This window comes from Periplaneta americana, chromosome 1 (assembly GCF_040183065.1).
Source record: "Periplaneta americana isolate PAMFEO1 chromosome 1, P.americana_PAMFEO1_priV1, whole genome shotgun sequence".
Classification (NCBI taxonomy): domain Eukaryota; kingdom Metazoa; phylum Arthropoda; class Insecta; order Blattodea; family Blattidae; genus Periplaneta; species Periplaneta americana.
The window spans coordinates 79507568-80084283 of NC_091117.1; the positions used below are offsets into that span (position 1 = coordinate 79507568).

Here is a 576716-nt window from a genome sequence, read left to right on the forward strand (position 1 = left end):
AAGAGTAATGGAACGGAGAAAAATTCTCTCCGGCGCCGGGATTTGATGGAAATATCACATGTACTTCGGTACATTGAAATAATATATGATATGCATAAATCACGAAGTGATTTAAGACGGCGCTTATTCCGTCAGATCCCGGCCAACTAGTCACTCATAACGAGTGCACCTCAGCACATGTGTGGACTTCGGTCCTATGTTCATAGACATCTATGACGTAGTGCAGAGGGCGGCCACTAGAGGGAACCCAAGAGTTGGAACTCAATCAGAGACAATTCTGTCCGACGTCGGGGTTGTATCCGGTGTGGCTTAGTGGATAAAGCATCAGCACGTAGAGCTGAAAACCCGGATTCAAATCCCGGCGCCGGAGAGAATTTTTCTCCATTCCACTACTCTTTCATCATAAAAATCACTTGCTAAACAGTATAATCTGCTGCTCTTTGATGCTCTTAAACATGTCTCATTATAATAAAGACAACCTAAGAGGTAGTCATATTCTTTTGTTAAAATGCCAAGAACAGAAATTTACTGGTACTAATGCCAGATCTCGATGTTACTCTGATGCTGTTATTTTTTATAAGTAACTTTCAAACCCCTCTATTTCCTAAAATAATGAATTGATTTAGCAGTAACAATGGTGTCTGCAGGATTATGAACACATCTTATGGGTGGATTTGTGAAGTAAACACTATTAAATTATGAAAAGAAAATATTCATAAATTTATTTATCAATTATAAATAAAATCCATGTAAAACTACAGTTTTTGACATCTATAATATCTATGCCAATAAATGCCAAGACAGCTACAGGTCAACTTGACATTTTATCTGTTTGAGGAGAAGTATAGATACAATTTCTAAAACTCCTAATTACCTTTTCAGCTTTATCAACAAACAAAATATACATAAATTAAAAATGCAATAATAACATAAGACAATTCAAGAGATGAATGTTATTCCGTAAACATTTTTACATAGGAAACCTGATTTACGAAAACATTTTCAGCTTCTTTTTATGTTGTATTAAAAGTTTCTTTCTTAGTTTCTCTACTTCTGTAGCTGTTATTCATTGGCACACACAATATTGTAAAACAATATAACAGAATAAGTAAATTTACTACGAGGTCATTTATATACACAACAACTGGAATTCCATTATGGGATATTTCGGGGAGAAAAAAAATCTGGTGTTTCTAACCATCTAAAATCATATCACAACATTCTCAGTTCCTTATCACTTAACTCTATGATGGCAATCAATATACTTTGGTATTATAATTGCTGTAAGGAACACACACTTTGTTTTATGTACATACTTAAAAATAAAATTTAAATTACAGATTTCCGTTTCCTCACTTTGTTCTCTATTTTATCATACCTTCACATGTTCGTTGAAAACAGTTCTTCTCCTTTCATTAGAGGGTCAAACCCTCGTTTTTATAAGTACCATAAAACCACTGGACTGATTGCATGTCTCATGTAGCCTGTTGCTTAACAAAGAAGTCTAGAAAAGAAGTAAATAGTCTAATATGGCATGAGAACCCAGTTTCATGCCAAAAATGAATTGGTAGTACAATTCATAACACATAATTCCTTTACTGGACAGGATTAAAAATAATATATAAACACTAGACCTCACAATGTTTAAATGTCTGTTGTAACTGCTTAAAGACATCAGTCAATATATGTGTGGCAGCTTCTTATAAGTAATGGAGAAACAATATTTACTAGCATCACTTCCACTGTTAAAAAGTGAATATTATGTAATATATCACACTGTTCAATTAATTGGTATTTACCAAAATTATAATGGAACTTGCGTGTTAGGTCAAAATTTGAGACTGAAACCTGGACCACTCGTACTGCGGCCTTTCTCGAGAAGACCCATATGAAATCCTCCTGCAGGAACGTCTTCATCTGTGTCACCCTAAAAATAAAATTTATGGTACATCAATTATTAGTTAGGCAATGTTATAATATAGGAAATAGTGAGGATTAGAATAATTGGGAGACCTTTAAAAAATTATGACATAAGAACTTTATCAGTGAAATAATTTATTAAAATGTAATGGGAACACATGTTCTATAGTAGTGAATTTCTTAAATAAATAAATTAAGCCTATTAGGACTACTATACGAGGCCTGTTTCAATATTTCAAATACCTGACAGGGTTGGAACCCTAATCCCCTTCAAAGTAGGCCCCTTGTGCTTGCACACACTTAGCCCACTGATCCTTCCACTGCCGGAAACACCTCTGGAAGTCTTCTTTTGGAATGATGTTCAGCTCCGTCGTCGCGTTCCGCATTATCTCTTCTCTACTCTCAAAACGGGATCCTTTCAGTGGTGTCTTCAATTTTGGAAACAACCAGAAGTCGCAAGGAGCCAGGTCTGGAGAGTAGGGAGGTTGGCGAACGGTTGTAATTCCATGTTTGGCCAAGAAAGTGTGGATCAATTGGGATGAATGTGCGGGGGCGTTGTCGTGATGCAAGTGCCAGTTGTTTGCCGTCCACATGTCTGGTCTTTTGCACCGAACTGCATCACGGAGTCGCCAGAGAACATCGTGATAGTACTCCTTTGTCACCGTTTGTCCTTCCGGTGCGTATTCGTGATGCACAATTCCACGGACATCAAAGAAAACAGTCAGCATCACCTTGATTTTGCTTCGCACCTGCCACGCTTTCTTCGGCCTTGGAGACTCGGGATGCTTCCATTGCGACGACTGTCTTTTTGTTTCTGGGTCGTACCCGTACACCCATGACTCATCTCCAGAAACCCAGGATCAGAGTTGGCGGTGTCCAGAAGGTCCTGTGCAACGTCACGACGGAGGTCTTTTTGTTCCGGGGACAACAACTTGGGCACGAATTTCGCAGCCACTCGGTTCATGTTCAAATCATCACGCAAAATTGCATGTGCAGAATCTTTACTCACTCCAACCTCTTCGGCAATCTCCCGCATGGTCAAACGATGGTCTGCCATCACCAAATTTCGCACCCTCTCAACAACAGCTGCACTCCGAGCAGTTTGGGGCCTGCCACAACGCTGCTCACTCTCCGCTGATGTGCGGCCATCTTTGAATCGGTTGAACCACTCCTTAATTTGTGTTACACCCATCGCATCTTCCCCAAACACCTGCTGAATCTTACGAATTGTTTGACTTTGAGAATCACCAAGCTTTTGACAAAATTTGATGCAGTATCTTTGCTCAATTCGTTCAGTCATCTTGCAAGAAAACTAAATCCGACAAACACTTAGAACAGCACCTTACTTGGCGACCAACAGCCAGTGACTTGCACAAGCTAATGCGGTGAAAAAATTCAAGCATGCGCATTACGGTTCCTCCTTCCACCATGCACAGTGGCGCCGCCTTAGAATCACTACTTTGCGCGGGAAAATTAAAGGTCGGATACTTTTTAGACAGGCCTCGTATAATACTGTATATTGAATTTATTAACATAGTGTCATATTTACTCTGTAATTTGCCAATTATAGATACATTTTACATTTCTGGCTATGAAATCTATACTTAACTCTTTTTAATTTATTTTTCTTTGGTATTTTTTATTTATATCTATAGCTGTGTCTTTTATTTATGTAGTATCTATTTTTTTAAATTTGTAATTGCTTTCGTATCTTGCATTTGCATCTGTTTTATCTCTTTTTCCATGTTATATGAAATTTTATGTTTTTTTTAACAAATATCTGTACTGTCTATTGTAATTGGGGCTTTGCCCTGTTATAGAATGCTCAATATATTAAAATCACCACACAAAGTATAATCAAATAAACGAAAAGAATAGCAAACAGTTAAACCCGTGGAAAAATAAACCAAAAAAAATCATACATATCTTAAATAAATAAACATGGAGAAAGAGAAAATAATAACGGCAGGTATTTGATCTCACCATTCACCTCTTGTTTCTAACTCACGAGATGAAAAGCAGGAGGTGAGGATGCAGAGGGAATAATGTTAATGATATGTATGCTTGCATTATATAAAGCAGTAACGATACTATTAATTGAAAAATATGCAGACTTCATCAGTTTCTGATCACTCTCTTGTGCTTAGGAAATGAAAACTTATGCTATTAAAATTGCAATTCTTATTAGATTAAGCAACTTTTAATAGTTACTTTATTAAAATAATTAGTATTTTTAATTTCCATATACATAATAATATTGTTACTAATGGTTTTGGTATGACCAATAATCTGCCTACTAGGATGCTTATCTGACAGATATTTATCATAATCAGCACCCATGGTCAAATTTCGTTCAGATCCACTAGGATCTGAACCTGGGTTACCAGTGAGTAAAGCCAATAGTCTAGTTATTCAGCTATTGGTGTCTCAAATTAAACAAAAATTAGCAATCCGCTAAGAAAAAAAAAAAAAGATGGCAGACTATTTGTTATGATATAAAAACTGTGTTTCTTGTTTGAAGTTCTATCCCACTGTTGTACTATATAATATTGTAATTTTTCAAAATTTTTGCACAGTTCTGCATTTTGCACTTTTATCTTAGTAATTAAACCTATTAGGATAACTTTCACTGGACTTTAAATAAGTCCATACCTGTGGAGTAATGGTTAGCGTGTCTGGCTGCGAAACCAGGTGGCCTGGGTTTGATTCCCGGTCAGGGAAAGTTATCTGGTTGAGATTTCTTTGAGGTTTTCTCTCAACTCAATATGAGCAAATGCTGGGTAACTATTGGTGCTGGACCTCGGACTCATTTCACCGGCATTATCACTTTCATCTCATTCAGACGCTAAATAACCTAAAATGTTGATAAAGCGTCGTAAAATAACCTACTAAAAAAACTTTAAATAATAATAAACGCATTTGCAGATAATTTACGATTTTCGATATTCTGCAGATTACTGGGAGTCGATTGTACTTCAAATTAAAATATCTTACTCTTATGTCATTCATTCAAGCATGACATGCTGAAGCTGTAATTCTTTTAATCTCCATAGTCATTGCCCTTGGTCCACCATAAGAAGTAGACTACATAGCACCACAGGATGATCAATGATTAATGGAGCAATGGTGGAATGCTAGTAGAGGAAATAGGTGTAACCCATGAAAACCTACCACGAAGCACCATCTTTGTCCACTATAAATTCCAGTTGGACCCACTAGGATCTGAACCTGGGTTATCAGCGAGAAAAGCCAATACTCTAGTCATTCAACTATTGGTGTGCCTCAAATTAAAACTTAAAACAGTAAAATGTCACAGACTGCGTGGAAACAACAATTAAAAACAATGTAGTTGTCAATCCTATGGTCATATGATAAGATATTTTTCCTCAGATGTTCGAAGTGACAATTGAAGGGTTCCGTCAGAGATAGACATAAGCCACACTCTGTGCATTTTTTAGTTTTACTGTTGTTATATCACATTTCCAACAGATGTTTCCAAATCCTTATTCTTCGCTGACATTTAGTGACATGAAAAATATTTATAAGTCACTGTTCTTATCTGTAAACGCAAAAAACGAGTTGGAGATACAGCCACAAACCACACAAAAATGGCGACAGCTCAAAAGAAACGGTTTGTATCTGAAGAAAATAAGTGAAATTCTGAAACTAGTGCATCTAAAGAAATAGGTGCAACTAAGCAGTAATTTGGTTCACACTGCTTTATAACTACATATGTCTCACAACACACCGAACAGCTTTACAGAAGTGTTTTAAAATGTTATTAATTAAAATTGATTGGCTCATTTTCATACCATAATCTGTAGTTGAATGCTGAAACTATATATTATTGTGTGAGTCATAGTTCGTGTGTCCTTAACATAGATTTTATAAAGCCCACAATTCTTATTGTGGCTTGTGATAGTCTCTCTGTTAAAATATGTTCCGTTTTGTTTCTTGATAGAATATTCCAAAAGCACAGGAAAATGAAGTAACCCTCATCCAAACATCCCAAAAGTAGAAAAAAGGAATAAAAATATGAAAAGCTGGTCTCGAGCAAAGTGTAAAAGAAAGAGGAATGATAGTGCCAGTGTTATTGCAGAGAGTTCTAAGAAACCAAGACAGCATCATTTGTGATAAAGAAAATGAAGAGAGAAGATTTTAAGGATGTTGAATGCTTAAAAAGCAATATTGTAACCAAGACTATAATGCCAATAAACCAATCCTTCTGCCACAGACTGTCAAAATTACATTTGAAAAACAGAAAATTTTCCAGTCTTACAGTAGTTTTGATGAAAAGGAGAGGAACATCAAGCACTGGGACTAAGTTCTGCTTTAAATGCATTCAGTCTTCCAGAGAAATACCGAAACAAGTTAAAAACAAATAGAAATAAACTGAACGATTTAAACTAGCTTATGAAGTACATTCCAAATGCTAATCAGAATTTTTTCTTGCCTATTGAAGTGAGAAGAACTTGAACTAACAACTGTAATTGGGTACTGAAAACCGTATTATAGATATAACTTCACCTTTGCTCATTTTTTTATTTATCACATTACTGGAGCATTGTATACAAACAAAAATGAGAGCCAGTGTACCAGATATAATCACAAGACACATAGCAATACACACTGTTTATTAAAATAAGTAGTATTAGTATAAAATATTTATAATATATCATCTTTCATATCTTAAATTATAACATGAATATCAAAACAACACTTTCATAAATAATATTTGACAATTCTAATGCGTTTCTTGATTTTGAGATGTCATCAAACTTTAAAAATGCTTCCAAGGGTAAAAAATGATTTTGTGGCTTATGACTATCTCTGACGGAACTCTTCAATTATAACATCGAGCATTTGAATATGTTGTTGTTGTTTTCTAATGCCAGGCGTTTGACAATAAAGTCATTTGACCTCTTGCACTCCAATATTTTTCAAAGATATTATCATGACCAGCCAATGAAGCACAGATTTTGAGGTGTTCCGAATCCATTTCTTGGTTTGAGTTGCACAATGGGCAGTTAGGGGACTGATATATTCCAATTCTATGCAGGTGTTTAGCCAAACAATCATGGCCTGTTGCCAATCTAAATGCAGCTACAGACGATTTTCGCGGTAAATCGGGAATTAACTGTGGATTTTGACGCAGAGAGTTCCATTTTTTCCCTTGGGATTGAGTTATCAAATTTTGTTTGTTGAAGTCTAAGTATGTAGATTTAATAAATCTCTTCACAGAGTAATACGTAGATTTAGTAACAGGTCTGTAAGTAGCAGTGTTGCCCTTCTTTGCTAAAGCATCCGCATTCTCGTTTCCCAGGATTCCACAATGGGATGGTATCCATTGGAATACAATTCTTTTATTGAGTGATATTAATTGAGAGAGCATTTTAGTTATTTCTGCTGTTTGAGATGAAGGTGTGTGTTTAGAGACGATTGATAGAATAGCTGCTTTGGAGTCTGACAATATAACTGCATTCCTAAATTTATTGATGTGGCATAGAAGATTCCTGAGACATTCACTTATAGCAATGATTTCACCATCAAAACTTGTTGTTCCATATCCAAGTGATCTATAAAGTGAGAAGAGACAGCATGTAACATCTGCACTGGCACCTTGTTCTCTGGAGATCAAGGATCCGTCAGTGTATAAATGAAGCCAGTTTTGTGGAGGGTACCTAATATTAATTGTCTCTAAAGACAATTGTTTCAGTATTTCAGTGTTTACTTGTGATTTCAGTATTTCTTCTGTTAAATTTAGATTATATTCTATATTTAATAGAGTTGAAGGGTTTGGTTTAATTTGTAAGTTTTCTTTTAAATTCGGGATATTGATTTTCTGTTTTAATTCTTGAACAATGGATATGAAACTTTTTTGAGTTTTCAATCTACAGAGAGGACTGTATGAATGCCAATTGTTTCCTGGTAATCTGATAAGTTTTTCATGGCAACTATATTATATCAGCCAATAAAGCTGCAGGAATAAAAATTCACTATATGCGATTGACGGTCATTGGAATGTGCTTTGCCCAGGCAATGGGTAAGGGAAATTGAAAGATGCGTAAATAGAAATCATTGTTTTATTATGCACAAAAGGAAACAAAGTACATTACTCACAGCTAACACCCTTCAAAATAATGCCCCAAGGCTTCCACACATCTTTGCCAACAATGATGCAGGCGTTGAATACATCGGCTCTGTGCAATTCATCTATGTTTACTACCTCTCATCGAAATGCTATTAAGATGTCCTCCCTGTTTGCAACCACTTCCCATGCAGTGACTTATTCAATTGCGGAATGAGATAAGCTAACGCACCATCACCCAATGCTTCTCGTAGTTCAGAATGACACTGACGAGCATTTCCGTCATGAAGAACTGCAATTTTCATGTATGACCACTGTTCAACTTTACTTACATCCATCTTGGACCAAGCCTCTAGCATACTAACTTTTACGTGTACTGTCAACGAGCCACCAATGCACATAGACACAATCTGGCGGTTGCATCCCGTACAGTGTACAACAGGTTTTCAAACATATATACTGAACTAACCACATTTTCAGTTATTCGGAAGATATAACATAGTTGCCATGACTTATGAAATGATCCTCGTATATAAAGTAGAACAAATAAAGACACTGGAAACTCAATGCAGTCACTCAAAACGAAAAAATAAAGTGAACTTACAAGTTGCTTGTATTCATGCCCTCCAGGTGGAGGTTTCGGGCTTGCAGCTGCAGCTTTCCTGTGACCCAGTTCACTTTTAGCTGGCCAAGTTGGAAACATTGCCGGGTCAATAGGGAGAGGGGCTTCCTTGAAATATTCATGATGTAGAGCATCCTCTGCAGTTATTCGTTGAGACGGATCATATGTTAGGAACCTACAAGTATTACAGCAATAATGTTAAGTACACAAGTAAAAGATGGCATGTAAATGACTTATTTCCGTATCACATCTTTTACATTGACAAATTACACTAACTAAAATAGTGACTATAACTATAAATGTATTATAAACTCTCATGCGGAAGACAGGATTGTAAATACTGTCACAAATAATATGACTTATGACTAAGTTGAAATTAATTAAAATTCAGCCTTACCTGTTCATGAGATCCATTCCAACATCAGTAATCATGGTCCCAAAACGAGAACGTAGTTGATTAACAGGATATTCTGTGAATGTCATTTTTTGTACAGCTGGTAACTTACTGTAACCAGGCCAGATTTTTTCATTTGGAGTCCCCAAGTCCTGTATATAAAAATTTACAAATAAAATACATAAGCATAATTTAACAGTTTTAACTGCAAAATTAAAATCAAAATTAAATCTTTGAAAATCAGACCTGTTGAAATTTTACTAACATGAGGAGCCTAATATAAAAGATAGATAAGAGCCATTTTTATTATTTGTCAGTAGAGTCATATTTTTGTTTCATTGTGTTAACTTCTAGTATAAGGTATGAACATTTTTTGTGTCATAATGGTAACTTTATTAACAAAATAACTCAGGGCTTCACTTAAAAATATTAGTTTAAAGCACTTTAAAACATACTTAAAAATTACATTATCCACTTTAGAAACTAAGATTGATTTTTGTCCGTTTTGGAAAAAAACAAAGATGCAAGTGTCTATTTTTTAAACACACAACTCAGAATCAGGATAATGTTGAGAAAATGCTATGGAAATTATGATTTTATTCTAAAGCTAATATTTAACTGGAAAACTTGGAAAAATTAAATTTGGAATCTTATTTCTATTGAATTATAATAAATCACTTTCACTCTTTAGTTCTTATTTTACTGCAATCCTGCACAGCTAACTTCTTGTTCATTTAAAGGGTCTTTCAAACAATCACATTCATTATGAGTGTCTACATTTTTATCAGAACTCTGGATTACAGTATTATACTACTGAAGAAAGGGGTTTTACGAAGTGTTTACAGGTGTTATGTGCTGTCTCTTCTCACTTTATAGATCTCTTGGATATGGAACAACAAGTTTTGATGGAGAAATCATTGCAATAAGTGAAAGTCTCAGAAATCTTCTATGCCACATCAATAAATTTAAAAATGCAGTTATATTGTCAGATTCCAAAGCAGCTATTCTATCAATAGTCTCTAGACACACACCTTCATCTCAAACAGCAGAAATAACTAAAATGCTCTCTCAATTAATAACACTCAATAAAAGAATTATATTCCAATGGATACCACCCTATTGTGGAATCCTGGGAAACGAGAATGTGGATGCTTTGGCAAAGAAGGGCAGCACTGCTACTTACAGACCTGTTACTAAATCTATGTATTACTCTGTGAAAAGATTTATTAAATCTACATACTTAGACTTCAACAAACAAAATTTGATAACACAATCTCAAGGGAAAAAATGGAACTCTCTGCATCATAATCCAAAGTTAATTCCCGATTTACCACGCAAATCGTCTGTAGCTGAATTTAGATTGGCAACAGGCCATGACTGTTTGGCCAAGCACGTGCACAGAATTGGAATATATCAACCCCCTAACTGCCCATTGGGCAATTCAAATCAAGAAATGGATTCGGAACACCTAAAAATCTGTGCTTTAGTGGCTGACCATGTCAATATCTTTGAAAAATATTGGAGTGCAAGAGGTCAAATGACTTTATTGTCAAACGCCTGAGATTAGAAAACAACAACAACTTAGTAACTTCTGAAAATCCACAAGTTTCTCTGAGTTTACTTTGACCCCTATTTTAAGTGGTGAAGGATTCATTTCCAATCACTTTTTCTTTAGCACTTTTCCATTGTTCAGGATTAAATTTACGTTTTATAGTCAGTTCAGGCATACTCTCCAACATATTATGCTCCACACTGAATTCAAGGTGCCCTGAAACCCTTATATTTCAATAAAATTTCGAAATAAAAGGGAATGTAATCATTAAAACATGCAAACTCATCAGAATGTAAACATTAACTGGTCGCCATGATAGTTTTAAGCCATTTCCAGCAATTTGATAGGTTGAAATGGTCATGTCCGCATTTGAAACAAACTATGTATGGAGGTGTCCGATTATGAAAGTAACATACTTTAACTTTCACAAAAGCATGTAAATGATCGTTTTTGAAATAAAAGGACTACAGATATGGAAAGAACGCGAAAAATACTATAAGAACCGATCCTTAACTAAATTTCGATAAAAATGGCACATATCCATCTTTGATACCATTATTCTTTCAGGAAATAAAACAACTGGAAAAATGTGCTGCAGAATTCACTGAAGAAAAATTTGTCCTACAACCTTTGCATTACATGGCAACGTTTTTGTGGCCTGCATTCAAACATCTAGCAATAGTAAATGAGACAGAGAGGGAGAAAGTTTAAGCAGGCACCCGAATGAGATATGCTGCTTATCGAGAATTGTCTGCACAAGGAATTCAGGCAGCTTTGTCACCTAAGTGTGGAAGATTTTCTAAATGGAGGAAAGGAGGTTCTTCTGTGTCGCATCTTGAGACAGGTGACACAAACTGTGATGACATTCTGAAATGGTGAAAATATCATTCAAAAACATTCCCATTGCTGTTCTCAATTGCCAGGGAAGTGTTTTGTGTACCTGCGAGGGAAATTTGAATTTAGTGCGAAACAGACGAAGAAACATTTCGTCTAAAAATGTAAATGGTTTACTGATCTTTAATAACTACATGAGATATGGGCATAGTGAAGTCTTGTAATTGAACATTCCTCTTTGTAATGTTAATTTTCTATAATATTGCTTTTCTCCTATTTAAGGGATGATTAAAACATTTACTTACTTACTGGCTTTTAAGGAACCCGGAGGTTCATTGCCGCCCTCACATAAGCCCACCATTGGTCCCTATCCTGAGCAAGATTAATCCAGTCTCTATCATCATATCCCACCTCCCTCAAATCCATTTTAATATTATCTTCCCATCTACGTCTCTGGCATCCCAACTAACACTCTATATGCATTTCTGGATTCGCCCATCCATGCTCCATGCCCTGCCCATCTCAAACGTCTGGATTCAATGTTCCTAATTATGTCAGGTGAAGAATACAATGCGTGCAGCTCTGCGCTGTGTAACTTTATCCATTCTCCTGTAACTTCATCCCTCTTAGCCCCAAATATTTTCCTAAGAACCTTATTCTCAAAAACTCTCAATCTCTGTTCCTCTCTCAAAGTGAGAGTCCAAGTTTCACAACCATACAGAACAACCGGTAATATAGTTGTTTTATAAATTCTAACTTTCAGATTTTTTGACAGCAGACTAGATGACAAAAGCTTCTCAACCGAATAATAACAGGCATTTCCCATATTTATTCTGCGTTTAATTTCCTCCCGAGTGTCATTTACATTTGTTACTGTTGCTCCAAGATACTTGAATTTTTCCACCTCTTCAAACGATAAATCTCCAAATTTTATAGTTCCATTTCGTACAATATTGTAACTTTTATACAAAATAAGAATGTAATTTTATTATTTCAACAATAATCACTTTCTATAATTGAATGTAAACACTCCCGTCAACAATGGGATTTCCACTCCACACAGCAACTCAGTATTTGTTATTGCACTCCACAGACGACAATGACAATTTACTTGGATTATTGAGAACAACAATGTACTCCTAATCTCAACTAATGTTCATAAAGCACTATTTATAAAACAAAACTGTCAGTTCTCAGTTCACAGTTCGTTGCCTTGGCTAGCTCATCTAGCTCATTCACTCAAGTTCACAGTATATCGAACCCAAGTCTTCCAGAGACAGCCCACTGAACTTCGAACTCAGGTCCCCCAACTGCAGTCCACTGCACAACGAACCAAAGACTCCGGATTCGCCGCACTCTCCAGGACGCTCCCCCAGTTGCGGACACACACAAGTCGAACTCACCACCAGCTGCTTACTTCCCCCTCTCTCCCCCGGCCCAGCATACCGCTGTTCCCCTTACGTCTTGCCACATCATAGCGACCAGCGTTTCGTCTCCCGCACGCCCTGTCGGACACGCGCTCGAATCCCGACGCAGCTGTCACAATATTCTGATCACGAAACATAATCATATACTTAGTCTTTTCGGGATTTACTTCCAACCCTATCCCATTACTTGCTTCAAGTAGAATTTCCGTGTTTTCCCTAATTGTTTGTGGATTTTCTCCTAACATATTCACGTCATCCGCATAGACAAGCAGCTGATGTAACCTGTTCAATTCCAAACCCTCTGTGTTATCTTGAACTTTCCTAATGGCATATTCTAGAGCGAAGTTAAAAAATAAAGGTGATAGTGCATCTCCCTGCTTTAGCCCGCAGTGAATTGGAAAAGCATCAGATAGAACCTGGCCTATACGGACTCTAAATTTCTTTTTTTATGAATACTTCTGCTGTTTCAAAGATTTCCAAAATCTATATTTTTGTTGTACTTCATTTGTACTAAAGTCTCACACATGTGATTTTTGCCACTTGCGATGCATTTTCCATGTATTGTTTATGAATTACAAATACATCTGGCAAGGTCGAGATTATTATTATTATTATTATTATTATTATTATTATTATTAGCACACAAATATTATAAATAAATTAAGAAATTATGATGATTATTATTATTATTATTATTATTATTATTATTATTATTAATATTACTGATCACCGAAGTAAACACATTATAAAATACAGATATATATGACCCAATAAACTCCGATATATATACCAGCTGATACGCTGATGCATAAAAAAAATAGCAAGAAAAGAGAAGCCGGAGCATCTGCAGGTGCAAGTAAACACCGGGTCACTCACTCACTACTATTAGTGGCCCAGTCTTATCAAGACCAAGCGAGCAGGCCATGAATTCTGATATCGTCCGGTTATGTAACGACTCGAGCCTGCAGCTGCCTGTGAGTTGAACGGTCCTGATGCACTAAATGTCAGTCTCTGCTGGGAACTGAACCCGAGCCCACAGGATTGAGTCCACTGCTCTAGCCGCTTGGCTACCATGATGTCCCATTATAAATAATAAAAGTAGCCTATTCTCAAATAAACAGTCTTATAGAAATTAGACACAGAATCTGATAGTTACCTTAAATATCCGATTGAGCTGATCCACTTCAGACTTTCCTGGAAATAAAGCTTCCATGGAAAGAAATTCACCAAAAATGCAGCCAACAGACCACATGTCAACTGGAGTTGAATATTCCTGGAAACACAAACAGAAATACTCAATTATGTGACAAAATTAAAATGTAATATCAACAACTGGGCACAACGTGGAATAAGATTACTATATTTTTACAATAAGAGTTATGTAAAAAGAGATTTTCTTAATTCAGAGTTCAATTCTTATGACTTATAATCCATTTCATAAATGTTTTTAAATATGAGAGTTATAATTTTCTGACAAGAAAGAAGCAAGAAGAAAGACGATGTGCATATGACTCTGTTTGGAGAAATAAATTATTACTAAAACTCCAGAAATTGGGTATCTCCAGCAATATGTTCAGATGGATATCAGAATTCCTTAGTCAAAGATTCATTGCTACTAAATTCAATAACTCACTCTCTACTTACAAACAAACATATCGAGGTCTACCTCAGGCCACTGTCCTCAACACAACTTTATTCAATATTTATATAAATGATGTTAGAGGAATCAAACAATAAACCAGGATTATTTGCAGATGATATAATTTTGTGGATTTCTGGATCTCACAGATATAGAGACAAAATTCGAAATTCTGCTCTTAAAGCTCTAAACCAACTACATGAATGGAACACATTAAATTTGATGACACTCAATTTAAACAAAAGTAACTACCAAATATTTTCACTTGGTAAAAAAGAATTTCTGGATTCAGCCATATGTGATATATGTCCTGCCCATCTCAAACATCTGGATTTAATGTTCCTACTTATGTCAGGTGAAGAATATAATGTGCGCAGTTCTGCATTGGAACTTTTTCCATTCTTCTGTAACTTCATCCTTCTTAGATCCAAATATTTTCCTAAGCACTTTATTCTCAAACTCCTTAACTTCTGTTCCTCTCTCAAAGTGAGAGAGGTGAAGATGTGTCTAAGATCAGAAAATACAGTACCTCTACAGTAATTAATCCAGTCAATTGTACCCTACAGAATGATAGTACCATTAAATTAGTAACTACACTAAAACTTAATTTATATGTTTCTCACACATTTTTTTCTGAAGTCTCGGCAAAATTCCTATAATTACTTTCCATGTTCATTTATTTCAGTTTACAAGTTTGTCACACTTATGCGATCATATTATGAACCCTGCAAGGTACGAAACTTAATTTATATGTTCCAATTCAATTTTGCTCGAAATTAGGTTTGCCACAAAAATGTAAGAACCCAAAAATGACCATATTTACTCCAATATATTATGCCATGGAATATAATACGCACACCAATTTTTATCCTAAATTCCAGAAAAAAAAAATGCCGAATATAATACGCATCTGTGCTAAAAACTATTCAAGATTATGTAAATACAGTACAATATGTCAATGGTCTAGAACTATACTGTTCTAAGTCCATTTCTTTCAGAATTTTGTTATGAGAATAGGTGAATGGACCATATACAGAGCCATCTATTGATAGAACATGAAGTAAATTATTTCGATTTTAAACATTGCAAACTAACAAAGCCACCTTGTTCCACGTCCATATTTCTATTATTTTCAGGACCATATGTCCAAGTCGCAACAATACCAACATAAAAGTTAGCACACCATGCATTAACATAATGTTAGAATTCTGCCTAATTCTGATCACAGTCACCGTCAATGCCTAAAAAACTCATATAATAAATGTCCAGCGACCTCATGATGTGATTAGTTAATTAAGTTCTTGCATGTTGAGCCAAATATGATCAAATTAGCATTAGTGGTAAATCGAGTATATCATGGAAGCTGTTTTTGATCCATTTACAATCAAGATGGAAGTACTTTCGTTTCTATGAATGTGGTCGACCTTTTTCTTAATTATAGTGTTTGTCTGTTTTTCATGAGATGTTTATCTGTGCTTTCTGACGATTATTAAACATTATTAAAATGAATTATGATACAGACGACAATATTAAGGTTCTAGACTTTGTTCAGAGTTCTAGCTCAGACAGTTCTAATGCTTAAGTGTTCTTCTAAAAATCAAAATTTGCAGTGTGCACTACTCTAACCAGCTATGACATTAGTAACAGAATAGTTTTTGTTTACTGTGACATGAAGCCATTTCAGGTAGATCAAAAAACTATATCGTAAATACATTGATAAATCCTTACAATTACTTTTGAAAAATAAACTACATAAAAAAGTCATACTGTGGTCAGATGCATGTGTTTCACAGAAACGAAACGTCCACATGGCTATTGCATTAATTATTTTTTGGAAAGGCTCAATCACAAAGTAAAAGTTATTGATACCGGTAATTAATATTAAGAGCCTAGCCATAGTGCTGTCCAAGAAGTTGATTCAATACATGCAGTTATAGAAATATACATTATAAACTCAGAACTTCATGGTTCAATGATGGTTTTTAAAGCTATTCAGAATTTTGGGTTAAGTAAGAATTTCAAAGTTAGTCAAATTGTGCCAACTAAGGTTTTTTTTTATTGTAAATCAGTTACCCTTAAATCAAACCTAAACAAAGTGCCTCACTAAAAATAAAGCACATACAATATGAAAAGGGAATACTACAGTTCAGTGAAATATAAATGCTCATTTTCAGATTGTGAATTTGAGCAAGTTAATAATATTTTGTTAAGTTACCCCTAAAACCAAGTTCGAATCAAATTGATTTCAGTTGTGCTAATTACGCAATTTTATTGGATCTTGTTTTTAGGGGTACCAAGATATTATTAACTTGCTCAAATTTACAATCTGAAAATGAGCAATTATACTTCACTGAACTATAGTGTTCTCTTTTTCACATTTTATGGGCTTTATTTTTTAGTGGGTCAGTTTGTTTAGGTTTAAATTGAGGGTAACTGATTTACAATAAAAAGGATATCAAGCAACTTCACAAGTATTTCTCATTAGAAAATAGGCAGGTATGAAACAGTTCGTTGAAGTAAAACCTATATATGTAGTATTACAATGTAAGAAACTGAAATAGTCTGTAATACATTACTTGTTTGTTGGAGAGAGCAAAATGTTCTATGATCTTCATCTTTGATATAAAAGTTATTACTGATAGCCACAGTGTTCTAAGTTCATCACCATAAGCCCCATATTTCCTATGCTTATAAAATATTCTGATATTTTTGTTCATTAATACGCTTTATTTATGCAGTGGAACTTAAGAATGAAATAGTCAACATAGAATTAAAAATTAAACAAAATTGGCTACCTCAAAACTTGAACAGCTTTTACTGTAAAATAAGGTAAATGGGACTCAGAACAGTATGGTTCTAGACCATCGATGTGTTCATTGTGAAGATGTGGCCGACTTTGAAATTCTTGGAAATTCGAAGCTGCACATTCTTGTCTCTGCAAGTGCTAGCTTCACTAAATCGGTTATGTGTCAATGGGAGAATCAATTCAGAGAGGAAAAAGGAGTATGTAAAGTATATGCAGTGGGAAGAAGTGGAATATTTTAATCAATGAGGATCCATTGCCAAATCTGTGAGCACACTGAATACAACTATCGTAACATCCCTCTAAACTGAAAATATTTTGGCAGTAGATTCAACCTGATACGATGAGAAAGTTGCTGATTGGTTTTTGAATTCTAATGAATGGAAGAAAGAGGAAGTGTTTTTGTAACTGATTTTTTTTTTTTTTTTTTTTTTGTAAAATAATCACATGTTATTAATTATTAATGCTATTTGAGATGTAATTAAATACCATTTCAGTTACACGTTTTTCGTACTTATAGCCTACTTTTTTTTTCAGACCCCATAAAAACGTATAAATGAAGTTTTACTGTATAATAATAAGAATATTTATTGGTTCACTCATTACAAATGGAAACATAAATACTCTTATTATACTGTTTACTCTTTAACACTAAAAAATAAAAAAATAGTCTAAATTCATTCCTATTTACTCCGTTTTATGATATCTCTATAGACATTAATTTAGTCAATAGCACCTAACCGAATGATAGTACCATTAAATTAATAACTATATTATTTAGGCACTGTGCAGAAAGTAAAATGAGAAAATGAAAGTGCTTACTTTAGTGCAGAGCAACAATTCAGGAGCACGGTACCAGAGAGTCACCACTATAGGTGTATAAGCTTTTAGTGGTGACCCATACTCTCTTGCAAGTCCAAAGTCACCCACTTTCAGTATACCCTTATGACTCAAGAGTAAATTAGATGTTTTGAGATCCCTATGTAGGATCCAGTTGTCATGGAGATGGGCCACAGCTCGAAGAAGCTGCTGCATCAAACATTTTACCTCTCCTGAAGACAAATAAACAACAATTAATATATCTTTGTTTTATTACTATGAACATTGCACTATAATGTAACTTTAAGTTGTTTATAAAAGGTAAAAGACTGAGAAAAACAATTTTTTATAAAGGGGGTGAAATTAGTTGATTTCGAATGTGACAAGTATCTGCATTTTCTTCATACAGTCAACTCTGGATATAGTGAACTCGATTATAGTGAACATAAATCGTTGGTCCTGACCCGCATACATTAAAAAGTACATTAATATTTCCATTTATAGTGAACCCTCGCTTCGGTTATAGTGAACCTTGTATCCTGACAAATTTTTATTTGAAGTCACACCTTCTTGTATAAAATTGAAAGAATGTGTTGAGAACAACATTCTAAGTTTCTTACTCCTTTAGTCAAAGGACAAAGGTAGGATTAGTGATTCCTAAACAATGAGCTGTACTGTAAATCCAGGCAACATGTGATGACGATCTTGCCTCACTCCACCGTTGAAGGGTGGCCATTCTGTTCTCAGGCACTCTGCTCTACTGTTATTTCTAATTCTACATCGTCAAAGGGCTGCCTTTTGTTCTCAGAAAAATTTCCATTATGACAGATAGCATCAAAACAACGGAAAATGAAATTTCCTTCTTTTATTAAAAGGGGATGGACATTACGTCCAGAGCATAAATGAAGGTAAGACTTCGATGGCTTTCAAACTCCATCAACCCTCTCCCAGTTTCCATTAAGTGGCCCGGGAAATTCCAAGTCTGAGTATGCAGTCACACCATAACAGCGTTTGTCATTTCTACCTGATCGTCTGTTTCTAGTGTTCCAACAGTGAATGTACTGTATAAAAATGTTGAAACGTGAAGTGTTTTCTTTGAAAGATAAGGCGAATATTATAAGTAACATTAAATGTGGTCTTTCGCAAGCGGATGTGGGTTGACAGCATAGTTTAAGTAAATCAACTGAGTAACAGTATACAATACACAGTGTAATCCATTCCACAAAAATGAAATGTTTTATTTTCTTGTTCACAATTTTATTCATTTCTGTCATTTAAAGTAGGGGAGAGACACTTCGGATATAGTAAATGAAATATGCAAGTCCGCAGAGGTTCACTATTACCGGAGTTGAGTGTAATTTTGTGATGCTGGATTCCAGGTTTGGGGTTCAAATTCAATTGAGAATGGATTTTAAAGGGTGATAAAATCCATAGTATCGTTTCCTCTGTGAAGGAAGTAAAAATGTGGGTCCCGTGTTGCAGATTTACAACATGTAACAGAATCAAGTCCCTGACAGAGGACCCTAGGCAAAATTCGCCAGCCATTTTTCACCCATATTAAATTTCAATATTGAGTAACTTCTGTAGTTGAAAGCATCATTAAATAAAATACGGATATTCATAATTTTGAACAAGAATAATCTTCATATGAACATTCGAAGATACAAAATATTTGGATATGAAATTGCCAATCAGTGACTTGGTATTCGTAATTCTGAAATTAAAAATGTATAAAATGTTTTACTTTTTGATCTGTTTGAAATACACTTTGTATATGGTTATTCTTGACAAAAAAAGAAATGAATGAACTTGTAATTCCTTAAAATATTACGTTTCTTTATTAAGCAATATTCCTGACGTTATTCAAATAATATATTGTCATTTAAGGTGCAGGTACTCGTAAGCCAAAATTCGTGATACAATTCTTTGAAGATGAAGTACAACAAACATCTGGAACAATTTTTTTTGTCATAAACCATTCAATTCCAAACCAATGTGAACAAGCAGATTGAGGGAAAAACAACTATACCTGTGGCATTATTTAGTGTACTGTACAACATAAAAAAATTGACCCAACTTGTGTATTTTTCTTAATACGAGAATTTGAGATGACCTCCACCCCGCCCATTTTTAAAACACAAAAATTGAAAAAAAATTCTCATTTTATAATCGGGTAAATACAGTATATTACTGCTACGAAAAACATGGGGAATGTGCAAAAATAAATGTAAAATGTTACAAGTATGAGGTACTTTCATACCTGGAATAAATACTTGTTTCTTCTGTTTCATTGTTTCCATGAGGGATTTCAAGTCGTGTTCAACGTAGTCCATGACAATGAAAATTTTGTCCATATTGCTGCCTACAACAATCTCCCTTACAGTAACGATGTTTGGGTGCTGGGCCTGAAACAATACAAGACTTCATACATAACAACGTAAAAACAGATACAAGGCAGCCTGTGATTGGTTACACTCTATTTGGAAAGGGTAACAGGCAATGCAATGCTTAAATGTAAACTTTCTTTGCTGCAGGTAACGAATACAAACAATTGTGATTAAGTATTTAAAAATAGAGACATAATTTAAGAAAAAGCACATATAGTATTCTCTCAATATAGCAGAATTAGAATTCAGTTCAGTGTACATTTCAGTTTTGCATACAAATTTCAAATTCCCTGTTAAAATCCCATACATTAAAGAATAACTGAAAAGACTACAGTGAACTATAGTGGACTTTATGTTGTCAGCAAACAGCTGGATACATTAAAAAGATTGATTGATTGATAATGCAAGGACATTTCAGTTTTACGTTAGCATGACTTGTGAGCATTTCATTACCATGTAAAAAAAAATGTCTGAAATTTATATTTTATACAGGGTGTAATAGACTAACTGTTTCTAATTTTCTGTTGTGATAGAGGGCATGAAATGAAACATTTTTTCTTAATAAGTAATGTCCAGAAATGCTTCGTTTTCAAGACGTGATAATGATATGAAGGAAAAAAATGAAAGAATCTCAACTTCGAAAGTGACTTTATTTACTTTCTAGGGTTACACAGTAACTTTATATCTAATACCAGATATTAAGAAAATGATATTGACAAACTATAGGAATGGTTCAAAATCGCGACCGCCATTGTTGACATACAAAGTGTAATGCCGTATGATTGAATGACGAATACTTACTTACACATAACTTTTAAGGAACCCGCAGGTTCATTGCCACCCTCACATAGGCCCACCATCGATCCCTATCCTGTGCAAGATTAATCCAGTCTCTATCATCATATCCCACCTCCCTCAAATCCATTTTAATATTATCCTCCCATCTACGTCTCGGTATCCCCAAAGGTCTTTTTCCCTCTGGACTCCCAACTAACACTCTATATGTATTTCTAGATTCGCCCATACATGCTACATGCCCTGCTCATCTGAAATGTCTGGATTTAATGTTCCTAATTATGTCAGGTGAAGAATACAATGCATGCAGTTCAGCATTGTGTAACTTTCTTCATTCTTTTGTAACTTCATCCCTTTTAGTCCCAAATATTTTCCTAAGAACCTTATTCTCAAACACCCTTAATCTCTGTTCCTCTCTCAAAGTGAGAGTCCAAGTTTCACAACCATACAGAACAATCGGTAATATAACTGTTTTATAAATTCTTTCAGGTTTTTTGAGAGCAGACTAGATGACAAAAGCTTCTCAACCGAATAATAACACACATTTCCCACATTTATTCTGCATTTAAGTTCCTTCCAGGTGTCATTTATATTTGTTACTGTTGCTCCAAGATATTTGAATTTTTCCACTTCTTCGAAAGGTAAATCTCCAATTTTTATACTGATTGAATGACGAATACTTCGAAATATCTGTAATCAGTTACAAAGATCGTCGAAAGCAAGAATAATTCTATCAAGTAATTCTTCTATGTCGATGAGTGTTTCATAAACAATTGAAATAATATGACCCCAAACAAAAAAATCAAATGAAGTCATATCTGGGGAACGTGCCAGCCAAGTAAGTGGACCTCCTCTATCCAATGATTCGGAAAATGTACATTTAAATAATTTCGACAATTTAAGCCGAAATGTGTGGTGCATTGTTGTGTTAAAAGATCATGTTTGTCCGAATATTAATCGAGACATCTTTAAGTAGCTCTGGAATATGGTGCTGACAGTGTTGCTCCTCATAGATTCTCTTTGACACATTAACATTGCCTGAACTGCTCCAAATGCCTTATGCATGTCTGCAAGTTTAATATTTGTATAGCGATGCATTTTAATACCATGAAATTAAATAAACAGATCTCACAGACGATATTTTGTGACATACAACAACAAACTAACTTCAATTATTATTTCATTAGTAACAAAAACAGCTGAAACATAAATGCAGCCATGATGTGAGTGATGAGCTCTGTCTTTTATATGAAGCATTTCCGGATACTACTTTAATAAGAAAAATGTTTATTTTCATTTCCTCTATCACATCAGAAAATTAGGAATAATTACTCTGTTACACCCTGTATACATATACACAGCATGTCGAGAGAATGGCAACAGAAAGATGGCCAAAGGCAGTGCTCATTACAGCCCTCCTGGACAACGGTCTGTTGGAAGACCATTAAAAAGATGGCATGAGACCATTGGGATTGCAACAGACCACTAGGTCTAGTGCTTTAATTGGATGATATGTACAGGGTGGAAGTGAAATAGCCTTGCATATTTTCAGAGCGAATAGCTCATGTTGTATGTAACAAAAAACTATAATACCATAATGGTGGAAAGTTCATAGTTTTTTTCAGAAAAAAATGTTCCCCCCCCCCCCCCAAATGTCTAACAATCGCTTATTCGGTAACTATTTCGAGAAGGATCGTCATTGCTGTCCATAACGATAGGAAATCTAATAAAGAATAATTTATCCCTCTGGTGTATTTCAATAGTGTGCACGGTTTTCGTGTAAATTTAATTTTAAAAACCCCTAAATTCAAGTCATTGTACGAAGTGAGCGAGTAGCAATGTCTTGGCAGATAGCAGCTTACGTACAGAGACTCACCAAGTTCATTGACCTCTTACATCTCTATCTAGAGTACATTAGTAACGATGTTGTTGGACTGCTGAAACTTCAAACTTAATTTTCTAATTAACCATGCATTTAATCACAAAACGTAATATAGGTTTTCTATTCATTTACGTGTATCCTATCATCCCTTTCAATCTGCAAGGTTATTTCACTTCCACCCTGTATATTATATTCAACTTTTGCTTCTTTCGTCGTCGTCTTCCTAACAAGTATTAGGCCAAGTGGCCTGTTACGGTCTCAAGCTAGAATTTTCAGTCCATCTCTTCTTTGGACAACCTAGAGATCTTTTGCCATATGGATGGTAATGAAACAGTGCTTTTGGAATTCTGCAACGATTCATCCATTCGAGATGACCCTTCCACTGAAGCTGATATTTGCTGATGAGCTGCATAATGGGTTCTAATTGAAGTTCTTGCATTATGTCCTCATTTTTTTATGATCCCAGCGAGTATATCCAGCTGTTGCTCTCATAAACCTCATCTCACTTGCTGTTATTCTACTGACATCTTTATTCTTCACAGTCCATGCTTCACTACCATAGCTTAATACTGGCTGTGCTAAGGTTTTATACAAGCCTATTCTTGTGTGTCTTTGTACTAGTGAAGGTTTCATGATTTTATTAATGATCCCCATTGTTTTATTATATTTACAATTTTTTCAGCAATATCTACTTCATCATAAGGTGATAGTGTATAGCCAAGGTAAGTGAAGGTATTTACTCTTTCTATTATTTTATTATTCAAACAGATTTTACTTGGTACAGGGAATTTCCCACAAAATGACATGATTTGCGTTTTTTCAATATTAATTTCCATGTTATATTTTTCACTGATCATATTTAACTTGTGTACTGAATATTGTAAATCATTTTCAGTTGATGCCATGAGAACTATATCATCAGCAAAAAGTAAAGCATCAAGCTGCAAATTTCGATTAATTGGAATAAATCCATGGCGTGTCTGTCGCCAATCTTGAATGATTCTATTTATATATATAATAAACAGAAGTGAAAGGCCACAGCCTTGTCGTACTCCACTATAAATGGGTCGCCATTGTGAAAGTTTATTGTTGCTTCGAATTGCTATGATGGTTGTTTTATATATGTTGTAAATATTTTGTATAATCTGTTGAGGCACTTGATCATCTGCCAAAATCTGAAGTAATTTATTCCGATTAACTTTATCAAAAGCCTTTTTAAAGTCAATGAATGCCATATGCGTTTCTAGATTAAATTCTCTATGTTTCTCAGCCAGTAATTTCAATGCAAAATATCCATCACAACAGGATCTTCCTCGACGAAAACCATTTTGTTCCTCACTGATAATATTGTTGTAATGCTTATTGAGTTTGTTTTTCAAAATATTTGCATAAATTTGATATCCTACATTCAATAAACTTAGTCCTCTATAATTATCCGTAATTTTCAAATCTCCTCTCATATGTATAGGGATTACAATAGATTTAGTCCAACTTTCTGGAAATCCTTGACCCTCCCATATCAAATTTAAAAATCTCTAAAATCTTTGTAGAAATTTATGGCTAGCAAATTTAAATAATTCACTATTTATTAAATCTTCTCCTGGAGATTTATTGTTTTTCAATTTAGCCAAGACTCTTTGTAGTCCATTCATAGAAATTAACTCCATTAAAGGATTAGTTGAAAATGGAAGCGTGAGAGCTTGTGTTGATGTAGACCATAGTTGTTGAAAATACTGTAACCAATTGTCCTGAGAAATAACATTTATTCTTAGATTATCTTTTACTTCACAATTTAATTTCTTAAGAATTTTGTAAGTCTGTGGTTGAGGCCGAGTAATATCATTTTCTAAGTATGCCACAAAGTTTATCCAGTTCTGTCTATGTTTTTTTGCTTCTTTAATTCTATCTAATCTTGGAACCTGCGGTGTGAGGAAGTGGGGTGTAAGCGAGAAATCAAAAACAACAGATAATGTACTGAGGCTTGTCTCTCATCATTGCACGTGTTCAATATTACAAGATGTTCTGAAAATAATTTCACCCTCAGTACTATGTTCGTTCTTCCAGTGTGTACAAGTGCAGTGTGGTAGTGTTTTCTATACGTTGTAGCAACAAGTAATAGTTGTGTGTTTTTTTCATTTTTAATTTCATCTAGTACACAAATCTTAGGGTAAAGAGATGTGTGCTGGTACATTGGGAGAATGGATAAAACTTAATTTTTTTTCATTATAACTTACTTTTCAAAATAGAGTATAAATAATAATATTTTCTGATATACGTTTCACTGAGATTTCACTGTATCATTTTTTATTTTATTCAAGTTTCTTCCATATTGATTTTATTTGGTGCATCTGAAAACTCTCAAGTGACATGAGGTCTTCTTACCTTGAGCAGAGTGTTAATTTCACGTAATGAAGTAATAGGAAAGCCTTCTTTTTCCTTTTCCATTTTTAACCTCTTGAGAGCAACAACTTCTTCTGTACGTTTGTCCCTAGCTCGATATACCACACCGTATGTTCCTTCTTCAATTCTGTAAAGAAATAAAGAGCAGCCTTCTTTGTAATTTAATCTGTGTCTGTGTGTATGTGTGTGTGTGTGTGTGTGTGTGTGTGTGTGTGTGTGTGTGTGTGTGTGTGTGTGTGTGTGTGTGTGTGTGTGCGCACGCACTGCATATACATACATGTTATACAGAAATTACAAACAATGAGTAATTCTGAATATTTGTTACAAATTAAAGTAGAATAGTAAGAAATTGAAACAAAATGGCACAAAAATGAGCCAAACCCAGACAAAGGTTTTTTGCAAAGTCATAAATGAAACAGTCACAGTATAATGTTCAATCATCTCAGGTCCTACCATTGTTGTCTAAGGCATACAGTGAAATAAATCTTACACACAATTGATTGATTGCAAGGGAATTTCAAATTTATGTCACATTTTCAGGAACATGTACAACATTAGTTTATATTGTTAGACTTCACAGAAAGGATACCAAGTTCATATTAGCATTGAATGTTGAAAAGAAAAATACCCCAATGTATTTTAGATAACCAAAAAAGAATATTTAATTATCACCTTTCAAGAACACAAAATAATGTACAGTATTTTTTTTTAACCAATGCCACCAGGTTGTCTTTTTGACATTTCTAGTCTTCGCTCCTGGCATTGGCATATTGTAACCCACTTCTGAGGTCGGGGTGCCTGGAAGGCGGAGTTACATTACCCAGATGATATGATAGGATGATTATGATTATGTGGTGCCAGGAGAGGTCTTAAATCTAAACTTAACCTAAATTCCAGACAATGGACGAACACAGGAATAACCTCTTTAAGGAAAAATTCCTGTGCTCTAACTGGGGATCGAACCTGGGACTCATGAACTATAGCCAGAAGTTCTGACCACTAGATCATAAGGCTGGTCATAGTGTACATATTGTCTTTGAGATAATGCATTCAAAATTTAGAATTATTCATAAACCAATTGCTTGTAGCATGGGCAAAAACTGACAAATTGTCACAAAATGCCTATGCATTGTACAATTTTGTGAGAAAACAAGATGGGATGTTTTCATCTTCTGATATCGTCTTTCAATTATTGGCTATATTGTTAATTGCTACACTGGGTCACAAGCTGAAGCTGTTCAATTAAAGGAGAAATTATATCAGTGCTGTTTTAAATCTGAAATAGCTTTTCTGTGGTAAAATAAAAAGTGTGTGTTTAAGTCAGAAACAGTACTGTTCAATATTCAAACCTAGACACATGCACTTGTGCTACTGGTTCTATGTGCACTATAATTCTTGAGTAATAAATTAACACAATAATTAGTAAAGCACTGTCAAAGTTCGGCATTTTTGTTTGAACAAACTGTAGTCCTCGTTAATCTGAAATTGAATAAACCGAACACTCGGTTAAATCAAACAAACTGTTCAGTTCCAGCTGAATTAATAGAGAAAAACCCACCATTTAAACTGAATTTTGGATAAACCGTACTAGAAACTGAAATTTTGTCCTCTCACTCAGTGCATATTCCATAAGTTTAGTTATTCCTTGGTTAAACCTAACATACTGTATAGTGTATAGTTCATTTTATTTTATGGAGTGCAGTTTCATAGAAAAATGTTGGTGACAGACCTTCTACTGCCCCCTACTAATTGGTTGTCATAAGTAAATATCTTTCTTACCGTGACAAATATCTTGTCTTTGCCTGTTAGTAACCAATCACAACCCTCATTCAGAAAAATTGACAGGCTTCCATCAAATCCACGTGGAGGCAGAGTTGCCACATCTTTTCCGAATTCCAAGAACCCTGTTAGTTAGCACGAAAGTATCATTGAGAGTGTATTCTGTAGTATTCACTGAGTGGTCAGCTTGTGATATTACATTCTTTTCTTCAAAACACGTGGCGTCCAGATGAGGATGATGGCCATGAATCCTCTCATTTCGAGTGTCACCAGGATTGTGGCAACTGTTCAATGTTGGGACAAGGGGACAGGATGGACTAGTCAGCGGTGTTTCTGTAGGAAGTCATAAATTTGTAAGTGGGTGTTCAAAGGAGCCACCGAACTGCATTCCATGATATAAAATGGACTATACAGGAGCGTTTCGTCTTTTGAAACTTCAGGGCGTAGCTTTATTGATATTCATTTAATGTATGTAATATATATTTCAATTATTATAATTCTAATGCACTAATACAGTACCGTATAAATAAAGTTTTGTTCACTTATACTTTGATTGGTGATGCGAGATCCTCCTACAGTCTACACAGCAGCTCTGGACGTGGTCTCTTCAGAGAGTATCTTCAAGTTGAGGGCAGTAGTAGTCAAACAGCAATTACTGACTTTTTAATGATAAGAAAATAATGTTCCCATTAGCTTTCTGCTGTATATAGTCATTATTCTTTATTTTAAATTCCATAGTTTGAAATACCTTAATTCTAACTGAAACTTCAGGCTGCTGCAGTGCCTTTAAAATGTACTGTAGCACTGTATTGCGCTTATTCAGCAAGTACGCCTACTGTTACTGAATTGTATCGTTGAAATGATGATCAGAAAGATATTTACTGTAGGTAGTATGATTTCTAGAAAAGTTTTTAATCATTAAAAAAAAGACAAATAAATATTGTGTACGTATTCATTTGTTGTTAGCAGAAGAGAAAACGATACTAAGGGATATGCTACTGGAGCTAAATGACAGTTGTGAGCAGTATGGGACGAAGATAAATGCAAACAAGACAAAGACCATGGTTGTCAGAAGAAAAATAAAGAATGTAAACTTGCAAATACTAAATGAGGCAATAGAGCAAGTGAACAGCTTCAAATACTTGGGGTGTACTATAAGCAGTAACATGAGCTGAAGCCAGGAAGTCAAAAGGAGGATAGCAATGGCAAAGGACACTTTTAGTAGAAAAAGGAGCATCTTCTGCAGACACCTGGAAAAAGAACTAAGGAAAGGATTAGTGAAGTGCTTTGTGTGGAGTGTCATTGTATGGGGTAGAAACATGGACATTATGACGAAGTGAAGAGAAGTAACTAGAAGCATTTGAAATGTTATGGAGAAGAATGGAGTGTGTGAAATGGACAGACAGAATAAGAAATGAAGCAGTGTTGGAAAGAGTGGGTGAAAAAAGAATGACGCTGAAACTTATCAGAAAGAAAAAAAGGAATTGGATGGATCACTGGCTGAGAAGAAACTGCCTACTTAAGGATGCACTGGAAGGAATGGTGAACGGGAGAAGAGTTCGGGGGCAGAAGATATCAAATACAGTATATGGATCATATGCAGAGACTAAGAGGAAGGCAAAAAATAGGACAGATTGGAGAATGTTGGGTTTGCAGTGAAAGACTTTCCCTTGGGCAGAACATGTATGTATGTGTATATGTGTGTGTGTATTCATTTACTGATATGGTACGCTGTACTGTGTTTATGAAACAACCCTGGAGTGCTGACTACCCACAGTGACAGAAAACAACTGAATCGACTTATTTTGCCATTTTAGATGATAGGGACCTATTTTTACCAAAACTTCATTAGGTCGAACTTTGTTAAACCCAACTGACTCTTTTCCAGTCCACTGTACAATAATTTCATACTTCTTCACTACTATGACAAAAGACCTTTAAATACAGAATCATTCTGCATTGTGCCCTGTTTAATGCTTAATGTCATTTTTAATAAACATGTAATTTTATAGTCTGCCTATTAAACAAATTATAGGAAATATATACCTGTTGAGACACTGAAACTCTTCTACACTTCTACATCCTTGAATAGCAGGAAGGTATGGTGGAAGTTCCTCTTTCATGACAACATCGGACTTTGGAGAGTCATCTCGAAGGAAAGGAACTCCATTCTCTTCCTCCTCATCATCAGAACGTTTGTCTACTGGTTTGGCAGCAGAGGCTGGCTTTTCACTTTCTTCGTTACTCCCATCTGATCCTTCCCGTCCTTTCACTGATGTAGGTGAATGATTACGGCTATTATAACCAGTTTCTTCATCAGTGTGATGTCCACCTGAATCGGTGTCAGCTGTAACATATAACATATATTTCCACGAAATTGAAAATGAGAATTCATATCTGTATAAAAATATCAAGAACAACACATGTTCAAGTCAAAATGTATACCGAGAGATATGTTCTGCACCTTCGCAATAGATAATGTTCACAGTGAATCTATATCCTGGTTGTTTTGGAAGTTGTGGCAATGAATAAAAAAAACCCTCACTTCCACCAAGGCTCGAGGCAGGACCCTTCTAATTTGTGACTAGCTGTTCTACTGTGTGCCCGTTTTATTTTATATTGCTAAGCACCACTTACACTATTTGAAGCTGTGTTACTGGCTTGTAATGCAGTCCACAGAGGCACAAAACAACACCTTGAATAGTCACATAATTATCAATCAATGTTAGTACATTAAAATAGAAATAAAATACATAGCTTTATTTAATAACATTTTACACAAGATGTTACATCGTTTAGGTTTTTCCTGAATCAAAACATATGTTTTTTCTTTTTTACACTTCAGTCTCTCTCAATTTTCTAAAATAGTTATGCAATGTACAATGAAAGAAATCTGATTGGTGGAAAATTTTTGACAACTTGTTTTGCATTAGTCGGGCAGAGTTTGAGAGTACATGAGAAGCATGAACACTCGATTTATAGTAAACTGAGAAACATCATTTCAATCACCTTATTAATCACAAATAATTCTCACTTGTACTGACTGTCAGACCCAGTATTTTAACTCTCTTCAGTACAACTGTGTAAGTTCGACTTTTTTACTTGGTTATTTAACGAAGCTGTATGAACTACGAGATTATTTAGCATTGCGATTGGTGATAGCGAGATAATATATTTGGCGAGATAAGGCCAAGGATTCGCCATAGATTTCCTGACATTTGCTTTACAGTTGGGGAAAACCTCAGAAAAAAACCCAATTAGGTATTCAGCACAAGCAGGAATCGAACCTGCACCCGACAGCAACTTCGGATCAGCAGGCAAGTGCCTTAACTGAGCTACACAGGTGGCAAAGTTTGATCTTAGCCAACATACACAGTGTGAGGCATATACCGAAAAGTCATAACTCAGCTGGAAGAGTAAGTGTTGCTTAGCAAGAGGAAATAAAATTTGTACAGAAGAGTTCATTAGTATTCTCAGTCAAGTAGATATCAACTTGAATTATTATTGCCTTACGAGGACTTCGGATGGGAAACAAAAGATATACTGATTAATTATGCAGAAGGCATTGTAAACTGTTGTTGTGTGTTTATTATAGCATTCACTTTATTTGTATAGGCTTTGAATAAAGAAGTAGATATCAACTTGAATTATTATTGTCTTATGAGGACTTCGGTTGGGAAACAAAAGACATACTGATTAATTATGCAGAAGGCATTGTAAGCTCTACTATTGTTGTGTGTTTGTAATAGCATTCACTTTATTTGTCTAGGCTTTGAATAAACTATCTATTCAGAAATAATTTTAGAAAATATGTCTTATACATCAACGAAGTATATGATTATGTCTTGTAACCAGAATATTGTACGAAATGGAAATATAAAAATTTGAGACTTATCCTTTGAAGAGGTGGAAAAATTCAAATATCTTGGAGCAACAGTAAGAAATATAAATGACACTTGGGAGGAAATTAAACGAAGAATAAATATAGCAAATGCTTGTTATTATTTGGTTGAGAAGCTTTTGTCACCTAGTCTCCTGTCAAAAAATCTGAAAGTTAGAATTTATAAAACAGTTATATTACCAGTTATTCTGTATGGTTGTGAAACCTGAACTCTCACTTTGAGAGAGGAACAGAGATTAAGGTTGTTTGAGAATAAGGTTCTTAGGAAAATATTTGGGGCTAAAAGGGATGAAGTTACAGGAGAATGGAGAAAGTTACACAATGCAGAATTGCACACATTGTTTTCTTCACCTGACATAATCAGGAACATTAAATCCAGGCGTTTGAGATGGGCAGGGCATATAGGATGTATGGGCGAATGCAGAAATGCATATAGAGTGTTAGTTGGGAGGCCGAGGGAAAAAGGGGGAGGCCGAAACATAGTTGGGAGGATAATATTAAAATGGATTTGAGGGAGGTGGGATATGATGATAGAGACTGGATTAATCTTGCACAGGATAGGAATCGATGGTGGGCTTATGTGAGGATGGCAATGAACCTGTGGGTTCCTTAAAAGCCATTTGTAAGTAAGTCTTATACATCTGTGATGATGAATGGACGCAGTGTAGCAATGTGGGAAGTAGGTCATCCTGTAAGTCAGATAGTAAATGCCATCCAGCGAGATGTAAGTATGAAAACATCCATGGATAATAAGTGTATTATTCTTCTTAATGTTATGAAATAAAAGTGTATCAATAATTTGAAATCAATTAAAATGTAATGATGGAGTGAAAATGGCATACCAACTATATTTAGATTTTTTAAAGAATTTTATTAATCCAGGAGACCTTTGTATCCTACCACACGTTTCCTCAGTCCTCAGAAAACAATATATATTTCTCTCGGGAATACTAACGAACGTTTCTATACATTGTACCAAAGACAATTCACTTCTGAATTGAAGAGGTGGATTCCAAAGTGTTCTAAGCCCTTTTTTTTTAAGATTCTAACTTGCTTCATTCACGTTTCAATTTATCCTATTCAAGCCTATATATAACTATGTAAGTTTACTGAACAGACTCTCCTAAGTCTTGAGTTAGGTCCGTTTGAAAAGAATATAAGCAGACACTAAGAGCGTCAAATCTATTTTAACAGTTTTTGCCATTTTTCTCATAACTTGTAATTTGGATTTTGACCAGTTTGGAATCCAATTCTTAAACTAGAGGTAAAATAATCAAAATCAGAATATACTGTAATATGAAAATTACTTACCCATGGTTTCCTCAATTAAATTTAAAATTTAGAGACGTATATTAAAGTTTATTCAGTTTTAAACACGTAAACTGTCGCAGTTTGCTCAAAGTAGTATTTTGTGAAACAATTTATACTGTACCTCCTTAGATCAGTAACCTCTTAGAAATATAATATAAATTACAGTGCATTTAGTTACTCATCATTATGTCGTACCAATTTTTGTGTTCAAAATGTGTCCTCGAAAATGCGACTAAGATCTGTGTAATATTGTAAAATGACAATTGTAGACACATTTAACAAGTTTTCAACGAAGTGTAATAATTTATAGAAAATGTTTAACAAGAGATGCAAGACTTATACAATGGTTCTTCACAGCAATGTATTACACACATATTTTAGTATACCATACAATCAAAGCAAGTTTACCATATGTAAATCCACAAAAACAAGTGTAAAAACACAAAAAGTGCACACACAAACCAGGTTAAATCTTAACGCTAGTATCATACAGCAATAAATAACAATTACAAAACTTTGAACAGAAATATGACAATTCACACTAGCTGAAATTACTTCTAGCAAGTGCCCTTCATATTAAAATTTCATTACTCTCAATTATCAATAAGATTAACAACTAATTCTGAATTTCCTACATTTGATAACATGACATGCTTGACTGATGTTACAGAGGAATGATGTCATAGTAAATAACAGAAGTAAAGCAAAAATAATAAGAAATTAAAACTTAGCTTGAAAACATAAAAAGAGCGGGCAAGACGACAAAGAACAAGGTAGAGTTAAATTTGAAAACTAATGACAAAGTCATACATAGATAACATTTTCGAATCAGTCCAACCCAATCCACATTATTATAACTAAGGAAAAGTGGAAGTAAAAGAGAAATAAGAATTATATCTGCATCATCTCCGATAAGTATTCGATAGCATTATGGTATGTTTTCTATGTTTTGTGATAAGCGGTATATACCCTGCACTAATACCTGGATTATCCATCACTAACATGAACCAATTAATGTGCATGATTCATTTCAATAGCATTTTCTGAAAAATTAAAAAAAATATGAATATAGGTAGCCGAACAATTAATTTTAGAACGAAATAATAACACAATCACTGAAAGTATGTAAGCAAAAGCATACTCTATAATATTATACTAATTTAACCTCTTTAAGAAAAACACTAACTTCTAAATCTAAAAATGTCTTAATTATATCCCAAAAAAAAAAGCTGAATATATAAATCAAGTATTACATCACGAAATATCTATTTCCCTTCTAAAATAAATTTTCTATTGCATTAATATTAGCAAATAAATATGTTGTTGTTTTCTATTGCCAGGCGCTTGACAATAAAGTCATTTGACCTCTTGCACTCCAATATTTTTCAAAGATATTATCATGACCAGCCACTGAAGCACAGATTTTGAGGTGTTCCGAATCCATTTCTTGGTTTGAGTTGCACAATGGGCAGTTAGGGGACTGATATATTCCAATTCTATGCAGGTGTTTGGCCAAACAATCATGGCCTGTTGCCAATCTAAATGCAGCTACAGACGATTTTCATGGTAAATCGGGAATTAACTGTGGATTTTGATGCAGAGAGTTCCATTTTTTCCCTTGGGATTGAGTTATCAAATTTTGTTTGTTGAAGTCTAAGTATGTAGATTTAATAAATCTCTTCACAGAATAATACGTAGATTTAGTAACAGGTCTGTAAGTAGCAGTGCTGCCCTTCTTTGCCAAAGCATCCGCATTCTCGTTTCCTAGGATTCCACAATGGGATGGTATCCATTGGAATACAATTCTTTTACTGAGTGATATTAATTGAGAGAGCATTTTAGTTATTTCTGCTGTTTGAGATGAAGGTTTGTGTTTAGAGACGATTGATAGAATAGCTGCTTTGGTGTCTGACAATATAACTGCATTCCTAAATTTATTGATGTGGCATAGAAGATTCCTGAGACATTCACTTATTGCAATGATTTCACCATCAAAACTTGTTGTTCCATATCCAAGAGATCTATAAAGTGAGAAGAGACAGCACGTAACACCTGCACCGGCACCTTGTTCTCTGGAGATCAAGGATCTGTCGGTGTATAAATGAAGCCAGTTTTGTGGAGGGTACCTAATATTAATTGTCTCTAAAGACAATTGTTTCAGTATTTCAGTGTTTCTTCTGTTAAATTTAGATTATATTCTATATTTAATAGAGTTAAAGGGTTTGGTTTAATTTGTAAGTTTTCTTTTAAATTCGGGATATTAGCAAATAAATATAAAATTTAGCCTTAACATAAGCACAGCATTTTGCTAAATAAAATAAAAACAAATAACTCTCTACTGCTACAAACATGACAATCCCCAATAATTTACAATATATCTCTAAGTGGTTGAGAACTAACAAGCAGGTTTGTCTGCACCTGTCTTAAAAAATTATATGTCTTCTGTTTTTGTGGAACCCATCTAGTAGTAAAATTTCAGATACCAATACATTGTTCAGAGGGTGTCAAAAACTGTTTCACAGTAGTGAGTAATATACAACTTGAACAAGATATTTCTCTCCAAATGTCATCATCTTTCCATCCATCTTGATACTACAGACGAGGCCCTGATAAATGAGTCACATTGGTATAACTGTTCCACATTACAAGTACAGAGAACATGCTGTACAAGTTAATCTATCCAGAGAATAAGGCAGAACATCACCAGTGGACTTACCTCCCTTTTGGCTAGCAACTTTCAGGGTTATACAAATGCAGAATCTGTTCGATCAATTGGATAATGACCTAACAATGAGAGAGGAAAGAAATGAAAAAAAGAAAACATACTTAATTCTTCTACATGGAATTTTCGTGGAATATATGCGAAATATAATATGTAAAATTTTTGGAATTTCCTCATATTTCTCTGTTTTCTAGACACAAAGTTATTTCCCCCCACCCCCCCGACATTACAATTTATACAATAAAGCTGAAAATACAGTAGCTATGCATTAAATAGTTTAAAAAATTTATTTCATTTCTTTCAATTTAGTATTAAAAATATCCTGGTAGATGTGAAATGAACTAAATAAAATTATTATACAACCAAGTTCATACAGAAGAAAGTCAAACTATGAAACAAGAATACAGCAATAAGACAGACAAAACGGTTAAAACCAAAGTTGCTGAATGCTTGTTCCGCCATATTTATTAGTCATCGTCATCGTCGTCATCATCATCATCATCATCATCATCACCATCATCATCATCATCCACTTTGCAGTTTAAGCCTCATGGCCTATTCTGGCTTTGGAGAGATCTTCCCATTTTCTTGGACGTCCAATTTTCCTTGTCTCTATTGGGATATAATACAATAACTTGTATCTCTAAAATCAATGTTCTCATTAGTCAAAGCCATCTAATACAACGCAACAGTCCATTCACATTGGATGATAGCCAGCTTTAACTCACTGTATTGCCTGATAAGCCTATATGTATGGCCATGTCAATCATATTCAGTACTCTGAGTTGAAAGGCAGCAAAAATTACGTCGATTACTTAAAGTTACAGTATTCAAGAATATAATGTATTGTTATCAACCAAATTAAGTGGTTCAAATATATTTCTCCTCCTCCTCCTCCTTCTTCTTCTTCTTCTTCCTCTTCCTCCTCTTCTTCTTCCTCTTCTTCCTCTTCCTCCTCTTCTTCTTCTTCTTCTTCTTCTTCTTCTTCTTCTTCTTCTTCTTCTAGAATTGAGCCTATTGACTTGTTCCAGCTCTTTATAGAAACTGCCATCATCATTTTATGGGAGAATGAACAAAGTTCAAGATTTTTCTTGAATTCCCTGACATTTTCTGATTTCTCCATAATTTATCAAATTTCCTGATATTTCCCGGTATTCCCAGTTTCCCCTATGGATGAACACTCTGAGACAGCTGGACCAAGTTAAGAAGGACGTTTGAAGAAGAGAAGAAGAATGGTATGAAGTAGATGGAACTCAACTGTGGGAGGATAGTGGAAAATGGAGATTCTTATAAAAAACTTGACCCTTGAAAGGGAACACGAGTTAGAAGGAGAAGGGGAAGAAGATGAAGATGACGATCATGATTTCAAAGACGAAAAAAAAGTGATAATACAGGGAGATTTAAATCTAGGATCTCATGCATATTAATTGGTCTATAAGGTTTGCCACTTGGCTAGACCTATTGGCAGAATATAAGTTGCTAATGAATTAATAATGCAGTGTCAAGAAATCTACAAGTCTACGAGTAGCATGGGCTTAAAAAGTTATCCTTTGGAAAAATAGCTGACAGTCTAAGTACATAACCTGATGTGTTAGAATCTACTCTTCTAATTAAAATGTCATGTTTCCAGGTCACAAGCTGTAATATTTAGTTCCTTATGAAGTAATGAGAGTGAATTATGCTGTCAAGTGTTGAGATTTAATTTCTCTAAGAATTCAAATCTAGTTACAAGTTCCTTTCTCAGATACATAACATTATTTGAGACAAGAAAAGCTGATCTATTCTGTTAGATCTATTATATCTGGCTAATCTAAACCCAACAGGCAACCCTTCTGGATCTCAGGCGACAACTACTCTGAGATTGAAACCTGTAAGCACTTTCTGAATATTGGAGAAATTAAATTTTATCACATGGTTGCAAAAATACAAATTCTTCATTACGTAACTAATATATTAATAATTATTTCTGTTTATCCAAAAAAAAAAGATGTTTACAATTTATTTTGAGAGGAGTTACAAAAATTTACTTCTATTACCAGTATGCTACCAACTGACAGATCGAAATAATTTGATTACAAATATTGGAAAAAAAAAAGAGTTTAGTACTACATTATACTGTAATGAAATGATATCCCTATTGACTTTCATAAAGATTGTTCCAAGGGTTTAAACTTTGTAACACAATCATTTATAAGTGCATAGTGCATTATCACTTATCAAACACATACATACATATAAGAAATAACATTGTTTAAGTTATTTCATGAAACCCAGGCTTAGTGATCATCTTCAGTTTTCAAGCATGAACATAAGACAATTAATTCAGGTACACAAAAAACACAAAATAAAAACGAAATACAACTACTTATACTGAAAGCAAATATGGAGTGAAAAATATCTTGTGTTCATTAGTTCATGCTGAATGTTTAATGATTTTGACTGTTGTAGCATGACTTCGTTTCTTGTAGAATGTGGATAGTTATAAAGCTAGTACAGTACTCGAATAATCTCCACATATTTTTTTGCAAAAATTGGCAGCTGAAAATTCAGTTGCAGGATTATTTGCGGCAAGGTTGGTACCCTGACTTTCAAGCAATAACTTATGTAGCTTTAAGAAGTGTGGAATTACCAATTCATTGAATGGAACAGAAGATGACATGCTGTGGTAAGAAGGCGACAATGATGATTTCGACTTCAACAGCTCTTTTGCCAGTGATGATGAAAGTAATGATGAATGAGGTAAGTTAAGAGAATGTAAAAAAAAAAATAATAATAATAATAATAATAATCTGCATTTTGATAGCGTGAATTTCCGTCAAATCTATAAATCTATTTTCCCAACAATATAAAATGCCCTATATTTTGTACAATGAAAAAGTAAAAAGCATAATTTATAGTCTGCTGAATCTTCAAAGAGTGAAACTTATTCTTCAGTAAATTAAAAGAAGTTAAGTAACCCAAGGAACACAATTGATAATAATACACAACACAACATAACCAAACAAAACACGAAATCAAAACATGCCATTTTTAATTTTAAGATAAACTCCATAGGAAATGAATGAAATTAAAAATATTTCTCTTCTAACAACATCTTAGTGCACACAAGCAAAGAACACCAAAGAATGCAAGAGCAACGAAACTTCTTAAAATTACTGATCTGTTCACTTTTAAAATTAAACTTAAAATATGAAAGCTGGTGTAAGTAATCTATAACAACTAACACTGTAAGAAGTATTGTATATAATAAGGCAATAGTAATAATAAGGCCAAGGCTAACCAGGTGACTATTGATCTCACGTTCACATGCCTCAGCAAAGGTGAACAACAATTTAACCAGTACAGAGGTAACATAAAATCAACACGATGATCCCCACCAAGCCATTATAGCTGGCGTACAAAACTGGATTATGCTATTGAATGTAGCTCTCCAAATTCCTCGTGATGCTGGGTGGGAACTGGTTCCATACATTGTCAGGAATTTGAGAAAATTTCTTCCACTACAGAGACTCAAAGCAGTGCTCATTCCATACTGTTAGTCCTAGGCAGAATGTCTCAGATAATGTAGCCATGCCACAGGACAAAATAAAGTAACAGTACATATATTAATCTTTGAAGATTATCAACTTATCACTTGATGTAATGGATTTTTGCCTTATAAGAATCCCCCACATAAGATATCAAATCATCTGAATAGGAGAGACTAGGAACAGTTTAGAGCAGCATGTCTGCTGCCATAAGAAATCAAATATTTTATTATGCACAAACTTTTTTCATCGAATATTTAATATGCACTTATTTTGTAGTTATGAATATAGCAAAATTACTACTCCTTATTCATGCATTGTTTTGTTTCATGTGTAATTTATTTTCATTTTTTGCTCGATGAAATATAGATTTTTCAGAATTACTGTTGTTTTGAAAATATCAAACACAACAGACATTTTTTAGATCAACAGTGACTATTTCCAACATAAAATGAAGAAAGCCATACACTGTTTTTGGAAAACGGTTATCAAATTTAATGTTTTGTTGGTTGATTTTTTAAAGAGCTGTTTGTGACAATGAAGTGGTTAGCAGTCTAGCTTTCCAGTATTTGGAAGGATATCACCACAGTCTAGTACATACAGTCACGAAGCTCAATACGTAGGGAATATGCCTCGATAGATAGTCGCTAACCACTAGGATCACTACTATCACCTCATTACATACAATGTGAATCAGTACCAGCACAGTCTATTGTTCCTAGTACCCTCATCAACTCAAGCTTCATGACTGTATATACTATGCACTGCATCACAGCTCAGTAGATGTTATTAGCCCATGAGGACTTTGTTGCTACAAAGAATGCAATATTTTTTTCGATAATTTTTTCAGATATAATATTCTTAAAATTATATTACTGAAGCTTCAGTGTTTTTGCTAACTTTGGTGTTCATATATAACAAAAAGAAAAGGTCACTTTGCATGCAAACTGCTTATAATTATTATGTAAGGATTTTAATAAAATTGTGTAATTATTAGAGGGATGAGTGCTACTTGAATTATATACTGCTTACTGTTTACTGGAGAAGCTACTTCACCACAGGAAAAGTACCTCTTTTGTATTTTTCCTTTAAATTAAAGAGCAAAACTATGTGAGCAAATGGAAGTGAATAACTGTGATATATTCTGCACGATGTCAATAGTGATGTGCCAAATTAGTATTTTTCCATTAAAAAGTGACATACCCAACAACTCACTCATACGCACCTTTGTTTTCAATGGTAAAGGAAAACGCCATTGTCCGATCGTGTGGATTGGTTTGTACTGCCAACATGACCAAGAGAAATAGGTTATGTTGCTAGGAAATAATTGTGGTATATCATTTACTGAGAAGCACAGAAGTAACGAAATCACACAAAATATGCTAATGAAAGTAATGACAAGAAATTAACACTACGTAAAAACAAAATGACAGGCAAGATGTGATTTTTGGAAAAATAGGTATCACTAGATATTTATTTTTCAAACGACCATTGTAAACCACTGAAAATGTAAGAATCAGTGCAATGATATGACAATAAAGATGTAACACTGCATAATCAAAATCGCAAGGGAAACTTAGTTACTCAGGGGGGAAAAAAAACAAGACCTACAAATGTCCTGTTCACACTTAGTCAACTTGCAGAGCTTAGTTTCTTTTGCAGGGATGCGGGGAGAGAATCTGAGATGAAGGCTAAATGTAATTACAAGGAATATGATTTGTGATAATAGGACAAGTGTCACTTTTTATACGAGTTTCATAAGTCAATATTGAAATCATCAGTATATCCACAGTAAGTTAGTTGTATACTAAAATTTTGAGTATTATTAATATACTCTTATTTCAATGAAAGAACGAGAGTACCAATGAATGATCACCCCTCCAATCCCCCACGAAGTGATCCATTGTGCTTTATGATATGTTGTTGTTTTCTAATGCCAGGCATTTTACAACAAAGTCATTTGACCTCTTGCACTCCAATATTTTTCAAAGATATTGACATGGTCAGCCACTGAAGCACAGATTTTGAGAAACACAGAAAACAAATCTCAACTAGGAAACTTGTCCCAACCAATACTTTAACCTGGGCCTGCTAACATAATAAAACGTGCTATCATCCATTCAACTCAAGAATGAATCCTAATGTCAATATATGCACCTCTCAGCAAAAAACAATATAGTCTAATATCATATAACACATCTATAAAGTAACACAGCCCACCCACAGTTGTGACATTATGACAGTGTTGTAGTCAAACATGAAAGTGTAAAGAGTAAAAAGAAAAATTTTGTTTTGAAAGTTTCAATACTTTTCTTAAACACTACCCTTGCTCCATGTTTAACATTTTTAAGTTTTGAGTGACTTTCTTTGTGAATATTTGATGTATTTATTTCCACTTTTTGTTTTCTATTTGATAAGTAAGATCCTATTCAACACCTTCAAACTTAACTATTTGGCACTAATGAATATAGCTTCTACAGAATGCAATAAAGAAAAATATCATATCTTTTTAACATGCTTAAAATGTTTCAAGAAAAGACCTGATAAGATCTGCACAATTCTACAAGTTTTTAGAGAAATGCTGCCAACATGCATCTAACATGTAAACTACCACTTAAAGAATAATAGCACATACATATGAGCCGTTCAGATCATAAGTGGTGTAAGTCAAAATTGGTTAATGAGGTTTAAAGTAAAAATTCTGTAAAATGCAGCGCAAAGTAGCAATATGTCCCTCATGCTAGCCACTGACTACTAAAAGTTTAAATAAATCGAATATTAATTGCTACTTTGCGCTGTATTTCACAGAATGTTTACTTTAACCTTCATTACCCATTTTTGACTTACACCACTTCTGCTCTGAATGGCTCATATGAAGAAGATACAAGTAATATAACTAAATAGACAAATACTTGAAAAAAATGATCAGTTTCATACAAGCATTCATATATTTCCGTTGTAAAAAAACTGTCATTAAGTGCCACATACTTCCTCTCTATATAGTGGCATTAGAGAAGATGAATAATAAATTGAGTGATGAATTGCTGGGTAACTTTCGGTGCTGGACCCCGGACACTCATTTCACCGGCATTATCACCTTCATTCATTCAGACGCTAAATAACCTAGATGTTGATAAAATAACCCAAAAAAAAAAAAAAATTGAGTGATGAATGTCAGTCATGTCCTATGAAGTTAGTAACACTATCTCAAGATCGCTTGGACAGCCTTCAACAAAGAAGAGGTTACAAATTACTTATGGTAAGTGTGAAAGAAAAATGGCAAGCAGATGTAGTAATGTACCCTCACACTCATTAGTTTACTGGAGTTTGCTTTTTGAGATGGTGGTAACTATTCACAAACAGTGAAACAAAAATTTTGTGCGAGCTTTCTAATTAAATTCTCCCACATTGTCGGTGATTTAATAAATATATTTTATGAAATGGGTTCTGTGCACCTTGCAGCAAGATGTGGGAGCCTCACTCTCTTAAGATAAAATGACCAGTTTCATTTTAAATAAGACACTCTGGAGCTCTTCTGATCAGTAAGCATACTGGTGCAGCAGACTTGCAGAGAGATAGGAGGATGGAAAGACAGACAAGACAGCATGTAAAGAACACTTTTTTTAGTATCCCAGTTGCTATAAACGTAAATTTTTGTAAGAACTTCTAAATCGATGATTTGCAGTATTAAAATACTTTCTACATAATTTGCATAAAACAAGTACAAGGGCATAATAAAAACATCACTCCCTGGTTACACTGCTGGGCTTTGCGGAGGTGTCAGCTGTGACCCTTGTTATAAGAAAACTGCTCTTTAATCGAAGCATACAAATTTTCTCCAATTCACTGCTTCTCACTCCAGATATGTATGCGAGTGAAATACTGCACTATCATATCTGCAATATTTACAGTACTATTCTAGCGATATATTTTCCATTATAAAATTGAAGAATGTGATCCCTGAACTTATTTAGTCCATTTGGCCATTTTTAATGATTTACACACATACAGGGTGGAAGTGAAATAACGTTGCAGATTGAAAGAGAGAATAGGATACTCTGAAATGAATAAAAAAAACCTATATTACATTTTATGATTAAATGCACGGGTAATTAGAAAATTAAATTTCAGGTTTCAGAAGTCCGGCAACATTGCAGCTAATACACTCTTCTCGTGATACAGATGTAAGAGGTCAACGAACTCGGTGTGTCTCGCTAAATGAGCTGTTCTCTGGCACTGTGTTGCAAGCAACTTGCACCATGTGGTGGCTTGAATTTAGAGGTTTTTAAAATTAAATTTACACGACAACTGTCCACATTATTGAAATACACCAGAGGGATAAATTATTCTTTATTAGTTTTCCTATCAATATGGGCAAAAATCACGAACCTATATTCGCAATAGTTATCGAACAAGAGATTATTAAACATTTGAGAGAAAACATTTTTTTCTGAAAAACTTTAACTTTCCATTAATATGGTATTACAGTTTTTTGTTACATACAACATAAGCTATTCGCTCTGGAAATCTGCAAGGCTAATTCACTTCCACTCTGTATATGATTGTTTTAAGACTTTTATAATTATATGTTTTAAGCATGTTTTCTTCCAAAACGATGCCAATCCTTGTCTAAAAGTTTATGTTATTGTGCACGTCACTTGAAAACTCACTCAGTCCGTGGACTGGTGGATAAAAAAACTAGCCCAGTCCTTTAATAAAAATGAACTGAATGCGTTTTGGGATCACACTCTTCAATTGAAGGGATCAGGGAAAAAAGGAGCTAACCCCACATTTATGAAAACTGAGAAAATGTATCACATTCCGTATTAGTAGTTTTACGTCTTCCATCAGATAGTATTTATAGCAGCAAAAATAACTTCACAATATCCAAAGCTTTTTATTCCAACACATTCTGGTGTTATATTTCCGAGCAAAAATGGAGTTAACCCACATTAAAATGGTGGATGGTAAAGACGAAATGTAGTGTTCTAGTGATACAGGAAAAGATTTTGTCACTGATGATAGTGTTAATGATCGAGATTACACTGCAGATTCTTCTGATACTGGAGAAGATTCACCACAGGTACGTTTAATACCATATTTTAGTAAAATATGTTGTTGTTGTTTTCTAATGCCAGGCGTTTGACAATAAAGTCATTTGACCTCTTGCACTCCAATATTTTTTAAAGATATTATCATGACCAGCCACTGAAGCACAGATTTTGAGGTGTTCCGAATCCATTTCTTGGTTTGAGTTGCACAATGGGCAGTTAGGGGACTGATATATTCCAATTCTATGCAGGTGTTTGGCCAAACAATCATGGCCTATTGCCAATCTAAATGCAGCTACAGACGATTTTCGTGGTAAATCGGGAATTAACTGTGGATTTGAGTAAAATATGTTTTGTGGTTTAACACCTTCTTCCTTCAGAGATGATGTACCAGCGTATGTTTACATTTTTAGATAATGAACTATAGCCATCTTGAATAATTATTATTATTTTGTGCACGAGTGCCATTAATTTTTAATTAAAGAGTCATATATGTTGTTTGATTAATCATTTAAGGCCTATAGATTTCCTCAGAATTCTATGTTAATTATTTAGGTAGTAAATCCATCCTGACATTTGTTGTCGAGATATTAATTTTATTTTCTTTCTTGTAGCCAGAAATGGATATTTCACGAAGCATAGAGCAAAACCATGTGAAATGTTCAGTAAGTACAAAGAGGAAGCATAATATTGAAAACTGGCAGTCAATTAGGAATCTGATTTGATTTAGTTGACCTGGTGTTGCATCAGTTTTGGCACCAAGACTTGGGATTGTTCATAAGTGCAACATCAGATGCCGTTACAATGACGTGAACAAAAATATTTATATGTAATACTGCTCAATTTTCAAAAAGAATGAGCAAAACAGTAGAAAAATAAAGGTCAACAATAAGTTATATCTCAGAAGAAGATTATAGTACCTAGGAAAGTTGGTAGTTCTTGTTCGTGAACAAAGTTATTCAGCTTTTGATTTGTCACAAAGATACTTAGAGCCAATCTCATTGACAGTAGGAAGCACGCTGATTTACTGGAACTTCTGCAATTGATTTCTCTAGATTATCACCCATTCTATGAAAGGTTACTCTTATCAGCAAAGCTATTACTGATAATGAACCTGAAATGGTCGATGACAACAGGATGAATGATCACATGAAGTAGAACACATAATATGTGAACTGAAAGCTATAAAATGTATAACACAGTGCATACAATAATTAATTCATAAAACTGTTAACCCTTGCATTATGTTTTAAAAAGTCTGAGGAAAAAAGGAGCTAACTCAATTTTGTAATTCCTTCTTCTTTTAGGTATTATTTTACTTTCCTTAAAAAGAGAATTTACATAGAAACTCTCTCCCCAACAAAACTGAATATTCCACATAATACTTCAGCAGAGTTTCAAGCACATTCACACACAATCCTGAATTGTAAGATTTTTTAAACTTTCAAATAGCTTTTTCTCGAAACTAACTTACTGTGGGTTAGCTCTTTTTTCCCCGAGCCCTTCAATTGTACTATGGTCGTAAGAAACAATATGAAGAAATATGCTATTTTCTGGTATGTACTGAAAATACAAGAAATTAGCTATAGAAAAATGAAAAAACCTACCAGCTTCATCATCTTCTGAGTCAGTGCTGCTATCACTATCCTCTTCTTCTTCCTCCTCCTCTGCTTCACTGGAGGCTTCTTCCTCTTCATCTCCTGGGCTGTGATTCTCTCTACCACCAGGCTCTGCAGCAGAGTCACTGACTTGTTGCTTTCCTTCTTCTTCAGTCTGGAGCTGTTCTTCTTCTGAATCTGACACTGTTACGACATTGTTGGCAGGGTCACCTTTCTCTTGACCTTCTGCTATAAAAATATATATACACAACACATTCAAAATAAAGAAATTATACTGAATATGGAAAAAGTAAGCAACTATTATATTACATGGGCTTATTTGTAAAACCTCGTAAAAATTGTACAAGACAGCAAAATAATTTCTTAATTTTCTATACCCCAGCTAACAACTGTTACGCATTTGTTATTTATAAAATACACAAACATTTGTAACTTACGAGGTGTTATCAGCAGAATGCACTTTGCAAATATACAGTAGAACCTCGACTTTTGGCAACCTCTATTTAACGTTTTTTTCACATTTAATGTTGAAATTTCACGGTCCCAATAATTATTACATATGATTAATGTATTCAATTTAGTGTTATTCTTTTTGCTGTGAAACTCGCATTTTACATTAAAAATTGTTTTTAAATGATTTTTTTTAATCTCGACTAATGCAAAAATAAAAGCATTTCAATTCAATGCGTAAAATACAATTTTTTTAAGAGTCAATGAATTGGTAATGCTGCTACCTCACCACCATATGATTTCTCCTCTCTCACCACATTTACATGAAGTTCGCATTCCTGTTCGTCTAATTTCCACCCTTTGCAAGAACCAATCACAAGTAAAATAACACTCACAGCAGAACAGGACACAAACAGTCTACTAATTCCCACCCTTTGCGAGAACCAATTACAAGCAGAATAACACACAGCAGAACAAAACATAAAAAGTCTGTCAATTTCCACCCTTCGTGAGAACCAGTCACATTCAATGATGGATGTAGCAGCCACCCATGACAACTGCTTCTTGTCTTTGTTGTGTTTGCTGAGGTGTGTGGTGTCAGAGCTACTACAGTGAAGAGATGGAATTTTTTATCATTACTGTATCATCTAGAAAACAATGGCTGCAGAAAAGTTAATTTAATTTGCAGAAAAAGTTAATTTAATTCGCAAAATGGAAAAGAATCCAAATGCTAAGATATCTGACATGGCGAGAAGAAGATTTGATTGGTACCCAGCTTCCTCTTATGTTTTCCATTATTTTGTACACTGTTGTCCATAATGTACTTATTGCAGCTTTTTTTGCAAATAAATTGCATTTTTGCAAAAGTATTCAAACATTTTTAAACAAAAACAGCAAACCCCTATTTAGTGTCAACCCCCATTTAAGGTTATTATTCCGTGTCCCCAGAATAACGTTAAATAGAGGTTCTACTGTACATAGATTTCAACAGTCAGGAAAACTTGGAACTTATAAACTTTTAAAAGGAAACTGGTGATATGCTGTACCATGAAAGAAATGCAAAACATGAAACTTAAAACTGGAAATAGTGAAACTTGGAGAAACAAGCCTAAGGATTATTCAGAAACCAACCTTCGAAAGGCTGATTACAAAAAAAAAAGAATGCTGCTCATTTGGTTCAGTAGTGCATAAACAATGAACATTGAAAATGGAAATGTCATCATTATTTGTACCAGTTGTGAGGTGCAAGCTGTGATTTCTTTCCTCCAACAGAAGGACTCAGTGCCACAGAGATTCACTGTCAATTGTAGCCTGTGTATGGTGATAGTGTTATAAGTAGAGAGCAGATGTTGACAACCTGAAAATCGCTGAAAAATAACCAATGTGTTCTAAAAATTAAAAGGAAAACCTTAAAAATTAATCAATTAAAGGCAGGGGACTGTACACGAACAGATAATAAACACAAACGAGCATTTAATTTTTGAAATAAATAAAAATAAAAATAATTCTCAATTAATACAAATTCATGAGCAAAATAAGAAAGAAAAAAAAATACGTCATCAATTAAAAATAGCCCACAAAAATTCAAGTAATGTATTGCATATTGTGTGACAATATGTTGTGCATGCATTTGTACGAGGCGCGTCCAGAAAGTAAGTTTCCCTGGAGCCGTTTACAGAAAGAAAACACAATTTCATGGAAAAACGTATTGGAACAGATACAGCAATTGTTGAACTATTTTTCAACATATTCCCCACGGAACTGAGACATTTGTCATACCATAGAATCAACAAAGAGGTGCAGATGGCTGTCACACAATGGCTCCTATCCCAGGCAGCAGACTTCTACGACACAGGGATATAAAAGCTGATTCCATGGTATGACAAATGTCTCAATTTCGGTGGGGAATATGTTGAAAAATAGCTAAAAAATTGCTGTCTGTTCCAATAAATCTTTCCATGATATTGTGTTTTCTTTCTGTAAATGGCTTCAGGGAAACTTACTTTCTGGACGGCCCTCGTACAATATAGTTTACATTCAGAAGGAAATAATATTATTGAAACCTTCAATAAAGTTACATTTTATCCCACTGTAAACAATGACACTCTGCAATTTGAGATCACCCTAAAGCAGAAAAAACATATATATTTACATATCAGTATTAATCAGGAATTAAAATTTTTAAGTCCTTTTCTTTTTCACTGTTCATTCTCTCATACCCATCCTGTTCCTGTCAGTTTCTGCTGTGGGACCTTACATTAAAATGAAAGATACTAACTTCAGAACAGGATGCACTGGAAGGAATGGTAAACGGGAGAAGAGTTCAGGGCAGAAGAAGATATCAAATGATAGACAACACTAAGATATATGGATCATATGAGGTGACAAAGAGGAAGGCAGAAAATAGGAAAGACTGGAGAATGCTGGGTTTGCAGTGAAAGACCTGCCCTTGAGCAGAACACTATGAATGAATGAATGAATGAATGAAACTTCAGAATTATTCCGAGTGTTGATGAGAAAGTATATCAAAATGCTTTAAATAACCCAAAAAGAATATTTAACTATCGCCTTTCAAGGGAACAAAAAGTATAGATTATATGTCTCTCGAATAATGTCTTCTAAATTTAGAACTTTTCATAAATCAATTGCTTGGGGCTTGGAGAAAGCTCATAAAATATTGTCAAAATTGCCTGTCTATTGTTAATTGCAGTGGTTGACTGACAGCTAAAGCTATGCAATTAAAAGATAAAATATGCCACTAGTTTCTTATATCTGAAATAGTTTTGCTATGACAAAATAAATTATAGATTTAACTATGAAACATTGATTTTGGAATGCACAAACTATTACGCACTTATTTGTGCTACTGGATTCTATGTGAATTATAATTCCTGAGTAACAAGCTAACATGTTAAATAATATGTAAAATATTCAATAAAACATTGTCAAATTCTGGAATTTTTTCTTGATTAATTGTTCAGATCGTAATTGTATTCCACCAACATAAAAAGATACATTATATTCGGGATTATTCTTCATTCTACTCTGTTGTAATGAAAGTGAAATAGACAATAGAACAAGATATATTCAAACAGAGTCTCTTGTTTTCATGTGACAGGAAACACTTTGCACAGGTCTGGATTCCAACAGCTAATAACCTGTTTTTGTTGTATGAAATCTGTTTCATACTGTACGTTTCAGGTTTCACATTTCGCATTTCTTTGATGTGTCACAACCCTTAGAGTAAAGTCAATTAAATAAAGTAATCAATGTATCTCTCAGAATAATTGCACCAGGCGGGCTGACATCATCGCTATAAACAGAAAAAAGAATCAAGGAATGGTATTAAGACTCAACTATCAGATTTGAGAGGGATACAATGCAGCCCCAACAAACTGAGGAGGAAAAACGAGCATTTATGAACCTTGCTTGCCTTATTTCAGCAGATAGTATAACACCTCCCTCAACAACTGGTCAGTTCAAGGATTGTTTTTGGAGCCAGGGGATCATTGTCTAAATTCACCCATGACCAGCTAAAACTTCTGGGATGCAAGCTTTTCACTATGAAGAAGATTACAACGCAGATCTTGAAAGACAAATCATATTGTATTTTATTTTTAAGTTAATCTCTGCTTTGTATTCTGGATCCTAGTGGTCAGCCGTAGATGTCCGCCAGATGTCCTAAATTGTGGAATTAGGAGTGCAGATTCTGCATTTCCATCTTTATTTTAATAACAATTAATTTTTTTTCTTTTAATTATATATACTGTATATATTTTATGATTATAATTTTTTGTGTACAATTAACTTTTATTTATCAGTGTACTGTATAATCTTCTGGATCCTTGGGGGTCATCCTCATTGGAGGGGGAGATGATTTTGTGAATAAATCAATATATACAGAATAACCTCGATTTTCTGCCTCCTGGCTTTTATTTATTGACAGAGGATGTATATTTTGTTTGTAAACAATTTTACTGATGTCAATGGAAAACAAAAATGCAACATACCACTTCTTTCAGTTACACCTTTGGCCTTATCTTCTTCCTCTTCTACTCTACGTTTCTTCCTTTCCCTGCTGCGGCTACGTTCTCTTTTCTTGGCTATTTCTCTAAGTGTGCGTTCTTTTTCTTTTTCTAGATGTCGGCGTTCACGTCTTGCCTCTAGCTCACGTCGATATACCTCTTTCTGACGAACCATTTCTCGATCTGAAGTATTTCAACAATTGTATTAATTGCAACAGTGTGACAATGTATTTCTTGGTATATTAATGAACATGTGCATGATCACGAAATAAATTACACAGAATACCAAACACACTACTCATAGAAATAAGCCTTATGCAACAATTCTTAATTTAAAGGCAGATTCTTTTTACAGTATTCTATTATTAAGACTGTGTTTGTGTAACAATAAAATATTAGCTTCATAATAATAATATATATTATATATAATAAAAATAGTATCAAAGAAAAGCACAAAATTTAATATATATATATATATATATATATATATATATATATTATATATATATATCAGAGTTAAAGAGTTGCACTGCAAGCTGGACGGCACAGGTTCAATTTCAAATAAGATCGTGGATTTTCTCCATTGATCTAATACTTCTTGCTGCATTAGGAGATATCCCTATTGCTACTAATGACAATTGTCCAGAAAAGGTGGAAACCTTAAACCTCTTGCTGCCTTGTAGGCCTCAATGTTAGTGGTGGAGTGTGATTTGAAGAACTGTGATTTTGTTGCTATGATAGGTTTGTCACTGGTTCTAACTGTGACTACTGTTCCAAAATAAAAACTCAGAAAAATCATCATCTCTGCTCAATATGTGACTCACAGTGAAGGTGATGATATACATGTATGTGACAGGCCAGAATACAGACAAACTGCAAGTCAGAAGATGAACTGGAAGAACAACATAACTGGGATCTAATTAATTTTCGTCCCACTCAAAAGGTTAACCTCCACAACTCTTTGATTCTGAAGCTATGCACTAACTATATTCTTCCACTTCATAAACATTCTTGGGTGATTATATGTGCCCACACATAGCAATAATGCTGCTCAGAAGTCAGAGCGTGTTTTGTTTTCTGTATATTCCCAGTCCTAATCATTATTGTTGATATAAGACACGGCACCAGTATATCAACTCAATTCCCAGAAGAGCAATAAACATAAACATCTGTCAGTTAGTGATGAAGAAACATGGGTATTCCTCGTAGTTTGTTCAGAGATAAGTAGATGGCAGTGAAATTGAGTTTTAGATGACTTGGAAATCTACACACAGGAAATGGAGCTCCACAATCACCAAAAATCATCCGAACACAAAAATCACACTGTGACGGAATCACTATTACCCATCACAGTGATTTTTCGGAATCTGTCAGAGTTCAGAGCTGTTTCAGCAAAATGTTGTCACACCTCACCTCTACTTCATAGCCTATAATAGGGATGCCTTTACTATTTCTTTGTAAACAGTAACACAAAGTAACAGACATATTGAATCACCTAGAAAAATGGTTATCTAAGGATGTGCGTACCTCCAGAGCCCAGTAGGTAGTACACCATCCTGTTGGAAAAAGATACCTGGTTGGAGATGCTCTAGTTGAGGAAAACAAATTCCTCTAGCATATCCAGGTAAGTATTGGTGTTAACAGTCTCTTCAGCGAAGAAAAAGAGACCAATGATTTTATTGTGCATAAGACCGCACCACACATTAATCTTTGGACTATGGCGATCTATTTCTCGAATCTTGTGAGGCTTTTCAGACCCCCGAATCCGACAGGATGGATTGGAATGGCCCATTTCCTTGGCTACCACAATCACCCGACATAACCCCCTTGGATTTCTTTTTATGGGGTTATGCAAAGGATATTGTGTACCAGTTCCCAATATTCAAGTCCTACGACAAAGAATTCAAGACAGCATCACATCAGTTACTGTGGAGGTACTACAGCGGACATGTCAGGAAATCGATTATCGCCTTGATATCCCAAGGGCGACAAGGGGGGCACAAATAGAAGTGCATTGAGGTGATAAAAACAAAACTTTGAGAGATTCTCTTTCACATGAAAAAAGCAGAATTGAGATACCTCATTTCATTATTTAGTTATTTACATCTGAAGTTGTAAAGATAATTTATGGACACGGTGTATAACTTATTTGATTTACAATCTTAGTTCTTAGGATGGAAAAAAGAAAAACTAGGCCTGATATCAAAACAGAAACCCACATGAATAACTTACGGACATTTGTTCTTTTCCACATACAATAACACTTATTTGTATTCAAAAGTCAGATTAAGACACAATTTTAATTTTACATATATAAAGATGCAAAGGTACTCAGTGATTCAGAATAAAATTGAATTATTTTATTAGGATATATGTGACACATATATAAATATTTTGAGATACAGAATGAGAGGTTGGCAATGCCTCAGTTTCTTGTCAAAGGACAGAGATGGTATGACCTGGAAGATGTGCAACACCTCCTGCACTTTGTCATTTGTAAGTTTTCGACCAAGATTATAAATATTTCAGGCATCTACATAAGAGCCAGGAAATGCATTGTGTACTTCTGTAATGTTTGCATCACTGGCATGGATGGTCACTTTGAAAACTACTCAGATTGCCTTTCTGCTGTTACAAGGACATAATATGCATAAAACATACACTGTAATGCTAAAATATCCACATAAATTCAGTTTTCTGGATATGTAGTGTTGTACTAAATTAAAATAAAATATTACTAACACAAAGCACTGCTTCATAACAGAAAGGCAATTAATCGGCTCACAAATGAGCATCAAAGTGTAGATATTGCATATCTTCCAGGAGATACCTGTAATACATGTCTGTGAGAAACTGACACTTCGCCAACCATCCATCCCTTATCTCAAAATGCAGTCTGATCCATTTGAGAAGACATGAAATAAAATCGCTTTAAAAATTATATCAGAAGTGACACAAAAATTATTTTAGTTCCAATATGATGCTAAAACACAGGAGTTTTTTTAATCATTGTTTTTAAGAACAAAATAAATCAGATTATTACTTAGTAATGACTGAATGAACAATCTGTCTCTTACTACATATTATTAAGAAATAAAACATAAGCCTTAAAAATCAGTTCTATCTATTAATATATTCAATCTTTTACCTGTCTGCTAATAAACCTAAAAGTTAATACTTAACAGATTAAGATGATTCATAGGATTATTAACATGTCTACAAAGTTGCAACAATATACTATATTATAGCATTTATAACTATCACATATGAATCGTGAATTGCAGAAACCTCAAATTTAGTTTTTTGATATGATTGTAATATTCATACATTAGCTTTTCAAGCAGTGCAGAAATCCCACACATCCAGTGCTCAGTGTACATTTTACAGCTGCAATAATTTACAATGAATTGCAGGAACACCATAAATCCAGGGCATGTGGAATTTTTTAGAACCTAAAAAAATTTTCAGTTAGCTTTTCTTTGTCTTTTATAGGAGTGAAGGAATTTGAATAATTAAATAATGCTATTTACATTTTACATGTTTGTGTACTTTTTTTTCAATTTCTTGGCTTAAATATACATTTGAAGTTCTTTATAAGATAAAAATATTGTCCTCCATCTTCTTCACCTAAAAATTGTTAAAAAAAAATAAAAATAAAATGTTACTAGTCGTGAATTGCAGAAACCTCATATGTCCAGGCAATTCAGATTTTTTTCCCCCCCCAGAAAACACTAAAGAAAAAATTAAAGTTCATTTATGTCAAACATTAGAGCTCATTATTATACTTTAATAAAAAACAGTCATTTCAAAATACCAAATGTTTTTGAAGATAATTAGTTTTTTGTGCCATCTGAAAAATTTACTCAAATGAACATGTGGGGTTTCTGCAATTCACGATTTAGATATCAATGAACACTCACAATTACACCTAGATGTTAAGAGTAAGTTGGTGATATTAAAAACGTTATGCACTTAAAGAGACTTTTGTCCATAACTACTGTCTACTATGATGGACATTTACACTCAATTAGAATCAAAACTAGTGATTCTTTTAAGAATGTAAAATGATCTGAACAAATTACAGAAAATACTATTCTTCATTTATAAATATAACAATACCTGAAAAAGAAACAATTAGTACCAGTAGTAAAAATAAACATACTGAAATACAAACAGAAGATGCAGTGATTGAACTAATGCGAACAATAAGTGCAATATCTTAGTAAATAGCAACAAAAAAGAATAAAGTGAGCTTAAGAACTGATGACATCAGAATAAAAATTATGCTCCTCTTTATAGTTACACTACATGGCTGGCAGAAAATTCTCTTTTCTTTGAATGTATATTCAGTTTGATAAATAAAACAATCGAAGTAAAGAAAAATTTAGGGGAATGTGGTGTGGGGAGAGAAATCGAAACTCTGACCAGAAAATGACGCAAAATTGATGTAACAGATGACGCAACTTAAGTAGGTACTGTAACTAAGCGTTACAGCAGAGATATCATATGAAATAATGGGCTGCCATGATCATGTTTGTCAGAAATTTTGTTCTCCAAAGGTGAGTACTAATTTATCACCATTTCATTCAGAAATGTATTTGCTGTTATAAGCTTACAATGCAATGAGTAATGCCGGTTTAAATCACGCAATGGCATTTGGGCAGTTCATAATTTTAAACAATTAAAACTCGAAAGTAGATAAACAGGACGGAGTGCCAGCATTAAAGTGACTATTCTATTAAAATATATCATTGGCTCATACCTCAAGTATAGCTATAAATGAAAAACTCAATAACAAACATCAAAGATTCCAAATCAGATACCTGAATTACAGAGGTTTCAAATTATTTGGATGTGCCTGAGACTCCTTTAGTTCAATGTGATCATAAATATAACTTTTTTTTTTCTTTAGTCTAATCCCATTACAGACAGTGGTCCCATTACTAGCAAATTGCTGGTCTGGTTAACTATACTTCAGAGTTCAATGAACTGCCAGTTTAAAAAACACAAACAAAATACTACTACTCTTATCAAGAGGTCTGATTTATTTTATGATTGTTTAATAAACCTTAAAATGAACAAAAAACTGCGCGCGCGCGCACGCACGCACGCACGCACGCACACAAGTAAAAAAAAAGTGCTATTTTGTATAACATTAATATTAACATCCAATAAAAAAAACTGAAAAATATTATAATGACATTTATACGCAGGTATTAACTCTGGTGACTGCATTATTAATATAAAGCCAATATTTTTACGACAAGAGTAATTATTAACAGTGATTATATAGTCTATGCCTGAACATGAATAATGATCTGGGATAAATGAAGGAAGTGGCAGATATACCTCATATGCAAAATACTTTTCTAGCATATTTATAGCAAAACTAATAAAGTGCATGAAATCTCAGTCAAGCAAATGACCTAAGAATTGATCCTAAAATCTTAAGTCACATGGAATATTTAACAATGCATTAGTCTAATAAGCTCTTTGGCTGCGAAAAGGAAGATAATATTTATATTACAAATGCATAATATGTTCATCTACATTTTAACAAATAATGTTAATGAACAACAATGCCATGTTTTCACTGACAGCAGAAGGGTCTTGAATGAGTAGTTTTGAGACTACTGAGTCACTGACTTTATAGTATATGGTACAGGGCAACTAATCACAATTTAGTACCCATAAGTCAATATTTACCTATGATTGAGGTTCTGGCTGATAAGTACATCTATTATCAGGGAGTACATCTAACTTGACGATATGTGTCAGAGGAAGAACAATTGTTTGTATACATCTGAAGTCTGATTAGTGTAATATGTTACTAGTCAGCGATGTATGCAATGGAGGGGGAAAGGAACTGGGCATCCTACCCCATTATCTCCTGGCTTAGTTGCTTCATGAGTGATACCTTAGAGGTTGTCACTTATGAGACTCAAACCTGTCTTCGAACAGTTGACTAAACAACAAACAATAAATCAATAGTAAAGTGAAACAGAATTACAATTTGTATTAGAATGATTTCACGCCTTCTTAGTGATCAAGAGAAACTGTATTTGATAGTAATTCATCAACAGCATTTTCATAATTTAGCATTATCATAATCTGCAACATTTACAGATTAATCACATGAATGCATGCCACTGCATTAGTGTTGTAATCGAAACTCATTTGTTAACAATTTTTGTCATTCTACTTTTTTCCTAGTATTGAGAGATATCTCAGATACCTACAGTTTTGTGACTTATAAGATTTTTTTTTTTACTAATGGCGGGTACTTGACTATTCGTCATTCATCCATATAAAGCCAGTTACGTAGACCAATTTACCAAAACAATTATTGCCCAGGATGCGCTATAGGAGGCTAGTTTATGCTAAACCAGTGGTGAGATGAAATGGAGATTTTTTCGAATGCCACAGAGAACTGGAGCTCCTGGAGAAACCTGTGTTACCTGAATCGAGGACTTGCCGAAACAAGTTATATTATATCGAAGGTACACAAGGGATTGAACATGAGTCCACAGGATCGTAAGTCCAGTGATCCAGCCACTAGACCACCATGGCGGCTACTTATAAGATATTAGAACTACTCTAAATAAATTTAAAGTTAAAATATGAGAATGGTTGCACTTTTATTGAACTTGCCAACATGTACTTTATTTATACAGACGCAAGAGATTGTCCTTTAACAGCTGCTGAGCCCTACAGAGAAAGACTTCCTAACAGACGTCATGCACATCGTTCCATATTTCATTCCAGCATATCAGACTGTAAAATTGTGATATGTCAGAAATCTCTAACAGCATATGAGAATCTTATTTGCATCAATGCTATCTCTGTATTGCTGCTGGAGTTGCTAATTCCAGCAATTTCTGTAAAAACAGTGAAGTATAATTGAACCTTTTTTTTATGGAATTTCAGTGCATTTCACCCTAAGTTTCTTGCCTTTAAAATGTAACTGCATACTACAGTTTATCTGAAGCATTCACAAGCAAAAGCACATGCTGTGCATTAGGAATTGTATTTAATTAGTATAATCGCGAATTGTAATAGAAACAATTACAAATCAGTAATGAGACTCAAGATACATAACTTCTCTTTCACCCAACCCTAATACCATGTTTACTGTGTTAACAAAAGTTACAGAAGTGCGTCAGATTCAAAAGTAACTCGATGGTAACAGTCATCTTTGAAAATAACTTCCATTATTGTTTTGTATAATTTCGAATGATAGAAGTCAGTGGTGTGCATCTCCTTTAGAGATTTTATGCTGTAAAATGGAAATTTGAATCTACAGATCATGGGTTCCGTATCTCGAGTTGCTTGTACAGGATCCCTCTACACTGAGTAAAAATATTGCAGCATTGTTCATTGACACCCTGTATATGTCTATTCAAGGTGATCCACATAATGTGTTACAAGTTATTTCTCTTAAATAGATCAATAGAACTAAATGTTGATTTTTCCAAATCTCATTAGAGGGGATCTTTCAGATTGCGTCATAGACAGCATTCCATTGGTCTCCACACTCATGTGACATGAGTGGGGCGGGAGAAGGTTGCACTTCTGATCTAATACTTTGAACAGAATGGACTTTTTTTTTCTGGTTGTTCCAAACAAAATGGACAACTTTTGTTTGAAACAATTTTTTTCTAAATTGAATTCTTAAGATGTACAGCTTTATATAGCTCCCTCTACAGCGGACTTGAATAATTTCACGGGAAAAATTGTTCTGGGGCTGGGCATCGAACTCGGGACCTTTGGCTGAACACGTCAATGCTCTACTGACTGAGCTACTCAGGAACTCACCAGACCCCAGCTCAATGATTTTCCTTTATATCCACATATCTAAAGTGGATTGACAAAAAGTCAGAGATCCAACATTGAGTGCACACTTTCTGTGTGACTAAAATTGAGCTGGAGTCTGGTAGAATTCCTGGATAGCTCAGTCAGTAGAGCATTGGCGTGCTCAGCCAAAGGTCCTGGGTTCGATGCCCAGCCCCGGAACAATTTTTCACTTGAAATTATTCAAGTTACAGCTTGTTTGAAAATTATACAGACCCCAGAAAAACCCGAACTGCAACCTTGTCTGCTTGTGAACCCGAGCCATCTGCATGTCAGTCTGATGCTCTAGATCACACAACCACTGGAGATGTTTAATACAGTCTTAATACTCTTTGTGAACCAGAGAATACCATCTATTTTTAAGAGATTAGATGCTTGAAAACAAATGGTTATCAGAATGTTACTTTTACCTTTCTTAACAAAGTTTCTTTCTCTGGTTCATAGAGAGTATAGTATTAAGACTGCATTAAATTCTTGCAGTGACTTGTGGTCAAGAGCACCAGACTGTCACAATGGCAGCCCAGGTCCGCAGGTAGACAAGAATGCAGTCTGGGTTTGTCTGAGGGTCTGCATAACTGTAACTTATTAAGATTGCACTTTAGAAAAAAATGTTTCTAACAAAAGTTGCCTGATATGTTCAGGAGAACTAAATATTAAAAAATGTTCATAATTTCATTTCTAATATTACACCTGCCTGCCCCCATTCCTCATAAATGGGGCCCAATGGAATGCCATCCATGATGCAATCTGAAAGATCACCTCCTCTAAAAAGATTTGGAAAAATGGCATTTAGTTTTATTGATCCATTTGAGAGAAACTAACTTGTAACACTTGATGTGGGCCACCTTGTGTGTGTAAAAAATAATTATTACTGTATACTGGAAAGCTATATGACATATTAAATCTGGTAAAATTGTATTTAAAATATATGAATACTAAAATAATTATAATTAATGAAAATACGAAAAAAGACAATGAACACAATAAATAAATTAACGAAATGGGGTTTACCTGTTGTACACACAAGAGGAGGTATGTTCTAATGTTCAATTACATAAGATAAGGAGGCAATTACGGCACAAAAATCAATTTGCTTAAACAAACAAAAAAATTAACGTGACCAAAAAGATGACAATGGCTGTGAATGGAAGGTGAACTACATGAATGACAGGGGAAAGGATTAAGTGTGAAATCTGTTTGTAACAAATCACTATAAATGATACTTTAAAATTACTGCAAGTTATTTAACTTCCGAAATTCAGTTATCAATATTAATATTCAATTAAATTACTGCAACAACACAGCAGTTCTATAAAACTATCATTAGCGATGAAAATAACAATGATTTACTACAAAATATTATCACAGGGCTGGTAAAAATACAAGTGTCCTTCAGCAAAGGAAAGTAAATGATTTAACTACCGTAGAAGAGAAATTCAGAAAAAAAGATAGACACTTATGTAAGACGCAAGTATTGAGTTTTCTTCATAAAATAGAAAGCATTATTCAAACAAAGAGTTTTACACAAATATAAATATTCAACAATTAATGTACATTTCACTTAAAGTTTCAAGGCAATCAAAGCAATCTTAATAATTAATAGCAGCAATAAAAAATAGTCAAAAGCGACCCAAATGCATTATAGGCTACAACAGCATGTTAACATAATACATCAAGTAAATATTTATACAAAGAGTAACAAGAATACACAGCCAAACTCTGGGGACCTACTCCACATTCCTAAAGGAAGGAAATATGTTATGTACACATAGGTACGGATATTCTTTGTTTTCATGTTAGAGTTCTTTTTTACTGCCTGATAGTGGCATCTGCTGTGAGAGTTAACTGTGGAGTAAAATATACTGAGAAGTGCTGGGTCATGTCCAGTGCTGTAGTTGGGCCAGAATGGATTGTCTGGTTAAAATTTTAGTTGACTTTACCGTTCCAGTTAAAAATAATTATAATGCTAATTATTAGCATGACTTTACCATTACAGTACAAATAACATTTTAATTCTGGCTAAATATTTATTAGTAAAATGATTTTGTATTTTTATCGGTTTCAGTATTCGAGCAAATTTCAATTTATGGTAGGCTTCCTTTAAACAGAAACACATCATGTTATAAAAAGATAGAAAGAGATGTAAGCATTCTATCTTTTTTTTTTCTATGCAGTCCAGCGCAAAGCAGGCAGACAGAGAAAGCACTCTGTTGTATGAAGGTCAAATTAATCTCAAGAAACGCCACCAAGCTAGTCAATTTCCCTGAATTTGGTTAACACAAAAACTGGTCTCCTGAGATATATTACTGGAGTTGATAAAAGTGTGTGCAGACTCTGCGATATTTTTCATTTGCTAGAAAAGTGACTCTTCATAACTGCTTTCCAGGCATTTATTGACTGTGAAACTGAAACACATGAACCGAAAATTTTAAAACAAACAATCGACACTCTGCTAATTTCAATATCAAAGTGCGAAAGATCATTCAGCACAATGAATGAAGTAAATTCAAAGAAGAGAAATGCTCTCATCGTCTCCCAGACAAGTGGGTTGATATTCATTGGTAGTGTTGGCCCTCCACTTCAAGAGTTCAATCCACACCTTATCCATAATTGTGGTTCTGAGATGGCAGATGAAACAGCAAATAGGAAATGACAGCCAGTGAAAGAAGTTACATATGAGGCAATCGTGCATCTTCTGAAATAGACTGTAAGGTGAGTTCCACTTAAAATTTTTTTCCAACTACAGCACTGGTCATGCAAGTCAGTTTGGTTTTGAGTTTGTTAGTGAGTTGACGTATTACTCAGTTCTGTATTAAAATTGTTATAATTGTGCATGAGTTACATTATTCACTGTATTAGTTATGCCACGACACAATAATAGTCTAGAGCAAAGAATTTTTACATGCAATACATATGTAAAAACGAAATTATGCAGAATTGAAATAAGGCAATACACAAGAAAATATCCTGACAGTCCTATTCCAAGTAAGGAAACATGATTTCTATATTTATTTTGATAGCCTGTAATGTAGGCCCTAATTTTTCCAAAATTTCCTCATTTCCGTTGTGGTGGAATAGTATAGAATATTTATGCACTAATTATTATTAAAAGTATTGCAGAAAAGTATGAATTTCATTAAAACTAAATGTTTAGCCATGATGATTGTAATATTTATACTGAATAAGAACATGTGAAAGTATTTTAAACAATTTTTTTTTTTTTTAAGTTACTGTGGCTCAATTGATGTTTCATTAGATTTTAACTGAATCTGAAATATAATCACTTTCCAGTACAGGATACTAAGATTGTACTGTTACAGTATCGTTTTATACAGAATGAACAGGGGGGAAGGGTAATTTGGATACAGTGAGGTCATTTTTGGTTTAAGTTAAAATTTATTGAATAAAACTTTATCTAATCTTCAAACACATACAATTGCCTATCATGGAGTGTTACAAATTTGTGTCGATCACACTGATAAGACCTGGTAAAAAAATAATAATCTGTCTCTTATTTACCAGCATATGAAATGACCCATCATCATATTCAAAGCAATAATGTTGGCAAACCAGCTGAGATACAATAACCAAATTCATATATGTGTACATTACACATGTTTTGAACTTTTAAACATAAATTTTATAATATATCATTAATAATTTGTTAGTACCAGTATATTACAATTTACAAATATGGGATATTTGGGTATAAGTTAAATTTATTGAATAAAGCTTTACCTAATCTTCAAAACACATGACAATTTAATATATAGTATATTGTCTATTTCACAATAATTGTCTATCATGGAGTGTTAAAAATTTGTGCTAATCACACTGATACTGCCTGGTAAAAAAAAACTGTTTTTTTATTTATCAGTTTATGAAATGACACTTCATATTCAAAGCAATATTGTTGGGAAAGTAGCTGTGATACAGTAACCAAATTCATGCATGTGTACATTACACATGTTGAGAACATGTTTTTAATAATTTTAGCAATATATCATTAATAGTTTGTTAGTAAATTATAATTTATAATTATAATTTATAACTCGGGTATAATTTTAGGTTAATTGATAACTAACCTAGTTTTTGTTCCAGATCATGCCATGTACGGATTAGTGAAAGACAAATAAATATTCTAAGTGTTTTCTGTCCCTGATTTTAATGGGAGTTATTTTAAATTTATAAAATAAACCTTATCAAGAACTTTAAGTATTAGTTGAATTTTTTTTATCTTGTTAGGTCTAATTACAAATTTTAAATGACTGCCTAACCTCTACATTCTGTTCTAGGATACATATACTAACCTAGGTTGAGATAATTTGATTGATTTATAAGAACTTTAAAGCACGTTTTACTTCAATAATACACATTATACCCAAATTTCCCCATCCATGGGGTAAATTGAGTATAGTTAAACTTAGGGTTATTATTCTGATAAAAAGAGGCCAACATACTTGAAAATGCAATAGAACCATTCTAGAAGGCCATAGTGTCAAATATAAAAAAAAAAAAAACTGACTGAAAAATTGTATCATATTAACAGACAATGGGTCTCTATAAACTTAAAAAAAGGCTATTTTTTTTACCCAGATTACCCCAACCCACCCTCCACCGGTAAATCTCTGAGCTCTTCATTGGACTTAAAGAAATGGAACTGGTAGATGAAGTCTCAACCCCTGTTGACAATCTGTCAGAACAAATTAACCTCTTTTTCTCATCAGTCCATTCACTGTAAAGACATGAGACTAAAAACTCTCTCTATATTGGCACTGCTCGGAGTGAGAAGAAATATTGTGCTATGCGCAGAGATTTGCCTAAGTGCTCATCAGTAAGGCAAGAATAAAAAAAAATTCATGAGTCATTAACTCATCTCAATGTTCCCTGTCAGTTTTTATGTTACACAAATGACTTGACATGAATTAAATTAATTAAATTTTATAATAAACTGTCATCTACAACAGTATCTTCATATTTCAACCATTTAACAGACTTTTCAACTATTGACCAATGTGTTGGTTCTTTTCATGGTTCCATGAAAATGTGGAAAAGTTAAGATTGTTTATCATATCAAGAAGTTAAATATTCAGCTACAGCATCATAAAATGCAAATATAACTATACTGAAACCTCTTCAGTGATTGACTGTCACAATCATTTAACAGTTGTTTAACATTAAAACAAATAAAATTATCAGGTTTTCACATATTGCCATTAAAAATCGGGACAATCCTGATTAATCAGGATGTATGGTTACCCATGTGTGGGAAATGAAGGCAGCCAGTCTCAGCATCTCCTTTCATAAAATTGGAAGGTAAATAACTTTTTAACTGGTTTTATCACATAAATTGTTAAGGAAACTATACAGTTGCATCACTGCCACTATACAATATTAATACATAGCAACAAGTATGGTGCTCGATAAAAGCATAAATGCCATATGCTGGTTAGCACTCAATGGCTTACTCTATAGTTGTAGAAAATATCGAATAAAAACTCAACAAAGTTATTAGCCAAAGTGGGATTCGAGCCCATGCCCATGCATAATTTCAGAGGATAAATCAAGTTCACTAACTCCAAGCAATGCTCGTATTCTTTCTGTAACAAAGCATGGTTTTACTTCAGTGGTTATGTTAGTAGCCAAAATAACTTACTGAAATAGAAAAAAAATCAGAGTATGATGTGAGGTAAGTGCTCGCAAGATTATCGAACTCTTTATCTTTTGAAGATATGATACATTCAGAAAGATATCTCACTGTAACATTGACTTTCCATTCTTTTGCCGAAGTTGACTAAGAATGAAAATAATAATCCATATTTCATCAAGCAAAACACAACTACACATACTATCAATGACAGCAATTTACACAGCTGTTAGTGATCACAATGTGGATCACATTTTGTAGTATCTGAGGTTCCTGATTTGAATTCGTGTAGGAAATTAAAGCATAAAAATTCTCATCTCTTATACTAACTTATTACAGTATAAACCTGCTTATTCAAGATCCGATTATCCAAGGCTCCTTGTTAACTGAGGCACTTGTTTCGTTGATGTAATTAAATAAATTAACGGTAAAATTTGTAACATTGCCCTCCAAACTTCATTGTAAACTGAAGGCAATATGCAGCACACACATGCTGTACAACTGATCATTAATCTTTCTTCGGCAGAGATGGGAACCGTTCATGTATCTTCGTACTTAGTTCCACACAAAGTTGTTGCTTTGTCTACCTGACCAATTGTGAGTTGTATCTCGCCAGTTACGCACACATATCATTTCTGAGTTATTGTTCTGTGGTCTATGATTTGTTGAGTGGCAAACGTAACGAAAGTGATAATGAAGGCGCTGAATATATTTCTCACACAGATGACCTACGTGCTATCGAGGCTGCCCTGGCCTATATAGAAAAACAAGATGAGTCCACGGTACATGATTTGCTTTGGCTGAGGTGGTGGTGCAACACAGCTGCTAGCAAAAGGGTAACAAGCTCAAACAACAAACAATACAGGGCTTTTTTGCAAAGGAAGTTTAACTGGATTTAAAAAAAGGTTATTAGAGACTACTCTATTAAGTATTGTAGCCTACAAACAATTCCCATTTTTATAAGACAAGTTGAATTAATTAAAGATATGCATTACGTCGTAGCAATCATTTCATCATTTCTAACCCAAAACCACGATTTCCTGCACGTTCGTGTTATCCGAGTTTTTTGCTATCGAGGTACCCTCGATCACAATTACCTCGATTAAGTAGGTTTATACTGCATAAAGAAGAGAGAAATTAATCAAATCGAGCATCTGATGTAAATAGCATATATATATATATATATATATTAAATGCGAAAAAAAATAACAATTTAGTGGCAGATGGCTCACAACACTATATCAGAGATGGGCTGTATAAAAAATTCAGTGAATGAGAATTCCTCTGTGAAATATCTAATAATATTACTTTCCCTATTACCAATTCAAAATATGCAACTATATATAGAGAGACCAGATTGAATGGACAATAGAACCCCTATTATCAGTCACCCTATTAACTGATCGGCGGATTATCTGAGTTTCTCTCTCGCTCCCCCTATTTTTTTTTTTTTTTTTTTTTTTTGCTGCAGAACAAAATATGAAGTTCTGTAGATTATTAGTAGGCTACGTATTTTTACTTTCAAGGGTTATTAGAAGCCTTTACCAATACACAGTGTGTAGCAAGAATGCTTCCACACACTTCAAGTAACAGGAACAGTTATATGTTATTTGTGGAGGAGGATTTTTTCCAGCTTGTAAGATAGTCACTATATGCTTTCAAAGAAATGACCCCAAGAACTTTCACATAATTGCAAACTCATGCACCAAACGTCTTTGTTCGAGTGGCTGTACTAGTTACCTTCTTTGCAAAATATCGTCGAAAGAAAACGTGTTGTGATTAGTATCGAAAAAAGTGCATATAATTGTATCAACTGATGCAGCTCAAGTCATCGCAGCTATTGAACCATTAGATCTTACTGGAATCTACAGAGCTCAATTATCTGACTTAAAGAAAAATCGAAAAAAACTCCACTACGACATTCAACAACCACAATATTGAACAGTTAGCGGCTCACATAGCAGTGGGCCACCCAAGCATTCCATCAAAAGGACAACTTCTCCTCACCTGCTCCTTAACACACGACTACCGCATATATACAGATGGATCACGACACAAAAGTAATCAACTGGAAGAACAAGTAGGCTGCGCATTTGTTGCCTACCACAGTGATAATGAAACATTTTGCACCAAGATAAAACTCTCTCCTCATAGCACAGTTTTTCAGGCAGAACTTCTAGCAATTAATGAAGCTATGAAATGGTGCATTAAGAACGAAAACTCAGCGCGCATATTTAGTGACTCCCAAGCTGCCCTTCACTGCATCGCTGACAAGTACAACCGTCACCCATTAGCGATAGAGGCAAGGGAATTACTTCAAAAGTACGCGCAGCACATATGCCTCACTTGGGTCCATGGACACAATGGTGTAAGAGGAAATGAAAGAGCTGATGAGCTAGCAAAAGCAGCAGCCTCCAGCAGCGAAACTCCGACCTACAGTCTACAACCTATATCATACATCAAGAGACAAATACGACAACAGACTCATCAAAATTGGAATACTAGATGGACGACAAGCACAACCGGATCACTAACAAGAGACACCTACTTCCCAACAATCCATGACCGACTCAAAAGCCATCACTTCAAACCTACTTTCGTGACAACGCAGTTTCTTTCTGGACATGGGAAATTTGGTACTTACTTCGACAGATTCAACATTCCAGCAGACATCGACTCTACATGCTCCTGCCGCGAAGACCTTCACAGTGTGAAATACCTTCTATTTGATTGTCCTATTATTGAAGCAAAGAGATTTCACATAAAGGCACATCTTCTGGACTGCAATACCGAATACAGGACTCCACTATGTGAAGTAATCAAAAAACCCTGTTGCTACAGACAATTTATAGACTTGCTAAACTTCATCTTTAAAAGACTTTAGATACATATTTCACCATTATCTGTGTCAAAATAAATAGTATAGATAAGTAGTTTACCCATAACAAAAAACTAAAACCCTAGCATACCGCTTGGTGAATTAGGGTTCTTTTCCGCTGATATTTAATAATAATAATAATTGAGAGGTTTGGGAAAGGAAAAACTGTAGCTCATGTCGAATGAGAACATAAAACTGACATTACAATTGTGCACAATTTAATAAAATAAAAACAGTGATAAAGAGTATAAAGTACGAGAATATATATCTACAACACGACTTCTATCTTTCCACAGACAACCATCAGAATTCCCTTGGTCCTTAAAACTCGTCATTGATAGCAAAACTTAATTTAGTGAACTTCTGATCCAGTGGTATGTTAAACACAAGACCACGGAGAAAATTACGAAATTATAGGCCTAAGTATTAGTTAGCCCTATGCACATAATTTATGAAAATCTTTTATAGTACAGATTATCTGATTTTTTCGATTAACCATTCAGTCCATCCCTTTCATTACCATGGATAATAGAAGGTCTGCTGCATACATATAAAACAGCATATAATGCAAGAATTGTACATTATGATTTTGTAACATGAAGCGCAATCTATAGAAAATCTCTCTGAGATTTGTTCTGTCACATTTGCAAGGTCATTGTTATGTCACCTGCCACACAAGCGCAGAAACGAAATAATGATAGGTTATGCATCAGCCGTCTCCTTGTTAGTCAAATTGCTGATACCATTGCATACAGTGCAATACGTGCTCTGGTTCCCAGAATTTAATCAGTTACAAGTGTTCAGTAGCATGCAAGAAGGAAATGAAATGTGGATCATCCCATACACAAATCCATTTATGAGTGGGATAGAACTCTACAAGCCTGGAAGCTTGATTTCGAAAACAGGAAAATATCCTAAAAGCATGTAACCAGTGAGAGACTGTGAATCAGGTGCATTAGTCATTTGTTGGAAGCCCACATAAGTCAATCAGACAAGCTAGTAGGGAATTGCAAGTTCCTCATTCAATAATTCACGACATTTTTCATAAGCATCTCCATTTACATGCTTACAAACTCTAACTCTATCAACTTAAAGTAGACGATTGACACAAAAGAGCTTATTTTGGTGCTGAGATGACATCAATGAAAATAAGCACGCACTGCACTTTATGTTGTGGCAGCCACACCTCGACTGACAAGGAAACAACTAATGTATAACCTGTTCTCATTCCATTTCTGCACTTATGCAGAATGTGACATAATAATGATCTGGCAAGTGTGACAGAACAAATCTCGGAGAGATTTTCTATCGATTGTACTTTACTTTACAAAACTATTAATGTACAATTTTTCATTACATGCTGTTATTTATGTATAAGTTTGGCCCAATAACCTTGTATTTAAGTTTGTAATGTATATAGTCTGCTGAATAAATACTTCATTCCCATCTGGAACAGACATATCAATTTATTTTTATTCTAACATAGGATACAGCATATTCAAACGTGTTGTAAAATGTCAAAGAAAATAACACTGATTTTCATGTGTCATGTAATGAGCCACCATGCCACCATGGGAATTTTTGGACAAGCTTATTTGGCCTTCACTCAGTCTAAGGGTTTAGTTCCCTAGAATAGTAAGGACAGTGACATGTGCCTCTCACCTCTCACTCTACCATAGCTAGCATCTTGCACAATTCTATATTCTAGCCTGTTGCTGTTGAACCATGTTTGAAACAACGCTCAATGACATCTCTTCCCCTTATGTGGTACCTACTAGTTTATATTCATTTTCGGCCTTCCCTTTCAATAGAATGGCAATAGGTAGAGACAAGTGGCCTACTGGTTTTGAGTTCACATAGATTCTTTTCAACAGCCCCAAATCTTCTTGCAAAGAGTGCACTCAATTATATTAATGTTGTTTTCCCTCTTTTTATCTCCTCTGACCTGATTGAATAAATCAAAACTTACGAGCTTTCTTGAAAGGAGGGCCAGAATACACATACAAACTTCTACATAACAGATAAATCAAGCATACATAATATGAATAACAGGAAAATGCGTATTTTTCAAGATACACTATGCAAAGACACATCTGTGTTTCAAGTTCATGTATTGGTCACTTTATATTGTGTGACTTGCAGTACAGCAATAGTACAACATGGTTTGAACAGACCATATAAACATTTGAAAACAACACTAAAACATTATATGGCAAGCAACTGTTCACTGCTTTGACTACATGACACTGTATACAGCTGTTGATATAATTGTCTCATAACTTATAAACGAACTAAGATGACTCCAGATAAATATCAAAACTATTTGAGAATGGACAAGTAACGTTTTAAACTTCTAATTCAAAATAAAAATAGTTTCTTCCAGAAATCTGCAAGGCACTATATTTTACCCTGATAAATAAATACATTATTTACAATTTTACATACTTACACAATTATAAACATTTAGACCATGAGAGGAGATTTAATACTATGCTCTAGAAATGAAATTACGTTAGGTTTGCTTCTGTATTTACACAAACAAGCAATATCCCGAACATTTATTCTCTAAATTCAATTCCTTTTTTGTAATTTACTGCATTACATATCTTCTTTTCAGTGTGTCTAAATTTCCCTCTGTATCCTGAGCAAGATTAATCCAGTCTCTACAATCATATCCCACATGCCTCAAATTCATTCTTATATTATCCTCCCATCTATGCCTCGGCATCCCTAAAGGTTTTTTTCCCTCCGGTCTTCTAACACTCTATATGCATTTCTGGATTTGCCCATATATGCTACATGCCCTGCCCATCTCAAAAGTCTGGATTTAATGTTCCTAATTATGTCAGGTGAAGAATACAATGCATCCATTCTCCTGTAACTTCATCCCTCTTAGCTCAAAATATTTTTCTAAGCACCTTATTCTCAAACACCCTTAACCTCTGTTCCTCTCTCAAAGTGAGAGTCCATAACCATACAGAACAACCGGTAATATAACTGTTTTATAAATTCTAACTTTCAGTTTTTTTGAGAGCAGACTGGATGACAAAAGCTTCTCAACCAAATAATATTCCTATACTTCCATGTTAATTTATTTCAGTTATACGTTTTTTGTTTATACGTTTTTTCATGCTTATACAATCGTATTTTAAATCCCGAGAAGTACATAACTTCATTTATACGTTCTAATTAAATTCTGCTCGAAATTAGGTTTGTCATTAAAATTTAAGAACGCGAAAATACCGTATTCAAAGTTCTCTGTTTCCGAATTGATTTAAAATTACAAACATGGAAGACGAGATTTATTGTCCTCCAAGAGGGACTGGGTGTGTGTCCTTCGGGTTGTATTGTTTCTGTGTTGTCTCTAGCAGCAGATATTTATGCTGTCCAATATAATATGTACACAATTTTTTATCCTAAAATCGAGAAAAAAAACTGGCGAATATAATACACACCTATACTAAAAACCACTCAAGATTAAAATTATATTATCAAAATGAGTTATAAAGGCAATTCCTTATCTCTAGCTATACATCACATTCATCCTCATTTGCAGTAGCAGAAGTGAAACTTCTGGTCAACATGTTTGGGTTGGTGTCAGAACACTGATTGACAATGACTAATGTAAAGCAACTCTTTCGTCAGTAATTACTGATAAATTCTTTTGGTTTATTTAAAGACACGCAATTGTTGAGAGTTGTATTCACAAAACCTCACAATAAAAAAAAATGTTATTAAGTCATTGTAGTACCGGTAATTAAAAATTTTCTCATTAGTGATTGTTATCAAAATGGACAAAAAGATTACAAATGAAAAGTGCACAAAAGATGAGAAAAAGCAAACTCGCAGTGGCTGTTTCTGTCAGTTGATTCCCACCATTTCTCATAACATAAATAGAGCGTTAATTTTTAATTTGTTCGAGTTTGAGTGTTTGACTGAGAATATAATATGCCCTAGTTTTCAGGACATTTTGTTAAACAAAAAAAAAAAAAAGTATATCGTGAATATAGGTACAATGTGTATTCATTGTTAAGATGTGGTCGTCTCTGAAATTCCTGGAAATTCGAAGCCGCCCATTTTTGTTTCCGCACGTACTAGCTTCAGTAAATCGGTTATGTACCAGTGGGAGAATCAATTCAGAGAGAAAAGACAAGTATGTGCAGAGATAAGAAATGGAACATTTTAAACAACAAAAATCCAGGTTCGAAGATTATGATCGCATTAGATACAATTATCCTAACACTCCTCCAAACGGCAAATATTTTGACTAGATTCAACCTGATATGACGAGAAGGTTGCTGGCTGATTTTTGAATTCCAATGAGTGAAGAAAGACAAAGTGTGTTTGTAAATGCCTTTTTTTTTTTTTTTTTTTGTAAAATAATCACATGTTATAAATGAAGTTTTACTGTATTTAGTTATGTATGGATATAGAGATCTAGAACAAAGAACAGAGTGAAGCATTCGTAGGCAAAGTTATGATAAATGCATTATCTTTAAACTAACTATGAATAGTTGATCTAGATTAATATAAAATTATTTGAGAATGGACAACGAATGTTTTCAACTTATTAGGATAATTAAGGCCCAGATGTTTATGACATGTCATACTTTTTTCTTTTATGTTTTTTCCATAGCAAATACAAGTTAAACATGATTTCATCCAATCTGATTAGAATTATGTAATTTTCATTGGCCATGTAATGTCATATTTTCGCTTTTTAAAGTTTTTTTAGTCATTTTTCATATTATGGTCAATATCTTCAATCATTTTTCATATTTTTTTTTCTCCCATGCTTTTGTATTTTTTTTTATTCCATTTATTTATTTGCTTACAGTTGTCTCAGAGATGGGTTTTGAACATCCCTGAATTGTTGCTTGTAATTTCTCAGCATTTTCTTTCTAAAAATACTTTCACAAAATATATATTTCTGTGAATTAGGAAAAAGAGAGATGCGTAAAAAGGGACAGATGCAAAGAAAGCAAATGGAGAAATTATGATGGCTGTCAGTTTTCGTGCCAAGGTCAACTGCTTCTGTAAATAACTTCAGCAGGTAGAAGAGTGTTCATGGGGGTGCCAAGGGGAAGGGGTGATTGGAAGGAACAGCCATCCCTCAGTTCAAGATTTTGAAAATGTGTCCAAAAATTTTGTTTTTAGGTCATATTATTAGTAATATTTTCACCTTTTTTTTAGATCATAAAGGCTTGCATAACATAAACATCCAGGCCTTTAAGGATAACATTCACACTCACTGCAGACAGTCTACATTCTTTCACTTTTTTCAAGTCCTTCAATAGGATATCCTGAGGTTGTTAATTTTCCATTGTATCTAATTCTGTCTTTCTTAATAATCTATGAACTTCCAAGTAGTTTTGCACAGATTCCTTCTCATCTCAGAATCTTTTATAGCCTTTGATGCTACAATCCACAGACAGGGATTATTGTATATTTTTATATCATAATGTGTGTGTGAGTGTATATAATTCTCAGGAGTCAACATCGAAGATATTCTCCTTTATGCTTCCCAATATTTAGAAATAAGATCTTCATGAAACTTCTGAGATTCACGGGATGCTAAACGTTTCATCTTCATTTCTTCCTTTTCAGCCATTAGGAGAAGTAATCAGGCCTATGAAGATGTTTGCTCAAAAAATCGTGACCAGAAACTAGTCTAAACACAGTCACAGCAGAGTTCCACGATAGATCAGGGATGAAGTTGTAGCTGTTTGATAAGTATTTCCATTTTGAACATTGATCTTTATTTGTTACTCTGTGCTGACAGTTGATGTTGATTTTCCTTTTGATGATTCTTTCAGTAAACTCATAAGAAACGTTTTGATTTGTTTCAATTTTGAATTTGGATCCTTTCTTTGTTAATATGTCATCCTTATTATTATCATCATATATTCCACTGAAATACACTGCAGTACTAAATTTGTTTTTAAATTCTGAATTTGTTTATTCAATCTGTAAATTTATTTAATTTCGCCCATCCTAGAACATACAGTTGAACTTATGGTTTATATTGCTACTTTCGAGTCTGACAATATAACTATATTTTTGCATTTGTGCATATTTTAAGGACTGAGTGAATGATCTCAATTCCTCTATCATAATTTGTAAATAAATTTCCCAACACTTCTGTAGAAATAAAACAATTGGCAGGTTGTAGCAGCCCCAGCTCTTTTTTCATGACTGAAAACAGAGCCATCAATATAAATGTTGGTTAGTTGCTAATGCTAAGAATGTAGGATTTCTTCAATCTTTCGTCTTATATCCCAGTATCATTTAACTAGTTGCAAGTATAGATTCAGTATTGATTTTAGGAATAGCTATACACAAGAGCGTATAGTATTTGTTCATTACCAAATTAGGTTCATCACACAGTACACATTGTGGAGAAGAGATGTTCATTTATGCAGATATGCTATTAGGCAGTCATGACTAGGCTGTGGAAATTCATGCAATTGCATGTTTTTATAGATTTGGCATATTGAAATATTACAAGTGGATCTTTGCCGATCATGATTTTTACGTTCGAATGAAGGCAATTTTATTTTGCATAAATGCATATTTCGAGGGTTTTCCCTTCAAAATGCATTGACATTTTTATTTTGCATATACAGTAAAACCTCTCCTTACGGACACTCCTCATATACAGACAGATTTTAATGTCCCAACTGAAATAATATAGAAATAATGATAAATTTAACTCTCGTTTATGGACACTCTCAGACACGGACAGTTGTTTTACAGTCCTAAAGCTTGCTTTACCTCCTGACTGCGGACAGAACTTGGATTTCAATACCTAATGTGTTACAAAAATGGAAAATTTAGTACAGAAATTCCTTAACATTAAAGAAGACAATAAGGATCTCGTAGGTTACCACTAACCCAGTCGGCTACCCCTTGTTAGCTGGAAGTGGGTGGATAAACAAAGTCATAAAATTTAACCCATCTGATGGGTCCAAGTTTTGCACAATCATGAAATTGTATTCGACATATGATAAAGTTAGTAGAATTAGGTACTCTCTTCACTTCAATCAGTTTTTCTTTTTCGAGAGATATGGCACCTGAATGTAAAGGTTAAATTGAAAACTGTAAATTACAGTACTGCATAACTGTAGACCTAGAATAAAATTGCAAGGCACAGTATTTTATTTTCCTTTTTCGGTCTTACCTACTGTAGTTCAATGTTGCAAAGAATTTACTGTAGTATAATGTATTTAGAATTAAACTAAAGTAATACATTTCATTTAAAATGTGAAGGGATAGATAATGCATATTATAAATTTACTGTTAGATTGGAGAGCCTCCCTCCCAATAAAGGACACATCCCAGATGTGGACAGATTCTTACGTCCCAGCTATGTCCATAAATGAGAGATTTCACTGCATTAACATCTTTCCTTATTTTCTCCGACATATTATCTAATTTCAAAATTTCTCTCTGATGAAAACAAGAATTATTTCCAAGAAATATAAAAAAAATTTGTGAGAAATTAAGTTAATATAATTATTTAATTCTGTTAAGGAATAAAATTGCTGTGACGACAATGGATACCTCTTCCTAAGACACCTATGACAATAAAGTCAATTATTGCTATAGTCATGAAATTGCTGTGATAACAATGCTGCTAGGGCGCTCTGATTTCATAGAAACAAAACTGGATGTACGGTATTTAAACACCTGCGACAATGAAGTTACGTGAAGTGTAAATTTTAGTTATAAGTTTTACTGCACAACCAAACTTACAAGCATGCATCAGTCATGTCATGTCGAGAGATAGTTCTGGGCATTTAAACTAATTTTGACAGATAAGAGAAGTTTCACAATACAGAACTTGGAGAATCATTGGTTGTTTATTGCCATAATAATTATGTGAATGGTAAAGCAAGTTAAAAAAAAAAAAGCTGGAAAGTTAGAAAGTTAAAAATGTACCAATTCAAATATCTATGTAAAATTAATAAATGCATTTATAGAAAAAATAGATTCAATAATCATTATGATGGCTTGATGATTATTATTTCTTTAAATTATTATTTTCATTTATATATTATTAAACCAAATAAACCTCTAAGGTGTATTTTTTTACTGCATATATTTCAATTTTTAGCGCATATTTCAACAGTTTTTACTATATTTAGGCCTTCATATGTATGCTATTATCTTTCCTGTACTTGTTCGTTCCCTACATTTCTCTTTTGTGTGTTTGTTATGCTTTGTCCAATGAGGCAGTCCGTTATTGGGGAAACTGAAAGAGTGTCTTTCTAATATATATATGCATGCATATTTTCAGGTTTTTTAGTACATGAAGTTCCGTGGTCTAGTCATGACCCATATAAATTCTAAAGAAGGAGAATGCTGAGGCTCGTGGAGAGTTAAGTATTAAGTGTAAATGTGAATCTAGTTACTTTGCAGGTATTGTCTGTAGAGAGTTGAAAGGGTAATTGCCTGATTCTTCGGCATATCAAAATTTCCTTCATGCATTAGGCTACTATAGGCTCTTGTTGGACAACAGCCTCATAATAATTTTCGCATCTTGAATTAATCTTATCGGACAGTCTGTACAACTAACATACATCGAAATAGTCCTTACATATGACAGTTTTTGTTTGAACAGTTAGCTGTTCAAAATGTTGTACTGTCATTATACTGAAAATCACACAGTGTAAAGTGACATTATGACAAAGTAAAGATAATCCTGATCAGAACTATTTGCTCCATCACATCCACAATACAGTTATCTGCCACTTTTGCTGATCATGTTCTATGAGAGGAACATGAACTCAGCTTGCATGTTCTACTAAAATGTACACAAAGATGAACGAGACAGAGGTTCAAAGACCAGCATCATTACTGAAGGCCGGAAAGCAATAACGTACTTATTTAAAATCCATTCCAAGTGTATTTGTCTATCAATCTATTTTTCCTACATATTTGTCTTGACAATCATGATTATATTTCAGAAATACTAGAATTCTATTTCATCACATGCTCACGAGAACTCTAGTAGGAAGTGTCACTTAGTGTCATCTTAGAAAACTTCAGAAAATAGAGACAGTGCATGTTCAAGTCATTAAACAACTGCAAATGGAATTTCATGCCAAAATACATTAAATAGCATAAATAAGAAGTTTATTAGGAAAACAACAAAGCACTTTTAAACAGATATCAGAAGCTCGTAGCTTAATTGCATGCTGTCCTTGTAATTACTTCAGAAGCTCTACTATAACAATAATATTACACCCGAAAATATTGCACTGATTAAAATATAATGATATGTGTAAGGAAGAATAAGCATTACAATGCTAAACAAGTATGGAATTTTCTCTTTATGATTAATACATTAGAAAGCAAATAATTAGCACAAAAAGAACTCTATAATTGGATAAGAGACAATGTAGTTTTCCAGCCCTGAACTTCTCAGACTATCTAATTCAACATAAGCTATATGCAGTTTTTATAACAGTTTATTTTACACGCCAGTTATAATGTACACAAAAAAGTCTATGTACATTTATACAGTACACATACTTAAGTTATGTTTTCCATTTCTGAGTTTTGTATAAAAATATAGGCATGTTTGATAATTTTTTTTAGTTCGTTACTTAACGACGCTGTATCAACTGCTGTATTTAGCATCGATGGGATTGGAGATAGCGAGATGATATTTGGCGAGATGAGGCCGAGGATTCGCAATAGATTACCTAACATTCGTCTTACAGTTGGGGAAAACCTCGTAAAAAACTCAATCAGGTAATCAGTCCAAACGGGAATCGAATCTACATCCGAGCGCAACTCCGGATTGGAAGGCAAGCGCCTCACCCGACTGAGCTAAGTTGATGGCTTTGATGATCATAAACACAAGGCAAAAGTCATGAAAAAATTGAATTATTTGAATTTAATACTTTCTTTAAACAAATTCACATATTACAAGTCTTGTATCTTAATGGAAGGTCCGTGAAGTGCCAGCTATATTGTATTTGACTGTATGTCACAAATGAGTTAAATGCTAGCACATCAGTTTTCTCATTACAATCACTGGCACAGAACCTAATTATGATAGTAAGATACAACAGTACAATAAAAAAAAAGCAACTTACTACTTAGGTGTTTAAGAGGAATATGGATGAAACTGCACATAGTTTTGACAATTTAGGTGTGTTCACAATCTGATACTAATAAAAATTTGTTTCTGGAATCAAATGCTATCTTCCACAAATGTGGCATCAGTGGTATCTACTATGGTACAATGTTTCATTCAACTTCGTTAATGATAGCAATAGTTCTAGGCTCAGTAAAAACTTTAATAAACTATTTTCGTTATTTGACAGATGTCTGATTGCCTATAAAATAACAATTACATTATGAAAAAGTCAATAGTGTATTATTTTCTGTAGGTTTTATTTTCCTGCTATTTATACTTCTACTTGTAAGGAAACGACATCAATAATCGTTTTGACATTTTTACCAAATATTTCATAATTATACAAAGGTTTAACAGTTTTTTTCTCACTATAACTTCCACAGTTGCTGGTATTTCAATAACCCACAGTCAAATCAACTTTGAGAATTCTAAGTTTAACAGTATAATGGTATTGCGTTTTACCCACCTTAGAAGTTCAAAGGCTGCCATGATGAAACACTTGAAGGCATGGATTTTTCATGTACAGCAGTGGAAGGATGTTGCAAAGCATGACTTCTGTAGGTACCAAATTTCGTAATATTCACCTAACAGATTTTAAACTATTTGCTAAAAGGATTTTTTTAACGAGAAAATATTCTGATATAATTGACCATATTAATAGTTGCATCTTTGTGAAGTATCAAGTTTCCTCCAAAGTATAGAACAGTTTTATACGTGAAGGCAGAGAAACCCAGAATGAAAGATGTACATAATTTAATGTGAACACACCTACAGATGTCACATGTTTAAATAAATATTTGAATGATCTGACACTGCTACTAACGTTGTACAATTTTAAGTTCTCTCCACATTCCAAGAGAGTAAAAGTGAAAACTTGATTCAGTTGACGGATCAGTATCTGCATTTCATTAGCACTACAATTATTAGTCATTTCACAATACTGAGCACCTATATATATAGTTACTAGTTCGAATTCTGATTACATAGTAAATTTACTCATATGAAATTAAATTAAATTTCAGCAAACAAACAGCCGAAAATTCAAATTTAAGTATAAAATTTTTACTTACATTCGAAATATTTACAAGTAAAATGCAATAAAAATTTCTGCCTAATAAAAGCATTTACTTATACATATTGTATGTGGTATCATTATAACTGGCTCTGTTTGTAAAACAAACTATAAGGTAGAAATAAATGAAATGGAATAAGCAGTGAATTTTTCAAATTGGATATAAATATCCATGGGATCGTAGATTGTAAACTCGGGATATTTTATATTAAGACAATGATCCCAATTTATCAATAGAAATATAAGAATTATTTCTTTCAGCTTACAAGGACTTCCATATTCGTACTTCCATTCATCGCCACTGTCGTCCAGGTGGTCTGATTCTGGAACAACAACAAACACAGCCACCTAAAGTTGCTGACAAATTACTCCTTTTCACAAGTGAACTCGCAGTTTAAAGGAAATTTTGCGTATCTTGCTTTTGAAGTATCATTTTTACAAACTCATAAGACGAATTTCTCTGTTTAAACAGTGTTTTACTGCAAACATGCTGACATGCATATCTGACATTTCGTACGAGCTTTGAGACTCTTCTGTGGTCAATGAAAACAGAAACGAACAAAATTTTAAAATATATTTCAGTCTTAAAAGGAGCTTAGAGGCAGGAGTGCATTTTTCAATATCAAGATTTTTTTTTTTTTTTAATTATCATTTATGCACTGGATTACTTATTTTAAGTGAGAAGGTTGTGTAATATTTGTCTTTCACATGGGTGATTTACCATGATATTATCAAAGCAACGAAATTTTGTGTATACAATGTTTAACAATCTAATATAAAATTACAAGTCTATCATTTGTAGCTTAAGATGTAAAGCAGTGATTGTACGAATTTGAGAAACGGAGAAAAATCAACTTCTTAATAATAATAATAATAATAATAATAATAATAATAATAATAATGATAATACTAATAATAGTAATAATAATAATAATAATAATAATAATAATAATAATAATATTGCCATAATAATTATCTTTTAGGCCTACCATTTTACGGCTTTTGGCCTATTAGTCTCAATCACTCATTCATTCAGTCACCCCAAACTTCTCTTCTCTTAGGTTTGTAGTGCAGAAGCTATTTGGGTTTCTAGCATTATCCATCCTCTGTACGTGCTGTATTCATTTCAATCTGTAGTTTAAAAAAAAAATTTGGCTAGATATGTAATTTTTCCAATATTCTCAGTGAATATCCAGCGTTCTTCCTCATATACCATACCTTTGCTGGTCTGAATTTTTTGTAGTCTAAATTTCATTTCCATATGCTAGTAATGGTTCTACCAAAATTTTATAAATACTGAGCTCAGCATGATTTTGCACTATAGATAATCTAAAAATTGAATTTGTTGTTGTGGTAGATCAACTGTCGGACAGAAAAAAAACACACACACACACACACAAACAAACACACAAACACAAAAACACACACACGCACACACCCCACTCACCCATACACAAAGTTTCAGGTTTTCACTTCAATATATATTTTGGAAGTAATTTTCCTTCCATCTGCTGAATGTAGCCGTATCATTTTAACTGCTGTGTTTTGATGTAATCTAAAATTGCACCTCGAAATGATATCTTTTCTCATATAATTGATTTCATTATTTTGTTTTTTTTCTTGAAATGCTTGGTACTCTTCTTAGAAAGTCCATTTCAGTTGCCTGAATGTATTGCATTGTTGTAACTTCAATTGTTAGACTCTATAGCTTGTTACAATCTCCTGGTTGAGTTTGCAACTCAATGTTTCATTGGACGACTAGAGATTTCTTCCCATCTGGATAGTGAAACATGACTTTTGGGATACTACAGAAGCATAAATGAGAAAAGTCTTTCAGTTGAAGGAGGTAATATAGAAAAATAATGTTACTTTTACATCTGATTGAGGTTCTGGCTGATATGTACGTATATTATCAGGCAGGAATCCCACTGGTGATATGTGTCAGAGGAAGAACAATTGTTTGTATGCATTTTAAGTCTGATTAATGGGATATGTTATTAGTTAGCAATGTATGCAATGGAGGATGAAAGGAACTGGCCAACCTATCCCATTATCTCCTGGCTTAGTTGCCTTATGAGTTATATCTTATTGGTGTCACTTATGGAGTTCCAACATGTCTTCAGACAGTTGACTAAACAATAATGTTATTTTATATGTAAGGGACAATAAATACTGTACACCTTTTGCAATTACGAATTAGTAAATGCAAATTTACTGATCAAGCTCTATTCTGAATTAGACAAGAGATTCTTCTATATTGTTACATTACACATTATTTTTACTGGTACAGAAATGGATAAAACTTTATATTTTACATAATTTCAACATAAAATTGAAATCAATCATTCATAAGAATGTTGGAACATTTTTGGTCTTATGGGCTAACAGATCAAGCCAATCATACTCAGAAAGAATAGTAGTTGACAGTTGCAACATTATTAATCTCCAGACTCTACCATGCTTGAAATATAAGAAAACTGAATGTGAAAACATACGGTTCGCGCATTTTATAAACTGTATTCGGCTAAGTAGTTGGTCAGAAATGAAGCCCCTTCATTCCGCCATGTAATATGTCAAATATGCACTTCACTGTAAGGCAGTGACAATGAGGTCATGATGGAAAGTTGGTGAATAAGTAGAACTCTGAGGAAACAATTTTTATTCACAATACTGTATATTTCTGTTCGCAATTTCTGGAATTTGACTCAGTACAGACAACATAGTGAAGCAGTGTCAAAGCCTAAAGCAAGCTTTCAAATTCTACTCATCAAATTCTACTCAATCATATATACTTAGTACAAGTAACCATATCTACGTTATATGACACAATGCAAGTGGAAGCCTTATTGAAGTACAATCAAAAGAATTTGTGACTAAGCATTTCTATTTGAAAATGAAATCGATTACATTTATACACAGAAAAACGCTTATGAATCAGTGTAAACCAAATGAGAACGATTATTGTTATATGCTAGTGTATTAAGTAGTAATTAAATTAGACGTAAAGACGTTAAAACGACGAGAGATTCATACAGTATATTAAAGAAAGTTACACTTCCGAAACAAACTATCTCTGACAATAATTCAATTATATTTTAAAAAATCAACAGTAAGGAAATCCTAATATTTCATTAACTTTGTGCTCTTAATTACGAAACAAAAGCAAAGACAACCACGTACAACAAAAGACAACATGTTAACCATAAATGGCTAACCATGTAGAACAAAAGACAACATGTTAACCATTAATGGCCAACTACAAAATAACTAGAATAAATTATTAATGCAGTCTGCTTTTCTTTGGAGAGTCTGGGGTAAATTTACTTGTTAGTAACTTGAATTCAACCATAACTCCCGAGAAAATTGTAGCAAACGAGAAATGTTTCCACATTGGAAATGAAATTAACTAACTTAATTGGGGTTTTCTTTCCAAATTATCCTTAAATGTACTGAATTTTGTAGGCCTAAAATGCCAAGAAGCATGATAACTGATTTCATTTATAAATGTATAGGTAAAGTAAATGTATGTAATTTTTAATTGGTTATTTTACGATGCTTCATCAACTCCTAGGTTATCTAGCATCTGAATGAGATGGTGATATTGCCAGCGAAATGAGTCTAAGGTCCAGCACTGAAAGTTTTTTAATTGGTTATTTTACGACGCTTTTTCAATTGCTATGGTTATCTAGTGTCTGAATAAGATGAAGATAATAATTCCAGCGAAATGAGTCTGGGGTCCAATACCGAAAGTTATCCAGCATTTGCTTCTATTGAGTTGAGGAAAAATTCTGCAAAAAACCTCAACCAGGTAACTTGTTCCAACCAGGACTTGAACTTGGGCCCACTCGTTTCATGGTCAAGCATGCTAACTGTTACTCCACAGCAGTGGATCGCCGAAAATCACCCAGAATTTGCTCTTAATAGGTTGAGGGAAAACCCCGAAAAAAAATCTCAACCAGGTAACTTGTCCAAATCAGGATTTGAACCCGGGCCTGCTTTTTTCACAGTTAGGTATGCTGTTATTTCACAGTAGTGAACTGTATATAATTAATAATGTACAAATTCTCACAAAACAGCTGTATATATGTATATTATATTAACAAAGAAAACAGAGAGAGCACTAATAATTTTTTAAAATAAAATAGTGAGAAAGTTTTTTAGCCCCATTCAAGACAATGGACAGTGGAGAAATAGGAAGAATATGGAAATAAGAAGTTTGTACCAGGAACCAGATGTTGTAGCAATACCGTAGTTAAAGAGTAGAAGACTGTGCTGGTTAGGACATATAATAAGAAGACAAGAACAATCTCTGATAAAAGTTACTTGGAAAGAACTATCATACGGAAGGAGACCTTTGGGAAGACCCAGATTTCGCTGGAATGACTACGTGTAAAGGGATCTGAAACAAATAGGAGGAAATACGACCATGGTGAAAGACAGAGAAGCTTGAAGAAAAACTGTGATTGAGACCAAAAACCTTCTGAGGTTTGATGCATCACAGTAATTGATCAATTGAATACTACCGTATTTACCAGCGTAATGGACGCACCCCAATTTTTCTCACGTTAAAATTAAAAAAAAAAAAAAAAAATTCCTCATGTAATAGATGCATCTCATTTTAAACAAAGATCGTTTTAATAATATCAAAAATCGTAAGATTCGATGCACTGCTAATGTTTATATTCAAGTTTTTAAACAACAATGGATGGTACCACTACAATCGTGATTGGTTCTTTTTTTTACACGCGCAAAATATAGGTACTCTCCAATTAATAACACAGTATTTTTAGGACATCTGCAGTAATCAGTTGTGTTGATAAAATTGTGTTTCGGCAATGAATAAGAACCAACCGAAATATTCAAGTTATACTGCGAGTTTTAAGCTGAAAATTACCAAATTCGCAGAAGAACATGATAACAGAGCTGCTGGTTGAGAATTTACCATGTTGGAGATAATATGCATAAGTGTCAGAAACATAAAAGAACCACTATTAAAAACCCGTAACAAATCAAGAAAATCATTTCGTAGTCCAAAGTGTGGAAAGTATCCAGAATTGTCAATTTAAATAACTTTGAAATGAACAACAAACTTTTGAATTTCCCTTGGTCACCAATTATCACTTTTTCAACATTAGTCAACAGTAGTAAAAAATGCTAATTAAACAACATTACTGTTTTTATTTTTTACACAATGTGACCAGATAGAAAAAGCACAGGTGAAAAAAAACACACGCACGCACACAAACAAACACACACACACACACACACATACAGAGAGAGAGAGAGAGCATAAATCAGTGAATAACCTTATCTAATTTACCAATAAACAGACACTGAAACTATCAAACATTTGGACTAACCTCTTCTTTTTCTAATCTTTTCTTTTGATTTCTGTATAAATAACCAATCCGCAACAAGCATCTACAGAATACTTTCTAGAACTGACACTTTTCCTAAAACTCTCATTAAAATGGAGGGGAGTTCTTTAAAAAAAGACATATTGGACTGATAACTGCATACAGGTAGTTTAGATCACATTTGTAGCTGATGACTTGTATGAAAATCCCTTTTGTCGCATTCAATGGAAAGAAGAGGAGATTGCAAGATGTATTTTTTGTAGAGTGTAAGGCTCTTGAGGATAGTCTTTGGGATGCTTTCTCCTTGTGGACCAGAAGATTCGAGCATTGACATGAAGATTCTGCAATTTTTCCAAGAAACAAAACTGGAATAGCAATATTACTGAAGTCTTGCTGAAGAACAAATTTGAGTTCTCTTAGTTACAGCTTCGAAAACAAGTAAATGGAAATAATTTTCAGTTTTCAAATGTGTATAGAAAGCCAAATGGCTGATGTACATGGATTGTCACATCCTCACATATTATCTAAATCTAAATCTCAGTATACATTCCAATGTATTGTGACGGCAGGCCGAATATTCTCGGCACTCGGGGAACTTCGTGCACGTCCGGCAGGAGAGGGGGCGCGAGGTGGCAGTGTGAACGTGACGAAGGGTGAGGGGGAAGTAAAGCAGCTGGTGACTGAGGGGAGAAATCCAGAAAAGCCTAGATAGGCGCCATCTTCTCGACATCTGTAGATTGATCGCGAAATCGTACTCTCCAGAAACTATGGTTTAGTTATAAATACGACACGCGAGTGAACTTGACCAGTTAGTTGCAGTTGCAGTCGTTGCTAGTTTTGGACAGCAAGCAGTGTGTAGCAGTGAAGTCAGCTTCGAGACCGGAATTCGACTTGAGTGTGTCCGCAGCTGTGTGAGCGTCCTGGCCATTGGACTGTCGCCGGAAGTCCTGAGTTTGAGTCCAGTGGACCGCAGTTGGGGGACCTGAGTTCGAAGTTCAGTGGACTGTCTCTGAAGGTCTGGGGTTCGAGATACTGTGAACTAGAGTGACTGAGCTAGAAGAACTAGCCAAGGCAAACGAACTGTGAACTGAGAACTGCCAGTTTTGTGTTGTAAATAGTGCTTTGTGAACATTAGTTCAGATTAACAGTACATTGTTGTTCTCAATAATCCAAGTAAATTGTCATTGTCGTCTGTGGAGTGCAATAACGAATACTGTGTTACTGTGTGGAGTGGAAATCCCATTGTTGACGGGAGTGTTTACATTCAATTATAGAAAGTGATTATTGTTGTGAGAATAAAATTACATTATTAATTTGTATTAAAGTTACAGTATTAAATAACTTAACTATTTCATCATGTTCTAATGTTAGATAGTACTGGTAAATCAATTGCAGCATTGTTAGCAATTTTAAATAAAGGATGTCTGACTCGTATGGGTTTATTCATTAATTTATTTATCATAGTGGCCCTTCTGAAATATTCGTAATTTTTACTACTGTATATTCCCGTAAGTAACATATTATGATTTGTGTTATCTACTGTGGTTTATATTAAATAAGTCTAAATCTCAATGTTTAAGATAACTTCGATGAATGTACTGCGTATTTCCATTAGTAACATATTATGATTTGTGCTATCTACTGTGGTTTGTATTAAATGAATCTAAATCTCAATGTGTAAGATAACTTCGATTAATGTACTCTGTATTTCCATAAGTAACACACAGTTTATATCATACTCAGATACTTGTTGCCTCCTACACTTCCAGATAGACCGTTCACTGCTTCTGTATTCTAAAATCAATATGTTACGTTCATCGCTTATAAACTGGCCTCTGTGAATTGGAATAAAACATATTATGGCTTTCAATATTGCTTTCAAGCACAATCACTGCATAAAATTTCTTAACAAATGTTACAATACAACAATAATTTAAGTAGTACAAGAGAGACGAACTAACATTATTTTATAGAACTTCAACAATACGAAATAAACTGGAAGGTGCAAAAGTGAACAGTGAATAAAATACTGAAGAGGTTACACAAAGGTTAAGGATGATATCATACAATCCATTATCAAGTAATTACGTACATTATGCTGTCATTATTTAGTAATAAAATTAATGGCATTTGCAACCATAAAAACACACTAGCATTTTATTGGTCAAGATTCAAATATCAGTCTAAACTCATATGCGTATCTTTTACAAAAGCAGAGAATTAATGATAAATTACAAATTTTTATGCTGTTCAAAATTTTTGTTACATGACAATTCTAATTAATGTGTACACGTATTTTGAATAATAAAATGACATACTTTCACAGATTAATTCAAAAACTCTATGTAATAGAGCACAACATAAAAACTAGAATGTTAAATTATTTAATGATAAATTATATGGAAAGACCAAGGAGATTTACATTCTTACCAGAAAGAAAATGCTGGTGCAATTATGTTATCTTCTTCTGTGTAATAACTAACAGAAAATTTGAATGTTAGTTAAAAACTTTCATTTCACAACCTTTTTTTGATAAATGTTCTTCACCTCCTCTATATTTTCCACATTTATCAAAGAAAAATAATTGAAAATATTTAAAAGAAAAAGTTTATACTGAAGTGTAAAGCTTAAAGTTAAGTATCTTTACATCCTTAGAAAAATGAATTAATCAAAATCAAAGGACGCAGTAAGAATAAAACTGATGCAGGTATTATAAATGGACGTTTTATTATAAAACTGTTAGCACAGTATTATTATGTATGCACACAGTACCGGTACTTAATCATAGCATTTATTTTAACCTGCAATATATAGTAAAATCTCGTTTTAACATTCATTAGAGAATTATGAAGGGGAAAGTCGACAATGAATGTAACCTAAAATGAACTTAATGAACTAAGAAATATAAACATAAACATAATGTAGTTAAATGGCCTAAGTATATTTTAATTTCTATTCTCAGCTTGTTTACTGCTTATATTAAGTGAGAGTCCATTCTAAGAAAAACTTGTATTTAAGGAGATGGGGGGGGGGGAATAATTAGTGCCCCAAAGATTCGACAAATGTGGTTTTACTGTATTATGTAGACTCGAAAGGAAAATGAACACTGAAGAAATTATTTACTTATACAATGTATTCACTCATAACTTTTAACCATATTCACACAGAGAAATACCAACTAAAAGAAAACATAAAGAAAATTAATGTTTTCTGTAATTTACCTTATTTTCGTAAACAAAAAAATAGCTGCATACCTCTCTCTTTTTTATTGACATTCACACTTTCTATTTTTTTCAAAATTTATAAATTACAACTGGAAGGAAACATAACCTTCTTAGTTATTACCAGGCAATTCACTTTCGTTCCCAAACACAGAGGGATAGAGTAGTTTCTTCTGGTAGCTACATCTGTTACATCACATAGATTCATAAGCAAGGTAGAATTGCAAGCAGGTACGCATGGGGTCATTAAATAATAATGATACAATGTATTATAAATATGCTCCTGTAACGTCATATGACGTAGAGAAAACATTCTCTTAGTTTAAACAAATTTTATGTGATGTTCGTAAAAGATTTGTATTTCATAACCTCAGAATATATGTTTTCATTCTCTTCAACGGGATAGGTTTTAATAAACGAATTATTTGTGTATATTGTGTAAAATGTAAATATTGATAATTTGTATAATGATTTTTGTTATTATTATTATTTTGTCCCTGTAATGTCATCAGAAGTATAGTCAGTGACTCAGGAGAAGATGAGCGCGGATTGAGGAAAAAGGATAGTTAATAGATAATGTTACGACAACACGTGCAATACTTGTACTACTAGTAAGCAGAAACATTATTTCCACTTACTAGTAGTACAAGTATTGCACTATTGTCGTAACATTCTCTGTTAACAACCCTTTTTCCTCAGTCCGCGCTCGTCTTCTCCTGAGTCACTGACAGTGGTGACGTATTAACTAACACTATTCTTTTATCTGAAGAGGTGGGAGAAGTTTCTAAATAGGAAGAACATTTTCTTAGTTTAAACAAATTTTTACTGGCAGTTACAGTAAAAGATATGAATTTCATAATCTCAGAATATAGTTTTTGTTCACCGTAACAGAGGTGATTTCGTTAAACGAATTAATTATATATATTATATATACACAGTATTTACAGTTAGTGTGTATCATGTTTACTTTTATGTTCTACAATATATATTGTATATACTAGTTCAGTATTGTTATCAATCTAATTATATTTTCTGTAATATGTAGCACTAATATTTTGTACAGAGCTAGTTTCGCAGTGTTAGTGCGTTTATATGGTCAAAAAGTAGCTGGACAGATCATTTCAATTTAGTAGCAATCCCACTTACAGTTGTCATGCTCCATTATTATTTTTATGTACCGAAGCTAGCTAGGAGGAACTAGCAAAAACAGAACAGAGTGGAAGTGTTTTGTGAAATCGACATGCTCCATAATGTCCTTTGATTGATTGATTGAAGCTAGGTTATACCTTTCATAGTGTCCTCACGTAAGCATATAGGGTGAGAGTTTGAACTCTAAAACTCCAGGATATACTAACCAATAACTTTTCTAATTTGTTTGGAAAAGAAAATGTGCTGCCTGGTTATTACTTAGGATTTTATCGTTTTCAGCTATGTCATTTTCATCCATTACTATTATAGTCAGTTTCTTACACCTTTAGTTTCGTATTTAGGTAAAAAAGATAAAAAGGTAAAGGTATCCCCGAAACATGCCATGAAGGCACTTGGGGGGCATGGAGGTAGAGCCCCATGCTTTCCATGAACTCGGCACTAGAATGAGGTGGTGTGGTCGGCACCATGCTCTGACCACCTTTTACCCCTGGGAAAGACCCGGTACTCAATTTTATAGGAGGCTGAGTGAACCTCGGGGCTGTTCTGAAAGTTTGGCAACGAGAAAAAATCCTGTCACCACCTGGGATCGAACCCCTGACCTTCCAGTCCGTAGCCAGCTGCTCTACCAACTGAGCTACCCAATTTAGGTACCGATCATAAACTTCTTAGTTCATACTTTGGATTCTCTCTTATTATTATTTTCACCTACTCGTATTATCAATACAGTAATTTTTCTGTACTTTTGTAGTTTCTAGCTTTTATAAGTAGCATTCTTACATCTAAGTTATTTAATAAATACGAAAATAATTCACATTATTTTCTTCTTGTTTCTATTACTGTTTCTAATGTACATTTTTGCTGAATGCCATCTTAATTATTACAGTTTTTCTTAAAATACTATATTATTCATTAAAAAACGCAAAGAATTTAAAACTTACAGTTCCATATGTTTAAGAGTCCAATAATCTTCGAACTTTCCTTTACCCTTTTTCAACATCCGTCATATTTCACATATTCCTACAATTCACACACAATCTTCAATTAATGATGACTTATGGAGACTGGGTATTTTCTCTTAAGGTTTTAAATATACATACATTGTAAAAGGTACAATACAGTTATTTTTTTACTATTCCACAGCCAAAAGTTACTATATGGCCAGGTAGTTGAGCCACACTTCAGAGAATGCTGGCATAGGAAACATGGAGAGTCTAGTCTTTATAACCCATCTTGAGAGGTATTTTCGTTCAAGTATGTGTTTTTGTAATCTACGAGTATATTGATTGTAACACATATTACATGTATTTTCTGAATTTGTCCTTATCTGGATTGCTCTTGGCCCATATAGTCCGGATAACTGGGACTCTACTGTAATTGAAAGGTTCAGAGCCATAGTGTACCAAGCACCATTTATTAAAAACAGAGAAAACTAAGGTTAAAGTTACGTGAATACCATAGTTTAATGAAGACTGACATATCATTTATATTACTTGCTATATGTTTCCATTGAATTATGGTAATAACTTCATTTTAACTCTTGTTTTCTACAGTTTTAGTAAATGGCGCTTGGTCCACTATGGTTTTGAATCCTTCAATTATAAACATACTTTAAGTACACATGAAGAGAGAATTATAAGTTCTGGATTAGAACCAAGTTCTCTTAATCTGACTCCAGCAATTTATATTTAATGGAACTAGACTGCAAACTTTGTGGGTTCAAGGAAGTAATGAACAGAGATCACCTTCAACTCTGCCCATCTTTAAATAGGACAACAGAAAGCAATCGGTATTGGGAAACTAGCATGCTCATGAGCCAATAATGAGCTCATATTTCCACTTGATTCCACTTTCAACTTTTAATGTTTTTTTTATCCAATGCCACCAGGTTGTCTTTCGACATTTCTGGTCTTCTCTCCTGGCCGTGGCTTAGTTGTAACCCACTTCTGAGGTTGGGGAGCCTGGAAGGCGGAGTTACATTACCCCGATGATGTGATAGGATGATTATGATAATCTAAACTTAACCTAAATTCCAGACCATGGACGAACACAGGAATAATCCCCTTTAAGGAAAAATTCCTGTGCTCTAACCGGGAATCGAACCCGGGACCTCTGACCACTAGACCATGAGGCTGGCCAATGTAATGTATTTAGTATACTTTTAATGTATTTAGTGTATTCAATGCAGTCAGTATTGAAAATTGCTTTCAGTGATCTTTTTTTTTCTGTTTGTATTTCAATTGTTCTCTGGGTCAATGTCGCCACACAAAGTACCCAAAGTACCCGCCATTGGAATAAGTAAATAAATATTTAATGAAAAATTTAAAGACAGAGTCATAAGGAAAATCCCAACATATTAGACAATATTTGTAGGGAGATAACAGCAGTTTTCAACAATGAACTTCGTCATAGAAATATCAAGATGTGTATGTGGAAAATAAATAGGCAGCATTCTAAGCAATATCTGTAGATACAGTGCGACCACATTAACATTCAATTGCGGGAGGGGAGGAAAGAATGTTACGAGCAGAGTGGTCGGGGGCTACATGGGTTGGCAATGAATGAAGGAGAGGAGATTGTACAGTCAGGTTTACAGTAGGTACTGTAGAATAGCACAACACAAGTTACTACTACGTCCAGTGCTGATGAGCGATGAATAATGCTGTTTATGTCAATAATAATAATAATAATAATAATAATAATAATACTATTATTATTATTATTATTATTATCAGCGCTTTTTTTCAGCCGGAACGGTCCGGAATGTGTTCCGGTAAACTTTTTGCGATTACAAATTCCGAGATATATTTTATAAGCGAAATTGAAAACTAAAATTGCCGCCACTACCGAGTCCAAGAGTTTACATTTTCTCATTATAATCGTTGCTCCAATAGTAACTCATGCAATCTAGTGCTGCTATCTTCCGTTACTGATCCTGAAACTATAGCTCACAATCGCAAAATTTCTGTTATGTTTAAAATCGATGAGCTCCGTTTGGAACTTATTGTAATATAAGTTATGTAGGCCTAATATTTTTAAAGCTACGTTTTTGTTGTATAATGTGATCGAGTGATAGAGTTTCGGTAAACTTTTTTCCAAAAAAAAAAAAAGCACTGATTATTATTATTATTATTATTATTATTATTATTATTATTATTATTTCATACCTTATTGAGCCCAATGAACATTTAGACCGGAAGCAGATGATTCGCTATCAGAATCGGAATCCAGCCCACCAAGATTAATGACAAGTTGCTCTATTTTGTCAACCCTCATGTGATCGCGTTACCAATAAGCACTTTCAAGTCGTTTTTACACGAGTCACAGCATTCTTCCACTCGTCTACTGTTACACTTGACATGGCTTCTATTGTGCAATTTCTTAGTTTGTGACCAGCAATATCGGCTAATTTCGATTCCTTTTTTTATTTTCCTTATCGTGGATTCGGATTTCCCAGTAAGAGCAGCAGCGCGTTTAGTCACATTTTCGATGGGATCTTTAGGTGCTCCCGAAGACTTTTCTGCATCACTATCACTTTTCTAATGATCTCACGGCCCTTGCTGTGAATAGTTGGTTTCACTTTCGAAAATATTGCATAATACAGTAGTTTTCGCTTACACAATCACGTACATAGTGCACTACACTCACTGCATAGACTGTACATTTACCCACTAGCTTATCTGGGATCAAGAGAGCATCAACCGAACATATGCGGAGTGCCCTCTTACCCTCCGTCTCATCGCCTGTGTTAGTTCGGATACTTTTCGCAATTTTTGTTAGTGTGGTCGCACAGTAACTGTCAATGTTTTATGCTATTTCTGATCTATTAGTTGCATAGTTGCACTTAGGCAATCTGTATTCTTGGGAGTGTTGCATACACTACTAGCCATGTAGGAACTATTAACTGTTGAAGAGCAAGGAAATAATTTCAGTGTGTATTTATCTGAATAAAATATATATCTGAATTAAGAATTATACGGTAATACATAATCGTATTCACACTTATAACAACAAAATGGACAAGAAAAACAAAAGTGGTGTAACTCTAATTTTGAGTGTATATTACTGTAACAATGATAGGTCTTAGAGAAGTGCAACATTCAGATACCTTAATATGCGAACACCAAGTGTGAATGCATTTGTATTGGTATTCAGATAGGAAAATGTATTTCAAAAAACTCACCTGCTTCTAAAAGACGTTCTCTTCTCATTTCCTTTTCTAGACGCTCAGCTTTCTCACGGGACGATTCCCTTGGTGCAGTCACTGTGATAATATCTTCTTCCACTACCCTTCTTTCACGATCCCTTTCTCGGTCTCTATCCCTTCGTTCAACCTTCACTCTTCTATCTGTACTTCCACTACTACCACCACCTCCACCCCCACTAGAAGACAATAAATAAACGTGTTAGAGAAATTTTAGAGGCACTGTGGCAGCTGTAATGCATGTTTGAACCAATAGCAACACATGAGCGTCATAATACCAATATACATTAACTTTCAATGCAAGAACAAAATGATCACATCATGCTTTTCTGCATATATTGATATTTTTATCTTAGTTTTATTTATGTACATCTTGATTGCACACTTTTAACATTTGTATCATTAATGATTTGGAAAATTATATAAACAACTTTTCTGTGTCCATTTAAACTAATAAGGGTTAATGGCAAGTTTCGGCTTGGTAACCACCATCTTCAGATTTCTAGTGAGATCCTGTGCTTCTTTCCGGTTTCTTGGTGCATTTATTATTAGTGTTGTGTTAAACAGAGTATGTGTTCCAGTTGTGTGTTGAGAATGTGTTCTGCATGTGTTTTTTATGTCTATATATTTAATATTGTTCTAGTGTGTGTAGTTTCCAGCTTTTTGGTTCAATGCATAGGATTTACATGTCTGTTTCTATGTTGCTGTAGTTGTGGTTGGTGTTGCTGATGTGTTCTGCAAAGGTGGAAGTATTGTGTGATTTGGTTATAGCTGGGAGACCTTATCAAATATGATGCAAGGAACACATTACAGTCATATAACCAAGTCACACTATACTTCCATCTATGCAGAATATAGTATATCACCAACGCCAACCATAACTACAGCAACAGACGGGGAAATTCTACATACTGAACTGAAAAGTCAGAAACTAAATACACCAAAACAATACGAAATAAACAGACATACAAAAACATATACACACAACACACAACTAAATTTCAGAATGCACACCCTATTTGACATAATGCTACTGATTATAAACACATCCTCACCAAGACACCAAAAAGAGAAACCAGAAACAAGTATAGAACCTCATTAGAAATTTGAAGATGGCGGATATGAAACTGAAATTAGTCATTAACTAAGGTAAAATACCATTAGTTTCAATTGACACAGGAAAGTTATTTACATAAAAAAATTTATTTATAGTCTCTTTAACTGCAAGATAATTTCACGACTGTTGACTGCCTATTTGAAGTTGTACATTGTTGTAGGTACATTGGGGTGATGTCATCTATCAACCAGTTCGTTTTTCTCCATACTATCTAGTATCTGTATCAGCAGACACATCCACCATGTGCAATCAGCAGGGATTGAGATCTTGCGAAATATTATCTTTATCTTTGTAGTGGAAATGAGAATCTATTCGACATTTACTTTCAAATAACTTCATGTTACTTTTTGATTGAGGAAACCACTAAAAACCCTAATCAGATTGGATGGCCTGGGATTTGAACCTGGGACCATGCAAGTCCAGTGTTTTACCACTAAGTCACCTTACTCAGTTTGACATTATACTGCTAATTAATAGGCCTTGCTGGTCTAGGAATAATTATTTCCATTGCAGCCAAAGTTTGTAATTACAAAAAGGGCTACTGTATCTGTATTAGAATCCAGCCAGATTTTCCCAACATTTATTGCACAAAAATCTACAACTATTGTAATTGTAGGAATTGTACCTTAAAGAAGCACTTGAATATAATGGGTTTAGCTGATAATATTGACAGTTGCAGGTACAAATTAAAAAGTGAACAACAGAACATGTTCTTTGTAAAAGTATCTGTACTGGAAGACGTTTGATCTGACATGGTCATCATCAGAAACTCCGATATGGATAGCTTGGAGTCACTAAAAAGCTGCTAACGAAGTAGAATATATGTGTACCCTAAATGTGCTTGGGCTTGCTTACCCTCTGTCCTTTGCAAATGAATCCAAGAACCTTGTCCCTGAATGAAAGAGTTTCAGGCAAAATTTACTGGTCCTTTCTCTCCTGGACACAATTTAACCCTGTAATTCACTATCCTCAACTATCACACCATCAGGGGTGATGAGTTCTACTTCCACACATCTCAAAAATGGAAATGTTCCCATTACTAGACTACTGAAGATGAGGAAGGACAGAATGATATCTGGAGGCATTAGTAACAAACCAATCAAAAGTTAATACTAAATAATAATAATAATAATAATAATAATAATAATAATAATAATACATGCCTATATTCATTACAAAAATTTTACGTCAACTTTCTGATATGAAATTTCTGCGTCATGTTCCTTTTTTGCAATACTGACCTTTAATTTACTAAGAATACTAGATTTTTTAAACTCCAATTAGGTTCATTTTTAGAAAGAATGGAGCATTCTCAACTATGCTTTGGAATGTTTGATGTTCAATATTCTGGTAGTCCTCTCTGACAGTTTCAATAACAATTTCTTAGCAAATATTCCTAATCACTAGTTTATGATTTAGCAACAAGAAAATTGTACCTCCTCTTTTTCTATAGTTTCGAGTTTTTTCTGGTCCTTAAAAGAGCCCATATAATGCTAATAATAACCAATGACGCTCCTTACCTCCCTCAGCCAAAGATAGGCTTTAATACAACCTCCAATTGAATCGAAAACAGCTCTTCTTCTTTTTCGTGTCTTCTTTTCCACATAATTTCGTGCCCTTACAAGGGCCTCCATCTATACTTTTGAAGGTAACTAGCAGTAACTCTTCTTCCAATAGCCCCCCTTAACATATTACATATACCCAACCATCCCACACTGTAGTTGCCGTTTATTTCTGGAGTAAAACTTCTGATAACAAATCCAACAGAAAGGTTCCCCTTTTGTTGTTTTCCTTGATAGAGCTCGTACTCGGCTCTGAAATAGATGTTTCTGCATTTATGACAGGGTGAAAAAAATAAAAAAATCTCGTATGTTGAACACTGTAAAAGTCTTGAATCATACTTGATGTTAAGGAATTGTTAATTATATCATGGGGTGGAACTTTTTAATGCCATAACGAAATTATGATTAATTCTGCCCAAAGTATACTTAACTATGCTGCTGCTGCCATCTCCAACACCAACACCACCACCACCACCACCACCACCACCACCACCACCACCACCACCACCACCACCACCACCGACTATCATCATCATCATCATCATCATCATCATCATCATCAATTGAATTATTACTAAAACAAGACTATCATAATTTTAATAAATCACTACAGTATCCACAGAAAATAATATTCTGTAGCAGGTGTGTCAATGTAATGTAGCAGAGGTTTCATATTACCAGTAATATTAGTGATTGATATTCACACATAATATGTAACTACAATACAATTTCATTGAACTAACAACAAACAGTGGTTTTTATATATAAAAAAAAAGTACAGATGTTAAGAGGAAAAATCCAATCATGCCCGGCAACTTATTTGTTTCACTTTCAGAGAAAGGCACATTAAAACATTAATTTTAACAAGTACAATAAAAACATTTTTTTACTCCACACATCTCTTTTCTATACTTCAGCTTTTATGGACATATATTTCCTCCAGTTTAAGGTAGAAGAAAAGTGTTAGACTGAAAGGTTTGTTTGTGGAGTCTCCTGTCACATGTACTACAAACTAGTAGTTTATTGTATTTTATTTCACATGCTGTACTCATGTTAGAACATATAACATATATATTTTAGGTTCCCACATGTTATATATACTGTCCAAGCAAATAGGATGAGTATCAACTGAAAGTCTGGTGCAAATTCTAATGTGTATAATTGAAATTTGTGGTGAAGAATTATGGTGTTAGGAGCAGGTTTCCCAAAGGAATGGACAGATAACACGAGCTGAAGGAATTCAAGCTTAGAACATTACTATACAGCTGACTTCCATTCTATGCAGTTCAGTTTAGTTCGTAAGTACACATTAGAATAGACAATCTTCCATTTATGACGCACATATTAGGAAGAAACTCTATAAAAAGTGTTGTGCTATATTTCTACGGAAATATTACGGCATTTAATTCAACAATTCAGAATTTAGTAAAAAAAGGATAGAAATCATTTTTAAATTAAAAAAACGATCATGTTTTAACTCAAGAAAAAAATCAGTGACAGGCGTAGGTTAGAACAGTCTCCCACAAAACCATTAATAAAGTTTGCACAACAAGCAAGTGTAGCCAAGATATAAGTTTGGAAAGTGACAAAATTGTTAAAATTAAAGCTTATAACAGTCGTTTATGAATTGAATGAAATGGACCAAGTGCCTAGCATTCCAAATCCAGTTTAGTTTCTAGAAATGTGTTCAAAAGATGTGAACTATGCATTAGAAAGGATGGTCGACAAGCTTTTATTATAAGGTATATCAATAAATTATATTTGTAATATAATAATGTATCGCGAGATTTTATTAATTAAAGCTAACATGTTGAATCATCTCTCAGATGGCTATTACTTGCCCATGTCACTTTTTGACAGTGTCATACTAATCGAAACCTGTTTCCAGGAATATACCTGTTATTAAACACTTATTGCATTTCACTTCTTCTTCTTCTTCTTCTTCTTCTTCTTTTTTTTATTGTTGAAGGATTTCATTTTCAACATTTATGCATAGACATGAATTTTCATACACAGGAATTAAAATGCTGATGATTTAGCTATACAGGAAATGAAACTAGAAAGAAAAATCATATTTCACAAACCAAACACTACTCGAAAAGATCTCAGAAAATAATATGAAGCAGGAGATGGGGGGAGAAGGGCAGAAAAGTAGGCAGATATGGCAGAAGGGAAACAGTGCATTAAAATTCACCAAAACAAAACACCAATATGAGAACCATTAATAGAACAAGTAGTAATGGTTAGATTAAAAACAGGACGTGAAAGTCTCATTGACCAACTTGAAAGAATAAAGCTCCTTGGACGAATGTATAATATGCAGGGCTCAAGATCAAGTTATTATAAATGCTAAATGTCTTCTTTCCTGGAGACAAATGAACAACGAAAGATGGCAGACATTCTTGGAAACCTTAAATGGAACACAAAATCCAAAATATGCTAGAAACTTCCAAAAGCATGGTCAGTAAAAGAATAACGACAAAAATAAGAAAAAGAAAGCATATAATATTAAGACTCAATATTTACAAACACTTATCCACTCCCTCCTGCTAATGGTTATTATGAAAATGGTAGTTATTAAAATTCAAGTAAATCCCCTTTGTAATTGGCACTCTTGCTATATACTATTTTCCTTTTTAGTAGGGCCTACTACAGTTGTTTAACTTCGTGTATACCAGAAAGTCTGAATCTTGTAACAGATATGCATGTAACGCCTTTTGCTTTCGAGAACTTAAGGAACAATATTTATCACACTGAAAATATAACAAGAGGTTACAGATTATATTTATAATATACTAATGATTAATGACCCTCGCAACAATGTAAAGGATGTAATTACTCTCGCAACAATGCAAAGGATGGGTTTAGAATGTCATAATAGGACACATTTTTTTTAATATTTCAAAATACAGAAAGAAGCAGTCATGAAGGACATGAAAAAAATCATACTTATTAAGAGCAACGATTTTCAGTACGTTTTCCACATTAAGAAGTGACTGTGCTGACCAAGGTGTATTCAATGACTGACATGTGCAGCTTTAATGTTGCTGGAAACCACAAAGTTTGAATATTGCCTAGAACAGAGATGATTGTCCATTGTCAATAATATGATGTTATGTGTTGGCTCTTTTAGGTGTAGGTATAGCATTGCAATGATTACACATCATGAGAGCACAATCATGCTTCTGTCTAATATCAGATCGGAAAAGTCCACATAGACTTACAGTAAACTTTACTATGGGTGTGAAAATCCTCGACAGAACTGGTAGTACCTATTATTTCTCACACTGCAATGAAACTCATATTTTGAAGTTCTTTTACTTGCCTTCAGACGCACATTTTAGTACGTAGCTAAAAATAAATGCATATCTTAAAAGTACACGGCATGATTCACGAAGTCATGCAGACACTTTAATGTAACTTCTTTCTGAGGTCATTTAGAGTATAAATGTTCATGTGAATATGGATCCCGATTCTAATTATTATGATAAAAGCAAGTTATTCCCATTAAGGGAAGAATGTAGGTATCGGTAGGTCCCTATCTCCGCCATGTTAATTAAATTGGTGCACTTTATGTACCTTTTTCTCTGAATGTGTTTAAGGTATAATCATGCAATTTTGCACACTAGTAGAAAAGAATGTTTTTAATCATCCTTGAATTTTTCAGATTATGTTAGAAATATTGAGATTTTTCACCAAACATACCTACATTCTCCTCTTAAAGCCATGGAAGTCAACAAAGTACAGCTAAGTTATGACTTCCAAGACAGTCGGCATTAGTAGCAGAAGGGATGTCAATCCTGTGTGCTTGCCGCATTTATTTCCAAAGAAAACTCCCTGACATTCATTTCTGTTAGACACCGAATCAATCCCAGGGCCACAATGCAGTCATAAGGGTTAGGTCAATTAGAGAAATCCATGACTCCATAAGGAATCGAACCCACGACCTTTGGATTTGGAGCATAGCACCTTAACTGGTACACTACCATGTGATCCCAAACATTGTACAATAGCAATTTTAATCATCTTCCCATGGTGAGTTCTGGGTTTATGCAGCTTGTAACCAGTGGCGAAGCTACATGGAGGCAATTGAGGCAATGCCTACCCAAAAAATTTCAAGATAAAGAATTATAAATAGGCCTACTAAAATAAATTTCTCGACCGTAATAATTGTTGTGATTGAGAAAATAAGAAGTTCATACAGGATTCTTCGCTCATCGGCCGCTAGATAGTGGCACATGTCAACGACAGAATCTGTCTGTTGTGCTCGGCCAGGGTGATGGGCATCTGCGGGTGAGACAATTTCTCACTTGCCTCTTCTGCCACTTCAACAGACTTTGGCTTTACGACAGGGATTGGAGGGGACAGAAAATAGCGTGAGGTTGTTTGAATTTCTAGCAACCCCCTCCACGTCGCAAGGAGGCATGTCTCACGACCAACCACAGTAACCAATAAAGAATATTCAAACTTTCCCTCGCGTGCAGTTAGTATTGCCAATTTATGGTAGCTAGATCTAACTATGTTTAACAAATTTTCAGCGGCAACATTGATGAAAGTTTTGTATTGTATTTTTTTGTTAATTTAGCGAGTATTTAAAGCCCTCTTAGCGACAGGAATAAAAATTTTCTCCATTGATAACATATTTATAGTGAATTTTTACTGCTGTTTAAGGACTTTGTCACAAATACGGTTCGCAACGCTGCTTTAGTGGGAAATGTTCCTTTTGATTTATTCAGCGGGAAAGTTACTCAAGACCATTTTTGTTGTGAGAATTAAGTGTGAGTTTACTAGATTGTGCCAGAAATAATGAGTGAGTGGAGACCATTTTTGTATTATTTGTGAGAATTGGGTGTATTTGTCAGACTGAGCCTGAAATAATGAGTGGACCAGACTCTCGTAGTAATTTGTCGAGTGTTCTGAACTTACTGAAAAGTAAGACATTTTCTTCTTGGACATACGAAGAAAAATGTAATGCTAAAAGCAGAAGATTTACCCCGAATTTAGATTTTAAATATTATGACGGCAAAGTATCTAGAAAATTTGTGTTCCCTTGGTATACGCGATTTTCATGGTTGGCTGGCTGTTCGGACACCAACAAACTTTTTTGTCATACGTGTGTTTTATTTGGTGGTGAAAAAGAATGGTCTTTGCATGGGGTAACTGTTTCGAAAAACTTCCTTAGAAAAGCGGAGAAACATCAGAATTCAAATAAACATATACAGAATGAAGAGGGATTCCATTTACTAGGACGTGGGAGAATAGAACATGCTCTATCTGAAGGGGCAAGAATTCAGGCTCTTAAACATAATGAAGCCGTGAAACAAAATAGGCTCGTTGTTGAGAGACTAGTTGACATTGTATGTTTTCTTGGGAAACAGGAACTTGCATTTAGAGGTCATTTTGAAGGGGAAGACTCAGTCAACAGGGGCAATTATCTAGAATTGTTAGATCTGCTTTCTAAGCAGGAGCAGTACATTCGAGATCATCTCCAGTCTACGTCAGGCTTTAAAGGTACTTCAAGTGACATAAAGAATGAGTTAGTTGAATCTATAACTGATATAATTCAAGAGAATATTATCGAAGAGTTAAATTCTTCTGAATTCATTGGCATTCATGCAGATGAAACTTTAGACGTGTCAAATAAGTCCCAGATCAGCATAATTTTCAGATTCTGCTCAAAAAAAGGTCCAGTAGAGAGATTTATGGGATTCTATGATATTTCAATAGACAAGACTGCATCAGGCTTATCAGAATTAATTGTTAGTATTTTGCGAAAGTGGGGAGTAGTTGACAAGTTAGTATGTCAAACATATGATGGGGCCTCAGTAATGGCCGGAAAGCATGGAGGTGTTCAGCAGTATGTTAAACAAACCTGTCCAAGAGCATTATTTCTACACTGCTATGCTCACAAGTTAAACCTCGTTCTTCTTCATTGCTCCAAAACAATAAAATCAGTTCGGCTCTTCATCCATAATCTGACAGCATTTCATACATTTTTTAGCAGATCTTCAAAGAGAACTCAGCTTCTGGAATCTAAAGGATTCAGACTTCCACAAGCATGTACTACCCGTTGGAACTTCCATTCCAGAGCAGTCCATACAATATTTTCCCACTATGATGATCTAAGACAAGTTTTTCAGGACATTTCAGAGAATGATGAAGGCTGGGATAGTGAGTCATACAACTCTGCTGTTGGGTTGTTTGGTATACTCAAAAAAATCCATTTCATTTACTTGGTTTGTCTCTATAAACAAATATTCATTTATACTGATCATCTCTTTGCACTCTTGCAACATAAAACTGCCTGTGATGTAGTTCTGTGCAACACTGAAATAAAGAAAACCGCTGCTGTCCTTAAAGACATGAGATCAGAAAACACAGTGTCTTTGTGCATTGAAAAATGTCACCAAATAAATAGTGAGGTAAATGTTGATGACAGGACATTCCAAATGCTGAAAACGTTAACCTACGAAATTCTTGACACTTTGATTATGCAGATGGAAGTGCGTTTTGGTGATTTCGAAAGTATTCAATTTGTTGAACTTTTGGTTCCAAACCACTTTATTGTGTACAAACAAAATTTTCCTTCTACAAAGTTGAATAGTCTTCTGAAAAAAATACCCCTTCTTTAATGGAGAGAGATTGGAAAATGAATTGATTAACATTTATTCTGACATAGGAAAACACATGTCTCCTGAAAGACTTTTAGATTATATTGTTCTAAATGACCTGGAAAGTGTGTATGTGGAAGTGTTCAAATTAGTTCGTTTGTTTTTAACGTTTCCTGTGACCACAGTTTCTTCTGAAAGGAGTATGAGTACTTTGAAAAGAATAAAAACATTCTTGCATAATACTATGACCAATGAAAGACTCAGCTGTCTTAGTACCATTGCCATTGAGAAGAAGCTAGTGAAAGAACTGATGAGTGACCAGATGTTCAAGGATCGTGTCATTGACAATTTTGCCACCAAGAAAACTCGCCGTTTGGAACTACTGTACAAAAAAATTTAAGGTAAGAATTTCTACCTACCCACTCTTTAAATACTGGCTTCGCCACTGCTTGTAACATATTTGTATATTTTATTTTTCATTCCTGCTATCTCTTGGAACTTAAAAATAATACTCCTTTTATTTTATCTGTCAATAATAACAAATCATAGCAGTCTGCATCAAGCAAAGACTTGCAAACAGGCTTATGATAAAAAAATAAAATAATCAAAAAGAATGCTTCTGTGGCTCAGTGAAAAATACTTCTAGGAGGTAAAAAATTTTTGTGCGAAATGTTGGCACCATTAAGCAATTTTTGCGAACCCTTAAATTTTTAATTTCGGAAAAAAATTTTGTTCTGCCTTTTTCAATATGCCCTAATGCACAGTGTACATGTGAGCCAATCAGCTGATTTTAGAGAATATGGTTGGTCTGATTTCAAAGGAGCAAAACCTAGTTCATAGTGATGTATTTCTCAAAATGAAATACAGTACAACTGCAGTGTCTCGTAAGTTGAAAACCCGTCCTGTCATTACACCTCTTCAAACGTTTTAAATGTTTCCTCAACTTGTATTTTAGCAAGAACCACAATTCAGTATCTTTTTTTGTTTCTGATCTTATAGAAAATGTTCCATTTTTAAATACGTAAAAATGGTCTATTTTTTTTTAACATTTTATTTTTCCCCAAAACCACTTTAAGCAGATTAAAAAACTGAGCTGCTAACAGCTGTACCTGCTAGCATTCTGAGAGGTTAGTTACAAAAAATTAGACTGGTTTAAGGGTTTGTTCATTTTTTTTTTTTAATTTTGCACTAAATTTGGACAAAAATGGATACATACAAATATTCATATTCATATTCTTTATTTGCCTGAAGGTACAAAAGTACAAGAGGCTTCGTCAGTGTAATAATATAAAAAATAATGTGTCAATATTAAAAGAGTAAAAAATAATAAAATTTAACTAAAATCCTACATAATTTTCAAAAAATTCATTCATATTATAAAAGGAATTATTTTGTAGCCATCTCTTAATCTGAAGTTTAAATTGTGTTTCATTAAATGCCTTTATATTTGTTGGTAATATACTTTTATTGCAGTAATTGCATAGCTTGATTGTGTTTTTTGCAACCTGACAATGGTATGTGTAATTGATCATTATTTCTGGTTTCATAGCGATGCAGATCTAAGTACTATACTTGTATAATTAGTAATATTCTTGTTTACATACATTAAAAGTTCAAAAATATATAGATTGTAGACTGTCATAATCTTTTCATTTTTGAAAAGAGATCTACATGATAGTCTGGGTGGTGACACTGTTAAAATACGAACTGTCTTTTTCTGCAGTAACAGAATGTTTGGAAGGTCCGAACTATTTCCATATAAAAGTAATCCATATCTAATAACACTTTCAAATAGTGCATAGTAAACTTGTTTTAAATAATGTTTGGGAATCTTGTACATGAGATTTCTCAAGAGATAAATTACTCTAGAAATTCTTTTACATACATAACTGACATGGCTGTTCTACTTTAGTTTAGGATCCAGATAAATACCCAGCATCTTTACAGATTCATTTATCACATTATTTTGGGTTTGTTTCAAACTTAGAATTAACACGTGAGTTTTTTCATCATTAAAAATAAATCCATTAATTGAAAACCACTTTCTTATTTCAGCAAATACAGCTTGCTTCATAAAATCTAACTCAGCAATATTATTATGTGTGATAACAAAGAAACTGATGCCTCCCTAAAAATCGAAACAAACGATTTCATGAGTGTCAACACACTTCTATGAGTGCATGCTGGCAAATCAGGCCAGATTTGGTGCTACTTTAAAAATTCGTAATTGTTTTTCTCAAATCCATTCAGTAGAAAATTAAAACAAAAATCAACAAACTCCTAAACTACTCAGTGAATTTCTCTAATTTTTTTCTAAGAATGCTCATAGATACTGCTGTTAATATCATATTTTTTATCTACTGAAAGTGGTTTTGAAAAAAATTTAAATGTTTCTTAAAAAAAAAAGAAGCCATTTTTACATGTTTCTACAAACCGAATATTTTCTATAAAATCAAAAGCAACAAATATAACATGCTCTATCACAGAGTTTGAAGAAGTGTGAGGACAGAAGAGACAAACATGGTTTTTATCTATCTAGCTTAAACTTATAAAAGGCAATAAATTTCAAAATTGGGCCCATATTCTTACTAACTTTTCTTTACCCAAAATAACCTCAGAAATTGTGCTTGCTGGTATAAATTCGTGAACAATTCTGTATACGAAAACTTCAACATTATAAAGTAAATTTAATTAACATTATAGCTCAGTAACATGCAGGACACTGGCTACTTTACTTACCTGCTGCCTCTTTCTGCATCACCACCTCCACCACTGCCTCCTCCTCCCCCTCCACCACTGCCTCGTCCTTCATTCCGTCTTTTGTCTAATAGTCGCTCTCTCAAATCCTCTAATACACGTTCACCACGTTCATTTGAAATTTTGTCTTTACTTCTGCTTCCTCCATCTGATATTCCTCTGGAATCACGTTCACGACCACTTCCACTGTTACTAACAACATCTCGTTCACGGTCTCTGTCTCTCTCCCGTTCTCGCTCACGTTCTCTTTCTCGTTTACTCTCCCTTGCTGCTGCAGCTGCCTCACGGCGTTCGCTATTGGCACAAAATAGTAACATATTAACAAATATATTATTTTCATGAGAGCCAAGTATTTAGGTACAAACATATTTCGAGGTATAAAATGATGTATCTGTAATTCGAAATACTGTATTGACCCAAATCTAGCATTATGTTTTTTTTAATAGAAATAGCTATATGTTAACTATTAGGTTATGTTCATTTTCGGCTTTATCCTTCTAAATTTTCTAAAGCTCCTTCAGTGGAGAAGTGAAACTCGGAGTGAGACAAGTGGCCAACAGGAGTGGAGCTCACACATTTAGTTTTTCTCAGCCCCATACTCCCTTAAAAGGTCGCGTTTTTGCGTACCTTTTAAATTTTTTTTCCCTCCCATTTCCTTCCTTTCATCCATCTATCCATCCATGCAATCATTCATTCATTCATTCATTCATTCATTCATTCATTCACAGTACTGGTATTATAATCGCAGCCTAGCTCTTTTTAGTGATAAAAGAAATCAATTCTATAGAATATGCGGACTGAAAAGAATGTTAATTCTTGATTATTTTCGTAGTCACACAATTAACAAAATCAAGAAGCAGGTAGCAGAAAGAAACATGATTTAGTCATTTTTTCAAAGTGTTTCAAGTGTTAGACGCCGTTGTTAATAAACCTGTTAAGAATAATCTGATTGGCTATGTATTGTATACTTTTAGTAGAGCCATCGATGTAGCTCAGTCGGCAGACTCGCTGGGCTGCTGATCCAGAGCTGCGTTCGGGCTTGGGTTGGATCCCCCTTTGGTCTTTGGTTTCTTCCGAGGTTTTCCACAGCCGTGGGACTGAAGCCGGATGGTCTATGGCGAGTCCTTGGCATCAACCCCTTTGATTTGATTACCTGGTTGGGTTTTTCCGAGGTTTTCCCCAACCAAAAGGCAAATGATGGGTAATATTTTGGCGATTCCTCGGACCTCACCTCATCTCACTACATCTCGCCAAAATATTGTAAAAAATTGCACAGAATTCCAAAAATTGTAGAAAATTACTAAATTGTAAAACTATAAAAATTTGTAAAAATTGTAATTGTAATACAATAGACTAATTCATATTAGTCGTGTAATATTCAATGAGGTGGGCGAGACCTCATACATATGAATATTTGATGTATTGTAATTGTAATATTGTAAAATTTTGACTTGCTCCACATCTTAAAGCTTCATTGCTCATGTAAGATCTATGGAATAAAATGAATGAATGAATGAATGAATGAATGAATGAATGAATGAATGAATGAATGAATGAATGAATGAATGAATGAATGAATGAATGAACAAAGTATAATGATGTATAAAGGGAACCATGTTTTGATCCCAACAGGCAATTTGAAAAATCTGTGTGTGCAGTTGCTGCTTCGATGGATAATTTCAGCATGGACTATGATTAGCAATAAGCGAATTGTGAACGGTTTCAAAAAGTGTGTTGTTTATGATGACATAGATGGCAGTAAGGATGACATTTTGTGGGAGGATTATTATCAGTCTGAAGGATAATTCAAGAGGAGAAGAAGAAGAAGAAGAAGAAGAAGAAGAAAAGTAGAAGAAGTAGAAAAGTAGAAGAAGTAGAAGAAGAAGAAGAAGAAGAAGAAGAAGAAGATTAGGAGTGATAACCACAAGAAGATACTGCTAAGGACTGAAACTAAAAAGTTCTCACTCATGTCATCTGAACATCAGTTACAATACCACATGATGCCAACATTGCTTTGGTTAATACAACTGTTGTTCTTTAGTCAACTGTCCGAAAACAGATTTGAAACTCATAAGTGACACCAAAACGGAATCACTCATGAAGCAACTAAGCCAGAAGATAATGGGGTAGAGTTGCTAGTTCCTTTCCCCCTTCATTGCATACATTGCTGACTAGTAACATATTACACTAATCAGACTTCAGACGTGTACAAACAATTGTTCTTCCTCTGAAATATATCATCAAGTAAGATGTACTGATAGATGTAGGCCTGCATATCAGCCAGAACCTCAACCAGAATACAACTGTAATGATGATAATTAATACCTACTGAAACTGAAAGTAATAGTGAAATGACTGAGGGTAACAGGAGAATCCTGATAAAAATCCTCAGGAACCTTGACTTTGTCCACCACAAACAAGACTGCAATAACTGGGATTAGAACCTGTGTCCTCAATCAGTGTCAGCTAGTGTACTGTTAAGCAACAGTTCTTAAAACTTCTGTGTACATAGTTCCCTGACAAAAGGCATGATTCCATAATAATCACCAATGAAAAAAATTCTGCGCTGTATCACAGATACATTAGCAAGTAGAATACATCACCCAATTTCGGGATGAAACTACACTTGTGTTCGTTCGAATGTTTTATTTTTGTTTCGAATTGCAAATGGAGAATATGGGTCTATGATAAGAGAAGTAATTAATGAAGAGCATTCAATATAATATATTTTCTCTTCATATAAAATGACATTCCGAAATTAGTTCCAGCCCAACACAAATTTTTCATTATGTTTCACTCGAAGAGTATCATATGTGTCTATTACTTACTTACAAATGGCTTTTAAGGAACCCGAAGGTTCATTGCCACCCTCACATAAGCCCGCCATTGGTCCCTATCCTGTGCAAGATTAATCCAATCTATATCATCATATCCCACCTCCCTCAAATCCATTTTAATATTATCCTCCCATCTACGTCTCGGCCTCCCTAAAGGTCTTTTTCCCTCCGGTCTCCCAACTAACACTCTATATGCATTTCTGGATTCGCCCATACGTGCTACATGCCCTGCCCATCTCAAACGTCTGGATTTAATGTTCCTAATTATGTCAGGTGAAGAATACAATGCGTGCAGTTCTGCGTTGTGTAACTTTCTCCATTCTCCTGTAACTTCATCCATTTCAGCCCCAAATATTTTCCTAAGCACCTTATTCTCAAACACCCTTAACCTATGTTCCTCTCTCAGAGTGAGAGTCCAAGTTTCACAACCATACAGAAGAACCGGTAATATAACTGTTTTATAAATTCTAACTTTCAGGTTTTTGGACAGCAGACTGGATGATAAGAGCTTCTCAACCGAATAATAACACGCATTTCCCATATTTATTCTGCGTTTAATTTCCTCCCAAGTGTCATTTATATTTGTTACTGTTGCTCCAAGATATTTGAATTTTTCCACCTCTTCGAAGGATAAATCTCCAATTTTTATATTTCCATTTCGTGCAATATTCTGGTCATGAGACATAATCATATACTTTGTCTTTTCGGGATTTACTTCCAAACTGATTGCTTTACTTGCTTCAAGTAAAATTTCCGTGTTTTCCCTAATCGTTTGTGGATTTTCTCCTAACATATTCACGTCATCAGCATAGACAAGAAGCTGATGTAACCCATTCAATTCCAAACCCTGCCTGTTATCCTGAACTTTCCTAAAGGCATATTCTAAAGCAGAGTTAAAAAGTAAAGGTGATAGTGCATCTCCCTGCTTTAGCCCACAGTGAATTGGAAAAGGATCAGATAGAAACTGACCTATACGGACTCTGCTGTATGTTTCACTGAGACACATTTTAATTAATCGAACTAGTTTCTTGGGAATACCAAATTCAATAAGAATATCATATAATACTTCCTCTTAACAGAGACATATGCCTTTTTGAAATCTATGAATAACTGATGTACTGTATCCTTATACTCCCATTATCTGTCGAATACAAAAAATCTGAACAATAGTCGATCTATTACGCCTAAAACCGCACTGATGATCCCCAATAATTTCATCTACGTACGGAGTTAATCTTCCCAAAAGAATATTGGACAAAATTTTGTACGACGTCAACAAAAGTGATATTCCTCGAAAGTTACCACAGTTGGTTTCGTCCCCCTTTTTAAAAATAGGTACAATTATGGACTCCTTCCATTGTTCTGGTACAATTTCCTTTTCCCAAATAGCAAGTACAAGTTTATAAATTTCGCTATATAATGTACTTCATATGTGTCTATTATCATTTTAATATTGCAGAACTCGTGATTGCAAATCAAATGAGTGGTCGAACAGGTCTGTAGCTGCTCTCGATGCTGAGATATTAGGGTCGGTCATTCATTCATTTATTCATAATGTTCTGCCAAAGTGCAGGTCTTTCACTGCAAATCCAGCATTTTCCAATCTTTCCTATTTTCTCCCTTCCTCTTTGTCTCCTCATATGATCCATATATCTTAATGTCCTCTATCATCTGATATCTTCTTCTGCCCCAAACTTTTCTCCCATTCACCATTCCTTTCAGTGTATCCTTCAGAAGGCAGTTTCTTTTCAACCAGTGACCCAGCCAATTTCTTTTCCTCTTTCTGATCAGTTTTAGCATTATTCTTTCTTCATCCACTCTTTCCAACACAGCTTCATATATTAGGGTCAGTCCATGTTAAATCAACACACTTCTGAACCATCTTAGATTACAATGAAATTTTTATCAGCTGTTGTCCATGGAAAGGAAAGTAAAAATGTAAAACATCTAAAGTGTAATATAAAATATTTTTTGACTTATCAGTTATTGAAAATTAGAAAAAACAGTAAAACTTGATATGTAAGGTATAAGAAAATGTTTATAGTTATTCAATAACTGAAGTTAAAGAAATGAACTAAGCTTATGTCTTACTTTAAAGCTTAAAAAATTACCTTTGGTTCTATATATGATCAACAATGCTATGACCCTGAATACTGTTCAAGGTCGTAGCATATATTATTTAACCTTGAAATATTAAAAAATGAACAATTTTAAAATTAAAAAATATATATATATATATGTTGTTGGTCTACATAACCTTTAAATATCCTGTTAAGTTTCATTTTGAAACTGCAGAAACTTGTGGAGTTATCGACTAAGATGTTTCACATATAATAATAATAATAATAATAATAATAATAATAATAATAATAATAATAATAATAATATTAATAATAATAATAATAATAATAATAGTTTATTTAACAGCATTGCTAATTTTATACGCAACAATGGCACCCTCATGTGAAAGGAGATGGAGTCATTGGGCGTCGTCACACAAGTTAAATTGGTCCATTGCCTAACAGCTAACAACATTAGTATTAGGCAGTGGCTCATAGTCTTGTTACAGTAAGCATTTTAAATTCCGCCATTTTTTCTTTCACCATGGTTCAGGGAAAGATGTATTCTAATCAATTATTATTTTTATAAAGTGAATGAACAAACATATTCCTAGGCTACAATGTTCAGTAAATAATAAAAAAAATATAGGCCTATTCTAATTTAGCCATGCACTACTTTTCACGCACATTTTTGGTGCATGACGTGAGATGTGGCAATCACACTGTTCTACAACACAGTTGAGGATTGTTGTTAATTGTCATAGGCCTACACTCTATTCCAAAGAAGAGTGAAGCCAATTTTTTGTTTACTTGTGTAGCAAACAAGCAATTCAATTATAGAAGTATTTCAATCTATACAAAACTTTTTTTCAGCTGAGTGACCACATTATAATTCAATTTATATTAAATTCATGAAACATCAGTTTCTTGCTAAAAATTAGTGAATAAGTATAATCTGATTATAATTTATTATTGTACCAATAAATTATTTACACTTCTCTTACCGATGATGCCTTTTCTCTCTTATATGTTCCTCTCTATGCTCCCTATGTTCACGAGTTCGATGATGTCCCTTCCTATGGGAAGTTGACTCTGGTTTTCCATGTATCTGTATAAACATTACAAGGCACTGAAAATCTAGATGCATTAGCATTAATTAAAAATATAATATTACAAAAATTTCAGTAGAGCAACTCAAAGGAGTGGAAATTGAAACTGTAATGAATAAGTATTGTATTGTATGACTAGGCCTAGCTCAAACGGCATATACCAGTAAGGAAAAAAATCACCTCACTATAAATGAAGATAGTGCAAATATTGATTGTACAAAATACAAATTGGCTGAACTAGAGAATAGGCACTTCTCTTCCTACCCGCTTATATACTTTCAACTTGTTCCTCAGTCATACCAAGATAACTATGATGACATTGGGAAAGTTTCATGCTTGTGTGCACTCGAATTTTTAATATTACAAGTGTTGATATCACGACACGCGTCTTTCATGTCTTGCATATACGAATTTGTGACAGGTTAGGTTATGTTAGTATAGGCTTTTGATATGCCTTCCATATACGAATCTGTGACAGGTTAGGTTAGGTTAGTTTAGGCTTTTGTTATGCCTTGCATATACGAATCTGTGACAGGTTAGGTTAGGATAAGATTAGTTTAGGCTTTTGGTATGACTTGCATATGCTGAAAATTGTCTAAGAATGTGCCCTTTTTTGCTGTCCGGCTTCCTTTCGTAACACCATTACTTATAAAGAGTTATCAAAAATGTCAGACTTTATGATCGAAAAGGTAAGAATGTCTTTATTAAGTTAGGTTAACTTAGCTTAGATGACGTCAAGGCCTTCTATTCCGGCGGTCTACGAGAGAATGAAGATGACAGCAATTGAGTGCAGAATTTTCAAGTGCTGTGCAAAGGCTGGTGATTTTTTTAGTGACGCTGTCAGTACTGGTCAGTGAGGAGCTATTATAAAATGATGTACAAACGAAATCATTACGAAAACTGCGTTTTCTCCATTACTATTGGTTCTGTTTCACTATTTTTGAGTGCTTATTCCATTAATACAAGTTACGCGTTCTTTACATTAGGCTACATTGTAACTTGTCGTGTGTTTTATATCCTACGTTTCATTCTTTCTCTAGAAATCACAACATATTCACCTCCTTTAAGACGCATCTCCCTTTTCAAATTGATTTACTACATTTTCTAACAATTTTTCTTTCTCCAAATATATCCCCATAAAATCCTTACATTATTAATTCCATCGTCATAAAAAAAAACCCGTTATAGGCCTATATTCATCCCGATTTTCACTTCTAAAATCACCAGAAGTATCTGTGCGCTAGTTCCTTCTAAAGATTATTACAATAGACCTATATCTGGTACAGCTACATAGGCTTTATAACTCTCGACACTTAAGTGTGTTGATTTCCTTTTACTAGGCCTACACTATATTTTCTTTTAGAAGAAATAAATAACCTAGGCCTATGCCTAGGCACATCTCTCTTTTCTCTTTCACAGAGATCGTAGCCAATATTGAATATCTAATCATAACAATATAAAATAACTTACATGTTCTCGTCGATTATTGTCCCTGTCTGAATGTTTATCCCGTTTATTACTACTACTGCGTGATGAGCTTGTCTTGTGGTGATGTACCACAGATGCTTGTGGCGGTTTGATGTCTAACGAATCAGCTGTATCATCTGCATCCTCCTCCTCTTCTGACATACTAGAAAAATTAAATATACACTATGAATTCCACTCATTTATATTCGTATCGTAAAAAATACGCTTAGTTCGTAATTCACATTATTTTCACAACATAACATAACCTAACGCACCTAAATGCCGTATCGTCTTTAGAAAGCTGTATTGGTGAATGTTTATGCGGACTTTTTGTAATTTCACCATCCTCACTTTGATCTTCTACTTCCATCTCCGAAACATCATATTCTGACATGTTTTCACGTCTAGCTATTTAAGAAAAGCACGAAAACATATTAAAGAGAAACCACAAACCATAAACCCACATAAACGTCCATGATGAGCTTATAGAAAACAAAACATGGCATAAATACAAACAACATAGAAACAAAATCATATTATTTAATATTTGTTCTCTAAACCGTGTGTATTAATTTCTTATTTTCAACGTAAAAATAATATTTATCTAGGTATTAGAGAGAGTGAATGGATTCAAATATGATCGCGGCTTACGAAAACTTGTTAATGAAAATTACGCTGCTACGTGTAAAGTTGGCTATACTATCTGTCATCCTCCCCTATCTGTAGACCTTACATGAATGGTTCAGATACGGAATTACATAAATACATTAAACAATCCTAAGATCACTCAAAGAAGAAATGGCAGAGAAATGGAGGCAAAAGATAATTTTAACATATTGTCGGTGAAGAAACAACACCCCGGAACAAACAAAATGCAAATTTTACAGGACAGACAAAGAACCGTAATATATATATTTTTTTAATAATCACTTCCGCGATGTGAAATTCGACATGGCATTAGTAAATAACGCTAAAAATGTGTACAGTATCCGAAAATAAAATTATATTATAATTTTAAGTTATTTATGTTAGATGGTATTAGAATGTTAACTGTGACTATTTACTTACTGTATGTCAGTTAGGTGGTAAAATTGCACTGAAGTCGTTTTCACTTAATTTTCAATGATAGGAAATATTTAAAGTACTTTTTAGATAATTAAAACGATCAGTATGATGTAATTATAGTTACGTTTATTATTTTGTGAAACGTGTTATTGAATTACAGTGTTGTTTTTCAAGATTGTCATACGACATAAAAGAAAATATACTTTGCTTATACCGTAAACAAATTACACATAACCAGAGACCGGAACTTTGGCAGAATGCCTTTTTAAATCTGTTAAATCTATCTTCATTCTGAAAGTAAATCTGTACGAATTATATCCCTGTGATTGAAAAGTCACAGTTTTATGTTGCCCTTTTCTGCCTTTCTTTTAATATAAATGCCTAATTTACAAAATAAATGTTTTTTTCTTTATTTGATTATTTATCTATCATTTATTAATTCATTATTAAAAATTGCCTACAGGTATATTTTAATGTATCTCTATAACCGCTACAATGAAAGTAACTTCACCGAATGTATATTATTGTCTTTCAGTCAGTTCACAATATAAAGAAGTCAGTTCATATTCCCTTTGCAACAATGAGTGCTGCCTGCAAAAATGTATAACAGTAAGCGTTTTAATCATCGCTTTTGTTTATTTGACAAGGCAACAATGAGTACGGGTCTAACGTTATTTTTCTTTCAGTTTTCATTCCGACGTTGTTGTAGCTAGCAGCAAGATGCCGAAATTCAGTGTTCCTTTACGCAGTAAATCGCTAAGTTACGTTAATACTTTTGGATTCGACGTATTTTGTACTGACGGAAAAGTACTTACATACAAAATATGTGTGCAGTCAGTGAACTACGAAATAGTAATATGCGTTACAAGAGCGGTATGTTGAAGTTTTCATGTTCGAGGAAAAGTTTGAAAAAGCGAAACGTAGTTGAGCTTTTTTAATTTCCGAGAATTGAAAGAAAACATACCGCTCGTGTATCGTACATTATTTTGTGCGAAGATCGTTTATTACATACCTGAAAGAGGAATTTCTAATTAGTTTCAATGAAATCTCCATTTTGGTTTCTGTTCAATGACGGCAATTTTGGGAAACAAAAATATCTATCTTCAACATTGTTGCTTTAAAATGTTTTCTGTGTTTACTATACTCCAGCAGGCCGTGATATACGTCTGTCTTTTTTTTCCCCCCCAGTCTATAAATGCGAACTTAAAACAAACGGCTTCCTTAATGTTACATGTATCACGAAATGCAGTAACTTTGGAGGAGTTGTAGAGTTTACTTAATTTTTGCAAATATTTAAAAACAATAATTAACAGTGCAATTTAGGTGAAATTGCAGTGGTAAGTTTCCAATTTATAATTATTACTATATTGAACGTCTCTAAAAATAATATGTTAAAAGCCTAAAGCAGTAAAATCAATATGTCACTTAAGCGGTAAGAAGAGGGAAATTGTTATGTGTGTTCGGTTGGGAATACTGAATGTGGAATTTTAGACTTACCGCGGGTGTTGGTTTTGTGCGGAAACCAAGCAAATACGCACGATCTCGCACAAAGAAATATTTCATATCGCAACATATCAGTACAACCAAACACAAAAAATGCACTTTTCAAGGGTACTGGGAAGAAGATTTCTTTGGTTCCAACAGTAATTGCAACATCAAGTTGAAAATCTCAATTTGCATTCGACTTATGTAAAACTTTTCTTGCTGCCGAAATCTCTTTGTGGAAAGTGCAAGGTTTTTGTAATTGCCTTTCATTGCGTATTTTAGCTATTTATAATGCCTTTTTGCCCGCCTATTTTAATGATTCATAATGCCTAAACTTCTAATAGAATGCATAGCATTGCGGTGCCACCGCGAAACACGGCAAATATGACCTTAGAGGATAAAAAGAATATATGACAGGACCTCCATTACCGGACCTGACACTGGCATCCAAGATGGCGGCCGGAAGAGGGCTTTCGTAGATTGTAGTGAGTTAAAAGAAATACGGCATCGATGAGATTATTTTAACAAAACTCTAAATGAAACAATAAATAGTAAAGTTGCTTACCTACATAAATGAACATAGTACATTCAGTAACATAAAAATATGCCTACATATACACCAATAATAAAAGAAAACAACTGATTAAAAGCTTCAATATGTTATTATTATATTAAGCCTAGGCCTATAGTCTATGTTTTTATATATGAATATTGGCAATTGACCAATTAACTCTTGTAAAATTCAGATTTGTGAGGAAATAGTAGGATCTCCTATATTACCGGGCCTGACACTGGAATCCAAGATGGCGGCCGGAAGAGGACTTTCGTAGATTGCAATCGGTTAAAATAAATACGGCATCCACGACATTATTTTAACAAAATTCTCAATGAACCAAGCGCCTACCGTTGTAAAAATTCGTCTGCTTACAACGTGTATACGGAGGTAGAGCTACGAAAAAAAAAAATGCCTTTTGTGTGTGCTGCTTATAGCTGCAATATCAAAAGGAAAAAGACAACTGATATATCACATTTTTAGTAAATTTTATTAAGTTAAGCCCATAGTTTTGTTAATTTGCAGAATTTTTTTTTCATGTGTCAATGTGTAACAAAGCCCAGCATACATACCGTGTGTACTGCAGTAATTTTTCTTTTCTTGCAGATTCTCTTAAAAAAAAATTAAAAAAAAAAAAGGAACTGGTGAAACAGCGCGTAATATGAATTGAGACAAATTGTGCCCCTCCGACTATACATAGCTTTTTATATTCACGACACTTCTTGTGTCTTTCCTTACTTCTTATAGAAGATGATGTGCTGTAGCTTATAAAAAGTAGGCCTATTTCGAAGACAAACGATAAACCAAATAAATGGTTCACTAGTAAGACTTAATGGACTTAAACTGAATACGGATAAAACCAGTATGCGACAATTCCGTTTCAAACCCAGTGAACAACTAATAGCAATAACATATTAAAATTGTATCTCGACACTCGCATCCAAAATTCCGCAGAACTCTCCGGTAGGCAGTATTGTTGTTAATATTTTGACTGAAAGGACATAAAAGAACAATTGAGCACCCACGCGCAATAATGGGGTAAGCATGAATGTATTTCGTACAGTAGCTATTTACACCATTATTGCATGTGGGTGCTCAATTATACACTAAACTACTACTACTACTACTAATAATAATAATCTGTGGTGCCACAGCCCTTGAAGGCCTAGACAGACCAGTCGGCTGTTGGCCTCCCGTTCACATTTCGATAATTATGCACTACTGTTAACAAACAAAAAGCAAAGCGTGTTTGGTCATGTTTTATCCAAGTTACAAGTTTGGAGGTAAAGATTGTTTACTACAGCTAGGGCCTACTTTCATTCTATATCTTATGGTAAAATAAATAGTTTTGCAACGTGTAGAGACTGGGAAAACAATTTAGGAAGTGCATTGTGATATAACTGTAAGTTGGGTTACTGAGCATGTGCAATGTGTTATAACTAGACATCGGATTTTTAGGCGCCTAAAATAAGCTCAAAATTTGTAAAATTAGGCTCTATTTTAATGAAAATAGGCATTTTAGGCACATCAAGGTATCATACTTATTTCTTTCACTGAAATTTTTAGTTATATACTAAAATACGCACAAAAAGTATGTTTAAACATTAAAAAAGAATACTATATTATATTTATAAACAGAGCTGCACAAATTTAATATATTGAAACTAATGAAATAATGATTATTGATATCAAGATTACTCATTTTAAGTTATTGAAATTCAGTTCCATGCTCAGACTTTATTATAATTATCTGCACAGTACACCACCAGAATTTTTTCTAAATTCTCCACAGTTAACCTTTGCCTTTTGTCACTGAGAATCATTTTGAAAGCAGAAAAACTTCTTTCAACCGAAACTGATGTGAGAGGCGCAAATTTTAAATTAGGTGCAATAGAAACATCAGTACTTACTGGAACATTTACACTTTTCCCCGATATCACTCTTGATACTTTTTCCAACAATGAAAATCCTACATTCTTATTTAATACGTTGTCCCACTTATTTTTAACTTTTTTCCCAGTTTCGCCCAAAACAGAATGTATGTTCACTTGAGCTTCCTTTAATATTGCTATTTGGCTACAAAGAGATTGTTTTTCACGTTCTAATTGTTCAATGCTTGCAGGTATGAAAGAAAAGTTTGATGTTATGTAGGCAATATCGTTTTTCATTCGTGAGTCATTCAGACAATCTTTCACTGCTTTCACACACGCTGCACTATCAGTTTCAGGTAATTTATCAATAACTGTGACCACTTCTTTAAAATACTTAGAATAATACACCACTGACTGAATCCAGGTTCCCCATCGTGTAACAACCGGCTGAGGTGGGAGTGGGATATCTGGAAAGTTCTCTCTGAATATTGAAATCCTGGATGGGGCTTTACAAAAACATTTTTTTGTGTTAGAAATAAACGACTTGACAAGAGGAAATTCATTCCGGATTGTTTCAGAAACCCTGTGAAGGCCATGTGCTAGACAGGTTACATGCGTGAGGTTAGGATAAAATGTTTTAAGAAGTGGAGCTGCAGCAACCATGTATGAGGCAGCATCAGTACAAAACAACAGAACTTTAGAATCGTCTATATTACCTGAGTATAAAGACTGTAGGCCTTTATTTACAAAATAAGCAATGGCTTGGCTATTCACTTTCGAAAGTTCCTTAACACATACGAGGTGTGGAATCGAAGGTCCATCAGGACTAAGTTTTCCTACTACCATATTTGCTATATACCTATTCATAGGACCTGAGGTTTCATCCACAGAGACCCATATGTAAGAATCACCTATATCCTCCCGAATGGAAGCTAAAGTTTCATTGTATATTCTGTCTAAGTAATTTTTTCTTAGGGTCGACTCAGATGGGATATTTTGTTTGCAGTATTTTTGTAAAAACTGTCTTAAAACCGGATTTTCAATTGCATTCCAGGGAATGTTAGCAGCAACAAACGCTCTGGTTAAATCAGCATAGAAATTGCTGCTGAGATTGGATGAAGTAGGCTGTGTTAGTAAAGTTTGTTGCAGTTGATTTTTCTGCTGAGCTTTAGCCTTATGAGCCGCTCCTTGCACATGCTGCTTTAGGTGGCACTTCTTTTCTTGCGAAATCTAAAAATGTAAAGTAAACTGAATTAAAATAAAATCCTAATTGTTGTATTGCCGTATTTCTATCACAAAGTTAGTGGGTTCGAACAATCAAAATTTTAATGACCTGCAAATACTTTAACTATCGGAATTTAAAAGGTTAAAGTGTAGTGGTCTTAAAAAGAATTATACCTCAGGATAGCTCAGTCAATGTATAAATATTATAGGCCTACTCATTAAAATTAATAGAATTTATATATTTCAACTGTTGTTACATACCTGTTTGCTACAAATCTTGCAGAATATTATTTTTCCATCATAAGTGAATTCTGAATATTCTGTTAGCCATTGCCGGATCAATGTAGATTTTGCACTTATATTTTTCGGCATTATCGTGTTAAACTTCACAGGAAAACGTCCTACCGCTCAAAACTTCTCAACACAAATAAGGTGAGGGAAAGAGCAACTGTTAACGAGCATTCAAATGAACTGTTGTTATTGAGATTCAATTGGACAAAAATACAAAGTTCCACTTATTGTTGCATTTCCTGGTAGTGTTAACACTAGGAGGGCCATTCTTTTAAATATTTTGTAACGGTTTACCCTACTAATTCGCAGTTTTACGACTTTTCATAAATATTTCAAAAACACTCTTTCTCCAAAAATTGTGATTTTATGACACTCTGAAGGGCAGTACAGCTAATCGGTTTCAGACCGAAAACGGTCATTTTTATAGTATAGTATATCTCTGAATCGGTAGCAGCACATGTTGTGATTGTTGCCTGCTTCAAAACTAAGGTTGGTTCTTTGTCGGCATTTATTCCTCCAAACATGTTAAATTAGGTGAAATCTATTGCGAGTGTCGTGAGATTCAAAACATTTTGTTTCCTTCATCAATGATTTCATGGCCGGTGTGAAGCAAACTTTCCACTTTTTAAATGCCTTAAATTTCGCAGTGAATGCATGTATAAATTATAAAAAGTAAGAATAAAATGCGAAATTTTACAGTGAGTTAGGCATTTTTAGGCGAATATTAACAAATTAGGCTCTAATAACTGTTTTAGGGCATTTTAGGGCACTATAAAACTCTTTGATACCTTTCAATTTCCATGAAACACAAATATTAATAATTATTTTTACTTTTCTCCTAAAGAAACAAAATAGGCATTTGCCCTAGAATCCGATGTCTGGTTATAACAGTAACTTGATATAATAAGCATGCGCAGTGTGTTATAACTGTAATTTGGGATGCTGAGCATGCACAGTGTGTTATAACTGTAAAATTGGGTATTGAGCATGCACAGTATGTTAAAAGTGGAACTTAGAATACCGAGCATGCTTAGTGTGTTATAGGTAAGTTGGGATAGTGAGCATGCACAGTGTTTTATGACTGTAATTTGGAATACTGAGCATACACAGTGTATTATAACAGTAACATGAGATACTGACCATGAACAGTGTGTTATAGCTGTATATCCTAGGTAACTGAGCATGAGCAGTGTGTTATAATTGTAACTTGGTATACTGAGCATGCACAATATAATATAACTGTAAAATTGGATAATGAGAGTGAGCAGTGTGTTAAAACTGGAACTTTGAAAACTGTGCATGCACAGTAAGTTATAAAGTAATTTTTCTCGATTTAAAGGTGATTATAAAAGTAAGTTGAGATACTGAGGATGCACAGGGTGTTATAACTGGAACTTTGAATACTGAGCATGCACAATGTGTTATAAAAGTAACTTCGGATACTGACCATGTGCAGTGTGTTACAATTGTAACATAGAATACTGAGCACGCACAGTGTGTTGTAACTTTAACTTGGGACATTGAACATGCGCAGTGTGTTAAAACTGGACCTTGGAATACTGAGCATGTGCACGGTGTTAAAACAGTAATTTGAGATAATGAGCATGCGCAGTGTGCTATAACTGTAACTTGGAATACTGAGCTTGCGCAATATGTTATAATTGTAACTTGGGATAGTGAGCATGCGCAGTGGGACATACCTGTAACTTGGGATAGTGAGCATGCGCAGTGGGACATAACTGTAACTTGGGATAGTGAGCACGCGCAGTGGGACATAACTGTAACTTGGGATAGTGAGCATGCGCAGTGGGACATAACTGTAACTTGGGATAGTGAGCATGCGCAGTGGGACATAACTGTAACTTGGGATAGTGAGCATGCGCAGTGGGACATAACTGTAACTTGGGATAGTGAGCATGCACAGTGGGACATAACTGTAACTTGGGATAGTGAGCATGCGCAGTGGGACATAACTGTAACTTGGGATAGTGAGCATGCGCAGTGGGACATAACTGTAACTTGGGATAGTGAGCATGCGCAGTGGGACATAACTGTAACTTGGGATAGTGAGCATGCGCAGTGGGACATAACTGTAACTTGGGATAGTGAGCATGCGCAGTGGGACATAACTGTAACTTGGGATAGTGAGCATGCGCAGTGGGACATAACTGTAACTTGGGATAGTGAGCATGCACAGTGGGACATAACTGTAACTTGGGATAGTGAGCATGCGCAGTGGGACATAACTGTAACTTGGGATAGTGAGCATGCGCAGTGGGACATAACTGTAACTTGGGATAGTGAGCATGCGCAGTGGGACATACCTGTAACTTGGGATAGTGAGCATGCGCAGTGGGACATAACTGTAACTTGGGATAGTGAGCATGTGCAGTGGGACATAACTGTAACTTGGGATAGTGAGCATGCACAGTGGGACATAACTGTAACTTGGGATAGTAAGCATGCGCAGTGGGACATAACTGTAACTTGGGATAGTGAGCATGCGCAGTGGGACATAACTGTAACTTGGGATAGTGAGCATGCACAGTGGGACATAACTGTAACTTGGGATAGTGAGCATGCGCAGTGGGACATAACTGTAACTTGGGATAGTGAGCATGCGCAGTGGGACATAACTGTAACTTGGGATAGTGAGCACGCGCAGTGGGACATAACTGTAACTTGGGATAGTTAGCATGCGCAGTGGGACATAACTGTAACTTGGGATAGTGAGCATGCACAGTGGGACATAACTGTAACTTGGGATAGTGAGCATGCGCAGTGGGACATAACTGTAACTTGGGATAGTGAGCATGCGCAGTGGGACATAACTGTAACTTGGGATAGTGAGCATGCGCAGTGGGACATACCTGTAACTTGGGATAGTGAGCATGCGCAGTGGGACATAACTGTAACTTGGGATAGTGAGCATGCACAGTGGGACATAACTGTAACTTGGGATAGTGAGCATGCGCAGTGGGACATAACTGTAACTTGGGATAGTGAGCACGCGCAGTGGGACATAACTGTAACTTGGGATAGTGAGCATGCACAGTGGGACATAACTGTAACTTGGGATAGTGAGCATGCGCAGTGGGACATAACTGTAACTTGGGATAGTGAGCATGCGCAGTGGGACATAACTGTAACTTGGGATAGTGAGCATGCACAGTGGGACATAACTGTAACTTGGGATAGTGAGCATGCGCAGTGGGACATAACTGTAACTTGGGATAGTGAGCATGCGCAGTGGGACATAACTGTAACTTGGGATAGTGAGCACGCGCAGTGGGACATAACTGTAACTTGGGATAGTTAGCATGCGCAGTGGGACATTTCTGTAACTTGGGATAGTGAGCATGCGCAGTGGGACATAACTGTAACTTGGGATAGTGAGCATGCGCAGTGGGACATAACTGTAACTTGGGATAGTGAGCATGTGCAGTGGGACATAACTGTAACTTGGGATAGTGAGCATGCGCAGTGGGACATACCTGTAACTTGGGATAGTGAGCATGCGCAGTGGGACATAACTGTAACTTGGGATAGTGAGCATGCGCAGTGGGACATAACTGTAACTTGGGATAGTGAGCATGTGCAGTGGGACATAACTGTAACTTGGGATAGTGAGCATGTGCAGTGGGACATACCTGTAACTTGGGATAGTGAGCATGCGCAGTGGGACATAACTGTAACTTGGGATAGTGAGCATGCGCAGTGGGACATAACTGTAACTTGGGATAGTGAGCATGTGCAGTGGGACATAACTGTAACTTGGGATACCGAGCATGCGAAGTGTGTTAAATCTGAAACTTGGTATACTGAGCAAGCACAATGTGTTATAACAGGAATTTGGGATACTGAGCATTCGGAGTGTGTTATAACTGCAACTTGGGATACTGAGCATGAACAATGTGTTAAACCTGGAACTTGGGATACTCAGCATGAGCAGTGTGTTGTAACTGTAGCTTGGGATACTGAGCATACGCAGTATGTTAAAACTGAAAATTTGAAAACTGAGCATGCGCAGTGTGTTATAACAGTAACTTGGGATACTGAGCATGAGCAGTGTGTTGTAACTGTAGCTTAGGATACTGAGCATACGCAGTATGTTAAAACTGAAAATTTGAAAACTGAGCATGCGCAGTGTGTTATAACAGTAACTTGGGATACTGAGCATGCGTAGTGTGTTATAACTCTAACTTGGGATTGTGAGTATGAGCAGTGTGTTATAACTGTAACTTTGGATACTGAGTATGCACAGTGTGTTAAAACTGGAACTTGGAATACTGAGCATGTGCAATGTGTTATAACAGTAACTTTGGATACTGAGTATGTGCAGTGTGTTATATCTGTAACTTTGGATACTGAGTATGTGCAATGTGTTATAACTGTAACTTTGGATACAGAGTATGCACAGTGTGTTATAATTGTAACTTTGGATACTGAGTATGCACAATGTGTTATAACTGTAACTTTGGATACTGAGTATGCGCAGTGTGTTATATCTGTAACTTTGGATACTGAGTATGCACAATGTGTTATAACTGTAACTTTGGATACTGAGTATGCGCAGTGTGTTATAACTGTAACTTTGGATACTGAGTATGTGCAGTGTGTTATAACTGTAACTTTGGATACTGAGTATGCGCAGTGTGTTATAACTGTAACTTTGGATGCTGAGTATGTGCAGTGTGTTATAACTGTAACTTTGGATACTGAGTATGCGCAATGTGTTATAATTGTAACTTTGGATACTGAGTATGCACAATGTGTTATAACTGTAACTTTGGATACTGAATATGCACAATGTGTTATAATTGTAACTTTGGATACTGAGTATGCACAATGTGTTATAACTGTAACTTTGGATACTGAGTATGCGCAGTGTGTTATAACTGTAACTTTGGATACTGAGTATGCGCAATGTGTTGTAATTGTAACTTTGGATACTGAGTATGCACAATGTGTTATAACTGTAACTTTGGATACTGAGTATGCGCAGTGTGTTATAACTGTAACTTTGGATACTGAGTATGTGCAATGTGTTATAACTGTGACTTTGGATACTGAGTATGCGCAGTGTGTTATATCTGTAACTTTGGATACTGAGTATGCGCAATATGTTATAACTGTAACTTTAGATACTGAGTATGTGCAGTGTGTTAAAATTGGAACTTGGAATACTGAGCATGTGCAATGTGTTATAACAGTAACTTGGGATACTGAGCATGTGCAATGTGTTATAACAGTAACTTGGAATACTGAGCATGTGCAATGTGTTATAACAGTAACTTGGAATACTGAGCATGTGCAATGTGTTATAACAGTAACTTGGGATACTGAGCATGTGCAGTGTGTTTATAACAGTAACTTGGGATACAGAGCATGTGCAGTGTGTTATAACAGTAACTTGGAATACTGAGCATGTGCAATGTGTTATAACAGTAACTTGGGATACTGAGCATGTGCAGTGTGTTATAACAGTAACTTGGAATACTGAGCATGTGCAGTGTGTTATAACAGTAACTTGGGATACTGAGCATGTGCAGTGTGTTATAACAGTAACTTGGAATACTGAGCATGTGCAATGTGTTATAACAGTAACTTGGAATACTGAGCATGTGCAATGTGTTATAACAGTAACTTGGGATACTGAGCATGTGCAATGTGTTATAACAGTAACTTGGAATACTGAGCATGTGCAATGTGTTATAACAGTAACTTGGGATACTGAGCATGTGCAGTGTGTTATAACTGTAACTTTGGATACTGAGTATGCGCAGTGTGTTATATCTGTAACTTTGGATACTGAGTATGCGCAATGTGTTATAACTGTAACTTTGGATACTGAGTATGTGCAGTGTGTTATATCTGTAACTTTGGATACTGAGTATGCGCAATGTGTTATAACTGTAACTTTGGATACTGAGTATGCACAGTGTGTTATAACTGTAACTTTGGATACTGAGTATGAGCAATGTATTATAACTGTAACTTTGGATACTGAGTATGCGCAATGTGTTATAACTGTAACTTTGGATACTGAGTATGCACAGTGTGTTAAAACTGGAACTTGGAATACTGAGCATGTGCAATGTGTTATAACAGTAAGTTGGGATACTGAGCATGCGCAGTGTGTTATATCTGTAACACTGGATACTGAGAATGCGCAGTGTGTTATATCTGTAACACTGGATACTGAGAATGTGCAGTGTGTTATATCTGTAACACTGGATACTGAGAATGCGCAGTGTGTTAAAACTGGAACTTTGAATACTGAGCATGCGCAGTGTGTCACAACTGTAACTTGGTACACTGAGCATGTGCAATGTGTTGTAACAGTAACTTGGGATACTAAGCATGCACAGTGTGTTATATCTGTAACACTGGATACTGAGAATGCGCAGTGTGTTAAAACTGGAACTTTGAATACTGAGCATGCGCAGTGTCACAACTGTAACTTGGTACACTGAGCATGCGCAATATGTTAAAACTGGAACTTGGAATACTGAGGATGAGCAGTAATAGTGACTGATAATAATGCAATTTAGCGACTTTGTATTCTGTGATGATAAAATTATAATGTACGTGCACAAGAAGAGAATTTATTTCCTGCTAATTTGAGACTCCTGAATACTTAGCTCCTACTTCAGTATTTCATTCCACTTATGAAATAAGTACCTGTACTTTGAGACCCATGAAATTGACGAGGCACTATAATGCGATGTACCGGTATCTTTTTTTTTTGGGGGGGGGGACGGCAGGATGTTCATAATGTACGCCAAAGATGCACAATATCGTGAGAATTCGGCTTATGATGTGAAATTAGCGAATTGCAGTCCTTTTCACGCGAAATCTCTTAAAACAAGATCACTTTATAAGAAACTATAAAAAAATAATACAGGCATGGCCCCCATGAAGGGGGAGGTGGACAGTTTGGTCTTCAGTAACGGGGCCCAGCCATAAGCCCACTAAAAATATATAAATATATATATCTTATGATCAAATATACATATCACTTTTCTGCATAGTTATTCTGCAGTACAATATTTGGATAGTGTGTGAAGTGCTATAAATAACACAGCTTCAACATGCAACAATAGACATCAATGATATCAGTTAAATGCAAAAGTGGCTTATATACCACTTCTCCTAGGGTCACATTACAGCTTTAATCTCCATCAAAGTGCACATGACTATTTCTTTTTACTTTTATAAAGTCTGGTAACTTTAAGTTACTTTTCTCATCCATTGCTAGCTTTGAAATCCTCTAAACCATCGTTTCCCAACCTGTGGTTCGCGAACCCCCTATATTTCAAAGAGTTTGCCAAAACTCTTCCGTAATGGCGGGTTTCGAGGTTAGGCCTATTACTGTTTCCTTCATTTCTACAGCATTGTAATAATAATAATAATAATAATAATAATAATAATAATAATAATTTTAATAATTATTATAATTATTTTAAAATAAAACTTACCCTTTAATACCCCTTTGTTACATATGTGTAACATCGGGAATTTATCACATTATTTCCACAATAAATTAATATTTACCGCGAATGCCTGATTTACAGTTATGCAACAACATTAGGAATGTATTTGATTTTGCTACAATGAAAATTTAGTCTGTCAGCTTCTTTGTGTTCTAACAATACAAACAACAAGTACTGGGACCCTACTAAGGAACTGTTACATGGTGGTCAGGCCTTTGATTTTAAATGTTAATGTGGAATTTCAACAAACTTATATTTAATTTTGTATTTTCAACAATAGCCTACTTCTTCTTTCCTTGTGGCAAATACAGTAAGTTGTCAGTTGTGTATCAGAATCGTTTCCATTCACATTAAAATAGATAACTGGTTCAAAAGTGGAAGTATGAAAGGGAAATAGGGTTTAACAAAATCGCAAGTTAGTGTTGTGTCAACAGGTCATTCAGCTTCTAATGATGTGTGTCAATCCGACAAAAGTGAACCGTGTGTAAAGAAAAGAAAGTACGATGATAATTACATTAGGTTTGGATTTTCATATATAGGTGACTAGGACTTCCAAGACCACAGTGTGTTGTTTGTGGTGACATTCTTGCTAACAGTAGTCTGAAACCTTCTCTACTTAAACGCCATTTAGAAACTAAACACCCCACAAATCTGATTTTTTTACACGAAAAGCTAATGAATGGAAAAATGATTTAACTACTTTTGTATCTGCTGCAAACAGTGACAATGAGAAAGCTCTTGAAGCATCTTATCGCGTTAGCTACAGAATTGCTAAAACTGTAAAACCTCATTCAATAGCTGAAGATTTAGTGCGGCCATGTATAAATGATGTAGTACAGTGAATGCTTGGAGAATCTTTCACAAAAAAAGTCAATATGGTGCCATTGTTCGACAATACGATCAACTGCCGGATTAAAGACATGGCAAATTATGTCGAAAATGAAAGCCGGATTAAAGACATGGCAAATTATGTCGAAAATGAAATTTTGGAAAGAGTTCATGTCAGTCCTTTTCCGATTCAACTTGACGAATCGACTGATGTTGCAAATTTAGCCATTTTGTTACTTTTCGTCCGTTATATTAATAGGGAGTCTGTAGAAGAGGAGCTACTATTCTGCAAACCCTTAAAAGAGAGAACTACAGGAGGAGATATATTTAAGTTAACCAATGAATACTTTCGCGAAAATCCAATAGACTGGACTCGCTGTGTAGGCATTTGTTCAGCTGGTGTGAAATCTATGACAGGGTGTTATGCTGGATTTGTTGCCAAAGTGAAATCGGTAGTGCCGAACGCTTCTTGGACACACAGTTGCATTCATAGATAGGCTCTTGTTTCTAAACGCATGCCTGATGGATTGAAATGTGTGCTGGACGATGCAGTGAAAATAATTAATTTTATTAAGGCTCGCCCTACAAATTCCCGCATCTTTGCAGTGCTTTATGAGGAAATAGGAAGCATTTATAAGTGTTTATTGTCTCACACTGAAGTTAGATTGCTATCTCGAGGTAGAACTATTTCCAGACTGTATGAGCTTAAAGACGAAGTTTACGTTTTTCTCACCAGCCATGCCTTTCACCAAGCAAAGTGCATAGAAGATGAAATCTGGCTTCAGACTTTAGCTTATTTGGCAGACATTTTCAAAAAAATTAACAGTTTAAACTTATCTCTCCAGGGGTCAAATATAAACGTTTATATTGTGCAAAACCATAGGCCTATCAAATCATTCATTAAAAAACTTAATTTTTGGGAAACGTGTTTCAATAGCAATCAAACCGAGTGCTTTGATACCCTTCACGACTTCCTGGTGGAAAATCATCTTTCTTTGGACGAAAATGTCAAGAACATGATTAAAGAACATTTGAAGGGACTTGGAAAAACTTTCAGAGAATATTTCCCTGCTATGTCCAATAATAACAATTGGATTCGCAATCCCTTCGAAGAGTCAACAATTTTAGAATCCACATTAAGCGTAGATGAAAAAGAGCAGCTTCTTGAAATTTCCACTGATTTTCAGTTACAGAAAAGTTATAAATCTTTGTCATTAATTGGTTTTTGGTTGAGTTTAATGGAGTTCCCATTGTTAGCGACCCTTTTCATCTCCATATTTTTCCGAAAAGTTGTTTTCTTCATATATCTATTTAAAAAATAAATACAGAAACAAACTTTGTGCTGAAAGTGATTTGAGACTTTACTTAACTTCTGTGGTTCCTGACTTCAAAGCTCTGTACCATGGAAAGCAGGCGCAATCTTCTCACTGAATTCCAAGGAAGAGGTGAGTAGTTACAATGAAAACCTGTATTTATTATTGCAACTAGGCCAACACGTTGTGTAACTTTTAAGCCGTAACTAGAGTAACTATAGGTTTTAACCGTTAAGGGTTAAGTTAATTTAAGGTTATTAAACCTTTTGCTTGGAATTAAATTTTATGAATGTCCAATGTATGTATATTTAAAAGTCAGTGGTTCACCCAACTCAGATCATTATGGAAGGGGTTCGTGAGTCGAAAAAGGTTGGGAATCACTGCTCTAAACCAAGCACACGAGCAAACAGACTTCTTCTCTTGATTGCAAATTAATGGTCCATTTATTGGACTGTTTTGGGTTCACTTTTCTTGAAAATTTGCAGAATCAACATCATTGAATGTTGCATTTATGAACACTTTCTTGATAAATCAACTGAATTTAAATTTAGTTCTTCCTCTATCATTCCTTTTCTTTAGAAAAGTCGCCACAGTCGACTGCGAAAATCCATATTTTTTCACTGTCCCCATTTGTTTCATGTCGCTGTCAATATCGCAAATTATATCCAGATTCTGCTGAAGACTAATTTGTTTCCATGAAACTAAAGCTATATCTGAAACGAATGAAATGATAGGCCTACACTTCGGAAAAAATTTGTTAGTAACACACGTGGATGATGAAAAACTAACAGAGAGCACTGGCTGAAAGTAAAAACAATTGTGATTTTCTTTAACATGGTTTATTGTAAATCAGAACTTTTGAGAGGACAGAAAAATGTGGAACAGCTCTCACCACTTTCGCAAGTAACAAATCAACCCTACACAAAGTGCAACAGTTAGAATGAGTCAATTTATTACTGGGTGGACAAAGTCACCTTCACAAAAGATTTAGTAGGGGTGCGAGGGAAGCATTTATTCCTCATTTGAAATGTTTTCTAAACTTAAAGAGGGAAATGTTAAGATTTTCAATTTAGATTCTAAATGTTGATACAGTATATATATTTTTAAATGATCTTAATTGTTGTCTTGATAGAAAGTACTTGTGGGGACTGTAAAATAACGTCGTAATTTTTAAATTTATTTTACGGCGCTTTACGAACTGCTATGGTTATCTAGCATCTGAATAAAATGAAAGTGATAATGTCAGCGAAAGAAGTCCAGAGTCCAGTGCCGAAAGTTACTCAGTATTTGTTCTTATTGGGTTGAATAAAAGCCCTGGAAAAAACCTCAACTAGAACTTGAACCTGGGCCTGCTCATTTCATGGTCAGGCATGCTAACAGTTACTCAACAGCAGTGGACCATGACGTCATAATATAGGGATTTATCATTATAAAGATTATTATTAAAGGATGAATATTTTACATTATATTAATGGGATTAATGCAGTGCCTTAAATATTCTAGTGTTATTGAGGAAATTATCATTATATTAGCTATCATAATATGAAGATTTCACTGTATAATTATAGGATGATAATTCAATAAGGTGTGAAAACAATGACATTTGCACATATTACATATATAAAAATGTATTAGGGCACGGAATTGAGCTACAAACCTCCCAGTAGTGCATAGAAAGGATTAACGTAATAAACTTTAGTAATTTCATTATTTAATTTTCAAAGTTAGCAATGGTAAAACTTTGATAAAATCAGCAAACTCGATTAAAACGAAAACTCATGCTACCCTATTGGCAACCAAAATTGTTATACAAAGTGTTCCAAAAGTGATTGTAAAAAATTTAGGGATGAAAAGTAAAAACAAAGATAAGCAAAAAAAAGTTCCAGTAAACATGGGTTCACGAATAAACCGTTTACGAGATAATGCCATTTTTTTGCTGGTTGGAGCTGCCAGTGGACCGAGTGTCTGGATACATTAAAGTGGCAACATTCATGCTTGGTATGTATGCCGCACTTTCCCCATCCCATTTCTTTCTAAGTGTGAGACGATATCTAACCATATGACATTCTGAATGGTGGATATGTAGAGGAGGACCTCTACCTAGATCACCAGATTTAAATTCTTTGGATTTTTGTGTACGGAGTTATGCAAAAAGCCTAGTTAACACAACAGATATCATCACACTTGAAGAATTGCAGCATTGGACTGTACATGCCTTCCAGCAAATGACGAATGGCCCAGGATTACTCAAACACATTCTTGGCTCTTTGTAGAGACTAGATAGATGCATTTTGAAGACCTGCTGTAAAATTCTTCAGTTAACATGTTCAATTGTTCATACTGTACTGTACCTTGTTTATCCACAATCTTCACTGTTGTTCAAACAAAAATGTTTCTTTTGGGTATGTTCAATTACATTTCTGTGGTGTTGAATCCAAAATTTTAAATTTTACTGTCCACTGATTGATAAATTAAATAAAATTGTCACTGCTTTTGTTGGAATTATTTAGTATTCAGTGAGTCCCAACCAGCACAAAATGGCATTATTTCGTAAACAGTTAATTTGCGGACCCATGTTTACTGGAACTTTTTTACTTCTCTTCGTTTTCACTTCCCGTCCTTAAATTTTTTACCATCACTTTTGAAACACTCTGTATAAATTCAACCATTGTACTGAAACTGTGGTAACTTCTACACGCAATATTTGTGAATACACAGAAATAAAATTACCTGTATATTTATATTTATATAATTGAAATTTAAGTACATCAATTGTGAGATATAAAAAATACTTACATTATCGAAGTACTGTAAAGTGTAGCAGCCATGAATCTTGTGTACACTTTTCACAAATTATTTCTGCATTAAAAACATAATGAACAAATGTAATAAAATCCACTGGAACTAATGAAGGATAACTGAATTTTCGTACTAGTTATGAAATTAAGAAAAAAATCAAAGTCAACCAAGTAGCAAAGCTTGGCATCTTAAGTTGCCACTGGGAAATGAGCTAACAAGGAAAACCCACGCACTCATGCGCTGTGTCCCGCATCAGGCTTAAGAGAAAACAACCCAATGTGCTGCCCATCAAAAGCAACATTATGGCTTGGTAAGATATATACAAAGTGTTCCTATGCAGACTGATCCGAGGTTGTCATGATCTGTTGGCTTATGTCATGGGAGTATCTGTCCTGAGGAAACTAAGCTGGTCCTCTGTATAAGTACAGCCAGCATTCTTGAAGAATTACCTTTAATCCACTATCCAACTAGAGAGTTTATCTTGTTGCCTTGGTTACAATAACCCCTCGCAATGTCATACAGCTGGTTCGTTAACATTATAAACTCCCATTATAAATTTTCATTTATTTAAAACTCCGACAATACCTACAGCTAGAGACACTCAATTTTCGCGAATGATTTTTTTTTTTCAAGAATTTCTACTAAATAAGTCAGAGAGTTAAAATTTTTATAGGCACGAACGAAAATCGTTCTGTAGACACGTTTTATGATCGCGAATTTTGCTCGTTTTCCCCGTTTCTTGCGAATTTGGAAATTTCTTGCGATAAATGCGATTTTTTTATGGATATCGCTGAATCCTACATTCATTGGTCTCGAAACTCCATTATTTTATTATCGACAATGAAACATTGAGAATAAGCAAGAAAATGAGTTTATTTTTCATGTTTTATTATGTGAAAAGCATTGCTGCTCAGTTGTGAAAAATGAAAATTATGTATAATATACAATGTTTAGGTTTGTTACAAATGGTCTTACCAATAAAAACTCTTATACAGATGTTTAACTGTCTTATACTTACTTACACAGTGAATATCTCATTATAAGCCATATGTAAATTCCTGACTAATAATCACTACATATTATGTCATGTATAACAATACAAGTGTTACACAGCTACGTCATAGTTTCGTCATTATTTTATTACGAAAGGTAACAGAATAACTGAGATTCTTTATTGCATCTGATAGTGTGTGCTAGTGTGGTGGGCTAAGTATCGATAGTAGAACTGGGCCTGATCGATTACCGCACTATATTTTAATCAGAGAGTACAGCTATAGCAATACTATTTTAATTATTCTGTGCGCTTTGTTTTGTTCTTCTCTGGTTACAAAGCAACCATCGTCATAAAATGACAATTGATATGAACAGCTGTTAAAAAGTGGCCATTTTTTTCTCTATATACAACACTTAAACATGGGGTTTCGTATGTATAACTACTACGAATCAATTCCCATGCATAGTTACACACTGCTTATACATGGTTTATTAGCAGGGAACGGATTTATATGGACTAAAAATATATGAAATATGTAAATATATATGTAGTTATTTTTACCAAAATATGGAATTAAATATAGATTTTTACCAAAATATGGAATTAAATATGGACTTAAAATTATAAAAAAATGACTATGTACGTTAAATATTGGTACATTTTAATCAAACTAAACAAAAAATATAATGGACGTACCTTATCTTCCAATGTAGTTTCAACAAAACACAATTTTTATTGTCTGTTACCATAACAATAGGTTACAAACATTTCTTTCAAGTGCTGAAAAGTGAATCTTCTTCTATTGTCTCTGAGGATAGATTTATACTGACTAAAAGAGCGTTCGACGTCACAAGAAGTAACTGGTACATAATTCAATTTCACAATGTCTGCTGGGGATAAGTCCAAGTTAATCTTCACTGTTGATTCACCACTCATCACAGCAACAACCTTTTGTAGTTCTTCATATCCAGGGTTTTTTGAAAGTACAGTGTCCACCTTAGCTCTTACTGCATCTGCAACTTTACCTCTACCACGATTCAGTTGTTCCACAGTACTATTTATAATTTCAAAACTTTCAGATAGTGAAAGGTGCCTATTTTGGAGACTTTTGAGCGTTTTTATGATGCATGAAAATGTATGCTGAATGTGAGCTAAGTCATTCTTCACACTTATGTCACAGGTAACTGTTTTCGCAGTATCAATTGAGACTGCATCTTCAGAGTCCAATGCAAGGAGAACATTGTTAATAGAGTCTATATGTTCGGCATAATATTCAACTGCTTCTAGCCATGTACCCCATCTAGTTAAAATTGGCTTTGGTGGCAATGGAATTTCAGGGTACATTTCTTTCAACACGTTAACTCTACTGGGAGCTTTGAGAAATACTTTTTTCACTGATGAAATCAACAAATCTACTTTAGGGAAATTGTCTCTGACCACTTCTGCCACACGATGAAATGCATGCGCCACACAAGTAAAATGAGTCAATTTAGGATATACAACAGATAATGCTTGTCCAGCTTTGACCATATAAGGGGCAGCATCGCTAATAAAGAATAACACATTATCGTACATAATACCCTTTGGCCACAGGATACCCATAGCTTCGTTGAACAGTTTAACTATAGTTTTGTTATTGCACTTTTCTAGAACATCACAATGTAAAAGAATTCGTTCAGAATATTGTTCACTTAACAAACCGATAACTACATTACCAACAAGTCTACCTTCTTTGTCGGGAGTCTCATCAATGGAAACCCAAATTGAACTATCTTTAATTTCATCTCTTATCTTCTGTATTGTCTCATCGTAGATGGATGGAGCATACGTCTTCCTAAGTGTTGACTCATCCGGGATTGTATGTTGAGTATATTTTTCAAGGAATTCCCTGAAGACCTTATTCTTTAGTTTGTAGAGAGGAATATCAGCAGAGATGAGAGAACGGCACAGGTCGATGTTAAACTCAGATCTTACATTCGATGTTGTTGGTTGTGTTAAAAACAATTGTCTCTGCTTGGAATTTAGTTGTTTGTTGGCCTGATGTTTACTAGTTGTAATGTGTTGTTGCACCAGGAACTTTTGTGTAGATGATACTGCACACTGACACAAATTACAAAATAATATTTTATTGTCAGTTGATAAACCATCTTCTTTAAATTCTGAAATGTAACTTGTTAGTTTTGATTTTAAATTGACTGAATGACGTACTTTTGGCATATTTACCGTCTTTATAGTATGATTTACAAAACTGAACCTATGTGTACTCTGACTGGCATTTAACTGTTGAGCTGCACAACTGAAGTCTGTTAAAAATTTTAAATTAAATTAATACAGTTTTGTAACTTACTTTCCCATTGTTGATAGGACTGCTAATTTTCAAATAACTCTGATGTTAAAGGGATTACTGAACATGTGTTTAAATCTCTATTGTTGAAATGTATTTTTAAAAGTTAATGGAATTTTGTTTTGTTTTATTGTTAAACCTAATATAATATGGACTGTTTTATATGAAATATGGAAAATATATGGAAATTAACGAAAATATGTACTAAACTCTAAAATATGGAAAAATATGGAAAATAAAAGTAGGATTTTTCAACCCTACACATTGTGAAACATAAAGATAATGCAAAATATAAATTATATTAGCTTTATAAGTAAATATGTATTTACATATAAATCCTTTCCCTGTTTATTAGTAATGCTTTCTGTCTCAACTCTGTATAAGTCTCGTATAAAAATTATACAGGTTTATTAGTAAGACCATAACACAATAAGAAGAAATGTGTGAAAGATATTTACCACATTTTCAGCAAGAGTATGAAATGAAGGCTAAGAAATAATGTATTTTGATAATTCAGTTGCTAAGCGGCCTGTCACGGTGTACAAATGAACATAAGCCTAATGTTTTTTATTTTCACGTAGCACTTTTCTTTATCCAGCATGTAACCAGTCTTATTAATGCCAAGGAAGCTTGTAGGAAATAAGTGTTTTATTACCAATTTTTTTAAAAAGTGATTTCCATGTTTAAATATCGATTTTTTTTTTCAAGATTTACATATTTAAGTAACGACTTTTTTCACGATTTCCATGTTTAAATAAGACTTTTTTTTTCACAAATTGCAGTAATTTTACTTACATACTTCGATGAATTTTATTCACCATTTTACATTGTTCCTAACTATAACAGCTGAATCCGTGTTTCGATTGCATGTGTTGGTGTATCGGTCCTCAGTAACATCTGAACCCATGTTTTGGTTGTAATGTTTTTTTCATGAAAACTTTTCAGCATGAATGTCAGCTGGCATATGATCACTTGCTGCCTTACTTACTTACAAATGACTTTTAAGGAACTCGGAGGTTCATTGCCACCCTCACATAAGCCCGCCATCGGTCCCTATCCTGAGAAAGATTAATCCAGTCTCTACTATCATATCCCACCTCCCTCAAATCCATTTTTATATTATCCTCCCATCTACGTCTCTGTCTCCCCAAAGCTCTTTTTCCTCTGGCCTCCCAACTAACACTCTATACGCATTTCTGGATTTGCCCATACGTGCTACATGCTTTGCCCATCTCAAATGTCTGGATTTAATGTTCCTAATTATGTCAGGTGAAGAATACAATGTGTGCAGTTCTACAGTCCACACTTCAGAGGAAGATTCGAGCAAGCAATGCGAGTTTTTCCTCTTCTCTTACAACCAACTTCCCAACATGGAACCGGCCGGCCAATGACTAAACCTTGTTTGACCCAGGTGACCAATGACACCATCGTCATCCACCTGCTCCCTCAGAGGAGCTGAGTTATTAGTTGACCCTCTCCTCTTACCCCGCAAGGACCATACCCCCTTGCAGGTATCCTCTTGTGAAATTTGGACAGTATGTTGTGTGACTTTTTCCATTCTCCTGTAACTTCATCCCTCTTAGCCTCAAATATTTTCCTAAGCACCTTATACTCGAACACTCTTAGCCTCTGTTCCTCTCTCAAAGTGAGAGTCCAAGTTTCACAACCACACAGAACAAATGGTAATATAACTGTTTTATAAATTCTAACTTTCAGGTTTTTTGAGAGCAGACTGGATGACAAAAGCTTCTCAGCTGAATAATAACAGGCATTTCTATATTTATTCTGCGTTTAATTTCCTCCTGAGTGTCATTTATATTTGTCACTGTTGCTCCAAGATATTTGAACTTTTCCACCTTTTCAAAGGATAAATTTCCAATTTTTATATTTCCATTTCGTACTACCACTTGCTGCCTACCAACAGATATTGTTAGGTACAGATGCCTCAAACTAGCAAGCTGTCTCGTTCGCGCAAGCGCATAGAGCACATCTCCCCTACCATTGTCCGCCTACTGCTGTGCACTGTGGACTAGAGCGGTACAGTTCAGTTCTAATAACAGTTGCTAAGGCTGTATTCTGTGTAAGAACGTTTCTCTGTGTGGCTGTCGTTTGTGATAGAAGTATTTCTTCTATAATGATGAGTAGTACATTATCGGGCAAAGTTCTCCATAGTGAAATGCTATAATCTATGATATAATTTGGGCACATATAACTAAAATAATGATGGAACATTTAGGTCATTTATATATTATACTAATGAATATACCTTTGCAATTAGAAAATAAATCATTAACACCAATAACATTAAACGAATTATTATGTATTACAACACTACTCAATATATTATAGGGAAGATGCAACTTGAATACATTGCCAACTTTTCAAATAATATGACTATACATGGATATCGGAGTGTAGGTGGGCCCCCTTCTTTAGCTGCACTACCTCTCCTCTCCAGGGAGCTTCCTAGCTTGAGTTATCTGTAAAGGGTGGAGTCGGATCGGTCTGCATAGAAATGTTCTGTATATTAATTGAATAAGATTAAAAGAGATATGGCAACAAGATTACAGTGCTGACAATTTGCTCTGAAAGATTTGTGATGGCTAGTGGTATAAGGAAAATACAACAGAAAGAGAATGTTTTAAGAACACTTATTCTATAGTTGCCAAAATTAAATGTGTTTCATTATTTCCTATTCTAAACGTCAATGGGCCCAAAGTAGACATAACAGTGTTTAAAAGAACACTAAGCCATATTTTCTTGTACAGAGTGTTCCAGTGATAAGCACCGGTTTATCCTTCAGCCACTAGACGGCACAGTGCTTGAGCTACTGCTGGCAACCGGGTCCTTAAACTCACGGTGCTTCACCAAATTAAAACTTACATGCATACTTACTAACCATAATATGTTGTATTTAACATTAATTATCATACGTTATATTCATTACAGAATTCTGTACTCACCTTCATGACAGTAGTTGCTGGAAGTGTTGACCATTTTAGATTTTTATTTATAGGGAACACTAAAAAGCAGAGTGTATGCAAATAATCCTCGTACAATTGAACAACTGAAAGATAACATTCGTGAACCAATTAGACCAATCAGTGTAGTGGAGCTCATGAATATGAACAATGGTTTTTATGGCGATGTGAACTCTGTATAGTGCAAAATGGTCAACACTTCCAGCAGCTACTGTCATGAGGGTGAGTACAAAATTCTGTAATTAATATAACATATAATAATTCATGTTAAATACAACATACTACGTTTAGTAAGTATGCATGTAAGTTTTAATTTGGTGAAGTGCCGTGTGTTTAAGGACCCAATTGCTGGTAGTCGCTCAAGCACCGTGCCGCCCAGCAGCCAAAGAATAAAACTTATTGCTGGAACGCTTTGTAGTATTCATGTTTTTACTTACAGTTTATGCTCCATTAGAAACTATCTAGGCTTGATAGTCTCTAACAATATTCTCAATATGGATATTGTAACTGATTATTGATTAGCTAACTTAGTACTCTATATAGTATGAGAGAATAGTTTTATATTTGGGCAAGGTATTAGTGGTTGTTTCAAATCACATCTTTCATTATGTTGGCATTTTATAGAAAAAAGACACTTCTACCTCAAACATTCATATACAATCACTCTAACTTTACAACTTAGTTTTATACACATATATCACAAATCAAGGATTCATTTACTTCCTAAGGCTTATGAAAATGAAGAAAAAGAGAACTTCTGAATTGTGCTTTTGACATTTGTTGAACTGAACTAAATGTTAGTTACATTGATATCAGTTCATTTTTGTGTTAATTTATTTGTCAATGAAGAATGAAGAATGGATGAATATAATACATATTTTCTGTTAATTCAAATACACCAGGAATCCATAATTAATTACGAGTAATTTGGTTAACAGAAGATGGATAAAAATGAATTTGAATAAATTTTACACATTACTTTTTCGAATAATTACATAAACACAAATGTTTTATTACGATTATTAAAAAAAATAAATAACTTTTATATAAAGTAGACACTTTTAATAACATAAACACTTTCTTTTTCTTTTTTTACCACAAAATACTTTTAGAATGGACACAATTCATAGAAGATAGTTGACTAAAATGCTATTGTAGAATATGTTGAAAACTGTAGCTGAACATAGTGTGTTGAAATGTAATCCTTTAGATTCTGCAAGTCCTAGTGCAGTGAAACTTCAATAAGACGCTCTCCAACTGAAAGATATATATTAAGTGGGCAATCTGAGACAGGAAAAGATGGAATTTAAAATGAAGAAAGCACTTAAAATAAACATAAGTTGACTTTTAAATTATAACTGTTGCAAGAAAAAAGTTTGTAACAAAGACATCACTTTTGAAGCAGATAATATAAAAAGGCAATTTGTATTCTGTGGAGTCCATTATAGCCTTCCACAGAATTGCTACAATTTTTTTTTCAATAATGATGATATAAAATGTCTGTTTTATAACTTTACTGCTATATTGTTGTTGTTTAGTCAATTGTTCGAAGACAGGTCTGAACCTCATAAATGACACCAATAAGGCATCACTCATGAGGCAACTAAGCCAGGAGATAATGGGTAGAATGACCAGCTCCTTTCTCCCTCCACTGACTAGTAACATATTAATTACATTAATCAGAGTTCAGATGCATACAAACAATTGAAGGGTTCAGAACCATAGTGGGCCAAGTGCCATTTATTAAAACTGTAGAAAACAAGAGTTAAAATGAAGTTATTACCATAATTCAATGGAAACATATAGCAAGTAATATAATGTATACATATTAAAACTAAATGATATGTCAATATTCATTAAACTAAGGTATTCACTTAACTTTAACCCGTTTTTAATAAATGGCACTTGGCCCACTATGGCTCTGAATCCTTCAATTGTTCTTCCTCTGGCACATATTCCGTGGTAAGAATAAACATGAGTATATAGTATATACTGGACTTTTTTTAGTATATACTCTTGTTAGTAAGAATAAAAACATTTGAGTAACTACTCATTTTTGATTACATACTCATAACATGGAAGCATAGTAGAATATACTGAAGTGTCCATCTTGTACAGAATATATACTCAAGCTTGATAAGAATAAAAGCTAGTATATTCTCATATTTATAAGTTCGTTCTCATGTTATTCTGAGTATGGTTTGTAGCAGGCTCAATTCTGAATATTTGTTGATTTGTGTTCAGTTTAAAGTTAAATAAAAAAAAATGGCAGAATTTATGAATGATGTAGTACCAACATCCCGTAATGACGATTTCCTAGTAGGCCTACTATTTTCTTGTTTCCTGTTTATTAACGTCACTTATCTGATTCACTCTCTTTTTCATGTTTATTTATTTATTCATTTATTTATTTACTTATTTATTTGTTTATTTAATTTATTAATTTTATTATTTAATTAATTAATTAATTTATTTATAAAAAGCAAAACACAACCACTACAGCATGCGGATACATGTGAAAGTCTATATAAAAAAAACTGAGCATCACGGTGCAATGTGGTCGAAGAGGATAGGTAACACGAGTAGATACTAACTTTTAAACGATCAAGAAGGCTGTAGAGATGAGTATATATTCACGTTAGGTAGAATGTCTTTATTCTTACGAATATGAGTATGTTCTAGTGGTTACGAGTATATAATCACAGGAAGTGCTCATACTCAAAAGTATAAACCTTGAGAAAGTACTTAAGCTTTATTCTTACTACCCATTGTCAAGTGAGATGTACTGCCTGGCAATGGATATACATATCAGCCAGAACCTCAATCAGAGATACTTACTTCTATGTGGAATCTTATTGCTCCCAGCTGTGTCATGAGTTCCCTTTACGTGCCTTTTTCTTTCAAGCTCTATACTGGCATGATTGTTTGGCCTTCTATCCATCTCCACAGTGCTCATTGTAAAAACACCCAGAATCCATAATGAAAAAGAACACATTCTGATCTACCCAGTAATCAATAAAATAGATACTGATCTATCATCGCAACTGCAGATGCCTGAAGAAAAATGGAGGAACATTAGCCAACAATAACATTAATTCTCATGAGAATAAACAGAAAATGATTTGCCCGTCACTTCTGATCACATTCTACATTTAGTCAATGTAGTAGAGAGCGTCTTTTCAGCAAGATAACATTGTAAGCATGATATAAAAGCAGAAAATTGTACATCTGTAATGAAAAAAAAAATGGAGAGAAATAGTTTATTACGAAGAAGTACGAGCATCTCTGAGATTTTATTTTGATATATGTATATATCATTCTTCTAGGATATAAATAACAAAATAATAGTACAGTAAAATCCCTCATAACCAGCAATACCAAAACAACATCACTTTTGGCTGGGCGAAAAAAAAAAAAAAGTTAAATCTGCCACATTGCCACAGTCTGGGCCATCAGTTTTGTCGCATTAGGAAGTTCGCAAGAACTTTCATTTTCAGTGAATATTCGAATCTAAAATTAGTGTATTATTTGTGTTGTGTGATGTGTTTTAATAAAGAAAATCCACACAATTTTTATGTTTATTTAATTATGTTCAGGCTGTCAGTGTTGCCACATTAGGAAGTCCAAACGAACTTTCGTTTTCAGTAAATATTCGAACCTAAAGTTAGTGTATTAGTTGTGTTGTGTGATGTGTTTTAATACAGAAATTTCACACAGCTCTTATGTTTATTTAATTATGTTCGAACTGTCAGTGTTGCCACATTAGGCAGTTTGTACGAACTTTCATTTTCAGTGAATATTCGAACCTAAAATTAATGTATTATTTTGTGATGTGGTTTAATAAAGGAAATCTACACAGTCTTTATGTTCATTTTAATTATGCTCCATTAGAAAGTTCGCAAGAACTTTCTTTTTCAGTGAATATTCAAACCTAAAATTAGTGTATTATTTGTGTTGTGTGACGTGTTTTAATGAGGAAAATTCACACAGTTTTTAAGTTTATTTAGTTATGTGCAAGTGATAGAGAAATAAGCTTCACATGGCTGCAGTTGTAAAATTTGCTACCATGAAATATGAACTTTTTTTTTTGTATATAGTGGTATTTATTCAAATATCCGGCAAAATCTCGTATCTGGAACTAGTCTGGCCACTTTGGTGCCAGATAAGAGGGAATCTACTGTATAAGAATGTGTCTTGTATTGGTATCTGTTGCATAAAAATTCACATTAGTTTTCAGAGATTTGACTGTAGTTTTTAATTGATTAAACCTTTATTACGTATACTGCTACTGTATACTCACTATTTACGGAAAAAGAAATGTATGTACAATTAGTATAAAATATCAATTACAAGTTCGTATTTTGTAATATTACATTTTCACATACTGGTAAACAAAAAAGTTTTTTTTCCATAAGATGTGGTGAACAGATCTATATCCTCTTCACAGGACCATTGAATATTTTACTTTGGTCCCTGTGCGATGATTGCAGGAATAAAGTAACTGCTATATTGATATCAGTACTCACATAGGTCATGAAAAACAGATGACCTTGAGACACAGCTGTGGCTGCTAATTTTAGATACTAAAACTAGTCAGCCAATAATAGTCCATTCTTTTAACAATTCTATACGAACATGAACAACAATTGAGTTCATTAATAATAAAATTATAATAGGTCCATTAAAGCTACACAGAAACTGCTCTTTGATAATGGATGCAAAAAAAAAAAAAATAAAGATATATATAATGTACCAATTGATTTTGGAACTCATTATGAAGTCAAAACTTGAGTCTAAAAGCAGGGCCACTTTCCACATGTCCCTTCTCTGTCACACCCATATGAAATCCTTCTATTGGAATATCGTCTGATGTATCACCCTGAAATTATAGAAATATCACACAATTAACTTATTATACATAAATAATTCCAACAGATTTCAAACCTAAAATCGGAATCTAATTTCTTAATTCGAAACGAACATAATTTTAATTAACAATTTGCTTATTAGTTTCATAAATGAAGACAAAATTGCATGTAAAATTTGTTTACATATTACATTTATATTACAAAGATTATATTTACTGTGTAAGTGAACTTCTGTAACATGTTAAACTCACTTTATATTCATGTCCACTTGGTAGCTTAGGACTCGCAGCCATAATGTTCCTATGGCCTATTTCGCTTTTGGCTGGCCATGTTGGGAACATTGAAGGATCAATCGGAAGAGGACCTTCCATAAAATAATCATGATGAATGGCATCTTCAGCAGATATTCTTTGAGCAGGATCATATGTTAGAAACCTAAAATGTCAAAATAAATTGCTCGTTACTTATATTTGTATTCTTATATACAACAAAATGTACACTCATATTATGACAGGTTTATTTTAATTACAAAGAAAAAGAAGAACATTCCAAACCAGCATCCACAGTGAAAGTAATAAATGCAAGCAGAATGGCATTCTTCATGATTTTTAAATGAATTAGGATTATAAGTCCTGCAAAACAAATTGGTTGGCAAAACTTTAGGAGATATAGATGTTTTATTATACCAGGTGAACGAGACGAAACACCACCAAAGCTGAAGAAAACTAGTCGCCAGAGTGCCACTACCTGCTCCCGGGTTTATGGATGTTATTCTCGGACTAGATCCCACGCAAAGTACATATGAATTAGTTTGCAAGGTCTAATTGAATGATTAACAGAAATCTAGCAATAATTCATAATTTTTTTTTACTGTTCTTGTGCGCAGTAATGAGTCAGCCAATTTACTCAGATGTGTGCAACAATCGAGAGAATATTCTCAGACTACCAGATCCTGTGCAACAAAATATTGCAGAAAGCTGTTTTCAGTTTTGTGCTGAATGCTGAGTGTGTAAGTTGTGTCATGAGGTACAGTACAGAACAACGCACTTCTATTTGTAATACTTTCGCAAAAAAAGTCTTCATGGAGAAGGTGTCACTGTAAGTTCCGTCATCAATTCCCTGATTCCCTTTGTGCTGGATAAAACAACAATATACCGACTAGTAAAGAAGTTCAAAGAGACAGGATCTGTACAAAATAAGAATAAACGTGTATTAACACAGGAGAAATTGGACGAAATAGATTTTCGGTTAGAGCAAAGCCCTTACAAATCTTTGCGGTGTTCAACATAAGAAGTAGGGGTGTCTAAAACATTGTTCAACTCGCCACTAAACTATTAAAGTTAAAACCATACAAAACTCGTGTAGTGCACCAGCTTTTGGCCCCTGATGACACAGCTAGGATTCATTTTTGTAATTGGTACCTTCAATCAGTCCATGATGGCTTAGTACACTCCATGTTGGTTTTTTTTCAGTGATGAGGGATGGTTCTGCCTCAATGGTTATGTGAATAGTCAGAACAATAGATGTTGGAGCACTGATAATCCCCATAACAGCTTAGAATTGCCGCTAGATGATGAAAAGATAGGTGTGTGGTGTGCCATATCAGGAAGGAGAATAATAGGCCTTTTCGTTTTTGAGGACACTATAAATTCTCAACATTATGTACAACTGATTCTGCAGCCTTTCTTCACGGAGCTCACAGATGAGGAAAAACCTTAGAAGCCACAATATATATCGTATTTACCCCTGTAATGGATGCCCCCACATAATGGACGCACCCCAATTTTTCGCGTTAAGATAAAAACAAAGATCGTTTTAATAATATCGAAAGTCGTAAGACTGGATGCACTGCTTATGTTTATATTCAACTTCTTAAACAACAATGCATGGTACCACTGCAATCGTGATTGGTTCTTTTTTTAAGCGTGCAAAATATAGGTACTCTCCAATTAATAACGCAGTATTCTTAGGACATCTGCAGTTATGCTGAACCTGACAGTGAATGAGATAAGGCTAGTGTTAATAATAACAAAAAAGTGTCTTGTCTCATTGTCGCTGTATTCATTGTTACAAGTTATTATCTGTTTATGCAACTGCTGCTAGCTATCGATCATCTTAAGTGCAATGCAATCGATATATAAATTAGGCGTGGCCCATATATTGTTTACATATTTTATAGATTAATCCGAGCTGGCACATCTTTAATAGTGTTTTTTCTTTTCATTAAAATTTTTTCCTCGCATAAAGGATGTACCCTAGCCTTTTGTTATATAAATCTAAAAAAAAGTGCGTCTGTTATGTGGGTAAATACGGTAACCTAAAAACAGATCAAATATAACCTAGAAAGGAAGTCGCAGCAACTTTTAGACTGACAACCATTCATAACTGTCTTGCAGCACACCTTGTGCGAATGAAGATTTACTCAACAAGTGACTGCACCATTTGCCATACCCTAAATTTCATTATGAATGCTGACCATCCCCTGCACTGTATTGGATTCAACTGTATTGATGAAAAATAAGCAAATTTAGCCTTACTTTACTGGGATGCTAGAAGTAAAATGGAATAATTCTCCATGAAGCCATAGGAGAAAGAAGAAGAAGAACGATGATTATGATGTATGTACAGTGAGTATGAGACTTGTACAGCTAGTGACATCTTCTGAGTGCAAGTGTAGTAGATGCAGTACAGTACAGGAAATTCAGTGTAGAGGCATTGTGTTCTTGGTATAACAAATGAGCTAAAACTTGCAGTAAGAGCAAGGGAAAAAATATGGCATGTCATAACATCCTCTTGCACTACTACATGTTCATATTATTAATTTCCTAACCAGCAGCATGTTACCAATAATTGGTCCACACAATACGATTCATACATACAATGTTATTACTTATTAGATGCATAAAAATACAAACAGTAAAATGTTACTAGTAAATTAAGAAACTAATGCTATTTTTAGATTTAAAAAGCAACAGCAGCAACAATATAAATAATAAACTGGAGCTGGAACAACTTTCAATGAACCTAATCTCAATTGAAAAGAACAGAATTATTCAGATATTTCTACACAGCATAAAAATTAATACAGATAGAGAATAGTTCACAACTAAAGGAGATAGACTAGGCTGACCAGATTTTTTATGGTCCAGCAGGGGACATTGGAAATTTCAAGAAAAACCACAAATGCTTACCTAGTCACTCACTCTCCGTTGAAATATTGCAGACACTACATGTAACAGTAGTTACAGAGACAGAACTTTGCACACTAAATTTGTAGAGTATTTTAACTTTTTTAATTAAATGCATAAACATACGTAATTCCTATATATAATTATAGCCACTAACAATTCAATTTCGGTACTCACGCATGCATGGAAATCTTTCACATAATATTGTACACACTGAACTCTAATACACACATTTTACAAGTACTAATCTGAAGAATGTATCTTTTTGAGGATCTGTTCATTCCCATACAGTTTCACACTAAGTTCTACACATGAGAAATGGAAGTTTGTTTTTACTTGCAATGAAGCTTTTTCAACTTTCGTTCTTGACTTTTCGTCAGTCCAGATTGAGTTCAATATGGAAGAAAGTCTTTCAACTGAAAGGCACGTGATTAATGACACTATTTTGAGATTTTCAAATGTAATGGAATTTTTTTTTTTAAATGTTGAAAAACATCATACCACTTTTCAGCTGTTGGTTTGTCACAAAATTCCTCATATTTTCAACTACTTAAAAATGGATGCTGTGGCAGTTCTAATGCTTGTGCAACACAAATGAAGTCAAAGATGCTATGATTTTCTCAAAGAGTGCAGAATATCTCATACTGTGCTCGCTGGTTCTTCTGTCTCTTACTGAGAACCATTCAGGAATGTGCATTAATCACAGGAGTTCCATCACAATACTTAAATATTTACGTGTAAAATGTTATTGAAACAAAATCCAAGCTTATGAGGACAAAATTAATTTCCGGGGACAAGAACAGGGACACTGCTCACCGGGGACAGCAATTCAAAATCAGGGACTGCCCCTGAAATCGGGGATGTCTGGTCAGTCTAAGAGAGACATTACAAGTGATAACAAAAACCTTTCAAAACCAGAGACATTTGGAGAGGGACATGATTTCCTCCCCTTCCTTTGCAGTTTGAGAAAATATTTTACTTAAGCTTACCTATTCATAAGACCGATACCAACATCACTGATCATAGCACTAAATCGGGTTCGTAGTTGACTGGTTGGATAATCAACAAATTTAACCTTCTGTACCACAGGTAGATTGCTAAATCCCGGCCAAATTTCTTCATTTGGAGTTCCTAAGGTCTGCAAACATCACAGTAAACACAATAAAATTTTAATTTCAATTTACAAACTGTCCCCCCATTGAGGGTAGCCCTTACGGACTCAGTATACTCTCAAACAAAATAAACATATATAAACAATAAGTAATGAATAATAAAAAAGAAATAATGAAGAAAGCATGAGACATTACAACTGCATTAATGTGGCACCATATGATTAATTAGAATTTAACAGAATTTTTTAACATTGTTAACACAGTGTCATTCCTCAGAGATGTAGGCAGAGCAAATTTCTGTCGAAATTCTTCGAAAAAAGCTGGGATAGTCTCTCGAACACCTATGAGCAAGCCAAATACCTCAATATGAATTAAGGAATATTTCAGCTTGAAATAGTTAATTGCAGGCTCATAGATTGACTTCTTCTCATGGTAGACTTCGGCTGACTGATGACATGATTAACCTTCTTAAATATCTAAAAATAACATCTGTATTCCAGAAATGGTTTAAAATGTTTCCTAATTTTTAAGTTCATGCAGAAGTATACTGATAAGCACTGCTTGAATCTTTGTATTTCAGATTTATTAAGCAATTTACTTTCAGTTGAACCCCACTTTTACATTCCCACAATTAACATTTTCCCATCATTTACGACATTTTTTTTCAGTCAATTCAATTTTCCTATTATTATAATATATTTTTTTATCCTGTATTTATGCTGTCGTAATTTCAAACTTCCTACAATTTACGTTATTTTCGCCAAATGGAGAAGAAAAATACGACATTCATGCAAAAAATTGCACATAAAATTGCGATTACCAAGTCAACGTAAATTTATGTAGATTCCAGTGTAAAAAATGCTGTAGCCATGTCCTTTTCTCATGAGTACTACTCTCAAAATGATTCTGGCAATGTTGATCCACCTCTCCTCACTCCCTTCTACCTGCATTAGTGATGTCATGATGATGATGGTAGTGATAATGATAGTATTGGTGTTCTCACAAGAGCAGAATGACTTATCTTGTAGTGATGATTCAATTTTTGATAAACTGTATGAACTAGAAAAGCAAATAGAAAATTTGAAAGGTAAGAGATGTAAACAGTAAAAAATATCAGACTTCTTTTTTAAAATGCATTAGTGTCGTGTTTAGTTTTGGAATGTGTGCGTAGGCCTTATATTTTGAGATTTTACAATACTGAGTTTGAAAATTAACCTTTTCTAAATTAAATATTGAATAATTGTAATATTTAATATAGTTCTATTCCAAGCACTGATTACAAATGTGTAAACCACTTCCCATAATTTACACTTTCCCTCAATATACACCATTTTTTCTAAGTTATTTGAAAAGTATAAAAGACAGGTTCAACTGTATATTACTAAAAATACCAGATTGCATTGAAACTCAGACTAGAAAATTATATATACACAATGTTGAAATATCAGGAGGCGGCATAACAAAATATTCATCTTTAATCTTAAGTTGTATGTTTTAATGGGGGATGAGGATTAGAAGAAAGAATATATTTTCAAATTTTTTGTGTTTTTAACATAAATTTTAACTTTCTTCAAATCTAATTAGGTAACATATCAAGCAGAAACTTAACAAGATTATTTTCCTGTCTTCTTTTAACGTGTTGTTAACTGCACCAAGAGAACAAGTTTTCATGCAATAACATTTCACATTTCAGAATTTTCCAATTCTATTTTCAAGCAATCATAAATTAATAAGATTTTAGATCCTTCCTGGCACCACTAAATGGATGCACAGAAATGGTTTACAGTAGGTGTTTCAGAAGGGGGGGGGGAAATAGTGCACGTGCACACCCAAACACGCGCACGCACACGCGCACACACACACACACACACACACACACACACACACACACACACAAAAAGATTATTTACCTTGAATATTCGACTAAGCTGTTGTGCTTCTGACTTTCCTTGAAATAAAGGTTCCATTGAAAGTAATTCAGCAAAGATACATCCTACTGACCACATATCAATTGGCGTCGAATATTTCTGAAACATACAATGTTAATTATTACACTACATATTTGCCCAAGTCTAATTAAAATTCACTAAACGTAGACAACCATTGGTATAGTTCATACAGTTCTTTGAATGCCAAACTGCACTCGAAACTGAACAGCCTAGTAACATTCTTACCTTTGCACCAAGAAGCAACTCTGGAGCACGATACCAAAGGGTGACAACAAGAGATGTATATGCTTTCAATGGCGATCCATACTCCCTTGCAAGTCCAAAGTCACCTACTTTCAGTATACCCTTGTGACTCAAGAGTAAATTAGATGTTTTGAGATCCCTATGTAGAATCCAGTTGTCATGGAGATGAGCCACAGCTCGCAGTAGCTGTTGCATCAAACACTTTACTTCTCCTGAAGATTAAACATAATGACAATGGATGGAATTATGTATTATATAACAATTTAGCATTTATTTTAAATATGAACATTACGAAAGTGCAACTATTCACTGATAAATATTTCAGGATTGACGTTTGAAGTAGATGCATATACCATTGTCACTTTGCATAACCTGACCCACTAAGTCACTGTTCAACTCAAGCAACTACTTATCATGAAAAAATTCTGAAGCGTACGAAATAATAAAAAAACAGTTTCTTTGATTGTAAGTCTAGACCGAGGATTTATATGCACTAAAATCTGCCAAAATATGCATGTAACTATGCACTAAAAGCCTCGGAAATATGCACTAAAAATTAAAAAATACACTATTGAACATTTTAATGCACTTTTAATGAGAGAGTCACACAACTTCTAACTATACTTTTACTTTTAAAAAATTCTGATGACAAATATCAAATAATTTCACTAGTAGTAATGCAACTGCTTTTGCCATAGTTTAGACCAAGCATGGGGAAAAGGAGAGGAACTCTTTTTTGTTTCATTAACCCACACCACTTTCCAACAGCAGCGATACACTTAATTCCTTCTTTGAATTTATGTTTGTACACAAGACGTCATCAGTTGTGGAACGCGATCGGATTATAACTATTTCGATCTACTGTATTATTATTCAAATCAATAAGACACTGCAGAACTACACAAAAATATATATTTAATTAAATGTAACCAAAATAATATTCTTTCATTATAGAACATGAACATAATACTATTTTATTATATAACATAAAAATAATACTCTTTTACTACTCATTGTTATGGTTTTTATGTCTATCTGGATGACATTATCAAGACATCGAGCTTTAGCACATATTATGCACTGAATTGCATACAAATCATCGTAATATAGCTACAAGGTCATTATGTTTCCCTATCATTACTGGAGTACCATCTGTGGCTATACAAATCAATTTTTCCCAGGATAATTAATATTTTGTCACAACTTCAAAGACAGGTTCGAAAATATCATTTCTCCTTGTATTGCCTCTCAAAGACACAAAATCAAGAAAATCTCCAAATATGTTGAGTTCAGAATCCACACCCCGTTAAAAAATGGCTAATTGCGCAGTGTCTTTTGTATCTTTTCATCAATAGCTAAACAGTACGATATCAACTCTCTCAATTTTACTTTTTGCTGATCTTCAATGTCCTTAGCTAATATCACCATGGCATGGAGTGTCCTCAGGTTGCGGATCGAGGAGACGGCCTCCAGATATGGAGGGTAGGTGTGAATATATTGAATAAGCAGTCGCGGACAGCCGATGAGGAGTGGTCCTCCAGCTTGGGGGTTGGGCGAAGGGCTAACAACCCATCACCGTAAAAAACAGCTTGTTACGAATCCTTCAAATAAGCCTCGGAATGGGACTGCAGGGCATGTAGCAGGTATGGGCGAATCCAGAAATGCATACAGTGTGTTAGTTGGGAGGCCGGAGGGAAAAAGACTTTTGGGGAGGCCGAGACATAGATGGGAAGATAATATTAAAATGGATTTAAGGGAGGTGGGATATGATGACAGAGAATGGATTAATCTTCGAGATAAGATAACTGACTCAAATTAAGTTTGTTCCTAAACAAACTGAATTGGGTTCATGTCTAGTTTCCTTTAACTCTTATAACGTTCTGAGACGGTTTGGGCTTATACAGAAGGAATATAGAATATAAAAAGTATACTTTTAAATATGCGTAATTCGGAATGTCTTAAAATCACAAACATTTTGTGAAAAATTGTACACATATATAATGTGACAGCCAACTATCTATAAGACAACCACAAAAATGAAATGAAATAACAATTGAAATACACCTGAAAAACATAGCTCACTGTAATCCTTTGCATGAACAGTCTTAAAATGTCATCGCACATTAAACAAACAAAATGCCTTATCATTATGAGCGACACAAAAGTACTTTAGTTCCCATTCGAGTTTGACAACATATTTCTTTGCTCTACCACGAGACATGACTCCACCACTGATGCCCACTCAAATGTTATGAAAGACATACTGGTGCTTGGCCTAGTAAAGGTAGGCAAGTCGTAATAATGGGTGGAAGGGGTTAAAACACGGGCAGAGGGAAGGGAACACAATGAGGCACTTTTCTCCATGACTGGTTTAGACTATAATAAACTACACTTTTCTTTTTTTTGTGAAAGAACATCTTTCTTCAGTTAATATACGCCTATATGCTGAAAATTAACCTTGAAAATCACAGGATGTAAATGGAACAAACTGAAAAAGAGGGACCCCTGTAAGATCGCCAGTATTTAGCTTAGAGTTCATCTGTTCCATTAACATAGATGACACTTTCTGCAAATGACTTAGACCACTATTTTCCTGACACATTGAAATTAATTTTAGAGGGAATTTCTCCATGCTTCTTTCAGCCTCTCTTTCACATCTTCATATACCGACAAGGAGTCAAGGAGAGGTAGATCCCTGGTCTCCAGTTTTTCGGTGGCCTTAGACAGGAACAAATAGTACTGGGAATTCCAGGCTCTTCTACCGATCAGATGAACCAGTGCCCTGCCTTCTATAGGTATTATGCTGGGACTTAGTGTAGTCGCCCCTTTCTACTCTGACAGGCTTAATTACTAAATTTCACTTCAAAATCAAGTGCAAAATATGAAACATTGCAAAACATTTTGATATATGTATAAAATATTACAGTAGCATGCAAATTAATCCGAACAACGTAATTACTTATGCAAAAACACTCAAACGGGAAAAAAAAAAGGATCTAAGACATACCTCAGTAATCTATGTGGCCTCCCTTGTCCCTAATAACAGCTCTGAGACGATTTGGCATGGATTCCACTAATTTCCCACAAATATTCTTCATTTCTTCATCACGAAACCATACACCAATGAGGGCAGAAATCATCTTCTCCTTTGTAGAACAATCCATTTTTTGCATTTTTCTTTTGCAAATTGACCACAAGTTCTCAATGGGGTTGATGTCGGGTGAGTTGCCTGGCCAGGGGAGTACCTGAATATACTTCTTGTTGAAGAATTCTGTAGTTTTTCAAGACGTATGGCATGGTGCCAGGTCTTGTTGGAACACACCTCTGCCATCCGGAAATAATTTTTGCAGCTGGGGTACAATTCTGGTTTCCAATAAGTGAATATATTTGTCAGAATTCATCATTCCCTTGATAGGTATCAATGTTCCAGGCCCTTCATGTGTAAACAACCCCAAAACATTACTTTAGGGGGGTATTTGGGTGCTTGTTGGAGATGAGCTGCTGTTACTTTTTTGGATCCTTTCCGTACGTAAGAAACACGGTGGATGTGGACCTCGAAATGAGACTCATCGGAAAAAAGTACATTCTTCCAGTCATTCACTGTCCAGTGTTGATGTAATTTTGCCCACATTAAGCGTTTTGCACATAACAGGGGTTAGCAGTTGCTTCTTAATAGGCTTACGAGCCCTTCGTCCAGCTTCGCTTCCAAAAGCCTACGCCGCACTGTTGTAACGTGAATATTCGCCCTAGTGGTAGCCATTAACTCGCGGGTTAAGTCGACAGCAGTTAGTCTAGGATTTAATTTATTTTTCCTGACAATTAAACGATCATCTGCAGTGAAGTCTTCCTTTTCCGGCCACAGTTTCCTTTTTTCTGGGCTGTGATGGATCCAGTCTCCCTGTATCGTTTTATGATCGAATTAACAGTAGCCAAACCGATGTGACATTCTGCAGCCATTTGCCTCTGTGTCATAGAAGAATGCTCTGCTACTGTTATAATTTTAGACCGTTTTCGTGGAGTTGTATCCATTTTTGAAGGCGACAGAATGTACACAGGATTGCAATATTAAGTCTTCAACACAACTGAAATGCTTATAAGTACAACACGACAGGCAAAATGTCACATAATATAAAAAAAATAATAATGACAGACCTTCAAAAATGGAATTACACGTACTACAGATGTCAATTAAAGCGGTATGAGCAGCTATAAGGCCAACAATGACAGAAACTGTAAAAATATGTCGTGTTCGGATTAATTTGCACGCTACTGTATACGGTGCTGCAGTGGGACAGAATCATAAAACAAGAAACACAAGTTTTACACAATATCATAAGACACTTTAACAAAAATAATGACTTTTTTTTGTTTTGTTTCTTAGAGGATTGTTCATCTTTTCTTATTTCAGAGCGTAAATTTCTTAAGAGAGAGGGAGCCGGCTTAAATCAAGTAAAAACGGAAATGACATTACTTCATTCTCCCCAACAAAAAAAGTTGTATAAAAAAAGTTCGCAAATTATCGGGCGTCAACTGTATTTTAAAATATTAATTTCATGCAAAACCAAAGCTGATTCTAAATTAACATAAAGTTAAGAATAAATAAATGAATATGAATATGCCATTACCTAAACTGAAGAATTGGTTCTTCTGTTTCATAGATGCCATTAGAGATTTTAAATCATGTTCAACATAATCCATGACAATAAAGATTTTGTCCATGTTACTGCCCATTACAATTTCTCTCACAGTGACAATGTTTGGGTGCTGAGCCTAGAACAAAGTCATACACAATCTATAATTCAAAGCACTATGTAACTGAAAATTATTTACATTCCAGTATGTACTAACATAACAATCGATAATCATTCATGACTTTAAATACTCGAAATCTGAAAGCAAAAGAAAAATTATTTTGGCATTTTGGAAATAATACCATGAATAATTCATCTAAATGCTTTAGTAGTTACATAAATCTGCAAGATGACATGTTTTTGAACTGCAACAAAAATATCAGTTGATAGTAAAATTGTAAAAGTAAGCTCATTATTCAATAATTTTCAACAAAGATAACTTGGAAGTTTACAGTACATTTGTAATGACCTTTCTTTGTTATGAGGTTGTTTATATACAAAGAAAACACTAGTGAATTATTCTCTGTAGAAGATACGTTGTGTACAGCTTATTTATCATACAACATCCACATTAACACAATTTAACACTGCAAACTATTGCAATTTATGATTTCCTGCCATTTATCATTTTTATCCCACCAGTTTTCTTATGTTCATGATGTTAGCTCAGGTGAAATAATTTTTTCTCTGTCTGCTGAAAAATGCAAAAGGTGGGTTCAATATTATATACCAATAATGATTCCTTTTTCAATCTTTAAAAACAATTGTTTTTGCATTAACAGTAGCTGTGTACTTAGGGCAACTCTTCTTTTAAGGGCAGCTAGCTTTAATAAATATATAAATTGTAAATAAATATATCGTGTTATTAAATTTAGTGATAAACTACAATAATCAGAAGTGTGACGACCATATAAACACTTAATTTCGTCAAATAGATTGCATTAGTGTTATAAGTGTAATGCAACATGTAACTGCTCATCACTGTCTATGTAAACATTTAGTAAGAATGCTTTCATAATTTATACCAGGTTTGCCAAACTCATTGCATCATACAGCAAGTGAGAGCTCATTGTATATTGCAGCAGAAGAATGTGTAAGGGGCAAGTGCTATTGAAGGTAAGTACTGTAAGAGCAATGACACTGTAATGATGTGAAAATTGCTGTTGATGGTAGGGTAAGAGCAACAGGACATCCTAATGATGTGAAGGAATGCATATAACAAGAATGAACCAAGTTAATATGTGGGAAAATGAGATAGTTTAATAATATCATTTATTTTATCTGTAATGAGTAAACAGTGTAAAACAGTGAATAAAATACCCAGAGAATATTTCTGCTGGCAGGATTATACCAATCTTCACAAGAAACCTGATATTAATATTGTTGGTTACACTCTAGATGGAGAAAAGTGCCACGTGAATATCAAAAACATTAGCCCTACGTTCATTTCCACACTATGAAAGTCCGCTTGGATGCTAAATTATCAAAATACATTATTCCTTAGTCTTCATTGAGTCCACTTGCTGAAAATGTGATACATATCTTTTACACATTTTTTTATCATTGTGTTAGTGCGTAATGAATCTAAACACTGCGCATGTGTGACACAAAAATTTTCATTTTTCATAACTAACCAACCATGCTTTCTACATAATGAGTGATGTGAATACAGGTGAGTCTGCCACAAAACTCACGTATTTTGGAATTATACTCAATTTGGTGTGAATAAAAAATGTTATCGGATATCTTTGGCCCACTGCTGAAATGGGCCACAGATCTACATTCTCCTCCCCACGAAAGTTTCGGCATTTTCCCAAATTAAGGGCTTCGAAATAGGAGCCTTGGGTCTCGCATACTGCCTTTGATACATGGGTGAGTTTACTCGAGTTCCACTGTGAAAGAACTTGGTACTTTTCAATGTGCAGGCATTTTACATTTTCCGGCATTCCTTGTCCTGCTGTTCTGTCATGATTCTCTCCCCTCCCCCTCTTTATGTAGCAGTTATTAGGTTACGTCCATTTTCGGCTTTCCCCTTAAAATTCTCGTAGAGTTTCTTTAGTGGAACAGCGAAACTCGGAGAGAGATAAGTGACCAACAGATTGGAGCTCACATATTCAGTTTTTCTCACCCCAAACTCTCTTCCAAGGACGTGTTTTCACGTATCTTTTTATGTTTCTCCTTCCGTTTTCCTCCTTCAATTCATTAATTAATTTGTTACATGTTTCATACGTGGCTTCAAGTATGTGGAATGCGGCATGTCAAGGGTTTTAAATCCCCAAGATATCCAGACTGTTTATACTGTATAACGAAAGGTCGGAGGCAAGGTCAGAGATGGCAGACACTTCAACCACTCTATGTGACTGAGTCTCTATCTTTCACTCAATAAAAGTTTTAATCACATGGAACTTGAGTGGAAGGTTGGGAATGAAGCTACACTCAATCCACTCTCTACCTCCGATTGCTGAGTTTACTCACATTTTATTCACATTACCCAGTAAAACAAGAAAGACAAACCCATTAATATCGTATTTATTTTTGATGTTTCGTTGTCGAAAATAAAATAATAGAATATCGTGACGAATGAAGATACGATTCAGTGATATTCATAAAAAAATCGCGTTTAAAGTGAAAAATTGGCAAATTTACAAAAAAGGAGAAAAAACAAGCAAAATTTGGGACAAATAGCGATCATAAAACATGCATTCAGAAAGAATCTTTTCAATACCTATACCAATGTTTTAACTCTCTGATTCAATCAGCAGAAGTTCGTGAAAAAATCAATCACAAAAATTGAGTGTCCCTAGTAAAGAGTTTCAAACATTAGTGCATAGTGTTCGAAAAATTATACTGTGTAAATGTGATGTCACAGATTCAAGCAATCGTAATAAATTATAATGTAAGGCTGTGAAGAAATAAACAAATGAGGATTTAGTAATACTGGAACAATACAGCAGTAGCAATAGCAACAACTTATTTGGGTCAGGGTTGCTTAAATATGACTGCTTACAGTACTGTGAAGGGCACGCCACACAACTGACAGTAACGAATATACCCTTCTTCTAGGAGACTAGAAGACTAAGTTTGATAAACATTTTAATTATAAAAGAATTTCATTACAATAATAGAATTACATATTTCAACATGCACATTAATCTTATTGTATGATGTTCTTTGTTATATACAGTCAACTCAGGCACTTCGTGAAAAATTATGCCTCTGCTACATGCTGAGTGACTATTTGTTCTGGATGGCACTTCTAAACAAATAAAAGAAAAATGACAATAATTATTATACAACTACGATTATCATAATGATGAAAATGATAGAGAAACATGGTGTAGCCTATATGATCAATGTACTATCACATTTTGACTTAGTTTCCGGTATTATTTTACTAAGCCAAAAGAGTTGATCACTTTCATATTTCCTGTATTTGTTTTATTAAGCCAAAAGAGTTCATCACTTTCATAAATGAAAAAATTTTTGGACACTTTATAAAAGGCAAAAACAATGTTTCAGATGTAGGAGTACCAATCATTGGGATTTATATGCACATTTTTTCAGTCAAAATATTCTATACACTAATATGTATGCATACATTCCAAGTATCTTAATATATCAATGTTCTGTAGTTAAAATTAATTATACCAGTATTTATACAACTACATATTGAACATACAGAAATAATTTCATTTATAAAAATAAAAAATGTTAATAACAAATCTGATATCAAGCACTAATATATTTATTTTCACCATTAGAACTTACTTTGAGAAGTGTGTTAATTTCACGAAGTGAAGTTATGGGAAAGCCTTCCTTTTCCTTATCCATTTTTAACCTTTTAAGAGCAACAACTTCTTCTGTATGTTTATCCATGGCTCGAAATACAACACCATATGATCCTTCTTCAATCCTGATAGGAAGACAAAAGTAAAATAATCTCATTATAATTTCTTAACATAAAATTACATATTAATGTACTTATGTAAAGTAAATATTTTCCAACTCATCGATTTACAGGAGATAATTCAGAGCTGGAACATTTACTAATAACGGAGTAACAGTGCTGTGAAAATATCAAACATCGAAACACTGTGATAAACCTTGTTCCATTACTATTTTATCCACTATAAAACTCATAGAAGATATTTTGAACTGTAAACTCAAATTCTTTTGTGAGATCTATTATGGAACTTTCTCATCTAAAATTATGCTTTGCAGATATATTTACAGTAAAATCTTGCTACTCAGGACCCCGATAATCTAGTCCAAAAAATCCAGTTTGTGAAAGGAAGTGACAATGAAGACATATTTCAATACGACAATTTGAGACACTTCTACGAATTATTAGTCACGGAAATAAATCCAAAGTATCCAACAGAATATAGACAAATATTTTAAACAAATTCCTGCAGCAAGCATTTAGAGCAATGCAAAATCAGGTCTATCAGTCACAGTATCATAATTATCACATATGAACTGTATTGTATTACGAGAAAAGAGAGAAATAAGGAGGGGGAGGGACAGGGGGAGGGGAAGGGAAGCGAGAGGGTATGGGGAGAGGGGGAGGAAGGGGGATAGGGAGAGAGGGGGAGGGGCAGAGTTAAGGAGAGGGTGTGAGAGGGAGGGGTATGAAGAGAGGGGAAGGAGGGAAAGAGAAGGGAAAGGGGGAGAGAGAGGAGGAGGGGGAGAGAGATATGCTTACTCTCTCTCACTCATTCACAATTGTGCTTCAACATATTATGTACGAAAAATATTATATAAATTTTGTTTGTAAATGATAGCCCTACACACATTGTAAATTGAAGAAACATACTTGTTAAGAGTTTGAAATTCGTCAACATTTCGACAACCCTGGATTGCAGGTAGGTAAGGAGGTAGTTTCTCTATCATTGCAAGATCCAATTTGGTATTCTTGTCAGACGTAAATGGAATGTTTTTCTCATTGCCAGTACTTTCTGACTCTTGTTCTTCTTTCACAGACGAATGACTGGGCGTGTTGTGGACAGCATCATCATCGTCGTCATCATCATCTTCATCATTATCATCATCATCTGTGTGATGACTATCTGAATCTGTGCCAGTTGAAAATAAGCATGAAATTAATTAAACGAAACGACACATATAATCGGATACCTGTGAACTTCTTACTGTATGCACAAAGTTATCTTGTCACATAAATTAAATGAACATGTATTTTATGATGTAATCTTAGCTTTTATATTTATATAATACATGGTAAGAAGCACATGTGTATCAGAAATTAAATTAAAACCCTCAATATTACGAGGTCAGATTACAGAACTCTAAATAAATGTTAAATAAGATTTACAATGTATAAATGAATTATTATTATATTTTTCAGTATATAAGACACTCTTTTTACAAGCTTATTTCGTGGGTGCTCGTGTAAAGGGGGTTAAGTCAAATTGCAAGGTTTGTAAACGTCTCTCATTTGGTACTGAACAAAACCCCTTTGTCACAAAATATGGAGTACTGTAACTGCATCATAGGTGGAAGAATGACTTAACCCCTTTAGCACAAGAGAAAAGTAATTGTGGATAATTCAAATCTGTACTTATTCCAGTTGAACCAAATCAACTTAACCCCCTTTACACGAGCACCCGCGATTTTTAATATGTATAATAGTTTATATGCGTCTGATGCAATGAAGGTTCTCATGATAGTAATATTCATGATCTGGTAAATGCAATTCAAACAACAAGCTCTAAACTAAACCATAAAATTAATACAATTACTAGAAGTTGGCAACCAAACTTTTAAAATTATTGCTTTAGACTGACATATGAAAGAGTTACATAAAAAGAAGGAATAACCAACCAGATTCATCTCCACCAGAATCAGTGCCATCAGTCCCTTCGTCATCTGTTCCACTGGATGCATCTTCATTTGGTGCACTGGAATTACCTCTGCCATCTGTTTCTTCTACAACTTCTACATCAGAATGGGATTGTGCCATTTCTGCTTCATCTGACAATGTGATAATGTTGTTCTTGTTATCAGTCTCCCTTTGATTCTCTGCTGAGAAAAAATTATCCTACTTGCTTTTGTAAATTTATCAATAATATACAAACACTTTGCATTTTATCTCAAAGAGATGACAAAAAATCAAGACCAATGCTTCTTAGAAGTTCAACAAGATATCTTTTCAAGGATCCTTTGTAAATTTATCAATAATGCACAAACACTTTTTCTTAAGGCTATGGATTGGAAAATGGAAATTTTGTTTTTAACTCTATGTATCATATACATGCTATACTCATTTTCTCTATTTTCCAATTTTCAACATTTTGTAACATTCAAAATGCTCTAATGAATGCAGTTTTTCTTCAATCTTAGTGAAATTTTGCATAGACGTCCACAAAAGCATGCGAAGTAAACTGACAAATGTGTTTTCTTCTGCTATTGAAAGTATTCAAATCATCATGTGTTGAGGATGTGATAAATTAAAAAAACCGGAAAATTAAGAACTAAAAGAATAAATATTTTTTTTTCTCAAAAAGTAATTGAAGGACTATGAAAAGCATGTGTCATATTTTACATACATCTATCAGGAATAAATTAAATACAAATTTAAAGAAATATTATGTAATCTTTGAAAATTGGGACAATTATAATTCAGTATTAAAAAAATTAGTTATAAATAAACTACCTGGAATATCAACGTGAAAATTTGTGTATTGCATGTCCACATTGTACGAAATATGTGACTAATTGGTATAAAATTGTAGAAGTTAGAAATTTCACCAATCCATAGCCTTCATGTATTTTGTCTCAAAGAGAAGTCCAATTTTTCTTAGAAGTTCAACAACATATCTTTTCAAGGATCCTTCAGATGATGACACAGAATAACAGAAAGTTATAAAGCAGTAAATATAACATTGCTTTATAACAATGAAATCATTGTTACTTTTATCTGCAGTCTGATTTACAGAACTATCAACTGTGACGCATCGGGATGTTTTTTAATTGGTTATTTAATAATGCTGTGTCAATTGCACTGTTATCTAATACTGTATTCGTGACATGGATCGACATTAATAAGACGTGAACAAAGCATAGTTCACACTGGTCTATTCTATTATCAAAACAGTCTGTAGCAGGGAGTGGAATGTGTGGTCAATAGTTAAGGGGACTGGGTAGTCTGAGCATATGGCTGTTGTGTATGAGTGAAATACAGTAAATGAAGAAATTTTTCTATTACTCTTCAACTTTTGAATCTATCAATTTACAATTTTCACAGCATACACACAATATTTGCAGATATACACTCAGGGACAAAAAAAAACCGGACACTTCTATATTTGCTTGTATTTTGTTGCCAATTATTTCAAAATGAAACAAAACCCATTTAAACAAAATAATGTTTCATTTAGCACCTTATACGACATCATTTGAAAAAAAAAAATCTCTGATGAGAAAATTTACAAAAAATTACAAAGGGCATATAACTATGGCATCGTTTGGTGTAACTGTTTTTTTCATTTTATGGCGCCTTAAACATTAAAAACTCTTTTTAGTAACGGGTATTACCCCCTCTGGCTTGAATAACTGCATCCATACGTCTTGGCATGCTCTCAATTTGGTTAGCAATGTCTTCTTGAGGAATAAGTTCCCATTCTTCGCCAAGTGCTCGCCTCAACTCTTGTAACAATTCTGGTCTTGGTCGTCTATTCTTAACACGCCGTCCCAGCATGGCCCTCATGTGTTCAATTGGGTTCATGTCTGGACTCCTTGCTGGCCATGGAAGAACATGGATTCCCACTTCTTGGAGATAATCTCCGACCGCATGGGCAATATGCGGCCGTGCATTATCATGCATTAAAACAAAATTATCGCCTACAAATTGGCCAAATGGCACAACATGATCAGCCAAACATTCATTTATATATCTATCAGCTGTTAGTCTTCCATTTTCAACAAAAACCAACTCTGTACAAGCATCCGTACACACTCCAGCCCAAATCATCACTCCACCACCTCCATACGTCACATTTTTGGAAATGCAACACTGTGAAAATCGTTCTCCCCTCCTTCTCCAAACTCTTTCACGTCCATCAGGTGAGCACAGATTGAAACGGGACTCATCGGTGAACAGAACACAGCTCCACTGTCCATTTCTCCAATCCCTGTGATCATTTGCAAAATGCAATCGTTCAACTCGATGCATCCTGAGAAGTCTGGGACCAGTTGCAGGTCTACTTGATATCAGTCCACTTGCTTTCAACCTCCTTCCAACTGTTTTGGCCAAAATTTGGCGTCCATGCATGTTAACAAATTGTTGGGCTACACTAGTAGCTGGCAGGTTGCGCTCCCTAAGAACTCTCAACACCATATACCTGTCTTCATTTGGATTTGTAGCTTTTGGACGACCCGAACCTGGTTTTCTGTTATATTCTAGGGTCTCTCTATACCGTTTTATGGCATCATGGGTTGTGCTTCTAGCCATATTCATAACATTTGCAATGTAATGTACACTGCGTCCATCATCGTAAAGGGCTACAGCTCAAGCCACATCTTCAGGTCGTATCATGTTGGTTTAAGACAAATGTTACAACCCCACTTAAACTCAGAAAATGTAAAAATAAAGAAATAATGATAACGATAATGAATCACAAAATGGTTGAGACAAAATTGTTATAGCCGAGACTCCGAAAGCAAAATTAGAATATTTGGTTGTAATGGCTTGTTTATAAAACAAAAAACAATAAAAAATGTATACACGTCTCCATAACAACAGATGGCTACCATAATATTGTATGAGAAGATAATGTTTTGCAAAATACCAGTAAATATTAAAGTGTCCGGTTTTTTTTGTCCCCGAGTGTATTTTGGTTTTTACATTATCTTTCTACCTCATATACTTGGTTTTATAAAAAAATTTTAACCTGAAAAATATCAATTAAATTTATAAAAAAATGTTAAACCTGAAAAATATTAATTAAATATATGTTAAAAATATAGCTTTTTTAGAAACATTTTCCTCGGAAACTAATAGGACTAGGAGGCTGAAATTTTGCATACTCCACTCCACATGTTAATGAAAAATTATCATGAATTTTATAGTCAAACAAATATGAAAAAATATGACGAAATTTAAATATATATATATATTTTTTTTTTTTTCAGGAAGGAAAATAATTGTTTTCTATGGAACGAATACCATAATGTGATGGAAATGGCGGCAAATATAGTTAACTGCATTTGAAATATGCTTGAATGTTTAGGAACCTATAGTGCAAATGGTTTTTGAGAAAAATGTTTCTAAAGTACCAATGTTTTTAACTTGACTTTAATTAATATTTTTATAAAATCAAGTGTATGAGGCAGAATGATAATCTAAAAACCAAAATATATCTTCACATATTGTGTGTATGCTGTAATAATTGAGGCAGGGAGATCAAAAACCCACTAACTCCAATTTTTGACAAAATTGAGTTATGGGCTGGATGATGCTTTTTAGTTTGTCCCGCATGCGTGGAAGGCAAGAATACACTAATTTCGACATTCATCTGCTTTCTGGGGGCTGTTTTAAAACTCGTGGAAGTCAGAACTCCACTTCCTACATGGAATAAGAGAGTTTTTGCATTCCAAGCTTAATTTCCCGGTAGGTGGCAACACTATCGCTCAACCAGCTGAGTAAAGTGATACGATATGGTATACAGAAGGTCACAAAAATCTATGAAGTCCATTTAAGTAAGACTACTAAAGGCACAATATCGAGTCATTTAACTTCCAGAAACCCAATACAGATGCATCATTCCCCAGTGAACTAAAAAGTAGAATTCAGCATTGCCATTGAAAGAAGAAAGCAAAAGGACTTGCAAAATTTAATGCAGTTTATTTCTGAGGAAAGTAGGATGAATTACCAAACTCTGTTTGCGGACAGTAATAATCTAGATGCACAGGAAGAACATGAGAGTGAGAGAAAAAAACAGAATCTGTAACATGAATCAAACTGTGTTAATATTTTAATATTGTTTGTAGTATTGGTGTATTTTTATGTGCTTTATGGTAATTTGTGATTTTCTGTCTCATATATTTGAAATTAAAAAAAAAAATTTAGCAATGTTAATCTTAATAATAAACTTACATTTTCTCTTATATTCCAATGTTTCATAAGGGAATTATGATATACTTATCTTTTTTTCTTCACATGGCTCATATTTATTCACTTTTCTTAATTCATACACTGTGGAAGTCAGAAAACCACTAACTCCAGCAGTGTTTATTTCAAATTGTAGCGTAAGGTAATGTAAAAATTTAGGTTTTGAAGTATTTAATTGATAAAGAATGTAATTTTACACAATATTAATAGATAAATGTATAATATTTAAAGTTAGTAAGAGAAATAATAAGTTTTTTCTTTCTCCTGTAAAATTTGGTTTATTGGAGTTAGGGAGTTTTTGATTTCCCTGTCTCAATTGTGCATTTACAGATTAAAAAGTTGAATAGTAATAGTAAAATTGTTTACTCATACACAACAGCCATAAGCTCAGACTACCTAGTCCCCTTAACATGGTGAATGTCAGTGGAGTGCCAATAGGAACTCAGAAATATATCACTATATGAGTGGAGACTTGGGGAATGTTTTCATCTGGTCTATCTGTATTATGATTTAGTTTCAATGTTAATGGGCGTGATGATATTGAAATGTGAAAACCCACATGCTACATCTGCAACATGGAATACTTTACTTTGGACTGCATTTGTCATTTGAGCATGTTGATTAGTCGTTTTGTCTATGTTCATTGAACACAGTTCACGGGGCACCACGAGAAGGCGAAGCTTTGTCTGTTCATCTCAACATTACAGAAAAATACAGGACTGAAAGATGGCTGATGGCTTCATTGTCATGATACCAGAGCATTGGCTACCAACCAACATCTGCAACACGCTGATGATTTTCATATTTTAAAAAGTGATAGCACAAACACATAGTAAGTGAATATGAAAGAATGAGATATTGAAATGAATGCTTTCTATGCAGATCATGCAATGGTTATCCAGATAGCAAGGCCTTAAGTTTTCAAATAATGGAAAAAGTATGGAGAACACATACGTGCATATACAGATATGTATTAGAGAGCAGCAAAGGTCAAAATTTTGAAGTCCAGCCTGGTCAATTGACCTCTGAACCCAAACCCAAACTGTGCCTGAGATTGTTTTCAAAAGTAACCTATTACCTGAGCCCATCAAAAACTTAAAATCATACAAAGAGCCAAGTGAAAGCTAAAATTAAGAGAGTAATATTCAGAAATAGTTTCCTCAATGAGATGTGTTCTAAAGTTGTTCCCACCCGGAGATCCGATAGGGGGACAGTTTTACTCCGGAATCTTGAAACTTAGGACACGTTCTCATGATGTTTTGGCAGGATCACAACTGTTTTTTTACAAGTACAATAAAGCAGTAATCCTCTCAGATTCCAAAGGTGCAATTCAAGCAATATGCTCAAACACCACAAAAAAATCAGAGAAAATAAAGGATTGCTACAACATGTTAGTTCAACTTAAAAATCTTAACAAAACAATTCACATACAGTGGATCCCGACACACTGTGGGATTGAGGGCAATGAACTGGCAGATACACTTGCCAAGAAAGCCACAACAATACAGCAAATGAAAACGACAAATCTGCCAATGGCTTCAGTAAAGCGCCTGATCAATTCTAAATTTTTACATCTTCATATTGAGGAAACAAAAATACATGCCGAAAACAAAAAATGGAACACCCTAATCTTGAACTCAGAAGTAATCCCATAAGCACCACGGAAAACTGCAGTTGCAGCCTTCAGGCTGCTTACAGAACATGATTGCTTGGCAAGCCACTTACATAAACTACAATTTCTAAATTCACCATTGTGTCCCCTGTGCAACAGTCAAAAAGAGATGAACGAGAGTCACTTGAAGACCTGCAGAAGACACTATAGCCCAGAAGTATTGGAGAGCACGAATGCTAATGGCTTCATTGCTAGATGCAAGGCATCAACATATTCAGAAATAGACTTTTGGGTCTTCCACTGTTTCCTGGAGCTTACATTTACAGCCTCATGGTCTAGTGGTCAGAGCTTCTGGCTGTAGTTCATGAGGTCCCAGATTCGATTCCCGGTTAGAGCACAGGAATTTTTCCTTAAAGGGGATTATTCCTGTGTTCGTCCATGGTCTGGAATTTAGGTTAAGTTTAGAAGACCTCTCCTGGCACCACATTATCATAATCATCCTATCACATCATCGGGGTAATATAACTCCGCCTTCCAGGCGCCCCAACCTCAGAAGTGGGTTACAACTAAGCCATGGCCAGGAGAGAAGACCAGAAATGTCGAAAAGACAACCTGGTGGCATTGGATTAAAAAAAAAAAAATTTACGATGTTTCAGAACTACATACAGGTTCTATCATCAGGGGAGGTAGATATGACCAGAGGGGTCACCTACTCTGTTGAGCTCTTTATGTCTGGCTACCCCATACAAGTGAATGCAGTAAAGATAACCTTAAACAAAGAAACAAGGACAACATAGCCACCGGTGTGGCTCAGTCGGTTAAGGCGCTTGCCTGCCGGTCTGAAGTTGCATTCGGGCGCGGGTTCGAGCCCCGCTTGGGCTGATTACCTGGTTGGGTTTTTTCCGAGGTTTTCCCCAACTGTAATGTGAATACAAGGTAATCTCTGGCGAATCCTCGGCCTCACCTCGCCAAATATCATCTCGCTATCACCAATCTCATCGACGCTAAATAACCTAGTAGTGGATACAGCGTCGTTAAATAACCAACTAAAAAAAAAAAAGGACAACATCAAAATAATTAAGAAAATCAATTTGTGTACTGTGAAAATGGGTACTCACTGACCATTGCTGAGTCATGTTATCACTAGGGTTGCCAACCCTCCCGTATTTCCCGGGATCTCCCGTATTTGCCCCTAATTTTTAACAGTCTCCCGGCTCCCGTATTTTTCTTCTCTTCGAGCATTTTTCTCCCTTATTTTTGCATAATGTACGAGTAAAAATCATTATTCTAAACATTTGATTTTGCCGTGAATGATGATTGTTTATATGATGAATTTTGTTGTTCTAGAGATGCATTAAAACACTGACAACCAAATGGCTGCACGCGGTGTTATGTGCAGGTACTGAGCACGGTGTGGGCTCAGTGCGAGCGGAGCAGTGAACATGTACAGTATCTTCTTGGTAGTAGTGGCGTCTCATAGATAGACGCCTGTTTGTCATGGAAAGTTACCCGTTAAAGTGAAGGCCTTTGATGCCAACAAACAATTTTAATCCTGAATGGGAAGCAACATATGAGGGGGGGTCCAGGAAATAACGACCGTTCGCGCATACCCGCCGCGCAGCTGACTCCCCTTCCTTGTTTGAAGGTCAACTGGCTTCCTTAACATGTGTTCTCATAATGTTGTGAGTACTGGTTGCAACAAGTCGCCATTGTGCATTTTGTGTTACTTCAAAATGAACGATGTGATTGATAATCCCGCCGACTGTGAGGTGAGGAGTGTGATTCGATTTTTGAATGCCCGACATTTGAAACCTGCACAAATTTACCGGCAATTGAAAGAAGTGTATGGTGATACTGTAATGAATGAAAGAAATGTGAGAAAATGGTGCGAAATGTTCAACAATGGGCGAACAAATGTCCACGATGAAACTCGACCCAGACGCCCATCACTCATCACAGAAGACCTGATCATCCGCCCTATAGTCCAGACCTTGCTCCTAGCGATTTTTACCTTTTCACTAAGCTGAAAGACTTTCTGGGTGGTACGCGTTTTGGAAGTGATGAAGAGTTGAAGAAGACAGTGAACACCTGGCTTAATGAACTGGCGGCAGAGGAGTATAACATGGGAATTCTAAAGCTCGTGAACAGATACGACAAATGTTTAAATGTAGGTGGTGATTATGTAGAGAAGTAAAGGAAGCTTCAGTTATGTAACAGACTTTGTTTTTTTAAATAAATATATATATTTTTTAATTATTACAACAAAACGGTCGTTATTTCCTGGATCCCCCTTGTACTTCATGGAATGTAGAAAAGTTCTGTGTAGATTTTTCGAATTATTGGAAGAGATAAATTTGTTTCTGGAAATGAGTGGAGAACTTGTTGCAGAGCTGGAAAATACAAATTGATCACAGATATGTTCTGTAGTATTCAAGCTTTAAAATACAAGCTGTTATTATCGAAACGTCAACTGTTCAATGGCAATCCCGGTCATTTTCTCAGGTTGGCACTTGTGGCCCGGGACTCTGATTTATTAGAGATGGGCTCTTATGTTAAAAATATCCAGATGTTTTCTTATGAATGACTTTGAAGACAGATTTCAAGATTTGAGTTACGTAAAAATGGATTTAGATCTATTTGCTACACCGTTTAGCATAAATATTGATGATACTCCCAAAGATGTCCAACTGGAACTAATCAACTTGAAATGTGACATTGAGCTGGCTGATAGTCACAGGAACAGACGTAGTTTGCTAGACTTTTACAGTCAATTTCGTAAGTCAAGATTTCCTCGTCTCCATAGGCGTGAGGCATCTTTAATTTCAATGTTTGCTTCAGCCTATGTGTGTGAAGCTTTATTTTCAGCTATGAAACGTAACAAAGGCTATGAAAGAGCCAACCTTAGTGATCATAACTTAAAGTTTGCATTAAGGGTTCAGAGTTGTGTTTCATTATGTCCAAATATAGTTCATATCGTATAAACCAAAAGATGTCAATAAAGCAAGAGTAAATCTGAAAGTGCCAGACTCTTAATTGAGATATGTATCCATTGCACAATTTATATCACTTTAATTTGAAACCATTTTTCCAGTATTATCGTTGTATTTGTCAATATGTTTTGTTTACATTTTTCAACATGCCCAGTATATAAAATACAGTATGTAAGAGTTTCATTTGTAAATTGCTAATTTTCACTGATAATGTATTATTTCGTTCTTATATAACTATATTTAAAAAGATGTTGCAAGTATATGCTACAATTGAATTGTATTTAGTTATATTGGTTCAGTGTATTATTTGTATTTCTATAATGTAGGCTATTTGCATTTAGTTGTTTAGGTTATAAGTCTAATTTAGTGTTGGCACAAGGGAATAATGAACAATGTTTATCAAAGCACATGATGTATTCTTCTTTACTATCTGATCATCTATAGTGTAATGGTAAATGCAACTACAGATTACAGACAAGCAGGCTGCCACTGTGCTACATTCCGCGCCAACACAGATCCTGCACCGTGATCACCGTGTGAACAGAAGTAACACGGCATGCTTGCGAGTTGGTTGATGGTGCATTAAAATGTGCAGTCTTTTTAGAAGGTAATGCTTGCCAGAAATGGGTTTTAGTGCTATCTGTTTAAAATCAAACAATATCAGTATTATAAATTTAGAAAAACTGATTAGTTTTGTTCTAAACATACCAAGTAGTAATGCTCATAGAAAGAGTGTGTTTCAGCTCATGAACAATAATTGGACAGATGTTTGAAACAGAAGCACGACACATCTAATCAAATCAGAGCAGCAAACTGCAATTGACTTCAACTATTACGTGAGACAAAATTTGTCTCAAAATACTCTTAATTTAAGCCCAGTTGGCAAAGTGTAGAATAAAATTGTTTTTTAGTAACTGAAAGGAATAATCTGTCAATTATTTATGTGAAATTTTATCGATTCCTTAATCTTCCGTATTTTCTTAAAAAAAGTTGGCAATTCTAGTTATTACTCATCATTGTATATTAATCAACTTACCATTTAGTGTAATGTACTGTTGCTCTGGATGCATAATTAAATTAAAAATACAATATGTGGCTTTTATACTTGCCATAGGGAGGTGCAGAACAAAGTTTTCCCATTTCTTCTTTTTGCGATGAAAAACTTTTAAGTTCTTTTTTATTAAAAAGAAAAAATGTTATCACAGTCCGAGAAAAGACCCATAAAAATATTAAGTTCTGGTTCTAACTGCCCTAGCCTGTCCAGCCCTTAATCAGCCCAAAATCAGGCTCATGGGGCATATTGACCTATATTTGATGGTGTATTATATTCGAGTAAATACAATAACAAATTATCAAATGTAATTGATAAAACCAATATTAACATTACAAAAGAGATTATGAAATTGTGACTATATTCTAACATGCATATTTTTGTATTTGGTTTATTTGACGATTTTTCAACTGCAATGGTTATCTACCATTTGAGAGAAATGAAAGTCATAATGCTAGCGAAGTGAGCCCAGGGTTCAGTGCCAAAAGTTATCCAGCATTTGCTCTTAATGGGTTGAGAGAAAATCCTGGAAAAAGCCTCAGCCAGGTAACTTGTCCCAATCAGGATTTGAACCTAGGCCCGCTTGTTTCATGACCAGATATACTGTTACTCCACAGTAGTGGACAACATGCATATTCAATAAATACCATCTCATATCAGAATTTGGCGGACAGGTTAGTTAATCAAGGTTGAAAACTTGTAATAAAAATGCAACATATTTGAAAATAGATTCTAAAATCAAGACAAAAAGTGGAAAGTCCCTCGTAAACATGACTAGTACAATGAATATTCAGTGAATACAAACTCATCTTTTGTGATTAAAAAAGTGTGTGTGTGTGTAATGCAGAAAATGAAAGTCACATCTTCCTGTTTCAATGCACTGTAAAGGGGTTTGTTCCTAAATATCTTGTAAATGATAATTTTAAGAAAAACTACAACGGAAATATCATTGGTAATGTGATGATCAGGCCACGGATGTTCGGTACGTCTGTGTTCTCCCCGCGACTACGGTTTCAGGCGATTTGTGCTCGTAGTTTGCGTTGCAAGTGCACAGTGACAGTCACAACTAATAACAAAGCGGGCACATACAAGTGCAGCATACGGACGAGGTAACCGAGTAATGGCGAAGCCAATTACATTCAAAGAAGTGCAGGTAAGCGGACGTTTTGAGAACTCACAACATACGTGTTATTAGAAGTGGTGTTATAAAAGTTTAACAATACTACTTTGAATTGTAGGTGACTTGTTTCGTGGAGGAATTTGGAGGAGGTGAAATATTTTCTTCGAATGGAGAATTTATAATTTGTAGATAGTGCCGCACACAAACTAGAGGCTGGAAACGAGCATTCATTGAAAGACATTGCAACACAAAAAAACATAAGGCAAGTGTATCTTTATTGGAACAGGAAATAAACAAAGTTCCATCTACTGTCTACATTTTTTCGGGACGTCTGTGAGATGATGGTGGGGGCCAACATTCCATTCCATAAAGTAGAGAATGTTTTTTTTAAGAACTTCATAGAAAAATATACAGAAAAACAACTTCCTTCCGAATCAACTCTTCGCAAAAACTATCTGCCAGATTGTTATGCAGATGTTTTAAATCAAATAATGAAAGCGGTAGGAAATAATAAGATTTCGGTTTCTGTGGATGAAACGACTGATGAAACAGGGCGATTTGTAGCACATGTCGTTGTAGGAACACTGAGTCCTGATGGACCTGGTGAAAAGTTTTTGTTAACCACAGAGGTACTTGATAAAGTGAATCATGCATCCATTGTAACACTATTTGAAAACTCAATGTCTCTTTTATGGCCAGACGGAGTTAAACGTGAAAATATCCTCCTGCTAGTCACCGATGGCGCTGCTTAAGTGATGAAAGCAGGCAGACAAATAAAATTAAGCTACCCTAACATCTGTCACATGACTTGTCTTGCTCATTGTCTTCACAGAGTAGCCGAGACTGTGAGGAGTTCCTATCCAGATGTGGACCGGTTCATATCAAATATTAAAAAAATATTTTTAAAGGCACCTACTAGGTTACAAGTATTTAAAAATATAGCGCCAGAAATTCCCTTACCTCCAAAGCCAATCATAACACGTTCGGGTACTTGGTTGGATGCTGCAAGCTACTATGCAAAATACTACGAAAAAATAGTAGACGTGTTAGCAGTGCTCAAGAGTGAGGATTGTTCTTCAGTTGCCATAGCTAAAGAGTTAGTGTCGGAACAGCTAGGAGACCACATTATGTATATTGAACAGAAGTTCAAGGATTTGTCAAAATATATTAAGCTGTTGGAAACAAGTGCCATGGAAATATCTAAGTCTCTTAAGTAGTACAAGACTTGTCCACAGCCCTAGATCAAGTCAGAGAGGGGCCCGCCCAAGCAGTGACACAAAAACTGAAAACAATTATTGACAAAAATGTTGGATATTCTGATCTTTGCCAAATACGTGATCAGCTAGCAAGTACTGAAAATCAAACACATAACAGTGACAGTGAATACATTCAGTATTTTAAATTTGCACCCGTCACGTCTTGTGACGTGGAAAGAAGTTTTTTGCGCTTAAAATCGGTTCTAACTGACAATCGAAAAAGTTTTCAATTCGAAAACCTTCGAATGTACATAGTCATACACTGTAATAAAATGTACAGAGCACACCATTAAATTCAATGTATTTCCCAAGGTTATTAATAAAATATATGCTGTTTTAGACTGAAGTCACTTTTCAAGCGGATCTGACAGTACCTCCTTTACGGAAGCGGGGTTGGAATGAGTTTATGTTGACATTGAAGTCGGTTACTTATGTATGTGCAGCAACACAAGTCTCCAAGATCCGGGCCTTGGTGATGATGAACTGATGTTACAAAACACGTAAAATGTATGAGAAAGTATATGTTATCTGAATGACACGATTCTATTTCTGGTACTTGATTTGTCATCTCTTTTACGTTTTTGAGTTCTTTATAATTTATAAATTCCACTGACCACATCATTTCATACAAAAGAAAATAATAAGTATTAAGACCATCTACCATACAACTGTATTATTCTAGTATGCTTCCCCTTATTAGCCTTACCTTCCTCAGTTTTCAGTTTCTTCCTCTCAGGGCTACTGCTATGATCTCTCTTTTTGGCAAGTTCTTCAAGAGTCCGCTCCTTCTCTTTCTCTAAATTCATGCGTTCACGTCTTGCTTCAAGTTCATGCCGATATAATTCTTTACGCTGTGCCATTTCCCGCTCTGTAAGAATTATCAATATTGTCAAAGATCATATTTTAAGATCATTTAAATGAAAGATCCAGTGATCCACAGACAAACGCTGTCTAAGAAAACAGTGTACAACACACTGTTAAAAATGATTTTATTTTCTTCACAGACGGCAACACTCGGTTTATGACCTCGTTTTGGAAACATCTCTATTCACAAAATAAAATGCTATTTTTAACACTTGTATTACTCTTAAGCTAACTTTTAACAAAACTGAGTATTTATTTTGTACTACATATTATACCTGCTTTCAGAAACCGTTCCCTTCTCATTTCTCTCTCTAAACGTTCTGCCCTCTCTTGTGCTGTCTCTTCTGGTTCACATTCTCTTTCTCTGTCACGTACAGCCTCCTTTAAATTCACTTTTTGATCTGTACCTTCATATCCATCACCATCATCACTTCTAAAAACAAATCAATGAAAATAACAACAGTCTTACTAGAAAAGAAAACAAGATAAATAATATATTAAAAAAATATTTGAACAATTTATTTATTCAATGAGCAAATTTAATAAAGTTATAATGAATTCACTTTTAAATCTTATATTTCTAATTTTATTAACTAAATAAGGAATAACTCCTTTAATCTGCGATAATTTTATACTATAATGCTTGTCGTTTTATATATATATGCATTATTATGTTTCCTTTCCTTTCCTTCAATTGTTAAGAAATACATCGCTTCTAATAAGGTCATGTAATTTCATGTCGTATATACAAAATATGGTACTAGTAACTATAGGCTATCATTAATTATGGAGAATGTTTGCCAAGAATTAGGTTTCAGGTAAATACCATTCAGTCATTTACTGTTATATACAGATCGAATGCAGCTGGTAACATATAGACCATCTACTTAGTCTGTAATATAAAAGAATTAGAAATGAAAAACCATTCTCATGAAATAGCATCATTAATTATACAGAATGTTTGCCAGAAATAGGTTTCAGGTAAATACCATTCAGTCATTTACTGTTATATACAGATCAAATACAACTGGTAACATATAGACCATCTACTTAGTCTGTAATATAAAAGAATTAGAAATGAAAACCATCTCATGAAATAGCATCATTAATTAAATATACAGAGAGTTTGCATACCCACTTCATTACGTCTTTCCTGGAATTTTCAGTATACCTCTCCTAGAGTACTTCTTTTTCATTCATTTCTTTCTTTTCTTTAACATCATGAAGAGAAGAAAGTTTTCCTACCTCTCAAGTACAGGAATTTAAATGAAGGCATTTTTTAAATAAACAACATAACTAGTAATTAATTGATGAACTAGTGGACTTACTCGTGTTAAATATGTATTATTTGTCCGGCTTACAGCTGTTACAGTGCTTCACGCACCATCATCAGAGCCTACTAGATTGCGGCGTCATCTCGAACTTCTCTGCCTGTTAGGAGGGTGTGTTTTATTGTTGGAAGGTGTTGAAGTGTGGAGTCGAATAGTGTGTGTGTACTGAAATTGATCTGTGTGTTGAGGATTTGATCGGGTTGTGTTTTAGTGTGTTTGTATATTTCGTATTGTTCTAGTGTGTTGAGTTTTTGGTTCTTGGGTTGTGTGTGTAGGATTTCCATGTCCGTATTTATGTTATTGTATGTATGGTTAGTATTGGTTATATGATCGGCGTATGTAGATGTATTGTGTCCTCTGGTTATAGCTTTAATGTGTTCTTTGTAGCATGTTTAGAATGATCTGCCTGTCTGTCCTATGTAGAACTTGTCGCAACTATTACATGTGAGTTTGTATACACCTGTGTGGTCGTATTTATTTGTTTGTGTTTTTTGTGTGTTGAGATGTCTTTGTAGTGTGTTTTCTGTTCTGTATGTTGTATTTCTGTTTTCTGAATGAAGATGCGATCTTATGTGTGCTTTTGTTTTCATATGTTAGTGTGATGTATTTCTTGTGTTCTTGTGTTTGTGTTGTGTTTTGTGTATTTTTGTGTTTGTTAAGTTTTTGTTTTGTCTTCCTTATGATGTTGTCTATTATGTTTGGATTGTATCCGTTTTCTTGTGCTATGTATTTGATTGTGTTCACTTCTTCATTGTAGTGTTGTTGGTTCATGGGTATGTTGAGTAATCTGTGTACCATTGTCCTGAATGCAGCATGTTTGTGTTGTATGGGGTGGTTAGATGTGTTGTGTATGTGTGTGGTGGTGGTGGTTGGTTTTCTGTATATTTTGAAGGTGTGTTTGTTGTCGATTTTTATTATGGTGATATCTAGGAAATTTATGGAGTTGTTGTTTTCAAGTTCTAGTGTGTATTGAAGTTTTGGGTGTAATTTGTTTATGTATTGGTGTAGTTTGTGTATTTGTCTTTTGTTTCCTTTGTATAGTATGAGTATATCGTCTACATATCTGTGCCAGTATATTATGTTGTCTGCATACTTGTTGTGTTCATTGTTGAGTATGTATGTTGTGTAAGAATATCTCTGCTAGTATGCTGGATATGGGTGATCCCATTGGCAATCCTTCTGTTTGGGTGTAGTATTTGTTGTTGTGTGTGAAATAGTTTTGCTTTGTTATGATGTCTGTGATTTCGATGATTTCTTCGATGTATTCTTGTGGTGTGTTGTTATCTGTGAGCATTTGTTTTAGTATCTGTAATGTGTCCTGTATTGGTATATTAGTGTATAAGTTGGTGATATCGAATGATGCTAGTGTTGCACACATTAAAGGCCTCCCCAAACAGACATGTTAAGATTTCGCGATAACGCAATATCGCACTATCGCAAAGAGGTGCCCAAACTGGCACGTCCGCGATATACGATATTCTAACGTCCCCAGCCAATCAGATTATCGTAATGGGTGACCACATATGCGGATTTTAATTTTCCAGCCACAGCGCAAAGACCAGTTACTCTCTGCAGGTGTATATCACTTGTGCTCACAGATTGCGATTTCGGATTACTTGTAAACGAACGTGGAAATTTTTATTGAGTTCATAAAGGAAAATCCATGGCATGGAAAAGGAGAAGAAATGGAAGGAGATAGCTACAAAGTTAGATGTAAACAATAAGTGCAATTATTTATTTATATTTTGATGTCATACTGGCTTGTAAACTTACGCGGGGTTTAAGCTAGAAAATAAATAACTGTCGCAAAAATGCACAAATGAAAAAAATATATTTGTGAAAATTGCAAAATACCTGTACAATGTTATAAATAATTGTGCAGAAATATAAAATTAATAAAGTTTGCACAAACAAAAAGTTTTGTAATTTGTTTGTTGGAGTTTTATTACTTTCAATGTCTTACCACACTCTAGATATACTTATGTACCTAAGTAAATCATTAGACGTAGGTATGTTTAGAATAAATTACTACTGAATTTACTTCACATTAAAATTCGTTATTTTATGGGTACTCTAAACATTGAAATTCTTTACTAGTAGGCTCTTCAAGGTTAGCAGAGTGCTAACTATTTTTAGTGAAAGGCGGTTTCTAATTCCAGTTTTTACTAGATTCATGCAACTAAATCCTCGCTCACAATTTACAGTATGCGATGGAATTATATAAATCAATTAGAAGAAATTGTTCACTTAACTTAGATGAATTGCATCAACTCTTTGAAATCAATTTTTGAACATTTATTGCTCAATACTTTTTTTTTAACATGCCCATGCTATGATGCCATTAGCATTTCATTTAAATTCAAATTAGTTCATACACATCTCTGATTTCATTTTCTCTATTACCATCTTCGTTTCTGAACTCCAATCTGGTTGTCGCATTTTTACACATTTACATTCAAAGTTTGTTATATTTTTTAGAAGTGGAGTAGCAAAATGCGACTGTGGCTTAAACCCTGGATTTACGTCTACGTTTTTAAGTCGTTCGACTGAAGTAGCCTGCAAATTTTCCAGCTAAAAGCACAATGGAATGTTTCTTCAAACATGTGAAGTAAGATGACTCAGCGTTGTCAGGACACTTGATGGTGACGTGTTTCCCATCTATGGCGTCAACATGGTTTGGAAAACCCGATTTTTTCTTCAAATCGTTGAGCTCAACTTTCCCATATTCGTCGTGAAGGCTCTGGCATGAATTCAGATTTAATGTTTTCTCACATAGCTGCACAAACTTCCATCGCAGTTGCACTAATTGTTGAAAACCAACCCTAAAACTATGGCCTGTTGGTGTACAAACTATCTCCAGTCGCTAAAAATCTGAAAGAAGAAGAAAAACATATTAACACTGTGATAGGACAAAATCAAACATAAATAATTGGTAGACCTACCTTTTTTACTTTCAGCCGATGCTGTGAAAAATAGATGGAAAAACATGATAGATTGTTATTTTTGTTATTTAGAGCAAAAAATCGCTGACAATAAAGATCAAGGTGAAGCACAATATGATTTTCTTCAAAGAAGTTCTTTGCTGATTTAAATTAGGCGAACTTATATTTTTCATGTTTCAGGTGGTGATAGGATCTTTTCTCGTTGCCAAAACTTTCAGAACGGCCCCGAGGTTCACTCAGCCTGCTATAAAATTGAGTACCGGGTCTTTCCCGGGGGTAAAAGGCGGTCAGAGCATGGTGCCGACCACACCACCTCGTTCTAGTGCCGAGGTCATGAAAAGCATGGGGCTCTACCTCCATGCCCTCCAAGTGCCTTCATGGCATGTTACGGGGCTACCTTTACCTCTTCTTTTATATTGCCGCTACCTCCACTTTTTGATTCATTATTTTTTGTTTAAAATGTAGGCCTAAGCATTTAAACTGTTCACACTCCACAAATTTGTTTTTCATAGTTTCAGATGTAATTAAATTTCATTTTGTGTTTAATTCTTGTAAATTCAGAAAGTATAGGCTACTTCATATGTTATTCTTTTTATAGAAAGTCAGTATTAAATTTGAATATTTTTATGACTGGTAACTGATTTGGGTCGTTAAGCTAAATTAAATATGTTTCTTACATACATTACTGTGTTTCGCTTATCTTATTGCGATTGCAAGTCATTTTTCGGGTGGGTTCGAGCTACACCAATTCATATGCTTCTTCCTTATGTCTTCTGTTACTTTACCCAGAATCTCGTCAAAACATTGAGCTGTCATCTTGAAATATATATAAAAATGTTTTTCATCTCTAATTATTTGTTGAACTAAGGTATAAAATTCATCTTTTTCTTCCCTTGTGGCATTTAACTCGTGAATCCACAACCTCCTGCAACAAAAAGAGCAAATTAAAAAAAAAATAAAGTTTATAATCGGGTATGCGTACTTGTTATTTATTTCACGTTCTTGGCAAAGAAAAGCTAAATCATCACTTTTATACCTTTTCATATTGTTTATCTTAACCATACATGACTACCATGGACTTACCTGCGCCTGCTTTGCCTGCAACGATTCTCATCCAAGAAAGAGAAGTTCTTCTTGCTTTGAAGATGAATCCATAAATGACACACTTCAACCCAGCATCAAAATAAACGCGTGGCGTTCTCACGATCTACATCTCCGGGAGAATAGAACGCAAAATCGTCGCGTTCTACTTGCTGCGATAATAACGCACATTGCGATAATCGCGTGTGTGTGAACATAATCATTGAACGCAATGAAAACATTTATTGCAAAATCGTAACGCTATCATAACACATTCCGTATCGCGTCTGTTTGGGGGCGCCTTAAAGCTATAACCAGAGGACACAATACATCTACATACGCCGATCATATAACCAATACTAACCATACGAGTACATACAATAACATAAATACGGACATGGAAATCCTACACACTCAACCCAAGAACCAAAAACTCAACACACTAGAACAATACGAAATATACAAACACACTAAAACACACCCCGATCAAATCTTCAACACACAGATCAATTTCAGTACACACACACTATTCGACTCCACACTTCAACACCTTCCAACAATAAAACACACCCTCCTAACAGGCAGAGAAGTTCGAGATGACGCCGCGATCTAGTAGGCTCTGATGATGGTGCGTGAAGCACTGAAACAGCTGTAAGCCGGACAAATAATACATATTTAACACGAGTAAGTCCACTAGTTCATCAATTAATTATATTCAAGTGTTAAAAGTGGTGTACGCAAGATTCAAAATGGATAACTAGTAACAATAAATCTTACCCATTTTCTCCCTCCGAAACATCCTCATCACTATGTGCGTTACGTGACCTGTTGAGTAAATGTTCCCGTAAATCTTCTCCTGAATTATTTGGCAATTTGTTTCTCTTTCTGTGTCCTCTGCTGCTATGTTTATGTTCACAGCCATGGCGACTTCTTACATTGACACTACGATCACGATCTTGCTCATGTTTTCTTTCATGCCTTTTATCTCTTCCTCTTGTAGATGTATCATGACATCGACTGTGAAAGGAGAAGATTGAGGATGAATTTCAAAGTATTCCTTACACATACATTATAAATGACACAGCTAAAGATAAGAATAATTAAACATGTAATATGAGATATGCGAAAATAGAGTTGTTCAGACTGGAGTAGTAATAAGAAGATGAATCTCCAATACACTTCATGTGGTCTGTCTTGAGTAACTACGACAATTAATCTGAAACAGGTGATGCCTACTGCATAATGGCTACACAGACTCTTCACTGTTTGTCATTTCTTATTTGGAGTGTTGCTTGTAAATATGCCTTGAATTTTGAGGATTTGAAGAAAATTTGTGCATTTGTAGACTAAAGAAGATGGAGTATCAACAAGGAACAGATTTTGGAAGACAATGCTAGTATCCCTTCCAATGGAGATGCACAATAAGCCTTTTAGGCTGAAGTGCAGGATGTCACTAAGACTCCTTAAAAAAACCCTGTAACCTAACTTAACTTATTCTTCTGTTTGAGTTTAACAGAGGAGCAAAACCAGTGGAGGTGGCTCAAGACATTTGTGCCATGTATGGGGGAATGCCATCAGAAAAAGCACTGTAAGAAAATGTTGTTGTTCAACACACAACACTCCACACAAAAATTAATGTCCATTCACAGAAGAGATGTTATGTGTCTGGTGTGATAAACAAGATATCATGTACTATGAAATGTTTTCCAGGAATGTAACCATAACTGCTGACAATTATTGCCACCAACAAAAACGCTTTGTGGCAGCAAGTGAAGAAAAAGGACCAGAAAGACTGCATCAAGTGCTGCTGCAACACAATAATGCATGCTCTCATTCTGCTAACATAATGAAAGCAGCTATCCAGGAGCTTGGTTGGGAGGTCATTCCACAACCTCCATACTCTCCCGATCTTGCATCCTCAGATTTCCACCTTTCCCATTCTCTATCCAACAATTTTCAAGGAAACTTTTCTGATAATGAAGATGCTTTATAAACTTGGCTTGACTTTTTTAGCTCCAAACCAGCAGTTTCTCCAGACCCAGAATCGAAAAACTATCCCAGCATTGGCAGAGTCGTAGATAATGTACGAGAATATATTACTAACTAATTTCTGTCTTCTGTTCATTTCAAATAAAACTTTGGTCACAGTGGAGAAAAGCTAAGAACTTTTGCATCAACCCAATACGATCATCTGTTGTTCCTATAGTCCAACTGCCCAGTGATGTACTCAAAATAAAACACAAAATTTATACCAGCACTCATATTACAGGAAACTGGATGGATCCCATAACCTTGCTCTGAGTGAAAGGGCTCCAGGAAAAATTACTTTTCAGGTGTTTCTTGCCCCACAAGTTCCTTGCTTTGTAGATAGATGCTTTTACAGGCCAAAGTGTAGTAAAAGCACAGAGATTTCTATGATGAAAAATGTGGGCAAGGAAGTAGTGAACGGAAACGCAATAAGTGATCTGGAGACAATGAGCAGAGATTCCATAGAAATGAATTAGTGGGTCTCAGTATCATGTTGGGTGTCATTTGGGATTCAACCTAGTTCATAGATAGTCATTCTACATATTTACTTAAGATATAGTCAGAGAAAAAATTAAAACCTTTATGTGAATCATCATGAACATTTTCAATTAATTTTGTTACTTACTGATGATGTTTATCTCGTGTTCTTTCTGCCTTATATTCTTTGTATTCTCGAGACTGATGATGATGGTTCTTTCTATATGTTGTTTCATGTCTTCCATGAACCTAAGAGAAAAAACGAATATATGAATGAAAATAATTATCTCTAAATTACTTTATTCATTTACTTCAAACATATTACCTTATCTAATCAGTTAAATTTCTTACAAAAATTGTATTCTTTGTTACTTCGTGTCAATTGACAAATTTCAACAATATGCTACAATTCAGAAGTAGCCTACTAGATGTAAACAAAACTAAATAAAATTTACGTAATTGATATTAGAGGAGAAAACTTTGCTACAGTGCTGGGGATCGAACCCAGGCCCTTGGTTCTACGTACCAAGCGCTCTAACCATTGAACTACATCGAAGCACCGGATCGAATCACTCTCCTATACTCTTCATCCAACAGTGTATATTACTGTGGAATCCCATCCATCAAGTCACTCGATTGAGTGCACTCTTTGTATAATGGCAGCTGACTTAATATAAATGTCAACATGTAATGTGTGTCATTTTATGTCATAATTATGTACATATTTTATGTAAGTATTTGTACAAGGCTATAATATGTATGATTTAACTACAGCCCTAATATACCTTCGGGTAAAATAGGGTTCTATGAACTTGGAAATTCAATAATAATAATAAAAAAATTAATTGATGAACTAGTGGACTTACTCGTGTTAAATATGAAATATTTGTCCGGCTTACAGCTGTTTCAGTGCTTCACGCACCATCATCAGACCTACTAGATCGCGGCGTCATCTCAGACTTCTCTGCCTGTTAGGAGGGTGTGTTTTATTGTTGGAAGGTGTTGAAGTGTGGAGTCAAATAGTGTGTGTGTACTGAAATTGATCTGTATGTTGAGGATTTGATCGGGTTGTGTTTTAGTGTGTTTGTATATTTCGTATTGTTCTAGTGTGTCGAGTTTTCGGTTCTTGGGTTGTGTGTGTAGGATTTCCATGTCCGTATTTATGTTATTGTATGTACTCGTATGGTTAGTATTGGTTATATGATCGGCGTATGTAGATGTATTGTGTCCTCTGGTTATAGCTTTAATGTGTTCTTTGTAGCGTGTTTGGAATGATCTGCCTGTCTGTCCTATGTAGAACTTGTCGCAACTATTACATTTGAGTTCTACATAGAACAGACAGGCAGATCATTCCAAACATGCTACAAAGAATACATTAAAGCTATAACCAGAGGACACAATACATCTACATACGCCGATCATATAACCAATACTAACCATACATACAATAACATAAATACGGACATGGAAATCCTATACACACAACCCAAGAACCAAAAACTCAACACACTACAACAATACGAAATATACAAACACACTAAAACACACCCCGATCAAATCCTCAACACACAGATCAATTTCAGTACACACACACTATTCGACTCCACACTTCAACACCTTCCAACAATAAAACAGACCTCCTAACAGGCAGAGAAGTCCGAGATGATGCCGCGATCTAGTAGGCTCTGATGATGGTGCGTGAAGCACTGAAACAGCTGTAAGCCGGACGAATATTTCATATTTAACACGAGTAAGTCCACTAGTTCATCAATTAATTATATTCAAGTGTTAAAAGTGGTGTACGCAAGATTCAAAATGAATAAAAAAAAGGTCAACATATATGTCGAATTTGGAGTCAGGCTACAAAGTGGAAAAAAACCAGAGTAGGGGGATTCGAACTGGTGCTGTGGATTGAACTTCGGCGTAGTTCAATGGTTAGAGTGTCAGTTGCAGCTTGTTTGCAAGAATTCAGCACAGCAAAACAACTGGCAATGTACAGACTAGTCTGTGTGAGAAACCTGGTCGATTCAGATATTTGTACTTAAAATGTTTTTCGTCTTTTTTTCTCGTACTGTTGAACAATTTACTTATTGGAATGAGAATAGTGCCCTTTTAAATTTCACAAACGTTTAAGCAGTGCACAGTGCTTGTAATGCTGTCAGAAATAAACATTTTATTACTGATTTTCAATACAGCATATAGTTGAATAGTCTGAAGTATGACAACCAAGGTGTGAAAAGGACAAACAATTAAGGATCAAGAATAAGATAAATATCACAAAGTGGAATGAAAGAGGGTTGGGAACGAAAGAAATGGAATCAGAGAAAACACTGAAAGAAAAACGAACGCACAATGCAGTCATAACTGAGACAAAGAAGAAATTGAAAGGGACAAAAAAAACTTAATTAGGCCTATTACCAGTGATAGGTACAGGCGTAACTGGGTTTCATTTTTGGGCAGCGTTCAAAAAATGAAAATGACAAAGATGACATTCATTCATTACATAGTAAAAAATGTAGAAATTATATTTAGGATATGTGTCAACCTAAAAGCGTGAATTACAGAACATTTTTTTTTCCAACACTGGTCATCCACGTCATTTGTATTAATTTCTATGCTATAATGAATATTTATGAAGACCAATCCATTAAATCTATTTTCACTCTGTTGCGCAAGTAATTTTTGAATCTCCTTAGGCTTGAGAAAGTCCTTTCTAAGATAGCAGTATTAAAAGAGATTCTTACCAAGGTATACCCTAGATGTTTGGATACAGCTTGTGATTACACTTGTCTAAGCATTACAACGCAGGAGCGCTTGAAGTAGATGTCACCACCATTTTCCACACTCCAAATTCTGCTTTGACAATAGTTGTATTTTTTTTATTTATTTATTTACTTTTTTTTTTTTGGAAGCAATGATGAGTATATTCATATTGTCTATTACCTATTATTGCCTTTCAATTTCAGAACGGGCAGTAAAATTATTTGGTATGAAGCCTGATAAAATCAATACTAATTTCTGAGGCTTTGCAAACCCGTCATTAATTGTTGAATGAATGTTCCAAAAATGGGATGAATAATAGTAGTACAAAATAAGTTTATAATGTTACATTTTATTCCACAAATCAATATTCAGAGAATGAGCAAAGTGAATTTCCTAATTTCGACAAGTGCAATAGCTATATAACATTATAAACGTGTTTTATACATTATTTTTTTGTATGATAGCATTATAAAACAATCAAAGAAATAAGATCAAATTTGTAATATTAGATATATTATGAACTATGAAGGAAGAGGTTGCTGTGACAACAATTATGTATTAATACTACTAAGATTTATTTGAAATCATCCGTTCTCAAGTGAGGTTGACCACTGGGATCCGGAATTAACAAACATAAAAGATAATGGGAAATGAAACGAGAAAAATAATGATTCGATTAGTACATTAAAACAAAAATTTAAGTGTTAACATATAGATGATAGTGTAGAATTTGAAGAGAGGCAAATCGTTTCATAATAGGTTCGTTCCAACAACAGTCAGGAACCGTCCATAACTCTCATGAGCATGCACAGTACAGAAAAAGCGTTCCAACACAATCCGAACCAGTCCTGAACAGGCAACATGTACTGCAGTCGGGCATTCCAACAAACTTTTGACACGGGTTCAGAACGGTCAGAAGTAGCCTAGTCAGTGGATTGAGGCATGTACGGAAGAGTACACGAGACACCCATGCGCATAAGCTCACCAATGTCTCCTGGATACTGAAGAAAGACATGATTGACTTTTCACATCAATGAGGTTAAGGTGAAAAGTGACAGTGCAGACGAATAATAAAACTAGAGTTTTAATTTAAATTTTCGCCAAAAAGAAAGGGAATGGAAGTTATTTGGGTGTTGAAATAGTTAATTACAATTTCAACATGCAGCTTTGATTAAAAGTATAATAAATAACGTACATAAATTAATAATTAAAAAAAAATAACTATTTTTAGATGAGAATCCCCAGTACACGACATTGAATTATCGGAATTCTTGCCTTCCATATTTTTTGTCATCTTTCTATAGATAATGATCGAAATTCTATTTTCTGCAATTAGAATTAGCTGCGAAACGATAATAATTAAGCATCTCGTTCTTAGCAAAGATGATCACAGTTATAGCATCTCTGGATTTAGTACATAACGAAAGCGTTCCAACAGCATCCAGCCAGTTTCAATCCCATAGCAGATGCTCAACTAGCGCATGTGCATAAGATGGTACAGGAACCATACATGAACTGATCCATGAACCGCTTGTTGGAACGAATTAACTTTATGGCACAAGTTATGCCATCTTACTACAGGGCTGCCAAGATAAAATTCGAAATAAGCTAGAAATCGTGTTCACAAAAGCTGGGGGGGGGGGGGGAAGAAAAAAAAAAAACTGACCACTAATTATTATTTTCATAAAAAATTATACGCAAATACATGATCATACATACAATGACAAATTATTCAGCTTTGAAGATGTGAAACACACAACATAAACAGCCAGATTACTATGAATTACTTTTATTATACACTTCAGTGGCACATCTGGCTTTATTAAAATATTTATCATCAAACACTTCTTCATGACACTTTTTCTAATAGTTTAATTTGCAACATACAACGAAAGAGAGAGTTATGTTTATCTTCATTGAGGAACGAAATTGAGTTTTATTTTGTCTGTTTAAACTAAAAATTCTCTTCTGTTGCATTGCTGTATGGTAATGTCATAATAAAGTGTACAACTTTACAAACTTTTCATATTTTGGACTGCCAGTACAGTTCAATTCTTTCACACTTCCTCAGAATCTAAACTATGGAAATTGTTTCTTAGATCTTTCTGCTTACATTTGTAAAGCATAAACAGATCATACAAAAAAATTAACTCATATAATCTGAGACGTGAAGACCATCTTTATTATCTATTGTAAAAACATTGAACTTGGTCTAAGTTACTTCCCATATTTCTTATATTGGTAAGTGTGCTGTTAAACCATCACCATCACTCAATGGCAAATTCACTTGAAAATACTTGATGCAAGTAGAAAAGAAAGCCCTCCCCCCCTCAAAAAAAAAGTATTGGCCTGACTATCTCCAATACTTTCATTATCTATTAGCTTTCTGAGAAGCTGTTTTCATGTTAAACCACTAAACAGTTATGAATTTTCTAGTTGATTAGCTCTATTCATATTAACACTTCATCAGGACCATATAGTACATCAGTTTTTACAAACCGACAGAGTAATTTATGCAGCAAATCAGACATCAAATCTTTAAAAAAATATATAGGCTATGCATGGTGACTCTTTCTGCAGAGTCAGATTGAAAGAATTAAACACAGGCAATACATCCTGGAAGAAGAGTAAATAAGCTTCTGTCATGGGATCATTAAATGAGTTCTGAAGTCTCTATAAAAGTTTAAATTTAAAATTCAAATAAAGCAAATGATATGAAATAGTATGTGGCACAGCACTTCCGAAAAAAAACTGGCAAACTTTACCATACACTGACAAGCTGACAAACCTAAGAAAATGCCGATGTCAGCTTTTAAAGCTGACACTTGGTAGCCCTGTAACTTAATAGATTTCATAACGTTTCAGTTGGCATGGTAATATTTTACGGCTCTGGTGCAATAATGTGGCATATTATGCACTATTTTCACTAAGGATAAAGACTATTTATAATGCTGATATACAACAAATTAATTTTGTAGTACACGGATATCTGTCCCGCTCCGTGGCATCGTGGTCTAAGGCATCCTGCCTAAGAGTCGCATTACGGAATGCGCACTAGTTTGAGTCCTCACAGGAGAAGAAATTTTCTCATGAAATTTCGGCCAGTGTATGGGACTGGTGCCCACCCAGCATCGTGATGCACTTGGGGAGCTACTATAGGTAGCGAAATCCGGTTGCGAAAACCAGCTTAATGGCCGGGGGGATCATCGTGCTAACCACATGATACCTCCATTCTGGTTGAATGATCGTCCACCTCTACTTAAGCATGTGGGCGTGAGGCCAGCAGCTGGCTGGTCAGTCTAGGCCCTTTACGAGCTGTAGCACCACGAATTATTACATGGATATGTACAGTCACTTTTGTTAACGTTGTATAAAATTTTGTCCATTATTCTTTTGAGAAGATAACTCCATATGTAGATGAAATTATTGGGAGATCATCAGTGTGGTTTTAGGCATAATAGATCGATTATTGATCAGATTTTAGGTATATTACTTGGTTAAGGGAGAAGTTTCATATGATATTCTTATTGAATTTGGTATTCCCAAGAAACTAGTTCGATTAATTAAAATGTGTCTCAGTGAAATGTGCAGCAGAGTGAGTATAGGTCAGTTTCTGTTGGATGCTTTTCCAATTCACTGCGGCCTAAAGCAAGGAGATGCACCATCACCTTAAGGCCGGGTGCACACAGAATCAGACGCGGCGCGGCGCGACTCGACATTTTGTCTCGTGGTACTTGTCTCCCATTGATTTCTTATGATGCGATGCACACAGAATCAGACGTGGCGCGACGGTCGCGAGGAGACACAAGGAGACATGAAGAGACAACTTCGAATGACTGCTAGAAGTTCGTCGCGAGGAGACAGTCTGATAGCTGCAGTGTACTGCGCATGCGTTAGTAGTGGCTATGATTGCACGCTTTCATTATCTATAAAAAATACTATTGTTGTGTAGTGCACATTATTCATAATGGAGCTCGATGCGGATAAATTAGTTGATTTAGTACAGGAAAGATACGTTCTGTACAATTTTTGAAACAATATCACGACAATAATGTGGTTTCTAAAAATATGTGAAACATTGCAAATGAGATGAAAGCACCAGGTGAATAATAATTTATAATAATAACACTGCGTAACAAATGTTAACATTTTTTTTTTGCGCTAGGCATGTGATATATGTTTTCTATATAATTTGAGCCTCCTGAATACGAATAAGACAATAAAAACAGTTGTTGGTTACGGTTTTTGAGAAATGTTGGAATTTATATTTATTCAAAATATTGTTTTATATAATGACAATAAGGCTAAATATTCACTGTTCAGAAGATTACAGCTTTCTTTTTCTGCATTTTCTTTTACACTGGGCATCAGGTACATCACGAGCTAAAGTCCAACAATAATCTGCTAGCATATTGGTACTCCATTGTCCTTGGTATCTTTTTTCCATAGTTTAAATTTCTTGATGGAAGCGCTCATCATGCTCATCACTGAAATCGCACAATTCTCGGGGGAAAAAAAAGTCAAGATGTGAGTGAAGGAAGTGAATTTTCAAGGAAATTTTACAACCCCTAGTTTAATACGCCAACAGTAAATTTTTCACTAGTTCTTCATAGTTCTCACTTCTACAGTTATCCAGAAAATTAATTCAACGTCCTTGAATGCTATCCAGACGGCTGTCTCTTTTCCTTCCTGCAAAGATTCGAAGTGATTGTCCTTCATTATTTCTCTAATTTGTGGTCCATTGAGAACTCCCTCCTTTATTTTTGAATCACTAATAGCAGGAAATGTTAAGGAATGCGCGCTGGTCCGAGTCCTCATGGGGGAAGAAATTTTCTCATCAAATTTCGGCCAGTGTATGGGACCGGTGCCCACCTAGCATCGTGATGCACTTGGGAAGCTACGATAGGTAGCGAAAGCCAGATATAACGACTGGGGGGTTCATTGTGCTAACCACACGATACCTCCATTCTAGTTGGATGATCGTCCACCTCTGTTTTGGCATGTGGACGTGAGGCCAGCAGCCGGCTGGTCGGTCTGGGCTCTTCACGGGGTGTAGCGCCACGGATTATTATTAGCAGGAAATTTTTCCTGGATATTTTTAAATGTTTCAGTTTTATAATTTATCCCTTTAACAAAATTCTTCATTAACTCTAACTTATTGTGCAAAAGGGGTAAAATTACTTCGCTTTGAGGTATAAGGGGTTGATGTATAATATTTTTCTTCCTTGGCTCTAGTGATTGTCGTTTTATTTTATAATGCTTATCTCGAGCGCGAGTCCACACCTGTGGAGTAACGGTCAGCGCGTTTGGCCGTGAAACCAGGTGGCCCGGGTTCGAATCCCGGTCGGGGCAAGTTACCTGGTTGAGGCTTTTTCCGGGGGTTTCCCTCAACTCAATACGAGCAAATGCTGAGTAACTTTCGGTGCTGGACCCTGGACTCATTTCATCGGCATTATCGCCTTCATTTCATTCAGACGCTAAATAACCCAGATGTTGAAAAAGCGTCGTAAAATAACCCAATAAAATAAAAATAAAATATCTCGAGCGCGACTGTCCAATTCGTACAGAAAGCAGCAAAATTTTGTGTAGCATAATTGCATTCCAAAAAGCAATGCTACAACCTTCAAATCCGCACATATAAACCATTCGTACTTTGAATATTATCATTAAAGCACACTTTAAAGAAATACACGTCTTACACAGAATAGTAACACCACAAAAATATCTTGGTAAACTGAAATGTTTTCATACGGCGAACCTGTTTCTTCCCCTCCAAATGGAACCGAAAAGGGCAATAAAACAATTTTCGCTTCTAGAAATGGTTTTAATAAGAAAGAAGTGCGCACAAACGTGCAATTTAGTTTGGTATGAGTTACTTTTCTTTACTATATTCCATTAGTGACTTCGTTCTATTCACACATTTACTAATATGATATTTTGGACACACTTCGTAGCACAGTTTGCACACGCATTCGGGGGAAGGTTCGTGGTACTCTGATCTTCTGCACAGTTTATGGTGAACTGCTAGCCTTGTTATGGCGCTTCGTAACTTGTTGTTCGGTGGTTTTGACATGGTGATATATTGCAAACTATAAACTACAGTAATGTAATTAAAGCTCACCGTGAAAGAAATGCACATCTCAAGTAAAATCAGGTAAACTCAAGTGAATTTATACCGCGAACCTGTTTCACTCCCTCGAAATAGACTCGTAGAAGGACAATAAAATAATTTCCCTTTCTACAAGTGCTTCTAACATGGTGCCCTACTTATACTAATATTGTTTTCACATAATGGGTCTTCACATTTGCAAAACAAAATAGTTACGCACGAAATACGGTGATTTTTTAAATAAAATGCATAGAAAATTAATTATATTGTGCATCTCGAAAACCCGAAGTGATGGAACATTTTGCTTGTTATTTATTAATTCAGGAGGTCGAAATTAGTAAGAATTTGTTAGTTTTATGTCTGGCGCAAAATGACTGTTGACCAGTGTAATTTGTAGTAAGTCTAATTCTCTGCTCTATACTATCATCATTATTGATTTAATATATTATTTTTCTTTATTGTGAGTCGTGAAGTAGTCATAAACATAAAAAAAGACGTTTGTGCAGTACATTTTAATTTTAAGACTCTTTCAATCGTATAGATTTTTAGGAGCTTGCGTTCTTAGGAAATAATAAGCAAATACAATAGAATTTTTCATATAGACAGTCCTCTTTTATCGACGCCATTTTCTAGCCTAGGCCCATTTCCCAATCCCACAGCCAGCAAATCAGTTGTCGCGAGGAGACAGTTTTAAGCTGTCGCGAGGCGTTGTAAAGCAAAACGTAGCATCGTGCCGCGCCGTGTCGCGTCTGATTCTGTGTGCACCCGGCCTTACTTTTTCATTTTGCTCTAGAGTATGTTACTAGGAAAGTCCAGGATAACAGAGAGGGTTTGGAATTGAACGGGTTACATCAGCTGCTTGTTTATGCAGATGACGTGAATATGTTAGGAGAAAATCCACACACGATTAGGGAAAACAAGGGAATTTTACTTGAAGCAAGTAAAGAGATAGGTTTGGAAGTAAATCCCCAAAAAGGCAAAGTATATGATTATGTCTCATGATCGGAATATTGTACGAAATGGAAATATAAAAAATGTAAATTTATCTTTTAAAGAGGTGGAAAAATTCAAATATCTTGTAGCAACAATAACAAATCTTCTGTCATCCAGTCTACTCTCACAAAAGCTGAAAGTTAGAATTTATAATTATATTACCGGTTGTTCTGTATGGTTGTGAAACTTGGACTCTCACTTTGAGAGAGGAACAGAGGTTAAGGGTGTTTGAGAATAAGGTGCTTAGGAAAATATTTGGGTGAAGAGGGATGAAGTTACAGGAGAATGGGGAAAGTTACACAACGCAGAACCGCACACATTGTATTCTTCACCTGACATAATTGTTGTTTGTTGTTTAGTCACCTGTCCAAAGACAGGTTTGAACCTCATAACTTCATAAGTGACACCAATAAGGCATTACTCATAAGGCAACTAGGTCAGGAGATAATGGGGTAGGGTGGCCAGTTTCTTTCCCCCGACATAATTAGGAACATTAAATTCAGACGTTTGAAATGGGCAGGGCATGTAGCACATATGGGCGAATCCAGAAATGCTTATAGAGTGTTAGTGAGGAGACAGGAGGGAAAAAGATCTGTAGGGAGGCCGAGACATAGATGGGAGGATAATATTAAAATGTATTTGAGAGAAGTGGGATATCATTGTAGAGACTGGATTAATTTTGCTAAGGATAAGGACCAATGGTAGGCTTATGTGAGGAAGGCAATGAACCTCTGGGTTCCTTAAAAGTTTTTTTTTTTTTTTTAAATTTTAGTGGGTTATTTTACGACGCTTTATCAACAGCTTAGGTTATTTAGCGTCTGAATGAGATAAAGGTGATAATGCCAGTGAAATGAGTCGGGGTCCAACACCGAAAGTTACCCAGCATTTGCTCATATTGGGTTGAGGGAAAACCCCGGAAAAAACCTCAACCAGGTAACTTGCCCCGACCGGGAATCAAACCTGGGCCACCTAGTTTCACGGCCAGACGTGCTAACCGTTACTCCACAGGTGTGGACTCCTTAAGTCATAAGCAAGTTAATTACATGGATTACATGAGGCAGAAACGTTAGAATGGTTCAACTGCCTGTCAACAATGCATGGCATTTACAGAATACCTCTATTTACTTCAAGCATAATCTTTGATTTTTATAAGGGTGTTAAAAATCATAGTCAGCTTCGTTTCTCAGAAGCTGCAAGGCATGAAGAATGGTATCCACGTGGCTGAATGCTGAATGATGAGATTGGTATTAATTGCTTGCAGCTGTTTTGATAGTGACAATGCGAATTCTAAATGAGGCAGCAGAGCAAATGGACAACTTCAAATACTTGGGTGTACTATGAGCAGTAACATGACCTGCTGCCAGGAAGTCAAAAGGAGGACAGCAATGGCCAAGAAAGCTTTTAATAGAACAAGGAGCATCTTCTGTGGACCTCTGGAAAAAAGAACTAAGGAAGAGACTAGTGAAGTGCTTTGTATGGAGTGTGGCACTGTATGGAGCAGAAACATGGACATTATGACGAGGTGAAGAGATGCAAATAGAAGCATTTGAAATGTGGAGATGGAGAAGAATGGAACGTGTGAGGTGGACAGACAGAATAAGAAATGAAACCTTGTTGGAAAGAATGAATGAAAAAAAATGATGCTGAATCTGATCAGGAAGAGGAAAAGGAATTTGTTGGGTCATTGGCTGAGAAGAAACTGCCTACTGAAGGATGCACTGGAAGGAATGGTGAATGGGAGAAGAGTTCAGGGCAGAAAAAAATATCAGATGATAGAAGACATTAAGATATATGGATCATATGAGGAGACAAAGAAGGCAGAAAATAGAAAAGATTGGAGAAAACTGGGTTTGCAATGAAAGACCTGCCCTTGGGCAAAACACTGAATGAATGAATGAATGAATGAATGAATGAATGAATGAATGAATGAATGAATGAATGACTATTTTGAAGAATTATTAAACACATCACAAAGTTCGAAGAGCGAATTGTACTTGGCAGTTTTTACAGTGGTTAAACAATTGGTAATTATTTTTAAAAATCTTTTAACATTTCCAACATTAGGCCTATAACTAAAAATGTTTTCAGGAGGGGTAGAGTTTGAAGATTCAAACCATACTCTCCTTGGCTGAGTGATGACTTATAAGGTTCAAACCTGTTTGTGGACAGTTGACTACAGTCTGTACAAAACTATAAAGGTATTGACAGTTCAGCAGCTTCAAAGCATCACCATGGCAACCACTCGAACTAGCCAATCAGAGACCATTCTAACAGGCCGACATTGCCGACTGTTTCGCAGCAAGCACATGGTAGTCAGTGGCTTTGCTCGGAAGTGTTGAATCTTTGTTACTGTGTTCTGTCGTGGCTATTGTTTTCGTAGATATTTTGTTGTTGATGAAGGTAGAATAAGTTTAAGTTTAGTTTTAAATTTAATTTAGTTGTGAGTGTATTTGTAACGCGATTTATAATGTCTGTGTGTTTCACTTATACGATGTCGCAAGGCATTACTCCTGCAATTAGCAGTACAAAACGAACCACAGGTTCAGAAGAGTTCTACAAGGGACAGCAAGCCGCTACAAGGAACTACTAAATAACACTAGAAATGTCACGTTCATGATTTCTACTTACAAACTATTTCAGTATAAAATGCGATATAAGCAGGTTGTTCGGTGTAGTGAATCATTGAATGCAACTTTATTTTTTGACTTTCCTATTATGTACAAGGATGGCCCTTCTTCCCTCATATACCAAAAAATATATTCAGAACATCTCTAGATAAAAGCAGCCAAGTTAAAGATGCTATGAAGTTGGCATGTCAGTATGTGCCACCAGCTGATATGCCACTTTATGAGAGTTTACTGTGCGACTCAAATACACGTCAAACTGGAACTTCTGAATCTGATGATTAATGATAACTGAGAACGAAAATATATTCACAGTTTCATATATTTGACTCTCAAACAACACCTGCATATGCTATCAACTTTTAAAAATTAAAGTTACTTAAAAGTAATGTTTAAAAATACAATAAAAATTGAAAGTATCTGTATTTGGTGGAATAACAAGGTGGCTCCAACAAATTCAAAATTTCTGTAATCCTAAAAAATAATTTTAAAATCATCTGTTTCTTAAACAATCATTTACTTATGCCAATTACCATGTTATGTGTTAGTTTGAACATTAGAGGAAGCATTATTAATTTTTTAAAGAGTTTTTCTTACTTATCTCGAAAAGTACTAAATCGGAGCTGCCTGGTTTTTCCCCCAAACCCCTCAATTTATGATTATGTACCACATGGCCAAAGATCTGTGGGTCGTCCTGCTAAGAGATGGAGTGAAAATTTTATGAGATCATAACAGGCCTTGTGGTCTAACACTTGTCAGGCAGAAGAAGAAGAAAAAGAAGAAGAAGAAGAAGTGAATACATTTGGCGAGTTGGTTTGATTTCATACAATTTAATTTTTTTTTTATTTCATGCTGTTCCTTAATTCGAAAACTCACAGTTAAAGTGAGGTCATGAGTTCCCAATGACTGTCCGACAGCAAATACAGTCTTCTTATTACGGTATGGTGCACTACTTTGCATATGCATAAAGCGATGCACAAAATTAAATCTGTACCCGTTATAGAGATCATGCACTCTGTAGATAGTTCAATAGGTCAAATAGGTTAGTTTGCACTGTTAATGAAACAACTATTTGAAGTAAAATTGAAGAGTGATCCCAAATCGCGTTAAGCCCATTTTTATTAAAGGACTGGGCTAGTTTTTGTACCCACCAGTCTATGGACTGAGTGAGTTTGCTAGTGACATGCACAATATCACAGACTAACCCTTTAGACAAGAATTGGCGTTGTTTTGGAAGAAAACATGCTTAAAATGTGACAGAGGGCTCAAACTTAATCATAACATATATATGTAGGGCCTAGCCTACAAATCATAAAAAGGGCCAAATGGACTGAGCGAGTTTTGGGATCACACTCTTCAATTTCAGGATAAGATGCGAATAAATTTGCTTATTTAGCCTAGTATCAATATTTGAAGACTTGAAGTAACTTATGGTAAATAAGGATCTAGGCCTATATGCCATATTTGTGAAAATTGTGTTTTTACTGGAATAACAGTTTATGTACCTCATACTGTGACCATTTTCCTCGACACTATGAAAATGGCACTTAGATCTTGAAGTCTTCATTTAATGACACTATGAATGAAATGCTATTTCGTGGTAGACTAATGTTAGAACGACATTTAGCGTTCCTGGAAAGACGCTTTACGAATGAAATGGAATTTTGTGGTTAGTTGACGTTTACTGTTCCTGAAAAGGCACTTAGGCCTATAAAATCAAAATCATGTCGGCTAACTTTGAGTCTGACCGAAATATTAACAGAACCATCTATAGACATAAAATTCAATTTAGGTTATTATTCCTGGTATCTGCTAGACTTGTCGAACAGGGTCATAGTAAATAAAGTTACTTTATTAGACTTACGTGCTCACGTCTATCTCTGTCAGAATAGTCTCTTCTTTTGCTACTAGTACTGCGAGAAGAGCTTTTCTTACGGTGATGTACTGATGAAGCTTGAGGCGGCTTGATATTCAAGGCATCGTCTTCTTCCTCATCTTCTAACTTACTGTAAATTAAAATGACACTTGTCAATAAAGCTTACAGTCATCATTATAAGCTACAAACTTATTTTACGAGACAGATAACCTAACTCACCTAAAGCCAAGATCTTTTGTTGTCTCATCTTCACTTTGACTATCTACATCCAGTTCTAAGACTTCATAATCTGACATAATTTATATATTTCACTGTTAATTATACATGTAAAAACTTAATATTAAGACTGCATTCGATATCAAGATAAATGCAACACAAACCCTTTCATTGCTCACAAAACAAACGCTAAGCGCAATATGTCAACGTAGGCGAACGAAAATGATCGAAAGCTTTACATTCTAGGTCTTGGGTATAACTTCCTCTTCTTATAATGAATATGCTCATTTATCACATATGTTTATTATATTACGTCTCCACATTTTATAATTATTACGAAACACAAATTTTACAGCCGTTTGATACGTACTGTTGGCCGCACTGACCACAGACCAAGAGTAGAACAACGTTTGTTTAATTCTTGTAATACTGATGCCGTGGTTCCGTGACTTTTTTAGTTTACTTACAAATGGCTTTTAAGGAACCCGTAGATTCACTGCCGCCCTCACATAAACACGCCATCGGTCCCTATCCTGTGCAAGATTAATCCAGCCTCTATCGTCATATCCCACCTCCCTCAAATCCATTTTAATATTATCCTCCCATCTACGTCTCGGCCTCCCCAAAGGTCTTTTTCCCTCCGGTCTCCCAACTAACACTCTATATGCATTTCGGATTCGCCCTTGTTACAGAACTTCGAACAATGTTTAAAAATGAATGTTTTAAAGATCACACACTTTCCATAATAATAGGTCCATGCAGACACGTCACAGCATTAAGAAGTTTTCTTCTTTCTCCCTTTTTTTGATTTGTGGGGACTTGAGATCCTCCATGGGTGAGCTACTGTCTGTGCATGTGCGCGCGCGTGTGTAGGTTCTCTCTCTCTCTCTCTCTCTCTATATATATATATATATATATATATATATATATATATATATATATAACTTCACAATCTTTCGAAATTTGGACCTGACTTTATTTTTAGGTGAAAACAGGCTGATAAGAAAAAATCCTATTTGTGGTCAGTCACTTGGATTTAGCCAATTTTAACGACTACAACGAATAGAACACCTATTTTCTGTCTGTTTTTCTGAAGAAGAAGGTAGATGAAATCTTGTGAAGTTTTTTTATATTTATTATTATTTTTTCCATCAGCAATGAAAAAAGTTCAATCCAAAAACATAGTCGTTTTGAAATTCATTCCAAATGAAATTGAAAGAAAATGGAATTTTAGGTCAAATCAATAGGAAACTCAGGGCTTCTTCTTCTTCTTCTTCTCTTGTACAGAGGAGGGACCTAAAGGCATACACTGCAGCCCAAGGCTTATTGTACTTACCACTTCTATTCTGTGAATGATTGGGTAGCCGAATGGCTGCACTCTTGTAGAAATACAGCACACCACACCATGAACTTAACCCAGGCTATAGTATGGATGATGATATGTGAATTAATGATGGTGAAATGAATCCGAGGTCCAACACCGAAAGTTATCCAGCAATTCTGCTTTAATTGGTTGAGGGAAAACTCCGGAAAAAACCTCAACCAGGTAACTTGTCCCAACCAGGATTCAAACCTGGGCCCACTCGTTTCACGATCAGATGCACTGAGTGTTACTCCATAGCAGTGGACACACAGTCAGGGCATAATTAGATGGTGTTCGGGTAAAGGAGATTAAAGTCATTTTTTGTGCAGGGGGATACATAAGTTAAATTCTACATGTGAGTGTGCAAAAAACAAAAGAATATTAGCATTTGATATGTTTCATTTGTGTTTAATTTTCATTTAACTCAAAACTCATTTACTACTACTACTAATAAAATTTAATAATTTTCGTTCGCTGTTGAACTGCAGTTGACCATGAGGGCCCAGAATAAAAAGAATTGTGCAATAATTATATAGGTTAAACAATGAATTTAACAATTATAATAATAAATTAAGATATACAAAACTTTCAGTTTCTGAAAAAAGAGATATAAATAATATGGAATATGATCAAAGAATAGTTTAAAATATCAATTTGAAAAGTATAGATGGTGGTGAAGAGCCCCTAAGGAATCTTTTATAACATTGATAATTATTTCTCGCAATGAATTTACTGTGAAACCTAATTCTATTACGATTTTATGTACAAATTTTGTAACTCTCCTCTGGTTCCAAACAATAAACCGTATATTTTCCAGTTATGTAAAGAGATGTTATATTTGTGCTTAGGTAGGGAAGACAGTCTTCGTAAATTTCTCACTTTTCTTGATCTACTTCTTCTTCCTCAAATCTTATATTTGGATCAAGAACATAGGTCTTGTGATGTTCTGTATCAATCGCAACAATATCAACCCTTCTGTTGGAGCCATTTGTTGATATACAATGTATTTCTTCAAACACTTGCCATTTCCAGGAGTGTAGTGAAGATGTCAGTGCTGAACGAACTCTGTGATGTCTTGAGTTTCTTTGAAGTTCTCCTTTAGAGAAGAAGCCTAACACATGTACAAGTGTTTAAATCTTGCTACATCCGGTGTGACAGCAGCAGGCAGTGTTGTGATTTGTTCCTGGAGTTACTCGTACAGCAGTGATGTTACATGACATTTTTAAAGTATTTGTCCATTCAGATGCAGAATGGACATTTCGTCTGCTCACCCAGTTGTTAAATTTTGGGATATCAGTAAATTACCTGTACTCTGCTACCTCTAGTCTTATGTGATGACCAATTTATCGTATCTTATCTGACTTATCTTCCTTTATCCAAACATAATCGAATTTATAATGGTTAAATCAATTGGACAGTGAGGACATTATAATCGGGTACCGTAATCCGACCAAAACGGAATGTAGGGCCACTTTAATTTATGACATTCTACTGATTAATATAGGAAACAGATTCTCAAAGTCTGGCTACAGTTCATACTCTGATGTGCAGATGACTCCACTGGCTATGCCTCGAGGATATCTTCTGGTATCTAACAATAAGAACAACATGAAACTGCTTTCATCATGATCGTCTGTTGTCCCACCATTCTGAATTTCTGCCTCATAGACGCCTCCACCTCTGAAATAGAATCCAACTCTACCAAACCAGGAGAATTCCAGTTAATCTCTTAATTGATTATATCTGGAGGCATTAGAAACAAACCAAACAACAATTTCGGTTATGTTCTGAAGTCACTACATAATTTTGCGACTCATTCACTAACACAATGTAGTCACCGGTATAGCTCAGTCGGCTAAGGTGCTTGCTTTCCAATCAGAAGTTATGCTTGGGAGCGGGTTCGATTCTCGCTTGGGCTGATTACCTAGTTGGGTTTTTTCCGAGGTTTTCCCCAACCGTAGGGTAAATGTCAGGTTATCTATGGCAAATCCTCGGCCTCATCTTGCCAAATATCATCTCGTTATCACCAATTCACCAACGCTAAATAATCTCGTAGTTGATACAGCATCGTTAAACAGCCAAGTAAAAAACTAATGCTGTGTCATGGGTGATTATCTTACAACTGTACCACTAAAGATATTGTCATGACAAAATTAGTCACGACAGTAATGTACGAGTATGAAGCAGTATATCACTATAATTATCTTCTTTTTAGTTGATACTGTAGTCTAATTATCTTTCGGTGCAGGTCCAATAATTAATATATAGTATGCTATATTTTCACAAGTATTAATTATTTGGTGCTATAATCACTATGTGGATACAGACTGTTCATCAACGAGTACTTTTCATTTGCCATATGCTGAATTAGCTTTAGGAATGTATGGAAGTATTAATTATAAATACTGTAATCATTCAATCAATACATTCTATCTCATCTATTAAATATTCAATAGTTCTCACGAATCATATGACTGTACACAGAAACCACTACCTACCAGTATTCAGAAGTAATATTGGTAATTTATTTCACAATTAGAAATGCAGCTTACTGTCATTTGTGTCAGTAAAGAAAATAAATATATGTATAATAACAATTGTGTCTTCTACTTTTGAAAGCAATGAACACCAAGGATCTTTGTCACACAAGTTCTAGGTCACGAAATAATAGTCTGAAAGTACTTTTTATACAATGTAAATATGTCAATATGACATGAAAGCGTACGATTATAGATTCATGAATAAAATATTTTTAATGGCACTAATCATTACCGCCAGTAAATCCTGTGGGTACAGCTTGCTTATGTTTGTAAAAATGACAAACTACAAAATCAAACACACCTGTAGAAATCATGATATAGAAAGGAACTTACTTGCACGTGTTGAAGCAGCACTTTCGAGACAGAAATTTGTGTAAAATTAAATCCAGTGTGCACGAAAGTGACAAAGATATTCAATTTATCAATAGTATTGAGTTTAATTCCAGTACTGCTAGTGATGGTAATCTTGTTTCGAATTCAAGCTTATTTCATTTACCAAATTTGAAATCATCAATTTCAGAAGAAAATACTTCTATCTATAAGGAAGAACTCGTCTTGTAGTAATTAGATCCTCCTCATATGTTACTTCTTGTTTCAAAGTAGAGGTCTGGACATTGGATGAAAAATATGCCTGAAGAACTTATAGACTTCGCAAAAGATTATTCCGAAGATAATTGCACAGCAAATAGTTGTCAATATTACACGAAAATATCAATTCATCAGAAAGCTGAAACACTACACATAATGGGTGAAATTGCAGCGATAATAATAGCAATCCAGAGAAAGCTATATTCTGATTGTGTATTTCTATTGAAATCTAATGATCCAGGTTAGAATTTTTAAACTTTAATTTTTTTATCTGTTACGTAGGAAGGGTCTAAAGGCTAGCACTGCAGTCTCTAGTGGACTTATTGTATGTTACCACACCTATGGAAGGAATGATGTTTTAAGGCCGAATGGTTGTGCTCCTGTAGATATCATGACTTGTTGTATGGTGCCATCTGTAGATTCAGCTTGCACGTCTCTACGGTTCCATGGAGTCCCACTATAGTGCCCTCCATCTCTTCAAAAGCATACTGTGCTTCCTCAGGTTGATGTCATTTGTGTATCAGTCACAATAGTATATCACGTTGGTATTGCTTTGGGTAAAGTTACGGAAATGATAATGTAGGGTTATCACATGATAAAGAATTATTCACAAAGTAGTAAATTGTAATAAAAAAGCTTATATGTGGAAAAAAGACAGTATAATTTTAATTCCAGAGCATGCAGTATTTAAATTTCGTATTATTTTGTGAATGGTGAATTTTTACAGGATGGAAAGTACTGCTGTTATTAAAAATTCTGGCTAAATTGCTGGCAGGGCAAGGAATTACAACAGTTGTACGCAATATCAAGTCACTTCACCATGCTTCTCATGTAATGTCATGTAAGAGAAATAGTCCCATTTATATAGTCATTCCTGAGGACAAAAACCTTCTTCAGGTAATGTAGATATACTGTATAAATGCACGTCTCTATGCACATGCACATGCACCCACTCAGATACACACCTCTGCACACATACCGGTACACATAAAAAATTGATTATCCAATTACAGTAAAATGTTAATTATTTGAGCCATCCATTATCTGAAATACTGCTGTGCTAAAAAAAAATTATACAATTTCAATTTAGTGCATTAGTTGTTATGTTTAACTATTACCTCCAAAGCTGAATATACTCGTTGAGTTTTTTCAAACACATAAGAATAGTTTTACTTTGTCATTATTGGAATTAAGAATCAAATTTTGACTCTAGCTATCATTTCTTAAATCAATTATTTTTTTATAAGACGTAGGCTACTTAATATTTCAAAATACAGGATTGAAAGCAACTGAGTGTTACAGTAATCTCGCTTATCCGATCTGGAAGGGATCAGATAAGGGAAAGTGTCAGATAATGCAGAATAACAAAGATACGAGTATATATGTAATAAAACAAGTATTATAATAAAATATTTTACTTACTGAATAAAAGAAATGGTACAGAAGTTAGAAAAAAAATGTGTCATTAATGTTTGAGTGCCTATTGATTGAAGTTTTCTCGCTGTGAGATCTACCACAAATAGTTATGGATAATACAGAATGTCAGATGACCGAAGATCAGATAATAATCGAGACGTTACTGTATAATGTCCTGGTATGTATTATGTAAACTATTGGATTAACTGAAATAAAGTTGATCTCGATTAGTTTGTATAAACAACGTTCTGCTGTATCTTATTGTGCATGCAATTATGTTTACATTTTTCTGTTTTTTATTAGACACTCAGAGTATGGACAAGTCCATTTTGGCTACTCTTCGTAGACAACGATATTATGAAGTACCTACAGAAACTCTATATTCCATTTGACTGTAAATTTGTAGTTGTTGAAAGAGAGTCAGAAATAAATTTTACACTTTGTGAAATGTACCAAGTTGGAAAGGGATTTTCCAAGAGAAAGAGTTTTCTTGGAAGCTGGTCCTTCAAAAAAGGTCTTGATTGGATTGAATGTGGCCTATACTTTCGAAGAAACAACCTTCAAGGTCTTCATATTCCAGCTGCTGTTATCAACGTAAGTGCAATTCTTAGTTTTATTTTGGCATGTATTAAGCAGTATGTTAGAAATTTATTCAAACTTTAATGAAAGTTGATATAAAATTTTTTACTTTTTTGAAATACTTTTATCAATGATGATAAAGTTCTCTTTAGTAATTACGCTTTCGTAAGGTGAATTTATTGTATCTCTAGTATTAGTTTGAAATTAATGGTCTTAGATGTTTATCCACCTCTGATTAAGGTTCTGGGTGATACGTACATCTATTATCATCAGACTGTACATCTCACTTGACGATACATGTCAAGAGAAAGAACAATATTGTTTATATACATCTGACGTCTGATTAGTGTAATATGTTACTAGTCAGCGATGCATGCAATGGAGGGGGAAAGGAATTGGCCACCCTACCTCACTATCTCCTGACTTAATTACTTCATAAGTGATGCATTATTGGTATCACTGATGAGGTTCAAACCTGTCTTTGGACAGTTAACTAAACAACAACAACAGCTGTTTATCTTATTTCGAATGAAAGCACCAACTCAGACAGGAGGATGGATGCATTTTCTAATGAATTTGAAAGTGATCATGAAGAAATGAAGATTCAGTTTTATTTGCAGTTTTAATATAATTCTATGTAGTAACAGTATTCTAGTAACAACAAAATGTATCAATTAATTTTGAATGTGAAATACACTGAAAATAAACAGCATAACACAAATTGCACACCATGGCTGGAGGTGAAACAGAAAATTAATAAGAGAAATATTGAAGATGAAAGTTATCATGAATTTGCAGTGGGTATCAATGCATTGTGAAGCACACGAAAATGAGGCTGTAGGTACATTAGAAAGGAAGTAACATCCAACAATGAGAAACTTCAATACATGATTTAAATTAGAATTGAATCACGGAAAAATTTTAACTAGTCAATGAATGCGATTACCTTGCAGAACTTTTATAAGTTGGAAATTGTAATGTTTCTAGACCCTATGTATGTAACGAATCAGAATAGATTAATGCAGAACATATAAACTCTTGTGAAGCTCTATCAGTGACGATGTCATAGAGAAATATTGTACTGGAAGGTGACAATAACTTGTCACAAACCAGCACATGGATATTAACTATTTTATTCATTTTTATGATAGATACCTCCAAGAATGTCTGCAATAAACAGTGGAAATGGAATAGCTATAGGTGGCTTCCTGGGCAGAATGTGGAACATTCTTCAAGACAGGCTTAACTTCACGTAAGTTGTTATGATTTACTTAGTCTTACGTTAAAAAGTGTTAACACTTTTTAACGTAAAACTAAGTAAATTTTATGGTTTTAACAAAGTGTTAACGAGAACTTTAATCAATGTTATGATTTATATCTACTTTTAGATTAATAATTATTCTCAGTAACAGGTATATCATCCTAAAATTTTCTTGTTTAAAGAATTAATAAATACTAAAACACAAAAGAGTTAAATTTAAGTTACTGGCATACTTATTGAGTCATGAGGTTGCTTTTTGATGGGTGGTACATTGAGTTTTTCTGGCAGTGGTTTGTCTTTAGCCCTGAGAAGGACGCAATGCGTGGGTTTTCCTTATTAGTTATTGCACTAAGCTAGTAAACAATTCTGCTAGCACTTTACATTGTCAGTCTCAGTCAGTTTTCTGAACTGTATTGAGAAATACGTATTTTTAACTATGGTTAGATACACAATACAGCAATGTATTTTCCTTGTTAATACGTAACTATCTACTGAAGAAGAACTCATAAGGGTTGTGTTTAGACTAGTTTCAATGGCGTTTTCTGAAGGCTGCACAGTTACCGAAACAGTGCTTTATTAAATTATTCAGTAATGAGTGAGAAACAGTTTCCGTTTTTGATAAAAAGAAATGTTGTCTGAAGCATGCCCTAGCAAACAAATCCATATAGGCCCTAAAAAGAAATGAGCCCAAAGAAGTATCCGCTGCCTAGCACAAAAACTGAATACTCGTAATGTTCTGTGGTACCTGATAAGAGGTTTGACATTTCTTGAGTTTTATCCCTATAAGATATCAGTGATTTAGGTGACGTAATAAAGTGTGTTAATTAAGTAAATATGGCTCAATTCAGGCATTCTATTCCCCAAAGAGTACTCCTGTATGATTCATACGTGCCTACAGAATAGGCTCATGCTGTAAGGAGATTATTTCAAGAGAGATTCCCTGGTGTCCAAGTTCCAAATTGAAGTTCAATTCAAAGATTGGAAAATAAATTTCGTGAAATGGGACGTGTTCTTGATAAGAAGCTAGACAACCTCGTACAATACTCACAGAAGAAGCTCTACATACCATTGGACACGGCTCTTGAAAATTCTCCTAGAAACTCACTTCGACGTCTTTCTCAGCAAATGGAAATTTCCTATGACTCTGTTCGAACGGCTACCAAAATTACTAAAGTTAAAACCCTTGCTTGATATGTGTGAATAAATTACTTTTACTTACTTTTTAAGTGTTAACGTTTTAAGTGTTTATTAGTAATAGCTAGGGACCGAACTTTTAGGTTTTTAAAAAGACCATTTTAGGTTTTTGGAATATGTAGAATAGGTTGTTATAGGTTTTATGTCCAACCTGTGAAAGGGATCGCAAAAACTGCCTGATCATTAAAAATGTATCCTTACAGTTATTCTTAAAAAATAAATATATATTTATTAAGGCAACATGGACCACGAAACTTACCTTTTCAAGAACCAAACTATTTGTCAAAATTTATAAGATTCGACATTTTTGCTCCTTCCTCTTTAACATTCTTTGTAGTTTCAATAAATTATTTTAACAATTAACAATTTATCTAATATAAATTGACTTGATATAACTACATAAATTTCAATTTCCAACAGATAAAATTATAGTGCACATACAACTTTTGAATTAAATTTGTTCAAACTTGATCAAGAATTATTTTGAAAAGCAACAAACAAAACAACATTATTTACTGCTACTGTTCCTGGTTGTAATATATGACCAAATTCTTTTCAAGATTCTCGACTGAGAACTTTTTTCTATTGTCTCTCAAAATACACATGAAAGACGAAAAGGTTCTTTTGGCAGCACATGACGTCATAGGTGCAAATTTCATTGCTGCCACTGCAGCAGCTACCCTGGTAACTGATAATGAAGCTTTCTTCCTGGAGAATGGAGCACACATTTTTCATTTTTTTAAACCCTGGATTCCTCTGCAATATTTTTTTCAGTTTTAATGTGACGACTTCACCCATGGTACTTGTTTCTGTAGAAGCGAGTCGATGACACCAATTGCATCTTTTAAGTTGTAGCGATGAAGATTCCAAGTATTCAATATATTTTGGAAGACCATTGAAATGTGCCTTGAGGAAAGCAAGGGAGCCATGCTAAGTACAGATTTTGCCTTATGGATTGAGGCAACCTCCTCCACGATGAGAGTGTTCTCCCCCCCCCCCCTTTCTCGAAATGAATGTATTGATATTTCTCTCAAAAAAAAAAAAAAAATCAATATATAACGCAGTAAATACAGGATAACTCTTATCAACAATGATTTAGGTTTTTTTTAGGTACTAAGGCCCAATTTAGGTTTTTTTAGATTCAACAGAATTCACATATACAACTCCTACGATCATGATTCGGAAAAGTATTGAAGAAATCAGGAGTTCAGAAGCAAGGAAAAAATAGGTAAACACTTACAAATCCAGTCCCTTACGCGACACATGTAGGCACATTTTTAAAGTGTTTATTAGTGTCTATTTTTTAAAGTATTTATTAGTAAGAAGTAATAATAACTCACGCAGCAAACTGTAGGTAGATTTTTTTAAGAGTTTATTTTTAAATACTTATTAGTAATAACTTATGCGACAAACTTTTCGTAGAAGATTCTTGATGTTTATTGGTGTCTATTTTTAAAGTGTTTATTAGTAATAAATTACGCGACAAACTGTAGGCACATTTACTGCGGACTTCCTGACATTCGTTCACTGTGGTTATCGGCTTGACTCGCGCAAGACCTCCAAGCAATGGAAGCGGGTGCGAGGAGGATTGTTCACCCAGTATATGAAAGATACGACATTTTAAGTACATCCCACAAGATATAAATTTGCATTTCATAAGATAAAGTGTTGTTTTAGATTGGACTATTACGTCCCAGAAATAAATTCCTGGGGATGGTTGAAGAAAAATACGTCTTGGAATGGGATGATGGGAATGCTTCAACGAGGGGAAGTGCATATGGGAGCTTGTGCTATATTTGTAACTCCTGCAAGAGCTGACACCGTAGACTTCACGATGCCACTACTTAATTTCAAGTATGTATCTATGAAAGTTGGATTGAGTCGAAGTTAAGAATCAAAATAAACAGGCAATATGAAACTGTTGAGCTTTACATGAATTCATATCTAGCGAGCTAAATTTCATAATATTGTTCCTAATTCATGCAATACTGTTCATTCATAGACTAACTGTAAACGAAACATATCCAATGATTTCGGCCATGTCTCGAAGTAATATTAAGGTTTAATACCAGAGAAAAGAAGTATAGGCCATTCGTTATTTCGTGAAACCAAATGAATGCATGTGCCGTAGCTCATAGTAAGAACCTTATGGTGGAGGTAAGTGAGCTAGCTAGCTGCAAGTGGAAGCATAGCGAGAGAGGGAAGCTTCTCTGTCCACTTTCTTCTTCTTACACGCAAGTACGTTTCATGAGATAACAAATGGTCTATAGGCTTAAACAATTGAAAACATATTCATAGCATTCGTAATGAAATGAAAGATCAAATATATATTCTATTTCTATCATGTTACCATTTATGGTCATTGTCTATGATCATATTTAATTGTAGAAAATTATTGTATATTTTAATTTAATGTACCTATCTGAATTTAAGAGATGTGTAATATACTGGACTTCCAATAGCTACTAAATTGCGATGTTACAAGACAATAATCCAACCAGTGTTACTATATGGGGCAGAAACATGGGCAATTAGAAAAAGAATGGAAAATACTCTTTGTAGTTTTTGAAAACAAAGTTTTAACCTCCTGAGTCCTGAGATATTTGTTGTTTTATTTTAAAGTTCAATATAATTCTACACTTGACATACATCTTATAACCAGACATCGGATTCTAGGGCAAATGCCTATTTTGTTTCTTTAGGAGAAAAGTAAAAATAATTATTAATATTTGTGTTTCATGGAAACTGAAAGGTATTCAAAGAGTTTTATAGTGCCCTAAAATGCCCTAAAACGGTTATTAGAGCCTAATTTGTTAATATTCGCCTAAAAATGCCTAACTCACTGTAAAGTTTCGCATTTTACTCTTACTTTTTATAATTTATACATGCATTCACTGCGAAATTTAAGGCATTTAACAAGTGGAAAGTTTGCTTCACATCGGCCATGAAACCATTGATAAAGGAAACAGAATGTTTTGAATCTCACGACACTCGCAATAGATTTCACCGAATTTAACATGTTTGGAGGCATAAATGCCGACAAAGAACCAACCTTAGTTTTGAAGCAGGCAACAATCACAACATGTGCTGCTACCGATTCAGAGATATACTATACTATAAAAATGACTGTTTTCGGTCTGAAACCGATTAGCTGTACTGCCCTTCAGAGTGTCATAAAATCACAATTTTTGGAGAAAGAGTGTTTTTGAAATATTTATGAAAAGTCGTAAAACTGCGAATTAGTAGGGTAAACCGTTACAAAATATTTAAAAGAATGGCCCTCCTAGTGTTAACACTACCAGGAAATGCAACAATAAGTGGAACTTTGTATTTTTGTCCAATTGAATCTCAATAACAACGGTTCATTTGAATGCTCGTTAACAGTTGCTCTTTCCCTCACCTTATTTGTGTTGAGAAGTTTTGAGCGGTAGGACGTTTTCCTGTGAAGTTTAACGCGATAATGCCGAAAAATATAAGTGCAAAATCTACATTGATCTGGCAATGGCTAACAGAATATTCAGAATTCACTTATGATGGAAAAATAATATTCTACAAGATTTGTAGCAAACAGGTATGTAACAATAGTTGAAATATAAAAATTCTATTAATTTTAATGAGTAGGCCTATAATATTTATACATTGACTGAGCTATCCTGAGGTATAATTCTTTTTAAGACCACTACACTTTAACCTTTTAAGTTCCGATAGTTAAAGTATTTGCAGGTCATTAAAATTTTGATTGTTCGAACCCACTAACTTTGTGATAGAAATACGGCAATACAACAATTAGGATTTTATTTTAATTCAGTTTACTTTACATTTTTAGATTTCGCAAGAAAAGAAGTGCCACCTAAAGCAGCATGTGCAAGGAGCGGCTCATAAGGCTAAAGCTCAGTAGAAAAATCAACTGCAACAAACTTTACTAACACAGCCTACTTCATCCAATCTCAGCAGCAATTTCTATGCTGATTTAACCAGAGCGTTTGTTGCTGCTAACATTCCCTGGAATGCAATTGAAAATCCGGTTTTAAGACAGTTTTTACAAAAATACTGCAAAAAAATATCCCATCTGAGTCGACCCTAAGAAAAAATTACTTAGACAGAATATACTATGAAACTTTAGCTTCCATTCGGGAGGATATAGGTGATTCTTACATATGGGTCTCTGTGGATGAAACCTCAGATCCTATGAATAGGTATATAGCAAATATGGTAGTAGGAAAACTTAGTCCTGATGGACCTTCGATTCCACACCTCGTATGTGTTAAGGAACTTTCGAAAGTGAATAGCCAAGCCATTGCTTATTTTGTAAATAAAGGCCTACAGTCTTTATACTCAGGTAATATAGACGATTCTAAAGTTCTGTTGTTTTGTACTGATGCTGCCTCATACATGGTTGCTGCAGCTCCACTTCTTAAACCATTTTATCCTAACCTCACGCATGTAACCTGTCTAGCACATGGCCTTCACAGGGTTTCTGAAACAATCCGGAATGAATTTTCTCTTGTCAATTCGTTTATTTCTAACACAAAAAAATGTTTTTGTAAAGCCCCAGCCAGGATTTCAATATTCAGAGAGAACTTTCCAGATATCCCACTCCCACCTCAGCCGGTTGTTACACGATGGGGAACCTGGATTCAGTCAGTGGTGTATTATTCTAAGTATTTTAAAGAAGTGGTCACAGTTATTGATAAATTACCTGAAACTGATAGTGCAGCGTGTGTGAAAGCAGTGAAAGATTGTCTGAATGACTCACGAGTGAAAAACGATATTGCCTACATAACATCAAACTTTTCTTTCATACCTGCAAGCATTGAACAATTAGAACGTGAAAAACAATCTCTTTGTAGCCAAATAGCAATAGTAAAGGAAGCTCAAGTGAACATACATTCTGCTTTGGGCGAAACTGGGAAAAAAGTTAAAAATAAGTGGGACAACGTATTAAATAAGAATGTAGGATTTTCATTGTTGGAAAAAGTATCAAGAGTGATATCGGGGGAAAGTGTAAATGTTCCAGTAAGTATTGATGTTTCTTTGTACCTAATTTAAAATTTGCGCCTCTCACATCAGTTTCGGTTGAAAGAAGTTTTTCTCCTTTCAAAATGATTCTCAGTGACAAAAGGCAAAGGTTAACTGTGGAGAATTTAGAAAAAATTCTGGTGGTGTACTGTGCAGATAATTATAATAAAGTCTGAGCATGGAACTGAATTTCAATAACTTAAAATGAGTAATCTTGATATCAATAATCATTATTTCATTAGTTTCAATATATTAAATTTGTGCAGCTTTGTTTATAAATATAATATAGTATTCTTTTTTAGTGTTTAAACATACTTTTTTGTGCGTATTTTAGTGTATAACTAAAAATTTCAGTGAAAGAAATAAGTATGATACCTTGATGTGCCTAAAATGTCTATTTTCATTAAAATAGAGCCTAATTTTACAAATTTTGAGCTTATTTTAGGCGCCTAAAACTGCAATTTTTAGTGCCTAAAAATCCGATGTCTACTTATAACATAATCATGTATGAAGTACAGTATAGTATACTACCGGTATACACTTAGGAGGTTGAGAAACATCTTTGGTCCCATTAATGAAAATGTATACACTTAGGAGGTTACGAAACATCTTTGGTCCCATTAATGAAAATGGATAATTAGGAAAAACAGAGAAATTAGATGGTTATATAAGGCTCCAGACATCATAGCAGTTCTAGAGTAAGTGAATTCGCTGGCTAGGGCACATTCTCTGAAGAGACAATGACACCTTGCTGAAAAGTGCATGAAGAGAGAACCTGGTTGGTCAGAGACCTTGTTGGCAGATCAAAATTATGGTACAGCAGACAGATAAAGTCAGAATGAATCTTATCTTTCTAGGAGGACGTTAACAGCAAAGAGAGGACAAAGTGGAATGGAGGAAAATTGTGAACAAGCCAAAAACCTTCTATGGTTTGACACACCACGGAAATTATTGATCGGTACACAATGGCATGCAAGATGAAAGCACCTTTCCCATAACTTTGTTGTAACAATACTAGTTCTGTAAGCTCCAGAACTTTCCATACGAAGTCAGGACAATTTTTTATTGTGATCCTTAAAAAGCGAAAACGACATAATACTGGTAGTACTAGAATTTCATATTTTAGAGGAACGTATTTTGCATTCTTTTCTGAGAGTCCACATAAATTATATATGCCACCTTCTCAAAAGACATCCATTTTGTAAATGTTTCCTGGTTGGATCATGTTAAGCATTATTCCAATAACTTTTTTGGTCTGACATAAGTATTAAGACAGTAAAATAAGTGAAGAATTTATGACAATATATTAGGCCTACCTATAATTTAAAAGTAATGATTCAATTCTCTCTCCTTTTTATGCGAGTATGTTGCAAAACATCTATTGGCGCATACTAAAATCCACATCTACAACAGCCTTTCAATTTTCACAATCCTTTTCAGTCTTTCGACAAAAGTTCTGTAGCAATGGAATTTTCCGGTATGTTTGTATGATTTAACAGCTAGGTGTTTACATGCTACTGTCCTTCAGTGCATAAACGTTGTTTGTTTTAGTGCACTGCTCAACAGAAATAATTTGTTTTGCCTGACATTGCCATTGGGAAAAATTCCTCTCCAAGTGGATTTTTCGGTCTTCAGATGTAATTAAAATTATTGTAGGACATACAGAATAGAGCAGTAAATATAAAAAATATGGCCGATTTCACTCGCATATTTATAAGGGGTCCTTTTGGCATTTCCTGAGAGAATCAGTGACTGTGAGAAAATTTATAGATGACTGTTATAACACGAGTCATGTGTCCCCTGAAATCCTGAGGTATAACTGGAGAGCAGTGGTTTTTTATTCAATTTGATTTAAAACTTGTTAAAGCTCACCACGTTTTCCTTATATTATATGCTACAATATTAACCTAATACTTTTACAGCCCATAAAAATAAATTATTATATAATAGTCTTTATTTTTTTAAGGAACAGATGCTCGTATTGTTATTCAATTGTCTTTTTCTGTGCAGATATAGTGTCTTCATTCAAAGACCTAGTGTTCACAGTATGGTCTGGAATTCTCTGATTAAACCATTTACGCCTGAGTTATGGGGGTTTTGTGGTATAGCAATGATTGTAACGGCTCTTCATCTATGGTTACTGAATATTTGTTTACGTCACTTCCTGAAAGACAGAGGCGAGGAGTTAAGACAATATACTTTCCAGGACACATTATTTTGTCTTATTAGCATATTTTTTCAACAAGGTACTATTACTATGTTACTGTAATACAAGTTTAGTTTATATCGAATCCTATATTCTTTCTCTGTTTCATATATTGGGTGTCTGGATGAAAGCTATCAAAGAATAAAAGAAGTGATATCTGGTTTGCGCCACTGCAAAGAAAATTTCTTAATAAGTTTTATCCATACTCGCTCAAGTGCAAATGTCTACAGGTGACCATAGCAAGCTTAGCAAACAATTTCTACATTGCAGGAGAAGACTGCATGCGGAGTGTGGCTAGCCAATTCTGCCACAGATGTTGTGTCATTTTAGAACGCAATATGGAGGTAAACCTCCAATATAGAAAAGCACCTGGTTCTGAGACACAAACTGAGGACGACAAAAAGTCTGCTTTTATTTTGGATATCTTTCATCCTAATATCCTATTTATGGCTTCATCATTCTGTTGAAACTCCTTAATTTGTTCGATTCTATGATTATTTTGACACTTTTACATTTCTTCTAATCTTGGACACTAGATATTTTTTGTGTTTGTTATTTCGTTTTCGTTGAGAGATTATTTATTCTCCCTTCATTATTAATTTATTGTTTATTATCAGGACTGTCCAACTTGAAGTTAGCTAAGGGCCTCATTCTATATTCCTTAGACAATGTGCGGGGCACACACATGGAAATTAGGCCTATAAAGCATCAACAATGTTTTTTTTTTTTTTTTTTTTTTTTTTTCAGTTGACACACTGAAACAGAAAATTCGTTGCCTTATTACGTCACTTTGTTTAATTTGTGAAAAATTGCTTTGAATTATTTCGTCGTTGTTCCTGCAATAACTCCTATGTGCAAAATATAAAATTTTTCAGTAGGAAGAAAAAACACATTTATTCATTCTATGGCATTCATACATAAGAGATTGTGAATTCGTACATTTTCGAAACAAAGAAATATAATTACATATAGGAGATTTTATTATTTGCTGTATCACTATTTAAGTTATTTAATAGAGCAAAAATCTGAAAATCGATAAATATGTCACATAGGCGTTATTGCAGGAACAACGACAATTTTCTAATCTAATTCATATTTTGTAATTACTTTGATAAGTAAAAATACTGTACGGTATATGGATATTTAAGGCGAATGATGAGCATAGAAACATTCAGTCAAGAGTAATTTTATTTAGATACCAAACAGAAACAACATGTAGCCTACTAAAAGTATTTAGAAACAAAACTTGCACATAAGTTTTTATACCTAATTTTCCTTAATGAGAATGTTGTGAGCAGTCTGTTTCTGCTACAAGTGCTAGTATATCCATGGCAACATTTGTAGTGACAAGTCTCAGCGAATACATTAAAAAATAAAAAAAAACATGAATACCGTACATTTTAACTCCAAAATCACGGAGATAGGAAAACTGATTTTCTGACAACAGGTTGAAGAAGTTGACGTCTTTCTCTTCTCTGGTGCTAAGAAAAGTATCTGTTTGCAGGTCACATACCGGTAGTTCTAGTTGATATATAGAATTGTGGTCTTCAATTTTCACACTTAGTGTATTTTTAAAAAGTGCAATGCTACCATTTAGTTCATCAAACTCTTTAAATCTTACATTGATGCATTGTTATAAGTTTTACAGTTTTCTGCGGATAGTTTTTTTGGTGAGTTATTTTACGACACTTTATCAACTCCTGTTCTGCGGATAGTTCCAAGCATGAAGGGAAATGAGTCAAACTGTTTTTTTAGGCTTATCTTGAAAATTTAAATTTTCTCTCGAAAGTTATTCACATGGCCGTATAGGGTTGGCCTAACCTTATCCTTTTTCTGGAGTTTCAAATTTAGTTCATTTAAATGTGCTGTGATATCTGTCATGACTGCTAGTTTAAAGAGTAACTTCTTAACTAGCTCGTCTGTTTCTAGCTTCCCTAACTGTCTTAGAAATGTGTGAATTTCCCTTCTAAGAGCAGAGAATCTTTTCAGGTATTTTCCGGCACTAAGCCACTTTACTTCCGAGTGAAATAATAAATTATTATACGAAGCTTCTAACTTTTCCAACAGTGCTAGAAAATGTTGATAGATGAGTTATCTATTTCCTCCATGAATTATGTTTGTAATTTTTAGCACATCTTTCATCACTTCACTCTGCTTTAATGATTTTTCACATAAAGTCTCTTGATGTATAATGCAATGAATCAAAGGAAAATTAATGTAATTTTTCGTATATGATCAAACAATCCATTATTACTATCAGTCATAGATTTTGTACTGTTGGTAACAATACATATGCATTTCTCAAACCCACCATATTTCTGCGCTGCACTTTGGACTGCCTCATAAATATCAGCTCCTCTAGTTAAACACAACTCTACCAATTCTTCATTCATCATGAAGTGAAGATGAATGGTATAAACAAAGACAAGTACCGGTACGGTAACAGACTAATACTGGTATCTGGTCAGTACTTTCGTCCAGGTACAGTGAAAAATATTTAAATTTTTTAATAATTGCAGCTACCTTGTTGCAGACATGTTTCTCCATGTCGGAGATCCTTCTTGCAATGGGACAAATTTCAAAATTTTCCGGCATTGCTGTGCCATGAAATACTTTGACCATTTCTACAGTACATTTTTTAAATAGCCAGCCATCTATGAATGACCTTTTCGGATTTAGCCAATTCAAGAGCTACAACAAAGAAGGCTGTCAGACATGATGTTTGTGTTTTTGAAACTTTCATAACATATCTGTTTTCTGTTAAAGTTGTTCATTATATGTAGTCCTTAAGCATCACAGTTCTGGCAGTTCCTTCATGTTTCTTAAATTTTTTTCACAATAAGTAATGCCGCTTCAGATTGTATTTTTTAGGCACCAACAATGTTTGCAAGCACACAAAAAAAAAAACAAATAAATAAATAAAAAGACCAAAAAAAACAAAAAAAAAAAACAAAATATTTTAACATTCGGTTTTCATCATCAATTTCTTTTACTGTAGTAAACTTACTTATCTTGTTACATTTCACAAAATTATGTAGCATGTATCTAATGCTCTCGATTTAATAACAAAGTTATTCTCTTTCTTGCTTTCAAATATTTTGATAGGATATCAGATCAAGATATGTCTTCAGAACTTCACAGATTTCTATAATATATATCCATCTCTACTTCCTGTTGGGATAGGAAACAGTTTGGTGTGGTTGTTATTCCAATCCTGTAGAAATTTTGCTTAAACAATTATGTGATCAAACTAAACATTGCTATAGCTGATTTACGAGGTGCTTCAGGTATCAATCCAGGATCATTGAGTATTTTCCTCCAATTAGAATTATCATTTTCACGGATTAATTTAAAATTATAATTAGAGGCGATTTTATTTTTTATGATTCGTTTTATAGACTCATAAAAAATTATGGGTTATTTGATGACAAATTTTTATCCTTCTTTTGCTAACATGTCAGCGCTCTCATTTCCATTTAGGCCACAGTGTGCTGAAATCAATTATTGTAAAGTTACTTCTTACTTAAATTTTGAATTTGTTTTATTACGGTATCAGAAAATTATTACAAACTGTAGTTACTAACACGATACACTCACAAAATAACAGAAGACAGCTTGCTTAGTTCACAATGAACAATGCAGCAGAGTGAGTCTCTAACAGTGACAGGTGGTGGGCATGTTCTCCATTTCTATATGTAGGTACTCTTCAGGCTGATGCCAGATTTCGGCACTCTCTGTGTCTCTCTTTCTTCAGTGTACGACTATACAGTATTTTAATTTTAAATAAATTAAACAGACGAATGTTATATGATAGACCTATAGACAAATAGGCTAACTAATATAATTATTACATTATAATAATTGATACACAGTACAGTACAGCAAATAATAGGCCTACATATAAAACATTTTACACAATTTAAGTCTGATCATGTTTAAGAAACTCCCGGATGATGTTATATTTTTTTTAGTATTTTTCTAATCTGTAGTGGGCCGCAAGTTGGACAGGCTTGATTTAAGATATTACAAAACACATAATTTATATCTTTTTACTCTTATATGAGTCATTCACAAGAAACTTAGACTAGCACTCTGTAGTGATGTTTTCTTTTTCTTTACTAATCATAATCAGACATTTAAGATGCTGTATAAACTGCGCAGGTATCTATCATCAAGGAAACTGACAACGAGATGACTTTCCTGCATTTGATCTGAACAAATGTAACATTTTAAAATATTTTTTCAGAACGAAAAGTTACATTTGTTCGAACCAAATTTCTGCACATTTAAAGGATAAAACTAAAATTCTTTCATAATTTATTATCATGATACACTGCCCTCTTAAATGGACTGAGCATATTGAGAATTAAATCAATGACTTTCCCAAAACACACTATGAAATGTTTAATCTAAAATAATTTTTATCTCGAAATGGAATAAAAACGAGTAAAATTGTATTAAATGTTTTTGTTTGAAATATCTCAAAGAATAATCTCCTGAAATTAATGACATTACTTATGGTTCATTCTGTATTTCTGTGCATATGACATTATGGTATAACAGAACAATACTGCCAAAGAGTACTAGCCTAAGCGTCATTTGGACGACACTTATAATTAGGGTTACCATATGTTCTTATTTTCCCGGATACGTCCTCATTTTCAAGGGTTAAATTATCATCCGGAAGGAATTTTCAAAATTAACGCGAATGTCAGGAAATTTGACCTGTAAAATTATTATAAAAAATGCTTGGCTTTTAAACATCGGGCGCTAAGATTCTTGAAATACCTTGCATATTTGTTTTATTCATGAGTCTAGAGCTCAGAATAACACTCGACACTTGAAGCACAAAACCCATTTCACTTCCATTTCCTTATTCTTACCACTTTACTGATCGATACGCACATGACTCTGTCCTGTTACCACAATTTGCTTATGTGATCGGTTTACATGAACTTTCAGGCAAGGATCATGAATTTTTTGCCATGCTTACCAAGCATTTTGCCATTTCTTTAATTCAAATGCTGTGATCTAAGGAGACGATTTGCCTTGTTGTGCAGGCTTTGATACCTTATTCCTAAATTATTAATCTGAGCATGCAAAAAAAAAAAAAAAAAAAAAAAAAAAAAACTATAAGAATGAACTTCGCTGTACAATCAATTTCAGTCACTTATGTTTCAATAGAGAATAACTTCATTTAAACAACCTATAAATATTTATCTGTAATCTGATTTTCTTTGAAATGTTAAGAATTTTTTGCAAGTACGAACAAAATGTTATACAACTGAAATGACGAAAGTTGTACTTCACTATAGCTAGTTCTTTCATTGACTACAAAACCTGCAGTTTGACTACATTTTAATTATTTGTTAATAACGGAGAAAAATTCGCTCTGGCGATGGGAATCGAAGCCAGGATCCCCAGTTATACACCACTGAGCTATGCCGAAGCTCAATTCACAGGACTGGATCGAATCTTTCTCCTTTGTTGCTTTATTATTAAAAAATAATAACTATAACAGAGAATTCTGTAAGATCAAAAAATTAATAATCTGTACATAGATTATTCGTCTAACAGTGAAAACAAACTGTGAAGTCTCGGTCGCACAAGTCACTCATATGAGTGCGTTCCTTGTATGATGACAGAATATATGCTGAACATGGAGTAAGGCCACCACAAAAGGAAAAAAACCGAAGGATAAAGATTCGATCCAGTGCTGTGGATTGAGGCTCGGTGTAGCTTAGTGGTAGAGCACCTAGTGCGTAGAACTGGGGTCCTAGGTTCGATGCCCGGCGCCGGATCGAATTTTTCTCCGTTATTAACAAATAATAACCATAATAGAGAATTCTATAGGATCAAAAAATTAATAATCTGTACACACATTTTAATTATTTAGAATTGAACGACTTTGCCTCATTGCGTGAATTTGTATCGTAAGGTGTTATTTAGGAGTTGGAAAGGTCCAATTGGTGTTATGTCCTCACTTTTACGTTTAAAGATATGGTAACCCTACTTCTAATATTTAATTTTTGTTGCTTGTACTTTTAGAAATTCATATTTTGTAGCTGTCTTACAGCATACAATCTGTAAAGTATTTTATAAAATATATGTGAAACAAAATACATAGTTACTAAGTGTGCAATATATGATACTATAAGAATTAGAATAATTTATTATACTTTCTAATCATGTTGAATATGATTTTATTTGAACTTTCCACAGGTGCTGACATAAATCCCCATTCAATATCAGGCCGTGTTGTAATACTTACAGCTTCATTAGTTGCTGTAACTTTGTATGCAGGCTATTCAGCTACTCTTGTATCTTTTCTGGCTACTGACAGTGATGATCTACAGTTCAATACTCTGTACAGTCTTTTAGAAGCAGGTGACTACAAATTAGGATGTGTCAAAGATTCTGCAGAATTCTTCTATCTTCGTGTAAGCTATATTTACCATTTTTAAATAAAACAGTTATGTTAAGTATTTATTATATCAACGGTTTATGCACATCTTTTTTTGTTGGATATTTAACGACGATGTATCAACTACGTTGAAACTGGTGACAGCAAGATGATGTTTGGCGAGATGGGGGTGAGGATTCGCCATGTGATTGCCTGTATGTATTTTACACTTGGGGAAAACCTTGGAAAAAACCCAACCAGGTAATCAGCCAAAGTGGGTATCGAATCAATGCTCGAACGCAGCTCAGCTATGCCAGTGGCTATGCGCATGTTCAGTTTCTAATATCAGAAATCATACAGTAATTTTATTTTGCAGTAAATTTAGTGATAGGAGATGATAATTTTCTTTATTCAGGCTATAAGGTTCCAAATGATGCAGAGAGGGATGCTATTTGCTTCAGTATTTTGGCATTCGAAGGAAGTCATAACATTATGCTTCTCTCACTTTATCTGTGCAAACACAGGCTACTGTATTTAAATTCTCATTTAACAAGAAACTGAGTGGGCCCTAATGCTGTTTTAATACTTACAACGAAAATGAAAATCTCTTGCATCTGGCATCCGATTCAATCCCTTCTAGTCCATAGATGATCTGATTTGTAAACTTAATAATAGAAGAAATAAATATTGATAAAGTCACAGTTTCGACTTTTCATCAAAACAAAGAGTTGCAATTATGTTAATGATGCAGAATTAATGATTACACATATTCTAGTATCTCCTAAGCCGCTCAAAATTGCAATATCAATAAGTTTCATCCTATATCATATCATCCCTTTCCTCCGTCTTTAGAGTATGAACATTAATATTTTATTAACTCAAAATTTCATACTTTATTTTCTTGGGTTATTTTACGACGCTGTATCAACATCTCAGGTTATTTAGCGTCTGAATGAAATGAAGGTGATAATGCCGGTGAAATGAATCCAGAGTCCAGCACCGAAAGTTACCCAGCATTTGCTCGTATTGGGTTGAGGGAAAACCCCGGGAAAAACCTCAACCAGGTAACTTGTCCCGACTGGGATTCGAACCCGGGCCACCTGGTTTCGCAGCCAGACGCAAAATTTCATACTCTACGATTACTTTCGGATATTATTCAAGAGAATTAATTATTCTTTACTGTCAATACTTCGGTCAGTTTAATTATATTCAAAATTTCAAGTCTGAAGATTAAGTAGTCATGTTTGCCTATTATTCCATATTTTACATTTCATCATACTGATATGTTACAAATGGAAAATGTATGACCTCTAAAGTTGTAATTATTGCCCTGTTAAATTGTTTAATTACTATTATAATATTGATAGGTAGGTACTCACTAATGTAGCTCAGTTGGCTAAGGCACTTGCCTCCAATGTGGAGTCGGCGCCTCTGACTATGAGGTTATTTAGTGTTGATGATTGGTGATTCATTATTGATTACTGTCATTAAGTTTTATATTAATAGTGAACTGTTTTATATTGTTATTATTATCATCATTATTATTACATAATTTTAAGATTACTTACAGTTACTACTACTGTGAAGTTGAAGGTCGAAATCTGATACTCTGCACAATTTTGCCGTGTAATGAGTACCACTGTTCTAGAGCAAAGTTAAAAAGTAAAGGTGATAGTACATCACCTTGCTTTAGCCCGCAGTGAATTGGAAAAACATTAAACAGAAACTGGCCTATATACACTCTGCTGTATGTTTCACTGAGACACATTTTAATTAATCGAACTAGTTTCTTGAGAATATTAAATTCAATGATAGTATTATATAAAACTTGTCTCTTAAACGAGTCATATATGCCCTTTTGAAATCTATGAATAACTGATGTACTGTGCCCTTATTTTCCCATTTTTCTTCCAGTAGGATACAAAACATCTGATCAATAGTCGATCTATTACATTTAAAACGACACTGATGATCCCCAATAATTTCACCTACATATATTATGGAGTTAATCCTCAAAAGAATACATATATACATACATAAGTGTTCTGCCCCAGGGCAAGTCTTTCACTGCAAACTCAGTATTCTCCAATCTTTCCTATTTTCTGCCTTCCTTTTAGTCTCCGCATATGATCCATACATCTTAATGCTGTCTATCATCTGATATCTTCTTCTGCTCTGAACTCTTCTCCCATTCACAATTCCTTCCAGTGCATCCTTCAGAAGGCATTTTTTTCTTAGCCGGTGACCCAACAAATTTCTTTTTCTCTTTCTGATCAATTTCAGCATCATTCTTTCTTCACCCACTCTTTCCAACACAGCTTCATTTCTTATTTTGTCTGTCCATTTCACAAACTCCATTCTTCTCCATATCACATTTCAAATACTTCTATTCCCTTCTCTTCACTTCATCGTAATGTCCATGTTTCTGCCTCATACAATGCCACATTCTACACAAAGCACTTCACTAGTCTCTTCCTTAGTTCCTTTTTCCAGAGGTCCGCAGAAGATGCTCCTTTTTCTGTTAAAAGCTTCCTTTGCCATCACTATCCTCCTTTTCACTTCCTGGCAGCAGCTCATGTTACTGCCTATAGTACACCCCAAATATTTGAAGCTGTTCACTTGCTCTACTGCCTCATTTAGTATTCACAAGCTTACTTTCTTTATTTTTCTTCTGACGATCATGGTCGTCTTGTTTCCATTTATTTTCATCCCATACTGCTCATAGCTGTCATTTAGCTCCAGTAACATATCCATTAGTATCATCTCCTCTTCTGCTAACAATGCCATATCATCAGCAAATCTAATGCACTTTATTCTTCTTTCTCCTACTTTTACTACTACAGTACTACTTAAAAGAATATTGAACAACATTTTGTACAACGTCAATAAAAGTGATATTTCTCGATACCGTTAATCTTTTGTTCCTTCTTAAAGATAGTGCAATTATGGACTTCTTCCATTGTTCTGGTACAATTTATTTTTCCTTAATAGCAAGTACAAGCATATATATTTAATTAGAGAATGCATTTCCACCTACTTGTATTAATTCTACTGGAATTTGAGCGATACCTGGAGGTATGTACTTTTTCAGATTTTCTATCGCAATTTCGACTTCAGAATGTGTGGGTTCGGGTATAAATGGCTCACAAGTTTGTATTTGAATATCGTCCCTATCATTTATATTTGGCGTATGTACATTTAGTAGTTGCCCAAAATAGTTTTTCCATCTGTTCAGGATGGAATGAGACTCTGCAAACAAGTCACCATTCTCATACTTTATCATGTTTACCCTCGCCGGATATCCTGTCTTAAATTCCTTTATGCCTTTATATAAATCTCTAATATTTTTATTTTTACTATTTGTTTCTACCTCATTCAATTTTTCCTTCAAGTAATCTCTCTTTTTGTTCCTAAGTGTATGACTTGCTTCGCATCTTTCATTGAAATAATTATCTCTATTTGCCTCAACTGGATCCAGTAAGAATTCCAATTTTGCCTGTTTCCTTCTTTCTACTACCCTGCAACAATCTTAATTAAACCACGGTTTCTTTTTCTTAGTTTCATGATAGCCTATGCTCTGCTCAGCTGCAATTTTGATATTATCTCTGAATGGATCCTGTAAGTATTTCAATTTTGCCTGTTTCCTTCTTTCTACTACCATGCAACAATCTTAATCAAACCACAGTTTCTTTTTCTTAGTTTCATGATAGCCTATGCTTTGCTCAGCTGCAATTTTGATATTATCTCTGATATTTTCCCATATGCTGTTAATATCTAATTCCTCCTCAACTTTGTTGGAACTTCCTAAAGCGGAAAACCTATTTGAAATTTCGACCTGATAATGTTACTTAGTTTCCTCGTCTTTTAACTTCGGAATATTGCTCTACTTGCTTTGCTACTGATAGTCTTTCTCTTAATTCTCCAGTTATTACCAAATAATGGTCAGAATCACAGTCTGCCCCTCTGAAGGATAGAATGTTCATTATACTACTATGTCTTCGTTTATCTGTCGCAATGTGATCTATTTGGTTGTGTGAATCCACCTGGAGAAGTTCAAGTAACTATATTTATGTGCATCCTTATGTGGAAATGTTGTACTTTTTACAATTAAATTTTTTGATGTGGCAAAGTTGACTAACCTAACTCCATTATCATTACTAGTTACGTGTAGGCTCTCTTTTCTAATAGTCAGTTTAAAAATATCCTCCTGTCCTACTTTAGCATTGAAATACCCCAATAAAATTTTCATGTGATATCTAGATAACTGATCAAAAGTATGTTCCAATTCCTCATAGAAGCTAATCTTTTATATGGTTGTCTTCCTCTTCTGTAGGGGCGTGAGCATTTATAACTATGATATAGCACTATCTACCCTTAAGTACTAAATACGATAACCTGTCACTGATAAATTCGACCTGTTCCTAATTGGTGATTATTGTTTCCTTCCCCATAGTACAACAAGTAATCTCCTATTGGTAATATGCCATTGCCATCTAACCTAACCTCCTGTACTCCCACAAAGTCTATTCTATATCTAGCTAGTTCTTTTGCTACTAATGTTACCCCTCCTGTTCTATAAAGACTCGTGACATTCCAAGTACAAAATCTTGTAACCTTATTCCTTTGTTGTGGTCGCATCAAAGAATCAGTCCCATTCTGAGGCTTATGTTGGGGTTTCGTAACAAGCTCTTTTTTTACGGTGATGGGTTGTTAGCCCTTTGCCCAACCCACAAGCTGGAGGACCACCCCTTACCAGCTGTCCGCGACTGCTTATTCAATATATTTGCAGCTAAGTAGTTGATACAGCGTCGTTAAATCAAGTAAAAAAAAAAAGAAGGGAAGTGAAGAGTTTATAACAGATTACTTAAAACATTTTAGTAGCATTTAATAATTTTTAACTGTATATTTTGCTGAATAAAGCACTAATTTAATTACTGTAGAATAAGAAATACATATTTAAGTGCAAATTTAATTTTTATCGATTAGAACTGACATTAAGTTCTTAAACTAACAAATTCTACATTTTTTTTTACAGGATTCAAAGGATCCAATGGTGCACAATGTATATAAGAAACGTGTAAAACCCTATGAATTTTCCTTACCTGAATCAGTCAAGGATGGTTTCAAAATGGTCTGTGAATCTAACTACGCGTTTTTATCATCAGAGGAAAACACAGCACAATTACTGAATGACACATCTTGCACAATTATTAGTGTAACTCACAATATAATCCAAATGTCTATTGCTGTGCCAGTCACAAAAGGTAGTCCTTATCGAGGTTTATTTGATCACAGGTAAGTTTAATGGTAATTATATTGCATTGAACTTTAATATGCTGTGTTAATATTTAGACCATGAAATATAAAATATAAAAGTAATACACTGTTATATTTTTTGGAAATCAATTTAAGAAATAGCAGGAGAAATACACAGGCCTGCAAAATTAAGGGCCATAAAAATGTTTATAAAAATGTATGCTACATTTATAGTTTCTCGGGGTGCTGAATCCAAAATTAAGCTCAGATTTTCTCTAGCACATATACAATTTTTCCGCAACATGCATAAGCACTTTTAGCAATATGATTGTAGCGTTATTGAATTTAATATGAAAAAGTGATGAAGTGAAACAAGTCCTGTGGCAAATATATTTTACAAAAATCATTTATTGTCGTAATTAACAACTCACATTTAGTCAAATGTTTTATTCCGCCTTTTTATCTTCATGATGAAGTTGCGTTTATTGCTTTTCCTCTTGTGTGAGGTTCAATAGACGTTCTTTGTGGGCAGTGTTTTTGTTCCCAATGACTGCTTCTTGCTCTGCTGTCCCATTCACAGAGGAAATATGGAAACTTAGTACACCTAGCCTGCTGACCAAGAAGCATGCACAACTCTCTCAGATCTCCACAGATCATCCAATTATGATCTTTATATTTTATCTTCGTAAGAACCGGTTCACGTTTCTTTAAGGTGTACTGAATGACCAACAGGTAACGAAGCATACTTATTGCCATTGTGCAAAAGCACTGAACACTGCCTTCAGACTTCTTTTGGAGGAATCCATTTATTAACTTTGTACTAAACATTAAACTTTTGTATCAAACCAGGAATATCACTGTAATATATTAAGGCACCCTCTTATGAAAAGTAGGGCGTAAGAATCTGGCCAGGTGGAAGGAAAGGCCAACTGGCCTCAGATTAAATAACATATCATTATTATTATTATTATTACTATTATTATATTTATTAAAATAAACTTCTCTACTCCTATACCAATGAAGAAATGTTTCTGGTGTAAGAAAATTTATTTATTTTAATCTGGAACATAAGAGCTCAGCTTTATCCTTGGGTAATCCTAAATCTCATATTAAATAATCGAGTTCAAACTGGTAAATTCTTCAGGACTTCCACTTTCTATATCACACAGCCTTCTAGATTGTGAAGAAGAATGGATAGAACAGAGAAAAATTCTCTCCGGCACTGGAATTCGAACCTGGGTTTTCAGCTCAACATGCTGAAGCTTTATCCATTAAGCCACACCGGATTCCAGTTTTGATGCTGGATCGAATCCCCTCAGTTAAAGTTCTGCCTCTCAGTTTTTCCTTTGGTGCTCTACCCTCATGTACTGTGTCACAGAATATGTGACAGTGGTACAATGTCAAATGTACTATGTACAGAAGTGCACTCATTACGAGTGACTAAGTGGCCGGGATCTGACAGGTTGAGCGCTGTCTTGAATCACTAAGTGATTACTTACGCATATCATATTATTATTATGTACCGAAGTACATATGATATTTCAGTGCAGGAATTCTGTATTATCATATGATGAAGGATGGATAGAACAGAGAAAAATTCTCTCTGGCACTGGGACTCGAACCTGGGTTTTCAGCTCTACGTGCTGACTTAGTCACTCGTAATGAGTTCAGCTCTGTACACAGTGCGTTGGACATTGTGCCACTGTCACATATTCTGTGACACAGTACATGAGGGTAGGCCACCAAAGGGAAAACTGAGAGGTAGAACTTAAACTGAGGGGATTCGATCTGGCATCGGAAATGGAATCCGGTGTGGCTCAGTGCATAAAGCGTCAGCACATAGAGCTGGAAACCCGGGTTCGAGTCCAGGTGCCGGAGAGAATTTTTCTCTGTTCTATCTATCCTTCATCATATGATAACGCAGAATTCCTGCACGTAAATATCATTATGTACTTCAGTACATCATAATAATACTTCTAGATTATGTTTATGATCCCCATCAACAGGTTAGCACAAAATTTTACGTTAGAGCACTGGGTTATGGATACTGGAAAATCACTAATATATTAATATAAAACATAAAATATAGTTTTGTGTAAAAATGGTTGTGATGTGCCATTTTTGATGTAATTTCTGTTTTCAGTACACAAAAATACATAAAAGAGAGCTAAATTTTTAGAAATTTTTTTCATAGCAGGCCTGTGATATATTAGCTGATTTTTTAGTAACTTCTATGACATTAAATAAAACAATTAATGGTCTCTTGATAATACAGAGTAATCAGCTAACACAGGAACATGTGCATAGACTGTGTCATTATCGATCTGCAACCTCCTGTGTAATTTCAATATTATTATTATTATTATTATTATTATTACTATTATTATAGCTTCATAAGCAGTATAGGCTCTTTGCTGCTAAACAAACTACATTGTGCCATCAGATTCTTTTAAATCTGGTGTATGTTGTCCATGTATCTCACTGTGATTTGCTTAAATTTGCGATTCAAAGAAGCTCTCATGATGTGACCAATCCATTTTAGTCATATAATTTCGTAATTTTTATTAATAATAGCATGCAAACATTTATACTTTTGCTTAACGAGTAGTAATCTATGTTGTAGGAGTTATCCAAATTGATGTCCATCTATATTCACACATACCTGACATCTTTTGATGAAATCGTTATTCAAACGTAAAAGTTACACTCATTTCCATAATGCTTGCAATTTCTTTTCTTATATTGTCTCTAAGTTCTATAATGTGGGAGTTATTCTTTTATGCAGTACCTAATTTTTAATGTTTTTTTTAGGATGTGAATAACAATTTCACCAAAAAATATCGAGAACGTGTGAATGCAGGCAGACATAATTTTGAATAACCCCTGTAACACAGCATAGTGCTCATTCATTCATAATTTTCTGCCGAAGGGCAAGTCCTTCACTGCAAATCCAGCATTCTCCAATCTTCCTATTTTCCGCCTTCCTCTGAGTTTCCAGATACGATCTATGTATCTTAATGTTGTCTATCATCTGATATATACTTCTGACCTGAACTTTTTTTACGTGTACCATTCCTTCTACTACATCCTTCAGTAGGCAGTTTCTTCTTGGCCAGTGAAGGAGTCAATTTCTTTTTCTCTTCTGATCAGTTTCAGGATTATTTTTTTCTCCATATCCACATTCAAATGCTTCTAGTCGTTTCTCTTCACTTCGCCGCAATGCCCATATTTTTGTCCCATACAATGCCATACTCCACACAAAGCAGACAATTACTCTCCTCCTTGGTTCTTTTTCCAGAGATCCGCAGAAGATGCCCATTTTTCTATTTAAAGATTTATTTGCCATTGCTATCCTCTTTTTGATTTCCTGGCAGCAGCTCATGTTACTACATATAGTACACCCCAAGTATTTGATCATAATAAAAGAATAAAAATGTGCGACAGATATAATGAAGCAATATATGCCAGCCATGCAAGCATGTCTGATGTGTGTTTTCCCATCTATAAGCTGAATTGAACATACTGTATATTAACTAAAATTTGAAAAAACTGCATTACAGTTTCCGTGTTCTGCGTGACAGTGGAGTACTGAAGAAATTGAGGTTGCAGGCATGGCCACACAGAATACTAGAGAATGAAGAAACATTGATCAGTGTGAAAACCTCGGATACTATTCTCGCGTCAGCAGCATTAGTGATTGGACTTGGAGCTGCAATTTGTCTCTTATTTATAGAGAAAACTATTTCTTACTATAGACACAAACCAAAGGTGAAAAAACCAATGAGACGTCGAAATCAAGATTTTTTTCAATTTCGATTACGGTTACAACAGAGGTTTTTATGGAGATAATGATGCGTTTCAATATAGTAGCAGATACATTTCTGAACAAATTATATATTCACCTACGGTGTGTGGCAGAAATAACTCCCGAATTAAAAATGTAAATAACAAAGCAATGATAGAAGCTATTCAAAATTTTATTTCACAGTTTGAAAGAGTAATGTTGGTCATTTACCTTATATACACTATCACTTAGTTTAGAAAATAATATCGTCCAAATGCCGACCTTCATATTCTATGCATTTCTGAAGCCTCTCCCTGAAGTTCTGCATTATCCTACTAATTTCTGGTGATACTGCCGCAATTTCTTGATGGATGGCAGCTATCAGTTCTTCTAGTGTTCTTGGATTATGTTTGTAGATTTGCACCTTGAGGTACCCCCAGAGAAAAAAATCGCGAGAATGGGAGGAACATGCTAGCCATGGATTGCCATCTCGTAAGGAAATCAGGCACCCTGAAAGCACTTCTCTTAGGAGGTTCATCAATGTCCTTGCTGTGTATACATTGGCACCATTCTATTGGAACCACACAGCAAAATCCCCTAGTTCGTTGAGTTTTGGCTACAAGAGGTTGTGTAGCATCTCTATGTAATGAGCAGAAGTTACTGTAACTGTTCTGTCCTCCTCCTCAAAAAAGTATGGATCTATAATACCGAAATCAGCAACAGCACACCAGACAGTAACACATTTGCTGCGGAGAGTCACTCATGGAGCTGTCGAGGATTGTTTTCGGCCCAGTACTGAAAATTCTGTTCATTAACGCAGCTCGACAAATGAAAGTGAGCTTCGTCACTTGATAATAGACTGAACAGCTTGCAGAATAGCCTCACAAGATGTGCTGCGGTTGGCCCAATCACATACAACCACCATTTTGTAAGGATGGAACTTTAGGTCTGTGTGCAAAATTCTCGTTACATTGCGATCAAATATTCCCATAGCACCTGCATACCTACAGGCCGGAGAAAGTTTTCGTGTCAGGAACTTTAGCATTTCGACCCAGCCGAAAGTGCCTACTAAATAATCGCTGTGTTGTGGGAACAGTTGAAAGATATATTAAAAAAAGGTTAGTAAACTATCTAGAGAAAAACAACATTTTGAGCGAATTTCAATTTGGATTTCGCACATCTAAAGGGACAAATGATGCTATTCTAGCTGGTACATGGAATATTATGAGAAAATTATATATGGGAAATAAATGTTTAGGAATATTCCTTGATTTGAAAACAGCGTTTGATACAATTAATCATGATATCCTTCTTTCAAAATTAGAAAACATTGTTTTTTTTTTATTTTAGTAGGTTATTTTACGATGCTTTATCAACATCACAGGTTATTTAGCGTCTGAATGAGATGAAGGCCATAATGCCAGTGAAATGAGTCCAGGGTCCAACACCGAAAGTTACCCTGCATTTGCTCATATTGGGTTGAAGGAAAACACCGGAAAAAACCCCAACCAGGTAACTTGCCCCAACCGGGAATCGAACCCGGGCCACCTGGTTCCGCGGCTAGACAGAAAACATTAGAGGAGTTGTATTCAAGCTTTTTCTTTCATATTTACAAAATATACACCAAAAAAGTCAAAATTGACAATTATAATATCAATTATAAATTAATCGATAATAGAATTCCACAAGGTACAGTATTAGGACCAATCTTACTTATAATATTATATTAATAATTTGTTGAAAATTGATCTAAAGAAATATGGTGGTAATATATTTTCTTTTGCAGATGATACTGTACCACCATTTAATAGAGAAAATTGGGATAAAACTTATTTAAATGCTAACAATGGAATTAACGTTGTGAACAACTGTATTGACTCTAATCTCCTGTCCTTAAAAAAAAAAAAAAACTATATTTCATTTTCTTAACAACGAAAGGTTTACCTCCACCTATGAATAATAATCACTTAATAATACATAATACTTCATGTAATGAATTAACAAATAATTATTGTAATTGCCCACATCTAACACCTTCCACACAAGTCAAATATTTAGGAATTATTACAGATCAACATTTACGTTGGGATAAACAAATTAATTTTATGTGTACAAGTATAAGAAAGACAATTTTCATAATACTTCGACATTTTATCACGAAGGAGGCACTGAGAATAATATTTATAGCTTTAGTACAATCATTAATACAGTATGGTATAATAAATTGCAGTGGGGTAGCATCATCTGTAATTACACCGAAGATTAAAAAATTTGCCTAACCAAAAATATGGATTACCCAACAAATTTAGTTTATACAGATTTTAAAGTATTAACTATTGAAGAAATTTATAAATATAGTTTAATAACTCACTACCACAGAAATCAAATAAAACATAAATCTAATCGCCATGAATATCATACTCGAAGACAAAAGTCTACTTTTCCATTAACTGAGTCTAAATATCATACATGTGCAGCACTTAAACACGGTGCTAGTTTCGGTCCAAGACTTTATAATAAAATTACAAATCATTTTCCAATTTTGAAAAATTTTAAAATTGAACCTTTTAAAAAAGAAATTTATAAAATGATTCATGATATATAATATTAACAAACGTGTGTATTTTTTACCTTCTTATTTCTGTCGACTACATTCATGTTTTTATTGAATGTCATTGGTTTTAGTCTGATTGTCAATTTATATTAAATGTGTTTTTTCCTCTCCTTTTTCTCTTGTGTGTTAGTTGTCGGTCTGAATTAAGTCAATTAGTATATTTAGTAAGTTGTTTTTGTAAATTTTATGTTTTATTATTGGCTAAGTCCACACAGTACACGAGCCTGTCTCTTATGGTAGTGGCTGGAAACATTTTTGTTGTATAATTTTGAATTCGTACTCACCTTTTCTACTAGCTAAATAAAATAAATAAACAGAGTCAGCATTTTTTAATAAGTATCAATCACGAAACCACAATCCTCTCCACTCCATACAAATCGTAATCTTGCAATGGTGGAAGAACAACTTACTTACAAATGGCTTTTAAGGAACCCGAAGGTTCAATGCTACCCTCACATAAGCCCGCCAGCGGTCCCTATCCTGTGCAAGATTAATCCAACACCTTCATATTTTAATGCATCTTTACATCCACCTACAATAATATGGCCAAACTAATACTCGTCTGTAACCTTCAATGTTAGATACATAATTTATTTTTTATTTTATTGGGTTATTTTACGACGCTGTATCAACATCTCAGGTTTTTAGCGTCTGAATGAAATGAAGGTGATAATGCCGGTGAAATGAGTCCAGGGTCCAGCACCGAAAGTTACCCAGCATTTGCTCGTATTGGGTTGAGGGAAAACCCCGGAAAAAACCTCAACCAGGTAACTTGCCCTGATCGGGATTCGAACCCGGGCCACCTGGTTTCGCAGCCAGACGTGCTGACCGTTACTCCACAGGTGTGGACGATACATAATCATAATACATATATGTTACTAAATCTTCCACTTGATAACTGGTAATAATTGTCAGTATGTGTCATACCTTACAGACATAATTGTACATAATTTAACAATAACTGTGTATTTTTTTTATTTTTTATTTTTATTTTAGTAGGTTATTTTACGATGCTTTATCAACATCTTAGGTTATTTAGAGTCTGAATGAGATAAAGGTGATAATGCCGGTGAAATAAGTCCGGCGTCCAACACCGAAAGTTACCCAGCATATGCTCGAATAACTGTGTATCACAATTCATTTTATTAAGTATGTGTTTTTAATTGTATTTTAAACATTTTAAACATTTTAACACCTTCTACAGTGCATAATATTATATATATTTCTTTCTGTTGTTATCAGCGTCACCAGTGTGCCAAAATTTTGTCTTGCAGGAGTTCTTTCACATGCCAGTAAATCTACTGACATGAGCCTGTCGCATTTAAACACACTTAAATGCCACTGACCTGGGCCGGGATCGAACCTGCAACCTCGAGCACTGAAGGCCAGTGCTATACCCACTACACTACCGAAGAAAAATTTACATACATAATCGCCAGTAGATGGCACTTCACTTAAATCAGAATACTAATAGATGACAGTTTTGATTAACATTATTATGAACTTCCTTTTTGCATTATATAACAGAATAGATTATTAAAAATTATTATGTATTCGTAGAATGTCTCACAAGTCATCCAACCACTGTTGGATCTACCTACCAATACCCCAATCTTTATAAAAGTCTGTAGAAATGTCTGCAGGTATCCTTCCATATAAATATAATATCATTGGTGGTGCTAATTTCCCTTCTGCATTTGTATTTATGAGTACTGTAATGCTTTTTTTTTAAATATGAGTTTACAATATTATACACATTTTTCTCTCCTCTAGGAAAAAACACTTTGAGCCCTTAGAGTTTAGAGAAAATGCTGCGTCATTGGCATTGAACATTCTACGAGGATCATCAAGCACAGTCTCGTAGTTTTCTTTGGCCAAAAATTTCTTTATTTCTATAAACCAATTTCTTATTTGCTGCACGGTTACCTTTGCTCGCTCATGAATGCTGTGTATTAAAATTTTCTAGGTTTGCTATCAGCAAAAGGATTGTCAAGCTTTAATTCATGAACCAATTTTTGTACACTTACTAACAATTCATTTTTAATGAGGAGGAAACCAGCTTTTCCCATTTTCAGTATCCATTCACACAACATACTTTGTGCAGTTTCATTGAGGACACTTGGGGGGGGGGCATTTCTTTTATTTTTATTTTATTGGATTATTTTACGATGCTGTATCAACATCTAGATTATTTAGCGTCTTAATGAAATGGTGATAATGCCAGTGAAATGAGTCCGGGGTCCAGCACCGAAAGTTACCCAGCATTTGCTCGTATTGGGTTGAGGGAAAACCCCGGAATAAACCTCAACCAGGTAACTTGCCCCGACCAGGATTCGAACCTGGGCCACCTGGTTTCGCGGCCAGATACGCTGACCGTTACTCCACAGTGTGGACGGGGGCATTTTTCTCTTATAGAATGTGGGGAACAAATCTCTACTTTTCTTACAAATATTCATTAATGTAGCTCTGAGACATCAAAATGTTTAGCTGCTGTGGCATAACATATACTTTCTTTTAAAGCATCAGTCACATTCTGCATAGCCTAAGGTGTATAACTAAACAGAAGACCCCTTCCTCTAATAGGTGACATGACAATTAGATGCTCTGAAAATTTAAAAACCATTTAATAACCTCAGTTACTGTAATCTAACAACAGTGTCATCTATTGGAACCGACTAATTTAAAGGTGGAATGTTAAGATGGCACCCCATGTCAACTTCCAGCCTATAACCTCCTTTTCAGACTGGTAGATAACATCATTTATTAACTTCATAAATCGGAAAATTTCTTTATAAAAGAGAGAAGTTTAAGATCCTTGAAATGTCTACATCAAAACAGAGTTCAGATAAACTTGATAAATAATTTTCTACTCACAGAACAATTTGTGTAGTCAAGAGTTCTTCCTTAGCAGCAACTTTAAGAAACAGACATCTACACAAAATCTGAACAAGCTTTTTTCAACGCTCTGGGGTTAAATAAAAAATGATATTGCACCTTTGCTGACATATTGTGAGCTGCACTCAGGAGCATACAAATAAAGCCTATACATCTGTAACCTCAATGCTTAATATTTGCTTTTAAAATATAAAGTGTCATCTACTAGTCCAATGTCATCTACTGGTCCCATTACCTTAAAAATTATACATTACAATGCAAAAATACCATACAAAAAGTGGGAAGTTAAGTCTAGATTTTTATTGGTTAGGAGAAGGGACTCTGTATTTACTATTATCAGCGGGAAAAAGCTTTGTTTTCGGAAGTTTAAAAATCTGTTAAAATGAAAGTAGAAGTAGTGAAGTTTGACGTAACTTAAATAGGCCTACATATTGTATTAAAATGACTTTTTAGTCATAATGCTCCTTTGATATACCGGTACAGGAAAATGTCCTCAAATACGATTTCTAATGTTTAAATATCAAATTTTGAACAATAACAGTACAAATACACGCTATCCAATAATTAGAACTGAAGTGAGACAGATCATATGGAATCAATCAATCAATAAATCAATCCCAACCATAAGGCAACTGGCAGGTAATCTAGGGAGAATCTTCGGCCTCACTTCAGCTCGCCAAAAAATTGTAATGTTGTAAAATTTTGATGACTTGTTCCACATCTTAAAGCTTCAATGGTAATGTATTTATTTATTTATTCTAATGACTCGTAATCTATTAACATATGAACATTAACTGATAAACAAACAGCACAACTACAGAAAAGCCAACTTCTCTCTTGCTTCCCAGTAATGATTGGTTTCTGATAAGCAGTGAAGGCTTGGACACTTCTTGAGATGTTGTCGGTCTCTATCTTCATTGATGTAACACAATATGCAGGTTGGAGGTTGCATAATTCCAATGCAGTAGAGGTGCTTTGCCAGTATGTCGTGTTCAGTGTTAAGACGGAAAATACCCACTGCGTCTCTCCTTGGGTTGCTAGGTGTGTTCTGACATCTAACTCCTGTATTGATTCTTCCTTGAAGAACAGTTTAACATACGGGCTATTCCATATGAAATCGATCAGTAAAAAACCTCGCATTTTTTATACCCTAATTTTTTCCCTATTTATTACAAGGTGCTGAGGAGAGTGCATTTGCAAAAATATACTATCGAAAGTCAAACGGTTTTCGTATTGTTGAGCGACAAATTTAGCGTATTTTAGAAAAACAAGCCTCTTTCAGCGCTCAAAACTCTGGAACGATTTACTGTAGAACATTGAACGAGAGCTTATTTTGAAGCTGACATTTGGTAGGTTATGATAAGAAGTAATCCTTATTTTTATTGTATATAGAGAGAGAGATAATCTGATTTTACTTACTTTTAGGCTTTTTGCCTATTTGTAAAAATGTAAAAAAATATTGAGAAAAAACCTTGCATTATTAAGAGGGATTCGGCATTGTTTGCTTAGTGTCACGGCAATAAGTTTCGAGGGTAATAAATAAATAATTTTCACACACTTGGACTTAAACGGCACAGTACCGCATGCACTGACCGAGAGATGAAGATAAACGTTGAGTGTCATTTTACTGCTGTGTTTATGAAAACCTGTGATAAAGCTAGTCCAGCTATGTGCTACTAGATGATAGTCACGTGTTTATGTCTCCTGGCCTTGCTTGCCTCGACTAGCTCATGCCTCACAGTCAGCTGGTTAGTTCACGCACGTACTATTTATTTTCTTTATTTGATATTTTCAATACTTTCTTATCAACGTTGCACCAGTAAAAAATATGTGTTTATTTGTACTTTCAATGCGGAATCTAACCATATATTTTAAAAATATTTTTTCGTGGGCAAAAGCGTCTTAATGAAGAAAAATCTAAATTTCTCCATTTCCATAAAAAGTAAGAAAAACTGTTTACATGTCAATGTAAACTTTAACTTTTCAGCATCAAAACAAACCATGATTTTGATCATTGGGTGAAAGGGTTTCGGAGCCACAACAGTTTAAAGTTGCTAATTTTATGAAAATACGATAAATTTAATTATTTTTTAATTTAAACACTATGACGTTCTGATGCCTCAAATTCTGCACAAAGCATTGTATCACAGTTGTCTACGGACAGAAAAAGTTTCATTGTATTAAAAAATTGCAAGGTCAATTTTCTCTATATTTCTGTCGATTTGAGATGGAATAGCCCATACGTAATATTTTGCAGAAATATAAAACATAGGCTTAAAGATATTTAAGGATAGCTGGGTCCCCTTCTTGGCTAATGAGTCTGCTTGTTTTTTTTTTTTTACCGTAGATTTTGCAGTGTCCTGAATCCACCAGAGTGCAATTGTTTTGCCATTTTGTTTAAGACTCTTAAGAGTCTTCTAACAGTACAGGATATCTATTGAAACAGGGAGAGATATTCTGGCGATAGACTGGATGGCTGCTTTCGAATCTGATAGAATAACAGCATTTGTAAATTTATCTGGATGTAGGGTAAACTGGATTATTGCCATTCGTATTGCTGCTACTTCTCCGTCAAAAGCTAGTAGATTACTGTAGGCCTATACTGCTGTTCCTGCTAATGTAAGATCTATGGAATACAATAAACGAAATGAAAATGAATCAACCCACTACTGCTGCATTCCACAGCTTCTGTAGAGTCGTCAAGCTGAGGAAGGAAAGAAGCATTACTAAAGCCAAGTCTCGGCTTACTAAATACACGAAGAATTGACGAAAATACGGATATTTAGATACTGGTCCTCATTGTTTTGTCAGTATTCACTCTGATATATATGATAACTCGTGAAGTGAATTTAGATCCACTGCAGCTTGTAAACGAAGGCTCTGAGGAGAAGCAACCTCTGCAAAAATTTGGAAAATGGGTCATTCCATTGTCATTCACATTACAAGTTGACTATTGTCCCACATTGTTTTTACCATAAATTTTGTTTTCGTAAGTAAATTTAAAACATCAATAAAACATGTTTATTCCTCATTCAATTCCCTACATTTTGATATATTTTCTTTTAATTTAGTGATTTTAATAAATCGAGAAAAAATTGAAATGTTATTGTCACTCACATTACAGGAAGACGACATGATAAATTGCATCGTTAAAAAAAATGAAGATCCCTGCTCTTGTAAAAGTTCTAGAAACACAATTTTTCAGCTGTATATTAATAAGATACACAGATTACTGAAGCAAAAGTTTTAATTTATTGGAGTAAATCCGAAACTAATAAATACAATTTTTATCTGCCACTCACATTACAGTTTTTCGTCACTCACATTACATAATCAACAACATGACATAATGATTGGCACTTATGATTGATTTACAATTATTTATCATGTAATAAATCCAATATAAATGAGTACATAATATCTGCATATTGAAAGCAGATCATAGTAGATATGACAACTAAATTTAAGCAACATTAATATATATTTCAAGTTTATAATATATCCTGTTACCCCTGCACTCCAATTCAGGATCTGGAAGGATGCACTTTATTTGTTCTCTAGTCACAAATGCTGTATCTTCCTCATTGACAGTAAAGCGTGATTTTAATTCGGTACTGCAGTGACAGTACTTATATCTAGTCCTTTTGGATTTGTAGAAGAACACTTTTCCTCACTCAAGTTTGAATTTCCTACATAAGTCTCAAATAATCTTTTCACAACACAGCTTTTTTTGCGTGGTGAATTTGGAAGGGCTTTCCAAGCACTAGATGTAGCCTTCCCAAGAGAACTTGAACTTTTGTAGGCACAGAAATTGTGGTTTTGTTCTGCGAGCTTGTCTCGGCTATCTCTTTCTTTAAACACCTAAATCTGGCAATGCGTTCCATGTTTTTTTTCTTTTTCCCTCTTCTTCAATTGCTTTCTTGACTTCCGTCTTACAATTCTTCAATTTCTCTTTCTTTCTTTCTCTATATTTACTTACACAGATTGTATGTTGTTCTTTATACGTATTTACTACAATTACCTTCCTCCTTAAGCTTCTGCCTCATTTTTCTCATTCTCTCAGCAGAGATTCATGGCATTTTGGTGAATCACAGAATGAAAACAATATCCAGTGATGTCAGATTTTATTTCCTCACCAAAACCAAGTCAGGTACTTTGCTTCTCCTGAAATGTATAAAAACAGTATACTATAATTTCTGTATTACTATTAAAAACGTCACTCACATTATACTAATTTCATTTGATATATCACATTAAATAAAATTCATACGAAGCTGCTAATTTCACCCAATAACATTCTTTATCTCTATTTAGTAATACCAGATTTTCAATGAAAATGGATGGCATTTATTGCTTTTTTATTTAAAAAATAGCATATTTTGTCACTCACATTACACGTTAATATACAATTTCTAAATTTAATATTATTCTGTTCATTCAACATCTATATACATGCGTTTTGTTCTATTTTGTACCTGAAAGTATAAGAAAGAAAATTATAAACCCCTAATATAGGCCTATTATGTTACTGTAAAATTGAACAAAAACTTACCTTCGAGTTACTGAAAATAGTGTAATAAAATGTACAGGCTATGTTGCTGTCTTCTTGGAGGCAAAACAACAAAGAAAATAAAATGGTTTCTCACAAAAATGGAAAATGTGGAATAAGAAGTCTAAAGGGTAGACAACCTGACAATAAAAAAATAAACACAAATATACCATTTTCAAAAATAGAGGAAAATGTCCCTCTTATCATGGAATGACCCAAATATATTTATTACAGTACTATCACAGGTCAGCGGCCGGGTAGCTCAGTTGGTAGAGCAGCTGGCTACGGACTGGAAGGTCCGGGGTTCGATCCCAGGTGGTGACAGGATTTTTTCTCGTTGCCAAACTTTCAGAACGGCCCCGAGGTTCACTCAGCCTCCTATAAAATTGAGTATCGGGTCTTTCCCGGGGGTAAAAGGCGGTCAGAGCGTGGTGCCGACCACACCACCTCATTCTAGTGCCGAGGTCATGGAAAGCATGGGCTCTACCTCCATGCCCCCCAAGTGCCTTCATGGCATGTTACGGGGATACCTTTACCTTTTATCTTTTTTACTATCACGGGTCATAAAATTACATGAATTCCCGCTCTGTGCAATCGGTAAAACTGGTAAATGTGTTTGAAATTGTTGATACAACTACAGAATGTAAGCATTAACATCAGTTTCAGCTTCATTTTCTTCTATGTTGATAATTTGTGGTAAAAATTAAAAAGTGCATTATCTCTTCAATTAGTATACCCATGTGTACTCCTGTCCTCATGGCAGTTACAATCATATAAGCCAGTTAAACTCTGATTCTTATATTTAGTTTTGGCTACGTTACTACTTTACTGGACTCCCTGATAAAAAAAGATGATAAATGATAATAGCGTTAACGATTTCCCGTACAAACTTGTTTATGTACTAAAATATATTAAGCCTATGTCGATGTTATTTTTTTCTAACTACTAAGTCGGCACACACGAAAGAAAATTCCATGCTTTCTTAAGCCTTTTTTCACTGTGTCAGTAGTAGCCCTCTCATTGAAAATCGTCACAAGCAACGTCTAAATATAGTTTTTGTTACAACTTTATTTACAGTTTTGTTTTTCCGGTAAATTAGACAGCATCTCTTCACCCAGATGCCAAGGGGCGAAATAACGCTACATCAGCTGGTTGGTTGGACCACACTGAATTGCATTCGGGTACAGAGCAAACTGTATTATTATCAGCACAAAACTTGGCTATATCTTATATACTTAGGAACCTCTGTCCATCAACTAACGAAAGAGTAGACCTACAGAATTTGACATTTCCCCTTTTTAATTGAAGCAAAACAGTAGAGACATTGAGAGTTCAAAGGAATAACATACCAGTAAGGTGGTTGGTGAGGAGGCGAAAAAGATCTAGTCCTCTTGATCTAGTTGGGGCATGTATTTTAACCTTGCTCCTCGGTGTCTCTTCCTACCTTATAAATCCATCTCCTCTTTTCCCATCGTCCGAATGCTTCTTGCAGTGGGAGAGCTTATGTGGAGAATTGCCATACATTTTAGTGGAGAATGAGAATTTTTGCAGTAGGTAGTTTTCATTGCAACTATACCATTAGAAAAAATAGTTTGAATGCTTACTTTTACAATGTATTTCCTGGACACTGGTATACAGTAGTATATTGATGATATTGCTTTTTGTTATTAGACAGTGGGAAAGCCGCTGAAAAATCAGATACATTATAATAAATACAACATTAGAATTGTCGCTTGAAAGATCAATATTGTTACCTTGTTTTAACACAAATCATAAGTTCCAAATCCAACTGTCATTCACCATTTCAAATTTAGGAACTTCCATTTGAGGATTTGAAAACACAACTTTCGTAATAACTGAACAATATATTCATTCAACAAGCCGTGGGTAAATTTTGATCGCAGTGACGTAAAGTGTTGTGATGCTTAATTCTGTTACAGCTTATATAATATCAAGTTTTAATAAATAAAAAAAACTATGACGCTAAATTTTACGGAAATATGCCGTTTATGTATGACAAGAAAAGAAAATCTGACACCACTATTTCACAATGAAGCATCCGGGGGAATGTCACTTTCGGCAAAAATTATGTATTTTGTACCTGTTCTTCAGGTTTGTTGACATTTAAGTAGCAAAAAGTAAATCTGTATGTTGCTATATTACATTAAAAGCAGTATTTTAAAGCAAAAAACTAGATCCGTAGTGAAAGTAGTTTAAATATACATAAATTTGCACAGAGTTACACATAATAGATGTTAATTTCTGTAATACCTACCTACGTTCGGTGAGTTTTATATACGTAGAGCGTATGTTTTTAACATTCTGTTAAACATGTTATAAATTTAATAGCAATTACGCATAAGAGATCGCAATTCTCATTTTAGTATTCTGTTAAATGATATTTTCTATTGAACTGGACATTCCATGCTGTTAAACTGCTAGAATGACACATTTGCTGCTGCACTCTTATTTTTCGGTCGCACTGTTTCTTTCCTCACCTTTTCAGTTCATCTGTTCATCATAAATTTCTATTATATAGTATAGATAGCTATTATTTTCACGATTTTTTTATTAAACAGCTATCTTCATATTATATTTCTGTAGTTTTGAATTTCTGTATTTAATGAATAAGATATTGCTTAATTATTTACCATTGTTTTCAGCTGTGTGCAGATGATGATCTTCCAAGTCAAGTGTGCCAAAAATGTTCCCGTCTAGTAAATTTATCATACAAATTTAAACTTCAGTGTGAAAATTCTGATACTACCTTACGACAATACTTAGAAACTAATTCTTTACAGGTAACTATGATTTAGAACGGAAACATTGCAATACTCGGTATTATAGGTTTGTAATTAACATTTCAACATACCTGTTTTTAGGATAACAAACAAGGCATAGTTCACTCTGCCTTCAAAAGTGATGTTGGAGACAACTGGGTCTACAAAATTGAAAAAGTTGATATAGTAGAGGACAGCTATGATGCTGATTTTGATGACCAGTATGACAGCGATGGAGAAAAGAGGCATGAATAGTTATATATTGTTTTAAGTTAATTTGTCTTTATTTCATTATAAGTATAGGCCTACTATAATTTAGACAATTTTGTTCAGTGACAAGAATATAATATGTAATTTACTGTATTGTTTTAATGAAAAGTATTTGGTATTGTTACAATTTCAGGCCAACGGATTTATCAGAAAGATACTCAGAGAATGAGTGGAAGAATGTACAGTTAAGTTCTGCACTAGAAAGTAATATAAATATAGAAGATGGCAAGGGCAAAATAGAATGTGCAATTTCCAAACCAGAAAAGAAAATTGATAAAATTCGATCAGCTAAGCTCTCAGTTGGTAAAATAAAGAAGCAACAAGGGATGCTTTCTTCAAAGAAGAAAAGTGACAAAAACACTATAACAAATGTGATATCTAAGATTTCTAACGTCAGTGATAAACCTTTAACATCATATATTGTGCAAGACAAAGATGAAATAAAAAAGGGAGACTGTGTAAAGAAATCTAAGGCAAGGACGCGAGGAGAGAAAAAGGGTTTTCTTTGTCAGGATTGTGGAAAGAACTTTTCATATGAACAGCATTTGTTATTACATAGAAGGTCTCATACAGGAGAAAAGCCATTCTCATGTTCTGTATGTAGTGAACGTTTCAGTGTGAGTAGTAATCTCAATAAACACATGAGAATACACACTGGAGAGAAACCCTTTTTGTGTACAGTTTGTGGTAAAAACTTTAGTAGGAGTGATACTTTATCGAAACACATGAGATCCCATACTGGAGAAAAGCCATTCCATTGTGCAGTATGCGGAAATAATTTTGGTCGACGAAGTATTCTTACAAATCATATGAGAACTCATTCTGGAGAGAAACCGTACTTGTGTACTGAATGTGGGCAAAGATTTGCTCAAAGTTATGACCTGACGAAACACACGAGGTCACATACTGGAGAGAAACCCTATCATTGCACATTGTGTAGAATGAGTTTTGGTCAGCGAAACAGCCTGACGAAACACATGAACAGTCATCCAAAAGAGATGCCGTTTCCTTGTTTGGACTTTTCTAAAGGATTTCCATATAAGATGGATTCAACAAAGTTATTATCTCATACAGAACCAGTAAAACTTTTGGCACATTCATGTAAATATTAATATTTTGTAGACAGTTCTTACAAACGTCCTTGTGATGTATTTTATTAATTTGTTCTGTCCTAATGATAAAGAGTATTTGAAGAAATATCAGTAGAACTGAAAATGAAATTGGCCAGTAATGTCATGGACTCAATGAAAATGCATCATGTAATAAGTACTGTACTATGCCTTCATATTACATTTGCTTCTTATGACAGAGCAGTGTTAAATTGAGGTTGAATAACTGTAAGAATGAAACTGATCTTGAAAGGAAAGCTGTATACCATGTATAATTTTCACGTGATATCTTTTCCTTGTGCGAAACTACGATTAAGTTTCTTGAAGATGTCTTTGTATGTTAGGAATTTGTACATATACAGAGTGATTCACGAGGAAAGGTAAACAATTTGGGATGTGAATTCCGAAGTCATTCTGAATCAAAAAGTTCATATGAATATAGGTCCGTTTTTGAACGGTTACGGAGATATGGCTCTTTGATTTCACAAAAACTTGTGGGATTCCGTTGTACTAACTCGCATTTAGAGACAAATAAAGGACAAATTTAAAGTTTATATTCACGTATGCATACATACCTAATATTCTAGATGTCGGGGTCGATGTTTTCGTACATTTTCAAATGTACCTTCTTCTGCTTCAATGCACTGTTGCGTTCGGGCGTGAATCGCGCTCATCGCCCGGGAGAGTTGCATGTGGCTATTCTTTGTGGCGTGCAGCATCGAAAATACGGTCGATTAGCGCCTCTCTCGTTTTCACCTTCCTTTGGATACCAAGTCTTACATCCAACCCCATAGACAGTAAATACTCTTCGATATGGTACCCTTCTGTTCAGAAAGCGTCGTTCATATTCAGCGACGGCATGCAAGAAACTTCCATCGCACAAACCATAAACATACACAATATCGGCGTATTCTGCAGTCGAAAATTTATAAGGCATCTTGAAAAACACAACTTAGCACTTCCGATAACTGTACCTGTACTATTGTACTGTAAGTAGCTGACTGACCTGCTGTGAACTGATAAGCAATATTGTATTTGTGTTATGCGCGGGATCTGTGTCATTACATTAGATAAGGGCAGGCGATTGGACATTTGTAATGCCCCATCATCCGGTTTATGAGGTGAATGAACTTATCCACGTCGCTCACAATGCAGATTCCAATGTTACGTCATTCATTGCCACCCGTGACCTTGTCTCATATCTCACATCAGCACCATATGGTAACGTCTGATTCACATTGGGGCGAGATGTTTTGCCAAAAAAATGCATCTAGCTCTGCCATCGTTCGAAAACGGATCTATGTTCATATGAACTTTTTGACTCAGAATGACTTCAGAATTCACATCCCAAATTTTTTACCTTTCCTCGTGAATCATCCTGTATTTTAGGTTTCTTTTTTATAATTCTGCTTAGGAGTATAACTAGTTTTAAAATTATGAACTTAATGTAGGTACCTACAGGATTAGTAATAAATTGCGGTCATTACATTCAAAATTAATGTTGAAATGTGTCAAATCACCATTATTATTGTTCAGACACATGTAAATTTTGCATGTAGGAAATAGTTCTATAAAGTTAGACATCAGGATAATGAAAAGTAAACACTGAGAAAGGTCCGATATTTGCTCAAGCTCATCAGAGCTGGTGTTGACGGAACATCGTCAGTGTAGGATATTTATAAACTAGATAAATGTTTATTTACATACATTTGAGCCACTTCATGGCATTAATTAAACCCGAAGTATACTTATGTATTACTGGCATCTATAATTGCCAGATATATAACTTTGTACATTTAGGCTACAGGTTTAATGAACGTTCATGGTTTCTTCTTTGTGTTATAAGTGTATTATCATAATTTCAACTATGAAAGACTCAACTTATGTGGCGAGCCTATAACTGATATATTTTACTTAATTAGCCGAGTTATTGGAAGAAATATTCATAATTTTAATTACTCCAAATCAAGATATTAGTAAACATTCGTTTTTACCCATACATGAATGTATAATATTCTTGTATATAAGTGAAAATTGTTTTGGTTATCATCTTCAACTTTCTTCTCTTTCCCTCATTATCATCACCATTCCTATCATCGGTTAGGAGAATCTCTTGACTATCTTGCCATCTCTAATGGGAGAATATTAATCTCTGCTCCCTATATGGAATGACTCCATCTCCCCCATACGAAAGCACATTCCAATGAAGATAATACTAAAGACGACACCGTTCCACCTCCCATCCCTAAGAAAGACCATGCAAAGCGCACAAAGAAAAATAGAGAGAAAATAAAAAATAAGCAAGAGCAAATAATACAAATAGAAAAAGGGAAACTGGAAGAAGCAACAGGAGCAATAGAAGAGCTCCTCAAAAGTGCAACAATGCAAACAAACTGAGAAACAAGGAAGGCGAAGAGATGGTTTGATTCAGAATGCTATAATAAAAGAAACATCGTTCTAAACACTCTTCATAGGTTAAGAAGAAATTCCCAGGACGAGGAGTCAAGGAAACTATACATAGAAGAAATGAAAAACTACAAGAAAATGACAAAAGAAAAAGGAATATCTAGAGAGGGAAGCAAAAAGAGAAGCTGGCAAAATATCTGTTCATTGCTCAAACACAGAATACAGGCATGAAGGAATCGGAAGACCACTTCAGCAAGATACTCAACAAACAAGGACTACAAATTCCTCCCAAAGAAGAGACGCAGCCCAAACAACCATTGGAGATAATGCTGAGAAGCACCTGCAAGAAGAAGACATAAAGAAAGCCATAAAACCTTAAAGAAAAAGAAAGCAGCTGGCCCTGACAACATCCACAATGAACACATAAAAGACACAACAGACTTTCTCCAACACATATACCAAACTATTTAACAAATGCGTAGAAGTCGGAAGAATCCGAACCCAATGGAGACACTCTATAATAAAGGTACTCTATAAAGGGAAAGTAGATCCTAAGGATACAAACAAGTACAGAGGCATAGCCCTAGAGAATACCCAGTTCAAGATCTTTTCAAAAATAATAGCAGACAAAATAAAAGACTGCATAGACAGTCACCTCCCAGAACTGCAAATGGGCTTCAGATCCGGAAGATCAACAATGACAGCAGTACAATTACTACTAAACAACATCGACGAAGCCCTACAGAAAAAAAACTGATGTTCTACACAGTCTTAATCGAGTATACCAAAGCTTTCGACCTGCTACAAAGAGACCTAGTAATTCAAAAACTGGAAGAAACAGTAGGGAAAGAAAACGTCTGGACAAGAATAATCAGGTCAGTCCTCAAATACAACATAATAACAATATCAGACAATCTGTCTAGCTCAAACTCTATAACACAATCGGGGTTATACAGAGAGAACCAATGAGTCCCATGCTGTACATCCTTGCCACTGAAGAAGTCCTACGTATCCTAGAGAAAGAAGAAGACGTACACATTTATGCATATGAAGATATAGTCGTCGGATCAACTGACATATAGAAGCTCCAGGAAACAATAGGGAAAATAGACGAATGGTGCACTAAATACGAGTTGCACATAAACATACCAAAGACGGAAATGATGATATTCAGAAATGGGGACAAAGCACCCGCTGCTGCTGAAATCAGCATCAGAGGGCAAAAAATAAAAATCTCATCAGACTTTAAATACCTCGGAATGACATTGCAGCCAACCGCCAAATGCTTCACAAAACACGTGACAGAGAGGACAGCCCAAGCAGTAATGGCAATGCACGACATAAAAAATATACGGCTACTCAGCCTAGAAACTGCCCTAAACATATTCAAGGCCAAAATCATGCCGATATTATGCTATGGAATTGAGGTTATATGGAATCATCACACAGAAAGTAACCTAAATGCATTAGAAAAGGTAAAATCAACATATCTAAAAAGAGCACTTGGACTATCAAAAACAACTAGATCACGATTGGTATATCTCCTAGCTAGAGAACCTTTCCTAATAGAAGACATCAAACTTCCGTATTTGTTACAACACACTAAGGCTTTTGGAAACCAAATGAAGATCATGGAGAGGAAAAGAGAATAAGTATGGCTTGAATTCTACGGCACCAGAGCCATGACAGACTGAACATGGACGACCCCAAATTTCGAACTGCGGCACGTCGTGACTAGACTGGCAATCCACGGCTTCCATCACCTAATATGTACCAACAAGGCGTGTCACGACTTAACCCAAGCATGCGTGTGTGAATTGTGTAGTAAAGTCTGTGAACGCTACCACATAGAACTATGCACAAAAGGACTAAGATCAATACGCGACTACGCAAATGCAAACTAACTAAGGTTGAAACTATCCACATTTGTGCGCTTTTCAGTTTTTTATTATTATTAATCTCTTTTTAGTCTTGCTTTCTGAGAAAGCTTATTACAATATTCTGACATTTTATCCTGTTTAAGCTATTTGTCCGTTCTTTTACTTTTTCTCCATTCACGAAAAAAGTTTGTAATTAATTTTTCATTACATTGTTTACAGCCTTACACGTTTCTTAAAAGTCTTTAGACTGCATTTTTTTACATTCTTGCTTATATTTCGTAAAGAGCGTTAGATAGATGTGGTTTTATAAAACTGTAATATTTCCTTTTAGTTTTGTTTTCGGAGTTACTCTTCTATTGACTTGCACAATCATAAATAACATTTCAAAAATACATTTCATATCATTTACAAATAAGTACAACTCGAAAAGATAATATTAAATATATTATTCACTGTGTAACAGTAAATCATTCAATTAAGGTTTTCTTGGACTTGGAGGTGGAACATCTGGAAGACAGATACTAAATTTTTCTCGGACTCATTTAATTTATAGATAGAACACTTTCATGTGTCTTATCCATGATACTTAGGATTCCAGCTTTACCTCCCATTCAAAGGAAACTATGTTGAGAGTTTTACTGCGAATGATTTAATGACCACCTGATCATCTAAGCTGATTTATTTGTGATGCTGTTGTAAGATAAGTATTTTTTACTACAAGCCTATAAAAATGATTACTGCCATTGCAAACAAATCCACTAGTTCGTCAAATTTTTTCATACAACAATGTAAAAGCGAATATTTGAACAAGAAATTTATGAAAAGAATACACGAAACAACTACAACTATATTTTATTGGTTATTTATACAGGGCGAGTCATAATTATTTACCGTAGTATAAAGTATTGCAGAGTATTCTATATACCAAAACAAACATATTTTGTCATATAATCGTATAATCAATACTGCATCATTATCAAGATATGGTAACATTGCATTATTTCAAAGCTAGTTAATTATCCGTCGTTAAAATCGGAACTAACAGTTGATATTGTTTTATTGTTAGAAAGAGATGTATTTATAGTTGACCCTGTCTTGTAGTTATGGCATGTTTTGTTGATTCATGATGTTGAGTGTTATAATTGAGATTAGTGTTATTTTTACTTTACTGAATTGCATAACATAACATTTGGCACTAATACAAAATGGGAGAACCATATAGAAACAGTGAAATGACCGATATGATCTTGATTTACGGTGAAGTAAGAAACAATTCTGCTGCTGCTGTTTGCATCTACACTGAATGTTTTCTTGCCCGACGACACCCAACTTCAAAAACATTTGTAGCAGTGGAACGTTGCCTTAGGGAAACCTGTCGCTTTGAACCTGTGATGAACCATGCTGGTAGGCCACGAAGTCGCAGGACTGCTGCTGCTGAAGAAAACTTTCTGCATTCCATAGACAGTTCACCAGGTTCAAGTATATGACAATTAGTTGCACATTATCATATGTCTCAGAAGTCAGTTTGGAGAATTGTAGCCTACATGAGGCATTACTCCACCCATACCATCTACAATCTGTGCAAGAATTGCAAGGAGAGGTTGATTCTGAACGTCAGGATGGTTATTTCATGAAAATGCAGCTGATCAACATTTCTTAAGCAAAATACTGATACTGAATGGAGCAACATTTACCAGAAATGGTATCTTCATTCGCCACAACCAGCATGTCTGGGCATACCAGAATCCAAATGCTATTGAGGACTAGCTTTGAAATAACGCTATGTTGCCATATCTTGATAACAATGTAGTATCGGCTATATGTTTATATGACAAAATATGTTTGTCTTCTGCAATACTTTATAGTACATAATTACGACTCACCTGCATAGTACTGATTCAGTAAGAACATGTAACACATCTCCATTCAGAACTCCTTCTACATGCAAGGGCTTGAATTCAGCATTTTTTTTGATTTGCATCGTCAATAGCTTCACAGATTGAACCATTAGCCTGGTCCGACTCTTTAAGTCATTAAAAAATTTCCTTTATAATTAAAACTGAAATTAATTTTAATTTAGCTTATCCATCGCCATCTTTGCCTGGCAATATTTATTCGACAGCTTGTTAGTAAATACATCTTATTTGTTTAGGCAATAAATATGAGTCCATTGCATATGCTCATATCATCTATTTCTATAATTTGTGATGGTTTCATTGATATTTTGTGTCTATAATTCTCTAACTTCATTGTTTCTTTTGTGATCTAGGAGACTGTATCTTGTTAGTGATCTTAGGAGTTGCATCTCTACTTCTTCAATTCTTTTTATTTCTGAACCATACAATTATTATCATTGGAATGTGAACTTTAAAAAATTTAGACATTTTATTATCTATAGCAGTGGTATTCAATCTATGTTATGTATACCCCCAAGGATACGTATCCCTCTGATTATGTATGTAAAAATATTGACACAGGCCCTATTTATTTTATTACATCTGTTGGTAATTATTGCAATTCACATATTTTATTTTACAATATCAACACTTGTTTATACTTGCTTCAATAACATTTTATATAATTCATTACTATTAATATTGCATCAATAACTACTGAATGTAAATAATATTTATTTTGCATACAGCATCAATTATAGTCTTTTATTATTTCTTATATAATTTCAATGCAGTCTGGGATATGAAGGTAAAGTAAAATGTATTTTGAAGGTACGCTAGCAAAAAAGACTGAATACCACTGATCTGTATCACTTATTTTTCTATTACTATTGCATCCAAGAGTCCTGCACCATGGCATCGTGGCCTAAGGCATCCTGCTTAGGACTCGCATTACGGAATGCGCGCTGGTTTGAGTCCTCATGAGGGAAGAAATTTTTTCATGAAATTTCGGCCAGTGTATGGGACCGGTGCCCACCCAGGATCGTAATGCACTTAGGGAGTTACAATAGGTAGGAAAATCCTGTTCCGAAAGCCAGCTATAATGGCTGGGGTGGATCATCGTGCTAACAACACGATACCTCCATTCTGATTGGATGATCGTCCACCTCTGCTACGGCATGTGGGCGTGAGACCAGCAGTTGGCTGGTCGGTCTGGGCCCTTCATGGGGTGTAGTGCCACGGGATTGCACCCAAGATAGTTAAAGATGATTGTGTGTTTTAATGCATTATTATTTATTACTATCTAGTTCATATGGAGATCTTCTCCTCTGAATCCAAATACTTTACTTCTTGGGGTTGATCTGTAAATTTTTGGGCAGTTATATTTAGTTTAAATTATCATCTGGTCGTGCAAAAAATGACTTGATCATCAGTGAATAGGATAGTGCTCATAGGTGTTTTTGTCTTATTTATAAAATAATGTTCTGTTGTAACTTCCTGCCATTCTTCACACATGACATTGTCGAAATAATGTATAGAGGGTGAATATGAATTACATGGACAAACTTCAGGAAGTGATTCCTGACAGGAAAATGAACAAAAAAGCTCATCTGAACATGTGTCCGGAAATGCATGTCTTCCATGATGGATGGCAACACAATTCTTCATGATGTTACTCCCTCATACGATCACTCATTAGGTTCAGCATCATCCGGAGACCACTTATTTGGATCATTTCTTCTTCCACAATGTCTCAATGGCCAAGTATCTGCGATTGCTGCAAGTCACTCTGCCTCTCTTGCTCGAAAATGTGTTATTGGAAGTATGACAGGTCATGTGGCTGATGCATGATGGAACTCCTCCCTACTTCTGTGTTGAGGTTGGTCAGCATCTCAACATCTTCGGAATATGAATCGGATGAGGTCCTGTTGCATGGTCCTCCCGGTCACCAGACTTAAACTAACTTGATTTTTACCTGTGGGGACACCCTAAAAAGTGTCCTGTATGCTGAGTCAGTTCTTGATATGCAGATACTTAGCATGTCAATACAGCCTGTGATGCTATTCAGGTTCAGGCTGGAACATTAGAATGAGTGCGTCAATTCATGAAGTAACGTATGGACGTTTGCAACGAGGCTCATAGGGGTCACTTCGAACATCTACTCTAAAGTTGTCAAAAATTAAATGGATAGTATCGTGCAATGGAATGGAATGTAATTATGCTGTATTCCGGAAACTACGTGCATTTGCGGACATAGCCTATGTTCACATGAACTTTTTGTTCCTTTTTCTGTCAGAAATCACTTCCTGAAGTTTGTCCCTATAGTTTATATTCAGTCTGTATATTAAATAAAGTGGGAGAGAGATAACACCCTTATCATACACCTTGCGTGACCTTTCTAAACTCTGTGCAGATAGGTATCTAATGCTCTTGATTTAACAGTCGAGTTATTTTCTTTCTTGCTTCCCAGTATTTAGATGTAAGACTTGTATTTTTTTTTAGGTGCTTCACAGTGTGTTAAATGATTCATATCCATTTCTTCTTCTTGAGGAAACAATACACAATTTGGAGTACACTCTAAACTCTGTGTTATTTTTATTCACTTTTATTAATGTATTTGAATGTTATGAAATAATATGCTCCTTTAATAATATGCTCATGAGTCATGACCATTAATTTATATGTGAAAATGTTAGTAACTGGTCAGAATTCCAGTTCATTAGTCACAAACTTTTCGTTTATCAAGTATGATTTGAGACTTTCACATTGTTCAATAAGATTAGAGATTTTTAAAAATATTTGCACCATGTCATACATGTAGATACATCCAACATTTCCATCATCATATAAATAAAGTCTTTGGGAGTAGCTTTTGTAAACAGACAGGTTCTCCTTTTCCATTCTTTCCCGATGTTGGGTCAGATACAGTATATGACTCAGAAATGTTGAATGTCCCTACTCGGTGCAAATACCCAAAAATTCAGAACTTTTTCGTTTGTCCTTACTACCACTTTTTAAAGTATTTTCTCCTTTTATCAGACTTGGTGTAAAAAAGGTAGGGTAAAGAAGAACGGTACTAATTATAGCAGTAAAAATGTTTATTAAATTAAATTTTAAGTTGGAGATGATAAGATTTAATACCTACAAAAACTCATTCAGTGCTATTATAGAAGTAACTGTATTCATGAATGTGAACCCATGACGTTTGACAAGATACACTGATTTCAAAATTATGGTAACACTTTCATATGATTATTATTATGTAAGTATTAATGATACAATAGCTTGGTGCATGTACGTAATTTATTTAAGAAATTTCTTTTTTAATGGCCCGCTCTAAACACTAAATACGAGAACCTATTGTTGCACAGCATATATCACCACAACAATCAAATTCTTGCTACACTTTCTCCAACATAACTCTGTTTATGGATGCTATTACAGCACTGATCCAATATCTTACTTCTTCACGGTCTTCAGGTAGAAGTGGCACATAAAATTCATACTTCACATAACCCACATGGTATAAAGTCTGGCGACCCGGGAGGCCAAGGGGAATAGACCAGTAGCCTGTTTCATGAAAGGCCAGTAATTATCGTGGTAAATATTAAATTTCTACGGGGGTAAAATTTCTTGTTTCACAAAACTTTTCTTACTGCAGTAAAATGTCTCCTGCGGTAAACTATGATAATCACTTATTATCTTCTTGAGAAAGTATATAATAGCTATTTCGTAACATTTGGAATCATTATCGATTATATCATTGCTTTTTTATTGTATAACAATAAGAAAAATTGCTCACAGTATAAGCACAAAGATCATGGAACAAATCTCATTTCTGCGCAACGCACTTGGGAACAAAAGTAAGAATAAGAAAGAGTTTGGCGTTCATCCTTATTTTATTCTAGCTTACAAACTGTTATTTCTAAGAACTCTGGCATAACACTGCCAGGCCAATTTGCATTGCAAAAATAAAATATGTAGTGAGGTCCGAAGACTAACATATTTATTTAATGTTTCCCACAGCAATCAACATACATTGCTTCATGTCACTCAGAGCGTCAATTTTTATTAATGTTCCATCAACTAAGCCGCACACAAGTGGCATGCCAGCTATTTCATAACCGATTAACTATGACATTTAAATTATTAGGCCATTTGACAAGCTGACGAAAATAGATGTTATTTATTCCATTGATAACCATTCAAATGACAAGACAGAGATGCTGCTTTGGTGATAATGAATGGTTCCATTTAGCGTTGTGAAATAAGAAGTGCTCAATACTTTGCAGTACGGTATAAAACTGTTGAAAATTTAATCGAAATCGTTTATTATTTTCATAGATATTTTCCATATAACCAAATTCTGACCTTGGTCTGAAAATTCTTGGTCTTCTGTATTGTACAGGCAGCATTCTTCATCTTCATCACTGCATTCACTCCAAAACAATGCAGTGTACTTTTGACTTACTCAAATAAGTTATTTACATAATTGTTTAATTAATGCGGTAAATATGAAGGTAGTATTATTGAAACAATAATTAGTTTACCGTGGTAAATTAGTGCAGAAAAATTCTGGAGTAGATCTTTGAATACCGCGGTAGATTTATGAAACAGGCAGAGCAGTAGGGCCTATTCACTGGGCCTACAGCAGTAATGTTTTATGAAACAGGCTACAGGTCAGCAGTGGTAGCACATCCAATTCAACTATGTGGTAGATGGTTAATTCGGAAATGTCTACGAAACAACCTTCGTACTATTGTTACTGAATTTGTTTTTGCAAGCTGCAGAATGCAAAACGATTTATGTTGTGGAGTTGCCATTTTTCAATAATGTCTCCTATGGCAATGGAAATAATACGTTTTCTGAAATGTGAAACTTTGAAAGTTTATCCAATGAGATGTACCATGTTGATTTCTCATTGATAATTAATAATCATTAATACTTAATTAATAATTATCATATGAAAGTGTTAATATAATTTTGAAATACTGTGTACTGGATATTGTTTTAAGGTGACATTTTGGTATCGTAACCATCTTATCATTCATTAGAATGTTCAGATATCAGTTTCTGACATTCAGATAATGCCTTCACTAACGTGAATGTTATGTGAAATATGGCATGCAAGTGAATGTCGAAAAGTATTTTGTTTAAGTTTCACCGAATTATTATTTTGAAAACAGTTATCACTTTTTGGAGGTTCACATTCTATTGAGTGGCTATACGTAAGAATACAATATAATTTTTAAATTATTGGGCTTACATAAGTATTATCCTTCTTTGCTTCTGTAAATGTTACTCATATAAGTGTGCGTGGTTGGGCAAGAGTGCTCTCGTGAGTTTTTCATAGTTGGTATGCCTGCTGCAAAATTGGCTTGCATTCTTCCACTGCTTATGGATTACTGACAAGGATGAGATGTACTTTGATCGAACCACAGAAGAATCTCTATTTAGGAAGGTATGAAAATGTTTTGTTTGAAATTACATTCCATCTATTTTTTCAAAAGACAACTTGGGCTTTCTATGGAGTAATAAGTGAGTCAGAAGGAACATGTTGACATTAAAATGAAGTATTATTTGTAGTAATGAAATGGCATGAACTTATGTCCTATGAACTTATGTCCTATGAACGTATTGTGCTGCTCCCTAGTATAACACATTCTTAACCTGACTCATGTCAGCTAAGAGTGTGCACAGAATGAGCGGGTAGGAGTGCACACATACTCTTACCTGCTCATGATTATAATTCACTTGTTCAAGGACAACTTTCACACTTGATCATTGTTTTTCTTTATTTAAAATGATTGTGATAAAAATTATGATGTAGACCTAATAATGTTTGAAGTATTTCGTGTAAACTTATATGCACTCCAAGATTTATTTTATAATTTGACCTTATTTAAGATACTATATTCTTTAAATGAAATTTTACAATTGAATGCTTCTACTATCATTTAGTATCATTTAGAATAAAAATGGGTAAATATATCTAAGTCTACAAGAACGCTTTTTACTGCAGAATTTTGTTCCAAGAAGTTAAGAACCAATAGGATGAAAAATGGTGAGAGTGTGAGGAGCATATCTAGAGGCATGAGGATTGCCGCAAATACTTTGAGAAAGAAACTGAAAGAGGTAAGTGTCGTTTTTTAATTCGTGAAAAAGGCTTAATTAAGCAAAGAACACCAATGTATTTTTGATGGCAGTAATGGACTTTTTACAAATGAACTCATTTTACAATTCTTGAATTTTCCAGTTAATGATTTTAAAAACATAATGTAATTTTCTTTTTATGGTACCATCGCCACTTCACTAGGCAGATTTCACAACATTCTGACAGAAGAAATGGAACAAGAACTGGCTGATCACTGCAGGAATCTAGATAAAAGATTTTACGGGATTACTAGAAAGCAGGTAATGATGCTTGCATTTGAATATTCCATTGCTAATGGCATCTGCTCCAGATTCAACACTCAGAAAAATATGGGTGGTAAGGACTGAATGAAAGTTTTCTGCCGGAGACAGAATCTTTCATTGCACGTTCCACAGCAGTGTAGTTTAAGCAGAGCTCTTGGCTTTAATAAAATACAGTGTAAAAATTTTTTGACAATCTGAAGGAGTTCTATGAAGATAAAGTATTTCTTCCTCACCGAGTATTTAATATGGATGAGTCAGGCACATCAACAGTGCCAAACAAAACTCCGAAAGTTATTTCATCTACAGGAGAGAAAGACTTTTGTAATATATCCAGTGGAGAGAGGAGTGCAATAGTCACAGTTGTTTGCTGTTTCAGTGCAACGGGAATTTAACTACAGACAGCACTGGTTTTCCCACATAAACAAATGAACAACACCTTATTTTCTGAAGCTCCTGTGGGAAATTAAAACAAATAGGCCTAACTGACTTCAGATCTTTTTCGACAATGGTTGGAGCACTTTGCCGCCAATGTTCACCAGTGATGATTCTGTTCCTTTGGTTTTGGATAACAATGTGTCACACTGTTCTCTAGCTTCAATCATTTTCTGCAGGGACCACCATATCACGCTTCTAACCTTACCTCGACACGCAAGTCATATCCTGCAACCACTGGATAAAGATTTCTTTGGACCACTAAAAATGGCCTATTTATCAGAGGTGGATGGTGAATCATCCTGTGATGCTTTACCAAATATTGGGTCCAGACCTGTGGAGTAACAGTTAGCGCGTTTGGCCGCGAAACCAGGTAGCCTAGGTTCGATTCCCGGTCGGGGCAAGTTATTTGATTGAGGTTTTTTCCTGGGGTTTCCCTCAACCCAAATGCTGGGTAACTTTCAGTGCTGGACTCCGGACTCATTTCACCTGCATTATCACGTTCATCTCATTCAGACGCTAAATAACCTAAGATGTTGATAAAGCGTCGTAAAATAACCTACTAAACTAAAAAAAAAAACAAATATTAGGATTATTCAAAGCTGCATATTCAAGAACAGCACCTGTTGAAAAGCAGAAAAAACTTTTGCAGCAACAGGATTCAGTCCATTCAATCCTGACATTATTACCGAAGATCAATTTGCTCTATCTCTTGTCACTTTCAGAAGTTCAAAAAATCTTCAGCAGGCACAAACGTCGTTAAATGGCGAGAATGGGAACAGTGATGAAAATGTAAGCTCAGGCTCAACAGCAAAAGCAGGAAACGGTAATGAAGATATTAATCTGATAATAATGAACCCCACATCTACAGTGGGAATAAATGTGAAGGTAGCTGAAATATCTCCACTTCCAAAATGCAGAGTGGAAAAGAAGAGAAAGAGACAAGCTCAAAGATCAGAAATCCTTTCATCATCTCATAAAAAAAGTTGGAAGAGAGAGATAATAAAAAGAAAAAAGAAGGAAGTGCAAAAGCTGAGAGAGCAAACTGCAAAAAGGGAAATGTTACTTCTCGACAACTTGAGCTGTGGTCCTCAAAACCATCAACTTCCACATATCCTCCATTGCCTTCAAAGCAAGCTGGATCACAGGAACTAACTAAATACTCAGGAGAGCAATGACGGAGAGTGGATTCAGTGTAGAATGTATTCGTCTTGGTGGCATGACTTATGTTCAAGTTACAAAGGATATGGAACATTTGTCTGCGACTATTGTTCTTGTAATAATTGTTTGTTAGTTATCATTTTTACATTAATTCTCATTTCTACTGTTGTAGTTAAATTTATTACTAAATCTCATATTTCTTTTGTGGGCATTGTGCTCTAGAATAGTGTATAAAAACTCAGTTATAAGTGTATTGAAAGCCCTGAAAATTTCTATGTTTGCTTCAAATATCTTCTCATATAAAACAAATTATTTTGGCGTGAATTCAAACCTATGTTTCATAACTTCATCACTGCAAACCCTTCAGGCTTACTCACATACCCGCCTATGCGGCTAAGAGTGTGCATTTGTCTCTGTCTAAAAAAATTACATTTCATTTGTTTACTATCTCTTTCTAAAGTCCAGCTGCTGAATTTATAATTTGTATAATACTGTCATTCATTAAACAATTTTTTTTTTAAATTTCATCTATAATACATTAGATTTCACAGACAATAATACACTAGGTGCACACACTTACTCTCCTTTACCTTACTAGAAATCTAGAGAAAAAACACTTGTAGTCCCTACACTGATACATAAAAAGGAGATCTTAAGTGATGCGAAAATTGTGGATGGGCCAATTTATTAAAAAAACAACTTTCAAAATTTTTGTAAAATAATAAAGAAGAAACGTTATGAAAATTACATTGAGAAACTGAAAGAGAAAATAGATATTGAAGAGAACATTCAAGTTATTATGGCTATCAGTACAAAACGCAGACATATGGAAATGTTCTTCATCATATTATTATGTACTGAACTTCTTTATGGCTTCTGTGGTTACTGCTTGCCACATGAACAATAAGATGGCCATTCACGATTATTCATTGTTCTACAATATCAAACCCTAGTGTGTGACTTATTACAAAATGCTTACTTATCACATTCAATTTCAAATTACCCATGTTATGAAGATTTCATCACGGCCGGAATAGTTGACAGGTTTCTCATGTGTGTGTGGATAGTCTAAATAGTGATTACCAGTAAGATGTTCTTAGAAGGTAGTAATATTTCAAGTATGTGATACGCTGATTAGGAAATAAGCTGATAGGTTCACAAACAAGGAGAGAAGTTATTGTATCTTTGATGGTAAATTCATTAAAATCTGCAGCCTATTCCGAATTTATTTTGCGGAAATATTTTAACATTTCTTTGTGTTTTCTCATTTTTCGTCATCATTGTAAAATTTCTGATGGACTATGAAATCTATTGATTCTCAATAGAAACTTTCAGACGTACATAGAGGAATAACACGGTATTGCAATATTTCGCTTTTATTGTCAGAAATTTTTGTTTCAAACTTATAAATAAATTAAATTCGCTTTTAATTTGCCAGAAATTTTTGTTTCAAACTTATAAATAAATTAAAGTGAATTTGTCAAACTGATTTCTGTGGTCATATTGTTGACAAATGAACAAGTTTTGCTTATAGTACTTCTCAATTTCAATGACTTTATTAACTTCTGATTATTGATGACATGTGTATGACAATCTATATTTACTGTGACTATTTTTAACAGAAATATAATCACTTCCCTTAGCTATATATCCTCTTCCTCCATTATTCTTGTATTTAGTTGTAAATGAACAATAACGTTTATTGTGAACTTCAGTGGAGACTTCCATCTATAGAAGAGGCTCTTAGCTAAAGGATACTTCACTTTCAACGTCACTAGTTTCAATCTTCAATAAATGAATAAATGTAGGTGAATATGTAACTGGCTTCTGTGTCCATGTTGTTGATAATTAATGTTTGCTTCCACTGGTTTTCAATTAACATTAATTTGTTTTTCTCTTGATCATTTTCACACTCCTATAAAGAATAATAACGAATCACACATATGTTTAAAATGAAATAACCTACATAATTGTATATTAAATAATAAATGTACAAAGTATAGCATACACAAAAGGTTCAACACAGGGCAACAAAATATGTCAAAATGAGGAAGGGACATGGCGAAGAGATATTAAAAGACCTAGGGTGGAAATTTCGAATCAAGATGACGAAAAGCCAGACTTAGCATATTGTTTAAGGCACAAATCGGACACAAAGCATGGATTGACATCAATACCAGATTAGTGAAACCATCATAATTAGGCAGGTTTGATCATATTATGAAGTTTAAATGCAGAAAGCAAAGAACGGACATGCTGAAATTTTCCTTTGTAAATAGTACAAAAGTAGATTTGAACAGCTTATCTGCAACAATCTTTCAGGGCAGGAAACGTGAAAAGATTGGGAAATTACCAATATATATATATTTATTTATTTCCACTGATTATGAGTTATATCTGACAGTTGAAAGCTAAAACTAATAGTAGTAAAGCTGTTTCTACCGAACTGAGAGGAACACATACAAATTAAATTTTTTAGTCATATTATTTAATGATGTTGTACTACCTCCTAAGTTATTTAATGTTGGTGGATTTGGTGTTAGCAAGATGGTATTTGGCAAGGTGAGGCCGAGGATTCACCATGAGATTACTTGACATTGGTCTTACAGTTGGGAAAAATGCAAAAAAAAAAAAAGTCTAAGTGGGAATTAAAACCACGTCTGAATGCAGCTCTAGATCAGCAGGTAAATGCTGCAAGTGAAAATATATTAGCCTTATGCTGTGTTTAACCTTTAAGATTATATTATTATCCCTGTGCTATTGCGATGCTGTCTACTGGAAGAATGTAGCAATTGTTTATATGTCTATGTTGCAAGTAAATAATTACGGATTTTAACAAATGTTAGCTAGATACACATACCTGAGAATTATAAAGATTCTTGAGGTACTGGCGGCAAGCAAAATTTGAGTTCTCACATTGCAGTTTAAAATTATAGGATGCATTCACCTGCTTGGTATATTGTTGACAGACCTGGGCTGGCAAGCTGTCACCAACAAACAGCTAACAACATAAACAATACAATTAGTACCGGTAACTCATATTAGAAGAAAGGTAATTCTACAGAAAGAGTTTACCAAAGAAGGCACTATTTTTTCTTTTACAATTACAGGTACCATTTTTTCTTCTACAAATGCGTACTATGATTAGTAGAGAGTACTAATCATGTTTTATTTTCCAGCACCTGACCCAATACATTCCACAGGATAACCTAAAAACTTTTTGTATGTAGTTAATGAATGAATAAATCACCACCATACTGTCCATGTGGCTAACGGCTGTCCATATCAGACGCCAAGAGGGAACTAATCAACATTTAAATGTAAAACTGACACTAAAAATTCTTTCTTACTGGAGTGCTCCAGTCACCAAACATCCACCATCCAGAAATTTCCACCTGGACTTCTTTTCTTTACTGAATCGAACAATTTCACCACACATCATCACAGTCCATTACGGTTTCCCTCACAGAGGGCTTGTTGTAGTGGGAGAACATGCAGTGGTCTGTGGTGGTAAACTCTTTCTAGAATTAAAAAAAAAAAAAAAAAGTGAACTAGTACCTTTAACTAGACTAATGGGTCTACTAATGAGATGATGTTTCATAAAATAAACATTACTATACGCAGAGATGCCAAATGAAAACTTTTGGAATCATGCAATTTATACAAAATCCCTTTTTACTTTGGTAAGTAAAAATAGTAGGTACCTAAGTGATTTTTCACTATTTCATATTAACTGTTCCATGAAAAAAAGAAAGAATAACGTTACCAGTAGCAATAATAACTGAAACAAGAATAATGCTATTTAGAAACTAAATTATTATCTAGCCTACATGTTTATTATAATTTATAGAGACAACGAAGGCAAATTAACAGCAAGTGCAGGTACTTCCTTCTGCTAAAGGGGCTGTTAGAAAGTTAGAATTTTAACCAGGAACAACTGTTCACTTTTAAGGTCGCCTGCACATTTTTTATATCACTTAAGTCAAAATGTACGTATACGTGAATTAAAAAATGGTAAGGCCTATTTACAGTAAAAAGTACGGATGAATCAATTTCCCTTTTTTTGTATTATAAGAAATGAACTAACAAGCAAAAAATTAATTTGGAATCATGACTATGTTTTCTGCAATTAAAATCAGGTAAACGTCAACTAACCACAAAATTCCATTTCATTCGTAAAGCGTCTTTCCAGGAATGCTAAATGTCGCAGGCCATCTTCCGCAGTAGAGGTCCAGGGCACATATACAGTACCGGTACATTTCCTTTACCAAATATATACTTATACTTTAATTAAATTTTCAATGTTTTCCTATGATTAATGTACTGTCAGCCTCTTTACACTTTAACGCAGGGGTGCTTACCTTATGAATACTGCGGGCCAATATTTAAAAAATATTTTCTTTTTTAAGGCTGCGGACATCCTCCAATAATAAATGCAATTAACATAAATGTCTAATTAGTGATTACTGTAATTTATAGTAATTAATAATATGTCTGTTCAAATATTTTCTTAAATTTTAAGTTTGAAACTTTACTATCGGGCCGCAGCAAATATAGTGGCGGGCCGCGGGTTGTGCACCGCTGCTCTAACAGGAAAGTACTGTGTGTTCCCTGGACCTTTACTGTGGGAAGATGGCAGCTTGGCCGATGCTTACTACATGTCAATGTGTATTTCAATTCTACTGTCATAGGAGAGAGTAAGAATATTCCTAACATATAGATTACAAAATTAATAACATAGGACGTGTTGATGACCTTACTATAGGCCTACCCGTTATTTTTTTTTATAAAGATGGGACATGACAGTTAAGCGCTTTGTTGCCAATATAATATGGGCCATCAGCTGACGCTAACTAGCAGCTAATATTAGATGGCTGATGTTAAAACATTCATTGGCATAGGCTATATTGTAATATTTGACGTTTTATACAGAGTTTTATGAGTGTGTTTAATGAATTTTGCACTCGCTGAATCTCTCACCTCATTTAGTACAAGAAAATGGCTTTTGAATGATATACTTCGCTTGTTTTCTTTTTACTATGTTGGTGATTCCTAATAGTTCTATATTTGAACATGAAATGGGAACGACTTGTAAAAGAACGCAAATACTTGAGCATTTTCCGTCAAAATTACTTCGTCTACTACAAAATTACGAGCCAAATTGCAATGGTTTACTTAGTTATTTTAGTGAGAAGCCGCCAGAAGACTGAGCAATGGTCAGTTCTTCATAAGAGAGTTCAAAATCTGTTCTTACCAGTATGGCCAAGGATTCCAGTAGCCTACAGTCCCTTGATATCAGGTAAGCTGGCAGTTATTTTGTACACTTTCAGTTATGCAATTTAATATCACAGTCCTGTATCTGTAAGCATGTGTGGTGTCAGCATTTGTTCGTGCCTAAAATGACACGGAGTTAACTACTTTTATGATATTACCACAGTCTAGTATATACAGGTCCACACCTGTGGAGTAACGGCTAGCGCGTCTGGCCGCGAAACCAGGTGGCCCGGGTTCGATTCCCGGTCGGGGCAAGTTACGTGGTTGAGGTTTTTTCCGGGGTTTTCCCTCAGCCCAAATGCTGGGTAACTTTCGGTGCTGGACCCTGGACTCATTTCACCGGCATTATCACCTTTACCACATTCAGACGCTAAATAACCTGAGATGTTGATAAAGCGTCGTAAAATAACCTACTAAGAAAAAAAGTATATGCAGTCACGAAGCTTGAGGTGATGAGAGTATTAGGAACAACAGACTGTGCCGGTACTATTTCGTATTGTCTGTGATGAGACGATAGTAGCGATCCCAGTGGTTAGCAACTATCTATGGATGCTTATTCCCTACATGTTGAGCTTCGTGACTGTATATACTAGACTGTGATATTACATACTTTTCCAACAATTTAAGCAATAGGCCTATCTCATTTCTGAAAAATTATCTGCCTGAAAGCTGAGCTAAGCTGTTGTCTAATTTCTGTTCTTCCAAGGACTAATAAACCTAGGCAAGCATTCTTATGATTAATTTTCTGTGTCAAATAGCTTAAATCTACACCAGTGCATGTCCAGCTCGTATCTTTACTCTTAGCAAATAGCAGCAGTGACGTGCATTCCACCCAAGCAACCCAAACACGGCTTGGGCAGCACTGATTGATTATAAGAATCAGATATCTACGTAAATCCATGATTAAACTTTCTGTTTATTTAATCATAAAGTCCTGAAACGTTTCTAAATACGTTTTAATAATTGTAAGTCGCATGATGCACATACTGCGGTCCTGAGCTGGCAGCAGAGTGCCAGTCAAGACGCCAAGAGTCCTCTTGGTGCCAGCAGTGCTGAATGCAGGTTAGCATGGAAATTGCCATGACAACTCACATCATCATAACTTTTAACCAATGAGGGACGCCTCACGAGACTGCAGTAAATGTATATACCCCAAGCAGCTGGTAGCCTGCCTAGGCTGCGCGAAGTCGAATGAGTGTGAAATGTACCATTTCTCTCGCGTTTGTTTGTACCGGTATTTTGTAGTTACATTATGTACGTATATATAAGTGCATAAAAAGTTTTGATTATGTCTGGTGATAATAATAATTTAATTCAGTAACAAAAGCTAAATGCAATAATTTAACTAAAGCAATACGGGATCATGATGTCGCTATTGCACATATTCGTGCTTTTAACGCACTCAAGACTTTTGGAACTGTGCATATTGAAACTGAACAAAGTGACTAAACACAACAAAGTATTATTCTACATAATGAAAAGGTAACACGCAATAGAGACATTCTGAAAAGGCTTATAAACGCCGTTTATTTACTTGCAAAACTGGAACTTTCATTTAGAGGAAACGGTAAGTCGAAAATGTCCAACAACCGCGGTAATTATTTAGAACTTTTGGACTACACCGCCTAGTACGACCCTCTTCTAAAAATCACTTGGAGACATCTACAGTATTCAAAGGTGTATCAAATCGTATTCAAAATGATTTAATTGAATCTGTTGCCAGTGTACTTAATAAGGAAATTAAACAGCAATTACAGAAATCTGATTTTTTTTGCCATATAGGTCTAGCTGATGAGACAACTGACGTCTCGAATAAATCACAATTTTCTCTCGTTTGTCGATATACGATTGAAGGAAGGGTGGTAGAGAAGTTTGTGTGCGGCAGCACATTCTGATATTATTTTTAAAAGATATTCAAGACTTTTCAAACTGCAGTAAGAAACTTGTCGCACAGAGGGAAGTGCAGTGATGGCCTCTTCATTACATGGTGTCAAGCTAATATTAAGGCGTCTTTTCCACAAGCACTCTTTGTTCACTGTTATGCACACTGTTTACATTTAGCACTGTCCCAAAGTGCTTTAAGTATTCCTGAATGCCGTGTATTTTTTGCTACTCTTTCTGGGCTTGCAGCATTTTTTTCCAAATCATCAAAGCGCACAAAATTTCTTGATGAATTTCTGGGTCGACGATTATTACCACATGTTTCCCCAACAAGATGGAATAGCTCGTCACGACTTACCAATGCTTAGAGTAGTCTTTTATAATAGTATTTTTAATTTTAGGCAGTAGTTGCAATAGGCCTAATCTTATAGATTTTGTAAAAAAAAAAGGGGGTACCAAATACCAACGTATTTTTATAATTAGTAATGTTATAAGTATTTGAATCAAATATAAGTAGTAAGAAGGAAAAGAAAACTTCGACTACGCGGTGCTTAGGTAATCTGTTGGGCCACCGCATGTCAATGAATAGCAGGCATGGGAAATAAAATAATTTATTTATAGATTCACAATGGCAAATTCAGCTGTTTCTTTCGTATATTTTTACATTAAAAGGCGTGCGAAATGTCTTACCTCGGCTTGTTTGTGCTTGCTTTAAATCGAGTTGCGGTAATGGCCTTCCAAGCTTCTTTAGTTTACACTTATCTTTCAAGATTAAAACTGAAAAATTTGTTTGTAAAATATATTGAACACTATTCATTTTCTTTGGAAACGAATAGGGCCTACTAGTCACACAGATGAATATATTAAGACTAAAAAACACCAAGAACGACTAAATGGACATTTAAAGGATTGTAAGAAACTACTAATAAATACAACAATCAATAACACACGTACACGCGCGAAAAGGATGATCTGAGTTACAGATTGGAAGAAAAAACAGCTACAATCAGTGAATATTACAGTAATATAGGCTTAATATAAAGTGGAAACATTTCAATTCATTGTTGAAGTTTAAATATTCGAATACCATCTATAAAATCACAAACATAAGCCTATAAAAAAGTTAGAAATCATTTTAATTCATTGTTGAAATTTAAATTTTTCGAAAATCATATACACAACAAAGAACATGTCCAAAAAAAAAAAAAAGGACTGCACTAATAATTACTTATAGATAACCATAAAGAAAATGATACAAAGATCAGATGTTGGTGCAAAAGAAACGGCTTTTTAGTACAGTTTCAGCTGTTTAATTTTTTTTATCACCTAAGCCTACTTGTGAAGGTATTTAGTCATGTTGATGCTGCCAATACTGCATTGCAAAATCGAACCTTGTCTTTCAAGAAAGCTGTGTGTATTCTACAATGTCTGCATTCCACAATGCAATCTTCCTAATGTGATGGATTTTCACATTCTGGAGTAGAGTAACATATAAATCAACTACAACGGCATTGCCCGAGTCACAACTCCCACGGAACTTGCAGCCACTTGATATTTGAACACTGGATCCATGCCACATGTTCATTCATCTCCTGAAGATTTGTATTGTAAAGAATATTACGAAATTGTTGACTGTATTTTGAACTGTTTGGATGATCCCACTGACACTTTTACTGCAGATTTTCTTGTTAAGATTGAGAATTTTCTAATTGGTGGTTTGAATGACGGTGATAAGGAACTGGAAGAAATTATCTCATTTTATAAAGATAACTTGGACAAGAAGAGACTGCTTTTACTCAGGGACATGTTATTAGATGTTGCAAGATCATAACTGCACCACATTACAGATTTTCAGACTGTTTTTAATCTCCTTCGGAACGAAACTTTTCTTCGTGACATGCTACCAGAACTTCTTAAGTTCATGAGACTAGTTCTTACAACACCAGTGTCTACCTCTATTGCTGAGCAATCATTCTCATCTCTCCATAGACTTAAATCCTATGCTAGGTCTACCATGAGTCAACAGCGAATTAATGATGTAGCTATCATTCATTGTCACAGAGAAGAACCTCTGCATTTAGATTTTTATGAAATAGCATATGAGTTCATCACTAGAAATTAAATTCGCAGACATACATTTGCTATGAAAACGTAATTCGCCAAAGGGGCACTCTTCTGTGGTGCAGCATGTTAAGATTTTATTAATCCTCATGAAAAATGGTAGTGTTGTTAATAATGAAATATTTATTCATTAAACAGACTAAACTTGAATGTGGTTTTCCTTTTTTGACTGAGCACCCCAATAAATTTTACAAGTCGGCATCTATGATCACTGGGCTATAGCTTATTTTTTATGGTGACAAATTTAAAGCATGATTATTGTTCTTATATGCTGTACAGCAAAGTTGTCTGAAAAATAATAGATTTTTGGACAAGTTTTGCATCTAGTCCTTAAAATTCTGGAGTTTATGTTGAAATTTATACATAGGTGTTATACTGTGTTCGAGACACTCTGAAATCGCAGCAAAATATGCTCAATTTTTTATACCTGTTTTGAAATACACATATGAATGCACTATAGCTTGGTAGCTATTCCAATATCAAGATTATGCATTATTTTACACAATAATCAAATAGTCTTCTGAAAATATTGAACTTTATTGTTTGGCTCTCAAGTCCTGGCTAAGTAAAATGGAAACTTGTTTTTACAGTGCCTTTAAGGTACATGTATCCACAGATATCCAACAGTGAAAAGTTGCAGTATAGGCCCATGGATTACATTTTCTTTAAAGATATTTTCTGGCAGATTTTCGATTAGGCCTACTTTAATTCTTGGACCGACTGCACAGTTACCCAAGTAGCAGTGTATGTTTTATGCTGACTGTGAGTTGCATGTACTGCCCTCCCAAGCCAAAAGGGCGTATCTCAAGGATTTTCTGAAAATCAGTTTTTGAAGTAATTGGATAGTTCAGATGCTAATATATCTATTTCCTAAAGGAAATGGCCGTTTCTCAATAAATTGTGCCTTTAAAATGAGATTTAATGAAAGCCGTATCTCAAAATTAATATGAATTCCTAAGCGAATTTGGCGGAAGTTCATTTTTCTAAGCAAAAAGGCCGTTTCTCAGACATACGTTCTTTTCGCTTAGTATTTCCTATTTGCCATTCTAGTCAAATTAGACAGAATGACTGGTAAATAAATTGCTGTCTCTTCACTAATTTTCTAGATAATATTTGTCTTAGATTGCAGTATTTTTTTACAATACTGCTATTTAGTATGTGTTGTAATCTATTAAAATAATAAAAATAATTAATAAAATAAAACAGAATTAATTTCACTTACTGGTTTTTTATGTACAATATGAGATACACCTAATTTGCTAAGCATATCAGTATCTTCAACAATTAATATTAATACTTAGCAAATTAGGCGTATCTCAAATTGTCCATAAAAATGTAAGCTATTAGCCTAAAAATTGTATTCTATATATTTTGAATATATTTCTATAATGAATACGCTGAAAATTCCAATAATTTAACTTTAAAAGTAGGCGCGCTTTGATCATTCACTAAATCCTCAATACTGAAAAATATTCAAGTTTTGAGATAAGGCCTTTTGGCTTGGGAGGGCAGTGTACCTATCTTCACCGGAATATCTTTGTACTTAAATCGTTATTTTAGCAGTAATTTATGATAACGTGGCATTTTTATAATCTACTCTATGTATGGTACACACAAAAACTTCATGTATGCCATCCTGACCAGCTAGAATATAATTACTTGGTCCCCAAATAATTATAATAGACCCGATAACTACAAACAATATAATGAACAAAATAATCATACACATACACAAATTTGGATCATATTTGTCTTAAGTCATACATATTTATTCCATCTTATACCATGATCCAGATATATGAACTAATTTTGAGAATTTCTTGAGAACTCAAAAAGGTATTTATAAAGAGTACCGATTTTGAAATATTGACTTGCACAGTGAAAAAAATAGAAATGCTCTTTTTTTTTATAACCATTTTAGGAAATTTCTTACCAATGAGCATCCTTATGCCTTTTGAGGGTACTGCATTCACTGAAACTTTTACCACATCTAGAACAGGAAAATGGTTTTTCACCTGTATGCGTTCTCATATGTCTTTTTAACGTTCCACATTCACCGAAACTTCTTCCACACTGATTGCACGCGAATGGTTTTTCTCCTGTGTGAGTTCTCATATGGCGTTTTAGAGTTCCACATTCACTGAAACTTTTACCACACTGATTACACGCAAATGGCTTCTCTCCTGTGTGAGTTCTCATATGTCTCTTGAGAGTACCACATTCACCGAAACTCTTTCCACATTGTTGACATGTAAACGGTTTCTCGCCCGTATGGGTTCGTAAATGTCTTTTCAATGTACCGCAATCGCTGAAACTTTTTCCACATTGCGTACATGGAAAAGGCTTCTCACCGGTATGTGTTCTCATATGCCTTTTTAAAGTACCACACTCTCCGAAACTTTTTCCGCACTGGGTACATGAAAAAGGTTTCTCCCCTGTATGCGTTCTCATATGTCTTTTTAAAGTACCACATTCTCCAAAACTTTTTCCACACTGGTTGCACGATGTATGCATCATAGTGCACTTCAGTAAAAAAAAGAAAAACAACTGAAACTACATGTAGCTTGTATAATAATTTCTTCGAGTATTATAAGACGTAATCAAATGTCACAATAATGTTTCCTGGTATCATTAATTATTGTATCTAAGGCATTTTCAACATATAGACGTATTCTAAACTCTATTAGCAAATATCCAAGATGGTATAAGTATATTAGCTGAAATTTTATCAGCAATCGAGGAATCTGAAATTACAAACCACAGTTTTATTAATTCTATTTTTCTGGTAGTCGTTAACTGTTCTCAGCAATTCTTTGTAACATGTAGTCAGTACATCATATTTGTTAATACTTCTTTCGTTTCTAAGTGTAATAACAACACATCTTTTATGAAAATATTTGGTATTTTTTTACAACTGCGTTAACAAAGAAAGGTAGGCTGTATTTACATACTTAGCTTCTAGTCGAGTCATATGTACCGTAAATAAAAGATAATTGATCGGCGACGCCAATTTCGCGCCGAAATAAAGGTGGAAGGTTGCTGTGAAAGTGTAGGCCAGCTGAGAGGCGGGATAGCATGTCTTACATTTAAGCTTTTTGGCAGGTACATAGAAAGCGAGTTTTCGTAAGGTCAAGTATCAGTGACAGGTTAGCTTTTGATAAGTTGAGGCTTTTGGTATGCCTTGCATATACGCATTTTGGTCGGTAGATGGGTGTGGATATATCCTCCTTCCTTTGGTACCTAACACAATTGTAAAGAATTACCAATATAAAAAATGATAATGAATGAACTATTCACTGAAAATTATTTCAACACCACATCTTATTTTTGTATTTAGTCAGAAATAGCAGATAGAATATATCATAAAGAATATTAATTCACGTTCAGTTGGGTCAACCTGGTTCTTTGCATGTAGGCCTAGGTGTAGGACCATATGTTTCTTCAATAATATCGTTCCCTTAAAAAGAATATATGTGGAATTTTAAATTTTCACTTCGAATCCTGGTAAGCATAATATTAAAGCAAAGGTATTTTATAGAAAAACAAAAAATATTAAAATTAAGCAGCAGAAGAAAATGCAAATATTTGTTAAAATTAAAGTTAATATATATTTTTTTGTTTCTTGTGATTTCGGGAACTTAACTTTTGATTAGGACGAGTGGAAACAGGAGCAAAACCAAGTATAATATTGACAGTATGTTATGCCTTCATGTACCGGTACGATCTAGTTCGAGCACTGTTTTGTTGTCTTAGGGTACGTACACTTTGGAGCAACGATAAACGATAAAACAAACGATCTAGCGACGCTTTGGTATTATCAAAGGATCAAGTGTTCATATCGGAGCAACGAGGACGCAGGAAGCGAACATTTTGATTTATCAGCGGAAGATATTCTATGCATTCACTTAATGAAAGAAGATATATAGGAAATATCAGCTGCTAAGTTCAAGGTTAATATAAGTTAAATACGTACAAAATTAAACCAGTTTCTCATCCCAAAGATAGTATAAATTCGTTGTGTTGTGATTGGTTCTTGTGATCACATAATATATGACCAATAAATACACAACTGATCAATTTGCCAATATCTACAATAATTAATTTAATATGCCGAAATAATAATAAATCGATTAATATTCGGATATACTGACAACCACCGGTAATTATACAGATTAATATTATCTTAATCAGAGATCATATAAACGACAAGAGCGAAGAAAATGGTACTTTTCTTTTTCGTCGCTTTTATCGTGTATCTTCGCTTTTATCGTTACTCCAATATGCACACCTCAATGACAATGCATGCTTCAATTCTCCCTGATATAGCATCGCTGCTTCCTTTATCGTTTATCGTCGCTCCAACGTGTACGTACCCTTAGATGTATAGTTGCAAAGAAAAAAATGCAACTTACCAAAAAGATGATACTGAAAGTTTTTATTACACTTGTATAAATGCATTAGGCCCTATATGTACAGAAAATCACAAATTATCTTATTGATATAATTTTAAATTTGAGAATATTTTTACCACGGCAAAACTCTAAAATTTGTATCTCCTTTAGAACTGATTGTTTGCATACTGAATGAGCCAATATAACTAACATAGTGCTTACATTGCAAATAAAGGTAAAGTGATTGTCATATCTACAGTAGATGTCTCATTTAATAAAAAATAGAAAACTTAAAAATTTGTAATAATTCAAGAGATATCTATTATAGCTAATTGGGTCGACACTACATATTAATACGGTAGATAAAAACGAACATACATTCTGTAATGTACCTTGTAGCGACATAAGTTACTATTATAGATCTATACATTTATTTTATGCAATGTAGAAGACAGAGGATAAGTAATTAATACCTTCATATATGAAGAACAACCAAATGAAACATCATGGAAAGGAACACAAACTGCAATTTTCGTTAAGATATGAAATTCAGAGGAAGTGCAGACACTGTGAACCACAATGAGCAGATAGTAAATTTTTAAACCGCTTCTTCATTAGAATCACACTGCTATGGACATTTCTTCATGAAAATATCCTAAATCGAAGAAGATAATTCACCAATGATATAAAAATGGAAAAGGTGCAATAATAATGCAAACTTTCTCTTCAGTCACATGCCAATTTGAAGACATTTACTAAGAGATAATATAATTAACATTAGTTCTATCCGATTATGAGGTATATAGTAGGTTTTTGGCTTTGGATGTCATACTTGATACTTGCTTCTAGTCACCATTGCACTCACCATTTTGGCATTTGCACGGCTTTCTGGATTGTTTGACAAATTTCTTTAAAATATAATTTTATTTTCAAATTTATATGTTCTATGTAAAGGAGGTACGAGAATATGAATCAATTAAGGATTTTTAAGTTTTCATTTACTATTTGGTACATAAGCTTCATGCAAACAAGAACAGGGACGAAATTTATGTTGTACTTATAAAATTTTGACCTCCATTTCATATATGGATCAAAAACAGGATAAATTAAAAAACGATCGTGACCCAAGCTGCAGAAATGAAGTTTATAACAATAGACCTATAGGATGTACACATTTTAATAAGAAATACCTTTTTTTTTTCAATAAATCGAACATGTAATCAATTTACAATAAAATATACGAGTATAAGGAGAATTGGAATTCGCATCCATAGAGAAAGAAGAATGACTGATTGGTCACATCTGGACTTGGATAAAGAGAGAAAAGGAAGTCGATTTGAATAGGTACCGGTACTCTATGAAAACGTAATTGTTTCCGTCAGCAAGTAGACATACCACAGTATTCAAAACAGGAATAGTCCGAAGTCATTGCAAAAATTAACTCAATAGTGTACAAAGTGGAGGGTTAAAATAAATGAATGAAAGTCAAGTTTTCACAAAAAGAAGATCCCTAATGCCATCTCCATTACAAATGAACAAAGATATACTATATGCAACAAACACTATCTAGGAATGAAATGTGATAGAAGTGTTAACATGGTATGTCACATCAGATATAATAAATAGACCCTACGAAAGATAAAGTTACAGAGAATATATCACTTGTATCCCTTGCTTTTCTCTCGGATTCTGAAACTTCAAAAGAAAGTTCAATTGTACAAATGTATCATTCTTTCAGTAATGCTTTATGCAGCACCTGCCAGGGAGGTCTGCAGCAAAAACACACCTCCAAAGACTATAAGTCCTCCAAAATAAAGTTTGTAGAATAATTTCTGGATCAGGTTATGACACTATTCTCAGCGCCAAATCTCCTCCATATGACGAGAACCAATAAAAGATCGCTGCGGCGTTGTAATGTCGCTGCCTTGTGCGAGAGAAAGACGGCGATACAGGAGCGAGAGGGAGGAGACATTCATTTTCCGGCTTTGTTAACATTTATCATGTCGTTGCTCCTATGACAGTCAATAATAAATCGCGCTGTAATTTTTATTATTGATAGATGAATGTCTAAGGAAAGTATATAGAAAAAGTTGAATACAAAATCTTTTCGGAAAGAGAAAAAAAAAAAAGTAACTTCGAAGTGATCTGTTCAAAATAGAAATTTTACACTTTCAAAAGTTGGTAGGCTAAGCGGCGACTTTTTTATTTTTCACTTTAGATGGGAGGGGCGGGTCGATGAGAGAGCTATATTGAGAAAGAATGGAAATTTATTTTATAAGTTGACTCTTTTCAAAATCTTTATAGGTTTCCGAGTTACTGGGAAAGCGTTTTCGCTTGGAGAAAGACTCAAGACTCGATATTTTGTATGTTAAAAGAAAAAGATTGCTGGGATATTAAAAAACTGGTAAAGTCTAAACATCAATTGTAATGCGTGGAAGTAATCGTAAAACATAACCTTCTGTCTCTCATTTATCGCTAATACTTGCTTTACTCAACAGCATGGTGAACAGAAATATTCCTTCACACGAACGAGAAATGATCTGCTTTTTGTGAAACATATAAAAGCGAAGAGAGAATTATAAGAGTGTGCCGAGTGTGTGTTTGTTTTCTGTTTCCTTATAACTATGTATCTTGAGTGATGCAGGCGTTCTAAGCAATAGCGCTCTTCTTCCAGAATACGTTAAGTTCCAACTTTGCGCTATAGCGCGTATCTTTGTAATAATTGTATACTGACGTTCAAAAGTATCCGACCTACGATTTTATGATCGTGTAAGTGAACTTTCCAACCACGGGATAAGTCAGAACCAAACATAAAAAATGGACAAACTTTGAAAGAGTTCCGCTAGTTCTCAATAGGTGGCACCATTATTGGACGCCGCTAAAAAGTGTCAGGGAAAATGATTATGTAGATTAAGCATAAATTATTCTTCTAATAGATAATATCAGCGGTTTCTAGTCAAACTCAGTGTTGTTTTACAATCAGTATCATGAGATGAAAAATTGAATTCTCTAACACGGGTAGCCTATATTTAGCTAATATTGGCAACAGTGACTATTATCTTCGCCATCTATTCATAGAAGTAATAACTACAGAATCCATACTTGCACCATCAAATTATAGATCACTATCGATTAGTAGGGTCAGATATCTTTGAACGTCAGTGTAAAGAGGGAACGATTTGACCTAAAATTACGTTTTTTTTTTCGGTTGTACTTAGAAATTCATTCTGTTTATACTTAGCAAGCTACAGAATTTCAGAATTAAATAAATAACGTCCGACCGCCAATGTCTCCTTTGACAGCTATAATCCTTTATTGTGCAATGCTGCGCTCCTCTGATTCGCGAGAGTCGTGAAACCGTTTTCAGGAAAGACGAAAAAACTAGTGCAGTTTGACTCCAAACGAGCAGTTTATCACATTCCCTGGAAAATTCCGCACTGAAACATGTCTTAAACCCATTTCATAATTTGGAGAAAGTGGAGTTTGATTCTATGCGAATTATATACACTATAATGAAACTAGCTGATGGTGGTCTTATAACTACTTCATAGACCTATTCTTAATACCTTGATAAATGAAAAAATATTTTTCATTACCCTACTTAGTCATTATTGTAACGCGACGAGACTTCTGCACAATTATGTAATATTTTAGTTGTAACCTACTTATATGCTATTCTGTTATTTAGTTTAAGAATTTTATTTTTTTATAAACAATAAATGATTTTCTAAAATTTGAAGTGCTCTTTACATTCATTTTTATATTGGTATGGACTTTTACAAACTGTAAAATTTGAGAGTGTATGTCACGTTATTTAAGTCGGTACCTACTGATAATTTTGTCGGGAGCATAATCAAAGAAGAGCATTTATCGACATCTTGAAAAATCGTAAACAAAATGTTGGATTTACTAGTCCATTTTTGTCTCAACTGGAAAGCAACCTTAACCATAACATTAATATATGAGAAAAATGGCTAATATTGAACACTCCTGAGTAACTTGTAACATCAATACGATTTTAGGACTAAAAACATTTTGGATTACTTGAGAAGAGGAAAATTCACTAAGAAAATACAGTACATTCGTACAATAAAAAAATGCACTGTATCAGGAATAGCCTATATAGACCTATAGAAGAGGCCTACATCACTCAGTTTAGGGAATGAAACTCCAGTTTTGTTGGTTTAAATGTTATATTTTTGTCTTTGATTTACAAATGGAAGAGTTTTATGCTCAGTAATTTCCATTTTGAACTTAGAAATTACAATAACTGAAGAAAAGTAGGGATCAAGAAAGATTAACTGCAGAAAACTCATAAAAACCTTCAGAACTGGAATAAAAAATCAGCAATGTTTTAGAATGGTATCACGGAAGAGAAAAAGAGATCCTGGAATAAATTTCTAAAAAAACTATAAAAATGAAGGATAAATGATGATGATGATGACGACGATAAATCATTTAGTTTATGCGAGAATTAGAAACTAAATCTTCAATATGAAATTTATTTTAGAAGTGAAGTTACGTGTGTGCGATACTTAAGAATGGAACGATATGTTTCCTCCTTTCAGGTATTTTTCTTTGCATCCATAGCAACAGCAGTAGTTCGCCATCACTGTGCATTGGTACATAATAACTTATCTTATTTTGAATACATTTCATTACTGAATCACAAACGCTACAGAATCGTCTGCAGCATACGAAAGTTACGTGATTTACAATGAATATTTGAGGAGAAAAATTCGCTCCGGCGCCGAGGATCGAACCCGGGTCCTTGGTTCTACGTACCAAGCACTCTGACCACTGAGCTACGCCGAATTCAATCCACAGCACCGGACCGAACTCTCCTCCTTCAATGTTTCCCTTTGTGGCCTGACTCCAAGTTGGGCATATACGTTGACGTTTTATGTTCAAGTCAACTGCCATTATACAAGGGGCGCACTCAGCTGAGTGACTTATTTGGCCGGGTTTCCGCAGTTAAGTGAACAGTAATCTGTACAGAAATATGCACTGCTAGCTATGAGAATATTAAGAATTTATTAATTTGTCCTAAAGAATAATATTTGTAATATTGACAATTAATATTTGAGGAGAAAATTCTTAACACGTGATTTACGTTTTCAATGTTGATACTCTGCGCAGTAGACCAGACGCGCTTTTTCTATACTTACTCTATGCTTACATGCAGAGTAAGGTTCTGTGCATCAGTAATGGATTTTAGGCGACCAGCAAGAGCCGAAAGTTCGTAAAAGCCTGATACAATCCGTCACTGATCTTCCTGTCCGATAGTATCGTACCAAAACATAACTGTTTCAGCCTGGGGAGGCGGAGTGAAGAGTTAAGGGGTGGTCTGCAATTAGCCTACTCAATCGAACTAATAGCGCTCAGGCCTGGTCTCATATGTTATTGTTTCATCTTCTAGCGCTTAGGAGAAGCAAGCGCTTAATAAACACACTCATTCTAGTCAAATTTCACACATGCATTTTTTAAACATGTAGGCCTAATAATGTTTAAAATGTTATGTTTTATTTAACGACGCTCGCAACTGCCGAGGTTATATAAGCATCACCGGTGTGCCAGAATTTTGTCCCGCAGGAGTTCTTTTACATGCCAGTAAATCTGCTGACATGAGCACACTTAAATGCCATCGACCTGACCCAGGATCGAATCCGCAACCTCGGGCATAGAAGGCCAGCGCTATACAAACTCTGCCAAGCAGGCCGACTTGTAATAATGTATTTCACTGCTTGTGTACTTTGTGGCATGGTAGAGTGCAAGAGAAGACCCTATGGCTTTAATTATGCCAGAATAAATAAATAAATAAATAAATAAATGAATGAATAAATAAATAAATAGGTAAATGAATAAATAAATAAATAAATAAATAAATAAATAAATAAATAGGTAAATGAATAAATAAATAAATAAATAAATAAACAAATAAATAGGTAAATGTATAAGTAAATAAATAAATGTCACTGTATGATATTTACAATAAAATAACTTAGATATGAACATTAATATCATCTCTATCTTCATGGGTTAGGTCCATATTATTTGGTTGAATTAACAATACCCTACACGTATTTGCTCATCTTGTTGGTATAGTTATTTTTTGTTCATTTTACGCAGCTATCTAGATTTTACTCTTCTAGTTTATAGCCTACGTTGCTGAGCTATTGCGCTACGAACAAGTCACTTTCACGTAGTTGTCGCGTCGTTAAAAGGGCGCAAATAGCCATAGTAGCTGACGCGCCCTTTTTAAACCCCACTAACTGACTCCCGTCGTTAAAACAGAAATCTGCATTATAAGTCGCAGGTAGACGTATTTATGTAAAAAAAGAAGGGATGCCATTGGTAACGCATATTAATATCCGAATAATAGTACAGTTTTTTATTGTTTTTTATTTTGAATTTTCCATCTCGTATCCGCGAAGAGTGGTAGTAATTCCCCGATACGTAACCTCCACGGTTCTAGAGCAGTTATTTGTACTGTAAACATTTGTCGCTGTTTGCCTACCTGATACAGGGGTTTTAATTTGATTAAAATTTTGTCAATGACATCCACTCTCTTTTGACATACGCAGATGCTACCAAGAGTTTCTATCATTAAAGTAAATTAAATGCATGCTCCCATGCTTATGTGTACACTGCAATCTAAAAAAAAAGTACCGTTCACACAGAGATAATTCATGGCATCAGAAACAGATTTGAACACTTCAAGGTTTGGTATCTCCTCCAGAGTAAATGTTGTTAAAGCCGATAAGCGCGTAGACCTAAAGTATACAAGGGAACAGATTTATCATTCTGTACAGTTATATAATAAGTCGGTATTAACTGCGAGTCCTGTGTTCCCAAATTGTGTGGAGCACTTCCGATGGTGAATTAAAAAGAGCTGCGAGATGTCTGAAAGGAAAAAATGATTTTGTGTCAACATTTTAAGCAGTATAGATAACGACTAAGATGCAAAGACTTAAATTTTGTGTGAACGTCTTTCAGTCAGTTCATTCTATGGTTCGTCCTCGGTGATCTGATAGTTACCATGCTAGTCATTGGATCCAAGGTTCACGGGGTTAAAACCCGACCGAGGACAATAGATTTGGAGGGGTACATTGCGCAAAATTTTAAGATAATACCCTTTCAAATTGTCACATAGCGCACACGACCATTTTGAACATTACGATCACATAGTCACCAGATATAACGATCTCTCGAGTCCCTTTATAATGAGAGTTGATACATTGGATGGTCTGATTAGCTGGAATCAATAATCACGACCTTCATATTAATGAATATATCATCATCATCATCATCATCATCATCATCATCATCATCAAATACATCATGGTTTAAGTCTTTAGGCCTGTTCCATTATATCATATATTATTTTAATATATTATATGTATTAATACTTAAATTTAATCACATAAATAATATACCTGCTAATAACTGGGACGATGAAATAATAAATTATTCTTTATCATCTAATAAAATTATGTCCATTTTGCATAAAAACATAGGCCTAAATCTTTATTGATCGCAAATTATTAAAATCTGTAATTACAATAGTCTAAAGCCTCGTTAATCCGGACTAATTGGGGGAATAAGTTGACCGGTTTAACGAAAGTCTGGATTAACTAAAATAACTTATAAGAACATTAGAAAGTGCATTAAGACTCCATTTATAGCAACAAAATACGTTTATTATGGTGTATTTAAAGGGTATAGGCCTAAATACACTCTAGAGTAGGCCTACATACAATGTACATACGTGATAGGTACCCATAAATTATGATGATTTTCTTCATTTTTAATATTATAGGTGTAATATTGTAATTCCATAGTTCTAACGTATAGCCTAATGTATACATGTAAGTCATTAAACAAGGGTATTTGATTTTTTCAAAGTCATCGTTTTTTGCCTGTCCGGATTAAGTGAAGTCCGGCTTATCGGGGTCCTGATTAACGAGTTTTTACTATATTTGGTAGCATTAAATAACTATAAAATACCTATGAGAAGTAAAACCACAGCGTCAAGAGTTTAAACAAATATGATATGTAATTATATCATCTCCAAATTATGAAATATTGGATTAAGATATGTTTCAGTGTAGAATTTTGCAGGGGTTGTGATAAACTGCTGGTTTGGAGTCAAACTGGAAATTATCTACCTTAACTTTAGTAGTAAAATCACCGTTTAGTGTCTAACTGCACTATTTTTTTTTTGTCTTTTCTGACAAATCAGATTTTTTGATAAAGTGCAGTTTGGTTCTACGCAACTCATATATTATATTACTGCATAATATAATTCATTATCGAGTACATAATTTGTATTTTTGTAGGATAAGTGAAAGTATCAACGCCATCAATTCAAAAAATGACTTACAACTGATCAGAAATACGGACAATAATATTGATTTTTTAGATATTGATCATTTGTAGCCTCTTCTATGAAGGCCTCTTCTATGTTTCAGAAGTTGTAATTGTGGCAAGGTTTTACAACAATACAAGTAAATAAAAGTATGACGCATACTGGCGGTTCCCGTACATTTTCCCCAATCTGTAATTTCCAATGACAATTTTTCCCAATGTCTTTCTCCCAAAGATATTTTTCCCAAACTGCAATTTCCTAAGACTAAAGTTCCCAATTCTTAAATTAGCCACTTTTTCCAAAAATCATTTGCATTCGCATTCCCAAAAAATTCTAACAACACATAATTTTCCAAAATTGTTTACTTAGAAATGCAAAATAATCAGTTACAAATAGAGGTTGTGGCCAATAGATCTTAGACAATTCAGAATTCTGTTATCTTCTTTGTACTGATTGCAATCAAGCATAATATTTCTTATTCTTTCGTTCATACGAACCCACTTTTGCTTAGGCTTTGTCTTAACATATATATTATTTTAATGTACCGAAGTACATATGATATTTCCATGAAGATATTCTGCGTTATCATACGATGAAAGAGTAATGGAACGGAGAAAAATTCTCTCCGGCGCCGGGATGATGTACTTCGGTACATTAAAATAATATATATGATATGCGTAAATCACTTCGTGATTTAAGACGGCGCTAATTCCGTCGGATTCCGGCCAACTAGTCACTCATAACGAGTGCACCTCAGCACATGTGTCGATTTCAGTCCTACGTTCATAGACATCTATGACGTAGTGCAGAGGGAACCCAAGAGTTGGAACTTAATCTGAGACGATTCTGTCCGACGCCGGGGTGGAACCCGGTGTGGCTTAGTGGATAAAGCATCAGCACGTAGAGCTGAAAACCCGGGTTCAAATTCCGGCGCCGGAGAGAATTTTTCTCCGTTCCATTACTCTTTCATCGTTTGTATTAACAGACTGACCCAGTGACAGTTGAGCAATGGATGCTTCGGTGTCTGCCTGTTCCTTTCGAAACTCACCAGCTAATGTCATCTCATTACAGTATGGGGTTTCCTCTAAATCTTCTAAATAAGTTGGTTCTGTAGGCAGTTCCCTTCTCCTAACACGGCATAAAGATTTCTTGAAATTTTCTCGATCTGGGAGCTGGTTTAAAATTCCCCATTCAACTCATGAAAGTTCTGTGCGAAGAATTTGTGCAGGAGGTTTTTCTGGGTATTTAGTTGCAATTCTTTTCATTTGTTGAGCCACAAATTATGCATTGATCTTTTCTTGGTTTGGAACAAGAGAGTGAATACTTTCCTCTCAGTATGGTAATTTGTTCTCCAACCTCTTGTGTAATTGCAATAGCTCTGCATTTCTATCTTCCAGAGCTATACCCGTAATCTTTGTCATTTTTTGTGTATATTCTATAGTATGTGTTTCCATTAAGTAGTAATTTCTCTCCTCCTGCAGATGAAATTACAATCTGTATCATAATTATACTGGAATTTTGTATTACACTACACCTAAATATTATTGCCATGGATACTCACTACAATATGTAGGCCTACTTGGAAAAAATGGAGTGGCAGAAATGACCATTGGGATAATTTAAGAGTGGGAATATTAGATTGGGAAAACTGATCTTGGTGCAAATGTTTTGGGAGAAATGGTTATTGGGATAATGCATAACTGGGACTATCAGTTTGGGAAAAATGGTTTGGGAAAACTATCCGGGAACGATACTGGCGCTATTACCTGCAGCGAAAGTAATAACGCCACTTATTATTTTAGAACAAAGAAACATGTTTATAAACAAAAGTGACAAATGTAAGATTATGTTATAGAATTAAACAACTATAAATGATTAGGGACAAGAAAAAAGTATTAATACTTATTACCACATAACTTAAAAAAAATAAATCAAGAAACTTAAAAAAGAAATCAAGATCACTGTCATTGAGTGATGCACAACCATCTTCACATAGTGAACAGAGTCCAGTTCTATTTGCGCTACTCAGTCGCAGGTTTCGTGGTACCCAAGTCTGGTCGATGATCCTTAAGTTAGAGAGGATTAAACTAACCGCTATTATTAAATACTAAATCAAAGTTTATTCTCGCAGCAAGACGGCGTTATCACCTGAAGTTGCAAATTCTATTTAAATGGATAATTACCATAATATACTATTACACATTTTAAAACGACACCACTCCACTAAACTTAAGAACACATATAAACGAATTTCTCATAACATTTCATCATTTTATATATTTCAAATTCAATTATCTGTACTTAATTCATGCAGAATATAATATTCACGTCACTTGGCAATCAGCTAAAAGTTGTTAAACTCGCAGTAAAGACAGAAATCCGTTTCATTGTTGGTTCCAGATGTTTAAGAAAGGTTCCTCTAACCACCACATTTCTCTGACTAGAGCTGCCAACACAGATTTTAACCCAGCGGAATGTCAGTCATTGAGGCGGCAATTTTGAACGACCGGCGGATTCAACTGCGAACCCTATCTCAGCGGTTCAACATTTCATACGGTGCGGTGTACGATATCGTGCATGGCACATTGGAATTTCATAAAGTTAATGCCTAAGAACGTGACAGAGGACCAGAAGGGCCAGGATATGCTTGGACCACTTAAGGAGTTACGCTGTAGAAGGACATGACTTTCTGAAATGAATTGTCCTGGTGATAAGTCCTGGCCGTACCATTACACGCTCGAAACAAAGCAGGCCTCTATGGAGCGGAAACAAACTGCTTCCCCAGTAAAGAAAAAATTCAAAGTGACGCAATCTGCTAAGAAAGTGCTTGTGACAGTGTTCTGGGATATGCATGATGTTTTGTTGGTGGACTTTGCTAAACACGAGACCACTGTGAATGCTGCAGCCTAATTCAAATTGGTAAAGTTGCGTCGTGCCCTTCGTGACAAACGCCGTAAAATTAATGCTGACGATGTCAAACTTCTTCATGACAATGCTCGCCACCATGTTGCGGTTTTTGTTCGTGAGAAAATCAACACATTTGGTTGGAAGGTGCTCCAGTATCCACCATACAGTCCAGACCTCGCACCGGCGGACTTCCATCTGTTTGGTCCCACGAAGAAATTCCTGGCCGGCCATCGCTTTGCGACCGATGCAGAAGTGCAATCAACTGTCCGCAGATGGCTATAATCCAATCGAACGGACTTCTATGAACAGGGTATACTGAAACTGGTACCACGATGGGAGAAATGTGTTGAGAAACTTGGTATCTATGTAGAAAAGTAGCTGAAAGATGGGAGTTCATTTGTGTATTTTTTTATTTTTGTTTACCTATTAAACTTTTTTTAATAATTATTATTGTGCGTTACTTTCCGATCCACCCTCGTACATTTTATTTATTGAAAGTTGTAAGAGCTTACTGGATTATGCATTAATATTCACCATACCTGGTTCTATAGTCTCGATTCTTCTCTAGGTATTATAGAGGTATCTAATAATTATTCATACTCATAGGTCCATCGATCCAATCGTCTAGTCACTAAAGCAACCGTACTGGGTGTGGCATTGTCAGTGATTATAACAGTATAAACATCGCTATGTTGTCAATGTTAACAGAGAGGATAAGTTATTGTCGCACGAAGTTTTTAAGCCGTCTACGCAAGATGAATATACAGGCATTATTGTCGTATTTTGTTAGTCCTAAACATAGAAATCTGAAAATGCGTTCTTTCAGTCCCAATAGGACACATTTTAGAAAGTAGCCCTATGAAGGGGAATTTGCTTTTCCTTATTGCAGCGAACGAAAGTATAAAAATTCCACAAGTGTGCAAAGTTGACAGTGGCCGCAGGAATAAAAATGTTACGTTTGCGCAGCATGGCTTTTCCCTTATCTTAACCTTGTGCGCAATATAGGGCGATAAAATTCTAAATTTGACTTCCTTAGTGCTGTACCGTGTTACAAAATATCTATAGATGCAGTAACTAATGTTTGTGTCATTTTGACAGTTATCTTTAAATAACTTGAAAACGATTAGAGATATCTCAAAACAGATTGCACCATTGTTTTTTTTTTTTCAGAAAATTTCACATGATTTTGAGTACCTTACATGACCCCCTTTCCATTTAAAATTTCAAAGTTCCATCCAAAATGGCGGCTTTTGAGATAGCTGAGGGCTAGAATCGAATGTATCACTGGTAGAGCATTTGGTCTTACAAATACTGGTAACACCTATAGTAATCGAAAATCAAGCATATGGAAGAATTTATATGGTTCCAGACTTTTGATTCATTCTGTATATTAACTTTTTCACACATCCTTTTCATTCGTTTCTCTCTCATTGTGTTGTAATAACTATATGCTGTATGTACTAGTATTTGTATGTTGAAATTCTTACTTTTTTTCTGGTTGTATGGGCATCTCATTTGTCATCATAATTTCATCCACCTGGTAATATTATTTTGTATAGGCCACTATCAACTTTAAATGGACGTCTCAGAACTTTGGGTTGATTCTGTTAGACATTTTGTTTTCTACGAGTCACTCTCAACCTTCATTAACCTTGAGGAACTCTACATCACACAGTTATAAAAAAAAACCGTAGTTTCAATTCATTATGCAAAATTGCAAAAGTTTTATTAGATGACAAGTTATAAACTTGATGTAGAAATGAAATTGATGATGTGAAATATTTTACATATGCGCCCTTGATTTCAGCCAATGTAGAACGCAGTTTTTCCGCATACAAGGTTATACTATCCGACTCTCGGCTGTCATTTTCATTTGAAACTTTGAAAATGAATGTTACTTATTGTTCATTGCAGCAGCAACCGAAACTAAGCGAATAACATGCAAGAAAAGTAAGGTACAGAATAGATGTGATACCGTAAATAAATTAGTGTAACAGTTAAATATTTTTTTTTCTTGAAGAAGAAAAATTCCCTGGGTATCTAGAGTCTGGAAAATTGTATGAATGTGAGTGTGATTGTGAGTGTGCCGGGTTAATATTAATTAGCCAATTATCAAAAACATAAAATATATCAGGACTGTCGCTGGGCAGTAACCTGAACACACGTTTCAGCGTCACATTGTTGACAAGTAACTCCATCTGCCAGCACAACCATGAAGCATTAATAGATGCTATAGAGTTACCAAAAAAAAAAAAAACAGTTAAATATAGGGTAAGCAAAATTGTACGCCATATAGCCTACATTTTCGACATTCTAAAACTGTAATGCAAAACTCTAAAAATAAAGAAAAACATCTTTTCTGACTTATGCTTTACCACTTTGTGACAACTTAAGTATGATTTCCTACAACTATTCTGAACCTCACCAGGATTTTAGACCTTTCCGATTTTAATCCTTATTATACAATAATTGTATTGTCTTGATTTTATAACACGCAATAATCGTATACAAAACACGGAACGTGCTTGCTTTTAGGTGTGTGTCAAATTAGCTTCCGCTGCCTGTACTTGAAACACCGACTACATTCTGACCGGCGTCTTATGTTCACCTCAGACTAATACAAATATACCGATGTCACGGCCCTAGTAATAATATAAGACAACAGATTTACATTAAAACCCTGAAGTCAAAAATCAGAATATAAAATCAAATGACTGGAACGTGTTTAACTAATGGAATCAGCTAGATTACCAAAACTATGCCTTTGTTCGATAACAGAAAGAAGAAATGTTGGTGAATAAAGGGAACCTTGTATTTACCAATTTTAAAAACTCAAATTTTGAATAGATTATTATTATTTTATCGGCAACGAAGGAACTGTGGAAAGGAAGAAGTTTGTTTGCCTACAGATTGCGGCTGGAATGCTGTATTTGTCGTCAACAGGATCTCAGCAAACAATCGCTCTTAAAATTGAATACTCTTTCTCATATCTCTCACCTTTTAATCTCTTCAGGAGAGTTTTTCTTCAAATATCAAACATCCAGGTGTACACATGACCTTCTGAATACACAGAGCTCACGTAGGAATTATTGAGAAGAAATCTCTGACAGGAAACACACGTATTCAGGTAAGCTTGATCAAAGTAAGATGCTTTGAATAACAGTAATGTTTAATGCAACCATTACCTGGGTAACACTGTTTCAATTCATCACTCTGTAGAACATACAACGTTTCGGAAGGCGGGTTTAGAATAGGGCCATGATTCAGTAATAAAGTGACTCGGATTCGGATCTTGGAAGAAGACAATCATCTCGCCTCCCTTCCAGAAGGAGCGTCGTGGAGAACATTGAGTCTCCAACTTAAATTCTTGTAATTCATTGTTAATACACGATAAACCAATATGATAAATATTAAATTATCTCATTTTTGCCTCCCATTGACAGCATATTACGTTTAATTTGTCAAGAATATGTATGCACACGCATACAGCATAGTAGGCTATTTCAAGTTTAATAGTTCGAAATTGAAGGACCTGTGTATTTGTACTCTGTCGTTAACAAAATTAAACAATAACTTATACAGACAAAATTAGTGAGGTCATGTTCAAACTTAAGGATTAATAATTACTGTATAAGTGCTTCGAAATGTACTCGAGCAGCAATACATTTTCTGACTCTTAGCAAGAATGAGTGATTGCATGGCTGGAGTGATAATGCTAGTACAAGAATGACGTTTCATAAAGTGAGACGCTACTGAAGTTTTTAATGTATATAATTTTCATTTTTTTTTAATTTCGCATCAATTAGATATTGCTAAAATACATGAGCAAAATTTTTCTCAAATGTTTATGTTGAAAAATTGTGCGCACAAATAAATGTAATTTAAAAATAATTTATATTTTTAGTAAACATTTTTCTGGGATCCACGTGTAGATAATTGATAAACGTTTAAAATAAAGCCTGCAATGAAATTGCGCATTGGATTTTGCTGGTCAATATACTTAAAAACAAAATATTTTGAATACTTGATTTTGTTTGTTTGTTCGTTTTTTTTGTTGGTTTGTTTTTGGTTTTTAACTTTCAATGCTCAACATAAAAATAAAAAGCTTTCTTAATAATAATCATAATATATGTACATGAACACAGGATTTCATGCATGGGTCTGTTGTAAATATGCGTGCGAGATTTCATTACTCTAGGTGTAGCAATTCAGGAGATACGAATATGTTATTTTTAGTGAGTTAAAATGTAAACATTCTGATTTGCGGTAAAATCACTATGCGAGTGCTATGCATAGACATTTCGCTAGCCCGCGCTACGAGCGTGCTAAACTAGCCCCGGCTATCGACTGATTAAATTACTTGTTCAGGATTCATATCATTATCATATCGGTAACACTGGTTTATGAATATGAAAAACGTTAGTTCGCTGATCATGCACTGGAAGCCCGCGCTAAGAATGTCTATGAATATGGCCCTTAAAGTTTATAATATGCATTCTGGTTATAGTAATCAGTTATATGGGACAAACTGAATTTATAACTTACAATAACGATTTTGCGATGAAATCTTCACTACAGAATTTCTCAATAAACCGTCAATTTTTTGGAACCATATTAAAAAAATAACCAAAACTGACGAAAACTCAGTTACGCGTCCCCTTAAAATAACATGGATCCTTGAATCACAAGATAGAACTTTCAACTCAGTGCAGCTAGAAGCAATGAAATCATTAAAAGAATGAACTGTCGTGTGTAGATATTCACGGATTGTGGTTAAGAAATGCGCTATTTTAGGAGGTACTGTATTTATAATCAGGAAAAAAAATCTAGCTTGTCTGACGTTTCATTGTAAGAATTCAATTCTAGACATATATGTTTGGTTATATATCGATGTTAGATTAGCCCAGAAACACACTCTAAATGCATTAACATTAAACTCGAATAACTTGTCGACTTACAACAAAACACATTAAGTCAAAAATGTTACTTCTGAGAAATAGACGTTTTTAAAGCTCTTCACAGAACTGAATTCTCAAAATATTTTTAGTAAGTTGTTTCTCTTTATGCATATTTAATTTTCCAATTTTTAAGTTTATACACATACATTATGTACATTATACAGAGTTAGTTAAAAGTCCTGCACCACCTAAATGTACAGCTGACTTTAATTTATTGCAATTTAGTTCGTGGCAGTGCAGTACTTACACATTACAACAGCGGATCTTAAATTATATGCATATTACGAAGAAATCGTACAGAGGTGACTGTTGAACGCCAGGATACTTCCTTAGAAATATAGTAAGACTCTTTCTGTACGATTTCTTCGTAATCTTTATTATAATCATTATTTTCCCTTTTCTTTTCCTTCATCGACAACACCACCACCTACATCATCATCACCATCATCAACATATTCGTGTTTATCAACGTCATGAATTGGGACGACATTGAAGAAGGAAAGGAAGTGGAAAATTATAATGGTGAACTGTGGAATACCATCAATTGAAGTGCAGAAGTTTGTCACCTAATACGTACGCAGGTCTTTCACTGCAAACCCAGCATTCTCCAATATTTTATATTTTCTGCCTTCCTCTTAGTCTCCGCATATGATCCACATAGCTTAATATCGTCTATCATCTGATATCTTCTTCTGCCACGAAGACTTCTCCCGTTCACCATTACTTTCAGTTCATCCTTCAGTAGGCAGCTTCATCTCAGCCAGTGACCCAACCAATTCCTTTTTCTCTTTCTGATCAGCTTCATCATCATTCTTTCTTCACCTACTCTTTCCAACACAGCTTCATTTCTTATTCCGTCTATCCACTTCACACGCTCCATTCTTCTCCATATCCACTTTTTTTAGTTATTTAATGACGCTGTATCAACTACTAGGTTATTTAGCGTCGATTTTTTTTATGTTAGTAGGTTATTTTACGATGCTTTATCAACATCTAAGGTTATTTAGCGTCTGAATGAGATGAAGGTGATAATGCCGGTGAAATGAGTCCGGGGTCCAACACCGAAAGTTACCCAGCATTTGCTCATATTGGGTTGAGGGAAAACCCCGGAAAAACCTCAACCAGGTAACTTTCCCCGACCGGGAATCGAACCCGGGCCACCTGGTTTCGCAGCCAGACGCGCTAACCGTTACTCCACAGGTGTGGGCTTTAGCGTCGATGAATTCGTGATAGCGAAATGGTATTTGGCGAGATGAGACCGAGGATTCGCCATAGATTACCGGGCATTCATTTTACGGTTGGGGAAAACCTTGGAAAAAACCAAACCAGGTAATCAGCCCAAGGGGGGATCAAATCCGCGCCCGAGCGCAACTTCAGACAAGCAGGCAAGCGCCTTAACCGACTGAGCCACGCCGGTGGCTATCCACATTTCAAATGCTTCTATTCGTTTCTCTTCACTTCGTGGTCACTTAATATTTTTGATTAATCAAATCTCACCTACTTAATAATAATTAATCCTTACATTTGTTACTCTTGTGGCTATGAAGCTTAGTGCATTTTGTAACATGTTGTGATCCCAGTAGGTTGTTACGTGTTATGATGACTAGAATAAGGATTCACATAGCAAACAGAAAATACTCGGAGATAGTAATTCTTCATTAAAATATTTTTAAACTGGAACTGATCGTATTTTGAGTTAGTGAGAGAATAGTGTTGACTCAACGGGGAGATGTTGAAATAATGAGGAAATACCGCGCTGTCACCACGAATCCTCTGTAATCTTCTGGCTATCGACTTAAGATGTTGAGATGAAGTTGGCGAACTGAAAAGAATACTGAGCAAGGGGCGATCGTAACTTCAGGCGCAAACCTGACAGCTAATCTTCCTACATTCACGTTGAAATGTAAAGTTATTGACGATGGGGATTTCAGAAACCAGGAAATAGAGTTTATGCACCTTCAACTCCCACATCATGTTTTTATAATTCTAGAGAAATTGATGTTACTTGTGCACATGACACTGTTCGAGAAAATCAGGTAATATTGTAGCGAAGATGCCTCTACGTTTTTGTAGCGTATATATTCAACTTTTATTGAGTGTAGTAGGCCTACATTTTGTTCAATACTAAAGTGAAATCCTAAAATGTGATGAAACTTTTTCGAGTGCGTCCGGAGCAACATTGGACTATACACCTGACACTCTATGTTACTGGTCATTTCAATATAACTCACTCTAACGAATAACAGAAATGGTCTTGAATTAATTAGGATAAAGACTTCTACAGTTCAGGTGCAGTATATGACCCATTAGGACTTTCGCTGGTTTTATGACTGACCACATGGAAGTAATTCTGTGAAAAAAGGTACAGGTATCCCCTTTATACACTATGAAAGCGCTTTGGGACATGGAGATAGGTCTTCATGCTTTCATATTTTTCAGAATTGTATGTCATTCACACAAAGATTTTGGTTTTATTTAAGACATAAATGATATCAGGGAAGAAAGAATGGAAAACCTGCTTTATTGTAACTTGTGAGTATTATAACATTAAAAACCAAGACATGTTGAAAAGTAGTTCCCACTGCAGAGTAGTTGGCGTTCATTTCCAGAATATGTATGACAAATAATAAAATTATGTATTTAAATGCAGTAATCAAGACAGTGTAAATCTCTGAAATCATTTTGTTTTTTTTTTTATTTATTATTTGACAATGTTATATCAATTAGTGTCGTGCATTACAGGCGCTATGTTCAGTTCAAGTTTGTCGAGTATGGCGAAGTTCGATATTCGCCGATGTTCGCTCTGCAAAAAGAGGCCTGTTATGTTTGTTTCATCTTATTATAAAAATATTCGCTGTCCTCCACTCCCACCTCTTAATATTTTATCCGCTTAAAGAGCTTAGCACAGATCTTGCTGTTAGTTTTTCATATGGAGTAAGATGAAGTTTGTAATGCCTTGATTGCCTCTCTCATGTTCGAACATTGCAGGACACTAATATCAACTTCGAGATCATTTAGCGTTTGTGAAATTACTGATAGCCAAATGGAGAGATCAAACAGAATATTCTCCTTGGTTTACCTGGGAAGCCCAACAAATCGTACCGGGAAACACGTGCCGCGACAATTCGTCCCAAGAATAATAATTCGTCCCACGATAAATTGTTCCAAAAATATTTCGTCCCGAATCTACGACGTACCACGAAATTGTCCCATTGCGAAATTTTAATAATTAAGAAATTTTAATAATTAAGCAATTGTCTAGCAATAATCCTTAGCAGTTGCTTAACAACAGGCGAAAATTTAAAACAAGATCAAAATTCGTTGTACAAACTGATTAAACAACATGGAACGACCAATCTCACCATATTTCAGAAAGGCAAAACCAAATTAATTTGGAAAGGATATTTGTACACCAAGAATAGGGAAGGAGGGAGAAAACAGGATGGAGATGTGAAAGAAGAGGAGAATGTTCTGCTAGAGTTTATTTAGAAGTAGGATCACATCAAGTTCTAAAAGAAAGTGATCATACGCATGCTCCTGATTGGGAAAAGTGCAGAGCAATCGAAGTTTTAGCAGAGATGAAAGAGTGAGCGTGGTCATCCAACGAAGCAACGTTTTCAATAGTGAATCGTCATTTCAGTGCGGTATCACGTGAGACGTACTTAAAACTTAAAAAAAACACGTAAATCGTTTGTGCAAAAGCTTCGTAAGGAAAATTTACCTCCCGATTCTAAATATCTGGATGATTTGGAAGTCATACCAGACCGTTTCCAAATTGATAAGGACGGCAGACGGTGGCTCCTCTCTTTCAATGCCGACAGTAAACTGGCAATATTTATGACTTATTTGGCACAAACGTGAGACTAAAACATGTTGGAACAAATACTTTGGAACGATTTATCACGGTACAAATCTTGTAGTGGTACCAAAACTCGTTGTGACAAATAGTTTGGGACGAATTGTCGCGGTACAATTTTTCCGGGACGAATAATAGTAGATTCGTTTATCTGAAATCCGCCTTAGAATTGGGAAAATCTCGGAAAAACCCAACCAGACAATCAACCCAAACGAGATTCAAACCTATGCCCAAACGCAGTCGTCCATCAGGAGACCAGCTCCTTACCCCTGAGCGTCATGCCTTGGACTCGCGTTACGGAAGGAGCACTGGTTCTAGTCTTCACAGGAGAAGAAATTTTCTCATGAAATTTCGGTCAGTGTATGGAACCGGTGCCCACATAGCGTCGTGATAAATTTGGGGAACTATGTAGACACGGAAGTCCGTTTCCACGAACCAGGTAAAACGGCTGGGGAGATCATCGTGCTAACCACACATTACCTGCACTGATTAGATGATCGTTCTCTTCTGCTGAGACATGTGGTCATGAGGTCAGCAGTTGGTTAGTTGGCCCTCTATTGCATTTAGCTCACAGGATTTCAGGATAGGTACATTATTCTCAGAGAGGAGATTGAAAATATTATTACAGGACTCGGACACCGAAAGGAGAGCATTATCATCTCCGTAATATTTTATTGCAGAATGCCACCTCAGGATGAAGTAGAAGAGTTTTCGTTATGGTGGAATCCTGCTCTTCGAGAATCCCCGCCAAAATCTGCGGAATTATTTTTGCAGGACAAACAGCGAGACGACGGCGCTGAGGGGCTTTGGCGTGTTCATGACAGCCTCTATGACCTCTCTTCGTTCGTGGAGAACCATCCTGGTGGGTCGGAATGGCTGCGTCTCACAAAGGTAAGAGTTGTTGTATAGTGGGTCAGACTCATCAGCATTCATTGTTTTGTCAAAATGAAAGTACTCGTATTTATTACCCGTCTGTTGTAAATTGACCAGTGTTGATTCCACGAACTAGCAGAGTACGTGATCCTCTCAATTCCCTGCTCTCCGTAATCGCCAACGATGTCTTGTATACGACAGTGGCGACATCAACGCTCAGCGGTCATGTTACATTGAACGCGCAGTAACATTATTTCTGTATACTACATCAATACACAGTGACACGTTTAAAGTACGGTTGCAAACAAAATGTGTGTCGATAATAGAGAAACATATCAAGTTAGATTTTGTTAATAATTAACGAGAGGAAGCTACTCACCAATTTAGTCACGTTGGTAGCTCTGCTGGCAGATTGCTGACTGAGAGCGACAAAAGAACCGAATTTAAATCTCGACGAAGGCGGAATTGCATTTTTAGTGGACAAAGTCAAGGTTGTGAGAGTTTTCTCGGGATCCTCCAGTTTTTCCTCGTCACTCCACCAACATTCTCCATAGTTTCCGTTTTATTAACATCTCCGTCTCGAAAAATAAGAACCACTTTCCTTTATGTAGCCGCCACGGTGGTCTAGTGACTAGAGTGCTCAACTTATAGTGTTGTGGGCCCGGGTTCGATTCTCGGCGTACCCCCGATTTATGACATGTTGAGAAAGCTATTGGCCCAGGTAACATAGGCATTTTCTCTGGGAGCTCTGGTTCCCCTGTGGCATCCAAACAAATCTCCATCATCATCTCAGCTCATCGAGGGTGTAGTGTAGTCTAGCCTCCTACAGCGCACCCTGGAAAACGACTGTGTCGGTAAATTGGTCTACACAACTGGCTTTAGATGGATGAATGACGAGCAATTAAGTACCTGCCATTAGTAAAAATAATAATAATAATAAAAAGCTTTTGTTTATGTTATATCGAATCAATCGTTCCCCGTTGTGGGTATTCCTCACGTTTTGTGTAAATGTTACTAGATGGCAGTGGTGGTGAATTGTAAACCATTCATAGATCTGCATAAGAGACACCGCAGTCCCCAGGTTCTTTCTTTTCAGGCGGGAACATGACGTTCGAGGTGGATGTATGTGGTACAGCATGTCATACAGCAAACGGCAGTGATTCCGCAATTTTGCATAGGAAGGAAAAGAGACTCATGCCTGTTATTTTCAGATGACTGTTTCTCGGAAACCATTGACAATAAAACATGTTTTTTTTTTTTTGTTTTTCTTGTAGAATCAAATACTATCACCCCTCAACCTAAGACTCTTTCCTCCTGAAACACTCTGTAAAATTCTGTATACAATAGTTTATCTTAAAAATAATTTATTGGTTATTATTACTAACTTCACATCTCATCTAGCAGTTTCTACGAAGAAAATCGTCTACCCATTCTCGAACTACGCTCTATACCAGATGTCTTTGGAGCAGAAATAAACAACGGAACGAAATGTAAGAGAGCGCGGTTCACACGATACTAAATGTCTGTGTATGAATTAAGTGACCGACTATGTTCATATAACGAAAAGTGAAAATTAAAGTAATGTGTCTTTGAACATACCTACTTGCATCAGTCACTAGTTGTACTGCTGACGTCTGCTCACATACCGCACAGATGCTAGACGCAATAGAACTGTAGTAGTGGACGCGTCTCTGAATACAGTCTCGTAACCAGGTTATGCACGCGCTAGTGTCTACAACGCTCTCAGCTAAGTAATGACTCGCCAACCAATGGGAGCGCATCGATAACATGAGATGCATCGAGACCCTTGTTATGGTCTGCTCCAAAGACATCTGGTATAGAGTGTAGGTTGCATTTTTCAAATTTCAAATCAGAATCGTCCCTGATAAATTGATTTGTAAATACTGAATTTAAACAATAACATATTAGCTATATCAGGAGAAATCGCTGTACATGGACAGACAAATGGTCGGAGAGACGGTTTGCTCTAAACCAATTTTTTCAGTGTGAGGGATGCTGAAATTGTTTATTCCATTGAAAATCTCTTTCTTTTGCGGTATCACAATGCTTTCTATTTGTACGCAGACTCTTTCATACGATACAGTAAATAAGCAATACTTACTTACTTATGGCTTTTAAGGAACGGTGAGGTTCATTGGCGCCCTCACATAAGCCCGCCATCGGTCCCTATTCTGAACAAGATTAATCCAGTCACTACCATCATATCCCACCTCCCTCTAATCCATTTTAATATTATCCTCTCATCTACGTCATGAGCCACCGGCGTGGCTCAGTCGGTTAAGGCGCTTGCCTGCCGGTCTGAAGTTGCGCTCGGGCGCGGGTTCGATCCCCGCTTGGGCTGATTACCTCGTTGGGTTTTTTCCGAGGTTTTCCCCAACCTTAAGGTGAATTCCAGGTAATCCATGGCGAATTCTCGGTCTCATCTCGCCAAATAACATCTCGCTATCACCAATCTCATCGACGCTAAATAACCTCGTAGTTGATACAAGAAATAAAAATAAAATCTACGTCATGGCCTCCCCAAAGGTCTTTTTCTCTCAGGCCTCTCAACTAACACTCTATATGCATTTCTGGATTCACCCATACGTACTACATGCCCTGCTCATCTCAAACGTCAGGATTTAATAACAAAAGAAATAATTCTCAAGATATCATTCAATGGACTGAGACAGCAACCACCAGTAAGTTGAGTACAAAATTCGAGAAAAGATGGATGAAACGAAGAAAGTATATTCTTCCGCATTTCGTTCTCATTTGTGGATCTGATAACTGATATATTTAATGAATAAAACTCCTATTTCTCCCCTTATAATTTGAAGACGAAGGTAGATCCAGCCTTTAAAACGGCATGCTTTTATATTGCATCGGTACTGGAAATAGATAACGGATGTGCGTCTAGAAACAGGTTTCGCCAGTACGATGCCATTCGAAAAGAGTCATGAGCAAGTAACAGCCCTTTAGTGGTGGTTCATTGCGTCAGTTTTCGGCAAAAGAATAGATGTAATTTATTGGCTCATCTTATATTAAGTGCAGGAATGTCGACTATCCTCTCCAGTGCACATTTCACATCTTTTGAAAAGATTTTCAGGGAAGTGCTAGATTTCGTCTCATCGATAGAATTGCATCATAGGCACTGGTCCTTTTCATTCAATTTGTAAACGATTGCTGTCTTACAAAGCTTTAGTTTTAAAAATTTCGTCGCTTTTCAAGCTGATGTCTTGGATACATCTGCCTGTTGAGCTAACTTTTTTTAAACTATTTCTTGGGAGACTGCTGTGACATATAGCTTATGTCATTGAATTTTTTTCAGTTAGCACGCGATTTATGCGCTTTCTTCTTTATTAAAATGAGCTGGCTTCTCTGATATTTTTCACTAAATTCTGGATTGTTGAATTATATGGTTGCTGAACGCCAGGATATTTCCATAGCAATATAATCACGAAACATTTTATACGATTTCTTCGTAATATACAGTATGTAAAAAAAATTAAGCTTTGCTCTTTTAATATGTATTGCAATTCCACGAACTAAACTGAACTCCACTGAATGGAATTCAGCTGTATACCAATGATCTAACCTTGACGTCTCTTCAGTCTATGTCATCTGTCCATATTACGCAGCAGAAAAACATTTCTACGTTCGATTCTGGAGAAATGTACACACTATTTCCTCGACAGATACGTTCGATCTGTAACAATAAACGGCCGGCGGCATTTACCTGAGCGAAACCTGTTTTCCGGCGAACGCTCTATGTTATTGGTCTCATTATATTAATAGCTGTAGGCTGGCAGTAAAAGAGTATGTCTTGTTTTATACAAAATAATTTATAATTAGGTTTACCAAGAACTTAAAATTCTTCTCCGAATAAAGAATATCATTATAGGATGATCATTAATTTTTGTTTTAATATTTTCAGTAAGCTAATTATATTTTTTTGCTTCAAGGGATTATTTCCAAATATTTTCTCCAGTGAAAACTCTCCTAGTAAGCTCCTAATTTTGAAAAAGTCACTAAATAAATTAATTATTTTCTTGTTATTCCCAGGGAACAGACGTCACGGAAGCATTTGAATCTCACCATGTTACGACTGCGGCATCTCACATGCTGGCTCACTTCTATGTCAGGCCTGCTACTACAGAGAGAAACTCTCCTTACACATTCCGCGAGGTAAGATAGCAAAACTGTTCTATGTAGCATTCAGTGGTGTTTTCTAGAGAAAAAGGTGGTGGAACTTTGACAATTTTTTGGAGTGGACAGGGGGATGTTGAAAATTTTTTTGGAGTGGACGGGGAGATGATTACTTCCCAGTGCACCGGGAATTCAAGGCCTAAGCGGAGTTCAGAAAAAAATCATGTTAAAATATAATTAACCCTTACTTATTTTCATATCTTAACGCACTTTTCAGAAGAAATAAAAATCAAATTCATGTTGGTATAAACTGACTCAATTTGGGTTAACAAAATATAAATTGCCTTGCAACAAAGGTACGAATATTTAGGCTACTAAACTATATACCTGTGCCCAAAGTACTAGAAGATTCTCCGCAGTATAGCAATTTCTTCAGTATTTATTCTTTCCTTTTACGCTCTTTCATTGTGACGTCTGTTACAGCATGGCGGCCTTTTAGCAACAAAGATTTAACATACCAGTACTTCTCAGGATTGAAATTGATCAAAAGAGGCCCAACAATTCTAATAAGAAACAAGTTCTCTCATGTTGTTAGCTAGCAGGGATGATCTCAGTTCAGAGACAATTAAGTTGAGCAGGGAGAAGCCTCACATTATATTGGCAGTGCGAAATTCGAACATTTATCGATTCCGCGATGAAAAACATAACAAAAAGGCGCGTATTCAAACGCGTTCCGTCAGAAAAAAGCACTGGTTAGCATTAGAAATGGGAGTTCATGTGCCTCATTTCTTTATTTTCGGTCTTAGTTGTTTTTGACTAACAAACCAAAGACCAATAATATATACTATTTCGACTCGCATGAATCTTAATTTTGTGGGGAGTCTCATTTAAAATAAAGTGTATTTGCAGTTCGTTAGTTTCACCAAACATTTTACTTTTTTGCTGTGGTTTAATTGTAGATTTCAATCTTCAAAGCGGGAGAATCCAATTTCGATTTCAAGAAATAATTACTATAACCACTACTATATTACTAAACTATTGTTATTATCACCACCAACACCACCGATAAATAAGAAAATTATAGCTCATCATGACATAGGTTTCATTTTGGGAACAAGGGAATTACATAATATGTATCGTCAGTTGACTTTGAAGATCAAGTGAGAGCACACATGAACATGAAATTACATGAAACGTATGTCAGCACAACCCTAGGTCATTGTGGATCATTGAGTCAACGCTAAACTGGCATGTATGATCCGAGAAGTGTGTTGAGTGTTTTCAAATTTCATGTTTATTGACGCTTTTATAAGGAAAACTTTAGAAATAACAGTGTTGAATAAGTGCAGTTGGATTACATAAATTGTACGGGTAATATTGGCTTTTGACTTGGTTTTCTATAGTTGCATTACCGAAGTTTCCGATAAATCTAACAAGCAGTTTACTTAAAATTGATGTAAAAAAAAAACCGGGCAACACCGGGTACTTTAAGCTGGTAATAATTTCTAGTGTATTTGTGTTTATGAAAATCTGCATTTAATAATGATATACATGGTAAAATATGTCAGAGGTCTTGGGTATTGCTTCATTCATTCACGCATTCATCTTATAAGCCCACTCTCACTTAACAGAATAGAATCGAACAGAATTTCTCTTCACAATATATTTAAATGGAAGATAGCAGAAAGTGGCGCGTCGAACCGAACCGAATAGAATTCATTAGCTAAAATATTTATTCCACTTCCGGAAAAAGACTATAACTGTCAAACATCTTTGATAAACGTGTCAAAAAAATTCGCTGAGTTACCAATTTCATCGAGAAACTCGCTCGAGGTTTTCGCCTCGAATGAGAATCTCTTACAGTGTGTGGGCGTTCATCTGAATCCGTGTTATTAATCTTTGAATTTTCTCGCAACACATTTCTCGCTAGCGAGATCTCTTCAAGTGTGTAACGGGCCTAAGATGTTTGGCAAAGAGTTTTGAGTTAAGTGTACTGTCCGTCTGAAACGGTTATGTCGCAGGGTCATCGAAAGGGTGGAAATCATGTGACAGTTACTTACTTAACGGGGTCCTTTTCTTTTTTAATTATTTTAAATAGTTGTATAACATTAGGGCCTACGTAGACTTCCAATTCCAGCAAATATTTTCAAGAGAGTGTCTTAACAGCCCAGCCACTAGCCCTTACAGAGAGGCCAGCAGAAACGGGTGAGGGAAACCGGGTTGCGACATAACCACTCGGCTGGACAATAGAAAGGGGGAAGTCAGTAGTGGAATTCTATCGACTGGCTAAATTTTTCCGAATAATGAATATCTTATATGGAGTCACAAAAAATAAATTGAAAAGTATCTACACGGGGAAAACAATCAAAGTCACAACAATCATAAGGGTGATGTCATCATCTAATTCAGTGCAAACTTTAGTATTTTTCTTGTCAAAATTGGTAAAGGAGAATTATCATCACGGATACAGTCATTAGGAACAGCAATACATTTTGTAGTAATATACTGAATTAGATGATGATACCATCCTTAAGAGAATTGTGACTCAGATTGTTTCTCCCCTGTACTCTTTAATTATATTTCAGCGCCGATTCTTAATTAAATAACTCTTAAAATGGAAAAATATTAATATATAAAATCTCCATTTGAAACTCCTGTAGTTACAAGTGAAATGTTTAACGCCTTGCTGCACCCATGAAACCTAGAGATTACAACTACCACTCGTACAATGGAGAAAGGTGTGTGATAGGTACTATTTGTTTATGTCGTCCGATCATCAATGCACTCGAGTATACAAATTTAATAATCACGAAGAAAATTGTCTGCTAATTCTTGAAGTAGAGTGTCATTGTGTGCTTTGGCTTTGAATGGAGATACGTTAGTTTTTTAATTATACGCTGTGTCCCGTAGAATCACTATCACAAAGAAATATAAATATCTCGTCACTCAGTGAATTTAGAAATATGTTTCTCATCTTGTCTTATGTAGAAACTCTCCAAGTTTGGTAACAATGAAAATTACGACTCTAGTGCGCATGCGCGGGGTATGACAACACATAGAGTTAAAATGGCGGAATTCACAGTACAGCAGAAAGTGAAATGTTGTTATTGGTTAGCCGAATTGAAGTTCCCAATTGCAGTGCAAAGACGATTTAGACAGGAAAATGGTGCAAATGCTTCAGAGCGTCATACCTTTGCGAAATGGTATAATCATCTGTTAGAAAAGGCTCTTTGGCAAGGAAGAAGTTAAGCGGCAAAAAAGCAGTGTTCGCTGCTAAAGTTGAAGATGTTAGGTAAGCATTTCAGCGCAGCCCAAGGAAATCAATTCGACGGGCCAGTTCAGAGCTGGGTATTCCGAAGTTGACTGTTTACAACATTGTCCATTAAAGATTGCGACTTAGAGCATACAAATTCCAGCTTGTGCAAAAGCTACAGCTTGTGCGTCACACCTGTAATGCTGCGGAACACATGGAGGGAGATAGAATACCGTCTTGATATTGCCACCAGAGGCGCACATGTGGAGATCTATTGAAACTTGGTGAGTTTTTCTGACATAAAATCTAAGTCCGGTTATTCTGTCACTTAGTTTAGGAGATATTCAGGTTTCTTTGTGGTAGTGATTCTACGGGACACACTGTATTTCATATGCGTAATACTCGCAGATATTTAAAATTAATAACATTTAGAAGGATTATGTTGTTCTTTATGATGTTTTATATACTACATATACTATGTCTGAATATATTAATACGTACAAATGTGGACTCAAATAATTATTGCAGATAAAAATAAACCTCCCTTCTTTTAGACGTGAACCTGAAGGAAATTTGTAGCTATACATCTGAGAACTACGATTGAGAGAGCAGTTACGAAAAAAAAAAAAAAAAACTCATGTGCTACAGTAACTTTTACTCGTAATAATCGATTACGTTTTGTGTGCACGTTGTGCTTGCCAGTGATGTAGACGCACAGTTATTCAGTTATTCCTTCAGGCTCTTGTTTGGCCAGTGATATTACACTATGGACTTTTATTTCTCAGAGTATTTGTTGATGTAGGCTCTGCTCCGTTGTTTTCGTAGTTTATAGCGTGTACTGTACTCGGTTTTACAGCTCACAACGAAAGAGGATGAAACGTTGCGACCCCATTAAAGTTGAACGATTCTTGGATGCACTTACGCCCCCTTTAAATCTGTGGTGAAAGCACGACTTTCCTTCTGCAGAAGTGAAAGGTTTTAAACTGATAAACGTTAAGTAATTACACCAGTCAACAAGGTTTTACAACATGAATAAGGGTAAGTAATTATTTGGTAATTATATTATAGTGAATGGTAAAATAATCTGTTAAAACCGATCTACGCCGAACCCCAATCCTCTCTTTAATGTGGTTCTTTTACACAATATTGTAACATTTCCGCTTTTTTAAGATACTGTTTAAGACCACCAGGGTAGCTCAGGCGGTAGCGCGTTTGCTTACTGATCTAGAGTTGCGCTCGGGCGTGGGTTCGATTCCCACTTGGATTGATCGCTTGGTTGGGTTCTTTCCTAGGCATTCCCCAACCACAAGGCGAATCCTCGGCCTCATCTTTCCAAATACCATCTCGATATCACCAATTCCATCGACGCTAAATAACCCAGTAGTTGATACAGCATCGTTAAATAACTGAATAAAAAGAAAAAATATACAGTTTAAAACATTTCACTGTTGTGGACTGGATAAATGCTACCCTGCAAGATGGCGATCACTAATAATGAATGGGAAAGGGATTTCCAATAAATTGTTATTACACTTTGAAACAAGAGATGAATATTTTTAGTAGTTAGTATTGGTTATGGAAGATTAGTGTGCGGTATTATTATTTTGCAGTAGTGTAATAGAGTCAAACCTGTGAATTTGACCACCTCTGTAACATGACCACCTGTCTTAAATGACCACATTATTATGAAACGAGCTAATTTCCATTTGTTTATGTATAGAATTTACTCTGTAAGTTGATCACCTGTCTAACTCGAATCTTGGCCACAGTTTGGTAATGTTTTATGCACATTTTATGCTGAATAACTTGGCCATTGTAATTGCTGTTAAAAATGTTGTGCAGAACTTTATCATAGCATATTGCAATGCACACGTGGATGGGAAACACATTGTTATATAATGATAAAAAAATAAAACGCAGGAAATTTCATGTTAAATTAATGTTCTTTCTTTTTGCAAACATACTTAATTTTTTAACTTAAATTTAACAACCGGTTCTGCGAACTGCGAAGAATTTTCCTTAAATTTGTCGCAGTTCGGGCGAATCGGCTGAATGACGCAACTGACCGTCACTAATAAAACTTCAATTTTTATGTCAATACTAAAACCGCCACTAATAATGTTAATATCATTACTATCACTATCAGCATTGTCATTACTACTGTTATTATTAACCATACTATTAATACTACAATTATTAATATTATCGCTACTACTACCACTCCTATCACTACTACCACCACCACCACCACCAAAATCACCATCACCACCACCACCACCATTACTACTACCACCGCCACCACCACTACTACTACCACCATTATCACCACTACTACTATTACCACTACTACCACCACTACTACTACCACTACCACTACTACTACTACCAATACTACCGCTAGCACCACTACTACCACTACTACCACTACTACTACTACCACCACTACTACTACCACCATCACCACTACTACTACCACCACCACTACTACTACTACTACCACCACCACTACTACCACCACCACCACTACCACTACTACTGCCACCGCCGCCACTAGTAACTTACTATTAATGACAATACTACTGTCATGTCCTCTGATTGAGGTTCTGGGTGATATGTACATCTATTATATCAGACAGTAATCTCACTTGACGATATGTGTCAGAGGAAGAGCAATTGCTTATATCGTCGTTGTTCCTGCAATAACTCCAATGTGACATATTTATCGATTTTCAGATTTTTGCTCTATTAAATAACTTAAATAGTGATACAGCAAATAATAAAATCTCCTATATGTAATTATATATCTTTGTTTCGAAAATGTAAGAATTCACAGTCTCCTATGTACGGCTGCATAGGATGAATAAATGTGTTTTTTCTTCTTCCTGAAAGATTTTATATTTTGCACATAGGAGTTATTGCAGGAACAACGACGATATGCATCTGAAGTCTGATTAGTGTAATATGTAGGGAGAAAGAAACTGGCCAACCTACCCCATTATCTCCTGGCTTATTTGCCTCATAAATGGTGCCTTGTTGGTATCACTTGTTAGGTTCAGGTCTGTCTTCGGACAGTTGACTAAACTACAATACTGTCATTACTATTATCATAGCTAATACCACAAGAGGGTTTTTATTTTGTCGAGGATTTGTCCACAGGAGGTGAAAATTTCGCGTGATATATTAATAAGACTAATTTGCAAGTGAAATAGCAAATAAATAATTAATAAATGAAAGATAATAACGGATGCTATTTCATTACATCATATATTTCATTTGTATTGACAAAGAAAAATACAGATTTTCAACACGCATCCTACATGGTATTTATTAAGTTCTGAAACCAAATACACTTCGTACCGCCAGCAAAGGCCATAACAGAGGACATTATTATCAATTGTTATTTTGTTCTAGTTTTTGGATTTAACGAGTTTTGCAGTTGCACTCCTCAATTTTAGAAACGTTTACAGATGATGAGTTGTAGAAACCTGTATTGACTGAAAGCTGTAGAAGTTCGTAAATCCGTCGGTAGATGGCAGTTATACATCCAAGTGTCTCATGCTTCTCTCCACTATTACTTCTCGAATGAAATGTAACAAATTAAAGTATAAATATTTGCTTACCGTTAGCCAAGAGGACTTTAGCCCAAATAGTGTGTAACATAATAGGCTGCGCCATGGTAGAATCCCTTTCTCATTTCTCGACGATCTGAAGAAGAATTTGAAATGAAGAAAAACTATGGTAGGAGATATTTTCTTGAAATATTTTCTCTTGTGCATATAATGTAAAGAGAAAGGATAAAATAAATAAATATATATGATAAGTAAAGGTAGGAATTTACCCACAGAGACTACAAGGTTAGGTATGCATAGAGTGTTCGTTGTTGAAAGAGAAAGTGAGCGTAACTAGCAATGCAGGTACATGTTAGGGAATTCTGTCGTGATATAAGCAGGGTGAGATTGCAGCTTTATGTGGTTAACCAATCAACGAATCGCAGCGCAATGTAAACAAACCAATTGCCGGAGCACAACGCTAAACCTCATTCAATTTCTGCGATACACAACACATTTCAGTTGTAACCTGGCCATACCCCAAGCTACACGTCATTCAAGACGTAACGACAGTCTAAGCACAATTAACCTAATATCATGTTGTGGCATAAATTCCTACCTTTAATGACAAGGTAATTAGATAGGTAGTGGGTGGATAGGTAGATAGGTAAATACATAGGTAGATGAGTATATATATATATATATATATATATATATATATATATATATATATATATATATAGGTCGATGGGTAGAATCTGGTTAGGCAGATAAAGTGGATCAGATAAATAAAGTTAGTAGGCAGATGGATAAATGAATAGACATTTAAATAAATATATAGGCAGATAGATAAATTGGTAGACAGAAGGATAAGTAGACAGGAAGAGAAATGAGATAGATAAGTGTGTAGACTAGATAGGTAGGTATTTTAATGTGTAGGCAGACAGAAGTGGGTAGTTAAATGGGTAGACAGATAAGAAGTTGGGCAGATTAATGGATAGGCAGATAAATATGTGAAAAGAATAGATAGATACAGTGGACTAGGATAGATACATGTGTAGACAGATAGACAAATAAGTAGGCAAATAGATTAAGGAATAGGCAGATAGATAATTGGGTGGGCAGATAGGTTAAAGGATAGACAGATGGATAAGTTTGTAGACAGATAAATAAGTGGAGAGACCGGAAAGATACGGTGGACTACGTAGATACGTATATGGGTAGGGAGATAGATAAATGGATAGACTGATAGGTCAATGGATAGATTAGAATCTACCGTGGGTTGGGTAGATAAATTGTTAGATAGGTAAATAGGCAGTCGAATAAATATGTTTATAGGTAAATAAGTAGACAAGAATGAAAATAAATTGGCAGGTAAAGGGGAAGAGAACAGAGGCGAAGAACAAGGAAGAAGGGAGACGTCTATGTTTCATGGAGTCTGATTTCACTTGTCTTAATCATGTTGAAATTGATTAGGGATGCAAATGGTGTACTTTAAGAGCGAATAAAGAAGGAAAATAACAAAACAAATAAACACAAAATATATATCAATCATGTGTGATTAAGCGTTGAAGGAATTAATAAATATAACCAGAATAACTGTGCGCACATTCTTACCTCTTTTACTAAATATTCGTAGATAAACTAGCGAACGATTAATAGTAATAATTTATAGTATATTTACTTACTTACTGGCTTTTAAGGAACCCAGAGGTTCATTGCTGCCCTCAAATAAGCCTACCATTGGTCCCTATCCTGAGCAAGATTACTCCAATCTCTATCATCATATCCCACCTCCCTCAAATCCATTTTAATATTATCTTCCCATCTACGTCTCGGCCTCCCCAAAGATCTTTTTCCCTCAGGCCTCCCAATTAGCACTCTATATGCATTTCTGGATTCGCCCATACGTGCTACATGCCCTGCCCATCTTAAACGTCTTGATTTAATGTTCCTAATTATGTCAGGTGAAGAATACAATGCGTGCAGTTCTGTGTTGTGTAACTTTTTCCATTCTCCTGTAACTTCATCCCTCTGAGCCCCAAATATTTTCCTAAGCACCTTACTCTCAAACACCCTTAACCTCTGTTCCTCTCTCAAAGTGAGAGTCCAAGTTTCACAACCATAAAGAACAACCGGTAATATAACTGTTTTATAAATTCTAACTTTCAGATTTTTTGACATCAGACTGGATGATAAAACCTTCGCAACCGAATAATAACAGGCATTTTCCATATTATTATGCATTTAATTTCCTCCCGAGTATCATTTATATTTGTTACTGTTGCTCCCAGGTATTTGAATTTTTCCACCTCTTCAAAAGATAAATTTCCAATTTTTATATTTCCATTTCGTACAATATTCTCGTCACGGGATTTACTTCCAAACCTATCTCTTTACTTGCTTCAAGTAAAATTCTCGTGTTTTCCCTAATCGTTTGTGGATTTTCTCCTAACATATTCACGTCATCCGCATAGACAAGCAGCTGATGTAACCCGTTCAATTCCAAACCCTCTCTGTTATCCTGGACTTTCCTAATGGTATACCCTAGAGCAAAGTTAAAAAGTAAAGGTGATAGTGCATCTCCTTGCTTTAGCCCACAGTGAATTGGAAACGCATCTGACAGAAATTGACCTATACGGACTCTGCTGTACGTTTCACTGAGACACATTTTAATTAATCGAACTAATTTAATAATTTATAGTATGAGAGAGTAAACTTAGATTTTATCCGCGAGTGGAAAGTTTTGGATCCGAGGGTGATAGTTTCCACGAGCGCATAAAATCTGTTTACTCTCGAATGCTATACAATATTTTGCCCATTACTGGTATAAGTTAATAGTAGTGGTGGCGATGGCGATAGTGGTAGTAGGCCTAGTGGTGGTGGTAGTGGCGGCAGTAGTAGTAATAGTAGTAGAGAAGCAGTAGCAATATGAGTAGCGATGGTGGTAGTAGTAAGTTTAGTAGTAGTGGTGACGGTGGTGGTAGTAGTACAGCAATTTCATTACTGTGTATAGATTCCGAATAGTCGCGGCCGCAAGCGAAAAATTACACACCGTAGGAATATAGGTCAATGCATGCTAAATAACCTATAACCACTCTGATCCAGGCAGTAGCGTTTCTGGCTACAAATGTACAAATGTGGCGGACTCTGATTCGATTTCCGGCAGGGGTTCTTTTCTCCTGTTTTGTGTTTGTTCTGTATTGTCTTGAAATTGTGATCTTGTGCGATTCTGACCACATGAACACAGATGGATTGCGGGTAGATAAACGAATGGATGAATGAATAGGTCGAAGATGAAGAAATGGAAAAAGGGACGGACGGAGAGAAGTAATATTCAATAATTATTTAGATAGGAGCCTATAATTATTATAGATTTTTTTTCTAAAAAATGGACTCTAATCTCCATTTTTGTAAGGATTTTAACGGACTCAAGATATTTAACCATGCCCGCATTGCACAAGATCATTGCTTAGTAAACGCAAGACAATGGACACACAATCTGTCCGCATGAGCGAACGAGATAAATTGTCTCCTCTTTTTCGGAAATCAAATGCGAAATCGGATATTTGTAGCCGTACACTGTAACAATTAAACTATAGCGAAGTATTGCACACATGAAGCATAGAGAAGTACAGATATAGAGATTAATTCTCACTTGATGAAAAGTCGATACGAAAATTTTGGAAATTGCGATTTAGCATTGCACCTATTCTAAACATAAGACATATTCTTCTCCAGATGTCGACAATCTGATACGCATTTCCATAGTTACAACTCAGTAATTTAGTCTTATCATATTCAGTTATAAAAGCATACATTGTGTCCGCAAATGTTTGACACAGTTTTAACTTCTTATAGCAAAGTATTACAGCATTACAGTTGTAACCAGCGTCATTTGAAAGACAAGCACAAGTTTTATGTATTCTAAAGTTGGTCAAATGAACTCCATTTGTGACCCGACAAATGTCCAGTTTATGATCCAGTTCATAAACCTTTTTAGTTTCAAGAAGTTGTCTTGTAAGTACCAGGTCGCTTTGGACCCTTGCCTTTTACAAAAAAAAATATCTGATTATATAAATTAAAATACAAGTAGATAATATTAAACAAAATTGATTGATAAGACAGTCAAAGACGCAGGTATCTGCTTTCATTCATTCATAGTGTTCTGCCCAAGGACAGGTCTCACTGCAAATCCAGTGTTCTTCAATATTTCCTGTTTCCTGTCTTCTTCTTAATCTTCTCATATGATCCATATATCGCTGTTTCTGGGGAACAAAGACGTACTAAATGCAACATAGAATTACATATAAATACATATATAAATAAATAACAGATATTTGAAAAAAAAATGTACGACAATCGAAATAAAGCAAAATATTACGTTTTTGGTTACTTTTAAACAGTTTTTAATGTTGCACTTGCGTCATTTTTCTTTCGGAACAGCGATATCTTAATGTCATCTATCATCTGATATCTTCTTCTGCCCCGAACTCTTCTCCCGTTCGACATTCTTTCCACTGCCGTCCTTTAGTAGGCGATTTCTTCTCAGCCAATGGTCCAACCAATTCCTTTTTCTCTTCCTCATCAGTTTAGCATCATTCTTTCTTCACCCACTTTTTCCAACACAGCTTCATTTTATATCCTATCTGTCCATTTCTCACGCTCTATTCTTCTTCTCCATATCCACATTTCAAGTGCTTCTAGTCGTTTCTCTTCACTTCGTTTTATTGTCCACGTATTTTCTGAAAGTTGTGTTATTTCTCTGAGTAAAGGGTTGGCATGATGTAATAGCTTATTCGTGTAAGTAGTCTGTATATTCTGAATATGAGCAACCGAAGAGTATATCAACTTCTTTGTAGAGTTTAACATTGTTAGATAGTGTGCACCAGTGATTGTTTCTATCATTTGTCTCGAAAGCTGCGGTAGCTAACTTCAGTTTATCAATATTCAATGGTAAAAATGGCATACTGTATTTACTTTATCGTTTACAAAACCCCATGAAAAGAAGTCACATGGGGTGAAATCGGGTAAGGGAGACAGTCATTTCACTGATCATTTGCATCTCCAGCTCTCTTAGTCCAGCCGTTCGAACACAGAAGTGAAAAATGAGTCGCATTGAAAAATGATCGTGTCGTTAAGTTCTATAAGCTGCGGCATTAACGAGTTCTGCAGTATATCCAGCTAATTAATTTCATTAACTGCGTTCCCGACAAAGAAAAATGACAAAAGACTTGGTTTCGTGATATTGTACAGTAAACGTTCGCTTTCGGCGAATCTTTTCTATGCTGAGGATATCGGGTTCCTGAAACACTCAGATTATGGTGATTAACTTTGACGCTGGTTTGGAAAGTTGCCTCATCGCTAAACATTAGGCTCTGTGCAACGGTTTCATCATTATCCATTTTAAGCGGTGGTTTCAAGAGCCACAGATCCGATGCACCGTGCGTGAAATTTTGTTGAAGCTTGCGATATAGGCTTTACCGTCGACTATTTTTTTTATAACAGAGCGTCATTGCGTCGTTTTCAAGATGTCTGACAACATGGATCTAACAGTTAATTTATTTGTTAGCACATGAGGCAGATATATAGGAAATTCTAATAATAATGTAACTATATAGTCTAAATCCATTTCCAATTTTCAACACTGATATTTTTAAATAGTAACATTTTGTTACCTTTATTACCCTTTGTTTTATCCATGTCAGCCATTAAATTATAGTATTATTTTTAATCCAGTTATTTAATGTCGAAACAGCAACTGCACATGTGTGGACATAGTGCTACTGTCATACATCTATGACGCAGTGCATGAGGGTAGGCCACTAGAGGCAACCCAAAAGGTGGAACTTCAACTGAGAGGATTCGATCCGACATCGGGATGGGAATCCGGTGTGGCTTAATGGATAGAGCGTCAGCACGTAGAGCTGAAAACCCGGGTTCAAATCTCGGTGCCGGAGAGAATTTTTCTCTGTTCCATTCTTCCATCATCATATGACGCAGAATTTCTGCACTGAAATATATATACTTCGGTACATCGTAATATAAACAATAAGTAGGCTTACATTTTATTATGCAGGCCTTTAAGAAATCTGTGTATGTTAATTATGTCAAAATAAACTTGTAGAAATTCAAACAGTTTAGTTAGTATTAAATAATAAAGGTATAGGCATGTCTGATCTAACACAAAAATCAATGAAGAGGCAATGTGATATAAAGAAAAATTGAGGTTAATACTATTTATGTTATTTTAAATTAATCATCACTATTTCTGACTACATGAGGAATATGTTTTTCGTTTTTCTCTAAATTAAAGAGCCAGTATAACCTATCAAAATATGTAACAAGACACGAATTATTAAGTTAGAGTAAACTTACTTGGTTCTTCCATTCATCTGCCACACATTCTCTATTACTGTCATGTTTTTATAATTGAATAACCCCCTCCTCGGAATAAGGATCTAAGTACATAGGGAAACAATGTACCATATAGGCTACCCTTATTACGGGGGGTATTAAATTATTATTCGATAAATTGTATAATAAAGGATGATTCCGTACTAAATATATCAATTTTTAACCCATACCTATCATTCTGAACTCAGATGCCACTTTTGTAACAATCCCGTCGTCAGATAACAGAACAGTTTCCGGCTATTCAAGCAGATCGTGACGCAATTTTGTGTAGACGACGGAGTGTACGTAGCGACGTGGCATATTAGAAACCATCATAACATATTGTCCATAAGAGGTTCTTCGCGTGGAAACGAAATTGCGTCCTCGCGTTACCTGGCGGGACATGCGTGGCTCTTGTAAACCTCCGCTTTAAGCTTACAAAATATCTCGTTGCAGAGCTTGGCTGTAGTTCTGTAATATGGAGATATATCACCAATTATTTTGTAATGCCTGAGAATTTGATTTTTCCATGCTATTGGATATTTATAGGTTTGCTTTGTAGTTCCCCACCTGTTTAGTATCCGAAAGTGTATCAATTATTTAAGAGCATAGGTATATAAATAAAAATACGAATTAGGGGATATGAATGCTACATAATGAAACATAGTAAAATATACAAAGGGAACGTTTTATAATGAATAATGGTACGTTCAGAACTACAGTAGGTTATCTTACAAGAAATGAGAACATGGCAAAAGGAGTATATTATTTTTCCTTCTAACAATCAAATTAAAAAAAAAAAAGTAAGGAAATTGAACATCTGGAGAGAGTGGATGATGACTGTCTTATCAACAGTGGCATGAAAATGTGAATTAGCAGGAATAAATAAATATTCAGCCTCAACACGCTAGCCTAGAGGGACAAAGACTTGAAGATGAGGATAATGATAGTGCTCATAATTATGATGATGATGAAGAGGATGAGCAAGATTATTGAGGAGGAACCAATACGATATATGGTTTGCTGTGCAGATCAGAAATTCTGCACTTGAAATTCACAAAAAAGAGTTCCATCATGTGCAATTGTCTACCTATTATTTCCCCTTTAGGAGAGAGTTTATACGCAGGCCGCTCGGATGGACCCATTGTACTACCCGGAATGAAATGGTGTGTATGTGTGCATGCCCTAAGGCCCCCACGCGCCGCCTCCGAACTTCCCTACAGCCTACATGATTGCTTTACATTTCCGCGTAGGCCTCATCACGGTCCTCAACTTCAGTCACACGAGTTACCATGAGCCCAGTGGAGAGCCCACGGTGCGTAGCGCTACCACCAATAACGAATGACCACATATCCACAGGTTCCAGGTCTACATCGGAGCAAGCCTGAAACTTAGGATGATGGTAAAAGAGGGGAAGTGTAATATGATGGCGAATTGAGTCAGAGGTCCAATGCCGAAAGATACCCAGAAATTCTGCTTCAGTTGGTTGAGGTAAAACCTCGGAAAACAACCTCAAATGGCTAACTTGGCCTTACCAGGATTTGAACCCGGGTCCGCTCGTTTTATGATCAGACGTGCTAACCGTTACTCCATAGCAGTGGACATGCAATTGTGAAGATCACGTAAGAACAGTTCCTAAAAGGCTAATTTGACCGTCTCTTCAGTGTTGCCAACTAATACCAGATACCACCAAAGAGGATAAAATCACAATGCCATGTACAATAATAATAATAATAATAATAATAATAATAATAATAATAATAATAATAATGATAATGTAGTATTAACAATAATGATTTCTTGCTAATTTACGTCTTATTTATCACATCTCGCCTTTATATTGGGAGGTGTTTTCTAAATGGTTCAATAATTTGTGAAAGAGTATGACTGTATTTTCCTCCTGAAGCTCTCGGACATTATAGTGGTAATTAGTAGATTAATATGATCTAATAATAAAATCTATATTGTCTGACAACATGAAATTCATTGCTTTAACTAAATAGTTTACATATTATAGATTTATTAATTTGTCATACAGAATAATATCTGTAATATTGACAATTAATATTTGAGGAGAAAAATTCGCTTCGGCGCCGGGGATCGAATCCGGGTCCTTGGTTCTACGTACCAAGCGCTCTGACCAATGAGCTACGCCGAATTCAATCCACAACACCGGTTCGAACCTTCCTCCTTTTAATGTTTTCCCTTTATGGCCTGACTCCAAGTTAGGCATATATGTCAACTGCCATTATACTAGGAGCGCACTCAGCTGAGTGACTTATTTGGCCAGGATTCCGCAGTTAAGTGTACAGTAATCTGTACAGACATATGCACTGCAGCTATGAGAATATTATAGATTTATTAATTTGTCATACAGAATAATATCTGTAATATTGACAATTAATATTTGAGGAGAAAAAATCGCTCCGGCGCCGGGGATCGAACTCGGGTCCTTGGTTCTACGTACCAAGCGCTCTGACCACTAAGCTACGCCGAATTCAATCCACAGCACCGGTTCGAACCTTCCTCCTTTTAATGTTTTCCCTTTATGACCTGACTCCAAGTTAGTCATATATGTTGACGTATATGTCCAATGTCAACTGCCATTGTCGAGCCCCGGCGCCGGAGCGAATTTTTCTCCTCAAATATTAATTGGAAATAGGTTACGATTCACGAGACTTAACCTAAAAATGTATTTTGTTTGATCATGTGAAATGATTACTACAAACTCCGAAAACCGAATGCCACTTTGAAATTTATGCTTAAGAATACTTACTCCTAATAATTGTGCTATTCTAGTTATAATTGCTGTCTCTTCTTCATTATCGTCTTTCATCAATTCATTATACATATGACCTGTAGATTCTTGAAGGGTACTCCGAATGGCACACGCTTTCTTTCTTCGAGGAGTCACTGCCATGCTATTTCCTCTCTTTGGATTATTGTAATAAAAATCTAAACACGAAAGAAATTAATTAAAATGTGAAATGGCATTTCTATCAATCACCAAAGTTTACGTACCACTTATCCGACTATAATTTTGAATCGTAACCACAACGTAACGCATAAAATAACTATTATGTATTAATATTAATACTGACATTAATTATTAGTATGTTCAAATTTCATTAGCTTCCAGTAATCGGCTGATAAATTTAGAACAATTATAATTTTATATAACTTTCACTACTGACAACGGCTGTTACTGCAGCCAACATAACAGTTAGAAAATCACTACCAGTTGTATTTCTCAGTACCGAAATTTGAAACTAAGTAGGCAAAAAAAAAATTCAACCTCCAAACTAGAAAATCACCATAATCCACTAGAATATATAATAATGGGGAAAAAATGGTTAGGTTTCACCCTTGGGGTATTAAGTAAGCTGATCCGGACTATAATTTCGTTTCGTAGAGTGACAAGCGTGGGGTACGAAATGAGCCAAAGAGTCAAAATCTTGGTGTGATTGATGACAGTGAATATTATTATTATTATTATTATTATTATTATTATTATTATTATTATTATTATTAGATTAAAGTTTTATTTGATGTGACATTTGTTGATTGATTCTTCTTTGTGATATCCCCAGAATGGGTTCTACAAGACCATACAGAAGCGAGCTCGGGAAGCCTTGGCCGGTGTCCCTCGAGGTCCCACCTTCTCCTCAGCCCTCATCGCCGATATGCTGGCTCTGAGCATTGTGGTCTTTTCTGTCCTGGCCGCTGTAAACTGCAGCTACTCTGTGGGAGCTCTTGCTGGACTGCTAGTGGCTCTGAATGTTGTAACGGCCCACAATTTCCTGCACCAGAAGGACAACTTCCGCATGTATTATTTCAACCTCTCGTTCATGTCTTTCAGGTGTGTTCGATGCTTCAAATATTTCTTTTTAATTTTATGACAGTATTTACGTGTTGATATTCCTAAGGACGGAAATGTTTCTTGACATTTGCTATGTTTAGCTTCTCGATATTTTTACTGAAGAGTAACGGAAGTGAAGGAAGTTTAAATCAATAATTGCTTTCACAAGTAACTTTTTCCTAACAATAATTCTGTTCAATAACAGTTTTTCTAAACTTATTTCGTGCTGCTCGATAAGGAAATAGAAAACATCTAATAAATCTTCCGTTGGCAGTGGTGCTTGCACAAGGCTACGGTCGAGGGTACGAATTCCGTCTATGCAGGAGTTCTCAAACTTTTTTGTGATCGCGCTGCTTTTTACATGTTAGATTTTCCTTGCGACGTTCTTGTCAGTGCAGCCAATTTGATTCCCAAACGTCCGTAATGATTCCCATTTATCGCAGAGGTCCTGGATGGATGATATTCAAGTTGATTCCCAGTTATTGACTGGATTCATGTTAGTTTGTATCCGAGTTGATTCCGGAATTTTCCTTCCCATTTTGTAGACTTAAGACTGTCTACTTGCAAGATAACGCTACTTCACGCAGTTATTGTAAATATTAATCAGTTACTCTTCTTAATGTATTCAGCTGTTTGCTGATAACATAAAGTCCACTATAGTCCACTGTAGAAATGAGGGGTATTTTGATCGGTGTTCATTATAGGCCTAGATGCCTGTTGCTAGTAGTCAGATTTGGGGGTGTAGTCAATATATACTGCAGAGCTGATGATTTTAATTTACTACTTTTATGGTTTATGGATGGACAGTATGGAAGAATGTGTTCCAGATCTTCATCATGATTACTACACCACAGGCAAGTAGGATTTTATCAGAAAGATGAAATCGGTGTAGATATAATTGTGTGACAATGTGACCTGTTCTGGCTCTTGTTAAAATTGTTTGAACATGTCTGGGCAAGTATTTGTACATTTCCAGGTCATTTGGTTTCTTTTGAACGGACTGTAAAATTTTCCCTTTGTCAGAAGAGAGCGAATTGTTGATCCATAAGTTTATAAAATGAGACCTTACTGAAGCAAAGGCCTGGATAGAGATATCAAGTATGTTACCTGTTTTGAAATATTATCGACTTTCTCGTTTCCAGGTATGTCACAATGACTAGGTATCCATTGAAATGTTATTTCTTTTTGGAGTTTTTTTAGTTTACTTAGTTGTTTCTGAATTGCCTATCAATTTTTAACTAAAATGACATCATTCTTACGTCCTTATCAAAAAAATTGTTATAAATCATACGATTTTAGGAACTTGATTCTTTACAGTTTAATTATGAATCCTAATATACAGTATTAAAGAATTTACAAGAGTGGCGTGATTTGTAACAACTGTTGTAATAAATGCATAATAAAATGTAGTTTTGTAGTTAAAATCGAAACAAAACTGTACGAAGCAGCTATGGAATTCACAACATATTTTTAGATTTACAATACTAGCTAATTAAAGAAGTGACACTTCTGAGTAGTTCATTCTTTATCTGTAATATTCTTTTACCCTTAAAACTAAAAAATAATGGTATTTTACAAACAAATTCAAATTAGTGTAATTCTGAAAATATTGAGATTAGGACAAATGTTTATATGACTTTTTTGCCCAGAATGTCTTCGGAAATAAGCTCCGTAAGGGACGGTAAATCCTCGTGAATCACCCTGTATTTAAGGGTGTTGAAGACTGTACTGAGCGGATAGCATTGCCTTGGAATAAACTTGTATCAATTACCACATATGGGGCATCATCTATGATTGGTGCGCACATGGGTTTCATAGGACATTTGAAAAAGAAATTGATATCTGTTAATCTTAATCATATGTTCGTTAGTTTCCACTGTATTGTACATCAACAGGCGCTCTGCACACAATCCATGCAAATGAACCATGTAATGGAGATGGTGGTGAAAATTGTAAATGTTATTAGGAGAAATGGCTTGAAGCAGAGGCAGTTCAGGGAATTTCTTGACCCTATTTATTGTGGATACTATGTTATCCCCTCTTATTCCGAAGTAAGGTGGTTAAACCGGGGCAAAACACTCCAACATTTTTTGAACTTCGAGAATATATTACTGAATTTGTATTGAGTAAAGGCAAGGAATTCCCTTAACTGTATAACATAAAGTGGCTCAATGATCTAACATTCTTAGTATATGTTATTCAGCATCTGAATAATTTTAATTTAAGGCTTCAGGAACGCAGCTTTTTGATCACTAAAAGTGTGATGCTATCAATGTGTTCAAAGGAAAACTTTCATTGTTGCAGTCCCAAATTGCAAGAGGTGACTTGTGTCATTTTCCGTCATTGAAGTCACTTAACACAGAAATAATTGGCAAAATGTATAGTGATATTTTGGAGGAGGTGATAAGAGAATTTGACAGTAGCTACATATATTTTAATAAGTTACAAACTCAATTTGCCTTGTTCGCTACATCTTTTTCTATGAATCCCGAAGATGTGTCACCTAATTTACAATTTGAACTTCTAGATCTGTTGAATGATACAAGATTAAAATATGACTACCAGGAACTGGATATCACTGCTTTCTACAGATGACTTGACCCAGTTGATTTCCCGAAATTCGTAAATTTGCATCCTTTGTACTATCCATGTTTGGTAGTACATATGCCTAGGAACAGTTCTTCTCTACAATGAAGTGAATGAAGGCAAGACTGAGGGCAAACATAAAGGATACAATGGTTATTAGAAGAGAAAAATTCGTTCTAACGGCGGGGCTCGAATCCGAGTCCTTGGTTCTACGTACCAAGCGCTCTAACCACTGAGCTGTGCGAAGTTCAATCCACAGTACCGGATTGAATTTATCTGTTATGGTAACAATGTATCTGTAGGACTAGGCCTAAACAATGTTACCGTAACAGATAAATTCTGTAGGACTAAAAATTAATCTTTATGTAGATTCTTCGCCCAACAGTGCATTATACTGTGGAATCTCGGCCACCAAGTCACTCAATTAAGTGCACTCTTTGCATAATGGCAGTTGACTTAATTATGTTAACATATAATATGTCGAACATGGAGTAAGACCTCAAAGGGAAAAACACTAGGGAGGGGGGTTCGATCCGGTGCTGTGGATTGAACTTCGGCGTAGCTCAGTGGTTAGAGCGCTTGGTGCGGGTTCGATCACCGGCGCCGGAACGAATTTTCTCCTCTAATAACCATTGTTACCACAACAGATAAATTCTGTAAGACTAAAAATGAATCTTTACGTAGATAAAGGATACAAGATTAAAGGCTGTTTTGCGGCTTGCAGCACTAAAATCTCTTAATCCAGAAATTGCAAAAATACTTGAAACAAAGAAAGCCCCTTGCAGAGAATAAGTTCTCAAGATAAGCTACATCGATCTTGTTATACCGTTCGAAGAGACAAAAAAAAATCGTTTCATTAATAGAGTACTTATGTTTGAAGTGTCCATGAAAGTAGAAGTTTGTATGACTATTAAAATCAAGACGAAGAAAAAAATTGCCACGAATTATTTTAGTTAAACAAGTGTGTTATATAATATAATCATATTATTTTAGTAAATTTTGATTTAAGCAGTGTGTAAACCATAATAAATATCAAATTGCTGTGATCCAAGAAGAATTATTGGTATTATTTTATTTTGTTGGTAAAAAACAATAGATTTTTGTACTTAATATCGTTTGCCAGAGAGATTAAGTTAATTTCCCATAATTAATAATATTGTGTTATAACTACATGGTATAAGTACTGTATATTTTTCGAAATACAATATATATTTCGAAGAATAAATTAATTATTGTACACACACGTAATGGTTTATTTCTGCTACTACGATACTGCAAATGATCCCCTGCAAATAAATCAGATGGGGGCACAATGTGTTTACTTATTGAGATTCTTTCAATAATGAAGTTATTCCTAAACTCTGACACTTATGGCGCATCGCCAGTTGTTCAACCCTGCTCACTAAACTCATCCCTCCAACGTACTCTGCACGAGATATGTAAACAGTCCTTATGGATAGCACACTTCGTGAGGTATACTGTTTTCTCTGTAAGAGAAATCCTAATGTAAGCACAAGTACGTTGCTGTCATACCAGTGATTGGCTGCCAGTCGAAATACTCACACAGGAAAATATAGTTCCGTATTTGGAAGCCATAATCTTGTATTATTTGAAAATAAAAAATTGAATTGTAGTTGTTAAATACGGTGAAACATACAACTTCACTTATATGTGAAACGCTATGTAAAAGAAAAGCTACTTTTATATTTTGTTATTTACTATGAACGCGGATGAATACCAAGAGTAATACCGAAGTAAAACAAGCTGGCGTCTTTGAGCTCGTAATTGTTCACGTAATCACCTGATACTGTGGTATGGCTTCTGCATCTGGAAGGAATAACTTCTTTGTCCCGCAGAGATTGATCTTACACGTAAGTTTAAAATAATTTAATTACAGTAATTATAAAATAAAAGTTTCCTAAGCAAAGTAATGCATAGTAGTGAGGTTAGGTCTACTTGACGAGTAACAGGAAATGTTTAACATGAAACAGAATGTACAACAGTGGGCGGGATCACGTACTGAGAATCTATGGCGCCAAGCTGCGGCCAATGAAGCCTCATTTCAGTCACGTGCTATTGTTTACATTAGGATTTTTCTTACAGTGAAAAGATTATAGCTCGTGTGCGCGATAGTTCTTGCAGCTACACAGTGTAAGCTATATTTTTTATGGATCAGTCTAATCTATTTCCGCTTTGTGGCCGGAAAGGGGAGATTTGTCTTTCTTTCATAGAGTCTGGGTTTCATTCTTTGTATTATGCTTGTGTGTGTTCTGTGTTTATTTAAACGCTTTTAATTTTGCTGTGAAGTAATAAGCTATTATTCCAATTGCAGAGACTGGCGTGTGGGACACGCAATGAGCCATCACCTGTTCCCCAACTCTCTTCTCGACCTGGACATCTCCATGTTTGCACCGTTGTTCCAGTTCTTGCCTGACCCTTCCAAGACCTGGTGGGGTCGGTACGGCCCTTGGATCTACAGCCCTCTTGTGTACAGCTTCATGTTTCACGGTCACATGTTTCTCAGGTAAGTTTCTTTGGGAGAGAATGTCTGTACTATTCGCATTCTAGCTCTGTACTACTGGAAGAAATACACGCGATAGTTCAGCAAAAAATGGTTTAGAATGGTATAAGTTATTGTTCTATAACATTATTCAAAATAAATTAGTATGTTTATGCTCGACCATGCCGAAATGTAGTAATTATACACCTGGTAGCAGTCCTTTAATGCATGTCATTAAAGTACACCTACTCATTAAAGTACAGGTGTTCAGCCAATGACAATACCGTTATAAAACCGCAAGTATCGATTATTCTCGGATATGCAATCGAAAGAGAATTAGCGAAAAGTCACGGAGGCTGGAAATCCAATACTGTCGCAGAAGGTTATGTCCTGTTATTATAATAATTAGCGTTAAGTGTAAATAATATTCAAATGAATTCAATTTGTCATCTCGTTTTGCAATGTCGAATTCAATAATCAAGGTTATATCAAGTTTAACGGGATTACATCAAGGTCAATGACATTATTGTTCCTCGGAAAAAATCAATACTTTAGCGTCTGCGCACATCTCACAATTCACGACCTAGAACAAGGTCACTTCCGATCTTGTCAGATACAAATAAAATGTATACATCTGAATAATTTCAAGTTAGAAATATGGCCGAGCATAAAAAGTCGTATGAAACTCGCCTATAATGGTAATTAAGAAGCTTGTATGAAAATTATGAAACGAGCTTGCGCTCGTTTCATAAACATCCATACTCGCTTCTTAATTACTATCATTATAGGCTCGTTGCATAATGTACTATTTCCTTGCTATGCTATGTTAAAAACTAAACATTTTACAAATTGAAATATATTTGCAGGATATTCGTAAAACAGTGGGGTTTATTTCATTTAGTTAACATGTTAATTAATGTGTCGGCGTTTTTGTTCTTCAACAAACCACATTGATTGTTTAGAGCACAGATATTATAATATAATATACTGTATTATGTCAATTTCCTGTCAAAATTGAGATATGGTGATATACTGATATTATGAGGCTAAATCATCATTCTGCAAAAGTATTGTTTTGTATTGTATGGAACATTATTAATAAAAAAAATATATTTTGCTGCATTATTTCTAAAGGAACATCATTTTATTTTTACTGATATTTCTAATATTAACCTGGCTATACCTGTAGATTAACGGTTGAAAACCGGAAATATCTTTTGCTACCCCCTTCCACGACTGGAGTTCGATGATACTGGCGTAAAATACAAACAAATCACTTTACTAGGTATAGGAGGGAAGAAAAGTAGTAAAGTAGGAAATATCGCGATTTTGATTTTGATAATTTTCATTAGGCTTTTGTTTAATCAAAATACAGTACTGTATTTACAATAAGTGTTTTTACTCACGAACTGACCTATCAATTCGGACGTATTCATTATGCAGTGTATATTATACTGTTTACAGCACATTAGTGTACAATATAGAGAATGAAGTTAAATTGAAAAATAATCATACTATGGATGTTTAAACACATTTTTGAAAATGGTGGCCGTTCATTTCGATACAGGCTTCAGTTCTTTTGTGCATATTATCGCACTATAGACTATTGTACCTAATTCCCATGACTAGTTTCGTACTTCGTACTAGTAACTCATGTTGAAATAATTCTGTACCTACTCTATAAAAGAGTACGTACCTTACGTACTGTAAATTCAATCTTCACTTCTGCCCGATCCGAAAAGATAAAATTAGTCAGACATGCTATCTACTGTCCGTCCAAGTGGTTTTGTCGCAGGGTCGTAGGAAGGGAGGAAATCACGTGACAGTTAATTACTTAAACGAGGCCCTTTTATTTAAGTTATTTTAACCGGTTTTATAGTATTACGTAGACGTCCAATTCCTAACAGAAATTAATGTTTTCAGTAAAGAGCTAAGACAGCCTTTACAGAGGGGCGAGCAGAAGCGGGTGGAGGAAACCGAGATGCGACGTAGGCAAACGGACGACAGTACCTACCTGTGCGAAAATATGATTCAATATTGAAAGCTCTTTCGTCACTGGAAAACGCAAACATATTTCCGGAAACCCACACCTGTGGAGTAACAGTTAGCGAAACCAGGTGGCCCGGGTTCGATTCCCGGTCGGGGCAAGTTATCTGGTTGAGGTTTTTCCGAGGTTTTCCCTCAACCCAATATGAGAAAATGCTGGGTAACTTTCGATGTTGGACCCCGGACTCATTTCACCGGCATGATCACCTTCATCTCATTCAGACGCTAAATAAAGGTTGTAAAGCGTCGTAAAATAACCTACTAAAATAAACAAAATATTTCTGGAACGTACTATACTCACTAACTCAGTTCTGCTTACTATGACTGTAAGGCGACTTTGACTGCATGTACGCGGCCTTGGTTCGGTGTGGAGAATGGTTGGAAGTTTACTAGTAGAGGGGGTGGGAGTAAAGGACATTAAACAACTCAGGTATAATACAAATTGAAGCAAAAATAAAATGATGTCCCTGTATAAGATGTAACAGGGAACACTTTTTTTAAGGTTTCCCTAAAGTTAGAGAAAGTGGACATACAGTATTTGTGCTCTAAGTCATCGACATACGTACCTTCTTGCTATGAATATAATTTTTAAATAAATACTGGAACAGTACGCAGAGAGTCAAGCCTAAGGAACCGGCATTCTGCTGTCTTTCGGTACTGATATCTAGCAATCAGATTGCCAGTTCTTGCAGATAACGTTCTTGCCATCTCACGTCACTACAGCGTTGCAAGTGATCCTTCGCGTAACTAGTGAATTATTTGTATACGGAAACGAAGAGAATCTTACCAGAATTTCGGAGCAGTTGCTCAAATTGTCCTCCATTACATGTCATACACATGTTGCAGTTTTGGGACACTATACTTGAGGTTGAAAAAACTTAAAGCACTAATTGCTACACAGTACTCTCGCAGCTCGATAAGAATGCCGGCAACTTAGGTTTAAGGCCGGGCCAGGACACAAGCGTAGCTTTTCTTATCAGTTGATCTACCACGCTCTCACTTAGCTGTCTGAACTCTATTCATGGTTAGATACACAGTAGTGCAACGCATTTTCTCGTTGAAAAGTATCTACTGAAAAAGAAATTGTACTCTTCACCTGACATAATTAGAAACATTAAATCCAGACGTTTGAGATGAGCAGGCCATGTAGCACGTATGGGCGAATCCAGAAATGCATAGTGTGTTAGTTGGGAGGCCGGAGAGAAAAATACCTTTGGGGAGGTCGAGACGTAGATGGGAGGATAATATTAAAATGGATTTGAGGGAGGTGGGATCTGATGATACAGACTGGATTAATCTTGCACAGGATAGGGACCGATGGTGGGCTTATGTGAGGGCGGCAGTGAACCTCCGGGTTCCTTAAAAGCCATTTGTAAGTAAGTAAGTAAGATCTACGAGTTGTTTTAACGCACATTTCGGCAACACTTTCCGGAGACTATATCGAAATATTGTGCTGTTAAGTTAGGTAAGATAATGACAGGTGGACATCCTCCTCAGCCCCTAATAGAGCCAATTCCGTTTTGCGGACGAATAGCCTGATAAGTTCCATGGGCACAGAACCCCAAACCCTTTCTGTCATCGTCGACTGAGAGGTTGGCTGGCCTACCTACCTCAGCCTGTTACAGAGCAGATCCCATTCGCACACGAGTAGCCAGATAAGCCCCAGAGACCCAAATCCCTTCCTATATCAGCGTCGGAAAGCCTTCCTACCCACACGCCTGTTTACATCTGTGAAGTAACGGTTAGCGCGTCTGACCGCGAAACCATGTGGTCCGAGTTCGAATCCCGGTCGGGACAAGTTACCTGGTTGAGGTTTTTTCGAAGTTTTCCCTCAACCCAAAATGGGCAAATGCTGGGTAACTATAGGTGCTGGACCCCGGACTTATTTCACCAGCATTATCACTTTCATTTCATTCAAACACCAAATAACCTGAGATGTTGATACAGCGTCGTAAAATAACCCCCTCCCAAATAAAAAACCCATACGACTTCACCGTAGCCTACGTTTACTATTGGAGATAGATTAAATGAGGGGAAGGTGGAGAGCGTTGGTGGAGTGATAGGGGGGTAACGGCAGTAACCCGAGAAAAACTCTCTGCAACATATATTTTATCCACCACAAATTCCATTACGACCTAGGCAGGGACCGAAATCAGGTAGCCTTGATGGACAACAAGCGCTATTACTTGAGACACAGACGCGGCACCACCTATTCTAGTGCACCACATTGTTCCATACTTTTTATAAAATTAAATGGGGGAGAAAGGTAAGATGAAATTATGAATGCTAATGGATTACATTTGTAAAAGAAAAATGGAGTTTTCCTGGTAAAACCCTCTTCCTCCTGTGTCGTCCGTTACAAGTAATATTCCAATAAACGCCGAGTTCGTGGAATGATAATCCTGAATCCTGGAACTGAGGTATCGAAGATGGGAGAAAGGCTTTATTTAACAATGTTTTATTGGGGATAAAGTGGGACATTGCACCATTTATGCGTTCATAGTAATTCTAATAAAACCTACAAGACTTTGTACTGTGAAAACAAACATTCCAAGAGGAAGAACTGTGTTATGAACATTCGCAAGCTAATGAAAAAAGGCCTACATAACTGACTTCGTGAAGCACGCACTCTAGACAAAGAGAGGCCCAGATCGGTCTTCCTGTCTTATGAATGATTTGTAGCGAAAAAAGAATTCTCTGCCTGTACATTCTGCAACTTGTGCAGAAATATAAGTAACGTTTTGACAAAATACTCGCTCTTGCACTATTTTTCTAATTAGTACAGCTACACTAGTTTTGAAAAAGAATTTCTTATAAATACCCTCAAACCCAACTTTTTTTATCTGCAGCTTTCCGTAAATTACAAGCATAATTATGAAAATAATATTTAATTTTTCCGACACGGATGGCTTTGAGGGAACCACTTAAATCTTATACGATCACAATTTTAGTAATATTTTTGTGTGTGTATGTGTGTGTGTGTGATTACACGTCAGTCTGCACAATGTGCTTCTAAACGATTGAGAGATTTGTTTGAACTTCTTTCTAATGATGATCCACACCGTTTTAAAACAATTTTTTGGAAATAAATATTATATAGTCTACGTCTATATTATAAATGTGTTGAAGTATGCTTTCAAATTATATACTAGGTCAACTAGATGAATAGATTGTAGAGAAACCGCAACGTGGTGTCCGGCTCTCGGTGGAGCCGCTCATAGATTTCGCTCACGCAAAGAGCTTGCTGTCGGCGATAAGCGTCAGAATATTAGTAATTCGACAAACCACAAACTGTTCTACTAAAATACAATGTAGCCTACTTATTTGTACTTAAAATGTCATGTACTCACAAAAATTAAGAAAGGAGGTAGTGAAACTGTTTGTCTCCTTTCAAACATCTATCCCACCAGTTTAAGAAATGACTCATTACTCGCTGTAGTTCCCATTTTCTCGGATGTTATTTTTAAATGCAGGGTATGTAGGTTATTTTTGACGAAATTCATACAGTATTCAAGGATAGAATTATCAGTAGGTGTGTGAGATCTCTTCGATCACCCCACCTAACCTTTTGTGACGTTTATATCTGGAGAACTCTAAAATGCAAAGTATACAAAAATAATCCATATAATAATAGTAATAATATTGTTTATTGCCAGAAAAATATAATGCAAATAAATTGTAAATTAATAAAATAACATCTAAAAATTAACGATTACTCATAACGAATTGGTTACATACATTCTTAAATTATTTCAAACTGTTGGAGGTAAATAGATGTTGGTATTTCTTTATTAATTTGTTATAAATTTTAGGGCCGGTATTAGTACTATGGTTGAAAATAATGCTAGTTAAACACTTGGGTTCAAACAAACGTATTGTATCCATGCCTTTGGTTTTGTTTTTGTGAGTATATGATATGAAATATTCGTATGTGTGCCTTTTATATACAGGCTGTTAAGAAGAAAGTATACAATATTTTAGGAGGTGATAGTATGCATCAAAACAAGGAAAAATGGAGATCTGAACACTTGTTCATAGGCAGTGCTCAATGTGACGTCCATTTATGGCAATGCATTTCTCTGCCATACAATACAGCAGACTACCAGATAATCATACCGTAGTTGACATCTCTGGCATGGAATAATGATACGTCGCAAGGAATACTGAACACAAAAGTCTGGTTGCGGATATGAGTGGGGTTCAGCAGAAATGGTGTTGTGAATTTTCGTAATCAACATGTGTAGGCCGATGAAAATCCTCACGCAGTTGAAGAAACAAGGCATCAGCATCTATTCTCAATCAACGTATTCATTCATTCATTCATTTATTTTATTCCATAGATCTTACATGAGCAATGAAGCTTTAAGATGTGGAACATGTCAACATTTTACAATATTACAATTACAATTTTTACAAATTTTTATAGTTTTACAATTTAGTAATTTTCTACAATTTTTACAATTTTGTACAATTTTTTTACATTTTTTTACATTTTTTTACATTTTGGCGAGATGTAGTGAGATGAGATGAGGTCCGAGGATTCGCCAAAATATTACCCGGCATTTGCCTTTTCGGTGGGGGAAACCTCGGAAAAACCCAGGCAGGCGTTCTTGGTGATTGATTAATAGAGCCATACGTGCTATCACAGAGATTAACTGGGGATCATTATCAGGACTTTCTTATTAACGTATTAAAACAAATTCCAAAGAGTGCGTGATTCCTTATTCTTGCAGAGGAATGCATTGCCATGAATGGACGTCACATTGAGCACCTCTTACGAACAAGTGTTCAGATCTCAGAAAGTATGTGTTGCAGGACCCATGTTTATTAGACATTATTTTCTTGTTTTGATGCATACTAGCACCTCAGATTTCAAATGTATGCAAACAGTTGTTTTTCCTCCGACACATACCATAAAGTGAGATGTACTGGTTGGTAATAGATGTACATATCAGCCAGCACCTCAATCAGACGTTTCAGCATCATTATTCTTTTATAATTTGGATGAATAAATTGTTAATAGTTTTTGATGTGTTGAATTACCTATATTGCGCTGCGTATAAGCTGTCTGCGTAACAGGAGTCTATGAGCGACTCGGCCGAGTCGGGCCGTCGTGTTGCGGTTTCTTATCTATTTTTCTAGTATCTTGTTATAGGTTTCACGAAAATATGTTTCCAAAGCATGATCTTTATTTGCTCGATTATATTGTAATATTTCATTATGTGTTTATTTTATATGTATTTGTGCCAATTGATTTGAGTGAAATACAGTAATAATAATAATGATAATAATAATAATAATAATAATAATAATAATAATAATAATAATAATAATAATAATAATAATAATAATGCTTTGTTTATCCTAGCAGAGTTAAGACCGTGGCGTAGTAAGACCTTCTCTTCCAATCAATCAGAGGATGAAAAAGAAATACCTAATAATATATTGTAGAAATACATAATAACGTACTGTACATAATACAAGTAATATACTGTAAGATTTTTCCTGGAGAATTTTTCGGGTAGGGAGAAGTTTAAATTTATCATCTATTGCTCTGAACTAAGCACTTTTTGGGATGCATGTCTATGGTTTCTTATTTTGCACAATTGCTTAGTTAAAATGATGTGTAGTATGCTTATAGAGTTATGTATAACTTCGAGTAAGTTGCAATTTTTTGCGATTTCATGTGTGATAGGATTATAGAAACTGATGATATTCTAAACTTTCTTAATTTTTTGTGAACATTTCACGTTTAGGTTCATATAAAGGATATAAAATAGATAATATTATAATCGATGGGATTAGGTTATATCCAGGGGAAGGTTAGACAGACTAGTGGATGTTGAACTCCACTTCGTCGGTATGATAAGTGCTGTTCACATGTATATTTCTGTAAACTTGTTGGAATTGATTTTCTTTCTATTTGTGTAACGGCAAAATTATCATTAAAACAAATGTCCCTCTCTCTTTCCTGTTACAGTACAGAAAATTGAATTGTTTGTGTTTCAAATGTAACTTCAAAGTAAAATTTGTTTGTGAGGCATTAATGTCACAGAAACGTCATTTGAAAGTTAAAAACTTTTTCATTTCGAAACTGAAGGATTACTTTAGCGTGCATGAGGGTTGCTGGTAATGTATGGTATGAACTCTCTTCAGTCTTCGTTGCTTGTATTCATTTAAATTCAAACTTATACAACATGTTTTGAGTGTGTGGTAACGAAACAATACACCAGTTTTAAACTGAAAACCCAGTTCCATCGATAGTTTTGCGCAGTCGCTAAATGCTGACTTTCGTAAAAATAACTGTTTTGGAAGCCAGTGCACTTAAACAAAGAAAGCGTCATACACACTAATATTGTTAGTTAATAATAGTCTTCAAAGGTGAAGTGTTGGTTAGCACGAAACGTGTTCTGAGGCTGCGCTCAGGCATCGGTTCGAATCTAAGTTGGGATAATTGAAGCGTTAAGATCAATAACCATTCAAGTCCATTTACACAAGTTTCAAGAAAAATGTAAAAAACTTTTTTTATTCCTTATCTATTTATTATTTTTGCACGTAATATTTCCGGTTGTTTTAGAGATCAAGACAAAGTAGTATAGCAACTTTTAAAGTCATAACACTTGTGGAAATATCCAAAATTTAATTTCAAATTTACAAAAAGTGAATGGCCAGAAGTGGACTTGAATGGTTATTGATCTCACCATTTCAATTATTTAATACAGGTTTTCCCAACTCCAAGGCAAATGTCGGGTAATTCCATAGAGAATTCTCGAAATTATATCGCCTAATAGCATTTTGATATTATCTCCTTCACCGATGCTAGATAACCATGCTATTGTTACTGCGTCGTAAAATAACTGCTAAGAAAGAAAAACTATCCACTTTATAAATTTAATTTTTATCCGGTCGCCTGTAATTAAAATGTTTGAAATAAGTTGTATAATGTGCACAGATCTTACAACAGAACAAGTTTAAAGAGTGTATTCATACACATTACGATATTTTTTATTGCTCTTTGCAAACCTACCGGTATAACACGTGTCGTTGATGATGGTAAACGACTTTTATCGAGAAAGTCTCTTCCGTCGATATCATTTTCGGAGAGCCGATAGATATTACGGTGATAGTGTATGTATAGTTTTCGCTGATATTGTGATATGCAGGTGGGTACAAGAGGCGAGAGAGAAGTACGTAGTTATACAGGGTGTCCACATAAAATCTTTACAATTTTAGATGTAAATAACAAATTATTGAGACACGATATCAGGATGCGGTTTTCAACACGTTAATCAGAAACTGTCAAAGTATTTATGTGAATTTTGTTGGATTGTTGAATTGCGTTTTTGGGTTGCAGGTGTGAATTTGGTGAAATCTGACAATGGAAGGATATGTGGACACCTCAGGAGATGGCACAATGTGTATCCTGGTTTCTCGACATACGATCAGATACATAGGTGTAACGTCACGTCCGGACTCGATATGGAAAAGAACCGTCATTACGGCCAACAATCTGGGAATGGCACCGAAAATTTATGGCTGGGAGTGTGCTCCGGCAAAAGGGTAGTGGGGGGCGAAGTACAAGTGTGGAGGACATTGAACATGTGAGGAGCATCGTTTCAAAACGTATTAAGTCCAACAGTAGACGAAATTAAATTCGTTACTTTCTATTTATTTATCTTTCATGCTGTGAAGTCTGATGGTTCCAAGTCGTCATATTTATAACTGTGAAACAAGTACTTAAAAATGGTTTTATGTAGTGTTTTGAAAACTTGTCCAGTTTACGAGTAATCCAGTTTTTTGTCAGTCGTGTAAAAAAATTGTAAGTTGGACATAATACGAATTGAAACGATGCTCCTCATGTGAAAAGTGCATTTGTTCGAAGCCCTAATAAGTCCATTCGCAGTGCTGCAAGGGAACTGATCTTGCTGCATACAACTGTCCACAAAGTCCTTCACAAGAATCTGAGGCTGTTTGCGTACAAAATTCAGCTAGTGCAAGCTTTTCAGCCAGATGATTATCCACGCCGTACAGCAGCGATGTCAGACAGGGACTAAACGGAGCGGAGCGCTCCACTAGACTGGTTTCGTGCTCCGGTGTTTCCACAGACATAAGCAAATTCAAGTTCCGATCTAGCTCCACAACCGGTATTGGAGCTTACAACTCTGACACTACTGCCGTACAGCATTTGCTGTCGACATGCTGGCTAGAATTGACGCCGAGGAAAGATTTCTTTGGATAAATGCATCTTTCACATGTTCAATATCCTCCACATTTGTGTTTCGCCATCCACTGTCCTTTTGTCGCATCACACTCCCAATTTCCATAAATTTTCGGTGCAACTTTCGGATTGTTGGCGGTGATGGCAGCTCTCTTCCATATTGGATCCAGATGTGATGTTGTACCTGTGTATCTTATCGTGTCTCGATAAATCTGAATACACATTGTGCCATCTCTTGAGGTGTCCACATCTCCTTCACTGTCAGATTTCAGATATCATCAAAATTCACACCAGCAACCAAAAACGCTTTTCAACAATCGGTCAAGGTAGAGTATCCATCGGCCACTGAACGAATATTGCACACTTTTATCACAACCACAACACATTTCAATTTTTACTGCACTATATATATGGAATTATCAATGCATTAACACATTGATTCATTCACACAACACACGCTTAATGAGCTAAGTAATTATGAAGAATGCAGACAAAAGACGTTCGTTATCACCTTCCACTTCTCCCACTAGATTGTTTTCGACACGTACACCAAGGCGGGTAACATTTGCAAACGAAATGATACTAAACTTGAGGAATGTTACTACAGGAGTGTAGTATTATGTGACAGGTTAGGTTAGATTTGATTAGGTATGTATTATATGACAGGTTATGTTAGGTTTGATTAGGTGTGTATTATTATGTGAGAGGTTAGGTTAGGTTAACGAAATATGGCCGTATTCTTCATTCACGTACGATGATTTTCGTATATAAGTAAGGTACGCATTTAGGGCAGGTTTGGTGGGCATACAGCTCTCCCAGTGATCACATCAATTCCTAATAATCAATACTATAAATCCAAGGAATTTTCAAGGTGTTTTAGCAAGTTCCTATAGTGGTCGGAACATAAATAACCTTCACCCAACAATCCAACAAAATTCCCATAAAAACTTTGACAGTTTGTGATTAACATGCAGAAAACCGCATCCATATAATCATGTCTCATTAGTTCGTTATTTACATCTGAAGTTGTAAAGGTTTCATATGGACATTCTGTATAATATCCTGTTTCAGCCGAGTTAATTTGGAATCCTACCGTCGACAATGTCACAGTAAAACAGCTGCGTACACAGATGGTGTGTATAGCCGCTTAATTTAGAAACCAACAAAGCGGGCTTCAATTTTAAAATAATTTTGTTTCCTCGAACACGCAAACGACGTTTGAAACCTATCCTTTGTAAACGTTATATCCAAGATATGCATTGGGGCAGGTGGGTAATATTATAGAAGTGGAATAGTTGCGTTGCAGTATGAGCCGAAATGGGAATGTTATGTAAACGGAATAATGCGACAGTCATAACAAGGCATATGGTGCCCGCGAGAGCAGTACGTTACTGGTTGCGTCACCTGCAACGTATCCAGGCAACTTGGCGACAATGACGAAGATGTTTCCATGGTTTCAAACTTAGACTAAAAATTCGTATCATATGTGACGCATTTGTGTACATCATGATCAAGAAAGTAGCACACTATTTACATTTAAGGATATATATTCCATTTGTGTTAATCGACGTAGGTGTTCGGATATGGTTCGTCTACCGTATGGCGTATTATAAAATATTCTGTTGCTGAAGGCAAAGCAGTTCTGAGCGCTGATGGAGATGTTGAATTGGTGGCTTGTTCACAATGTACGTGGAAATATTCTCCCTTTGAAGTTTGTTTTAAATTTAGTACAAATCTGCAGATTAGCCAGCTAGAAACACCTTTGCAATTCATCTTTGTTATAGGGAATCATTTGTGCATACTTGTCATACGCATAATATTTCACGTCGGAGATCTCTGTGAAATGAACTCGTTAGAAATTTCCTGGTATATAAGATATGTGATATTGAATGAGAATTTTCGTGTTTATAAATATGTAAATAAAATACTGTATTATGTTAAATTATAGGGTCTTTCAGAAGTCGCGAAAGGTTTGGAAGTCTCCTTTGTTAAACATTTATCTTTAGGGTCATTCCACGGTTGCTGTGTGACATTTCGACAGCAGATTCACCTAAAAAAGACATTGTAGATTAAGTGTTTTAAGAGCTAACATTTTTATTTTCATATATTATATGAACCATCAATTACTTAATTCAGTTATGAAATTTTGAACTTGTTAAGAAGAATACACTTAACAAAAATAAAATACATCTTGATTACACAACTTTTAACACTACATCACTTAGGAATGTATATTGTATATCTTTTTCGTGTTAAATTCTATCGTACCTGGCTAACATGTTTCGGCCTTGTATGGGCCTTCTTCAGAACTGGTTTTTGCTGGTGTTGGCGCCTTTTGTTTTGTTTCCGGTGGGTGTGTATGTGTGTGTGTGTGTAGTGTACTGTGGAATCAAAGAGTGAGAGTGTGTGTGTTCTGAAATTGAATTGTGTGTTGAGAATTTCATTTGGATGTGTTTTTGTGTGTCTGTATATTTCGTATTGTTCTAGTGTGTATAGTTTCTGGTTTTTTGGTTGGATGTGTAGAATTTCCATGTCTGTTGATGTATTTGTAGCTGTGGTTAGCATTTGTGACGTGTTCTACATATGTGGATATGTTTTGTAATTTTGTTATGGCTGTGATGTGTTCTTTGTAACGAGTTGCAAATGATCTGCCTATCTGTCCTATGTAGAAGTTGTTGCAGGTGTTACATTTGAGTTTGTATACGCCTGTGTGGTTCTATTTGTTTGTTTGTGTTGTGAGACTTTTTATAGAGTATTATTTGTTCTGAATGCGACGTTGTAATAATATATAATACGAAAGACAAAACATAAGAATACAACACAAACACAAGAACAAAAAAAAAAAAAAAAATACATCACACTAACATACGAAAACAAAAAACACACACAAGATTACAACCTCATTCAAGAAATTAAATTACAACAACTGTACGTGAAATTGTATGGTAGCGTAGTAATAATTGGTCTATAAGAATTTGAAAAGGAACCCTATTTTTCTCAGCCGTTGGAAATATTTGAGTTGGAGTGAATTTTTTTTGTTATTTAAAGACGCTTTATCAACTACTAGGTTGTTCAATGTCGATGGGATTGATGATAGCGAGATGATATTTGGTGAGATGAGGCCGAGGATTCGCCAAAGATTACCTGACATTCGCCTTACGTTTGGGGAAAATCTCTGAAAAAAACCCAACCAGATAATGAGACCAAGGGGGAATTGAAATGGCTCTAGAGCGCAACTGCGGATCGGTAGGCAAGAGCCTTTGCCGACTGAGCTACACCGGTGGCTGGTTGATTTTTTAACTTCAGCATGCCAAAAGAGCAATTAAAGAATTGATTCATAATAAACATATTCAATATAATGTTTATTTAAAATCGTTAACGGTTTGTTATTCCACCTCCGTGTTATCCGAAAATAAAGCGTTTTTATGAAGTTTAAGATGTTCTCAATTTTGTCTCCCGCCGAATTCAAGATCCAGTTTCAGGAAGAAAATTGAAAGTGGTAGATATTTTGACAAAGTTAATTATTATTATCTTACATATGAAAATGAACAATCGGTTGTTTTTCACCACATTCAAGAGGAACAATGCAGCAAATGTCTAGCGTTCATTAAATTTATCTTCATTGATTTATGGGCTGGGTCATATTCTTCTTCGACGTTTATATTGTTTTATATGTACTCGTGACGGGCAAATATATATTTGTATGATGTACTGTTTCTTCATGTATGAAGTACTCCACGTAACTTTATAGAAAGGGATAACATTTAGAACACTTTTTCATAATTTAAATAATGGAATATAAATTTGTTTCTTACAGAAATATCAAATATATATGTTTATTATCATTATACAGGGTGTTAAAAAGTATCCAATATTTTAAGAGGTGCTAATATGCATCAAAACAAGAAAATAATGTCTAATAAACATGGGTCCTACAACACATACTTTCTGAGATATGAACACTTGTTTGTAGGAGGTGCTCAATGTGACGTCCATTCATGGCAATGCATTCCTCTGCCGTTCGGCGTAAGGAATCACGCACTCTTTGAAATTGACCTGGTTGTTTTTTGTAATCAAGAGTCTAGAGGATTTAGGTTTGAGGAACGAACAGTTCAAGGTGTGGGGCCTCCCCGATCAATCCAGCGGTCCTGGAATGTTAGTGTCAGTGTTCACGGACATTGTGGAGAAAATGTGCTGATGTGCCATCAGGCATGAACCACATTTGTAGTCTTTGCTGACATGGCATATACTCCAGCAAGGTAGACAATACGTTGGTAAGAAAGTCCTCATAACTAGCCCCAGTTAATCTCTGTGGTAGCACATATGGCCCTTAATCTTTCACCAAGAACGCCTGCCCATAAGTTGATTGAGAATCAATGCTGATGCCTTATTTCTTCAACTGCATGGGGATTTTCATCAGCTCACACATGCTGATTACGAAAATTCACAACACCATCTCTGCTGAACTCTGCTCATATCCGCAACGAAACTTTTATTTTCAGTATTCCTTGCAACGTATCAGTATTCCATCAACTACGGTATGATTATCTGGTAGTCTGCTGTATTGTAGGCCAGAAAAATGCAATGTCATAAATGGATGTCACATTGAGCACCTCCTATGAACAAGTGTTCAGATCTCAGAAAGTATGTGTTGTAGGATCCATGTTTATTAGACTTTTTTTCTTGTTTTGATGCATACTATCACCTCCTAAAATATTGATACTTTTTAACGCCCTGTATATCTATTTTAATAAGAATCGCGAAAGTATGCGCATCATAAATTGTCATTAGAGTTACAGACATTGATACCGTTTCCAAAAAAGTAAGCGAGAAACATAAGAGAAAACTTTAGCCAGCCACTAACGTTAGTAGAAGTTCTTATAACTCTATATTAGTAGAGTGCTTACAGGACCGCTAAGGGTTAAAGAATCAATAAATACGGTCTTGTATCCCAGCATCAGTAGCAGCTTGTAGGTCACGACGTAAGCTCTATCCTAGGATGTCCTAATGTGCAAAAATAGTAGGCTATACAGTGAAATCTCTCGTTTACGGACTTCCAAGAGACGTAACAATCTATCCACAATAAGATGGTGTCCTTTATTGAGAGGTAGGTTGCACAATCTAATTGTGACTTTATAACATGCAGAGACTATGTATACCCTCACTCGTCCGCCTCCTTGGTCTCGAGGTAGGGTGCTGGATCAAGGTGGCCCGAGTTCGATTTCCGGTCGTGAAATCAGGGGGATTTTAATTCGGACTTGAACTGCTTGTCTGTCCATTGTCCAAATGTATGTGGTGTCTCAGAGTGGCTCCCGGGTACCCTGATCCAGTAGACGGGGGAGTCCCGCAGTGTGTGCGTATGTTCAGTAGAGTTGTGGGTCTAGGTCAGCGGTGACCAAAACTCGAACGTCAGTGATTACACGCGAGAGACAGTCTAAGAAGCAAGGAGACGGGAGAGAGGTGCATGGCTTGAAAACTACAACCAGTGGTGGTTCGTGCACTAACATTGAGTTCTTCATCAATCCCGCGAATAAAAATCGCAAATTTTGCTATATCAGTAATGCCACTACTGTCATCAAGAGCCAATATATATATATATATATATATATATATATATATATATATATATATATATATAAATTTTCTTGCTTTTTCTAAATATTCCTCAATGAACACAATCAGAAATTTCCTGAATTCTCTTCTGGATATTTGGTCGCGAAATGCGCAGTTTTTCAAAATTAATTAACAACTTTCATTGAACAAATTATTTCACCCACCTTGATCATTAACTACGCTTCTATAAAATTCTCCTTCGTTGGAAGCTTTAAGAGAACGAGCTATTTCTTTCGCCACATTTATTTGTCACCTTTTCATGACGATGATTTAAGCCTGATTTCAGTTCTTGGAGTTTAATAGCTCGTTTCATTACTACACTAGCACGTAATATTCAATCAGTTTATCTATATTATTGTTATTATTATTATTATTATTATTATTATTATTATTATTATTATTAAATCAATAACTAGTAAATAACTGATAACAGTCATCAAAAGATTAAAAAATAAATTAAAATGGAGATATAGGATAGTAATTATTTTATCCTTCAAGAGAAGATGTAAGCCTATATATTCAGGCACGTATATCAGAATTATGGTAACACTTGCTGATAAATAATAATAATAATAATAATAATAATAATGATAATAATTATTATAATAATAATAACAATACCTGTTATGCCTGTGTATTCAGCGTATTGCCCTGTAATGTCGCATCTATATACTACTACTAATTGAACCGTTGATCAAAGCAACATATTACATTTTCTCTGACAGAACAGCGAATAAATTCCTCTTCTAATTCAGTACGAAACCTTCTGTTCCTGCTCGTAGAGGCAGAGGGTTTGTAGAGTGACATGGTACGTACTGACACTGTTTACCTTCAGTACGTGAGCGAGACAGCAATATACAGGAAACTCCCCTTACCAATATGAATGTTTTTGATTACACGATGTAATCACGATACCCAGTTTGGTCACCGCTGGTCAAGGTACAGTAAGCCTCAGGCTGCGGTGCTGAAATTATTAAAAAATACCCTCACTCATTAAATGAAATTATTAGTGTTATTTTAAATGCAGTAAATTCTTTCCAACTTTGGATTATGTAGGACTAAAAGAAAAGAAAATACCATGTAATTTAAAAGTAAGATTAACTTTAAATAATTAAAATTTCTATACAACACTGTAAATAATGATCGAGGGTAATACTATTTTACACAGACGTGATTACGCGTTCTTATTTAGTTTATTAATTTATCATTTTTTATATAAGTGCATTCATTATTCAAACAGATTAATTATTTTGGTAAATAATAGTTTTACTTTGCGGAAGATGTACTAAACTACATTCAGGTCACAAAGTGTATTACGACACTTCGATGGATATGGTTGATTTAGCTATTCATATGGACATGTACCTAATAGTTTAACGATCCAAAACATCGGCATGAAAACCTTCATTTTCATAGCACAGCTGAATTCTGCGCATATCCTAGCAGATGTATTGCGGAAATAATCAAGGATCACTTCGTTGAAGGCATCTTCCACAGCTGTTCGTAATTGTGCCGTTGTGTTATAGCGGTGATTTTGCATTTGATTGTTGAGCACCCAGAGAGCATTATCAGGTGTTGTGAGGTCGGCAAAAGGAACTTGATGATCTGCAGATCCTCTCTCAATCCACCGGTTGGGAAAGTTCGATGCTAAACGGATTCTGGTCAGTCATGTTTGTTTATAACTAGCATGGTGCCAACGTAAACATAGGAATACCAACATTCACATTCAACATTCACAAATTAGGCTAAGTGAAATAATAATATACATGGGGGGTACGCCCACTTTGTGACCGTAGAAACTGAAAGACCATAATGCGATGTGAATTAAGGAATATGTAAAAGTAGGTTGTAATACGATGAAAAGAAACTGACTATAAAAAATCTCGCCTGGCACCCAACGTGGTATTAAAGTATTATTTATTTATTTTATTTATTTATTTAATGCAGAGGTAATTGACAAATGTCATTAATCTTACTATGACCAAGAGCAAACGAAACAGAGAATATACAAGGCAATTGCAAGGGTACAACTTAAAAATAAATGGTTTAGAAATTAAACATTTTTTCTCTGGCCTCCCAGTATCTGTCCACAAAACAGCTAGCCAAGAGTGATGAGCAAAGTTTGATGTGATCAGCGTCCATGACGTCCAAGGTATATTAAAATATTGTGTTATATAATTTCAGTCTACACCTCATCAAACTTTTACAAATACAGAATTAATTTTCTATCATGTCATGGTACAATATTATTACCACGAATATTTTCGACTTATAAAAAGTCAACATCAGATAGAAAACATATCAATATATAACAAATTTAACACAGGTGACATACAATACAAAAAGAAAAGAACACTTGTACATATTGTGAAGTTAAAAGACGTATAAAACCGTTAATCCTATAGAGTTATGTGAACTAGAGTAGTTCTCAGCCATTTTAACATGCAATAAAATAACATTTAATAAACTTGTGATATGCTAAAATAATCTTGTAATACAATAACACACTATAGTTGAGTTTTTGGATGATATCTAACCAGTTTTAGTCAAATTGTGTACATATTTTGAAGGTTAAGATATAGTGGCATTTATTATTAAACAGTGAACTGAAGCATGAAATACATAGGTCAAATCAAAAGGAATTTTCAAACCAGGTTTAAAGAACATAAATCCGACTTTATTAACAACAGCAATACGGTAAATCGAAATTTGTTACACATTGATCAACACATGAACTCAATAGTATCCATAATACACTATCTACCAAAAAGTAATTGGGTACTGTTTTTGCCTCTTTAGAACCTCGTGGTACCACCTCTTGTTGTTATAACAGCAGCCACCCTGTCAAGCATACTCTCCCCTAGTTTGTGTAGGATATCCACTGGAATGGGTCGCCATTCCTCTTTCAACATGGCACTCAGTTGCACAATGGAAGTTGGCAGTATCTCCCGAGACCTCAATCGCCGGTCCAATTCGTCCCTAAGGTGCTCAATGGGATTGAGATCAGGACTCTGTGCAGGCCAGTCCAACCGGTGAACATTATTGCCTGCATACCACTGCATAGTAGCCGCCGAAACATGTGGCCAACTTCCATTGTCCAAATGACTGCCACGTTGTAAGAGGAATGGCGACGCATTCCAGTGCATATCCTACACAAACTAGGGGAGAGCATGCCTGACAGGGTGGCTGCTGTTATAGCAACAAGAGGTGGTACTACGAGGTTCTAAAGGGGCAAAAACAGTGCCCAATTACTTTTTGGTAGATAGTGTACATTATAAATCTTAAAAATAATGATCCACAATTAATTAATACAGCAGAAGAATATTTCATTGCGAGAAATTACACTCATAACATTTAACTATTAAATGAACTGATCCTGAATTTTCAAAACCCCCTGTACCACATCACTAAATAATCAGTCATCGCCTGGTTACCTACTGGAAACTTCTCCCTCCATTTCTTATCCACATCTCTCATGGTACACACGATCAGTCACGTTAATGTAACGCAATGATGAAATGGCTTCGACGTCTGGTTCCATATTCTCCATCTTAAATAGGTTCTGTAAGTATCAATAAAAAGCGTTGTTTATGCTTCCTTCCAAATTAATGGTTATAAACTCTCAATACTTTTCTTCACACTTCGTATAATGAACAAATAAAAATGTCTCGGACATATTTGTCTAAATGTAAAAGTTCAGACTTGCACTGAAGAGTCGCAAAAATCACAAACGAATGCTGACAGACTGCTGTGCCCTCTTGTCAGCGGCGAACATTGCCTGCTCTTCCGTCCTTTAGGCGTTGCTAAGTAAAACACTGGGGAGAATTAAATAGGAAGTAAAAGCAAAGGTCGAAAAATATACGTAGAAGGCACATAAGAGAATAACAAATAAATTAAACAAGTCCAAAATCTGGGCTAGCAACACAAGAATCGAACTTGAGAAAAACGCATTAGCTAATGAATAGATGTCAGTAAACAGAAATAAAGGACAGTCAGACAGAAAGTCGCTTTCTGTAAGCAATCGTTAAGCAAATTGGAGTAGTTGGCGTGGATTAGTAGTGACATAGAAGGAAAACAATGGCGCTGCCAGCACAAAACAGAAGGAGAAAATAATTAGATTGAAGGCCATTTTCAAATGAAAGGCAGATAGTGATTAAGTATCAAGCGGTAGAAATGTCGTTTGAAAGAATCTGGGGAAGTTTTTGATAAACTATCATTAAAAGCGGCTGACCTGATTAGAATAATTGTGTAATTATGTGACTACTGTATGATGGTACGGCTCAATGGAAATTAACTTGTGACTGTTTATTAAAGAACAAACCAAGCACCTATAACCCAAGAAGACCGATATTGTTGTGCAACCAATTATAACAGAGTTCCTAAAATTACGGACGTCGAGACCACAGTGTCGTTTTTCACTAGGTCATTTAACGACGCTGCATCAACTACTGGATTATTTAGCGTCGATGAAATTGATGATAACGAATGTTATTTGGCATTCGCCTTACGGTTGGTGAAAACCTCGAAAAGAACCCAACCAGGTAATCAGCCCAAGCGGGAATCGAACCGACGCACAGTGAGACATTTTCGCGATTTTCTGACCAAAAACCTAAAAACATAAAGAAATATTGTTCTGGAAGGTTCTGTCTTTTATCATGATAAAGAGGGAGGATGTGTGCATCAATAGTCGTTTATTTATAATTTGATTTATTCATCCCCATTTCCAGAAATTAAATATAATGTCTGAGCTAAACGCGAGGAGGGGGAGGGGGAGGAAACTTCACACAACTTTGAAGTTACCGATCCTGTACGCTTCGGTAAAATTTGAGGCCACGTTTTAAAGCATTTCTTTATATACTCATTATTTCGGAAAAGAAACATGCCCCTAACTGCCACCTGACTAATAATTACAATTATTACCCGAAATCTGCAGCGCGGTTTGCACTAGTTCGTTATCATTCAGCAAGCAACTTTAGATCATATAGTGAAGGGAATAACTAAGGTACAGGGAGCTGCTATCAATACTTCGATTTCTGATGAAAAAGAAAATCATTAATTTTCGTCAGTGGCCTATTTATAAACTAACCGCGCGCGCGCACATACACACACGCGCACGCATATATAAATTCAGACTTCATGGTGAATGCTCAAATAACCAGGCTGAACAGTTCGCAATCCTAAAAGCACTTCATATAGTTAATGGTCTACAACTACAGCACAACACCCCTAAGACTGCATCATTGTATTCAGACAGTAAGATCACTCTAGATTCCCTCGAAAACAGCAGGAACCACAATTCATTAATAGAAGAAAACTGACTTCTTAAGAGACACAGGCTGGAACATAACCTACAGCTGGGTTAAAGCTCATGTAGGAATCTTCGGGAACGAGCTTGCCGACCGCCTTGCCAAGAAAGCTGCAAGGGAAGATACACTACACTACAGCAAGATCCCCATGAGTGGCGTAACAAAGACTCTGAGAGAAGAAAGCCTTGCGAAGTGGGAAAATCAATGGCAGCTAGCAAAAAACGGAGCGAAAACAAGAAGATATTTTCCACAAGTCTCGCAGAGACTAGCACTGAACATACCTCTTTCAGCTGGACTTATAACCATGCTAACTGGTCATGGAAGAATCAATGCATACTATCAAAGATTTCGCATCATACAAGACCCAACATGCAGCTGCAATAACGGTGAAGAAACAGTAGACCATATTTTACTCGAGTGCTCGAAGTACAACACTGCCCGGAACAAATTGGAAAGGATCATAAATTCCAAAGAAGGACGGTGGCCACCAAACAGAACTGATCTCATTACCAAATACTTAAAGGAGTATAGTAAATTCATAAGAGAGCTAGATTTAGAAAGTAGGCAAAGTGAATAGCAATAGGGAAATACAAATATGGAAAATAGTAAATACTAACTGAAGATAAACAAACGTCGAACAAGTTAATAAAAATATAAAATAGGAATTTCAAATTATATAGAAAAAGATTACACAAAAAAGATAAAGAATGAGTAATAAATAGCTATGAATGCTTTATTCGAGAGATTATATTGCAACATATTAAATTTGTCTCAATAGGGAATTGAATTAAGTAAATTTAAATACACAATATAGGAACAAATCTCAAATACAATATCAGTACAGCTAATAATAATGTGAAATGTAAATATATACTATGCAAAAATAATTTATAGGTTAGTAAATTATAGTCATTATCATAAAACTATATAGAACTATGACATTCTGTCTCATCTCATTATTATGATTGTAAGAAAAGTGTAATCTTGTAAGCACAAACCAGACAAATGTAGTATTACTTATGTAATGGAGCATGTTGTTCAATAAAGGACATTAAAAAACAACAACAAAAACATACACACACACACACGCAACAGAACTACAGTAAATTTTGTTTACATTACGTAGAAACTGACTGTGTCTACTTTAGCCAATTATGCTCTTCGGATTATATAATGATTAGAACTCCATTATTTCAAATTATGTCAGTGAGGTTACAAATTTTTAAATAACGGGTTATAAATATATACCAAATATGATTTTTTGCACCTATTCAACTTTAAGCCCATTCTTAAGCTTTTCAGGAGTAGTGATTGACCTTTTGGAGGTTTTGGAAATTTTGGCCAGGAAATTCGGAAAATGTCCCACTGTGCGACGCCCGAGCGCAACCACGAATACAACAATGTTATTTTAATAGTATTTTTTATGGATTCATAAGCTTCTTTTTTAGATGTGACTTTATCGCACGTTAGGATCTGTGGGTATACCAGTAGGCTGTTGTTACTATTGTTGAGTTCCTGTTTCGTGTTGTAGATGGCTTGTGTTCATGTAACTAATTTCAGATTGATTAATGTTTATGATGTTGGTGACTGAGATGGTGATGAATAAATTATGGTATGTAAATTTCCAATCCGGCATTTGTCTTTGTGACTGAGGGAAATCATGAAAAACCCCAGTTAGAGTGGCCTGCCACGGGGTTTGAACCCGGGACCTTCCGAATACGAGTCACAAACGCTACCGTCTGCGCTAACTCTCTCGGTAATGAATAATTTCAAGGAAAAATTGTTCCGTGGTCAGGCATCGATCCCGGGACCCTTCACTTGCCGCACGAATGCTCTCCCGACTGAGCTACCCCAGGAACTATACACGACACAGTCACAATTTTTCCCTTATATCCACACAACTCAAATGGGCTGGCAAGACGCCAGAACCCAACTTTGTCTCTCGGTAATATTACATTTCTACCTCTAGTCATTCAAAGACTATAATCCTCTGAAACCTCACCGTGACTTTTGGGACACAGTGTATTTCGAAAAATGACAAAAGAACTTAATTATTATTCTGAAATCTGTAAAATTTAGGTATAACGAGAAATTAACATAATAAAGAACTACATATTTAAGAAACTCGTAAAACGTACTTGTGATGAGATAATGCATGTTTTCTTCTTGATAGGTCTATCAATTTTACTTTATTGTCTTAAACTGTGTCCTTGAGGCATATTCTCACGTGGCCAGGAAATTATGGTACTTTTGAAGGCCTGGTGCTGGTTCATTTATCATAATATGAATGGACCAGGCAGAAGAGCACAATTCTTGAGGTGAATGATAATGATGGTGAACAAGACATTCATTACGAAGTCATCAGCATTTTGATTCGACCAACCCTCTATTTCACCCTACTTTTCCCCTCATTTCCTATTATCTTAGCGCACGAAATAATAATATGGCACAAGAAGATGTATAATCCTCGCTGCTATAGAAATGGTCAATTAGATACAATTTTCTGAGATGTTCACCACCATGAGCCGGTGAATGGCGTCATAAATGCTTAGAGTGAAACCTGAAGCTCTGGCGGAGTTGATATTTCAATGTGATGACTTATGGAAACTGCCCTGACCTACAGTACCTCTTGGTAACTTGGAATCTGCAAATACGTGTATACAAAACGTTCACATTCTCATCCCTTTCTCCCAAACGTCAGTATGTACATTTATGTTAATAACGCATTAAAGATTACTTTTATCCATCCCCTCCGAGGGATAAAAACCTTCAAAAGCCTAGCTATTGCCGTGCTTTAAGTTGCATTCTAGGTTAGCGAGTTCAAACCCAGCTGATGGCGATAGTTTTCTTTTAGAGGCAATAAGAAGCCTCTCTATGGAATGGATGTCAAACTTTAAAATCTCGTTTCTAGATGTACTAGTCCTCCTATTTCCTATTTATTCCTTGTAGGAACACAGGGCAGCTATAAACTTCTTCCATCGCATTCTGTTCTTGGCCAGCGCTATTATTTCGGACCATGACTTCCCTTCTATCGCAGCCTCTGTGCGCTTCCAGGTTGTTCTCGGCCTGTTTCTGTGTCTATTTCCCTGTAGAATCCAATCCAGGGCTCTTCTGGTGACATCGTTCTCAGCCTTCTAAGGTGTGTGCCCGATCCAACGTCACTTTCGGTCCTTGATGGCCTAATGGAGCTTGCTTTGTTGTTTTCCACAACTCGTCGTTGGATATCACCTCGGATCATCTGATGTTAATGATTGTTCGGAGGAATTTATTTACGAAGGTCTGCAGTTTGCGTTTCATAGCCTTTGTACACTGGCGTTAAAAGATATCTGATCAACAATTTTTTTTATCGTGTAAGCGAATTTTCTGACCACGGAATAAATCAGAACCAAAGATATAACAAATTGACAAACTTTGAAATAGTTCCACTAGTTTAGTTCTCAATAGTTGACATTATTATTGGGACGGTTAAAATGTGTTGGGTAAAATGATGATATAGATCAAGTATAAATTATTCTCATAATTGACAGTATCAGCGGTTTCCCGCTAAACCCAGTGCTTTTTTCAATCATTAGAGTGGGTTGAAATTCTGAATTCTTTAACGCGAGTATATTTATTTAGGCATACTATTAGCGAAACTGATTGTTATTTTTGTCATCTTTTTATAGAAATAATAACTAAAGACTACACACTTACACGAACAAAGTAACGATCGCTATCGAATAGTACAACTCCACATCTCGCACTTTTCGAAAGCCAAAGGTCGTCTTTGGTTTATCTTTCCTGTTTCCGAGGTTGTAGCTGATTCTGTTACAGGTTGATTTAGTTGTAAGTCCACAGCACCCGATCCTGATGGTGGGGTTGCCACCTAAGGCATCGGGCTACCTTGTTTTTGTTCACGACTGTTTATTTGTTGACTAGGCCAACTTATTTGCAACTGTCCACCATATCTGGTAGACGTTCCACTATCCGCAACCTGTGGACGCGCTTGATAGCTGTGTGCTCGACAACGGATTCTAGATTATAGCCTACAGCGCGTGAAAAATTCTGAACCGGGAATAAATCGAGGGCTTAATGTGAAACTAACGTAACTACGAGTACAATCGTTGTTTTATTCACAACAAAACAATTATTCTTAATAGGCAATACATTTGTTTTACATGGTCTATACCATCATGTTTTGTAGCTATTATATGAAAGACTGTTCGGAACTGAGTTACGATTTTTTGACGAAGTAGAAGAACGAATTTGCTTCGGTTGATGTAATATCCTAAAAATGTCAATTTTTGTAGTTATGTTAGTTTTACACTAAGCTCTCGAAATATAAGCCAATTGTTCTTTGTCAGTAGATCTACATGCGAGCTAGTGCCTCTGTTGGTACTGCACATGTTTCTGCAGTAGACCTAATATGGTGAGACTGCAAACGCTGGAGGAAGAAAACAAAGTATAAAAGATGAGATGAAATTGCCCTTACTAAATTATCTTCATCTCTGATATATAATTATCCCTCTTTTGCCGACTTACAATCAAATGATGTAAACCAGAGAAAGGTATATGGACAGACACTAGATTCTAACAAAGCGGGTCTCCATGTGATCAGCACGATGCAAGACCACCGCGGAGACGTTACCGAACAAGTACAAGACAAGAGACAAACACCCAATTCTGTGGACTGAAGATAAATTTCTTTCATTGCTCACGCCGGGAATCGAACTACGGACCATATATTCATTCATTCATAGTTTTCTGTCCAAGGGCGGGTCTTTCACTGCAAACCCAGCATTCTCCAATCTTACCTATTTCCTGTCTTCCTCTGTAGTCTCCGCATACGATCCACATACCATCTGATATCTTCTTCTGCCCCGAACTTTTCTCCCGTTCACCATTCCTTCCAGTGCAGCCTTCACTAGGCAGTTTCTTCTCAGCCAACGACCCAGTCAATTCGTTTTTCTCTTCCTGATCAATTTCAGCATTATTCTTTCTTCACCCACTCTTTCCAACATAGCTTCATTTCTTATTCTGTCTGTCCATTCCACACGCTCCATTCTTCTCCATATCCACATTTCAAATGCGTCTAGTCGCTTCTCTTCACTTCGTCGTGATGTCCATGTTTCTGCCCCATACAATGCCATACTCCACACAAAGCATTATAAGGGATATAAAATATAATCGCTACAAACTGTATAGTTTTAACTAAGTGGCAATAGCCGCAGACAAGGTGCGATGCGTAACGAAGGGTTTTATTTATGTTACGTTATGAGTAATTTAAATGTCCATTATTAAAATCTATTGCACAGATATCGAGGGTAATTGTAGTAGACTAATTGGGATTACATGAGGGATGGTGACAGATGCTGAGTGCACACAGATTTTGTTTATGCAGTATGTTAACTTGTTGACACAGACTGTGGCCTGTGGTGAAAGGCAACATCGGTAATTTACACATGGATGATGCCGTTCCACTGGTGATCCCGTTCTCGATGATGGTGTGTGCTGGAGTGGGAGCTGCCGATGCATTCTGGATGTGGATGTGGATCACTGTAACATCGAGTCTCTTCTTCCACATCATTGCGTTTAATGGCGCTCATCACCATCCTGAAATATTTCACGAAGGGGATGCTCCCAGGTACTGTAACTCTCAGGACGTATCATATCTGAGTTCACGGGTATTTAGAGCTGTAATGGGTATTTGTATTGTATTGTGATGGAAAAAAAAATCCACTTTCTGTTAATGAAATATAAATGATGGCTGGAAAAATGTTTATAGTATACAATATTTTGTGTTATGTATGCAGGATGACTTGGACTCTATTTCACGTTTATATTGTTATTGCTGGGTTTTATTATTGTGTGTGAGTACATTCTATATTGTAATTATGAGAACATGTGACAAAAACTGAACAGCGAAAATACATGATATCTACACCGAAATGATCCATTTTTATTTTGCTCTCAATACCAAATAAATAAAGATAAAGAAATTATATTCACAAATATAAGTCGTCTGAGGTAGTAAGTTTGTAACAAAAGACAATACCATGTTAGCCTGTTAGCCCCTGCGTTGACACGAAGGATATCTAGGAATGGTATCAATGACTTCCACAGTCCGGACACGGAGGAACATGATTAGAGAAGATTATCACAAGAACGACCTACCTGGACATGCTGCAGCTGTAAGGATTTCCCCAGGTTGCAGTTTCAACAAGATGGTGCTCCACCCCACTGGTCGCTGGATGTGCAGAGCTCATTCCCAGGGCTTTGGAGAGGACGAGATGGACTCCTGAATTGGACTCCACGTTCTCCTGACATCAGGTCGCTGGATTTTTTTTGGTACTATATGAAGGACAAAGTGTACACCACTGAAGTGCGGGACCTTCGAGACCTCCGTTCCCGGATTGCGGAAGCCATTGGTACCATCTCTCCAAGCATGTTGGAGCGGACCTGGACGAAAATCGAATACAGACTAGACATTCATTGTGACACCAAAGGGGCTCAAATAGAAGTTTGTGCTTTTTTGTTACAAACTTAATCCCTCATTCGACTTATGTTTGTGAATAAAATTCCCCTATCTTTATTTCTTTGGTATTCGGAGCAAGATAAAAAATAGGCCTTTCAGTGTTGACACCCAGTATTATATAGGCTAGGTAATATTGCGTGATATTTAATTCGTGAATAAAATAATAAATAAATTATTAAAAAATAAAAACAATAACGCAACCTATTATTGGATAAACTATTTGATCTTCTAATACGAGGGTGTTTAAAAAAATACGGCAACAAGAGCTCTCATGGACAAACTTTATTTCACAGGCAGATATACTGGTACACAGTCGTAGGACACTGGTACGCATAACTTTTCAACATAGCCACCATGCTTGTCCAAACACATGTTCCAGTGGTAGACCAAGACATCGATACCGACATAGAAGAAATCTGCGTCAAGTCCCTGAAGCCACGCCATGACGGCTTGCTGAACGGCCGTATCGGTGGTTGAATCGCTTACCACTCAGGTGCTTCTTCAACGAACCGAAGAAATCGAAGTGGCTGGTTCCCAGGTCGGTGCTGTAGGGAGGATGGTCCAGTACCTTCCACCGGAAGCGCCGCCGTTTTGCACCCTACACCTCAATAAGTTGACGATGAATTTCTGCTGGTGAGGTGCTCTTCAAACGAAAAACCGGATTACACTACGCACTTCCACGTTTGACCATGTCTCCGTACGCTCAACCATCTTACAACTGATATTGCGAGGGTCTGACGCAACATATAAACCATCTAATGGCTGCGTTATTAAGCTATGATCTGTTGTTGCGGCCCTGGCGAAAAAATTGAACAAGAGGGACAATATGACACCGTGAGATCTCTTGTTGCCTTACTTGTTGCATCACCCTCATACGTGTACATCGCACAATATTTCGTTCTCTGTCATGGCCTACGGCATTTGTAAAAAAAAATTGAATGAAAATACTCATTTAGAAGTACGACCTGAGGCATCTAAAGTTCGTCTGTGGAGCAAACAGACGAAAACAAATCCGCTGCGTAAATAGGGACCGGGAATGGCGGTATAATGAACGCGTGGCAGGGGAAAGATTGCATGGATGTGGGAATTTGACTGCAGAGAGACGATCATTTTTGTGTTCTAATTGAGCTGCAGTTCACATGTCAAGCCGTAAGTGAGGAACAGTCTTGCGATCAGGACAGCGCCTTACAGTAACGAACAGAGTAGGAAGTTGGTACCAAAACTATTAAGTTGTGTGAGCTTGGACTATATCTCTACCGAATGCACAGTAGTAACGTAGCTCTAAACGTCAACAAACCAGCACAAGAAACATGTACAGTCGGGTGGTAACCAAACTTGTCTTTTTGCCAATAGTCCATGGCCATAGAACAAGAAACACTATAAGCAAGTAATAAAAAAAGACAAATTAGAGAATTCCTAATTTAAATCTAAAATAATTTACGCATACGTATAAAAGTAACAAGTCAAATACACAGTGATATGTCTCCACACTTGTTACAATACATAATAATGTACTTCTTCAGTTTATCAAAAGAAATTCTCATTCTGTGTTCAGGAAAACTATTGGTATGCGGAAAATGTTCGTTCTACGTTACAAGATGTGACTAGAGCAAATATAAAATATGATACAGTAGTATTTATTATTATATCATAAAATGAACACTAGCTTTGTGAATGTAATAATGCATCTCGTATGTGACATCCTATTAAACCCATAATTCTTTTCAAGGACTCTTTATATTTGCTTTAATAACTATTGATATATTTAACAATATTATTTTTTCACATATGTCACGGCTTCACACATTTCCACAATTCTGGACTGCAGTAGAATGACTGTTATATACTTATAGGCAATTCAATTGTTTGAAGGGATATTGCAACTGACCAACATTATAAATAATATCGAAAAAAAAATGTATATTTGACTCAGATTTTGAAGGAGATTTCTCTTCATTGCTGTATTTTCCATGTAAAGAGAGGTATTCTGCATGTTTTTTCATAGCACAATGTTCCTGAACTACTTTTCGTTTCGTAGATTGTTCACATTACATAATTTTCAGTAAAATGTTTCTCCACTTATTACTATGGTTACCAGCAAATTGCGTAAGAGAAGCCGTTTCCACAACACATTTCTTACCTTTTTGCCAGAAATTGCAAACAGATTCTCAAATACCCTCATTACAAGTCTGAGGAACTTGATACCAAAACATTGGTTTCAGGTTGAGTGCAGCAAGGCATAATTTATAGATCTATATACTGTACTGGCATACTAGCATAATATACTCTGTTCATATAAACAACTCACAGTATATCAGCAAAATTATAGTGGATGAATCGTCACTACATTACAATAATATAGGCCTACACAGTAGAGAAGTCGCAGACGAAATGCTTTAACCTACTTTTTCAGTGTGTCCGCCGAATTAGCTCTGGTAGCGCGTCTGCCTCCAGACTAGCCGGCCCACGTTCGATTCACGGCGAAGTCAGAGATTTTCATGTAAAATTTCCACTTCGGGCCTAGGAGAGATGGCGGTGCATAACTTCTAACTACTACTAAATTGTGCTCTCTTCCTCACCTACATCATTATCTTCACCCATTCCCTACTTACACTTACACATACACTCACCCTAGTACTCTCCACAGATACACATCATGTATAGCGTGGTTCGCCGAAGTGGTGTACAAATTGAAAATGGATTACAGTGCTTCCATCTATCCGCAATATGCGGAACCCGAATCACGCATCTGAAGTGGATAGGCATTAGATATACATACATACATACATACATACATACATACATACATACATACATACACACATACACATTTTTTCAGTGTTGAAAACATTTCAGCTTCAAAATCAATTCTGAAACATCAAAATTTGTTTTCTTTACACTTCTTCAGAAACAAATAGTCTCTTATTACGAATTAATTTAGCTTAGCAGAGAGGGATGATCCTAGACGCTCATTGATAAAGAAAACGCTTTGGCATTGTGAGATTTCATTTTAGAACTGGGATGATTATGTATTCGTATACATTACTTGAGTTTTATCCACATTTTTTTAAAAATATCTTCAATCGTCCGTAGTTATCGAATGGTCAACGTTTTTCCCATGATATTTGAAGTTCGCTGTTTCAAACCTATGACTGCTTCATACGCAACATTAAAGCTCCAAAACTTGCTTGACTAGCCTAAGCGATATATTCGGCACTGTACTATTTTCCTACCTTTGCTCATGTTAATGCAAACAAGGACTCTTCGTAGCGTGAAATGGAGAGGTGTACTTACTTAATTTACAACAAATTGCTTCAACAGGTCGGTGTGTGAGGGTCACAAGTCAGAGCGCTTAACCGGATGAAGCTGCTATGTGCATAATCCACTAACGTGAGAGATTTACAGTAAATTTACGTAATACATGGACTTAAACGTGGCATTTACTTACAGGATGTTCAAGACAGTGTATACTGTCGTCATTTAGAAAACGTTTAAGGCGTAGAAATGTATCCTTTTTCGATTTATTTTGGTTTGTATTAAAAAAACGCTGCGATATTACGATTACATGTGATTCCATGTTATGATTGTGTCACAGAGTGCCCACTGCGAGATTTTAAATCCCCAAGAAACGGGGAGAAAATGTAGCCCTGCAAAGTGAACCTAGTAGTAGTGGTGGTGGTGGTGGTGGTGATGGTGGTGGTGGTGGTGGCGGCGGGGCGGCGGTAGCGTGGTAGTAGTAGTAGTAGTAGCAGTAGCAGCAGCAGCAGCAGCAGAAGCAGAGTAGCTGGGGGCGGGTTAGAGACGACCCTTCAGCACGTCGGCTCGACAGTGGCCTGTTATCCAGCCCGAATTGTGGGATGAATGAGAATGAGATGTACTAGCCCACCGCCACATAAGACGCCTCATTATTCACCCAATGAGTCCCCTACACACCTCCGCCTTAAGTTCAAACCGCCAAGGTGACCAAGCAGCATAAGATTCATTCTGACAGCCCTTCTAAGGTGTCGAAACGCCCTCGGAAATGCCCTTAAGAAATCAATCCTGGCAGAGATATTGCGAAAGGCTTGGAACCCAGAGATTGTTTCGGAGAAGACGCCCCTCTTGCAAACCGACGAAGACATGCGTCATGACCTGAATATGCCTATGGAATGAGATGAAGGTGAGTGATATGATATGAAATCTAAATTCTTTTCCTACAGCGAAGAGGAAGGGAAATGGACCGTGACAATGAAAATTCTAACCCGGCATTTGCCTAAGTAACTGTGGTAAACCACGGAAAAATCACAGTCAGGTTGGTCGGTCCGGGGATTTGAACCGCGGACCTCCCGAATGCGAGTCCCGTGCGGAACGCATGAGCCACCTCGCTCGGTTAAGTGAATCTAAAGACATACAATAAAATTATTTGATTTTAAAGCAGAAAAAAAGATACTGTTACCCTTGAAGTAAGTGCTATTTACACTCTTGATTACTCTTATTATACAGCCACCGGCGTGGCTCGGTCGGTTAAGGCTCTTGCCTGCCGGTCTGAAGTTGCGCTCGGGCGCGGGTTCGATCCCCGTTTGGGCTGATTACATGGTTGAGTTTTTTCGACGTTTTCCCCAACCGTAAGGTGAATACCAGGTAATCTATGGAGAATCCTCGGCCTCATCTCGCCAAATACCATCTCGGTATCATCAATCTCATCGACGCTAAATAACCTAATAGTTGATACAGCGAATTTAAATAACCAATTAAGAATTACTCTTATTATAACCTGCACTAAACAAAAGAATTTCCAAAGGAACAAGTACAAATTGTACATTCCCACATAACAAGATCTTAACAAAAATCGTCATATACTCATTCGTGGTATAAATCTCATTAAAGCATTATTAATTGAAGACTGGACATTAAAAAGACTAAGTGCCAATATCGTTGAAAATTAGTTTTTCAAAAAAAAAAAAAAAAAAAAAAAAAAAAAAGAAAAGAAAAGAAAAAAAAAAGAGTATGTTTCTGGTTCAATCCACTAAGAAAAATGATGAGACCCCATTGTAATTTTATTTAGGCCCTACCTTCCCACATAGATGTGCGAAACATATAGGTCTATTAAATTACTAGTCGCACAAGGAAGCTCTGTTTTCTACGTTTTGTCTTTTTGTTAGGCTACTTACAGCCTTTTTTATGTCCACTCTTCAAATAATAAACGTCTTTACCAAAACGATCACAATAATTCACATAACGTAGGTCTACTTTCGTAAGTTAGACTAGACGGCATTTCGGAAGGCGGTCTGCTGCTATATGCGCCGTAGTATTTCTGGTATGTGACGTCACAAGCTTGTACAGTAGAACCAATCGGATTCAGTCTATAACAAGTACTTCCCGAGTTCGTTTGTTCACGTGTGAGTGTTTCAATACATTGAATAAGTAAAACTAACATTTACTGTGTGTGTGTGTGTGTGTGTGTGTGTAAGATAAATAAATGGAAGAAGAGACTGTAAAAAGAGAAGTATTGCACAGGTAGGTGCGGAAAATAGAGTTTAAGGCGTATAATTATTTTAAAAACATTGACGAGCAGAACGCTGCCGGCCATCTTGATGCTGGGTGCAACGTTGCCAACGCGCAAGAAACGACTGCAAAAGTGGGATTGAGAATATTGCAAAGAATATTGTTATTGAAGGAAAGAGGGTTTGTTTGGTGTCATGCTTACAGTAATCAACGACTGAGGCCATTATTGTCTTTTGATATTTTAATTTATCTCCTGCACTATTTGTATTGCACGTGCGCGTGAAGTACGATGTGGTAATATTGTACGCTGCCTTGCTCTCTCTCTCTCTCTCTCTCTCTCTCTCTCTCTCGACGCAAACGCTAGCAGACTACCGCCTTCCGAATTGCCGTCGACTCTAGGCTCTCTCTCTCTCTCTCTCTCTCTCTCTCTCTCTCTCTACCTTTGTTTGTGTGTGCTCGTGTTCCTGTCGAGAAAGGTAACAGAAATCGACTGTGTCGTTTGGGAAGACATTAAAGGCCGTATTCATAGACATTCTTAGTGCGGGCTTCCGGTGGATGATCAGCGTACTAATGTTTTTCGTATTTATAAACCAGTGTTAGCGATATGATATGATATGATATGAATCCCGTACAAGTAACCAGTCGATAGCGGGACTAGTTAGCACGCTTGTAGCGCGGGTTAGCGAAATGTCTATGAATAGCACCCAATGGGGTTACGTACAGCTTAGAGCAGTAAAATTTTGGAAATATTCAACATTTTTTTCCCTCCATTACTGAATCTTGTACAGTAATGAAAATTGGTATGTGTAAAATACTGTCCTGCTTTATGAAAAAAAAATGTTTTTACGTTTTAAAATTATTTATATTTTCTTTTCAAAATTCCAAATGGTCGCAGTTTATTGTGCAGTGATGAAGCGTTTCCCTCATAACTAAAAAACTATCGAATTTTCTGTGATGGAATTTTTCGTGTGTATTTATGCATGTCATATCTACAATATGATGCAAGATCACTTCTCTGCCTTTGATAGATTGTCTGATAAAAATAAATTCGTTTTAAAAAATTGTCAAATATCAATATTTTCTTCTAACACAAAATAAAACAATATATATTATTTATTAAGCAATGTAGTTGAAAGAGAATGATATTGTAAACATGAGTTTCAGCAATAAAATAAATGCGAGAGAACACGAAGCAAGTTTATGAGTTATGAGGGAAACGTTTCATCACTGCACAGTAAACTACGACCATTTTGAATTTTGAAAAAAAAAAATTAATAAATCGTTAAAAGATATATTTTTTCATATAGCAGAAGCACAGTGTTTTACACATACCAATTTTCATTACTGTACAAGATACAGGAATGGAGGAAAAAATGTTGAGTATTTCAAAAAACTTTTCTGCTGTAAGCTATACCTAACCGCTTAATTAAAAACGCTGTAACAAGAGAAACATTGCTACTATTTTTCAGTAATTTGTAAATACATTTTAAAGGAATGGAGTTTTGAACATATTGAACCAGAACATGACCACAACTTTTTTCTCTTGCAGAGAAAGGGTCAAAATGCTTGCACCGCAGCCTTAGGCTTACTGTGCTTACCAGTGGCGTAGCATGAAATTTTGAGCAGAGGAAGCTAATTCAAGTTGTCTTTCATGCAATATGAGAAAACGTATTACAAAAATATAGTCTTAAAATAAATAGTAGTCAATTTAAAGTCAGCAGTCGAAGATTGGTTGGAACCTCGTAAGTAACACCAATAAGGCATGACCTCAAATGGTACGTAGTAAAATATGATTTCACTGTTTACACATATCTCTAACACGTATACGTATAACATTAGCTCACTCCCTGTCATAGTTAGAGGAATCACAATATTAACGGTCAATAGATACAGTATTAGTATCATTACGTAAGTATGCATCTGTCTTTTGGTTGTGTTCTTCATTGACAGCAAGGGAGTCGGTCATTTGTTTTTTAGATCACACTTTTGTTCGTAAGTCAGTCTTTATAATAGAATTGTCCTAAAAATTCAAGTAAATTAGTGTCAGGAACTGTTATTTCACTCATTATTTATTATATCAGCCACAGTGCACACTAACACTTCAACTGAACACAACTGACGAAAAGGGATAACTCGAAAACTACTTATTTTAAATGTCAGAGTTAGCTTCTTGCTAGCCTTGCGACCAGGGTAGTTTAGTTAGAAAGGGATTGAAAATCTGCGGGGAGGATTACACAGAAGAATGAGTGTAAGAAACCAGTGTGCTTGAAAGCTGGTGTGTTCAGGGTTCTTGTTTACTGCTGCATCACAAATCATCCTGAGATGCTGCATTACAATATCTAACGCGTAAATATAAATTCTATTAAAATTAATAAATAGTTTTGTCCATAGACTGCAGGTTTATTATGAAATTATTATTAACTGGGGAAGCTGAGCTTTTTAGCTTACACCACTGGTGCTTACCACTCCTGTTTTGTGAATGACATTTATCCCTGAACGGTCACGCTCTTGTAGGCTACATATAAAGCACTCTGTACAGTGAATTCAACCGGGATTATAGTAATGATGATTATATTTGAAATATAATCGAAATTAATTCGAGGTCCAACGCCGAAAGTTATCCAGCAATTCTGCTTAGGTTTCTGTTTTACAGCCAAACTTGCTGACCGTTATCACGCTGCAGTGGACATGCCCACCATTACGTACACAACAAAATTAATATTGTGAGACTAATTCCTTCTACGTGTAACCACATAACATCTTAAGGGTATTTTTTTTTGCAAATACTGAGACAACCTTTACTTTTGATCGCTGTGCATAGATATACTTCTTTACAAAACCCCAAATAAAGAACTTGAGTGGCTTCAGGTATTGAAAATTTGGAGGTTACGTAATTGATGATGATGATGATGATGATGATGATGTTTAATAGAACGCGATCAGCTATTATGGCTATTTGGGGCCTTATCTAAAATTCTTTACGAAACAAGCTTAATTTATTGCCTCTCCACGACCCTATCAGTTGATGTCAAATGATAAAGATCAAAACCTCTTTCGCCAAATAAAGTGGTGCGCCATTCTGCTGGACCATCATGCTCATGTTTTTTTTTTTTTTTTTGCAGCTGCGGTATGAAAATTTTTATCAACATGCCCACAAATAGTACTGATCGAATTGTCTCCTCTGAGAAGAACAGTAATACGTTGAAAAATTATGCAAGTCTGTAGCACAGTCATCTCTGCGGATAATCGCCCGATTATATTCTTGGGATTTGGAGTAATATCAGTGCTAATAGCGGCTTTGTTTTCAAAGAACACGCCTACTGCCATCAGTATGTGGCTTGTTAACAGATCCGCTTTCTTCAAATGTACGAGATCATAATATTATTGACTTGTAATTCGGAACTTTCAGAGCACTAGAGCAAACTGGAAATTTCGTGATATCTTTATTTAAAGTATAAATGGCAGAAGATGTATTGTAACATAGATTTTGTTCATTGCACTTTTGCAGTGACATGAACAGATTTTTTGGAAACTACTTGAAGAGTTGTGAGATCTATAGCTTAGAATTTGTGAATGAATACACCATCCGATTTCCTTTTTTAAAAAGAAGAGTTTTTTTTGCTGTGTTTTGTGGTGCAAATTGTTTTCGTAAGTACTGATATTGTATACTTCTTGGTGATAAATATGAACTTACTAATTATGCACTGATTATGTAACAGAGCCTTATCTTTTTTTATCGTTAATTTTTTTAACGTTTTTCCCATTCCACGAGGCCATTTTTTCTCTTTACATTTTGTCTATAGTAGAACAACATTCTCTGGTGGAAGAAATATCAAATGCATGAAACCTAAAATATTTATGTGTGTGTTCATAGAATCTCTGATATATTGTGTACGTCGTGCATGTTACAGATAGCATATAATCGCAGGGTCGGATGTAAAAAGAAATATACTGTACTGTAAGTGATATAAAAGAAGCGAATTGATTGTGTCTAAAACAAAGGGAAACTGTCGCAGAAAAAGCTCGTCCTTTACTTGGCAAGTACGACGAGGGCCAGAAATAACATTTCCAGTCTGTCAAGTGAGTTAAAAGAGGTAGACAACGAAACCTCATCATCTTCAGGAGCCAAACAAAGAACATATGTGCTTTAAGAAAAGTCGAATGATAAGTCTGTTTTTTATGCGGATCTTGCTCAGGAAATTTCGAGGACGACAAGCATGGTGAAAGATGGATTCAGTGTATCTGTTGTGATCAATGGTTTCAAGATAGGGTAAAGGTTGGTGACATTGTGAAACTAATAATATTATGATAGTACTTTTTGAGAATTTTTTACAATTTTATTGAGCGAGAGAAGGACTGGTTTTGTGCAGAAACTTGTCCACGAACATTCCCTTAATACATTGACGCAAAAAACCGATCTTCCTCTCCCTCAATAAAATTGTAAAAAATTCTCAAAAAGAACTATCATAATATTATTAGTATCACATTATTACCAACCTTTACCCTACATATCAATACCTATCTTTCAAAATACAAAAAGAATTTTAATTGTTTGGGTTGTAGATAGGAATCTGACCGAGAAATTTGAAATTTTACTGAATATGCCTAAATATTTTGAATTTATGGACTATCACAAAAATACCCTTGTACTATCACGAAATTATACTAGTCCTTCTAGGTACTAATTTCTTTTGCTTACTTGTATTGCTTCTTTGTAATTATTGTATAACTTTCTTTGAGGTAAGAATGCTGATTCTTTTTTTATTTGAACCTTGTTTTTGCACTAAAACCTTAGTATCACGAAATTATCCGAATTTATCCTATATTGACGGCGAAAATAACGTTGAACTGATGTTACACTTTCAAATTTTGAAAACTATAAATATTCTGCTCGTCGTCTAGCATTAATCGGGATTGTTTATTCAGTAATTACTAAGTGCTCATATGATTTATTTTGTTCGTAAAAATATTGATACGAAATTACTGTTTTAACATCATATTGGAACTGAAATAACTTTTGTGCACTCTAGTATAATTTTTATAGAGATTTTATGTACTGTATGTATTCACAACGAATCATTCTCTTGTGTAAGTAAGGATGTGGTTATGTAAAGTAACTAGACAGAAATGTAACTGTTATGGAAGACACAAAATGGACAATGAGAAAGTATATATCATTTTCGTGACACTGTTTATTTTTAGCAGTGCTCTACCTCCAAATCTTCAGTGGATTGGTACCAGTAAATCTGTTGATACTCATAGATGGCAACTAACCCATAGTTATTCCAAACAAAATGGCGTAGGCTACTCGTAAAATGTTACATCTACAAAGAAGACATGAAAGATACAGATTTTTTCCCCCGGAAACCGAATAATGTTTTAAAAAAGAGAAGATAGATTATCCGCCAAGATCTTCAAAGTTAAGACTACTGAATTTCTTGCTGTGGGGCCTACTTATATGTAGGGTGTGCATAATATGTCGCTGGACAAGGACTGACTTAAAATATATACACAGGGTGAACCGTAAGTAATATAATTAATTTCAAGGGGTTATTCTTTGAGATATTTCAGACAAAAAGTTTAATACAATTTTACTAAGTTGTGCTTCCTTGTCGAGAAAAAAAAATACATGAAACATTTCATATCGTATTTTGGGAAAGCTATTGAATTAATTCCCAATATCTGCAGTCAGTTTAAGAGAGCAGTGTATTATGGTAATAAATGATTGAAAGAATATTAGTTTTGTCTTTTAAATGTGCAGAAATATGATCCGACCAAATGCACGTTTTCGTTCTGCAAAGGAATTTTAAAACCTGATGCACTGTGACAACGCTGTAAAGGTTATTGCCTGAAGAGATGCAGCTCTCGTATGCAAGGAATGGGTGAGATAATGAGAAACTTCAACAAAACACAATTGCTTTTAAAGATAGCTCGGAAAATTTGTTTTCTTGTGTGTAAATTTATCTGTTACCACTTTAAACGTTAAAGTAGGAGGGAACTATTTCTAATTGGCCGACGTAAATGCTCGTAGTACGATAAACAGAGATTTTTAAATAATTAATTAGATTTGTATGACGTGGGCAAGAGATCCTTGGGCAGACCGTTCAAGCGTTGGTAAGAGACCGTAACGGGCCACTAGGCCCAATACATGCAAGGATGATGATGATGATGATGTATGATGTAAAAATAATCTTTTCTTATTGGCTATGTTCACCGAATGTTTAACTAAATTAAATCGACAGTTTAAAAAGAATATTTTTAATTTTGTTCGTTACTTTAATGTAAAATAAACTTATCGTATTTTTATTTTTTCATTTAGGGTTTTAAATGTTGTAAAATTTTGTTTTTACAACGTGAAATATTGTTTACGGTCTCTAAAATATTCAATTGAAATTGGAGTATACAAATTATCTTAATCTTTTCAATTCAGTTTAGTTTTAAATAAGCTTGTCTTATTGTCTGTGTTCTCTGAACATTTAATTAAAATTAGATTCTAGAGTTTATTATACATTTTCCAAGATTCTGTTTAACGTAAAATGAGCATTATTCATTTTCCGTTCTCTAACAAAGTTTAAACACAAAAATTAAACAGTATATTATCTATATTTTTTCTTACGAGTTTGAAAATAATGTACGTGGCAATGACTTTCAACAAGGCAGGTGAAAGGGTTGTTCAGAGTAACACAACTTAATGTGTACGCCCTTCTGGTTGCAACATTGCACGCTCTCATAATTAATGGATTTTAAAATGCACGTTTTTCTGAAAAATTATTCAAAACATAGCAAAATGATATTTGACTCTTTTGTTGGTCTTTACTGAAGGAATCATTCACCAGAATTAATGACAATACTTACGGTTTACCTTGTATATATCTATACTAATAATAAATCTGTAGCCGAAATTTTTCTGGTAATTTTCGATTTTCCAAAAATAATTGGTCCTAACATATATAATTAACCGCCCTGAAACCGAAAATCGCTTTTTTGAAATTTTTGTTTGTATGTCTGTTTGGATGTTTGTTACCTTTTCACGCGATAATGGCTGACCCGATTTATATGAAAATTGGAATATAAATTAAGTTCGTTGTAACTTAGATTTTAGGCTATATGGCATTCATAATATTTTATTTAAAAGGGGGGTTATAAGGGGCTTGAATTAAATAAATCGAAATATCTCCCTTATTATTAATTTTCATGAAAAATGTTACATAACAAAAGTTTCTTTAAAAATAATTTCCGATAAGTTTTATTTTATGCAAAATTTTGATAGGACTGATATTTAATGAGATAAATGAGTTTCAAAATTACAATAACAACGCCATCTAAGGCGGTGTAATGAAATAAAAAACAAATGACTTCGTCTATAAGGGGTTTTGGACAACAACAATCGAAAGCTATGAAACATAGCCTACAGAGAATGTTTCTGTGTTTGTATGAAGTAATATCGGAAGCTAAATTAACCGATTTGTATAATTAATTACTAATTCACCATTGGAAAGTGTAATTTCTCTAGATGGACATAATGCTATAATTTTATTACAGTAACTTCTGAGTGAATCGAGGACAGGTAAGATTAAAATAGCTTCTTATGCACAGAAAACTTGATAGGCTATTCCGTACATTCGTTTCCTTATTTCCTAAAATAATTTTTATGACCAAATGAGTGGTCTCTGGATCAAAATGATCGCATTTTAATTTTTTAATACAATTTAAATTAAGTAACATAATAAACGATTTATCCTTCTATCAAACAGAAATGTTCCATGGATCAAATGTCCTTTTTTAATTATGTAATTACTTTTTATTTATTTCTAACGGGTGCAGCGGAGCGCACGGGTACGGCTAGTATATATAAACAAATGGCAGGTACTTGACTCTTCTTCATTCACCCATATGAAGCCAGTTGTGTAGACCAATTTACCGAAAGTCGTTTCCCAGGGTGCGACATAGAGGTGGTCTACGCTGCACTTGCGATAAAATTAAATGATGATGGTGATTTGTTGGGATGTCACAGGGAAACCGGAACTTCCAAAGAAAACTCCTGTGTTACCCAAACCACAGAATTGTCCAACACAAGTTATAAATCGGGGGTACGCCAAAGATCGAACCGAGGTCCATAGGATTATAAGTCCAGAGCTCTAGCTACTACTCCACCGTGGTGGCTACTCACGAAATATTGCAATATATCTGTGATTTTCTGGTCTTTGTCAATCTCGTTGCAAAATTTATGATGGATTAACGAGCTTTAGATCCACAATGATCTCTCTTCTACTTTCTTTTTGTTTAATTAATGGAACAATAGCGGTTCTCTTGTCGGATTTATCCTTTTATTAAACATTTTGAGAGAGAAACACGCCCAAAATATGCTAACTATAGATCTTGTTTTCTGTGAAATCGCACACCTGTGTTGGAAATACACTATAACAAAGGGTGGAAACTGTATACTGCTTGAAGATTAAATATGGATTTTCAAATTGAAGCATATACGCCCTTGCTTACAATAAAATTACGGTTTTTATAACATGCTGACTTCAAAGTACTACCCAAACTTTTTCGTCAAAATATTGAACTGAAACATGTAATAGTAGTTCAGGATAAAATGTTCCTGTTTCCTCTATTAAAACTTCACTACCGGTATGTTACTTACTTACTTACAATTGGCTTTTAAGGAACCCGAAGGTTAATTGCCGCCCTCACATAAGCCCGCCATCGGTCCCTATCCTGTGCAAGATTAATCCAGTCTCTATCATCACACCCCACCTCCCTCAAATCCATTTTAATATTATCCTCCCATCTACGTCTCGGCCTCCCTAAAGGTCTTTTCCCTCCGGTCTCCCAACTAACACTCTATATGCATTTCTGGATTCGCCCATACGTGCTACATGCCCTGCCCATCTCAAACGTCTGGATTTTAAGTTCCTAATTATGTTAGGTGAAGAGTACAATGCGTGCAGTTCTGTGTTGTGTAACTTTCTCCATTCTCCTGTAACTTCATCCCGCTTAGCCCCAAATATTTTCCTAAGCACCTTATTCTCAAACACCCTTAACCTATGTTCCTCTCTCAGAGTGAGAGTCAAAGTTTCACAACCATACAGAAGAACCGGTAATATAACTGTTTTATAAATTCTAACTTTCAGATTTTTGGACAGCAGACTGGATGATAAGAGCTTCTCAACCGAATAATAACACGCATTTCCCATATTTATTCTGTGTTTAATTTCCTCCCAAATATAATTTATATTTGTTACTGTTGCTCCAAGATATTTGAATTTTTCCACCTCTTCGAAGGATAAATCTCCAATTTTTATATTTCCATTTCGTACAATATTCTGGTCACGAGACATAATCATATACTTTATCTTTTCGGGATTTACTTCCAAACCGATCGCTTTACTTGCTTCAAGTAAAATTTCCGTGTTTTCCCTAATCGTTTGTGTATTTTCTCCTTACATATTCACGTCATCTGCAGAAGATAAAAATATGTAGGTTTACTCACTAATTATAAATATTATAAGCAGAGCTAGAAAGTTGATACCAAAACTGTTAAGTTGCGTGAGCTTAGATTACATCTATACCGAATGAAATGTAGTAGCGCAGCTTTCAATGTCAGTGAACCAGAACGACAAACATGTGCAGCTGGGTGATAACTAAACATATGCTCCAATCTTCCACGGCGTTGGAACAAGAAAATAATGAACGAATAATATAAAAAACCAATAATTTGTAATTACAAACTTCGTAACTTCCTATCTAAAATAATTTACCCATACATATAAAAGTGATATACAAAGCATACAATTATGATTCTAGGCTCATTATTACAAATAACAATGAACATTTTAATTTGATCAAAAGAAATACTCCTTTTATGTTCAGAAAAAAAAACAATATTTGTACTCTGAAAATATTCTTTCTACGTCACAAGACGTTACTGGAGCAAATCTGAAATATGATACAGTATTTCTTACTATCATCAGGTGAACTATTTTGCGAATCTAATAGTGTATCTTGTATGTGGCACATAGTATGAAACCCATAATTATTTTCAAGAAAACTTTTCATTTCTATTATAATGACAGGTAGGAAGTTCGTATCGTAATTCGGATGTTGAACTTGGACTGCAACCGAATGCATAGCAGCACGAGACGTCAACATTTAACGAACAATAATCCGAGAAAAGAATAAACTTGTTATACACTCCTGTTTGCATAATTATTTAATAACAGGTGAGTTTACTTTTTTGGAATCATATAACATTAACATTACGTAAATAACAGAATAATAACAGAATAGCTCACTTTGTTCAGAACCTAAAATATTATTATTAACAATGTTCTTCAAACTATTCACGACTATACACAGCTTCACAGAATGATACTATGCGTATCGTCTGTAGAGAGTGGGAGCAAGGAAAGGCGCAGGAGACATCCGTTCTCCTCGCTGTATTCAACTGAAATCTACTATTTTGGTACGAACGTCCTACCTGTGGTTATAAATAAGAAACCTAGTCTAATATTAAATTGTCCAAAGTACGAATATGTCCATAAAGCGGTAACGCGCAGATGAGTAAAAAGTGTGAATAGATAAAATGTGAGATTTTTATGCCATCCAAATTTAAAATGTTTAGTCTGAGCAGGATGGCAGATTTAAAAACTTGAATTAAATGTGCTGCAGTACCGAAAGTACCCACTTTCAAGTCATGTTGAAAATGTCCAGATAAGATTGGCCTGAGCACGTTTTCGTATTGTGGTCAACATCGCGCGCACTCACCTCGACTATATTTGCTGGATGTAAGTTGTTTCCTCTCCCATTCTTCGTAATTACAATGCTCCACAAATTAGCATCGAGCATTACAAGATCTTTTGTCTTTGTAGTTTCACTTAAATTTCCTGAATGATAGTAATATAAATTGTCTCTGTATAGAAGCATGGGTTTATTCTTCTGTAAGTTATTTCAGCCATTGTGTTTTCCTCAAAATTTCACTATTTCAATGGTGTTTAAAACAGATTCATCATTACCATGTCAACAGAAACAATGCATCCTCGTTAATCATGTTAAACAATGTATTCTTGAATGCCGTGACTTTACTGTGTCACCTTGAAAACATTCCTTTGTGAACTTTTCTCATCAAATATATTAAGCATTGGACCTCATTGCATTAACGACCTTTTTACATTACGAACCTTTTGCTTATTGAAAATTTTAACTTAGATATTTCTATGTATTGGATCTTGAATCACGGACTAAATATCTGGATAAATACCTGTCTGGACTTTCTACTACAGGTATTTTACATACTTGGACCTTGTCTATGATAAGATTTGTTAAGCGCATCATTGTGAAAGATCTAAATTGGCCCCATGAGACGAACTCATTTATATATGCTATTTTTTATGAGTTTTATGTAACTCAGATGTTAGCATGTATGGTTATAAATTCAAGGTACTCGGGTTCGATTATCGGCTAGGAAGTGTAAGTTTATCTCCTTTCTAAACTAGACATTTGTTCATTGACTTGTGTTTGTTCTGAGTTGTTCTAAGTGATGGCCTTTTGCGCACCATTTAGCAATATCTAATGTTGATCTTCTCGAGAGTGAGAATAGAAAAGAACTTCGGCCTCAAGTCTTTCAAGTACATGATGATTATGATGATGATAATAATAATAATAATAATAATAATAATAATAATAATAATAATAATAATTCATTTCATTTAGTGTTCTGCCCAAGGGCAGGTCTTTCACTGCAAACCCAGCTTTCTCCAGTCTTTCCTATTTTCTGCCTTCCTCTTTGTTTCCTCATATGATCCAGATATCTTAATGTTGTCTGTTATCTTTGTCTACCCGAACTCTTCTCCCGTTCACCATTCCTTCCAGTGCATCCATCAATAGGCAGTTTCTTCTCAGCCAGTGACCCAACCAATTTCTTTTCCTCTTCCTGATCAGTTTCAGCATCATTCTTTCTTCGCCCACTCTTTCCAATACATCTTCATTTCTTATTATGTCTGTCCACTTCACACGTTCCATTTTTCTCCATATCCACATTTCAAATGCTTCTATTCTCTTCTCTTCACTGCGTCGTAATGTCCATGTTTCTGCCCCCATACAATGCTACACTCCATGCAAAGCACTTCATTAGTCTCTTCCTTAGTTCTTTTTCCAGAGGTCCGCAGAAGATGCTCCTTTTTCTATTAAAAGCTTCCTTGGCCATTGCTATCCTCCTTAATAATAATAATAATAATAATAATAATAATAATAATAATAATAATTTATTAACGGTGTGTGTATATCCAATATCTACTCACCTCACTTGCGTGATTCGGGTTTCGCATATTGCGGATAGATAGCAGGACTGTGACCCTTTTTCAAGTTATTTACACCACTTCGGCGGACCACGCTATGCATGAAGTGTATCTGTGAGGAGTTACGTCATGTACTAAGGTGTGTGTATGTGTAAGCGTTCGTGTAAGTGTAGTGTGTGTGGAGATGGGGAAGGGAAGAGGGGAAACCCGGTGCCGGCATGTAAATCTACTCTTGTCGCCAGGCTTAACTTTCCCGTCTGACGGACGAATCACTATCAACAGTGATATATGCCTTCTCTTCATATGCACTGCGGAGAGATCTGGGGTACAATCTAGTGATTAGAAGTTGTGCATCGCCATCGACACGAAAATTTCTGACTCTGCCGGGAATCGAACCCGGGCCATCTAGTCTTGAGGCAGACGTGCTACCACAGAGCTAATTCAGGGGATATAATTTATTAACTAAATAACATTCATATTTTCCTAGTCTATTAGATTCTTGACATGAACTCCCATTATAGCTATTTGTATTTCTTTTTCGCACATTTCACATCTCGTTCTCTTACCGCTTTTCCACCTTTACTTCTTTATTCTTGAAGTAATGTACTTCTTAGAAAATCTTAACAGGTTTGCTACTTTGTTTGGATAGAGTATCTGAAACTTCAGAGATATCCCTGGAAAATAAGAGTTCATATGGGATTACAGTCTGCTTTTAAGTTTGAGTTGTGTATAGGCCAGGCCTGGGAAACAGCCGCTCTCAAAGCGCTTAGCTTCCCCGCTACAGTTGCTGTAGCACGGGTACTCACATACCGACTGCTCTGTTTACTATACGAGTTTGTATACGTCTAGTATGTTGTATGGAAGAAGTTCTAGGGGACTTCTAGATATAGTACGCCATTGGGAATGAGCAGAATAAACAACACACACTGTAATATAGCAAAACTAGTGGTTTAAGAAATTCTGTATGAAATAGGAAACGGTAGTGCTATATAGCTACTTATTAAGGATAGTATAATATGCTAATTCTAAGAATTAGGTATAGGCCTATGTAAATTTTAAAATAAATTATATGAGCATAACTAAATTTATACAGTATTGCTATCTTTTAAATATGTCCTGTAATGTGTTAGAATTTCTTCTACATTGCTCTTGTTACTGGACGACTAACAGAGCATTGTCAGCATTGAATACCTAGGATGAAAATAAATACACCATGTCCCGCTTAGAGGGATCGAGAAATAAGTGCTAATTTAAACTATAAATAATGGTTTTATAACATAACTTTTTGTACAACTTGATGTAAAAACTCTCCGAGTTTCGGAGAATGGTCAGTGCAACTCGATGTGTGCGCCTCGAGCTACCCTGAAGACATCCAAAAGGTACTCAACCTTCTGCCAAGTGTTCCATAACATTTGTGGCGTGATTAGCGCAGCTGCATTTATAATGCGTTGTCTCAGTTTTTCCAAAGTGTCAACTGTATCACGTTGGCATAAAGCCCCAGAAAAAATGTCAATGGGCGTGAAGTCGGGTGACCTAGGTGGCCAGGCAAGGGTTCTCCACCACCATCGTGGGTCAGTCGGTTAAGGCGCTTGCCTGCCGGTCTGAAGTTGCGCTCGGGCGCGTGTTCGATCCCCGCTTAGGTTGATTACCTGGTTGGGATTTCTCCGAGGTAAGGTGAATGCCAGGTAATCTATGACGAATCCTCGGCCTCATTTCGCCAAATACCATCTCGCTATCACCAATATCATCGACGCTAAATAACCTAGTAGTTGATACAGCGTTGTTAAATAACCAACTAAAAAAAGTGTTCTCCTTTTCCGATCAACCTATTGTGAAAGTATGCATTCAAGAAGCCACGCAATACTTCATAGTAATGGGGTGGAGCCCCATGTTGCTAAAAAAAACCGATTCTGGGGGATTGATCAACAACAGAAGTTCTGCACATGTCCAGATACACATCGCCTCGATGACGGATGTTCTACTAAGTGGCGCAAGGCTTGTTTCCACGATAAACGTTAGTGCGCATGCGCATGAACATGCAACTGTTTTTGAACCATTGGTGCATAAACTTGGACAGTTTCTGCATCTTGTCAGATGTAAATCAAAACAATATCTTCATCTGTTTTTAAACCATTTTGGTGCATAAACTTTGACAGTTTCTGCATCTTGCCACATGCTCATAATACGAGACGAAATGAAATTCTTAAATTAGTTGAACCTAAATATTTCACATCTGCTGCTTTACTACACAGTACAAATTATGGTCCACGGCTATATAATTCGATAATAAAATTTCATCCAGAATTGACTACTTTAAGCAATGAAATTTTCAGATCCAGAATTAAAAAATTTATATGACAGACTTCCCTGTATATATATTATGTACCATGTATTGTAAAACAAGTTTATTTCTATCCTAAGTGTATTTTTCTATTTTATCTTGGTTACTATGTCAACATGACCTGCACTAATTATACTACTAATAATAATTTAATATTAATCCATCAATCTAAACATCGTCTCTTTTTTCACTCAGTTATTATTAGTATTATTATTTACTAATTTTATTACAATCTTTATGTGAGCTTTTTTCTTAAGTATTTTGTCTACAAAGTATGTGTATCTATGTAACGGAACTGTCCCCGAACACGAGCTTTGCTCTTTCGGGGTATTTTAATGTAACGTTTTTATGTATATGTTATTATTAAATAAATAAATAAATAAATGTAACTTGCAAAATTTAATGCAGGTTATTTCTGAGGAAAGTAGGATGAATTAGCAAACTCTGGTTGCGGACAGTAATAATCTAGAATCTAGATGCGCAGGAAGAACATGAGAGTGAGAGAAAAAAAAACAGAATCTGTAACATGAATGAGACTGTGTTAACATTTTAATATTGTTTGTGGTTTTATTTGTATATTTTGATGTGCGCTATGGTAATTTGTGATTTTCTGTCTTATATATTTCAAATTAAAAAAAAATAGAAATGTTAATCTTAATAATAAACTTCCATTTTCTCGTATATTCCAATGTTTCGTAAGGGATTTATGATATACTTGTCTTTTTTCTTCACATGGCTCATATTTATTCACTTTTCTTAATTCATACACTGTGGAAGTCAGAAAACCACTAACTCCAGCAGTATTTATTTCAAATTGTAGCGTAAGATAATGTAAAAATTTAGGTTTTGAAGTATTTAATTGATAAAGAATGTAATTTTACACAATATTAGTAGATAAATGTATAATATTTGAAGTTAGTAAGAGAAATAATAACTTTTTTCTGTCTCCTGTAAAATTTGGTTTATTGGAGTTAGGGAGTTTTTGATTTCCCTGTCTCAATTTCTCCTAATCTATTAGTTAAATTTTATTCATATTATTTAACATGTCCATTGTCCATACCATCCAGTTATATTTTGTGGAATATAATAATCCATTCAATAATCCATATGAATTTTAAATGGTGAGTATTTATTTTTCGATCCCTCTAAGCGGGACACGGTGTACATAGCATAATACGATATAGGCCTATCATTATCGCGTTATATTAATTGTTGTTAATATAGTCCTTTTTTACTTCAAAAGTGACATTTATTCGTTACTTCCACAGCATTCTAATGGTTAGAACGCTGGATTCATAATCCCGTGGACCCTGGTTCGAACCTTGGCGTACCCCTGCTTTATGACTTTTGTTGGGGAAGCCCGTGGTCCAGGTAACACAGGAATTTTCTCCGAAAGCTCTGATTCTCCTGTGACATCCCAACAAATCTCCATCATTACTCCATCTCATCGAGGGTTTAGCGTAGACCTGCCTGCTATGGCGCACCCCGGACGACATCTACATAACTGGCTTCATATGGGTGAATGACGAACACTCAAGTACTCGCCATTAAACAAAAAGATATATATATATATATATATATATATATATATATATATATATACACGTTCATTTTTAAAATAAATAAAATAAAAATAAATACAAATGAAATAAAATACATTTTTAGTAACACTGTCAAAGAGAACACTATGGCCGGAATAACACAGTGAAATAAAATGAATCTCATAGGAATGTATCCCACGTTCCTACCTGTTTAAAGCAGCTATTACTTGGAACAAGTCGCTCCAATACTCCGTTCTTTTACTGACTATTTTATTAGTGGAAATGTTTCATAAGAACTTTCCAGGTATTTCTTTACTTTTTTATGGGCGAACTAGAACAGGCATTTGCAGAAGTTGGAATAATAATGAGCACATCGGATGTCAAAGAGAAATGAGACAACAAAGTGAATATCAAAACACTGTCGGCAACGCCAAAAGATATTGACACTTTCCGAAAGTCCGTGAAATAAACGCAGGAATTAGAATTCCGCGAATACGAGTATAACGAATACAGTGACATGTGAATGAAATATTCTGTTTCTGAATCTTTCATCCCGGCGACTCTAATTTTATTCCTCGCCTTTTCTCATTTTAATTTTTTTCTATCATGCATCGTGTCCAATCATCCGGACGTTGGTTATCACTTCAGCAAATTGATCTCTGTCTTTAAGAAGTCTAAAAAGTTGTTTCTGGCCCGCCATATTGCCATCCAACTATGTTGCTCGTATGTTTTTCAATAATAATGTTTGTTTTATACCAATGCGTCGTTTACTTTTCTGTCTTGGCCTTTTTAATCAGTTGTAGAACATGATACTGATCATTACACAGGCTTGGACTGCGTGGACCAGTCATGTCAACTGATGCCCATAGGCGCAAGCGCGCGTTTTAGAGCTCAAGAGAGCCTGAGCGTTTACAGCGGAAAGGAAAGAGACAGACGAAAGAGGTACTGTCTTCGCGCTACGAGTTGGCGGGTGGAGTGGATAGGCGGGACGGGGGAACTTCACGCTACACTCTGACCTGAAAACGTCAGTCCACTTACCTGGCTACAGGGGAACGAAGTCAGACATAAAAGATTCTTCATCTTCATCTTCGGTGTTGCTGTCGTTATGGCTGTCATCATCACTCTCATCACTGCTGTCATCGTCACTGGTGTCCGCGTCGCCAACATTAATGATGAACTTGTCTATAACGTCCTCCATTATTGCGTCTTTCTCCCAGTAGTAGTTTTCAATAGCACTCACATGTTTACAGTATCCAGTCCAGTCTTCTTTAGTTACAGATCTGAGTCCTTCTTGCACAAGTTCTTGCAGTCTTTTCAGTGACATATCACCCGTTGTGTTATGTGACCTTACATAGTTCTTAACACTACTCCAAGCTAATTCAATAGCGCTTAGGTCACACATATACAGTGGTAACCTGACGACAGTGTGACCATGATTTGCAAATATCGTATCTATTTGGTACACTTTTTGCTTAGGACGAATTTGTTCAATTAACGAAAAAAGAGTGAACTTCCTCATATTTTCTTCACATGGCACTCCATGCCTTCGCAGGTAGTCCAACATCTCTTTTTTTACCGCTGATTTGGTTGGTACCTTATCTAATTGTTTTCCATGATAGGGCGCATTGTCCATGGCGATTACAGATGGAGTAGACAGATTGGGAATAACTTTTTCAATCACTCACTTTTCGAAATTGTTAGAGTTCATCTGTCCATGATAGTCGCCTGTTGCTGTCCCCGCCTTGTATACTAATTCGCATCCTTCAACAAAGCCATTAATCCCACCCAGATGGACAACAATGAGTCTGTTAGACGCATTAACGGTAGTCAAAACTCCCGTAACGTCTTTATGCTGCCAGCACTTGCGGAACGTTAAATTGGTGTCTACCCATGTCTCGTCCAGGTACAAAATTGGTTTACCCTCTTTCCTAAGCTTTCTAATTGTCTGTAGGTGTCTACACCTCCAATTTACAATGTTTTCCCTTTCAGTTAAAAATTTTCGTCTCGATGCACACTTCTTCCATCTGAAACCCATTTCCTTTAGTATTCGTCGTAATGTTGTCGCCTTCCATTTGAAATCAATTCTGTCTTTTAACACAGGCAAAAGTTTCTTGCGGCTTGGTACTACTTTCTTGTTCAGATAAAAATCCTCAATTATGTCCTTTATCACTCTCCGGTCAAAGTCATCTACATTTGCGTTCCGATAGTCTGGACGTTTCCGTTTTTTTTCCAGGTGTCGACAAAACACTTTCTTCTTCTTTGCAGTCTTTCATTTCTTTCCTTATACGCTGTATCGTTCTTATAGATACATTACAATACTTTTTTGCCCTTTCTGCAGATTTCGTAACAGGAATGCTAAGACATTGTTGTTCTTTTTTTTCATCACAGCATTTTATCACATTTGCAATAATATTTCTTTCTCCGCTATGGATTGTCAGTCCTTGTTTCCTCTTTGTCGACATATTTACAATTATTTGCAATTAATAAACCGCTATGTAAGCCTAAACTACCACTATACAATAATAAAAACTCCACTAACTGTATTATAATCAACTATATTAACACCAGAAAAAAACCTATTATTAAAGACTTGCGATATATTGAAACTATTCTTGTTGAAACAAATAAAACACAACCAAACGCCACTATTATTTCAGAGACCCGCAGACACTCTCAAATATACGTGCAGTAGATGTTTGTGAAACAGGAATATTGCAGTGAACAGCGCGGTGCGCATGCGCGACTGTTTCCCCTCCGCCCCATCTAAGTACTTCAGCCGCCTTCTCCTGGCGTGACAACAGATATGCCGCTTGGTCGAGCCAGCACTGATTCAATGGATAAAGGAAAGAGAACTTATTAAAACTGTATCTATGTTAATTTTTGGATTTGTCTGAGAACTATAAGAGCATTATAAGAATGTAAGTTTTAATTTTAATGCTCATTTTTCACAAGTTTGCTTTTTTATTCAAAAGGAATAATTTCTTAACTTTTTTTGCAGAAAAGTGAAATTTTAAGGTATGTTTATTTAGTAGCCTTACAGGTACTGAAACAATGTTTTCGTAAATCTAATATATCGTAAATACGTATTACTGACGATAGGGTATTGAACGTTTTGGAAATATAAGCATGGAAAATGTTTGTAATGAAATGAATTAACAAAGCAACTACTATTACATCATAAACAAAAGATACTGTATTAGCCATTTGTGTTGTAACGAAGTCAGCTCTATAACGTCAGCAAATTTCGACAAAATAATGTAATATTATGATGATAGGAAGTAGCGCACCGGAATCAACTTAAAGTTTTGTTATGTAATATTAGTTATAATTAAAACATTTACAGTACCTAGGTAACTTTGCTTTGTACTATAATATTGTTTTAATTAGTTTCTTGATTACTTTTACAGGGCTAAAGATATCACCAATATCAATTCCAACTTACTATGTCATACTCAATCTCTTTCTTTCGGATATCACTTTCTTTATAATGTCTAAATGACGTGTTTCATTCACTTAGTCCAGTATAGTTGTACTATTATGGAATATGTGAATATTCCTTCTTAACTCTTTATTATGTTATTAACGTTTACAACACAACTGCATTGTTAATAAATTGGTGTTAGTACTTTTGTTTTACAGACACTATAAATAATATCAAACAGAGAGAAGCCATATAAAAATAACAACATAAAATTTCACGTTCCGTTTGAAGTTTGTACACCACTGTTTTCTTAATTCAACAGGTTGCTTATTCATATACATAATTCTTTCTCCTTCCATACCTAGCGCTTGATGCCCGCGCAAAACATCAAGGTCAGAAAAATGCGCTTGCTTTGACATCACTGGCGTAGACCATGAAATATTACTTGAAAAGATGCAATATTATTGAATTCAAGGTATTAAACTACATCTTTTTAGATCTTATTTAAGCAACAGGAAGCAATGTGTTAAGAGGGAGATTAATAGCTCGGATCTAATGAAAAATATTAATTTGTTTAGTACTGCCTGTGCAGATGATACCACTTTTGTAAACAGTCAAAGCACTTTAAACGAACTTAAAAGCAATACAAAATTTTCATTTGAGAAAGCAAAAAAATGGTTCTCCACTAATGAATTTTGTTAAATGAAAGTAAGACTGAATCTATTATTTTCATTTTGAAAATCTCAATGCAGCTACACAAATCGGTTAAGCTGCTTGGAATTTTTGTGAATAGTAAACTTACTTGGGAATTTTGAATTCAATTTTTATAAGTTCCAATAAGTCAAGTAGGGTATCAACAAATAAAAATAGATAACATTCAGTCATGTGACTTACTTTTTAATATAAAATACTATAATAGTTACTTTACATTATACTATTAACATAGTATTGTGAAAGTATTCGCCATATCATGGCATCTTCAGATATAAATATTCGATATCTTATGAAACCATTGAATACATATTATTAAAGTGTGTGAAAAGATGCAAAAGAATAATATAATTAAAAAGTTAAAAACATAAAAAAATAAAACAACAAATTAATTATACATCTGATATCACTAAATATTATATAATTATGCATATTTAACTAGAAAAATGTGTAACTATATGCGTGAATAAATGCTGTAATACTCATAATTTTGTTTCAAACCGATATGGCAAAAGAATGTAGTAAAATATGAAGTTATTATAGGGTAATGATACTTTAATATGTATTCCATGTTTTAATAAGATATCGAATATTTATATCTGAAGATGCCATGATTTGGCGAAAACGTTCACAATAAAATGTTAATAATATAATGTAAAGTAACTATTATTGTATTTTACATTGAAAAATAAGTCATATGACTGAATATGATCTATTTTTATTTGTTGTTACTTGGGAATGTCACATTGACTATGTGTGCACCAAGTTATCTAGATTGTTGTACCTTTCAAGGAATTTGAAAACATATATGCCACGACCCTATGCTAAAGCAGCATATTTTGCTTTTTCCAAAGCATTATTATGTACATATAGTTTATTGCTTTGGGGAAATGATGCTCACATTGGCAAACTGTTTGTTACTCAAAAGAAAGCCATCAGATTACTAACAAATTCTAAGTTGACTGTCCATGTAGGCCTTTATTTATTAAAGAAGAAATTATATCGTAACTAGTCTTTATACAGGGTGTCCGGGACAAAATTTACCAATAAGAAAGTTTAATAACTCACCAAATAATTGATGGATGAAAATGCTGTTTGCGGGAATTGGCAAAGGGACTTCCAAAGTTTCGAATGACCACTAACAAACTTCTATGTGTGCACCTCTTGTAACACGACAGATGTCCAGGCGATATTCAAGGTCTTGCCATGTGTTTCGTAACATCTTTGGAGTGACAGTTGCACAAGCAGCGACAATTCTCCGACGCAGATCCTCCAAATCTGCCACTACAGTCTTGTACACAATGTCTTTTATGTATCCACAAAAAAAAAGAAGTCCAGTGGGGTTAGGTCTGGGAATCTGGGAGGCCATGCTATAGGTCCACCTCGACCAATCCATCACTGAGGAAAGCATTCATTCAAGTGATCTGTAACATGTAATGCATAATGAGGCGGAGCTCCGTCTTGTTGGAAAACATATTCCTGTGGAATTTGAGGAATGGCGTAATTTTGCAGCATATCAAGATACACATTTCCATTCATAGTGTTTTCCACAAAAAATAACGGTCCAATCACAATTTCATGTGTAAGTCCGCACCAAACATTAATCTTAGGGCTGTCTCTTTCCAATTCCCTCACTACATGCGGATTTTCTGATCCCCAGATGCGACAATTGTGCCTGTTGACGATCCCACAGACGTGGAAGGTGGATTCATCACTAAACACGACCTTCTGCAGATATCCATTTTCAATATCAATTTTCAACAGCATGTCACTAGCGAAATCATATCGTGCAGGCAAGTCGTTTGGTTTCAACTTTTGAACCAATTGAATCTTGTATGCATGCAGACGTAGCCTCTTATGCAGAACATCGTGGATAGTTGACTTTGGAATTGCAAGTTCCCTGCTGGCACGGCGAACAGACTTACACGGGCTCCGTTGGAAAGCTTGCTGAATTCTGTCGACTTGCGCTTCTGTCACTTTCTACCCGCGTGGTGTTTTCTCTACAAGAGAACCGGTCTCAAGAAGCTTTCTATGCCGAGTTGTTATTGTGTGCCTATCTGGTGGTTGCTTCTCAGGCCACTGTTGTCTAAATCTTCTCTCTACTATCTTCGGATACTTGAATTCGGCAAGCCAATAGCAGCATTGAACTTTTTGTTGCACTGTAAACGCTATTTTAATCACAGCTATGTCAACAACAATGACCAAATATTGTCAACATCACACATAAAACTTAAAATGTCCCTCTTTCATTGGCCGCAAATTTCATTTTCCTATCTCCATTATTACGCGAGTTATTAAACTTTCTTATTGGTAAATTTTGTCCCGGACACAGTGTATTATGGAGCTATTAATATATGCAAAAAGCAATTTACATTTAATGGAACATAAGAATGAAATCCATGACTATAACACTAGGAATAACGAAAAATTGTACATACCCAAATGTAGACTTTCTATAAGAGCTAACAACCATCATATTATGGCTTTTAAATTATATAATCATCTTCCAGTTCATGTAACAAGTTTGAATAGGCAGGATGTTAAGAAAATATGTATATATATATATATATATATATATATATATATATATATATATTTATATAAGTGGTTGATAGATGAAGGATTTTATAATATTGATGAGTATTTAGAGACTCCTTTTACATGTTTTTAGTTTTAATTTAGAGATAAGGGACTATATCATTGCAATTTATTTGCTAACAGACCTTAAATAAATATCAATATGAACATCAATATATCCTAGATATTGAATCTAGCTGAATTTTGAAGTTGTCAAAAATTCACGATCGTCTTCGTTTTCTTTAGCATTTCTGTATTAGATTTTCTGGTAACCCAGGGCGTACGAAGCTTCAAGGTTTCTCTTGATTATCATAAGAGTTCACTCTTCGACACAATACAGCAATGTAAGCAATGTATAACAACCCCACCATCCGTTGCGCGATTCTCAAATTGAGGCTATCATTGCATTTCATTACTTTTATTTGTGTTGGCAATATCTATTATGAATTTTTTTCAACATTCGGGTCAAATTCTGTTAATTGATAGCTAGCATTACAAGCTGGATACTCCCCCAACTTGTTTGCCATTCAATTATAATGTGACATCATTATTTATTCTGTCCAGACCTTTTTTTCACTTGCCTAGCTCCGGTTAGAGTAGGCTTTCCTTCTCCATCAGAACTTGATTTGAGAGCCCACTGGGACAAGAGACTGGAAATCTGAAAAGTGGCTGGTTAATATCTTTCAGGTCTATATTTCTAAATTATAAATTTTAATGTCATTTGCCTGCTCGCTCTCAGTTTTTTTTTAATTGGGACATTCATAATCTTGGATATTGTATTTTGTCATGATTAATTGCATCTTTGTCCGTTTAATATTGTCATTTGTACTGTAATTTTTATTGCATTTGTTGTATTTATAATTTTCTATAATTTAAATTTATTTACATTTTCTCTTGCATACATTGAGTTATTGTACAGAGTGATTCAAAGGGAATGGTAAATATTTTAGGGGATGGTAGTATGGAATATTCTGAGAAAAAAGTTTCAACAAACATGTCTCCCATTTTCAATGAGTGTGGAGATACAGGTATTTCAGTGTTACGCATAACAAACCCTACAAATGATATGAAGGAACGACAAATGGTAGTGTTTATAATGACTGTAGAGAAACAGCTGTTTGTAGTTTCATTGCCTACAAGAATGGGAATGTTCTTACAGCATGATGGAACTGTTGTACATTTTAGCCATCGAGTGACACATCATCTAAATCCCACATTCTCCAAACGATGAATCCATGTGCATTGGCCACCAACGTCCCCAGATCTTACTCCTGTCGATTTTTGTATTTGAGGTTGGACGAAAGGCTAAGTATACAAAAACAAAGTAAATAGATGGGTCGAATTGGTCTTTCGCTTTATAAGTAGTAATGTTCTTATAAAAGAACAAAAAGACGGCTTCAAAAGAACAACATTTACCGTTGACAACAGAGAGAACAGTGCATTGAAATGTTAAAATGTATTGATATCTGTAAATAAGCAATATAATCATTGTCATTTTTTCTTTTCTTCTTACTTCTTGTGACGCTTGTGATGGATAGCATTCATGCAACTGGCCTGTATCTCCACTCACATTGTTAAAAATTACACACAAGTTTTATATGAACTCTTTTACTCAGAATAGTCCATACTAGCCATACTACCACTCTCTAAAATATTTACTATTTCTTCTGAATCACCATATGAAGAGTGAAAAAGATAAAGGAGCTAAGCGCCAAAATCAGAAAAATTGAGATTTTCATATCTAAAGAAGCTATACACCCGCACCAATGCAGTGCTAAATGAGCTATGCTTTCATCCTTTCCTATTTTTTTCGGCGGACGTCACAAAATGGCACTGGTTATATGAGCAGATCCATTGGAATTCTTAAAAGAGCTATGTGCATTGTAGCTAAAAATCTTGACTGTAGCTATTATACAGCGATTCTATAAACATCTGCACGTGGCTGGGTTGATTTTAGTGTTGTATTGCATTGAAAAATGATGAATGATAATAATTTAAGTGATTTTTTTATCTTCAAGAGATATTGTTTAAGCATTACAACTTTGAAAAGGAAGCAACATCTGAATACAATCGGTGGGAAAGAAAACTTTACCGGCAAGGGGAAACAAATACAATCTAAGGAGCAACCACTCTTTGATTACAACTATACATTTTAGAATCTTATGAACCCTCGTCTAAAAGACATACATGTGATTTTTTTTTAATTTTGGCCGATTTTAAGTGTGAGCTGGACATGACTATGAATTGGTTTTCACTTCATTTAAGGTGCAGACTGGATTGTGAATAATGGGTACCAAAAGCTCTAAGAAGGTATTAGTAAGTATGGAGTGAAAAGTGGCCCTATTTTCTGTATTTTCATAATAAGATTCTTTATATTACATTATAAGGAATATTAAGAACATTCGTCACGGCATAGCTCAGTTGGTTGAGGCGCTGGCCTGCCGATCCGGAGTTACGCTTGGGCCAGGGTTCGATTCCGGCTTGGGCTCATTATTTGGTTGAGTTTTTCCGAGGTTTTCCCCAACCTTAAGTCGAATGTCACATGATCTATGGCGAATTCTCGGCCACATCTTACCAAATACCATCTCACTATCACCAATTCCTTCGGTACTAAATAACCTAGTAGTTGATACAGCTTCGTTAAATAACCAATTTTAAGAATTAAGGACAGTCAGAATTTTCTTGACACTCTTTAACTTTATCACCTATTCAAAACCTAGCTGAAAGAACATAGCTCTTTTAGACATGAAATAACAGTTCAGACTTAGCTCTTTTCCAAATGACCTACACAATATATTTTTTCTTAAAATACCTTTTGAGGAAAGCTTGTATAAGCAACATATATCACAGTAGCCTAGTCTGAAGTTGATTTAATATTTGTTTCAACAATTTTAACAAAAAAAATTACAAACTTTATACAGTTTTTATTGAATATCTCGGAAACATGTTTTTGGTGCTTAGCTCCTTTAGCTTTTCCACTCTTCATATATTAATTACGTCGTCTTTCTTACCGGAAGTCACAGATACGGTACGTACTTAGCTCTTCGTTGTGTACAAAACTCTTGCTCTCTCTGGATACAGTCGTGTTATACGTTTCATACGAAATATGACATTCTATCAGATTCGACTCGACGCAGATGGACATAATTCCCCTCCGGCTGTGGGCTTCCGTAAAACAACTGCTTAGTTCTCTAGAGTCGATGAAATTTGTGTAAGCGAGATGGAACAGAAATTTCCATTTATAATAAATTCGAGAGCGAGCATAGTGGATATCGATGGAAAAAATTTTCGGCACTTAACATTATCTCCTTGCCGTCTTGCTGTATTACTTGACAGAGCGTTTGCTTACGACGGCCGATGACTCGAGTTCAAATCTCGGTGATGGTCAAGATGTATTTGTGGTGGGTAAAGCCAAAGTTGTGAGGTTGTTTCCTCGACTTTCTCCCTTTTTTCCCTCGTTATTCCACCAACACTCTCTACAGTTCCTTTTTCATTACCCCCTTTTCGAAAAATATAGCATCTCCTATATTTGCATGACGTCAGAGCCTCAGTCCGCCGCAGTAGACTTTTCTCATTGTTAGCCCACACATTGGTAGATGATAGAGATAGTGAGTTCTAGACCAGTTATGGTTCTGTTTAAAGAGATTTCGATGTCTCCAGTTTGTTTTTTTGTATGACGACTCATAAATAGCCTATATAGGTCTATGAGGAAAGGCAGAACATCACCAGAGGTATGGTATACAAATTAGAAGGATAGGGAGCAATGCGTAATGTGGCGAATGTTGGGGCTGGCTTAGCAGCCCAGCACAGTCAGCACGCTACCCATTCCATCACGGATGCCCAAAAAGTTCTTTAGGTTGCAGTGCATATAGATGTCCCATGTACTTCCCGATAAGAACCTTTATACCTCTACACCACCTCCTCCCGCATTGAGTCAACATTACGGGAAAACAGAGCGTGACTGTCCAATAATAGCATACTAACGGAATGGTTTGGTTCAGTGTCAGGCAGAGAATTTTTCTATTGGAAACTTATTTTAAGAATGAAAACTCTGGAAAACATGTTAAAAGATGCACTCGTAAGTTTCGTCACAAATATCTGAAATATCCTGTACCAATGTGCATATTACTCATTTAAAGGTGACGTAATAAGAAGTATGTGTTAGGTGAAAAGAAATGAAAGAATAAGTGTAGTCACAGAGGAAAAATTAGTCGATATTCAGGTAGGAATGCGGTCAAGACTTCGAAAATCACTTAAGTTATCGGAAGAAGATGGCGTCTCTTCAGCGTCTGTATTCAAGCGGAAGGTGATTATTTTCAGCGTTATATAAAATTTCGGTAAATATAAAAATTCTCATTATATGTATATTATTAGAGTAATATACATATAGGCTAAAACTGATCACCAGAGAGTGAAACTTGTTGCCCGATGGGAAACTATCTATATGTGGTAAACAAATGACGATCGCAAAGCATATTTTATAGTACCGTAAAGAATATGCAGTTTGAAATGTTGGTAAACACAGAAACAAATGGTAGGGAGATGATAAAAACAGAAGAAAGTATATAAAGCTTAGAAGAAATAAAGTACTCTAATGCAATAAAATAGATATTGACTTACTAAAATTCTATTTCACTAATGCTACCTTCGCCAAAACGTTTCAACGGAGCCGCCATTTTCAGTCGACTCTCCATGCGGGAAACATATGACGATCGCAAAGCATGTTTTATAGTACCGTAAGAATTTGCAATTTGAAATTATGGCAAACAAAGAAACAAATGCTAGGAAAGTGATAAAACAAACAAATGCTAGGGAAGTGATAAAAATAAACAAATGCTAGCAAAGTGATAAAATTGTAGGATAAACAGCCGTGATTGGTTGAAACACGTCCTTTCGTACCGTTTTATTGCGCAAAAGCAATATGACGTAGTAAAAGTGTAATAGTCACATTAATATTATTTTTCACTTTATAATTATGTAATTTTTTTTATTTTTATGTTCAGCGTTACTTATGTTTAAGTTTCTAAGTGAAAAATAAATGAATGTTAATAAGGCGTCTTTCTTTATTTTGTAAATCATCTCGCGACCCACCTCAGCTGTTTACACGATCGCCCTAGGGGTCGCGACCCCCACTTTGGGAACCACTGCACTAGCATTACATAGTGCTTTCTGGTTATGCTCGGGATGACGTTGCTCGTCAACAATGTGATGTTGTAACATGTGTTCAGGCTTCTGTCTAACGATAGTCGATTTAACTACTTATCCTGCAATCACAATCTAAACACCAGGTCACAAGAGAGCCAAATCCTAGCAATTCCTCCCCATAGAACATCCTACTATTCATCCTCTTTCACTGTCTCCGTCCCTCGTGAATGGAATTCTCTACCTCAGAAGATTAGGGGCTGCCAGACAATAACTACTTTCAAGACAAAGCTAAACAATTTCTTACTGACGCAGACAAATTGAAGTTGTAATTATAATCATAATCGAGTTTAATGATTTAATTATATTTAGGTATGATTATTATTAATGTTATTATTAGTGCATAATTATTTCATTGGAGTGTTGGGAAGGTAAAAGAATTGTTATGTATTATATTGTATTGTATTGTATTAATTATGTTTTGCTCCTTAGCAATATAGTAATTTTGTATTTTTGTATCGCACTGGTTGAGTGGAAGAGAAGGCCGTATGGCCTTAACTCTGCCAGTTAAAGTAAACCATTATAGTCCTGACAATGAATTGTATTTTATTAGAAGACCGGTTATTAATAATACAAACACACGCAGCCGCACTGTCATTCTTACAAATTTGCAGACTCTATACACCTAGGGAACTTTTTTTTTTCAAGAAAAATTCCTTGATAGCTGAGCCCGAGAATGGAACCCGGGACCTTGAGAACTGGAAGCCGGCATGTTCATCACAAGGCTGAGGAGGCAGTTGAATTTTCTTAATTCGTTTTATTCAATTCACAGCAGTCTGTATGCTTTGTACCTCTGATTTGAAACAGATTTTGAGTAGATTTCTGATCCTCTGTAGGCCATCATGCCTGCAGCTATATTGTCATCCCTCTCATTCCGTACCGCTAGTCTAATGTATAACGCCTAGATTACGGAGATACGGTGTGGGACTTCATGTAATTAAATTGTAATAATACTGATATGAATAGCGAAATATTGTCATGCATAGCCATAGGAACATTAAATCCAGACGTTTGAGATGGGCAGGGCATATAGCACGTATGGGCGAATCCAGAAATGCATATAGAGTGTTAGTTGGGAGACCGGAGGGAAAAAGACCTTTAGGGAGGCCGAGACGTAGATGGGAGGATAATATTAAAATTGATTTGAGGGAGGTTGGGTATGATGATAGAGACTGGATTAATCTTGCACAGGATAGGGACCGCTGGCGGGCTTATGTGAGGGCGGCAATGAACCTTCGGGTTCCTTAAAAGCCATTTGTAAGTAAGTAAGTATAGCCATCTTTGTGGATATGCAGTTGTCTATGCAGTGAATTTAGACGGAAGTAATGCTTGAATGTATTTCTGTGTGTGTGAAGTAGTAGCGCTATGTTAAAACACATGTGAGTTGCTAGATTCCGATACATATTTCCGAATCCGCCTTCCCTCCTAACATTTTCTCGATTTGTTTAATTTCTGTTTTCCCGAATTGTAAATTTCCAAATGGCGCAGAAAAATAATACAGTAGGTATGTCATCACATATTTTTATTGCAATGCATTACTAGTATGGAAGAAGTGAATTTGAATATATCCTCATCTTATAAAATGAAGTATCTTACCTTATTACAATTCCAGTAAATTTTGTTTTCTGCCACATTCCTCTTCCTCAAATACACGTAACAATCCAACAGCAGATTCTTTCCTCCACTTCCTGCGATTATAACGGTAGCTTCATCTGTCAAGTTTCTGATAACTTTTATTAATAATTAATTATCTGTCAAGTTATTGATAACTTATACTGCTAATTTTGAAAAATAATATTTCTTGTGTGTCTCCTGGCAACAAGCGGTCATTGTCAACAAATCTGTCTGTTGCGTATATTCGGGAAAGTAGATAGCAACTCAAATTTGGGAACGCCGATTTGCTATGGAATAGCGGAATGGATATCGAATGGGAATGATGTTGATGCCTAAGGTACGTACAAGACGAGTTGGTTACCGAGGGGAACCGTACTCGTCCCATATCACCCCTTCCTTTTGAGTGCAGAGCGTCTTTCTGAAGACCAATACCGATCATCTGGGCACTTTGACAAATTATTATTGTTTTTTAAAGACAGTTTTGAAAAACAGAGTAAGTTTAGCTACACTGACCGGCAGATACAAACAAACTACGTTTTGATCACCTTGACTTTCTACAAAGTGACCAGCTAGGCTACGAGCGACGAACCGGCTAGCAACTCACGGAGGGGACTGGTCTAGAGACGATAGGGGTTGCCTTCTCGAAACTTGGATATACAGCGAATCTTAATTAAGTCAGCCGGCAATCGGAGAATGCTATGGAATGACGAAATGGAGAGAGGTTGACGAAATGATGTAGATGCCTAATATGAAGAAACGGGAGAACCTCGAGTAAAACTCAACTGTAACCTTGTCCGCCACAAGTGTCACTGGATTTTTCATTAGATTTTTCAATGACCGGGACTCGAACCCTGTCACATAGGCTGAAGGTCTGACCACTTAGCCACCGCAGGGGACTAAAGTTAATAGTTATTTTAAAATACAATGTACGAATATTTATTTAGGCGACTTTCTTACAGTGATCTTGTTTTTATATTACCTACTTACAAATGGCTTTTAAGGAATCCGTAGGTTCATTGCCGCCCTCACATAAGCCCGCCATCGGTCCCTATCCTGTGCAAGATTAATCCACTCTATCATCATATCCCACCTCCCTCAAATCCATTTTAATATTCTCCCATCTACGTCTCGGCCTCCCCAAAGGTCTTTTTCTCTCCGGTCTCCCAACTAACACTCTATATGCATTTCTGGATCCGCCCATACGTGCTACATGCCGTGCCCATCTCAAACGTCTGGATTTAATGATCCTAATTATGTCAGTGAAGAATACAATGCGTGCAGTTCTGCGTTGTGTAACTTTCTCCATTCTCCTGTAACTTCATCCGTCTTAGCCCAAATATTTTCCTAAGAACCTTATTGTCAAACACCCTTAATCTCTGTTTCTCTCTCGAAGTGACAGTCCAAGTTTCACAACCATACAGAGCAACTTGTAATATAACTGTTTTATAAATTCTAACTTTCAGATTTTTTGACAGCAAACTAGATGACGAAAGCTCCTCAACGGAATAATAACACGCATTTCCCATATTTATTCTGTGTTTAATTTCCTCCCGCATATCATTTATGTTTGTTACTGTTGCTCCAAGATATTTTAATTTTTCCACCTCTTCGAAGGATAAATCTCCAATTTTTATGTTTCCATTTGGTACAATATTCTGGCCACGAGACATAATCATATACTTTGTCTTTTCGGGATTTACTTCCAAACATATCGCTTTACTTGCTTCAAGTAAAATTCCAGTGTTTTCCCTCATCGTTTGTGGATTTTCTCCCAACATATTCACGTCATCCGCATAGACAATAAGCTGATGTAACCCGTTCTTGTTTTTATATTAGGGGAACTTATTTATCTAATTGCCGAGACAGATAAAAGTATTCAGCATTTGTATTTTTTCAGTAATGTTATAGGAATTCTTGAACTACTAGATCGACGCGTATTTGTTTCAGAGCGGACCGGGACTGGGGGCTTGCCCAGTTGGACACTGTGAGGGAGCGTCCGGCCGTCAACAGCTCGTTGTTCGCTGCGCTCACCAACTTCGGCTATCACGGCCTGCACCACCTGTTCCCCGCAGTGGATCACAGTCGTCTGCCCCTCATATACCCGGCACTGCAGAAAACGTGCGAGGAGTTCGGAGTCAGTTTTGCTGAGTACTCACTGCTGGAGATGTATAAAGGGCAGTTTCAGCAAATTGCCAGGAACAAGCCCAACCCCATTCCACCTGGACAAGTAATCGTGGAGAAAATTACACATCACACTTGACTGCACTGGAATCACCAGCTCAGCCAGAACTTCGTGTGAGTTGCAGTAAGGACGAAATGAAATGATGAAATCTTATTAGAGAAAACGGTCGTTGAGTCTTGTACTGGTGAAATATAAGATACATAATGCTGTATTTCATAAATGTATGCAGTCAGCTTTTTTACCCGTAAGTACATTTTCAGTTTGGTGTCGTAAACTTGAGGAAGTGTAGTGAAGATTTTCTTGCATTACAATACACATTTTCTGATGTGGTCATTGAGTTTTTATTATTATTATTATTATTATTATTATTATTATTATTATTATTATTATTATTATTATTATTCATAGTTTTGCACCCAAGGGCACATCTTTCACTGCAAACCCACCATTCTCCAATCTTCCTTATTTTCTACGTTCTCCTTAGTCTCCGCAGATGATACATAATTATATCTTAATGTTGTCTATCATCTGATATCTTCTGCTCCGAACTCTTCTAGCGTTCACCATTCCTTCCAGTTCATCCTTCAGTACACAGTTTCTTCTCAGCCACTGACCCAACCAATTCCTTTTTCTCTTTCTGATCAGTTTCAGCATAATTTTTTCTTCACCCACTCTTTCCAGCACACCTTCATTTCTTCTTCTTCCTTTATTATTATTACTAGCCGTACCCGTGCGCTCCGCTGCACCCGTTAGAAATAAATATAAAGTAATTACATAATTATAATAGGACATTTGATCCAGGGAACATTCGTGTTTGATAGAAGGATAAATCGTTTAATATGTTACTTAATTTAAATTGCATCCAAATAATTAAAATGCGATCATTTTGGTCCAGAGACACTCATTTGGTGCAATGACAATTCCTTTAACATGTTTCTTAATTTTTATTACATGCAACCATAGTTTAATGAAGATTGACATTATTTAGATTTAATGTGTATATTTTATTTTACTTGTTATAGGTTTCCATTGAATTATGGTAATAACTTAATTTTAACCCTTATTTTCTACGTATTCAGTAAATGGCGCTTGGCCCATTATGGTTCTGAACCCTTCAAATAACTTAAATTATATTATATTATATTATATTATATTATATTATATTATATTATATTATATTATATTATATTATATTACTAGCCGTACCCTTGCGCTCCAATGCACCCGTTAGAAATAAATATAAAGTAATTACATAATTAAAATAGGACATTTGATCCAGGGAACATTCGTGTTTGATAGAAGGATAAATCGTTTAATATGTTACTTAATTTAAATTGTATTTAAAATATTAAAATGCGATCATTTTGATCCAGAGACCACTCGTTTGGTGCAATGACAATTCCGTTATTACCAATTATTTTTGGAAAAGCGAAAATTAACAATAATTTTGGCTACAGATTTATTATTATGTTTATATTATATTATATTATGTAAAAAGTGTGTTGATAACGGATGTACTCGAATTAGAAAGTTTTTAATTTGTTGTGGGAGCTCTTGAATCTCAGGAGGAACAGCTTTTACAACAGCGCAACATAATCTGCTTGGCTCATTACCCAATTTTTTTGCATTGCATTTATTGCATATATATTTTATGTATTTTAACACGATTCAATTGAGCATAGTTAAAATCTGAATTATAAAATAATGGATTGCTAAGCTAACGTAGTATTACTGCATACTAAATCAATACACTCTCGTTGTTCGTTAATTCTCTGAGATAGAAATGAATATGTTCATAAATATTATTTTCAGGAATACAGGAAATGAATATACAGAATAACCTATCAAGTTTTCTGTGCATAAGAAGCTATTTTAATGTTACCTGTCCTCAATTCACTCACAAGTTACTGTAATAACATTATAGCATTATGATCATCCAAAGAAACTACACTTCCAATGATGAAATAATAATTAATTATACAAATCGGTTAATTTAGCTTCCGATATTACTTCATAAAACACAGAAACATTGTCTATAGGCTATCTTTCATAGCTTTCGATTGTTGTGTCCAAGGCCCCTTATAGACGAAGTCATTTGTTTTTTAATTCATTACACGGCCTTAGATGGCAGTTATTTTAATTTTAAAACTCATTTATCTCATTAAATATCAGTCCTATCAAAATTGTTCGCGGAATAAAACTTATCGAAAATTGTTTTTAAAGAAACTTTTGTTATGTAACATTTTTCACAAAAATCAATAATAAGCGAGATATTTCGATTTATTTAATTCAGGCCCCCTTATAACCCCCCTTTTAAATAATGTATTTTGAATGCCATATAGCCTAAAATCTAAGTTACAACTAACTTAATGTATATTCCAATTTTCATCGAAATCCGTTCAGCCATTATCGCGTGAAAAGGTAACAAACATACAGACAGACAGACAGACATACAAACAAAAATGTCAAAAAAGCGATTTTCGGTTTCAGGGTGGTTAATTATATATGTTAGGACCAATTATTTTTGGAAAATCGAAAATTACCAGAAAAATTTCGGCTACAGATTTATTATTAGTATAGATATTATATTATATTATATTATATTATATTATATTATATTATATTATATTATATTATATTATATCAGAAGTTACTGTAATAACATTATAGCATTATGTCCATCTAGAGAAACTACACTTTCCAATGGTGAAATAATAATTAATTACACAAATCGGTTAATTTAGCTTCCGATATTACTTCATACAAACACAGAAACATTCTTTGTAGGCTATCTTTCATAGCTTTCGATTGTTGTGTCCAAGGCCCCTTATAGACGAAGTCATTTGTTTTTTAATTCATTACACGGCCTTAGATGGCAGTTTTTTAATTTTAAAACTCATTTATCTCATTAAATATCAGTCCTATCAAAATTTTTCGAGGAATAAAACTTATCGAAAATTATTTTTAAAGAAACTTTTGTTATGTAACATTTTTCACAAAAATCAATAATAAGCGAGATATTTCGATTTATCTAATTCAGGCTCCCTTATAACTCCCCTTTTAAATAATGTATTTTGAATGCCATATAGCCTAAAATCTAAGTTACAACGAACTTAATTTATATTCCAATTTTCATCGAAATCCGTTCAGCCATTATAGCGTGAAAAGGTAACAAACATACAGACAGACAGACAGACAGACATACAAACAAAAATTTCAAAAAAGCGATTTTCGGTTTCAGGGTGGTTAATTATATATGTTAGGACCAATTATTTTTGGAAAATCGAAAATTACTACAAAAATTTCGGCTACAGATTTATTATTAGTATAGATTATTATTATTATTATTATTATTATTAGTATTATTATTATAAGTTGGTTATTTAACGACGCTATATCAGCAATTAGGTTCTTTAGCGTCAATATTGGTGTTATCGGCGAGATGAGACTGAGGATTCGCCATACCTCGGAAAAAACCCAACCATGTAACCAATCGAATAGGGAATCGAACCTACGCCCGAGCGCAGCTCCGAATCAGCAGATAAACATGCAAGCAATAAGTAGCACCAATAAGGCAATCATTCATAAGGTAACTAAGCCAGGAGACAACGGAAATAGAATGGCCAGTTATTATTTCTTTGTTAAGTCTACTTACTTAATATTTGTGGGTAAATCTCTTATTTTAGGATCTGTGGGTATACCAGAAGGCCGTTGTTACTATTGCTCAGTTCTCGTTTCTATCGTGTGTTATAGATGGCTTGTGTTCCTGTAACTGATTTTAGATTTTGATTAATGTTTATGATATTAGTGACTGAGACGGTGATGAGTCATCGTATGTAAATTTACAATCCGGCATTTGCTTTTGTGACTGAGGGAAACCATGAAAAACCCCAGTCAGATTAGCCAGACACGGGGTTTGAACCCGGAACTTCCTGAATGCGAGTGTGAAACGCTACTGTTAATAATAATAATAATAATAATAATAATATTATTATTATTATTATTATTTTTATTATTATTATTATTATTATTATTATTATTATTATTCAAATCAAGATTTCAGGTATAACTCCCTGTAAAGTTGATTTGAATAATTTCGAGGGAAAAAGTGTTCCGGAGCCGGGTATCGAACCCCAAAAGTCCCGGGTTCGATACCCGGCTCCGGAACAATTTTTCCCTCGAAATTATTATTATTATTATTATTATTATTATTATTATTATTATTATTATTATTATTAGAGGTACAGGTTTTTATCGGACGGGACATGAAATATCCTTACGAACGTCAGGCCTATTAAGATTTTTGTACACCCGTTATGAAATGAGTTGCATGCCGTTTATATCTCCTGGCCACACCATCCGCCTCACCACGTCTTCCTCTACAGCCATCAAATCCTTTGATATGCATGTGATTGTGTTCGGTGCAATATTGAATCTATAGGCTACATACAGGGGATTAAATGGATATCACTACCAATAACAGTGAGTCAATCGTGCAATACCAGCAAATTAATGAATATCATGCAATGTAGCCAAAGTAACGATATATAAACTAGCTGTATTGAAGCACTTAAACAAGATGTAACTATGGAATCGTGCACCCTGCAATAAATACTAATAACAGTATTAAGTTCACAAAGGAAATTGAATAAAAAAACAACACGATTACAATGCCTTAGTCTATAATGAGAATAAAGAGTCGGAGCAGGAATGAGCGAATAACAAGAATTAATTTATAATTTAGAAAAAAGACCGGAAATAAACCAAACGACGCTAACGAGTCACTTAGTCACCTTCGAATAGTATTCCCATTTGATCTCCTACTAAGGCGATTAGCCCAGACGGAATATTAGATCAAAGTCAAGAATCCCAAAACGTTAGGACGACGGAGGCAAGCGACGATTAGAGTTGGGGGAAAACGAAAGAAGGGAGATTGCCTTAGAGACATATAGCAGAATAGTAAAGGACAGATATAGAAAAAAATAAGTGTTAACCATTAGTGAGCTACAACTGCGAGAAATATAATAATCATAATTCCTCCTCCTCACTGCCAGGGGAATATTGTTATTTGAACTCGCTGCACATGTCTTACTCGTAAGATCCTGAATGTACAACTCTTGAGTTCACGTGCATATCTAAACAAATTGAAAACCTTCCCGGAAAAAGGATGTAACATACAATTTTGAAGTATTCATTTATAACAAATTAATTATTGCATCCAATAGCTGAATAAACTTGAATCCTTCATTAGTCAGAACGGTTCTGTTAGTAAATACAGGCATAACGGGTTATGCCCCAGAAATGTGTAATATAGATATGTTGGTTACAGTCAGGACCAGCGTTTCTTACCCCTTAGAGGCCGCGAGCCGATGCAGTCCGCAACATACTCCCTGACTGATAGGCTCCGCCCATTCGCTTCTCATTGGCTTCACCAAAATGAGTAAAGATTCTAGAAACGGAGTTTAGTGAACCTCTTAATATTTTTGTTAGCAGGTTTTACAAACTGTGAGTGGACTTACTGGTGCATTTGCCGATTTCATTCTAGCTGATTGTGAGTTTTGTTGTGTCCGTGTGTGTATAAAGGTTCCTGAGTTTACGTAGCTACGCTATTTATTAAACTGGCAAGAATAAATTTGTAGATAGTGAAGGAAGAAATATTGTTGCCAAGGTAATTGAGTTCTTCGATGCTGAGAAGGACAATGATTCATTTGATTTACCACTATGTTAAGCAACTAGAGCTGCAAAAGCAATAGGAAAATAGGAATCGTGCAAATCAAGATTTCAGGTATAACTCCCTGTAAAGTTGATTTGAATAATTTCGAGGGAAAAATTGTTCCGGAGCCGGGTATCGAACCCGGGACCTTTGGTTTAACGTACCAACTCTCTACCACTGAGCTACCCGGGTATCTCAGTGGTAGAGAGTTGGTACGTTAAACCAAAGGTCCCGGGTTCGATACCCGGCTCCGGAACAATTTTTCCCTCGAAGTTATTCAAAATAGGAATCGTTCTTAAAAAATCAGAAGAGAAATGAAAGTAGCTGATAGCAACCATACCGACTCATCCATACCGGATAAAAACAGAAAATGTACAAAAAAAAAAGTCATAACTGAATGATATGGATATGTGCATTACTACATTTCTGAATAGCTACAATAATAATAATAATAATAATAATAATAATAATAATAATTCTATAATATGTCGCCAGTACCCGGAATTGAACCCGGGACATTGCAGTCCATAGTCAGTTGTTTTACCAATTAAGCTACCCGGCTGCCCACATAGCTTATTAAATATATACAAAAGCAACTCTAGAAACTACATACGCATGTACGAGTATAGTGAGTGTTATAGTTATTCATAGATTTCAAAAAGGCATATGACTCGGTTAAGAGAGAAGTTTCATGTAATATTTCCCAAGAAACTAGTTCGATTAATTAAAATGTGTCTCAGTGAAACTTACAGCAGAGTCCGTATAGGCCAGGTTCTATCTTATGCTTGTCCAATTCACTGCGAGCTAAGGCAAGGAGATGCACTATCACATTTACTTTTTAACTTTGCCATTAGGCAAGTTCAGGATAACAGAGAGGGTTTGGAATTGAATGGGTTACATCAGCTTCTTGTCTATGCGGATGACGTGAATATGTTAGGAGAAAATCCATAAACGATTAGGGAAAACACGGAAATTTTACTTGAAGCAAGTAAAGCGATAGGTTTGGAAGTAAATCCCGAAAAGACAAAGTATATGATGATGTCTCGTGACCAGATTATTGTACGAAATGGAAACATACAAATAGGAGATTTATCCTTCGAAGAGGTGGAACAATTCAAATATCTTGGAGCATCAGTAACAAATGTAAATGACACTAAGGAGGAAATTAAACGCAGGATAAATATGGGAAATGCGTGTTTTTTTTCGGTTGAGAAACTTTTGTCATCTAGTCTGCTGTCAAAAAATCTAAAAGTTAGAATATATAAAACAGTTATATTACCGGTTGTTCTGTATCAGAGTGCTGCATTGGAGTTAAATCGCTCGCTTGAACTCGGTCGAGTGTCGCACCCTCGAGTGAGATACGATCGGTCGTATACGATCGTAATAAATAGAAGCACAGTACAAGGTCAACTCACCGACATGTTTTATCTTGTATGGAAGGCGACAGATTGTGTTCTCCGTTTATAATAATTACATTTACATCCAATAACATCTATCAGATGTGGCAAAAACAAAATCACTCCTGTGTGGAAAAAAAAAAAAAAAAAAAAAAAAAAACATTTATATTACATTTTAAAGCAAGTTTTGTAGTTGTACTGTAATTGCAAGTTATCTTGAACCTTCTGAGCGGGGACAGAGGGGCAGAGGGAAGGAAGCGAGTAACGCGGGTGGAGCCAACTGAGTTGTTTGCGCATGCTCCGCAGCATAATCTCTTGTCAAGAAACATAGAACTATTTCCTTCACTGCGTACCAGTAGTGTTAACATGGAGCAGCAACCACAGGGTAATAATTATGGTGAATTCACACCACCGCGGAGAAAAAGTAACGCTGTTATCCATAGCCGAGAAAGAGAAATTATCGCAAATATAATAAAATTATGCGTTGCGAGGAGGAAAAATTAAACAAATATTTGCTGGAACCTCTTGATAAGGAATATGAGAGAGAGGCTAAATACTCTGGCAAAAGTATTAGTTCCGTGAAGAGAATTAAAAATAATATTGAATAACAACCGAATGAACCTCACACTAGTCCGGGAAAGAATAGGTATGTAATGTTAGAAATTATTGCTATGATAGTTATGTACAATAGTGTGTGTATTGAGAGCGACATAATGAATTACTGTTGCAAGTTATTATTTTCTTATAGTTATTATTTCATTCCAGAATTATACTTGTGTAAAGTTGAAGTGGACGACTTCGATCAACATGTTATTCGGGATACAATCGAAAAATTTTATCGTGTTCAGAAAGTAGTACCTACGATTAAGAAGATAATTCCGAATGGATGATGCCATTGACGAAATAATTAATTTTGGAACAAGCGATTATGGCAGCAATGCTAGGGATATGGATTGTGTATAATTGTAAATTAATGTAAACTCAAATAATAAGCCTGTAAAATATTGTTATAAGAATATGTACATATTAGCTGAAGGGGTAAGTCATGCAGGCCTATATAATGTACAGAAATAGCTGTAGTAACTCCTCCATTGCCGGTCCCCAGCCCGGATGAGAGAGGAGGAGTGTGCACACGATTATATTTCAATACTTACTCATTACAGGTTAATTAAAGCTTGCTACGAAACTATGTTCTCCTCTCAAAACCGGAGTATCCAGAGAAGATGATGTCTGCATTGAACCAAGTTCTTTTACAGTAGAGAGCCGTAAGGTAAAAGAACCAACGTTTTTTGAAAAGAGTCACGTTAAGGCTGGTTCACAATAAACCGGTACAGGAAACGACAACGATAACGAGAACAGAAATAATGTTAAAATAAATGTATTTAAATGTGATCATTCAGAATAGTTAATTATGAATGTTCACATTTAAATACATTTATTTTAATATTCTTTCCGTTCTCGTTATCGTTGTCGTTTCCGTTCCCGGTTTATTGTGAACCAGCCTTTACCCGAGGGAGGGGCATCCTTGCCGTGTCGTTACGTTGATGAGTACGTGCCGAACCGAGCAGTTCCAAAGACAGACTTAGGGGATGTAAGGTTCAAGATAACTTACAATGACAGTACTATGGAGAGGTTAGTTAAACATTGCAAAGTTTTGAAATGATAAACATCTATGATGTTACTACACAGTTCATCACTAAACCGCGGGAGTGCGGGCCCTTTACCGTCAAGTTATGTATGACTGGAGCGTTCCGTGGCGAGTGTAATGAACTCTCAGGTAAGCAACTCACTGTGCGTGCTTCAGACGTACAGTCTTGAGTATATGAATTGCATACATACAATAATCATACATTTAGTACTTATCTAATTCATACGATGTCGACGGAATCTTTTTCTTTACAATAAGGAATTACAATGTATAACTTTACCTAGATTGTCAAAGGAGAAACTTCTGCGTTTATCAGTTAGAATATGTGTACTGCGAAAATCTTCTTTCGACATCGGATGAGGTTAATGAAGCGTACGTGAAAAGGTTTACATTGTCGTTTAAGTTTTTATTTTTTTTTTCTCCAAACTGTTCAACACTGCATAGCCATTATTCTTTTTATTACACTACGTAATTTGTCATTTATTTTATCAGGATACAGTCCTTGGTGTATCCTGTTAATTGTTTCTGATACTTTCTCAATTAATTTAATACACTCGGACATTTGTAGACCAGATGTTTCCAGATGAGTTATAACTTGTCGCCAAGTTTCCGTAATTGATATTTATGAATTGTAGATTTTGGTTCATAGTTTCTGAAATCAGGGATTTTACTGTTGTAATGGCAGCTGAATCTTCGCCATCTAATGCATGTATATCTAGTTTGACTTTATTATAATGTTCTGCGAAATGTAAGGCAGCTTCAAGCCAGGTACTCCCATCTTGTAACTATGGGTTGAGGTGGAAGTGGGACATCTGGTGCAATTTCTCGAAATTTTAATATTCTTAAAGGAGCTTTGAGAATTTTATTTCCACAGACGCTATAAAATAGTCCACATCGCTATATAAAGCACGAATAGCTTCAGCAACTCTATGCAGTCAGTGCGCCAGGCAAGTTAAATGCACCATGTTGGTATACCACACTTTAAGTTGTTTTGCTGCCTTAATAATATATGGACTTGCATCAATGACGAAAAGAAGTGCATGAACATATTTAATCCCTTCCGGCCATAAAAGGCAGATAGCCCTATAAAAAAACTTGGACAATAGTTGATTGGTTTACCTTTTCCAATTTTATCTGAACTTAGCACAAATTTTTTCCCTACACACTTCTCGGAAAGTATACCGACCACCACATTTGTCACATATCTACCACTTACATCTATAGACTCATCAACTGAAACCCATATGTTTTCTGATCGTTCACGGTTTTTCGAATTTTGGCAATCGTATTCTGGTACGAAATTGGTAAATATTCTTTACGTATTGTTACTTCTCCTGGAATATGTTGATTTGTGAATTTTTCCAGAAATGATCTAAAGTGGGGGTTGTCCAAAGTTCTGAATGCAACGTTTGTGTGTATCAACATGTCACATAAGTCTACATTGGATTGTGACCGACTATTTGAACTTGATTGGTTCTTGTTGGAATTGCGTTCAACATTTTCCTTGTGTGCTTTACTACTATATCGTCGCCTGAATGCAAGAACTAGGTAACTCGAAATTTGCGTTTTTTAGTTACCTCTTTTATAGCATGGCAAAAATCGCACAAAATGTAATCCAGGATCTAGGTAATGATCGAACGATACCAGCGATATCTATTTTCCAATATAACAAATAGGTAAAAGAAAACAAGACATATTCCTTAGTGCAATAAATAAGTAAATAGGCGATGTCACAAAATATGAAAAATCAAGTTACCTAGTTCTTGCATTCAGGCGACGATATTGTCTTTCAAAATAGCACTTCTTAATTCGTAATAATCTGAAATTACACACGACACACTTCCTTCTTCTATAATATCCTAAATATATCGCGTCCGAATTGTTGCACTAAATTCTTTACTATTGCACTTCGTGAACGAGTTGTTTTAGGCATTGTAATATGTGTCATTTCACATACGCAACTCTTCAGTATGACAGCTAAACACACTCTGAATGTTTCGGGTTCGATGCACGGAACAGTACGGCAAAAGGCGAGAGGGACTTGCGTCATCGTCTATACCCGTCTGCATAGTCAACTGCAATCGCCGTGTTAGGGCCCGCAGTCCCGCGGTCTATTCCTCACTGTAACAAGAACGAATGTCTACGCTCGGCTTATACCTTTCGAGGATTTATCGCTCGTGACAATTTTACCCATCATGCATGTGCGCTACCTATCAGATTATGCTATGAACTACTTGGCGCTCGAGCGAAAACGTCCGATGCAGACCTCTGTTCTGTACAAGAGGCCTTTAATATATCAAGTCCTCTTGGTTCTGTATGGTTGTGAAACTTGGACTCTCACTTTGAGAGAGAAACAAAGATTAAAGGTGTTTGAGAATAAGGTTCTTAGGAAAATATTTGGGGGCTAAGAGAGATGAAGTTAGAGGAGAATGGAGAGAGTTACACAACGCAGATCTGCACACATTGTATTATTTACCTGACATAATTAGGAGCATTAAATCCAGACGTTTGAAATGGGCAGGGTATGGAGCACGTATGGGCGAATCCAGAAATGATAGAGTGTTAGTTGGGAGACCGGAGGGAAAAAGACCTTTGGGGAGGCCGAGACTTAGATGGGAGGATAATATTAAAATGGATTTGAGGGAGGTGGGCTATGATGGTAGAGAGTGGATTAATCTTGCTCAGAATAGGGACCGATGATGGGCTTATTTGAGGTCGGCAATGAATCTGCGGGTTCCTTAAGAACCATTTGTAAATAAGTAATGTAAGGCCTATCCCCGCTCTTGTATCATTACTGCTACTAAATCCAGCAACGTTGAGTACATAGCGCTCCCTCCCTCCCTCCCTCCCTCCCTCCCTCCCTCCCTCCCTCCCACCTTTGCTCGCTTGATCCTCCGAAAGTCGGTCAGGTTTTCAGTTCGATTTGACAAATTATAGAGCTTCATACTTTCATGAGTCATGACCTTGACATCGGAATAAGGTGGTCGGCACCACGCTTCGACTGCTTTTTATACGGGAAAGTCCCGGTACTCAATTTGATAAGATGCTGAGTGAACCTCGGAGTCGTTCTAGAATATGCCTCCACCACCCGGAATTGAACCCGGGACATTGCAGTCCATAACCATTTGTTCTACCAACTAAGCTACCCGGCTGCCCACATAGCATATTAAATATTTACAAGAGAAACGCTAGAAACTACTCCATATGCTTGTACGAGTATAGTGAGTGTTCATATCTCTTTTGCGCTTTACGCGTAGTCTATTTTTTAAGTTTTTTGTTCTGACATTAAACGGGCACATGCAAGATTCCCGTATAGTTGGGTCGCCTTAAAACAACACTGAACATCGCATTAACAATAGATAAATATTCACTCTTTAAGCGGAATTCTAAATCACAAACCATGCCTGCAGCAACCATGCCTGCAGCGTTAAAGCTGCACACCGTAGCCTTTGCGACATGCAGCTATATCAGACTGTGTACAGTGGATTTAAAAGTATTCGTACTCTACAACAGTGATCCTCAATCCATAAGAGAACGAGGCCCGGTAAATTCTTTTTCTATAAGACGAGGGCCCGATCTCAACAAATTTACTCGTAAATACCTTTACAATTTTTTGTAAAGTCCATACATTCAACTACCAGAAATATGACTAATTAAGTATGGCTTAATTTTAAGACTTAAAGAGTATTAGTTCATTACGAATATGGTGTGACATTTTGAGAAGTAATTTAATTCATTATCAATTACTGGGTTAATGAAATTTTGTAGCATGTTGTAGTTTCTTCAATCCAACATCATCAATTAATTTATGCTAATTTTCATCCACATATTATCCTTTTTTGACCACCAAAACCTTGACACAACAAAAATTGATAACACTGCTCATTGTACAGGGACGTCATTTTATTTTTACTTCACTTTTTATTGTATCTGAATTTTTGAATGTACTACACTCCCACCCCCTCTACTAGTAAACTTACAACCGTTCACCACACAGAACCAAGGCCGCGTATGCAGTCAAAGTCGTCTCCTGAGTTAGTGAGTATAGTACGTTCCAGAAATATGTTCGCATTTCTCAGTGACGAAAGAACTTTCAATATTGAATCATATTTTCGCACAGGTACTGTCGTCCATTTGCCTACGTCGCATCCCAGTTTCCCCCACTCGCTTCTGCTCGCCCCTCTATAAAGACTAATGGCTGGGCTGTCTTAGCTCTTTTCTGAAAACATTAATTTCTGTCAGGAATTGGACGTCTACGTAATATTATACAACTGTTTAAAATAACTTAAATAAAAGAGCCTCGTTAAGTAGCCTAATTAACTGTCACGTAATCCCCCCCCCCTTTCTACGACCCTGCGACGTAACCATTTGGACGGACAGTAGATAGCATGTCTGAGTAATTTTATCTTTTCGGATTGGGCAGATGTGAAGATTGAATTTACAGTACGTAAGGTACTCTTTTATAGACTAGGTACAGAATTATTTCTACATGAGTTACTAGTACGAAGGACGAAACTGGTAATTGGAATTAGGTACAATAGTCTATAGTGCGATAATATGTACAAAAGAACTGAAGCCTGTATCGAAATGAACGGCCACTATTTTCAAAAATGTGTTTAAATATCCATATTACGAGTATGATTATTTTTAAATTTAACTTCATCCTCTATATTGTACGCTAATGTGCTGTAGACAGTATAATATACACTGCATAATGAATACGTCTGTATGGGTAGTTCAGTTCGTGAGTAAAAACACTTATTGTTAATACAGTACTGTATTTTGATTAAAGAAAAACCTAACGAAAATTATCAAACTCAAAATCGTGATATTTCCTAGTTTACGTAAATGGATGAACTTCTTTTCTTCCCTCCTATACCTAGTAAAGTGATTTCTTTGTATTTTACGCCAGTATCATCGAACTCCTGTCGTGGAAGGGGGTAGGAAACGGCGTTTCCGGTTCTCAACTGTTAATCCAAAGATATAGCCAGGTTAATATTAGACATGTTAGTAAAAATAAAATTATGTCCATGTATTATTAAATTGATTTTAATGATGTTTGGAAAAGAAAAGGTAATGGGAAGAATGATTAAGCACTGTAACTCACCACAGAAGTCAGCTGAGCAGATAAAGGAGGAGAAGGATGTCAATATGTCGGCGAAACACTATTACACACATACAGTATATGACAAATGTTTTATATACAATAAATGTATTTTTATGTATAAAAATGTATGAATATCTCAATTCTAAACACTAGTCCCAATACTACATAATATTATGAATTTAAAACTGTAGCACATTACCACAGCAATAATTATAAGCAGAGTGCTGTACTTATACAAGAGCGAGGCCGTACAGCTTCAAGTATCTATCATTCACAGAATAGGAGTGGTAAACACAATAAGCTTCAGGCTGCAGTGTAAGCCTTCGGCTCTCTCCTCCGTGGAAAGAAAGAGGGAGAGAGATAAATGTGAATAATTCTAATATTTTCTTTTCTTGACTGGCCCAAGATGCTAGATAAGATTAATATTTGGACTTCTGGAAGTGCTTGTATTTTGGGATGTTGAATAGAACTCTTAAGCTACATCTACACGGTTCAATTTTCCATGTGCTTACGCATGCAAGAATATTGAAGGAATCAAGTTCAATTAAGATGCATGAAGATTTTGTGTCAACATGGTCCGCCGTTTTGAACGTCATCTTTACTACGTATATACAGCTTATATTAATTAATATTAAATATTGTGGCGCCATTTGGAATGTTCTCGTTACGTCAGGGAGTTGCGCGCGCATCTGGCAAGAAGGAGGTGCGGGGAAACACGAACCCCTGACGGTAGCCGCGGTACGGAGCGAGAGAGGGAGAAAAGCTACTACGATTGCGCGGAAGTAAGGTAACATCGAGAAGCGGATATCTCTCTCTCTCTCTCTCTCTCTCTCTCTCGCGACGATTCTGAAAGCCATGCGAATCGAAGATTCCAGCAGTTATGATGTAATAAATAAAAGCGCTAATGGTAGACAGTCAGATTTGAGAACAATCAGTCTTGAGTCTTCAAGTCTACAAGTGAGTCTTGGAGCGACCAAGGAAGCCAGTCTTCGAGAGCATCTGGAAGACCGGGGTTCGATGTGCAGTAGAACCGCATCTGAAAGACTTGGGTTCGACGTGCAGTGGAACCGCATCTGAAAGACTTGGGTTCGACGTGCAGTGGAACCGCATCTGGAAGACCTGGGTTCGACGTGCAGTGGAACCGCATCTGAAAAACTTGGGTTCGACGTGCAGTGGAACCGCATCTGGAAGACCGGAGTTCGACGTGCAGTGGAACCGCATCTGGAAAACCTAGCTTCGACTTGCAGTGAACTTGAATAAGTGAGTCCATAACTGTGGCAGCGTCCACCAGGCGAGTGCGACACAGTCCGGAAGACCGGATTTCGATTTGCAGTCAACTTGAACAGTGAACTAGAAGAAGTAGCCAAGGCAAGCGAACTGTGAACTGAGAACTGACAGTTTTGTTCTGCACATAGTGCATTGTGAATATTAATTAAAATTAGGAGTACATTGTTGTTTTTCTCAATACTACACGTCATATATTGCCATTGTCGTCGTGTGGAGTGCAAAAACAACTCTTGTGTTGCTGTGTTGAGTGGAATACCCATTGTTGTAGGGTGAATTATTAAGAATAAATGTCACATTGTTGTCGGGTGTGTGGTGGTTAAAGTGGAAATAAAAGTCACAATATCAATCTTGTATGCATGGCTTGAATGTGTACAGTTGAAAGAAAAAATGAACCGTGTTGATACACCTTTAGTGTTCTATAAAGAATCTATGCAAATTATAACTGAAATAATCTTAAAATCTCTACAGTATTCATTTTTTTTCTATAATATTACTCCAGCAAAAAAAAAAAAAAAGTGATTAAAATAACTCCTGCCGAGGAAGCTCCTGGTTACCTTTTGATTAGAATTACTGAAGACCTTAAGCCTTGGTTTTACCCGGAAAAATACGAGTCTTCCTTAGAGCATAATATAAAGCAGTGATCATCAACTCGATGCCCTGTGACATCACCTCAGCTTGTCCTGTCGCCCGCTGCACTAGTTTCGCTTCTACAGCGGACAGACTGTCGTAAGTTTACAGTGACAGCTCCTTTTTATGATAATTTTTTCTCATATTGATGAAGTTAAACTTAAAGTAGTGTGAATTCCTAGGGCCTAATACTGGTACTTACGTGTATGAAACCAATTGATTGATAGGTTAGGGATGAATGAAAGCTGAATAAATCTGAATACTGCATTTTAGAGTTCTACTTTTCCCTTTCATTTGGTATGTTATAAAATATAATATGACTTAACTTTAGTTAATGTGTGCTTCGTTGCAAAATATGCAATAGGAAAAGTTACAAAACATGACACCTGAAAGCCCATCCCTCTACTGATATTATGGAACTTTGTTACAGTGAATTTATTTATTTATTTTGCTAATAATTGTAACATAAAATATAAATAAACAGAAAAACCTTAACTCTCCCCTGAAAGAGTAGAACTCGTGCTCAGTGGCGGATTCCTGAATCGAAATTAAGAAGTATATAATATAATTTGTTTTATGTCTACTACGCAATAAGAATTGTACTCCGTCTTTCATTAAATAATATTAACGTAGTACTTAAAGTGAAGCAGACTGAAGTGAATTACTGAACCATCAGTGAAAATATTTACTGATTTCCTGTAATGCTATTTTACGGGAGTTTTTCCCCTTTCTTGCGTACTAATTGCCCAATATTATACACTATGATCCGGGCAGTGCATGAACTGGGGAACTTCGTAGATTGTAGTAAGATGAATTCCATTTGTGATGAAATTTATTTATTTTTATAACTGCAATTGCATCCCCACCGCTGCAGTACCTACTAGAGATGAACAACGATCAAGAATGCAAGACTAACAGCGCCCGCAAAGCCGAAAACCCGCACGACAATGTTCTGTACGTCGAGTCGTTGACGTAAAGACTGCTTGTGAGTGTTTCGCGACGTCAAGATTCATCACTCCCGAAGTCCCGAACGTCAAGCAGTCTTAAATCGCCACAGTTGTTTATACTTGACTGAACTTTTATCTACTTTGGCAACTGTTATATATGTATAAACAATCAAGTAGCCTATTTTAAATATCATCTCTACCTTTCAGTGTATAATAATCCGTTCCCCAGTCTTTATTTAATTATTAAAAGGCTAGGAATTTTCTTTTCATATGTTTGAGCTCAAATGTGCAATCTCAAGTAGGTATAAATATATTGACGTTATGTTTTATGTTTCTTAGAAATGCAAATTTATTTGAGAATTTTTTTTTCTATTTATATAACCATAGGTAATATCATCTAATAGAACCAGAACATTTTGATAACTAAGATACTCTTCTGTTTTGTCTTTTTGTCTCATTTAAACATTTATGTGATAAACTGCTCGTTTGGAGTCTAACTGCACTAGTTTTTCATCTTTTCTGACAAATCAGATTTTTGAATAAAGTGCATTTTGATTCTAGGCGCTTCAAAGTAGTTCGAAGTAAAAAATAGTACGATGAAAGAGTAATGGAACGGAGAAAAATTCTCTCCGGCGCCGGGATTTGAACCCGGGTTTTCAGCTCTACGTACTGACGCTTTATCCACTAAGCCACACCGGATTCCACCCCGGCGTCGGAAGAATCGTCTCACTTTTAAGTTCCAACTCTAGTGGCCGCCCTCTGCACTACGTCATAGATATCTATGAATCTAGGACCGAAGTCCACACATGTGGTGAGGTGCACTCGTAATGAGTGACTAGTTGGCCGGGATCCGACGGAATAAGCGCCATCTTATATCACGAATTGATTTAGGCATATCATATATATTATTATAATGTACCGAAGTACATATGATATTTCCATGCAGATATTCTGCGTCATCATACGATGAAAGAGTAATGGAACGGAATCCGGTGTGGCTTAGTGGATAAAGCGTCAGCACATAGAGCTGAAAACCCGGGTTCAAATCCCGGCGCCGGAGAGAATTTCTCTCTCGCTCTCTCTCTCTCTCTATATATATACATATATATATATATATATATATATATATATCAGAAACGATATTGCAATTCAGATTTATACTTTATATGATAGCATAAGTCTCAAAGATGTCTAAGTGGTCTATAACTTCTGATCGTCACGTAAGATCTCCTGGTCATAGTCACGATGAGACTTGGAATTTTTCATTGAAAAATCCTCTACAAATCTGCTTTGCACATCAGAAATTTCATTACGATCAGACTGGGGATCAAACCAGCGCTCCTTAGCACCAAGCTACAGACACGTCTGTAATTTTTTAAACTTTGTGTAAGTTGTACAACGAAATTTTATCAATTGTGTATTGAAAGTGATAAATTTGTTTCATATTGTGTATGGGTCCAACGTCTACGGCCGTAATATACCGTAGGTATAGTCGTGAGTCATATGTTTTTATGTAGCTTGTACTCTGGACACTGTCAGTTCGAAAACTGGTGAACAGGGGCGTGATTTCAAGTAGGTGTGGAGTAAGAATTCATACATTTCTTTTGCATTCTTCACTGGACCGCCGATGAGCTAAGACCTATATAATACCTTGCTGCACATTCTATAGTACGAATATTTGTATTTATGTGTGCATGTGGAAAGCAAACATTTGTAGCCTATCCTATAATTCAACATCAAATAATGCAATATTGTGATCACTAAGCTTGTAATGTTGTGGACCGATAGAATTCATTACGGTGGTTTCAAGTTGACAATCTGTTCACCAGTCAGTACTCTAGCATGCATAAACAATGTACCTGCTGAATACTCCGTTCCCCAGATACTACCGTAGTATGCGTAAACAGTGTACCTGCTGAATAATAATGCCAATGGTTTAGAAGGTTCTTAGGGACATGTTTTTGCAGTGGAATTTGGTGAGTGTTTTGAAGTCAATAATGGGAATATTACATGCAAATTATGTAATACATACATACGAGGCGCATCCAGAAAGTAAGTTTCCCGATTTTTTTCCCTTTAAAGTAAACGTAATTAGCCGTGTCAATTGCGCATGCGTAACAAAACTATGACGTATCAATCATATGCCAACCGGACAGGTCCCGCCTGGTGCCAGTAGCGTGGCAGCAGTGGTCCGAAATGGAAGCTCTTATTCCTTCTCCCGCCGCCTGCGAGGTTCGGTCGGTGATAAAGTTCTTTAATGCACAAAGCATTGCGCCAATTGAAATTCATCGGCAGCTCTGTCAGGTCTATGGGCCGAACATCATGAGTAAGGAGATGGTGCGTCGCTGGTGTAGGCAGTTTTCCGAAGGTCGTCAAAGTGTCCATGATGAAGAGCGCAGCGGGCGACCGTCCCTCTTCAATGATGATCGTGTTGAGCTGGTGCGGCAGTGCATCATGTAGAACCGTCGCTTCACGATTACGGAGCTGAGCAGCCATTTTCCGCAGATATCGCGATCCTTGTTGCATGAGATTGTCACTAAGCACCTGCTGTTCAAAAAAGTGTATGCCACGTGGGTGCAGAAAAACCTGACACCCGAACACAAAATGCAACGTTTAGGAGCAGTACTGACATTTCTGCAACGGTATCACGATGACGGCGACGAGTTCCTCGACAGGATCGTCACGGGCGATGAGACTTGGATTTCGCACTTCACCCCGGAAACCAAGCAGCAGTCAATGCATTGGCGGCATAGTGGATCTCCGATCAGAACGAAATTCAAACAGACGCTGTCGGTACGGAAAGTGATGTGCACGGTGTTCTGGAACAGGAAGGGCATTCTGCTCATTGACTTCCTTCCAAGAGGTGAAACAGTGAACGCTGACCGTTACTGTGAAACACTGCGAAAATTGCGACGTGCCATTCAAAACATGAGGCGTGGAATGCTTACTGCAGGTGTTGTGCTCCTCCATGACAATGCTCGTCCACATACGGCTCGGCGCACAGCAGCTGTTTTGACGGAATTTGGCTGGGAGTTGTTTGATCACCCACCCTACAGTCCTGATCTTGCTCCCAGCGATTTTCACGTTTTCTTGCACCTCAAGAAATTCCTGTCCTCCGGTGAGCGTTTTGGCAACGACGAAGAGCTGAAGACGTCTGTCACACGCTGGTTCCATTCATAGGCGGCAGAGTTCTACGACAGAGGGATACAAAAGTTGATCCCACGATACGACAAGTATCTCAATTCTGATGGTGGCTATGTTGAAAAATAGCTGAAACATTGCTGTACCTGTTGCCAATAAATGTTTTCCTGAAAGTGTGTTCTTAAAAAAAATAGAGAAACTTACTTTCTGGATGCGCCTCGGACATACATACATACATACATACATACATACATACATACATGCTTACATACATACGAGGTGACAAGCGATATTATGTACAGAGACATTGTAGGACAAGAAGAGAAAGGAAGAAACTCAAACCCACGAAAAATTCTATGATAATTTTTCTGCACATAAAGAAAGTTACGTAAAAATATATCTTTGTAATGCTATGTAGCGTATATTTACTTTTAGAGCTGTCCAGAGTTGTTTATGTTCACCTTGTTATTCCCGTAATAGATCGCAGAACCAAGTCAGTGTCCTCGTACTAGTTCACGTCCCCGGCCTATGTACCATGCTGCAGTCGACTTGTGTAATCGGTCCCCAACATTACAAGCCTAGTGATCAGAGTTTATATTAACATTTTATTCAATTTATACACTTTTAACACAAATTCAGGATGTTAATTTGCAAAAAAAAAAAAAAAAAAAAGTAATCGCAGGAACTTTTTATACATCTGCTGCACATAAAAATGTGCAATCAAGATCAAATGTGTACTGTTGGGGTGTACTATAAGCAGTAACATGAGTTGCTGCCAGGAAGTCAAAAGGAGGATAGCAATGGCAAAGGAAGCTTATAAGGGAGCTTTTAACAGAAAAAAGGAGCGGCTTCTGTGAACCTCTGGAAAAAAGAACTTAAGGAATAGACTAGTGAAATGCTTTGTGGGGAGAGTGGCATTGTATGAGGCAGAAACAGGGACATTACGATGAAGTGAAGAGAAGCGACTAGACGTATTTGAAATGTGGATATGGAGAAGAATGGAACGTGTGAAGTGGACAGGCAGAATAAGAAATTAAGCTGTCTTGGAAAGAGTGGATAAGGAAAGAATGATGCTGAAACTGATCAGGAAGAGGAAAAGGAGTTGGTTGGGTCACTGGCTGAGAAGAAACCGCCTACTGAAGGATACACTGGAAGGAATGGTGAACGGGAGAAGAGTTTGGGGCAGAAGAAGATATCAAATGATAGACGACATTAATCCTTTGCAGCATAGTGGTTGTTCAGAAGAACCACAGTTTTCTTTCTTTCTCTACAATTATAGCACGGATTTTCCACCATGCAACCACCTCTTGAGGATACATAGAGGTGCCATCTGTATTGAACCTGCAAAGTAGCACTATGCCTGAACGATAAAAAAACTGTTTTAAATTTTATCATGAAAAGTAATGAATGAATGGTGTATCTGAACTGTAAGAAGAGCAACATTAATAAATTATTTGTAAAACCACTGTAAATGTCACATTATGCTATATTGGTGTATTATATCAAAATGCCCGCTGTGGCAAAGTGACCATTTTTTTAAATTGTGTGCAGAGTTAAAATTTAAAAAAATGCTCGAAGCTTTGTTATGAGCCATAATATGAAAAACATAAAAGTTTTATTTTGTTTTCATTTTTTGGCTTATGCTGAGACAAGAGAAAGGCAGAAAATATCAAAGTTTGGAGAAAGCTGGGTTTACAGTGAGAAACCTACCCTTGGCCAGAATACTATGAATGAATGAATGAACATGAAAAGTAAAAAAAAACGCCACCAGACAAGATGTTGCAATTTTATCAGTGAAATGAAACGTGTTTTCTGTGGACAACAGATCGCAACATTACAAATGCATGAATAAACAAGAGAATGATATAACACATAGAATTATAATTGAAGAGAATCAATAGTCAAAGCACTGCAAATCCCTACAGTATAACACACTACCAGTCAACTAGCCTGGATAATAATGTGGAAATGGTCACAAAAGCAATAAAAGTAGGTACAACATTGAAATGACAATAACAAAAATAATGATTTCAGAGGTACCACGTTACTCTGCAATAAATCTCACATGACAATACTCACCAAAACAGATAAGGAATTTCAGTAGCAATTCAACTGAGTTGGAACACGCGTTACAACAAACTCAGCAAATATAAACATTTAGTACAAGCTCAAATACATCTGGCAAACAGATAAAGTCATTATCAGATCTCTTGTCATATCAACGACAGCAGTAGTATAAAAATATTGCAATGGATCATTTGAATACCCTGCAAGCACAACGATGGTTACTATAAGCTATATATACTATAAATCAATAGTATTATACTAGCGGTATAGCTTAAGAGTAGGCCTATGTAGTGTGTGGTCGATTGGTTAACCTGTCTGTTTTCCTATGTGACGACCCGGGTTTGATCCCCGTCTGACAAGCAAACGTTCTGATGTAGCAGATAAAAAAGTTAAATTTTTTTCTTCCACCATGTTAATAATGTCAAAAGAAGTGCTTATACGAATTTTGTCCACTCGACCGCAATTACGAGGCCGTCCAGAAAGTGATTTTCCCTTGGGACGTTCATAGAAAAAAGCACAATTGCATGAACATATTTATTGAAACAGATACAGCAATTGTTGCGGTATTTGTCAACATAGCTCCCACTGGAATTGAGACATTTGTCATACCATGGGATCAATTTTTGTGTCGTAGAAGTCAGCCGCCTCAGATCGGGACCAGCGTTTGACTACTTCTGCACCTCTCTCTGTCGATTCCATGAAATGAGAAATGTCTGAATTCCAGTGGAAAATATGTTGAAAAATAGCTCAATAATTGCTGTGTGTTCCAATAAATGTGTCTAATGAAATTGTGTTTTTCTCTTTTAACGGACCTGGCGAACTTATTTTTTTACGGCCCTCGTAATTGCTGTCGACTGGCCAAAATTTGTATAAGCACTTCTTTTGACATTATTAATATGGTGGAAGGAAAAAATTTAACTTTTTTTATCTGCCCCCATCAGAATGTTTGCTTGTGAGCCAAGATGGATTTATGGTGGATAAAGAGTATACTGAGATGTTTGTCCCGGAGTTACGTTTTCCCTTACCTTTACCATTATTGTCCAGACCAGTCCTGGCATTTTTCAGAGAACATCTCAATCTTTATTGTACGGCTGTGTTGCGTGCCATAATGTGAAATGTGCTGATTTTGAATATTTATTAATACATTTTGTGTAAGAAATGCAAATATTTTCTGAAGTGAATGAGTTTTTTTCTCCAATTTTCTAGCCAGAAACACATTTCCAAACTGCAGTTCTGAAGTAGACGTAGGTCAATGTTGATGCATGCAGCACCTACGGGGCCTGTTCCATGTTCGTCCGATATAATTATATGGAAAATATTCCTTGCAATTTTTAAATAAAATGAAGCTTTTTTTATCTGTAGACAACTGTAATACAATGCTTTGTGCTAAATTTGAAGCAACAGAAGTTAACAGTTTTCCAATTAAAAGTGTTAAAATTTATTGTATTTTCGTGAAATTCGCAACTTGCAACTATTATATCTCCTAAACCAGTGGTATTCAGCACTCGCTGAAATGGGTAGAGTGCATGGAGGGTAAGGAACTCTGCTCCGTCGTGCACAAGGAATAGAGAGACAGCATACCCGCCATTAACGACGATTGTACGCTAGGGCAGTATTTTGTCCGCGGGTAAGAGACGTTAGCCTGAGGATGCAGTGTTTTGATGACCGCTGCCCTAAACCATTCATCAGGATTATTAAAGTCATTGTTTATTGTGATGCTGAGAACTTACGTTCATATTGATGTGTAAACAGTTTTTTTTTTTAAGTTATTGGAGAAATTTAGATTCGAAAAAATATTTTAAATATATAATACATATAAGATTCAATTTCTAAATGCAAACGAAATATTTAATTTATATTATATATATATATTACACAGTGTATTTTAAATTGGTTATTTACTGACGCTGTATCAACTAAGTTATTTAGCGTCGATGGGATTGGTGATAGCGAGATGTTATTTTGCGAGATGAGGCCGAGGATTCACCATAGATTACTTGGCATTGCCTTATGGCTGAGGAAAACCTCGGAAAAAAACCAACCAGATAATCAGTTCAAGTGGGGATCGAACGAAACTCCGGATCGACAGGTAAGCGCCTTAGCCGACTGAGCTGCGCCGGTGGCTGGGAATAATCTGGATAGGGAATTGGGAATAATGTGCATAGGAAAATTTTCGCTTCCTTCAAAAGGAATTTTTTTATGTGACAATGATGTTAGAAATTGCTCAGCCTTATGGGATGGTGGTCAGAACTTCTGACTACAGTTCATGAGGTACCGGGTTCGATTCCTGGTAAGAACACAGGAATTTTTCCTTCAAGGAGAATGTTCCTGTGTTCGTCCATGGTTTGTAAATTAGATTAGGCTTAGATTTAAGACTTCTTGTGGCACTTCATAATCATCCTATCATAATATCATCGGGGCAGTGTAACTCTGTCTTCCAGACGCCCCAACCTCAGAAGTAGGTTACAAATAAGCCATTGCTAGGAGAGACCGGAAATGTCAAATGAGAACCTAGTGGAACTGGTTAAAAAAATGGTAGAAACGCAATGGCAGCAGTTTGTACAACTTATAAACCCTTTCTCTTGGATTTAAACAGGAAAAAATGAGGAATTCAAAATGAGTGACAAGCTGTGTGGTTTTTCTTGGTTGTGCAAAGTAGCATATTTGGTGATATTTTCTATAATATCTTAAAGGACATAATTTGGACCCATAAGATATAAGTGTTGATGGTTTCCAAGTATAGAGCAAAATTGAAGCTTCAATAAAGAGAATGCAGTGGAGAAAGCCTAGTGGAGAAAAATTCCTGTGCTTTGTTACCGATACTTCAGGGATTTATACTTACTTCTGAACAAGATCTTCCTGACGAAGTAAGGCATAATTACGTACCAGAAAGGACTGTCAGCTACATTCAGAGATTATTTTCGGTTCCTAATTCTAACAATATGTGGATTTAAAATTCCTTTTAAAGCATGAAGACTCACAATCTCACCAAAAGAGAGGAAGATCGGCTTGTTGAGTTGCCCTTGTGACACTGCTTGGAAAAAAGTATGCAGTGAATGTCATGTTTATTGCTGACTGGAACTTCATGCGGAATGTAAAGAACTATTGGGTCGATCCTTGAAACATTAAATGCTTTTTTTCCACGATTTAATTGTGTGAGCATGCATTTTATACCTTCTTTTCTGATAAAAACTAATGTAATAAATTGATTAATATTTAATTCCCCTTTACATAATCATCACCATATAAACTAACCGAAGATGAAATGAAAAAAATACACATTCCATAAATATGGTATGTGTGTGTGTGTGTGCGTGCGTGTGTGTATCTTTTCGAGCAGCATGTTCCATTACAAATGAGAAGTAATACTACATGCCTAGGTTTACTTTCAAGTATATTATCGATTTACATTATGTATGTATGTATGTAGGCCTATGTATGTATGACGAATTTCTTCTATCTTCTCATCTTTAGACATTCATGTTATTCTTATCTCCGAATCTTGGTTACATCCTAATCTTCCTTCCACTCTCGTAAACCTTCCTGGCTATACGCTTTGCCGTAATGACAGAGAGGGCAAGAGAGGAGGAGGGGTGGCTGGTTATATTAGATCCGATTTGCGACCTAAAATTATTCATCATTCTCCAAGCCAGTACTCTGCCAAACCCGAGTTCATGTTCATTGAAATTTGCACCTTCTTTACAAAATGTCTAGTGTGTGTAATATATAAACCCCCACATATATATGACGTAGATGATTTCGAAACCTCCTTACTAAACGTAACGCCGCAATATGAGAACGTTATAATCATGGGTGACTTCAATTCAAACTTACTTGACTCACATTCTAGTACGACTAAAAGACTTCAATCATTCTTTCAGTGCCTTGATATGGTAATCCTACCCCTAGCTCCCACACATCATACGGAAGGTACAGACGCATTACTGGACCTGATAATTACTAACAATGTTGACAAAATACTGACGCATGGACAGTTGCCTGTACCAGGACTATCAGGGCATGATATCATTTATCTATCATATAATCTGCAGTGTCCTAAATCGACTCCCAGAGTAATTACTTACAGGGATATTAAAAAATAGATGATATTGCACTGAAAGAAGACGCTGCACAACTTCCATGGCACATGATCTGGACATTACGAACTGTAAACGAGAAAGTAGACTTATTCAATACATTAATACTTCAACTTTATGACAAACACGCACCATTAAATACCAAACGTACCAGAAGGAACCCAGACCCGTGGATGACGACTGAAATAAGTAGCCTGATGTCCGAACGCGACTTAGCCTATAGGAAATACACCCGCAACAAAAACGACGAATATTTTAACTCCTATAAACACCTAAGAAATAGAACGACTCAACTAATAAGAAACGCTAAACTGAAATACTCCTACAAACTTATAGAACCCAACACAACTCCTTCCGAATTATGGACAAATCTGAAGGTTATTGGACTTGGAAGGGCTAGTGAACAAGCAGACATTCCCATTCCACTTGACCGCTTGAACGAACACTTTGTAAAGGACCCGACCTTAAACAACACAACGAAACAAGACACAGTTTTGCCTGACTCAGTTCCCCCAACTCGAGATAAATTCTATTTTACCGACGTCACTCCTATTGACGTAATGAAAGCCATCCGACGCATCAATACGAAAGCCCAAGAGCCGGACAACATTAGCATAATACTTATACAGAAAATACAAGACATAGTAATACCTACGATTGCACACATATTCAATAGTTCCTTAATCACTTCAACTTTCCCTAAAATATGGAAGCAAGCTTTCGTTCTTCCTCTTTCAAAAATCAAAGTTCCCACCGATCCGAACGACTATAGACCAATAAGTATCCTGCCAGCCATTTCAAAAGGACTGGAAAGAATCGTACACAGACAAATTACTAACTACATGAACGAGCACAAACTGTTCGACAAGTATCAGTCAGGTTTCAGAGCTGGACACAACACAAGCACTGCTCTACTTAAAGTGACCGAAGACATTCGTGAAACAATCGACTCTAATAAAGTAACAATACTAACACTTTTTGACCTTAGCAAAGCTTTCAACTCTGTAAATTTTGACCTGCTCACCCATAAATTGAGAAATCTGTATTTGTCAGAGACTGCTGTGAGTTGGTTCGAGTCCTACTTACGGGAAAGACAACAATGTGTTGTATCCGGGAATCGAAGCTCCTCCTGGCTTGACATAACATCAGGTATACCACAGGGGTCGGTAATCGGACCATTGTTGTTCACAATACTTGTCAATGATATTACATCTCTTGTAAGGCATTGTAACTATCACTTGTATGCTGACGACCTTCAATGCTACATCTCTTCCCGCTCAGACCGAGTAAATGACGCTATAGATAAATTGAACGAAGACATTGACTCGATTGTGACATGGACAAAGAAACTCCATCTTAAAATCAATCCTGGAAAGACACAAGCAATTATATTAGGACACAAACGGCAAACCGACGCTGTAAAACACATTGACATTTCCCCCGTTAAAGTAAGTATCCCTTTCAGTAAGTATCCCTTTCAGTTCTTCAGTAAAAATCTTGGCATTCACATGGATAATAATCTCAACTGGGACCTGCAAAATACAGAAACCTGCAGAAAAGTATATTCTATTATCCATGTGCTAAAAAGGATAAATGTACATCTCCCCTCTTGCTTAAAAAAGTCCCTTGTGCAGACACTTGTATTTCCCTATTTTGACTATGCTGACATTTTACTGACTGACCTCTCTAGCGACAACAAAACGAAACTTCAACATGCTCATAATTTGTGTGTACGTTTTGTAAGCAATGCTCGTAAATATGATCATATTACCCCATCCCTGGAAGCAATAAATTGGCTTAAACTAGATAAGAAAAGAAATTTACATTCACTCCTCTTTCTCTTCGAAATCTTGAACTCTTCTATTCCTTCGTACCTGTCGTCTCGCTTCACTTACCTTTCTTCCCACCATAACCTGAACACACGCTCTCGTCATGAAACAATACTAAAAATACCATCCCATCGCACCTTCTCATACTCATCCTCTTTCACAATAGCCCTGCCAAGACTCTGGAATTCGCTACCTGCTAGCATCAGGGACTGTCGAAATAAAATTGAATTCAAACGCAAACTTACTAGGCACTTGGTCAGTAATTGATTTCTTGTAAATAGTTTCCTTAATCTATCACAAAATATTTCAATATCTAGTAATTTCATCACTATACAATTTTTTTATTCTAGGTTTAATTTGTAATTCAGTAAATATAAATTATTCTTTGTTTTTCTATGATAAATTATCTAGCTTTAATTAGTGAGGTAATCTTTTCGTACTTTGATTTTTATTGTACGGTAATTGTAATTGTAAATTTAATACTAATTGTAATTTTATTTGGAATTGTAATTGTAAATTTAATATTAATTGTAATTTTATTCTTCATATTGTAGTTGGAATCTCCTGGTAGAGGGGCAGAGAAGGCCTGACGGCCTTATCTCTACCAGGTTAAATAAATAAATACTACTACTACTAATACTATGTATGTATGTATGTATGTATGTATGTATGTATGTATGTATGTATGTATGTATGTATGTATGTATGTATGTATGTATGTATGTATTCACACTGCAAATATATATACACAATGGCAGTGGTAACTAATTACAGTCAATAATGACAATTAATAATACACACAATTAATAAAAATGCAATTAATAATAATTATAATTATTACTACTACTACTACTACTACTACTATTAATAATAATAATAATAATAATAATAATAACAAGAAGCATCCTAAATTAAATGAAGCACGATCACTTAAAATAACATTTAAAGTAAATGTAATTTGTATCTTAACCCTAAGTTCCAACTAAAATCCACGAGTATGATGTGTTCGTACCTGCACAAGTATCTTTCAAAACTGTTAACAGAAACCGAGTAAATGCGATGGTCAACTGGAGATTAAAGATTTCTAACATTGAACCTAAATATAGAGACATTTTAAGCACACAAAAAAACAGTTCCATCATTCTCACTGCAGTAGGGAAACTTGCAAAAATATAAGTAGGTCTACTTGCTTTTTTTTTTCAGTACAAGAATATTATGAAAATGTATTGAAATCGAAATATTGTTTCGGTTCTTTTTTACTAATTTTGGCACCGCAGCCTGAGGCTTATTGTTCCTAGACCCCCGTATACTGAGTCAGGGTACCCGGGGGTCACTGCGAAACACCACACACACTGGAACAATGGACAGACAACCAGTCCCCGCGAAGAGGTCCGCATTAAATCCCCCTGACTTCACGATCGGGAATCTAACCCGGGCCACCTTGCTTAGGAGTCCAGCACGCTACCTTAAGACCAAGGAGACGGACTTGTTTCGCTTTACTATTTTTTAATATCACCTATGCTGTAACATATTAACGAAACCATCTTTACTTTTTGACGACAATATTATATTATTTACATTTTATTTAATTCAAGTAGGCCTATACAGTTATTGTCGATTCAGTTTTGTAAAATGTAAGCGAAATATCACTACTCACACTCAATATTAACCCTAAAACCTAACCTACCCATCATTCCACTGACGAGATTAAAAGGGTCCGCAAAAATACTGATCTATGAAAAAAGCTTTACAGTGCTAGTAAGTTTGAAAACCACTGTGTTAGGGCAAAGCGACGGGTCCTTAAGTTTTCCTGCGCCAATGACATTGTTTCCAACGATCAAAGTTTAATTACTGTATGTTGCCGGCAATTTCTTTTCTCTCAACTGTCGCCCATGATACCTATCTAGTAATACTGTCGTTGATGATGAAGATAAATTTTGCATAGAAGATTAATGTCATTCCTCTTTGCTAAATATTTATTTTCTAATCTTACATTCCAATTAGTCTTCGTACATTATTGATTATGGCCCCCAGAGACTCATGCCAGAAAACGGCGGTGCTCTTGAGTCTAATAAAAGACATATTGTAGCAGATATGGGATCAAGCTGTACCCAGGCTGCCACTCCAAGTAATAATTCACAAGGCTAGACGGCGAGGTGGATGGATCATGAGACGTATGGAGCTCATTTGCTTGTCTGGAGCGAGGCAGCCGTTTTCCCATGCGTAGGTCTTCTGTGTGTGAGATACGTACAGATGAATAAATTATTTAAGGCTGCCAGTCGGTTTGTTACAAAATATTGAACTCGAAACCATGAATTTACAAGAAGTTGGCAATAGTATCCGTTACTCTAAGGCTGCCAGTCGGTTTGTTACAAAATATTGAACTCGAAACCATGAATTTACAAGAAGTTGGCAATAGTATCCGTTACTCTAAGCCAGAATTTTTCAATCCTTTTCAACATGTGGCACACTAACGATTAATTTAAAATCTCGCGGCACACTCATGTAACTTAATCTAAAGCTGTATTCCCAACCAGGTGAGAATTTTGGGGTTTTTAGGAGGTTAATGAGGACTATAAAAACTAATCAATGAGATAAATACAGGGTGGAAGGTAACTTTTTACAGTCCTTCACACACATAACAGATCATGTCATTTTTTCATACAACCAATAATTTTTGTAATATTTCGAGAAAACGAATGTTGCAATGTTGCAACGTTGTAGACAGTAGCAGTGTTTATTTCGCGAGATCATTGCATCCCAGTAATACTGAACACTGCTCCAATCATCTACTTGGCAGGGGTTTTGAGAGGATGTACACACATACAGTTTTGTAAACAAAAACATCTGTTGAGAATGCAGTCAAATCAAAATTTATGTAATCGTAACATGTTAATTCCATGAACTATGTTATTCGTTGTCTATGATGAAACATTCGTTATTGTATCATTTCAGCACTAAATTTAGTACGAACAAATACGTAGTTTCCGTTACATTTTAAGGCAATGTCATCAATAATACAGTGGAATGAAAAATTATGAATAAAACAAAATTAACCCTTCAAATACAGTATTATTTTAGGCTATACAATACAATGTTTGAAAGAAATAAACAACTTTGAAACTAAGTGAAAATGATACACATTAAAGTGAGGTACACTGTTAAATTTTGTACACCATTCTCTACAGTGTCTTTTAAAGGTATTCTTCAAAGTGTCCACCAGTTGCGTGTCTACAACTTTCACACTCCTGATCCAGTTATCTGTCACGGTATGAACGAGCAACTGCAGCGGCATTGTGACCAGTTTAGCCATAAATTAATAACATTTCCAGATACTCACGATTAGAAAACTGTCGCATCTCGTTGTGTTTCAAGTGCTTCGAACTGCACATAGCCTACAACTAATGACGAAGTTAATGTAAGCGTATCGTCCGCTCCGTACACCTATCTCGGCCAAATGGTTTGTGTACGTAAGAAACAGTGTTGTCAGCGTGTCACAGCCATATTCCTATGCAATGTGTACACGACTATTAACGCGATTTATTCGAAATCTGTGTTATTTTCCATACAAATACTACTGTAACATGGCCATACATAGTTTACTCTATTATCCTACATGAGATAAAAATCCAATTTTGAGCAGTTTCATGAAAAACTTAATCATAATTTCAAGTTACAAAAGACCATTTTTTTTTCGAAAACCGCCCTTCTGGGAACAAAATATTATTAGGCTTTCTTGTTCGTCATAATTCGAGATATGATATCCCAGAAGGATTGTAAAAGGTTACCTTCCATCCTGTATATGTTCATTAATATATAAAATAAAATATTTTCACTTTTATACGCATTATTTTTAGTCAACATAGGTGGAAAAGATAGTATGATGAATGGTGAAAGGGCACATGGGGCAAGAAGAGAAGGTTGAGAAGAGAAGAAAAATACACATTATTATAAAATAGAATTAGGGTAACAATTTTTTGTATTTCTATTTGATAGTTATGAGAGAAATGTAAATTTTAATGGTAGAAAGTTATTATAATGCAATATTAGTGTGATAATTATGATATTATGCATGTTTTCTTAATTTGTTATTTAGGAAATACGAAACATACAATAATATTACATGTTCTGCTGAGGTATTTAATGTACGATATTTTTTCATGAATATAATGAGACAACTCATCTCGCCTAAGGTATTCCGTGGTTTTCCTCAGGCGTAAGACAAATGTCGGGATGAGCCCTATAAGAAATGAGCCACGGACCTATATGCCCTTCCCCATATATATTCCACCCTTATTATAAACGATGTATGCCCTAGTTCAGATAATATAAATAGTCTATTAAATATACGAGGTCACTCAATAAGTCGCAAATTGAAAGGACAGGGACCTCTCAAATTGCAGATTAGATTTCACGGCGCTTCTTCCGACGGCCTTCACATGCTTTGTCATAGAACAACAGATGACGGCGTCTTGCCATCCTAACGGGAAACACCAGCCAACTCCTCCTCGCCCCATTCCGTGATCAATTGATCAATGTCAGCCCCCCTCGCGTATGTGGTACCTAAGAGGTTACGTCCAATTTCGGCTTCCCCTTCAAAATTTTCTAGAGCTCCTTCAGGGGAGCAGCGTAACCCGGAGTGAGACTAGTGGCCAACAGGCTTGGAGCTCACATATTTAGTTTTGTACAGCCCCCAACCCCTTGCAAGGACGCGTTTTGTGTACCTTTTAAATTTTCCTCCCAATTCTCCTTCGATTTTTCGATTCATGAATATAAGTCAATGCGATATTTTTAGTGTTGGTACGATATTCTAATTTTACTGATTTAACAACTCTGGCTGCGCGTCTAACATATCTTCTCGCCACTCGTATGCCTACGCTGTGTTTACTGAATGTTGACTTGTATCGCGTTCGTTGAAAGTTGACTCTTGTGGATTTACTTTCTTACTGCTTTTTGACTTTATTTTTCCAGTTTTTACTACGAAAATTTTTACTATTTCCATTTCCTTGCGGCACACCAGCGGATCATTTGCGGCAAAATAATTTGTCGAGGCACACCGGTTGGAAAGGGCTACTCTAGACTTTCGGAATGAAATTTTCTAACGTATTGCATTTCTAAAGAAATTTCCACTGTGAAATCGTTTAAGGAAATAACTAAATGTGATCAAGTATGTAAAGTTACGACTCGTACAAAAATGCAACATTCGATGGTGTTGAACAGAAACCTCGTATGTAAGGGAACCTTCTGAAAACACAACTTAAGTCAAGGCATGAATGGAAACTTCACAAGAAGATAGGAGAAAAGTTTTCTGGGCTATCAGGCCGTGGTCCGTTGGTTGTGTGACCAAACGTTTCGTTCACTGCTGCGGTGAATATCTTCAGTACTCTACACCACTGAAGATGTTCACCGCAGCAGTGAACGAAACGTTTGGTCACACAGCAACGGACTACGGCCGGATAGCCCGGAAAACTTTTCTCCTATTGACGCCGGCCGTGAAAGCATACACTCGAATATAATTCACAAAAAAAGTTTTAAAATATCCCCTTATGTCGGACTTATGTTCGTTAAAATGTTGCGATGATTGTCGAAGTCCGACAGGTGGTCCGGATGGCACTCGTGAATTCGATGCTGACAGGTGGGCCATTCTACCTCAGCCCCTAATAGAGCCAGTTCCCTTTTCGCGAATAGCCTGAGAAATAAATATCTATGCTGTAAAACCTACAAAATAGGTGATAATCAAAATAGGATATTCAACTAACAAAAATGTATAAAAAGTACACTATGAACTTCGTAGGCTTCATCTGGAGAGTATTTTAATTAATTTTTATATTATCTACATAAAACATACAATACTTAAAGATGCACAACCGCATTAAAGTTTTTTTTTTTTTGAGTAACAGAGCTGCTAATAACATAAAATATTAATTTAATATGTATTTCGTATTCTACGGTCTGTAAATAAAGAAATACATTAGGACAACTATGCTTATTAGGCCTATAGGTATGTATTCCAACTTTATGTAACACTACATAATAATCCAAGTACATATTTAAATTTGCAGTATGTTATGACAGAGAGAAGAATAACTAGTTTAAAGGGGAACACAACATATATTATCGAATGTTAGTTGAGTGTTGGATAACTCCTCCCTATTCCATTATCTTCTGGCTTAGTCGCCTCATGAATGATGCCTCAATTGTGTCACTTATGAGATTGCAACCTGTTTTCGGACAGTGTTGACTAAACAACAACATAATAAACACGTAAGACATGACTACCTTTTTCTAAAGAAAACAAATACGTGTGGTTGAAAACCTTCACCGGCAGTATTAATGCAGGTAAACAATGTTTTCTTCAGTTGCACATTATTATAGAAATTAAATAATATTTCTGAGAAAAAAAATAGTAATATTAGTTCAAGAGCCGTTTATTGTCTTTGAGAGCCGCATGCAGCTCGCGGGCCGCGTAATGAGTAACACTGCATTAAAGGGACGTCTATGTTCGCTCATTCTACTCTACTGCTTGTATGGGGTGATAACTGATAAGTAGACTTCGTGGAATTGCCACGAGAATCGCAAGGTTTACTATAGACTGTATGAGAAGGGGCCGTGCAAAGGATGCAGTATGCCTCTAATGTGAACACTGAGCAGTATACTGCGGTTACAATAAAACCTGTATCCTGCATTCAAGAAATATAATGAATGATCATTGAAACAGGAAATGTCTAAACATGTAAATACACAATTATTTTATAGTGAGATATATTAACTCTTAAAATTTAATGTAAGATACTCACATCGTCCTTGAATATGTGCATTGCAGTGAAGAGTTACGTACATTTTGAGCGACTGCAAAGTAACCTCCTCCGATGGTCATTTAAACAGTTTTTATTTTGGGAAAATGTACATTCAACACCACACGCTGTAATAGATGCATATTTGAAGAACGGGAAGTCACTATTTTTAGTACACCAACTTCAGACGTTTTGTCGTGACATGATAGTACATTATTTATAATACGAAGTTGTGAATAGGCAGACTTTTTAGTAATAACGTTTCTCAACTTACATTTCACTTTTTAGGAAATCAGTGAATTGTTATTTTGGATAACGGTTTGTGATACTTTATCCACTACATTAAGAGCTTCTGAGAGTTGTAGTTTAGACGATTCTAACAGGATGATGCTTTTGGACATGATTTTAAAATCAGATCAATAAACAGAATATCTTCCAATAGCTGTTCAGAATGCAATGATTTTACAACTGCAACAGCGGAACTGTGTGTGCTATCCAATGCATCCATTACCTCCATTATTTTTCCTTAATGTTCTGCATAATAATTAACAGCATCCAACCCGTTCCCCAACGGGTCAAGACTGGCTGCGGGGGTAAGGGTATTCCAGGGGCAATTATTTGGAACAGCAACACTCTCATTGTATGTTTGATTAAATTCTTGTCTGCATTAAACAAATGTTAAGCTTTGACTATTCCAACCACAGCAATGCAAAAACAAGTGCTTACATAGGTGTACATTAGCTGTAGCTGCTCTATCTATTTGGACCGGTCGCAACTCTTAACATGAACTGCTTATACAGGGACATCATTTTATTTTTACTAACATTTTTAATATTAACCTGTCTATACCTTTAGAGAACCGGAAACACCGCTTGCTCCCCCCTCCAAGACTGGAGTTCGATGATACCGGCGTAAAACACAAATCACTCTACTAGGTATAGGAAGGAAGAAAAGTAGTTAATCTATTTACGTAAGCTAGGAAATATCGCGATTTTGAGTTTGATAATTTTCATTAGGTTTTTCTTTAATGAAAGTACAGTACTGTATTAAGAATAAGTGTTTTTACTCACGAAGTGAGTTATCCATGCGAACGTATTCATTATGCGGTGTATATTATACTGTCTACAGCACATTAGCGTACAATATGAATATTTAAACACACTTTTGAAAATGGTGGCCGTTCATTTCGATACAAGCTTCAGTTCTTTTGTGCATATTATCGCACTATAGACTATTGCATCTAATTCCAATTGCCAGTTTCGTCCTTCGTGCTAGTAACTCATGTTGAAATAATTCTATACCTACTCTACGTACTGTTAATTCAATCTTCACTTCTGCCCGACCCGAAAATATAAAATTACTCAGACATGCTATCTACTGTCCGTCCAAGTGGTTATGCCGCAGGATTGTAGAAAGGGAGGAAATCACGTGACAGTTAATTACTTAACGAGGCCCTTTTATTTAAGTTAAATTAAACAGCTGTATAATATTACGTAAACGCCCAATTCCTAAGGGAAATTAATGTTTTCAGAAAAGAGCTAAGACAGCCCAGCTTTTACAGAGGGGCGAGCAGAAGCAGGTGGGGGAAATCGGGATGCGACGTAGGCAAACGGACAGTACCTGTGCGAAAATATGATTCAATATTGAAAGCTCTTTCGTCACTGGAAAACGCGAACATATTTCTGGAACGTACTATACTCAGTAACTCAGTACTGCTTACTATATGTTGTCTTGGCTCTGTGTGGAGTTGGAACTTCATTAGTAGAAGGGGTGGGAGTGAAGTACATTCAAAAACTCAGGTACAATAAAAATTGAAGTAAAAATAAAATGATGTCCCTGTACCACGAGACAGGGCGATCGCCCACCTTCTCTATACTACCGCACATCGGCAACCTGATAGCATGCTGCGTGTGGCAATTCAACGAAGTCTACTGATAAGCCATATTATCGAGAATAATCAGTTCTTACAAGCTCATAGGAATTTTACTTTGTGGTGAGGTCAAGGCTGTGAGATCTCTTGAACTTGGTCAACTCTTGTTAGCTGATAAAGGAAATCACACTGCTGGCTACTGCGTTAAAAAATGTCGTCGCAACTTAAAAGACCGAAAGAAGACATGACAACAAATGGGTGCTGTTTATTGAGGTGTTGAAAGTTATCTTCCTGCAGTTTGTAAATATCGGTTATTTAACAACACTGTCTCAAGTGCACGATTATTTAACTTCGATGTAATTGGTGACAGCGAGATGGTATTTTGGTGATAAGAATCGAAGGATATGTGTATAGCGTGTTCACTTACCAACCAAATGATCCGAGGTTCGATTCCCGGCATGGGCAATGAAAAAAATATATCTTTCGTCATTCGGAACTGGGAGTTTGACCGTTGTCTTGCGATTGTTCTGTGATGTCTCAGCGGTGGCTGTAAAGGCCCGAATTTGTAAGATATTTGATGAAAAACCGGATGAATCTTCCTCCCCTGCTCGCAGTTGTTTGTAAGTCGGAACAGAAGGGAAGGTTAAGCAGAGTAAGAAAAATATGAAGGACTCGAAATGATATTACCTGACATTCGTATTACTGTTCGGGAACATCTCGGAAAAGAGTGATAGGAAATTCATAGAATCCCTGTAATGTTATTATGCAAAACGTTTATGTTTCCGCTTGTGTGTTATTGTGGTATAAATAAGCATCAATTCCTTAAATATATTTAGATATTTAAGGAATTGATGCTTATTTATTAGGATTGTAAATATGATTGAGAGGGTTTCCATATTGCAACTCGACTATCAACATAACTGTTACATTTGCATACATGATAGGTTCGTTTATTTTAGATGTTAAGCCACTTTTTACTGCATAAGAAATACATTAAAATCATTATTGTATTTCGTCGTTGTTCCTGCAATAACTCGTATGTGACATATTTATCGATTTTCAGATTTTTGCTCTGTTAAATAACTTAAATATTGATGCAGCAAATAATAAAATATCCTATATGTAATTATATTTCTTTCTTTCGAAAATGTAAGATTTACAATCTCCTATGTACCACTGCCATAGAAAGAATAAATGTGTTTTTTCTTCCTACTGAACAATTTTATATTTTGCACATAGGAGTTATTGCAGGAACAACGACGATTTATTTCCGTACTCCTCTTGCATAAGTGGACTCGTTAAATGATTATAGATGGAATGGAATGGAATTTACGGGACCCAGCATTGCGACCTGTTACGATTTATTGCGCTAACCTCAAGCTAGGTGCATTCCCAAACACACGCCGGCTGACTACACTAAGGTTCGCTGCCTGCGTACCCAGGTTTCGAAGAGACAACCCCCATCGTACACTGACGTTCAAAGATATCCGATCTACGATTTTATGATCGTGTAAGGGAAGGGAGGAAATTAAACTCAGAATAAATATGGGAAATGCCTGTTATTATTGGGTTGAGAAGCTTTTGTCATCTAGTCTGCTGTCAAAAAATCTTAAAGTTAGAATTTATAAGACAGCTAAGCCTACATTGCTGGTTGTTCTATATAGTTGTGAAACTTGAACTCTCACTTTGAGAGAGGAAGAGAGATTAAGGGTGTTTGAGAATAAGGTTCTTAGGAAAATATTTGGGGCTAAGAGGGATGAAGTTACAGAAGAATGGAGAAAGTTACACAACGCAGAACTGCACGCATTGTATTCTTCACCTGACATAATTAGGAACATTAAATCCAGACGTTTGAGATGAGCAGGGCATGTAACACGTATTGGCGAATCCAGAAATACATATAGTGTGTTAGTTGGGAGGCCGGAGGGAAAAGATCTTTGGGGAAGCCGAGACGTAGATGGGAAGATAATATTAAAATAGATTTGATGGAGGTGGGATATGATTATAGAGACTGGATTAATCTTGCACAAGATAGGGACTAATGGCGGGCTTATGTGAGGGAGGCAATGAACCTGCGGGTGCCTTAAAAGCCATTTGTAAGTAAGTAAGCGAACTTTCTAACCATGGAATAAGTCAGAACCAAAGATGTGAAACATTGACAAACTTTGAAAGAGTTCCGCTAGTTCTCAATAGGTGGCACCATTATTTGAACTGTTAAAAAAAGTGTCAGAGAAAAATTATAAAACATAAATTATTCTCATAATCGACAATATAGACGGTTTCCAGCTAACCCAGTATTGTATTACAGTCAGCAGGGTGGTATGAAAAATTGAATTCTATAATGCGGGTGTATTTACGTACGATTGGCAACACTGACTATTATCTTCGCCATCTATTCATAGAAGGAAGTCACACTTACACCAACAAATTATCGATCACTGTTGATTAGTAGGGTCGAATGTCTTTGAATGTCAGTATACCTAGGCCAGCCCCCTCTATGCGTCGCCAGCCGGTGATCGGGGAATGCTATGGAATGATGACGAAATGGCGACGGAATTATGTAGATGCCTAATATGGGGAAAACGGGAGAACCCCGAGAAAAACCTCAAATGCGACCTTGTCCGCCACAAGTGTTTTCAATGAAAAATCCCAGACCTAACCGGGACTCGAATCCCGGTCATCTTTGTGACAGGATGAAGGTCTGAAGTCTGACCACTCAGCCACCGCAGGGGACAAAAGAGAACAATATGCACTTATCGTGAGCGCTGCAGTGCATAATTATCACCTGTGCCGAGCTACGAAATGATACGCGAGCGATTCACATTCGTGTAGCAAAATAAGTTAAAGTGGAAGCAGGGACATTTGAAAATTTGCTTTTAAACTGAAGTATGCTTATTTTATATTTAATACAATATTGTAAATAACATTTCCATGTGTTTAAAATAAATTTACGCCACCGGCGTAGCTCAGTCCGGGAAAACGCACGCCTACTGATCCGGAGCTGCGCTCAGGCGTGGGTTCGATTCCCGCTTGGGCTGATTATCTGGTTGGGGTTTTCCGAGGTTCTTCCCAATTTTCAGGTAATTTATGGCAAATCTTCGGCCTCATCTCGTCAAATAACATCTCGCTATCGCCAATTCCATCGAGATAAATAACCTAGTAGTTGATACAGCATCATTAAATAACCTACTAAAAATGTCCCTTAAATAATTTCAAGGAAAAATTGTTCCGGGGCCGGGTATCGATCCCGGGACCCTGCGCTTAGCGCACGAATGCTCTACCGACTGAGCTACCCCAGGAACTATGTACGACACCGTCACAATTTCTCCTTTATATCCATACAACTCAAAGTTGAACCCAACTTTGAGTGCACACAATTCTGTGTGACTTAAATTGTAGCTTCCTGTTAACGTACCTCCAGTACAGTGACGGTGTCAAGTATAGTTCCTGGGGTAGATCAGTCGGTAGCACATTCGAGCAAAGGGTCCCGGGATCGATACCCAGCACCGGAACAATTTTTCCTTGAAATTATTCAAACCTGATTTATAGGTAGCTACTACCTGAAAGCCAGATTTGTATAAGGTCCCTTAACTTTACTCATGTCCACACCTGTGGAGTAACGGTTAGCGCATCTGGCCGCGAAACCAGGTGGCCCGGGTTCGATTCCCGGTCGGAGCAAGTTACTTGTTTGAGGATTTTTCCGTCGGTTTTCCCTTGACCCAATAGGAACAAATGCTGGGTAACTTTCGGTGCTGGACCCCGGATTCATTTCACCGGCATTATCACCTTCACCTCATTCAGACGCTAAATAACCTAAGATGTTGATAAAGCGTGTAAAATAACCTACTAAAAAATTTAAAAAAAGTTTACTCATAATCACTTCTTTCTCAGGATTGGAACAGCTGCAGTTCCCTAAATACTTACCGTGGATCTATATTCATATTACTTTTTTTCCTCAAAAGGACCCATAGAACTGATTCCTGAAACTCAAGGCATACTACATGAATCGCCCTGTATAATCCCGATGACTTCAGTTTTTTTCCCCTACGGTCACGCCCACGGTGTTGCCTATCTATCAACTGCCTCGGCGTAACGCTCCAGTCTGACATGCCAGGTTGAGAAGAATTCGTTGTACTTGGGCTGATGAACGTACAGAGAAACGAACATAAAGAAAACATGCCCAAAACACAGGGATGCTAAAAATGCTTGTTACCGTGAACATCTGGAAATAAATATTTTGTAGCATAACAATACTTCCTGTAATGAGAAAGTCAAAATTAGTGAGCCACTGCTTGAAGGAATAATAGAAAAGTCTACTTATTCAAAATGCTTAAACGATTTTCTGTCTGACTTCGTTCATTGTATAAACCATAAGATAAATTGTCCACCGCTATTGAGTAACGGTTAGAACGTCTGACCGTGAAACGAGGAGCCCGGTCCCAAATCCTGGTTGGGACAAGTTACCTGGTTGAGGTTTTTCCAGAAATTTCCTTCAACTAATTGAAGCAGCATTGCTGGGTAACTTTCGGCATTGGACCCCGGCCTCATTTTGCCATCATAATTACACTTTAAGTCTCTCATTATTTTCTCCGTTTCTTTCTTATATGTCGGGCTTGATTTAATGTAGAGTCGGCTGCGGGCCGCCACTGAATTTTGATTCCGTGGATGTACGGTCATTCGTTGCTGGTGGTAGTGCTATACATCGTGGGCTCTCCATTGGACTCGTGGGACAGGAGATGAGGGACTGCTGTGATGCTTACGCGAAAAGGTAAAAGTATCATGTAGGGAAGTTCGGAGGCGGCGCGCAGGGGGATCTGTAGCGCGGAGGAGCCTTAGGGTTTGCACATCATTCCATCCCGGATAGTACAATGAGCCCACCCGAGCGGCCTGGAGTGAGACTAATAGGCTAGATGAGATAGATTACATGATATTGATTGTATTGGAGTAATTATGAGTATGCATGCAATTGTCACGAAGCTGGAGTTTGAAGTGTCTTGGTTCAAAATTTCCAGAGATATATATGTCTAACTTCTATGTATTATGTCCAGTTTTGAAATTTACAAATTTTATTTTATCCGAACTCTGAAACCATGTAAAATAGCGGTGACCAAAATTCGACCGGCAGTGATTACACGCGAGAGAGAGTCTAAGAAGTAAGGAGACGGGGGAGAGGTACATGGGATGAAAACTACAACCAGTGGTGGTTCGTGGACTAACATTGAGTTCTTCATCAGTCCCGCGAATGAAAATCGTAAGCTTTGCTGTATCAGTAATATCACTACTGTCATCAAGAACCAATAAAAAATAGATAGAAATTTTCTCGCTTTTTTAAATGTTCCTCATGAACACAATCAGAAATTTCCTGAATTCTCTTCTGGATATTTAGTCGAGAAATGCGCAGTTTTTCAAAATTAATTAACAACTTTCCTTCGACAAATTATTTCAACCATCTTGATCATTACGCTTTTATAAAACTCTCCTCCGTTTGAAGGTTTAAGAGAAGGAGCTATTTCGTTCGCTGACTTCCTTACATTTATTTATGTCATCTTTCTCTTCATGACAATGATTGAAGGCTGATTTCAGTTCTTGGATATTAATAGCTCGTTTTATTACTATACACTAGCACGTAATATTCAATCACTTTCTCTATATTATTATTATTATTATTATTATTATTATTATTATTATTATTATTATTATTATTATTAAATCACTAACTAGTAAATAACTGATAATAGTCATCAAAAGATTAAAAAAGAAATCAAAATGGAGATATAGCGTAGTAATTATTTATCATTCAAGGGAAGATGTAGGCCTATATATTGAGGCATGTATATAAGAATTATGGTAACAATTCCTGATAAATAATAATAATAATAATAATAATAATAATAATAATAATAATAATAATAATAATACCTGTTACGCCTGTGTATTCAGCGTAATGCCCAGTAATGTCGCTTCTATATACTACTACTAATTGAACCGTTGAGCAAAGCAACATATTACATTATTTTTCTCCGACAGAACAGCGAATAAATTCCTCTTCCCATTCTGTACGAAACCTTCTGTTCCTGCTCGTAGAGACAGAGGGTTTGTAGAGCGACATGGTACCGACACTGCTTACCTTCAGTACGTGATCGAGACAAAGAGCAATGTACAGAAAGCTCCCCTACCAATATGAATGTCTTTGATTATACGATGTAATCACGATACCCAGTTTGGTCACCGCTGATGTAAAGCATCTCAATACAGTCCTGACTACAGCTTCTCTGCGCTTTGTAATTTTGTGTTCTATATTTGGTAACACAACATGCGTAGTCCTCATGACACGAAATTGTGACAGGTAGGTTCTCTTACATTGCCCCTCCATGGCTACTGCCTTTCTGTGGATGTAGGTTGAACAACGGAAGTTTCACTTGAATGGGGAAGTCTAGAAACAAGCATACGATTAATTGCAACGTCAATTTACATAATGCTTTGAGAAACTTGCGTCTCGCGACAGCTCAGGAAGAAGAGGGACTTTGTTGAGCACGACAGCAACTTGGTGTGTATGCCCTAAACTTCTGTGCACTTGAAATTTGATCCTGCTCTGCATTTACGGTGCACGAAGCTTCAGAATAAGTGGATTATTCTGCCTTACTTATAGGATGAGAGATAGGAGTAAACAGATAATTTACTTATAGAGCCTTCTTCTGGCCTGAAGCGAGGCGGCACATGCCGGACATAAAGCTCATTTACTGCAAAAATAAATGGTGTAAATAAATTACTAAACGTCGTCATACGCTACAGTATATTACGATACAAGGTTGGGAAGTGCTTTTTATAAAATCGAGGAAAAGTTTGAAAAACGAGCAGAGCGAATTTTTCAATTTCTCAGATTTTGTAATGCACTTCACAAACCTGTATTGTACAACATTTTTAGCACGATCATATTTTTAAAATTGCAAATATATACAATATATTTTGCATTGAAAATTTAGAGCAATATTATTCCAAAGCCTTCGCAAAACTGTATTGTAATGGTAACTAGGTAACAATAAGTGCAATGTAATGGGTCTATTCCAGTAGGCCTATAGTTTTATGTTATGAAGGATGGTTTCCCTAGCAACAAGTTTCTGTGTGGGAATTCTAACTTTCAAGGCCTAACAACAATACCTGTAAATTCAACAAAAATACCATCGTGCAAAAAATAAATTGTGTTGTTCTTAAGTGGGGCCAGATGAAATAGTTATGCATTACATAAATAATAACTATAAAAAAACTAATTTTTTTCAATATTTGACTTAAGAGTAGTGAAATAATTGTGCATTACATAAATAATAACTATAAAAAACAATTTTTTTTTCAATATTTGACTTAAGAGTAGTGAAACAGTTATGCATTACATAAATAATAACTATAAAAAACTATTTTTTTTTCAATATTTGACTTAAGAGTAGTGATGATAAAATTAAAAAGAAAAGAATTTTTACAGCTTCAATAATTAAAATTTCACCTAAACGATAACTACTCTGCGCACTTGAGATGCATACATACATAGTATTCTGCCAAATGCCAGATCTTTCACTGCAAACCCAGCTTTCTCCAATCTTTCCTATTTTCTGCCTTCCTTTTTGTTTCCTCATATGATCCGTATATCTTAACGTCGTCATATCATCTGTTATTTTCTTCTGCCCCGAACTATTCTCCCGTTCACCACACCTTCTAGTACATCCTTCATTAGGCAGTTTCTTTTCAGCCAGTGACCCAACCAATTCCTTTTTCTCTTCCTTGTCAGTTTCAGCATCACTCTTTCTTCACCCATTCTTTCCAATTGTCTGTCCATTTCACACGCTCCATTCTTCTCCATATCCACATTTCAAATGCCTCTATTGGTTTCTCTTCACTTCATCGTAAAGTCCATGTTTCTGCTCCGTACAATGCCACACTCCATCACTCCATACAAACCACTTAATTAGTCTCTTCCTTCCTTTTCCAGATGTCCGCAGAAGATGCTCCTTTCTCTATTGAAAGCTGTCATTGCTATCCTCCTTTTGACTTCCTGGCAGCAGCTCATGTTACTGCTTATAGTGCACCTGAAGTATTTGAAGCTGTCCACTTGCTATACTGCCTCATTTAGTATTCATAGGATTACTTTCTTTATTTTTCTTCCGTCAGCCATGGTCTTCGTCTTGTTTGCAGTTATCTTCATCCCATCCATTTAGCTCCACTAGCATAATAACAGTAATTTGATCGTCGTTTATTTTTTATCGGCATTTTCTACATTATAGTGGTTTACCGTCGTTACCCACCGGGCACAGCTTTGCCGAGTGCGCTATTCCGTCGGACAGATGGCAGACCTACCGCGGGGAAATTATAGGATGATAGATGAGAAGTGATGATGAAGGAGGGGGGTTAATGAGGATTGGGAAAGAGTCGGACCGTGGTCCTTGAAATTGATACTATTCCAGCATTGATATAACATTTTATTATTATTATTATTATTATTATTATTATTATTATTATTATTATTATTATTATTATTATTGTACGGCCGGGTAGCTCAGTTGGTAGAGCAGCTGGCTACGGACTGGAAGGTCCGGGCTTCGATCCCGGGTGGTGACGGAATTTTTCTCGTTGCCAAACTACCGAACGGCCTCGAGGTTCACTCAGCCTTCTGTAAAATTGAGTACCGGGTTTTTCTCGGGGGTAAAAGGAGATCAGAGCGTGGTGCCGACCACATCACCTCATCCTAGTGCCGAGGTCAAGAAAGCATGGGACTCAGCCTCCATGCCCCCAAGTGCCTTCATGGCATGTAACGGTGATACCTTTACTTTTATTATCATCATTATTATTATTATTATTATTATTATTATTATTATTATTATTATTATTCACCTGAAGAGATTTGGGAAAGGACGAAGAATTCAAGTCAGGATAGTCCGCCCCTGGGATCGAACATCGGACCACTCAAATGAAAAGTTGGAATGATGAAGATTACACTACCATGCTCGGATGATCATTGTTTACTCTATAAATAAAATGAAAATCAATACAGTTGAACAAAGTAATTATTATTGAGAGCTAGCAGTGCAAATATTAAACTTGTAATTCGTTTGTTACAACCTTCACTCGACCTTAATGGCATATAATATAGCTTTCAGGTTACTTTGTCTGTTTTTGTGATATTGCTGTCAGTTTTTTTTTCATAGCTTTCCATAACTTTTTTTTGAACAATGTAGATTGCTTTGAACTTCCGGCGTATGTTTTTCAAAGGGAAGTTATGACAAAGTATGTAAAATATGACGCCTTCAGTATTTCACTTACAACATTAAACAACGATACGGAAATTTGCAATACAAAAACTTGCAAAGCAAAAGAATAAAAGAGAAAGAAAAAGGAGCTCACATTTATAAACATAACTACACAAGTGTTGTAATATTTATGGATAGAATTACAGATTATAAAATTTGTGTAGCATGCTAACTATGGGCAATGCAAATGTGAACTGTTTCGTTTTGTTTTCTGTGATCTGCACAACAGTCTGTCGAGAAAATACAAATTTGAGATATTAAGCATGTGGTGAGCGTATTATAGCCGTCATCTACTGATTTAGTTGTTAGGGGAAAAATATCATAGACCTATGTTATTGGAGTGGTGGTTTTCATAAAATAACTATAGTCCGAAGACATTTTCTGTGAAAACAGCCATTGTTCAGACAGGACGATGGTAGCATTTACAAATATCTCATACATATCATCTTGAAACATTTATCCATACAATTTTAAACTGTGTAGGTTGCCAGTACTGCTTAGGCCACCTCAGAGAAAATTACTTTAGTACTTGTATTGTTGTAGTAGTTATGGACCCATCTTTAGGTGCAGAAGTAACACATGGAAGAAATTTAAGCAATGAAAGGAGGAGAAGCAGGATATAATAAATAAAAAGAAGATTAAAGGAGAGGCACACTTTAACCACAACAGAGTATTTTTTCTTAAACCAACCATTGTCCTCAGTTACCTGCATTTAAACATATATTTCTATGAAGTAATTTAAGTTGTAAATAATGTACTTCAGCTCTTCCAAGTTTCTACAACACCTAAAGAAATGGCTTGATGAATTTCATGCCTACTTGAAATGTCAACAACACCCATGCCAGATAGTTTTTTGTTTCTCCTGAAAATTTATGTTTTTGGACTATGGTTATTTTTCCAAAAAAGAAAATCAATTAACATAGCACTCAATTGAAAATGTAGCATAATTAGGCTGTTTTCCATCGCAAAATTGCAGACTTTCTTTATGTATTACTTTTGGAAAAAAAATCGTGTTTAACCAATTGGTGTATTTATTAATTTTAGAATATTTACAAAAGGAAACAGATGCATCTAAGATGCTGTTAAAAAATCACGCGAAACAAATAACGCGAAAAGATAATAAAGAATCGTGGAAATAATTTATTTATGAAATAGAAGACGATGTACTTGTCAGACAAACCTGCTCTTAAAGTAATGAAGCATGTAAACCGAACAGAGAAAGATACTGCAATAGCAAAAAGGACAGTTTTAGAACATTGGAAAAAATCATAAAGAATTATAGTGTAGTGAAGATAAATCAATAAACATACACAAATTGGATCCCGAAAATCTGCCATGTGTAGATAGAATTACTCTATTTTAAATGCGAAGTGCAATGAAAGGAATGAAAAATAGGAAATCTCTACTTAGACATAATTTACTCTGGATTTAAGATATGTATAAAAATTGACCTCGCCATGGAGAATTAGGTCAGTTTTTCGACTTACGTATGTCCGCTTGGCTAATAAGTGAAAGAGTTTGAGAATCCTGGTTTTACACATACTGAGGGATATACTACTGAAGCTAAATGACAGTTGTGAGCAGTATGGGATGAAGTTAAATGCTACAAGACGAAGACCTTGGATGTCGGGAGAAAAATAAAGAAGGCAATCTTAGGAATTCTAAATGAGGCAGTAGAGCAAGTGGACAGCTTCAAATATTTGTGGTATACTGTGAGCAGTAACATGAGCTGCTGCCAGGAAGTCAAAAGGAGGATAGCAATGGCAAAGGAAGCTTTTAATAGAGAAAGGAGCATCTTCTGCGGACGTCTGGAAAAGGAAGGAAGGGAGTGGTTTGTAAGGAGTGTGACATTGTACGGAGCAGAAACATGGACTTTACGACGAAGTGAAGAGAAGCTAATAGAGACATTTGAAATGTGGATATGGAGAAGAATGGAGCATGTGAAATGGAGAGGCAATTGGAAAGAGTGGGTGAAGAAAGAGTGATGCTGAAACTGACAAGGAAGAGAAGAGGAATTGGTTGGGTCACTGGCCGAGAAGAAACTGCCTACTAAAGGATGCATGGTAAAAGGAAGAGAAGTTGGGGGCGGAAGAACATATCAGATGATAGATGACATTAAGATAATTATATGTATCATATGCGGAGACTAAGAGGAAGTCACAGAATAGAAAAGATTGCAGAATGCTGGGTTTGCAGTGAGAGATCTGCCCTAGGGCAGAAGACTAAGAATGAATGACATACGTTTTGTATATCCATGCAAATTTATTGTTTGATTTTCTACATCTTCTGTAAGATTATTGTTGTTTAGTCAACTGTCCGAAGAGAGGTTTGAACGCCATAAGTGACACCAATGAGGCAACACTCATGAGGCAACTAAGCTAGGAGATAATGGAGAAGGGTGGCCAATTCCCTTCCCCCTCCATTGCATACATCGCTGACTAGTAACGTATTTCACTAATCTGACTTCAGATGTATATAAACAATTGTTCTTCCTCTGACGCATATCGTCAAGTGAGATGTACTGCCTGATACTAGATGTACATATAAGCCAGAACCTCAATCAGAATTACCTGTAAGATTAAATACGAGCACTTTATTTCTTCATTATATGTGTATTTCTGTTCTAAATCAATTCCGAGTGGTCCACACCTGTGGAGTAACGGTTAGCGCGTCTAGCCGCGAAACCAGGTGGCCCGGGTTCGATTTCCGGTCGGGGCAAGTTACCTGGTTGAGGTTTTTTCCGGGGTTTCCCTCAACCCAATATGAGCAAATGCTGGGTAACTTTCGGTGTTGGACCCTGGACTCATTTCACCGGCATTATCCTTTCATCTCATTCAGACGCTAAATAACCTTAGATGTTGATAAAGCGTCGTATAATAACCTACTAAAATAAAAAAAATCAATACCGAGTAATTTCAAAATTATCTTCTGCCTAGATTCAATTTAGATTTGTTATTCTCCAACAATAATGTAAAATAGACATGCGTGAAGGAGCAGCAGACCAGCTTCAGGCTATTAACATAAAGCAAAGGTTGTTGTTATTGAATTAGTGAGGATTTAAAAGTAATGGAATAATAGAGATCGGGAGGATGGCTGCTTACATGCTGTGTAAACAATAGCGCTTATGCCTTATTTATGCGATTACATCGCGTGACTTCAGTAAGTACCACAATCCTTGCCCTTTGCAGATAGCCTCTCATAGCTGTGAACTGGTGCAGATCGGTTATTTCCAATGTATTATCATGTGTGTTACAGTACGATTATTTAGTCCTGATAGTCGCCGGAGATGTGCGCCTGGATCAACCGAGTCCATTTAGTTACGCCGAGGGGTGTTTGGGTTATTCACTCGCTTGCCTAAAGAGCGATCGGATGTCATGTGTGCGGTAGAGCGGTATGTTTCTGGTACAACTAAGCTGTACTGCATTCCTTTACCGACTATCGCTCTTCCCACTACTCCTAATACTTCTCTTTCGCGTCGCTGAGCTGTCAGGACTAAATAATCGGTCTGTACTTTATCAAATAGATTCGTAATAAATGCTACTAGATATTGCTTCGTCTTGACAGTAAGAGCTTTTTTTTTAACTGAAACTTCTATTCTTTAGACAGAGTAAGAGTCGAACGCTGAGAAAGAAATTCTATGACGGACGTTTTACAAGAGTTTTACGTGTTATTGCTACGGTATTTTTTGTAAATTGGTTATTTAACGACGCTGTATCAACTACTAGGTTATTTAGCGTCGATGAGATTGGTGATAGCGAGATGGTATTTGGCGAAATGAGGCCGAGGATTCGCCATAGATTACCTGGCATTCACCTTACGGTTGGGGAAAACCTTGGAAAAAACCCAACCAGGTAATCAGCCCAAGCGGGGATCGAACTCGCGCCCGAGCGCAACTTCAGACCGGCAGGCAAGCGCCTTAACCGATTGAGCCACGCCGGTGGCTGCTACGGTATTGTGTATGTTGCTATGTAAGGGTCTGTGGCAATCCTGAAAAACCGTTATAAGGGTTTGGCTAAGCAGTCATGTCCATATGTACGAGTAAAAGGGATCCTGGCGACAGCATGTTTTTGTGGAATGTTTGTATGGTATCCTTCCACTGACTTCCCTTTGTTTGGTGTTCAAGATTCTGTAAGTGTGTCTCTTTTTACTTTCTTGTGAATCACAATTTTAGCCCTACTGTAAGATATTTCATTAAAGAAATAATGATGAAATACATTTTGGAACTTATTTATTATACATTTACAAGACTTTGATGACGAGGGCAGTGGTGAACTGCATACTGACGAAAACAATTCCGATCAAATTAAGGTTAATGTGCTTGCTCTCCGCCTGAACGTGAATGAAACTTAGAGTGACAAAACTCAAAATGACAACGCTGTCTAAATGTTAAAATTTCATTGGTTGTTATGAAAATTCCTTTCTATCTGAAAGGAATTGTAGGTCCATTATATCAAATCTCTATCCCTCATGGATGAGTAATTTCTTGTGTCTGTAAATTATCAGGAGATCTGTAGAAACATTGCAATGGTTATAGGTACGATTTAGTCCATTTACTCGTAGTTATATCATTTCATGGATCATAGTAACTAGAGTGTGGAAGAGTAGACGAATATTATTTTATTCAACGACGCTTTCAACTGTAGAGTCTAGTTTAGAGGAGCTTCTTGTCCATAATACTTTAAAAGTTCATCAATGAACGTTTTAGTTCTTTCTGTAATGCAAAATTTGGAAAATTTGTTCAGTTTCGGATGCGAAGAATTCAGGAACACGTCTCGTGACAACGGGTTCTACATTGCTGAATTTCTACACGAAACAATTTGTATGAGAATCATTCTGGGGCATGTGTTATCAGTGAAGTAGTAGAATGTCTACAAATTAGCAACACAACAGTTAGGCATATTATCAGAAGACAGCTTAAACTGTATCCATGTAAAATGTAAATTCAGTTTTAAAAAGTGAAAGGGGTAAAAGTATAAGACTTTACACTTTGGAAAATAGCTGAAATCGACGTATCTGTTTCAATAGTTTTTGAGCAATATGTTTTTAAGTGAAGAAGCTAATTTTAAAATTACATTTCGAGGAAAACACGTTATTGTAGAATTTTATCATCCAACAACTCACATGTAGTCATCCAGTAAGGATTTCATGACTTAAAATTTACCATTTTATATGATTTTATATTTTTTTCTCATCGGAACTTACTTTTTTTTCTTTTTTATATATTGAAGATGGAGTCATGAAATAGTCACACATACTTGAAAACTTTATGTGAACATGCGATTACAGTATTATGAGATTATTATGACATCTAAACATTGAAAAATCACATTCATATTAGATGATGTACTTCTCATAAAATTAAACCCATACAACAATTTTTAAACATCTCGGTGACCGCGTCAACAGTAAGCATTACTCATTCTCTATGTTCTATGATATTATTAGCTCTGCAGAGTTCTGGCGGTGCAATTAATGGGAAGGGAGGATGTTTGTGCATATCTAAGTCAATTGGTTCAAGTACACGTGCTGAGAACTTTTGCTGATAGGATTGAAAAGGAACTGCTATTAATTGCACCAGAAAAATACACTATCTACCAAAAAGTAATTGGGCACTGTTTTTGCCCCTTTAGAACCTCGTGGTACCACGTCTTGTTGCTATAACAGCAGCCACCCTGTCAGGCATGCTCTCCAATAGTTTTGTAGAATATCCATTGGAATGTGTCGCCATTCCTCTTCCAACATGGCACTCAGTTGGACAATGGAAGTTGGCCCCTTGTTTCGGTGGCTACTATGCAGTGGTATGCAGACAATAATGTTCACCGGTTAGACTGGCTTGCACAGAGTCCTGATCTCAATCCCATTGAGCACCTTTGGTGCGAATTGGAGCGGCGATTGAGGTCCCGAGATATGCAGCCAACTTCCATTGTCCAACTGAGTGCTATGTTGCAAGAAGAATAGCGACGCATTCCAGTGGATATCCTACACAAACTAGTGGAGAGCATGCCTGACAGGATGGCTGCTGTTATAGCAAAAAGAGGTGGTATCACGAGGTTCTAAAGGGGCAAAAAACAATGCCCAATTACTTTTTGGTAGATAGTATATTATGGAAACATCATATATGACATTTTAAATCCATGAAAACTATTATTAAATCTCGTTTATTTATTTATAAGAGGATGTTTCTTTTTTCGCAGGACTTGATATTACTGGAAATGTAACGAAATATCTCTTACTTCTGATAAATCCTGCACTTTAGTAATTTATTCAGGTTTTACATAATATAGCGTGTGAACCTTAAACTCTCCTTCACCATGAAAGAATATATAATTGAACCGATTAAAGGGTCAAGAGTTGACAGTTACTGAGAGTATGTGACATTAAATGCGTCGTTATTTATTATTATTTATCTTTTGCACAAGCAGTTTGAAATCGGACTACTGCGCTATAGGCTGTTTGTGTTCTGCTCAATTTTCATTAACGTTTTCACTATAATTATGGAGAGTTCTAAAGTCATCAGGATAACCTCTGTTATGGAGCATCTGTGACACAAGTGCTAATGTACTGATTTTCCATCCACGCGTCCGGGTTCGATCCCCGGTCAGATCGTGGTGGAATTTGTTGTGGACAAAACATACGTTGCAGACGGCTTTTCTTGGGATATTCCCGTTTATATCATTCCAGCAACACTCTCCACTTTATTTACGCTTCCCCTCTTTCATCACCATTTCCGTTTCTTTCTCACATTTCGGGCTTTCGACCGATGCAGAGTCGGATGCGGGCTGCCACCGAACTTGAACCTCGTGGTAAGTGGTCATTAGTTGCTGATGGTACCTCGCGGGACCGGGGTTGATGTACCACATTGATGCCTACGTGGAAAGGCGCAGGCTGTAGGGGAGTTTGGAGACGGTCCGAAGGGGAATCTGTAGACCGTGAGGGCCTTAGAGCATGTACAGTAGTGGCAAAAAAACCGGACCGACCCTTGTAGCTGATTTCAGAGCCTTGTTCACTCCAGAACACTATAGACTGGTAACTAAGACTTTCGTGGTTCGAATCCTGCCTGGGAAGGAAACTTTTTTGTTCCTTATTCAAATTATTCCCAATACTTTTCGATTGCAGCCGTATTTTACTGCTTAATTAACTTATTATTCCCAGAACATGAATTTTACCAGCAATCGAAAAGTATTGGGAATAAATTTGAATAAGGAACAAAAAAAAGTTTCCTTCTCAGGCAGGATTCGAACCACGAAAGTCTTAGTTACCAGTCTATCGTACTCTGGAGTGAACAAGGCTCTGAAATCAGCTACAAGGGTCGGTCCGGTTTTTTTTTTTTTGCCACTACTGTACATCATTCCATTCCGGGTGGCTTAATGGCCTACCCAAGCGGCCTACGTTTGAGGACAATCCCAGTTCTTGCCCTTGTCCTTCAGGGGGAGTAATGTAGTATAACCTCTGTGAAACTGTGGAGAAAGAAGGTGCTGATGATTGAAAGTGTGTTAAATTTTTTGCTCAAGTGCCTAGACATAATTTCCTGATCAGCATCCCTGGATCTAATGCAGGGATGCCAAAGCGCCTGCACTGCGTGCTCTCAAGAACCTGCAAAACATTTTCTTAAGAGCGATGATTGCACTTTATCTAGCTGAAAAGTGAACCTTGTTGGATTTGTATTGCTTGTAGTATCAGCACGTAATGCAGGCGATTTAACATCCCTGATCTAATGCATTCGTGAAAAGATTTTTTTCGTTAATTAAAAACAAGTAGAGTGACACCACAGTCTAGTATATACAGTCACGATGCTTGAGTTGTTGAGAGTACTAGGAACAATCGACTGTGCCGGTACTATTTCGCATTGTATGTGATGAGGCGATAATAGCGATCCTAGTGGTTAGCAATTATCTGTGAATGCATATTCCCTACGCATTGAGCTTCGTGACTGTATATAGTAGAATGAACAGATGCTCTGTAACAGATTTAATTTAAGCTGAACTTACGGTAAGAGTGAATTAAGAAAATACAAGTCTACACCTGTGGAGTAACGGTTAGCACGTCTGGCCGCGAAACCAGGTGGCCCGGGTTCGATTCCCGGTCGGGGCAAGTTACCTGGTTGAGGTTTTTTCCGGGGTTTTCCCTCAACCCAATATGAGCAAATGCTAGGTAACTTTCGGTGCTGGACCCCGGACTCATTTCACCGGCATTATCACCTTCATCTCATTCAGACGCTAAATAACCTAGATGTTGATAAAGCGTCGTAAAATAACCTACTAAAAAAAAAAAGAAAATACGAATTGTGAAGATTTTTATAAATTAATAAGTAATGATATCAAAATGTTACAAAATATCAGATCACCATTGAATTACAGACACATTAAATTTTTTCTAAGATTTTTTTATTTTATTGGGTTATTTTACGACGCTGTATCAACATCTCAGGTTATTTAGCGTCTGAATGAAATGAAGGTGATAATGCCGGTGAAATGAGTCCAGGGTCCAGCACCGAAAGTTACCCAGCTCGTATTGGGTTGAGGGAAAACACCAGAAAAAACCTCAACCAGGTAACTTGTCCCGACCGGGATTCGAACCCGGGATTTTTTCTAGGATAGTGCGTAAAGTTGCATTTTAATCACTGTTATTAATGCTTTAAATTAGCCTTTAAAATATTACTGCGTAAAAAAGTAAATAATCGCCTTATGCACTGCTATTCATTTTACGCCCTGCCAAAGAAAATGCAATATTCAATGTACAAACTTTATTCAATAAGAAATTATTGCTTTATCTCAGCCTATCATAACGTAAATATCAGACGTAACACAAATAAGTACGTAACAAATTTAACATTCATATTTACATTTCAGCCCGTATTATTCTGAAGTTACATCTGTAGTACTCATTGCAACAATATGTAGCATTCTGCTTTTTCTAACCGCTTTGTTAATTATAAGGCCAGTTTAGACGGCCATGAAATCGTGATCATGAATAAAACAGGCTGTAATTTCATAGATAAGCTTGCTTATTTCTTAATGGGTCTGAGTTTAAATGGCCGTGTAATCGTGATCCTATAACGTCGCCAACTTGAAATATTTATTTAAAATAAATTTGTGCTATCGTAGAAAAATACATTGTATGATACACATTCGTAATGCTATGTTTTTTGTCCTCGTGTGTTTGTGAAACTCAGCTTCTCCTCGTTTCTCAAATTTTACACTCGTGCCAAAAAGAGAACCTTTACGAGCTTGCATAATAAATTACAATTACGCGTGTTGTGTTTTAATTGTAGCAATCGTGATTTAAAAGTCGGTCAGTAAACATGACGTAGGCTACTTCTTTATATAGGGTGCGGCAGTGGGATATGACGGTTTTTATAGCCCTGTTGTAGGACACTCAGGACCAATTAAAAGAAAACACATATACTGGAAGTAATCTAGTACAATGCAATTTATTAATGTCTGATTACTTTTTAAAAACTACATTTCGTATGTATCCTCCACGGCAACAAAACATTTCTGTAATCTGCTATGAAAGTTCTGCATAACTCGCCCCAACAAAACAGGTTCGATGGCACTAATTTCATTCCTTATTTTTTTGTTTCAGCTGGATGATGGTGCGAGGCTTGTTGCGATACACCCTACTTTTGAGGTAACCCCATAGAAAGTAATCAGCGCACAGTACTCATGGTTCAATGAACTGTCTGCGAAACATGTTTTCAGGACGAATAATTTCACGATTTGGAGACATGGCCTGGCCGCCAAGATCTCCTGACCTGGCTGCAGCAGATTACTTCCTATGGGGTTATCTCAAAAGTAGGGTGTATCGCAATAAGCCTCGCATCATCATCCATCTGAAACAAAACTATTTTGTTGGGGAGAGTTATGCAGGATTTTCACAGCAGATTGCAGGAATGTATTCGTTGCCGTGGAAACTACTTACGAAATGTAATTTTTAAAAAGTAATCAGACATTAATAAATTGCATTGCACTAGATTACTTCCAGTATATGTGTTTTCTTTTAATTCGTCCTGAGTGTCCCACAACAGGGCTATAAAAACCGTCATATCCCACTGCCGCACTCTATATTTTGAAAAACCTGGTAACTCTAAATTTCAAAGTCTTATCAAAATGTCTGTCTTCATAACTTGCGGAGGTGACAGAAACTGGAGTAAGGTCTGTGCTATCGTCCCTGTGACTATGAAACAGAAGTGTTGTAGACTATATACTATATATTCTGCATATCGGTTGCAAATCAATAACAGGCGATGGACCAGGTGGAATTTCTCTCCCAAGAGACAGTTCCAATCACTCTTTAAATATAATTAGTCTACATGGAATACATTTCTGTCTGTTGGTCGGAGTACATGTGCGAGCTCCAGGGAATGCTTCCTATGGCAGCAAAAAATGTAATGATCGCACAAAACGGATTATGAGCGCATACAACACGTCCGAATTCTGCATCTGATTCCGAGATTTTCAATTAAATTATGTCCCTGCATTCACTTTTGTTTCCCATTTCAAGGAATCCTCTTTGACAAATAATACGCTGTGTTGTAACAAGTTTACATGGATGAATGAATTAATATGCATGCATTGCCGCTTATGTAATTGCAGAAAATTATTTCGCTACTGTAAAATAATGGTAGCCCATACCAGGAAACGCATTTTTACGCTAGAAGTGTGAGGTATTTATTTTGTTGAGTCTGTTATTTAATGACGCTGTGTTCATTACTAGGCTATTTAGCGTCGATGGATTTTGCGATAACGAGATTAGGTCGAGGATTCGCCACGAATTATGTGATATTTACCTTAAAGTTGCGGAAAACCTCAGAAAAAGACAAACGAGTTAATAGCCCAACCTGGATTCCAACCTACGACCGAGCGCAGCTCGGGAACAGTACGCAAACGCATTATCGCCTGATCAAAGCCGTCGATGGCTAGATATTTATTTTACCATATGAGCCGTTGAGAGCAGAAGTGGTGTAAGTCAAAAATGGATAATGAGGGTTAAAGTAAACATTCTGTAAAATACTGCGCAAAGTAGCAATTAATGTTTAATTTATTTAAACTATTAGTAGTCAGTGGACAGCACGAAGGACATATTAATTGCTACTTTGCGCAGTAGTTTACAGAATTTTTACTTTAAACCTCATTACCCAATTTTGACTTAGCCTACACCACTTCTGCTCTGAATGGCTCATAGGTACCTATGTTGTTGAGTAAATTGTCCGAAGTCAGTTCGCTCTTCCTCTGATCATGCGCAGTATTTCCTTTCTGGAACTTACATAAATGCAAACAAGACGAAGACCATGGTTATCGGAAGAAAAATAAAGAAGGTAAACGTGCGAATTCGAAATTAGGCAGTAGAACAAGTGGACAGCTGTTGCAAATACTTGGAGTGTACTATAAGCAGTAACATTAATAGCTGCCAGGAAATCAAAAGGAGGGTAGCAATGGTCATAGAATCTTTTAATTGAAAAATGAACATATTCTGCGGTCCTGTGGAAAAAGAACTAGGGAGAGTCTAGTGAAGTGTTTTGTATAGATTGTAGCTTTATATAGGGCAGAAACATGGACATTTCGACGAAGTGAAGAGAAGCGACTAGAAACATTTGAAATGTGATTATGGAGAAGAATGGAGCGTGTGAAATGGACAGACAGAATAAGAAATTAAGCTTTATTGGAAACAGTGAGTGAAGAAAGAATAATGCTGAAACTGATCAGGAAGAGAGAAAGGAAATGGCTGTGTCGCTGGCTGAGAAGAAACTGTCTTCTGAAGGATACACTGGAAGGAATGGTGAACGGGAGAAGAGTTCGAGGAGAAGAAGATATTGGATCGCATGTGGATCGCATACGGGGACTAAAAGGAAGGCAGAAAATAGAAAAGATTGGAGAATGCTGGGTTTGCAGCGAGAGATCTACCGTTGGGCAGAAAACTATGATTGAATGAGGGTGTCATTTAAAAATGTTTTCGATGGCGTCGTAACTCTCACAACAATATTTTGTTTCTATAAAAATAGACTATACTTTCTAAATAGAAGTTTTGAGTGTCTGAGCTTTTTGTCCAAAACCCCCTCATTTAATTTTAACTGCAATTATGTGTTACTTTTGAAAAACCATGTGTAGTGTAAATTTGTTTGTATCATTGTCGGTGCTGGAAATAATAAAATCAAATAAATGAATATATAGTAATAAGTGGTAATAATCTCAGGTCATAACGAACTTATTTTCACTGAGGATGCGATTATAAGAATTAGTTGTATAGTAGTCACGTTATGATGCTGAACTTTCTTTGCTTACAAGGAGAGGTTGTCAGATCGATGTCATAATTCTGTATGGGATTTTTTTTGGTGAAAATACACAAAAAATAAAAAGACTCGTGTCACAGCGTTCTCTCCCATAGGCCTTAATTCTCCTTGAAAAAGAAAATATATATATAAGAGTAAATATTTTAATATTCGTATGTCTTGAAAATGCAATTTAACATTATTCAGAAACTTGGATTTTGTTTAGTTGGTAGAGAACAAAAAATAAAGGGATATGTGTCTCGGCATTTTCTTCAATATGATCCAGATAAGCCGAAAATAATTTTCATAAACTCCATCACAAGGTTGTACGTAGTCCCTTTTTGCGCGCATAGATTCACATTGTCAGCTACTCTTCTCCAACCAGGAGATCAACCGTGAAAGGAATGTGCTTACTATTGCGTCATCTATTGGAGCGAAGTAGATAGATAATATTATCGTTATAAAGTCAGTTTAAAAACCATGCGCTCTCCTGCATTTGTTATTTCCTGTTTGGAGAGATTAAATGACCAGGAGATTAACAGTGATCTAGTGTTGTAACTAGGGTAGTATAAACATGTGTGTATCAATGTTATTGTTTGTGCTGTGAGAGCGAGCCAAGCGATCCAATAGAGATACGAGTACCCACGTGTGTGACCTTATGACATCTTATGCCATCAACATTCATTCACAGCATTACCCCGCTTCGTCTCGTCCGGCAGACACTTTCTCGTGGTTGGAGCACAGTATACTCCTATGTACTGTACGTAGCTTTGTAACTACTGTCACACTGCAGACCAATTCGTGAAGGTCATGTTTGTTTAATCTACCTGTATCTATTCCGAGGCATAGCTGCCACAATATCAGAAGCAGACTTGATGCTTTAGGCCTACATTGTTCTTTCCAGGATTCTATTCAAAGCATTTTTGGAAAAGAGAAGAGAGAAGCATGTTATACTAGTTAATAAAAGGACTCACCTACTCCTGATCCATTGTAATGTGCACTCACTACAGAACTGTGGATGATAAAGTGTCGAAAAGCAAGGAAAACAGATACACTTCCTGTACCAAACACACCTCATCATTTCACATTCACATTTGTTTCTCTTAAGGTCATTCGGGAAGCACACGTCTTTGACGTTCATGAAAACATTTCTTTCGGCAACTAGCTTACTTGCGTACCAAGCATACAGCAGCAGGTCTTATAAAATTGGAGCCAACAGCTGATTATGTACAAGAGAATGAATTTTTGTTTCATCCTCTCAGGAATAGATATTTCGACTCCCCTCTAATATATATGCACATGTTTGGAGACATAATACAAACTGTTTGTTTAATCTGCCTGTGAAAATACACGTCACACTGTTGGCACAATGGTGTACATTTAGAAAGGATAATCATTAACAAACTTTTCGTCGTACATAGCACTCGTACATAGCATGAAGCTAACAAGAAGGAACCGTTTTTGTTTCACATATGGATGCAGGACTGTATCTAAAAATTTCTCAAAAAGCGCAGAAGTCAGTTTCCCTGAAATTGAACAACCTTTTTTAGTTCATCCTGTAATTCATTAACCTTTACATTTAGGCCTACTCTAGGCCCAAATTTACCTTCAAGTTCCTGCATACACAAAAATACTTTAGGTAAAAGTTTTGCCGAAGATGTTATTGCGTATTTTGCAGTGTATGAATGTGTGACTTTGTTCAGGTCCCTAATAGTAACTACAACTAGTTTTTCTCCTTTGGTAGTTAAAGTTCTTTTAACGTCGACCTGATACGTGCATCCTGTCTGGTTTGTCGAGATTGCAATTTCTTCCACACTAGAGAGATCTTCAATCAGTCTCATCTCTAGAAGCCGATCTGATAGTTAAAGTAATTAACATAAAAAAATTCTGTGCACCTAAAAAATTAGTGATCTTTCAAAATTATGTTCTATGTACTTAAGTTTGTTAGGTATTATATTAATGAACGTGTTTCAACTGTGAATGAAAATTGATGACAAATTTTAATGGAACGGAAAACTATTATAATGGTAATGGTAATTTTAAAAAGTAGTAATACATAAACCGTTTTACCTTGACTATTACACTCTTACTACGTCATACTACTTTTGACCAATAAAACGGTACGAAAGGACGTATTTCAACCAATCATGGCTACTTATCGCACAATTTTATCGCGTCCCTAGCATTTGTTTCTTTGTTTGCCAACATTTGAAACTGCACTGGTCTGGACGTCAAAAAAAAAAAAAATATATATATATATATAATTACAAACCACTCCAGTCGATGCACAGTAGTTTCAAATATGAATCGCATTGGCATTCAAGAACAAGAATTAATAAAAATCACTTATCATACCTATGCATCTTCTGAAATCCGATTTACAAATAAATGAAGAGCACCATTCGGAAATCCTGAATAAGTTGAATGCACCATGTAGGCCTAAATCAACGAGTTCCACTTCTTTTACGCACACGTCTAATATAACATCAATTGAACCACCAACCATATTCAAATTTGAAAATTGTACATTCAATAATTATCCCTTTTAAAATTATTCATTCGGAAATTCTGAATAAGTTGAATACACCATGTAGGCCTAAATCAACGAGTTCCACTTCTATTACGCACACGTCCAATATAACATCAATTGAAACACCAACCACATTAAAATTTGAAAGTTGTACATTCAATAATTATTCCTTTTAAAATGATTCATGTTTATTTTTTATGTCATCGTCGTTAATTAAAACTTTTCTAACACTTGTGTATATTAGTTAGGTTATGTTATAGCTTCTGCTATATGATATTATGGATAGTCACGTATCAGAGATTGTTTAATATTAAGATTTATTGAAAATCATCTGTCAAGTGACGTTGATTACTGGGATTCGGATAATTGAAGTGGAATGTTGCATTTTAATAAAAATGAAACTGAATCAACAAAGCCTTCTTGACTAGTAACATTGCCAACGTGTATAATAGATCGAGAACTTCTCGACGAGAAGGCATTGCTCACTACTGCCATCTAGCATGCATCTAGCGTAATATTTGTAAGGTTGAGATGGTACAATAATACATTTGAAGACAATTGTATTTTCGTAAGTCAATTAATATTTTATTGTATTGGAGTACTTCGTTACTTCTAATCTTTATATACTTTCTTCTAATCGTGTAATAGTCAATTAAATCCCACTCGAGTTTTGATTTTCTCTAGATAAATCAAAACGTCTAGTGAGATTACTGTTGACTATTACACTCTTACTACGTCATACTACTTTTGACCAATAAAACGGTACGAAAGGACGTATTTCGACCAATCATGGCTGCTTATCGCACAATTTTATCGCGTCCCTAGCATTTGTTTAATTTTATCGCGTCCCTAGCATTTGTTTCTTTGTTTGCCAACATTTGAAACTGCGCTGGTCTGGACGTCAAAAAAAAAAAAAAAAAAAAAAAAATATATATATATATATATATATATATATAATTACAAACCACTCCTGTCGATGCACAGCAGTTTCAAATATGACTCGCATTGGCATTCAAGAACAAGAATTAATAAAAATCACTTATCATACCTATGCATCTTCTGAAATCCGATTTACAAGTAAATGAAAAGCACCATTCGGAAATCCTGAATAAGTTGAATACTCCATGTAAGCCTAAATCAACGAGTTCCACTTCTATTACGCACACGTTCAATATAACATCAATTGAACCACCAATCACATTCAAATTTGAAAATTGTACATTCAATAATTATTCCTTTTAAAATTATTCGTTCGGAAATCCTGAATAAGTTGAATACACCATGTAGGCCTAAATCAACGAGTTCCACTTCTATTACGCACACGTCCAATATAACGTCAATTGAACCACCAACCACATTAAAATTTGAAAGTTGTACATTCAATAATTATTCCTTTTAAAATGATTCATGTTTATTTTTTATGTCATCGTCGTTAATTAAAACTTTTCTAACACTTGTGTATATTAGTTAGGTTATGTTATAGCTTCTGCTATATGATATTATGGATAGTCACGTATCAGAGATTGTTTAATATTGTAAATTTTATTACTAGACAACAATGTAATTTTATTATCTCAACAATAGGATTTGCTCTCCACACAGTAACACAGCGTTCGTTATTGCACTCCACAAACGACAATGACAATTTACTTGGACTATTACGAACAACAATGAACTGTTAATCTTAACTAATATTCACAAAGCACTATTTACAACACAGAACTGTCAGTTCTCAGTTCACAGTTCTTCTAGCTCAGTCACTCAAGTTCACAGTATCTCGAACTCAGGTCCCTCCAACTGCGGTCCACTGCACCCGAACTCAGGTCCCTCCAACTGCGGTCCACTGCACTCGAACTCAGGCCTTCTAATGCTCACACAGTTGCGGACGCACACTCAAGTCGAACTCCGGTACACAAGACTGGCTGGCTTGCTCTGTTCACTGGCTTACTGACTGAACTAATCATGAATGAATCTGTCGTTCATTCGCGTCCGTAATTTATAACCACAGCGACGTAACCGAGAAAGTTCGAGTTCGCGATTTTTCCACTTCGACGGACTTCTCGGCCTCTCTAGGCAAGCAGAAGTTGCGCACGCAACCTCCCCTCGCCGCGTCGCTCTTTCCCCTCTCTTCTCTCCGCCATAGTACATGTCCCAGGAAGCAGATGCCTCTCCTCCGTCGGTCGTGAGATCGGATCTCACGTGGCCGTCACAATATTAAGATTTATTGAAAATCATCTGTCAAGTGACGTTGATTACTGGGATTCGGATAATTGAAGTGGAATGTTGCATTTTAATAAAAATGAAACTGAATCAACAAAGCCTTCTTGACTAGTAACATTGCCAACGTGTATAATAGATGGAGAACTTCTCGACGAGAAGGCATTGCTCACTACTGCCATCTAGCATGCATCTAGCGTAATATTTATAATGTTGAGATGGTACAATAATACATTTGAAGACAGTTGTATTTTCGTAAGTCAATTAATATTTTATTGTATTGGAGTACTTCGTTACTTCTAATCTTTATATACTTTCTTCTAATCGTGTAATAGTCAATTAAATCCCACTCGAGTTTTGATTTTCTCTAGATAAATCAAAACGTCTAATGAGATTATTGTTGAAAATATCATAAGTTTACGCATTTATCGGAAGTCAGGCCATGTGTTTGTCTTCTTGTCACTCGACATTATTGAACAAGTAGAATAAAATCAACAAACAATATTAATAATTATAATAAGTAAAAAATAGTAGGCTTAGTAATATAAAAACATACGATATTATAACGTATTGTAAATTCGATTACAGAGATCGAAGACATCAGTCTGTGTTGCCGTATGAGCGGTGATAAATTTACATGCAACAGCGACTCAAGAACACTTGATTGTACAGTATTTCATATTCTACTGGTAAACTAGGGTCTATGGCAGAGAAAGCCGAGACACGGGTCGTTTTATTTTTGATGTATTTTCACAAACAAATCCTCATACAAAACAGTGACATCGATCTCACAACCTCTCCTTGTTAGAAATAATTCGTGAGAATGTATATAACAGTCAATGAATTGAAATTTCTCAGTAAAAATCAGTTTGTAACTGCATTTTGAATAAAATCTTGTAGTTAGATAGTGTTGTTGAAGATTACTATTCAGAGGCGTTTCACAGAACTCATTATCTACAAAAACCTGTTTTCGTAGAACATTTTCTGTTTTTCCAACTACGCCTATTGATGAAACTTTAAACTGTAAAAAATATAATGTATTGAAATCTAGAATGGAATTGGTATACATATTTGAAACAAAATTGTGAATTTAAATTTTCCTATAAAATAGCAATAAATTTATTGAATTTTTACAAAATCGTTATCTGCTTCCCTTAATATGAGGTTTATATCAATTTAGCCAATATGTTTATTCTATTATCTGTTATAATGATACTTATTTCACGCAAACACATTGCCACTACACAATGAAGCTGAAAATTAAAAAAAATACTAAATTTCAAATTAATATTTGCACTTTAGTCATGAAGAAGCATAAATGTCTTCCCACAGTTCTCTGCCTCAGTGTTTCTCAGGATAATATACAGACGTGGACAAATTATTAACAAAATTGACGATTTTTATGATCATTCTGTTTACAAAATATGATTTTTCAATTTAGACTACAGTTGACAATTTTGCATATTTCTATCATTACAGTAGACAGAAATATGCAAAAATGTTAACTGTAGTTTAAATTAAAGAGTTAAATATTGTAAAAATATATAATAAAAATCTTCAATTTTGTTAATAATTTGTAAATTAGCAAAAATGTCAACTACAGTCTAAATTGAAGAGTCAAATTTTGTAAAACTATAAAATAAAAATCTTCAGTTTTGCTAATAATTTGGAAATATCCAAAATGTCAACTGTATTCCAAATTGAAGAATCGAATTTTGTAAAAATATATAATAAAAACCTTCAGTTTTGCTAATAATTTGTAAATATGCAAAAATATCAAATGTATTCCAAACTGAAGAGTTAAATTTTCTAAAACTATACAATACAACTCTTCAATTTTGCTAATAGTTTGGAAATACGCAAAAATATCAAATGTAGTCAAAATTGAAGAATCATATTTTGTAAAAATATATACTAAAAATCTTCAATTTTGCTAATAATTTGTCCACGTCTGTATTATTTACACAATATTTTAAATACATTCTATTATTAGATAATCATGTACAATTTTTTTAGTGGGTTATTTTACGACGCTATATCAACATCTCAGGTTATTTAGCGTCTGAATGAAGTGAAGGTGAAATGAGTCCGGGGTCCAGCATTTGCTCATAATGGGTTGAAGGAAAACCCCGGACAAAACCTCAACCAGGTAACTTGCCCCGATCGGGATTCGAACCTGGGCCACCCGGTTTCGCGGCCAGACGCGCTAGCCCTTACTCCACAGGTTTGGACCTCATGTCCAAATGTTTGATGAAACAATCACAAAAAATAATACTTAGGGGAACTAGGCCTAAAATGACACACCTTAAGGAAATCTTGAAAAGAAAAATATGTATTCTTACCAAATTTGTTTTGGTCAATTATATATAACTGATACTACAACATTAACGCATATATTAAGATCAACAGAAAGTGAAAAATACTGACAATCTTTAACTGAAAGGTATATTTGAAAATAGACAAACTATGTCATTTTACCCAAGTTACTAGGGTAAAATGACACACATAAGTTAATTTTTACATAGTTCAAAAAAAAAAAAAAAATTGTTCTCTTAGATACACTTGCACATTCATTGTGTGCCCATGAGAAACATTTCTTGCACTGTAGCCATGTTTCTTCTGGTTTATATTGGCTGTAAAATTCATTGCAGTACAGACAAGGTGCATCGTTCTCAACATCACCAACGAAGTCACTATCTTCATCTTGGCCCCCTTAGATCAAGCTGAAACTGTGTTTTTCCTCTGCTTGCTGAACACCTTTCTTCTACAGCTCTTCTTTCAGCTTCCTTTAATTTTAATTGGTCATTAAAAGAGATGCTCGATTTGGGACACTTCATGTGTTCTCTTTCTTCTCGCCACAGACCTAGTGCCAGAGGGAATCGGGGAGATCTCTTGCTGTGTCACATGAGGTGAAGGCCTCGTTTGTGACGTTTCCGCTGCTGGAGCAGTTGTTGGTGATGGCTCTATCATATGTTCTTTTGCATTCTTTATTGTTGAACTGCTCTTCTGTGTTGCACCCTTTGGCCCGTCTGTAGGGTCTGCATTCGTTAGAGGTCTGTCTGTGGGGTCTGCAGGACTAAATAAGTGATCAGGAAATATGTCCGAATAGAGTGGACAAATTCTTGTTGAAGAAAATCCACCCAATGCATTGGTGATGGTTGCAGCTTTTCCATAGACTTCATAAAATAAGTCCGCAATTTGAAACTGTGTAATCACCCATCCAGGATGGTTCCTCAGCCACTTTGTAACGGCCTGATCATATGTTTTCAAAGGCCCGAAGAAAGAGACATCAAGTGGCACGAGTCGGTGGGTGCAGTGACGAGGGAAGGCTAACATGACGTGTAATCACTGTTGCCAAACTCTGTGCACTATAGAGCTGTAAATCCAAACTCATCTTACAATGTTGTCCACAAAAGCGCTTTTTGGTGAAGTAGGTGCAAGTAAACTTCAGACTCGCCAAGCCTAGCTCATTCATAATGGGATAAATCAGAGTAACAAAATTCAGTGCATAAAAATATTGAAAATATATTTATTTTAGAAACTTTAGGGTTTTATATATTTTAAAGAAATCCCCATCTCACCTATTTTAAAATCAGTTAGCTTTACGAAAAATTCAGTCTAGCAATGAGAGAGATACCACTATATATTACATAATTTCACAGAAGTAATCACTAATCAGCCATTGTAAACAAATTTGACACCAATTTTTCAAATTGCTATCGCCCATAATAGGCCTATATGGCTTCTCATTTCCAGTCATAAACATGCCCTTGGGTAAAATGACATAGTATGTCATTTTAGCCAAGTAGGTGGTATGTCATTTTACCCTGAATGAAGAAGAATAAGAAGTAGTGTTAGTACGACCTAACCTCTTTATGAATTTGGATATTGTATTGATTTTTATAGAGGGAAATATTCATGTTTTCAGTCATGAACATTATTTCACTAATATCTGAAGCTTAAAAGGACAAAACAATACATAACATACCTCAACAATATTATATCGTCTTGCACTTTTTTCCTTCAGTTGCACCTGCTTCACCAAAAAGCGCCTTTGCTTGCTAAAACTTGGATGTAACCACTGTTTCCAGCTTCTGTGCACTATACAGCTGTAAATTGAAACTCAGCTTACAGTGTTTTCACAAAACACATAGTATGTCATTTTACCCAAGTATGTCATTTTAGGTCTAACTCCCCAATTTTCACAGGATAACACAAACAGTTTCTGTATATCAGCACTTTTGATAAGTGTCTGGTTTTGCTGGCAGTCAAAACAGATATTAATAACGTCTTCTTTGGTCGATTTTAATATTTGAAAAAAAAAAAAAAACTTTTTGACTTTCACTTTGTGAAGCTTATATACTGTTCTCAATTTGTTTTTTTTTTTCATCCAAGTCAGAGGAAGTTTTAGTTTTCAATAAGAACTTTGCACATGTAGAACAGGTATCTGTGACTGCCAAGGTCACCAAATTCTACCTACTTGTAAAATACAGATTTGTATTTAGATAAAGAACATCTCAAACCACCAAACCGAATGCACTTGTTGTACCGTTTCCACGTAATCTTCAAGTTCAGTTCTGGTGGAAAATAAGAACAGCAGGTATCTCCTCGGGAATAATGTGCCTCTCTACCTTCGTATTTCAAAATCTTTCTTTTAATCTGATCTGTCTGCTCCTCATCCCTTTCATTCTTTCGCCGACTACCACGACTTCTGGATTCCGTCCTGTGATTACATATTTTCTAAACCAGACGTTGTTTATTTTAGTTGGTTATTTTAACGACGCTGTATCAACTACTAGGTTATTTAGCGTCGATGAAATTGGTGATATCGAGATGATATTTGGCGAGATGAGGCCGAGGATTCGCCATAGATTACCTTGCATTCACATTACGGTTGGGGAAAATCTCGGAGAAAAACCCAACCAGGTAATCAGCCCAAGCAGGGATCGAACCCGCGCCCGAACGCAACTTCAGACCGGCAGGCAAGCGCCTTAACCGACTGAGCCACACCGGTGGCCACCAGACGTTGTAATCTGTCCTTTGAAACACTCATGATTAGAGACGAGAATTTCATACGCTATAAAATCCCAAAATATGCATGCAAACTATGAAACGTGCACGATCAAGCGAAAAATACATTAAAATATGCACTTTCATTTCTGTTCCAAATTTCTTATTTCACTTCACTTCACTTCACTTCACTTCACTTCACTTCACTTCACTTCACTTCACTTCACTTTTTTGCACAGTTAACAACTAATAACATTTCTAAATTGGTTTCTGTGACGTTCCTGCGTTTGTCAGTCAGTATGTTCTTGTAGGCAGAGAATGACCTCTCTACATTACAAGAAGTTATGGGTGCAAACTTGAATGAACCTTTTTCTGTTATTTACTTTTCCTTCTTCAATCCTGATTCCTTAAGCTAAAATAAGGGACATAAAAATCGAAAAACTGAGATGTCCACTCAAAACCATTAAAACATGCATTTAAACTGAATATAATGTATAATATATGCATGATTAAGCTAAAAATTGCTCAAATATGCATTATGCATGTTTTTATCCCCAAAAAGGCCAAAACATGCAAATATGCACGGGAAGAGTACACATATTTGGAACCGGAAAGCAATGAAATGGATAAGTACTAAGTTTGAGCTATGTCCTATGTTCCTATAGAAGCATACATTTGCATGGAATTCTCGTCTCTACTCATGATACATCTTTCCCTTCTTCATCTGTTACATGGTAGGAAATCGTCACAGATCTTTTTCTCTCCTTCTCCTCTTCAGTGGAAGTTCGCCTTGCAGGGTTTGCAACTGTCCTGTACTTGATTAGAATCACATCCTGTTTCAATTCTGTTTCAACTTTGTATCATTACTATAAAAATTTTCTCTGAAGTGTATCAAGTCATTTTAAGATAAATCAAACGCGAAGCAATGTTTATTTATCTTTTTGCCCTGTAGAATTTCTGGTTCACTTCTACGCCTCCCGGTTAGCGCGTCTGGCCGCGAAACCAGGTGGCCCGGGTTCGATTTCCGGTCGATGCAAGTTACCTGGTTGAGGTTTTTTCCGGGGTTTTCCCTCAACCCAATATGAGAAAATGCTGGGTAACTTTCGGTGCTGGACCCTGGACTCTTTTCACCGGCATTATCACCTTCATCTCATTCAGACGCTAAATAACCTAAGCTGTTGATAAAGCGTCGTAAAATAACCTACTAAAATTAAAAAAAAAGAAAAATTCTACGCTTCTTGAATCCTCTTGGAATCCCCTGCACTGCAGGAAATATATTCATTCATTTTTCTTGAATATTATTTAACGTTTATCTGCTGAGCAACAGTCTACAGAATGTTGAGATTTAAATGCATCCTGAAATAATACAAGCAGTTCTGACAGTGAAAGAAAACGATATACATAGTATTATTTAACAAGTGTGGCCACCAAGTGAAAAATAAATAATATAACATTTATTTAATGCCAACTCTTGTAGATAACAAGTTTTGTAAAAATTCGCCAACTGTAGAAACCGAGTTTTGAAAAATCTCTTGTACTTCATCATCAATTTACTGATGTATTTACCAACTTTAGCTCAATTCCGATAGCACCATTGGATTCTCCTGACCCAAAAACATAAGGATACGTTAAAACCTCAAAATCCAAAAAAATGTAGATAAGTTTTGTGAAAACGCCTTTCAATTCGATTTATTAAAAATGGAATTTAACATGTGAAATGTTTCCCATATACTCTCTTCTCATTTCCCTCAAGAGGAAGCAGTGGATTAGCAGAGTCACAAATAATATACGTTGAAAGAAGTTAGATAAAGCAATTTTTCATAATACGTTAGAGATTAGTTAATTCGCCATTCGTTAATTTTTGGATAATTGGAATAACCATTTTTTTCCTTGAAATTCATATTTAAAACAACATTAAAAATTCACATTTAATTTGGACTTTAAAAGCTACTAATTTCATTAATTAAAATGTGTCTCACTGAAATTTACAGCAGAGTCCATATAGGTCAGTTTCTGTCTGATGCTTTCCCAATTCACTGTGGGCTAAAGCAGCAGATGCACTATCACCTTTACTTTTTAACTTTGCTCTAGAATATGCTATTAGGAAAGTCCAGGATAACAGCGAGGGCTTGTAATTGAACGGCTTACATCAGCTGCTTATTTATGCGGGTGATGTGAATATGTTAGGAGAAAATCCACAAATGATTAGGGAAAACACGGGGATATTAATTGAAGCAAGTAAAGAGATAGATTTCGAAGTAAATTCCGAAAAAATAAAGTATATGATTATATCTAGTGACCAGAACATAGTACGAAATGGAAATATAAAAATTGTAAATTTATCTTTTGAAGAGGTGGAAAAATTGAAATATCTCAGAGCAACAGTAACAAATATAAATGACACTCGGAAGGAAATTAAACATAGAATAAATATGGAAAACGCGTATTATTATTATTCGGTTGAGAAGCTTTTGTCATCTAGTCTGCTGTCAAAAAATCTGAAAGTTAGAATTTATAAAACAGTTATTATTACCGGTTGTTCTGTATTGTTGTGAAACTTGGACTCTCACTTTGAGAGAGGAAAGAGAGAGAGATAAAGGGTGTTTGAGAATAAGGTTCTTAGGAAAATATTTGGGGCTAAGAGGGATGAAGTTACACGAGAATGGAGAAATTTACACAACGCAGAACTGCACGCATTGTATTCTTTACCTGATATAATTAGGAACATTAAATGCAGACGTTTGAGATGGGCAGGGCATGTATAACAAAAATGTATATAGTGTGTTGTTTGGGAGGCCGGAGGGGGAAAAAGGCCTTTGGGAGGCCGAGACTTAAATGGGGGGATAGACCTTAATATTAAAGTGTATTTGAGGGAGGTGGGATATGATGACAAGGACTGTATAATTAATCCTTTTATTGACATGAATTTTCTATATAATAATAATAACAATAATATAATAATAATAATAATAATAATAATAATAATAATAATAATAGTAATAATACGGTAATAATTTGCTGGTTAATTCGATTTTTTTTTTCAAATTCCGCTTACGCTTCAAATTAAAGATATTCTACTGTATAGCAAAAGCAAATCTATCCCATTACACGCCCCGAAGGATGCTTCGGATGGTATGATGTTGACTTCCTCTTCATGAGACAACCGACACTGAGTAGCAATAAAAACGCCAGTCCCACGTCCAGACAACTTTGGTCCACAAAGATTGATCTTGGTATGCATTTCTATTATTTCTATAAGAGGCTCAGTGGATCTTGGCACTATAGGGATTAAATAAATAGGAAATGTTGTAACTCCATCTGGAATGGAGCCAGCGACCTTCCTATTTATAGCACCAACGGCTAAACAGCGACGCCACCACATTATATAGTTACTCAGAATTTGATCTTACTGGGTTGAAGGAAAACCCCGGAAAAACCTCTACCAAGTGATTTGGCACAACCAGGATTTGAACGTGAGCCTGCTCGTTTCAATGGTCCAGCATGGTAAGCATTACTCCACAGCGGTGGACTCCACAATAAAGGAAAGCGGAGAAAATATTAGAAAGATTAACATATAAAATGTTAAAAGGCAGAATGTTAACTGATACGATCATTGATGTTTTCTTTAAGATGAGTTAATAGTAAGAAAAAAGAATAAGGATAATAAACTGGAAAGTAAAGAGCAGAGGAGGTAAAGAAGAATCAGAAAAGAATAGATGAAATTGTGATAATATTTCTGGGGCTTGACCACAAGTTTTACTGAGCACAAGCACGTGAATGACACGTTTTCTACATGGACTCTGATCCGTCGCAGTGACGTCATGTATCGAAGCAAGACAAAAAAAAGTCGATATAGCTCACTTGTTGGCAATATAAACATTCTGCAGTCATAAGTTCATATAACATATTCTGCGCGTAATGAAATACAAGACAGTCGTTGTTTTCTGTTGGACGTATTTCTGTGAATAAAATCAACGGACAAACAATCTAGATTGAATAAGTTACAGTCAGCTATATAACTGGAGGTATGTGAAATTTACTTTTCTTTTATTTCGTGCAGCTACATCAGAGGTAAAGAAGTTCATTATTCAATATTACCAAACATTGTGTTCGTAACATTAATTAATTTTCGAATAACATTATAAACTAAACAATATTTCCTCATTTTAAATAGTTAGTTGTGTAAGAAGTGTTAGGAGAAAATGCACTAACGTTTAGGAAAACACGGGAATTTTACTTGAAGCAACTAAAGAGATAGATTTGAAAGTAAATCCCGAAAAAAAATAAAAACAAAGCATATGATTATGTCTCGTGAGCAGAACATAGTAGGCCTACGAAATGGAAATATAAAAATTGAAAATTTATCCTTTGAAGAGGTGGAAACATTCAAATATCTTTCCACACCTGTGGAGTAACGGTTAGCACGTCTAACCGCGAAACCAGGTGTCCCGGGTTCAATTCCCGGCAGGGGCAAGTACCATGGTTGAGGTTTTTCCCGAGGTTTTCCCTTAATCCAATATGAGCAAATGCTGGGTAACTTTCGGTGTTGGACTACGGACTCATTTCACCGGCATTATCACCTTCATCTCATTCAGACGCTAAATAACCTAAGATGTTGATAAAGCGTCGTAAAATAACCTACTAAAGTTTAAAAAAAAAATTTAAATATCTTGGAGCAACAGTAACAAATATAAGTGGCACTCGGGAGGAAATTAAACGCACAATAAATATGGGAAATGCCTGTTATTATTCGGTTGAAAAGCTTCTGTCATCCAGTCCACTCTAAAAAAAAAGCTGAAAGTTAGAATTTATAAAACAATTATATTACCGGTTGTCCTGTATGGTTGTGAAACTTGGGCTCTCACTTTGAGACAGGAACAGAGGTTAAGGATGTTCGACAGATGCTTAGGAAAATATTTGGGGCTAAGAGGGATGAAGTTACAGGAGAATGAAGAAAGTTACATAACGCAGAACAACACGTATTGTAGTCTTCACCTAACATAATTAGAAGCATTAAATGCAGACGTTTGAGATGGGCAGAGCATGTAGCACGTATTGGCGAATCTAGAATTGCATATAGAGTGTTAGTTGGGTGGCCGGCGGGGAAAAGACCTTTCGGGAGGACGAGACGTAGATGGGATGATAATATTAATATGTAATTGAGGAAGGTGGGATATGATTTTAGAGACTGGATTAATCTTGCTCAGGATAGGGACCGATGGCAGGTTTTTTGTGAGGGAGTCAATGAACCTCCGGGTTCTCTAAAAGCTATAAGTAAGTATGTTTAATGTTATGTTTTATTTAACGACGCTCGCAACTGCAGAGGTTATATCAGCGTCGCCGGATGTGCCGGAATTTTGTCCTGCAGGAGTTCTTTTACATGTCAGTAAATCTACTGACATGAGCCTGTCACATTTAAGCACACTTAAATACCATCTACCTGGCCCGGGATCAAACCCGCAACCTTGGGCATAGAAGACCAGCGCTATACCAACTCGCCGACCAGGTCGACAAGTAAGTATGTATTTATGTAAGAAGAGAAATGATGGATTGGTGATGCGAATTTATGTGATATTTTATATTTTCCGGCAGATTAGCCAGTAAGATTTCGTCCACTTCACGTCGATCTACTATAAAAAATATACCTATAGATTTTAGTCCAAAAACTTTAGCAATCCACCGGATTTCGTCCTGTGTTTTTGTCCACGTATTGAAATCATCTTTCTTTTGTCGTCCACTTTAAAATAATGCGCACATCATGATTTTGACAGAAGCTTGGACCTTTTAATCTTACATTTTAGTCTGTTTTAGCTATAAAACTTTTAATTTTGGGTAATTTCATAGTATAAGAAAATATTTTATTGTAGTTTTGTGTTATTTTATCGACTTAAAATTATTTAAATTCTAGCTGCTAGGTTTCCTATTTGCTGATGACTTTTTGATAGGATTTTCTGTGGCTATTCGCAAGTTCTATTGTATAGGATGAACCGCAACTAATATCATTAATTTCAGGGCGTTATTCTTTGAGATATTTCAAACGAAAAATTTTAATACAATTTTTGCTCGTTTCTGCTTCCGTCTTGAGATAAAAGTTGTTTTGTATGAAACATTTCATAGCGTGTTTTGGGAAAGCCATTGATTGAATTCCCATTATGGTCAGTGAATTTAAGAGAGCAGTGTGTAATAATAATAAATGATTTAAAGAAGTTTAGTTTTGTCTTGAAATGTGCAAAAATTTGAACCGACCAAACGTAACAATGTAAAATTCCTTGGCAGAACGAAAATTTATAGAGGAGAACATACATACTTTTATGTCAATGCAAAGGAATAAATGAAAAGATAAAACAATAGCAAATAACGCGAAAATGAGTCCCGTATGGCCGAAAAATATGCTCTACAACAAAATAATTATCATGAATATTTAGAACCATTGCATATCATCGTACAACATCCACGTTCTCCCCAAAGCCAATGTCACACTTTAGCTATTTCACATCACAATCCCGGCGATAACTACAGTGCAGAGTGTTATCAACTCTTGGTACACTTTATTTCCGATCATACTGCATTTCTTTTGTTGCTTAAGCCAGTCCTGGGCATGAGAGGGGAAGTGAAAGGGACGAAGAACCCCCCCCCCCCAATGTTCTTTTCGCTTACGCTGCCTTATAAACAAACACAAAGTAAGACTCTGTGCAATACGTTGTGGTGGCTGAGTGGTCAAACCTCCAGCCTGTCACGCAAGCAGTCCGGGTTCGAGTCTCGGTCAGATCTGGGACTTTTCATTGAAAAATCTATAGTGACACTTGTGGCGGACAAGTTCGCAGGTGGGGGTTTTCTCAGGATTCTCCTGTTTCCCCATATTAGGCATCTACATCATTCCGTCACAATTTCTCCATTTCGTCATCATTCCATAGCATTCCCCGATCGCCGGCTAGCGACGCACGGAGGGGACTGGCTAGGGACGAGGGGAGGGGGGTTGCCTGCTCGAAACCTCAGTACGCAGCGAATCTTAGTGTAGTCAACCGATGTGGGTTTGGGAATGCGCCTGGCTTGATAGTTAGCGCAATAGATAGTAATAAGTCGCAGTGCTGGGCCATAGTACCCGCCTCCTGTAAATTGCATCCCAAGGCTCTGTGCATCAGTGGTGGATTTGAAGCGACTAGCTAGAGCCGAAAATTCGTAAAAACTATTATGCACTCTTGATACAATCCGTCACTGACCTTCCTGTCTGCTCATACCGCACCAAAACATTACTGTCTCAGCCGGGGATAGTGGAATGGGGAGTTAAGGGTTGGTCTGCAGTGACCCAATTGAGTTATTAGCGCCCAGGCCTGGCTTAAGCTTTCATAAAATATCGTATCACCCACGGTGGAGTATTGTTAAATGTTATGTTTCATTTAACGACGCTCGCAACTGCAGGGGTTATATCAGCGTCGCTGGATGTGCCGGAATTTTGTCCTGCAGGAGTTCTTTTACATGCCAGTAAATCTACTGACATGAGCCTGTCGCATTTAAGCACACTTAAATGCCATCGACCTGGCCCGGGATCGAACCCGCAACCTTGGGCATAGAAGGCCAGCGCTATACCAACTCGCCAACCAGGCCAGTATTCTAATGTCTATAAAACTGTTATCTTTGTGGATAATATGGCAACGTTAAATTAACAAGTACATCATATTATGAAAGCAAGAACACCTGTTTGCACCTTCAATCAAACGTATGTGATTCTGAAAGGTTATTACTAGAATATTTCAAATAATAGTACGTTTGTTGTAATATTCTCTTATATTTTGCATTTACGAAGTCTATTTCCGCCCATCAGAAAAATAACAGTTGCATGGCATAAAGTTCAATTGAATGAAACAACATATAGTCTACAGTAAAATAAATGACATGTTGTGAAAATTAAATTATTGAAAAAATAGAGCACATGTGAAGTTAATGTCGAGTTATTGAAGCATGAAGAGCAGATCTGATTGAATGACGTGCTGACGGGTGTGGCGTCAAATCGATAAAAAAAATACTGCACTGGAAGGGATGTGCTGGGACCGTGTCCGGTGGTCAGAAATCAAACTCTGCCCTGGCATATTCTGTTCTATTCAAGTCTCTGCAGCTAGTAAGACCATAATTGACCAAGTGATTAGATAAATTACAGCTATCCTGAACAAAAACGTCCTGCTGTAATTTAATGAGCTAAATCAAATAAATATCTACGTCTTTTTTTTCCCACTGTTTTAGTGTAGTGCATACAGAGTGGAAGTTAAACAACCCTGCAAGTTTTCAGACCGTATAGCTCGTATTGTATATAACAAAATAGTTTAATACCATATTGGTGAAAAGTTCACAGTTTTCTCAAAAAAAAAATCCCCGAAATGTTTAACACTCTTCTATTCGGTAATTGTTTCGAGTAGGATCGTGCTTTTTGTCCATATCGATAGAAAATCTAATAAAGAATAATTTATTCCTCTGGCATATTTGAATAGCGTGACGGATTTCGTGTAAATTTAATTAAAAAACCACTACTTTGAAGCCACTGAACGATACCACCAGATTGCAATGTTGTAGCCAGAGAGGGAGCTGGGAAATAGTTGACCTTGGCAGACAGACTCGAGTTCGGTGAACTCTTACATTTGCATTACGAGAAGAAAGAGCAATGTCTTAGCGGCGATGTTGCCAAATGATATTGCTGAAACTTCCAACTTAATTTTCTAATTAATCGCGTATTTAATCATAAAACGTAATACAGATTTTCTATTCATTTAAGTGTACCGTATCGCCCCTTTCAATATGCAGGATTATTTCACTTCCACCCTGTAATCTGTGCTAGCCCAAAGTCAGGCTGGCTTGACTTTTCGAGTGCCGAAACCGGGACGGATCCTTCCACACTCCAAGTCAGATAGGTTGTCTGCGTGGAATCCGTGAATCTTATGATGACTGGTGGGCCATCCTACCTTAGTACTGATAGAGCCAAGTCTCATCCTCAGATTAGGATTACCATAATTGAATAGCAGAAAGCTCACAAGTCACATTTTTTCTCAAATTCACTTTTTCATACATGGACCTTTTAAGCGGTTCGGAAAAAATCCCACACGTTTAATGCTCGGTGTACATTTCACAGCGGCAGTAAGTTACAGAGAATTGGAGTAACATCATAAGTCCAGGGTATGTGGGATTTAAAAAAAATCAGTTTGCTTTCCCTTGTTTCCTTTATAGGATTAAAAGAATTTGGAGAATTAAATATGCTATTCACAAAATTTTGCATTTTTTTTTGTTTATGTACTTTCTTACTTTCTTGGATAAAATATACATATAAAGTTCTCCATAAGATGAAGAAAATTGTTCTTCTCCGTCTTCTTCACCTAAAAGTTGTTTTAAAGAAATAAAAATGCATATCGGCAAAACGAGGGCTGTTTTCAAGACATGACATCGGAAAAACAGTTGACGCATGAACATGGTTACCAATCCACCACTTATTGTACCAGCTATTCGTTTATTCAAGTTATGACACCTGTATATGTGTACAAGTATGAAACCTAAGAACAAATATTGGGGAAAGCGACATTTGACCCATCTTATATGTTCGGTTCTAGACTATATGAAACTTGGGGCCTCTGTGAACTTTCGCTATCGGACTTTGTTTTCAGCTGTGCTAAAGTAATTGTTTAACTGATTCTTTTTACGACAGGTGAGGTTAGAAACCAACTTTAGCGGATGCACTGTTAGCTTATTATTGCGTGACGTCACTCTTCCTATGACACATAAAATGTGACATTTCACCGTTTGTACTTGTAACCAAACAAGAGATTTACAACACAATGAGTGCAAACAATAAAACTAATTTGTCAATAAATATGATTGAAACTGCTACTACTCCAGATTGGGACAAGTTACCTGGTTGAGTTTTTCTTACCGGGGTTTTCCCCCACCCCATTTAAGGGCAAATGTTGGGTAACTTTCGGGGCTGGATGCGACTCATTTCGCTGACATTATCACCATTTCATTCGGAGGCTAGATAACCAAAGCAGTTGATGAAACGTCATAAAATAAACAAACACTGCTACTATTATATAGGCCTAAACTGTTCCATATCTTAAAATATTATGTATGAAGGATCCATATGTTGTATATGTTGAAACAATTGAAGATCTAACATCCTAAATGTGGCAAGCGACAGTTCTTTAAACTTAAAAAATTATGGTTTATTTAACGTCGCTCGCAACTACCGAGGTTATATCAGCGTCGCCTGTGTGCCGGAATTTTGTCCCGCAGGAGTTCTTTTACATGCCAGTAAATCTATTGACATGAGCCTGTCGCATTTAAGCACACTTAAATGTCATCGACATGGGCCGGGATCGAACCCGCAACTTCGAGCACAGAAGGTTAGCTCTATACTGACTACGCTACCCAGACCGACTTTTCAAACTTCATTTTATTCAGTATAAGGGAGGAACATCCATATCAGAATATCATACTAAATTGTCTTTGTCGTAGCTCAACTGTAAATAATTCATTCGTGCGCCAGAAGACTGTGTTATAGGTATCTTAACATACATTTCGTAAGGTGTTTTAATCAATATCTCAGAAAGTTGTTTTTGGCACTTAGCACACTAAGAATGTTAGATCCTCAATTGTTACTTAATCTGATCCATTTTCAAGATTTTAAACGTTTAATTCAGCGGTCATCAGCACAGTGCACCCTCAGGCTAGCGTCCCTTACCCGCGGATAAGGTATTGCACTAGCGTGCATCCGTGGCTGCTGGTGGGTATGCTGTCTCCCTATCCCTTCTGCACGAAGGAACATATTTATTTACACTCCTTGCACTTTACCCATTTCAGCGAGTGCTGACGACCACTAGTTTAATTGATTCTTTAGCTCTGATTGAGGTTCTGGCTGATATGTACATCTATTATCAGGCAGTACACCCCACTTGACGATATGTGTCAGAGGAAGAACAATTGTTTGTATACATCTGAAGTTTGATTAATGTAATATGTAGCTAGTTGGCGAGTATGCAATGGAAGGGAAAGGAACTGGCCATCCTAACCCATTATCTCCTGGCTTAGTTGCCTCATGATTGGTGTCTTGTTGGTATTACTTGTGAGGTTCAGATCTGTCTTCGGACATACGACTCAACAACAACAATTGATTCTTAATAATGGTGACAATCTTTGGAAATATATTCAGTTGTCTTGAGAATCTTATGTTTACATGACTAGTTTTCCTCTTTCTTGCCCTATTCAGGTTCAAATTTTCAGTCACCTTGCTTTTATAGTTTTATTTTTTAAGTAATCTTTTTGCACGTATACCGAAATCTTGATAAGCACTGTCCCAAAACGTTTTCTATATAAAAATAAATGGAATATAGGTTATTATCAAACTACTTTACCTGTATCACATCATCGTTTTCGGCATATTATTATGATTTAACATGAGATTTCACGGTTTGTAGAATTGTTAATTATAAAATATTAATTTGGTAATTCTGCGATAGAATATTAATTCATAAGCCAGTGTGGTGGAAGAACTTGAATCCCATGGACAATGATCTATTAGAGCGAATAATTCAAAGAATGCCGAAAACAATCAACAAGCAGATACAAAGAAACCACTTTCTGTGATGCCTGTTGGGAGAAACTTGAATGAGACGACTATAGGACTGAAATAATATTGTTGTCAGATGTGGCCAACTCTGCTTTATCAAGTAGAGTAGAAGCCATTGTAAAGTGCAGTGTGGTGCATGTTAGTCCACTGCGTCTCCTCGTTAGACAAGAGTTTGAGTGACGTTGCAATATGTGGCGCAGCACGGAGAGATTGTAATTAAAACTTAATGGCCTGTCGATGTCGCCCATGTCTCCCGTGCGCTATCTTACGGTATGCCGTTCGATCATTTGCATCGATATCACGACCAGACATGCCTCAATCTCTGCAACAAAGAGCGACATGCTGTCATGGGCCAGTGCACTGCCGCTGACGTCAGTCCTCATACTCAGTGTTGCGAATAGACAAATAAGGCTACATTAGAAGACCTCCAACTCAATGAATATGATCGAGAGACTATTGAAATTGTAAGCGATTGTTATTGCCACTGGTGCCAAAATTGCAATTGCATCTCATGTTACGCAGCCTGACCGACCGGTATACAGTTATCCATTATACCAAGAATATTATTAAGTTATTATTATTATTATTATTATTATTATTATTATTATTATTATTATTATTATTAGGAGTAGTAGTAGTAGTTTAGGGCCTAGTAGTATTTTTTCATATTTTTCACCAAAGATAAAGCGCGCAATGATTCAACAATTTAACTCTAATATGGATACCACGTAATATGATTACGCATATGAATGGGAAATGCCTGTTATTATTTGGTTGAAAAGCTTTTGTCATCTAGTCTGCTGTCAAAAAATCTGAAAGTTAGAATTTATAAAACAGTTATTATTACCGGTTGTTCTGTATGGTTGTGAAACTTGGACTCTCACTTTGAGAGAGGAAAGAGAGAGAGATAAAGGGTGTTTGAGAATAAGGTTCTTAGGAAAATATCTCGGGCTAAGAGGGATGAAGTTACACGAAAATGGAGAAAGTTACAGAACGCAGAACTGCACGCATTGTATTCTTCACCTGACATAATTAGGAACATTAAATCCAGACGTTTGAGATGGGCAGGGCGTGTAGCACGTGTGGCCGAATCCAGAAATGCATATAGAGTGTTAGTTAGGAGACCGGAGGGAAAAAGACCTTTGGGGAGCCCAAGACGTAGATGGGAAGGTAATATAAAAATGGATTTGAGAGAGGTGGAATATGATGATACAGACTGGATTAATCGTGCACAGGATAAGAACCGATGGCGGCCTTATGTGAGGGCGGCAATGAACCTGCGGGTTCTTAAAAGCCATTTGTAAGTAAGTAAGTACTAGTATTTTTCATATTTCCCACCAAAGATAAAGCGCGTAATGATTTGTCAGTTTAAATCTTAATTACAATATGCATAGCACGTAATAGCCTATGGTTTTTGGTTTAACGTAATTATGCATATGAATATGATGGTTGAGCATTAAATTGATCACTAGTGGCAACACATTCCCTCTGGTATCTGACCTGTTCTCATAAGAACCTTTGCCTTTAATATTCAAATATAAAAGAATGCCAACAAACTACTACTGACCAGCTGAACAGAGGTGACTAATAGGGCTACTTTTTCTCCGACTAAAATTTTAAATAATCTGTACAAAAATACGATTTAATGCTTCGATAATAATAATAATAATAATAATAATAATAATAATAATAATAATAATATAACAATAATAATCCGTGGCGCTACCAGTCCTTTTAAGGGCCCAAACCGACCAGCCGTCTACTGACCTCACGTCCACATGCCGAAGCAGAAGTAGACGATCACCCGACCAGAATGAAGGTATCGTGTGGTTAGCACGATGATCCTCCCAGCCGTTATAGCCGACTTTCGTAAGTGGGTTTCGCTATCTATCGTACTCTCCAAGTGCATCACGATGCTGGGTGACGCCGGTCCCTTACACTGGTCGAAATTTCATGAGAAAATTTCTTCCCTCATGAGAACTTGAGGCAGCGCACATTCCGCAACGCGAATCCTAAGCGAGATGCCTTACGCCACGACGCCACGGTGCGGGACTTCCAAATACAATACAGTATGAAAATTCATCCGTTCATCTAACTTAATTTTATTATTTTGTGTTGCTTTGTTTATTTTCTTTTCTCTATTTTGACTTCAATCTTATCTCTTTTCATTTTAAATATTTTATTCACCTTAAAATGTGTGATTATTATTCGTTATTAACTATTACAAATATATGAAAATCATTTGTTATAGCTGATGAAACGTGAATAAGCAAGTGAGCACTAATAACACAATGTAATAATATATAATGGAGATTAAATTCTTCCTCTCAGACAATAGTATGAGTCATCTCTGCTTTTAACGTTTAAAGTTTCTACCTTCCTAATGCATTGCAGTACTCCACTCTATATGAGCTGACCTATTGCGCGGAACAAAATATACTCTAACATGCCTTTCCAAGAAAAGGGCGGAGAAAAGTTTTCACAAATGGGAAATATCTTATTTTGAAAGAGAGATAAATATTATACATTTACTTTTATTGTACCTGACTGTTCACGGTCGTCGGAAACAATATTTTTAAACCAATAACACGATATATTTTGCAATAATGGATTCTTTGAAAACTTTGTTTTCTTATCACTTTCATGATGTCGTATGTATTCAGAACTGTAGTTAAATATCAAAAGAGTATGTATGTTTATATGCAGTAGCCTATATATGCTGGGTGTTTGGGAAGGAATAGTAAATATTTTGGCATGTTTTAATATCGATAAACATGCATATAAACATGTATCCAATTGCTATTGGATTCAGAGATACACCTTTACAATATGGTACTCAAAAGCTATAATGAGATATACAGTATAAATAGCAATAAATACATTACTGTTTGCATTTATTGACTCACAAAACTCGAATAAATGACAGTTCATAGTTGAAAGTACAGTATTACTAAGAAATGGTGAATGAATTATTATGAATTTATTATTCGTTAATTTATTAACTTTAAAAAAGAAATGATTTACTCTTCATAATAATCGTTCTAAATTCCCACATTCAACATCAGTAGCCTCTGCTTTAGTGTTAATAGTATATGTATTTGTTTCCTGAGTTCGTCTTTACTTTCTTTCATGAGGGAAGCGTTATCAATAATGCGAGCGATCAAAAATGTATCTTATACAAGGGCATCATTCTATTTTTACTTCAATTTTTATTGTACTTGAGTTTCTGACTGTACTTCACTCCCACCCCCTCTACTAGTAAACTTACAACCGTTCACCACACAGAACCAATGCCCGCGTATGCAGTCAAAGTCGCCTTACGCTCATAGTAAACAGTACTGAGTTAGTGAGTATAGTACGTTCCACAAATATGTTCGCGTTTTCCAGTGACGAAAGAGCTTACAATATTGAATCATTTTCGCACAGGTACTGTCGTCCGTTTGTTTACGTCGCATCCCGATTTCCCCCACCCGCTTCTGCTCGCCTCTCTGTAAAGACTAGTGACTGGGCTGTCTTAGCTCTTTTCTGAAAACTTTAATTTCTGTTAGGGATTGGACGTCTACGTACTATTACATAACTGTTTAAAATAACTTAAATAAAAGGGCCTCGTTAATTAACTGTCACGTGATTTCCCCTTTTCTACGATCCTGCGACAAAACCACTTGGACGGACAGCAGATAGCATATCTGAGTAATTTTATTTTTTCGAATCGGCCAGAAGTGAAGATTGAATTTACAGTAAAGGTACTCTTTTATAGATTAGGTACAGAATTATTTCAACACGAGTTACTAGTACGAAGGACGAAACTTGTAACTGGAATTAGGTACAATAGTCTATAGTGCGATAATATACACAAAAGAACTGAAGCCTGTATCGAAATGAACGGCCACCATTTTCAAAAATGTGTTTAAATGTCCATATTATGATTATTTTTTTCAATTTAACTTCATTCTCTATATTGTACGTTAATGTGCTGTAGACAGTATAATATACACTGCATAATGAATACGTCCGAATGGATAGCTCAGTTCGTGATTAAAACACTTATTGTTAATACAGCACTGTAGTTTGATTAAACAAAAATCTAATGAAAATTATGAAACTGAAAATCGCGATATTTCCTACTTCACGTAAATGGATGAACTACTTTTCTTCCCTCCTATACCTAGTAAAGTGATTTGTTTGTATTTTACGCTAGTATCATCGAACTCCAGTCGTAGCAAACGGTGTTTCCGGTTCTCAACCGTTAATCCAAAGGTATAGCCAGGTTAATATTAGAAATGTTAGTAAAAATAAAATGGTGTCCTTGTACTTCCTTTATAAACTTCGCTATTCATCAATTCCTACAAACAAAAATCTAAGAGGGTGTGGTCTGGAGATCTTGATGGACAATGAACGATACCATCGCTGCCGATCCATCGTTCAGGCTATAATTTGAGGGAGTTCGTCGCGCTGTAAAGCATACGGCTCCTTCTAGTCAAGGGAATATCTTTAATTAAAATTGGAAGTTCGTTTTGCGGAAATAATTGCAGACATAAATCACCCTGTTCGACCGCAACATACATTTGAAGAGAACAGATGTTGCAAATTTGTCTCTATAGAGGCAAATGGTTTTCGTGACTGTCACCGTCGTGAGTGAAAGGAGTTCATCGGAGAACAGTAATGATGTACGAATAATTACTAGGAGATTAGTACTTATCTAGCTATAAAATTCCAATGGACTGGTTTCATTTTCTAGAAGAAGGTGAAATGGATATGTTTTGCTCACATATTGTTCGTCACACTCTTCTTTACACATATCCCCGTCTATGGTTTAAGAACTAGCGCGCTGATCTTTCATCCGGGCGGTCCGGGTTCGATCGCGATTAGGTCGTGATGAAATTTGTGGTGGGCAAACCAGACGTTGCAGATGGCTTGCTTTGTCCTCCAAGAATTCCATTACGAATTGACCGAGGATCAAACCCGGACCGCATAGATGGAAGATCAGTACACGACACTAGAACTCACGCACTCAGGTGTTGGGGAAATTGTACTAGGCATAATGCTGCAACATTTCTTTTATAGACCCGTCTACATGTTTATTTTGGTGTAGGCCTATACCTCAAAACAGCAACACCAACTAAGCAACGTTGCAAAATGTCATTCACTCTGCGCTCTCTCTCTTTCTCTCTCCCTCTTCTCAGTCTTACTCTATCGTTGTCCAAGTGAGTACTGAATTGCCTGTTTCGAAAACGTTGTTAATATTAGTGTATATATTATTATATTATGTTCTTTTATTTTTATACAGAGTGAAAAGAAACTCCAGTAGATTGTATGGGACACCATAACAAACGGTTTTCTCTAATGTCATATTTTCCTCAGAGGCTTTATTAAACCGGCAGAAGGCGTATGCGTTCTTCAGTCCATGGCGACTCTGCAAATTCACATTTTGTTGTACGTCTTGACACCGTGCAGTGCTTTATTAAACCGGGCTGGTGGCTTGAATATTTACTGCAGCAGGGGAAATAAACGATAATCCTGAAGTCTTTCATCACGTTAGACAGTCCATGTCCCGCCTATGTAACCTTTGTGTACAGATCAATGGAGGTATTTTTTAATATCTTTTGCAATGATTTTGATGTGTAAATTTTTTGTAAGAGACTCAAGCAATAAAGCATGGCAATGGTTTGTGTTACATTAAGATCTGGTGTCCTCGCGAAATAGTGCCTCACAGCACAATATGACATTAGAGAAAATGTTTGTTTTGGTGTCCTATACAACCTCCCGGAGTTTGTCGGTTTATTTACTTTTCACTCTGTATTAGCCTACTGTTTTTTATCTCTTGTACAGAGTAGGGACCCGAAGGCTTGCACTGCAGCCTGAGGCTTATTGTGCTTTCCACTCCTATTTTGAGAATGATTGGGTAGCTGAACGACCACGCTATTGTGTAAGTACAGCACGCCGCACCATGAACTTAACCCGGGCTATGGTATGGATGATGATGATGATGATGATGATGATGATAATGGTGATGATACGTGTCCGAGGTCGAACGCCGAAAGTTATCCAGCAATTCTGCTTCAATTGGTTGAGGGAAAACACCGGAAAAAACCCAACGAGGATTTGAACTCAGGCCCGCTCGTTTCACAGTCAGGCGCGCTAACCGTTACTCCACAAAGGTAGGCTACATTACATTACTCCAGACCTACATTATTTAATAATATCCTAATGGCCTAACCTTAATCCATTTACATCGATGTAATGTTTTTAAAATGAGCCAAATTTCACACTGCTATATATATATATAGTGCTGAGCCACAGACGCGGAAAAAAAGAGGAGAAAAGCATAAACTTGTGTGTGTGCTGTAGTCTACGCGGGAGTCGAATTCACGACTGCCGTTTTCATGTAACACTACATCTGCTTGATAGCCGTATATCCAAGGCTAGCAACTGGACTATCAACTTTAAAATCCTCTTCCATTCAATCAAAGAGCCAATATTTAATTAAAAGTTACACAAATTGAGTAGAGCTGGAATGTCTTTAATTTCAATACTTTATATTATTTTGTTTTTGATGCTGCACAATTCAGCTCTGTTTGCAATTCCTCTGAATAGCATATTTAATATTGAACCTCAGACTCCGTTCTTGGATGGAGTACGAGTGAATCTGTATTCCAATTCAGAGCTATGCTGCTCCGTACTTCATCTTCTACAATAATAGCAAGAGAATATTTTACAGGAAAGTAAAAAAATCGAATGTGTTCTCAATCAACTGTTTATGGGTATTGCCCACTATAACCGCGTCGCTATTATTTCCGGCAGCCAATCACGTTGCATCTCAGCTACATATGAGGGGCTCACAACCAGAGTGGACCAAGTCCACCAGTGGTCAGTTTGTGGATTAATACAATCTCGGATGAAGAAAACTTTTGCCATAACAAACCAAGTCCATAACTCATTTTTTATTCCAGAGAGGGCAGCATTTCGTATGGAAGGTGAAGGTTGCTAAGCGTGAGCCAGGAACTTTAAGACTCAATTTCTCAAAATTGTTCCAGAAGGACTTGGTCCACTCTGGTTGTGAACCCCTCATATAATGTGCGCATCTTGTTATTGGCCGCTGATGACGTTATGCACTTCCACTGCTGCCACATTAGTAATCAGCTGTTAATAGACTGTCCTGTTCGACGGCAAGCAGATGTAGAATGTGCAACAACGTAAACAAAGAGGAGGAGCCACGCCGGAAATAACAACGACTCATCTATATTAATTCAAAAACACCTGTTATATATTCTATAAATACTGAATTACCTACATTATTAGACCTATACCAATGATATAGATAGATAGATAGATAGATAGATAGATAGATAGATAGATAGATAGACAGACAGACAGACAGACAGACAGACAGACAGACAGACAGACAGACAGACAGACAGACAGACAGACAGACAGATAGACAGACAGATAGATAGATAGATAGATAGATAGATAGATAGATAGATAGATAGATAGATAGATAGATAGATAGATAGATAGATAGATAGATAGATAGATAGATAGATAGATAGATAGATAGATAGATAGACATTTATTTGTTTAATTTATGTACATGTTACCATGACACCATACGAAAACAAACATTCAAGACTTCTTAAACTACAGAAAATATTTAAACTAACAGTAATGTAAGGTCTGATAGTGAAACGAGCGGGGCCTGGGTTCAAATCCTGGTTGGGACAAGTTGCCTTGTGGGGTTTTTTCCGAGGCAGAATTGCATAATTGACGTTCGACCTCGAACTCATTTCGCCATCATTAATTTACATATCATCATCATCATCATCATCATCATTATCACCATCATCCATAGTTCCATACTATAGTTCCATATCATAGTCCGGGTTAATTCACGGTGCGGCGTGCTGTACTTATACAAGAGCGCGGCCGGTAGGCTACACAATCATTCACAGAATAGAAGTGGTAAGCACAATAAGCCTCAGGCTGTAGTGCAAGCCTTCGGGTTCCTCCTTCATATAAGGAAAAAAATGTGTAATGTATTTTAATTTGTTAATCTTGCAAATAAATTAAATAATATTATATTAAATTTAAAAGTTACAATAATCAATCCCCTGTAGAGAATCACTCTTCTACAGTACATCCTCAGATATCAAATAAATCTGTTGCAAATATTATTATTTTAGACATTTTCAGGTTTTATTTGGATACACTTTTGCAGTGTTTCATAATTGCAGTAATGGCACCCAGAGAGATGTATCCTTCCGCAATTCCTAAGTATCCGACTTTTCGAGACGACCCTTTCAAGTCTCCGACATTGTGGTTACGAGGAAAGCAGGTTGATGACGGTGCCGAGGGCCTGTGGAGGGTCCACGACGACCTCTACGATTTGTCAAACTGGGTAAAGAATCATCCTGGAGGATCTGAATGGCTTACACTTACAAAGGTCAGTTTGCGCTGGTGTCACATGAAATTCACGAACGTGTGTATTTAACGTGTATGACGTTTGTGAATCTACAATCCAACATCCATCATAGTTAATTATTATGTCATTAATAATCTTTCCGCAATCAACGTCATATATACGTTATCGGCCATACATACTGTGCATCATCCGCCACACACTACTGCCCATAGTACTGTGGAACTTGGACCATCGTCATGTTACATGCACAACGGGCTAATGCAAGTTTAAGTGAAAGTTCAGCTCGATCCAGTCCTCGAGAAGTCAAGTCAAGAAGTTTTCCTGCCTACCATTCACCATTCATAATCGTTTCTAATTAACAGTGTGTCATTCATCTTCGCAATCAGTCATCCGGAATGTATACGTCATCCATACCCCTGCAGTGGCTGAGTGGTCATACCTCCGGCCTGTCATGCAGGCGGCCCGGGTTCGAATCCTGATCAGGTCTGGGATATTTCATTGAAAGATCCATATCCATAGTGATACTTGTGGCGGACAAAATCGCAGTTAGGGTTTTTCTCGGGGTTCTCCTGTTTTTCCCCATATTAGACATCTACATCATTCAGTCACCATTTCCTCATTCCGTCATCATTCCATAGCATTCTCCGATCACTGGCTGGCGACGCATGGAGGGGGCTAGCCTAGAGACGAGAGGAGTTGCCTGCTCGAAACCTGGGTACGCAGCGAACCTTAGTGTAGTCAACCAATGTAGGTTTGGGAATGCGCCTAGCTTGAGGGTTAGTGCAATAGATCGCAGTGCTGGGCTATAGGTTCCCCTCCCGTAAATTCCATTCCATACGACGTCATCCATAATCCATTATACATAACGTCATCCGTCATACGGTTTGTATGCATCAGTCACCTTCATCCATCTATTATGGATACTTTCCTAGATTATTTATACCTACAAAAATGTATTTGTTGGAGTTTTTGTTTTCATCTCTCTATGATTTCTGGAACAGTTTTTTTCTTACATATTTTTAATTATTATATTGTGACCTATCAGCATAGAAACGGGTGTAATTAATAACCTTTTGATGAACATATATATTATTTTAATGTACCGAAGTACATATGAAGTTTTCATGCCGATATTCTGCGTCATCGTACGATGAAAGAGTAGTGGAACGGAGAAAAATTCTCTCCAGTACCGGGATTTGAACCCGGGTTTTCAGCTCTACGTGCTGATGCTTTATCCACTAAGCCACACCGGATTCCCATCCCAGTGTCGGATCGAATCGTCTCAGTTTAAGTTCCACCTCTTGGGTTCCCTCTGGTGGCCGCCCTCTGCACTACGTCATAGATGTCTATGAACGTAGGACAATGTCCACATATGTGCGGAGGTGCACTCATTATGAGTGACTAATTGGCCGGGATCCGACGGATTAAGCGCCGTCTTAAATCACACGCATATCATATATATTATTTTAATGTACCGTAGTACATATGAAGTTTCCATGCAGATATTATGCGTCATCGTACGATGAAAGAATCCGGTGTGGCTTGGTGGGTAAAGCATCAGCACATAGAGCTGAAAACCCAGGTTCAAATCCCGGTGCCGGAGAGAATTTTTCTCCGTTCCACTACTCTTTCATCGTTTTGATGAACAATTCTTAAAATTCATCGGTGGCTAAGACGTGATACCTCGTAACTACAAAAATGGTAGTTTAGTTCAATTACAATATTATTTGAATTACCTATATTATTATTATGTTCACAAAATTAGATTTCTAGCATAATATTTTGTCCTCGAGTAAAAGATCTTGCAAAGCACAAATATGTGTGTGTGTGTGTGTATATATATATCACAGTACCAACAATTCACAATTTTGTTTTGTTTATTTGAGTGAGACTGTAGTGTCTGTAGACCAGAAGGGGTGGAAGAATAGAATAAGAGAAATAAAGAAGAGATAGTGACAGGTTCTAAGAAAGACGAACCTGTGTCACTGGGTTTTATATTGTGTACTTATTGTAAAATATACTGTTATAGGTTTAATTTGTGAAACCATTAAATACATCTTACCAATTTAATGTACTATGAGTTTGATTAATTCCATGAAATCAATTCATAATTTGTTCGTAATGATAGACCCTATTCAACTCTGCATTTACAGACGTAGAGTTACAACCTTGTTTCTCCCTCATCTCTGCCACACACTACACTTAAAAGGCTCCGCAACTATTTGATTAACATGTAGATTCATAGGCTATTCGGAACATCGTTTTAATTCCTTGCATATTATTTTCGCAACTTTTTTTGGCACATCCTATACTGATAAGACATATCAAGGTACAAAATCTGAAGGTCCTACGCAACCTTGCAGTGTTGGCCGTTCCCTTATAAGAAGGTTATTGTTCTTGCTATTGGTACGTATTTTTTAGGCTTGTGATTTTTCCCAGAAATTCGTATTGTTGCTTCCTAATAAACACGCTATATTCTGTTAAACACTATGTTATTGTAACTTGATCAACTTATGTAACTGAGGGGGGCACGGATAGCCCAGCACTGCTACCTGTTGAGATCTATTGCACTAACCCTCGATATAGAATGAGTTGCGTGCCACAGATCCCATACGCGCACCGACCTAACCACATGACTCCCTTAATGACCGGTCGGGTGCCATTGCAGAATGCTATCCAACGTCGCTTAACCACATTCCACGAGGCCGGTTGAGAGAGCCAGCAGATTCGGGAGGCCGCCTGTAGAGTGATCTGAAAAACCAGAAACGGGATGAACGGGATGATGGGGGAGGAAAGGAAGTGACGAAGATGAGTGGGGTTCCAACCGCCTGATAAATTCACCTGATATTCATCCATAGGAGAGAGGGAAAAACCCCGAAAAAACCTCACCCAGGCAACTCGTCCTGACCGGGAATCGAACCCGGGACCGCTGGGTTCGGAGTTAGACTCGCTAACCCCTCAGCCACAACGATGGATACCTCATTGTGGTACTTGAATAATAACTGAATCGAACTTTTCAGAAAGGAACTAAGTCAAAATTTGCTACTTTTCAGAGGAGCAGAAAAAAAATTCATGAATAAATACCAGTGTGACAACGCCGTACTGTAAACATCAACTTGATGTTACAGATACAGGAAAAGCTCCCTTTTTTGCCAATGTAGCTATGCGTCTTGGAAGTATTAATTATTTCATCAGTAAAAATAAAAATTGAAAATTTTGACTCAGTTGCGAGAGCATTACACTTTGTGATGACGGTACTAAGAAAAGGCCCTGATAAATCCAAAGAGATTACATATAAGTCACTAGTTCGGGAATCGAAGCTCTTCCTGGCTTAACATAACATCACAGGGTTCAGTACTCGGACCATTGTTGTTCAAAATATATGTCAATGATATTACATCTCATGTAAGGCATTGTAACTATCACTTGTATGCTGACGACCTTCAATGCTACATCTCTTCCCGCTTAGACCGAATAAATGACGCTATAGATAAATTGAACGAAGACATTGACTCGATTGTGACATGGACAAAGAAATTCCATCTTAATATCAGTCCTGGGAAGACACAAGCAATCATATTAGAACACAAACTGCAAACCGACGCTGTAAAGCACCTCGACATTTCCCCCGTTAAAGTAAGTACAGTGCATATCCCTTTCAGTTCTTCGGTAAAAAATCTTGGCATTCACATGGATAATAATCTCAACTGGGACATGCAAATCACAGAAACCTGCAGAAAAGTATATTCTATTATCCATGTGCTAAAAAGGATAAATGTTCATCTTCCCTCTTGCTTAAAAAAGTCCCTTGTGCAGACCCTTATATTTCCCTATTTTGACTATGCTGACCAGGGGCGTATTTTGCGGACTACCGGGGCTACCGGCGGTAGCCCAAGGAAATTACAAAAGAAAAAGTTTATAATATAACATAATGTAATAATTTTGTATTACCGTATTAGTTTTACCACAGTAATTAAAATTAAAGTAATTGTTAGATTTATATGCGCTCTCTGCTTTCGAAAAGAAACAAGTTGTCAAGGCGGCATCACTGGAGAAACCGCTGCTGCGAAGGGTAGCCTGTGACCGTTCCCCCCCTCCCTTCAGTTTCTATCGTGCAGTTTAGGCGGGTGAGTTGCCGCTCTCGTGATCGGTTTCTTGGAAGGCGCGAAGCAACAATACGCTTAGTACGCTAGCTTATTAATGTGATTGTGTTCTTGCATTGCAGTATTTTAAATTTGTGATTTGTTCAAGTGTCTAAGAGTTATATTAATTGTGAATTATTAAGTTTTTAATTTCCCAATTAAGTGATATTGTGAAAAACATGGCAGAACAAGTTTCTGGAGAGGTTTGTGTTGAAAATGGCTGTGTAATAGAAGGTTTATTAAAAGTGCCTTTTAACCGTCGTACATACAACGAGAAAGTTGAAATTGTGAAAATGGAAAGACCAACTCCTGAGTTAAATTTGTCCATGGACGTAAAAGAAAAACAGCGTGAGTACACACGCCATTTCACTTCAACATCATATGGTAAGTGGAATTGGTTGTGTGGTAGTTCTAAACTGTTTAAACTATTTTGCTGGCCATGTTTGTTATTTAGCCGCGAAACTAATGTGTGGTGAAAAGAGGGGTTTTCTAATATGAACTCCCTTCGAACGGCAGTCCTAAAACACGACAAATCAAAAGCTCATATTTATAGTAGCATGAACTTTGCAAACTCTGGGAAGACAGGAATTGATTTACAGCTAGATAAGCAAAAAGCTCTACACAACAACCAACACAATGCTCTTGTGAAAAAAAATCGGGAGATTTTAGTGCGTCTTATTAACGCAGCCTGCTTTCTAGGAAAACATGAATTGTTTTTCGGGGTCATAATGAGAGTGTGGAATCAGACAATAGAGGAAATTATATTGAATATTTAAGTTCCTTAAGTGAATTTGACCATTTACTGGCCAATCATCTTGAGAGTTCAACAGTATTCCGTGGTACTTCTCCCACAATTCAGAATGACTTAATATATGCTATAAGTGGGGTTATGATAAAGAACATAAAATCTGAAATAGAAGAAGCACCTTTTGTGGCCATTGTTGTTGATGAAACAAGTGACTGCTCTAATCTGAGTCAATTGTCCACTGTTTTAAGATACGTCGACAGTACTGCCAATGTTCAAGAACGGTTTATTGGATTCACAAATGTCAGTTCGGGCAAAACTGCTGCTGCTTTGTTTCAGGATATGGAAGGTGTTATAGCAGAATACAATGTCGGCAATAAGTTAATTGCACAGACATACGATGGTGCTTCAGTTATGGCGGGAAATATTAATGGCTTAAAAACAAAAGTTCAAGAAAAGTATCCTCAAGCACTATTTGTCCATTGTTACAGCCATGTTCTCAATTTAGTTTTGCAACAAACTACTTTATCCATTCCAGAATGCCGAATGTCGGGTTTAGCTGCATTTTTCTCATCATCTCCTAAAAGATCATAAAAACTCATGGAATTTATGAAAAAGAAACTCCCAAAAGTAGCACCAACTAGATGGAATTTTACATCTCGGCTTGTAAATACAGTAAAGGAATACAGAGAACAACTGACTGCTTTCTTTGAAAATATCATTTGTAATGACTCTGAAGAAAACTGGGATGATGATGTAATTGTGCAGGCTCAAGGATATTTGTATTTTTTCACACAGTTTCAGAATATATTTCTTCTTGAAGTCTATGCTAGAGTGTTCGCACATACAGATGTGCTCTACAATATTCTTCAGACAAAAAGTCTAGCCATAGCATACTGCTTGCAAGAGGTATCAAAGTTAAAAAATACTATATCCGAGTTCAGACGTAGTGGGTTTCCGTCCATATGGAGTAATATGGAAAATGAAAATTCTTCAGCCAATACAATGGAACCACCATTAAAGCGAAGAAAAGGAGATGATGAATTGAAATACAGGCAGCTGTACTACAGCATACTAGATCGTATGCACATGGAAATTACTGACAGATTTTCTGATTATGGAAAGCTTCAGTTCACACATCTTTTAGATTCTCAAAAAATTTCTGCTTATAGAGAAAACTTCCAGAATGAGGCACTAAACAAATTATTTCAGTCCTATAACAGTCACTTTGATCAAGTACGTTTGAAAAATGAATTAAGTGTAATATATTCAGCAGAAGTCTTTGATTTTTCGAACAAACCTATCCATGAAATATTATCTGCCATATATGAAAACCAGCTGAACCAAGTTATTCCTGAAGTCCTTAAATTGGCAACATTAATTGTGACAATACCAGCTACGTCAGCATCGGTAGAAAGAACATTTTCTGCGTTGAAGAGAATAAAATCCTACTGTAGATCAACTCATACACAAGAACGTTTATCCGGCTTGGCACTGATGTCCATTGAAAAGTCATTTCTACAGAAACTTCTCAAGCGGCCCAACTGCAATTTCAATGACGAAGTCATCAAAGTATTTTCGTCTCAATCAAGACGTCTGGAATTCACATATAAATAGGTAAGGAATTTTATTATAGGGTTTTTAAAATATATATTTTGTGTAATAATAGGGTCAGTGGTAGCCCAGATACTTAAACCAGCATACGCCACTGATGCTGACATTTTACTGACTGACCTTTCCAGCGACAACAAAACGAAACTTCAACGTGTGTACGTTTTGTAAGCAATGTTCGTAAATATGATCACATTACCCCATACCTGGAAGCAATAGGTTGGCTTAAACTAGATAAGAAAATAAATTTACATTCATTTCTCCTTCTCTTCGAAATCTTGAACTCTTCTATTCCTTCGTACCTGTCGTCTCGCTTCACTTACCTTTCTTCCCACCACAATCTGAACACACGCTCTCGCCATGAAACAATACTAACAATACCATCCCATCGCACCTCCTCATACTCATCCTCTTTCACAATAGCCCTGCCAAGACTCTGGAATTCGTTGCCTGCTAGCATCAGGGACTGTAGAAATAAAATTCAATTCGAACGAAAACATACTAGGCACTTGGTCAGTAATTGAGACTCGTTCAGACATGGTTTCTTGTAAATAGTTCTCTTAATCTATCACAAAATATTTCAATATCCGATAATTTCATCACTATAGAATTTTGTTATTGTAGGTTTAATTTGTAATTCAGTAAATACAAAAATGTTCTTTGTTCTTAACTTCTATGATAAAATGTCTAGCTTTCATTAATCAGGTATTCTTGTCGTACTTTAATTTTTATTGTAATTGTAATTGTAAATTTAATATTAATTGTAATTTTATTGTTCATGTTATAGTTGTAATCCCCTGGTAGAGGGACAGAGAAGGCCTGATGGCCTTTATCTCTACCAGGTTAAATAAATAAATACTACTACTACTACCAGTTCGTCCAGTAATGGAATATGGTGCTGCATGTTGGGATCCTTACAGATTAGAACATATTAATACAGTGGAAAAGATTAAAAACCGGGCTCTCAAACATTGTCGTAATAATTCAACATTAAAATGGGACACACTCACGGACAGGAGAACGCGAATTCGATTATGCGCAATGTTCAAAACATACAGAGGTGAGCCTGGCTGGAGAGAAATAAAAAATACTCTTCAAAGAACGAACACTCATATAAATTGAGGGAAAGGAGACAGAGGACGGACGCTGGAAAGTTTTCTTTTCTCAATCGTACTATCAGGGACTGGAATGCTCTACCTGCAGACTTACTAAAGGCTTTACCAATAACCAAAAATGTATTTAAAATAGGCTTAAGGACTTTATTAATAGACGGTATTATATTATGCACACTATTTAAAGGGGTAATTGTTTTGTTATTTGAAGTGTTGAATCAGTGAAGTAGTATGTTGTGTCAGTGAAGTGTGTTTGTGGCAGTGAAGTTTTATAGTTTCTAGAGGTAGAGCAAAGTATTTGAACAGTGAAATGTTTTTTAAGTGCTAGTGAAATCAAGATAGTATCAGTGAAATGCGTCGTAGTACCAGTGCAGTGAGTGAGTTGACAGCGAAATGAGTGTAGTGTTGAAAGGTAGTTGTGCAGGTTTGAACATATAATACTCGTGGGTTTTAGTTCAAACTTAAGGTTAAGACACAAATTAGATTTACTTTAAATGTTGTTTTAAGTGATCTTGCTTCATTTAATTTAGGATGCTCTTTGTTAATTTTATTGTACTATTGTTGTTGTTATTATTATTATTATTATTATTATTATTATTATTAAGCCTATTATTATTCATTTATTATTAACTATATTTATTATTAATTATGTTTATTATTAATTGCCATTATTGAGTGTAATTAGTTACCACTGCCACCGGGTATTTACCCGTTTGCAGTGTGAATAAATACATATATACAGTTCCTTTCTAAAAAGTGCGATTCAATTTTAACAAGCGTCATTGTACGAGTATAAACGAAGCAAATTTCGCCGCACAACTCTGAGAATCACATTGCTTAGCTGAATCTTGTGTATCTGAAGTGTAAACCACCATCCAGGAGCCAAGAATAAAGCCATCGGTCTGTTAATCTCTTCCTGGAAATCCCAGTTGTGTTCCGAATGTAAAGTTTTCATTGTCTACAAAGCTGCTTTCCCATCAGGGTAACCCGTTTCTACACAAAAGCCTGCCGGTGGCCTCATTGTCGGTAATTCATTGTCTGATATCCTCGAGAGATATACATCAAAGACTTTATTATATCTTTGAACAAGGGCGTCATATGTTTGTAGAAGGTGCATTCAGAATTTTTCCTTTTGGAAATAACAATTGTTACTTTTATAGCTATCCGAAAAACTATCAATATAACGCATATTTGAATAGGGAAATATTTATAGACATCACGGTGCTCTCCAACAAATAAACTCAGCTTTCGTCACTCTATACGCAGCTGTTTTTTAATCTAGGGTTGAAAGGCACATCCTAAAAAAATACAAAATACGCTCCGAGGTGATCACAGAATACAGACAGCTATAATGGAATGAGAGATGAATGGAGAGGAAACAGACGAAATTCGATGCTCACAGAGTCAAATAATTTCAGATAGATTGAATATAGTTTGGAAGATTTAAAGTCCTAGGTACTGATGGCGGTGAATAGTAAACATGATACAAAACTATCAACTGTTGATAGAAACGAGTTAATTTAGTTAGGATGTATTTCTCTAGTTTGATATATATTTCATTGTACTGCCTTAAAGCATCATCATACATTTTAGTAGCAATCTGAGTTAACGAATAATCTGGATTAGTAGTAGTAGTAGTAGTAGTAGTAGTAGTAGTAGTAGTAGTAGTAGTAGTAGTAGTAGTAATAATAATAATAATAATAATAATAATAATAATAATAATCCATCATCATCATCATTTGTGGAGTAACGGTCAGCGCGTCTGGCTGCGAAATCAGGTGGTCCGGGTTCGAATCCCGGTCGGGGCAATTTACTTGGTTGAGGTTTTTTCCGGGGTTTTCCCGCAACCCAATACGAGCAAATGTTGGGTAACTTTTGATGCTGAACCCCGGACTCATTCCACCGGCGTATCACCTTCATATCATTCAGCGGCTAAATAACCTAGATGTTGATACAGCATCGTAAAATAACCCAATAAAATAAATAAAATAAAAAATCATCATTCTGTCCTCATCTGTGGAGTAACGGTTAGCTCGTCTGGCCGCGAAACCAGGAGGTCCAGGTTCGATTCCCGGTCGGGACACTTACCTGGTTGAGGTTTTTCCGGGGGTTCCCTCAACCCAATATGAGGAAATGCTGGGTAACTTTCGGTGCTGGACCACGGAGTCATTTCACCGGCATTATCACTCTCATCTCATTGAGACGCTAAATAACCTAAGATGTTGATAAAGCGTCGTAAAATAACCTACTTAAAACATCATTATAATCATCATCATAATCATAATTCATTCATTCATAGTTTTTTGTTCAAGGACATGTCTTTCACTGCAAACCCAGAATTCTCCAATATTTCCTATTTCTGTCTTCCTCTTACAAGCAAACATTCTGATGGGGACAGATAAAAAAGTTAAATTAAAAAAAAATTGATTAAAAGGCGATCTTACTCGTGTTAATTATGTAAGCATGTGTGGCTTACAGCTGTTTCGGTATTACTTGACACCATCCTCCACGCGGAGTAAGTAACACCGAAACAGCTGTAAGCCACACATGCTTACATAATTAACACGAGTAAGATCGCCATTTAATCAATTATTTATATTCAAGTGTTAAAAGTAGTGTACGAAAGATTCAACATGGATTAAATTTTTTTCTTTCATCATGTTAATAATGTCAAAAGAAGTGCTTATATAAATTTTGGCCACTCGACCTCAACTACGAGGGCCGTAAAAAAATTCGTCAGGGGCTGTTAACAGAAAGAAAACACAAGTTCATTGGAAAAATTTATTAGAACAGACACAACAAATGTTGAGCTATTTTTCAAAATATTCCCCACCGGAAATAAGACATTTGTCATATCCTGGGATCTACAGAGAGGTGCAGACAGCTGTCAAACGCTGGTTCCGATCCCAGGCGGCTGACTTCTATGACACAAGGATACGAAAATTGATCCCTTGGTATAACAAATGTCTCCATTCCAGTGTGGGATATGTTGACAAATAGCGCAATAATTGCTGTATCTGTTTCAATAAATCTTTCCATGCAATTGTGATTTTTTTCTGTAAATGGCCCCAGAGAAAATCACTTTCTGGACGGCCTTGTAATTGCGGTCGAGTGCCCAAAATTTGTATAAGCACTTCCTTTGACATTATTAACATGGTGAAAGAAAAAAAAATAACATTTTTATCTGCCTCCATCAGAATATTTGCTTGTTAGTCTCCGCATAAGATCCATATATATTAATGTTGTCTACCATCTGATATCCTTATCTGCCACGAAATTTTCTCCCGTTGACTTTCCCTTCAAGTGCATCCTTCAGTAGGCAGTTTTTTTTCTTAGCCAGTGACCCAACCAGTTTATTTTTATCTTCTTCATCAGTTTCTGCGTTATTCTTTCTTCATTACTCTTTCTAGCACAGTGCATTTCAAATGCTTCCAATCGTTTCTCTTCACTTTGTCGTAATGCCAATGTTTAAGCTCCATGCAGTGACAGACTCCACTCAGATCACTTGACTAGTACCTCCCTTAGTTCCGCAGAAAATAATGCGTTTTCTATTAAAAGCTACCTTTGCCATTGCTGTCCTCCTCTTGACAGTTTGGTAGCAGCTAATGGTACACCCAAGTGTTTGAAGCTGTCCCTTATTCTACCGCCTCATTTCGAATTCGCAACTTTATTTTCTTTATTCTTCTTGCAATATCTATGACCTCCGTCTTGCCTGAATTTATTTATCTTCGTCCCATACTGCTCACAGCAGACTAGTTGCCAGCTTTTTTTGAGGAGAATACAGGAGATTCAAAAATCGACAAAATTTCACGTATAAAATTGGCAAATTATTCAGTTCAGCTACTAAAACGCAACTTTATTCTACACTTCGACAGCTAGGCTTAAATTAAGAGTATTTTGAGACAGATCTTGTCTCGCGTAATAGTTGAAGTCGATTGCAGTTTGCAGCTCTTATTTGATTAGATGTGTCGTATTCCTGTTTAGAACATGTGTCCATTTATTGTTCATGAGATAAAATCCTCTTTTTATGATAATTACTGCTTGGTATGCATGGAACAAAACTGGCCATTTTTTTTCAAAATTATATTAATATTTTTTTATTTTAAACAGGTGAGCACTAAAACCCATTTCCGGTAGCATTACCTTCCGAAAAGACTGCACATTTCACTACAACTCTTGAACAACAAAATTCATCATATAAACAGTCATCATTCACGGAAAAATCAAATGTTTAGAATAATGATTTTTACATTGCGAAAATAAGGGAGAAAAATGCTCAAAGAGAACAAAAGGACAGGAGCCGGGAGACTGTAAAAAATTAGGGGCAAATAGAGCAGATCCCAAGAAATACGGGAAGGTTGGCAACCGTACAGCTGTCATCTAGTTCCAGTAGGATATCTTAGTGTCATATCCTCTTCTTTTAACAACGCCATATAATTATGAAATGTTATGCACTTTAATAATAATAGTAATAATAATAATAATATTTTTATTTATTTATTTACTAATATTTATTATGCTGTACAACAGCCTGGGACCAATAACAGTTCAGCACAAGATTTACAGTGAACAAGAAATTACAAAAACAGTGCATATAAATAATTATTAAAATTAGAGACAACTACATCCGATAATAATAATAATAATAATAATAATAATAATAATAATAATAATAATAATAATAATGTGACTTTCACGAAGTTAGGCCACTTTTTGCTGTTACGTCCTCATTTAAACAAATTCTCTTTATAAGTGGTATCAAAGACATAACATTAATTTACTATTATTAATTTTTGAAAATATATCGTATTGTGTGTAGCATTAGCGTATCCTAGTTGCTGAGAAACTGAAGCCACTATTACTGCAAAGACGTTGTGGAATGTGAAGAAGTCAGTTTTTCTTCTTATACCGGATAATGATCGTTCACACTGTGCCCATACAATTGTCAGATACAATGAATAACTAGGCTGAAAGATTCTCCCTTATAGCCAATTCTTATACCATCAGACTCTCACATGTGAGGTCCCATGGGAGAGATGTCCTCAGCTGTATCAAATTCGGTGACAATCAAGTGAAAACAAAAGTGCAAGACTGGGTACGACATCAGGGTATCTGCTGAAATTAAGAAGCTTGTAGAGCGACTGAATAAGTATGTACTTGTAGGGGGACAAATTGAAAACTCACAGATGTCACGTGTTGCAATTTAATATACAGGATGTCCCATTTATCTTGTGCACCTATTATAACTTTTTTGTTTGGATAGGTATTGGAATTTTTGTTTTTGAGGGTTATGTTAGAACGAGGGACTAACATGAGTGTAGAGATTTGGTGCATGTAACTACATTATGGTATAAGATACACGTGACGTCATCAATTTTTCAAGTAGCACTACATACTTTAATCATGTTACATTGATTACACACACTAAGACGAGTTCAAAAATGTATTACAATGTCACATTCCTAATCAATAACAACAAAACGAAACAAAAACGTACTTCCAATGTGATAATGTTATGCTTTGAGAGTCCAGAAGATGTTCCAAATGGTGACCATTCACATTAATGCACATTCGAAGGCGTTCCCCGAAAGACCGTATGACTGCCCGGCATGTTGCTGGCTGAATGGACACACAAGCCTGTCGAATACGTTGCTGCATGTCGTCTGGTGTTGTCAGAATGTTCTGGTACACACTGTCCTTTATAGTTCCCCACAGAAAGAAGTCGAGTGGCGAAAGATCCGGAGAACGCGTAGGCCATTGTACGTGAATTGTGGCGTCGAAAGTTGTGGTTTGTTTACATGTTAAGACAGCAAATACACAACACACGACGTGTACGGACGTCAGTCGTCTTTCGTTTTGTGTAAGTTAATGCACATGATGAATGGGGCACCACAACAAACGGCACATCCTGATGGCATTCATTTTGCATTTTGTTATTGTTATTGATTGGGAAAGTGACATTGTGATACATTTTTAAATCGTCTTAATATGTGTGATCAATGTAACATGGTTAAAGTTATGTAGTGCTGTTTAAAAAATTGATGACGTCACGTGTATCTTGTATCATAATGTAGTTACATGCACCAAATCTCACACTCATGTTAGCCCCTCGTTCTAACATAACTCTCAAAAACAAAAATTCCAATACCTAGCCAAACAAAAAGCTATAATAGGTGCAAAGATAAATGGGACACTTGGTATATGTATATATCGAATTATTCTTATTATTCTTATTTCTGTTTTTATTTATTGCATGATAGACCTATTATTAAAATATCTGAATTTAGCTATTTTGACATTTTTCTATTCTGTGATTTCAAAAATAATTAATAATTGAAAGAATGTTTAACATAAATTAAATCACATTCCTTTATAAAATGATAATATACAGAGTAGTCCAATAGTTTCGATCCATTTCCATTAAATCGGCAATATTTTCTTTTTATTTCAGTTTCATCAAGAAGTATGCTTACTATTGAAGATCGAATAACAGTTGTTTCCGCGCGATTGCGATTATTAAGCTATGACAAGTGCGTCAGGTGTGTGAACGAAAATTTTACAAACCAGCACCTACTAGAGCCAATATTTGGATGTTAGTGAACAAATTCAAAAGAACAGGAAGGTTTCTTGTTGAAAAGGGTTCCGGCTGACCACAGACCTCTGCAAACGATGTTCTACTTCTTCAGCATGCGACTGAACCCAGTCCAGGCGCGTCGACTTGCCGCCTCAGTAATGAACTGGACATTCCCAGGACAACAGTCTGGAGAGTTCTGCGGTTTACACTTCACAAACGTGCGTACCATCTGCAAGTGCTACATTATTTAGAACAGAAGATTATGCTGCCCGTCAGGCTATGTGCCATGATCTACTTGAGGCTGTTGCTAATGAGTATCTAATGAACCATATCCTTTTAAGTGTCGAGGCTACATTTCATACTTGTGGTCGTGTGAGTAGGCATAACTGTGGAATATGGATCGACGAGCAGCCTAATGCTACTTATGAATGGCAAAGGGATTAATTCAGAATTACTGGTCCATACATCATGTTTCAAAAATCCACAGTCATTGGAGTCACGTACTTGAACATACTTCAACAATTCCTAGAACCACAGCTTCCTCAAGATGGGTTTTACACTATTGTCTTTCAGCAAGATATTGCTCCATCCCACTTCGCTATGGTTGTGTGTGATTATCGGAATGAAACCTTTCCGGATCAATGGATCGGCAGAGTTGCGCCAAGACTGTGGACGCCACGTTCACCAGACTTACCCTCACTTAATTTTTTTGCTTGGGATTTTATTAAGTCCCATGTGTACAGACAAAGATTCGTGACCTTACTCATTTACGGCAACGCATTTACGAAGCAGTAGCAGTTATTATACCACGCAACCTTCGTACAGTAATGCTTTTAGAGCGCTAGTGCAAAGCTCGGATCAGTGCTTCGAAATGGAAGGGGGTGACAGATTGAACTGTACTGAATATTGCACATAGACGTCTGACAAATAACATATGTAACAATCATTAACGTTGGACCATGCTTTCAACAAAATGGATCGAGACTTTTGGATCACTCGGTAAAATATTTTAATGTTGTACTCGTATATGATTAACGTATTTCAATTACGACATGAAGCGAATCATTTGAGAGAAGAAAGAGAGATTGGTTTGACAAAACAGCAAAAGCTTTTAATACAACTCATGCAAAAAATTGTTGCTTTTTTATTTTGTAAAAAATATGGAACTAATTCTCCGAAAACTCCAACTCAACAAACTGCTTTGAACTGAAAAAGGATTTAGCAGAGATTGAGCAGAATGGCCCACAGGCACAATTTCAGAGTTGCTGGACATTTGCAAAATAACTGTCCTTTATGAGACCTTGTATTAACACTCTATAAGGTCCAGCAAAGTTAACCATTAAAGCGATGTTTGAAAAGCTTATGAACATTACTTGAGATTGTGGTCGTAGGGGCGGTGGAGCTGGTATGTCTATACATGGGGGATACAATTGAAAACTCTGCCTTGGGAAAAGAGTAATTAGGCTATATTGACAATAATTGCTGTAATCATTCATCTTTCTCCTCTCTTTACCTGCATATACGACTGAAATCCCACTAGCTAGATTTAATTACTACCGTTTGACAAAACTAGAAGAAGCAAATCTATAGCGTTACTAGTTAAGGGATGATTCCAAAACAATAATTTAACTAATTACAACACCTATGTTAAAAGAACCTCATGTTAGGCACTTCTCGATTCGTTTGAAAATACGTGTAATGTAAATTGTTCAGATGAGTAAAATACACCTTCATTCAATATTACATACTTTATTTCTCGAAGTAGAAACACATGAGTAATTTTAATATTTTATAATATAATTGTAACAAAATAGCGGAGAAATGAAATCTTTCAGCTCCATATATTATCCTAATATTCACAAAATGTACAACTGATTCTAAATATAAGCCTCTTTTAATTTGATATATGACTAATTACATTAGAAGTCCTGTTGCCACCAACACAAACAGTGCAATGTATGGTCCAAGGGCACATATTTAATATTATTTCACTCATTCAATAATTTTTTAACACCTCTTTCAATAATTTAATCACTCTTACTTAGTAAACAATGCTTTTATCCATTAAACCACTCTTTAACTCATTTTATATTCCTTCATTCGTTTAATTACTCTTTCACTCAATGTATTAATATTTCAGTCATTAAACTACTCTTTCACTCATTTAACTATTCTTTCATTCATTAAACCACTCTTTCACTCATTTAACTATTCTTTCATTCATTAAACTACATTTTCAATTTATTTAAACTTCTCCTTCACTCATTCAACCATTCTTTCACTCATCTAACTGCGCTTCCATTCATTTAATGACTCTTTCACTTATTTAACCACAAATTTACCCATTTATCAAACGTTTCACTTATTTAGCTACTTTTTCACTCATTCAGCCACTTTCCCACTTATTTCACTACTCATTTGAGAATTTTCTTTGACTTGATTAACTACTTCTTCACTCATTAAAACACACTTCTATTTATTTAACTTCTCAATCGCTCATTTAACAACTGTCTCACTTATTTAACTGCTCCTTCAGGCACTCTTCCACTTATTTAACTAATCTTTCAAGCACTTTATTAACTACTCCTTTACTCATTTAACCATTTCTTTTGCACTCTTCCATTTAACTACACTCGTAATCATTTAACTACTATTTGTTCTTTTAACAACTCTTTCTCTTATTTAACCACTCATTTACTCATTCAACAACTTCACTTATTTAATTACTCCTTCACTCATTAAAGCGCTCTTCCACTTATTTAACTACTCTTTCACTCATTTAACAACTTTTACACTTATTCAACAGCTCTTTTACCCATTTCACAACAGTTTTACTAATTGAACTACTCTTTTACTCATTGAACAACACTTTTACTTATTCAATTATTCTTTCATTTATTTAACTACTCTTCCACTTATTTAACTACTCGTTCACTCATTTAACAACTTTTACACTTATTGAAATATTCTTTTATTCATTTCACAACAATTTTACTAATTGAACTACTCTTTTATTTATTGAACAACACTTTTACTTATTCAATTATTCTTTCATTCATTTAACTACTCTTTCACTCATTTAACAACTTCTACACTTATTCAACTAATCTTTTACTCGTTTCACAACACTTTTACTAATTGAACTACTCTTTTGCTCATTGAACAACACTTTTACTTATCGAATTATTCTTTCATTTATTTAACTACTCTTTCACTCATTTAACTACTGTTTTACTCATTTAATAACTCTTTCACTTGTACAGGGACAACATTTTATTTTTACTAACATTTCTAATATTAACCTGGCTATACCTCTGGATCAACGGTTGAGAACCGGAAACACCGTTTGCTACCCCTTCCACGACTGGAGTTCGATGATACTGGCGTAATATACAAACAAATCACTTTACTAGGTATAGGAGGGAAGAAAAGTAGTTCGTCCATTTACGTAAACTAGGAAATATCACGGTTTTGAGTTCGATAATTTTCATTAAGTTTTTGTTTAATGAAAATACAGTACAGTATTAACAATGGGTGTTTTTACTCACGAACTGAGCTGTCCATGCGGACGTATTCATTATGCAGTGTATATTATACTGTCTACAGCACATCAGCGTACACTATAGAGAATGAAGTTAAATTGAAAAATAATCATAATATGGATATTTAAATACATTTTTGAAAATGGTGGCCGTTCATTTCGATACAGGCTTCAGTTCTAATGTGTGTAACTTCAATTACCAGTTTCGTCCTTCGTACTAGTAACTCACGTTGAAATAGTTCTATACCTACTCTATAGAAGAGTAGCCTACCTTACGCACTGTAAATTCAGTCTTCACTTCTGCTCGATCCGAAAAGATAAAATTACTCAGACATGCTATCTATTGTCCATCCAAGTGGTTATGTCGCAGGATCGTAGAAAGAGGGGAAATCACGTGACATTTAATTACTTAACGAGGCCCTTTTATCTAACTTATTTTAAACAGTTGTATGGGTATAATATTACGTAGACGTCCAATTCCTAACAGAAATTAATGTTCTCAGAAAAGAGCTAAGATAGCCCAGCCACTAGCCTTTACAGAGAGGCGAATAGAAGCAGGTGGGAAAAACCGGAATGCGACGTAGGAAAATGGGCGACAGTACCTGTGCGAAAATGATGCAATATTGAAAGCTCTTTCGTCACTTGAAAACGCGAAGATATTTTTGGAACGCACTGTTTACTATGACCGTAAGGCTACTATGACTGTATATGCGGTCTTGGACTGTGTGGAGGACGGTTGAACTTCATTAGTAGAAGGGGTGGGATTAAAGTACATTCAAAAACTCAGGTACAATAAAAATTGAAGTAAAAATAAAATGATGTCCTGTATAACTGATCCTTCTCTCATTAAACCATATTTTCACAAACGTATTTAACTACTCCTTCACTCATTTCATCACTCTCTCACTCAATTAACTGCTTCTTCAACCCTTAGTTACTCTTTCACTCATATAACAACTACTCAAATCATTTAACCACACTTTTACTTACTTAGCTACTCTTTGACACATATGACTATTCTTTCACTTACTTAACTATTCCTTTACTCATTAAACCACCCATTCTGTTATTTAACTACTCCTTCACTCATTTAATCATTCTCTCACTAAATCAGCTATTCTTTCACTTATTAAACCACTCTTTCACTCATTCAACTACCCTCAAACTCTTTCAACTATTCTCATTCATCCAACAATTACTTTATTCATTCAGCCACTCACTCGAATCCTCGGATCTCACCTCATCTCACTACATCTCGCCAAAATGTTGTAAAAAATTGTAAAAAATTGCACAAAAATGTAAAAATTGTAGAAAATTACTAAATTGTAAAACTGTAAAAATTTGTACAAATTGTAATTGTAATATTGTAAAATTTTGACTTGTTCCACATCTTAAACCTTCATTGCTCATGTAAGATCTATGGAATAAAATAAATGAATGAAATGAATGAATGATAATTCGTTCTATTACTCAATCATTCAACCGTACAACGATTAATTTTAGAAACGTTCAGACATTAACTAATTCATTCATACATACTGCACATACATTAATCTACAATACATCTACAGACAATTTGTATTGGAAATTATCATATTCTGTACTCTGCATGGATCTTGTTAGACAAGGAATCTATTTCATTGTTCCGCACTACATAGAAGTTCTGATTCGAAAACTGAGTAAAAGCTTATTGTGGTTGAGTTGGTAGTTGCAGTCGGACTTTCGTCACTGACAAGATTTTGGTACTAGTTTATGCTTGTAATTAACTCTCAGTATAGATCTGCAAGTTTATAGTTCTTGAATTCAGTGAAACGATATAATAATGGACTCCTCCATTCAAGTCTAGTAATAAGACTCAAAGATGTTCGTCCTCTATTTCAGGGAACAGATATAACGGAGGCTTTCGAGTCGCATCATCTGTCTTTGACTGCTGCTCATCTTCTGAAGCATTTCCACGTGCGGCCGGCCACAACTCCCAGGAATTCTCCGTACACATTCCACGAGGTAACAAGAATTTAATCTACTTTCCTTCTCGGCAGGTCGCAGGCACCCCACCCACACGAAGGATCATTCCTTTGGTAGAACAAGAAGGTAGCTTGATCTTAGTTGTGACATTTATGGCGAGAAAGTTCCATTTATAACATTACTTAATATAACACATTTAATAATCCTGATTCGGAATAAAATACACTGTATTTTTCTTTTAATGTTACTGCTAGGGTTACAAAATCTTCCATATTTCTCAGTTTCTCCCTGATTTAACTTATTTTATTGGAAACTCCTGTCTCCCGTGTTAGCTTCTCTAGCATTCTTTCCATAATTGTCTCTCGTGACCAGAACGTAGTACGAAATGCAAATTTAAAAATTGGAAATTTATCCTTTGAAGAGGTGGAAAAATAAAAAAAAATGTCCTGCAGCAACAGTAACAAATATAAATGACACTCGGGAGAAAATTAAACGCAGTATAAATATGAGAAATGCGTGGTATTATTCGTAGAGAAGCTTTTGTCATCTATTCTGTTTTCAAAAAATCTGAAAGTTAGAATTTATAAAACAGTTATATTATCGATTGCTCTGTTTCGTTGTGAAACTTGGACTCTCACTCTGAGAGAGGAACATAGGTTAAGGGTATTTGAGAAGAAGGTGCTTAGGAAAATATTTGGGGCTAAGCGGGATGAAGTTACAGGAGAATGGAGAAAGTTACACAACGCAGAACTGCACGCATTGTATTCTTCACCTGACATAATTAGGAACATTAAATCCAGACGTTTGAGATGGGCAGGGCATGTAGCACATATGGGCGAATCCAGAAATGCATCTAGAGTGTTAGTTGGGAGACCGGAGGGAAAAAGTCCTTTGGGGAGTTCGAGAAGTAGATGGGAGGATGATATTGTATTTGAGGAAAATCGTTTCAAGATGAGTTTTTTTCCATCTTCGTATTCTTTTTTCGTAAAGTGAAAAAAATTCTGTCTGCTCCGACCAACACTTCCTTTTTAACATAATGCTAACATGGGAGAAAACTCGTTCTGTTACGTTGTCGTTGCAGATTTGAACTCTGCGTTCAGAGAACGCAGAAAAATTGCTACATGTTCAACTTTTTAAGAATGAAGAAAACGCGTTTTGAAACGATGGTTCTCATTTGAAGTATGGTGTTAAGAACTGCACTGTACACTGAGTGGGCAGAAGTCATGATATGTATCGATCCACTCATTGGCTGGATGCTCGGCGTCGCGCGCGGAATGCGGTTCGTAACTGTAGAAAGAAACGAAATCAGTTGCAAATTTAATTCTTTTGTTCCAATCCATTTTTCTAAATGAACATGACCCAAACAGAGGTGGAGGACAGTACAGCCATACTCACTAGAACGCATTTCGAAACATATGCGGTCACATCAAGGTTCACTTATATGAAAATTAGGTGTGTCCCTCTTCACTGGAAAAGCTAGCATAAACGAATAATTTCTTTAAATTAATTTTGGTTCATTCAAACTGACTACTGATATGTTCAGGTTAGTTTTGGTTTGTTCAAATCGAGTTTTTATAAGAAAGTCAGTTATAGTTTATACAGGTTAGTTTCGGTTTATGGAAGTTAAGTTGGCGTCTAGCGAATTCCAAATCTAAAATTTAATACTTTTTAAAATTAATCGACTTAAAAAACATAACTGCTCTGTATTCAGGATCCTTGTGGTCACCCTTACTGGAGGGCTGATGATTTAAACAAATCCTTCTCTCTACGCTCAGGTTAGTTTTTGTTTCATTCTGTTAAAACTGAGTTTTGACACTCTTTGGTTATTTCTAGTTTTTTTAGGTTAACTTTGACTTGTTCAAATTAAGTTTTGATACGTTGAGCTTAGATTTAGTTTATTTTGGTTAGTTTTGGTTTGGTTAGATTGAATTTCGATACACTGAGATTAGTTTTATGTCTTCGGTTTAGTTTTGGTTTGTTTAAAATGAGTTTTGCTATGCTTTGGTTAGTTATAATCTATAACAAACTTTAGTTTGCGTTTTTGATACACTCAAGTTAGTTTTAGTTTCTTTAGATTACTTTTGGTTTTGACTTTTGATAAGCTGAGTTTATTTTTAGCTCCCTAAGCTTAGTTTAGGTTCCTTAAAATTAAATTTTTAATACACTTAGGTGAATTTTGGTTTCTCAAAATTGTGTTTTTAATCCTCTTACGCTAGTTTTGGCTTATCAAAATTGAATTTTGATATGCTCAGGTTAGTTTTAGTTTCTTTAGGTTAGTGTTAGTTTGATTAAATTGAGTTTCGATACGCTGTAGTGTCTTTAATTTAGTTTTGGTTTGTCGAAATTGAGTTGTGCTACACTCAGGTTAGTTTCAGTCTCTTTGGATTAATTCTGGTTTGTTCAAATTTAGTTTTGATACACTGGGATTAGTTTCAGTCTCCTTAGGTTAGATTTGGTTTGTTCAAATAGAATTATAAATACGTTATGTTAGTTTTGGTTTATTATTGGGTATACGGAGATTGACAACAAAGAATAACTTGAAATGTATCCTGAAGTTAGTTTACAAAATTACCATAAGTGAACCCATCATAACATAAGTGAAACTCATCAACGTAGCTCAGCTACAGGAACGTTTACCTGTTGATCCAGAGCTGAGGTCGGACGTGGGTTCCATTTCCGCCTGGGCTAATTAAGTGGTTGGATTTTTTCCGAGGTTTTTCTCAATCATAAGGCTAATGTCAGATAATCTATGGCGAATCCTCGGAACATAAATAAACATTTTGTCTACCCGCCACTTTCAAAAGTTGAAGATCTAGGATTAACTTAAAGAAAACAATTTTTAAATCGTTCTATTGCATTAAAGTAACTGATGCTAGGTTGCAAGAAAACAGACCTATAAATAATATAACAGTGGCTCTTTAAAGTTAGTGGATTGTCGGGTTGCAGAAGAGGAATTTAACGGGCCACTAGGTATTGGATCGTTAACCAAGCATCTTTGGATTTCACAAGTGACGCAATAGGACGTGAATGAATAAAAAGTGAACATCGGCTGATATAAGGCATTGCTTTTAATGTTGTCAAAATTTACAATAGGTATAGACTAATACGGACCAGAAAGAAAGTAGGAACAGAAAGATAAATATGCCTATTTGTTGCTAGAAATAGCGTACAAGTGCATTGATTTTATAGAAAATAAAAAAAGACTACAGAGCACATAACCTCGCCATCAGACGAAGTAGAGTAAATAAATTAATAATAACTTCGATATTTGAAGAATGAATTTTTATTTTATTTTAGTAGGTTATTTTACGGCGCTTTATCAACATCTCAGGTTATTTAGCGTCTGAATGAGATGAAGGTGATAATGCCGGTGAAATGAGTCCGGGGTCCAGCACCTAAAGTTACCAAGCATTTGCTCATATTGGGTTGAGGGAAAATCCCGGAAAAAACCTCAACCAGGTAACTTGTCCCGACGAGGAATCGAACCCGGGCCACCTGGTTTCGCCTTCAGACGCGCTAACCGTTACCCCACAGGTGTGAACTGGAAGAGTGAATGAATGAATGAATGAATGAATGAATGAATGAATTAATTAATTAATTAATACATAATCAAATTACCGCATATCGATGGCTAAGAAGAGATATTTCTATCTACAAAATTGGTTATTTATTTTAATTATGCCTACATTATTATTATTATTATTATTATTATTATTATTATTATTATTATTATTATTATTATTATTTAGATTAACCCTTAGCTGGTATGACGTCTGTGAGACGGCATGTCGATTTCACTAATCACTTACTCCAGGTCGAACAGCTAGGAGCGTGCGACTTTCACAGCACAGAACCAATACTCCAACTAGAGGATACATAAACGGAGGAAGCAAAATAACCCTTGTAGGAGAAGGGATGACAGTGGAAAAGTTTGGAGTCGTCTCACAGTCGTCATGATACCAGTTAAGGGTTAACTTCATTATTATTGTAGTCTATACTAATATTTTGTTCTCGAATAGAAGATCTTGCAAAGCAGAAACATAAATATAAGAAGTTTGTCTATTTTGAGAAAATAATTTCTAAAATAGTTTTTTATTTACCTGCAAATGTATAGCTATGAGGTATCACTTCTTAGCCATCGATATGCAATATTACTTTAATATCGTGTATAGGATAGGCCTAGTATACAACATATCGCATGCTGAATCTCATACAGGTAATATTATGATGAATCAAAATATATAAACCACTCACCAATACACAAAATGTACGTAAGATGGCTGTCTAACGGAGGACTAAATATTATTATAGGAGGGAAATCAGATTTTTAAGTTAGTAAATCCTTTAACGGACCAATAACACTACAGATGTTTCTTGCAACGCGTCTTTCGAGCTTATTGGTCCATTAGCGGCTAACGAAGGAATAAATGCGTTCTTGCAACCCACCATGAATTAATTTCGCTACAAATGGGAGATATTTCACAGATTTACTGGGAAAATCTGACCACAGTATGGGAAAACATTGTTGCTTGTTAAACAAAGAGGCGCATAAAATACTGAATATTGGGAATGCAGTAAATGACTTATTTACTAATACAAATATGTTTTCGCTAGTACAATTTCATTTTCAGAGAAGATGAGCTAATTAAAAAATGTAATTTTTTTCAATAGTTTTGCAAATACAAGTTCGCATTGTCCATAACCATAGAGAGTTGCCTGGTAAATAAAATAGTTTTAATTAAACGTCCTTTCGATGTTACAAGTCTTCCTCTTTCAGGATGGCTTCTACCTGACTCTGAAGCGCCGGGTGATGGAGCAGCTCAAAAGGACCCCGATCGGCCCCACGTTCTCCTCCACACTCATCATCGACGTGCTCTGCTCTAGCGCCCTGTTTTTTGCCGTTGTGGCAGCAGCCACTTCGAATTACATGACGGGGGCTCTGTCGGGTTTCCTACTCGCCCTCACAGTTATCGCAGCTCACAACTTTTTCCACCAGAAAGACAACTTCAGGATGTATTACTTTGATCTGTCACTCATGTCGTCCAGGTAACCTTTCAGGATTTTTAAACGATTCACTTCACAATGAATTATTCACTATTTGTACCATAAACAAGTGATGATGACTTTACTAGCGTAAGAATATTGCCAAAATACAGAGTCATCATTTTATTTTTACTTCAATTTTTATTGTGCCTGAGTTTTTTAATGTACTTCACTCCCACCCCTTCTACTAATGAAGTTCAACCGTCCTCCACACAGATCCAAGACTGCATGTACAGTCATAGTAGCCTTACGGTCATAGTAAACAGTACGTTCCAAAAATATGTTCACGTTTTCCAGTGACGAAAGAGCTTTCAATATTGCATCATTTTCCATTTGCCTACGTCGCATCCAGGTTTCCCCCACCTACTTCTATTCGCCTCTCTGTAAATACTAGTGGCTGGGCTGTCTTACCTCTTTTCTGAGAACATTAATTTCTGTTAGGAATTGGACGTCTACGTAATATTATACCCATACAATTGTTTAAAATAACTTAAATAAAAGGGCCTCGTTAAGTAATTAACTGTCACGTGATTTCCTCCTTTTCTACGACGCTGCGACGTAACCACTTGGACGGACAGTAGATAGCATGTCTGAGTAATTTTATCTTTTCGGATCGGGCAGAAGTGAAGATTGAGTAAGTACAGAATTATTTCAATATGAGTTACTGATACGAAGTACGAACCTAGTAATTGGAATTACGTACAATAGTCTATAGTGCGATAATATGGACATTAGAACTGAAGCCTGAATCGAAATGAACGGCCAACATTTTCAAAAATTTGTTTAAATATCCATATTATGATTATTTTTCAATTTAACTTCATTCTCTGTAGTGTACGCTAATGTGCTGTAGACAGTACAATATACACTTGAATACGTCCGCATGGAAAGCTCAGTTCGTGAGTAAAAACACTCATTGTTAATACTGTACTGTATTTTGATAAAGAAAAACCTAATGAAAATTATCAAACTCAAAATCACGATATTTCCTAGTTTACGTAAATGGATGAACTACTTTTCTTCCCTCCTATACCTAGTAAAGTGATTTGTTTGTATATTACGCCAGTATCATCGAACTCCAGTCGTGGAAGGAGGTAGCAAACGGTGTTTCCGGTTTCCGGGTCTTAATCGTTGATCCAAAGGTATAGCCAGGTTAATATTAGAAATGTTAGTAAAAATAAAATGATGTCCCTGTACTTTCAATTATGCAAGAAACTAACAACTTTACGATGAATTCCGTGTCATCACTATATCAAAGGACATATACAGGACGTTAAAAAAAAGTATCCAGTATTTTAGGAGGTACTAGTATGCATCAAAACAAAAAAAATAATGTCTAATAAACATGGGTCTTACAACACATACTTTCTGAGATCTGAACACTTGTTCATAGGAGATGCTCAATGTGACGTCCATTCATGGCAATGCATTCCTCTGCCCTTCAGCGTAAGGAATCACGCACTCTTTGAAATTGACCTGATTGTTCTTGTATGTGCTGAAATGCTTTGAAAACGCGATCCTGTAGTATCTGCACATTGTTGATTGAAGTGGTGTAGACCAATTTCTTCATGTGTTCCCATAACCAAATCTAGGGGATTTAGGTTTGAGGAACGAGCAGGCCAAAATGTGGGGCTTCCCCGACCAATCCAGCGGTAATACGTTAATAAGAAAGTCCTGATAACGAGCCCCAGTTAATATCTGTGGTTGCACGTATGGCCTTATTAATCTAACACCAAGAACGCCTGCCCATACGTTGATTGAGAATAGATGCTGATGCCTTGTTTCTTCAGCTCCATGGGGATTTTCATCAGTCCACACATGCTGATTACGAAAATTCACAACATCATCTCTGCTTAACCCTCGCTCATATCCGCAACCAAACTTTTGTATTTCTTGCGACGTATCATTATTCCATGCCAGGGGTGTCAACTACGGTATGATTATCTGGTAGTATGCTGTATTGTAGGGCAGAGAAATGCAAGTGTTCATATCTCAGAAATATATGTTGTATTACACAGACATTTCCTTCTTCTGAGCGACAGCATCAGGGTTTCCAAACTACCAAACTATTACTAATATTCCAAATACCACTTAATTGTCTTATAGGCCGATTTAGAAATTTTTTTTGGACAAGGTAGAGTATTCATCGGCCACTGAACGAATTTTACATACTTTTATCACTGCCAATGTGACGCTATAAACCAATTTTCAATACTTTTATCACAGCCACAACACATTTCAATTCTTATTGTATTATATATATGGTATTATTACATTAACACATTTAATATATCACAAAACATACACTGAACGAACTAAATGTAATTATTATGAAAGTCACCATATTTTATTCTTGGAATTACGATCCACTTCCACTGAATGGTTACCGACACGAATAGCAGAGTCGGTAATACATGCAAACGAAATTATACTAAACGTGAGTAATGTTACTACAGGTTTGTAGTATTATGTCACAAGTAGGTTAGGTTAGATTAGGCGTGCATTATATGACAGGTTAGGTTAGGTTTGATTAGGTGTGTAGTATTATTGAGAGAGGTTAAGTTAGGTTTGATTAGGTGTGGCGACACTGAAACCCACTGTTGCATTAACGAAATAAGGCCGTATTCTTCATTCACGCACTACGATTTTAGTATATAAGTAAGGTACGTATTTAGGACGAGTTGGGTGGGCTTAACAGGTCTCCCAGTGATCACATAAATTTCTAATAATCAATACTATAAATCCAAGGCATTTTCAAAGTATTTTATCAAATTCCTATAGTGGCTGGGACATAAATAATCTTCATCTTTTTTTTGCGGAAAATTGTTATAAATGCGACCTTATACTGTACAAAATTTGAAGATCGTGTCCAACCTTCCAGTGTTGAACTTTCTCTTGTTAGACACGGTTTAGCATATATTCTTTGCCAACGATAATAAATCACTTTTCTTACAAAATAATATTAAATTTACACTTTGTGCGGCCTTTTTATGTACTTTTTTTTATTTTCTTGGGTTATTTTACGACGCTGTATCAACATCTAGGTTATTTAGCGTCTGAATGATATGAAAGTGATAATGCCGGTGAAATGAGTCCAGGGTCCAGCACCGAAAATTACCCAGCATTTGCTCGTATTGGGTTTGAGGGAAAACCCCGGAAAAAACCTCAACCAGATAACTTGCCCCGACCGGGATTCGAACGCGGGCCACCTGGTTTCGCGGTCAGACGCGCTGACCGTTACTCCACAGGTGTGTACTTTATGTATTTTGATAACAATTATAGTTCTCTTGAAAGCCACCGGCGTGGCTCAGTCGGTTAAGGCGATTGCCTGCCAGTCTGAAGTTGCGCTCGGGCGCGGGTTCGATCCCCGCTTGGGCTGATTACCTGGTTGAATTTGTTCCGAGGTTTCTCCAACCGTAAGGTGAATGCCAGGTAATCTATGGCGAATCCTCGGCCTCATCTCGCCAAATACCATCTCGCTATCACCAATCTCATCGACGCTAAATAACCTCGTAGTTGATACAGCGTCGTTAAATAATCAACTAAAAAAATAGTTCCCTTGGCATTAATATGTACTGTAGTTAACTGTAAAACCATTTTATATTATTAACTTTTATCACATGTAATTCTGTAATAATATTAACATAACTTTAAGTATAATATAGACCTGTGCCTAAATCTAAATATATATTTTCTGTCGTCTTTAATAATTATAATTCCCTTGATTTTCATATGTACCTACCTGTAAAGTCATTATTATTACGTTTTATCATAATTATTTTGTAATATTAACATACTTTAAGTATGATATAAGCCTAAATGTGTACTGTAAATATTTTGTAAAAAAATAGATATTGACGTAATTTAAAGTATAATATAGGCCTAAGTTTAAATATAAATACATATTTTCTGTCCCCTTTTTTCGAACAATGTCCTCCTTTCTTAAGCTTTGTGTCTTCCTTTTTATCGATGTGAATTTGGTTACCCTATCCCAGCCTATTTTTACTATTGCGGATGATAGATGAAATAAGGGGAGAGTGGAGAGTGTTGGTGGAATGATAGAGGGAAACGGCAGTACCCCGAGAAAAACCGTCTTCAACGACAACACAAATTCCACATGACCTGGCCTGGAATCGAACCCAAGTCGCCTGGATGGAAGGCCAGCTATCACTTGTAGCCACAGACGCGACAGGCTTGTATGCAGAGTTGTCATGAAAGAGATCTGTCTATGGGTTTATTTCTTTAAATAGTCTAGCTCTAACAATATTAATTTCCTGAAGGCACTGTGTAGTGAGTTGGGATTCTGCTTTGGCAGGGACTGGAGGATCAGCCACGCTCTGAGTCACCATCTGTACCCGAACTCCCTTCTCGACTTGGAGCTTTCTATGTTCGAGCCAGTATTCCAGTTCTTGCCAGACCCATCCAAGCAGTGGTGGGCTCGCTACGGACCCATGCTCTACGCACCGTTTATATATAGCGGCATGTTCATCAGTCAAATTATTCTCAGGTAAGAGATCACATATCCTCACTCAGAAACTTATAATCATCGATATTTTGAAATTATTTCGTGTTAAGCATGGGTAGAGAAGAAGCTATTTAATTTGAATTTATTCGTTTGGTAAAAATAAGTTCTAATTCATTAGCGATTTATATTCATGAAATCAGCAGACGCAGATTTAAACGTTTTATTGTGAGGTGTTTCATGATAATTGGTTCCTGTCTTCCAGTATTAATTTTATTTCCGGTAAGACACAGCTCGCTTGCCTTTCCTACTCGTATCATACATAGAAAGGCAATTTTCAACGGAACACTCTTGGCTTTCGACGTTATAAATATGTATTAGACTGAGCATAGACTTTCAAAACAATGTCAATTTCACTAAAAGCTTAGTAATATAAACAACTGAAAAAGGGACGTGGAAACGCTGAGAAAAAGTATTAATTGATACCGGAACATGAGAAACTTAATCCATGAAGTGACAGTGGTGGTAGTTCGATAGGTGCCAATGAAGACGACGGTGAAGGAGACGAAAACGAATATGAAGATAAACGTTTAGAAACAAGTTTAGGAATTTATTTACGTATTAATATTATTACTAGGGACCGGATTTTGTCCCAGAGCGTACGGATATAGGCCTAAGGTTAGCTGTTCATCGACTATATTGACGTGACGTCATATTTGACGCGTGCCACAGCATCGTATTTGTGCTTTTTTTTGGTAGGTTCTTTTACGACGCTTTATCAACATTTTAGGTTATCTAGCGTCTGAATGAGATGAAGGTGATAGGCCTAATGCCGGTGAAATGAGTCTGGGGTCCAGCACCGATAGTTTTTTTTAGTAGGTTATTTTACGACGCTTTATCAACATCTTCGGTTATTTAGCGTCTGAATGAGATGAAGGTGATAATGCCGGTGAAATGAATGCGGGGTCCAGCACCGAAAGTTACCCGGCATTTGCTCATATTGGGTTGAGGAAAAACCCCGGAAAAAAACCTCGACCAGGTAACTTGCCCCGACCGGGAATCGAACCCGGGCCACCTGGTGTCGCGGCCAGACGCGCTGACCGTTACTCCACAGGTGTGGACAGCACCGATAGTTACCCAGCATTTGCTCATGTTGGGTTGAGGGAAAACCCCGGAAAAAACCTCAACCAGGTAACTTGTCCCGACCGGCAATCGAACCCGGGCCACCTGTTTTCGCAATCAGACGTGCTACCCGTTACTCCACAGGTGTGGACGTATTTGTGCTGAAGTTGACATTTTATTCATTATTCGAAACTAGACCTCATGGCTCATAGACTGTTTGCAATGCATTATAGTGACTATTACACGATTAGAAGAAAGTATATAAAGATTAGAAGTAACGAAGTACTCTAATACAATAAAATATTGATTTACTTAAGAAAATACTGAACTGTCTTCAAATGTATTATTGCACCATCTCAACATTATAAATATTCCACTAGATGGCAGTAGTGTGTTGTGATTAGATTTTTTCTTGTTATCAGTTGTGCCAACTATAGAATCTTCATGGAACTCTGTGGACGGTTACTAGTCAAGAAGGCTTTGTTGATTCAGTTTCATTGTTGCATTCCACTTCAATTATCCGGATCCCAATAATCAACCTCACTTGACAGATGATTTTCAATAAATCTTAGTATTAAACAATCTCTGATACGTAACTATCCACAATATCATACAGCGGAAGCTATAACATAACCAAAATAATATAAATAAGTGTTAGAAAAGTTTTAATTAGGTATGATGAAATAAACAAGAAAAGTTTTAATTAAGGATGATGAAATAAAAAATAAACATGAATAGTTTTAAAAGGAACAATTTATTGAAAGTACAATTTTCAAATTTCAATATTTTAGTGGTTAGTGGTTCAGTTGATGTTATATTGTATTGTATTGTATTGTATTGTATTTATTAACATTCCATGGTATTCATACATGCTTACAGCTAGAATATGGAACAAGTCAAAAAAATTAATACTATTATAAAATCTTAATTTATAGTCACAGTCTAGATGAAATATATACAGACGAGATTTACAATATAGTCTACTAGTACAACACATAGTTTTAGTATCAATTTCATGAAGTGTTATTGAATGTCATGAATTCGCCTACAGAATAGAAGGCGTGAGAAATTAGGTACTTCTTTAATTTGGCCCTAAATAATTTTATGTTTTGAGTTTCATTTTTTATATCGATAGGGAGGCTATTAAAAATTTTTACTGCCATATAACGCACTCCTTTTTGATTGCACGATAGACTTGCCGATGGAGTATGAAAGTCATTTTTTTGACGTGTATTTATGCTATGAACTGTTGAATTAGTTACAAAGTTTTCACGATTACATACGAGGAAGACTATTAATGAAAAGATATACTGACAAGCCATGGGCATTATTTGTAGTTTTTTAAAATAGTCCTACACGACTCCCTAGATTTCGCACCTACTATTATTCTAATTACTCTTTTTTGTAATAGAAATATATTGTTACTATCTGTGGAATTTCCCCAGAATATTATTCCAAAACTCATTACCGAGTGGAAGTATGCAAAGTATATTGTTTTTAAGGTATTGATATTTACTATCTTTTGCATAGATCTAATAGCAAAACAAGCTGAATTTAGTTTGGGGGTAATTTCTTTAATATGATTTTTCCAATTTAACACATTATCGATTTTTAAGCCAAGAAATTTGGTTGTTGTTGTTTCTAATAGGGATCTATTGTTAATTATTGCGCTAGAAATTTGCGACGTTGAATTTGGACAGGATTTAAATTGAATTATGTTAGTTTTGTTACAATTTAATACTAATTAATTGACTGAGAACCAGTCACATATTTTGAAGAGAATTTCCTCTGTTGAAGATTGGAATGTGTTGGAGTTATTGGCTGTAATTACTATACTTGTGTCATCTGCAAATAATATGGGATGACCTACATCTTTTATAAGGGGGGCAAGATCATTTATAAACACTAGAAAAAGTAGGGGACCTAATATTGATCCTTGAGGAATAGTTCCCCATGTCAATGTAGATTTCATAGTTGTATTGATTTCAACTTTCTATTTCCTATCTATGAGATATGAGTGAAACCATTGGTGTGCAACACCTTTAATTCTATAATAATCTAATTTATCTAGCAGCATTTTATGATTTATACAGTCAAATGCTTTGGATAAATCACAGAAAATCCCTCCAACTTGTAATTTTTTATTTACTGCCTCCAGAATTTTGTCAGTTAAACTAAATGTTGCATTTTCTGTGCCTTTATTTTTCCTAAATCCAAATTGTTCTGGGACGTGTGCGTAAAAGAAGTGGAACTCGTTTATGTACATGGTGTATTTCTGAACTTATTCAGGATTTCCTAATGGTGCACTTCATTTATTTGTAAATAGGGTTTCAGGGAAGATGCATTTCTATGACCAGTGATCTTTATTAATTCTTGTTCTTGAATGCCAATGCGAGTCATATTTGAAACTACTGTGCATCGACTGGAGTGGTATGTAATTATCTGATTTTTGACGTCCAGACTAGTGCAGTTTGAAATGTTGGCAAAAAATAAACAAATGGTAGGGTAGTGATAAAAACAAACAAATGCTAGGGAAGCGATAAAATTGTGCCATACGCAGCCATGATTGGTTGAAAGACGTCCTTTCGTACGTTTCATTGGTCAAAAGTAATATGACGTAGTAAAAGTGTAATAGTCAATTAAATCCCACTCAAGTTTTGATTTTCTCTAGAGAAATCAGAACCTCTAGTGAGATTATTGTTGATAAAGACTGATTCTACAATGATGTATCCTACAATTTAAATTATTTCTTCATTTATTTAATTCATTTATTTTCACTAGCAGAGTTAAGATCATAAGGCCTTCTCTTCCACTCAACCAGTATAAAAATGCACAGAAAATATAAATAACAGCAACACAGAAAACAATGGAATAATGATGATGATGGTAATAATAATAATAATAATAATAATAATAATAATAATAATGTAGAGAGAATGGACGGCTACAGACTTCCTAAGAAAGCAATAAATTATAAACCAAAAGGACAAAGAGATCAGGGACGACCGATGAAAAATGGAGCGACCTTTGAAGCCGGAACGGGCAATTGCCCATACTATGAAGTGAATTGATATAGGCCTACTAAAATTAAAAATCATATTCAACAAAAGTTATATTTGAAGAAAGATCATATTCTAGAGAAAAAGCAGTCTTTTTGACAATCGGCTTTTGAAAGTAGTCAATGTTTGAAGCCCCTTTATACGCCATTATACATTATTTACAAAATAAGCAGGCTATAGTATTATGAAATAAAGTACCTTTCATTATAATACAGAACAATGTACATAATAGTGTAAATAATGTTTGATCAATTATTTAGGTCTACATTCTTTATCACAACGTAAATAGTAAAAATAGCGTATTCTAGTATACATAGTTTAAATAATATAAATTGTAAACATTAGTGTAATTGTAAAACTGGTCTATCTTTTGTTCTGCCCAACTTGACAAAACAGGATTTGCGTGAGCAGACAGAAGCACTTCGCTTGCTACATACACGCACTCATCCGTTAACAGTAAAAACTCCAGTAATACTTGTAGCCTCCTGGGACAAAGTACGGCCCCTAATTATTACATGACTCATTATCAGGCTTCGAGACTTGGGACCCGATACAATAAGTTTACTGTGCATGTACTATAGGTTGTTGACTCGCTGCAGGTAGTGAAAGATAGAGATGTGTTGAGGTAACAACGTTGCTATTTAGAATAGAGTACGGTAGTAAGGGGAAACATACACATATGTACATTCTGAAAGTAAATATACATTACGTCATTATACAATGACAATGTCAAAAGAATGTGAAAATCATTTATTCTCCTGTCTTTTACAAGCATTTGTGTTTAATTATACACAGTGTTAATGGTGGAAATAAACATGTGTAGCAATTTTAATTTCTTCATTTATCCTATTGGTCGTCTTTAGGAAGTGCAGTTACAGTACCGAATTGCAATGTACTGCAAGATACATTTTCAGTGTCTCAAACGTAAATATTTTTCGCTTATCTGCCAAACATAGTTTGTACTGTGACAAGCTACGCTCTACGTCGCATGACGTGATAGGAGCAAAACGAAAAAACCTAACATCATTGCAGTCTCTAAGAGACATTCCTTTAGACTATTTTCGGGTGACTCTGTGTGCTGTTTATATTAGACAATGTTCCATATCCGTTATTTTTACAAAAAATTGATTTCCACTTCTCTTTTACACGTTCAATAACCGGTGTACTTGGTCTCTCATTAATCCTCTGTGTCATTTCCTCAACTAATTTGAGGGCTTCCGGCATCTCTTGCTCTGACTTTTCTAACCGTGTAATAGTTTGAGACACAGTTTTAAAATAGGTTTGTATGAAAACCAAATTATTCGTCAGAACCTTCAAATCCAGAGCGTTTTCCTTTGCGTATTTGTTGGCATTCATTCTACAGTACCCCCACCCACTGTACCTTTACCACTATACTCAGTACGCCGTTATGCGGATTTCCCACTGAACTGCTCTATCGGGTCCGAAGTCTCGAAGCCTGCTCATTATCATCATCATTGTTATTTGTTTATCTTCATCAAACGAACTTCAACGCTGCCACGCTTGCTTAGCATTAAAATATCTACTTTTACGAATGGCTGTCTAAAAATATATGAAGAATTGAATGTACATAATTCAAGGGCTCAGTGTGAAACTAACATACGAGTAACTACAAGAAAGGTCATTTTTAGGTTCTTATACAACTCGATAGCAAATTCGTTCTTTTTCTTGGTCAAAAAAAATCGTGACAATCTTGTAGGCCTATACATTACAATTCGTTACTACAAAACATGATGGTATAGGTCATGTAAAATAAGCTTGTTAAGAATTTTGTTATGAATAAAACATCGATTCTAGTTACGTTAGTTTCACATTAAGTCCTCGAATTATTCATTATAGTCTGTTAGGGAGAAGAAATAAAGGTTTTTCTATAGCACGCGGCACTGGAATTTCCAACTTAAATTTTCCTAAGTTTTCCGGTGCGAGAATCTGTGACAGGTTAGGTTAGGTTAGGTTAGGTTAGTTTAGTTTAGTTTAGGTTTTGGTATGTCTTGCATATACGAATCTGTGGCAGGTTAGGTTACGTTAGTTTAGGCTCTTTGTATGCCTTTGCATATGCTAAGTGAAGTGAAATATGCGTTTAGTGTTGTATTTTGAAGTGTTATACCTCTTTATTTCACGTGTTAAATAATCACTTATAGATTATCTACACCGATCAATTCTTTCCAATTTTTACCTAATTTCTAATATGTTTTCAAGTCAACTGACGTCCTATACGAATTCTTCACATTCCAAACTACCTTCCCTCTGAATATTATACCATTGTTTCATTTTTTTTTCGCCAAGAAACCCTCGGTGTCGCGTGCTACAGAAAAACCGAAATAAATATTGGTTGGCAAAAGAGTAAATGAAATAAAGATAATTCTATAGAAAGACTAGTCCAAAAGAGACATAATTTTCTTTAACAATTAACTACATACTATGAATTGTATAGAGTACTAAGCACGTGGGTTTACTTTCCGGCACCTGACACTTTCCACAGAATAACCTAGAATTATTCTCCTCTTATATGTAGTAATGAATTGTATTGCCGCCATAATGGCACGCGTTGATGAGACGTGTGTTTAAGTACTGAAGTTTACTCGAGAAGTCCAGTGCAAATTTCTGGTCAGTGGGAGTCTGGGGGCCTGCATGGCACTAGCAAGAATCATTTTTGGTGCCAGTGGAGATAGAGATTATTGTCGAAGGAGATCGTTTTTCAACATAATTGACAATCATGTCTTACGTTTAAATGGTGAGCCTTTGGCTCGTGAAGTCTGATGTAGGCGCTGTGATACACCCAGTAATTGCTATGTACTACAGATGAGTAGTTCTAGTACTAAATTGTTAAAGAAAAAAGAGTGCTTCCTTTGGTGTAGTTATTCTGTACAATTACCCAAATAATTTTACCTCCGGCTTCCCAATGTAAGTTTGTCAGGCTCTTGCTGCTAAGTCCTTTGCATTTTCTAGGTGGCTTCTATTAAGAATCGCTCCATCTTCTTTGCATACCATGCATTGATTAGCTGGAAGGCAGTGCAACATAAGCTTCGATTTCATCCAATATCAGACTGAACTGGAACTTAAAACTGAACTGATGTGTTAAGTTAATATATTCCAAATTTAGTTTTCAGTTATGCTTTCCTAGAAAACTTTGAACTGAACTGAACTGAAAAGTCCATATTTGCGCTGATGGCTGAACTGTGCTTGACAAGGATGCATGAAAATGAAGAAATTGATCTATAATTAGTTACTTTGGCGTACTTTTTTTTTGGGCGAATTAGCAGATAACATAAATCATGAACATCATTCTGCGAAAAGATCTGAAGTACATCCCATGTTTGCTAATCGTGGCTCAAAGGAAGCTTATGAAATTATTGTTATTTTAAATTGTAACATGTGTGAGATAGGGCTTATTTGGTGTTATGTCAGCAGCACTATACGTAAAACGATAAGAAGCGATAATAAAAAATAATCTTCACTGTTGAGGTATGTTGACTTTAATGAGTTGGCCCACAATTATAGCTACTAGCGATTTGGTCGTACTACCGCGTTGCACTTGTCCAAAAATCAACTTTTTCTGTCAAAGAGTTAACAGAATTATTAAGATTATATTAATTTTGAAAATGTGAATCTTATTTACTTCATCGTCCTAATTCTTCGCCAAACTCCTCCCAATAACGTTGTTTCTTTTCCGTATTTCTATATTCTTTGTCTTGAACATTACGTAACAATTTGTTATGGCGAACAAAATATTCTTTCTTCTTCAGGACATGGAAATTTTTGTTTTCCACTCATATTGTTGAAAAACACAAAAATTATATAAAAACTAATATTTGCATACCGAAGGTATGACAACTTTTACAGAAAAGCTAAATGAAAATTGCTTTTTACCTCGAAACCATAACGGCACATGGTACCCTATCCAACAGGCTAAATTGTTAATTATTACGAGTAAGAAATAGTACTTTGCACCACTGAAAGAGGGCGAAAAATAAAATAAAAATATGCAAACATCCCAATTTCGTAAAAAGTGAACATGTACAGATAGTGTAACTTGGGCAGAGATGCCCCACTTTTCCTTATAATTATTTTTTCATATTTAGGAATTTTTAGGAGATCCGAGTATGGGTACCGTGCATTCATCAAATTATCAACTATAAACCTGCAATGCTAATTTTATTTATTACGGCACTGATTAATAACCATAATTAAAGGAAATAAATGTCACAAAAGGGCGTCTTTGGCGTGGATATGGTTAAAGATTCCCCAGTTTCAATTACATAAAAAACTCATAATATTCAATCAAATTCTGATTAAAAACAAAGAAATTGTTCAGTAAAATGGAGAAACTGAGTTTATCTATTCCTTTAACACCACTTTTCACTTTCTGACATTCTTACTAACACTTTTTTACTTTTGTTATTCCTCCCACAGTCAATGCAAGTGTCAGAAAATATGGTGCCGTTTTCATGTTGCCACTTTTTGCACACGATACACATAATCCAGTCACATTCTTCTCTTGTCACATAATAATACTCATGACACTCTTTGCACCTGTCATCATCGCCATTTTTACTATTGCCTGTGTCACTTGAAGTCAACTCGACTACTCTCTTCGAAGCCTTGGCAATTGATTTTTGTTCCTTGGAAACACCTTTGGTGGCAACCTTCAGACGATTGTCGCTCGTTAAGATCTCCCCATGAATATTCCTCTTCACTCTTGATGTTCTTGGGATTGTTATCTTTGGCGGAGTGGATATTTCCAATAGGATTTTGTTTGGCGTTTATATTTGTGAAGAAGGTACTACTGAACAAGTGTGCTTGGTTACTGGAGTTGATATGATTGAAGATGAGGTGGACAGTGATGTACTACAGCATGGTTCAGGGATTTCATTTACTCCCATTTTCTTTTCTCGCACTGCAGACATAGCCTGTGCAAGAGACTCTTCGCTCCATCTACCCCAACCAGAAGCCTCCTTTCTTAAATATTTTCCCATCTAGAAAAATATTAAAGAAAATAAGTAATTATGCCTACTTATTTTTTACTTCTTTTATACTTATTATTTATTAATTATTGATTTTATTTCTAAAATATATTTGTTGGGCCTATTAAAAACCTAATTGCAAAATATTCTACATATCAATGTCTAATTTCTCATCCCTGATTGTATTTTTCTTTGTAAACAAATAATCTTACAGCAAACAGCAGCGGGGCATCTCTACCCAGTAATAGTGAGGCATCTTTGCCCAAACGTGGAGCAAAGACGCCCCAGCTTGTACGTGACTTTCCGCTGTCTGGCCAAACAATGAAATGTTACGAATCCTTAGTAAAGATACTATTCTTCCTCCATACAGAGCAGTTTTCAAACACCTTCATACATGTAAGCACAAAATTAAATTAAATGTTAACTCTCCAAAATAGTAGAACCTTAAAATCATGGTACTTACATTAAAACAAAATGCTAACGCACAGAGAAACAACGAAACCGCGCGACTTGCATGTACACAAACTCACAACTGAAAGCTCTTCTAAGTGTGAGACTTGTGATGTCATCTAGTGTTGTGGTTTTCAACTAACTGATAGTGGGGCATCTGTGGCACATGGGGCGTCTCCGCCTAGTTTACCCTTATGTACCTATAATAATAACCTTACTACATTGCAACAATCACACCAAAATTGAGAACTGAACTGAAAAAACGAATGCCACCGTAATTTATTTTTCTCACCTAGAATTCTGGTGGAAAACTTAAAGTTCCAGTGACAAACTGAAAAAAGTATAGATTCAGGTGTCAGTTACGTTCAGATTACATTAATTCAGTTAAGTTCTAGTCTAAGGAAAACACTCTCTTAAGAAGTAATGGGCTCGTTCATGGTCACATGACTCTCTACCTAAAAAGGTTCAGTTCAGGTTTAAATTCAGTTCAGTTAAGTTCTATATTCAGATTAGAGGAACGCGAGCCTTTAAACAGATGATCAGCTAGACTGTAATGCCTTGTTTCATTCTAAAAGTGGCTGTTACTGTTTTCATTGGCAATTCCAATGTATTTGTTCCCTTTGCTTCATGTAATTTTTGTTCTTTAACTGAGTTTCATCGTTTATGTCCTGTTTCTTTTATGAAATGTTTTATGTTGGAGATTTGTTTTGGTAGTTCTATTTTATCGGTTGATGGTTTCTTCCTCACTCTGACACCTCTTTTTGCTAATTTCTCTGCAAATCATTTCCCATGCTTCCTCCTATATGGGCGGGTATTTATTTAATATAATTTGCTTATTTATTGCTCTTACTGTTTTGATTAGATTTATTATTTTTTGATATTGTTTTATTGCCGTGTTGTTGAAGTTTACCATGCTTTTATTGATGATTTGAAATCTGAAAGGATTACATTACCTATATAAAATGTTTTCCAATACTGACTTGATTGCTATTAGTTCTCTATCAAACTGCAGAAACTATATGGCAACAAAAACGAACATCAGTGTTTTCACACTCGCAGTGACACAAATCACATGGTAACTAGAAAAAGTTTTATTGAATCTACAATCCTACTACGCATAACGTAAATCTGATTTTCGTTGTGTTTTTTAACTCGTCATAAATTAATCTGAAAGATAGGAAAACTTAACAAATGTACACAAGGCACAAATTAAATAAATAGATTGTATTACATACACTAAATTTACACAGTTCCACTTAATAAACAATCCGCACATTGAAATGGGTGTCGCAATGCTTACAATAACCGGAGAGAAAAATAAGCGTTCAGTGACAGGTAGGTTTCCTTTGTTCAGGCTTTTAGTATGCCTTGCATATACATATGCTATTTGGATGTGGCACAAGAAAAATCGGCCCGCCACGAGCAGATAGGCCCACAAACAACAATTGAAAGAAATAAAAAATAAGCTAATGCAAAGGTCTGTATTTACTGACGCGATTTTGTCTTTTACATTAGGTGCTGAAAATGACCTCCTTGTGCTTCAAATTCACTTTTGGGCGCACCTTAACTGTTATTATACACTTTTCGCAACTCTGCTTCATCAATTCTCCAAATTTCATTACGAATATTGTCCTTTAAGTCTTCTAATGTCATTGGATTATTTTGGTACACTTTTCCCTTTAGACTGCCCCACAGATAAAAGTCACAAGGTGTAAGGTCCGGAGAACGCGGCGGTCAGAATCCTTTGCTGATAGTCCTTTCTTCTGTGAATTTTTCATGAATTCGTGAAATTGACTCGCGTGAAGTGTGACAGGTTGCCCCATCCTGTTGAAAGACAGCGCACAAGCGTTCATGGGGTGTCAACTGTGCGTAAAATTCCTCGCATATACACATCCAGTGTTTACTGTTGTTTAAAAAATATGGGACACACAATCCGACTTGCTGACACAGCACACACACTCCGATTTTTCATTCGTGAAGAGGTTCCTCATGAATCGTATAGGGATTGTTTGTTGACCAGGATCTGGTGTTCTGGGAGTTTCCATGTCCTGTCAGATGGAACCAGGCTTCATCACTCATGAAATACAGCAGCGAATCCAACATTCCATTCTCAAATGTTTGACATAGCTATGTGCAGTAATCCACACGTTTTGCCTTGCTTCCTCCTTCAGTTCTTGGACATATGTCATTTTGTAGCGCTTCATCCCTATATGGTGTAAAACACTTTGACAAGACCTACGCGAAACGTTCACGTGTTGCGACAACTTACGTGTCGACTTCTTAGGACTCTGGATCATTCGTGCTCGAATATCCGCGATCGCAGCAGGTGTACGAACGGACGGGGCTCGATTCTTTTTTGTGTTTGCAACCGATTTTGTAGTACGGCACTTTTTCACCAAATCCTGTACACTGCTCTTTGCTGGTATGGAAACGCCAGGAAACATGTTTGCAAAAATGTCCCGCGTTTCCTTAAATGAACCGGTAGACACGTACGCCTCCACTATTGCAATTCTTTCTTGAAGAGAATACATCTCGCTGAGATATTTACTTCACTATTCTGAACCAAGCTTTCACGGATTTCGTACTGACAATACAATGCAAAACATAGTCACAACAGCTTCGCAACAATAGGTGACAAATTTGCGGGCGACAGTGAGCAGCTCGTACTCGCGAATTTTCGTAAGATCGAGAATCAGTGACAGGTTAGGTTTAGTTTGTTCCGGCTTTTGGTATGTCTTGGGAATACGATTTTTGATTGATAACATTCGCTTTCCCTCAGAGTGCTAAATGATTGTGGTACCACTGAATTATGTCAATTTTTCTTTGAAAAAATCGTGTATGAGCTATAAAAACTATTTGGGGAGGGCAGGGTGGGTTTATAGCTTTCGCAGTGGTCACCAGACAGCGGATCCCTACACAGCCACTAGACATCACGTCCCTTGGCTTACGGAGGGAGCGTAGCAATGAGTTCAAGACTTTCCTGCATTTGACGTACAGTACATCTAACGTTCAGTATCGGGACCGAAAATCCACTGTCTGGTTATGACCAAAGCTCGGAACTTGGGGACTTGTGTCTTTACACATGGTTAAGCGACCGTACTCCAATATCAACAAACTCCCGCTTCCAGCACGGAGGTACTGTCAGGTCTGATGGAAGAACATATTGATAGTATTACGGCAGGTTGAAACACGTAATTTTTAGCATATAATATATAATAAAAATAAACATGAGAAATATATCAACTTTACTGTTCTCCTCTGTACATTTTATTACAGTGTATTCGAATATTTCCGAACCCATAACTTCTTCATATGATATGAAACGAGAAAAATTTATTTCCACGTCATATGAAGTGACGAGAGCAAACTTAAAACACTGAATGTTTTCACTGTCACTGTTTTCTGGTCGATTTTCAGCACTTGCTAGCTGATCTCGTATCTGAGAAAAATAAGTAGGCCTATATCCTAAATTTTTCTCGAAAATAATTTTCAATTTGTGTGTCACTATTAGGGCAGGCTCCTCTACGACTTGATCCATGGCTATGAACAGATTTTCCACTAATTTAAGGGACTGCAATGTCTTTCAATGAATGCCTCTAATTTATGTGTGGCACAACTTACAAAATATAAACTCTCCATTCGAAAACAAATAAGGTATCTCCTCCGAATTCCTCGACGAATTCTGTACCTAAAGTTTAAAAAATTTATTTTTAAACTTATATAGTACCCATTCGAATAACACGTATTTTCTAATTCTTCAAACAGACCGTTTTCCTGTAATTCTCTGAATGTCATTGGCTTCGAAATGACACAGTTTCCCCATCCGTCTTCCTGTTATTCGATGTGACCACTTTCTCAGTACACACGACTGTCCCTGAGCACTTGCAGCGTGAGCTTTGTGTACATCGTACCTTAACCTTACTCATGCACACGACACACAAGTCCCCAAGTTCCGAGCTTTGGTTATGACATCAAGTCCCTAGAATGGTGTGTTACAATTTGAGATAATTTTCAGTTATTTAAGTACAGTAGGTTTTTTTCTTCCGTGTGTGGTGGGTAGCTGGATCGAAGATTTACCCCACATGAAATAAAAACAATAGCTTTAGTAACCATAAAAGAAAGTTATCCAGAAAACAAATGGCTGAAAATACGTACAGGTCGCTCGCTCATGAACAATAAAAATTATGCAGACAGGTATGTATTGTACTGAATTTGAGCAAACGGAAATTTAAGTCATTCTGATAGACTTACAATAAAATATTTTGAAAGGAACGTACTGGAAATCATCAATTCAATTAAGTCTAATAATCTAACTTAGGGTTCATGATGATGATGATGATGATGATGATGTTGATGTTGATGTTGATGTTGATGATCTCTTAATATACACGGTGGCCATAAAGTCTTTCCAACATTACAATTTGTTATAAAATAAAAACTATTAAAGTTAGAGTTGTGTTACTTGTGACAGATGAAAGACAAACTTTTGAAGTTTGTAAAAAAAATGTCAGTACACTTCCACATGTGCACCTCTTGTCGCCCGCAAAACATCTAAGCGATATTCAACTTCACACCACACGTTATGCAGCATTTCTTGGGCGACACTAGTAACAGCGTCAGTTATCCTTCTTCTCAAGGTATTCAGATCAAGTATACGAGTTGCATATAGCCTATCCTTGACATAACCCCAAAAGAGAAAGCCTAGTGGGGTTATGTCTTAAAATTTCGGTCGCAAAGCAGCACGGCGAGGCTCCAAAGTTTGCGTTATCTGAACATTATAAGCAAAATTTTTTGCACTGAGGACGGTGGGATTCAAAGTTCACGAGACGCACGTCGAGTAGATTTGGAAGGGCTTCTTTGAAATGAGTGCCGCATAGTCTCAACTCTCTCTTCCGTCATGGATGGACGTCCTGATCGCGGACGGGAGTTTACACTTTCAGTCTCCTTAAACTTTGTGTACCATGTGTACGATGCTTTGTAATCGGGTGGTGGTCATCCATATTCCCTCCTAAAATTTCTTTGAACAGTAATTTGTGAATGTGGCTTGTGGTATCATAGAACACAAAAATGGGGTTTTTTCTTGCTCTGACTACATTTTGGATTCTGTATAAATTAATCTGGAATCAAAAGAAAAAACATTGAAAACTTTAAAAGTTTATCTTTCGTCTGTTACAAGTCACATAACTCTAACTTTAATTTATTTTATTTTAGTAGGTTATTTTACGACGCTTTATCAACAGCTCAGGTTATTTAGCGTCTGAATGAGGTGAAGGTGATAATGCCGGTGAAATGAGTCCGAGGTCCAACACTGAAAGTTACCCAGCATTTTCTCATATTGGGTTGAGGGAAAACCCCGGAAAAAACCTCAACGAGGTAACTTTCCCCAACCGGGAATCGAACCCGGGCCACCTGGTTTCGCGGCTAGGCATGCTAACCGTTACTCCACAGGTGTGGACTCTCTAACTTTAATAGTCTCTTTTTCATAACAAGTTGTAATGTTGGAAAGACTTTGTGTATATAGGATGGACGGGGGGATTTGCTTTGAGTTTCAATGCCGGTTACATTGTTTAATACATATTCACAAGATAATGTTGTGAAGTAAATTAAACGTAACACACATTAACTTGGTGCTGTACTTGTTGCATACAAATATTACGTCCTTTGAGACGATACTGTGTGTTACGACTACAGAATGCTTTATGCCACTCCTCACTGTAAAATAAAGGAAGGAGTGAAATAGGTGGATAGGGAGGAGGGTAGAGGCAGAAATCATAGTGACAGCCAGAATATTGACTCAGGTGGCTTGATGTCATGTAATACGCAGTAAACTTGACTTCAGGATTTGTTGAAATTAATGATATTATGGAAGAACACAGCATGACGTAACGTAACGATAACAAAAGGAACACGGAACCATAGAAATGGATTAATGGATTATTCAAAGCATTTTGTACTTGAACTTATTTACAAATGGCTTTTAAGGAACCCGCAGGTTCGTTGCCGTCCTCACATAAGCCCGCCACCGGACGCAAGATTAATCCAGTCTCTATACTTCGTTCCATAATGTCTGGCAGGCGATGTAAATATTGCCGACAGAGGAGGAGGAGAGAAGTATAATTGCTTTTCAACCAATGGCAGAGGTCTCATTCCACACTTGTCATGAAATAGAACGCTTCAGACAGCCCAACTTCAAGATAAGCGTGAAATGAGAGCTCAACCATTGGTTCAGTAGCAATTTACCCTTCGCTCTATTTCTGAGGGCTATATTTACAATTCAACATTTCATAGCATAAATACACGTGAAAAAATGACTCTCATACTCCATCGGCAAGTCTATCGTGCTATCAAAAAGGAGTAAAAATTTTTAATAGCCTCCCTATCGATATAAAAAATGAAACTCAAACATAAGATCATTTATGGCAAAATTAAAGAAGTACCTAATTTCTCACGTCTTCTATTCTGTAGGTGAATTCATGACATTCAATAACGCTTCATGAAATTGATACTAAAACTTTGTGTTGTATTAGTAGACTATAATGTAAATCTCTTCTGTATATATTTCATCTAGACTGTGACTATAAATTAAGAATATATAATAGTATTAAGTTTTTTGACTTGTTACCATATTCTAGCTGTGAAGCAATGTGTGAATACCATGGAATGTTAATAAATACAATACAATGCAAGGCCTGTCAGACATTATGGAACAAAGTACCTTAGTATCATTTCCACCACTCTCAAATCCATTTTAATATTATCCTCACATCTACAACTCTGCCTCCTCAAACGTATTTTTTCCTTCGGCCTCCCAACTAACACTCTATATGCATTTCTGGATTTGCCGATAACTTACGTGCTAATGTCCTGACCATCTCAAACGTCTGGATTTAATATTACTAATTTTATCAGGTGAAGAATATAATGCGTGCAGTTCTGTGTTGCGTAACTTTTCTGTTCTCCTGTAACTTCGTCCCTCTTAGCCCCAAATATTTTCCTAAGCACCGTATTTCAAACACCCTTAACCTCAGTTCCTATCTCAAAGTGAGAATCAAAGTTTCACAACCAAATAGAACAATTGATAATATAACTGTTTTATAAATTCTAACTTTCAGTTTTTTTAAGAGCAGACTGGATAACAAAAGCTTCACAACCGAATAATAACAGGCATTTCCCATATTTCGAGTGTCCTTTATATTTGTTACTATTGCCGTAAGATACTTATTTCAACTTTTTTATCTTTTCAAAGAATAAATTTTCAATTTTTATATTTGCAGTTCGTACTATATTCTGGTCACGAGACATAAGCATACACTTTGTCTTTTCGGGATTTACTTCCAAACCTATCTCATTACTTGCGTCAAGTAAAATTCTCGTGTTTCTCCTAATAGTTTGTGGATTTTTTCAAACATATTCACGTTATCCGCATAGACAAACAGCTCATTCTGTCATCTCGGACTTTCCTAATGGCGTATTCTAAAGCAAAGTTAAAAAGTAAAGGTGATAGTGCATCTCCTTGCTTTAGCCCGCAGTGACTTCGAAAAGCGTCAGATAGAAACTGGCCTATACGGACTCTGCTGTACGTTTCACTGTGACACATTTTAATTAATCGAACTAGTTTTTTGGGGATACCAAATTCAATAAGAATATATATAAACTTCTCTCTTCACCGAGTCATATGCCTTTTTTTAAAGCTATGAATAACTGATATACTGTAACCTTATAGTCCCATTGTTTCTCCAATATCTGTCGAATACAATAAGTCTGATCAGTAGTCGATCTATTACGCCTGATGATCCCCAGTATTTAGAAAATGAGTCGACCTGGTTGGCAAGTTGGTATAGCGCTGGCCTTCAATGCCCAAGGTTGCGGGTTCGATCCCGGGCCAGGTCGGTGGCATTTAAGTGTGCTTAAATGCGACAGGCTCATGTCAGTAGATTTACTGGCATGTAAAAGAACTCCTGCGGGACAAAATTCCGGCACATCCGGCGACGCTGATATAACCTCTGCAGTTGCGAGCGTCGTTAAATAAAACATAACAACATTTAGAAAATGAACAAATACACGGTGTCTAGAGTAGGAGGTGGCAATAATAATAATAATAATAATAATAATAATAATAATATAGCGTCGATAGAATTGGTGATAGATGGTATTTGGCGAGGTGAGTCCGAGGATTCACTATATATTACCTGACATTTGCCTCACGGTTGAGGAAACCCTCGGAGAAAATCCAACCAGATAATCAGCCCTAGCGGGAATCGAACCTGTGGGTCGGGACAAGTTACCTGGTTAAGTTTTTTCAGGAGTTTTCCCTCAACTCAATATGAGCAAATGCTGGGTAACTTTCGGTGTTGGACCCGGGACTCATTTCAACGGCATTATCATCTGCATCTCATTCAAACGCTACATAACCTAAGACGTTGATAAAGCGTCGTAAAATAAACTAATAAAACTAAAAAAAATCGAACCTGCGTCCGAGCGCAACTCCGGATCGGTAGGAAAGCTCCTTAGCCGACTGAGCTACACTGGTGGTATTATTATGATTATGATGATTGAATATTATTATTATTATTATTATTATTATTATTATTATTATTATTTATTATTATTATTATTATTATAAATTAAGGATGGCTGAACTGAATTTGTTGAAGAGTAGGATATTGAAAGTGCCTTGAATAGCGTTTGATTTGATTTGCTTGCAGGCTGGCATTGATTCGCAAAGGCTACCTGGATTCCCTTCGTAAGGAAGATGCAATTCCATTAATTATTCCAGGACTGATGCTCCTCTTCTCCGGGTGCAGCGTCTCCAGCGCACTCTGCATGTGGATGTGGGTTATTTTGGTGTCCAGTTTTTTTTTCGGCGCCATCAGTTTAAATGGAGCTCATCATCATCCTGAAATTTTCCACGACGGCGACGCTCCCAGGTAAGTTCCGACATCGCATTTGATTTAATTAAAACTTGCTAGATAACTAAGTTGTTGCTTGGATTGTCATTGCGAAAATGCGAAACTTCAGAGCGTTGCAGATAGGCCCATTAGTAGCACGTCTGGCAACAAGGAGAAGCGAATTAGACAGGACAGGCGAACCCAGATGTAGCACAAGACTGCGCATTATTAAATTATGCGTGCCTTTGATTCGGATAACTAACGGGCTCGCTTTGAAAATGTATTCTAAGAATTCTCCAAGTCTACTTTTAATTTTTAATGGACTCTAAAGGTACGTTTTCCTCGGTGCGACTATTGCGATGATCGTTCAACGATTATTGTTGAACGATGAAACGTTGAACGATAATAGTTGGTTACCATTTTGCTCGGAGCGTCTACGATTTGTTGATTTTTCACTAGTAGCGTGTTTCCATTCGCAATCACATCGTTCTAGAGCAGCCGTGGCGAAAATGTGATCGTGCGCCGAGCCACTGTGTAACCTGCAACGTGCATAGCACCTATGGAGGGAGGCGGACACCCGAAGGGGAAGTGAAGCAACTGTCTGACTTATTAACGGATTTTCATTTTCCTTACGTCAAGCACTCAAATATAATTTTGTACAGTACAGGGCTACAAACTGATGTTTAGTACGTGTAACGAAGAAAGAAATGAATAAGAAAACATAGGAAACATTATCACAACCTAAAATTAACTGTCTTCAGAATATGTCTGCGACAGAGTTTCAAAATCAGGAATTATGTCACTTAATGCCAGTCGTAGTTATCACGAAGGTATTTGTCTGTCAGTCGTGATCTAAATTTGGTTTTTACTATTTTCATTGTTGAAAATAATTTTTCACAAACGTAAGTTATAGCGAACACGGCTTCAACAGAGCAAGCGAATGACCGAAGCTTCGGATATTTATTTTTTTTTTGGCAAAGATTTGAAAAGTTCAACATTTTTCAAGTCCTTACATATAACTTTCATTTAACAGCACGTTGTTAATCTGTGAGTTTAAATTGAAGATTTAACCGTATTATTCGTACATCTGCTGAAAAAGGATCGACGTATAATACTAATAATAACAATAATAATAATAATAATAATAATAATAACAATAATAATAATAATAATAATAATAATAACACAACCTTTTAATGTTTCATCAGTAACAAGTAGTATAATGCCGTTTTATGTTATACAACCGTTTTCCTCGTAATACTTGTGGACAAATCATACATTTAATATTCTCATCATATTGGCAGCAAAAAATGCATCTTCCCATCCTACTTTGAAACTTTCGTTTTTGTAGAGGTACAGCTGTCAAAAAAAGAAGGGGCCGCACTCGTGAACAGCGAATATTTTCAAAGTCCACTTCGGGTCGCGGCGATGTTACACGATGCATGTGCTTGTACAAGCAGTTCCGGAACTATGAAAGTGTTCCATATCTACGCCTCGTAGACCAGCGGTAGAGTGCTTGTTTAATGATTCAAAGGTCGTGGGTTCGGGCCTTCTTCAAGTTTTCATTTGATTTTTTAATCGTTTTTAGCGATGTAAATGATATTCAAATTATCATTTATATCCAGTTATCGTTCTTTATGGATATCACGTTATTTATATTTTGTTATCGTTCTTTAGAGATATGAATAAAATTCAGGTCATCATTTGTATTCTGTTATCGTATTATAACGATATGAATAATAATTATTATTGTATCTCCAATGGGGGTTAGCCCTATTTTACATATGTATGTTAGGGCTATAGTTTTATACACTAAAAAGATAAGCATAAAGAGAAATGGAAAAGAAAATTAAATTAGCTTACGCGATGTAAACAAAACATAAACAATCCGTAAATTAGGCATTGCGAGTGCAAAACAAATATCAGTTATCGATTTGAAACATACAAAAACATTAACAACACACATACGTAACACTTCTATAACACAAATATGCAGCTTTCCGTACCATACATCATAAATTAATACACAATAGTCACACAAACACAATCAAACTATAATTACAACATTGCGACGACATCAAGCATCCCATAACTGACTCACATACATAACAAATCAAGCATCCGTTACAACACATACACTTCAACATAGTAACCACACTTTTAAAAGTTACAAATTTGGCTCTAAGAAGAATAAATAGGACACTGTTACTAATTACTATTCTTCTACAATTTCTTAAATACATCTGTAATAAATCTGTGAAATTCCGATATGAATAATATTCACGTTTTTTATATTGTTATCGTTCTTTAGCGATTTAAATAATATTCAAGTTATCATTTATATTCTGTTTTCCTTCATTAGCATTATAAAACAATATTCAAGTTATTTATATTGTTATTGTTCTTTCGCAATATATTAATTAAACAAACCGATATTTATCATTTATATTCTGTTATCGTTCTTTAGTGATAATGTATAAATAATATTCAAGTTATTTATATTGTAATAGTTCTTTAGCGATATAAATAACATAAATTTAATATTTGGTTTGGAAAAATCCAGTTGCATAATACTGGTATTAGTTTTTCTTTTTGTATTATTACATTATACTATCTTGAACCACAATAAAATGAAAAGGAGTAACGAGGAATTGAACCTGAAACGTTGACATCTAAATTCCGACGTTCGTCCGCTGAGCTACGAGAGCAAAAGTGTGGAAACATTTTCGGAAAAATTGGCCCAATCACACTCTAAGATTTTCTGATGATTCGTAGAAGCTAGTCCAGGATGCTGGGGGCAAAGGCTAATTGAGATTTCCCGGTCTCTGACCGGGTCAAACATCCTGATAGAATTAATATTTAACCCTTGCCGTGACTTTCGGTGAAGTCCGGAGGGCCCAATTAGTCAAATCCACTCTCCTCATCTCCACGCTTGGGCCCCCTGGAATTTAATAAGATGCGAAAGAGATAGTGGTGTGCGGAAAGCAACGGGATGTTACCGCATTTAGGCCTATCCTTCCCAAGAAAACTGCAAACATGAACAAAGGAAGCTTTTAATAGAAGAAGAAGGATCTTCTGCGGACCTCTGGAAAAAGAACTAAGGAAGAGACTAGTGAAGTGCTTTGTGTGGAGTGTGGCATTGTATGGGGAAAGAACATGGACATTACGAAACGAATTGAAGAGAAACGAATTGAAGCATTTGAAATGTGGATGTGGAGAAGAACGGTGCGTGTAAAGTGGACAGACAGAATAAGAAATAAAATTGTGTTTGAAAAAGTGAGTGAAGAAAGAATGATACTGAAACTGATTAGAAAGAGAAAAAGGAATTGGTTGGGTCTCTGGTTGAAAAGAATAATAGACGACATTAGGATATGTGGATCATATGCGGATACTAAGAGGAAGGCAGAAAATAGGAAAGATTGGAGATTGCTGGGTTTGCAATGAAAGACCTGCCCATGGACAGAACATTTATGTGTGTATGTTCAGAATGCCTGGAATATCGTGTCTAAGAACAGTCGCTATTTGCAAAGACTAGTCAATTCCATGCCCACTCGACTGCAAGATGATCGAGATAAGAGGAAGATAGACTAAATATTGAATTGTGGCTTTTTGTTTTGTTTTTTGAACGCTTAATTGTTTGAATGTTTTAAGGCCGACGCCAGTAAATTTGTTATGTTTATACCACGAAAGATATTTTATTGAGAATAAAATCTTTTTTCTTTCCATTTGCAGCCACAATATCATAATGATAAAGTCATGGCATAATATATTAATGAACCTGATGTTAATTACTAAAATAATCATAAAAGAGAAAGGAGCCATTATGTCTAGTTTGCTTCTCAAAAACAGAACAAAAAAGGACATAAAAAGCACGGGGTTGTAGTCGAACGCAGGACCTCATGAATAAGAGGCCTGAACGCTACCATTATGCTATCGAATAACACACAATATACTTCAATTATAACTGTAGATATCAGGCAACGTGGTGCAACAACATGTAACATCGCCTGTCTCCGAATTGTAGCGAAGATACCCGAAGGGAACATTGTTTCAGGAGAGCGGCCACTTTTTCTTTTGACAGCTGTACATGGTTTCTAGAGAGACATTGCGACGATATGCCACTCGCAGAGACAAATACAAATGGAACGGAGTTTGACTCCAGTGAGTGAGAGGATAGGGGTTGGAGAAGGTAGGAAGCAAGAGAAATGCATAGCTATCATTGTGAGCCACAATGTGCTCGTGAGTCACATTTTCGCCACGGCTGTTCTAGAGGAAGATTGTGTTTAACAGAATGAGTTTAATGAGTAGACGTAGAAGATTACTTAAATGCCTTTGATTGAGGTGATAGAAGACGACGAATTACTTCTCCATACGTATGGGATGAAAAGAGCCAAAAAAACACCGTCTGCATGAGCTCAATAATGAAGAGAGACTGTATCAAAAATTTAAATAACTTAATTAATAACTTAATTTTCCAACTTTATTGACAAACTCAGCCCATATATTGTCCTTGACCCTTTGATCCTTGTAGGACGCATGTGACAGCTGCCACAGTGAGGGATAATTCGCCACTTCCTCGAGAAGAATGTCATCATCCGCGTCAGAAAACGAAGGAGCCATGATACACGTCTTTCTCACAATAAACGTTAGCGATTGACGATTATATTCAACCTTTTCCTGAACGACTATTCAAGACATACGATCGTCGTTAACGACTCTAGCGGCAGTCGCTCAAAAAAACAGCTCCATATGAAATACAAAGAAATAGTGCTCAACGATTATCGTTGGACGATCATCGTTGAACGATCATCGCAATAGTCGCACCGAGGAAAACGTACCTTTAACGGGGGATATTCTTCATCACGTTCTGTGGATGTAACATCACAATTACAGTGCTCTGAGTGTTTCACTGTTAAAGTTTCCTTTCTTAGGTTCATCAGATGTAAGGAAACAAAAAGAGAACGTACGCGACCCCTTATTTTGACTCTGAACTACACATTCCGCAAGATTTTATTTGAAAAAGAAAACATGTACGTTGAAAGTTATTACGACACATTCAATCAATACCAGAATTAGAGCAGGTATCAAAAGAATTCTATCGACGTCATTAGCAATACTGAAATTGAAACAGTACCGACATAAGTATCACTGTCAAAAATGTCTATTCAATTTTTAACCCTTCTCATCGCTTGAAGTTTTAACTTCTCACATGAATGAATAAATAAATAAATAAATAGACAGACAGACAGACACACAGACAGACACACAGACAGACAGACAGACAGACAGACAGACAGACAGACAGACAGACAGACAGACAGACAGACAGACAGACAGATAGATAGATAGATAGATAGATAGATAGATAGATAGACAAGTAAATGTGAGTTACTGAATGAACAGTCAAACAACGAAACAAATAAATGAGTAAATGAATATTTAAATACTTATATGTAAGCTTAAATATATAAATATAAAAACAAATAAATAAATCAACAAATAAATAAATAAATGTAAATAACAAAGCAAATGGGCAAGTGAGCAAATGAGTAAGTAAATAATTACTTAAGTTAATAAAAAGTAAATAAATAAATAAATACAATTATAAGTAAATAAATAAACACATACATATATAACACATTTTTAAATATATGTATACATGCATAAATAAATGAGTTATATAATATATGAATAATAATAATAAATAAACGGGTATGAGGAGTTTCCTGTACTGAAAGCAAGCAGTGGCGATATAATGTCGCTCTACAAGCTTTCTCTCTACAAAAAGAATGAGAAAGAAAACTTCTTTGTTGCTCTGTCGGACAAAATGTAACATGTTTACTTTGCTCAACGGTTCAATTAGGAGTATAAAGAAACATTAATTGCCACTCTGAATAATGTATTATTATTATTATTATTATTATTATTATTATTATTAATACTGACCACTAAGTACGTATTTCTATCATTCTACTGTACGTGCATGAATATTAATATTTTTAGATCTTCTCCCTAGAAGGAAAAAGTTATTAGATTTTATATCAGTGTTAATCTTCTTAATCTTTAGATGAGGGTAACTATTTATTAGTTATTCATTTAATAATAATATTGTAGAAAAACTGATTCAAAATTATGTGCCAACGAACTGTTAAACGCCAGGAACTGACATGTCTTAAATCATAGCCAGGAAGAGAAAGATGAGATAAATAAATGTAAGGAAGTCAGCTGCCTAATGGGTTTTGAAATATCTCGTGCTCTAAAGCCTTTTAATAGAACAGAATTTCTCAAAGGTGTAATGATTAAAATAGCTTAAATAACTTGTCCATAAGAAGTTTTTAATTTTGAAAAACTACGAACTTCTCGACCAAGTATTGGGAGAAGAATTTAGAAAATTTCTGATTATATTCAAGAGGAAGGTTAAAAAAAGAAACAAGAAAAATCGTTTATTATTCACTGGCTCTTGATGACAGCAGTGACATTTCTGATACAGCAAAGCTTGAGATTTTTATCCGCGGGATTGATCAAGATGTTAGTACAGGAACCACCACTGGTTGTAGTTTTCATGCCAAGTACCTTTTCTCCGTCTCCTTACTTCATAGACTGTCTGTCGCATGTAATCACTGCAGTTCGAGTTTTTGTCACCGCTGATCTATTATCAGGCAGTACAACTCACTTGACGATATATATGTCAGAGGAAGAACAATTAGCCTATTTGTATGCATCTGAAGTCTGATTAGTGTAATATGTTACTAGTCAGCGATGTATGCAATGGAGGGGGAAAGGAACTGGCCACCCCATCCCATTATCTCCTGGCTTAGTTGCCTTATGAATGATGGCTTACAGGCGTCACTTGTGAGGTTCAGATCTGTCTTCGGACAGTTGACTAAACAATAAGTTATAATCCATGGATCTTAAATTACTTTGAAGGCCGAGAAAGGGTTGAAAGAAGCTGGATGAGCGTGTCAAGTTTTAAGCTGCGAATCGACTGCCTTTGCAACTCAGTTGGTAGAATGCTGGTTTACGACTGCTGCAGACCCGAGTTCACATCTCGGCCAATGCGGAGTTGTGAGGTTTTCTGTTAAGGTTCCCTCGTCTTTTTCTTGTCATTCCGCAAATACTAAAAATTATCAGCTGGTTGTTATAACAATGCCACATTACCTTACGAGTAGATTAAATGGGAAGAAATATATGGCTAATAAAATGTAGCCTATCGTTTTTAATTAGCTCCTTAAGATTTAATTTATATAACCGAATGATTTAATCCGTCTACAACTCTGAAATTCAGTTTTAGAAGGTATTGCCGACAGTACTCTGGAGCTTAGCAGCGGTTTTCCACTCTGGTAGCAGCATTCGAATCCCGGTGGGTCCAAGACTGTGCTTTGTGGTAGAATTTTTGTAGTGTATTAGGTCTTACTTCCGTTTCTCATCTTCATTTCATCATCGCTCCATTATAGTCATTATTATCATTAACATCATGAGATGCTATGTTGTTCGCAGACTTTGGTGCACGTAAGCAACAATAAAACCGGAAAGTAAAAAGAACTACATCTTCGGCGCGTCACTCCTAGATGGAAGTCAAGTACCCGTCTTTGCAAAAAAAAAAAATCTGTGCTGTAGGTACTTGGGATTGTACCAGAACAATGGAAGGAGTCCATAATTGTATCTATTTTTAAGAAGGGGGACAAGACTATCTGTGATAACTTTCGAGGAATATCACTTTAGCTGACGTCGTACAAAATTTTGTCCAGTATTCCTTTGAGAAGATTAACTCCATACGTAGATGAAATTATTGGGGATCACCAGTGTGGTTTTAGGCGTAATAGATCGACTATTAATCAGATTTTGTTTTTATTCGACAGATATTGGAGAAAAAATGGAGTGTAAAGGTTCAGTACATCAGTTATTCATAGATTTCAAAAAGGCATATGACTCGGTTAAGAGGGAAGTTTTATATAATATTCTTATCGAATTTGGTATTCCCAAGAAACTAGTTCGATTAATTAAAATGTGTCTCAGTAAAACTTACAGCAGAGTTCGTATAGGCCAGTTTCTATCTGATGCTTTTCCAATTCACTGCGGACTAAAGCAAGGAGATGCACTATCACCTTTACTTTTTAACTTCGCTCTAGAATATGCCATTAGGAAAGTTCAGGATAACAGACAGGGTTTGGAATTGAACGGGTTACATCAGCTGCTTATCTATGCGGATGACGTGAATAGGTTAGGAGAAAATCCACAAACGATTAGGGAAAACACGGAAATTTTACTTGAAGCAAGTAAAGCGATAGGTTTGGAAGTAAATCCCGAAAAGACAAAGTAACTTATATGATTATGTCTCGTGGCCAGAATATTGTACGAAATGGAAACATAAAAATTGGAGATTTATCCTTCGAAGAGGTGGAAAAATTCAAATATCTTGGAACAACAGTAACAAATATAAATGACACTCGGGAGGAAATTAAGCGCAGAATAAATATGGGAAATGCTTGTTATTATTCGGTTGAGAAGCTTTTGTCATCTAGTCTGCTGTCAAAAAATCTGAAGGTTAGAATTTATACAACAGTTATATTACCGGTTGTTCTGTATGGTTGTGAGACTTGAACTCTCAATTTGAGAGAGGAACAGAAATTAAGGGTGTTTTTAGGAAAATATTTGGGGCTAAGAGGGATGAAGTTACAGGAGAATGGAGAAAGTTACACAACGCAGAACAGCACGCATTGTATTCTTCACCTGATATAATTAGGAACATTAAATCCAGACGTTTGAGATGGGCAGGGCATGTAGCACGTATGGGCGAATCCAGAAATGCATATAGTGTGTTAGTTGGGAGAGCGGAGAGGAAAAGACCTTTGGGGAGACCGAGACGCAGGTGGGAGGATAATATTAAAATGAATCTGAGGGAGGTGGGATATGATGATAGAGACTGGATTAATCTTGCACAGGATAGGGACCGATGGCGGGCTTATGTGAGAGCAGCAATGAACTTGCGGGTTTCTTAAAAGCCATTTGTAAGTAAGTATGTAAGTAAGTAGGTACTTGGGATACACCGACACGTGTTACAAGTCACCCAATTTCGAGAATGAAACTACAGCCGGTGAAGGTTTAGGAGTGCGTCTACTTTGAGGGTTAGCGCAATAGATCGTAACAGGTTGCAGTGCCCCCATCCCGCAAGTTCCATTCCATACAATACATACTATCATTACGCACTCTGATGGCTTGGTGAACTGCAAGTTGATGTACTAATCTGACTGTTCAGGGTCGACCGGGACTGGGGACTGTCCCAGCTGGACACGGTGCGCGACCGCTCCGTGATGGGCAAGTACCTGTTCCTAGCCCTGACGAACTTCGGGCACCACAGCCTGCACCACATGTTCCCGACGATGGACCACAGTCGCTTGCCACAGCTGTACCCAATTTTCAGGCAGATGTGCGACGAGTTCGGCGTCCACTTCCCGCAGCGCACCGTGGCCGAGCTGTACAAGGGCCAGTTCCAACAGATCGCTCGCATCGAGCCCAATCATGTTCCTCCTGGCGGCCGCTGAACAGTGGCAGGCAGGCTACTTCATGTACTCCTCGTCTTTGTTCTATAAATCCTCTATTCCCTCATTCTCATTTTTGTTCTTTTGCTCCTTCTTACCCCCTATTTTCTCACATTTCTCTTTATGGTCCTCGTTATCGTCACTTTTTTGATCAGCCTTGTCCTCCGTCTGACTTCTTTCTCCTGACTATCCCATTTGAACTACCTGACCTGTTAGTCCTTTTTATCGTCTTTTTTTTTTCGTTAAATTCAAGTTTGCGTTGTTTCTCCTCTTTGCCATCTTTTCCCTCTTTGTCCCTTTCCAGTTTTGTTCAAATTTTGTTTCTCTTCTCTTTTTATTGTATATTTCTTTAATTTTTATTCTTTCTTATTGTTGTCTTGTTTTTGTCTTTGTCTCTTCCTATATCTTCCTCACTTTCTCTTTCTCTTCCCTCTTTTTCTCTCTTCCGTTTCCCCATTCATTCTCTTTTTCTTTCGCCTTTTTTCCTACTTTCTACTCATTTTCTTCTTTTTTTGTACCTATTCCTCTTCTTTCTCTCTTTCTTTTTCTAATTTTTCTTCACTTCCTTTTCTCGTTCTTTTTCTAGTCTTACTTCACCTCCTTTTCTCCTTTCTTTTTCTCCGTTTCATAATCTTCATTTCCTTTTCTTCTTCTTTTGTCTCTACCTATTAGGCAAACTGTTTTTTCTTCTGTTCCTATTTCTAATCTTTCTTCACTTCATTTTTCTCTTCTGTATGTATTCCGCTTCTTTCTTCTCTTCCTCTTTCTAATCTTTCTTCACTTTTTTCTCCTTCTTTCTTCTTCCCCTTTTCCTAATCTTACTTTACTTCCTTTTCTTCTTTTTTCTTCTGCTCCTTTTCATAATCTTTCTTCATTTCCTTTTCTTTTTCTTTCTTCTCTACCTATTAGGCCAACTCTTTTTTCTTCTGTTCCTATTTCTAATCTTTCTCCACTTCATTTTTCTCTTCTGTATGTATTCCGCTTCTTTCTTCTCTTCCTCTTTCTAATCTTTCTTCACTTTTTTTCTCCTTCTTTCTTCTTCCCCTTTTCCTAATCTTACTTTACTTCCTTTTCTTCTTTTTTCTTCTGCTCCTTTTCATAATCTTTCTTCATTTCCTTTTCTTTTTCTTTCTTCTCTACCTATTAGGCCAACTATTTTTTCTTCTGTTCCTATTTCTAATCTTTCTCCACTTCATTTTTCTCTTCTGTATGTATTCCGCTTCTTTCTTCTCTTCCTTTTTCTAATCTTTATTCATTTTTTTCCTCCTTTTTTCTTCTCAATCTTCACATCTTCTCTCGTCACCGTCTTCCCTTTTATCCTCTCTCTTCCTTACTTTTTCTCTTCTTTCTTCTCCTTTTTCTAATCTTTCTATTCCTATTCCTCTTTTTTATTCCGTACCTTTTCCTCCTCGTTATTCTCTTTTTCCTTCTCCTCTTTTTCCCAATGTTTCTCCTCATCATTTTTTCTTCATTCTTTTCTTTCTTTTTTCCTTCCTTCTCTTCTTGTTGCTCCCACTTTTATCTTCCTTTTCTTTTCATTTGCTTTAACACCTTATGATAAAATATGACCTTACTCTTCTACATCATCTATTGAAAAAGTTACAATATATTGGAGGGTTGAATTATGAAATTTAGTCCTTGCAGTTTCTTAAAAATGTTTTGCAAGCTTTGCACATGAGTGCACACGAGTGATCTATGTTTAATTTTCTTGCATTATATATTTTTTCTGTTTCATTATAGACTCCTCTTAGAAATAAAGTTTACTACATTTTCACTACTAGGCTATTATATTATCCAAGTTACTAGCGATTTCCTTTCTAGGACATTCAATTATAAGGGTTGCAACATATGCAACAGCTATTTGATGTTTACTACATTTACTGTTTCAGACGAAGAATTGATCATTTGAACTGGTATATTTACAAATATTATACAGAGTGTCCACAGAAAACCTCCGTGATTATGAACGGGTATATCTTCTCTGGTCCCGCGCCGTGGCGTCGTGGTCTAAGGCATCCTACCTAAGACTCGCGTTACGGAATGCGCGCTGGTTCGAGTCCTCATGGGGGAAGAAATTTTCTCATGAAATTTCGGCCAATGTATGGGACCGGTGCCCACCCAGCATCGTGATGCACTTGGGGAGCTGCGATAGGTAGCGAAATCCGGTTGCGAAAGCCAGCTATAACGGCTGGGGGGATCATCGTGCTAACCACACGATACCTCCATTCTGGTTGGATAATCGTCCACCTCTGCTTCGGCATGTGGACGTGAGGCCAGCAGCCGGCTGGTCGGTCTGGGTCCTTCACGGGCTGTACCGCCACGAATTATTATTATATCTTCTCTGTCGGTAGTTTTATGTTCCGGTATATGAAAATGGTGACATTAGAAAAAGCAACTAAAAATGTTATAGTGCATATCTCACGAACACTCAATGTGTACCCCGCGTGTGCCACAGCAGACATCAGGGCTATATTCACTCACGCCACACGCGCTCCAAAATATGTACTGAAATGGACTCGGTGACATCGCAAATATGATGTCGCAGCTATTGCAGATTCTTAGGCGGTTGAGGTACATATGTAGATGATATATTTGATGTAAGTCCATAAGAAGAAGTTACGGACATTCAAGTCGGGGGACCTCGGTGGTCACTTGCAAAAAACTTTGTCTTGGTCTCCAACGCGCTAAATCTATCTTCCTGCCAGTTGCTTGTTAAGATTGTTACGAACACTTGCTGCAATGCAGTAATCCAAAAAAACTGGCAAATACGAACGAACGAAACTCATTAACAGTTTCTATTCGCTTCTGCTGCCATCTATAGTGTTTTTTTCGGTAATTAGACATAGCGCAATATTCAAAACAGGAATTCTTTGAGTCGTCTTTCCTTATGACGCTAGTATAAAGTTCGTACTGTACACCATTATGAAATTATACCCGTTTGTAATCATGACGGAGTTCCGTGTACGTACTGTACTTTCTCATATTTCTGTGCGTTCTCAAACGATTTTTTTGTTTTGTTTTTGTTTATTCTGTTTTTTTCTCTTAATTTTGACTCTGTATTCCCTTTCGAGACTATATTTTTCATCTTTCTTTTCCTTAATCACGCACATTTACCATCATTTCAACTTCTCGCGAGACAGAGGGTCTTCTCTTGTAGCGCAGATGGGCTGTCTAACAACTTCGTCGAGCCTGCCACCCAAATTTATTGAAAGGGATATCTTCAGAGAAAATCTTGCTGTCTTTTCTGTCGAGATATCACTTTAAATTTCACAGGAAACACTTTATATTAGCTTCTATTTGTGTGGGAAATTCAATTTGATTTTCTTCGAGTTTTGTCGAACGTACCCGATCTGTGCCGAATCACAAGGGAACTACTTTCCTGGACATTTGTGAATTGTCTAAAAATCTCCTACATACATTATATTCAGCCTAATTCATCTCGGCTACTCAATGGCTTTACCATAATTAACTGTTTGATCTTTTGGGTTATCATAAAGATAATAACGTCTCTCTCCGAACTGCTCCCCGTAAATAGAGGTAGCCTAAGGTAGGGACGTCTGCTAGGAAGGCTGTTCCGTTCCAAGCTGTTCATTGTACTTCTTCCCACTTTTTACACATCTCTTTAATCTCTTTTGAAGAAAGGAATTCGTCCGCTCTTTCCTCCTTTTCCTTCTCAAACAAGATCCTCTCCATTGCCTCTTGCTGTTGCTCGCAATGCAGATCCATCTGCTCGTCGGTGGTTACGTACAAATCGTGCTGCTCGTATTGCAAGACATCGCTCGTTTATCAAACATAAATGTTTCCTCATTGTTCGGTCGTTTTGAAAAATACTCGCAAACCAAGTTACTCGTAATCCAAGGTATTACTGTATGTATAAGGAAGGCATAAAATAAGAAAGATTAGTTAATGTTGAGCAGAAAACTACGAATGGATGAATTTTTTTTAAATTAGTTTTTTTTTCGGCGCTTTATCAACTGGTATAATTATCTAGGGCCGTATTCATAGACATGTTTAGCGCGGGCTTTGGTGGATGATCAGCGTTTTTCGTATTCATAAACCAGTGTTAGCGATAGGATATGATTTCAATTCTGTACAAGTAACCAGTGGATAGCCGAGGCTAGCTTAGTACGCTCGTAGGGCGTGCTGCGAAATGTTTATGAATAGCACCCCTAGCGTCTGAATGAGATGAAGGTGATAATGCCAACGAAATGAGACTAGGTTTCAGCGTCGAAAGTTACCCAGCATTGGCTCTAAATTTGTTGAGGAAAAACTCCGGGAAAAAACCTCAAGCAGGTAACTTGTCCAACCAGAAGTTGAACCCGGGCCTATGCTAACGGTTACTCGCAGCGATGGACTGCATGAATGAATGAATGAATGAATTAATTAATTAATTAATTAAAGGAAACCTATGTCAGTCATTGTACTTTAAAGTTTATGGAATTGAAACAACATGGATAAATTTAAATGTGTTAGAATTAATGAAAAAAAAAATTACATACACCCTACCCGAAACAAAATCGTAAGTACATCACTGCCTAGGATTTCTGCGGCTCTACTTCTGATGTGACTAGTTACAAAGTTGAAAGAAAAATATTCACTTTCAATATGCAAATGGACTGTTTAGGTTCTAAAGATTTTTACTCGTTACCCATTTGTACTCCTAATCACTACATTAGTATTCTTTAATAAAGACTGACATACTGTGGCTTTAATCAATCAGAGGAAATCCCCAGTTTTTAATCGAGACTGTCGAGTTTACACGAGATTCTTTAATTTAAGGCAGAAGGTGTTAGAAATACTCTGTATGACTTACTTTCTATTCTTACGCCGGGACTCTTTCCTTAGAATCGGTCTCATTTGAGTATTATCTCGAACATACCACTGGTTTTCTCATACAGTCTTTCTAGATGTGATCATATGTCCCACATTTATAAAACTGAATGTTCTATCTGTACTTTCACCTCGGTAGTGGGCAACCCTCGCCCCCTCGATTCATTATACGCAAGATTATTTCTGGTATAATTTTCTCGAGATAGAATTTCTCTTTAGCGGTCGAATTCCCTGCCGCGATTCGATTCAAAAGTGCGGTTATTGCTCCACGAATTCTCATTATTAAATGTCCTAGTTTGCATATTTAGCGGTTGCATAGAGAGGACTATCTTTTTTCTTACCAACGTTAATGCTTAAGGTTTCCTTTTCTGTTTTACAGGCAAGTGTGGCTAATTGTACAGTATCGTCTAAGGTTTTTCCGTTTTTGACATTCTTAACCCAATTTGTTTCCCTGCATTTCCTTTAAGACAGTGGTCGTCAGCACTCGCTGAAATAGGTAAAGAGTAAGGAGTGTATCGTAATACTGTGTGCACCGTCGTGCAGAAGGGAGAGGCAGACAGCATACCCATCAATAGTCTCGGATCTCTTATCCGCGGAGAAGAGACGCTAGCCCGAGGTGCACTGTGCTGATGACCGCTGCTTTAAGGCCATTTTAAAATGTTATTAATAGGAGCCTATCTTTTTCTCGACTTAAAGTTTGTTGAATTGCATCATTTTGAGTGTGTTCAATAGTTTTCAAAGTCAAAAAGTCCAGTCTTATCGTAGAATATTCTGGGGCTTAATTTTTCTCTTGTACTGTACGGCATTATACAATTATGACATTACTTATTCTTTTCTCCTTGAATCACTCTATAAATAACTCTTTAAACGCTTAGGTGTATCTTGTGCTTATAATTCAGGATTGTATCGAAACAATATGCAACTTTAGGATAGTCATAGGCCTATGTTTCGTCTGTTAGACTTTCCATTATATATACTCTTTATATTTGGTCGCCAAAATTAGTTTAAGGAAGGCAATAAGAGCGTTAATGCTGTTATTACATGAATAGTTGTTCTTAAATATAATTTTATTAATATACAGCCACTTAACATAAGATTAAATTAGGCCTATTACCAAATGTAAAAATGTTGTTCCTAACAATATTAACATTTCTATCTAATTTTTCTAAAAAACTATGTTTTTTTATCTAAATATTTATTTTTGGCCATGCAGAATTATCTGTTATGGTTACCATTGGTTATTAATGGAGAAAAATTCGCTTTGACGTCGGGGATCGAACTCGGAATCCCCAGTTCTACGCATTACATTAAAACTGTTACTGCACACAGCTCCTCAATTAAAAAAAAAAAACACTACTTCCTTTTAAAAATCTGACACCGCCGCCACAAGTTTGTTGTGCCCGAAGGTCACATAATTAAAAGGATGACAGGATGTAGCTACTTAAAAAAAACTTGATAGGGTAAGCTATCAATTCTCATACCAATGGTACAGATCCTACAAGAAAATCGGCTTCGAATAGAAGGAAATATTTAAAGACGAAGAAGTTAGTGTGTTAATATATGATCAAGGCAGGAGTAGCTACACAAGTATGAATATGTTCAGAAATAAAGCAAAATAAAAAAAAAATCTAATAACAATGCAGTGTATCCAAATGACTAAATTGTTCTGTTACGTCATAAACTTTAGATATATGTTAAATCTTTGAAAATTAGCTGAAATAATTAAAACATCCGACTCTGGCAAATATATTACAACACACGTACAGACTGTTGTACCGCATGGCCTCTGTTTGTCTTCTTGACGGAAGAGAGGAATGAAGTTGGAACGAAATGATGTCTAACTGGCTATTTCAAAATATTAATATTCAGAGTGGGACGCACGCAAGAAAATGAAGTAAATTCAAGTCTTGGGCACTGGCAAACAACAAAAACATATTCGGATTGATTAGGCAAACATTAGATCCTGCTTTCGAGTATTCTGAAAATTATAAGTATGTTAAGCGTAAGAAAATTATTTTGTAAGTTTGGATATAATTAAGTTCATAAAGTTTTTGCAGAACAATTATTGGATAATATACATAGTTAGTAACTTAACTCCTCGACCTAACTCTCCCTTTAAACTGTAATACTTGCTCCCATATTAGTTCGACGAATACCCTCCATGATATCGAGATTGTACATTATACAGAGTGTTTTAGAAATACTTCGACAAACCTTGGAGACATGTTCCTCATACCAAAACAAGAAAAAAGTTCATAGACATATGTCCGAAAATCCTTAGTTTTTTAGTTATTAATGAAAGAAAATAATGAAACTTCTGTTATATGAGTAGTCCAATAACAAAACTGATCATCTAACAATTTTGTAATTTTACAGGAGAGGTAAAAAACTTCTGTAAAACATATTTTCAATTAAACAGTAAAATGTTTTGAATAGTTCACTTCCTTGTCACCCTAAATAACTGCCCTATAACTCTTTACTTAATTAAGGGAGTACAAATAGGTGAAATTTGAAACTGAAATGTGTAGATGATTAGCTTTGTAACTGTATATGCAAGTTGATAAGTTTTGGACCAGTATCATTATTTTCATATTTTATATCATGATCTATTTTACATGGTTTTTAGTACAAAACACAACTTTTCATTATTGTTCACATTTGTAAGAGTCCTTATAACAAGAATATTGTACATTTTGGAATGACTGCATAATATGTATATTGTGTTATAATAGTCACAACTTAGTTTCACACTTTACAACAAGTTAAACGTTGAAATCAGCATCAACCATTGGGTCGTCTTCTTCTTCTTCTTCTTCTTCTTCTTCTTCATCTCCATCACCACCTGTCACAGGACGATTTCCTACAGTTTTGTGAAGAAAATTTCTGTAGAATGCGAGAATATCGAGGTCTCGCCAGTTGTTTTCATAGTGTTTTGCCAGTAGTCGTTCCACATCCTTCATTTTCTTGGCTTTGGGTTGACACCTTAAAGAAAATCGTTTGGGCTTTATGTTAATAATACTCTTAGATGGTTTACAGACACTTATTGAGGTATTAAAGTCCATATTGTAGTTTTGTTCCCCTCTCACAAGAACTTTGTCCCTAGATTTTACTAATTGCTTCTGCAAATTTAAAGTGCCAAAGATTTGGTGGCTTCAGCACATCTCCGACAGCAGTTTTCCAGTCATACATAACAATATCATTGATTTTGGTTACCTCCCCATAATCTTGAAATATACCTATGTATCATTAGGATCATCAATAATATTTTTCCTTTTTATTATTTTATCTATATGACCGAATACTCTGGTGGCACGTAAGAATGCCCTGGAACAGGGAAAATAAATTCAGTATATATTTAATCAACTCTGGGGCATCGTTTAAAAGCCATGCAGCTGACATACCTATGACAATCGAGTTCTTATTTTGTCCGGCACATCCGTCAGCAAACATTCGCACAGTTTCTGTATTTGCCCGAAAAGTAGTGTTCATTAGGCGATGATACAGAAATGAGGCTATCTCGTTTGATCTCTTCTTGCTATCCACTTTAGTAGACTCTGCAGGTCTTACACCTGATGATAATTGACGCCACTTCTCTCTCTGTATCCATAATTATCTTGCATATAACATTTACTATAAACTTCTGTAATGAACAAGGCATTAATTGGTGCCTTCAACTAACGGAATGACCGACACATTTTCTCAAATATCCACACGTAAATAAATTTGAAACATTATAAATTCTCCACTGCAGATGATAAATGTTGATTTCGCAAATGCAAACGTTACTGCTATGACATTGTAGACGATTACTTTTGAAACCAATTCCAGCATTGTAAATAAGAAGTTTTGAAACCATATCTACAGTGCAGATGATCAGTTCTATAGGTAACCAAGACGAAATTTCAACACACCCTTTATGGTGATAAATGATACGTTTTGCTTTCAGTCTTCTATCACATGAAACATACAGTTTCAATATGGCCGATGCCATTTCTAACTCCTTTTCAATAACAACTTCAGATGATCAATTTTGATACTGGACTACTCATATATTAAATGAAGATAAATAGGCTATCATAGGTCCTTCAATAACTCTCTATTTTTAACCTAATGCATAGTACAAAAGTTTACATTAGGTTATACACATAAAACATATATACGACTAGCGCTTTCGCTATTAAGATAGCATCTTCAGGTCTGGTTAGCATATTATGAAGCTTTTTACATAAAGACATAGCTGGAATGCAACATAATGAAATGTAGTAAAGTACACGACGTGAGAAAAAATCACAATATTAAGATAACTGTGCAAACAAAAGGCAAAGTGAAATAATGACTTGAAAAACAGGCAAATGGTTGTGATAATTCAAACCTCTATAAGGTCTCGATATTAAAATTATAAAAAATTATAAAAACTATGCCTTAAGATAAATTACTCATATATTGTCAGCTTGGTAGCAAGTGTTGCAACTTTAATCAATTTAGAAACTCATAACAAATGTTCAAAATGTTCTCCTGTAGTAAACAAGTCTCCTTGGTAACACATAGCTATCTTGGATACGATGGGTGCATCAGCAGGCTTGTATCCAGTGGCGGCTGCTCCCTACGTGCTAACGTGCTGTAGCACGCCATAAAATTATCGTCGAAATAATATTGTTAAAAAAACGCACATAATACAAATTATACTTATAATAGTTCACTATTTTCGATAATTTGGTGCTATAGACTCAATGGAATCTATCCTTACTCGACGTGCTAATTCCCAATTTAGCCCGGCTAGCAGTGTCTGCTCATGCGCAGAACAGCACTTCACCTCGTCCCTCCTTGATATTTTGTCCTGCTTTTTCACACAACACCGTGCTCACTATTGTGCAGCGCGGTACGCTCTTCTTCACTTTGTTTTGGTGAAACTTTCTCTCTTCCCTTCTATATTCTTTGGTTCGTAGCAGTCAACGGAACAGTGCTGCCTAGACACCGCTAAAGATATAACTTTGAAATAAAGAAAATACGTTTTATATATGTAGCTTATTTTTGCTTTTTGTTTCTTCATAAATATAATCATATTGAAATACATTTTTGAACGTTTGTGTAAACAGGTTTACTTTTATATAATCTCAGCAGAAATTTTGAGTTTTTCATCTACGTGTTACGGGGTCTATGTTGGCATACCTTTTCGCGGGAGTCCGTTAAAATAGGGATTATTTCCCCACTTTCAAAACAGTTTGTGCAAGTTTATGGGATTCATTATAGTTATATACTCCATCGATTCATTACTCAAAACTGCTTTCTTGAAGCAGCCGTAGAAGATAAAATTAGAATTAAAAATCTAGGGCGGCCAACACCAATATTGTGCAGAAAATAAAGGATGGTAAAAACTATGTGTACACTAGGAAATGTAACAGAAGAGTTTATGACAACAGTGACTGGATATGTGGATGCGAAATACGAAATGCTCTGTTCTGTTTCCCTTGCCTCCTATTTAGTAGCGGTGATTCGTGTCAAAGATCTTTGTCTCTGAATGAATATATAAAGAAACATTCACACAGCAAGAAACATAAACTCGTTTGATCTTTGTACGATTTGCACCGCAAATATTGCAGCGCAGCTAATAGAGTTTATCAAGAATCAGCACAGAAACATGAGAAAGTCTAAAAAATCGATATATTTTATCGAAAATAATTGATTGTATTACATTTTGTGGGAAATTTGAACTAGCGCTACGAGGCCACGATGAGACGGAAACGTCATATAATCTCGGTATGTTCATAGGTTTTACTAATCTGATAAGCAGCGTGCACAGTGTAGTGAGAGAATACTGTACATTGAAAATAGCAAACTGTTTAAAGGCAATTCTAAGTCTATTCAAATTGTCAACGGATGGATTTAACCTTAAAAAATTAGGAGAGTCTAAAAATATTTTTAGCACGCTATTATTTTCAGGTACGAGCCGCCACTGCTTGTATCGATAACATCATTCGATTATCTAACAAAATGAATATTATTGTCGGTTACAAACTTAAGTTAAGTTGTTGGATTGTACCTCGAAACGCGTTGAACGTAAACTTTCATTGCTATGAGTTTCTGAATTGATTAAAGTTGCAACACTTGCAACCAAGCTGACAATATCTAACAGATGTTTCATTATGTTCTTTCATTAACAACTAAAGAAACTAAGAATTTTCGGAAATATTTAAACTTTTTTTCTTGTTTTGTTGTGAGGAACATGCCCACAAGGTTTGTCAAATTATTCCTGAAACATATGGTGGTGATTTTAAAATGCATTACGTATGCTAAAATAATTTCTCTCAAGGACGAAGCAACCAATATGTACTTATGGAACTTATGTAAGAAAATAGTTACAATTGGTCAGTTAGATCGAATGTCCGATTTACCACAATGATTCAAATACAGACATGTAAGCATGTAAGGCGAATTTGATAAGCAAATAACAGGAATAATTTGTAGTATAGCTAGTTTTTGCGCAAGACTTAACAATAGTAAGTGGTTGTACTTGAGTCAATATTGTGCTAGCTCCCTAGCTGAGAGGTACAAAGAAATATACATGCATAGTGTAAACAATATAGTGGACTTTAGCACATTATCAAGCGTGCGAGTTCAACACATGTTAGATCTACTACTGATTTGCATGCAAAGCGTGTGTGATCAAAGGACAGCAAACTTGAGTTTGATAAGCCCCATCGTTACAATATTACGCAGCAAGAGAGGGTCAGCAAATCGTCATTCTCGTCTTATCACATTATAGTACAGATTTCTTTCATTTTCAATCCTATTTTACTTTTCTTTCATAAATCATGATCTTTTCTATCTTCTACAGCTTTTCTTTCTCCTCTTATCCCTCCATTTTCAAGCTCTTCTCCTTCGATCCCACAGATCGTGATGGATCTTTATCTGGATGGTATAGAGATCGCCATGTTTGCTAACAGATACGAGGTACGCCGGTTCAAACCCGGTTGAGATGAATGGATTTCTTTGTTTTATTTTTAGAGCTGCTGCGCTCTTCAGCGGCTACAGTACGATTATTTAGTCCTGACAGTCGCCGGCGATCTGCGCCTGGGTCAGGCGAGTCCATTTAGTTACTCCAAGGGGTGTTCGGGTTATTCACTGGCTTGCCTTCGAAGCGATCGGTGTCATGCCTGCGGTAGAGCAATATGTTTCCAGTACAATTAAGCTGTACTGCATTCCTTTACCGACCGCTCGCCCTTATCTCTACTCCGGAACTCTCCCCACTCCTCCTATTACTTCCCCTCTTTCGCGTCGCTGAGCTGTCAGGATTAAATAATCGGTCTGTATCCTGAATCTTTCGCCATCCTTCACGATCCTGTCAATCTTCCTTCTGTTGATAGTGATTTACTATTACTTCTCTCCATGTTCTTCTCGGCAGTGCACACTTCTTCCTTCCACCCGGTGACCATTCCAGAAGTATCTTCGATTATCTTTACTTCTCCATTCTTTTCACATAGTCATACCATTGGAGAGTTCGAATTCTGTATTCGTTATAACTTTATTTTCTTCTTCTCTCTAACCTGGACACCTTCTTCCCTCTTTTGATCCCACTCTTTTCTACTGCTTGGACCTTAGATTTATAGCTTTCAACAAGAGTCCATTCCTTTGCCCCATATGTCAATATGCTTTCTACTATAATTTGAATAATCATTTTCTTAATCGATTTGGAGATAACTCTACTCTATAGGACCGCATTCAATATCTTTATCGCTCCCTTTGCCTTCCTTATTCTATGATCTAGGCCTACATCTGCTTCGCAGCTACCAGGGGCCATATTCTGCTGGTGAGTGTATACCATTGAAACCTGAGAAAAGTATTTTATTCAAGTTATCTTATTCATCATGGTCCCTCGGTGCACGTTAAGATGGCTAAGACATGAAAGGGCGAAGAATGGAGTTTCTGTCGCTATAATTGGATCTACCAGCTAAGAGAGCACACACTGAAAGAAAACTATCATGTAGATGGTACTAAAAACGCTAATCGAGTAAACCCAAACAGAAAATCCTGGTTCTCGAAGTTGGGAGTTGAACACAGGACTTGCAACCCCTTCTCGGTGGAGGGGGGGAAAAGGGGGAATGCTACATTTCCCATAAAAGACACCTGTGAAATGTAGAATGTACTAGGAATACGTGGAAAATTACAGGAGTAATTAAGGAAAAGTATAACCATGGATGTACAGTCCCTGGCCAAATTATTAGACTCACCTTTATTTTGTAACATAATATACATGTTACTGTAAGCATGAAATTAATGAATTGTTGTGCACAACAGCTGCTGCAAGTGTTCCTTAACAATAACAATGGTAGATGAATATTATTAAAATTTGTTTTCTGAGATGAATTACGAAAAATGAAGGTGCGTCTAATTTATTTGGCCAGGGACTGTAGATATCATGGCTGGTAATGGTAGAAACGAAAAGAAAAGTCGAAAACAAGAAGTGACAGGAGATGAATGGAGATGAAAAAACAGAGAGATCAAAATCAGGTGTGGCTGTCTTTATAAAAAGAAATGGAAACAAGTAATCTTACTAAGAAAAGAAATGGATGTGAACTGTTAATAATAGGCGATCTTAATGGACGGGTTAAAAGGAGAATAAAATTAAGGATGCTGATTTAGGTCCATGGGAAGAAGATACAGAAAACAATATTGGGAGGAGATGGATAGAGTTCTGTAGAGGACAAGGATGTGTTATGAATATCATGAATGTAATTACTTTTAAGGAGAATAAAAGTAATTAGAAGGAGTTCCATTCGAAGGAAATTAACGCTGCGTTCTACGTGGTACAGAGCTACAAGAAAGATTTACAGTGGGTTGTTCCCCGTCCCATCCAGTTTCCTACTTTTCAGGAAGATATCTCTGCGAACAAACAATTTATTTGACACTACAATAATCTCTTCAGCAGAAAAAGGGCATATATGTCCTTCAGTTCATACTGACGTCTATTTTCTCTATTTAATGTAGGATAAGATTTTAGCCATAATCTGTGTTGTGGAAAGTCGACGCTTTACTGTTTTTGTTCACATGAAATAACAATTTATACAAATAAACGTCTGTTTGATAATAAAAAAAGATTCTGTTCTTCAGTAAATTACACGGATGAGACTTAGAAATTGTCTCCAGTTCAGGGGAAATGGGTGTTGAACATGATCTTTTCGTTTTACGTTTGTTGTGTGTCGTCTGAAACTGTGACCGTTTGTTACTATAATTACATGGTCGTTGTATATCTAATGTTGGTACATATTTATGAAAGGTACTGAACAGACAATAGTACTCTGACGTTGAAAGATGGTGAATATAATTCAGGTTGAAGATGTAGTTGCTTAATGTAATCTTGAAGTTCTAGTTCAAAATAATATTTCCGCACAGTACGGCGAGACTTCACCGGAATTTGGGGGCTATTATGTCCCTGTTTTTATTTACATATAATCTCTTTCTATGTTAATATATTATGTGTATTTATATATTTCAAACCAGAGCATCAGGATCAAGCTATGTCAATTTTATGTTTTTAATAATTGTCTTATAGAAGGTAATATACTGTTGTAATATTATCTGTATGTACTTAATAAAAACCAAATGTACATATAAATTATATATTGCCTTATTAATTGTGCAAGCTTAATTTGGACAAAAACAGAGCGCCGTTGAACTCTTCACCATTACCTTATCATAATGTAATAGTTTCTGAAAGGACAAATGTAGTTTAAAGGTGACATTACTCATAAAATAAAATTATAACAAAATTATTCGAAAAAATACTGAAGATTTACAGATTTGAGTAACGTGAATCAACTGTAGCTTTAACCAGTTTGATCAGTTCAACATACTCAGTACATCTCAAAACAATCCAGTCAGTTCAGACCATTCAGTCCATTTCAGTAAGTCAGTCAGGCAACATTCTGATCACATCAGTCAATTCACTCAGTTTAATACATTCAGTCAATTAATTGAGTCTATTCATTCAATTCAATACATCCCTTAAGTCAGCGGTGATCAAACTGGGTATCGTGATTACATCGTGTAATCAAAGACATTAATACTGGTAAGGGGAGTTTCCTGTACATTGCTCTCAGTCTCGCCCATGTACTGAAGGTAAGCAGTGTCGGTACCATGTCGCTCTACAAATTTTCTACTCTAGCAGGAACAGAAGGCTTCGTACAGAATGGAAAGAGGAATTTATTCGCTGTTCTGTCGGAGAAAATGTAATATGTTGCTTTGCTCAACGGTTCAATTAGTAATAGCGTATAGAAGCGACATTAAAGGGCATTACGCTGAATACACAAGCATGCCAGGTATTATTGTTATTATTATTAATCAGCAAGTGTTACCATAATATATTGAATATATTGGCCTGCATCTTCCCTTGAAGGATAAATAATTACTACACTAAACCTACGCTATATTTCCATTTTGATTTTTTAAAACCTTTTGATGACTTATCAGTTATTTACTAGTTATTGATTTAATAATAATAATAATAATAATAATAATAATAATAATAATAATAATAATTACAAATGGTTTTTAAGAAACCCCTAAGGTTCATTGCCGCCAATACTAATAAAAATACTGATAGCATTACCGGGAGTAGCAGTAATAGTAATAAGAAATTGATTGAATATTACATGCTAGTGTAGTAATGAAACAAGCTATTAAACTCCAAGAATTGAAATCTTCCATAAATCATCATCATGAAGAGAGAGATGACATAAATAAATGTAAGTAAGCCAGCTATCTAATGGCAAACGAAATAGCTCGTTCTCTTAAGCCTTCCAGCGGAGGAGAGTTTTACAAAAGCGTAATGACCAAGGTGGCTGAAATAATTTGTCTAATGAAAGTTGTTAATTAATTTTGAAAAACTGCGCTTTCTCGACTAAATATCCAGAAGAGAATTCAGGAGATTTCTGATTGTGTTCATGAGGAATATATAAAAAAAGCAAGAAAGTTTATAGACCTTGTATATTTTATTGGCTCTTGATGACAGTAGTGACATTACTGATTCAGCAAAGCTTGCTATTTTTATTAGCGGGTTGATGAAGAACTCAATGTTAGTGCACGAACCACCATTGGTTGTAGTTTTCATGCCAAGTCCCTCTCTCCCGTCTCTTTACTTCATAGACTGTCTCTCGCGTGTAATCACTGCCGTTCGAGTTTTGATTACCGCTGCCTTAAGTATAGTCCGGGTCAGCTTACTTCATATCCTAAGGGTGAATTCTAACCATTTTTCCCCCATTACTACATATGCTAGTGGATTGTGATTTTCTAGTTTGCAGGCTGGAATTTTCTTTTGCCAACTTCGTTTCAAATTTCGATACTGACAAATACTACAAATGGTAGTGATTTTGTAACTAGTATGTTGGCAGCTGAGACAAATATCGACAATATTTGTCGGTACTGAAGTTCCATGAAATTGAAATTGTACTAGATTTCTGAGCCTGTTACTAGAAACTAGTGAAATTTGAACACACTAATAATTAATTAATACCAGTATCAATATTAATACATAATAGTTATTTTATATGTTGCGTTGTGGTTATAATTCAAGACTAAAGTCAGTTAAATTTTCGGAGTTAGTACTAATAATTTCATGTGGTCAAACAAAATACATTTTTAGGTTAGGTCTCATGAGTCAATTGTTTAGTCAAACCAATGAATTTCGTATTGCCAGACAAAATACTTGACATGTTGATCCCTTTCTCATATAGTTTGCCTATGAAAATATGTTACAAATTATTGAATTATTTAGAATAACCTTCCAACATAATGTACGGTAAGTAAATAAGTCATTTAGTACGAAGGATCGTGTGATATCTGTTAACAGTTGGCAAAACTGACAAGACTGCAATATTTGCTGTTTAGGAACTGTTCTTATGTGACCCTCACTATAGACAGAAATCCAACGCGTTCAAAACATCCAGTCAGTAGAACAGAAGTTCAAACAGGTCAGTCTGTGCACTCAGTTTAATATTGTACATCCAGTCAGGAGACAAGTGCAATTACTTTAGTCTATTCACTCAGTTCAATACATCCAGTCAGTAGATATAAGCCTAATCAGCGTCTATCCATTCAATACTGCCGTTCAGTAGACATCAGTAGTATTAGTATTGTTTACGTGTGATTAGATTTACTTGACATGTAGGTCGTGATAATTGATTCCAGACAATCAGAAAGAGATTAATGTCTCCGCTCTCATTATAAAGGGACTCTAAATTCTGGACGACTCATGGGTATGTGAAAAAGACACCGCAGTCCGTAGGTTCATCCGTCTTGACGGGGCTTGGAGAGTGAAAATACAGTACTGGTCAAAAGTTTTTCGATCAGCTATGAAAACAACTATATACTTTATTTCAATGTAAAAACACATCGGAAAAACTAAATAGACCAACAAAATAAATATTTTCTGTCTCTGGCATTATGACATGATAGAATATTCGAAACGAAATCCTTGTTTTAACCACAAATCCATAGTTGTGATAGGTGATCGAAAACTTTTGGCCGGTAGTATAGATCTATGAGGTATCCACAAGTATGGTATACGGATTTCATGCCTGGAGAGGACTATGTGGTGTGGTGACGGTGAGATGGACTTAGCTGGGCAGTACGTCTTTAATCGGCACGTAACCCATTCTATAACAGGTGTGCAAAAAGTCTAATTGGGCTGGAGTGCTTAGGGATGCTGCATGTCCCGTCCGATAAGCACCTCTATCTATCTCTGTCATCTCCAATTTAGTCTACCACAATTATCACACTAATTAATACAGGGATCGAACGCAATTTCGCGGAACAGCAAGTCTGCAAACTGGCACTGAGCTACCAGAGAAGTAATACCCGTAATTTAAAAAAGATATATAATAAAAGAATTACAACTAAAATTAATGTAGGCCTAACGAAATTCAGATAGTGGAATTCATAGAAGAAAAATACTAATTCGAAAATTCAGTCCGATACATGACAAAATCTCACCAAATCGAAGAGGGATTAAAAAAATACATAGGTCTATACAGAGTTATCAAAAATGATTGCCGGGCTTATAAAATGTGATTATAAAATAAGTTCTTAATGGATATAAACGTATGGAGTCTTAAAATGTACAGAAATGTTTAAAGTTTTGGATTTAATCGGTACATTGATGTTTAAAAATACCTGGTCCCTACTAATCGATAGTGATCGATAATTTGTCCGTGTAAACGTGGCGAGTTTAGTTTTTCACTTGTTTATTTAACGACGCTGTATCAACTACTAGGTTATTTGGTGATAGCGAGATATTTGGCGAGATGAAGCCTAGGATTAGCTATAGATTACCTGACCTTTGTCTTACGTTTAACTTAGAAAGCATGATTGAATATTCAGATTGTCAATTTCTATAAATGAATACAATATAATATTTTTACTCAGTCAATGACAAATAAATGTAAAATAATGACTTATTTTATAGTCATTAAGTTTATATACATGAATTACAAAATTGCGAACGTTTTCGCCTATTCAGGCATCCTCAGGCAGAGTTATACAATATCTCAATGTCACATACGTAGCTATTGGTGGTGAGTACTATTTGAATTAATGATGTACAAGCCATCTCCATTGATAAAATGTAATATTACAGGTAGTAAACTTAATAATGTTAAAAATGTTAAAACAATTTAGTAATTAAACTTCATAATATGTGGAACTCTTGTTCAGTCCAATGAGTGGTGAATATCTGAAATGTATAAAAAATATAATAGAAATGGTAATATCAAATGTAAATTGTAATCGAATTGGATATTTAAAAGTACTCACGTCGATTTAAAATATGACAACTGCATAGTTAGCAACTGTATGGATTACTATAACATCCTGTGTTTAATGTAAATTATCTGTAATGAAATAATAATAATAATATCAATTTTAGTAAAATTTGAAAAATTAATTGGAGGGCTAAATTATGGAGGTACTTACGTAGTGGTGAGACGACCTGCTGCTATTAGGACTGTAACTGGTATGACGTGGGGGAAGTGTATATTCGTGTAAACAACTACGCGGAAGGATACTGCGTGGTGACGGGGTTAGAGGTTGTACAGGGGATTTCGGATTTGGGTTAAATTTTCATTAAGAATGCTGTTCTCTATTTGAATCTGTTTAGCAATGTAATATTCTTCTGCAGAATTTATCAATTTAGTTTCTATTCCTGATTTTAATATTTTTAAGGTTTCATTTGCTGGGCCTAATTCATGTCCAGTGTCTATTAGATGAGATGCATATGTAGATTTTTTACGATTATGTTTGAAGTCAGAAATGTGCTCATTGGATCTAATTTTGAAATTTCTTTTGGTTTGTCCTATATATTTTTCTTTACATGTAAAACATTCCAATCTGTAAATACCATTATTGTGGAGTTTGTTAACTTCTTGAAGTCTATTGTTTAAATTGTTATTGAGTTTATTAGTTGGTTTGTGCGCTATGGAAATATTTTCTTTTTTAAAAAAATTAGCTAATTTCCTAGATATATATTTATTATATGTTAAACTAAAGTATTTTTTGTTGGTCTTGTTTTGTTTTGTTAATGTAGATATATTACTTAGTTCTTTTTTCCTTTTATTCTTGTTTATTAGGTTTTTAATCAAATTAGTACTATAGCCATTTTCGTTGGCTATTTGTATTATTTTATTATATTCTTTCTTGTAATTGTTTTTACTTAGTGGAAATTGTATTAATCTATTAACCATGTAATTGAAGTTACTTAATTTATGTGCAGTAGGATGTTCTGAATTTAGTGGTTAGTAATTCCAGGTTTTCTGTAAATATTAAATTCTAATTTATTTTTATGTTTTTTTATCATAATGTCTAAAAAATGAATCATATTATTAACTTCAATTTCCTGTGTGAATTTTAAGTTATTATGCAAATTATTGAAAGATTCTAATATTTGTTTATTGATTTGTTGGCTTTCATAAATTATTAAAGTATCATCTACGTATCTATTGTAAAATGTAATATTGTGTGTTTTTAGAATATTATTGACTTCTTTATCTTCAATATCTTGAATAAATGTTTCAGCAAGTAAACCGGATAATGGGTTACCCATAGCTAATCCTTTTTGTTGTGTATATATTTTATTATTGAACTGGAAATAATTCTGTTTGGTTACTATGTGTAGTAGTTTAATTATTTTCTCTATTGTGGATTTTTGTATATTGTTTTTAAGCAGTTTTTTCTCTATTATGTCAAGAGTTTCTTTTATGGGAATATATTTTTTTTATTTATTTATTTATTTATTTATTTATTCTGGTGTAGTTAAGGCCATCAGGCCTTCTCTTCCACAACACCAGGAATACAAATACAATAACAGAAATAAAAAGGAAAAAAAAACACTATAAACGAAGTAAAGTCACACAAAAATATACACAGGTTGCAGTCACACAAACTTTAAATGAGTGATTAAGTATAATTAATTGTATCCTAATTAACTAACATAAACAAGAAACTTGCGATTTTAATCTGGAGTAAAAAAAACACAAATCGACACTTCTAGCAATATCTAAAAAGCATTAAACAAGACAAAATTTTCCAATTTAATTTTGAATTGTGATAAAGTCCGGCAGTCCCTGACATCATTAGGTAGCGAATTCCAGAGACGAGGTATTTCTACAGTGTACGAGGATGAGTATAGAGACGTTCTATGATGAGGGATAGAAAGAAGTGCTTGATGTCGGTTTCGAAGAGTTGTAAGAAATTGAAAGCGCGATAAGAGATAATTCGGAGTAGAAGTATGCATGATTCTAAATAGAAGAGACAGTGAATGTATTGTTCTTCGTTCCTTCAGACGCACCCATGAAAGTAACTGGAGGGAAGGTGTTATATGGTCAAATTTACGAGTATTGCAGATGAATCGTATGCACACATTATGAACACGTTGTAGTCTCTCAGCTAAGAGTGAACTTACATTAGTTAGTAAGGAATCGCAATAATCAAAATGGGGCATTACAAGCGTCTGAATAAGATTCTTTTTTAGACTAAGTGGTAGAAATTCTTTCATATGAAACAAAGAGTGAAGTTGAGAAAATATTTTTTTGCAAGTGTGTGTTACTTGGGTGTTCCAATTTAGATCGCTATCCATAAAAATGCCAAGATTTTTAACTGTTTCACTGTATTTAACAATAATCCCATTCAATGTTATATGTGGTATAGTACCACTATCAAGAGTACTTCGTAGACGATTATGTCCCATTACGATTGCTTGCGATTTCTCTGGATTTAACCTTAATCCAAATTTGTGTGACCACAGTGAAATCGAATTTAAGTCTTCGTTTATTTTATTTACTGCGTCACTAGTCTCATCAGGGTGGAAATGCAAATAAATTTGCAAGTCGTCAGCATACATATGGTATTTGCAGTGTTTTATCATTTTAGTCACGTCATTAATATAAATCATGAAGAGTAAAGGTCCGAGAACTGATCCTTGTTGAATTCCAGATTTCACGACACACCATCTTGAAGAATAATCGCATGCAATGACACATTGTTGACGTTCGCGAAGGTAGGATTCAAACCAAGTAACAGAACTTTCAGAAAGATGCAGAAGTCTTAATTTACATAATAGAAGGTCCGTGTCAACTGTATCAAATGCCTTACTGAAGTCAAGTAATGTCAGTAATGTTAATTTACGTTCATCTGTGGCTTCACGTATATCCTCATTCACTTTTAGTAGTGCTGTAGTCGTACTATGTCCATTTCTGAACCCGGATTGGTATTCGTCCAGTAAGGCATGTTCGGTTAGATAGTTCATTAGTTGTTTGTGAACAATACGTTCCAGAGCTTTTGATAGGGCAGGTAGGATACTAATTGGACGGAAATCATTTGCACATAATGGGGTTTTAATTTTAGGGATCGGACGGATAAAGGCTTTCTTCCAGAGGTTCGGGTAGGTAGAAGTTATGAGTGAGGCGTTGAATATATGTGTTAATGTCGGCAGTATTATGTCCAATATTTTCTTCAATAATATTATACTAATATTATCCACACCTTCAGCTTTAGAAGTAATACGTTTTATTGCCGCTCTCACTTCAGTTTCTGTGACATAAGTGAAGAAAAATATTTCTCTATCCGGAATTGGAGTCATTTGTAATTCGTTAACTGTCTGCTGTTTGTCAACCGTATCCAAGGTTATTGACTGTACCGTTGCAAAATGGTCATTTAGTTCGTCAAGAGAAACTGGCACACTGTCTACCTGAGTCCTGGGATTTCCTAAGCCAATTATCCGTAAGTTTCTCCACAGTTCGGAAGGGTCAGCTCCCCCCTTCAAGATGTTATGAAAATGTCTCAGTTTTGCGTTTCTAATGGCTTGAGTAGTTCTGTTACGTGAGAGTTTATAATAATTATAAGAGATTTCTGTCTTGTCATGTTTAAACGTTTTGTATGCAGTGTTTCTGTCCGTAATCATACTACGTATGTCAGCAGTCATCCATGGTGCTGGTGTTCTTTTTACGCGTTTAGATTTGATAGGAGCATGCTTGTCATATAAATTTATAATATACTCATTTAGTTTAACAAGTTTCTCGTCAACAGTATGTAAGGTCCATATTGAGTCCCAGGGAATCTTTATTGCGTCTTCAAGTAGTTGGGTTTCATCAATACGTTTCAAGTCACGATACTTTATGAGTTTAGGTGTGGGCTTGGGACACTTCAAAGAATATACTAGATAAATAATATCGTGGTACGAAATTCCCGAAGCCGCACATTGTCCATGTTTTTGTACTTTGTCTGCATTCTTCGTAATAATTAAGTCTAATAGGGATTCGGAAGATTGGGTATGGTGGGTTGGTTCAAGGGGAAGGACTGCTAGATCAAGAGCCTGGAACATGGTCAATAGATGTCTAGTGTAGTTCGAATCAGAGGCTAACAAATTTGTGTTAAGATCACCCATTATTAAGACGTGTTCATAATCTGTGATGAATTCCAATAACGATCTCTCGATCTCTGCAATATCGTTAATCTTCGGGGGTTGGTAAATTACACAAATAAGGCATTTCTGAAAGCTTGTCAATACTTCTACAAATAGCATTTCAATATTGTCTTACGGTTGGGGCAAACCTCTGAAAAAAAACCAACCATGTAATCAGCCCAAGCTGGAATCGAACCAGCCATATATCACCTGACATTCGCCTTACAGTTTGGAAAAACCTCGGGAAAAACCTCGGAAAAAACCAACTATGTAATCAGCCCAAGCGGGAATAGAACCCGCGCCCGAGCTCAACTCCGGATCGGCAGGCAAGCGCCTTAACCGTCAGAATTACGCCGGTGGCTGGGTTCTTTAGTTTTTACTTCTTGAATAGATGGCGAAGATAACAATCTGTGTTGCTAAAAGTGCATAAATATACATACCCTCATTATAAAATTCAAAATTTCGCCCTCTAACGGGCGGGGCATTGTTGTGCCCCACAGTCAGGCAAGATGCAGCAGATAAAAAAGGTCCCTGTTTTGTGAGCATAGTTGCGCCCCGTTCTCATCAGGTAGAGAAAAGGGCCATGGCATAGTTGCGCCCCGATGAAATAGGTAGAGAAGAAGACATTACGGAAACTCGAGCCTCATATTCAACCAAACTTCTTAATTTCTTATTCGATTTAATATTCATTATCGATACCGAAAAAATGAAAATCATGAAGTTGGCAGTACTTTATTAAGTGACATATTGAAATGAGTGAATCGTTGGAATATTTCGTTGACATTTTATTAGTCATTTTCACACCGTCTGTGGCGTATAGTGAGGTTAATTTAAAATGAATATCCCTCGGTGGCTGTGGACCCAAAATGCAACAGGTACAGTATATCGATTAACGCAACCATCCACTTGAAATGTTGCTTCATCACTAAAACAAAAGCGCTGAAAGAAAGTTGCATCTTCGTCAATTCTCTTGAGCATAAAATTGGCAAATTCCACACGTTTTTCTCTGTCGTCTTGTTTAATTTCATTCAGCAGCTGAATTTTGTAAGCACGGAGTGTTAATGGTTTCTCCATAACATTTTAATGGCAGTTTTTGGAACCCCTAATGCTAAATTTCTACGAGGAATTGATTAACTACAAAAAAAAATTACAAATTTTAACTGAGCTTCTTTCCTTTTTCAGAGTATGTCCTAGGTACCTAGAAGTTTCATTTCATCACTCAATCATTTATTATAGTCAGGAATTTGGGGAGAGTAAAATATAAACAAATAATGGAGCTAATCCTTTAGCAATAAAATTGGACATAATTAGACACGTTTTGTACTGAACATACAATTACCGTGTAAATATTATGAACCACAACACAAAACATAGCAGATATATAGTTATACATACACATATAGGCCTACATACAGATTAAACCGTAAGTAACGTCATTAATTTCAGGGAGTTATTCTTTGAGATATTTCAAACAAAAATTGTTTTTAATTAAATAGTTCATAGCGTATTTTGGAAAAACCATTGACTTGATCCCCAATATGATCTGCCAATTTTAGAAAGCAGAGTATTATGATAGTAAATTATTGAAATAATTTTAGTTTTGTCCTTTAAGTGTGCAGAAATTTGTACGAACAAATATAATATTGTAAAATTCCTTTGTAGAACGAAAAGTTACATTTATGCGGATCAAATTCCTGCATAGGCTATATAAAGGACGAAACTTAAATTCTTCCAATCACTTATCATACTAATACACTGCTCTCTTAAACAGACTGAGCATATTGGGAATTAATTCAATAGCTTTTCCAAAATACGCTATGAAGAATTCATATTGTCAGGGTGGGGAGGTGTACGATCATCCTCTCCTCCTCTACTTCTTCTTATAGTGGCTGTTATTCGCCAGATGTATGTTACATTGGATGATTAGATGTGCGCAGTGGAAGACTTTAGAAATAAATAGTGTGAATTTGTATAACAGATATAATTAACAAATAATGGATAACAATATACATGAATGATAAATGAAATAACATATAGGTATGAAATTAAGTGAATGAAAATATTACAAGTTAATCTGACTAAGCAGTGAAACAGTAACTGAATCGTGGAGACTTTACCTACACTGGGCGAACATACTTACAAGTCGTAATACAATCTGATACACCCATTTCTCAATAATCAGTTACTGACCGATTAATCATTTAGTCATTGAAACATTGTCTCAATATGTATAACCAACTAGATATAAACCTCAACATGAACGCCCAGTCAGTATGCCAACTCATAACACATCCCCATTCAATTACAGATAACATAAAATCTGATTAACCAAGTTGAACGTACACATGGGCTCAGTATCACACAAAGAATTTACCCAATACAAACTGTCACACGAGTGATCACTATATAAATTACCAATTCCACATATGTCTCACATAAACTGTGCAAATAGCACTAACAATAGTCTCTGTACTTTACAATCAAACAATGCCCAAGAGAGAGAGAGAGAGAGAGAGAGAGAGAGAGAGAGAGATACGATAGATAATAAGTAACCGACAATAATTTCAAAATACAAATGATCGTTTGAATAGCAATGGAAAGTCAATGCACTCGATTCCTGAATACCGGTGTGGAAACCAATAATAACCAATATGGAGTAGCAAGTACTAGAATAGATAAATGAGGTCCATACTATTCTAGTTCATTACAGCGTCTAATACGATGTAAGCCAAAAGATCGCATACACTACGCTATCACCCAAACCGTCTTGGAACATCAATACTACCTCACATATCAAAGTTATGTCTCATCACGTAATCCCCCAATACAATACAACCTCATATATTACAATACATCGCTTCACGTAATCGTAATTACTTAACCCAAGACGTATCATCAGCGAGTGATTTCCATACACGATCCACCACAATATCTCAAACACAAACAAGCAAAAATAACCATGATATCACAACCCAAATTTGTCTACTCCAATAATAACAAATCTGATACAACTATTGCCGCACTAAATGTCAAGATATATTTGAAACAAGGTTTCATATAATCCGTAAATTCTCAAGTGAAATATAATGATACACTATTCTCGAACAATCTAACACGGCGAACTTAAGTTACCAGTGAAGAATACAGTTCGAGCTCTATTTCCTGAGTGCACGTCGATTGCCTGACTGATACGCGGCCTGGCTGCTGAGTAGTGTTCTCGATACTAACTCCGACTGCTGAGTAATGTTAACGGTACGACCTCCGGCTCCTAAGTGATGTTATCAATACCGAGTCCGGCTCCTAAGTGATGTTGTCAATACGGGCTCCGACTCCTAAGTGAGTTACATACCACTGCCCGTAGCCAAGTAAACTCGCTTTCCCTCTCTCTTCGTCTGACGTAATCAACCGGCCCATAGGATAATTTGGATAAGAAAATGAAGGAATTCGTAGCGCTATCTATAACATATCGTCTGAGAGCACTCTGTCGGGCGAAGTGATGTACTAGATGGACAGCTACGATGTCGAGCACGGCTCAATATACAACATTTTTTTTTTCTCGAAAAGAAAGCGAAGTCGAGCAAAATTGTTCGAAATATCTTAAGGAATAACACCTTGAAATAAATGACATTACTTACGGTTCACTCTGTATAAAAAGTTATTAGCAATATTCCATACTTACTTCATTCTGTAAAAGTATCCTCTTTAAATTAATTTCGGTTTTCCATTCTCCATGGTTGCAACCGCGGACGATCCTCATAAGATTCTTGACTCTTATTAATTTGAATTTTTTCACACTTCATATTCAGAATTGAAAATCTTATCGTTTCCATGGAAACTGATTTTTAAAATCGCTTGTTGTTACGTATATTTGGTGTATTAATTGTTCGGGCTACCTCTGATTAAGACTCTGGCTGATATGTACAGTATCTGTTATCAGACAGTACAGCTCACTTGACGATATGTGTCAGAGGAAGAAAAATTGTTTGCATACTTACTGTACATCTGAAGTCTGATTAGTGGAATATGTAGCTATCAGAGATATATTACTGTATACAGAGTGTTAAGAAAAAAGTATCCAATATTTTAGAAGGTGATAGTATGCATCAAAATAAGAAAATAATGTCTAATAAACATGGATCCTACAACATATACTTTCTGAGATCTGAACACTGTTCATAGGAGGTGTTCAATGTGACGTCCATTCATGGAAATGCATTTCTCTGCCCTATAATACAGCAGACTACCAGATAATCATACCGTAGTTGACACCCCTCGCATGGAATAATGATACGTCGCAAGGAATACTGAAAACAAAAGTTTGGTTGCGGATATGCTCGGGATACAGCAGAAATGATGTGAATTTTCGTAGTGATGAAAATCCCCATGCAGTTGAAGAAACAAGGCATCAGCACCGATTCTCAATCAACTTATGGGCAGGGGTTCCTGGTGATAGATTAATAGTGCCATACGTGCTACCACAGAGATTAACTGGTGATCGTTATCAGAACTTTCTTATTAACGCATTAAAACAAATTTCAAAAAGTGCGTGATTCCTTACGGCGAAGGGCAGAGGAATGCATTGCCATGAATGGACGTCACATTGAGCACCTCCTATGAACAAGTGTTCAGATCTCAGAAAGTATGTGTTGTAGGACCCATGTTTATTAGACATAATTTTCTTGTTTTGATGCATACCATCACCTCTTAAAATATTGGATACTTTTTTTTAACACTCTGTATACATTCGAGGAGGAAAGGAACTGGCCACCCTACTCCACTATCTCTTGGCTTAATTGCCTCATGAGCGTCATTCATGAGATTCCAACCTCTCTTCGGACAGTTGACTAAACAACAGCAACAAACAGTTGTTCGGAACAAATTGATTGGGACAAATGTTTAAAATGTTCCATTGTTCGTAAGCACAAAACGTTTTACGGGAAAAATTGTCCCAGTAAACAATTGATGGGTAGGAATTCTTTAAATTTATACTGTTATTTAGTTTTATCAGATTTTAATACTTATTCCCCAATTTTTGATGACAACATGAATATAAAATATTAAGAGTTGGCGAAATACTACACCAGACTTTGTCTAAGAACTTCTTCTTCTTTCTTTCTCTCAGTTTAACCTCTCCCTTCTAGGTGCATTTACACGACCCACGCCACCCGGGCCTTACAGGGCCGCGACCTGTCGGGAGAGGTATTAAGCTATGGATCATATACATACTTTTTTGACCACACAGGACATGGAGGGCCTCCCCGGATGAGGGATCAGCTCAATGCTAGGGCCACCTCCGATACAACACAAACATTTAAGACATTACACATCTTCACTCACACATATGAAAGGATTAAGGGAAGGATCGCCGTCCATGGCCGGACTTTCAAGAGGTACAATCCCGGCATTTGAGGAAACCATGGAAAACCTCAGTTAGGATTGCCGGCCCCTGGGATCGAACCCCGGACCTCCCGAATGCGAGGCCAGCCCTCTACCACGCATCTAGCCCGCTGTCCAAGAACTTAGTGTATTAAAATTTCTTCAGTACACATTTTTATTGTTTTCTGAATTCCTCATTGTATTAATTCTTTAACATCAATGTTATCGTCTCTGAATAACTTGGCTGGTTGGAAAGGAACGTAAAATAATTACCAATGCAATCACTCAAAATAAATAAGCTTTCAAGCGGTCCAGAGACATTTCAATTACGCAGTGCAGAAGTAGGCCTATTGTGGATGTCAACTCGAGTCACAATGTGAACAAAGGAGTTACGTGGTGCTGTGCAGAGCTGATCACGCGGTAATTAATTTCCAGACAGCTTTACAGCGTAAAGCCGACAGTGCGACTGTGACAAGTGGAGTGAGCCTAAATGTCTTGGGAAATGATTCATGGAATTTTGGCGAGTGTCTGGCTATATGCAACATTAACTCGCTGTCGAACCAACCCACTTTGTTACACCAACTGCGTTATACCACTGCTCAGTAGAATGAACTCAAGACTCACGCGTTATTGATGTTGTTCCTTTAAGGACTTCAGCTCGTCATTTTTCTGATGTAGTGTAAAAACAAGGAATTATGTAAGGTACATTGTAGAATTTGATTTATAGCCTAATAATAATAATAATAAAATAATAATAATAATAATAATAATAATAATAATAATAATAATACTTTTTACTTGGTTATCTAACGACACAGTATCAACTACTGGGTTATTTAGCGTCGATGTGATTGGTGATAGCGAGATCGTATTTGGCGAAATGAGGACGACGATTCACTACAGATTACCTGACATTCATCTTACGGTTGGGGAAAATCTCGGAAGAAACCCACCGGATAATCAGCTCAAGAGGAAATCGAACCCATGCTCGAGAGAAATCTTAAGAAACATTCTGTTGTTAGTTTGAATAATTTTGCCATTATTTGCTAATAACAAAAGTTTACCTCTCACGATAAACATCTCTAACAGGAAGTCGTTAAATATTACATAGAGACAGGTGAATTTTGGCAAGCTTATAGTCAAAATACATCGATTGTGGGAAAAAGTTTTTAGTATTGGATTTGTTTTGTCTTTGTCACATCATTTATATACACAAGAGGTTTCTTTCATACAGTCACGGGTCTAATTAAAATTATATGGTTAAAACGTTTACTTTCATGTCACATAATAGCTCTGAAGCATGAATTAGCACTCGTACAAGTCCCAGCGTCTCTTCTGCGTGTACTCTTTCCCTCTAACAGTGCTTACGTCCCAAGTGGTCTCACTAATTATATTGCCATTCTCAGGATGTGCTCTATCTGACTTCCAACTCTGCGTCGACGAACTGATGATGTTACGTGTTCCTGGAAGAGAACAACTCTTGGAATCAAAGTCTGCCCCTGTGTGCTAATCATAGTTTCCATATAATCTAACGTTCCTGAAACTGATATGATTCTCGTGTTTCTTTTTCGGTAAAAACTTTACTTCTAAAGACAAAGGCGTCCGTCGTCTTCATCATCAATTCATCTATGCGGCGGAGTTCTATGACCTAAAATTTGCAAAATAGTACAGTATAGTTAAAAATCAGTAAATATTTCTTCTATCTCAGTTGGATTCCCCATTGTTACTGGATACTTTGTTAAGGTCTGGTAAACATTAATTCCGAAATTTATTTGCTGATTCTCTGACAGAGAACGTAAACAAAACGAAGAATGTAGTACTTTCCCGTGGGTAACAAAATCTATGGCGAGTAGTTTACACCGGAAAAAGGTTCTTTCATTTGAAATACCACCAGTTCAGTAAATATTCTTTAAATTTCAGAGCAGTGTAAACTTTTCGCTTATTTTATATATTCTTAAACACATCTACTGGTACATACTGACTGTGAATTTTAATTTTTAAGTCATAAAAATCCGCGCTCCTTTCATTATTAAAACCGTCACCGTTCTGCTTCTGTTACAAGTATTTCTATTATTTATGAAGTTATAAGGTAAATACCGTTTTGGAATAGTAAATTATACAGGGTGTAAGCGGTATAAGTGCTGTCCTTTCTACAGTCGTCGGGGATGAGGACAGGATCAAAAATGTCCATACAACATAGGGTCAAATCTTGATAGTTTTCCCAGAAAAAAATATTTTATTTGCGTTATATTGCTTATATCGTTAGTAAATTTACGAAAACAATTATATCAGTAGGTATATCTAGGATAGAGTTAATATTAGTTTAAATAAATATTTGTGTGTTCTATTACGTTTTCGTGAAATTAAATAAAAATGCATGCTTCAATTTGTTAATATTCTGACGTGAGAGACATGGCAACGTGTTTAGCAGGCAGTTCTCTGTACAGACTTACGTACATGTCAGCTGAGTTCAAGCTACTGCAGCGGATGGCAGTTCAGTACAGAGTATTTCGATAAATAAGTTACAATGTCATTTACAGTTTAGGAATATCATATATTATTAATTTATAGAGAAAGTCATCGTAATTCAAGTGAGCCAAGAAGGATGTACCGTCAACGTTTTCCTCAAAGAAGAGTACCTAATCGACGAACTTTTGTAGCAGTTTCTCAACGATTTTTGGAAACTAGGAGTCTCTTGCCCCGTTTCGAAAATAACACAACCAGAAATTTGTTTAAAAATGATACTGCTTTACGGAAGCGGGAGAGATTAAAATTTTGCATTAGAAAAAAGTTAGTTTCATTTTGTGCAGAAAACCATTATTGTTTATTTTTTAGACGTACAATAAAAAATGGAGCAATATTGTTACATAAAATGTAAATTTACCATAATGTTCTCTTAATGAGATTGAAAGTTTGTATTTGCTGCTCGTTTTATGTAACAAGAGTATTATCATGGTCCGGTCTTGCATTAGAACAGAGCATCTGTTTTATACCGGTATGTCTGTACCCGCTTGAGCTGTACTGTGTACTTATAAACCCCCTCCTCACCATTCAGCAACGTTGCCAAACGCCTAATATTGTAAACTTTAATAATTAGTTGAATATTGCAAGTAGAAAAAAATTGTGAGGACATTTTTTTCTTCCTTATGATATGAATAATCATCACTTAAAATAATGGCACTTATACCCTTACACCCTGTATAAAGTAGAATCACACGTTTTCTTTCTTTCTTACTTACTCTGCTTACTTCCCCTTTCATCCAATTGACACACTAATGCATGCCAGAGGATGGAGATTCATTTGATCATATATTAGACCCCTGCAGTGGCTGAGTGGTCAGAATTTCAGTCTTTCACGCAGGCTGGGTTCGAGTTCCAGTAAAGTCTGACATTTTTCATTGAAAAATCCATAGTGACAGTTGTGGCGGACAATGTCGCATTTGAAGTAGAGGTTTTCCCTTTTACTACATTAAACACCAACATATTTCCATTCGATTTCTATTCCGTTATCATCCCATAGCATTACCCCTATGCTTGTGGTTGGTCTAGGGACGAGGAGTGCCAGCTCGAAACCTGGATAAGCGACCAACCTTAGTGCAGTCAGCCTGTGTGTGTTGGAAAAGCGCCTAGGTCGAGAATAAGTGCAATACATCTTCTAGGTTGTAGTGACCTCCTCCCGAAATTACATTTCATACAAGTAGGATAAGAAGTTAAAACTAGGCCTATGTGTGGAAATAGTAATATGTGTTACAAGAGCGGTATGTTGAAGTTTTCATGTTCGAGGAAAAGTTTGAAAAAGTGAAACGTAGTTGAGCTTTTTTAATTTCCGAGAATTGAAAGAAAACATACCGCTCGTGTACCGTACATTATTTTGTACGAAGATCGTTTATTACATACCTGAAAGAGGAATTTCTAATTAGTTGCAATGAAATCTGTATCTTGGTTTCTGTTCAATGACGGCAAATTTTCAAAACAAATATTCTATCTTCAACATTGTTGCTTTAAAATGTTTTCTGTGTTTACTATACACCAGCAGGCCGTGATATACGTCTGTCTTTTTTTTCCCCCCAGTCTATAAATGCGAACTTAAAACAAATGGTAAGTTTATGTAATGATTTATTTTTCATTTTTATATTTTAACAATATTATTTATATAACATATTGCAGTAATAACATCGGCAAGTTTAATTTTTCCGGTCTTGTTGATTTTTTCACGGCTTCCTTAATGTTACTTGCATCACGAATGCAGTAACTTTAGTGGAGTTGTAGAGTTTACTTAATTTTTGCAAATATTTAAAAACAATAATTAACAGTGCAATTTAGGTGAAATTGCAGTGGTAAGTTTCCAATTTATAATTATTACTGTATTGAACGTCTCTAAAAATAATATGTTAAAAGCCTAAAGCAGTAAAATCAATATGTCACTTAAGCGGTAAGAAGAGGGAAATTGTTATGTGTGTTAGGTTGGGAACACTGAATGTGGAATTTTAGACTTTCCGCGGATTGGTTTTATGCGGAAACCAAGCAAATACGCACGATCTCGCACAAATGAATGATGAGCATTTATTGATACATAGGCCTAATATATACAAACATATGTACACAAGATCCTTCACACGTGCCTGTACGGCCATTCGTCCTGTAACTATGCACAGTTTGAATCTTCAAAGAAAAAAAAATAGTAATAAATTAGTAAAAACACAATACAATCTTTATGATTGTCGGCTTAGACATTCTGCCAGTTTTATTACTTTAAGATGTGAAAAGGTACAATTCTGGCACAATTGTTTATGTGAAGTAACCATGTTAAAAATGTACAATAATGAATTTATGTATACATTTTTTAGTTCCAATTTATTAAGTATCATCCCAATCATCATGAATTAAATTTGCTGAATAATAGTCAAACAATAAGAAGACTTAAAAGGACCAATGCTCTTGACCTTCCATTCATTTTTAATACAGCTATTTGAAACATTCTTATTTTTCTTTTGGAGTGTTGTCATGGGATAAAATCTCCACTCATGTCATATTCTTTTATAATATTTACTTATTGTCTCTTGTAGACAGATTGTAAATGTGGCATGTATTAAATAAAAAAATTAAGTATGCTTTGCTACTGCATGGAATGGTGGAATTTCCTCATTTGAAGCTTTATCATTTCCCGAATATTACGGAGTGGTCATCCTTGGGGGATAATAATAATAATTTCCCCCTATCTCTCTGTTGAAACAAAATGTACGTAATACAAACTACAAAGTTTACTTTCAGATAAGTAGTGAGGTGATATGGGAGTTTGCCAACAAATTTACCAACTCTGGGCAAAAGAGCGTGCATGTTGTATGGGTATAATAAAAACTGAGAGAGCGGTAGCCTATATGCAAAGAAACATGTTATGTGTAGAAATTAGATTTATAGAGATATTAGGCCTATGATGTAACCCACGTAGATAAACACAAAAAGTGTCGTTGGTAATGAAAGATAGAAATTGATTGAACCAAGTGATGTTTCAGAGAACCTGTTAGGGGAGTTTGATGAAAGATTTAACTATCCTGATGAGCAGCGAAATAAATCTGCCCTTTCCACGAATACTTTTCCTTTTTAAGCTCGAGGTTGTGCCAACTCATTTCAAACTTTAGTTAATAATGACGCGAAGTTTAAAGGTTACTACAAATAAATTAATGCAGTTCAATTCTGGATACATCTTGATCGATCTCGCTTTTCTGAGATCCGTTAATTTACGACCCATGCCTATGTTCCGCAGCACATAATCTTGAGAATAGTTTTTCTCTATAGTGAGGATCACGTAAGAGTAGTTCCTAAAAGGCTAATTTGGCCGTCTCTTCAGTGTTGCCAACTAATAGCAGATATCACCAAAGAGGGTAAAATCACAATGCCATGTATAATAATTATAATGATGATGATAATAATAATGATAATAATATAAGTATTAACGATAACGATGTCTTGCCTATTTACTTATTTACCACGTTTAATTTTTATGCTTGGAAGTGTTTTCTAAATGTTTCAGTAATTTTTGAAAGAGTATATTTTCGTCCTGGACCTCTCGCACATTATGTTGGTAGTTAGTAGATTAATATGATCTATTATGAAAATGTATTTTGTCTGACAATATGAGATTCATTGCTTTGACTAAACAGTTTACGATTCACGAGACCTAACCTGAAAATATATTTTGTTTTATCATGTGAAATGATTAGTACAAACTCCGAAAACCGAATGCCACTTTGAAATGTATGCTTAAGAATACTTACTCCTAATAATTTTGTTATTCTAGTTATAATTGCTGTGTCCGTGCGCATAATTCCTTCATCATTATCTTCTTTGTTCAGTTCATTATTCATATGAACTATAGATTCCTAAAGCGTACTCTGAATGGTTCACGGTTTCTTCCTTGGAGGAGTCATTACCATACTACCACAGTCTAGTATATGCAGTCGCGAAGCTCAATACATAGTAAATGAGCAAACATTAGATAGTTGCTCACCACTAGGATCGCTAATATCGCCTCATTACAGGCAATGCAAAATAGTACCGTCACAGTCTATTGTTTCCAACACCCTCAAAACTCAAGCTTCGTGACTGTATATAGTAGACTGTGATACTACTTCCTCTCTTTTACATTATATTATTGTTAGACAGTGTATGCGGAATGACTTAGGAAAAGTGAAGTAGTTTCGTAAGGCACGTGCTGTGTCGTCCGTCTTTTGTGTACCTGGCGAGTACAGCAGCGTACAGAACGAAGGGATCCCGGTCCGTTCATAGTAACATTGCAACACAATGTGTGCAGTTGTGTTATCCTGCAGGATAGGCGAAGACGATTCAGCTTCGACAACTTACGAGACTATATCGTCGTTTACTGTAACACTAGTAATTCCATCAATGATGACAAGGTATGTGTTACAGTACGTAATTTTTTTTTCATTCTGACTGTACAGAGATTCAGTAGCATGTTGACGTCGTCTGCTTACGTTTAAAACCTGTTCAACCAATGGTCTGAATGAAAAAAAAATGTAACATATAGTAAATGTGCACCTACATTCAAGGATAAGTTATCCCGCATCCACTGTCTAATTATTGTAATAAAAGTCTAAACACGAAAGAAACTTATTTAGCATGGACGAGAAATTCCAGTGAAATTGTGTCTAGGGCCTCTATTAGGAACAAGTTTTAATAATGTACCGTAAATTTGCGACACAGGGCCATCCATAGCTTTGCTTCCATCACGGAGGTTAACATTCTAAATATTTTATCACCCTTTAAAATATGTCACCCTCAGACTGCATGCAAGGTGTGAGGAGTTCAACCTTCTAACAAGGTTGTGTGCGTCGCATTCTGCTTTATCCGAGTTACGCCCAAGGGCTTTTAAAAGTTGGAAACTCTAGAACAAAATAACATTAAAGTAGGTACCCTCTGCAACCAGACTGAACCGTTATACATACAGCAACGGTTCAGCGGCTGAGAGGTCGAAACGAGCGTAACAAGATTACAAGTTAGAGAAAATTCACCACTTGTACCACGATGCTTTGATTAAGGATGTGAGGACGTTGGGAAGAACAATACGCTTGTGTTCACGTCATAGAAATTTATTTCATGTGTCGAAATATCATTTGTTTCCTTTCAATGCCTATGATTAGGGCCAGGATTCGTATGCAATTGCATACATAAGCCCGCCATCGATCCCTATCCTGAGCAAGATTAATCTTGTCTCTACCATCGTATTCCACCTCCCTCAAATCCATTTCAATATTATCCTCCCATCTCTATGTCTCGGCCTCCCCAGAGGTTTTTTTTCCTTACGGTCTCCTAACTAACACTCTATATGCATTTCTGGATTCGCCCATACGTGCTACATGCTCTGCCCATCTCAAACTTCTGGATTTAATATTTCTAATTATGTTAGGTGAAGAATATAATGAGTGAAATTCTGCGTTATGTAACTTTCTCCATTTTCCTGTAACTTCGTCCCTCTTACACCAAATATTTTCCTAAGCATCTTATCCTTGATCACTCTTAACCTCTATCTCAAAGTGAGAATCTAAGTTTCTCAACCATACAGAACAACCGGTAATATAACTGTTTTATAAATTTTAACTTTCAGCTTTTTTGACATCAGACTGGATGACAAAAGCTTCCAACGGAATAATAACAGGCATTTTCCATATTTATTCTGCGTTTAATTTCCTCCCGAATGTCATTTGAGGAGCATACTATCAAAGTTAGACAACTCCATTTTTTGCGATTTCGAGATATCCATTGTTTCTCATAGAATTTTGTATGCTGAATGCGATTCTGGAACTGTTTAGGTTCAGAAACGGACAGAACAGAGCGAAAATAGCACTTAATTGTGCGCTTTAGAATCAAAATGTAGGCAACTCCACTGTGGCTTGGTTCCAAATTAGGACAATTCCTTCAGTAACCAATGAGAAGCCCACATTCGTACCACATTTTCTCATCACGTATCGCGAATCCAACATGGCTGATTGTTTATATAATCGGTTTGTGGATGAATAAGTATTGTTTTACGTAAATTTGCTTTGAAACGGAGTTAGAAGAGACTTGGATTCAAAAGTATACAATTTCACTTTAAATATGGTTTCGTTTAGTTTCAGAAACAGACAACTACACTTTAAATATGGCTTCATTTGGTTTCAAAAAGAGACAACTCCATTACTTGGTTTTAGAGATGGACAACTCTACTTTTTAAACTTAAATTGCGACTGAATATTAATTTTAATCACATTTTGAGACTGAAAAAATGTTTCTATGACCCATGAGAATGTTTAAAAAATATATGTGACATTGGTTTCTAAGGAGCTAGTTTTTCGCCTCTTCTGTAAAAAACGCAAAAGTGAAGTCGTCCAACTTTGATACCAAGCTCCTAATTTATATTTGTTACTGTTGCTCCAAGAAATTTGAATTTGTCCACCTTTTCAAGTGATATGTACTTCCAATTTTTATATTTCCATTTTGTACTATGTTCTCGTCACGAGACATAATGATATACTTTGTATTTTCGGGATTTACTTCAATTAAGATTCCCGTGTTTTCCGTAATAGTTTGTGGATTTTCTCCTAACATATTCACTTCAGCACATAAACAAGCAGCTGATGTAACTCGTTCAATTCCAAACCCTGTATTTTATCCTGAACTTTCCTAATGGCATATTCTAGAGCAAAGTGAAGAAGTAAAGGTGATAGTGCATCTCCTTGCTTTAGTCCGCAGTGAATTGGAAACGCATGTGACACAAAAGAAGTCAACGTGATTAACTCCTTTTCCAAAGATTTTGAGATATTCAAGGTTAAATTTAAATACACATAATTAATTCTGTGATGTAGTCAAGAAGAATACTGCATTCTGTGGGCTTTTTACTGAACTATGCAGTTTATCACATTGACCACTGAAAATATGATCAATTTAATACATTGCCAACTTAGAAACTCTGAAATAACCAAAAGTGGAGTTAATCATGTTGACTTCTGAACGCCTCATACATCTGTACTCCGTCCCCAATATATGTACAGAGATTATTTTGATCACATATTTTTTTTTTTGCACATGACAAATGCAGTGCGTACATTGTTACGTTTCCACGACTACCTGGTTATTTCCTGGCGCAAAATTGTTAAGCGTACTTTAATTAGTGTCGAAATGGCTAAATTAAAAGATAATGGATACCAGAATTACCGTCACTACAAGAGGCAAGGATATGCTTGAACATAATGGACACCAGTACTACTACCATGGTGCGAACAATAGAAAAACCTGCAAATACTGGCGCTGGATGAAACATGAAATAAGCTATACAACGGGTCGTGTATTGCGAACTTTGATGTGTCTATACAAGTGACTATCAAATCGGATCCTGCGAAAAGAGGACACACTCTTGGACCACATACGAAAGGAAGAAAATGTGCAACTGAAAGGGGGCCAGTAAAAAGAAATATCTGCTAAACCAAAATCAAATTGATATCAAAGAACAAAACTACCAAACATATAAGGACGGAGACAACATCTCACAATACCTACGCGCAATATCATACGAATAGAAGTTGTACAGCGAGGAGTCCGTGGAAAATGATTAAGGCTAAATTATTGTTATGATTGTAATAAATCAGTATTCTGTATGGAATTGTTACACAATGGTAATGGGTAAATGACCACATAGACAAGAAAGTTTATGGGCGAAAAGTCTTGGACAAGAAGACTGCTAATCATGCCATCAGTGTGTTCCGAGAGAACTTCTGATGTCCTTGTTCCTGCATCATCAGAGTCTGTAATGCGTCCTTCAATATTCCCCCTAAATGCTGGGACACTTAAGATATGGTGATGCACTAGGATATTTTACGTTCCTAAAGAAGTCAATGCCGCTGTTGTGTTGCTTTGCCTTAAAGCAGGGTAGGGCAAATGTGGCCAGATACGTCATAACGTCTTGCATCTTCTTTCTCACTCCTAGTAGAGGATAATCAACACAAGTCGAAGGAGTGGCGGAATTTCAGTAACCGTATGCACCGCTGAAGTACTGTGGAAAGAAGAGCAGGACCATGTGAATAAGAATGGGGCGCGAATTATCTTGTTACATATAAAGAGAAGGATATGTATTCCATAATTTGCAATAAAATATTGTCCTTAAAAGTTTATAACGATCGAAGGCATTTTATTAAAAAACACGAATTTGTATCATTGAAACGTAAATTTGTTGTATTAATATTTTTTTTGCTATGATGATGATGATGATGATGATTATTATTATTATTATTATTATTATTATTATTATTATTACTAAATATTATTACTATTATTATTGCTATTACTAACAAAGCAATAGTTATAGCAATAAAGTACTAAGTTTCATTTTTAAGAAGTTATTACACCTTACATTATCAATGTGGCTAGGACACTACCTCCTTTTATTTCGTCAATTCACTTTGTTTGCAATGTTTCTTTTGCCACTTCGGCTCAACTGTAGAATTTGTACTCCTATGCCCTAACATATGAAGGAGTGCTAACATCATTCGTGTCCACACCTGTGGAGTAACGGTTAGCACGTCTAGCCGCGAAACCAGGTGGCCCGGGTTCGATTTGCGGTCGGGGCAAGTTACCTGGTTGAGGTTTTTTTCCGGGGTTTTCCCTCAATCCAATATGAGCAAATGCTGGGTAACTTTCGGTGCTGGACCCCGGACTCATTTCACTGGGATTATCATCTTCATCTCATTCAGACGCTAAATAACCTGAGCTGTTGATAAAGCGTCGTAAAATAACCTAATAAAAAAACATCATTCGTAAGCTTTCTTGCGCTACCAATCTTGACTCATCTGTCTCCACTCTTTATAAAAATAGCATGGTTTTAGATCTTAGTGAGTCGATTTAATTTATTAAATATCTCGTTTCTTAAACATATTCATAAGTGCATTCCTTTCCGAAAAATAAGATATGACTAACGACACAAATCAGCGGAACAGGAAAGACAAACACGATGAAAGGTTATAATTCGTCAATCCGTCACTTGCTCAAGTAACTTGCTTCTGCATGTTGAGTGGACTTGAATCTCTAAGTCCGTCTCTCCATTTATCTTCCCTGCTACCCTTACGCGCCTACGCCTACCTTAAAGTCCTGATCACATATAACAGATTGATCAGCCCTCAAAACAACCACTTTTATCAATTTCACTATGCTGCCATCTAGTAAATGCATAAGAAGTCACGTTATAACCCTTATGGAGTTGCATAGATCAACTGTACTTCCATCTAGCGGGCGTTGCCAAAAAAATGCCTTTTCGACAGTGGAGGATCTGGTGGTTATTCTCTTTTTATGAGTCGTTCAGAGTTAAAGTGGATCAAGTCACAAATTTTCATAAATTGAGTTTAATTCATTTTCTGATTATCTGAAGTTGGATCTTTTCCGAGGAGTAATGATTCAAGTCTTAATTTCAAGCATTCGCCGGTAGGTGACACCAGTCACTTTTGGCTCAGATTATTTGTTCACGATGTTCTGAGCCATAGTGGATCAAATCATCAGAGCGTTGCATCAATTAACATCATAATTGTTTATATTTTATAGATCTAGAATTTGAGAATAGAGCAATAAAATTAATTATTGTTAGTGAAATTAAATAATCCACTAGAGCAAGTTAGCTGTAAGACCTATTATCTCAAAACTACGTCACATGGACTTGATCCGCTTTAGCTCTGAATGCCTCTTTTTTTATTTTTTTTGGGTTATTTTACGACGCTGTATCAACATCTAGATTATTTATCGTCTGAATGAAATTAAGTTGATAATGCCGGTGAAATGAGTCCGGGGTCCAGCACCGAAAGTTACCCAGCATTTGCTCGTATTGGATTGAGGGAAAACCCCGGAAAAAACCTCAAGCAGGTAACTTTTCCCGACCGGGATTCGAACCCGGGCCACCTGGTTTCGCGGCCAGACGCGCTGACCGTTACTTCACAGGTGTGGACAAATGCCTCTTATGTTGCCATTTTATAACATGGGAATGGCCAGTCTGATATAGGTATATGTGAGCAGGACTTACAGCATAATAGTTTATCACCAGGCGGCGCATTTTCGTTCGCAAACAGGTTAGGAAAGTAAAGTTATTGGTTAGTATATCCTGGAGTCTCAGGGTTCAAACTCTAACCTTAAATGCTTATGTCAGGACGGTACGAAAGGTAAAAGCTAGTTCGGTACTAATAATAATAATAATAATAATAATAATAATAATAATAATAATAATAATATTATGTAAGTAGGATTGCTACTAAATTTAAATGGTCTGTCCAGCTCCTTTTCAACCACATAAGCGCACTATCATTGCGAAACTAGCGCTCTACAAAATATTAGTGCTACATATGACAGGAGATATAATTAAATCGATGATATTAGTACTGTGTATATATATAATATATTATAGAACATAATAGTAAACATGATACACATTAACTGTATATAATCTATAAATACAATATATACAATTAATTCATTTAACAAAATCAGCCCCGTTACGGTAAACAAAAATATATATTCTGAGATTATGAAATTCATATCTTTTACCATAACTGTCAGTAAAAATTTGTTTAAGCTAAGAAAATGTTCTTCCTACGTCACAAGATGTTACAGTGACACAAGTATAATAACAAAAATCAATATAAAAATTAACAATATTTACGTTTTACACAATATATACAAAATACAGATCAAAATGAAATACAATATAACATAGATTGATGAATTAAAATAATATTAACACAAAAGTTTGAATGAAAATAGTATTAGAATCAGATCACAATGTAGTCGTAACTTGGTGTTTTACAATAGCCTATATCACTGACGATGGAGCGCCTGTGATACCACGATTCATATTCTACACGTACCTTCTTACGATACTACCACAGTCTACTATATACAGTCGCGAAGCTTGAGGTATTTTTTTGCAAATCTCGTGATAAAGCGCTCCAAGCGGTTAGCAACTAGAAACAATAGACTGTCCATGGTCGACTTTGGACCGTGTCGTATTTCTATCGAGTGCTAGCTCGTTGCGTATTTCACATTGATGCTTGTGAAATGTTCGTTATTGGTTGTAATGAAAATGTTAATGGCTAAAATACAATAATTGGAATAATAATATGGGACAAGGAGGAGACGTTTGTAGTGCTATAAATTGTAGCAACAGTAAGAGAAAGAGGCCAGAGTTATCCTTTTTCCGATTTCCGAAAGATTCAGAAAGGTTCCTGGGTTTCCACAAGAATGCTGTGCAGAAACAAAACTCTTAATTTTGAAGTTCTTTGTGACTGTTAGAATACATTATATCCTTAAATTTCACAATGAAATGTTTCAATCTAACCGAAAGGACATTAGATACCGGTTAAAGTTCTGTTACTTAGGCTGCTAAATTTCCAGAGAAATAAAGGTTAGGTCTACTTTTTTTTCAGAGGATATATTTTTAATTGTAGCTATTAATTTTGTTATTATTTTTATGTGTTATTTTACTAAAGACGTAGAAAAATTGTTTGTTTTAATGAAATTTATTGATCACGTTTTATTTTCAATTCTGGTGGGATTATTATTGCTTAGGCCTACTTTTTTCTTCAAAGGATATGTTTTTAATTATAGCTGTTAATTTTGTTGTTATTTTTATTTGTTGCTTTACTAGAGACGTAGAAAAAATCTGTTACAATAAAATTTATTGATCACGTTTTATTTCCAATTCTGGTGTGATTATTATTGCTTAACTTCATCCCACTTTGTTAACTACGTAAGCCTACACTACAAGTACCGGTACACGTAAGTTACTCCATTAATTCATATTTCCATTATTATTGTTGTAAAGAGAAATGCAAATTAATATTTATCGGTTTCATAGTTAATTATCGCTATAATCTTGAATGAGTGAAGCTATTATAGTAAATTTCAGTTCGTTTTGCACAAACAAAAATTATATTAACTTATTTCTTGCAGGTATCTTCGAGTTTATGGTGGAATTTAATATACTTCATTAAAATAATAAATTAACTTTATGTATTTAATATTTCAATAATGGAAGGAAGGTGTTAATTTTTCCAAAAGAACACGAGAACGAAAGTGTAACATATTTTATCGGCTGCTAGGAGAGAGATCTGCAATGATGAGGCGATAGTAGCGATCCTAGTGGTGGGCAACTACCCATGTTTGCATTTTTAATACTTATTGAGCTTCGCGACTGTATATAGTAGACTGTGATACTACCCTGCTTATGCATCCATGGCTAACGAGCCACGTTATGCATCGACGTGACGTAATAGATGTACCAGAAGAAACTACTCGATCCGCTGTACGTTTGGGAACAAAAATGCGCTGCCTGTTTATTACATAGGAAACAAATCACGCGAAGATCAAGGATGTTACAAAGATCTCTTCAAAACGTAAATATTTTATTTCCTAAAGCGGTATTCCTGAATCACTCACAATTCCATAAAGCATCTTATTCTTTGATAATTCACTTAAGATTGAGAGATGTCCGGGAAGCAAATGGTGGGCAGCCTACACAAATTATTATTGATGTGACATATGTGTAAAATTAATAATTAAAGAAGTTTTAACACCCAAGAGTGATTATATGAGTTTGCTTTTACGTTGGTCTCTAGGCAAAAGTTATGACTAACTCTGTACATGCATAAAATTTCCTAGAAATATGTGGTACAGTAGAAATTATCTATTGTTTATTGATATGTGATTTATATGTGATATTATAGTGATAGATGAGACGTTCTGTGAAAAGTATTACAAGAGAAACCACAGAACCAAAAGCAAGTATATTTAACAACGGAGTAATATCTTCAAATCGTATTGCCTCCACTACGTTTACTGTTGCACCACTCGTCTTAGAAGCGTACAGATTTCTGAATATCCTCTCCAGATGTCCACTTCTTCTCATTTGCAGTAATCTGAAACATTGAAAACAGACAAATTGAGCCCTAAGATCAGAATTTTGTGACAAACTACTTTTTAAACTGAAATACCCTGAAAAATTGAAAAAGTGCTCTGTATATTCCGATTTATTCTGCTGTTCGTCGTTCGGCACATCCCACATGGCATAGATTTTGCAGGAAGAGAAAACAGTAAGAAAAATCATAAAGGTACTGTGACGCAAAATTTCGGTACAGCTGTACTGCATGACCACCATAAAGACGTCTTTAAGCGGATTATTTTTTATTTCTATGAGTGTAGGGGAGACTGTTGTACCTTTTAAATACTTTTCACATTTTTTTTTTTTAATTTTGGAAAATGAAATTTTTTAAATGAAAAAATGCTCGAAATAAATATTGAAGATTCCTTTAAGTTACAACTTCCTGTATGTATTTTCCTGTTTTACATACCTATTAAGGACGAAAAAAATAAAATGAAGGGATATGTAATATGTTCAAAGGTACAACAGATTCACGTACCTCGGAACATACCCTCTTGTACGGAATATAGGTGGGAATATAAATGTAAAAAGTGACAATCATATTTAAAATATATTTGCAATCATAAACCAGAGCAGGCCTCTCTGATTGAAATTTTATTTCCTGGAGGAACAATAACTGCTTCAACAGCTTTCTTCAAGTCATCTGTATCAATTGGAGGCCTCTTAACTCCAGACTTACTTCGTGACATGATCTTAAAATAAAAGAAAACCAAAAACCGATAGTATCCTGCACCTTGGAACATGTTACATGGTACAAGATGTTCTGTGTTCAAAGGTACAAGAGGGTGTACTTTTAGGCATATATGGTTCCCAAAACTAGACATTCGAACAAATCATGGAAATTAAAATATGTTATTACTCACCAGATGATAGGGAACACACCGTACTTGAAATATATTAACAAATACAATCTGGTTTTGTGTTAGAAAACATATATCAATGAACGAAATGTTTACTTTTGGTATTAAAAAACTTATTTTGTCCACAGAACTCACATTTTGCAATAAAACAAACTGAAACTACGACAAGAACTACTTAGCGGCTTTCTCTACAATTTACTTTAGTTTGAGTCCTCTAGGTAGCAGCAAATATTAAAAAACAAAAAATGTTCAAAGGTACGCTATGCTGAAGGGACAACAGTCTCCCCTACACATATTGGCTGAAGGATTCACGATGTATAACTGTGCTGGTTATGCTGAGAACACAAGACCTTTTAGTTAAGTCCAATTGTTGGGACCCGTTGGTTTGTGGGAATGATTTGTTAAATATGGTGACCGTTACAGAGCCTTCGCCATTTATAGGGTATCTTAGGGCTGCAAATCTAGCTGTCGGATTTCATCCATCTTTGTCTTTTCCCTAGGAAGTTGTATAAACAGTGAATCGTTTCCACGCAGTGCAGGATTTCGATCCGACCCCTTTGTAAACCGAATAAAGAATCTCCAAGTCATTGCCAAGAATTAAGGTTAGGTTCACTGAATTTTTAAAATCTGAAGGAACAATTGAAGGGTTCAGAGCAATAGTGGGCCAAACGCCATTTATTAAAAACGTGGAAAGCAAGGGTTAAAGTTAAGTGAATACCATAGTTTAATGAAGATTGAAATATCATTTAGTTTTAATGTGCATACTTTATATTACTTGCTATATGTTTCATTGAATTATGATAATCACTTAATTTTAACCCTTGTTTTCTGCGTTTTTAATATATGGCGCTTGGTCCACTATGACTCTGAACCCTTCAATTTAAAACGTACAGACTTATCCCGTGAAATAAACGAAAGAAGGAAACTATCTTAAAGTTACATAATTTAACATCCAAATTTTAACAAAGTTATATTTTTCCTTTTGTCACCACATTAATATCTTTCGATTAAGATGTTACGCAATCTCATAGGTTTCACAGTTTTCTCAAAATTGATCATGCCAACTTTAAATTACAGACGTGTGCAAAATATTAGACTCAGCACCACAGTTTTTACATTTTCATAATTATCATGAATTACTGGCCACAGAATAATTCTGTAGGATTCTATGCGACGAGATCAGTACAAAAAAGTCCTAGAAACCCGAATTTTTCCACAAATGAGGGACTGGTTCCCTGATGGTGAATGTGTCTTCAGCACTCTGCCACAAAGCCAGATCAGTAACTAATTTTCTGGCTGAAAATAATGTAGACGTCCTTCCATGGCCAGGTAACAGCCCAGACGCAAATCCAATTGAAAATCTTTGGTCTATCGTAAAGAGAAAACTAAAGAAAACGACGATTACCACCAAGGGGGACCTCATAGAAGCACTTATCCAAATATAGCACAGGGATGAAGACATCAAGAAACAATGTGAAAATCTCGTGAACAGCATGCCAAACCGCATAAAATTGATGATGATAAAGAACAAAGTGTTTCACACTAAATATTAATTGTTGCACACAGTGTGTAATAAATGAGTTTTGAAGAATAAATGTTACTTGAATCATATATATTGTCGTTTAAGTCTAATAATTTGCACACGTCTGTAAATATACAGATATTTTAGATCTACTTTCATATATTCGTATTAAATAAGCAATAACAATGCGACATTTGACGGTCTACAAAATTCTACATATGACAAACTTAGAAATGTTTACAAAAAACATGTATTAATTGGCGAAAAATGAGCTGTAGCTCTTAACATTTTCGTAAATTTTGCAGCTTGTAGAATTTTCCCGTGAATCTCATTAACAAAATTGCATTCAATATTGAACATTGTGATGCACACATTACATGCAGAGATGTTCTTTAAGAATTAAGGGAATTACTGTTATATATTTTATTGATTAATAGTTTTCTGCCGTTATTGCTGTAGTGAATCACATTTGGATAAACTCTAATTAACCAACTGTTACAGACTTAACAGATAAATTACGATTCAGATATTGCGTATCGGGATATGCAGATAACGCTGTTTAAATAAGGGATTCAGTTGGCTAAACAGTTGCGTTACAATAAAGCTGTAGGCGTCCATGTGGATGTAAATACTACACGCTATTGACAGGCTGAGATTTAATTTGTCCAGTAGATTTCTTCTATTCCTCCCTTCCAAATACCATCAATTATATTGAGTCCTCTATATAGTCCATACACAATGAAAGCGACTGAAAGTCGTTAATTACTAGAACTAGAAGGCGTTTCTGTAATCAAATGTGCGTCATTTACTGTTACACATGGTAAATAATGTGTTGCAAAATAATTGGGAGAAGTATTCTGGAAGATATCGTGGGCTTACAAGGAAAAGGTATTAAGTCCAAAAATGAGAAAAATGAGTTATTAATGGTAATAAATACAACAAATTATGCTTTGTCTACTGGGAAAACGAATTAAGTCTTAACTCTTATAGCTCCTTAGTAATGAAACCTTAAAAAGTTATTAAGTCCACTATAAACAAAATGTTGACAAGAAAAAAGTATTAAGTGCACTTAATACCTTTTGCCTGTACACCTCAATATCACTTTCAGAATATCTGAACAGGCAGACTGATTTTAGCTCATAACCTGATTAGGTGCACAGTGATCTATGTTAGTAGTGATTAACATTGATTACATATGTTTTTCTCTTAAACATGAAAAATTATATGACAAGAGGAAGGAAATTATTGCAGCTAGCTTTGCAGAATAATGCTGAAGTGATTGCTACTAAGTGACTGTTCTTAAAATATACATGACAGCCAAAACAAATAAATACTGTAATTACTTTAACATTTTGAGGTGAAGTTGCTATTTTTATGCTGTACCTAATCATTTTTTAAATTTTGTTTTGGGATCCAGTAGGTTCATTATTAAAACTATTTAAATAACATATTATAACATTAAAAACAATACCAAAACAAAAATTTCTAAACATAGACCACCTAATGACGACAAGGTAGTAAATATTACAAATTTTACTGTAGATATTCCATTTGTTATTAAAAATGTTTGATTAATGAATTAAATTTGATATGATCTGACAATAGAACTGTGAGAAGGGTGTAACCAAAAGTAGAGAATTACTCGTTTTGAATGAGTGAGACTGCAGATAGGCGAAATAAATTAAATAATACACAACATCTAGAATAAACATGATGATATAATTTATTATAACAATTATTAATAAGGATGCAATAAATAAAATTATCATTTACCAGCAGAAACCTCATCAGTCATAAGTGAACGAGATGTGTTAGAGAAAATTGATAATGCTTTCGGATGTGATTTTGCAGATTTAGATTCTCATTAGCATCCTAACTCTGAGTATTCAGAACACAATGAAAAATGTGCTGCACCTGGGGAACCAACTGAAGAAAATGGAAGTAAATAGAGAAAAGGGATTCAAAGCAAATGGAAACGCAATGTGGAAAAAATTAACGTAGGGATGGCTTGACATACAAAATAAAAATATCACAAGATGCTAACATTCTTAAAACCTCTAAATTATAACTTGTGTGGATTTAAGTGCACTGAAAAAATTTCTGAACTGCGGCGAAAGAAGGTTTGTTCAACCTATTGGAAGTCAGAAAGACTTCATTCTCCATTGAGTCATAAGCAGCACTTCAGGAAGGAGGAGGAATCGTAATAATCTTGACGAGGGCTACTGTTTTTACGATTCCTCCTTTTTTGTGTTTGCAAGCAGTCAGAATTGCCTTGCTTCTGGTACATAGTGTTTTCAGAAAAAAAAAAATATTCGTAAATCTGAACCTTCTCTCTGAAAGAAATACTTCAACCTACAGCAGGTGACAAAAATGTTGGTGAAAAATAAATCCAAAGATGAGAATGGTGGCGATGTTAATTGGCTCAAAGTAAAGTCTTTCAATTACAGGAAAGAAACATTTTGGGTTCTGGAATATAAGTTTGGGTATTCTGATGAATATCGAGCAATCAAAGTTCGTGGAGAGGGACGACCATTTATTTCTCTTAAACAACCGCTAGCAGAATACTCAAATTCACTGACAATAAGCTCAGCAAAGAAAACTAATCTTCTAAAAGTCTGTCGAGCAAGTATCATTCCTGGAGAGTTGCATGACTGGTACAACACTCTGCCAACATGTGGCACTGTAGTTGACAAGGTTCCAGTACCTCCTGTGTATGACAATTGAAATGATAAGTGATGATTCTGAAGATGACACTTAGTAAGCTTGTGATTTTGCCTCTAAAAAGATCGATCATTTAACGCATTCTTTATATATGAAGTTCAAAATCTGTGAATATATAGTTTCATTCAATTCAATACAAGTTGTGTTAAAACCATAATTCAATCTGCAAAACATGCTAATATGTAGCTTAACACATGTATTATTTAACAAGAAGGAGTAGACGAGTTTAAATGCAAAACCAGATTTTTCTTAAACATTGAAACTTTCAAGTTGATTTATCTCAGTACCATCTTTTTGGACATAATACCTTTTCCTTGTAAGCCCACGATATAATCTAATTCACATCTCGTAGCTAGTAGCGTTCAAAGAAGTTGATTTCAATGACGCTGCCAATGATAATGATGACAATTGAGGCACTCAGAAGCAAAGTGATACAAGTGACAGTTAGTAAGTTTTGAGATAAATGACTTTGAAGTTGAAAAGGAAATTAAAAAATCTGTTACAGGACTATGTTCCTGTAAATTTACAGTTGTGTATGTTGGCACCTATATTTTTTAACTTCTAAATATAAATTTTCTATTCTAAAACAGTTTAGGTAAAATAGGGTCCTGAAGTCACTTGTACTATTTTTCCACGAAAATATTGTTTGTGGAGAAGTAATATAAGTGCAACGGTTTTCAGTATTTGTATATTATTTAAAACAAGAATAAGAACATTGCTTTACAACATTGAAACATTCCTGTCTTAACAGCATTTCAGCTTTCTGATTATCATATTATAACACAAAATATGTCTGTATAACCGAAAGAATCACTCAGTCAATCTTCTTAACGTATCCAGCTGTTTGCTGACAACATGAAGTCCACTATAGTCTATTCAGTTTTTCATGAGAAATGAGGGGTATTTTGATCGGTGTTCATTATAGATGCCTGTTGCTAGTAGCCAAAGTTGGGGTGTAGTCAATATATACTGCAGAGCTGTGTCTTCTGCAACTGGTACTGATGATTTTAATTTACTTCTTTTGTGGTTTATGGATGGACAGTATAGAAGAATGTGTTCCAGATCTTCATCATGATTATTACGCCACAGACAAGTAGAAGTATCACAAAGATGAAACCGGTGTAGGTACAATTGTGTGACAATGTGACCTATTCTGACTCTTATTAAAAATGTTTGAACATGTCTGGGCAATTTTTTGTACATTTCTAGGTCTTTTCAGAAGAGAGCCAATTGTTGATCCATAAGTTTATAAAATGAGACTTTACTGAAGAAGGAACATTGGATAGAGATATCACTTGAAGAGGTCTTGGTTGCAAATATGTTGCCTTTTTCGCAACGTTATTGACTTTCTCGTTTCCAGATATATTACAATGGCTAGGTATCCACTGAAATGCTATTTCCTTTTGGAGTTTTTTTTAGTTTACTTAGTTGTTTCTGAATTGGAATAATTCTATGTGCGTATAGGTTTGGAATATGTTTAACTATATTAAATATAGCTTCCTTATATTCGGTGAGTATACAAATAGATTTTTCAGAAATTTGAATAACACACTGAAGAGCAGCATCAGTATTTAGCAATTCAGTGTCAAGACGGAGGAGGATGAACATGGTATGAAGTAACTTTCTTGATATTTTGGAATATAATACCCTGCTCCTGATGTCCCATTATTAGGGGTTAGAGATCGATCTGTATAAATTTGAAGGTGATCTTTATATGTGTTGCAGATTAGATCCATGGCATCTAACTTAAGAATGTATGGAGGATCATTTTTGAAATGATATCCTGGAATTTGTATGCTATGTTCTGGAATTACCCATTTCCATTAAGGAATTTTACAAGTGAAGTTTTAACAATGAGTGTGTCTGTGATATAGACTGATATTTCTTCTTTGTTTATTTTGTAGAAATTACACAGGGTATTATCTGACAGTTTGAAGAACATCTGATATCTGAATGAGGCCTGAAATTTTAAATGTATTTTTAGATGCTTTTTTAATTTATAGTTTCTGATAGGTTGAATATTACATTCAATTTCTAAGGTAACAGTTGATTTGCTTTTTAGTACTTCGAAAGAAGAGGGTTAAGCAAATGTTTAATTTTAAATGAAATTCAGCCTTAGTTCCTGTTCATTACGTCACTAGCCTCATCTGAAGAAGTCACATCTCTCTCTGTTGCAACATCTATGTGCTGAAACATCTGTCATGAAGTGCATCTGTAGGACTCCTACCGCGAGTATTCCTTGAACTTTCTCTTCCACGCACTCTTCCATGTCCTGCAGTCCTTATTATAGGCCCATTCTCATGCTTCAGGTCATCAAATAAAGAGTGGTTTATGGGTGGGATGAATTTCTTTAGCTATTGCAAGTTGCTCCACTTAGCAAAATTTATCCTTATTGTATAGTTGGTCCAACTCAATGTGTACAGGCCTTCCACGAAGATGTTTCGGATATGTAACATATTACCTCTCTTCATTATGGCAAATTAATTAGTCATAAACAGAAGAAATGCAACAACACTATGTAAACAACGCACTTGTATTAGTTTGACTCTCAGTCAAAACTCTGTATGCATTGTAATACAAGAGTAAGTCCAACATGGAGCAGCACTGAGTGGAACTGCACTTATATTACTTTTTCTCTGAACAGAAGTGAAGTTAAAGATTTAGAGTATACACTTATCTCACTTTAAAAAAAAATGTCACTTGTATCACTTTGGTTCTCAGTGCCTCAATTATGATCCTGTCCATTATTGTTCAAGAGTAAGCTCATGAATCACTAAATGGATTTCAGTTCTCGATTTCGGCAGATCCTCTATTATCTACTCATGAGTAGCAATGGTTCTAGGGCTTTTCGTACCCGAAAACCAGCATCACAGACATTTCGTCACAATTTGTCACACTGATAATTGGTACCGGTACTAACGGAATTTGGTCATAGGTGCAGTATCTACCAAAAGACGTTTTGTCGTAGAGAATTTTGATAATTGACGCAATATCTATCAGAACACATTTTTTCTAAGACAATGTTCCTAAATATAGGTACATTTTTTTGTTCTCTTGGTCACCAGATGAATTTATTACCATATCCTTTTTATTGTGGATTTTTTATTACATTCCATTTTGTTGTGTTCTTCCTTACGTTTTCTCTATTAACTAGTTGTACTAACTGAGTTGTTTTTATTATATTCCAATCCTTAGATCTGT

At 35.6% G+C, this 576716-nt stretch overlaps 5 protein-coding genes, 3 long non-coding RNA genes and 1 other non-coding gene across 17 annotated transcripts; 4 read left to right on the top strand and 5 right to left on the bottom strand.

Moving 5' to 3' along the window:
- Positions 1-696: 696 nt before the first annotated feature.
- On the bottom strand, positions 697-111528 carry LOC138697183 (cyclin-dependent kinase 11B-like). 4 transcript variants are annotated; one of them, XM_069822753.1, is made up of 18 exons: positions 111269-111528; positions 110997-111156; positions 109422-109525; positions 103503-103814; positions 91453-91652; positions 77812-77868; positions 49933-50130; positions 45461-45700; positions 40028-40084; positions 39835-39888; positions 29388-29688; positions 25545-25689; positions 20359-20503; positions 18102-18331; positions 13994-14110; positions 9028-9176; positions 8613-8805; positions 697-1927 (listed from the first exon to the last, which is right to left on the bottom strand). In XM_069822753.1, exons 1-18 carry the CDS (start codon positions 111385-111387, stop codon positions 1829-1831), a joined length of 2880 nt encoding a protein of 959 aa, XP_069678854.1. In that variant the 5' UTR covers positions 111388-111528; the 3' UTR covers positions 697-1828. The 4 variants fall into 4 exon arrangements, with proteins under 4 accessions (XP_069678854.1, XP_069678864.1, XP_069678862.1 ...); XM_069822763.1 differs by lacking the exon at positions 77812-77868 and having other exon boundaries at positions 111269-111525; XM_069822761.1 differs by lacking the exon at positions 39835-39888 and having other exon boundaries at positions 111269-111522.
- Positions 111529-139519: 27991 nt separating this feature from the next.
- Positions 139520-237145, bottom strand: LOC138697223 (cyclin-dependent kinase 11B-like). 5 transcript variants are annotated; one of them, XM_069822768.1, is made up of 15 exons: positions 237111-237145; positions 193462-193603; positions 179257-179357; positions 177381-177620; positions 171526-171683; positions 171093-171254; positions 158070-158270; positions 157045-157303; positions 155997-156141; positions 152223-152367; positions 147580-147809; positions 147316-147432; positions 145283-145431; positions 141357-141540; positions 139520-141116 (listed from the first exon to the last, which is right to left on the bottom strand). In XM_069822768.1, exons 1-15 carry the CDS (start codon positions 237128-237130, stop codon positions 141018-141020), a joined length of 2352 nt encoding a protein of 783 aa, XP_069678869.1. In that variant the 5' UTR covers positions 237131-237145; the 3' UTR covers positions 139520-141017. The 5 variants fall into 5 exon arrangements, with proteins under 5 accessions (XP_069678869.1, XP_069678870.1, XP_069678866.1 ...); XM_069822769.1 differs by lacking the exon at positions 237111-237145 and adding an exon at positions 193854-194264; XM_069822765.1 differs by lacking the exon at positions 237111-237145 and adding an exon at positions 193693-194264.
- On the bottom strand, positions 234037-237103 carry LOC138697295 (uncharacterized). The gene is made up of 3 exons (XR_011331569.1): positions 236961-237103; positions 236706-236856; positions 234037-234971 (listed from the first exon to the last, which is right to left on the bottom strand). It is a non-coding gene; the product is annotated as an uncharacterized lncRNA (long non-coding RNA).
- An 80-nt stretch (positions 237146-237225) lies between the features above and the next one.
- On the top strand, positions 237226-242544 carry LOC138697279 (zinc finger protein 3-like). Its single transcript, XM_069822770.1, has 4 exons — positions 237226-237468; positions 238020-238157; positions 238239-238381; positions 238540-242544. Exons 1-4 carry the CDS (start codon positions 237334-237336, stop codon positions 239516-239518), a joined length of 1395 nt encoding a protein of 464 aa, XP_069678871.1. The 5' UTR covers positions 237226-237333; the 3' UTR covers positions 239519-242544.
- A 12070-nt stretch (positions 242545-254614) lies between these two features.
- LOC138697332 (uncharacterized) lies at positions 254615-268244 on the bottom strand. Its single transcript, XR_011331570.1, has 4 exons — positions 267847-268244; positions 264916-265726; positions 256567-256707; positions 254615-255621 (listed from the first exon to the last, which is right to left on the bottom strand). It is a non-coding gene; the product is annotated as an uncharacterized lncRNA (long non-coding RNA).
- On the top strand, positions 258913-380028 carry LOC138697306 (cytochrome b5-related protein-like). 2 transcript variants are annotated; one of them, XM_069822772.1, is made up of 7 exons: positions 258913-259005; positions 288143-288353; positions 292401-292523; positions 309272-309540; positions 314459-314650; positions 341211-341432; positions 379461-380028. In XM_069822772.1, exons 1-7 carry the CDS (start codon positions 258965-258967, stop codon positions 379771-379773), a joined length of 1371 nt encoding a protein of 456 aa, XP_069678873.1. In that variant the 5' UTR covers positions 258913-258964; the 3' UTR covers positions 379774-380028. The 2 variants fall into 2 exon arrangements, with proteins under 2 accessions (XP_069678873.1, XP_069678874.1); XM_069822773.1 differs by lacking the exon at positions 258913-259005 and adding an exon at positions 281647-281775.
- A 17381-nt stretch (positions 380029-397409) lies between these two features.
- Positions 397410-397481, top strand: TRNAY-AUA (transfer RNA tyrosine (anticodon AUA)). The gene has a single exon. It is a non-coding gene; the product is annotated as a tRNA-Tyr (tRNA).
- A 53947-nt stretch (positions 397482-451428) lies between these two features.
- Positions 451429-526570, top strand: LOC138697343 (cytochrome b5-related protein-like). Its single transcript, XM_069822774.1, has 7 exons — positions 451429-451565; positions 467374-467582; positions 487168-487290; positions 492029-492297; positions 496610-496801; positions 515075-515296; positions 524514-526570. The coding sequence occupies exons 2-7, from the start codon at positions 467376-467378 to the stop codon at positions 524797-524799; spliced, it is 1299 nt and encodes a 432-aa protein (XP_069678875.1). The 5' UTR covers positions 451429-451565; positions 467374-467375; the 3' UTR covers positions 524800-526570.
- Positions 526571-532419: 5849 nt separating this feature from the next.
- Positions 532420-551347, bottom strand: LOC138697359 (uncharacterized). Its single transcript, XR_011331571.1, has 2 exons — positions 551253-551347; positions 532420-532608 (listed from the first exon to the last, which is right to left on the bottom strand). It is a non-coding gene; the product is annotated as an uncharacterized lncRNA (long non-coding RNA).
- Positions 551348-576716: the final 25369 nt, after the last annotated feature.

What these genes read in the sequence shown, in the direction of transcription:
- LOC138697183 (XM_069822753.1), bottom strand. Translation starts at nt 111,387, where the DNA reads ATGTCAGAATATGATGTTTCGGAGATGGAAGTAGAAGATCAAAGTGAG. An exon ending in AGAGAGAAAAGGCATCATCG is followed by an intron (nt 103,815 to 109,421) that starts GTAAGAGAAGTG and finishes TTGTGCCAATAG; the next exon opens with CGAACGCCGTGAGGCAGCTG. An exon ending in CTTTACCATTGAAAACAAAG is followed by an intron (nt 39,889 to 40,027) that starts GTGCGTATGAGT and finishes TTTAATTTAAAG; the next exon opens with GAAAAATACAAAAGAGGTAC.
- LOC138697223 (XM_069822765.1), bottom strand. Translation starts at nt 193,769, where the DNA reads ATGTCAGATTATGAAGTCTTAGAACTGGATGTAGATAGTCAAAGTGAA. An exon ending in GGAACGGTTTCTGAAAGCAG is followed by an intron (nt 171,255 to 171,525) that starts GTATAATATGTA and finishes TAATTCTTACAG; the next exon opens with AGCGGGAAATGGCACAGCGT. An exon ending in GGTATCGGTCTTATGAATAG is followed by an intron (nt 141,541 to 145,282) that starts GTAAGCTTAAGT and finishes TTGACATTTTAG; the next exon opens with GTTTCTAACATATGATCCTG.
- LOC138697279 (XM_069822770.1), top strand. Translation starts at nt 237,334, where the DNA reads ATGACGCTAAATTTTACGGAAATATGCCGTTTATGTATGACAAGAAAA. An exon ending in TAGAAACTAATTCTTTACAG is followed by an intron (nt 238,158 to 238,238) that starts GTAACTATGATT and finishes ACCTGTTTTTAG; the next exon opens with GATAACAAACAAGGCATAGT. An exon ending in GACAGCGATGGAGAAAAGAG is followed by an intron (nt 238,382 to 238,539) that starts GCATGAATAGTT and finishes TTACAATTTCAG; the next exon opens with GCCAACGGATTTATCAGAAA.
- LOC138697306 (XM_069822772.1), top strand. Translation starts at nt 258,965, where the DNA reads ATGGCCAAGGATTCCAGTAGCCTACAGTCCCTTGATATCAG. An exon ending in AATGGCTGCGTCTCACAAAG is followed by an intron (nt 288,354 to 292,400) that starts GTAAGAGTTGTT and finishes TGTTATTCCCAG; the next exon opens with GGAACAGACGTCACGGAAGC. An exon ending in CACGGTCACATGTTTCTCAG is followed by an intron (nt 314,651 to 341,210) that starts GTAAGTTTCTTT and finishes TTGTTGACACAG; the next exon opens with ACTGTGGCCTGTGGTGAAAG.
- LOC138697343 (XM_069822774.1), top strand. Translation starts at nt 467,376, where the DNA reads ATGGCACCCAGAGAGATGTATCCTTCCGCAATTCCTAAGTATCCGACT. An exon ending in AATGGCTTACACTTACAAAG is followed by an intron (nt 467,583 to 487,167) that starts GTCAGTTTGCGC and finishes CCTCTATTTCAG; the next exon opens with GGAACAGATATAACGGAGGC. An exon ending in ATCAGTCAAATTATTCTCAG is followed by an intron (nt 496,802 to 515,074) that starts GTAAGAGATCAC and finishes ATTTGCTTGCAG; the next exon opens with GCTGGCATTGATTCGCAAAG.